This window comes from Pleurodeles waltl, chromosome 8 (assembly GCF_031143425.1).
Source record: "Pleurodeles waltl isolate 20211129_DDA chromosome 8, aPleWal1.hap1.20221129, whole genome shotgun sequence".
NCBI lineage: Eukaryota > Metazoa > Chordata > Amphibia > Caudata > Salamandridae > Pleurodeles > Pleurodeles waltl.
The window spans coordinates 351,457,421-352,032,234 of record NC_090447.1 but is presented as its reverse complement, the minus strand read 5'-3'; the positions used below and the strand labels follow the sequence as shown (position 1 = coordinate 352,032,234).

General features: G+C 47.1%; 2 protein-coding genes across 9 annotated transcripts; one reads left to right on the top strand and one right to left on the bottom strand.

The window, feature by feature from the left end:
• Nucleotides 1-111,370: 111,370 nt before the first annotated feature.
• LOC138249957 (HAUS augmin-like complex subunit 4) lies at nt 111,371-512,996 on the bottom strand. The gene is made up of 4 exons (XM_069204230.1): nt 512,490-512,996; nt 428,537-428,580; nt 139,404-139,539; nt 111,371-111,847 (listed from the first exon to the last, which is right to left on the bottom strand). Exons 1-4 carry the CDS (start codon nt 512,557-512,559, stop codon nt 111,819-111,821), a joined length of 279 nt encoding a protein of 92 aa, XP_069060331.1. The 5' UTR covers nt 512,560-512,996; the 3' UTR covers nt 111,371-111,818.
• On the top strand, nt 471,362-523,654 carry BCOR (BCL6 corepressor). 8 transcript variants are annotated; one of them, XM_069204229.1, is made up of 15 exons: nt 471,362-471,798; nt 500,420-500,553; nt 501,111-501,189; nt 501,975-504,761; nt 505,704-505,757; nt 506,705-506,894; nt 508,292-508,558; nt 509,482-509,733; nt 510,629-510,930; nt 511,647-511,922; nt 515,694-515,860; nt 518,075-518,220; nt 520,671-520,748; nt 520,916-521,063; nt 522,581-523,654. In XM_069204229.1, the coding sequence occupies exons 2-15, from the start codon at nt 500,468-500,470 to the stop codon at nt 522,861-522,863; spliced, it is 5,115 nt and encodes a 1,704-aa protein (XP_069060330.1). In that variant the 5' UTR covers nt 471,362-471,798; nt 500,420-500,467; the 3' UTR covers nt 522,864-523,654. The 8 variants fall into 8 exon arrangements, with proteins under 8 accessions (XP_069060330.1, XP_069060329.1, XP_069060327.1 ...); XM_069204228.1 differs by having other exon boundaries at nt 510,611-510,930; XM_069204226.1 differs by having other exon boundaries at nt 509,380-509,733.
• Nucleotides 523,655-574,814: the final 51,160 nt, after the last annotated feature.

Below are 574,814 nucleotides of genomic sequence, written 5' to 3'. Positions count from 1 at the left end.
TCGCAGAAGAGACAGTACACATAAGCCTTTCCTCGTCACAGACAGAAAGCACCCCCGAAGGCCATAGACGAGGATCCCAGTGGAACTGAAACCTTTGTTTAGTATTGACCCCACTGCTAAACTGAGCGTGCCACTCACAAGCAGCAGCCGCGCGCCCTGGGAGGCCTGGATGAGCGACGCTCAGCGCGCGCGGAGGCATTTCCTCACGCGGACCACCGCGCGCCGAGAAGCGCCTTCGAGCCCCAGAAAGGATCCGCAGCCCCGGGCTCCCTTCTCCTTGCCGGGGCAGGTGTGTCTGTCTACAACGGTAGCCACCGTGTCGGGAAGATAATTAGTCAGATACTGCTGTTGCTGCGTTATAAATTAGCCTGATTCTCCAGCTGAAAAGGTGGTTCTTGAAGTCAAACAAGAGAAACCCTTCCGCGCCTTCACCGTGGCGTGTTCTGCCGCCGGCACAGCTGCTGGGGGCCCTGCGCAGACGCGGTACCAAAGTTCACACGCTGGATCCAAACATCAATCAATTAATATCGAGGGCGATTGATTAAAATCGTGCGCATTTTAGGATTAACCAAGGAAAGTATGTCAGCGCCTATTGTATGCATATGTTGTATGCCAGTTAAAATCCTAGCGACTATCATCTCTGCTTCAGAGTGCGAACATGTTGCTGTTATTTTTTTAGTAGTCTACTGTGACCAATGACAATTATTTTCCGGCTTCATTCTTCTGTTATTCCATTGTCGGGGTGGCGAGTCTTGACTTGTGCAATGCTGTCTGTATATATTTTACATTAAAAGAGCAGCCTGTCGAGGATTTACACCCGCTAAGCAAGCACGCGACGCCTCTTGCCATGACTGAATTTCTACAGTAGGGAATCTTGGCATCTGCAGGGCCCTTCTTTTTGTTTATAAGGATTTACAGTTGCCTAAAATATGTAGAAGGGATTCTTTTGATTGGTGGCACAAAAGACATTTCATCAATGTCTTGCCCTTTACTGTTCCGTATATAGAAAGCCTTTGATCACGATTGGAAAAAATCTGTACCTGACCACGAGTACTTCTGGTAAAGGGTGTGCGGGAGACTCAGGAATGGTTGCTTGGTGTTATATTGGTGTGAGGACCTCTCTTTTCAGAAATGTCTCATAAGCTTCCTCTTGGTTGGGTCTTCATAAAAAGATCATTTTGCCCGCTTCATTGTTCATCACTTTGTCTCTGCGGTGGGCATCGTTCTCTCCCAGGTCTCAGCAAACCAGTTTTTTAGTGCAACAGTACAATCAGTGTTCCACGGGTTCTCCCTCTCGCCTGCTCTGCCCACAGCAGCGACTTTAAGGACTGAGTCGATGTTGCACTGAGCTTCCAACAGTATAGTAGACAAGTTGCATGAAGGGTAAATCCACAGATTCAATTCAATTCGAAATTTGCTTGTGGTGAGGATTCGGGGAGCTAAAACAGCATTGGAAACTTTAGACACTGTCCCTTTATTCAACGCACCAGGTAACTTTCGACGTCAAACGTGTAATCCATGTGTTAGTGTTGGCTAAAACGTACTGGTCGTGAGTCGAAGTGAAGGGCAGAGTGACATGGCAGATAGTTGAATTAACAAGTTAAGGTGCTAATTAATGTTAAGGATTTTGTGTTTTGAGTTTTTAATTGCCTTAAAAAAAACGTCCTCGCTATTCAAGCCATAACCCCAAATATTTATAAGGTCTGACTGTTTCTAGTTTTTTGTTGTCCACGTGCCAGATTCCCTTTTTATTTCCGTTCATCATTTTAGTTTTTTTCTTTGTTGATTCTTGGATACCTTTCTTGACAACATATATTTAGAGCATTCAATGCTCTTTGTAAGCTTTTAGGCGTTTTGTCTATAGGGGCCTTGTTGTGAGCATACTGGAGAATGCCAATATGTTCTTGTACCACTAATGCAGGATATGTAGCTGCCGATCTTATTGCTTTGCCCACATCAGAAAAGTTTAGTTTAAAAAGTAAGAGGGCGCGTGCACAGCCCTGTTTAAGGCCTTTGTCCGAAGAGATTTTCTGTGGCAGGACTGTCTCTGGCGTTAAGCACACCTTGACCCGTGTTTGCCTATATAGACAGGATGGCTGACAGCATGCACAACGGAATTCCCCAGGTCACTAGTTTTCCCCATAGTCGACCACTGTTTATTTTGTCCAAGGCAGATGCCAGATCAGTAAAAGCAATATAGAGCAGGTTGTCTTTGGTGGAGCACGTTTTTTGAATGGTCATAGAAATAGCCAATAGAATGTATTCTATGACGTGCCATTTCTGAAAGCCTGTGTGGTAATTCAGGATGAGGCCCTTGTTATTTGCCAATTGTTCTAATTCATTAAGGAGTAGTTTAGCAAAACACTTCCTTCTATATCCAACAGGGCAATCAATTGCTAATTTGATGGGGGAGTGTGAGAGCCTTTTTATGGTTGGGAATTAAAAATGACCCACGCCAAATGTCAGGTATCGGATTATTTTGTAGACAATTGTTGTATAATGAGGTAAAAATTTCTGCCCACGTCGTTGGATTTGACTTGGAGATCGATGCTTGGGAGCACTTTGGTCCAGAAGCACTTTCACTTCTGAGAGCCACCAGTGTTTTTTCTACTTCTGTAGTCTCCACTGAAGCATGTTCACAAGTGGTGGTAATTGCATAATTTAGGATGAAAGAACTTCTTATTTCTTTGGTGCCATATAATGGTTGTACATGCAATTTTTATTTTTCTGGTGAAACTCTGTACATTCCTGCCTTCTTTCTTGAGGCCAAACATTTATTGACGAGTCTCCAAAGCTTATGTTGGTCTCCTGATTTGCTGTTTCATGTAGATTTATCCATCTACGTTTGTACCATTCCTGTTTTTCTTGCCACAGACTTTTCCTATATGCTGAATGGATAGATTTATGGCCGCATTTATACTTTTTGGCGCACAACTGCTCCAACGCAGTTGTGCGTCAAAAAATTTAACGCCGGCTAACGCCATTCCAAAGCGCCATGCAGGCGCCTTATTCATGGAATGACGTTAGCCGGCGGAGCTGACTGGTGTGCGTCAAAAAAAATGACCCACACCAGGCAGCGCCGGCGTAGGGGAAAATGGAGCTTGGGCGTCAAAGAATGGGGCAAGTCGGTCTGAGGCAAAAAATCTGCCTCAACCCGATTAGCGCCATTTTTTTTTTTACTCCCACCCTCCATTGACATGACTCCTGTCTTAGCAAAGACAGGAGTCATGCCCCCTTGCCCAATGGCCATGCCCAGGGGACTTCTGTCCCCTGGGCATGGTCATTGGGCATAGTGGCATGTAGGGGGGCACAAATCAGGCCCCCCATGCCACAAAAAAAAAAAAAATACTTACCTGAACTTACCTTAAGTTCCCTGGGATGGGTCTCTCCATCCTTGGGCGTCCTCCTGGGGTGGGCAAGGGTGGCAGGGGGTGTCCCTGGGGGCATGGGAGGGCACCTCTGGGCTCCTTCCGAGCCCACAGGTCCCTTAACGCCTGCCCTGACCAGGCGTTAAGAAATGACGCAAAAGCGGCTGGACGTCATTTTTTTTTGACCCGCCCACTCCCGGGCGTCATTTTTGCCCGGGAGTATAAATACGGCGCACATGCCTCGGAGTCATTTTTTAGAAGGGAACGCCTACCTTGCATATCATTAACGCAAGGAAGGTGTCCACGCTAAAAAATGACGCAAACTCCAAGATCTTTGGCGCTAGATGTGTCGAACGCCAAAGTGTAAATATGGAGTTAGCTTTGCGTCGGATTTGCGTTAAAAAAACGACGCAATTCCGGCGCAAACAGAGTATAAATATGCCCCTAAATGTACTGTTTCATGCTTTGAGTCAGGTTAACGTTTCTGCACTTCCTTGTCCATTTATTTGTTTTTTAGCCTTGTTGTCACTTTTGAGTAAGATTTGTTATCTTCCCTGTGAAGTAACCTTTTTGTATATAGGCAAGCTTTACGTTGGTTCCATAGGACTTTAATGATTGGAGACCATGCTGTGACCATAGCTGTTTTGTGTTTTAACTCCTTACCTTGCTGTCTTGTCTTCTCAGTCATTCCTTTTTTTAATGGAATCTAATTGTAGATTTTTGTTTGTGCCACGTTATGCTTTGGTTAGATTCATTGTTCATTGGGGCCTCCCAACATTATTGTGGATTAATTTCTCTTCAAACTAATTTTGATGTTGATGTTCTGTGAGAGATAATCACTGTATTCCACTGCTGTCCAAGTGTAATCTAACACTGCTTGTCTCCGCAAAGAAAGATATTATTTAGAGGTTGGTTGTTTGGGAGGCGGCCATTCAGGATTTGAAAAGCCCAAATTGTTTATGGATGTCATTATAAAGCCTTTTTGTTATCTATTTTCTGCCTTGAACAGTAGGTTTCAGGAATGCTGCCAAAGCACTTTTATTCCTGTATTTTTCCATCGTTCGGGACTTTACTGAACAAATTTGCACTAAAGTCACCTCTTATGATCCATATACTGTATGCGTGTGTTCAGTTTGCAGTACGCAAAGCATGCTAAATAAAATACTTTAAAGTTCTTACTTTGTTTTTAAATTTGGATTTATATGTATGTTACAGATAACCAACTTCTTTGGTCTTTAACGGATTTCAAGCTTGTTTGTCTTACACTTAAGGCCATGTAGCAGGTTAGTCCGCTTTATCTTTGTGCCAGAATCAGTTTCTTCCACCCTGCTAGGATTCTCAGGTCATCTGACACTTGCTATCAAAACATGGCTTTTCGAGCAGTAACCACACCCCCAGCGCCTTGAGACCCTACCAGGTGAGTAGTGCGCTTAATAAATTTGATTGATTGATTGAGTGAATGCTATCCCTCGCAGTATTCAGACTACTCGAAACAGTGGTTGTTTCTTCTCTTATCTTGCAGCATACAATTGGTACAGGTTACCTTTCCACATCCACTCATGCCATATCCTTATGTCTTTGAAAAAGCTGCTTAAAACTTGCCTTTTTTTTTTAGCTTATTCCCTCTGTGAGGGAACAGTGTCCAGCCCTCTACTTACTAGGCTTCAACGTCTGGATACTGCGTTAGGAGTGAGCTGTTTGCGATAAACCAAGTGTCCCTAACTTAACGTGACATATTGTGAGGAAGTACTGGTTTAAGGATTAAACATGATGCAATGCATTCGCCAATTTCTGTACGCTTCCCATGGTGTTATTATGGATACAAGCTGATAGTCCAGCGGGTGGATGTCCACTTCGCTTTGCCTGGTAGTTTAAAGACTTCACAGTGCTTTGTTATTGGAGAGTCCATTGTGGTTCCGGTCTCTTGTAGGCAAATAATATTGTAATGGAGTATATGATTTAAAGCTTTCAGATATGATGCAATTTTATTTTTCCCTAGATCACAGTTCTCATACATTTTCAGGCCTTGGGCTCTATCTTTCCAGTCAAACCGGATCATACTCCCAAACCCTCATCCAGTTACCCTCTCTCAGGCCTGGGCTCTCTTCCGCTGTCACCCTTCATCTCTCAGAGGGCGGTGTAGACGTTGTACCTTGTTTCGTTAAAACATAAAGAAGCATGGCATGCAATTGTTTTTTTTTTAAAAAGGTCATCAATCCCAACCCATTCTCCTTGCACCATGGATATTCCATTTAAAGAGGCAATGCTGTCCAAACGGTTCAGTGTCACCCCCAACGGTGAAGAAACAAAATACAGTGTGGCCTGTACTATCCCTAGATTTCAACTCCTGGGTTGGTCTGCTGCCGCAGGGCTTATCACCCTGGGCATAGCGCAGGCACCGGCAGCCCTGGTCCTGGGGCCCCTATTCCGCCCAAGGCAGGGTGACCAGGCGTGCTGGATTTGCCAGGACAGTCCTCGTTTTTCACCAGCTGTCCCAGCAGTTGTAGGCAAATTTGGCTCGTGTCCTGGTTTTTGAAGAGAGTCCACTGAAAATAAAGGAAGGCGTGTGTTTGTGTGTTACATAGCATGGCTAGTTAGCAGCTATTACAAGAAAGCAATTTAATTGACATGTATTTTGCTGGGTTTAAAAAAATTGCATTTTTATTTTCTTGGTGCCTCATTTATGACTCTAGGGGGTAACAAAGGCTATCATTCTCTGCCGCTCGGTTGATATAACATTGTAGTCCTTTTATTTTTGTTAAATGTCCCGGTTTTTGAGATTCAAATCTGGTCAGCCTAGCCCAAGGCCAAAGAATACGTGTGAGATTGAGAGACTCGGAGACCCTGTTACATTCTGTGGGGGTGGTGTGCATCATTTGGTATTACGCCACTGCTTATCACTTGGATGCGGAGGCCAAGTCACAAGCCTGCTGTGCACACTGGCATCCTGGCGGCTCCATCCTGACACAGATGAACTACGATCGATGGAGTCCTTTCCAGTGAACAGAAGACTCGCCAGGCCTCGTTTCGGCAGCACAGCCGAGGAGATGGGCCCTGACGACAGCGCTCAGTTGTTTCGTCTTTCGAAGATCTGAATACACTGGCCCAGGGCCCGGGCAGTGACGCAGGAGGCGCCGGCTAATGGCCGACGATAGCGACTGAACATCAAGCTCGTGATGTCTGCCCTGGGCGTGACGCCTCAGCAGGACCGACAGGAACCTAAAATCAAAATCTACCAACCAGCCTCCTGCAGGAGGCCGCGACTAGAACCGGGCTCTGCAGGGTCACGGCAGCCCACCCTGCCCCGAAACGAGCCGCCTAACCTTATCCCGCCAGGAAAATGCCAGCCAGGCTGTTAGAAATGCCACCCGGGTCCGGCCCCCTGTGCCCCGTGTACTCCTGGAAGAATGGGCTTGGCGTGGCCGTGACTCCCATGGAAGTGGGCATAGGAACAGCCGCAGTTTCGCGTCATCTGAACTTTTCCCTCGCGCGCTTCTGTCAGACTATCCTTCAGGCCGGGCGCGGAGGACGCATAGCCGTGTGATAAGCCCCGGCAAGCAGGCCAACGCACCCGAGACGACCTCATCTAATTATAGAGCCTCTGGCCGGGCTCAGGGGCTCCTGGGGCGGGGCTCTGGGGCTCCGGCGCAGCCTTGTGCAATCCTGGCACACGCAAGGAATGCCACAGGCTCGATTAACCCTGCGCAGCCTCAGTTGTTATCCATCACTCGGAAACGGAGACCCGGAGCTGCGCTAACGGCCCACCCCCTGCTCGAAAACAATCTATTATTTATTTGGGCAGAATACACGTGCAGTGCACGTACAGCTTTATGACTTGATAATTGGGCTGGCCTGTTTCTAAGCGCTTTCAGTGTTGTCAGATAAGGCAAATATATACAGACGCGACCCGGTCTGTTTTACATCTTCCTGCCCCACTCCATCAGTAACCGCGAAACACCTTCGCTGCAGCTCATTTTGGAACGGGCATCTGACCTCACGCACGACCTTTAGAGCAGGATGGCGGGTGACAAGTGTTCGCCCTCAGAACAGCACTGAATTTAGGCGGGGGAGTCTGCATTTTTTAACCCTAAAAGTTTTCTACATACGCATGTTTAAAGCACGCCGTTTTCGCATTTCCTCATCTCTGTGATTTTATTTCGGGGTAGCACTGCCCTGTTACATGGCATGGCTTGCCACACGCTGCGCTCACTTTTCGGCTGCAAAACTGTCAACAGGCCCTCTAGCGCACAGATACCTCTCACTCAAAAGCCGATGGTGGGTGACACATGCCGCGGGGCCGGGGGGAGGGGTTGTCTTCCAGCTGTGGCCACCGACTGCGCCTCCGGCTCTGAAGCTACATGGCACTAGCTAGACTGCGTGCTAAATAATGTAATATAGGTTAAACAAGTGAGTGTTACCATGGATGAGAGCACATTCAGAAAATCCACTCGACACATTTCTGCAAATTTTTTTTATTACATGACAACCATGGCTACAAAGTCAACACTGATAGGATAGGGTGACCAGATTTTGAGCAGAAAAAACTGGGACAGGTCAGACATAAAAGAAGGACTAAAGAATTTACACTCACTTTTATATCTGGCATGTTCCGTATATTTTTGCATAGCTTTGTGAAGGTGTGCCTATACGTGCGTGCGTGTGTGTGGGTGTGTATATATATACACACACACACGCACATACATTTACAAGACTACACATATAAAATTAGCTATGGCTTGACCTCACACCCTGCACCTCCCAACTCCACTCACCTCTGTCTGCTCCCCCCTCATCTCTGCTGGGAGCCGACAGGGGACTGTGTTGCCTGACAGTAACAGATACATTAATTATTTCATACTTTGTAGGAGTCTGTTCAAACAGAGAATACCTTTAATTTATGCTTCTCTAGATAATCTGACCTTTGTCCCAAAAACCGGGACATTTATGCAACGACCTGAGCTTTGTCACAAAGACCGGGACATTTGTTTAAAATTTACAGTCCTCTAAAAACCGGGACTGTCCGGGGAAATCTGGGACGTCTGGGCACCCTATCATGGGATCGCACAACATGGTTGAGCGGGATGCATGCCGGGGCCAATACTCCGGTTTTTAGATTTCAATCGAAGGTTTGATGCTGCTAACTGCAAAATATTTACTTTCACCTGCGACTCTGCAACTACCGTGTTGCTTGAACATGTTTGCCACATAGAGGGTTTTCGAGCCATGTTTAATACCAAGGACTCTCGTACTGTCAATGATATGAACTCATATTTTAGCCTTATTTTAGCTAAGTAGGCCCCTCTCTCCACCTGCAGCCTGCGATGCTGGGGTTCATATCCAGTTCAAGGTGGCCAAGTTTTCGTATTTTGCTGTGTTTCAAAGGCGTGATCTGTCGCACACATGTGGTTCTTGCAAGACGCTGTTCTGCTCCATCCTTCCAAATTGCATGCTGCATATCTCCTCTGGTAGTCGCGCTATTTCTCCGTGTCCCACCAGCATGAAATAACATCCTTGGAAGTATTCATGTCACCCAAAGATTGACATCATTTTAGGTGCTACGTTTACCATTGCAGCCAAGTGCTCCTATGTAGTAAGTGACATCTTAAATCAGCCTTAACTGGAGGACTAGCTGAAGCTTTTACACTTCATACAGGGTGTTGGTATGCTACCAATAGTCTAGACCAGTGGATCATCACCTTTAGAACTCTGTGGCCCCCCATTTAAACATTTGTGGAATCCGGGGACCCCTTACTGAATCATTGGAATCTGGAGACCCCTCACTGAGGCATTATTAGAATCTGGGGACCCCCGGCTTAAGCATTTTCAAGGACTTGAACTATTAAACAATACACAAAAATATGGAAAATAGCATTCATTAAACACATTGGGGGTTATTCCAACTTTGGAGGAGGTGGTAATCCGTCCCAAATGTGACAGATTTACCACCAGCCGTATTACGAGTTCCATAGGATATAATGGACTCGTAATACGGCTGGTGGTATATCCGTCACTTTACCGTCACTTTTGGGACGGATTACCACTTCCTCCAAAGTTGGAATAACCCCCATTATGACATATTTTTTGCAATTCATTATCAAATAATAAAAAAGTCAACATTTTAATTTGAATAGGTTGGAGGTTTGTAAATTCAGTTGAGGCTGTCCATCGTCCACACTGTATTTTGTTTGACTGCTCCCACGAATCAATCAGAGGATACCAACTTAATTGTTTGCCTCCAATATCACATTCCCTCACATTTACAGAACAATTTAACATTTTCAGTTTTTAATTTTGCTCCTTTATTTATAACTTATTAATCTGTAAATGTGTTTTGTCATTTTCTAAGCAGTTGTGGACCACCTGAGAAGGTGCCACAGCACACCACGGGTCCCCAGACCACAGTTTAAGAATCGGTGGCCTAGACTATTTGCCAGCATTTCTCCCACCACCTTTTGTGCGTTTGACACTTGACATTAGGTAAGTTGGCAGTCATGCTGTACTTCTATGTAAACATCCTGACTTTCAGTTGTGGGTGGAGAGAGACCTCTTTTTTTAAACTGTGTTCCGTGAAAGAAAGTGTGAAAACGATATGCAATCATACAGATGATAGGAATGTAATACTCAAATGCACATAATATAACAAGGTAGCCTTCCACTGCAAATAGGACGGCCTGGGATCAAAAATGATTGTCCAGTTGCAAAGAGATGCCCTTTATAAAAGCTCTTTATATAATTCAATTGTGCCGCATTGATCAACTAAGAGGAATTTCAGGTGCATGAGCATATAAAGTAAGTAGTTCACCTGCAGACCCCTACGTACTTCAGGGACCCATTGGTATTCAATGCTTATTAGCGGCACCCCCTTCCTCCTTGGCTCCGCTGTGCATGTAATGGCTTCATTGAATACCAATGGCTCCACGAAGTACGTACAGCTTCACGGATGAACTACTTACTTGGTTTGATGATGTAGTAGGAATTTCAATGAAGAAGCTACGCGCCTGACACAGCAGGGGTTTTCAAGGTGGTTGCAAAATTGCTGTTGATTAGCTATAGCAAGCATTTATTTCAACTAGGCAAATCATTTAAAGTTTAAAATATACAAGTACAGCCTGCATTAGGTGGAAAGTCACCCTCACAGACTATACTTTCCTAATTTACTTTTATGTATGTGTTACCTGGGGGAGTCATGTGATGGATAGTGTTGTATCAGTAATAACATGAATTAAGGAGGTCTTAGGTAATATTTCAAGAATGTGATGTGCCCACCACAACAGGGAACAGAAGTTCCTGGGTATGTATACCGTGATCGACATTTTAACTACACAGGCGACAAACTTTGCAATATGCAAAATTTCCCGAAATTTTGAATTAGGCAATTTTACTTACATTTCAGGCCTAGAAAACTAGTTAACACGGAAAGCAGAGACATTTTTTGCTTGAATTTGTGTCCTGCCGGTACTCTGCGTGACTTTTTAAAGTACGGTACTTCCTTGGTTGAAATATTCACCTACAACATCAATAAACCACATTTTGCATAATATTCCAAAACGTTTGAGGAAAAAATACACAACTTCTCACAGCCCCTGTTACTTGTATTAAATTGGGGATTTATGATTCATGAGATACATGCAAATATCGGATGGCTGTTTTAATTAATTTTTTCACCGTTTACCCACATTAATGTCCTGTTGGTGTGTTAAACACAGTGTCGTGCGGCTGCGAAGTTCCTTCATCTCCTGATATTTTTTTTCCAGTTGAAGTAAAGCCAACACCAAAAGAATTCATGCTGCAGAATTTGGCAATGCACAGGATTCTGGCAGCGAGAGCTCAGTCTGCCCCCACGGTTCTCATGAGAAAGCAGCTTTTAATAGCTGCGCTGTGGGACCAGCATGAGTGTTTAAACTGACTTACTGCAGATGAACAAAAATCACAGCCCAAAGAGAGTAATGAAATTAATTCACAAAGGGCAGAAACCATTAATCTGTTCTGGACACAGAAGGGATGGACAGGCAGAGGATGGCATTTCGGGGTTATGGTTCGTGCTTTGGAAAACAACTAAGCACAATCTAGGATAATGTATGCACAAAATATGGGGCATATTTACAAAATAATGACACAGCCCGGCGCTGCAAGCCATCTTGCAATGCTGAGCTACGCCATAGGAAAATGCAGGGATGCGTTGTATTTACAGCAGTATGACGCATACCTGTACATTCATCAGTGCTGGGGCACAATTGGCAGCCTAGCGCCCACGCAGGCACCCTTGCACCTTGGTGCAAGGAAGCCTGTGTTGCAGGGATGATTGTTTATGTGCAGGAATGGGCACCTTCCTGCACATAAACAATCATTAGTGTTTTCCTCCTGTGTGTGCTGGGGGAGAAATAAAGATATTTCTCCTCATTGTGCCACTTTTACGGTGGTGTTGGAATCTGATGCATTCCCAGCCTTGTAAATCTGGGAATGCATCAGATTCCATGGGTGTTGCATGGTAAGACCCACAGCAACACCCATGGTACTCCCCTTTCATGCAGAGTAATGCGTAAAACAGGGCCATATTACAAGGCCTTGAAAATCCACGCAAGGTGGCTTTGCATGGGCTGGTTAATATGGGCTGGCACACTGCACCACTGGAGCATCCAAAAAGTGAGGATTCGATTGCACTAGGGGCCTGTAAATATGCCCTTATGTCTTTTAACGACAAAGAGAAACCGCATGGCTGGAAATGTCCTAGGATTTTCAAAGGTTGCAGAAATGAAAGCAATTTCCATTATTTACAGTGATTGGAATATTCAGTGTCCTTAAGAAACCAGTATGGATTGGGATGTCAATGTGGGTAACTTTCTGTCTGATAGTTTTGAATCCACAGAAGTGCAGTAAAGAAAACTGTGCTATCCTAAATGCATGAAATGGAATACGCCTTTTGGCCGTAGGCATTAGAAGACAATAAAACACACAAAAAGTGATGGGAGGAATGTGTGTATTTAATTCTATTGTTCGTTTGCCTTCCATGCAACCTCAGTTTGGACCCAGCCATATGGACCTCAGTCTTTACTCTGCTCCAATAGAAAGAATCCAACTCTAACTGCCAAGCCAGGTTAATTATGAACCAAAAAGCAACCTGGTTTTGGCATGATTGGGCCTCTTCAGTTTCACTCGAGCCTAGCTTGGTTCCAGTGGCACAGTGTACAAGCAACTGACATCTGAGCATATCCTTGTCAACTTAGGGCATTACATCAAACACACAAAATGTGAAAGAAGGAATACTTGGAGGTTGTCCAACCACTGGTAACTGCTGAGGGTAGCACTCTAACCCATTTTTAGGTCTCACCTGTGTGAGCATCCACTAGCGCATGCCCTCTCGCTCCTGATGGTTATTGTGTTCAATAAAGAGCTTAAAGCCCGCCCTTTGCTTACCATTCGTAGGTTTTATTATCACTCTCATTTATTGCCCTTAAATTTGGCAACACAATTCATCTGCACCACCTCTTCATTAGGCTGGAGCAGGCACCAAGTCCTTATGGCTTCGTCTTGATTAGGGTCCTGCCACTGCTGGCGCTGTCATTGAGGTACTATATTTTATTAATTTTCTTTCTTCTTCCCCACTTTAATCACAGCCTCGGTAGCGGAGACCGGTCTGTACTGCCGTGCTTCTTGAATTTCTTTTAGAAACTGGCCTTGAGTATCTTTAAAGAGGCCTATATGTCTTTGACTGACAGTTAAAATGAACTCATTCAAGAGTGAGTGAATGTATAAGAGAACGTGACAATGTTTGTTTTGAGGGAGAGTGTCTAGATGCCTTACCTTGTAGCCCTTGACTCATTGTGTCTCAGGGAGCTGGTCAACAGAAACTGTGCATTGCTCCGCCCATGTCTGGGCATGAAAGCTGAATGCACTGCTTACTTTTGTTACCTTTAGGACTGAACTAGTGTTTCCTTTTCAGTATGTCAGACAGCGTGCAATCTTCCCAGCAGATGGACAACAGCGTCCGGCCAAACCATACCAATGGATACGAGATTTTTTCACTTTGACATAACTTTTTTTGTTATGCATTGCGAGAGTTGCATTTTTTAATACTGCCCTCTGTAGAGAGGTAAACATTGCCACTTTTTCATTGTGAGTGCCACAGTAGAGCTTTTTACTGCATAAAAATACTTTCATAAAATGCACCCATGTTAGATTAGCTAGTATGACTATCATTTACCTTGCTTTTTTGCTTTGAAATACAGTGAGCTGATGGCATCATTTATTTATATATCTTGATATTTCTATAATGCTTTTACAAAGTACTTGATGTTTTCATGAAATCGTACAGAAAACAAAATTACAATTGCTGTTCAGAAGTAACTGTTTTGGAATCAGAATGGACACATTGATATTAGTGTTGTTTTCTCACTTTTTAAATACTTTGTTGTGAGAAAGTAGCCTCTTTCTCGCATGGTTAGCCCCACTTTTGGCCTGTTTGTGAGTGTGTGTCAGTGTGTTTCTACTGTCTCACTGGGATCCTGCTTGACAGGACCCCAGTGCTCATAGTTAAAACCCTATTTGTCAGTGTGTTTTGCCTGTCTCCCTGGGATCCTGCTAGCCAGGATCCCAGGTCTCATAGTTTGTGGCCTAATGTGTGTTGTCAGTAGTGATTAACTTTGTCATTGAAGTTCTGCTAACCAGAACTCCAGTGCTTATACTCTCTCTTCTTCGAAATTAGTCACTACAGTTTAGTGACTTCATATTCCAATTCCAATTGGCACAATGGACCCCCCTTATAAGTCCCTAGTATATGGTACCTAGGTACCCGGGACATTGGGGTTCCAGGAGATCCTTATGGGCTGCAGCATTTCTTTTGATACCCATAAGGGGCTCAGACAAACCCTTTCACAGGACTGCCACTACAGCATGCGTGAAATAGTGCACACACTATTTCACAGCCATTTTCACTGCACTTAAGTAACTTATAAGTCACCTGTATGTCTAACCTTCATTTACTGAAGGCTAGGTGCAAAGTTACTAAGTGTAAGGGCACCCTTGCACTAGCAAAGGTGCCCCCATGCTGTCAAAGGCCAATTCCCAGAACTTCGTGAGGGCGGGGATACCATTACACGCAAGCACTACATATAGGTCAATACCTATATGTAGCTTCACAATGGTAACTCCGAATATGGCCATGTAAGGTGTCTAAGATCAAGGAATTGTCCCCCTATTCCAAATCTGGTATTGGGGAGCCATTCCCATGCATCCTGGGGGCTCCAACATGGACCCCCAGTACTGCCAAACCAGCTCTCTGAGGCTACAGCTGCTGCCACCTCACAGAGAGGGTTCTGCCCTACTGGGGTCTGAGCAGCTCAGTCCCAGGAAGGCAGAACAAAGCATTTCCTTTGGAAGGAGGGTGTTAAACCAAACCCTCTCCCTTTGGAAATAGGTGTTACAGGCTTGGGAGGGGTAGCCTCCCAGAGCCTATGGAAATGCTTTGAAGGGCACAGATGGTTCCCTCCTTGCATAAGCCAGTCTACACCGGTGCTCTGGTGCGAAACTGGACAAAGGAAAGAGGAGTGACCACTCCCCTGTCCATCACCACCTGAGTAGTGGTGCCCAGAGCTCCTCTAGTGTGTTCCTGGCGTTAGCCATCTTGTTTTTCAAGGTGTGGGGACACACTGGAGATCTCTGAGTGACCAGTACCAGCAGGTGACATCAGAGACCCCTCCTGATAGGTGCATACCTGGTTAGGTAGCCAATCCCCCTCTCAGGACTATTTAGGGTCTCCCCTGTGGGTTCCACTTCAGATTCAGCTTGCAAGTTTCCTCCAGGAATCCTCTGCACCTTCTGCTTCAGCTTCTGACCGTCGGATCAACCACAGACTTCTCCAGGAACCACTGTAACTGCAACAAAGTATCCAGAAAGGCTACTGACCCTGCAACTTCAGCTCCAGCCAGCAACCACAAAGTTTCCAAGGTGTGCACGCTCTGAGGACTCCCTGCCTTCACCCTGCACCAGAAGAACCGAAGGAATCTCCAGTGGAGTGATGGAGTCACTTCCCTGCTCCAGCAGGCACCTTCCAAGACGACTACCGGTTCTCTGGGACTCCTCTCCTGGCAACGAGCATGCTCCCTGGAACACAGGTGGTGGACCTCTTCGACCCAGACTGTCCTAAGGTCCAGCTCTCCAAATTTGGCAGAAGTAAGAGCTTGCCTTCCCGGTTTGCGACAGTACCCCTTTGTACCACATCATCTCTTGCTCCTGGGGCCTCTGTAAAGTTTTTGCAAGAATCCTTTGTGCACAGCGTGGCCCAGGTCCCCAGCATTCCATCCTGCGACACACAACTCACTGAGTTGTTCTCCGGCGGCATGGGGCCTTCTTTTGTAGTGCTGCAGCAACCACAATTTGCACCTTCTTTGTCCCTGTGTTCTGGGGCTCCCGTGGGTGCTGCCTGGTTATCTTTGGGCTCCCTCCAGTGTTGGGAGCCCCCTCTGCCTCCTCAGTCTGAGTTGAGGCCCCCAAGTCCCTCCTGGGTTCAGGCAGCACAATTTTTATGCAAAACGCGACCTTGCTTGAACCAAGGCTTGTTGGACGAATCCAGCGCTGCAACTTGCCTGTATCCAACATCTCGACTTAGGACATCTCCTGCACCCCGCAGGAACCCGCAGCCATGTTCTTTGGTGCTCTTCTGTAGACTTCTTCTAACCGGAGAATCCTCTTTTGCACCATCTTCTAGGTTGGCAGGGACTCCTGTCCATCCTGGAATCTTCTGTGACTTCTGGATTTGGTCTCTTCTCCTCACAGGTCTTCAGGTCCAAGAATCCACCATTTGTTGCTTGCAGTCATGCTTGGTTCTTGCAATAACTCTTATCACGACTTGTAGTGTGTCCTGAGGAAACTTGCAGTACTTTACTCCTACTTTCCTGGGCTCTGGGGTGGGGTATTTTACTCACCTTTGGGGATTTATAACACTCCCAGTGCCCCTCTACACACTACAGTTGCCTTGGGGGAATTTGTGATTTCGCATTCCACTTTCTTAGTATATGGTTTGTGTTGCCCCTAGGCCTATTGCATCATATTGCATTTTATTGTATTTTCTACTGTTTGCACTATTCTGTGACTATTTACGTACCTGATTTTGGTCTCTAGTGTATATATTGTGTATAATATATTTTTGGCCTTTTGACACTAAAATAAAGGACCTTTATTTTTTGTAACACTGATTATTGTCTTTTATTGTGTATAAGTACTGTGCAACTACAGTGGTATTGCAGGAGCTTTGCAAGTCTCCTAGTTCAGCCTAAGCTGCTCTGCTACAGCTACCTCTAGACAGCATAAGCTGCTAGAACACTAACTACATTTCACTAATAAGAGATAACTGGACCTGGTATAGGTGTAAGTACCTAGGGTACCCGCTACAAACCAGACCAGCCTCCTATATTGGTGGTGCAGCGGTGGGATAAGTACTTGCAATTCCTTTACCACTTTGTTACTCGTGCTTTTCACAAGAAAAGTTTACTCCAGTACTTAAAACTATACATAATTGTACCTAGAAGTCACTTCTAACTTTCTAAAAACTTCTCTCAAACGTTCTAAAACTTTATTTCTCTAAAATGTTAGGCCTAATAGTTTAATAAAATTTAACTCTTTTTCCTAAACTCTTTCTGTCAACATGTCTGGTGTAGAGGCCACCCCCAGAGTTGTGAAGACAACTTATGAAAGTTTGAATTTTAAAGGTTTGATGGTTATCTGCAATGAAAGAAGTTTAGGGATTGCGAAGAACCCCAATAAGGAATTCCTCTTAAATCTCCTCCTTCAGGATGACCAGGGACTTAGCACTGGTCACGTACAGTCAGAGGGGGAGGTAGAGGAAGATTCCAATCAGGTAGACTCAAGAGAGCATTCTGATAATCCTAGGGAGAGTCCTTCCACAAATCTTTCCCTCAACAAACCCCCTAGTGTAGCTGGGAGTGGGAAAGGTCACACTCAAGTAGGGCTCCCTTCACACCTAGAGGCCAGGTAACCAGGGTGACTCAAGTTAGGGAAAGAGCTGCCTCTGCCAATTCCCATGTCACTTCTGTCTCAGAGGTGTCACACACATCTAACCCTGAGGACCAGTCCCTGGATAGGGAACTCAGAAAGCTGAGGTTAGAGGGGGCCAGACTGAGGCTACAGCAGCAACAGTTGTCCTTAGACAGGGAATCCATGGCTGTGGAAAGGGAAAGGCAAGGGTTGGGATTAGTTCCCTGTGGTGGCAGCAGCAGTAATTTCAGGAACTGCAGTGTTAGGGAACCTACATTTGATTCCAGAAATCTGCACAAGGTTGTTCCCCCTTACAATGATGGGGATGACATTTATAAGTGGTTTGCTGCACTTGAGAGGACCTGTAAAGTTCAGAGGGTCCCTCAAGCACAGTGGGCTGTTAACCTGTGGTTGTCTTTCACTGACAAGGGGAAAGACAGACTCCTTATTGTCAGTGAGGATGACTCAGACAACTATCACAAAAGTGCTCTCTTGGATGGTCTAGGTTTAACCACTGGGCAATATAGAATAAAGTTCAGAGAGACCAGAAAGGAGTCTTCACAGGATTGGATAGACTTTGTAGACTGTTCAGTGAAGGCCCTAGACGGTTGGTTAAATGGCAGTAAGGTGACTGACTATGAAAGTCTGTATAACGTAATTCTGAGAGAGCATATATTGAACAATTATGTGTCTGATTTGTTTCACCAGTATCTTATGGACTCAGATCTGACCTCTCCGCAAGAATTGGAAAAGAAGGCGGACCAATGGGTCAGAACAAGGGTGAGCAGAAAAGCTCATACAGGGGGTGACAAGGACAGCAAAAAGAAAGATGGTGAAAAATCTCAGAACAAGCATGGGGATAAACGTAAGCACAACAATTCTTCTTCAGGTCCAAAACACTCCTCTGGGGGTGGGGCTAAATCATCTTCTTCATCTTCTTCTCACTCTACACACACTAAAATACCTTTGTGCTATGTGTACAGAGATAAAGGCCATTGGCCAGGGGATACGTCCTGCCCAGGTAAAGCCCATGAGCCAACCACCACTAATACATCAAACTCTAGTGCCCCTAACAGTAGTGGTAATAGCGGTGGTACTACTGCCAATAGTCAAACTAAGGGTGTAGTTGGGTTCACTTTTGGGACCATAATAGAAACTGGGGTAGACAGTCCCAAGACAGTTTCTGTCACACCTGGTGGCATTGCCATCTTGGCTGCCTGTCCCCTTAACATGGATAGGTACAGGCAGTCAATCTTAATAAATGGTGTTGAGGCCCAGGCCTCCAGGGACACAGGTGCCAGTATCACTTTGGTGACTAAAAACTTGGTGTTACCTGCACAGAAGTACCAAGTTACTGATGTGAATAACTCCACTCAGACTCTCCCCTTAGCTGTAGTTCATCTTAGTTGGGGTGGAGTTACTGGCCCAAAGCAGGTGGTGGTATCGCCTGGCGTACCTGTAGATTGTCTCTTAGGAAATGATCTTGAGGCCTCAGGTTGGGCTGAGATAGAATTTAAGACCCATGCAACCATGCTGGGTATCCCTGAGGAATTGCTTCCCCTCATTTCTGGTGAAATGAAAAAGCAAAGGAGAGAAAAAGGCTTGAAATCTCAGGCTCCCTCTCCACCAACAGGTAAAAAGGGTATCAAAATATCTCTTCCCCACCCTGTCACTAAAGATACTATTCCTGTGGTTGGAGAAACCTCTCCTGGGGTGGAACCTGTACTAAAGGAGCCCTCAGTTACCACAGCTGGACTGCCAGAGGTAAAAGTACCTCTCTGTAGAACCACTAAAGCAGATGTGCAAAATTGCACCATTTTAATAAATATGGAGCAACCCTCCAGCCCTCCCAGAGAAACTTTAGTGCAGCAGCCCTGCACTGCCTCTAAACACTTAGGACAGCAGCCCTGCCCTAGTGTGGAGCTTGTAGGACAGCAGCCCTGACCTGCTCCAACTCAAGAGAAACAGCAACCCTGTTCTCTCTTACAGCCATATGGACAACCTTTTTGCCCAGATTAATTTGTGGATAATCATCTACCATTGGCACCACGAAGCTCACCTTTTAATAGTTCTCAACCAGTCAAGGATGGCTGCCCTTACATGCCCCTTTGTCTGCATGTATGCAGGCATAGTAGCTGCCTTGGAATTGTATTGTTTTGTTTAGCCAAAATAAAAAGCATTTCAAGATGGTTGTCATGTGCGCACACATGGCAGCCATCTTGGAACATGGACGTCAGTTAGGGGTCGCCAGGGGTCGCGACTGAGACCCATAGCCAACCCATTGGAACCCCTGGCCCTTTGCTTGCGACCCTGCGCTCCTTGATCAAGACACAGCAGCTTCAGTGGATATGACCAACTGAAAGAATAACAGCTTTGGGCAAACGCTGTGCTGGAGATGGGAGGACTGGGCTTTTTAGTACACCATGTGCACTACTAGCAGCCCATTTGTAGGCACGTACGGGCGTGGCTGCGCAGGGCACGTCGGGCTCAGCTAGTGGAAAGAGCTGCAGTCCAGCCACAGTTAAATGCTTCAAGTCCCTGTGGGCTGCCCTGCTGAAGACCATCAGAGCCACTAGGAGAGCCTGTCCTCAAATGTCTCCATCCAGTTGCTCGAGTCCACGCTCTGCACGCAATGGAGCTGTAAATACGCAGGTGGGCCTTTGGGATGCCAGTGGGTCTTACCGACCGTAAAGAACCTACAGATATACAGTGAATGACTCCTAAGTGCATTGTAGATGACAATTTAGTCTTGGCCTTTAATATATTTCCACCTTATATTATGTTCGGAAAGAGCCGTGTTTTCATGTTCATTACAGTGCCTTGCTGGCACATTCTCATATGGAAGGTGTCTAACTGCAGTTTTTGTTTTGAGCGGTGAACCAGACGTTTTCATGTCCCTCATTTTCAAACTTTCCTACAAGCCTGCTACTACAGGGTTTGAAAAGCAGGTCTGTACATTAGCCACGTGCCAAAACCCAACCAGATGGTGGTCTGCGCTCTGAACCCGAGGGGACGCAAGCTGAAAGCCCACAGCTTGCACAGGACGCTGGTTCCAGTGAATTGTAACTTTGCTGACAAAGGCCCTCATTACAACCCTGGTGGTAAATCCCGTTTACCACCGTGCAGAAGACCGCCAACATACCGCTGCGGCCGTGGAATTCCGCTACAGGTATATTGACCCACAGCCCGGAATCCGCCACAATACAGACACCCATACAAGTCCGCCACACCAAATGTCAGTGATAAACTGGCGATAACAAAACCGACACCGTCACGCCAACAAGAATACGCCCACACTATCACGACCCATGAATCAACGCGGCGGTCTTTCAACCGCGGTAATCCATTGGCGGTACACACCGCTGCTGGCAAATACACACACACTTACAAAACACAACCACATTAGACAATTCGAAATACACACCTGATACACACACCACACCCACACACCCACAACACTATAAAACACACACCCACATTACCCACAAACCCTTACTACCAGAAATTCGAAAGCAGGCCAGAGAGAGACACTACCTAAAACAACACCAGCATCCACATACACACAACACCATCACTTACACAACATCCCCGCACCTCAAACAACACACACCAACACACCCCCTCACACATCACAACAGACACCACCTCACACATCACCCACACCACATCATGGCACCTCAACTGACCCCCCAGGTTCTCTGAGGAGGAGCTCAGGGTCATGGTGGAGGAAATCGTCCGGGTAGAGCCACAGCTATTTGGATCACAGGTGCAGCAGACATCCATTACTAGGAAGGTGGAGCTATGGCACAGAATTGTCGACAGGGTCAACGCAGTGGGACAGCATCCAAGAATATGGGATGACATCAGAAAGAGGTGGAACGACCTACGGGGGAAGGTGCGTACCGTGGTCTCAGACACCAGATTGCTGTACAGAGGACTGGCGGTGGACCCCCACCTCCTCCCCCACAACTAACAACATGAGAGGAGCAAGTCTTGGCAATATTGCAACCTGAGGGCCTCGCAGGAGTAGCAGGAGGACTGGACTCTGGTAAGGCAAATCTTTACTACCTTATCCCCCCACCCCACCTGCATGCCATCACATACTCCCACCCTTACCCTCACACCCATCACCCCAACAACCCACAGATACCCCACCAACACAACCCACACATCCCAAAACCAAGCCCTGCATGTAACACCAATGCATGGACACCCATCACCCAAGCATGTCCACTACAGAGACTCACTCATGCCCCAAAATCACCAATCACACAAGGACCAAGCCAATAATGCAAGCACTAGAGTAGAGGGTCAACCACCCATTGCACAAGATGGCACACACTGACACAATAAATATGCATTTACACCCCAACAGGACCCCTACCCAACGTCACCGGACAGGAGGTGCCAGACATATCCAGTCCCACCACAGAAGAGGCCCACAGTGATGACAGCAGCTCTGCACAACTGGATCAAGATGACCAGCCCGGCCCATCAGGGACCTCGGGACAGTCGGTTCCCCTGCCACTGTGACAAGCCACCACAGAGCCTCTCCCCAAAAGAAACACCAGCACAGCACCCACACCGCAGGCCCATCCCTCTGTGTCCAGGACACGTCAATCAGCAGTGTGTCTACCACTACAGGGAACCCAGGCAAACCTACCAACCCAAGAAAATCAGGGACCTGGGGGCAGTGGGCACACAGTTCAGGGGACAAAGGCACAGGATAACAGGGAAACTGGGAGGACTGCTGTGCGACAGGTGGAGGACAGGCCCAGGGACCCCACTCTCTACAAGGCACTCTCCAACATCATGGGAGCTTACCATCATTCCCAGGAGACGATGGAAACGGTGCTGGCCAAGTTTTCAGGAGACCCAGCGGCTGCAGGAGGAACACTACCTTGGGATCAGGGAGGGCTTGAAGTCCATTAACACCACCCTGGTCACCACTGCTGGGGTGCTGGCAGACCTTGTCAATACCAGGAGGGACACAGTGGTACAACAAGGGGCCCCTGACACTAGCCTGGACGATGAAGAGCCCTCCACCTCCGCCGGCGCTAGTGGACTAGAGGCACCGCCACAGGAACAACAGGACACCCGCACCCACCCCCTGCCGATGGAGAACCACCCCGCAAATGGTCCCTGAGATCCAGGAACAAGACAGAGAACATTTCCAAGACCCCCGCCAGGAAATGAGACCCCCCTGAATGTCACCCTTCTGTCCCACTATGTCACCCTGTCCATCCTTAAACTGCCATTGCTCCATTCCCTATCCCCCTTTGGACAATGCACCTGTGAAACAAATAGACTGGACTCTGCCATGGACATTCCTCCACCATCCCCCCAGCCCATTTTACAACCCCCTCCACTTATTAGCATAGGAATAAACACACTTCAATCACAAAACAGTCTGGAGTCAGTCTGTGCTTTCACAAATGTGTAATTGCAATAACTATGGATTATAGCAATGTCAATTTACTTGTTCACATACCAATGTAACACAGCTGTAGGCCAGCAGTAAACATAGCAGAGGGCACAAACTAGGACCCAGATCTGTGAAATGGAAAGTCAAAGTGACAAGTCAGGGTCCATACACTAAATGAAAATGACAGACTTATGCTAGTGCCAACAATAGAATGAGATGTGGGAAGCAGTGGCATCTTCTTACCTGTGTCTCACTGGAAGTATTGCATGATGATGTTGTTTCGGTTGTCGATATCCTCTTCTTCTGCCTACTCTTCTTCACTGTCCACAGGCTCCACAGCTGCCACAAGACCACCATCTGGCTCATCCTCCTGCAGAAAAGGCACCTGGCGTCGCAAAGCCAGGTTGTGCAGCATACAGCAGGCCACGGTTATCTGGCACACCTTCTTCGGTGAGTAGTATAGGGAGGCACCTGTCAGATGGAGGCACCGGAACCTGGCCTTCAGGAGGCCGAAGGTGCGTTCGATCACCCTCCTAGTTCGCCCAAGTGCCTCATTGTAGCGTTCCTCTGCCCTTGTCCTGGGATTCCTCACTGGGGTCAGTAGCCATGACAGGTTTGGGTGACCAGAGTCACCTGCAAATGTCGAGGGACAACTGTTAGACACACACTAACCCTTAGGGATAGCCCCATACCCAGACAGCAAATGAAACTGTGTGGGGAATTTAGGCTCACCTATTAGCCACACACAGTGTCTCTGGAGTTGCCCCATCACGTAAGGGATGCTGTTATTCCTCAAAATGTAAGCGTCATGGACTGAGCCAGGATACTTGCCATTGACATGGGAGATGTACTGGTCTGCCAAACACACCATCTGCACATTCATCGAATGGTAGCTCTTCCGGTTTCTGTACACCTGTTCATTCCTGCAGGGGTGGGGGGGGACAAATGCCACATGTGTACCATCAATGGCACCAGTGATGTTGGGGATATGTCCCAGGGCATAAAGGTCACCTTTCACTGTAGGTAAATCCTCCACCTGAGGGAACACGATGTAGCTGCGCATGTGTTTCAGCAGGGCAGACAACACTCTGGACAACACGTTAGAGAACATTGGCTGAGACATCCCTGATGCCATGGCCACTGTTGTTTGAAAAGAGCCACTGGCCAGGAAATGGAGTACAGACAGGACCTGCACTAGAGGGGGGATTCCTGTTGGATGGCGGATAGTTGACATCAGGTCCGGCTCCAACTGGGCACACAACACAGTTCCTGGATTGTTGCACGATCAAGTCTATATGTTTCTAGGATGTGTCTCTCTTCCATTGTCGACAGGTCCACCAGGAGTCTGTACACCAGAGGATGCCGCCATCTCATCACCTGCCCCAGCGGACGTGCCCTATGGAGGAGAACAGCGAGCAGAGAGTCATCCAACACTGAGGTATCACAATCTGTTATTTGCAGAAACGTTATTAATCTGCAATGTGTTCGTATCTGTCTATATTCCCGGCCTAGATAGGTGTAACGCAGTTAACATCTATCCCATGTGGCCTCCTGAAATGGCGGCTGCCTGACCTGTAAGGTGGGACAAGGGCATATGAGGTAACTACGCTGGCATTGTACACCATCGCGGTGGGCGGTTGAAGATCACGGTGCAATTCTGCATTGGTTAACATTGGGCCCTATGGGTCCCAGGAGCCAATGACGATGTAGGCCGGCAGTGACGGCACGCACCGCCGCGGACGTGACCGCCATTTTCTGTCTGTTCACTCACTTGATACATGACCTTCAACAGGAGAGGACCTACACTGCAAGTGCTGCTGTAAACTGTGTCTGGAAGCGACGATGGCTCATGTGTCTGGGGAAAGGGCTGCTGCCTTCACTTCGGAGGAGTTGGAGAAACTAGTGGATGGGGTCCTCCCCCAGTACACGCAACTGTACGGCCCTCCAGACAAACAGGTGAGTACACTGTGAGCATGCTGCATGGGCAATGCCTGTTTGGAGTGGTATAGATGGAAGATACATGGGGGGGCTGAGGCCTGCATGTGCGGATGGGGAGTGTATGTGCGTCAGGGCAAGGGTGGGAACTGGGGGCCAATGAGTATGACGGTCCGGACGGGTAAGTAATTTCCTCTCCCCCTGTACCATTCCTCTAGGTCAGCGCCCACCAGAAGAAGGGTATTTGGCGTGCCATCGCCAAGGACGTTTGGCCCCTGGGGGTCTACCACAGACGGAGCACCCACTGCTGTAAAAGATAGGAGGACCTGCACCGCTGGAGCAAGAAGACGGCGGAGGCCCAGCTGGGGATGGATTTCCAACGTGGGAGGGGTGCCCATTGCACCGTGACCCCCCTGATGTTCCGGATCCTGGCGGTGGCGTATCCGGAGTTGGATGGGCGCTTGAGGGCATCACAGCAGCCACAAGGGGGTAAGTACACTCTCATTCAGCTGACTCTGCGCGCATTACAAGGTGTCTGGGTGGGGGAGGTGGGCAGTGGGTTCCCCTAGGCCAGGGCGAACTTGGTAGGCAAGGTCCCTTGTGAGGCAGGCCATTTGCACCCGAAACCCACCAGTGGTAATAGCCATCAACACCTAGTCAGGCTCCTGTGACTTCCAGGTGTGCAGAAATTGGTCTGAGGCCTCGTACCCCATGGTCAGCTGAAATTTCTAGGAACTGTCAGTGCATGGCATAGTGCAGATGGCTGCCAACGGTAGTGGTGTTGCATGCACTGAACATGTCTTTCTTTTGTTTCCCCCCCTTTTTGTGGTCTCCCTGTTCTTGTGTGCAATAGCATTATCAGGCGGAGGAGCATTAGCACCGGAGCAGGAGGGAGCTGCAACCCACTTGGCCCTGGAGGGCGAAACAACGGAGTCTGAAGCCACCAGTGGGACAGAGGACAAGGGGAGCTCCACGGCAGGGACAGGAGCAGACACCAGCGACAGCAACTCCTCCTCTGATGGGAGCTCCCTTGTGGTGGCGGGCACCTCTGTTCCCACCGCATCAACAGGTACAGCTGCCAGCCCCCTACCAGCACTGCCCTCCCAGCAGCCCCTCAGCGTGTGTCCCGTGCCTGTTCACCCAGGAGGGTGGGCATCTCCTTCGCCCCAGGCACCTCAAGCCCTGCCCCAGTGAGCCTTGCTGCCCTCAGTGAGGAGGCTATTGACCTCCTGAGATCCCTCACTGTTGGGCAATCTACTATTGTGAATGGCATCCAGGGTGTTTAGAGGCATTTGCAACAAACAAATGCATACCTGGAGGGCCTTCATTCTGGGCAGGCAGCCCAACAGCGAGCATTTCAGGCTCTGGCCTCAGCACTGATGGCAGCCACTGTCCCTGTGTCCAGCCTCCCCCCTCCAACTTCCTCCACCCAGACCCAATCCCCTGTACCTCAGCCTATCCCAAGTACACCATCAGACCAGCATGCACACACCTCAACACACAAGAGTGGCTCAGGCAAACATAAGCACCACACATCCCACAGGCACTCACACAAGCACCATCCCCATGCAGACTCAGCAACATCCTCTGCCTCCATTGTGTCCCCCTCCTCCACGTCCTCCTCTTCCCTCCCTGTCTCGTCTCCACTCACACCTGCATGCTCTACATCCTCAGCCACTGCCTCCATCACCAGCACGCCCATCACCACACACCGCTCACGTGCACTCACCACCCCCACTACCATTCACACATCCCCAGTGTCCTCTCCCAGTGCGTCAGTGAGCCCTCCTCCCAAAGTACACAAACGCAGGCACACACCCACCCAACAGCTATCCACCTCACAACAGCCTCCGGCCCATGCACCTTCACCCAAGTTCAGCAGACGTACACCTCCTACAACTACTACCTCTACCTCCACTCCCAAACCCCCTCCATCTTCCCATCCCAGTGTGTCTAAAGAACTTTTCCTGGCAAACCTTGACCTCTTCACTTCACCTCCCCCCCGTCCTTCCCCTAGGGTCAGGCTTTCCATGTCCCAGCACAGCACCTCAGCTACCAAATCCCCAGGCACAGTGGTGCCAGCAACTGCGGGGTCATAGAGTGTGCCACCCATCAGGGCTGCCAGTATGCCACGTAGCGAGGGCAAGGACATTCCGCCACCTGCCAAGGTGAAAAAGGTGCCCACATCCCAGAGTGAGAAGCCGAAAGTACGAGCCACCACGGGCTCAGCAAAAAACAAAGGGGATAGTGGCAAGACAACTGCGGCACCATCAAAGCTGAGGAAGGGCCAAAAGCTGAAGAGCAGGTCAGGAGAGGGCATGGTGGCACCTACTGAGGGACCAGTGTCAAACTTTCTGTCCACGACCACACCAACCTGTACGGCGGCAAACACCGCTAGCTGCCCCGCCACCACAACCGCCACATGCACCGCCACCTGCACTGCCCCGGCACGTCTACAGCCTCAGCGACAGTCCCCAGCCTCTTCCCCAGTGGGTAGCCTTCCGAGGCTGCAGGAGACGTCCTACTGTGTCCCTCAGCAGGTGCTGAGCCATGCACCGCCGCAACAGACACCGCCGCAAGCACCGCCGCGACAGACACCGCCGCAAGCGCTGCCACCTGCACTGCCCCCCCACGTCTACAGCCTCAGCGACAGTCCCCAGCCTCTTCCCCAGTGGGCAGTCGTCTGAGGCTGCAGGAGACGTCCTGGTGTGTCCCTCAGCAGGTGCTGAGCCATGCACCACCGCCAGCACCACCGCCAGCACTGCCGCAACAGACACCGCCGCAAACACCGCCACCGGCCTCGCGGCGTCCTCTGACACAGGCATCACCGCTGACATGGCTACCATCCCCAGTGGTCAGTCGTCTGAGGCTGGATGAGAGTTCCTGGACCCTGGGCAGCTTCCATGAGGCATTTCTTCCATCACTGTTTGCACCTGCAGGTGGAAGGCGCAGCTGCAGCAGTGTAGGGTATGTCGCTGCCTCCATGGCGTATCATGCTACCTGAACCTCGCAAATCCCGTGGCACGCACAGCCAGGTGAGGGAATTGTACCGGCCACACTGCACATGGAGCACTCTGGGCACCAAGCCCCCTCCAGAACCAGTGGAGAATCACATCCACTACCTCAGTCGTTGGCAGGATGAAGCACTCTGGGCACCAAGCCCCCTCCATATCCAGTGGAGAAAGGCAACCACTACCTCAGTCCTTGGCAGGATGAAGCACTCTGAGCTCAAAGCCCCCTCTAGAACCAGTGGAGTATCACATCTACTACCTCAGTCCTTGGCAGGATGAAGCACTCTGGGCACCAAGCCCCCTCCAGAACCAGTGGAAAAAGGCATCCAGTACCTCAGTCCTTGGCAGGATGAAGCACTTTGGGCACCAAGCCCCCTCCAGAACCAGTGGAGAAAGGCATCCACTTGAGAGACTATGGCTTTGCACTCCCCAGGATAAAGCAGTGGGCAACCCACCCACTGGAGAGACTTGAGAGACTGTGGCTTTGCACTCCCCAGGATAAAGCAGTGGGCAACCCACCCAGTGGAGAGACTTGAGAGACTGTGACTTTGCACTCTTCAGGATATATCAATGGGCATGGAGCCCCCTCGTGCAGCAGTGGCGTTGTGCGTTCATCAGGCTGAGGTGCCCCCCCTGCTCCTCCCCCTGAGGTGCCTGTTTATTTTCGATCTGATGCCCCAGCAGTGTTCTCTCCGTTTCCAGTCAGGTATCATGTGTGGGCCTCGCCCATGTATTTTGGGCCCAGTGGTCCACGGACAAAGATTAGTACACTATCCGGATTTGTGTAGTTGGTGTACATATTTGTATATACTGAATTTTGACTTTTGACTAATGGATTTTTCTTGATTACAATTGTTACAATCATTTCCTTTTGTCCTTGCGTTCTTCCGGGGGGGGGGGTGTATATGTAATGTTGCTGCATGTATTTGTGTGTATGTTGTGTGTGAGGGTGAGGGTGGGAGTGTTGCGTGTGTGTGTCACTCTCTTTCCTCCCCCCTCCCCTGTGTTTTAGGTGCAGTACTCACCGTGGTCGTCGCCACCGCCGTTGGTACTCCTGGTAGAAGAGGAGGTAAACCAACATGGGTAACACATGAAGTTCGGGCTCCATGGCGTCCTAGTTCCTCGTTGGGTGTCGAGAGGGTTGTGTTTTCCCTTCTGTGTACTGTTTCCGACGTGCTTTTGATGTCGTTGGTTCATCCCTGGAAAAGGTGGCGGATAGGCCTCTTGTAATACAGTGGGCAGTACTTTGTCTCCCGCCTGTCTGTTGGCGGTTTCCGCTGCGCTGTTTGTTTCTACCGCCGTGGCAGTCGGAGTGTTAAAGTGGCTGTCTGTGTTGGCGGTTTCCGCCACGGTCGTAATCCCATTTTTTTTCATCTGGCCTGTTGGTGGTATTACCACCGCTTTAACCCCGATCGCCAGGGTTGTAATGAGGGCCAAAGTCCCATAAGAGTATTCTCTTATTGCAGATATCCACGCCTCTACAGTGCAGGCCGAGACCGGAGCTGGCGATATCCATTGTCTCAATTTCTTTCTCTTTAGTCCCATTTGTCTTTCTCCTACTGTTTATGAGCATACAAGTCCTTTGCATGGTCATCGGTGCATTCAGGAAAGTGAGGATATTAGTGTTAAAACTGGTTAACCAGGTTAGAGCAATCTTGACAGAAAACACTTTTTAAAAAACATGTCTTGATTGTCATTTTCATTTCGAAAGCTTTGACATAGATCATATAAAATAAAACTGTGCAGCAAAATTAACTTCCAGAGCAGGTGAACATTGGAAGATAGTTGAGGTGTAGTTCGGCCCCATTCACAAACTAGGGTGGGTTGCCGATCTAACCAGTACACAGCACAAATCACACTGGCACATTTTCTGGCGGGGAGACACCCACACATACTTCAGACTACCATTCGCAGAACTTTTGGTTTCCATTTTCAGGATCCCGGGCTCCACATATATACTCATTCATTCGTGACCGCATGGGAAGCCAGTGACTGCCCTGGGAGGTACTCGGGGTTTCACGTGGGGTCTCGGCCACCTCGCCCAGACATCCCGCATCTCCCCCAGATCTCCAGGTCCCTCTCTGCATTCTCATTTGTACACGTTTGTCGCAGTCTACCCTCCTCCGCAGTTGACCACTCATTAAAATCCGCTAACCATTTTTGCCAGAGTGAGGGGTCAGTGACTATCCAGTGCATCGCTATGCGTTGTCTGGCTAGCACTAGGCCCAGTAGTGCGAACCGGTGTTCCATCTTCTGCCCCTCTCCTGGGAGCGGCAAAGAGCCGAGCAGGCAGTGATGCTCAGTGCTGCGCATCTTGACCTCTCCCACCTCCCTTAACATCCGTAACACCTCGGCACAGTAGCCCACCACCCGTGGGCATTTCTACGTCATGTGGAGGAAATCCGCTGGGGAACCCCCACTTCTAAGACAGGCGGGCAAGCAACCGGGAAAGATCTAGTCAAGCCTCAGCGGCGTGAGATACGTCAGGTGGAAATAGTAAAATTGCATGAGTTTGAAGCGCGCAGTCCTAGCTGTGTCGTTTACCTCGACTCGGGCCCCATCTCCATTCTAAGTCTGTGAGGGGATCATCCAGATCCTCCAACCAGCGCACATGGATGTGGTCGATATGCATGTACCTGTCACTCTTCAGTGCCCCATATATCCGTGAAATGAAGCAGTGTCAGGGTCTAATATAATCCCAAGCGTGCTGGGTTCCTTTGGTTCCTCTGGGAATGACGGCCCGATCCCCCGTATTCTGTGGGAGAGCTTTGCAAATTGGAGGAACTGTCCCGGTGTCGGCAACACCCATCGTAGTGACGGAGGTGCCACTCTAGTGGTAGTAGATGGGCATTGGGTGCTCTATGGAGGACTCTCTGAACCACGCCACTGCTACCTGCAGCACTATTAGGCCCATATTTATACTTTTTGACGCTAAACTGCGCTAACGCAGTTTAGCGTCAAAAATTTTTGCGCCGTCTAACGCCATTCTGAAGCGCCATGCGGGCGCCGTATTTATGGAATGGCGTTAGCCGGCGCAAGCAGACCGGCGCTGCCTGGTTTGCGTGGAAAAAAACCACGTACACCAGACAGCGCCGGCGTAGGGGGAAAATGGCGTATGGGCGTCTTAAAATGGGGCAAGTCAGGTTACGTCGAAAAAATCGTCGTAACTCGACTTGCGCCATTTTTTTTCGACGCCCACCCCCATCAACATGACTCCTATCATTGTAAAGATAGGAGTCATGCCCCCTTGCCCAATGGCCATGCCCAGGGGACTTATGTCCCCTGGGCATGGTCATTGGGCATAGTGGCATGTAGGGGGGCACAAATAAGGCCCCCCTATGCCACAAAAAAAAATTGAAAAATAACAAAAATTATACTTACCTGAACTTACCTGTACTTCACTGGGATGGGTCCCTCCATCCTTGGGTGTCCTCCTGGGGTGGGCAGGGGTGGCAGGGGGGGTCCCTGGGGGCAGGGGAGGGCACTGTGGGCTCATTTTGAGCCCACTTGTCCCTTAACGCCATCCCTGACCCAGGCGTTAAAAAGCGGCGCAAATGCGCCGTTTTTGGCCACGCCCACTCCCGGGCGTCATTTTTGCCCGGGAGTATAAATACCACGTAAAGGCCTGGGAGTCATTTTTTTAGACGGGAACGCCTCCCTTGCATCTCATTAACGCAAGGAAGGGGTTCACGCTAAAAAATGACGCTCACTCCGGGCACTTTGGCGCCCGAAGCGTCTAACGCCATAGTATAAATATGGCGTTAGTTGGCGTTAGTTTAGCGTCTAATTTGCGTCGAAAAAAACGACGCAAATTCGGCGCAACCAGAGTATAAATACGGCCCTTAGTGTGCAAACCATTGCTACACCAGCACCATACTTTAGTAGCCTAGGAAGGGTATTGTCATCCTCCAAGCCCGCCAGCAAACCTTTTTCCCTGTCTGCGCACCACAGGGCAGCATATTGCAAGTGCCCTGCAAGGTGGTAGAATCCCAATTCCCGAAGTCCCAGCCCTCACTTAACAGGGTCCAATTGTAGAATGTCCAGTTTGACCCAGCTCATTTTGTCCGCCCACACCAGGGTCACCAGAAGACTATTCAGTTCCACAAACATGGACTGAGGGAAATCACAAAATGAGTTTTGCATCGGGTATAGACAACGGAGCAGCAGTACCATCTTGCTTAGGGCTACTCTGCCCATCACAGAGACCGTATGCGTGTTCTAGACTCGGACAGACACATGCAGACCAGCCAGCACCTGCCCCGTTATCAGGTCGTGCTGAGGCCTTTTCTCATGAGCAATTTGCATTCCTAAGTACCAGAACTTCTCCAATTCTCAACGCAGATTCATCACCGGAAGCTCCTCTCCGGCAAGTCCCACCAACCCTACAAAGGGGAACAACACCGTCTTAAGGCAGTTGACTTACAGCCCGAGGCGCTTGCAAAATCATCAAGCACTTTCATCAGCTTAGAGCTTGATACTTCTGGCCGGCACAGATAAAGGTGTATTCAGCATACATTGATACCACATGTACCGAGGACCCTACCAGCACACCCCACTCCACTTATTCGCACTTGAGGCACTCCGCCAAGTGCTCCATTGCGAAGGCAAATAGGAGTGGGGGTAGGGGGCAACCCTGTCTTGTGCCTCTTTCAACCAGGATAGTCTCAGATTCCACTCCCTTGACAAAAAACACTTTAAACAAAGGAGTCACTGCCTGCTGATGAGGGGTGATAGAGGTACCCTTGAACGCATGAAAGGCTGCCTCAAAGAAGAGGGGCTTGCAGTGCTGTGCAGGAAGAACAGCTGTTGGCCCACTTCAGCCCATGGAAGGCTTTGTTCTGCCAGGATGCATGCTGCGGTAGTGTGATCCTGGTCCTCTTGCAGTGTGTCCAAAGCACACAAATTTGCAACCTGAATCTGTGCTTGAGTGTAGACACTTTGATCTTCCCCTGACACACTTTCTCTCTTTCTCTCTCTCTCTCTCTCTCTCTCTCTCTCTCTCTCTCTCTCTCTCTCTCTCTCTCTCTCTATATATATATATATATATATGTCTCATATGACTAAAAAAATAAAGGTTACAGGGACGTTATAGTTAGGTTGGCGTTTTACCCACACAAAACTACAGAAATTCAGCAGTTAATGTTATACTTATAGTTATACTTATGTTAAGAAACTATATCTCATTGCCCAAAGTTACTTTCCGGCACAGTTTATAATTATAACTAAGTATAACTATAACTGCTGAATTTCTATGTTTTTGTATGGGTAAAACATCAACCTAACTATTAAGTCCCTGTAACCTTTTTTTTTTTTTCAGTGACTATCTATGAATATCTATGTTTTTTTTAAATGCACACAGTAATATTTCTGTCAGGTTGCGGCCAGCAATCCAGGGCCTTGCTTTTCCCCAGGATCTGAGATGGATCTGACAAGGTTCCTCAAATCCACAGATCGGCTAGTAAACAAAAAAATGGGTAAATGTATTACCTTGAGGGGTCCCTAAGACCCATCCATGTGACTTACGGGGTCAGGAAACCTGTATCCTGAGCCCTTATAGACTATTTTTCCCACCCACCCCCAGGCAATGCGAGAAACAAAATGGCAGCTGCAACTTTTATGTCAGATTGGGGCCAGCCAATCATGGTTTTGCTTTTTCCCAGGATCCGAGGAGGATCCACGTCACTATATAGACAAATATGTTTTTCATGTAATAACTCGAAAACTACTGAACAAATTTACTCCAAACTACAAAAAGGTCTCTTTCTGGACCTAGAGCTACCCATTTTTCCAAGCGAGGGTCATCAACTTGTGCCCTTTCATACAACAGCCATGAGCGTTTTACTCACTAAGTCATCTTGCTCGCCTAGAGAGCCTATTTTATCTGTGGCAGGAAGAAAAATCAAACTAGCTGTTCACCCCCAAAATAATTTAAACTGTTTAAAGGAATACAAAAATTTTCTAGCTAACGCGTCAAGAATTTTCAATTTTATTAAGGACACAGAGGCGAGGATTATGCTTCTCTTTCTTTACTGTAAAAAAACAGCAGCCAATAAGTTTACAGAAAATGAAAAAAACTACAACTCCCATGAACACCTGTAGACCAGCCTGACCAATCCCAGGTAGCCCCTCACTATAAGAGTCACCATAACAAAAGTCCTTCCTCTTTCTTTGCGTCAGACTACTATTACTCCATAACATCGAGAACTTGCAGCGGGAACATGCTGACCAACCATCGACGGAGACCTGATCTCGAACCGTCCTTTATCCAAAAGATTACTAGCCTTTGTTACCTGCACCTAGAACAAAGGAAAAAAAAAACATAATTCCACCTGGAAACTGCAATACCAAAAACAGGGTGGGGAAAAAGCTTTTGTTTCTTAGAGATAATAACACACCTTGACATAAGAATTACAATCATCAAATATTAAACATTCCACAAAATTACCATGTTAAATACACGGGTGGGATAATCCCCGCCTCCGTGTTCTTAATAGAATTGAAAATTCTTGACGCGTTAGCTAGAATTTTTTTTATTCTATGTCAGGACCGGAGGCTTCGGATTATGCTAGTTTAAAGCCGATCTACCACTGTTGTCGCAATATCTACAATAGGTTTATGATAAAACACTTTAAATGTGCTGTCTGAAGACCAATCTGCCACTGCCATAATATCTTCTAATCTAGAACCTGAACCTAGAGACTTAGATGCCATAGCTTCCCCAATCAAGTGAGGGCCAAATATAGAAGTGTCTATTCCAGCCTCTCCCAAAAGCCATTTGACCCATCTAGCTGAAGTAGATGAAGATACGGGGCCATAAGGTCTTCGCAGAGAAATTAAAAGTTGGCACCCTACATCTCTACGCCACTGTTGTGTACAGTTTTCATAAGACTTCAAGCATTGCACAACACACAATTTTTGATTATGGGGAAAAGCAGGGTACGAAATACATGCAGTTTTTGTACGTCTGGAAATTGAGAACGAAACTCAGGAGGGAGTAAATACTCTACCTGTCAATCCAACGCTCTCACATCCGATACACATCTGCACAAAATTAAACATAGAAGAACTTTAAGCTTGGCAGATAATTGCTTACGTGACAAATCATCATTAGACGGCCAAGACTTGATAAAACGAAGGACAATATCTACATCCCATAGAACAGAATAACGTGTTTGAGGAGGGTTAACCATTCAAATACCGTGAAGGATTTTTGCAATCAAAGGAAGTTCTCCAACTGGTTTACCGTCCACATGTGGGTGACCTGCCGAAATTGCAGATATGAAATTATTAACAGTTCTATAAGCGAGACCTTGACTTGCCAATTCTGATAGGAAATTAGCAATCATGGAAATCTGGGCCCCCACAGGATCAATACTCCTTTCACTGTACCAACCCACCCATCTTCTCCAGGAGGCTTCATAGCGTTTATGGGTGGAGGGAGCCCAAGATTGAGATAGGAAGAACATAGCTTCTCCTGAAACTCCTGGCATTTGCCAACGTCTCCGGAAAGTCGCCAAGCCATGAGATTCAACTGTCCCTGCATCACCAGAGGATGGGGAAGACCTGAAGGATCCAGCAACAGAGACTGGACCAACGCAATAGGGAACCATACTTCGGCTTTCCAGAGCGGTGTCACTAAAATGATCTCAGACCGTTGTCTCTTGACCTGAACCAGGACTCTCTGAATCATTGAGAAAGGGGGAAAGGCATAAAGCAGATCCCGCGACCAGGTCTGAAGAAAAGCATCCAATCCTATCGCTAAGGGATCCGGTCTCCAACTGACAAACCGAGGTAGTTGAGAGTTGAGGCATGAGGCAAACAGGTCTATTGAACAGGGACCCCATCTCTGTGTAAGGTTCTGAAAAATCGACTGGTGAAGTTTCCAGTCGCTGTTGTCTCTCAGAAAATGAGAGTTCCAATCCGCCACCACATTGGAGTGACCTGGAATGTACTCTGCCATCACATTAATCTGGTTCCAAAGACAATAATGCCAAAACTCCTTGGCGATCTCCGCTAACATGCAGGACCTGGTCCCACCCCGTCGATTTATATATCTTACTGCTGAGATGTTATCCATCCGAAGAAGGATGCAACAACGGGCTTTGTTGGGGGAGAGCGAGCGAATCACAAAGGCTCCCGCTAGTAATTCCAAACAATTGATGTGAAGACTCAATTCCTCCGAGGACCACCGTCCTCCCATCTCCACGGAGCCACAACGAGCTCCCCAGCCCCACTGACTGGCATCCAATTCTATCACAACCTCTGGCGAGGACGCAAATATGGCCCTGCCGTTCCAGGCCTCCATGTGATTCAGCCACCACATGATCTCTATTTTGGCTTCCTTCGATAACGGAATCCGTTCCGTATAAGCTAGACCTTTGCGGAGATGCAAAAGTTTTAGGCGTTGAAGAGCCTGATAGTGTAACAGGCCTGGAAATATCGCTTGAATTGACGAAGCCAACAGCCCCACCAACCAAGCCAAAATCCGTAAGGATATAGTCGGAGAGGCAAGGGCTTTCCGTAACTCTTTCTTGATTGAGGCTCGTTTCGTCAAGGGTAATTTTAGCTGGGCCTGAACTGAATCCACCTGAAAGCCTAAGAATTCTACACATTATGAGGGGAGAGTTACTGACTTCACCCTGTTGATTAAGAAACCCAGGTCTTGGAGGAGTTGGATCGCCCAGGACAGATGGAGTAAGGCTAGATCTTTGGATTGGGCCATGATCAACATGTCGTTGAGATAAATGATGAGGCGAACGCCTCGTTCTCTGCGCCACAGAGCGAAGCAATTTGGTGAAACACCAAGGGGCGGAACATAGGCCAAAGGGGAGAACCCTGAACTCATACCATTGGTGTCACCACAGAAATTGCAGAAAACGTCGGTGAGGACCAAAATTTAGCACCGTTAGATAGGCGTCTTTGAGATCTAGACGTACTAACCAATCTCCTTCTAGCAGAAGATCCTGCAATAAATGGATGCCTTCCATTTTGAAATGGCAATAGACTATCCAGGAGTTGAAATCTTTCAGGTTTAGTACTAGGCGAAAGCCTCTGCCTTTCTTTTGTACTAGGAAAATAGTGCTGACAAACCCGTTTGGGTGTGGAGCTGAGCAGATTATTGCGTTTTTGTGAAGAAGATCTTTGATCTCCACGTCTATAAAGGCACTCTCTTTTTGGGAAAAAAGAAGAGGAAGAGGGAGATGATGTTAAACCGGGGTGGAATAAAACTCTAGTCTGAAACTCCGAACCGTCTGCAGGTCCCAGGGGTCCTGAGTAATACAACCCTAAGCCTGAGCATGAGTCTTAAATCTCCCCCTAAGGATTACCTCTGAATAGGGAATAATTCTCACCTGAAGTGGAGGAGTCTTGATTGCGCCTCAAATTTTTTCCTCGGAAGCCGCGACCTTAGCCTCTTCTGGCTCTGGATGGATAAAATCCTGAAGAGTATTTGGAGTAACCTCGGCCTCTAGGGGCGTAGTTGTTGGAGGTCTGATGGGAACCTTGGCCAGGCGCACGACCTCTGTAGCGTCCGGCCCTGGTAAAAAGGCCACCGCTGAACATCCGTTTCATAGAAGATTGGGCCTTATCTAACGTTGTAAAGGTGGAAACGTATTTACCCAGGTCTTTAACAAATTTGTCCCCGAAGAGGAGTCCATTAGCTAGGGAACCTGATTCAGTAGGCACCAGTTCTGCCAATTTGGGGTCTATGTGCCTAAGAAAAGATTTTCTGTGCTCAGTGGACATGGTGCAATTCGCGTTATCCAGGAGACAGATGGCTCTCTGTGCCCATTCAAGAATGGCCTCTGGATCCAGAGGCGTATTGGTCTCTTTAGCCTAAACAGCGAATTCTAGGATCTTTGTGATGGGGCCTGATAAATCTAGCATTTTGTCTTGACAGCCCTTCCAGGCACAATCAAGTCCTTTCTTGGGATCCTTTGTGAACTTCAAGAAGGTAGCGACACTGGGATCAAGCTCCGTTGTGTCGGCCACTTTCCGCAGCAGGGAGGGGCGAGAACACTCGGAACGCAAGGTACTGCGCACATCTTTATCGAAACGTCTGCGCAGTCTATCCTGCACATAGTGGGCCACTTCCATGCACGGAACCCATTTTGTAGAACGCGGGTGAATGATGTTCTCAGCATCAAACAATAAATTATTTTGAGACAGCATCTCATCTGGAGTGTGATGAGATTTATGCTTGCGTTTACCCGATTGCTTTGGCTCAGAGAACTCCAAGTCAGAATGAGAATCCGAAGACTGCGAGAGTTCTTTGCGTGAGTCTCTTGGCGGTGTAAAATTATCAGAAGCGGCAGCAAGGCCAGGACCATGTTCGTGGTCCATAAGGACCGCACTGGCCATTTGAGAAATAATTTCTGCCGAGGATAAAGAACTCAAGGATGTTCTGGAATTAAAGCCAACCTTGTCAGATTGAGGTTCTCTAATCCGTGACCCAGATCGAGGAGGTCCCATCAACTCTCTTTGCCCAAATCTGACCAAGGGCGCCGTAAAGGGTTTCAGTGCTTTAATTAAAGCCATAGCAGGAGCACAGAAGGAGTTCAATGGGGGGAGGAAAAACCCCCAACAGGTTCAATAATAAAGACAAAATCGGTCTGTTAAGTACTGAGACACAATCTCAATAGGGCACAATTCTATGTGGAGGGAGCACCTGGAAAAACCTCCTAGGCTAAGCCTCAAATGTTTTTGCGCCCCGTTGGGCGTTCCTGGGGCCTGAAAGAATTTAGCAGACACTGCGCACCGCACCCGACCAAAATACGATTCAAAATCGGAGTTCCGGTTGTGCACATGTGCGAGGAGAGCGCTAAAAATAGAGAGCAGACTGCTCTCCGGGTCAGCGCTCGGCAGGCCTCCCATGGAAGCATGAAAATACTTGAAATTGCCTGCGGGGCTCGCCGACCCGCCGCGCTGAAAGGACGACTTCACAGCATCGCGGGCGGGACCCCCAAGTCACAATGGAGCAACGCCGCACCACGCAATCGGGAAAGAGAAAATTCCCAATCCCGCGGGCGGTCAAGTATTATTAGGGCAGGACCAAGCGTGTCCCTGCAGAAAGCCCTGCACCGACCGCCATTAAGCCCCGCTCCGGCTCCGTAGCCCTAATACAAAATTCAATGGAAAAACACGATGCATACAATAAATGTTTAAGCAAAAAGGAACTGTGACTTAACTCCGGCTGCGCAGCAGCAAAGAAAGAGGAAGGACTATTGTTATGGTGACTCTTATAGTGAGGAGCTACCTGGGATTGGTCAGGCTGGACTACGGGTGTACATGGGAGTTGTAGTTTTTTCATTTTCCGTAAACTTATTGGCTGCTTTTTTTTTTTGACAGTAAAGAAAGAGAAGCATAATCCGAAGCCTCCGGTCCTGACATTAAATTTAGCATCAGAGCAACTGTATCTTCGGGAGATAGCTGTGCATGTGTGCCGTGCTCATGGCTAAACCACCAAAACAGCAGGCCAAAACAAAAAGCCACATGACATCTTCGACTCTGAAGAGGCCACATCTTTCAGTAGAAAATACAATATAAGAAGTGAAAGACCGATGCTTTAATGTAGAATTGTAGAAAGACACAGCAGAGAAACCAAAAGTCGGCCCTTATAAAAGTAGCGCCGACCGCTGTTACCAAGAAACATAATGGTTGGCACCATTAGGCTACACAGCCAAGGCCACTCAAGGCAGGAGCCACGGGGCCTGCACTTTGGTGTCCATGTTTACAGCTTCTACCCCTCAGCACAGAGCGGGGATTCCACTCGGCATAAATGCTTTTGGAGAGGGGGGTGGAACCACATCACTGGTGTGCAGTTGTAGGACGAGGGGGGTCCTGTGGGAATATAAAGCCATAAGGGCTCGAGGGCCCTACCCTGCAGGCCACCTCTTGACCACACGTGCACCGCCGTGTTAGAAGTACGGCTATTCGGGGTTTTGTAAGGGCCTTCAAGCATCAATATGTTTTTTCCCATCTTAGAACACCCTTTTCTCAGGACCATGCAAGCGCCATTAAGGTCTGTCAAGTATTTTGAACTGGTCAATTTAAAAACTTCACGGTGGGTTTGGGCTAGAGCAGCGCTGGCCCCCAAACTGAAAATGTCGCTGCTTGACAAAATTATAATTCATGTAAATATTATTTTTGAAAGTTGTTTGTGTGTTTCCACAATCTTTTACATTCCTGCCTTAGTGTGCCCTTATGATGATTTTCAATGTCAATGTGTGTTATAAGAACTGAAAACATTCACGGTTTCTTCTTTTGTAAATAAATAAGAGCCCTACTTCCCAAAGGTTTAAACATTTGGGTTTGGGTTTTTTTTTTCTCCATAGGGAGCAGAGGATCTGCCCAAAGCCTAAAGTGCCTCATCAATAAAACATGCTTTAGATGTTAGCGAAAAAGACAGTGTTTGGTGTGATATCATGAGAGGGACATTCGAAAGAGAGGACACAGAGGACTGATTCTGTTCTTCTCTTGAATAGGGAAAGGATATGTTGGGGGGGTGTGTACGTGTGCGTGTGTACGTGCGTGTACGCGTCAGGGTGTGAGCATTGGGGCATATCAGTGGGCCTGGCTGCTACAATCCCTGGGACATTGTTTGTTAGTATTATGCATTTATTAGTTTGCCCACCGTCATTAACAGAAAGGGGCTGACACCTATGCAAGGATTACGTAACACAAAATTTGTAAACCAAGGTCAAGTTTGCTGCAGTCTTGAACAGCCAGCACCAGCCTGTCTGCATATTTTCATGTGCATCTCTTGCACCTTACCCCACTGCTCAGAAGGGCCCTGGCACCATGCTGAGCAGACATTTGATGATGTCATGCATCCCCTGCCCACCAACTGCCCCGATGGCAGGTCGCGGGAACAGCAGCACGATCCACCAACCATCTGCCCAGACCCTCCATCCCCTGACTCCACCTTGATCCAGGTGACTGTCACCCGGACACTGCTAACTACTCCCTGCGTCATGTGGCCACAGACATACACCTCACTGGCTCCTCCCTGCCACAGACCCTACTCCAGTAAGGTATGTTGCACCCTATTTACAGTGCCATCTTAATGCAGTGGCACAAGCAACACAATGTAATAAATAGTTATAATAATACACCTCACTTGGATGCATATTTAAACGCAATATTAATTTAGTCCAACATCTGGTCACCAACCAGATCATTGAGCCAGGTACTGCTTCCTCTGCTGTTTGTGGCTCCAAGCCTGTCTCACATTTGGCCCTGCTAAAATAGTTTGGATGAGGGGATGGTTTTCCATTCAGCTTTGTGTACCAGGGAAATAAATGGTAAAATAAGAAAGTTTGTAAGCTTGACAACAAGCTCCAGAGCTATTGAGTGGGATGCACACAAGACAGTCATAAGGAGGATATGTATATCAACGACAGTGGGAGTACGCCAAACACTGACACGCGAGCTCCGTAAACTAGAACAAGAGGTTCACTCCTCAGAGTGTAACTTTGCAAAAGGCACGATCACACAAGCGGAGCTCTCTAGCATTTGTACTCAATGGAATGAGACAGATAACCGACTCAGGCACTTTGATCATCGCCATTACATGGCCCGCACACACGCAGAAGGGAACAGATCTGGCAAACTCCTAGCATGGCTCATAAGCAACGAACGTCGGAATTCCCCCATAGGCGCCATTCGCCTTGACACAGGATTAATAGTAAATACACAAGCAGAGATAAACAGTGCCTTCAGAGAGTATTATGGCTCACTATACAAGGCTCAACCCCCACCTACTGCAACACAATTAAGCGAGTTCTTTAGCGGCATTAGCCTAAACTGCCTAACTGCTAATCAGGTGGCGGACCTAGATAGACTGATAGATCTCACAGAAGTACAACAGGCTCTACAACAATTAACACATGGCAAAGCGCCCGGTAGCGATGGTATACCCATTGAATATTACAGCACGTTCTCAACTCAAACTTTAACCCCATATCTAGCAATGTTAACAGAGGCCCTAAACGGGGCCAGCTCCCTGACACCTGCCGTGAGTCGCTGATAGCGGTATTACCTAAAGCTGGCCGCGATCCATTAGATGTACGCTCATAGAGGCCATTATCGTTGCTAAATACAGACTGCAAATTACTCTGTAAAATCTTAGCTAATCGCTTGCTCACATGCATATCAGAACTGGTCCATCAAGACCAGTCCGGCTTCATTCCTGGCCGCAACACTTTCAGCAACATTCGGAATCTACTGCGCCTGATGGCAAACTCCAGAGAGGGCGACTATCATCAGGTTGCAGTATCACTAGACATAGAAGAAGCGTTTGACACCCTAGGATGGCCTTTCCTGATTGAAACGCTCCGTCGCATGGGCTTTGGACAGACTTATATTGACTGGGTGAAGGTGCTATACGCTAGTCCAACAGCGAGGGTCAAGACAGACGACACGATCTCTGAGCCACTCAGTATAGAAAGAGGTACCAGGCAGGGATGCCCATTATCCCCGCTCCTGTTTGCTCTGGCCATTGAGCCACTGGCTGCCCGTCTCCGCACATTGGCCCCGTCTTGGGGCATCTGTGATGGCAGGCACATCGGATCGTGTCCCTGTACGCAGACGATGCGCTAATTTTCCTCCGTGATCACACGGAATCCCTGCCTGACCTATTGAGCCTACTGCAACAATTCGGCTCAGTGGCCGGGTTGAGGGTGAACTGGTCAAAATCATGTATATTTCCCATGCGCCCGGTTCCTGAAATCCACAGGATACCCACAAACCCGGGTGACTTGAAGTGGTGTCACACCACATTTAAGTACCTAGGAATAAACATATATCACGATGACCGGGACCTCAGGGACGGCAACCTCGGCCAAGTGATTAGATCCACAAGGGGCTCCCTGCCCTTCTGGTGTTTGCTCCCATAATCGCCTATTGGCAGAGTCGCCATGGCAAAGATAATACTTTTACCTCGCCTCTTGTACTTCTTTTTGGCCCTGCCGTTTGTCACTACCTGCCTCCTTCTTCAAACCCTTGAACAGTTTACTGACCGCCCTGATATGGGGCAATGGCCGACAACGCGTAGCGTTATCCAAAATATATCAACCACTTACTCTGGGGGGTCTAGGGGCCCCCAGATTTGAATTATATTACGCAGCTGCTCAACTGCAATGGATATCTGTCTGGATCGGAAACCCCGCCAGTGCAGAAACACAGACGAATCTATCGGATCTCGGCAATACCGAGGTATTGCATTACCTCATGAACCGCGAGTGCCCTAAACACTCACACAATATCCTATTGACTACTGCGCACTGGGTCTGGAGCCGATTTGCACTGGTAGGCGATAAAATCCCACAATACTCCCCCAGGATCCCACTGTTGGCTCATCCGAAACTTGCAAAAATAGCAACCAAGGTAGGTTTGAGCGTATGGGGTGATAAAGGCATAAGTACAATCGGTGACATATATAATGATGGGTAACTCCAAACATATGAGGTACTGGCCGACAAATATACCCTAGGACAAGGTAGCTTCATAGCTTACGGAGCAGTACGACAAGTAATACGATCTCGTTGGAAATGCGGTAACTCAGAACCTAATGTTTCCCCCATACTTCATGACTTGTTAGAAAGCATAACCGCCCCAATAAGCGTATCGAGTACATACAAAACCCTCACCACTCACATCGAACATACACAGGAACAAGCAAAAAATAGATGGGACTATGTGCTATCAGAACCCCTAACACAACACGCATGGAGCCAAGCTATGAAAATGATCTATGAAGTATCACGTAATCCCCGCTTCCGGTACACACAGTTCAACTATGTGCACCAAACATACCTATCACCCCACCGCATAACGCGCATGTTCCCCCAGTCGCCGCAAACGTGCCCCAGATGCGGAACCACAGAGGCCACTTTCTTTCATATGACATGGGACTGTCCCCCAATCCGAAACGTATGGAACAACATAATAACGTTGCTAGCCGAGTGGACAGACATCACACTATCTCCCAGTCCCGAATTATGCCTACTGGGCATAGGTCCGTGTCCCAAAAAACGTAAACAAACACTTTGATGTATTGCCCTAGCACTGGTGATGTATAGGCGCCTTATAGCCATGCAATGGAAAGCACCAGGTGCCCCGGGTATTGATCAATGGCGTGCTGAGCTGCTGCGGTGGGCTAAAGCTGAGGCGCAAACGCTGCAGCTCCTTTTGGACAAAGGGATTCTGGTCAAGGGCCTGGACACTTGGAACTCTTTCGTGATAGCTGTAGAAAGCAAGGATGACGAGCGTCCTCCCTGAACATAGTAAATAACAGGCAACACCCGACACTTAAAAGATGCCTCCAAGACACTAACACAAGTGTTCATTTTTACATATACCACAAGTCGTAAACCAACATACTTAACTGAGATATGGTCTCTGAGGGCCGCCCAGGTATATCGCTAAACAAAAATGGGGGGGAGGGAAACCCCCATGCTGGTTCTCCAGCGACGAGCTAATTGAGGGGGTTGGAGCACTTAATTACATTGCCTGCCCGGACGGGTCCAGCTGCAGTGGATGCTCCCTTTACTCGGGGCTGCCACACCATCGCCCTCTCCCCGAGTGGGGACCTGGCCCCCGGGCCTTCCCTGAATTGCTCCTGGGCTGCAAGTGTGGCCACGCGGCCCTGGCTCAGGGGCTGGCTTGTCAGACCTTGAGGGGGGGTCGTGCCCCCCCTGTCCCTCATTCCTCTCCTTTGCTTCCTCCCTCCCCCGACGGCGCTCGCTCGACCCGCTCCTGCTCTATTCTTTGTGTCCTTCCTCTGTACCTTCAATCTCTCTACTGCTATCTCGCATGGTGTGCTAATAGTGCGCTTCAAATGTACATTACCTCATCACCCTTTTGCTCACGTGCGCGGGGGCTCCCGCGTAGCCGTGCACGCATGGGAGGGGACGCTCCTGCACGGGAATAGTAAATGTGGCAAACCAAAGAAAACTTCAATGTATTTATTCCCTGGAGCAAATTGTAATCACCTGTATCTTTCTTTAGTGTTGCCTGTTGGCCGATATAACAATAAAAACATATTTAAAAAAAAAAAAAAAAAAGTTTGTAAGCTAGTAGGTTCTCAATCTCCACCTGTGAGCTTCTTGAACGCCATCAAACTCCTTGTGCTTCTGTTGTTCGTTTTTGTGAGGTGCAACCATGGAGCAGTACATATTAAATATTTTCTTATGCTTTCTCACTTAATTCAGTTTTACTGTGTTCAAATTCTTATGGTGCCCTTTGCAAGAAAACTACCCCAGGTTACTCCTCCTACCCATGTGGCAAGAGCACTTCTGCCTCTGTGAGAAACCCTTATTGCAGAAAATGGTCTCACTAAAGATGAATATGATAGGATATACAATATTTCTGGAAAGCTCCTTCCCAGTGTTTCAAAGTAATATTAACACAACAGAGTTTAAGCCTTAGCAGTCTAGCCTAAACTGCAGACACTCTTAAGAGGAGGGCAACATGGCATCGAGAGATCTTGTTTGCTATTTCTTTTTACTATTTCCACCCATATTTTCCATGACCCACAAAACATCCGGTCAAAGACCATCCTGAACTGTGTAATGTTGGCTGTAACATTCGGAACAGATAGAGATGTGGAGTTTGGGGTCTCTGAACTCACAATTCAAAAGTACATATTTTGGTAAAATTGTTTTTTGAATTGTAAGTTAGACTGTTTGTGCATTCACTCTAGACAGTCACACAAAGGGAGCTGAGGTGTGCCCTGCATATCCTGATGGCCTGTCACCTAGCTGATGGGTCTCCCTGAGCTAGAGTGGTGGGAGGAGCTGACATTTGCACCTGAATAGGGCTGTGCCTGTCATCACACAAAGCAGTCTCCACCCCGGAGTGTCTGGGGCCAGGGCAGGGATAGGCAGGGTCTTGTGCACAACATAGCCTTCTTTTTGAAGTTTGCTTACTTCAAATACAGAATTGGTTATAAGTACTGTACCTCTGACACCACATAGTTAGAATCCTTCAGGACTTCCAGGAAGAAGAGCTGGATGCTGTAAGAGGGACTGCCAATCTGCCTGTTGCTTTGTTGTGCTGACTTGCTGTATCTGCCCTGGGAGTGAAAGGACTGGGCTTTTCTTTTTACATCCTGCTTCCAAAGGTTCTCAAAGGGCTTGGACTGAGCTTGCCTCCTGTTAAGAAGTCTCAGGGACATCAAAGACTTCACTTCCCAGGGCCTGGGCACTCTTGCTGAGAGTCCTGATTTGCCAAATGGTGCTAAAATCAGATCATGGGCCCTTGGTAGTGAATTCTGGTGCAACAAGGAAGAAACTAGTACATCGACTTCCAGAACGACTTCAGATCCGGAGCAGCTGTTTGACCCCATGCTGATGCCTGCACTGGAGCTTTGGTGCCCACTGAGTGCAACGACCGTGACCTACAATGTAGGCCCGATGTCTCAGCAGTGCCTACGAAGTTCTGTCACAGCTTTAGTCCAGAGTGCTGTGTTACCAATGTCTGTGGCATACGACTCTGACACCGCCGCAGCACCTGTGGCCTGTGCTGTGATCGCTACACTGTGAAGGTGATGCTCCGCATCTTTACCTGATGGATTCATCCACTACCCTTGTCATAAGGAACCGCCGCCAACACCGCCTCAATTCCTCTGCAACCGTGAGGAACCAACACCTCACCTCCCTTGCCTAGCAGAAAGGAACCAATGCTTCACAGCTCCGGTGGCAATAAGGAACTGATGCCGCACCGGCTCCAGTGACGCCTCACCTCCCGACTCCGTGCAACATCTCTGTTTCCTTATTGTTTTCCAAGGTACTGAATTCGGGGTCTATACAACTTTGGCCGACTGCCCTCCCTCATGGGTGGAGCAAGACTGTTGGAAGCGACACCGTCAAGCCATTGTGATAACCTCAGTTAGAACTATTGTGTTTCTAAGTGCTATACTATATTTAACCTTTGAAAATTAGCATCTTTACTTGTGTATGTTGGATTTTTGTCTTTTTGGTCTTCTTTTACTCAGATATATATCGGCTATTTTCTAAACTGGTTTGAAGTACATTTAAGGTGTTTTCAGTGTGTTTTGTGTGTACAAAGACTTTACACATTGCCTCCAAGATAAGCCTAGGTGCTTGAGCCAAGCTACCAACTGGGTGAGCAGGGGTTATTTTAGCTGTGCGACTACCTTACCCTGACTAGAGTGAGGGTCCCTGCTTGGACAGGGTGCAGGCCGCTGACAACTAGAGACAATAAGAATATATAATTGTTTTTAAAAAAAACACCTTTTTTTACAGGTGAAAAAAATTCCCTTTAGCCATTTAATAGAGAAGACCCTCATCACTTCCTCCTTTATATCATCATTCACACTTTCTTCATCATCCTCAGAAACAGTAAGAGTAAAAGTATTGGCAGTGCCTTTATTTTTGCAAAAGCGTAGGATGATATTCATTATTCATTTTATTGATATGTATAAATCAACCACAATTAAAATGAATGCAATAATTGGGTCAAATATTTTAATTCCCTAGATTCCAAAGGCTCCCTCAGCCACATCCAGATTCCTTTGGGACTTAGAACTACCCACACTATAGCCTAAGGTTTCCAGCACTCTCCCTAATGTTATCTATCCACTCGTATGCTAATGAAGTTTTTGGGAAGTCTGCGCGTCCTCCAACAGTAACAACCCAGGGCCCTTGACAAGATATAACCAAGTGGTTACATCTTGTCGAGAGCCCTTGGCTACTATGGACATGCCTGAGACAGGTAAAGTAGGGGAATTTTGAGGCTATTTTAGATTGGAGCGATGAGTGCCCATGTCAGTGAGACAGGTAATACACTTACCATTAATGACACAATCTACATAGGGCCCCTTCTGATCTACCACAATTTAGGTACTCATGGTGTAGTCACAATATCTTGGGCTGTCCTGAAATTTAAGATAAGAGTTTTGCATAAATTGATGAAACTCAAACTGATGGGGGATGGCAGGTGCATTAAACACAATGTTGGGGCAGTCCCGTTTTAAAGGACTTAGCTGTTGGCAGGTGAAACCTGGCCCATTCTATTGCCTCTCCCAACTCTCCTTCCTCCCTTTCACTCCACCCTTTGCTCCTCCCTTTGTGGGGCTTACCGCCCCACGCCCTTAATAGTTCTCTGCAACTTCAATGACACCAGTTTCGATTCCACTTTTTCGTTCTTTCTTTCCTGTGATGCTATGAAATGATTAGCGACCATCCCTAGCTTGGCCAACATCTTAGTCTGTAATCCGATGCAGATTTTCATCAACTGACTCCTAATATTCAGTAATAATCCCTGCACAAAGCATTGCCTATAGCTTCCTGACTTCTCTCGATAGGGACTGCTACATATAAGTATCTTTGAAACACATTCTTAAATATGTCTAAATAATCAGCTAGTTCTTCACCCTTATTTTGCTTACCATTCAAGATCTTAGTCCAGTTGGTTTTTAATGGACACATCCACAATTGCATTCAATAACTCATCCTTGAACGTACTCCACTCTCCATCATTTGTACGGGCCACTCTCAGCCATGGCGCTGTCTCCAATTGTCTTTCTTGCACCGGACATGCCACCAATAGTCACAATAACTGTTTCACATCCACACAGTTGGGTATATACACTTCAAATACACTCTTGGAAATTAGTAAGACTTTTCTGGATGTTAGGGAATTGTTTTGTAATACTCATTAGCTAAGAGGGATTCCAAGGGACATGAACCATATTTCTAACACCGGCCCCTGGGTGGTCCATCAAAGGAAGAACGTTGGAGGAGGACGGATCCTCATCATCAACATCACTTGAATCAGGACAAGGGAAACTCCTCCAAGACTATCATTCTGCAGCCCGTCTCAAACTTTCAAGAGCAATAGTAGAGCTTTGTTTTCTGCAGTCACTATGCACACTAGTCGAGCCAGCTTCTTGTCTGCTTGCCTGCACCCTTCTACTAGCACTTTGCTGTCAGCCAGTCATATCACAGTGCTTGCTATCGCTTTACTGCCATGTGCTCCAGTAGCCAGCAGTCCTGCAGGTGCTGCTCTGTTTCCGGGTGTAGCTGGAGCCCCAGCTCCTTCGGCTGGCATGTAGAACATGTACAACAGAACCTTTTCCTTTGTGTCTTCACTTGCTATATCTTTCTTTTGTGGATGGTTCAGTGATTTGGGGAAAGAGATATGAAGAAGATGGAACAGTCAGCACAAGCCCTCACTCTGTCGCTAAGGTGACTAGCTTGATTTTCCATTTTTTCCTAGATTTCTCTCATACCTCGGGCTTGGGATGCATGCTTGCGTTGTGTGCCTCCTCGGGCCATTGTCTGAAGAGAGGCCATTGCTCAGTATTTAGCTAACTTACAGACACTGAAGAATCCTAAAATTAAGATAATCCTTCTACATCAAAGCTACCATGTTCGGGTGAGTACTTCTTCCTGTCCTCATTGTAGAGTCCTGTCCACTCTACTAAATATTTGCACATGTGTTTACGTATTGGTGGTCCATAGTATGGGCAAGAGTCCCTTTTGGTGGTGGCTTGCTACTTTCAGATCTCTTGATCTCCATATCTGCATCTTATTGTTCGCTCAGACTGGGTAACAAGGAAGGATCTGCTGGCCTGGTGCTCGCAACTCATCCCCGTTTCCAATAATAAAGTTCCCAGAAAAAGTAGATTTATGGCAATGTTTTAAAGACCTTTCAAACACAAACTAATAACTCAATAGTTAAACTAGTTAATAAACAGTTAGTTACTGATCACTAAACAATCACTCCCACAATGCAATAAGCACTTTAATTTTCATTACAAAACCTTTTGTAAGTCGGAGAATGCACATCATGACAGCATGCAGACTTAGATAATAGTTTGGCTAAAATGCAAGTAAATCATTTGTATACATTCTTGGCCCCTTTGGCCATGTCTAGACAGACATTGCTCACCAAAGGAAATCAAAATAGTGCTGAATGGTGCTCTTCAATACTTTAGACCAAAAGAAAAAGTCCTTTATCTTTCACAAAAGAACATGCCAGTAGGTCCTATTAGCATGCTTATTGGGGATTGATCTCAGAGACCATCACCTCTATTTCCAAGTGTACTTTTGTCTCCAATATTTTGTTAAAAGGTTGTCATTAACACTACAGGTGAATTCCAGAGGTGTTCCGCCAACATCTCTATTAGGGCCATCCTACTCCAGAACAGCCACTGTCATCTCATCAGAGTGAATAATTTTTTTGTATTAGCCTTTCATTACAAACATCTGTCTTATCAGGTATTTTATTGCTCCAGCCTTCTGCTTGTCATGGCAGCTATTAGCAACAGTAGTTACCAAACAGTGCTTACCAATAACTTACTCTTAGTGAGTATGGTGGAAAAGAGAGCATAACTCTTCATTGCTCCCCAAACATTTGAACAATAAATGGTATTTGTTAAAACTTAAAATATCTCTGAAAGTTTTATACATGGTAAGATATTTTCCAATTGTTGCTGATGTCTTGGGGTGTTTTCATACAACATTTTAATTTTCATCTTCTAAAGTTGTATCTGTAGGAGGCTGGCCTGGCTTGTAGTGGGTACCAAGGGGTACTTACACTCTGTACCAGGTCCAGTTATCCCTTATTAGTGTAGAAGAGGTGTTTCTAGCAGCTTAGGCTGATAGAAGGTAGCTATAGCAGAGCAGCTTAGGCTGAACTAGGAGACATGCAAAGCTCCTACTATACCACTGGTGTCATATGCACAATATCATAAGAAAACACAATACACAGATATACTAAAAATAAAGGTACTTTATTTTTATGACAATATGCCAAAAGTATCTCAGTGAGTACCCTCAGTATGAGGATGCCAAATATACACAAGATATATGTACACAATACCAAAATTATGCAGTAATAGCAAAAAGAAGTAATGCAAGCAATGTAAAGTTACAGTAGATTGCAATAGGAGCACATAGGCATAGGGGCAACACAAACCATATACTCCAAAAGTGGAATGCGAACCACGAATGGACCCCAAACCTATGTGAGCTTGTAGAGGGTTGCTGGGACTGTAAGAAAACAGTGAGGGTTAGAAAAATAGCCCAACCCAAGACCCTGTAAGGTAGGTGTAAAGTGCACCTACAACCCCCAGAGAGCACAGAAGTCGTGATAGGTGGATTCTGCAAGGAAAACCAACACCAGCGAAGCAACAACAGTGTATTTCCGGACCTGAGTACCTGTAAGACAAGGGGACCAAGTCCAAGAGTCGCGACAGTGTTGGGAGTGGGCAGATGCCCAGGAAATGCCAGCTGAGGGTGCAAAGGCGCTGCCACCGGATGGAAGAAGCTTGGTGTTTTGCAAGAACGAAGAGGACTAGGAACTTCCCCTTTGGAGGATGGATGTCCCATGTCGTGAAGAAGCTTGCAGAGGTGTTCCCACGCAGAAAGACCGCAAACAAGCCTTGCTAGCTGCAAGGGTCGCGGTTAGGGTTTTTGGATGCTGCTGTGGCCCAGGAGGGACCAGGATGTCGCCACTGGGATGAGGAGACAGAGGGGGCGCCCAGTAAGTCAGGGAGCCCTCACAGAAGCAGGCAGCACCCGCAGAAGTACCGGAACAGGCACTTAGAAGAGGAGTGAACCGGAGTCCACCCGAAGTCAGAAAAGGGAGTCCCACGACGCCGGAGGACAACTCAGAAGGTTGTGCACTGCAGGTTAGAGTGTCGGGACCCAGGCTTGGCTGTGCACGAAGGAAATCCTGGAAGAGTGCACAGGAGCTGGAGCAGCTGCAAATCACGCGGTACCCAGCAATGCAGTCTAGCGTGGGGAGGCAAGGACTTACCTCCACCAAACTTAGACTGAAGAGTCACTGGACTGTGGGAGTCACTTGGACAGAGTTGCCGAGTTCCAGGGACCATGCTCGTCGTGCTGAGAGGGGACCCAGAGGACCGGTGATGCAGTCTTTTGTTGCCTGCGTTTGCAGGGGGAAGATTCCGTCGACCCACGGGAGATTTCTTCAGAGCTCCTGGTGCAAGAAGGAGGCAGGCTACCCCCAGAGCATGCACCACCAGGAAACAGGTGAGAAAGCCGGCAGGATGAAGCGATACAAGGTTGCAGTAGTCGTCTTTGCTACTTTGTTGCGGTTTTGCAGGCGTCCTGACCAGTCAGCGGTCGATCCTTTGGCAGAAGGTGAAGAGGGAGATGCAGAGGAACTCTGGTGAGCTCTTGCATTCGGTATCTGAAAAATTCCCCAAAGCAGAGACCCTAAATAGCCAGAAAAGGAGGTTTGCCTACCTAGGAAGGAGGATAGGCTAGTAAGAAAGGTAAGAGCCTATCAGAAGGAGTCTCTGACGTCACCTGCTGGCCCTGGCCACTCAGAGCAGTCCAGTGTGCCAGCACACCTCTGAATCCAAGATGGCAGAGGTCTGGGGCACGCTGGAGGAGCTCTGGGCACCTCCCCTGGGAGGTGCAGGTCAGGGGAGTGGTCACTCCCCTTTCCTTTGTCCAGTTTCGCGCCAGAGCAGGGCTGGGGGATCCCTGAACTGGTGTAGGCTGTCTTATGCAGAGATGGGCACCATCTGTGCCCATCAAAGCATTTCCAGAGGCTGGGGGAGGCTACTCCTCCCCAGCCCTGACACCTTTTTCCAAAGGGAGAGGGTGTAACACCCTCTCTCTGAGGAAGTCCTTTGTTCTGCCTTCCTGGGCCAGGCCTGGCTGGACCCCAGGAGGGCAGAAACCTGTCTGAGGGGTTGGCAGCAGCAGCAGCTGCAGTGAAGCCCCGGGAAAGGCAGTTTGGCAGTACCCGGGTCTGTGCTAGAGACTCGGGGGATCATGGAATTGTCTCCCCAATGCCAGAATGGGATTGGGGTGAAAATTCCATGATCTCAGACATGTTACATGGCCATGTTCGGAGTTACCATTGTGACGCTATACATAGGCAGTGACCTATGTATAGTGCACACGTGAAATGGTGTCCCCGCACTCACAAAGTCCGGGGAATTTGCCCTGAACGATGTGGGGGCACCTTGGCTAGTGCCAGGGTGCCCACACACTAAGTAACTTTGCACCCAACCTTCACCAGGTGAAGGTCAGACATATAGGTGACTTATAAGTTACTTAAGTGCAGTGGTAAATGGCTGTGAAATAACGTGGACGTTATTTCACTCAGGCTGCAGTGGCAGGCCTGTGTAAGAATTGTCAGAGCTCCCTATGGGTGGCAAAAGAAATGCTGCAGCCCATAGGGATCTCCTGGAACCCCAATACCCTGGGTACCTCAGTACCATATACTAGAGAATTATAAGGGTGTTCCAGTATGCCAATGTGAATTGGTGAAATTGGTCACTAGCCTGTTAGTGACAATTTGGAAAGCAGAGAGAGCATAACCACTGAGGTTCTGGTTAGCAGAGCCTCAGTGAGACAGTTAGTCATCACACAGGGAACACATACAGGGCACACTTATGAGCACTGGGGCCCTGGCTGGCAGGGTCCCAGTGACACATACACTAAAACAACATTTATACAGTGAAATATGGGGGTAACATGCCAGGCAAGATGGTACTTTCCTACAGTATCACACCAACTAAACAGGAAAATAAACTCAGTTATTGAAACTGTAACTCGAAAATATTGGTTTCTGATACAACTCTCTCATAAATGTTGTTATTGTAGTCTGCATGCATAAAAGGGCCACCACCACCTATTAGATCATAGAGATCTATGGCTGAAATATTTCTGTGTTACTTTTTCCAAAGATTTAATTAAGTCCCAAGAGTTTTTGTTGCTATCTTGAGGTAGGCATCACTCTTTCTCCCTTGTATCTAAACATACACCTAAATTGGATAGGTCTTTTTGTCTTCTATGAGGATGCAATGTGTATCTTCCAAACTTTATTTTGAAAATACAATGCTAAATTATTATTCTGTACCATTGGCAATGTTCCTCAGATCCAGTTGCTGTTGCAATGAGATCGATTTTATCAACCTATTTTTTGCAAGACTTATAAGACCTTTTTTGAAAACGTGGGTTCTCGCAAGTATCTCTATACTTTTATTCACAAGGTGCGCACATAACTTGCTTCCAATCGCGCACCTTCGTCTTACCCTCAATTATTTGAATATTCATCTAATAAATGTGTGGGAATTATTTGTGTTATTTGTGTTTTGGTATCTTACAAGATACATTTCATGTTGCCTTTCAGAAACTACAGCTTTGTCGTCTTTGTGATATTGGTATACTGTCAATCTCAGTAGTGATGGACAGCACCGTGCAACTCCAAGGTTTCATATGTTGTTCTTCAGACTTTAGTCACATATATCTGTGTTTTGGGTTCCCTCCCTTCCTTTCCAATCTCTAAATGTACCATCAATGAAGCCCCCTTGTTAAATGCCATGTGCACTAACCACTTTGTACTTCTTTCCGCTGAGATACTGTATATATGTACAGAGCATGGTTGTGTGCAGCAAGTAGTTCTATATACTTCCTTTTACACCAGGTTTAACATTGTTGTAGCACTGTGAATGTAAACAAGAGCAGGGAGTTTCAATCTCTTGGCCTTAACAGGGATAAGTCGACCTGAGTTCTTTAATACCTGAATTCATAATTAGAGAAAGTAGCTATGCTGTCCACAATGCATGTATACAATACCTAAACTTCTTAAATTCTGTTTGTCTTGTGCCTCTACTCTATCGGTGCTTCTAAAAGCCATATGTCTGTGTAAAAGACAGAAACATTTTCATATACAAAATTAAATCAAGCAAATGCATGTATAAATATCTCTCCTGACAAACGTTTAAGTACATCTGTAATGCTTAAATATTATGTAGGTTAATCCCGAAATCATTAATAACATAAGCATAAACAAGAAGCAAACATTTAATTACAACATGTCCTATCCCTATGATGAATAAATACATATAGTCATTTTAGGGCTGCTAAGTTGACTAACATTTAAGTAAAAACTTAGAGAAATGTTTTTGTTCTAGAACTTTGGAATCAAATGCTTATAGATATATGTACAGTAATAAACTGTATTGTGTATAAAGGCACAATTCACAAACATGAGGTAATTTCAGATGAGGTAATTTGTAATATACAAACATGAGCGAACTGATGAGTACGCTTTCTGCTGAGGCCTGGAATCAAAGTTCAGTTTTATTGCTCATGAAAATCATGGAAACAAATGCTGTGTTGGTAACTTTCCTTAGGATGCTGCTGATTAAAAAAAAACAATGTTTGTATGTAAACAGTTGATGTTCTGTTCAGTACATTGTGAACACTTGAATAAATGCACATGGTTGAAAACAGACTGTATTGCAGTTTGTCCTAGGAGAAAAAGAGATGTGCACTTGCTGATCAATTTAGAAATACACTTTGTACTCAATATTGTCTTTTAAGTGATGCTGAGGTAAACGGGCATTTGAGGAAACCAACAATTTTGAAACATACTTCTGTTAATTGATAGTAAGCTCTCCATAACTCTGCAGTCTGCTAGCTCTCCTGTCTCGCTCTGTCTCTCTCGAGCAGACTCCATTAAGCCGTTGACTCCCATGGTCTCCTACACAGTTTGCTCATAGAGAGTGCAAAAGCAGCATCTGAGGTCTTCTGAAGTAAGACTGATGTAGTCTCATAGAAAAGCAATATGAATCTACTGCACTACTGAACGCCTGTGACAAATGTATAATTTAATGACCCATTTCTCAGTTTTAGCTAAACAGCAGAAAATGTTTTAAAGTACAGTTTAGAACATTTGATGAATAGCTTCTAAAACGTACGTTCTAAATGCAAGGCCTACTAAATGTAAGTGACCATGTAGCAAAATCCAAACCAGAAGGGGGACAGGGAGCACTGTAGCGTTCCAGTGTACAGTCTCCTAAATCATACATACATAAACTAATCGAGTACAGTGTTCCGAAGTGTGAACTATCTAAAAGATTATTCATTGAGATGATACAAGTCACCTGAAGCACTTGCTTAGTGGGAGCAGGTGCCCTTACCTACCAATTTGGTGGCTGCTTCCTTAGGCACTGCTGCTCGTCGGGCTGGCGCTGCAATGCCAGACAGGCCCTTCAGCAGGACTCTTTGCCGGAGATCTCTTGTGAAAATGCTGTGAATCTCAAGTCTGTATTATGGCTTGAGTGTGAAGAAAGTGTAAAGGACTGGGAAAGTGGATTAAAATTGGCTATAGGTGCCTACACTATCACTTTACTCAAGGTTGTTGGGATCTAATCCCAGATTAAAAACAAACTGGGGACTAAGACTGGAATCTATGAGCCTATCAAACTATCTATGTGTATGCTTCCTACACTGCCAGACAAAGGTCTACATGTTTGACTCCCTTATCAACCCCTATGGATCTATTGGTGTTTCATGAAGACCAAACAAAAAGAACCTAATCCTTCTTTGAAAGAGAGTAAAATGGCTCTCGTGGTTAATGTGCCTAATATTGAGGTTTCTTACACTGATATGTCTATGAATTTCCTCTGTTGTTGACCTGAGGTGGAAGAAAAGAATATATGTTATGTCAGTCAGTATGATGAAGCAAAGTCACTGATGTGGTGTTGGTGTCATCATGCACACACTCATGAGGCAATACAAGGTGACAAGGCATACCATGGTGAAAAGTGCATAATATAGGAAAAGATTTCCTATAATCCAAAACATTCTTACCTTCCCTCAATGTGGATAGGGCCCCTTAGAGTTGCTTGGATTCTGCCGCTCCTATGACTCCAGTGATGCAAATGTACATAACTTTCATACTATGATATGTAATATTGAAATGATATTGAATTTCTAATGATTATTGATTAAAATGCGTGTGCAAAAATAGAAGAAATGTAGTACTCTATCATATCTATTGAAATGCATTAACATAATTAGTACGCATTTAAACTGAATGTGATATGCATATTATTGAAGCACTATTAATGATGAACTTATAAGTGTGCCTATTAGATGTGCTTTATTGAATTGTATTAATTACAGGTATTGATGAAATCTCCTTTTGTTATCTCAGGTAAGGCCTGTAACTTGTATTTCCTGACTGTGCCGATTTATTTTTTCATAACATGCGTCTTCTTTCAGATTTCATTCCCATGAGAATCCTAGCTTTTGATAATAGACCCCACTGTATAAATGTAGAGAGAATGTATCTTATCTTTCTTGAGAGCGGAACATTGTGGAACATGGACTGCCATTTTATACAATTGTTTCAAACCTGCATGAGTCCCACGGATGGAGGATTTTCCCCGGACGGTCCTGGAAAGGGATGCGTATGTTGCAGTTTGGAGTTGTGTGATCAGTTATTATTGAATGATGGCCCTTTAACGTACATTGACTGATTCCCCTGGCAAATCAAATAGCTTTATGAACTTTGATATTAAAGTGTTCTTTTGGACAGAGAGAGAGAGAAGATGCTGCAGTTCCCCAGATGCCTTTCGACCTGAACCTTTGCTAATGGAGAGCCCCTGTATGCTGAACCCATGGGAGAGTTATATTCCTCTCTGCTTTTGCCCTTCCCCTTTGAACTATCCTGTTGAGACTAAGAATTTTCTCTCCCAAGCCCTTCCAGGTGACTCTTACTTGGGCCCTTAACATGCTGATGCTTTCCTTTTTTATTTTTTTGCCCACTTTAGTTAGCCCTTGTATGCCCGAGTTTCCCTTCTTCTGAATTCTTTTTACACTTTTTGTCCTTTTTGTCTTTTTGTCTGCATGTGATCGGCCCCACGCATGTAAATTGTTAATTCAGACATGTTACGGTTTCCCCTTTGCTAAACTGAATTTTTTTAATGCCTATTGAATTTGATTCACGTTTGCCCAGCCTGAGCAAATCTTATCATCTTTACCACAATTAATTCTGTTAGTGTTTTGTATTTTGGTTATTGGATGTTTAGTTTCATTAATGTTGGTTCAGCTAAACTTCTTTTGTCGCCTTGGGCGGTCCCTGGTGATATTGTATGTTTATAATTTCATATTGAAAATAATCTACATGACCTTAATTCTGAGTGTGTAATAAATCTCCTTAACTTTATTCCTGATTTGAATTTTCCTTGTGTGGCCAAATGGGTCATAGGATTAAGGCCCTCATTATGACATTGGAGGTGTACTGACGGGCACTGTTAAAGTGGCAGTAATACCGCCAACAGGCTGGCGGTAATTACCGCCAAATTATGACCATGGAGGTGAGACCTCCCATAGACAGCCAATGTACCACACCAACAGACAGGACATTAACACCACCGACAACGGCAGTAGCCACCTACAGCCATCCAGAAGTCAAGATACCGCCCACCATATTATGAAATAGCAAACCGTCAGGATTTCTGGGGCGTTAGCAACACCATCAAATGCCTGGCAGATACGTATTACAGAAAAGGAAAGACTCACCTTCAGGGACACAGAGGACTCTGCAGCTGCCATGGAACCTGAACTCCAAGTCTTCCCGATGCTCTACCACGCCACGGCCGTCCTGGAGCACCAACGCCGACGAAGACGACGACGGTGAGTACACCGCCTAACACACGAGGGAGGGAGGAAAAGGAGAGTGACACGCACGACACACACCATACATGCACACAACCAGCTGCACAGTACAATGACAGTTACAGGACCCAGGAGCAAAGAATGCAAGGACACATACCTGTAGTACAACCACTGTAATTTGCTGCTAACAGCCACCATAATAAATAAATAAATAAATAACTATATACATGTCAATGTACAGATTGGGCCAATGGCCAGTCCAAAGTACTAAAGGGCATCGTCCAAGCCCCAACTTGACTCCTGACATCATCCGGGCTCCACTGTTCAGGGCATCATGTTGGAAATGGGCAAGCGCCTCAGGGGGAAGAGGGTGTGGGGGGCACCTCAGCTGGAGTGGGTATCATGCACACTGGTTCTGGAGGGGGCTCCTTGCCCACTGGTTCTGGAGGGGGCTCTTTGCCCATTGTCCCTGGGGGGAGTCTTAGGCCAAAGTCTCTGGAGGGGGGGGCTACATGGCCTCTGGTGGTGGAAGGGGCTCCTTGCCCACTGTCTCTGGAAGGGAGTCTTAGGCCACAGTCTCTGGAGTGGGTATCATGCCCACTGGCTCTGGAAGGGGTTCCTTGCCCCCTGGTCCTGGAAGGGGCTCCTTACCCACTGGTTCGGGAGGGGGCTCCTTACCCACTGGTTCGGGAGGGGGCTCCTTACCCACTGGTTCTGGAGGGGGCTCCTTGCCCACTGTCCCTGGAGGGGAGTCTTAGGCCACAGTCTGGAGTGGGTATCATGCCCACTGGTTCTGGAGGGGGCTCCTTGCCCACTGGTTCTGGAGAGGGCTCCTTGCCCACTGTCTCTGGAGGGGAGTCTTAGGCCACAGTCTCTGGAGGGGGGCTTCATAGCCTCTGGTGGTGGAGGGGATCTTTGCCCTCAGGTGGTGGATGGGGATCCTTGCCCTCTAATGGTGGATGGGGATCCCTGGGTTCATTCCCGTGAGGGGCCTCCTTGGCCTTTGTCATGTGACTTGTGTCCTTGCCTCCAGGTCAAGGAGGTGCCTCCACTGACCCCGTCCTCTGTCTCTTAAGTTCTGCCACCCTAGACCTCCATTTTTGAGGCAGAGGTGTGTCCTTGCTGGGAGTGGCTGCCGTCCCACTCAGGGGCCCCTTAGTGCCAGCAGCAGATTTGTGGGTAGGAGCAATGGCAGACTGGTTGGCTGAGGTGCTGGGCTGGCTGGTAGGGACCTTGCACTTACAGGCAGGACGAGGGGGTAGGGGTAGGGAAGAGGTCAAGATGGGCAAGGAAAACCTTCTTAGGGACTTTGGGACAGGATGTGGGAGGAGGGATGGGAGTGGAGGTAGAGGAAGTGGTAGTAGGTGTGCTGGACTTGGGTGCAGGTGCATGGACCCATGCATGAGTGAGGTGGATGGCTGTTGGGGGTCTGAGTGCGAGTGTGTGTGTTTCTTTGGAGGGGGCAGACAGGGTGGGAGAGGGCAAACAGGACGTGTGAGTGGATGTGTCTGCAAGTGAGGTGAGTGTGCTGCGTGAGGTGGTGATGGTGGTGACTGCGCATGTGTTGTGTGGGGTGCATGTCTGCGCGTCTGCTCTTGTGTCTGTAGGCAAGGGTGTACAGGTACAGGGTCTGGGACTTTTGATGCAGTGCATGCAGGTGTGAATGCGGATGTGACAGTGAGGGGGAGGAGAGGGAGACAGTGGATGCAGTGGATGTTGTTGTATGTGCATCTGTCTGTTGTTTGTGTGAGCGCTTGTGGCTTGAAGTGTGTTGCTTGTGTTTGTCTGTGCTACTCTTGTGTGATGCTTTGTATGCATGCTTGTCTGTATGTGTGCATAGGATGGGTTGGGGTTGAGGAGACTGGGACTGGGAAGTGGTAGTTGGAGGGAGGGCGGTAGGACCAGGGACAATGGCTGCCATCAGAGAAGAGGCCAGAGTCTAAAACAATCTCTGTAGGGCTGCCAAGCCACCATGAATGCCCTCCAGGCATTGTATTGCTGCATCTGGGATGCCAGCCCCTGGATCACATTCACTATGGTTGACTGCCCTACAGAGATAGATCTCAGGAGGCCAATAGCCTCCTAACTGAGGGCAGTAGGGCTCACTGGGGCAGGGCCTGAGGTGCCTGGGGCGAAGGAGATGCTCGTCCTCCTGGATGAGTGGGCACAGCAACTCGGTTGGGGGGGATACTGGGAGGGCGGAGCTGGTACGGGGTGGCAGCTGTACCTGTAGCTGGGGTGGTTCCAGAGGTGTCCGCCACCACCGGGGTGCTCCCATCGGAGGAGGTTTTAGAGTCAGTGTTGTCCCCGCCATGGTGCTCCCCTCACCCTCCATCCCACTGGTCCCCTCGGCATCGGTAGACTCTGCCTCCTGGCTCCCGTGGGCTGCAGCTCCATCACTCGCCGGTGAGCCTGCTCCTTCGCCAGATGATGCTAATGCACATGGGGGGGGGGGGAGAAAGAAAGGGAGCACTGGTTCAATTACAGCACCAGCACCACAGATGGCATACACTTCACCATCACACACAGGGACCAAGATTGAGCAGTATGCACCGCACTGGCATACCATTGGCTAGGTACCACAGCAGGTAAGAGACAAACACTGCCATCTGCACCCCTCCTGGGACCTACTAAGCACTGCCTGACATGGAAAGCCAGCTAGCTAGCTAGCTATTCAGATTTTGCTATTTACCCAATAACCCTGAACTGGACCATAAAGGGGCATCCACTGACTAAAACTCACCACCAGAATCACATGCCAGGCAACAAAGATGGTTGTCACACACACTCTATACTTTACCCTTGTGGCTGCTGTGATGCCCTCAAGCGCTCATCCAGCTCTGGATAGGTACCACCAGTATGCGGGCCATCAGTAGGGTCATGTTCCGATGGGCACCCCTTCCTCATTGGAAGGCTGCCCCCAGATGGGCCGCCGCTCTGTTCCGGGCCCAGCGTCTCGGGTTCTCCCACTGTTTCCTGCAGTGGGTGCTCCATCGACTATAAAGCCCCAGGGTCCGCACCCTCTTGGCGATGGCACGCCACAAGCCCTTCTTCTGATGGGTACTGACCTGCAGGGAAAACACAAACAGAGGGACACCATGAATCCGAATATCCAGCCTGTCACACATATGGTGTTCAGACTACATTTGCCCCTCAAATGGCACATACATCACCCGGAGCCCTGCATGTACACTACTACCAGCCATACCCCCCATCCCAAATGACACACTGCCAGCACACACATCTGCATGCAGCCTTTTCGCATGCAACGTCCCCATGATGTACTCACCTGTTGGGTTGTGAAGGCCCATACAGCTGTCCATACAGGGTAGGGGTAGGACCCCATCCACCAGGCACTCTAACTCCTCCGAAGTGAAGGCACGGGCCCTTGCCCTTTCCCCTGACGCACAGGCTATGGCAGGTTCCAGACAGGTCACAGCAGCACACGCAGTGGAGGTGTTGTCCTGTGGAAAGTCAGGAATCAAGTGAGGTTATAGTCAGAAAATGGCAGTCACGTCCACGGCGGAGTACACCGTCACCACCGGCAGTGATCCTCATTGGATACTGTACTCCATAGAGCCCCATGTTAGCCAATGAGGATTTGCACGGCGGTGCAGACCGCCTACCGCCATGACGCCCAACGCCAGTGGAGTGAGATCACTTCCACCTGTCCCTACATACAGGACAGGTGGTTGCCATGGTATAGTGCTGGTATACAATTGTAGAATAAAAACTGCGTCATTGGTGTTGATTGTACAAACATAGCCATTTACAGTGTCCAGATACATACATGCTCTATGTACACTGAAGTGGTGGATCAATTTTTCATGTTGTCACTCCCTTTTCACTCTTCTGTCCCTACCATTGTGGAGGAATAGGAGGAGGAGGCAAGCCCCCGTGTACAGACGCCTCGTGGAGTTGGCTACACTGGAGGACAGGCACATAATACTCACCTATAGACTGGACAGGGCCACAGTCACAGAGCTGCGTGCTCAGTTGGAGCCTGATCTGATATCAGTCATCCCACTGGGATCCTTGTGCAGGTCCTATCAGTGCTCCATTTCCTGGCAACAGGCTCTTTCCAAGTGATAGTGGGCTTGGCTGCAGGACTGTCACAGCCAATGTTCTCAATAGTGCTGGCAAGGGTTTTGACTGCCTTCCTCAAACACATGGGCAGCTACCTCGCCTTCCGCCAAGTAGAAGTTTTGCCACTGTGAATGCTGGATTCTATGCAATGGGATATATTCCAAATGTTATTGGAGCCATTGACGGAACACAAATAGGGTTTGTGTCTGCTCCTCCCCCAGGCCAATGAACAGGTGTTCAGGAATAGGAAGAGTTTCCACTCACTCAATGTCCAGATGTGCCTTGCTGACCGGTACATCTCCCAGTATCCTGGGTCGGTGCATGACGCCTTCGCCCTGAGGAATAGCAGCATCCAACAACTGATGGCACAACTACAGATGCACAGATTGTGGATTATAGGTGAGCCTGATTCCCCACCCGATGTATGTGAGTGTAGGCCTTCAGGAATCATCCCCCATGCCATTGTGCAAGGCTAATGTTTGTCCCTTGCTTCTTGCAGGTGACTCTGGCTACCTAAACCTGTCCAGGCTCTTGACCCCTGTAAGGAATCCAAGGACAGGGGCTAAGATTAGGTACAATGATGCTCATGGGAGTACCAGGGGGATTATTGAAAGGACCTGAAGGCCAGGTTCAGGTGCCTCCATCTGACAGGTGGATCCCTCTGCCACTCCCCTGAGAAGGTCTGCCAGATAGTTGTTGTATGCGGCATGTTGCACAACCTGGCCATCAGACGACGTGTGCCCTATCTGTAGGAGGAGGAAGGTTGAAAATGCTACTGTGGCAGCAGTGGAACCTAGGGATAGTGAGGAGGAGGAAGAGGATGGGGATGTGGACTACAGGACATCAGTTATTCAGCAGTCCTTTCAATGACACACAGTTAAGACAGTAGAACTGACCATTCCTCTAATAAATTATGTTTCTATGTGGCTGTAGCATGATAGCAGTCACTTCCTTAGCATCCCAACTGACTGTCACCTATGCCTTCCCATTTTGCAGATGTTAGTGTGGTTACGACTGTGTACTGATATGATGACTACAAACTGCTACAGGCCATTTGTTGCATGGCATCACAAAGTTCTGGGCAATTGCACAGGATGATACAGTTCAATACATTGCACATTTCTGTCAGATAAAGCACAATTGCTCCAGTTGTGTTCAAGGGTTTTTATTGAAGTGAAAAATATGAAAGAATAGTGCAATGGAATTGGGTGATGGTAGAGGAAAGTCCAGTGTAGTGGTGCAGTCTGTTTGTAGCACAGGTCCAGTGTCCAAGGGGCCATAGGAAGGGGAGCAATGGAAGTTCAAAGTGGACAAGGTGACACAGTGGCACACAAGGGGGACATTCAGGAGGGGCTCATTTCCTGGCAGTGGTCTAATTCTTGGCAGCTGTCTCTTGTATCTGTCTGATTTGCAGGGAATGTTTGAGGGGTGGTTCAGCTTCTGCAGGGAGAGGGGTGCTGGTGGCCTGTCGGTCCTGTAGCAGGGCCTCTCATCCACTAGCTGCAGCAGATGTGGAGGGCTGGTCAGTTGACTGGCTAGTGGAAGGGGCCTGCTGGTGTGATGTGTACTCCCTCATGATGTTGGCCATATCACCCAGCACCCCTGCTATGGAGACCATGGTGGTGTTCAGGGCCTGCAATGCATTCTTGATCTCCTGGTGGTGTTACTCCTGCAGCCTCTGTTTCTCCTGCATAATATCTATCACCTGACCCATCTTGTCCTGGGATTGTTGGTAAGCCTCCAGGACATTAGTGAGTGCCTCTTGGACAGTCGGTTCCCTGGGCCTGTCCTCCCCCTAGCACACAGCTGTCCTCTAAGTGTCCCTGGCCCCCTGTGCCTGTGGCCCCTGAACGGTGTGCCCACTGCTACTGACCCCAGAACTCTCACTGTCTTGCCTGTGAGGTGTGGACTCAGGTCCCTGTACAGGTGGGCACACTGCTGATTGACGTGTCCTGGGGACAGAGGTCTGGGGACGTTGGCTGGCTGCTGTGGTGTTGTATACTGAGGGGGAGGCTCTGTGGTGGACTGGGTGTGGGCAGTGGTAGCCGACCGACCAGTGGTCCCTGATGGGCCAGGGAGTTCATCCACATCCAGAACTCCAGAGTTGCTGTCATCACTGGGGGCATCTTCTGGTGGGGGTCTGGATAGCCATGGCACCTCCACACCACTGAGATTGGCTGGGGCACCTGTGGGGATGTAAGTGTTGTATTATGCTACATGTCTGTGACATATTCTGCATCGCTAGCTTCCCCTATATTGTTGCTGTTGTCCTGCCACCTTTGTTTGTGTATGGTGATGTATTGTGGGATTGTTAGTTCTCTATGCTGTGCATGCATTGGTGGTGGGTGTACACGCAGGGCTGGGAGAGATGTGCATGCAGTGGGTATGGCATGCAGGGCTTGGCATATAGGTTAGTTAATTGTGGTGGTGCACTGTGAGGGATGGAGTGGAGTGATGGATGTCAGGGTGACGGGTGGTAATAGCATACAGGTGTGGGGGGATAGGGAGTAAATATTGACTCACCAATGTCCAGTCCTCCGGCAACTCCAGTGATTCCCTCAGGATTGCCAAGATTTGCTCCTCCTATGCTGTCAGCTGTGGGAGAGGAAGTGGGGGTCCACCGCCAGTCCTCTGGATAGCGTGCTGGTGCCTTGCTGCTATGGAACGTACCTTCCCCCGTAGGTCGTCCCACCTCTTCCTGATGTCATCCCTTGTTTGTGGATGCTGTCCCACAGCGCTCACCCGGTGCACGATTCTCTGCCATAGCTCCATCTTCCTGGCAATGGAGATCTGCTGGATCTGTGCTCCAAACAGCTGTGGCTCTACCCTGACTATTTCCTCCCCCATAACCCGCAACTCCTCATCAGTGAAACGGGGGTGCCTTTGTGGGGATATGGGTGTTGTGTGGTGTGTGTTGTGCAGAGGGTGTTGAGTAATGTGGTGGGGTGTGAGGTGTGGGGCGCGTGAGGGATGAATGGGTGGTTGTGTGTGTGTAGTTGTCTCTGTGATTTGCGTGGCTAGCTATTGCAGTCTTTTTGTGTTAGCAATGCGTTGTGGGTAATGTGGGTGTGTGTATTATAGTGCTGTTGGTGGGTGGGTGTGGTGGGTGTATTAGTGTCAGGTGTGTGTTTTTGGTATTGGCCAATGTTGTGTTGTTTTGTATTTAGGTGGCCATTGTGACTGCGCCGGTGTCTACCACCAATGGTGTACCGCCATTGAGTGTCCGCTGTGGTGATTCGTGGGTCATAATGTGAAGGGTGTTGTTTTGTTGGCGTAATGGTATGGGTGTTGGTACCTACAGTTTAACACTTACCTTTAAACTGGCAGATTTGTGTTTGTGGCAGTATTCTGTCGGTTTGATGTGTGTGTGTATGTGTGTGTGTGTGTCATAATATGGCAGATGGATGTTCACCTCCGTGACGGTATGTTGGCGGCCGTCACCGCGGAATTAAGCGGGATTTACTGCCAATGTCATAATGAGGGCTTAAGTGTATTGTAATTGAAATTTGTTTAATGGTTTTGCCACACTTTATTGCAGGGTCCAAACGTCTGTCAACCTCGATGAACATTGATTCCTGCTAAGGATAAAAATGCTACAGCAGGTCTATCAGGATACTTGGTTGGAGTGGACAGAATTATTCACTTTTGTTCTATGGCTTGAACATATGATTCCAGTGTGTGTGTTGCAGAGTCCTGAGGCCAGAGCCAGAAGTTAAAACCCTTCAGAGCTAGCATTTGTTCAATAACGAGCAATCTTTACAGAACAAGAGATGCTTTTTCTTGCCAATACACTGGATGCAACAAAAGGCGTTGATACATCAACTGCTCCAGAGAGCCCCAATTACACCATACACCACCAACTACAGAATGTATTAGCAGCGACTCAACAGCTACACCTTATAGCCACACCATACAACCTACACACTACACATACACTACTAACTTTGGGCTAGAAACCATATACTTTTAGTAGAATCTGCAGATTATGCAGCAGATGATGGAAAATGTGGCGAATCCATAACTGTACAGAAAACGTCGCAGCTGCAAAATCGCTTCATTCCTGTGGTCATGCTCTTAGGACCCAGTGACCAATTAGCCTCATTAGGGAGTCAAGCATGGGTCAGGGAATTGTTGCTGGGATGCACTTCCGGCCCAGTTTTAGAGCAATGCTGTCACCCACATTTTGTGGTTATTAAAATCAAGTTTGGTGCTCCTACAACTGTAAATTCCAAGTGCAGATCACCAGGCTGCCTACAGTTGAGCAGAGCGGTACGCTACCAGGGTATGATTCTTCAGTCCACTCCTAATCGGCCCATAAGTGGGTATTATATGTTTTCTTTTACAAAGTGATACTTGAATCTCTGTTATATTACACTGGTACCAACCTTCATGTGCAGCGAGCACTTGACAGTCAACAAAGTTAAAGGGTCCTGTAGTCATTGCAGGGTTAGGTCCTCTTTATAAGAGGCTTATTATTTTCAGATACCTATGTAAACTCCTGTTGGTGCAGGGATTGGAATTTCAAATTTTGCAATAATTACTGCACGTCCCACATTTTCCCTAAGTATATTAGGTAGGTCGGTCAAACCTGCCAAAATGTACCTGACAAAAAACGCCCAGTAAACACCAGTACATGTGGCTTGTGGTGTGGAAACCAAACAAAGACCTACCCGAAACTCCCAATTATAGGGGGGACTTTGCAGTAGGTGCTATTTTCTGTCCACAGTAAATTCTGAGCCCCAGTGTGTCACATTTTACCAGGTGCAGGAAATGCTGTTCTTTACTTCTGGCTGGTCAGCCCTGCAGTACCAAACATCATGGGTTAGAAGCCAAAAACGTACTGCCTCATTGAAAGTCTTTTAAGAGGAGGCTGACACTGCTGGTGAGCCACACACGCCGCACCTCCCTTCTGCTTCTGTACTGGATGCCAGCTAACACACAATGACCCTCAATGTCAGTTTCAAACAGGAAAACATGCAGGTCAGGGAATGTTTTACAGCTTCCTGTTCGGCTAGATCCAATTTTTAATAATCAAAAAAACATTGAAATGTAGGATTCAAGGAGAAGTGTATCTGATAGTCTTATATTACCCCACTTCTGGTCTAAGACTGTCGTTTTACAATATCAGTCACAGACCACCAAGTAGGACGAGCCCTGGGGCTTGTAGACATGTTTACTGGATTATAAAACAGGACTACAAGTCCCACAATTCAAAGAACAAAACCTGGAAAGGAGTAGCACTTCATGCATGGACGAGGGAAACTTGGCATCTAATTCTGTGCCGTGCGCCACATCAAACAGGACCCATATACTTTTTCAGGTTCTCTGCAGGCTACCACCTAACACAGGGTGCACATAGGTGCAGTCTCCTTGTGTCGTGCCTTTGTGCGACCCTTTTCTCTCTGTGAATCCTAGGTATGTTGTTTTCCCGTCCCGATGGATGTGTTCGTACTGTTTTTCATTCCCTACGCTTTGGTGTCTTGCAGCGCCGCAAGCTTGGAGCATACAAAAGAGAGCACAAGCAAAGAAAGCTCAAAAAGACGCAGCGTGCACAGAGATACATTGCAAATATTCTGTGCCCCATTGTGTGGCCCATGTTTACATGCGTTAGCACAGTAAATCTGCATCTATTGGCTTTGTCAATGCTTGTTCGCCCTGGCTAATGTCTGGAATAGCAAAGGGGAAATTGTTACAAGTGAGTGTTAATTCCAGTGTTCCTTGACAGAGTGGTACTTCCGCCACTGTCATCTATAAACCAACAGGTGGGATTAACCAGAGCATTCAACCTTTCGGTCATCCATTGGCTGGTTAATTTGTTTACCAGGATTGTCAATAGTTTCCCTATGTATTCCTTTCCCTTAGTCCTTTTAGGCTATTGCAAGATGGTATGTAGAGCTTTACAAACAAAACAACAGATAAGTAAAATAAAAGCCATACATCATACACATCAAAGAAAGACAATAAAGTATACATTTAAATAGGGTGACCAGACGTCCAGGATTTCCCCGGACAGTCCCGGTTTTTAGAGGACTGTCCCGGTGTCCCGATGCTTCTCTTAATTTTAAATAAATGTCCCTGTTTTTGGGACAAAGGTCAGATTATTAAATAAATGTCCCTGTTTTTGGGACAAAGGTCCGATCATCTGGGGAAGCATAAGTTAAAGAGGCCTACAAAGTATGAAATAATTAAAATATTTTTTATCCGTTACTGTCCGGCAACACAGTCCCCTGTCTGCTCATGGCAGAGAGACTGACTGGGGAGCAGAGAGAGGTGGGTGAGGGCAGGTTGGGGGTGCAGTGTGGGAGGTCAAGCCATAGCTAACTTCATATATGTCATCTTGTAAATGTGTGTGTGTATATATATACACACACACACACGTATAGGCACACATTCAAAAAGATACGCAAAAAACGGGACAAGCCAGATATAAAAGTGAGACTAATGTATTTAGTCCTTTTTTTATGTCTGACCTGTCCCGGTTTTTGCTCCTCAAAATCTGGCCACCCTAGACATAAAGTAAAAGCAATGAATAATCGTATCTTTCCCATCAAACATATGTAAAGAGTATAGTGTCAGGCTCCCTTGTGGAACTCACATAGCTCTCTGCAATTTATGTCAGTCAGAAGAAGCCCCACGCGCAAAATAGGCAGTTTGCACCAGTGTTCTGCATTTCATGCACCGGTGGCTTTTTATATGAAAAGACTTCACTGTGAGTCGTACTTTACATTTCATACTGAATTTACTGTTTCGAGCTTACTCACCCATTTTTGTTGGAAAAAAAGCAGCGGAATGGAAGGTATTGTTACTTCTTCAGTTTCTTTCCAAAATCCTTGGAACATAAGCGATTAAAGAGTTGTATATTCTTGGCTTAAAATTTACCAGACTTCCAGGGCAGCAAAAGTGAAATTTGTATCTTCTCTGGCACCCCATAAAGTGAGAAATATGACATTTGATTCTGACGTCACAGTATGTGATGTCATGACTCTTGAATGACATCATTGAGTGTGACCTCAGTGCAGTTAAAACATCCAGGTAGTGCAAGAGTAATTAGTAAACTGCAGCACCTCACTGGCGTTTTGTGGGAAGAACCTCAATTAATGTGCACCCCAAAGTACCTACACTGTCAGTTCACCCCATTTCAATACTACTTTACCCAGCAACGTGGATATTTGCTAACCTGCTTCATTTTAAACCCCGGAAGAATTCCCACATTCCAAGGCAAGAAAGTATCAAAGCACAACTCTCCATTTTCTGCCTAATATTCCCCAGGATCAATGTTTTGCTTCTGCATGGTTCTGGTTATAATGTTGACTTTGTAAAATAAAACGCCCTAAAATGCACTGGGCCTCGTCCATTACGCAGGTGAAGCCTGCGTTTGCCTTTGTGATGGGGCCACTGAAGGGTCACACCTAAGTTCAGTAATTGTTAGCACTGGGCTCATGCAGACAGCAGATCAGAAGATCTGGAGAGTCCTAAAGAAGATAAAATGCCGCTGCGCCCCTGTACAGGTGTCAAAGCCTCGCATCCAGTGTGCAGGTTCAGCATGTGGTACATATGTATGCTCCCACCAACTAAAACTGTGAGTGCAGCCACATCTGGGGTGCTTATTCAGGCTTGGCACTGCAGCTGTTTAAATCGTTGATGCTACACTTGTTTCCATTGCTAAGAGCAGGCTCTGTGCCTCTCTAGGGCAAGGTAAGGCAAAGCCTCAGGGTGCCACCACCAGGGTGCACTATATAATAAGAAAAGTGGAGACACCAGCCTTTTACGGTCTGGCTTGATAGAGCAACTGTTGTCATACATTTATGTGAGCATCATTAGAGATGGGCCATGGCTCCACCCACATGTTGGGATATATGTTTTGATTGGGTAGAAGTTGTATGCTTCCACAGAAAAAGTGCCTGCCTTCCACACACCTGTGATCATTTTGTTTAGTCTTCCAGCTGCCTGAGGTTGAATATGTCAGGGACACACACACATGACATTGTAATGCTTTTAAAGTATCTTAGATAACTAGATAATTTACGATGTTTTTCTCTGGTAGCAGCACAGATGAGAGGAGGGCGGTCTTTAACCCACATGGACTTTTACGTCTGGCTTAACAATGCATTCATAAGCCACGCCAATGGGCATTGCCAGTGCTTGTTATTAGCAGGTGTGGGGCAGATCAGAAGCAAAATGATAATATGCCTAGAGCGCTGACTTCCTTGCACCCTTCCCGATTGAGTCATTTGTGTTGAACATCCACTCAGGCACAAAGTGACACTTCAAGTATTCAATACTGCCCACAGACGATGAAAAGAGTGCTTGTGTGCACTTGAAATGCATGTCCTGTAATATGGGTTTGTGTGAAGTTCCAAAATCCACTGGATGTTTTTGTCACAGCGTCTAGTGAGCATGAGCAGTTTAATAATGTGCTTTTCACAAAAGTAACAAACTTCCTGCTATTCTGCCATTAGAGGGGCCAGGGATTTTTACAGCAGCAGTCGGAGAATAGTCTCTCTTTGGGATGAAAATGTGTGGAAGGTGAGCTGTGCTATGCATTTAAGTCTACAGAGATGAATTTGGGTAACAGTGACCATTGCTTTGTGCGTCAGTCCCAAGGAATGGATCTGTTATTGTGCCCTTAGGGGTGAAAATCTGCCAGGGGCGGCCGACACGTATTAAAAGTGCTGAGGCGGGCGAAGAGGTGCTTGAGGGGGGTGGGGAATAAAGTAGGGGCATGTGAGGGAGGGTTTTAACATTAAAAAAAACGTACCTGGTGCTGCCGCCCACCTCGCACTCTGCTTACTGGTTCCAGCAGCTTGAGAGACTCCCTGTGCAATACCGGTGCTGCTTTCATGCCATTACCAAGCATGAGAGCAGTGTGAGGATTGGCCTGAGCGGGGTGGTTTTCCCCTCGCTCAGGCACAGGGAGTCTGTGCTGTTTCTCCAACCCGGCTATCAAATTCAGCTAGGTTGGAGAAACCTAAGTGTGCATGTCTGTTTGGACTGCCTAGAACGGCCGGCAAAACAGACGTGCACTTTAGTGCACTCCACTCCTCCTCCCTCTCGTATGGCCCAGCCCCACCCCTCGCTGCACATGCTGGCTCAGAGCCAGCAGCTCAAAAATAAAACGAAATATAATTTTATTTTTCAGCTGATGAGGCTGACCAGTGGGGCCACGCTCCTTAGCCATTGCGATGGAGCCGCTGCAGATTTAATGTGCACCTTATGACCATTGTTCTCTGCTCCTGTACATGGGATGAGCATGTGTAGATGAGACCACTGATCCCTGCTTATGCCCTATAAGAACAGAAATGCTCCCAAGCAGAGCACTGCTGTGTTGCTGTTAAAAAAAGCATGAATGTGCCCGTGCAGACCGCTGCTACGGAGCTGAAAATGTGCACATGCAGACCGCTGCTCTGGGCTACACTGCTCTGGGCTACAGAGATGAAAATGTGCCCGTGCAGACTGCTGCTCTGGGCTACAGGGATGAAAATGTGCACATGCAGACTGCTGCTCTGGGCTACAGGGATGAAAATGTGCACATGCAGACCACTGCTCTGGGCTGTAAAGATGAAAATGTGCCCGTGCAGACCTCTTCTCTGAGCTCCTGTCTGAAGGAATGAAAATTAGCACATGCAGACCGCTGCTCTGGGCTACACTGCTCTGAGCTACAGAGATTAAAATGTGCCCGTGCAGACTGCTGCTCTGGGCTACACTGCTCTGGGCTACAGAGATTAAAATGTGCCCGTGCAGACTGCTGCTCTGGGCTACAGGGATGAAAATGTGCACATGCAGACTGCTGCTCTGGGCTACACTGCTCTGGGCTACAGAGATTAAAATGTGCCCGTGCAGACTGCTGCTCTGGGCTACAGGGATGAAAATGTGCACATGCAGACTGCTGCTCTGGGCTACAGGGATGAAAATGTGCACATGCAGACTGCTGCTCTGGACTATAGAGATAAAAATGTGCACATGCAGACCACTGCTCTGGGCTGTAAAGATGAAAATGTGCCCGTGCAGACCTCTTCTCTGAGCTCCTGTCTGAAGGAATGAAAATTAGCACATGCAGACCGCTGCTCTGAGCTTCTGTCCGAAGGGTTGAAAATGTGCACACGCAGACTGCTGCACTGAGCTCCTGTCCGAAGGGATGAAAATGAGCACATGCAGACCGCTGCACTGAGCTACTAGGATGAAAGGGTGCACATGCAGGCCGCTGCACTGAGCTCCTGTCCGAAGGTATGAAAATATGCACATGCAGACCGCTGCTCTGAGCTCCTGTCCGAAGGGATGAAAATGTGCACATGCAGACTACTGATCTGAGCTCCTAGGATGAAAGGGTGCACATGCAGGCCGCTGCACTGAGCTTCTGTCCGAAGGGATGAAAATATGCATATGCACACCGCTGCTCTGAGCTCCTGTCCGAAGGGATGAAAAAAAGCACATGCAGACCACTGCCCTGAGCTCCTAGGATGAAAGGGTGCATGTGCAGTCCCCTGCACTGAGCTCCTGTCCAAAGGGATAAAAATATGCATATGCAGACCGCTGCTCTGAGCTCTTGACCGAAGGGATGAAAAAAAGCACATGCAGACCACTGCTCTGAGCTCCTAGGATGAAAGGGTGCATGTGCAGTCCTCTGCACTGAGCTGCTGTCCGAAGGGATGAAAATATGCATATGCAGACCGCTGCACTAAGCTGCTGTCCGAAGGGATGAAAATATGCACATGCAGACTGCTGCTCCGAGCTCCTGTCCGAAGGGATGAAAATGTGCACATGAAGACCACTGCATTGAGTTCCTGTCCGAAGGTATGAAAATATGCACATGCAGACCGCTGCTCTGAGCTCCTGTCCGAAGGGATGAAAAAAAACACATGCAGACCACTGCTCTGAGCTCCTAGGATGAAAGGGTGCATGGCAGTCCCCTGCACTGAGCTCCTGTCCAAAGGGATAAAAATATGCATATGCAGACCGCTGCTGTGAGCTCCTGTCCCAAGGGATGAAAAAAAGCACATGCAGACCACTGCTCTGAGCTCCTAGGATGAAAGGGTGCATGTGCAGTCCTCTGCACTGAGCTGCTGTCCGAAGGGATGAAAATATGCATATGCAGACCGCTGCACTAAGCTGCTGTCCGAAGGGATGAAAATATGCACATGCAGACCGCTGCTCCGAGCTCCTGTCCGAAGGGATGAAAATGTGCACATGCAGACCACTGCATTGAGTTCCTGTCCGAAGGTATGAAAATATGCACATGCAGACCGCTGCTCTGAGCTCCTGTCCAAAGGGATGAAAATGTGCACATGCAGACTACTGATCTGAGCTCCTAGGATGAAAGGGTGCACATGCAGACCGTTGCATTGAGCTCCTGTCCGAAGGGATGAAAATGAGTACATGCATACCGCTGCACTGAGCTACTAGGATGAAAGGGTGCACATGCAGGCTGCTGCACTGAGCTCCTGTCCGAAGGGATGAAAATATGCACATGCAGACCGCTGCTCTGAGCTCCTGTCCGAAGGGATGAAAATGTGCACATGCAGACCACTGCACTGAGTTCCTGTCCGAAGGTATGAAAATGTGCACATGCAGACCGCTGCTCTGAGCTCCTGTCCGAAGGGATGAAAATGTGCACATGCAGACCGCTGCACTGAGCTCCTGTCCGAAGGGATGAAAATGAGCACATGCAGAGTACTGATCTGAGTTCCTAGGATGAAAGGGTGCACATGCAGACTGATGCATTGAGCTCCTGTCCGAAGGGATGAAAATGAGCACATGCAGACTGCTGCACTGAGCTACTAGGATGAAAGGGTGCACATGCAGACCGCTGTACTGAGCTCCTGTCCAAGGGATGAAAATGTGCACATGTAGACCGCTGCACTGAGCTCCTGTCCGAAGGGATAAAAATGAGCACATGCAGACCGCTGCACCGAGCTACTAGGATGAAAGGGTTCACGTGCAGGCCACTGCACTGAGCTCCTGTCCAAAGGGATGAAAATATGCACATGCAGATCACTCCTCTGAGGTCCTGTCCAAAGGGATGAAAATAAGCACATGCAGACCACTGCTCTGAGCTCCTAGGATGAAAGGGTGCACGTGCAGTCCCCTGCACTGAGCCCCTGTCTGAAGGGATAAAAATGAGCACATGCAGACCGCTGCACTGAGCTCCTAGGATGAAAGGGTGCACATGCAGAACTCTGCACTAAACTCCTGTCTGAAGGGATGAAAATATGCACATGCAGACGCTGCTCTGAGCTCCTGTCTGAAGGGATGAAAATGTGCACATGCAGACAGCTGCACTGAGCTCCTGCCTGAAGGGATGAAAATGAGCACATGCAGGCTACTGATCTGAGCTCCTAGGATGAAAGGGTGCACATGCAGGTCGCTGCACTAAGCTGCTGTCCAAAGTATGCACATGCAGACCGCTGCTCCGAGCTCCTGTCCGAAGGGATGAAAATGTGCACATGCAGACGACTGCACTGAGCTCCTGTCCGAAGGGATGAAAATGTGCACATGTAGACCGCTGCTCTGACCTCCTGTCCAAAGGGATGAAAATAAGCACATGCAGACCACTGCTCTGAGCTCCTACGATGAAAGGGTGCACGTGCAGTCCCCTGCACTGAGCTCCTGTCCGAAGGGATGAAAATGAGCACATGCAGACCGCTGCACTGAGCTCCTAGGATGAAAGGGTGCAAGTGCAGAACTCTGCACTGAGCTCCTGTCTGAAGGGATAAAAATATGCACATGCAGACCGCTGCTCTGAGCTCCTGTCCGAAGGGATGAAAATATGGATGCAGCAGCTTCAGAGACTCCCTGTGCTATCCCGGTGTTGCTTTCATGCTATTACCAAGCATGAGAGCAGCGTGTGGATTGGCCTGAGTGGGCTGGTTTTCCCCTCGCTCAAGCACAGGGAGTCTGTGCTGTTTCTCCAACCCGGCTATCAAATTCAGCTGGGTTGGAGAAACCTAAGTGTGCATGTCTGTTTGGACTGCCTAGAACAGCTGGCAAAACAGACATGCGCCCTTTCGTGCACTCCACTCCTCCTCCCTATCGTTTGGCCCAGCCCCACCCCTCCCTGCACCTGTTGGCTCAGAGCCAGCAGCTGCACTGAGCTCGTGTCCGAAGGGATGAAAATGTGCACATGCAGACCGCTGCTCTGAGCTCCTGTCCGAAGGGATGAAAATGTGCACATGCAGACCGCTGCACTGAGCTACTGTCTGAAGGGATGAAAATGAGCACATGCAGACAACTGATCTGAGCTCCTAGGATGAAAGGGTGCACATGCAGACTGCTGCTTTGAGCTCCTGTCCGAAGGGACGAAAATTAGCACATGCAGACCGCTGCACTGAGCTACTAGGATGAAAGGGTGCACATGCAGGCCGCTGCACTGAGCTGCTGTCCGAAGGGATGAAAATATGCACATGCAGAGTGCTGCTCTGAGCTCCTGTCCGCAGGGAGACCACTGCACTGAGCTCCTGTCCTAAGGGATGAAAATGTGCACATGCAGACCGCTGCTCTGAGCTCCTGTCCAAAGGGATGAAAATGAGCACATGCAGACCGCTGCACTGAGCTCCTAGGATGAAAGGGTGCACGTGCAGTCCCCTGCACTGAGCTCCTGTCCGAAGGGATGAAAATGAGCACATGCAGACCGCTGCACTGAGCTCATAGGATGAAAGGGTGCTCGTGCAGAACTCTGCACTGAGCTCCTGTCTGAAGGGATAAAAATATGCACATGCAGACCGCTGCTCAGAGCACCTGTCTGAAAGGATGAGAATATGCACATGCAGACCACTGCACTGAGCTCCTGCCCGATGGGATGAGAATATGCACATGCAGACCACTGCACTGAGCTCCTGTCCGAGTGGATGAGAATATGCACATGCAGACCACTGCACTGAACTCCTGTCCGAAGGGACGAGAATGTGCATATGGAGACCACTGCTTTGAGCTCTCTCCAAAGGAAGAAAACATGCAAAATCCTCCTATGAACTCCTGCCGAAGGGATGAAACTTTAAACTCGCAAACCACTTCTCTGAGCTCCTCCTATCTAAGAGGTTGTACATATAGATGCCAGTGCTGAATTTGAGACTGTGGTTGCAGGTGGGGCCCATCTGCACTCATTTTTGGGGGCTGCATCTACTTTTCCTCATAAGACATTTATTCACAGCAAGGGAGAAAAACACTGAGCGAGGAAAGAAGGAGGTAAGTCAAGACGGACAACTGTGACAAAAGAAGGCAGGGAAGAAAAAGACCCAGCAAGAGTGATATAAAACGGCAATGAGGGTGGGGTGGTGGAAGCAAGGATATGCAGCCTTGGTATTTGACAGTTGTGACCACTGGAAGCAATGTCTGCGGGTTCCTGAGAAATTTAGCTTGGCAAAAACACCGCACCAAATATACTAAGTGGTGTAATGTTACAGAGGAATTTATGAGCTGCCACTGCGCCATTTTTCTCATCATTTTTTAATGCCTGCTCAGTACAGGTGTTAAATTTAAGCACACCATTGTTTTTAATGGTCCTCTATCTACTTTGCAGGATTAGCGCCAAATGTTTTGGTGCTAATCCTACAAAGTACTTAAATAGTGTCAGAAATTAGGAAGCTATTGATCTTAATGCGTGCCATGGTGTGCCGTATCATTAAAACAACGCACACATGGTGGCATTAGGGGGGCACAATGGAGCGCAAGAAAAGTGGCGCTTCATGTAATGAAGCGCCACTTTTCTTAAATCTGGGCCTAAATTCTGCTCATACCGCGGCTCTCGGATCCTGTTGGAAGAGGCAAAAATGTGCAGAAGCACATGGTGGGTCTGTGCTCCTTCTCTAAGCAATGGAAATGTGCTTGTGTTAGGTTGGGGCAGGTTGCCATGGAAAGAATGGCTCATTGAGGAGTAGGGTGACCACCCGTCTGTAAATTTCACGGACTGTCCGTAATTTCGCCCTGCTGTCCGTTGTCCGTGATGAAAGCTTTAACGGACGGCATTTGTCCGTAATTTTAGCCTTTCACATAAAGGGCAAGGGAGGCAGGGCGAAATTACGGGCAGAGGAGTTTCCCCAGCTGGGCTGGAAGGCAGGGGGTCTCCTGTGCTCTGAGGGAGGGAGGGGCAGACAGATAACAAAAGGCCTTCTTGCCAGGGGGTCTCCTTCCCTAAAGACATGCAAATGTGGGCAACTGGTAAATCTGCAAATACAAAGGGGCTTGAAAACCTGCATTGACTTTACTAAAAGGAGTCACTTGAAGTTTTCTGCTGGCAAAGATATTTCTTTCAGAGAGGTATTGTAATGGTGTTCCAAGGTGAGCTGTGGAGTGTGTGGTTTTAATGGAGTGTTATAAAAAAAAAATATCGCTAGGTATAAACTGTATATTATTCAAATCTGTATTTGAGAAGCACTTTTTTTTTTATTTAACTGAAAGGTATTTGCGCATTTTGTAGCAGCCTTTATTATGATGTAATTGTTTTTTTCACAGTTCTTTCAGGTACCTCGGTATCTCATAGTACTAACAAACATTGGCAAAGCCAATAGGTCTCATCTATGAAAGAGTTACTGGCTTTGCTAATGTGTTTTAGCCATTAGCTATGTTATACACCAGAGTAGCTGCTGTTCAGCATGGCTTAAAGCTAGTGGCATAGTGGTGTGGAGTGGAGTAAAGTAGCATAGGAGCAGTGGAGTAGAGTCCAGTGGTGCAAAGTACAGTGCAGTGGGGTACAGTGCAGTTGTTTAGAGTGCGTTAGTTTAGAGTGCAGTGGCATGGAGTGGCATGGGACAGAATAGAGTGGCATAGAGTGCAGTGGAGTAGAGTGGCATACAATAGAGTAGCAGAGAGAGCAGTAGTGTAGAGTGGTGCAGTGGCATAGATTGCAGAGTAGACTCACGTTGCAGGGAGTGCAGTGGTGTAGTGTAGAGTGATGCAGAGTAGAGTGGCATAGAGTGCAGTGGCATAGAATGCAGTAGTACATAGTACATTGGTGTATAGTACGGTGGTGGAGAGTGCAACACTGCAGAGTAGAGTGTCAGTGATGTAGAGTGGAGTAGAGTGGCACAGAGCAGTGGCGTAGAGTACAGTGGTACAGAGTAGAGAGCAGTGGCGTACAGTGCAGTTGCTTAGAGTGCATTGGCGCAGAGTGCAGTGGCATAGAGTGGCATGGGGTAGAGTTGCATAGAGTGGAGTAGAGTGGCATACAATAGAGTAGCAGAGAGTGCAGTAATGCAGAGTGGTGCAGTGTCATAGAGTGCAGAGTAGACTCATGTGGCAGAGAGTGTAGTGGTGTATAGTGGTGCAGAGTGGAGTATTGTAGAGTGGTGTAGAGTAGAGTATAGTGCCTAGAGTGCAGTGGCATAGAGTAGAGTGGTGTAGCGTGCAGAGTTGCAGAGTAGAGTGTCAGTGCAGTGGTGTAGAGTGGTACAGAGAACAGTGGCATAGAGTACAGTGGTGCAGAGTAAAGGGCAGTGCAGTTGTTTAGAGTGCACTGGTGTAGAGTGCAGTTGCATAGATTGGCATTGGGCAGAGTAGAGTGGCATAGAATGCAGTGGAATAGAGTATATTGGTGCAAAATGCAGTAGTACAGAGCAGAGTGGTGTAGAGTATAGTGGCGGCCAGAGCAGTGTTGCAGAGTGTCAGCTTGCAGTGGTGTAGAGTGCATTGAACTAGAGTGCAGTGGTCAGAGTGGTATAGAGTACAGTGGCGTAGAATAGATTGTTTCAGAGTAGAGTGCAGTTGCATAGAGTGGAGAGGTGCAGGGTAGAGTGCAGTGGCATAGAATGCAGTGGCACAGAGTGCAGTGGCATAAAGTAGATTATTTTACAGTAGAGTGAGGTGGCTTAGAGTGGAGAAGTGTAGGTTAGAGTGGAGTTGCATAAAGTGGCATAGAGTGTGATGGCATAGAGTAAAGTAGTGTAGAGTGCCGTGGCATAGAGTGCAGAGTAGATTAGAATGATGTACAGTGTATTGATGTAGAGTGCAGGGGCATCGAGTTGAGTGTTACAGAGTAAAGTGCATTAGCATAGAGTGTATTAGCTTAGAGTGCAGTGGCATACAGTGCAGCGTTGCAGAGTGGCAGAGAGTGGATTTGTGCGGATTAGATTGGTGTTGCCTAGACTGGAGTGGTATGGCTTGCAGACGAGCAGAGCGCAGTGGTGTAGAGAGGCGTAAAGTGCTGTGGCTTAGAGTAGAGTAGTACAGAGTAGAGTAGAGAGACATAGTGTGAAGTAGCATAGAGAGCAGTGGCATAATGTGGAGTGGTTCTGAATGGAGAAGAGAACAGTGGCATGGAGTGGCGTAAAGTGGAGTGATACAGAGTAGGGTGCAGTGGTGTGGAGTGGTGCAGAGCAGAGTGGAGCATGCATGGTGTGGTAACACACTGCCATTACTGACAACACATTTTTGATTGAAATGACCATTACATTTGCACAGATATACAGTTTTTCAAATCAAACTATATTGTGCACAGACGATGATGTGTGGGAATTGCATCACCTAATGTAATGATTTGTTTTAATCATGTAAAGGTATTTGTTTCCAGCACAGTTCAGAATTAACAAAAATGTGCTTGATTTGTACTTCTAATTCTGATATATTCTGAAGTCTATTTAAATGTTGTCATGTGATAGAAAAAACTCTTTCCTAACCCCAGTATCCAGCAAGATTGTTGCATAAGTCCTCTCACTTTGAAGTCAGAGAAAGGAAAGTAAACACTAAGTTCCCACCGAAGACAGCGCCTGACATTTGACTTTGTTCTTTGAATGCACAGCAAATATGACAAGATAAGAACAAGATTTACAGGCCTGTTTACAGAAAGGGAGCACTCGGCAGGATACTGTAAATAAGGTTTTGGCAAGGGAAGAGACAAATTCAAGCTGCATAGCCTAAAACAAATAAAGCCAGCAAATAGAAAGCAACAAATTGTGAGTTACAAGCCACAAGGCCAATGGCAAGCAACGGGCAGAATGCATTCACAAGGAAGCACTATGAACTTACTTAAAGTGACAGCTGTGGGATACTTTGTGGGGAAAGTCCAGTATTTTAGTCCATATCTTGCAGAGGTTTGGCTACATCAATCACCCAGGTAGTATGACAAGAAGACCTGGAGGGGTTTCCATGTTGCAGGATAGGTCTGTACACCCATTCTATCAGTTTGCCACCATTTCCTATGGTACAGAGCTTCTGGCACACCTCTTGTAGGGTTAGTGCTAGGTAGCAGACATGAAATAGGGCATTTAATGATTATTTAAGGTGGTTGTAGGTAAGGAGTTGACCAGGGTGAAGATGGTAGTCTGCCACAAGGGTTTGGAAATTTAGTAGCTCACTGTTCAGAAACAAAGTCCCCAATTTTAAGACACCTGCAACATGCCACTGATGGAGTTGCTCTGAGCACAGCCATCCTGTGCGAGTGGGAAGGCTTAGCAAAGGTAGTGCAGGAGCATAGGGTTTCTTCGTGTCAGTGAGTTTACAGGTTCTGGCAAGGCAAGAGAAAGCCATGCATGATAACCCCGGATGGTGATCCATAGAATGGTCAGTAGGAAACGATGAGCAGTGCATTAAGCCTTCCTTAAAAGTCTTTACTGGTAAACCCCATCTCATGCAGGGAGGTGGGCAGAAAGCCAGTGAGCCACCCATTGGACATCTGCAGCTGAATAAAAGCATTCTAAGTCCAGAAGATCTAATCCACCCGCAGTCACAGTTAGCTTTAGAGTGGAAAGAGCTCCCGATGGCGCCGCAGCAACCAAATCAGATGTGTGGCCTGTCTGAAGAAGGAATGAAGGACGAGCAGGGGAAGGTTTGCAAAATAATACTATAATTGGGGTAGCACACCATCTTCGCTAGTGCCACATGGCCTCTACAGAAAGCAGAAGAGAAGACCAAAAAGCAAACTGGGCTTGGAGGGACCGTTCGCTCTGCCGAGATTTTCATCCTGGAAATCAGTGTAAGAATGGTAGATATTAATCACTAGGGGCCATATTTATACTTTTTGACGCACAACTGCGCCAACGCAGTTGTGCGTCAAAAATGTTAACGCCGGCTAACGCCATTCCAAAGCGCCATGCGGGCGCCTTATTTATGGAATGACGTTAGCCGGCGGAGCTGACTGGTGTGCGTCAAAAAAAATTACCCACACCAGGCAGCGCCGGCGTAGGGGAAAATGGAGCTTGGGCGTCCAAAAATGGGGCAAGTCGGTCTGAGGCAAAAAATCTGCCTCAACCCGAGTTGCGCCATTTTTTTTGACTCCCACCCTCCATTGACATGACTCCTGTCTTAGCAAAGACAGGAGTCATGCCCCCTTGCCCAATGGCCATGCCCAGGGGACTTCTGTCCCCTGGGCATGGTCATTGGGCATAGTGGCATGTAGGGGGGCACAAATCAGGCCCCCCTAGGCAACAATAAAAATTTTAAAAAAATACTTACCTGAACTTACCTTCAGTTCCCTGGGATGGGTCCCTCCATACTTGGGCGTCCTCCTGGGGTGGGCAAGGGTGGCAGGGGGTGTCCCTGGGGGCATGGGAGGGCACCTCTGGGCTCCTTCCGAGCCCACAGGTCCCTTAACGCCTGCCCTGACCATGCGTTAAGAAATGACGCAAAAGCGGCTGGACGTCATTTTTTTTTTACCCGCCCACTCCCGTGCGCCATTTTTGCACGGGAGTTTAAATAAGGCGCACATGCCTTGGAGTCATTTTTTAGACGGGAACACCTACCTTGCATATCATTAACGCAAGGTAGGTGTCCACGCTAAAAAATGACGCAAACTCCAAGATCTTTGGCGCTAGACGGGTCTAACGCCAAAGTATAAATATGGAGTTAGCTTTGCGTCGGATTTGCGTAAAAAAAAACGACGCAATTCCGGCCCAAACAGAGTATAAATATGCCCCTAGGTATCAAAAGGTAACCGGTTCCCAGTTCAATCTGAGATCTAATTGTGTATGAAGGCGAAAACAGTGCCCTATGTTAAAGAAACACTAATTAAATTTAAAAAAAATTAAATTTTGTTTGTGCAATTTACATCCCAAATATTTTGAAGATTCTATGTGTACTTGACACTTAGGGATAACCCAGATCTCTAGTTTGGCTTTTGCTCAATTTCAAAACCATATAAAGACATGGACTAAGCAGGCAATTGCCTTGCACAACCTTGCACGGGGTCTGGCCCCTGCTCACCCTTCACAAGCACTAACAGCGAACCATTGCACCAGAAGAGTTTGCCAAGGTGGATGGGTGTTGATTGTTCAACCACTTGACAGTGCCCCTTCTGTTTCGCTCCTGTGTGCAGACAACTCCCCAGGTACCCAATACCTTCAAATAGTCTTGGTGGACCCATCTTGTCTGATTTTAGGAATTGTCCCACCTTGTTCTTCTCTTCTTTATTTATCCAGTTGTTAGCAACAGCCCTTTGAATTACTTGCCGTGGATCTCCCATTTGATCTCGATTTCATCCTACTCTTTTATTATCTTTGATTGGTAGTCCGGGCTCCCATTTCTGAGATAAATGTAGAGTCCCAAACATACACTCTAGTGCAGTGAGACTACAGACAATTTATGGGTATATCAAATCCTGTCATTAGGTGTGAGACTGTCACCCACACCATCTGCCCTGCCTCTTTAAAAAAAATTAGGTTTAAAGTCCATGGGTGGTTGGGGTAAGCCAGATGTTTTTGTTCAATTTGCTTAACCTAGCATAAGGTTAATTACCTTAATGTTTCCCAAACTGTTTGCCAGGGGTTTTGAAATGTTCAGAAACATGATCAAAATTTTGCTGTTACTTTCGCTTCAGGAAAGATCGGGTAGATTTGGGTAGGGGTGATGGCCTTGCCGTGAAGGGCATTAATTTACTACTGAACAAGGACGTAATGTGACACCTGAATGTAGCACACCAGGTGGCAATCACAAAAGGTCCACAGTGAATAAATAGTGCTATGTTAAAAAAGAGTACATAAATGCACTGACAACATAGTGAGGCATGGCCTCTCTTGCGTGTGTCTGTAAAACTGACGTTTGTTCTTGAATTTTTGTCCTGAATTTTGACCCTTTGTCCTGAATTTTTGTCCTGAATTTTGACCCTTTGTCCTGAATTTTTTACAGTCCTGTCCAGAATTTGCCTCAATGCCAGGTGGTCACCCTATTGAGGAGCCATTTGTACCCTGGTGGGGACATGAAGAAAATCTATGTTCACAAGAAGCACCAACGTAAAGGTCAACCTATCTTTTAAAAAGGGCTTTAGAGGAGGCACTTTTTAACAGCCCTCTAAACTGAATAATGGTCCTTCGCGCCTCAAAAACAATTCCTCACGCTAAATTCAATATACTCTCAAATCATAAATGAAATAAATTAAAAATAGAAATTGGAGACCCTGCGATCAAAAAATATATATTTACAACTCACGGTGTAAGTAACTTTCTACTGTGCCCATGTGCTTCTTTTGCATTGGATTGTATGACTGTGTCAGCAAAACAAAACAAAGACCGAGTTAAAATCTTTCCAAGAAACAAAATAATCTTGTTTCAAAAAGACCATCACAGCAGAGGGTGGACTAAGGTAGCACAGTCTAATTTCGCTTTGTAGCGACAATCTGGGTACAAGACAGGTCACTTTATTTAACAGAAAAATGTCCTGTTGACAGTTTCTTAAATTTGATGCAAAAACAGTAACAAAGGGAAAAAGCAGGGGTGAAAATGAACCTGAAATAGTGAACCAAAGAGGCAGAGAGTGCCTGATGTTGGATTAAAGGGGCACGAGGTGGCATCAAGATTATGCAGCCTTGGTATTCACCACCCCCTCGATATTCGAAGCTCCGCCTGCGGTGCGGGCTTCTTGTGCACTGGGACTTTTTTTTATTATTATTTTTTTAAAAAAAAATTCTCCAAATAAAGCATTGGTGGTTGCCTCAGTTCTACTGCTTTCAAGATTCCATATGTCTGGGTCTCTGCAGTGCACCTGCACATCTGTGCATTGTCTGAAGAGCCCATTCCAACAGCCTGACTTCTGCCCAGTTCCACTTGATGCTCATGGTATTGTGTGCCCAGTCAACTGGCATAATGTGCATAACTAAACAAAATCACCTCAAACTGGTTTCCAGTTGTCCCTGTCATTTTGTAAATTACTGTGATTTTCTCGAAGGTAAGAGTGCAGCTATCTGGGGCATGCGTTTTTATTTCAATGTATTTATTTATATGTAGCATTTCAAAGAAAAATGCTGTACCAAAGGATTCTGCACCTGCACATAGAACAGTGGGGTGGCGTGGTTGACATTTAACTAGGATTAAACGTCTAGGTTAGGATTATGTGCACCACGTGGATGGTAGTCATTGGCAAAGCCAAACCCACATTTAATTAGACATCAGTATCAAATGACACAGTAATGTGTTACTGCTTGTTTACAGAGATTTTGGATGAGTGAAAACTGTTCACACCAGATATTTTAGAGGCAAAAGAAGATATTTCAATGCTTTTTAAACTCCTGGGGACAGGGTATGCACATGTGCTTGCTGATACAGAATTCCATCAGGAACATCTTAAGGATTTGGGGGGCTGGACCAATCATATTTTGTGGACCTTTGTTCGGAACAGTTTTGAATTTATGATCCAATTTAAGCTCTTTCATGGCCTCTGTGGCGTGGTCACTGACTGCACAGTCAGACCTGCCCGGATTCTAAATGAGTTTCCATCTAATGATGTGTATTTTTAATATTGTAACAAAGCAGCTGCTCATTAACATTACTGAAAATAATCTCTATGACGCCTTTCCATTTCTCATAAGTGAGGTCCTGTTTTGAGCTAAAAGACACTTTTTCTATGGATGGTGCATGTAACATAAACAATATTTTGCTGCAAAATGTCTGTAATGGACCCTCACACATCACCCACATTAAAAATAAATTAAACAAAAACATTATTTTAAACAATATGCTTAAGAATTATTCAAGATCATCAGGGCAGGTTTTTGCAGAACAGAGCTGGTTCTATCAGGGGGGCCCTGAAAGGCTGGGGCCCTAGGCCAGAGCCCACTTTGCCCATACCTTAAAACGTCTCTGAGTTCCATGGTAGAGGGTCTAGCAAGTAAAATGACCAAATCTAGTGTGCGCAGGGGAGCACTGGTGTGAGTAGGACATTAATGGGCATATTTAAGAGCCGCTAGTGCCACCGGAGCGTCACTTTTAGTGACGGTCCAGTAGCACTATGCACTGCACCGTATTTACAAGGTAGCGTTAAGCCACTTTTTGTGGCTTAACGCCACCTTGTAAATAGGGCCCCTTCTCACGTAGCACTTTGTGTGGAAGGGGCGTGCAATGGGTGTTGCTGTGGGCGTGCCACAGCAACACCCATTGCATTTTGATGCTGCCCCAGATTTAAGAGTTTTCGTAAACCTCAGGCAGCGCCAAAATCTAATGCCACCCGAAGGGTGGTGTTAGCATGGTGCAACAAGGATAAAGAAATGCTTTCATTTCTCCTCATTTTTTGCTCTTTTTATGTGTGCTGCATGCTGCAGCACACATAGAAAGAGCAAATTGCTATTTATGATTGTTTTTGTGCAGGAAGGTGTTACTTCCTGCAGAAAAACAATCTCCTCTGTCCTCTCCCTGTATCCTTGCACTATTAAATACCGCACATCCCTGCGTTGTGAAAATGACGGTGCGGGACGCTGCCAAATTTGTTGCACGCACCGTCATTTTCTCTTAAATCTGGCCCTAAGGCTGGTGGATCTTAGGACTAAGGCTAGAGCATATTGGATAGGATGTCAGAGAGGTAGAGAAGGGAGGAACCATTAATTGCCCTTTATACAATTGCCAGTAGCTTGTATGTGGCGAGCCAGCTTGATTGAACTATGGTGAGGCAGAAGTGTGTCCAGGCAGTTTGTTTAAGGTTCTAGTGATAAAGACCTTGCAAAGAGGGGCAGAGTATACTGGGCGAAGTCCACCAATAGACTATTACATATAGTCTCCTGAGCATGAGGCTTGTTTAGTACTTTAGCTGTATTGCACGTGATTTGTGGGTGATTCTTGGTATTTAATATTTGGTATTGGGTGCCAGTGGTAATCATGTACAATTTCATTTTTAAGGATGGGCTACAACAAACTCCAAGGTTTCTCGCAGATGAGACAAACATCAGGGTATGAAGGGAAAGTTTATATAATCATTTACAGAAATTTAATGATAACGAAGAAACCTTGACATTACATTCTAAGGTAGCCATTTTCTGTTTGGATAGCACATTGTGGGTCAGTGATGGGAGACAACATACAGCATTGTTGAAAGGACTGCATATGTCTAGCCAGTAGACCAGCAAGGAACAGCCACATTCCATGGAGTTTATAGGTCAGATTTGGCTGTTTTACTCCAGAGAGTGATTTATTTCAGAATATCTCACAAAATGTCTGAGTAGGCAAACGAACTGCTTCTGTTTGTATGTATTTATTGTGGATGGCTGTTTAGGAGTATCTGATTGGCTGATGTTTCAGCCAATCACACTTGACGAAACAGCCCCAGCGTGCCATGGCTTGTGTCTCCTGGGGTTAGGTGCAGAACGAGAACATGGAAAATTTACCACATTCTGTTCCGAGAGGAGTAGATATCGGTTTGGAATGACAAGTGGTAAATAGATGTAATTCTGTTCTTGTGAGGGAAGGGCACAGGCCTGTAATAATAAGTGGGAAATGGATGCATTTTGGGGAAGGGAGTGCTTTAGCCTGGTATGGGAAATGACATAAAGGACCACATTTAATTTGGGGTTGAGTGGGCACATGAGTAATTAACGAAAACACCTGCATTTTGAACGTTTTAAACTAAATCCCAGAAAACTAGCTAAAGTGTTCCTTCCTGTGCGGTCACGCTGTCATTGGTCTAGCTTGTTTTCTATAGAAATCGCCACTTTGCAAGGCTTCCTTAGGCAGCACAGTGCGTACTAATACTGTCTTCTTCCGCAGACACTGAGTAGAACGCTTGACTGTGAAAAAAAGTGCCACTTAATGTGAGGTCGTTTCCGAGGCAATCGACCTCATTTCTCCGGCTGCATAAAGCGCATCTCTCATTCGGCGCGCGCGAGATATATCTGGGCTTGGATAGCGGCCTGCTGCCGTGAGCACTAAGCGCGAGGGAATTGCTTTCAATCCTTCGAGTCCAAAGGCTTTCTCTTATCACGTTCAAGCCACAGCTCGAGTCCCTCTGGCGCCTGGTAGGCTTCCTTCAGGATCAGAGGAGGTTGAGAATCTACCGCAGCACGGACTCCCCGCCAGGAGCCAGGTGCTGTCAGAAACCCGCCCTTGAGAGTGACTCTGAGTGGGGAATTAGACTGCACAGTCAGGCAAAACTGGTAGCAGTGAACCCGGCAGAAGTGAAACCACGGGCACTGCACTTTTTGTTCATGGCTGTGAAGTAGGGCTGTAAGAGCTAACTATACACCGCCGCACGGCAACATCTCCACTTTCTGCATTGCTGTATGACAGCGGGTGATTTGTGAAAAGCATGTTCAGCAAGCGGCTGCGCAGTGGTGAGGAATGCCATTCCTATCAGCTACAACAATATCGACTTTCTTGGAGTTCTATGGAGGGCGCCACACCGTTTTCTGTCACGGGCTAATCACATCTAAACCATTGCTTTCAGGGGTGTGGAGTAACTGGTTACTTACTACAAGACCCAGAAAGCCTTCGGTTCTCACTTGAAAGCCTAGAGCTGGCAACAGTGGCTGTTTTGACATGGAGTGAGATGGTCACCCTAGGCAAGCCGAGACTACAGAATCATGAGTAAGACACTTGTATGGAAACTTTGAATATTACACACAAACCCGATCCCATGATGCCAAGCCTCGAACTTGGAAAGTCCCAAAAACGTAAGTGGCAGACTATTTAGCATAGACAATGTGCAACGATGTCACTTCATCATAGAACGGACTTTCAAAACCCTATCATACCCTCCTTTAGGTCGTATCCTAACTACAAAGTGTGCGGTGTACATTACATGTGCCGGTCTATATATATAATTTATAATGTATATGTTCATATATGAACCAATGACATCCATCTTCTTAACATTGCAAAGCAGTGGATGAGCTCATACATTTTTTCAGTTACTAGTATTCAATCAATCAATTTGTAAAGTGCGCTACATACCCGTGAGGGTTTCAAGGCGCTGGGGGGGGAGGGGGGGAAAGGAGGGTGCTGCTACTGCTCGAAGAGCCAAGTCTTGAGGAGTTTTCTGAAGGAAAGAAGGTCCTAGGTCTGTCGTAGATCCGACGGGAGGCTGTTCCAGGTCTTGGCGGCGAGGTACGAGAATGATCTTCCGCCGGAAGATTTGCGCCGGATGCGGGGGATGGAGGCGAGGGCGAGGTTGACGGAGCGGAGCTGCCGGGTGGGGGTGTAGAAGCTGAGTCTGTTGTTCCGGTATGTTGGTCCGGTATTGTGGAGTGCCTTGTGTGCGTGGGTGAGGAGCTTGAAGGTGATCCTCTTGTTGACGGGGAGCCAGTGCAGGTCTCTTGGGGGGGGGGGTGATGTGGCAGTGGCGAGGGATGTTGAGGATGAGTCGGGCGGAGGCGTTTTGGATGCGTTGGAGGCGTTGTGGGAGTTTGGATGAGATACCGGTGTAGAGGGCGTTGCAGTAGTCAAGTCTGCTGCTGACGAGGGCCTGGGTTACTGTTTTTCTTGTTTCTGTTGGGATCCATTTGTAAACTCTGCGGAGCATGCAGAGGGTGTTGTAGCAGGAGGAGGAGATGGCGCTGACCTGCTTTGCCGTGGAGAGCAAGGAGTCGAGGGTGAAGCCGAGGTTTCGTGCGCTGTCTGTGGGAGTCGGTGGGGGACCCAGTGTGGTCAGCCACCACGAGTTGTCCCAGGCGGAGGGGGTGCGCCCAAGGATGAGGACCTCTGTTTTATCCGAGTTTAGTTTCAGCCGGCTGTCTCTCATCCAGTCGGCGATGGCTTTTAGTCCCTCGTGGAGGTTGGTTTTGGCGGTGTGCGGGTCCTTGGTGAGGGAGAGGATGAGTTGGGTGTCGTCGGCGTAGGAGATGATGTTGAGGTTGTGCTGACAGGCCACTTGTGCGAGGGGGGCCATGTAGATGTTGAACAGCGTCGGGCTGAGGGATGAGCCCTGGGGTACGCCGCAGATGATGTTGAAGGCTTTGGATTGGTACGGGGGAGGCGGGCTCTTTGGGTTCTGCCGGCGAGGAAGGATGTGGTCCATTCGAGGGCCTGGTCCTGGATTCCTGCTGCGTGGAGGCGGGATTTAAGGGTGTGGTGACAGACAGTGTCAAAGGCGGCTGATAGGTCTAGGAGGATGAGGGCTGATGTTTCTCCATTGTCGAGGTGGCTTCGGATGTCGTCTGTGGCGGCGAGGAGGACAGTTTCGGTGCTGTGGTTGCGTCTGAAGCCGGACTGGGAGGGGTCGAGGATGTTGTCTTCGAGGTACCGGGTGAGCAGAGTGTTGACGATTTTCTCGATGACCTTTACCGGGAAAGGGAGCAGAGAGATGGGCCGGAAGTTTTTCAGGTCCTTGGGGTCCGCCTTTGGTTTCTTGAGAAGGGCGTTGATTTTGGCGTGTTTCCAGCTTTCCGGGAATCTTGCAGTTTCGAAGGAGATGTTGATGGCTTTCCGTAGGTGTGGTGCGATGGCTGTGTCTGCTGTGTTAAAGATGTGGTGTGGGCAGGGGTCTGATGGTGATCCGGAGTGGATAGAGTTCATGGTCTTGCGGGTTTCGTCATCGCTGATGGTGGTCCAGGAGGTCAGTCGGCTGGAGCGGGTGGAGTTCGTGCTGGGTAGGGTAGGAGCGTCCGGAGTGTGAGGGGAGTTGAAGCTGTCGTGGATGTCTGTGATTTTTCGGTAGAAGGCGGTTGCTAGGGCGTCGCATAGTTCTTTGGAGGGGGTGATGTCGTTGACGGTGGTGTTTGGGTTGGAGAGTTCTTTTACGATGCTGAAGAGTTCTTTGCAGTCGTGGGCGTTGTTTTCTAGGCGGGTCTTGAAGGAGGATCTTTTTGCTAGCCTGATGAGTTGGTTGTGTTTGCGTGTGGCATCCTTGAGTGCCGTGTGGTAGTCTGGAGTGCATTCGAGTAGCCATATTTGCTTGAGTTTTCGGCAGTGGCGTTTGGAGGCCGTCGGTGAACCAGGTGGCTTTTTTGTTGATGTGGTTGTTGGAGTGTTTTCTGAGTGGAGCAAGGCGGTCGGCGCAGTCGGTGATCCATAGTTTGAGGTTGTGTGCGTCGATGTCAGGGTCGGTGGGGTTGACGGGCGGTTTCTGGGCTAGGGCGTTGGTTAGTTGAAGTTCGGTGACTTTACCCCATCGTCAGCGGGGCGGTTGTTCGATGAGGTGGTGTTCTGTCTGCTTCTTGAAGGTGAAATGGACGAAGTGGTGGTCGGTCCAGTAGAGTTCTGTGGTATGGTTGAAGGTGACGTGGTTGCTTGTGGAGAAGATGGGGTCAAGGGTGTGACCGGCTGTGTGGGTGGGTGTGTTGACGAGCTGTGTGAAGCCGAGGTTGGCGAGGTTTTCGGTGAGGGTGGTGGAGTTGGTGTCATTGTCGTTTTTGAGATGGAAGTTCAGGTCCCCGAGGAGGATGTAGTCCGTGGAGGCGAGTGCGTGGTTGCTGGCCAGGTCGGCGATGGCGTTGCTGAAAGGTGCCCTGGGGGTCTATAGATGTGTGTTCCTCTGAGCGTGGTGTTGGGGTCCGTGCGGACTTGGAAGTGAAGGAGTTCGGCGGTGCTGAAGGAGTCGTCCAGGGTGGTTTTGACTTCGAGGGCGGATTTGTGGACGATGGCTATGCCTCCTCCGGTTCTGTTGGTGCGGTCTCGGCGAGCGACTTTGTATCCGTTCGGGATGGCTATGGCGATGTCGGATGCTGAGGAGTCGTTCCACCAAGTTTCGGTTAGAAAGGCCACTTCCGGGGAGGTGGAGTCGAGCAGGTCCCAGACTTCGATGGCGTGCTTGCGTGCTGAGTGGGTGTTGAGGAGTATGCAACGGAGGTGGTTAGACTTGCTCCTGGGAGGTATGTGGGCTCTGTTGCAGGTGAAGCTACAGTTGTGGCAGGAGAAGGGTCCATGCGTGCTCTTTGGAGAGGCCTGGAAGCAGGTGGTGTCTCGGCTGGTGTTGAGTGCGTGGAGGGTGTTGGCATCGTAGCGAATGCTGGCGGGGTGGCTGTTGCTGGGCCAGGGGTTCTGGCGCTGGGCGCGGTCCAGGCGCGGGCAGACGCAGACGGGCTTGCCTTTGGCGCGCCAGCGGCCGTGCCGCAGCTGCCATAAGAGGAGGGGAGGGTGGGAGTGGCAACTGGGAGGTGGGAGGGCCTGACGAATGAGAGTGCTGGGGGGTGGGGCCGCAGGGGACGCAGCGGCGGGAATTCAGGAAAAGAAGCGGTGAGAAGGAGGGGGGAGGCGGGAGGGGCCGCAGGGGACACAGCGGCGGGAAATCAGGAAAAGAAACGGTGAGAAGGAGGGGGAGGCGGGAGGGGCCACAGCGGCGGGGAAAAGAGTGAGCAAAAAATGCGGGGTGGAGGTGGCGCGGAAGGCGGAGCGGGGGCAGTACTGCTGTTCTAGACCCGCTTTATGACTGCAAAACAATAGAAAACAACAATAAACTAGATAATAGCAGAAATGTAAACGAAAAATTAATATTTATGTTATTTTATTTACTCGTTATGGCATGTATCTTTTTCACATAGCGAGAGTGACGTAACTGTCTCAAAACAGCATGTTAAAACAAAGGGGAGGTAAGCTTCATTGGCATATTTAAAAAGTGCTAGTTTCATTGGCTTTGGCCATGTGTTTTAGCTATGTTGTACATCAGTGTGGCTGCTGTGGAGAATGGCTAAAAGGTAGTGGCATGAAGTAGGATGGTGCAGGGTAGTTTGGATAGATTTGAGTGGGGTAGATTAGAGTGGGGTAGGAAGTTTGGGCCTGTTAGAGCCCACTTCCGGTTTCCGGTAGTTCACTTCCGGTTGGGGGCAGCGCTCTAGTTGTTGCTGGCTGAGGGGATTTAATGCCAGCTAGAACACGGCCGCGCAGCGCGCCAAGGGCAAGCCCGTCTGCGCCCATCCGCGCCAGTACGGGCCAGAGGGCCAGGAACCTTACATTTTTTATCAAAAAAGGCCAGCTTACCCCATTTGACAGTGGCAGTGGGGCAGGTAGTCCCTGTCCTCATAAGTTTACCCCGGGGATTTCGACCCCCTGGAAATGCACATGTTGCAACTGGTCTGTGCCGAAATCCCTAACAGTGGAGGAGCATAGGACTCTGAGGGAGGCAGGGAACAAGACCAATCAGACGAAGCACGGGGTTACTAGGGACGACAGGGCGCGGGGATCTTTTGCTCTTATTAATGCCCGATCCCTGCCCAATCATATGTTGGAAATTAGTGAACTTATTATTTCCACTGACATTGATTGCCTTTTTTTTACGGAAACATGGGCTAGACCTGACTCGGACCCATACTTCATTGAGGCCTCCCCTGCGGGCTACTCGTACTACAGAGCTGATAGAACTATGGGCAGGGGGGGGGATTGGCCATCATTTGTAGGTCGGATCTCACCTGTATTTTGACTGGTGGGAGTACTTTCTCGGAGGTATGTGAAATGATGGCCTTCAAACTTTTTGATGGCTATTCTTTAGTCGCAGAAGGGCTCTTAGTATATCGCCCTCCTGGCCCTCTCTCTAATTTCCTTGCTGAGTGCACAGAGTTGCTGGAACCGCTGGTCATGGCACCAAAGGCAATTATATTGGGGGATTTTAACATTCATTTCGACGACAGTAGCAACCGGCTGGTTACGGAATTCCTCAATCTGATGGTTTCCTTAGATTGGATTCTAAAGGAAGGCTCGGCCACTCATGTAGCTGGCCACACCCTCGATGGTATTTTTACCCGCCCTGAGGTGGATATACAATTTACTATGACCCCGGTTGCGTGGACGGATCACTCTCTTTTGACTTTTCACTTCGCACATACACGTTTTTTTCCGACACGTACACCCTCGAATAAACTTATTAGACAATGGAAAAGTATTAAGGCAAAACCCCTGGAAACAGCACTAAACAACAGCTGGAACGATCCTAAGTTGTCCGTATTACCGCCATTGGCCCATTTTAATCAGGGAATCTCGGCGGCGATTAACTCTTTAGCCCCTCAGAAGGTACATGCACCACGACTGGGGAAAAAACCTAGTCAACCTTGGTTTTCCCAGGATCTTAAAACACTTCAGAGGAAATACAGGCAACAGAAGCGGCGCTGGAGGCTTAAGCCGGACCCCAGCGAGAAATCTGATTTAAAAACGGCCTTAAATTGTTGTAAGGAGGCTTGTCTTAAAGCTAAATCAGAATATTTTACGAGTAAAATTAGGAACGAAGCTAATTCCTCTAGAGAGTTGTTTAGAGTTATCAAGGTCCTGACCACCCCGCCTTGTGCGCCTAAGCTGGATAACTCACAAGAATTCTGCAACAAAGTTGCAGATTTTTTTGAAAGTAAAATTCTAAACATCCATTCTAGCTTTACTCAGGGGTCCTCCTCTCCGCCCAACACCGCGGCCTGGGTCTCTCCTGGTCTATGCTTAGCCGCACTTAACAACCGGAGGCTACTGTCCAAGTTCAACATGCCATCTCAAGATATGCTCGGTAAGCTGCTCCGCGAATGCAAATCGGGGTCACCACTGGACCCATGCCCGCCGGCCATTTTGTATCTGGTCCCGGAATTGACAGTATCTGCGCTAATTCCTGTTTTCCAAGAAGTTCTTGCTTCCTGCATTTATCCATCTGCATGGAAGGAAACTACTATTATTCCTTTAAAAAAGAAGGAAACGGGGAAACATGATGATCTTACCAATCTTCGTCCTATAGCTTTGCTTCCCTTGCTGGCTAAAATATTTGAGAAATTTATCAATAAAGAACTGGTCAATTTTCTGTCAGTTTCAGAGGGTTTTGATACGTCTCAACATGGATTTCGGAAATTCCATAGCACGGAATCGGCCCTCATCTCCTCATCTGATAATATTCGGAGGTTGGTTAATGAGGGACAGGGTGTTGTGCTGATTCTACTAGACCTTTCTGCGGCGTTTGACACCATTGCCCCCCACATCCTGTTAGAACGCCTACATTATATGGGGATCAGGGACCAGGCTCTGAAGCTGCTCGAGTCCTTCCTCATGGTCAGGTGGTCTACCGTAAGTTGTGGAGACTTTAGGTCCCCGGCCTACCTTCTGCCCTGTGGGGTCCCTCAGGGATCCTCACTTAGCCCCACTTTGTTTAATGTTTATGTGGCCCCTCTGTCAGAACTTATATGTTCTTTTGGTTTCACCCCCACCTTATATGCAGACGACACGCAGATTATTATTCCTATCAACAATGATGGGGAGATAGTCGCAGCTCGGTTTAACACCTGTATGTCAGCGGTAAGCAGTTGGATGAAGGCCAACTGGCTGAAATTGAACTGTGAGAAGACAGAAGTTGTCTGTTTTGGGACAAGTAAGGCACTATGGTCCCCTAGTTGGTGGCCTAAAGAGTGCGGCACTCTGCCCCTACCGGGTTCCGCATCCAGAAACCTAGGATTTCTTTTCGACGATCATTTGTCTTTCCAACCGCAAGTTAATCTGACTATAACAACCTGCTTGTGGACGTTGAGGAAGCTGAAGAAAAATTTCCCTTTTCTAACTAAAGAATGGAGAGTGACAGCTACTTTGGCGTTGGTCGGATCCAGATTGGACTATGGTAATGCCCTTCTGCTTAACGTGGATAAAAAATCTCTTAAAAGACTGCAGCTGATTCAGAACACAGCTGCTAGACTAATTCTGAATCTGCCACGATCTGCCTCTGCTAAGGAATGCCTTAAAAATCTTCATTGGCTTCCAATAGCCCAACGGATATTCTTTAAGGCGCTCTATATTTCCCATAAAGCCGTGCACGGGATTGGGCCCAAGTATCTTACTACTAAACTTCATTGGCACCGACCCACACGGTTGCTGCGGTCGGCCAATACCTTTCTCATCCAGGTGCCCCGCATTAAGAAGGTGAAGTGGGGGGATAAAGCCTTCACTATAGCGGCTGCGAGGACTTGGAATTCTCTTCCGCTGGAGCTGAGGAAAGAGCATAACTATCTGATCTTTAGGAAACGGCTCAAGACTTGGCTGTTTCCTCGATAATCGTCTGATTTCTTTCTCTGACATTGCCGCTCTCCTTTAGTCAGTGCTTCGATGCCCCCGGGCCGGAATGCGCTCTACAAATACCTCCATACATACCATACATACATATATTGGGGTAGAGTGAAGTGGGGTACAGTAGAACAGGGTAAAATGGAGTGGGGTAGAATGAGTAGACTAGAGGGGTAGCTTGTGGTAGAGTGGGTTGGACTGGAGTGTGGTAGTCAGGGGTAGACTGTAATGGAGCACAGTTTGGTAGATTGGAATGGAGTGGGGTAGGACTGGGGTAGAGTGGAGTCGGGTAGTTTAGAGTGGGGTAGATTTGAGTGGAATGGTGATGATTAATATTTATTTTATTAGTTCATTAAAACCATAAAACATTCCTTCCACATATAATTCCGCAAAACATTATTATTGCAATGAAACATAAACAGTGCAATAAAACAAGACATAATTAGTGCATTGGGGAGGTTAACCCCACTTAGCTCCAACTACAAGTATAAAACTTAATTACAAGGATAATTAAAAACATACCTACATGGAGTAACCGCCCTGCCTCTTTCCACCCTGTTTTTTCACAGTAGGCAGTTCCCATGTTTCGTAGTAAAAATTATTAAGCACCCCTGGCGTAGAATGGGGTAAGTGGTGTGGAATAGAGGGGCTTAGAGTGAAGGAGCATAGAGTAGTGTTGTGCGGCGTGTTGCGTCATCAAGTGGTGTAGAGTGGAGTGGAGTGGTATGGCATACCGCAGAGTGTCTTAGAGTGGAGGAGTGTAGAGTGGAGTGGCATGTCATGGAGTGGGGGTGGAAAGACATAGAATGGAGTGGTGTCCCATAGAGTGGAAGGGAACAGAGTGGAGTAGAGTATTGTAAAGTGTAGTGGTGTAGTGTGGAGTATGCATGCTGTGGTAGCGCACTGCCAGTACAGACAACACATTTGCAATGACCATTACATGTGCACAGATATAAAGTTTTACTGTGCACAAACGATAACATGTGGAAATGCCATCACCTCCTTTGTACTTTCCTAATTCTGATATATTCTGAAATATAAAAACAGTTCATTTTTGTTGTGTGCTAGAAAGAATAACATCCTACCACCTCTCCTCTTACATCTGTACCTTGCAGGATTGTCAGATGAAATCTGTCACTTTGAAGTCAGGGAAAGAAAAGTGAACATCAAGCTCCCTTGGAAGACAGAGCCTGACATTTGAGTTCTGTCTTTGAATGCCCAGCAAACGTGACAAAATAAGAACAAGCAGAAAACGAGTACTCAGGATACAGTAAACAAGGGATAATCCATGGGAGGTACAAACTTAAGCTTGGCAGCTCAAAGCAAATAAAGCCAGCAAATAGAAAGCAAGCAACCGTGTGTTACAAACCACTACAATAGTAAGCAATCACAAAATAAATTCCCAAGGAAGCTTTCAGAATGCACACTAGAAGTCGTTAGCAAACCAGACAGCTGTGCTGATAGGCTTCGACCTAAAAAGTGCTACAACAAATAAAACAAATGTTCTGTGTTTAATGTGATAATGCTTGCATGGTAAAGGTCTTTTCAGTGAGGAATAGTTTACAATGGTAATCTTATGTGTGTCACAACTCTGACCTGTCCCTTTAGACATGGTGATTGCTTTAATGCCTCGTCTTTCTGAAAGTAGGTCAGGGGCTGATGCAGGCCCATGCAGCCCTGCAGTGCAGAGGGCCCCCAACCCTCCATGGACCCCAAAACATCCAGAGGACCTCCATTTACAATCTAGTCCAACAAATATTTGAGAGCTATGGGAGAATTAGGGGGCCCTCATCACATTCTACAGGGAGACCTATTATTTTGTGTTTCACCACTCATGGAGGTGCTTGGCAATTGTTCAAGTCTTGCTCAGGAGTTCCGGCCTCTAAACAAGTGTCAAAAGTCCTAGCCAGACCCTTTGGTTCTGAACAATAATTATTAGTGGAGCCCAGGTTCTTGATACTAACTAACTTGGTGTGTGTGGCCCAATACCTTAAATGTAATCCTACAGGATCTGGAGAGCCAGTGGAATGCATGCAGGGCACGGAGGACATTTTCTGGTGTGAGAAGCATTGTCTGATTGTGTGTCTGTGTATGCTGTAGTCTGAGCAGGAGAAGGCTAGAAATCCTCGGTACAGCCTATATAAATAATCCAGAGGGGCGGCACTAAGGCAATGAATGTGAGGTTTTATGGAGCGGTGGGAAAAAAATGAAAGCGAAACTCAGTGATTTTAAGAGAAAGGAAAATGTTTGTTTTTAGGGATAGGCTGTGGTTAGAGTCTAAGAGACCAAGAAGGTTCCCTACTGTCATCAAAGAAGCAGAGCATTGGTCATGTTTTGGCCACCAGCAGAGGCACATGAAGAAGGATGATGCATTTTCCACTCAGTAGTACTTCTAGTTTGTCTGGTTGTACTTTGCGGTGATTTTGAGTCATCTAGTTGGTAACTTTTAGAAGAGAGTCGCTCTAGCTTATTGGGTTTGCCCTGGGTGCTTTTCCGATATGATGGTCTAAATTGAGTGTAATCAGCCTAGTTGTGACAGATGAAGCCATAATATCCTTATATTATGGCAGGGAGTGGACTGGCACATGTATAACTGTGCAATTTTGTTTCTAAGCATACGTTGATAAGCATACAGAGAGTCTTTGAGACTATCTTGATTGGGTTTTGAGGTGGAGATCACATATATAATGTTTGCTTGCTGAACTAGGAGAGGCACGGTTGTGAGGGTGAATTAAAGTTTGCTTGATTGGAGAGGGCTTATTTACCAGACTCCACGTCAGTCTTTCGCTGAGCGTGACGGTAGATTTATACCCTGGATGAGGCGGTATAAAGGTGCGTGGAAGAGGCAAAGAAATATGTTTTGTGGTAGAAATGTTAGTGTAAGTCTTCAGGGCATGCTGACTGTTGTTTTGTTTCAAGATTTGTGGGATGAGCATGATGCATGCGTCTTAGCTCTCCAGGTTGAAGTTCCTACAGTATAATAATTTTGTAAGGAATATGCAGTGCTTAATTTGAGGTGGTGATTACCGGTAGGCCCACCAGCACTCATTTGTGGTGACTGGCACTCAGACATTGACTGTGAAAAAGCAGACAAAGGAGACAAAGAAAAAGACAGATAAACTGTAACAAAGGGAGAAAGCAGGAACCTACAAGACTGGCATAAAAGAGCAGGGTGTGTCTGGGAGTCGATTAAAGAGGCCTCCTGTGGATAGAAGACTCGCATTCTGCTGTAGGCATTTGATAGCACCTGCCGCAGGCATCTGAGCATAGCTTTGGGCACTGGCACTCATTTTTCTACCAAGTAAGCACTGAGTATATGTTGTAATTGTGTGTGATTAATATCCATCAAAAGATTGTTCTTTTGATTTATTGAACCGTGTGCAGGAATTCAAGGTGTTGCGATGTGTTTTTTGTGTGTGACACCTGTGAATTGGGTCACTGCTTGCTCAGCTGCAAATTGTGATTGAAAAAAATGCATCCATGGATTTAGCTGCAGGGACGAGTTTCAGCAGGCTGTGAGATCAGAAGAAGTGTAAATGATGTCAATAACTAAACTCCAATGATAACAAGCATTTTTAATGCAATGGGTCTCGCGTTTGCTCAAGTTAGAGCTATTAGCGTTGTAAATTCCTAACTGGACTCATCTTGCCACATAAATTGAAAACGAAAAGTAAAAAGTTTGACAGAAGCAAGTCAATTTAAAGCGCCATGGCGGCCATGAGAATGTCCATGAAAGGATCGCAGCTGGGATGAAAGGCAAACCGAAACCGGAGGAGGGGGCATCACACACTGTAACAGGAGGGAGCGTGACGTAGTGTGATGACCAACAAAAATGTTCACTTAGTGAAATCACCTGGGAGGGAACTCAGCACACAAAGGAGGGACATTTCACTAAGTGCACCAATAAAAATGAAGCATTTAAGACAATCACAACAAAGAATGAATAGCAAGAGTCGGTGTGGTTAAAAGCCCACTAAGGGATTACAACAGGCCAGAGTGCGCTCGACCCTACAAAGTAAAACAACGGTAACTTACCATAAGAAGCAACAAATTAAATCGAAAACTAAATTACACAATATCAGTTCTGGGGACAGGTACCATAACAACGTATTAATTTAACAGCATATAGAAAATATGTTTTGGATAGCCTTTTTAAATGTGTTTTATGGAGAAGAAATATGTTAAGATCCTTAAATAATTTGCAGAATGTTTGGCCCATTGGATTTAATAACAGAAAATTTAACCAAATACGAAGAACATGTTTTAAACTATATTTAGGACAAGATGATAAGATAATATTTTTGAATATGACAACCTGGCCTACAACCACTAGGGGGGCATTCAGTATTTAAAAAGAGGTATATCACGTTTCCAGTGTTTGCACCAAAACAAAACATGTTAATTTGCTTCTATACACCAGCAATAAAGAGGAACTACTGTTATTGGCATGTAGCTGTCTTTTTAATGCTGGAATTGTAAACGAAATTTCCGGATTTACAATGTTTGGAAATAGAATGAGAGGTGCCTCGACATCTTTTATAGTTGATTGGAAAATTGAGTTATACAATTGTGCTTGTGGATAAAGTCCTTTCATGTGGCTGGTGCAAAGGTTTACAGCTAGTTACTTCCTCAGATCAACTATTTAAGTAAAGAAATGGTAACATAAATGAAGAATTTGCGGTGATGATGGTCATGGATGTATATCAGAATTATTTTTCTGAGGTTATAGTAGAGAAGCAGTTTCTCAGTGCAAAGGAATCTGACCCTGACACTAATGTTTGACAAGATCTATAATCAAACTAGACATCTGGATAATACAGGATGACACGATATGTGTCAGTCTCACAGCATCAGTCCATTTCTTTTGGCTTCTTTCTGGACGAGTAAGACCACATCTTTCTACCAGTGAATAATGGATATACTCCAGCTTCAAGAGTTATTTTTTCCTAGAACTATGAAGGTGGTGAAGGGGGTTAGGAAAATGGGGTGGGGAGTATGGAGGAAGGATTTGCGAACTTAAAAGTGCAAACCTTGCAGGAAAAAATACGCAGAAAATGATATCTTACCATGTCATGTATGGCTTTGTATGGAAGCTTTCTCTGCCTGTTTGTAATGTAAATGATCACCGACACTTATAGACCCTTTAACAGTTCGTTGAAATCTCCATGCTGACTAGGAATGTTAGGATTTACCATTCCCCATTGGTTAAGCGACCTGTAATTTACTCTAAAGATATTTTTAGGAAAACTTCCAGTCTGTTTTCCTAATCTGTTTGGCCCTTCAAATCATGGTTCCCCGGAGGAGTGGTCCATTTACAGTTCGACGCTGCAAGCTCAATCCAACCATACCATTCTTTGGTCAGGAAGAAGCCAGATGTTTTAGTAAAACATTCTTTAATGTGAAGCATGTGGAGTAGTTCATTAGCCAAGTCTTTTATGTAGGCCAATGAATTGCAGAGTTTTACATGGGGAACATCCTCATATGCAGCAAGTGGAACAGATGTCGGGTTCTTCAATTTCCTTCTATGGATATATTCACAATAGATTTTGCCCATGCACCTCTTCGAAGCATGACTTCACTTCTTGAGATGAGTCTCTGCAGTAGTTTTCGAACAATCAGTAAAACCAGAGCTGATCGTCCTAGGAGGATTGGGACTGAGGGGTTCCTAAATGGAGTGCCATCGGACCAGCAGTTTGTATCTATTTATAAAGAAAATTTGGAAAGAAGAGCTTAAATGCTCATTGTTCACTAAAGTCCCCATGGTGCATGATTCTTTACACATTTTTGATTGGAAGGTGCATAATTCCCTGTAATAGTGACAACACACACTGCATTTCTCTCATGATCACCTTTCTTTGTTTTGGCATAGGTTATGAAACATCTAAAAGGTTCCACCCTTTTGCTTAAGATGTAATATTGACCTTAACCATTATCAAAAACTAGGTAACACTCTATACCTCTTCAATGAGTAGAGTGACATATGAATAACCTCTCGTATGTAGTAACATTAACAAGAATGTGTTACATTTTCAGTTGCCGAGCAGTCACAATGGTGAAGCTTCGTGATAACCCACATTTCTTCATATTGGGCATTGTGTGGTGATCTTCACTGTGTGCCCTGAATGCTGAGAGTCCATGCTTATGTTCTACCAGCACGTCATGGTGTAATCTCCTGAACCTGTGAGCTGTCCCAGCTTTAATGCTGTGTGCCCATGCAATGCCCCTCAAGTACTCATGCATGATCAATACATTATTTTGTACACAATCTTATGAATCTGCTTCTGGGAAATACACGTTTTCTGGCAACACTGAAATCCTTGTTGGTGCATTCAGCTTTCCACTCATGCTTACAAGCCAAGCCTCCACTTACAGAGTTATCCTTTTAGCAATCTCAGGACTTCAAGGTTCTTTTCAACAGAGCCGTCTGGAAAAAATGTGGAATCCAGACTTCTGGAAAAGTATGGGACCAAGACCTCTGGAAAACGTATGGAAATTAGACTCCTGGAAAAAGTACAGAACCAAGACTTCTGGAAAAAGTATTGAACCTGCCAAGATATCCCCTGGTAAACTTTGAAATGCCTGCATTAATGATGTTACCCATTAATGGGTACATTAATGGGGGTGTTGTTTCTTTTGAGGCCTTTAAAACAGAGGCATGGGGCGAACATGTTAAACAAACATACCTCTGGAACTTAACAAGTGAACTAAATAATGGCAATACAAAGCCGACTGGGAAGCCCCTGGAAGGCGGGGATAACCAGAGTGTCACCCACCACATTGTTCCAGTGCATAACTACTGATATGCTATCGTTTTGCACACAGATGCCCTTTCACATGTGTGGGATTGCTACATAACTCTTTTTTTTCAGGCCGTATTGAAAAACAAATCATCTTCAAGATGTACATAATTCTCATGGCTCGAAAGGATGATTCCTGTGTGTGTGTGTGCGTTGTAATCTGACAAGCAAGGTGAAATTGAAGCACATACACAAAAGTATGTTTAGATTTCATTAAACTAAAACCAGTAATAAAGGGAAACACCAAGACGACAAATCACTGGTCTCAGTTTGAGTAACTACAAAACAGCCTTTAGTGTTACAATTCCTTTCGCATTTAAATTCCATGATTTTACCTGCATGTGTTACACACTAGAGTATTGACTCTTCACTTTAGTTTAGTATTTTTGACTCACGTTTTAATGTTTGTTTTTGCATAAACCACACATCAAAGTTACTAAAGTCAAATGCCAGACAATACTCTAGACTATCATACTGCCAAGGGCTGGGCTCTGAGAGTGTCTGTTGTAATCCCTTACCGATTTTCAGAAGAAAGGGTGACTCCGAGTAGTCTTGGTGCCACCCTGCACAGAATACTATGGCCCATATTTATACTTTTTGACGCAAACCAGCGCCGGCATGTCATTAACGCAAGGCAGTTTCCCGCATCCAAAAAATGACGCACACGGAGGAATTTTGACGTCCGCGGGCTCGGCCGTCAAAGTTTAAATATGGTGCACGGTTTGCGTGTCAAAATGTTTGACGCACATTCGGCGCAAACAGAGTATAAATATGCCCCTATATGTGAGATATGTCAAGTATCTACTTAGAAGGGTACCAATTAAAAAAAGACAAAGTGCAAAAAAAACTCCTGGCAATTGTGTTGCTATTAATTGAAGAAGAGGGTAAACACTGAAGTGACCCACAAGGCACCAATCTCTCCCTGACATCAGGGAGAAGTAAAGAGCCAGGCATAATATCTAGCAGTAGGATACAGCAGAAGTTACAACTGCAAGAAGGCAAAAATCAGGCCCAAAAATATTATGAAAGTGGTGAAGAAAGAAATGAAAAATCAAGGGACAAATAACATTGCAACAAATCTTCCTCTAATTATTGTCTCCTTTATGTAGACTTCAGAAAGGAACGACCATCTCAGGAAAACACTTTACTACAGCTTGGTTTGGGAATCTCAGATAACTTATTGGAAGGGTTGTTTAAAGGGTTTATCCAGGCCCCTTTCATGGAATTCATGGTGTTCATTTCACAAGCGAACGAGGATGACAACATTAGCACTAGACATGGGCTTCATGCAGCGTCCAATGACAAGCTGTTGGGCAGTACAAGGAGTGATCCTTCCTCCTCTGAATGAAAGTTTTCTATAAGCTCTTACTACTGTGGCCAAACCCTGGTCATACACAACGATGAGCCGCGTGCAGAAGGGTTTGGCAGTCCACAGCGTGCTGGGACCCTGCCCTGTGGCCAACTCCTGCGAGCACTGACTTTGGCCCGGCCCTGTACCTACCCCAGTACTGGTGGCCAACCCCTGTGGTGTATACAGTGGGCTGGCTGCTCGCCTGGGATAGGCACATCGCCTGGCCTGCAGTCAGGCCCTGCAAACAATTCTGCTGCAGAGGACAGGCCTAACTGCCATCTCTGCTGCACAGGGCCTGTAGCAGTAAACAGTGAGGGCAGACTGTCTGTGTGGGGGTTGGGCATAGGGCTTGTCCCTGAGGCCAATCCTGTGGCATACAGCCTTTGGCCAGTCGCAGAGGGATGGGCCCAGGCCCATTACCCAACTGCAGGAGGTGTAATATGATAAAAAAAGAAACTACAAACAAAAACAAAGTTAAAGTGAAATTATGGTTTTAGCTGTAACCCCTTAATGCATGACACGAAAAACCTTAGAAAGTCACCCAAACCACCACAGTTAATGTGCAGTTATGGGTATTAATTAAAACTGAAAAAACACTAACATTTGCAACTTATGGTTAGCTCCACAACCCAAAGCTCACAAACAGCCATGTGAACTATAAGTAGCACATAAAGTGATAATAAAATGGCCCAATAACATAGTTTATCTAGAACAACGCCCACTTATACATGTATTACTACAGTAGAAAGGTCATTTCAAGTTTATTACTTCAGTATCGCAAAACTGGCACAAGAAAACACTTTTTGTTGCCTTACAGATTATATGTAACAATTACCTCGGGGTGTAGATACCGCCCAAGATTGCGGTAGTGTAAACAAAGGGCTCCTGGACCCTGGCTCTGCAGTCTAATCGGAGGCACCCCAACGCCACAGCCTCAACTGATGGCAGAGCTACCGATCGACCGCCGATCCATGGCACCCCAGATGGAGCTGACTTTTGCCTAATATTACAAGGCGATTGTCGGTTTGCCAAGCGGCCATTTTGATAGCGGCCCCGGCCAGCCGTGACCAGCCTCTGCCAGAGCGGATACGAAAGCGGACGGCAGTGGAGGCGTGATAGAGGCGGCGAGCGGAGGCGGGTATCCGCTGCTGCACCTGTAGAAGCAATGACACCTGTCTCTCCTAGCGTTGATACACCGATGGAGCCGGAGAGGGGCATGCCGCTGTGCCAGGCTGCCTGTGGCAGCGGTGAAGAGCCAGGATCAAGCCAGCCTCTCAGAGCGCTGGCACTACCAACAGTAGTAGCCTGAGGACCCCATGTGCAGATAGAACCTGTTGGGCCTGATCCACTAAGGCGCCTAGAGGGGCCTGGCGTGCGTCACATCAATTTGCATGAAGTAAGTGGGGGCCCCATCACCACTATCCCTGTTAGCTGTGCTGCGCAGGGGAAGGTCTAATAATGCTTCACATTGCGTGGTGGACGTAGCATAGTGCGCACCGGCCAAGCCCAGAGTGCATAGCAAGCAGAACAGGGCGAATATATCCATAGACACCCTATAAGTTATGAGGGTGTAGAAGTGCCCTCTTTGCACTCTGTCCAGCACACTTGAGGGTGGCCCTGGGGGTCCCTACTCACTCCGCTACCTCACGATACTATGTCTGCTGGAACAAAACCCTAAGACTACCCTGAGTGAAACACACACCCAGTACAGTATTCTCACTTTTGATGGTCAACTCACCCCTAAACACAGCCAACTCCACTTCTGTAAAATCGTACCACCCGGGCCTACATGTGCCTGCCCATGTAGACAATAGCAGATATGAGCAAAACGCACCACGACAGTCACACACTCAGGCCAGCAGTAATAACAGACTATTGTAGCCTGAACGGAACACTATAGTAAAGCCCACACTACTACACAACAGAGACCCCATAGAGGCAAAGCCTGCCAAATACCTTGGAGGGATTATCAAGCGATGTGGTCCCTTTAGTTTTGCGGTCCACTGACATCAGAACTCATCTGGAACTAAGACTGGCAACATACCCTATCCTTGCATGCGTCAAACATTATCCAAACCCAATGGGCACAGCTAAAATGCATTTGCACTGACTCGGACAGGACAGAAACAAACAGACCAACGTAGGCCTAAAGAGTGGAGTGCAACAATATGAGTGCAGTGGCTATACCTGGTGGCTTGAACTGATCGTGAGACTATATACTCTGCACATACATATATTAGTGCCTGACCAGAATGTCAATAGAGCAGAGTGGTTCACAGAACGAACACAAGGCGAAGCTTACCTCCAAGGACTGTGCTAGAATCATGAGCCGCACTGAACCTAAAATGGTAACAACAGAACCACAACTGTACTCTGGTTCCATGAGTCCAACCATGCAGACACCTGGGGAAATAGTTCTCCCCACAGTTCTGCCAGTACAAACCGACAAACCAGACATCATCTTGCAGGAGATACGTGCCTCACACCTAGCACCAGAGCAGCACTTGGGGGCTATAACAACGGACGTCAATATTTTAAAAGACGACCAGCGTAAGTAGTCTGAAAGAGTTAAAACAAATGAGCAGGCTCTGGTCACCCTCACTCCAGGTCAGTTGGAACATTCAACTCACTTAACGCGTCTGCAGCAACAAGTGGACAGACTCCAAGACCGCGCTGATGATGCAAAAGGCAGAGCCCAGCAAAATAATTTCAGAATAGTTGGAATGCCGGAAGGGGTTGAAGGGCCCAATGCTACCCTATACATAGAAAACTGATTCCGCACCACAGTGGCCCCAACGGGACTGTCAGACTGGTTAACTGTGGAAAGGGCACACCAGGTACCCACAAAGAAACCAATTCCTTGTGCACCGCCTTGCCCTATGGTGGCAAGAACACTCACTACAAAGACCGGGATACACTATTGCGGCCAGCGGGAGAAAGGGTGCCCATTCTTCAAGATGCTGCCAGAATCTCACTGTTCCCAGATTACACCATCGCTGTCCAGTGCAGGCGCTCCTCCTTCCAAGAAATCAGCAGTACACCTTTCTGTTTCCCACTTGCTTGAAAGTGATTCAGTGTTCACAAACTCTCTTCTTCGATACTTTGAAGAACGCTTGGGACTGGCTGGAACAACACTTTCAGGGGCTGAGAGAACAAACACTAGATATCCGGTAACTCAAAAACCACAGCAAAATCAGCGTAGAAGACAGCGCTCCTCCTTGCAGGTGGGTCCAAGGTCAGCTCCATCTCTGCAGCAAGTTAAAAAAGCGCAACAAGCGGCAATCACATCTGCCTCCTCATTAAGGCTCAATACCGAGCTTACGAACCCATGCACGTCACATGACAGTATCTCAGACTATGAACCGACCAGCAGCATGGCACTGTTTCCATCTATTACACCACAGATGGCACATGACTTATAAACATGAAACAAGTAACCATGTTGAAATGATTGATCAACCCTTACCCTTATTTTTCATTTTTAGGTACAGACTCACAAAAAGTGGTAAGACTACCCAGAGCACAGCCATAGTACACACAAGGAACTAATTACTGCACAGATATTTTCCAGATGTAATACGTGCCGAACAAAACTACCACTGAATAACTCTGCTCATGGCTGTTGTGGTGTGGGGGCGCCATAACAGAGCTATATTACAATATATCCCATACATTAGCCTGGGTCTAGGTTAATGATAACTTATGTGGAGAAGTATGGTGGCAACCCCCTCATCGGGATGCACGTTAAAGCCCATATTGCGTAGGCACAAATACAACCATTACAAATCTGATTTTGTTAGTTACTAAGTTGGGTTGAGTAGTTCAGAAAAATTTGATCTTGTATCTGGGGTTAACAGTTGATTGTATGTTACTGGCAACAGCAGAATCATTCACAACCATTGTGGTGTATATAAAGATGATGGATTCGCCCGCATGAGGAAGTATGGACATACCCATTACAACTACCTAAGGCCACGGTAGCACATAAATAAAGTATAACCACTTGGACTGTTCGGGGTCTAGGATCGGTTCACAAACTACATTGATCGCATACATAAATAGACAACAGGCACACATTATTTTTATGCAAGAAACACACTTAGCTGTACACAAAGTCCAAAAGCTATGTAAAAAAAGGATGGGACAACTGTATCATACATCCGATTCTGCCTTTGCTAAGGGCGCAGCAATATGGCTCAGAGGAGAAGCACCATTCACGTTATTAGACACCAAGATAGATACCCAAGGTCGCTATGTCTTGCTGAGAGGCAAACTAGATGGTGAATATATTGTGCTGGGCTGCACATATGCACCAAACACAGGCCAAGAGGCCTTCCTCTCACATCTATCTGCTGTGCTAACAGAATGGTCAGCGTACACCTGGGTACTGGGTGGGGACTTTAATCCAGATTTAGACACAAAATTAGATAGATCACATACCCCTTACCAGGCACACTACCACCCGTCAATCAACAACCTTGCCCTGATAGCTGGAGGACTGGGGTCTCTTTGACATATGGCAAAGCCAGAACGAACACATGCGGGAATATACATTTTACTGCCACCCACTCATGATGTATTTCAGGCCTAATAGGTTTCTATGCCCCTCCAAGCTCCTACCTAATGTGACACAGTCCACACACCAGGGTAAAACAATCTCAAATCATATTTCAGTGGAAATAACAATACACTGGGGTCGGCATCCAGCCCCCATACCCACTTGGTGGATGCAACCTGTCTTACTGGAAGACGCGGTATTCAGGGAGACACTGGCCCATACGATAGACAACTATTTTAATTAAAGCAAGGGTACTGTCTCGTCGGTGCTGCTCGAATGGGAGGCCTTTAAAGTCACGGTGCAAGGTTTTTCCTTTAGAGCGGTGGTGGGTGCCAGACAACAGTTGCAAAAGGAAATCACACAATTAGAAACCAAGATGGCCCACCTAGAGACACATGCACTTACTATTTCCTATGGCCAAGGACAAGTTACAGGGGGCCCTAATAGCATATGCAGAAGTACTGAAAATACATTGCCTACTTTACCACAAGGCATACACACAGAAACTACACACCTGTGTGGCGTGCTAGTAATGCTCCTGATCTGTCTGACATGTTTTAAATCATACTGTATAGCCGGCCAGTTACAGTGACTAGCGTACTGGTTAGCTGGTCATAATCTGTCTGAAATTGGTTACTCACCAATGCAGATTGTGAGGGGATGACTACATACGTAGTTATGCCCCGGACTACCTGCACAGAAGAAATGTCCCCCTCTACTTCAAGTAACCTTAACATATTGGAAACTAGTGCTGAAATACACCGTGAATACCTCACCATATGCACCAAACATTCCTCTTTGCGGAATACAAACGCCCTCCGGGACACTCACTGAAGAACGGCTAATGCTAAGGGAGTGCGAATGAGTGTCGACTGTGGCTTCCCTGTTTCAGGATCACATACTGATACCTCACACCGAATTTGTGCACCTGCATGGACTCCCTGGCTCACTATTTCTAACACATGCGAGCATACTCAAATACGTAAGACAACACTAGGCTCCGGACGGACAAGAGACAGATACCCATAAATTAATACAATTCCTATATGTTATGGAGAATGGCAGACATATTGTGCGCTGGCTATATTGTGGAATTCATACACACCTGGGGACATCCTTGATAACTCTAAAACAAATGTGGGAAACTGACATGATTTATGAAATACCAGACAAAGAGTGAGAACGCCTTTTAGAATACTCAAAACAGGTATCAGGAAACTGCAGATTCAAATTGATACAGCTTTTAATCCTCCATAGAGTATATCTAACAACCCTTAAAATAGCAAAAATATACTGTACCCTCAGTTGCCCTCGATGCCAGGCTCAGAAAGCTGATTTACTGCACGTTATGGACCTGTACCTGCCTGGCGGGGTACTGGGCAGGTATAGCTGAGACTTTAACAGAAACCACAGGGTTACACCAGTGGAACATGCCGGCACGTGCCTACTAGGGTTGCACCCCAGACCACAAGGCTCTTGGGTAGCACAGCGCTTTGCAAACCTAGCACTATTCTTGGGAACGGGCCTTATTACACGACAGTGGAAAGCACAAACGGCCCCAAAGCTGGAGAAATGGTACAACGAGGTAACTCACTGGGGGTAGACAGATAGCGAGGCCCTAAGACAACAAGAGTATTGGGGCCTCTAAAAAAAAACATATCGATGGAATGGGATTTCTTGCTTGAGGGATTCAAGTCTTGTGACATGGCACCAGATTAACCTTGGACACCACGTCATAGATACGCCCTTAGAGTACACTATAGTATATAAGATGAACCCCAGCACAAGAAGAGCGATAACCCATTAATAGTGCACGCATAAACACTAACAGGAGTTAACACAATGGACTCTTGTTCCCCAGCGTACCAGAATACCACATGCTCCATATCTCACATAGCAGTTAGACAGAGTCCGTTACTTACTCCAGTACCACAACAAATGTAGCTCACAAGAAACTACTCTGGTAAAAAGGGTGAGATTGGGGAGATATAGTTAAGTTACATGTTTTTTTATAAATATACATACCTGCAATTTCACTGACTATTATGAATATGGATATATACGTAATTGTAGCATTATAAGATGTCAACAACAATGTAATGACTATCTTGTAAGTTATACAATTCAAATGCAATAAATTATGTGAAAAAAATGTAACAATTACCTTACCTACGGAAACAACTCTTCCAATAGAAGCTAGCTTCAATGTTATTTTGTCATGCTGCACAAATGTAACCCATTGCACTTCAATAAACTACCTTGTGTTAAAACAATTACACAGGACAAAAATACCCTATATAAACCATATGTGCAGGAGTGCAGAATATAATATTCTATTTATTATAATTGTTTATGGAAGGAAGCTTCATCATGACTCACTCAAGTTTTGTCTCTTGTGAGTCAGGGTCCCTCTCCCAGAGAGTGAGAAGCGGTGGGATATGTGACGGGAAACTGTGCAATATGGTCGACTATTGTCATTAGAGGGTTAATTGCAGATGTCACCAGAACCATGAGGTGGAAATACTGGACAATATAACACAAGTGAACTCGTATGTATTTTTTCTATTACATGTTATTTTGGGGTAGTTGGGCGTAACAGTTATTTTTCTTAAAGTTGCAGCTAACATTGCAAATGACTGGAATTAGAATGTTTCGAATTTTCTACCTCATTAATTTTAGACAATTGTGAGGGCAAACAGAGTTATGTGATTCTGTGGCTGCAATGTTTACCACATAAGTATGGGTTTAGCACATTTGATGCACAATTTTTCATATAGATAGCTTTCTTGGGTCACCTATAACTCGTGCCTTAAGTTAACTATATCTCACGCCCTCGCCATGCACAGCTAATTACTCACAAACTATGGTACTCATTACATCTTTAATAATATCAATGTAATATTTGCAATAAAGGTTTTGGCCAAAAAACTGCATGGCAAAGGCACAAGTTATGGTTAACTTAAGGCGCAAGTTATAGTTACTTGAGATAACTCTAATTATAAGTGGTGAATTTCTAAGGTTTTGCACAATTAAAATGTGAGCCCAACTATAACGTCCCTGTAACCTTTGTTTTTCTCAGTGAATATATATATAAATATATATATAAAATCATAATTATATAAATATACATTAGAATAACATGCCATATCTACAAACCCACACCCAACATCCAATATAAACAATGTAGAGATGATAAATACTATTAGAAACAACAATTAATATTCAGTAGTGTCCTGTCATGAAAGTAAATTAATTCCTGTATTGCAAAGCAGCACAATTCGATAGCAAGAGACGAGAGGAGGAAATTACATTATTTCCCATATATCACTAAAATTCACAGATTGAAAAGAAAAGAGACAACCATATTAGTTCAAACACAGTACAGTTCCTTACCATGCCAAAAAGGAAAATATATTTTCAATATAGTCGCATTTCACAATTTCTTCTCCATTTGGCCAGAGGTGCTTATCAAATCAACTATTTGGCAATTAGAAGGCTGCTGCACTCCATGTTTAGGAGATAGGTGGCGGTTCCTAAAATCCACAAGGCCAGGTGGGGTGGTCCATGTATTGAATACAATTTGGAACACAGTACCCTCCAATATCTCAGGTATGAATAATTTCCTCTTCTTTCGTAAGCATCTCAAAACCTGGCTTTTCTCTTCCTTTTCTCTTCTTAATCCTCAGTATTTTCTCTTCTGCTGCTTCTCGCTGGAACTGTTTTGATGTTTCCTGGCTGATTAGCGCCTTAGCATCCTTCCAGTATAGTTTGCACTTCAGAAATATATTTTCATTTCATTTCACCTCAACCTGCAAATTCAAGATCTGGTATACCACATGTTGACACCTAATAAATAAAATATAATTAAATGTAAGTACAACGATTCCATTCCTATGTCACTTTGAGATTCTGATTCTGATTATTATGTATATGTTTTATGTATTGTATTGTAGCCCTGAAGAAGTTCACTTTTGAACAAAATTGCGTTGGCTGAGGCTGTAACTGTTCTAAATGACAAAGGAAAAAAACTTTTAGAAGTAGAATAAAGAATATACAAGAATGTCAGATAATCTTATTGAACTTTTCATTTTAGGGGCACCACTATGTCTATACTTTTATGAGTGCCTGCTATGCAGAGGTATCAATAAGCAGCTGATACGATTTAGGATTTGCTCCAAACCCAAGACCAGGGGACAGTGTGGGAGGTGTGAGTTGATTAACTTAGCCTCTGTTTGAAGATGTTTGAAACATTTGCTATATTTTGGACAGTTTTCTCGGATCACTTCAGGCAAATCCACAAACCTTGGATACCTTCAAAATCCACACTGTGGGAAAAATAGGTGCAAATTTGCCCAGGATCCCTTTTGTGGAAAGAAAAGTTATTATCTCTGTAGCGCACAGTACCCCAAATATCAAAAAATAGTTCAGCACTGAGGGAGGGGTAGAAAGACAGCAGTTATGGGGTTAATGTTACATTTATTATCATAGTTATTATCCAGTATAATAGTGTCATTTTCTGTGAGGTCATCAAAGCCAGAGGTCATTCAAAATCCCTTTTCTTTATGCCACAGTGGTTAGTGGGCATGCACTTTGGCTTCCAATACATCTATAATTGCATTATACTCATGCCTAGAAGTTATCCCGGCTTGAATATTCAGCTGCAATCTATAACGTTAGTGGGGAGTGACCAGGAGAATATGTGAAAAGTCCTCTTGCTGTGATGTATGCAATACACAGATTCATTGACTGCAGAATGTGAGACTGTTACGAGCAGGGGAATGGACCACAGACTCTAACCTTTCAAAGCTCCTGAAAAAGGGGTCTAGGTGGTCTTAAATGATAGCAATGAAAGGCATATTTTTGCCTAATTGAAGGCCCCATCTCTGTAAGATCCACGTTAAAACATTTCCCTTAAACCTTTTTTAAATTATCTACATACAATTCATAATCCTGTGTATGTATCTCATAAAGTGGGTTTGGATTTACAAATTGTATAGATATTTTCAGAAATAACCCATAAAAAGTACAGGTTGGTTGAAAATCAAATACACAAAATGTCTATATTTAAAAAGTGAAGAAGTAATGCGCTTTCCCTCACGGGCTATTCTGACAGCCAGCTGGTGGCCTGCCACTGAGATGAGCTGCATTGTGATAATGATTGCCTTTTTAGGGAAAGTAATTTGTCATTCTTCACAGGTCAGGTTTGAATTCCTTCTGAAAAGGAGTGCTACAAGCGGATAGCATCTGCTGTGTTTTACATGCAGAAGGTATTCGATCATAGGAAGATGATGTCTGTGCACTGCACTTCTTCAGAGCTACTTGTCTGACGTTTAAGCCAAGGAAGAATCTTGGAATCGGGCCATTACACCTTGTATTAGGTAGGCCAATTTGTTCACTGCATGCATAGAAAACAATCCATACTCAAATTTGCACCAAGCTCACAGTGGCCGGAAGTGGGTGTGTGGGAGTGCTGCAGCACCCCCAAAATAAACATGCTGTGGTTCAGAAGACGATTGAGCAATGAAGGTGGTTTTAAAGTTTGTTTATATAGTGATGCATTTTCAAAGCTTTCAAACACAGGGGTCAAATAATTAGAGTGTAAGCCTGATTGATTACAAGTGGGTCAGTGTGGGTTTGAACTAACTAACTATTTAAATGGAGACCTGTTAATGCTGCTATCTTACAAAGATGTTCATGAATGTGTGCTTATGCATTACTGCCTGCCATCCATGTATACTGATGCCTCCTATCCATATACAGTGATGTTCAGGACTAGAGGGGTCACTATGAGTTTGGCGGACAGTTTTTACCGTCTGCCGAACTTCCGGCGGAGAGGTTGCTGCCACACAGGCTACTTCCCTGCTGGCCCCACAAGGAGTTTCCCGCTAGGTCAGCTTGTGAAAACCTGAGGTTCCGCCCACTGGCCTAGCGGGAAACAGGCTACAGCATAGTCTCTGTCACAATCGAGCCAGCAGCAATGCTGTATCCTACAGGGTGCAACAGCACCCTTGCTATGTTCACTGTCTGTAAAGCAGACAATGAACACTGCGAAGGTGCTGGCCGGGGTGAGGGGCGCCTGGGGCTCTCTGCACCCATTCTCCACCAGCATTTTCATGGCAGTGGTACCACCCTGAAGCCGCTTGTGGAGAAGGGGGTAGTAATCCCCAGGGCAGAGCTGCTTGCAGTGCTGCCCTGGCAGATTAGGACCGCCACCACCTCAAGACCGCCGGGATCTTCGACCGCCAGGCTTGTGATGTGGCGCATTGACTGTTGCATTAGCAGCAGTCTGACCGCCATCCATGAGTATGGCGGTCTAGTGACTGCCAGACTCATATTGACCCCCTATCTGTCCTTGCATTCCTGCTCGCTACCCTTGTACAGTGATGTTCATGACTGTGTCCTTGCATTTCTGCTTGCTATACATGTACAGTGATGTTTATTCCTGTGTGATGTCTTTGCATTTCTACTTGCTATTCATGCACAGTGATGTTCATGCCTGTGTGGTGCCTTTGCAATCCACGTACAGTGATGATCATGACTGTGTGTCTTTGCATTTCTGCTTGCTATCCATGTTTCACATATCTGTGTTAAGGTAATCTGTAAACGTGGAGGAAGGATAAGCAGTCCAACCTAGCAGTTAAGCACAGAAAAATGCATGCATTCTCTTTTTAATCAGGACATTTTAATGTTTAACGTGAAACACATGGCATAAAACGTATCACAATGTCCAAGATGATTACAGGTTATAAAGGCCTTATCATTTCATCTGGTCACTTACTATCACTCCTGCTCCACAACTAAGCCGTAATTTTAAGTAGGTGTGTAAAGCGGACCTGGGTACAACCTGAGTTTCTGCTCCTGAATCAGCATTACAAGTTGTGCATAAATTTCACACCGATATTTTTCCCCCCACAAATGTCACCAAATAGCAGATGGCAAAATGTGTGTGAGGAAAAAACAGAGGATTCCAAGTTTTGTATTCTAGAAAGAAGAAAACGTGGTAGAGTATTTTATTCCCTATTCAAACCTAGGGCCGTCAGGATTGGGAGGTAATAACACACTAAGGCATACTGCACCCCATGGTATCCTTCACTCCCTGGTTAGTATTACCTCCTAGTATTATCACACACCTTGTAATGAGGTCCTATAAGAAAGATGACGTGATGGTTGCTTACTTAGCTGTGAAAGGTACGGACAAACTGAGATCTAGTTTTGAAAATTGAGCTTGAGTGACTTTGATGTTTTGTCTTGCTAAGTGAGTTTTTTACACGGTCCTTTGAAAATGCATGCAATTCGAGCCTATGTAGTCCTGAAGTCCCAGAGAGGCCATATCCTCACTCATTGAGTAGGCCCTAGGCTTCTCCAACAAGTAACTTGTAAGCTAGTGGTAGCTCTCCAGCTACCTGTAAGTAGCTCTCCTGTGTGCCACCCCACCTACCTACTAAATTTGAGGCTTTTGGTTGGTTGAATATATGGAAACTAAAATTAAAAAGTTTGTATCTGAGATGAAAATGTGTGCGCTTTCAGAACGCATAAGGTGATATGTGGAGAACAATGGGTTTCCAAAATATATTTAAAGCTGATATTTGAGTGATAAATCATGTGGCCATTGAGAAACTTATTACTAACAGTTTTACATTGATGCTCTGGCATTGCAGCCATGGCTGTTATGTATTACCTTTGTGAAGACAATACAAACTGACAAAGCCATTTTTACACTGCTGCTGGCAATCATCCCGGTGCATGGAGGTGATCATTGCTGGAAATCTTGCATTAGGTGGCCACTAAGGTAATCCTGTCTGATGTAGTGAATGTTAGAAAATTAATAATAGTCGCTCAGGATGATTTTCATTGAACACAAGTGGCTTTTGCTACAGAAACGGTTGGAGACGCCTGGGGTATAGTTCCTAACCAAATCAGACTGCTAACACTTACATTTACACAGGAGGTCAACCATCCCACAACAGCTCCTGCCCTAGTCCCACAACAGCTCCTGCCCTAGCAGCCTCTGATATATGTATGGGGATAAAGAGGCGTCCCTTACCTGTTGGGTCTTAGATCAGCACCATCAATCTCTCCCACAGCTTGGATCTCCTGAGGCTAGGCAACCCATGGCCTCGCTAAACTTAGCTCTGTAGGTGGTGAAAATTTCCCAAAGCCACTAGTTGTAGTCCATTATGTGCACGATTTGGATATTAGTTTCATGGGTGTGGGGCACACATAATGTAGGGGAGGTGTGAGGGGAGGAACAGCAACGCATTTGGCTTTTCCACCTAACATGACGAGGGTGTCCCTAGGTCGTCTGCTGGAAGGTTGCCATGCATTGGTCCAGCACCATACTTCGGACTAAAGCAGTGACCCATCTAACTATCATAAACCATTCAGAGGGTGGCCCCAATAGTTTATTTACTGTGTTGCCTTCAGTAGCTAGGAACACGTTCATATAAAGAAGAGGTAGGAAACCAATGAAACCATCCATCAGCAGCTCAAACTCACATTTATCGGTCATGCTCTTGGACTACCCTCCCTGAAGGAGGCCGCTGTGTTCGAGAGCCCCAACAGCCATGGGACTCTGTTGCAAAACACTCCCTGGAATGCCAGCATTTGGCCACATGACACGCCAGCTTCTTCCAAGCCTTTTTGCTGGCCTCTTTGTGCGGGCACTGGGGGCTTCCCATTGCTTAATTTGTAACAAAATGTGTGCCAGGGGCAAAGATATTTCTCAGAAGTCCACTGTATCTTGCACCACTCACTGTACATGCCAGTGGCGCCAAGTGGCAGTACTGATTCTGCCTATCAACGACACTCCAACAAGGCACCAAAATCTATAAGATGGCCTCTATATGCTGGTAGTGTTACCCTTCTAATGTATACATAGTTGTTAAACTTGCTGCTTGGTACTCTTTTAAAAAAATTAGCTGGAAAGCACCACCATGTGGTACACAGTTATTTATATGTGCTGGTGTTAAGAAATAAGTGTGGTGTCAAGCACCGGCACAAATTAAGCACTGATGCTCCCCCCCATCTTTCCACCCAATGACACTCGAGCATTTATTTAACCTGACACCCAGGCATTTTTAGGGAGCCAACTTCATTGTCCTAATGTCACTGATACCTCTACACTTGTTCATTATGTCTCTTTTGCATCCTAGATAGCCTGGTAACCTGAGAATCGCTTACACAACATTGTATTTGGCTGAAGCTTTCCTCAAAGAAGCTTGGCGCATTTTGGGGGGCTCTCCCTACCCCTGAAAGGCCTGATGAACAGCTGACTGCACTACCACTCAAAACCGCACTTGAGATTGGAGGTACATTTAACGGATGGAAAATTAAAAACGTGAACAGTGCTTCCAACCTATTTGGGTTTTGAGCAAACTCTGCCTGACTTTCTAAATACCATATACCCATATTGAATCCATCTTTGAATGATTGCTATTGTTAAGTGATGAAGAACTGTGAGTTTACACGGCGCCACCGTACGTCGCATACTATCGGCTACTTTTACAGGGTCACCCTCTGAGGAGATGACATCATACAGTGGCAGGGAAGGCGAGCTGGAAACCCCGGCATGGAGGTGGCTTCCAGCTTATATTTGGAGACTGTAAACAGCCAGTGTCCTTTAACGGGTGAGAAACATACCCAAAGACATTGGTGGCAGCCCCAGCAAGCTTTTTTTTAGGCAGAGAGGTCGGTGGGGCAGATGGCAGAAGTGCTTGCAGCTCTGGCTCATGTGATAAGAAGCGAGTCCCTCTTCTGTGGTCACAGTGTGAGGGCCTGTTCTGTGTTCCTCTAGTACGTGGGGGGCGGGGTGGAGGCTGCTTCTGGAAGTGAGAGTAACTCAGAGTCTGATGGTGCCCACCTAGACATGGTATGGACAGGTCTAATTTATGAATCCTTACAGGTACCTCCTTTAATCAGTAAATATTTAAAAACGGGTACACATTTAAAGCATTTCAAACACGTGGGTTGCAACTAGAGATATATGGAACGCAGGAACATTAATTTGGGCACAAACAGAAACGCTGGGAGCAGAGTGAGACACAGGGACTCACAAAAACAAGGTCAGAGAGATGGGTCGATGGAGGAGGACATGGGCACATAAACATAGGGCAGTGACAGAAAGACAGGGCACCAGAAGCACCATCAGCCACTGGATTTTCTAGATCTAGGTGCCTGAGCTGTAAGGATACTCCTCGGGGTAGGGTGGAGCTCTTTGGACCTGTTGTGTATCTAGCTTCAAGATAGAAGCCTCATAATTTTGCTTTGCTCTTCCACTGCCGGAGAGGGTCTGGTGGTCACGCAACTGTCCTTGCCTGCGTTGAGAAAGGAGAAATGCTGAGTGGCTTCCTCCAGTCTAACCCACTGGCACCACCATCTTTCCAGGCACTGAAAAAATTCCGCCGAATCACCCTGGGCTCCCAGGGAGAAGGCAAGGTACTGGGGGGAGCTGCAGTGAATTGTGATTGGCAAAGCCGGCACATTTGTGACTGACAGAGCCGGCACTGCAGTCGAGCAGCTGGCATCCAGCAATGTTCCAGTACACGGCCCACCCTGCCTTGGTATCCTGGAAGGCTTCTCACTAAAATATAGCTTCTGAGTTCGAGATGGAAGCTGTAATCCTTCAAAATATTACTGGAGACTGTACCTAGCAGTCAGTGGTTTCCATCAACTATATGACTCTACATCAAGGGCACATTATGTCATGAGGTTATTCTAGCACATTATTTAGCCCTGGGCCTGAGGCCTGTGCCCTCTCACCTAGTTACATTTTGCTTTTATTCCTTTTATTATTTTAGCAAATCTTCATTTTAGTGGGGATGTTTTTCGTTCTTTTATTAGTTGCCCTTCCAAGCGCAATTTATTGTTATTAATTTCTTTGCACCACATCTTCATCCTCGTTCAATCCAAGGCTGTACACGACAATTACCGGGTATTGCTAGTCCAAAGAGTACACTGTCTACCCTACACAGAAAAATATGTGTTGTCACGTCATGGAAGTTCTTAGAATAACAGATAAGTTATTATAAAACATAACACTGCCCACACCACCCTAAAGGGGACATTCCAGCCAGCTTGCCATCTCATGCTGCACGTTGTTGCAGTTTCTGATGAAACTCTTTGGTTCCTCTTTGTCTAGGGGGGAGGACTCCCAGCAAACTAACAGGCCTCTTCTTTACCTCTGAACACAGGTATGGGGGTTGGCCTTACCTCTCAAGATCAGAAGGGCAGATTAGGGCTACCACTGCTACTTGCTCTCATGTAGAAACTTAGGGGCATATTTACAAGCCCCTAGCGCCACTTTATGTGACGCTTTGGTGGCTCTGTGCCCTGCGCCATATTTACAAGATGGAGTTAAGCCACTTTTTGTGGCTTAACACCGCCTTGTAAATATGGTCCCCAATGCAGTTTTCTGTGGCAGAGGGGCGTGCCATGGGTGTTGCTGTGGGCGTGCCCACGCAACACCCTTGCTTTTTGACACTGCCTAACATTTACAAGAAAATGTAAATCTGAGGCAACGCCAAAAACTAACGCCCCTCCCCCATGGGTGGCGTTAGCATGGTGCAAAGGAGGAGAAATACTTGTATTTATCCTCGTTTGCGCTTTCTCTATGTGTGTTGCAAAGTGCAGCACACATAAAAAGAGCAAAAGGCCATTAATGATTGTCTGTGTGCAGGAAGGTACACCTTCCTGCACACAGACAATCATTCCCTACAACGTAGGCACTGTTGCACTATAGTGGACCATTTAGTACATACCATGGGCCATCAACGTGTAGGAATACACATAGGAAACACTTTGGCTGATGAGGCAGCCAAGTCAGCAGTAGTTACAGCTTCTGCTACTGCGATTACTCGTTCCAAGACTGTCGTAGTTGGACTCTCGCTCCTAGGCGAGACTGCTGGTTTAGGGATGACAGCGCTTTTGTTTGTAGGCGACTGAGTCACTCCTACAACAAGTCGCAACTGATGGCCCAACCCTCCCGGCTCACAAGCAGTACCTCACCAAAAACCCAAACAGTAAAAGGTGATTTCTGGCAGCCTTACCCATGGTCTCTAGATTGCAACATCTCAGGGGAGTTGTGGTGGAACGGAAATTACCCTTTTCTCAAGTAAGTAATAAGTCTCAGTCACACACAGGCAATGAAGGAGATGCAGGAAAGTTTTCAATATATTTATAGAAAAGACAGCAAGCTATGATAAAATGCATGAGCTGCAATGATTAGGATAACGAACAATAAAAGAAGAAGAATTGTGAAAGTGAGAGTTGTGAATACAAATACCCCCACAATCTTGCAATAAACATGAAATGTAAAATCCCTAGCATAGAGAACATAATCTCTAAACTAATGAGAGCTAGGTATGATAAACCTAATCTGCCAGTACCGTGTCCATGAGAAGCGCCCCCAACCCTTGTAACCTTGGGATGAGGTCTCTAGGTCAGGTGACACGAAGGTTGAGTTCTGGAGCGAGGTGACGTGCAGCATAGGTGGCGTAAATGGCATCTGGAAGGAATCCCTCTGATAACCTTGTCTGTGTGAGATGTGTTTATACAGATCATTTAGGACTCCTGACGCAGGTATGTTCCCAAACAGTTGATAAGGAGGCAGACTTGTGGCGGTAATTATGTAAACAATCCCTAACAAGTGTACATTATGTTTCTGTCACACATAAGTGAGAAAGGGACACAATGTGAAAAGCTGCATACATCACTTGATTATGCCGCTGATAGAGACGCCTTTCAAGAGAGGCACTGAAAATGCAAATCAAAACATTTCTTTAACTATAAACAGTAGCAGCCATCTTCAAAGAAATAATAAAATAAATGGACTATGACAGAGCAAGCTAAGTATGTTAAAAGTCACTAGGTGATGGGGGCACAGGTCTGCAAGCCAAAGGCTAAACTAATCTCCTGAGTCCCAATAAAAGCTAAATTGGATTTACTACAAGACGAGGTTGGATGATGAAACACTGGTTGCTGTGAAAGCTTCGACGGACAGCAAGCCCTTGTCAAAGGTGTATCTTGCCAAATATTCCTACCATTTAAGTGCCCAAATGTTGCATTCATAACAATACCAGGGGTGGATGAGCGTGTGATCCCCAAACAAGACCAACGATTAGATCTAATAAAAGCAGCGCATAAAGGGGTTGCTTCTGCCCATGCAGGTGTGGTGGCTACAATTACATTACTGCAAAAATGCTATTGGTGACCATGTATATACAAACAGACTAAACAGTATGTCCTTTGTTGTGACATCTGTCAACAAATAAGTAAGCTCACTGTTAAATGCCCACCACAGACACCCTTCCTAATTTCTAAGAAACCACTACACTGTGTATACCTGGACCATTGTGATCCCTTAAAGCCTGATGGTGCATACAAATACATCCTTTTTTTGTTGTCCTTGTTCACCTCAGGCTCCAGGTCTTCTCCATGCCAACTTGATTCACACCCTCTCATTTTCAGAGTCAGACCTTAATCGGGGGGCCATCCCTCTCTCTCACCATGCCCCAATTGGGGAGCCGCTACACTCCCCAACACGGCTACGAGAGTGCAGAAAGGGTGGAATCATTGGATAGGACAGCGTCCTATATTCTATGCTTCCCCATCCATTCCACCAAAGGAAGCCACCATTTTCTTGGCTTTGGAGATCCCATTTGACATTTACATTTTTTAAAGCGTAGCAAAGCTCATCCAGCCAATCTGGATGTGAAGGAGATAATTCTACCCATTTCTGACGTCGCTCTCTTCTGGCCAAAAGTATAGTATAGAAAACCAGTTTCTGCAAATTGCTCTCCAATAGTCCAGCCCTCTCCATAATTCCAAAAAATAGCAGAGAGAGACTCCCCTTGATGTCAACCCCCACAACATTCAAAAACATCTTACCTACTTCTTCCCAGAAAGAGCATTTTCCTGGGCATTCCATAAACATGTGAATATCTGTAGCATTTTCTAAGCCACATTTTCCACATTTAGGCCCACATTTATACTTTTTTAGTGCCGCATATATGCCACTTTTTAAAGCAAAAGCGGCACAAACTTACAAAATACAATTGTATCTTGTAAGTTTGCGCCATTTTTGCATCAAAAAAGTATGCAAATGCGGCGCAAAAAAAGTATAAATATGGGCCTTAGCCAATCCTCCTTTCCTCATTTTTGACAGTTTGTGCAGGGACAGGTATGCTCTGTGGATAGGAAACAGATGATTTCTTCTATAGGAGGCAGGTTTCACCACGACAAATAAAGTACGCATTGAAGCTTGCCACATATCCTGTAGTTGCACACCCAGTAAGCAGCTTCCCCAAAGGTCTTCTGACAGCTTGAACTCCCCATCTGCCAAAATCCAACATTTCCCAATGCCAAGTAGCCACTTCCTTTGCGGGTGGGAGTCTTTCCATTATCTTCTCCTCCAGCTGGTTCTTCAGACCTAGACTCACTCGACTTCTCTGTGACCACCCTTTCAGCTGCAAATACTTTAGTTTTAACAATTTACCCCCAGTCTCTTCATATAATTCATACCACAGGAGTAGATTGCCTTCTCTAAATAGATCTCCCAAGTATTCAGAACCTATGGCTATAATGTTCTGCATTTTACCTGCCTTATGCTATACTACAGCTTTGCCATATCTTGCACCACTTTTTTTTTATTTTATTTTTTTATTTTTTATATTTGGGGTCACCGAACATAAACAAGAAATGATTTGCTGGCCCTTTTACACCCCCCACCATAGCCTTAAATGTACATCCAACATCGGACAAGCCTGAAGAGGAGAAAAGCAACCTTGCATTCTTAAGTTGGAAAGCCCAAGCGTAATATTGTAGATCTAGCATTGCAAGTCCTTCTTCTCTCTTCTTCTATGCAACTTCTTCCAAGATATTCTGGCCCCTTTACGTGCCCATATAAATGAATAAATGGCTTGTTGAAATTTTCCTAGATATACCTTGTTCATTTGCAAGGGAATTGTATTAAACAAAAAACTGACCTTGGGCAAAATCACCATCTTTACCAAACTTACTCTTTCTAATATTGTCAAGGGCAGATGTATCCACCCCACAACAGTTTATTGCATTCTGTCAGAACTTTTTTTAGATTGACCATTGGTATCTGCTTAATGTCCTGTACAATCTTAAGGCCCATATATCTCATTTTGTTTTTAATTAACTGACTCTCCCTTTTCTGGTTCCACACCATTACCTCTGTCTTCCCTGCATTAACACGATAGCCTAACACTTTTCCAAAATCTTCTGCGATGTCCAAAACTGCTGGGAGGGCTGTTTGTAAGTCTGATGTATTTAACATCATATCATCTGCATATAAAAAAGCTTTTTTTCTCCCATCCGCAGCAGAAAAAAGGGAGATCCTTTGATCTTGACTTGTCCTCCTAGCCAAAGGCTCACTATACAGATTAAACAGTACTGAAGAGAGCGGACAGCCTTGCCTCGTACCTCTAGTTATTTTAAAGGAGGACATTAAATTCCCGTTAACCAATAGCCTTGCTGAAGGAGCTTGATAATTTTTGCCAATCATCCCACAAAAGGTTTCCCCAAGTCCCTAATACTTTAAAATTATGGCCAAATAGGACCAGTTAACTCTATCGAAGGCCTTCATGGCATCCATTGTAATAACTGCAAGAGGGGAAACATACATTGTTGCCAATCAATAGCTCCTATTAGATTGGACGTTAATTCATGAAAGTGTCTACCCTTGCTAAACCCTTTCTGATCCTTTTGCAAGAGTCCTACCACCACCCCATTAAATCGATTTGTAATCACTATTCAGGAGCGATATAGGTCTGTATGACTCACAACTCGATGAACTCTTTCCTGGCTTCAAGATCAAAGTAATTATAGCATCATTCCATGATACTGGTAATGGCAGACCCTTCTAAAAAACTCCCCAAACAGAGCTGTCATAATTGGCACTATAGATTCTTCCAATACTTTATACAACTCTACCGGAATACCGTCCAGACCCACAGCTTTGTCCTCCTTACTTACTTTAAGTGCTGACCAAATTTCACCCTACGAGATTTGTTCAAATGGGTCTGCTCTTTAACTGTTAATCTAGGTAGGGTATCTATACTCAATCAATGTCTCACCTTTTCCCTAGTTACTGCCTTATCTTCCATATAAAGCCCTGAAAAAAAAAACTAGAAAAGCCTTCCTTATATCGACACTGCTTGTCCATTTCTCTCCCATTTGCGCACAATAGATCTCTCTAATAGTACTTCTAACTTGCTTTGTTTTAGCTTTCCATGCTAACAATGTTCCTGAACTTTCCTGTATTCGAAGTGGGCTAATTTACTTGCTTCCCATCTTTTTCATAATCTAACTTGCAGTACTTCCTCCGACTGCGTCCTTAGTTGTCTCAGCCTTCCCTTTAACTTGCCTGACGGATCAGCCCTGTCTTTTATTAACCACTCACATTCAACCATTTCTGCTTCTAAAGTGCTTATTTCCATCCTATATTTCTTGTTTCTGAAACTAGTGAAACTAATAACTTTGCCTCTTATAAGTGCTTTGTATGCGTCCCAAACCACGTTTATGGGGGTTGAGCCTAAATGTAATTTAAAGAGCTCTTCTGTCTCTATACGTAGTTGTGCTACCACATCATTCTCCAGCAACAATGAGAGATCTAACGTCCACCTTCTTATCTCATTTTTTAAGATAAACTTTATTGTTAATACCACTGCCGCAAGTGACAAGTGAGCCGCTGAATAAACTATCACATCAACCACCTCCACCAGTGCTTGATCAACGAGAAAATAATCAGTCCGGGAAGCATGACCATACTTTTTGTTTTTAAATGAAAAAACCTGCTGCCCCCTCCTACTCTCCGTCTCCAGATATCACACAATCCAAATTCTTTCATCATCATCTTAAAATAAGCCTGTGATTTTAGCATGGCGGTTAACCTAGCTCTCAACGACCTATTCAGTTTATTATCTAAAATCACATTAAAATTACCTGCCATTATAACTGGATCTGAAAAAATCCAGCAGGCGGGAAAACACCATTCTCATAGGGTCAATGTCATCGCAATTTGGATCATAAAAGCCCACTAACGTAAATACAGTATTGTATATTTGGAATTTAGCTATAATCCACCTTCCTAATTTGTCAGAGGCTGCACCCAACAATGCTGCTCTAATGTGATGCTTGATCACAATAGCAGCCCCCTTAGTATTAAAATTATGGTCCATAAAAATAAAAAATTGGACCCCCTTTTGTGACTTAAATAATTCTGTACATTCTATTCCAGTCAGATGAGTTTCCTGCAAAATTATTATATGAGCTGAAGAGTCCTTCAAATACTGCAAAATGATTCTTCTTCTTCCCTTAGTGCACAGCCTGTTCACAGTCCATGTCATAATTGTAATCAAACTACAGTCTCCCCCCTGATCTTTATCAACTTTGCCCATTTATCTCCCAATAACTACACTATCTATCATGCATAGAGTAAATGAGGATTTTTTTTGTTCTCCCTTATGCTCCCCACCCTGTGCTCCCTCCTAGTCCCGACCCTTGGAGAACCCATCCCTGCCTCCACATGGGCTAGATGATAGACTTAAGAGCGTCTCTGGGATACCCCGGCCTAAAAAAAAAAAAGCAAATCCTTCAAACCTCTGAACTTCTACTCTTAATAGTTTCTAACAACTCATCTGCTGCTTTTTGGTCTCCCACATTATACATTTTATTGTTGTACATCACTTGCAGGAAGGCTGGGAATTTAAGTTAAGCCGAAATACCTAACTTTTTAAACTCCTCTAAACGACTCTCTAGTTCCCATTGCTTGTTCAAAGTAACTCTAGAGAGATCTGACCTTGTCCCAAAAGAAAACACCTTCCCTATTAATGATTTTAACTTTAAGGCCTCTAGCAGAATCTTCTGCTTCAGGGCGTAAGTCAGAAAGTTTACCAGAATTTTATGCTTCTTCTTTTTATGTGATCTCTCTTAAAAGGGTCTCTATGAATCCTCTGAACGTCCATTGCAATAGCATCTTGCCTTTCCTCTATCTGCAATGTACTCTTGATAAGGGAAGCCACATTTGCTTTTAAATCATCTCCCTCCACCCCCCCTCAGGTATGTTAAGGAATCTCAAGTTGTTACTCCTTGAAGCATTCTCCAGTCATTCCAGCTTATCCTGCATTTCTTGCTCATTTACCTTCAACTGCCAAATTTCCTGGTTGTTCCTCCTTATTTCTTCTTTCATAGCCCCCACCAATTCTTCTAGCACCTGAGTTCTCTAAGCCAGCAAATCAATTGTTTTCTCCAATATTTCACAGGCCTCCCTAATATTTCCTTCAGTTGCTCCAGATACCGCAAAACCTTTTATAATCTCCTCAGGCAGTGCTAAAATCATTGTCTCGGAGGAGGTACTCGAATGTGAAAACCCAAATTTGGGCTCCAACAGGACCTGCATAGGCTCCTGTACCTCCTTGTAGAGTTCCCCTCAGGGCTCTTAGATTGCCAATCCAAAAGTTCTCCATTAATGCTTTCAGCCGTGTTCTCCACATTTATTTCCACATTCTTCAATCACCTGCACTTCCTCCTTCCTGCACCACATTCCACCATTCCATTCCCAGCTCCACTTCAGGTGGAGGCAAAACCTCCTTGTTCACTTCTCCCGCCATTAAATTGTGAGGTCCTGAGGGTTCACTAGTATAGCCTACCACTGGAAGGACTCTAAATTAGGATCTTATGGAGGGTGTTACTTTCAGTTTCCCAGTGTGAGAGGACCTTTTATTTAATTTTCCTGTCTTTCCCACCCTGGCTTTACGTAGCTGCTGATTAGCTTTGTCAGAAACAGAAAGTTGTGGCAGTCAAGATTTTTTTTGTCCCCTGCCTTAACAAAGCACCCTCTTCCGTACTCAACACCAGGGGATTTTTGCCACCTCTCCCTCCTGGGCCCATCGAGTTCCAGCTCTTACTTTTTATAGCACCCACCGTTGACACAGGGTTCTCAAAACCCTTACACCAGGAACCTTCCCCCCCCCCTCAGTGCTCTGTCCCTCTTCCAAATAGTGCCCATGACGCTCCTACCTCTGCTGTGGCGTAAAATACTTGTCAGCTGAATTTTCTCTCACCGCCAGCACAGCCGCCACTTCTGCCATGGACACCACACCGATTGTGCTGACGATGCCCCAGCTCCCCAGGAGGGGAACACACGCAACAGCAATGCAGCTTCTCTGGAGCTCCAGGGTGGCTCAAAACTACCACACGGCCCCACCAGGCCGACTTCCACACTTCACCAGATCGTAGCAGGTGAGCTGGCACATCTGTGCCTTCCGTAGCACTGGCTGGGTTCCCCTGGCGCTCCGCGTTCTAACGACCTGCCATTACACCGGCTGCCATGTTCTCCCCGAAACAAACCAAAACACCAGTTCTCTACAAATACATCTTAGTTGCCGTTGATTCTTGCTACAGATTTCTATGGATATGGCCACAACGACTAGCTGATGCTCAAACTGTTTGCAGTATTACAACAGTTCAGTGATGAAAATTAATCTGCATGTGCCGCCACCTTGGGAATTAGGGATTCACCTTACAGAATTACAAATTACCAGGATATGGAATAATTCCATTGCTGCTGATTAGAAGGTGGCTCCGGGATATTTAAGAAGATTACATTGGGATTTATAAAACATCTGGCCTCCTTCCTTTCAACCCTGTCTTACATTTGTAGAGGACCCAGAGCACCGCCAGCCTTATCCTTTGACTGTAGTCAATTCTCCAGTGCTAACTTCACTGAGTCACACAAGTCTGGCATTGTAGTTTTTCAAGTTCAGCCAATTTGCACATAATCAGTCAATGAAGATTCTCTGCATCACTCATCATCAAAGGTGACTTTAAGGCACTTCTACAGTTGACCAAAACAACAGTGCAGCATGCCCTGCATCAATGGAGGAGATTAAAGAAAAATACTATTTATGGACCCAATGATGTTGTGTCATAGGAACATTTTCGTGATAAGGACGCAACATCCTGACCTTCCTGAATGACAGGCTTCATCATAGGGCCTGCTCCTTGTTTGGCCAAAGAATTCATTTGACCGGGTGGGATCTACTATGTTAACATTGATGGAGATCTTCTGTAGGAAAATCTATTTCCCAATTCTCAAAAATTCTATGCTATGGAATCCCAATGTTTAGAGACTCAAATAATCTGATGGTGAACAATAATTTATATTAGTGTTCCCTAAGGTAAGATTAAAAGTTTGAAGTACATAAGGACCTATGGAGTGTCAATTGCCCCGCTCGTCCAAATGAATGCAACACATCCCATATGAAGATTAATTTACTGATCTTTATATGGGGTGTGTTGCATTCATTTGGATCAGAGAACCCATTATGCTTTCTTACACTTCTGTCTTGATCAAATTAGTGGATAAAAGTGTGGTGCATGCAATCAAAATGTGATAAATGCAGTAATTATAGGTGTATTGCACTAAATCATATATTCCTAAAAAAAAAAACAAATGTATATATGGCTGGATATCAGCGTTTCTTCGTTCGTATGAATAATTGGCACACGGCCCGGAAAATAAACGGAAAACGAACGGCAGGAAAGAATTTACTTTGACGTTTGACATACGGCTTTCCTGTCCTACAGAAGCAGATCAATTTAAAATCTGAAACTATCCACAAACTACACAGTATTTAGCAGTTGAAAGGTCTATATCTACACAGAGTCCTGTTTTATAGAATTTTTGTCCATATCCCTCTATTCTACATTTTTCACTTTCTCTGTTAGGAGTTAGAAATCTGACATTTGAACAGTAACAAGACATTGCTAAACCCTATGCAAAATGGCTGAACGGAGAAAATTGTGGGAACAAGCAGCAGCCGAGCTGTTTGACAACTCGAAAATTAGCAGTGGACCCATGGGGGTTCAGATACAAACTACCTCCAATATTATACATCAATTAGAAAAAGCACGTATTTCTGAACTTAAAAAATGGTGGGAAATGACCTCATTAACTAAATACATCGAAAGTGGTAGAATACCTAGAGGTCTACGTATTTTAATCTTACCCACCTTAGGAGATATGGACTCAGATTTATTGGAGGAATGGAGAATGCAAACAGCAGACTGCTCAACCAAACTCATGGGAACCCTAATCACTCAAGCCAAGAGACGCATGGAGGAACAAATCATTAAAATTGAACAACTTACAAAAGAATTAGAAAAGATGCCCAACCAACAAGAAATTTCTAATCAGTTAGCGAAAATGGAAGAACGGATCAAATACAAGGAAGAAGAAATCAAATCACGTAAAGCACATAAATTCAACAGAGACATGATGGATTATGAGCATGGAAGAATTTATACGTTTGCTCGAAAATATGATACTGCAAGAACCAAAGATATGTCCAAGAATGGGGCTGATTGTGCTGTACCACAGATATCTGCAGATGACAGTTCAGAAATAGAGTCCTCTGCTGACGAGTTACCACGTAATAAGCTGGATTTTCAGGGGGAAATGCGCCTCATGCAAATGGTCACGCCACCTCCTGGGCAAAATCGCAGGCGTGGCCGAGGAAGCGGAAGACGAGGCGGGGTAAGAAGAAGAAGCAACCAACAATTAAATTAGAACTTAATCCCGGACCAGTCAATAAATTGAATCACTTGAGCACTGTGGTGAACATTTCGCACAGTACCTTGACTGATAATCAGCTTTGTATACTTGATTTAGGATTAAGCTTTTGCCCTAATATTCAATGGGACTATGTTAACACCCGTATTGAACTGTATAAATTTGTTCGCAAACTACGTCTCATTAAGCATTTCTCAAACAAAGATATAAATCGAATGGTAGACAACGTCAACCAGAGGGCTGGACTCTCTGGATTCAATATTGCTGATAGCTCAGAATTGATAGCTATCAATGAGTTGGATCATGACAGCAATGAAGCTAGATGTTCCATACATGATGATACAAACAAGAGTACAGATACGCTTAACCAGATGGGATTTATAACTAACCTTCATGATAAAAGTAATCTAAAATTGTTGAGCAGATTTAATCCCCCACTACCCAGTGGCAATTTGATAGACATATTTCATGAGTTAGTGATTAATGACATCGACAAATTTCGTAGTAAGGGCTCTTTGAAGACATCGAGAAAGACGAGATCTAACTTTACGCAACGAGATTGGCAGGATCTAAATACACTGAGGTCGAACTCTTCAATTGTCATTAAGCCCTCAGACAAGGGTGGCAACATTGTTGTCATGGATACAACTGATTACACTAAAGAAGCGTATCGGCAATTGATGAACAGAGAGCATTACGAGAAATTAAAGATCAACCCCTTACCCCAATACCAAGGGACATATCATGATATGCTAAATGAATGGTATACTAAGCAATTGATGGATTATGATGAATTTATGTATTTGAAAATTGACTATCCTAAAATTCCATGTATTTACTTCCTACCTAAAATTCATAAGAACAAAACCCATCCTCCAGGTAGACCAATAGTCAGTATGAATCAATCATTACTCGAGAACACCTCACGATATTTGGACCTGTTCTTATGTACCTTTGTCACAGAACTACCTTCATACCTTCGTGACACCAATGATTTTTTGACCAAGATACATGACATCCCATGGCATAAAGACTACTTGCTGGTCACCATGGATGTAGCATCTTTATATACATCCATTAAACATGAATATGGATTACAGGCCTGTAGGTACTTTCTACAAACACGATCCATTGAATTCCTGGAGCATACTAATATGCTCCTATCAATGCTACAATTCTGCCTTACACACAATCTGTTCCTTTTCGATAATGAAAGCTTTTTACAAAAACAAGGGACAGCTATGGGGGCATCCTTTGCTCCCACCTATGCCAATTTATATATGGGCTGGTGGGAGAAGGAGGTGGCATGGTCAGAAAGTAACAACATCTATATGGATAGAGTGATACTGTGGGTGCGATATATCGATGATTTGTTCATTATTTGGGACGGCACAGAACAACTGTTGTTGGAATACATAAATGTACTAAATAACAACCAACTCAACATCTATTTAGATGCTATCTTTAGTAGAGATACTATCTCCTTTTTAGATGTCCTACTAAAAGTAGAAAAAAATCATCTTGAGACAACTATATATCGAAAGCCCACGGCCTGTAATTCCATATTACATGCTAATAGTGGGCATCCTCATGCACTTAAATGGAGCATACCATACAGCCAGCTACTGCGGGCTCGCAGAATATGCTCTGATGAGAACCAATATGACTCTGAATCCAAGGCAATGGTGGACAGGTTTCGAAGTAGAGGTTATCCTCCAAAAATTTTAAGTGATGCACTATACAGAGTAAGGAATAAAAGTAGAGATGAGTTACTTTTTAATAACACAGTGACCAGCAATGATTCCCAACACTCAGCACCTAGAGTATTCTTTCAGTATAACCAACAACATGACTCACTAAGAACTATACTCCAAAAAAATTGGCACGTTTTACAGAACGATCCTATTATCAATGATCACATAGAAACTCATCCGTCCATAACATTTCGCAAAGCACGTTCCTTGGGAGATTATCTAACTAGAAGCTACTTTTCAGCAAAAACCAACACATCTTGGTTGAGCCAAAAAAGTTTGGGATTTTGGAAATGTGGCCATTGCAAGGCCTGTAAATACGCTCAAAATACATACAAATACCAAACTTTTGATGGTCGTCAGTGCGAGATCAAGGATCGAATCACATGTGACACTGAATTTGTGATTTATGTAATTGAATGTGGATGTCATAAAAAATACATTGGAAGTACCATTCACAAGTTAAAAGTCAGGTTCTTACAACACTTCAGAGCCATAAAAAATCATGACAAAACCTATCCTTTGGCCAAACATTTCTGGGAGGCACATAAAGGAGAATGTAGTACCTTATCCTTTTATGGCATCAAACATATCAAAAACAATCCCAGAGCTGGCAACAGAACGCTTGAGCTCAGACAAATGGAATCCAAAATGATTTTACTATTGGGTTCCGAATCCCCTTTGGGGCACAATCTTGATGCTGAGCTCTATGTCCATCTTAGATGATAATATACCGTTTACTGCTTTTATTCTCATTTTAGAAAGAGACTCTTTATGTTTTCTAAATTCTAAAAATAGTAGTGCTATTTCAGCAGTATTTTATTTACATTCTCTTTTTAAGGATGGGTGAGAAGATCATAATTAACTTATATAAACATGCCATGATAGAATTTGTAAAGTAAATATGACTGAGTAATTTTCTTTATTCTGAGTTCACACTATAGTTTAATGAAATTTAGGTGTCATTAGGTCCTATGAATGATTATATAGATCTGTACTGTGCTATTGATGATGATTCTTTAATTTCACTTCCCTGTAACTTGGCAAATGCAGAATAGGTAATATCACATATAGAGATACATATATATATATGGAATATGATATGGGACTAAGAAATCAATAGAATTGGCTGTTTTAATTGGAGTTTTGTAACACTTTGATGCACTTTATATGCTTTTTTGCACTTATTATCAGTATAGATTTTTAGCACTTTGCACTTTATGCTGAGGCCTTACTTGAATACAACCTATCTACATGTGTCTATAGAATTACCTGCTATACAGATAAGGATAGAGATGAATCAGATTTGATCATATAGGCATTAGATATATACTCAAGCACTATAATATAGTCAAATAGAATTTTAATACAGGATATTAAGTAGTTAGTAATAATTATATTTATATATAACGAATGACAATCGAAATATTTAAAAATATGATACTACAGTTCCTTCGTTTATATTTATATTTATATTGTTACTTTTCCTGTCATTTGAGTAATGTCTTTATATGACCGAACATTATGAATTATTGGAAGCTATTGCCTTTTCTCTATTATATTTGATATTTATGACTTTTTAATTCTAATTTTTTCTGAAAGTATTAGCATTAATGTAGGTTCATTCTCTTATCAAGTGTTGTATTTAAATAATGATCATTACATGCTTCAAAATGGCCGCCGCTTTTTCAGTACACTAAAGTGTTATGGAAATAAATGAAGGACTTAAAATTTATATGTAAATGATGTTGGCTGAGCAGCCAAACTGTCCAGTAGAAGGCGTTTTGCCGAAACGCGTCGACAGACATCACACTCAGGACTCTGTGTTACCTGTATAACAAAATAAATTCATGAACTAAATACGAGCGCATTGGATTTAATCGATTTCGAGATTTGGGAGATACTTGATGGGATCGGTGCAGCCGTCAGATGGCTATCTGTTCATCTGTTGAAGAAATATATATATATATATATATACTCAATTCTCCTGCGTAAGGCTACATGGAAGAAGGAGAGTAAGTAACCCTCTTAGACACACTTACTCTATGAGTGGTCACCCAGCCGCCTGACCTATTATATCGCTGCCCTTTTCATGAATAATCAGCTGCTACAGTTCAAGCAGAGCAACACTGGCAACACTAGCAGCACATGCTAGCTCTATCCTGCCTGTGGAGTCGAGATCCCATGCATGGAACACCCGAATCGATCATTGGCCACAGAATGCCGAAGTCCACAGCTACTTGGACCCCAAGAAGAGGTCTTCAGTGTGCTGTGTCTTCAATGCATGCCTGGAGTGTGCCTTCAACTAGAGTGAGGATGACAAGCTCTTGGAACAAAGACTAGGTTATTCAAAGGAAGCCCACAAAGACCATAAGAGTCAGCTGTAACCACATCTAGCCCCTGATACCAGCTTCAGAGAGGGAATTTTGCTTCAAGCCCATCATTTACACCATGGCCACCTATGGATTGCAGTGACCCCCACCCTGTCACTAACTTGTCCGGAGAGCAGAGGCTTATCATGTATAGGTGAGCAAGCAGGATATCGGAGTGCCACTTGCAAACTATTAAAGGAAGAACTTGAGCACAGTGCTCTGAATGCCAGTCATGGCAATGGGTTGAAAGTGCCTCAGAGTGAAGCTTTTAGCAGACTACAGACATTCTACACTGGAGGAGGGCAGAATGAGATTGCCAGAAGAGGGCCAGACAGATCAACAAGTATTTCATGCACAGAGATACAAAAGTAGTTCAAAATTATGTGGAGCAGTGTAGAGAACACACTGGTGTGCACAAGCCAATCGACCAGCAGTTACTGAAAGATGGCATTGTAGTCATAATAGAACACTCTTAAAAACTGTACAAGCCAACTCAAATGCAGTACTTGGCATCCAGGGAGGGTAATATACAAGGACGGTACAGCTGTCAGCGGCCCAGTGGAAGATGAAAACAGGTGAATAATAATTGCCTTGTGGCTGGACTGTGCCCAACCCAAATTCCCGCTAATGTCTGGGTATATCAGAAGCCTACCAAGAGGTCCAATAACTATCTTTTTCACCTATCGTCTTCATTGATTACATCCAGTATTCCAAAATGTCACTTCTTACTCTCTTTACTTCCTTTCTAGTTCAGCTCTTGTGGCACACGAACGAGAAGTGTTCGAATTTCCTGTAAAAGTATATAAAGTGTGCGTTGTTCGGTCACCGATACCGGAGACATTCCTGCAAAAATGTTGCCCACTGTCAGGTATTGAGATGATCACATTCATGACAAGAAGATATAAAACTGTTGAACTATCATGCTGTAACTATTTTCTTTTTAGGCTGGTCGTAAAGGCAGCTTAGTTGTATTGCATGCTCCGTGTAATAAAAAATAATAATAAACAAATACATACATAGGGGGCTGTGAGTCAGAATTGTCCACCCATTGGATTATTCAACTGTCCTTCACATGTTCCTTCCACCCACCACATCATACAGCATGGAGTAGGAGTCCTGTCTACACGAGCCATTGGCTTCTTGCACCAAGAATGACGGCATTTTCTCTGGTCACATGTGCACATCTGCCTAAAAGAAGTGGACTTCAATGCCAGGGCTATTGATCCTACACTTTACTTTGCCAACGATTATGTCTTTCAAATTTGCATCATTTTATTATTTATTTTGGTCATCAGTGCATGTTTAAACGATGCCTTCGGGTTACAGTGTTTCAAAGCACAGCAGCTTTTCGTTGCACCAATGAGAAGCATATTTTCCTGTGATGAGCATCAAACAGAAAACATGGTTTCTGTACCTACCTACTATGATCCCTCATTCTGTTCTTTTAAAATTAAATGCGACGATTCCACTTGTTTCAGATTTTAAATTCCTATTACAAGCATAGGACTGCCACGTTTAGACAACATCATGTTTCTTAGAAACTTTTTTTTGTAGGAAATGGTTGGAATAAAAAATGCACCAGAGCTGATGCCATATTTACTGTTGTGACAATGGTTGCCCGGAAATGTAGTCATCTTTATGGTGTGTTGCCCTGTCCCTCATGGGAATGTGATTCCTGAAAGATTGTTTGTTGGGGGAATGGGGAGGAGGTAGCAGGGAACTCAAGGTAAGATGTTGAACTGATTACATGTGAGTAAGAGTCGACCCCAGTCAGGTAAGGGAGTGAATTGAAGTTCCCATGGGGTCAGTCTTCTTGATGGACGACTGGCGTACAGAGCGTTCATTTCTAGCAGCCAGAGCTGACGAATCATCTTGATAGACCCTGCCAAAGCCTTTGTGGGGCCAAGGGCAGGATTAACCAGCAGTAATTTCAGCTACCATCTGGTAGTTTTCCTAGGGAATTCTTGATCTTGAAACATTACTGCAGAGTTGGACAGAGCTTAACAGGTGAAGGATCCACCTGGGATGTGGGTCTGCTGGATTCCTAGTTATGCAGTGAGCGGGCAATGCATGAAGGGTGACCACTAAAGGGGGTTAAAGCCGAGAGTGAAATAATGGGCGCAGTTGCAGTGCCACCTGGGAGAGCCCAATAGACCCTCTTATGAGTGGCGGAAGAGGCTCCTAGAATCACCTTCAGAGGATCAGGATCATCCTAGTATGAAAGAGGGTCACTATTGTCAGTCGTTAGCATGATGTCGGATGCCTGATTTTCTATGTGAGTACTATTGCGCACCACAAACGGAGATGGGTGCTTGGACGAAGTAGCCACAATTGAGTTTCTGTGTATAACTACTGTAAATTCATTTTCTCTTAAATATTCCTGGTACCGGCCTACAGCTGGGACCAGAAGCTCAGCTAACTAGTGCCAGTTCGTACCTTATGATAAGTTTGAACATCTGCTGGATCTGGACCCTGGCTCCTGCTAAACTGTCAGGCTTCACCTAGGTACACGCTAGCAGCAGTACTGACTGACAACAACATGGTGGCTGCAAGAGAAATGAATGTAATTTCCTACTGGCTCTATTTGTAGACACCACGCCACATCTGAGGAAGCCCCATGGCTCCTTCATGGTCTATCTGCATGCGAAGCAGAGAGCTCCAGTACCCTGCCAGACGGCTAGAATGGCTAAAATAAGATTCAAGGTGTAGTGGGAAAAGACTTTGCAGAGAGTCAACATACATGGCCTATTATCCAGAATATGGACAGCTGTTTTTTTGTACCCACGTTTATTTCCTCCTCAAAGGTGTCAGCTAAATGTGTATCTATGCTTATTTTGTCTGTGTAATTACTGTTTTCATGTTCACTTTGTTTTCTCCTCAGAACCTGAGAGGATTAGGGTCTGAAAGCTGTAAGTAGTGTGTTCCTGCAGGATTCAGGTGACAAACAGATCTGGCTCCTGAGTGGCTGTTCTTTCTTTATGCAAACATCATCAAAGGTAACCACACAACCCCCAAACCCCCGCTGTTATGGACAGAGAAAGACACGGGTACAGAGGCGTGGCACCAAGAGGAGTAGGGAAAGGAAGGAGACGGGCAGAGGAAGGGAAACGGAGCACTGATGGAGCGAAAGGTGCCGGTGACACGTTATGCATCATCAGTTGTGTAGATAATCCTTCATCTTCACACACACGATGCAGCAAACCAGCGGCCTCATATATACTCATCCCCCGGATGTAACATGGGCCTGTGCGCCCATGCTTTGGTTGCTATGTATATACTTTCTAATAGAAACGTTGGGTTGCTCAGAGGAATAAATAATAAGAAAAAACATTGTCGTTAAAAAGACACGGCGCCCAGGAAAGGACATGGGACACAGAAGGAGGGGAGGACGACACAGCCGAGACAGAGTACCGCAGTTAAAAGCAGCTCATCTACTGGTGTGATAGGAAAGTGTGAGCAACCAGCGAATGCTAAAAACCACATTCCCGCAGTATCAGCGGTATTGCCACTTTCGCAAGCACTTTGACCCAGTGCTTGAAATGGAAAAATTAAAGTGCAGGTACTCTGTCCCAGAGTACCTGCTTGTTTCTGAGAAGTGCCGGTACTCTCCTATTAAAAGTATTGCGTTTTTCTTGAGATATGCCGGTACTCTCCCTCTCAAAATAAAAAAGTGCCGGTACTCAGTACCGGACAGTACCGGCCCATTTAAAGCACTCTTTGTTTGACCTAAACTAGACACGGGAGCCAGGCTCGCACAATTATTGGTGGGCCCCCGGTCACGTGACCCAATTCCGAATATAAATTAGGGCGGGCGGTTAGGGTGTTTTTCCACCTGAGATATTTGAGCATCTTTGTCAGTTTTAAGATTAGACAACGCTGTTGATGTACTGCCCTCTCTGGTCCCTGCCACCTCGGTTCAGCAGTGGTGGCTGGTGATCTTTAAAAGCAGTGGGCATAATATTTCTACTTCTGATTTAAGGGCTGACATCTGGAATCCTACTTTGTTTCCCATTGAAATACAAAAATTAGACATATGTACAATATTGTTCTGCAGGGCTATTTCCTAACGGAAATGGTTTTTTTAAAGGCCCATACTGTAAACCTAACTCTGACCACCGGTTCTAAAACTGAGACACACAAAAGGGAAGAGTCACCTTTTAGTACAGGAAATGTGTACATATGGGCATGTTTTCTGCTGAGTTCACCACTGCATGTATTTCTTTTACAAAAACAATTACTCTGGCTGTCAAAGGGGCAGTGTTAATAAAGTGTTTTCCTGCCCTCCAAGCTAGACAGCATCATTATGTGTTGGTTAATAAGATTTGATAGAATCGGTTGAATGTGTCATTTTCTTTCTTAACAAGCTACTGTATTTTGCATAGTGTTTGAATAGCATTTGTGTCAGATGCGTCAGTATATGTTAAAATAACAAAAAAAAAGTCAACTCTGCCACAGAACTTTGTCTTTCAGTGCTGCATAATTCTAGTGGACCTGGATCACTATTTACTACTGCAATTTATAAGGATTTTAAAGTATTGTTTAAACTAAAGAGTTTTACTCTGAACAGCATTCCATTTTATATTGAGAGAAGGGACATGTGCCGTTATGTGGCACACAAGGCTTGTCAAAAAGCGCACCAGTTAAGGTAAGCATGCAAGTCGCCCTGAAGGTGAAGGACATCCCTAAGCCTTCAAAAAAGATGAGTCTGTCGTCTGGATTGTGATATGCAATCTGTGTGGTGTAACACAACTTTTAACAGAGAACTGCTGTGGGATAGCATCTGATGGTGAAATGGCTTTGCATGAGATTGCACTGAAGGCGTGTCATGCATAATAAGCCTTTTGGCCACACTCAAAGTGTCAGATCAAGGTGTGGTAGAATCTTTGAGTCAGGCTCTGCTTTCCATGGTGGCTCATATTAATAAAGGGGTGACATTGTGCATGGGAGAAACCTCCAGGAACCATAGAAGGCAAGCCCTGGAGGAACTTGGGGCCATATGTACGATAGCTTTTTCCCATAAACACAGAATGGGTAAAATCCTTTCGTACATCTGGCCCTTAGTCACTAGTGTCCTGCTATCAGGCCAATACGTTCAAATACCAAGTCCCATGCCACAGAAATTTCATTTTTTGAGTTGCTTAACTCTAAATGTTAAAAACAAAACCTCCATATCCTCTGCTCTACCAAGATGTCCTTGAGAAGGGGTGAACCGAAGTAATGTGCGCAAGTGAGAGAGTTCTGAGTCCGAAGCAGAGGAAATCCCTTGATGTACATTGATTAATGATTTCTAACAAAAGAAGCCATGGTTTGTTCCTTTTGATCACGTATATCCGCACAGCACCTACACCTGTTTGAATGGTATTCAGCCACTCGGGTCTTACTATCTCAGTTAACAAGTCTTCCGTTGGCACCACTGGTGCCAGCTGCAGCGGGCCCAGCCCTGCACATCCTCCTCTTAAAGGTTTCACCTGCTATTACATGGACCTTGAACTTTGAGGGCCAAGTCATACACCTAGACATGTACGCAAACTCCTCTGCACAGGTGTATATGTACAACTTTGAACAAAGACTAAGCCTACAGTATGGCTGGACCTAGCCCTCCATTCTCACCCTACCACTCCTCAACTTTCCTTTAACCATCACTACTTGGTTGGGCCCTCTCCTTTCCGACTCCAGCTCCTTACCGAGGTCAAGACTGAGGCCACTTTCATCAAATTGCTGAGAAACCTCCAGCAGCAGTTTGGTGAGCTCCGAGTACTGTTTCAGGTCATCTTCTATAAGATGATACAGAGGAATCTGGCTGCACACTTCTTGCGGGATCTATAATATATAAAAAATACATATATGGATTAAAAATGTGAAAAATATAAACAATTTAATGACAATATATATTATTAATTTCAACAATAAATAAAATAGTACAATAAAATACCAAAACATCTACTAAAATTAAACATGAAAGAAAAACTAAAACCAAACAAAATTAAATATGAAAAAAAAAGATTAAAAAATCCTATTTCGCCAATACTAGGAAAAATGTTGGACTCAGGAACGTTTAGATATACTACCACTTAAGTTCAAACAACAGTAGAGAAAGTGTTGGACTTCAGAGGGGTTACATTTACTATTCTCACTCCAGTCTTAACAACAGTAGGGAAAGTGTTCCACTTTGGAGGGGTTAGATTTTTTATTTCCACTCCAGTGTAAGCAACAGTATGGAAAGCGTAAGACTTTGGAGGAGTTACATTTATTACCTTCACTCCAATCTAAAGGGTTGATTACGAGATTGGTGGACGGAAAACTCCTTCTGCCAAACTCCTGACAGGATGGCTGCCGCATACGCGGCGACCTCCCCACCGGAGCTATTATGGGTTCCCTGCTAGGTCAGCGTACATGGCGTGCCAAGTGCAAGGGCAGTGCAGGGCCCCTCCTGGAAACCCCTGCACCTGTACTCCGGCAGCCTTTTCATGGCAGTGCCACCGCCATGAAACCGCTGGTGGAGAATGAGGTAGTATTCTCTTGGGAAAAAGCTGCTTGCAGCGCTACCCTGGTGGATTAGGACCTCTGCCACCGCCAGACGGACGGGATCCAAGTTCCTGGTGCAGCTGGCAGGTCCCTGATGGTCCTACCACCACAGTTGTAATGTGGCTGTCGGACCACCGCATTGGTGGTTGTCCAAACCATAACCATGAGTGTAGCGCTCTACAGACCGCGACACTCGCAATGAGCCCTTAGATGACAGTAAGGGTATTGTTGGATTTGGAGGAGTTACAGTTACTATTGCTACTCCAATCTAATCAACACTAGGGAAAGTGTTGGACCTTGGAGGGGTTAGATTTACAAGTCACATTCAGTGTAAGCAACAGTAAGGAAAGTGTTAGACTTTGGGGGGGTTTAGAATTACTATTGCCATTTTAGTCTAAGCAACAGCAGGGAAAGTTTGGACTTTGAAGGAGTTAAACATACTATTTCCGCTCCAGCCCAAGCAACAGTAGGGTGTAGGAAAGTCACCCCTACTTTTGCTTTAGTACTGCTGCTTTTTGACCAAAGGTACACTTGCCTCTGCTAACAAGGCCCCTAAGGCCGGTGTTCTTCCCCTTAAAACAAAGTAAATGTCTAATCGTAACACAACTGGCAAGGACTTTAGCACCCCTGTAAGTACCTAGTAAATGGTACCCCTGGTACCTACGGCTTGGGTACTAAAGCGGGTCTCTATAGGCTGCAGCATGTGTTATGCCACCCTAAAGGACCCACACTCAAGCACATGTAGACTGCCGTCACAGAATTGCGTGAAATAGTACAAGTAATTTTAAAAACACAATATTGCACACACCCTGTGTGCAATGACAATACCCACTGCATGTACTATACAGAAGTCACCCTTACAGCAGGCCTTAGAGCCCCTTGTCTTAATAAAGCTGTACTGATGCTAGTATCATATTTATTATGACATGCACCCAGATGGCACCTTAGAGGTGCCCCTTGAAAAGCCTACTAGTCTCTTATTGTGTTGGTAGGGAAAGGGTAGTGTTTGACTTCAAAAAGATTATATGTATGAATACAAGTCTTGTTAGTTTACTGAAACTTTTTGAACACTTAATCTGAAACAACAGTAAACTACAGTATACATAAATATATTTTAACAACAAAAATAAAAAAGTAATATATCAGTTACAAATGAAAGGTAAAGATAGAATGGCATTTAACATCAAGTTCCCTAACTACTAAAAAAATAACAAAATTATTCAATCATTACTTATTTATTTAATTTAAATACATACATTAAAAACACACAAAATGTAAACAGCATTTAATTGCACAATTTCACAAACATTTACATTAAATAAAGTTAGAACATTTTAAAAACTAATAAATATAACGAATTATACATAATGAATTCTCAATTAATGAATTACATAAAAACATGAATACAAAAAAGTATATATTTATTTTCTTCCCAACCTACTCACCAGAAGAATAACAAAACATACAAATACATATGTACTATACATATAAATATATTCAAAATGAATAAAACTGCACAAATACCTATTAATTAATACATTTACATAATCGATAAATAATACTCAATTAACAAAAAAACTTTAAATTAAATAGCATTTAATTTTATTTAACTTCCTATCCTATGCCCGTACAAACCCAGCATCCCACAACTAAAATGTAACTTCAATAATTCACTAGTAACCTATTTACATAATTAGCAATCAATTAAATAATTAACAATTAAAAACGTATTCACTATAAATTCTGTTTATTTAGAACCTAATTAAATTCCCATTCTAGCTCCTTACAACCCTAACAACCCACTAGTACAGGTGTCTCTAACGAGTAGCTAGTGAGCTACCTGCAAGTAGATTTCCTGTGTGCATCCCAGCCTACTAATTTAGAGGCTTTTGATTGGCTGAATTATTATTGTCATCATTATTATTATTATTTATACCAAAATTAAAAAGAATATATTAAAGACGAAAATGCGTGTATTTTCAGAACTCATAAGCTGATATTTGGAGAAAAATGGTTGAAGTTTCAAAATGTATTTAAAGCTACTATTTGAGTTGGAGAGATGTATTACTTATATACCTTGGTGTTAGGTGGATTGCAGCTATGGCTTTTTAGTATTACCCATGTATAGTAATTTCAAATTGTCAAAGCCCTTTTTACTTTACTGTTGGAAACTCTACTTAATGCACTGATGTGATCTCTGCTGACAATCTTGGGTAAGGTGGTCACTAATACATCACTAATATTAGTAGCTCAGGATGATTTTCATTGAACATTAGTAGCTCTTATTACCCAAAAAGTTGGGGACCCCTGCACTAGTGAAATATAACTTACTATTACTAATACAATGAAAATAAAAATAAAAATCCAAATTTATATTTAAAATATATAACACTTAAAAAATACATAATTAAGAATCAATTAAAACATAAATTATTAATAAAAAGAATTACTGTCAAATGAAAATAAAATCTAATGTGAATAACATCCGATACTATCCCCTATAAACCCGACAACTCCCAACAACATGATAAATTACTAACAACATTAAAAAATAGTTCATTACTTAAAATTACAGAATACATTTTATAAAATTAATCACAATTATACCAACAATACTACCACCTTAAATGAGTATACTATCTAAAATAAATTAAAATAATTAAAAACAATATTTTTCATTTCAATGGGCCTTGATAACTATATTAAAAACAATGACATTCTTAAAGACAATATTATTTATCAAAAAGGATATTCTTGACAACGATATTCTATACCACAATATTTTTAATCAAATATTTTTATTTCGATATTTATGTTCTCTGATATTTTAAACTCTATGTTGTGTCCAAAAGCCTTCCACACCATTAAGAAAGGTGTTTGTGAATGCCAACAATCTCACAGGTTTGTGCATGTTCACAAGCTCCCAAGATAAACCGCACCTTGATTTGCCCACTCCCTGCACCTTGCTTGAACTTTACTACTGCTTAATTATATGCAGTTGTAATGTGCAATGATGAAGCAGTAAAGTCATTTACACCTCCAGGTGTGCTTTGCTGAATACCTGGCAGGTGTAAATGTTTTAGGCATAAACATAAGTTTATGGATGCAAATGGTTTGTGATTCAGGCCCTGGGGGCCTGATTCAAAAACCTACTGTGAAAGCTTGAACTTGAATTTCTATTTCATTTGCATCAACGTCTATGATTACACCTCTATTGCACAACTTTCACTTATATCTTTTATAATAAAATATTGTAAGAAATTGAATTATTAGTTGAGGGGGGTGGAAGCCCCACTCAGGCAACAACAGGATTTCCCATCAAGGTGAACCACAAAAGTCACAAAATTAATAGGTGCTTTACCTTCTCATAGCTTGGCGCAAAAGCAGTCAAGCGTAACTTAGAGGCAATCTGTATATAATTAATGAAGCACACAAATGGTAATAAAGTGAAAACACAACACAAGAAAAATCCCAACCGAATGTAGAAAACAGAGTACATATTTAATAAATAAATGATACCCGAATCACGAATACAGTCAGTAAAACTGGAGATGTTCCAATTTTAACCATTTAGTGAAAATAGCACTCAAAGGCACCAGGTGCCCACTCATGGTCATCTGGTCACGCTACAGCGGGGAAGAGTCACAAGTTAATGTCGACCATGATGAAGCACGGATCAAAGACAGGGACCAGGTTAATCTCACTGAAAAGTTACCTTTCCCATGTCTGGTGCAAAGAGTTCCTTTCACGTTGGCAGAGGCCGTAAGGAGGCAGCTGAGCATCGCACACGGTCTCCAATGTAGTGTGAAGAGCAGGTTGGGCATTGCAAATGGTCATCGCTGGAGTGCAAAGAGTCATTTGCGAGTCATGGACGGTTGTTGCTGTTGTTCCGCTTTGATGATCATCGTGAGTGCTGCTGTTGTAGTGCGAAATGTAGGTCTTGCGTTGCTGGTCTCTGTGAACAGCCAAGGTCAGTGTGAAGAACAGGTTTCGCTGGAGTTTCACGTTGGTGGTCATCGAGAGTGGCAGAATCCTGAAGCGAACAGGTGCATACTTCAGCATTTACACCGTTTCCTTCAGGAGGCGTATCCACTGATGCCACCCAAAGGTCCAGGACCTGTGGGGCACATCTTGGGGATCAGAACTCAATCCTGTAGAGGCCAGCAGGAAGGCTTCAGGCAGGTCCAGTTGCAGCAGGTCAGGAACGTGTTGTGTACTTGTATCTCACATAAGGTCAGCCAACTGAGCCTTGGAGCCTGTGCCTGGGATGAAGACAAGTAGGTCCAATCTTCCTTCTCAGATAGCAAGGCAGTACTTCAAGCAACAGAGCAGTTATCTTCCATGAGGGTACTCCTTCTTCTGAATCTTCCACAGTTCCGGGAGTGTTCTGATGAGTGAACGTTTATATCTGGTGCCAGTCTTTGTGTGTACGGGCTCCCTGTCCTATCCCCACAACTGGGTCTAGCAAGTTCTTTCCTTTCCTTTGGTGAAGGCTCCAAACTGTCCGGGGATGCCAAAATGCAGGGCAGGTCTGGAGTCAGGTTCCTTTGTGTGACCTGTAGGGCAAGGCCCTTTGAAATGCAAGTGGGGCTGGGTACAGTTCCTCCCCAGTTATCTTGTTAGGATAGTCCATCTTGTCCACACCTAGCCCCCTTTCTGTCACTATTTGGAAGTAATACACAAATCCCAACAGCAAAGCTATTCACAATTGCGACCCAGGACACTGGCAAAGAGGGAGTTGGTTGGGACAAGTAAATGCCAACTTTCTAAAAGTGAAATTTTCAAAATTATAACATAAAAAAATCGACTTGACCATTAAAGAAGATTTTTGTACTACAAAGATTTTATATTACAATTCATTTGCGTGTAAACCATGTATTTCAATCTGCTCTCTATCTGAGGTTAGCACTTATTAAATATAATGAGGCAACCTAGTTTTAGTCAATGGTAAAGACATGCATCACAACAGTAAAAAAATTGTTAGGAATTTCTCACTGCCAGGAAATGTAAAGCTTTAACCGCTTGGGTGCCCTGGGCGTAATGGTTACGTCCTCAGCAGCACTGCTCTGGTGCGGAGGACATAACGGTTACATCCAGCTTCCGGCCCTCGGGGGAACTGCTTGCGCTCCCCCGAGGGCCTGGCACCCCCCTCCCCTGGGCAGGGATGGAAGGGAATGACTGGAAGGAAATTTGTGGCTCCTCTTGGATTTCAGAACTTTCTGTCACCGAAATGTGAGGAAAAAGTGTTTTTTTGGTTACATTTTGAGGTTTGCAAAGGATTCTGGGTAAGAGAACCTTATGAAAGCCCCACAAGTCACCCCATCTTGGACTCCCCTAGGTGTCTAGTTTTAAAAAATGCACAGGTTTGGTAGGTTTCCCTAGGTGCCGGCTGAGCTAGAGGCCAATATCCACAGCTGGGCACTTTGCAAAAAACAGCTCTGTTTTCTTTGGAAAAATGTGATGTGTCCACGTTGTGTTTTGGGGCATTTTTTCTGTTGCGTGCACTAGGCCTACCAACACAATTGAAGTACCATTTTTATCGGGAGACTTGTGGAAACGGTGGGTGGAAGGAAATTTGTGGCTCCTCTCAGATTCCAAAACTTTCTGTCATCGAAATGTGAGGAACAAGTGTTTTTTGGCCACATTTTAAGGTTTGCAAAGGATTCTGTGTAACAGAACCTGGTGAGAGCCCCACAAGTCACCCCAACCTGAATTCCCCTAGGTGTCTAGTTTTAAAAAATGCACAGGTTTGGTAGGTTTTCCTAGGTGCCGGCTGAACTAGAGATCAAAATCCACAGCTAGGCACTTTCCAATAAAACACATCAGTTTTCAATGTAAATATGTGATGTGTCCATGTTGCATTTCCTGTCTCGGGCATCAGGCCTACCCACACACGTGAGGTACCATTTTTATCAGGAGACCTGGGGGAACACAGAATAGCAGAACAAATGTTATTGCCCCTTGTCTTTCTCTACATTTTTTCCTTCCAAATGTGAGACAGTGTTTAAAAAAGACGTCTATTTGAGAAATGCCCTGTAATTCACATGCTAGTATTGGGACCCCAGACTTCAGAGATGTGCAAATAAACACTGCTTCTCAACACCTTATCTTGTGTCCATTTTGGAAATGCAAAGGTTTTCTTGATACCTATTTTTCACTCTTTATATTTCACCAAATCCCTTGCTGTATACCCGGTATAGAATGAAATTCCATTGCAAGGTGCAGCTCATTTTTGGCTCTGGGTACCTAGGGTTCTTGATGAACCTACAAGCCCTATATATCCCCACAACCAGAAGAGTCCAGCAGATGTAACGGTATATTGCTTTAAAAAATCTGACATTGTAGGAAAAAGTTACAGAGTAAAAAAGTGGGGGGAAATGGCTGTTTTTTTGCACCTCAATTTCAATTATTTTATTATTTCAGCTGTTATTTTCTGTACAAAAACCTTGTAGAATCTACACAAATGACCCCTTGCTGGATTCAGACTTGTGTCTACTTTTCAGAAATGTTTAGCTTTCTGGGATCCAGCATTGGTTTCACACCCATTTCTGTCACTAACTGGAAGGAGGCTAAAAGCACAAAAAATAGTAAAAATGTGGTATGTCCTTGTAAAATGCCAAAACTATGTTGAAAAATGTGATTTTTTTATTCAAGTCTGCCTGTCCTAAAAGCTGGGAAGATGGTGATTTTAGCACCACAAACGCTTTGTTGATGCCATTCTCAGGGGAATAAAAACACAAGCCTTCTTCTGCAGCCCTTTTTCCCCATTTAAAAAAAAAATGGCTACTTTCTTGGTCTCCTCCAGGGGTACCCACAAACTCTGGGTATCTCGAGAATCACCAGGATGCTGTAAAAAAGGATGCAATTTTTGGCGTGGGTAGCTTATGTGGACGAAAAGTTATGTGCGCAAACCACCCCAAATAGCCAAAAAAAAGCCTGGCACCTGAGGGGGAAAAGGCCTGGCAGCGAAGGGGTTAATATACATTTCCTACATTTTAAACACAATGCACCGTGTCCTATGACCCTTTAAGGCCTACCATTGGGGTTTAGGCCTGGCAAAAGGCTTATTTTGCCAGGTAGACATGGCAGTTTAAAACTGGACAACAGTCTGAAGTGGCAGGCCGAGGTGTGGTTCAGAAGGATACTTCAGTGGGTGACACAATGAGTGCTACAGGCCCACTAGTAACATTCAACTTACAGACTCTGGCTGCATGTGGTACCATCTACTGGGGACATACAAGCAAATTAAATATGCCAAATAGTTGCAGGCCAGTTTTACCTTGTTTGAATGAGAGAGCACAGGCACTTTAGCAGTGGTAAAATCTAAATCCAACATAAACAAATTCAGCAAATAGTAGGGGTGAAGGCAAAAAGTTTGGGGGAGTATCACACCAAGGAGGTCAAGTCCAACAAGATATGAATGTTGTTTTCTTATTAATCTGGAATAACCTTTAACCTCAATGCCCTTGTTTAGGTTCATGACTCTAGTAGGCCCATAAGCCCTTTTATGTGAGGTACTACATTTCCACATGCCCTGCATCTTGTAGTAAGCTGTAGCTTTGCTTTCAATATTGGCAACCACAAGCGTGATATCAATAAATTATGAAATCAGCAGTGCATTTATGTATTGTATATTTTGCCTGAAGGACGTCATTTATTACATCTGTACAGCTTGCACATGCAAATAGAACATTTTATGCGTGTGAAAGCCTCTTTGATCTTCATGTATGTTTAGACTTGTAAAACGTGGTGTTTTCATGTGATTAAATCTACTTCCAGGGGCAGGAACAAGAGGTTCAGGCAGGGTATGCCCAGAACGTTTGTGCACATCCATAGCCATTCTTTTTATTGCCATCCACAAACTTTTTCCTGACTCCATCCTGCTTTGGAGGCAGTCAAACATTTAGGACTCCTTTCCGCCTTGTTCACAGTCGACGATTTACCTCTCTAATCTCAGGGATAAATCCATTTTCAGGGTATGACTAAGAGGCACCTAAAAAATTGATGGCAGGAGGTATACATCAAGGGGGTTCTCCATGAAAACAAATATGTTCCATATGGAGAAAAGGGGGGAAATGAGGCTTTTCACATGAGCAGTTGCTTTTGCAAAAATGGATTTCACAAATGGATTTCAGGAGCACTTCAAACGAGACCTCAGCAGTCACAGCTTACTAGGAGCATTTGTGAGAACCTTTGTGAATTCTAAACATATGTCAATCTACTCCAAAAATAGTAGGAAGTATAAGTGAGTAGGTCCTAAACACTCAATCACAACAAAATTGTCTCCTGCTAACAGTGAGTCCATCTCACCCAGGGCGCAGGCTCTACACATGGGGTTTAGCTTACCAACCTGATGAATGGGCGTTGTAGGCCAGGTTTACTTTGTTCGATCTAATTGAGCTTGGAAACCTCAAAACAGTCATTTGTAAAAGAAAAGCCCAGGCCTGGAGCATTGTGCACTTGGTGACCTGTGGTCATCTGTTAAACTTACTCCTCTAGGAAGTGGGCCCTCAACAGGCAAATGTTCATGCTCCAAAGACAAGAGCAGTAGGCAATACAACCTGTCGCGTGCACAGCTTCAAAGAGCTTTGGAGAATCTGGTGCATTTTTGTCCCCTTGGCTTTCTCCTTCCATCTGCTTTATGCTTTGCAGAGCTTCCCCTTGAAGCCTTTTCAAATGTAAATGATCCTGGACACGTTTAAATATTTTAGGAAATATGTCTGTGTTGATTTAGTCATGCCCCTTAAATGTCTGATGGAGCAGCCGCCCCTGGGGCTGGACTTCCGCTTCTTAGACGTCTAGGGAAATCAAGTTCCCCCCATAGTCCTGGTGTCGCTGTTGGATACCGGCCGCAGATCCATCGCTGCTGATTGGCACTGCAGGCGGTTGTTGCGCAGTCCACTGGAACATCGCACATTTTGCTATTGTGCTGCTTGAAGTAGTCATTATTTTTGCATGCATTCGTGGCATTTTTCTTTTTCCTCAAAAAATGGCTGTATGTAAAACCACATCAATAGCAAGGTATCTTTTGGAGCAAAAGTCACTGGCTGTGACAGTAAATGAATGAGAGGGACAAAGCTGGCCAAGACGTTGGTAGAGAGAGGGAATCCTCAATATTCTAACTAATGTGAGGAAAAAAGAATAGAAGACAGATAACCCAGACTTGTGAGATTCTGAAGTTCCTGGCATTTGTAGGTCTGGCTTGATAGTGTAGCTGTCTGCAAGACCTATTTTATCAATGCTTTAAAATATACATAAAGTAGGGCGTTGGCTCAACCTAGATAAGTGTTTATCTTTCTCTCTTAAATGTATTTGCTATTTGATGTATCATTCCACCTCTAAAGAGGTGTTTGTTTTGCAGTGCATGAAGGGCTATTTTACATCCCAAAGGTACACTGAATCATCAAACAATAAATTCTTTATTTCATAGAATTGTATGCAAAAAAAAATGTTGTGTTGTTTTTTCAGTGCAGCAAGCTTTTTAATCCTTTAGTTAGGACTCAAAATATAAGTGAGACATGCAGACATTACCAACGCCTGTTGCCTTTGCCTGACATGGTTTTGTTGGGGTACAACATTGTGGGGAAAAAAACAATCATAGAGAATGCAAGATTACGTAAAGCATGTGAACTATAAAAATATAGATTATAACTAAAGCATGTGAAATATCACAACATAGATTATTACTTTAACGTTTTCTACACTCATTGTTCAGAAACCGATCAGTGTTTTTCTCTGAAAGGTTAACGACACAAATACAGAGCTTGAAAGGGACCGTGTTAATGTCCATTATAAATTAATATGGGGTCTGAGACCCCGAAGCACCCGGCTCACTTAAAGCCCTAGCTATCATGGTGCCCCCATGCAGCTGAAAACAGTGCCTGGCCTTTTGCGAGCACATTCCTAAAAGATGGGGTGGCTGTTTGAAACAGCCAGTCTGTCTTTCACTTTATAGACAGCAAAACGGCCTCCCTTTTAGAGGGGCACAGAGATCCCACCGCAGGCAGGTGGAGTGAGTGGCCGCACCTGCCTGCACAGGGATCTCTGGGGCAGGGCCGGCCTTTAGCGTGCGCGAGCTGGGCCCAGGGCGCCAATATTCTGAGGGGCGCGCGAGCTGTGGGCATTAACGCTGTGCCAACAGCAGCGCCCTTCTTGTTTTGCTCCAGCCTGTTTCTGTCTGATTTGCCAATTTAAAAGTAATCTTAGTCCTCCATTGTCATAGCGGCAGCAAGGTTTTTAACACCTTTTGAGCCCCCTTCCTTGCCCTCCTTTCGCCCTCTGACCCCTATGACACACATCAACAAAACCATCATCTGGGTGAGGCAGCTAAACTACCGGTGATTTAGGTGAGCTGGGGGTTCCGGGTGTTTGTGTTCAGTGGCCAGCCCTGGCTGATCCAGATACTGACCAGTGAACACAACAAGGACCCCCTGCTGCCCCATTTAATTCACCTCCATCAGCAAGAGCGCCACATTTCTCTCCGCCCACGCTCAGGGCGCTATTTTAGCAAAGGCCGCCTCTGCTCTGGGGGTGCATGTGTCTCTTCACAAGCCCCACGCAGCTTGAAAAGGAGTTCACTTCAGCACTGGTGGGCCTGAGCTGCTGCCACTCTTCTTTATTGTTCTAAGGTCGTGTTTGCATACCGCTTGCATTTGCAAAATAAATAAATTGAAATTACACTTGTCACGGTCCGACCTTTGTCAGTGCTTGTTTGCTAATTGCTTTCAAGACAAATTATGCATTTGTAAAACCCGAAAACCACCGCCTGTCCTTTTTTCCAATTAACACCTGGGCAAGCTTTTGGCTAGGGCGAGATCAGCCCCTTCCACCCTCTTTTCTTAATAAAATAAAATGTTTCAAAATCAACAATCTCTGCAGCAATAGCTCCTGCACATGTTGGACAGTGTATTGGGGCGGGTGTGCGTGCAACCGGTGCAACAAGTTCCCATGGCAGATGGGTGGAGCGGGGAAAGGGGGTTGGGGAGGACCGAGTACCGGGGCAGGTGTAGGATAAAATTGTAGGAGCCCATAAAATGAGGTGCACAGAATAGTTTGTCCAGGGCCCTACCTATCCATGTGACGGGCCTGTGCCTCCCTCCCACAAATCACTCCTCTTCGTTAGCGCGCCCCTGGGAGCCACGGTCTAGCGGCCCATCCCCGCCACCGTCCCCAGGCGGCCGCGCTCCCTCCTGCCGGGCCGGGCCGCCGAGGCGGATCGCTTTCAGCACAGGTGGCAGCAGAGGGAGCGCTCCTTAAGAGAGGCCTCGGCGGCTGCCCACCGGGCCGTGACCCCGGGCATGTGGCAGCGGAGAGCGGCCCTCCCGCCACTCCCCGCAATCTGCTCGCCCGGCGCCCTCCCCTGCTGCTCTGCAATGAAGCCCTCGCAGCAAAGCCGAGCAGTGGAGGGAGGGGAGGGCGGCTGCCCCTCAGCTGGGACTGCAGAACTGCCAGTCTCCGCGGCGTGTTTGCAGGTGTTTATTATCGCACGTCAATTATCCACTCCCCACCCCACATTGAAGCAGGGTCCGAAGCGGCCCCGCACCTCCCACAGCACCCTCTTTGCACCCGAGAGCATGTCCCAGTCGCAAAGCAGGGAGCGCTGAGTGGCCACGAGGAACTGTACAGAAAGGGTGACCAGACGTCTCGGATTTCCCCGGACAGTCCCTGTTTTTAGAGGAATGTCCCGGTGTCCGGATGCTTCTCTTATCACGTTTTTTTGCACAAAGGTCGGATTATTAAATAGATGCCCCGGTTTTTGGGACAAAGGTCAGATCATCTAGGAAAGCATAAGTCAAGAGGACTACAAAGTATGAAATAATCAAAGTATTTTATCCCCTGTCTGCTCCCAGCAGAGACGAGTGGGGAGCAGAGAGAGGTGGGTGGGGGGCGGGTTGGGGGTGCAGGGTGTGAGGTCAAGCCATAGCTAATTTTATATATGTAGTTTTGTAAATGTGTGTGTGCATATATGTGTGTGTGTGTGTGTGTGTATATATATATATACACACACACACACACAGAAGTATAGGCACACATTCACAAAGCTACACAAAAAAAGATATAAAAGTGACAGTAATGTCTTTAGTCCTTCTTTTATGTCTGACCTGTCCCGGTTTTTGCTCCTCAAAATCTGTTCACCCTCTTTATAGAACGCTAACCCTGAATGAATAGCTAAATGTGGCTGAGGGGAAGAGTACACCCAGCGGTGACAGGCCAAGAGAAGAAGTGACAGGGAACAAGGGGTATTGGGTGGCCGTGGAGGTGACCGGGAACACAGACTGAAGGTGGAGGAAGAGGGTACATACCTTTTTGAGGAAAGAGGGAGGGCGCGTGACAGTAACTGGGATGGGGTGAAAGGGCAATAAAATAAGAAGTTAGCCAAAAGTAAAGCGAGACAAGAGCACACAGAAGGATAAGTTGGCAAGGAAAACAGAGCACACAAAATGAAGAGAAAACACATGAAGGGAAGAGAGGCCGTATTATGTAATAGGCCCTCTAGCCTGGTACATGCTGTGGCGAAAAGGGCGGGCTTTAGCGCTGGTGGCTACCAGTGCGACAATCATTTTTGTCCCCCCCCCCTCCATTACCTCCTCCTCAGACTCCCTAACGACCATAGTGGAAAAGTCCCCCTCATCTCTCCATAGCCCCTCTCTCACATAAATTTAATTTGTTTTAAAGCACTGATAAAGGCTCGCTTTACTAATAAAAATATATATCTACCCAAATTAACCCTTTCTAGCAAAATTAGGAATAGATAATGAAAGACCGGGGAAAAACATAATGTCCTAACCTATTTTATGCAGGTTGCAAGCAGCTCTTTGATGACAGTAACAGTCACTGTTCTATATTAGTGTTGCTTCTTAACTGCGATAACAAAAGAATCTCTGTGACAAAAGCAGCAATCTACTCAACTATGCACATAAACTATAGAACTGTGATCTGCAGAGTACTTGTTCTTTGCAGCAGGCATATTAACCCTCTGCACTACTTTAGAGTGAGTGAAAACTGCCACTAGACAAAACTCATCTTTCTCTATAGCAGCAACATTAATCACGAGTTACCTTGACATTTTTATTGCTGCCTGAAAGCTGAATGCACACTGAACTCTGCAGCAGGTGTTTTTAAAGAAGTTATTCCTAAACACAGCGCCCCCCTTAGGTCGGCGCCCAGTGCAGCCGCAATGCCCTAAAGCCGGCCCTGATGGCAAACCTTGAACTGGGTGCGCATGAGGCAGACCTGGGCAGTTCGCCCTAGTGCAGCTAACATCAGGGCTTTAAGTGTGATGAAAAAAGTGTGTGTGTGGATCCCTGAAAGGGACAGGGCCTTTGTAATTAGGGGCATAGCTTAAACATATAAACTACAATTCCCATAGAGTACCACCCTATGCACTCGTTTGCAAAGATTCACAACTGGTACTGGCATATGTGACCACTGATCTGTCCGCTTTGCAGAGAAGCCAAAGGTTGGATGAGGACGTAGTCTGAACACATTTTTCCCCACTTACAGGCACTGAGAGAAACTTGCATCGCTTTCAGCCACAGCTCAGTTATTCTCCGGTATAAATACCTAGATGCGGCTTAATTTAAATTGTGCCAAAGACAACAGTAATATACTGCTTGAAAAAAAACGTAACACAACATTATAGAAAAAAAAACTCATGGAGAATGCAAGATTAAGTGAAGCATGTGAAATATAACTACATAGATTATTACCTTAATGTTTTTTTACACTCATTGTTCAGAAATTGATCAGTGTTTTTGCCTGAAAGGTTAACAACACAAATACAGAGCCCGAAAGGGACCCGTTTCAATGCCCATTTCTAATTACTACCGGGTCTGAGCCCCCGAGGGACCCAGCCCACTTAAAGCCCCGGCTATCATGTTGCCCCAATGCACCTGGAACCAGTGACTGACCTTTCCACAGCACATTAGTAAAAGATTGGGCAGCTGTTTGAAGCAGACATTCTGTCTTTCACTTCATGACGGCAAAACGGCCTGCTTTATAGAGGGGGCAGAGTGCCGCGGCAGGCACGTTGTGTGAGTGACCGCACTTGCTTGCAGAGAGCTTTCTGGGGAGGCCGTGGTACCACATTTCTATTTTCAATTGGCGCTCTTGGGTGGGCGCACTGACTGCACCACATCTTTGTGACTTACTCTCAGTGTTCCTCCTAATAGCTCTTTTGCTTCTCCGCTCGCTTCTCTAACATCGTGCAGATGGAGAGGCAGTGTTCCCTCATTTGCATGCGGCCACGCCCCCATTCAGATGATGGAACATACTCTTGCAATCATGCCGATCTCACATACAGAATGGGCAACACAAGCTCTGTGGCCCCTTCTGTAATACCGAAGTTCCAAAGGGGTGCAGAAAGTGGGTGCACACGCCTGGGCCATTTTGTGTAATATAGCCCCAGGGGTGAGAGTGCACATGCGCCCTAATTACACATTCCCCCATAACTCCTCAGGGAGATACCAAAGCTTGAATAAATTACGTCCCCATAAATTAATGGGGATTATGAGCCATTTCCCGCTGAATGAGTAATAACACCCAGACCTCGGAACCCCAGGTACCTTTCTGCATTTTCCCTTTCTGGAGGAAATAGTAGGCCTAAATCTGCACATATCTAACACCTGCTTAGAGCAGCTGGTAAATGCTGTAAGGGCTTTATTTCTTGACTTCTAGGGTGTCAGGGGAGGTGCAAGGTATGGTTGGAGGTTAAAGGTTTGTTTTACTTTAGCTGGGTGAAGGGGCTTTTTCTGTCTACCCGTGCTGAATGATGAGGGCGGGTGAAGCTGCTCGCACCCCACCCTGCTGCACATCAATCCCCGGGTCTGGGATCTACTTGTTGACCACAGTGGTCTCCCTTCCAAGGGATACAGCTGCAGGCAACTCATAATGAGGGCCACAAATGACAAAGAGTACATATGCGGAACACAGAATACATGGATGGACAAAGGACATAGATGGAGAGGTGCAGACTCTTTATGAGCTACCTGTTAACTCAGATGAGAGATTTTTGGCTAGAGTTCATAGCTGCAGCTGGTATTTCCATGTGTTTATCTTAGTCATAGAATTTCAAGGGGTTTGATTCTGCGATTCACCAACATGCTCTAGATCCAGAATATTGAGGATAGAATATCGAGTGGGCACAATACTGTGACCACAGTATCAAGAACCAAAATATTGGCAGGTAAATATGTATAGATTTTCAATACTTTTTTTTTTAATATGTCTTTATTGACATTTTAGACAGATATTCAAGAGTACAAAAACGTGATGCCAATACCTGGCATCTCCAGAGGTCGAGTGCAGGAATAGAATACAGTACAGTCTGCATGTGAGGTGGATAAGTAACCTCGGCACTGTAAGGGGAAGGACCAGGCACGGGAAGGTCAATGGTTTCAGGACCGGCAAACATAGCAGTTCATTAATCAAGGTGGGGGTGGGGGGGGGGGGGAGGCTGGAATCTCAAACAGAGTGTAGAAGCCCATGCTGGGAGTCGAAATGTCAAATGCCACTCACAACACTATATGACCTTTGGTTGGCGCCACACCATCTCCCCATCACACTTTCTACTGTAACATGCATCATTTTGCAGTCTCTATCAGGCGTTCATCTGCTACAGGGAGTGGGGGGCATGAGTTACCCAGGACCCTCAGTCTCCGTCATAGTATAGTTTTTCTATACTTAACTCCACATATACACACACTGACAAAATATATATCTTCAAGGCAAATAGGTGTTGAGTCAAAAATGGTAAATCTATACTTACTTACATGTATTTACGTCCTCCATAGTTTGGTTTTCAATATGTTGGCCACAATATTATGGCCACTTGATATTCCAGACTACAACCCCAGAAAATCACGTTGGTGTACCCAACAAAAAAAAAGATGGTACATTATCTACATGCAGGATGGGGTGCAGGAATTAAGAGGGGTACAAGGAGAGTTATGAGGGTCAGGGGTGCCAGTAGGAGGGAGAAATATATTCAAAACATTCCTCATGTCCTTCAAATCTTTCAAGAATTGTGGTCTCTTTTTAAAAAGACCTTGGGTGAATATGTCAATATAAAGATGGGTGAGATGAGCACCCAACCGGCAAACTGTTACACTTTCTGCTTACAGGCTCCAGGCCCAAAGGGACAGCTATGAAGGTGGAGAGTCTGCTCCAGTGCTCTGCCTGTAATCTACATGTCATAGATCACAATGCCAGTGGGATAGTTTGGTGGGATGTTGCCTCTGCTGCACATGCAGAGTAAACTGACACCTCCAAGTCACCAGCTCCGATTTCAATGAGTTAGGTCAGTAGGCTGAGTGTCCGCTACTGTCCGCTGTTTGTAATGTGCCAGTCATAAGCTGCAAAGCTTGTAAGCGAGTTTGACTGGTTGATGCGCCTAATGACCAAGAAGCGAGTCAGAGACTGAAAAGAGTGTATGTGCAGGTGTTGTGTACACATATATGTGCGTTAGTATGAAGGATTGAGCAGCCCTTTAGTTATTTTTATTGCACAATCAGTATTTCATATAGTCTACCCGAAATACTTGAAGCAATACAGGGTATTACAGAAAACATTTTGATATCAGCAGAAATATGAGGGGCAGTAGAAATAACCATACTGTGTGCAAGGAGTGTTGTTGCAACCATATTAAAAAAACAGACGTGATAAGGTTGTGGGGAATAACAACATGTAAGACACAACTAGACAGTACCCCTAAGTATAGTTATTTTTACCATTACACATTTTATATGCATTTACAATTCAGGGAGGAACAACATTTTGCCCACAATTACACATACTTAAGCTGGGATTCTAAACCAATGTCTTCAGGTTACAAGATCAAATAAAATATGATAATAATACCAGCTATTTCTCAAAGTGGCAGGTAGGTTGTAAGAGCTTTTGCACATAAAATATATACACATTTGTCAACTGTTAGTCAGATTTCCCCTAATAAATGGGCGCAGTCGAGAAGAATGAATATTCATATTTAGGGCTTATGCACATTACGAAGTTCCCTCTCTAAAGTTGCGCTGGGTCATGTACTTTTGACTTGTTTTCATAACCCTCTTCCCACTTATCCTCGTAGTTTTTGCGGGAAAAAAAAACAAAAAAAACAAGAAAGTTGCCCAACAGAGAAATACTGTTCTTCCGTGACCACCAGAATGAAAATATGTTGAGATTGTGTCCATGAGCAGGTGACAAAATAAATAGTTGAAAATAATTCGCAGGACAGAAAAATGCAAGAAACGTGGTTTTACGGTGTGAAGTGCTTTCCTGGAAGTTCCCACAGAGTCTGCAGGACACGACGATGTTAATCCCTTCTCTGATGTGGGGGTGATCAGGAGGGGTTGCTTTAAACGACCACTTCAAGGAATAAAAGGCTCATCTGTGCGTTCCGATGCTGCCAATACCCAATGACACCCAACACAGAAACACGCAAACCCGAATGCCAGCTACCAGGCCAGACTACGAACCTTAAAATGTACATCTTTAGGGGGTGTGACACCGTTTACACCCCATTGAACATACTCCCTTAGGTTTCTCCCCATGAGTTAATAAGGATTAGACGGATCCCCAATGAGTGACCAATAACAGGTGGACCCAAGACAAAAGGGCCCAATTCTGCATGTTTCCCTCCTGTGGAGTGATAACAGGCCCCGATCCGCGCACACGGTCCACCTGCTTGAAGAATGCGGTAAATGCTGAGGGGCAGAAGGGGGGGGGGTCTTGTTGTCCTAACTCTGTGGAGGGCAACAGAGGGTAGAGGAAGGGCAGAGTTCCTGTTACTGCAGCTAGGGGAGATTTTTCCGCTCCATCATGCCGAAGTGTGAGAACAGCTGGGCTCACCGCAGCCAGCACAGCTCTGCACAGGACTGAGTCCAGCGTCTCCATGTCTGGAATTATCAGTCTGGGGCTCGTGACCGGACAACTGTGGAGCCGGAGACACCGAAAAACGTGTACTTGCCCAGAGCGGTTAAGGCAACTGGTAATGAGGTATGTGGAAGGATGAGACATTAAATTGGAAACAGAGAGCCAGCCCAAGCAGGGCCCGACTCACAGGGAAACCTCCAGCAGGCGGGCGCACGGGCCCCTCGCAGCCAGGAACGAGCTTGTTTACGAGGTGACTGAGGTTGAGCTGCAGCACTGCACGGCCCACACAAAGCAGCTTTGGAAGCACGTTTACCCTCAGAGATGCTAATAAAGAGAACCGTGAACGCCTTTGGCGATTTACCCATAAGCCAGAAGGCGACCACCAGCCCCACAGCCTTTAATGAAGCCGGCCGCCCTGGCCTCAGCCAGACTGAGTTAATGCCCAGTCCGCCCCTTCACGGAGGGAAACACATCCAGGGAAGGGAGCGCGCCACTGAAAGAGGGACCTACCAGGAAGAGAGCACACATGGATGGAGTGCCTATAAATGGACCCAGGATTCATGCCAAATAGACACAAGCAAAACAAGGCCACAATACAATTATGAACGTGAATACACTCCCTGAAATATACATTATGAGATCCTATATATTGGAACAGATGTAAACAACTGATAATTAGACCGGATGATTCGTGACATAAGTATTAATTACTAACATGGTTGGGACCTGAAGTAAAAAAAAAAGTTAGCACTTGGTCAAGGCTAATTTGGACCTTCAGCCTTAAAGGGTGGATAAAGAGATGTCACTCAAGTTGGATATTAAATACCCTGGCTTTCACACTGGAAAGCAGGTGCTATGTAAAAACAAATAATTAATGTTATGGAATTCCTTACAAATTACATTCAATCCTTTGATATAGAGGTGTTATAGCAGTAGTTTACAAAGTGCTTGTATAGCCATGGTGCCCCTTGGCGCTATTAGAAAAGAGGGATTGGTATCAATGTATGCCAAATGGAGCTACTGCTGTCTCCGTGGCACCCATGCTGGCTTGTGTTTAAATTGGCAACCAAGTACAAAACAGGGCCCCCAAATCAATACAGAGAGAGAGATAAAGGGTACTTTACCAGAGGTGTAAGAACATCCCTCTCTTTCATTGTAACATACACACGAACCAAATACTAACAATATTGTAATATCAAACATAAATAATATTTATTTATACTAAACAACGTGATACAGCACTTTTAATCCAAAGGAAAAATAATAGTAAATTCAAAATACATAAGACCCCCATTAATAATACGTAAGAAAATAGCCAAAACAATCACAATTAACTAGAAGGAGAACACACCATATTAGAGGACAACATAGGTGACTCACATGGTCACAGACAACATCAAAAAAGTCTCAAGACAAAACGGAAAGATCCAGAAAACAAATAAAACCTTTACAATAAAGCATAATTTATAAAAACTTAAATATTTCCAAATGATATCACAGTCAATATGTAGAAAAAGTAAGATTGGATTTATAACAATATTTACACAATTATTTTAATAACTCATAAGTGGGAGAGCAATCTGCTCACTTTCTTAAATGTCCATATATTCAACAATATGATTCCTTGTTTGTCAAACATCCAATAATCATATTCAGGAAAGAGATTGCCAAAAAGTAATTTTAAATTCTTTCTAGTCCAGAATTGTTTTATCCAGTCTGGTATGTCAAACAAAGATTACACCTCTTGTGTTTAAATTGGGCCTGACCTGTATGGTGTCCTCCAATTTACTAATTTCTGAGCTCACACACTTATGTGTTTCCACATGTTATAAAACATGCTTGTTCTCTACAACAATTCACAACACCGGCCATTCAGATCACAAGTCTAATTTCATACCTACCTTAACTCATTTCACGCAACTGTTGCACACATTTAAGACGTCCTATTTTCCCACAGCAATCTCTTTCCTAAACTGATACAGTCTGAAACATTTCTTTTTTCAAGCAGCTCTCAATACAACTTTTTCCCACATAATTGTCATCTTGCCTTTTACAAATGGTTCTTTTCCTAACTACACCACATCAGTGGGGGTTGCTTACCATCACACAGTTCTTTCACAGAATGTATGGACCTTTCCAGAGTGTTGACCTTATATAGTTTATTTTAAAGATCTACTAACGGAACGTAAAAGCCGTTGTTGGACCTTATTATTTGCAAAGTGCACATTGGGTCTCTAATGTACTGGTCTGCATATAGTTCCATCAAAGACAATAGTGTGCAACCAGACCCCTTAGTGACACCATATACATTTCTGTGTTTTTTTAAAGTTGGTGCCTTGAATAAAACATTTGCCTACCCAAGGCATATGCAATGCAAGGCTAAGCCGTAAAATGCAAATTGAGGAAGTCTTGATTCGACAAAGTTATTATAATCCCCTGCTGGGTTTCCTGGTGGGGCAAGGTTTTTAAACTATTTCGACTCTCTATGCCTGATAAATTCAACAACAAGGCCTCTTTACTTCCAGCCCTAAATTTTTCTTCCCTGTCTCCAATTTTATACTAGGTTCCCCTGGGTTCTTTTGAAAGTAAGGTGGCTGATGACATCGTGTGAGATGTTACAGACAATAGGGAAAAATACAAAAAATGTAAATGTAGCAACATGAGAGAAAAGTGTGTCTCACTAGTGTATAGGAAGCATAAGAAACACCTCTCAGTACACTTGCAGTATAGAGGAGTAGCACTGTTAGCAGAACAAACTTTAATAATAAAAAAAAAACACTGCGTGCTGAAAAGCAGAGGAAAATGCAGAAAAAATGATCTGATGGGAACAAGCCTGCAGGAAAATACGGATGAAACATCGACAGAACTCTTAGTCCTCTAGTAACAGCAACATAAGGCACAGGACATCAGCTTGGGAGAGCCTGATGTGGGGAACAGTATGGCCTTACAAAAACTAAAGAGACGATTTGAATAAGCGGGAGCAGACGGCAGGTGGGCAAGTGGTCGCCCAGCAACCAGTGTTAAATGTCACACCATCAAAAGTGGTGGTGATGCTACGGCAGGTCGTGCTCTTGAGCTGTGCCCACTGTGCCGTGCTACGGGGCTCTACTGGGTGACAAACACAAGATCTCACAAACACAGTCATGGGGAAGGGGTGCAAGGCGAGCCCCTAGAGCAAGGGTAACTTACCCTTTAGGAGCCTAAGGCTTATGAATATCTATGATATAATTAATTCTCAGGGGACCCCATCAATTTGTCTTTGCCTCTGTTATGAGGCGCCTCTAGGCCACAGCAAGCAGTGGTGCACCAATGTTTGATTGAGGCATGCTCGTTACTCAGGTTTTGGGCTGGTGCAGGGCAGAGCGGAACAGAGACAATTGTCACAAGGAAGATGAAACAGATCAAGAGCAATTTTCTCTAATTCTGAACAAGTGCTTCAGCGGTGGCCAGCCATGGTGTGCAACCGCAATTCAGGAAGCTCAAGAAAATCTATGGTCCAGCTCTCTCATCCAATTGAATGTCCTTTTCATCCAGCTGTGGGCTACCAAAAAGAGGTGTAGACAAATTAACCTCAGTGGAGATACTTAAGACTGAGAAAGGGATTGGTAGACCCACCATGAATCCAATATATATGTTTAATTCATCATACTGTCAAACTTTTTGCGTATTAATGCAGTGATTCAAGTCCATAAGCCCAGGGTTAATGTTTATTTGTTAACACACTTGATTAGCAACAGACGACACGTTTTTCGTCCCCTGGGGTATATATACCTGGGGCTTTCTCAAGGCTATGAAAATATAAAGTTGAATTTAATGAAAAACGTTTGAAAAGATGCTGGCATTTGAATTTATAGTTCCTTACAATATAGAAATTATTCAAATATAAGAAAAGTGTTAAGTGTACCTACAACCAGTGGTCCCAAATGTTATAAGTAAAAGAACAGGTCATTTCTAGGAGAGCAGAAAAGAAGACCTTCTGCCCTTATTACATTCACGGCATGCTCGTGCAATACCGTAAATAGAAAAAGTTAAAAAGCTCTCTGCCCTTATATATAAGTTGAGTTATACTATACCTCTCCAAATATTCAAGAGAATGTATCCATTTTATAGCGTTATGCAGAAGACCAAAGATCAATCTGTAATGTCAAAAATATACAGTAGCAACATGGCTTCAATTTCATCCAAAAATAGTGAAACGATGTTCAATTCAAACAAAACATTCATCTAATTAATTCACATACATCCCTGTTTTCAAATGTTATGTTCCAAGCTAATGCCTAATTAAGACATACAATGGTACCGATTTTGTGAGCTGCCGGTCATCAAACATAATTAACTCCTACATCAAGGAGACTAATTAACACATTACATTGACTACTACATCTGGCATTGTTGCACAGTGCTCAGCTGATGTTTAGGTTATTTGGCAACTATGAATGAAAAAACGACAAATTTGGTCGGAAAACTTGGTCCATATCATTGGGTATAACTGATCTAGTAATATGTCAGGAAACCATAAAACAGAGTCATGAATAGTGAGTACAGCTGCCTATTCCGTACAACGATCCATATGTCATGTGTTAAAAATACTGAAATTAAATGAAATCTCCCCGACCTAATTAGGCCAGGTCAGACGTAGATCAAGAATGGAAAGACTGTTATCCTGAGAGAGAGGACTAGAGGTAGTTAAAAAGTTGCTTACTGAACAAAAGAACTAATTGAAAACAAAAGAAACAGCCGCCCATCTCGGGTTGAATCCCTGGCAACAGATGCTTACGGTGAGTGCCTGGCATCTTCATCCAGCGCCATCTTTATTAGGACAAGCGAGGCGTCCTTCTTTAGGTTCCATGGCCCGGAAAATGCCACGGTCCTAACACCTATTTTGGCAGCCATGATGCAAAGAATATAGTTTTGCACGAATTAAAATGAAAAGATATACAGATTTAATATAAGCTAGTTATTTAAAACCCTTTTTGGGACAAAAAAGTTAAATTTTAAGAAAAGATTTTTAAGTGTATGGGACGTCCCGTAAAATGGATCAAAGTAAGTATGCCCGAAATGGAATGGCCGCCATCCTGGAAAAAATAATATAATGATGTTGATTATTCCGAGGCAGACTAGTAATAACTACAATGAACTGTGATGGACCAGAGCGTTTACTTGCCAATCAGAGAGCAAGTTAGTTTGGATAAGAGTAGATAATAATCTTGAATAGGGTTCTGAGCATCAAGTGGCTTTCAAAGGAAGGCCTGATATCTTAATATAGCACCGTATTTTATGGTAGCAGTCAGAATGTCCTACTTCTAGTACCATAGCCCGAGATTCACACTGATCCAGGCACCTACTACGGCAGCCATGATGAAGGGATAGTGTATCTTCATAACATCGTGTTCCATATAATGCAGTGATGCTAGGGCCTACATGCAACCTAAGTAGTATGGCAGCCTAAGAACAAGACAGTGAGAAAGAAAATATATGTAATCTGTCTCTCATTGGGACCCAAGAAATATAGTGAAAATGAGAAGATTCCTAAATTTATAATCAAACAATATGAGACACTCAGAGACCCCTTGTAAGGAATAGCATGTCCTACAAAAAGTACTATTGAACTGAACGTTCGCAATTGTAGACTATTAGAAGAGTAACGAAAATAGACGGGACCCAGGAGAACATAGAAGAAACATATGTAAAGACATCACTGGCTTTTTGAGGAGGAAAAGAAATATGCAAGTTACTAGGGCTGAAAAAACACATTGATTTCAGAAATGTCTTTATAAACATATGTATAACATCCTTTGAGTTTCTGTTCCCTGTACTTTTTCATGAACGGAGCAATATACGTTGTGTATTAGAGGAGCCTGTAGTGCCATTCTTCTTTATTAAGACCACATCGAACTGTGTTAAAACGAATGATGAGGGCACTCTCATTTTTCGTAACTTCAGTTCCAGGTCTTCACCCCGGGAATTATGTTTTAATTTTAAGAGACCACAGAAGTTGAAAGTCTTGGAGTGAGGATGACATTGTGCATCATGTTCCACCAATGTAAGTCTCAAGTCATCCCTTTGTATGTTGCGTAAGTGTTCTTGTATCCTTAATTTCAGAGATCAGGCCGTACTTCCAATTAAGACCTTGTCACAGCAGCAATTGATGAGGTATACTATGTTGGTACTTTCACAGTTGATGAAATCAAGTATTGGAAAGTTTTGACCATTTATGTCTATCTGTTGTGGTTTTGACAGGCCCAGTTTACAGATTGAACATTTAGTGCAGGTATAGAAACTGGAGACTGGTTTCATAAAATGTTTAATTTCTCTTTTTTCCTGGTAGAATGAAGGACAGATTTTATCTCTGAGGTTAAGTGCCCTTTTGAAACACATTTGTGGAAATGATTGATTATCTTGGGAGATGGAAGGGTCATTGGTAAGCAGAGACCAGCATCTTAGTAATAGTTTGCGAATATGTAGATGACCATTACTGAAATTAGTGATGAAACAAATAGGTGTGTGAGTTTTAGGAGACTTACTTTTATTTAAGATTTAATTTCTATCTGTTTGGGCAAAGTGTTCTTTTATGTGAGTAAGACTTAAACGATTGTATCCTCTCTTGGATAGGCGATCAGTAATTTCTGTTGCCTTTACCTCATACTCTTCAATGATGCTACAGTTCTGTCTAGCTCTTCTGTATTCTCCTGACGGAATGTTAGCTATTGTATTGAATGGGTGACAACTGGATGCATGGAGACTGGAATTGGCAGTTGTTTCTTTTCGATGAAATCAAGTCTGTAGCTGATTGTGATCGATATAATGTGTAAGATCCAGATATTCAACTGATACGTTCGAGATTTGATAGGTCACATCAATTTCCCATTTATTAGGACTCAAAGTCCTCAAAAACTGTCAGAGGAGGGACTCCTGACCACGCCAAATGAGAAGAATATCATCTATGTATCGACCTCAAAAAATAACATGATTCGATAGGTCCTCTGTATTCTCCTTCCATAGCCAATGTCTTTCCACTTCCCCCATCAAAATACAGGCCTACAGTGGAGCAAACCTGGCTCCCATTGCAGTCCCTTGTTGTTGTAAGTAGTATTCACCATTTAACAGAAAGAAGTTGTTTTTTAGGCAAAATGTCAACATTTCAATGATCATATTGTTCCTTTCCAGGAAGTGCACTGATCGGGTGGATAAACATTTTTGTACTGCCTCAATGTCTTCTTGATGTTTGATTGAGGTATACAGAGTGACTACATCTATAGTTGCTAATATCTAGTCTGATCGCCAATCAATATTCTGGAGTTTTTGAAGTATGTCTTTTGTATTCTTGATAAAGGCATGCAAGTTTTTTTATAAAAGGTCATAGTTTTGAGTTGGTAAAGTTGCCTACGTTAGAGCAAATAGAGTTAATGCCTGCAATAATAGGTCTTCCTTTGGAAGGGAAACCTCCTTTGTGGATTTTTGGTAGTAAGTACAATGTCGGAGTAGTGGGGTGTTTCACAAATTAAATGTATATATTGGATTCATGGTGGATCTACCAATCCCTTTCTCAGCAATTCAGGAAGCTGCTCTCTTAAGGAGGATGCAGGGCTACTGGCTCTATGAACAATCTCTTGCAGTCAAAATAAGTAGGAGGAGATGGAATTAAGAAGTAAGAGCTTTTGTGAGAGCAGCTCTGCAGTTGCCCAACTCCTGTTGCAAGATCTATGAAGGTAAAGGTTGAAGAAGAACCTAACAACGAAAAATGCAACACTACAGAATGTAGATGCCATAAAACTGTGGAGAGAGTGCCAAAGGTAAGTGACAAAAGCAATTGGTCACTGCGGAAGTACCAGAATTGATCACCAACGAAGAATGGTAGACAAACATGCACATTTACCTGTCACTCGGTTTCACTCTACTCCAAGGATGCGTGCTGGTACACAACAGGAAATTCAAGAGAAGTGAGCTCCGCTACTCTTCACACATGACACAGAAACAGTGCCCACATGGAGCCCATCCATAACACATACCCCAGCAACCAAACAGAACAGTAAAATCAATGATTTCCCATCAGCTTCTATGGGAATGAAGCCTCACGTGGGTTCAACTACTATACCAGAAAATCACTTTCACTTTTACCAACCATTAGGGTGAACGTGCATTAGAAATAGCCCACTTAACAGACTTCAAGAAGTCACGCGACTCCTTTTCACATGCAGTTCCATCCTCCAATAACTCATACTAGGAAGTGAGTTTAGGGATAAATAGTTTCCAGATGGCTTAAGAATAAAACTCACATTTATCTGTTTCAGCCTGTTTTAAGGGGCTGTTTCAATTCCTGTCTTGTTTGCCCAAAAATTCCGGCAGGCGTTTTAAAAAAAAGATTTTATTACATAAACGTGCAATATGGTGTCATGATAATGCAGGGCCAAGCCCTCTGGGCTGCGTTGCCATATCCTGAATTACGCAGCACAAATACTGACTCGTGAAAATTCGTGCTAACCCCTACACTAGGGAGAGGGAACCGTGTACCGTGCGGAAATCCCCACTCCTGCAGCGCCCGCCTCCCGGAAGTACTGCAGAAACAGGATGGGATTACTGTGACCCAAGGGTCGCGAGACACATGCTTACGAGGCTGTATAAGGGTGATGTTTTCTTTACGCAGACAGAAAACAATCAAAGCTCGCAGAGCTGGGGGTGGCAGCTGTGAAAACACGAAGAAAGGAGAGCCCTTGCTCAAGCACCCTTTCACAGCACTGCCCAGGAGAGATATGTAATACTGTAAAGATAAGAGTGCAGTTGTACCGCTACCCCCTTTATTAAGGGTTTGTTTGTTTGCGGTAGCCCCATTGCACACCAGAGGCGCCACGGGGCTGAGCAGCTTGTCAAGCGCTCTTCTAGCTCCAGCTCTGGTCTCCCCGTCCTTCTTTTACTTTCCTTCAGCCTCTCACCCTCACACCGATCACCCATTCCAACATGTTCAAGCCGAGTAGTCACCCTCCCAAGGTGGCAAAACGCCAGCAAATTTAATTTAAACTAGTCACATGGGTGCATTCTAATATATTGAACAGTTCAACCAATCTCCTTCACGCTGGGATTTGCTGCTCATCTTCAACAAACCGGCAATGTTAGCTGGACAATCCCTTCAGCAATTTGAAGAACTGCACGTGAACAGAGCTGCTAGGATGTGTTTGCATTATCAGATCTGGAGTTGCGTGCTTCGTATGTGAAGGCGGCTAGAACAAAACCCTAAATTTTGCCCTTCAACCAGTTGCTGCCTACCTGCATACATGCCATTTTAGAGAAGGCAAGTGGGAGGTTATGAATGTATTTTCCCCGCTGACTTATATTAAAAAAGAGGCAATCTGCCTGAATCGGGTCCAATGGTATGCATAGAGACAATCAGCATTTCATTTTTGGCAGTTTAATGACAGTGCAAACAAAAATAGAGTTCTAAACTCTGTTTTTGTTTTCGCTATGCAAAACTACCAAAAATAAAATGTTGAAGTCTGTCACATACTCCAATCTCCACCTCCAAGAATTAAGGACAAATTGTTAACTTTTAATGTCATGTCATTCTTGGAGGGTGAGATTGGAACGAGCATAACAAACATTTTATTTTCGCAAGTTTCAGAAAACTTTGAGTTGGTTTCTGGATGCAGGAATATGAGAAGAGGGAGACTAGCCTTGAAATCTTTAGTTTCCTGCCTGAATCGGGAGGGTTGGCATGTACGTACCTGCTATCTGTCTAGGTGCTCTGCCCAAGAGGAGAGCACTTTCAGCCAGCCCCAGGAGACCAGAACAGCTTCTCAGATATACATGTCAATAGGCTGTTTTATAGATAACTCAAAGGAAAGAAGCACAATTAGGTAGTGTTTGTCGCCTAGAGATTTTCTTAGCTGGGCAGATTTTAAGTATTCAGACTCTTCACCTGGCCAGGATACTCCTTTGAATAAATCTCCCCTCCCCTCTGTGGTTACAGAGAAACGTATCATCAAAAGATGCAATGTGTGATCTTGGGAAACATATGGTTGGGTATCGCCGAGGCCTCCTCCCACCAACAACCACTCACCCTCCAAAGGATAGCCCAACCCATCCTAGCTTGCTTTATAATCAGCCTAACTTATTTTGGGTTTAGGGGTCATAAAGCCCAGGCCGTATTTTTATTGTCGACAACACACTAATTAATCACAATCATTAAAAATTATACGCAGTAATCACATCATGTTTCCATAATATTTACAGTGTTTCTGATGGATGCCTAGCCTCAACAGTGTACGATAATACAAACAAATTCCTAATACTGTCTAAAACAGTTTGTTCCTGCGTACCCCAATGTTGGTGATTGCAAATGAGATTATAACTGTTTGGCTACTACCCCCAGTCCTTGCCCCATCTCCCGCTATGAGTCCCAGGGGTAGGATCTCCATAAGGGAATCCGTATCCTGTCCCAAAAACCGTCCTATGGGTACACACTGTGGAGGGGGCCCACCAGCATACCTACCTCGGGCGCCCCTGCAACCAGCAGGCTCCACTCCCCCCAAGGGCCAGTGCTCACTTAAGGCCTTTACACATGCATGGGTGGTTGGCCTTAAGGGCCAGATGCCAGCGCCACTCGCAACCGCCTGCGCCCCTGGATGTCATCCTCACTTCCCAGCCAGCACACCTTGGAGGGTCCAATTACCTTGCCATCCTGATCCTGTAATAAAAAAGGTACCTATTTGTACTCCCAGTCATGATCTTACATGCCACAGGCCCACATAGTTGACCGTCTATGTGGCCTGCGCCCCCCCATGGCAGAGTCGCACCTACCAAGTATGATGACACAACCACACAAGCATATTCTCCACAAACATTTCATAACCAACTCGAGAAAGATGTACTCCATTCTGCAGGAAAAAACCTCCATGAATGAGCCATGTGAGACAATAGCTAACCTTGCAGTCCGAAACAATGTGGCCAGTTTGGTATTGATTCTTCTTGCCGAGTCATTGAGGGTCTTAACTGAGAGACAGCCCTTCGCAGCCTACGAGGAATCATGTTTGACCAAGCAAAGACCGCCTGCGGATAATTTTGGCCCACCAACTGAACTCGGATACCACTAGCTAAAACAGCCGCCAGCGCCCCAGTGAGACCACATCATTACCCCGAAGATGCAAAATGATGATGTCCGACAACGAGCACCCTGAGGGAAGCATAGAGTCCAGTACTCTCCTTTATTGAGTGAGGCGCAGCCGGCCTTGGCCAGACGGAACAGCCTTCAATGCGTGTAACGCAAAGGCACTCCTTACATACAGTCACCTGTCCGTCGGACGTGAGAGTGGCTGATTACCCAAACATCAGTGACCCCGGCAGCTCCCGAGTGCACCGGAACCTTCAGGACCATCAAACAGTTGTCATGGGCACCTATAAAGAGTATGGAGAAACAGAGTTGAAAGGACATGAACTCACAGCATATGCAAGCTCACATACCTGTTGTAACAGTCAGAAGACCACCTGCCAGTTCTCCTAACCGCCGCTCCAGAAAACCCCCTTGCCACTGCCGCCGTGGCTGCCCCCTTCCTAAAGCAGTGAGCACCAAACTCAGAGGCATCAAGATCTGCTGTTGGCATGGAGGGTTTGAGCACCTGTGAGAATTGGTACCTGGCGAGTGGTGTGCGGTCGGCATGCACCAAAAACGCACCCGTTGACCTCGAATGGTGCTGCGCTAAGAAGACCTCCAGGTTATATTCCAGACAGCACATGCTACCCGGGGCTCTTTTCAGTAAAATGTGATCCCCCCTCCCATCCTGGTCCGTCTTTGAGCGAGGGATGTTGATCACTAAGGACCCGGATCCTTCTGGTTAATAAATATCCGCCAACTGCAGCCTTCCTGTGATGTCTCCGTTATTCCTAGTCACTAGTTCACCCAATCTGAAGGCCCTATAAAAGGCCAGGGTAAAGGCTGACCTAAATAAGGCGACCTTCTGAGGATAGATGCAAATGCGATCTAATGCGGCTAGTATCACTCCTACCCTTCCGACCTCTATGGGATGCCTAAAGTCTGGTTTAGCTCCCTGGAGCCGCTGCCAGCTCTTGAGGGCTCTTCTCACTAGGAATGATTTTGTTCCATCAGGCACCCCCCACAGCTGTGCAAAGAAAGAAATAGCTGCAGTATGGCACCTGGCACATGCAACGGACCCCCCCCACCTCCACCAAAGACTCCAAAAATGCCAAGACTGCTGATGCATCAAAACAAGGAAAAGATCCCGCCCCACCCAGGAAATTAATATAGGCCGCAAACGCTCCCCAGTAAGCCTTCCTTGGTCCGGGTACTAGGCTGGTTGCCACAAGGTCTTATATTCCTTGGCACCCATCTGCCACAGATGCTCCGGGAAGGGAGTTGGTAACTCTTCCGCTCCAGGGAGTTGAGACCTGAAAACCTGGATCTGAAAAAGGGACAGGGCAACAGCAGCATTATTCAGAACACCAGGCACGTGCGTAGCTCCGAAAATCACATTTAATCCCAAACACAGTAACACTATCTCCTTCAGTAGCCTCAGGATAATCTTACACCTGGGTGCTTGCTGGTTAGTGCAACCCACCACTGACATGTTATCTGACCAGAAGATCACAAGACTGGTTGAGAAATCACTCTGGCCAGATTGCCACCAAAATTGGAAATAGCTCCAGGAAACCGATATTAGCCACTAGGCCCTACTGGACCCATTGCAAGGGCCATCGCTGAGCACACCGTGCCGTACCAAATATACCCCCAAAACCTTCACTGCCTGCTACATCTGTAAAAAAGGCCCAGTTCCTCGTTGGATCTAGGCTGACTCGGCTACACGACCGTCCCATTAAAGTCACGTAAGAAGGTCTCCCAAATCCTCCTATCCTGCTTGACTTCATTGGAAAGCCTGGTGTGGTGGTGCTTGACCCTCAGTCCTGACATGGCCTGAGCAATAGACCGAGAGAATGAGCGCCCCATGGGGATTATTTGCAGCGCAAAATTGAGCTGCCCCACCAAACATTGCAGCTGATTGATTGTGACCTTCCGCGCCCTCAAACATGCCTGCACCATTTGAGAGAAAGAAGCAACTTTTTCCCAAGGTAGCCTAGCCACTCCTGCCACTGAATCAAACTCAATCTCTAAGAATTCAATCGTGGTACAGGGCCCCACCGTTTTGCCCTCTGCTAGTAGGACTCCGAACCCAACCAGGAGGTTTCGAAAGACCTCCAACCCACCAGCACACTGATTAGACCTAGAGGGTCCATGAATGAGGAATCCATCCAAGTAGTACAATACCCATTAGTGTTGTGTCTTGTGTCTAACCCAATCCGAGAAAGTACTACATTTCTTGAAATGAGAACATGACACAGAGCAGTCGATAGGCATACACCTATCAAAAATAGTACCTCCCTTCCCACTGGAAACCCAAGAAGTTGAGATCATCAGGATGGACGGGTGACAGCCAAAATGCGGATGCAATGTCACACTTTGCCATCAGAGCTCCAGGCCCCAGCTCCCATGGGATCTGAATTGCCTGATCTAGAGAAGCATACCTGACAGAACAAAGTGCCCCATCAATGGCCTTGTTCACTGATTGGCCCTTTGGCACAGACAGGTTGTGTATTAATCTACAGTTGCCAGGCTCCTTCTTGGGACCCACTCCTAATGGAGAACAGACAAAACTCTGCATGGGAACCTCAGCAAAAAGGTCCAGCTACCCGCCCCAACCCCAGCTCCTTTAGAACCCTAGCCCTGGCTACCTTGGGGTTGGACCTCAGAGACAGCGGTTTCTTGCCATGGGGAGAACTTACATAGCCTTGAGCTGGGATCTTGAAACCGTCCTTAAAAACCCTGATACAGAACCTGCGCAGCTGTCTGATTGGAGCAGGAATTAAGCCAAGGGACCATAGCCAATAGATTAACAGGAGAGGAATCCTTAACGAAAAAACGAAACACCCTGCCCAGTGCCTGCCACATCATCATTCTTGTTTTTTTGCCACCCTTATCCCGTGATTTCTTGAAACACTTGAATTCGGGATTGGAGGCCTGGCCACAGGAAGAACAGTAGTGTTTGAAATGGCAGGTCTCAGAGGACCGTGAGCAGGGCTGGTGTCCGGGCCCCTGAGTACGATTTGTGTATCGCAACCAAGTAATTATATGTATCTCCAGGCATCCCTATCATAAACTTTCTATGCTGTGCCTCCATTCACATTGTGTGTCCCCCACGATCCTGTTCCAAAGCCTTTGGCTAAAATGGCCCGATAGATGAAGAAAGCTTTCATCCAGTTGCACAGAGACTCCTCCACTTTCCGCTACTGAGGCCAGTGGCCACACTCTCTTGAACGTACACACTCTTTACACCGATTCACCTGCTCCTTGTATATCAATGTAAGCCCCCTTCCAAATCTTCTCCCTCACTTCTACTGGCACATGCAGCCCCAGTTGGTTACGCTCAGAGCGAATATCACCCACGTCCATAAGGGGGAAGAGTGACCACTACCTGAAATTGCCGCTCCCTGGGTCAGAGAAGACATCAAGGTAGGGTTCACCACTGCTGTCGCATTACTCGACTGTTGGGTGGATGCCCCTGATGAAGAAGCAACCTGCTGCGCAGAGGACATTGTAGAAGGAGTCCCCTGACCCCCCCCACCAGAGGAGGTAAGGATAGGCAGCTGGCTCTCTGCCCCCCCTCACTATTGTCTGACCCCGATCCTTTCCCCTGGGACCCATGGCTGCCTTTCCTGGCACCCAGATGTCACACCAAATGCAGAGCCCACTCCATGACGTCCCCTTTACTAGTACCTGCCAACGGGTCCCCCACCAGAGAGGTGGGCAGCACACCCACCTCAGAAAGCCATGGCAACGCCAAAGCCAACTGCCCTATGAGGTACTGCTGACCGGCCTCCCCACAGTGAGAAACACCCGTATTCAAAGCGGACACATCACAACAAGGTCCCACCTCCACGACGCTCTCGGTTGTGGTCTGAGCTGCCACATAACTCATACAATCATTTGTGGGCTGAACCGTACTCACGAGCAGCGATGCATAAACCATGGACTGCAGTGAAGGCTGAGGTGGGGCCAGCCCCTCCGAATTAGCCACACGATCTAACAACTGCCCAAGGGTGGCCTCCACTCGCCCACCTGCAGCCCCCTTTCCATTTTACTGTCCACGCACCCCCTTGGAAAATGGGGGGAATGCCTCCTGAGGCGGTACCCCTGCCTGCTGGGGCCTGTTCACCTGATGACCTGGCACCTCCACTGGATAAGATGGCTGGGACCTCAAGGATGTTATGGCTTGGACCATAGTATCCATCCTAAGCATCATAGCCCCTAAGACCGCCTCTGTGCACAAGCGTTTTACGCCCCTTTGCGTGTTTGCTGCCATGCCGCAGAAACAATAAAGGGAAACTACCCACAGGCACCTGAAAAAACCTAGCCAACCAGGAACCCGCGTTGTAGTCAATACAATTACACCAATAACTGCAGTCTCAGGGGTAGGCCCGATACCTTAGCAGGCGATCAAAACCTGGAAAAGAGTAACGTGCCCCCACAAAAACCATAATCTATGTCACTGCCAGCACCATTCCACACTGCAGTACCACCAATGACTGCTGGCCCTCTGCGCACCTACCACTTCAGAGGTATTTCCCAGAACCTACTGCCCTAACTCCAATGGAACCTACTGCCTTAAAACACAAAGAACAGAATTTTCTAAACCTACTGCCCTATCTTACAAGTGAAATGGACGCATGCGTGACCCCCACACATATGGCCCGAAGGCCCTTCACCCAGCAGCTACAGGAGCCCCACTGGAGCTGCCACTGAGATAAACTCAGGTCATGTGAGCTCAGCTCGAACTCGTACTGCTCCCTGTGAGTCATGCTGGTCTGCTTGCGTCCCTGCCAGGGAGGGCGTCCTCCTCTGCAAGAAAAAGAAACAGAAAAAAGGGATGGGAGACAGAACAAGGATCTTCAGGGGTCCGGTGGTGCCGCAAACACAGTCTGCGACCGTTAAAGGCGGGCCTGTGATATCATTGCTGCGCACGGCTCAGGAAGCACAAAAGTGCGTCCGGGGCCGCGGCAGCCCAAAAGCCAATTGGTTGCAATGTTATTTCCGGATGGGGGCAGGCTGGGGATGCCTGTCACTCCCCATTCCCCACCCCTTCCGGCCCGGCGTCACCACCATAAGCGGGACCCCCCTGATTGGGGTGGACCCCGTGCATTTTTCAGGGTTGGCTGGAATTGCTGCAGAAAGGGAGCAGTTAGAGTTGGCATATTATACCCTCAACCCCGCACCCACTGAACTCCACCTGAACTAGTGAAAAGGCAGTGAAATGTTAGAAGCAATACATCAGCATGAACCCTCAGGTTTCTCTCAAAATGTTTAAGGGCGTCCTTGCTAAGAGGTAAAGGGAGGAGGTGGCATTGTCACTCCCCACACATAGTTCTTGCAGGAAGTGTGGAGACCTTTATCTTCCTCAGAGTTCTCAGTTATGCTAGTCTCATGTATGGAGAGCTCAGCTAGTGCAGAGATATTCTTTGCTTTCTGGCACTCATGGTCATGAATTTGCAAAACCTATAGTTCTCACCTATCTGAAAGCTTGTGGCTTTGCCAATGTCTATTAGCCATGTTGTACAGTAGCTTTTCACAGCTAAAAGTTATTGTGCTGGTGGGGGCGGAGCAAAGCAAACAACAGGAGGTGGAAGAGGCAATAGGCAACACAGATAACAAGGGGTGGTTGAGAGGGGGGAATTTGCAACACGGACAACAGGGAGAAGGGAGGGTGGAATTTGCAACAAGTATAACAAGGAGGTGATAAAGCAACATGGACAACGGCAGGTAGGAGAGGGTAAAATCAACAGACAACCGGATTGGGAGGAATAAAAGCAACACAAACAACAGGGTAGGAGGGGTAAAATCAACACAGTCAACTTAGAATAACAATATTAGCACACTACTAGAATAAACATGTATATAATAATGTATTTAAACATGTATTAAAAATATCTAACCGATTGTATCATGTTTATGTTTTATTTATTATATATTAAAAAACAAAGCTATGTCTAGAATGTATTTTTATTATTTTAATAAAATTTATATATTTTTTCAAGTTATATATACACAATTTATTTAACATTAAATACAATGTATCTATTTTTATTAAACGCCGAAATAAGTCAATTTATTTTAAAATTATTTTTTATGGGATTTTATTTTACATTGTTGCCTCCGCTATGTCCTGTGGAAGAGTGTTGCTGTTCTAGTGGTTAGCCATGTGCGGTGCTCCACTTGGCCCAGGTCTGAACTGGAGTACATTTGCAACTGTTTTGGGACCTTTTTGCCTCAATAACATTAGAAGTGCAGATGAATTGCCTTACTCATTTTTTGGGTGGTTGTTTGTCCCTAACAAACTCCATTTTGTAGTAAGCATTCCTCATTTTCCAGCCATCCTCCCATCCCTCTCAGATTTAATACTTAAATACAGTAGGTGTGAGGAGATCTCTGTAATTGAGGCAGAGATCTCCGAGCGGAAAGAATAGGTGAGGCGGTGGTCTCCACATGTAGGTGTGTAAATAGCATTTTGAAGTATGAGAGCATTACTACTCTAGTACTACAAGTGATTTAAATGGAGAATAATAAGTGCAGGTACTCACCTTACCGAGCTGTGAACCAGAGGTGGGGCTGGGGATGGGTGTGCGGGCGGGGTGAGGAGGTCAGACGCATTTAATTAATGTCCTTTCTCAGTTCTCCCCTTCTCATCGTTTTATAATTAGATACATTATTTTTGCCTCACGCTTCCTTATGTCTTTCCCCTTAGGCGTCCTTTTTCTCCCAGGTTTATATATTTCCTTTTCCTTTTTGAGTTTTTACCCATCTTTATATTTCTTTCCACTCCTTTCCTCCACCTCATTATTTTTCCTCTTCTCTCCTCACTTTCTTATTTCCTTTTCTTCCCCTCTCCTTCCCATATCTCTGCCGTTTTTTCCTTCTTTATTCTCTTTTGCCTAATCTGTACTTCCCACTGATTGTTCTTAACCCTCATTCATTTGTCCCTGCTTGCCTTTTCTTATCCTGTTGTACTCCTTTCCCAGGCCTGGATCTTTGTAAGTTCCCAGGATTGGACTAGGACATTAAACAGGCACAGGTACCAAAATAAAAGTAATCCCTCAGATAGCAAAAAACAGTGTCCCACCCTTGCTAATAGGGGGAGCGGTTTTGAACTTGTAAAGACATGTTGCACATGAAAACCATGCTGTACAGGTGTTTGGCAAGATATGGAAAACTGCTTGCATTTGTGCTTGCTGAAGGTAAATTCTTGTGGTACTATCAAGGAAATTGGCAGTAAAAACCAGCCCACCAGACCCTAAAACATGCTCACAAAGAGCCAAAAACACGACACTCAGAATGACTGGTCATGGCTGCCCGTCTACGCAGCCAGATTGCCACAGAGGCCAGTCCGACTGCATAGCGTCCTATTGATTCACTTCCTTTTGCATTGGGAACTGGCTAAAAGGAGCAATGGGAATGAGCACTGTGCAAAGCATTTATTCCCAGGTTAGTAAGTGGTGCACTGCCAATGTATCCCTGTTCTTAGTAGACATACAGAGCCATGCACCCCCTTGCTGTGAGCCTGTTCTGTGCCACTCCTGCTTGGTGGACAGGTGCTCCCTCCCTGAGAGCTGCATCCACTCTCCAGGCCCACAACCTTCAGTCTGGCAGTCCACAGCAGGGCCCTGGCACACCAGTGCCATCATCACAGCGTCTCTGCTTCAAATAGTACCGCTCCAGGATATATTTCCCTGACCTCATCAGCAGCATGCCTGACACGGCCGGCATCAAGAGGTGCACTAACAGCCACAAAGGCCCAGGATCCGGAATCGTAAAGAAACTAAGGGGCAGATTTAAGAAAAGTGGCGCTGCACCAAGTGCAGCGCCACTTTTCTTGCACCCTTTAGCGCTGCCCTACCGCCACCATGTGTGTGCCATGTTTAAATTACGCTGCACCATAGCACGAGGTAGGGGATAATAGCGTCAAAATGTTTGCCGCTATTGATGTACTGTTCAGGGTTTGCTAACACTGATCAGTACAGTGGGGCCCATTATAAATAATAAAGCTTTTCGATTTCCTTTCGTCATTTTTTTGGTCCCCTAACAGGGGAATGTCCCTCTTGCATACATTATGCCTGGCATTGCGCCACTTTGTAAATCTGGTGCAGCGATTTTGGCCTCGTTGGACCACATTAGCGTAAAGGATGCTAATATGGCACAAGGAGGTGCAAGGCCCTCTTAAATCTAAGCCGAACTGTGGAAGAGTAAAGACCAGAAGCCAATGTTGTGCCTGGGCCCCTAACTCCACATAGGGCCACCTCGTTTCTCCACCCGCAGCTTACAAGAGGGGCCATGGCAGCTTGAGTGGCAACCGCATGCTTGACAAAAAGTGCTCCACTCACCGTGAAAGGGTTACGTAGCACTCACAAGGGCCTCGGAACCCGGGGCGGACTTCGTGGCACAGGTACTGCATAAACTGGGCCAGCTGTGGCCCATGAAGTGCAACTCAGCTTTCTAACCCGACCCAGGCAGATGTGCTCCAGTCAAGCTTGGGACTCCAATAATTTGAGTGCTACAGGCTGAGTGACTAGAGAGGTTGTTAGTAGAAAATGCATTTTGCACAGGGCCATAGCTTTGTGGGGGGAGTGTTTGGGGTGTTTCACTCTCCCAATAAATGTATTTTCTGGTAAATAGTTGGATATGGGTGCTTTCAGTCAGGTATGGTGAAGTGTTTGTCAGATTTCAGCAGGAATTCATATACATACAGACAAAAACACACACAAGGACAAAAAATCACACACAATATAAAATATTGTGTTTTCTGTCACTTAGTACCCCTACCAATCCGCATTCATCTTTCTTTCCACTGCCCCTTTGGCCCTTCTATTAGGCCCTTTTTGTCATATAATGTATTTTAACATTATATAGTTCGAAAATCTGAAGCATACACCCTCCCCCAAACGTACTGACGAAGCTACGCCCCTGATTTTGTACCTACATAAACTATTGAGTCAAAACGGAAAGGTGTGTAGTGCATTTTCTTCAGCAGCTGGATCCTCGCATTTGTTGGCACCAGTAATGGAAAGGTGTGCTGGGGCATCACGGGGAGGATGCTAAGATGTGCCCCCCATTGGAGTCGGTAGGGCTGTACTGCCTCTCAGCTGTCGAACACATAAATGCTCCACTGTCCGTGTCAGCGTGAGCAGTCCAGCAGCATTTGTGCTGCTCAACATACCAACCTCACTGGGTCTGCCCTACTGCCTTTGAGTATCAGTACTTTCGTCAGCCGAGGAGAAGTTCGTTACTCAAATGGAGAAAATTATCAAGTGCTGGTACTCAGTACTGGTAGGACTGAGTACTACTAAACATACCACAAAATGCAGTTTATGACTAGAACCCTTAGTGTTTAAATAAACTGACCATTTGGACAGTCATGCATATGCAAAGACATTCAAATATTTGCTAGAACTAAACTAAAAGACGAGTGTATTTTTTCAAGTTAGACATAACCTTCAGGAGGGCTGCCAGCCCTATAAAGTCTGCAGTTTGCTCGCATCCATTTTTGAAGAATATGTTAAAAACGCCTTGCTTCCATTAGCAGGAAATGAGAGTGATTTGCCCGGCACTGGTAGCTGTCAATTAGTAGCGTGAGAGCTGCCCTGTTCTCCTTCCTGAAGGAAGATATATCCGAGTCCAGCAAAGGCCTTGGCTCTAGTATGAAATATTGAGCGTCTTTGCACTTACCGTGCAGGAAACAGCAATTAGGCTTGCTGAGCAGACTGCGGTGCACGGTTATCAGTCTCTGTGAATGAGCCAGGCTGCCGGGCGAGATGAGAAAACAAGGAAGACCTAAGAGATGCTGCCTGGAAGGATGATGTGTTCGTGGGCTGAGCCACATTCCTAATTTCTGTTTTACAGTTGGCTCCATGAGAGGAACACTTGACTCTGGTGGTGTCACTGCTTGCATCTCTGGAGAGACCGCCAGCTGTCTCTCATCTCCGCCTCAGACCCTTATTAGATGAAGGACAGATGCCTTGGATCAGATGTATGGTTTTAAAATTCTGAATTGATGCCTTGATAAAGAAACTCTACTGGGCCAACACTGAGGAAGAGCCACATCATATGGTCCTTTTTACCAGTTGTCCAAAAAGGGTTTTTTATATTTCAATTATATTTGGTTTGAACCTTTAGATTACATTTTTTTTCATTGAATTACTGTTTAGTTGTATTGTTACAAACTATTTCTCATTCACCCTTCTGTGGGGATTGTTTTGTTGCTGAAGCTAGTGTACCACAGGTTTATCCAAAGTGAGCTGTGCCCAAGATCCCACACTTCCTAGCAGAGATCTCTCCAGAGGCAAACTGATATTTAGGAGAGTAGCCTTAGCTCACCTTAGGAATTCCTCAGAGAAATGTGAGTTGGTGTTATATGGAACCACAAATCTTAACCCTAGGGAGCCAAATCTATTAGAAGGATGTGTAGGTATTAAGACATTCTTTAGTCCATTCAATTTGGTGGTATGTAAACAGCGAAGAATTTTGACTTATGAAAGGGATAAAAGTAAATTCAGATGCTACTCTGCGTTAATGTTTTTAAATGCCAATGGAAATCCATCACCAAGTGCTCCCTATCAGCACCTGATAATATCAGTTTACCTTTTAAGCTGTCTCCTCATGGCAAGAAGGAGAGACTTAAGGGCATATTTAAGAGCCCCTACCGGCACCTTAGCACCACCATAGCGGCATTTTCCGTGTGCAGTATTTACAAAGTGGCGCAACGCATGCATTGCGCCACTTTGTAAACTCTTGCGCCCCATTATTCCTGCATGAGGCATAATGTATGCAAGGGAGACTTCCGCCATTTTTTTTTGCACTTTTAACTCCTGCTCAGAGCTGGCGTTAAAAGGGGGCATATCATTATCTATAATGGGCCCCTATGTACTTTGCAGGAGTAGCACCAACATTTTGGTGTTACTCCTGCAGAGTACATCAATAGCGTAAAAAAATGACGCTATTGCCACCTACCCTGCACCATGGTGCGCCATATTTTAAATACGCTGCACGTGGTGGCGGGAGTGAGGTGCTAAGGGGCGCAAGGAAAGTGGCACTGCACTAGGTGCATCGCCACTTTTCTTAAATCAGCCCCTTTATCCATATCATTATATTCTTACAGGGACAATTTCACAACCAATTTGGAAGACAGTGAGGCGTCAACCCAGGATTACCATAGAGACTTTGGTCCAAAGGAAAGACTGTAAATCTAATGAACTCTGACCTAAGGAAACTCGTATTAACAGAGTACCTGTAGTGAGTTATTGTTGACTGTAACATGTATATGTATTAATTCACTATTAAAAACAGAGTTGTAACCCCTCATGTCATTATTGTGCAAATGTTCTACGGCCGCTAGACTTCCAGGTTAGCACGCCGAAAAAGAGTGGTTCTGCCCGGTTAACATGTTACTCTATAAATGCATTATAATTGGTTTAATTAATAGTGTACCATTCGCCCATCCACAGCTCCACATTCTTTGACTGGCGTGGCGCTGAAGGCATGCAGATCATCTATGCATCTATGAGTCGGTTCCTGAAATAGACCTTGATGTCCCCACCACCCTCTAAGCAGGGCAGTGCCGACGTCTAGTGACAAACCACACTCTGAGCTCCAGGATCCAAAGCTCCACAGTGGGACGTAGGGGTCCAACTCCGACACTGACTTTTACCCATCTGGATCTAGATTAGACTTTGGTCTCTGACGGTCTATTAGCTTCAGAAGAAAAACGCAACAGGGTTTTGGTTGGGTTTCTATTTATAAGACATAGTAAAAGTACTCTTAAGATTAATTCCGAAACAGAAATACAAGTCTACCAGTTGTCTAAACATAAACTTTTATGACCTCCGTTCTCACTCACCATTCATACCATAGTACGATGAACACAAATTAAATTTTGCTCTACCTTATAATGCCGACAGATCTATAATCTATGACTTGTATGTATAAACTTTTACTGTCACATAAATCATACAAAAATGGACACCGGCTGTATTGTAAGCTGAGCATATTTGATCCATATGTCATGGACAGTGGACACACATAAATTCCCCTAAAGAGTACTCTTATACGGCATTCAACCTTCACTTTTCACTGTGCCGCTTCACAGCACCTCTTCTGCCTGTCAGTCAACTGCGTCTAGTCAACTGATCTGTTCTCAGAATCACCAGAGCATTCTGACCATTCAGGCAGTTTCCAAAGCTCACAATGGTTTCATGCTTAGGACTACTCAGCCAAACATTTTTGGTCAGACATTGTTCTAACATAACCTTAGGCCACATGCCTGGCCACCAGGCTGTGCAATCGGCAGACAGTTAAAAATCCATTGCAAGTCATCATTTGATGTGCATGTATGTGAGAAACTGTGTTGTTGGTTGAGAGGAGTGAAACCCTACTCAAGCAACAGCCACAATCCTCCTCTGGGTGAGCCACAAAAATTCACTAAATAAACCTGTGCTTAACCCTCTGGTAGCTTTGCACAAAAACAGATAGGCTTACTTAGAGGCACACAAACAGTAATAAAGTGAAAACACAACACAGGAAAAATACCACACCAATTTAGAAAAATAGATTCAAATGTAATAAATAAAATGTGAGCGGAATGACAAAAATCCAATCAGTACAACCAGACAAATGCAATTTCAAAGATTGAGGTAAGTATAGCGCCTGAAAGCACATCGCAGTGATCTGGTCGTGGTAGCATGGGAAAAAGACACAAGGTCAGCCTGACCACAATGAAGCATGGGCCAGATGCAGCGACCATGTTAGTCTTGCTGAAAATATTACCTTCTCAGAGTCTAGCACAAAGTGTCCAGTGCGGAGTGGAGGAGGCCACAGGAGCAGTTAGAGCACTGCGGATGGTTGTAGCTGTAGTGCAAAGAGCAGATCAAGCCTCGAGGAAGGTTGTCCTTATAACGTGAGGATCCTGTCAAGTGTTGATAGGAACTGTTGCTTGAACTTCGTATTGTCGATCACAGCTGGCTGGCGGTGCTATAGCGCGAAGTGCATATCTTGTGTTGCCATGGGAGTTTCACTTTGGTAGTTGGTGAGGGCAGTGAGATCTCAGAGTTCATGGTCGCGAAGAGCCCAAAACATTAGGATCTCTCCTTTGCTTCACAGTAGGAGCTCTACAGATGCCAGCCAAGGATTCAGGACCTGAAAATGTACCTTTTGGGATTAGGAATTCATTCCAGCAAAAGCCACCAAGGGTTAGTGAGGTCCAGATGCAGGTCCAGCCGCCAGTTGATCAGCTGGGCAGTTCCATGGCGGCCTCTGGAACTTGTGTCACTGAGGCTCAGAACAGGTGGTTAGCTGCCTGACCCTTGGAGTCCCTCTGCCTTGGATGAAGGGAGCAGGTCCAGTCTTCCTTCTGAGCGATCAGGACAGGCCTCAAGCAGCAGGGCAGAAACACTGCAACAGGTCAGTCCTTCTTCCATAGGACCAGGAAGGTACTGAAGAGTGGGTCTCAGGGTCTAATATTTATGCCTGCTGCCAGCTTTGAAGTAGGAGAAATGTCTAGACTCCAAACCCACACTTCTGTTCCTGAAATGTCCATCCTTACCCTGCCCAGGCCCCAAGATGTCTGAGGTGACAAAAGGCTAGTTTGAAGTTCTTTTTTGAGTGCAGGTGGCAGCCCTTATTGAAGTGCAAAGGTGGTAGATGACAGCCCCACCCCCACCCCTCCTGCCAGAAGGGCCCACCCTGCCAACATTCAGCCCCCCTTTGTGACTCTGTCTGGCAGGAATACATGAAGGCCAACTGCCTGTGACCCAAGACAAAGGCTGCAGGCACCAAATTGTTTTCACACAAAAATGCCAATTTTCTAAAAGTGGTATTTCCAAAATTGTGTCTTGAAATCAAACTTTACTAATAAATTACACTTCTTTTGAGACCAAACATGATATTTCTACTGGTTCCCAATCAAATGTTAGCACTTATTAAGTGTAATCAGGTAACCTAATGATATTGTATGGATGAAACAGGCCTCATTGTAGTGAAAAAGGAATTTGGGAGTTTTTCACTACCAGGATATGTAAAACTTAAAAACACGCCCTACTTTTTAAATACACTGCATCCTGTCCTATGGTTTGTTTCGGGGCCTACCTTCATGGAGAGTATATGTATTAAAAAGGGAGTTTTCGGCCTGTCAAAAAGGTTATTTTGCCAGGCCAAATTGGCAATTTGAAACTGCAAACAAGTTGCAGTGGGAGGCCTAGGACAAGTTTAAAAAAGGCGATTTAAGTGGTGGCACAATAAGTGCTACAGGCCCACTGCTGGCATTTAATTTACAGGCTATGGACACATGTATTAAAACTTTACTAGGGACCTATAAGTAAATTAAATGTAACAATTGGGTGTAATCAAATTTTACCAAGTTTAAAGGAGGGTACACAGGCACCTTAGCATTGATTAGCAGTGGTAAAGTGTAGAATCCTAAAAGCCAACAAAAACAGGTTCTAAAAACAGGAGTGGTGAAGGCAAAAAGATTATGGGTGGCCTTGCAGAGATAGCCAAGTCCAACAGTGTACACATACCGACAGTCGTTTTGGCTAGTGATACTTCTTGTTAACTAAGATGTTACAAAGGAATGTGTTGAAAGGAGGATCGTGCCAGCATAGCTTCCAGTGGCCTACCATGTGATATAAAGAGGACAAAACATATAGATCTGGCCTCAGTGCTTAATTTGTAAATAAAAACGTGTTGGTGCCCAGAACTCTCCTCTTAAACACGCGGCTGCTGCAATTAAATGTGCGAACAAGGAATACTGAGGCAGCGTAATCCTGAAGCCACCTCAGGCCCCTTTAATTAATTTAAAGCCACTCCCTGTTGCGCCGCGAGCCGCTGCAGCGCAACCCAGCTGACCCGCGGGGGAAGCTGCAGAGGCCCGCGAGTGGGCCGCGGGGAAAGCCGCGGTCCGGGTCAAGGGTCGCGGCACCCGGGCGGCCCTTTTCTCCGACCGTGCGCTGTAATTAGAGCGCGGCAGGGCCGGAGACCCAGAATTAGGTCGCGGTCCTCGCTGTGCTCGGCGCGTGAGGTTAACCTTGCTCTAGGGTGTCTGGGCCCCCCTCCCTAGCACCACTCACCTGCCACATGCCTTGGGACCTTCCTCAGTCTACATGCTTAGTTTTAAAGCATGCTTTCTCCTTCCCAGCATGCTGCGCACTTCCCTTCTTCCCTGCATGCATTTGTTCCTCCTACACAGGGGCATATTTTCTATCTTTAGTTATGGCTTCTTCCCAAGCCAAGATGGTGGTGTTACTTCTTCCTGTTTATCACTTCCTGTCTAGGGGTATATAAGGGGAACCTTTTCTTCTTCTCATTGCGTTGCAACACTTCAGCGGTGGTGGTCACGCTCTGGCTGGTTTTCATTTGAGACACCAGTCGTTCTTGTTCTGTCTTCAGTCTCCCAGATTTCCAGGATCCTGAGTTCTAATCCTTGTGTCTTCCATCTGTTTCAGGGAGTTCCTGTTGGAGGTTTTTTCCCCTTTCGGGTTTTTCCTCTGGGACTCCTTCTGGAGGGCACGGACTGTAGTGGCTTATTATTGTCAACAGCACCGTGGCTACCGGAAGGGGTCGCCCCTACCTCGGCCAGAGCAGGACTTGCAGGAACCGGGGCCGCTCACCATCCCTCTCCAGTATCGACGGTAAGCCCAGGGTGAATCGTGACAGATTGCAACGCCCAAAACTCCAGTCGCTGTCCGGAACCATGGAGAATCCCGTGATGAGTACAGAACCAACAAGTCAAACCTTGCTCCTGACGATCCAACAACAGGCCCAAGAACTCCAACAGCTACATACCGAAAATACGGCTTTCCGACAAGCCTTAGCCTCTAGAGCCACCGATGTTCCTACTGTCTCCGCAACCACACCGCGCTTCACTGGGGACCCTAACAAATTGCGAGAGTTCCTTGATGCCTTGACAGTCTACTTCGCATTCCGTCCTTCACAGTTCATGCAAGACAAGACCAAGGTTGGATATTTGATCAGCGCTCTATCTGGGCAAGCCTTGGCATGGGCAACCCCTTTGGTGACAGGCAACGACCCTAGCCTGTCTAATTATTCAAGCTTTGTCGCTGCCTTTAAACAAATGTTTGAGCGTCCTGGACTGGAGTCTTCAGCAGAGGAAGCTCTATGCGATATTCAACAAGGAAGTCAGGACGTCTTACAATACATCACATGATTCAGACAGTTGGCAGCTGAAACTTCCTGGGTGGAGCGTACTTTGGTGACCCTGTTTCGCAGGGGTCTCAGGGATGACATTAAGGACGAACTAGTGCACTCCGCCAGAGGGGAGAATCTCAAGGGTTTAATGGATCAGACCCTAGCAATAGAATATCGTTTAAATGAGCGAAGGGTGGAGAAGAAAAGGAGTCGTATACCATCACACGCGATGACGTCCCGCACCCTTCCTCATCGCTCCGAGGAGACTCGTTCTGAACCTAAAGGTACTACTGATGAAGAGCCTATGCAAATTGACATGGCACGAGGGCCATTATCATCTAGTGAGCGGGAAAACAGGCGAAGAAAGGGACTTTGCCTTTATTGTGGTGCTGCTGGTCATCTACTTCGTACCTGTCCCGTCCGTACAGCCAAGCCCTTGGGAAACGCCAACTCCCGTCCTCTGTGAGTAGGGTGAGGATGGGATATTTCGAGATACCTTCCATCTGTTCCTCAAGGGAAGAAGGAACTGCTCTTTTCCTCTTACCTGTTACCTTACACTTAACAGACGGCCGTGAAGAAAGAGCACTGGCCTTGCTGGATTGTGGAGCCAGTGGATTCTACCTAGACGAGACCTGGGCCAGGGAAAGACAGATTCTGCAAATACCTAAGGAAGTACCAGAACAAGTCCACACAGTGGATGGTTCACTCTTGGCCTCGGGACCTGTCCAGCATACCACTCCTACCTTATGTCTACAGTTCGGGAAACATCAAGAAAACATTTCCTTCGACTTAATATCCTCACAGCATCACGTAATGATCCTGGGGATTCCATGGCTAACTCGGCATAATCCCTACATTAATTGGGAAACTAGAACCATTTCTCTTTCCTCCCACTTTTGCCAACACCATTGTTATTTAGCAGGAAACTATTGGTCCCCAAAGAGTCTCTTACTTACACCACCTAAGGTGGGATGTTCCATTAACGTTCTACAAGGAGTACCCAGACATTATCTAGAATATGCCGATGTATTCCAGAAACCAGAAAGACCAGAACTGCCACCCCATAGAGAATACGATTGCGCCATTCCTTTGGAACCAAATGCCGTGGTTCCTTTTGGGCGAATGTACTCTCTAACAGAGCCTGAGAAAAAGATCCTCAAGGAATATCTAGCGGAAAATGTACAAAGTGGTCTGATTGCCCCTTCCTCTTCACCTGCAGGGGCTCCTCTCTTTTTCGTACCAAAAAAGACGAAAGACTTGCGTCCTTGCATAGACTTTAGAGGATTAAATAAGATTACTACTAAGGATCGATACCCTCTGCCTCTTATTAAGGACATCTTAGAAGCCGTCAGAGGGGCAAAGAAATTCACCAAGTTAGATCTTAGAGGAGCATACCATCTTTTAAGGATAAAGGAAGGTGATGAATGGAAGACCGCCTTCAGAACACCTTTCGGCCATTATGAATATCGGGTGATGCCTTTTGGGCTAACCAATGCTCCCTCCATCTTTCAAAGATTCATGGATGCTATTTTTTCTGATCTTCTACACCAAACTGTGGTCGTCTATCTGGACGACATTCTAATATTCTCTGTCCACCCAGAACAACACACTAAACATGTACTCCAAGTATTAGAAAAACTTAGACAACATCATCTATTCTGCAAGTCAGAAAAATGCGAATTTGACCAAACTGAGGTAAAATACTTGGTGTATTGCATTAACCAAGTAGGTGTTGCCATGGATTCAGATAAGATTCAAGCCATTCTGGATTGGCCATCCCCCTCTTCCATCACAGAAAGTCAGTGTTTTTTGGGATTGGCCAATTTCTATCGACAGTTTATAGCTGACTTTGCCCAGAGAACCAGTTATATTACACAAACCCTTAAGAAGGACAATCTAAGGAAGGGTTTTTGTTGGACCCAAGATGCCAAGTTTGCCTTTCAGGAACTAAAAAAGGCCTTCATTCAAGCCCCCATTCTACGGCATCCAGACACCACCAAACAGTTCATCGTTGTCACGGACGCCTCAGAAAGAGCAATCGGGGCTGCCTTGCTACAAAAACAAGATGATGATGGGTTAGAGCATCCTGTATTCTATCTCTCACATATACTATCCGACTCCGAACTGAACTATTCGGTGTTAGAACGAGAACTACTCGCCTTGAAGACAGCTTGCACGGAATGGAGGCACTTTCTTATGGGATCGAAAGAACCTTTTGAGGCACGGACAGATCACCGGAATTTACAATGCTTGAGAAACTTTCAGTGCCAAAATAGCCGGCAGGCTTGATGGGCTTTCTTTTTTAGTCAATATGATTTTTACATCACATATATCCCTGGTTCTCAGAATATCTTGGCAGATGCCCTGTCCCGTCGTTACCCTGAGTGTAGCGATTCTCCTGTACAAAACCTATTTGAAAATAATAAGATCATTGGCCTAGTACAGACATTCCTAGACAAAGTTAAGACTGAATATTCCAACCTTGAAACAACTGAAATGAACAATCTACGACCGCAGCTTCATAAAGGCCAGGAATACTATTATTACAACAAAGCCCTGTTTCTACCTGCTAAGATAGTCCAGACAGAAGCCCTACGTATGTGCCACGACTCCCCCATCGCAGGTCATCGCGGAATGAAGGCTACCCAAGAGCTCTTGCTTCGCTCTTTCTGGTGGCCCACAATCAAAGCAGATACTGAGGACTATGTGTCTTCCTGTCCCATATGTGCACAAGCCAAGACACCTCGTAATAAACCAGTAGGATTACTCCGTCCGTTATCTGTTCCACCAGGTCCATGGCACACTATATTCACTGATTTTATGTGCTCTTTGCCTTCTTCGGTTGGATATCGAGTAATAATGGTAACCATTGATTCCTTCACAAAGATGGCACATTTCACAGCATTAAGAAAACAACCTACGGCTAAGGAACTAAGCCAAATCTTTATCCAGGAGATCTTTCGGCTTCATGGCCTACCACAAGTCATTATCTCAGATTGGGGTCCTCAATACATCTCCCGGTTTTGGAGACAATTCTGTAAGACACTAGGAATAGAGGTGGCCTTATGGTCAGGTTTCCATCCTCAAACGAATGGACAGACAGAACGGCTGAATCAAGGCCTCGAACAATATTTACGTAGCTTCTGTAATGCTACGCAGAGTAATTGGTCTACGTATTTACCACTTGCAGAATTCTCCTACAACAATTCTGTACACAGTGCCTCGAAAGTCTCCCCTTTCTATTGTTTTTATGGATTCCATCCAAGGGCCTTTCCTATTCCTCTAAAAGAAACTTCCAATCTTCCTGCCATTACCTCATATGACCGGCAACTCCAGGGTATCCAATGTGTCATACATTCAAATCTCGTAGCCACTAAAAAACGCATGAAAAGGATGGCTGATAAGAAACGTTGTGAGGCCCTGCGTTATCAGATCCACAATAAGGTCTGGCTTTCCTCTGAAAACGTACTTCTCCGACTAACCCAAAATAAATGTAAACCTCGATATTATGGTCCATTCCTGATTCTTCAAAAAATCAACCCTGTGTCTGTTCGTCTTCGCCTGCCTCTGACTTGGAAAATACATCCTGTATTCCATGTCTCACAACTCAAACCTTACATCCCTGATCCTTTTCGCAGACAATTCACCTGTCCTCCTCCTCAGTTGATTGATAATGTGCCTGAATACGAGGTCCAGGAAATCTGTGGCTCTCGGGTCTTCCGTGGTCGTCTCCAATACCTCATTCATTGGAAGGGCTACCCTATGAGTGAATGCTCCTGGGAAGATGCACCTTCTGTTCATGGCCCTCTTTTGATCCGTCGTTTTTTCCGGGGGGACCTACTGTTGCGCCGCGAGCCGCTGCGGCGCAACCCAGCCGACCCTTTTCTCCGACCGCGCGCTGTAATTAGAGCGCAGCAGGGCCGGAGACCCAGAATTGGGTCGCGGTCCTCGCTGCGCTCGGCGTGCGAGGTTAACCTTGCTCTAGGGTGTCTGGGCCCCCCTCCCTAGCACCACTCACCTGCCACACGCCTTGGGACCTTCCTCAGTCTACATGCTTAGTTTTAAAGCATGCTTTCTCCTTCCCAGCATGCTGTGCACTTCCCTTCTTCCCTGCATGCATTTGTTCCTCTTACACAGGGGCATATTTTCTATCTTTAGTTATGGCTTCTTCCCAAGCCAAGATGATGGTGTTACTTCTTCCTGTTCATCACTTCCTGTCTAGGGGTATATAAGAGGAACCTTTTCTTCTTCTCATTGCGTTGCAACACTTCAGCGGTGGTGGTCACGCTCCGGCTGGTTTTCATTTGAGACACCAGTCGTTCTTGTTCTGTCTTCAGTCTCCCAGATTTCCAGGATCCTGAGTTCTAATCCTTGTGTCTTCCATCTGTTTCAAGGAGTTCCTGTTGGAGGTTTTTCCCCCCTTGGGGTTTTTCCTCTGGGACTCCTTCTGGAGGGCACGGACTGTAATGGCTTATTATTGTCAACAGCAACGTGGCTACCGGAAGGGGTCGCCCCTACCTCAGCCAGAGCAGGACTTGCAGGAACCGGGGCCGCTCACCATCCCTCTCAAGTATCGACGGTAAGCCCAGCGTGAATCGTGACACTCCCTGCCCCTTCAACTCACTCTTGAAGCTTTCTGCTTCCTCCCATTGTGATGCTTTTTCGTTTTTGTCATTCTCCGTCTTTCCCATATGTTTCTTTTGCTAGCAGTAAATGCTTGAGGCAGAAGAATAAGCACCGGCCCTCTAAAATAAGTGCCGGTGATCAGCACCGGAAACAACAAGCACAAATTAAGCACTGTCTGGCCTGTTTTCCTGATCTGGAGTTATGGAAAAACAAAGCATCTGGGGTGGAAACAGTCCTGTTCTACTATGAAAAGGCTTGAATGTGATGGCCTTTGCTAGAGGTATCACATTTTCACTGTTAACAGTTGTGATGTTTCACAACTTAAACTGATCACTCACTTTGCTGAGATTTATCCATTAGTAAAGAAACATGTAGTAGACTAAGGAGCTGCTGGGAGAGAGGGTTAAGAACAGAGACACCTCCCATCTCTGCTAAGGATATTCTATCTAATAGTGTCTGAAGCAGACACTGCTCACTTCTGAGGTCGTCTAAAATCTTCATACCATGAAGATTATTAGCCTGCCCAGATGCAGGACTAGAACTGAACACAGACCCTGTGCAGAAAAAAGAGGTCGGAGCTGCATGTAGCAGTCACCACCAGGGCCTAGCATTGAGGGTGCAGTCTGAGGGCAGAACATGGCTGGACGTTTGAACATGTTGTGAAGCCAGCAAGACCAGGAACAAACAGAGCGGAGGCCCCAGAAGCAGAAGAGAGATTGCTGGAACACTGGGAAAGGGTTGTGATCGTCCATACCAAGAACTGGACGAATTCTTAAAGGGGTCAGCTGATCTCCTGGTGGTCCCCGAAAACACAGAGAGCACTGGAAAGGATTCTTTCACCAGTTGTAACTGGTTTTGCACAGTTCCTGGAGAAGAGTCTTTTGGAACCTGGAGTCAGTAACAAAGCCAACTTCCTCTCAATATATGGAAAGAGAAGTCTACAGAGAAGGGCCAGGACTTTGGTGTCAGCACCAAAGACTGAACTTACAACTGGGAAAGACACGGTCTTCTGGCTGAGGCAGACTGAAGGACTGCAAGAGATTCTATTGTGGAGTCGCGGGCCAGAGAAACCCTGACAGGACTCGTGTGGCGTTTTAAAGCTGTGAACCGTGCCCACCTGCACAAGGTGACTGGCTCTCCTCCAGCCCGTCCGGCCTGAGTGAATGCAAGGGGCAGCCAGGAGCTGGAAGCCTTGCTATGCTGCGGGAATGAGCAGAAGGCTTCAGTGGTGACTGAGTACTGCATTGAACTTTCACTGATCACCCCAGCAGGAAGGAGAAGTGTGGAGTCGAAATGTTACTTTGAAACTCGATATCCTTTAAGTGACTGTTCTAATTTTTTTCACTGTGGTCTTATTTTAAGCATACAGTACTCTTTAATTTTGCTAAATAGGTTTGGGAGCTTTACTGAGCCTTCATTCAAGTGTTTTGTTCATATTGCTGATTCCTAATACAAGGTCTCTGAAGAAGTCTTTTGTCTTGGTCTCGCGTGCTGGGAAGTAGACAGGGCTGTCCTAGAAAAATAGCGTTTGCCTGACCAGGAGCTAATTTTGCACAGTGATGGGAGAATTGTCTCCAAATTAATCCATCGTCCTCTAACCCTTTATTATTTTTGGCTACAAGCCTTTTGCAAACAGAGTGGACAGGACACAGCGTGAATAAGTATTTACATCAGTATTACACGACCACGCATTAAAAGTGCAATGAAATCATACCTAAATACTGTAGTCTTTCCTCATACTATTTCATGTTTAAACCCCCAGCCCATTTGCTCTACTCATCCATCTGGAGATGTGTCTTCAGAACTTACCCCATTATCTTTTACACTGCTGGGAATACCTATGAACAAAAAATATGTAGTAAAGTATTTATTTGACAAACAAACATTTCGGGCCAGGTGCCCTAACATTTTATTCCCAAAACCGGTTGCAAATCGCGCACCAACTTTTACGAATGAAATCAGATTGTGCACACCAACCTATGTGCCAATAGGGAGGTTGCTACATCACCATTCGGAGTGTGGCATGATTTGACCTACTGCATCAATATTCATGAGGTAGTGCGACTCACTCTGAGTAGATGCTGCACCAGGGATGTTGTCTTACGTGGGTCAGAAGCCTAAAATATCCATGATCACATTTACATAAAGTCAATTTTTTTAAAATGCAGAACATTTTCCTTAAAGGAAATGGCTCTCCATTTAAAATAAACAAAGTACTTTTTAAAAATGTTTGTTTATAAGTGGGCAGTGGTCTCCTGCCCCACTACCTACTCCCAAACAAACTTTTTCTTCATTTACAATGGGGAAAGTATCCAACAGGACTGTTTCTCCCTTGCAAATTGGTTACCACATCTATGAGGATTTGGTAACCTATCAATGGTTTGTGACCGAATTTGCAGCCACAAACCATTGATACATCGCAATGCAAGTCAGAATTTGGAAGGGATACCCAAAACACACTCCTTCCAAATTGTGATTCATATTGCATTTCTAAATCCATCTTGCAAATTGGTAGTCAGTTATCAGTTCACAAAGTGGGCTTAGTTTATTTGTACAAGCCACGTAGAAATCACAAACCCTGTGATTTAGTGCAACAGTTCCTAATCTGTGGTCTAGGGACCACTGGGCGTCTGCAAAGCCTATTTAGCGGGTCCACAACTACTTACAAAATTAAATACTAACAGATTCATAAAGTGTGTATAAATAAAGATGCAAAATTGAACATTTTACAACTTTCTATAAATGTGAAGACATTTCAAACTGGAGGCTAAAAGTGAAATTGGTATTCTCAGATTCATTCGTGGGAGCAGAGCAAGTGCATCAAACAGAATAAAGTATGGTCGATGGGTGGCCTAGCTGAATTTAATAAAAAGCACAACTTTCCCATTTAAATTAAAAATTTGATTGTTTTATATTTGTGAAATAAATAAAATACTTCATCATTTTGTGTTTGAAGAAAGCTTGTTTCGTATTTTAGTGTTTTTTTTTAAGTTCATGTAATCGAAATTCCTTAGGCCAGTGTCCCCAGCCACTAGTAATGACTCGGTGTGGGGTGGGGGGGTCCCTGAAGCCCAATATTGATTCAGTGTGGTCACTGCAAAACAAACCTGTAAAATTTGCACTTGTATAGCGCACTACTCACCCGTTAGGGTCTCAAGGCGCTGTACGCATACCGCTGTGGAACCCCTCCTGACTTTTCCCTGTGAGGCGCCCACTCCTGGGCAACCCCCAGGGTGAAGCCAGGCATCCAAGCGCTGTCAGGGCCGTTATGGAGATTAAGCAAGCTATTGCCCAGAGTTACAGAGTGGGACCCATTAATTAGATTAGGCACCGAGGCCAGAATTATCTGGTCCAAGGGAATTGAGCCCAAGACCCGCTGAGGTGGAAATTCAACCCTGGTCCTGGATTCTGTTAGTGAATAAGTGGCGGTCTACCTTAGTCGAAAGGTTAATAACCACTGACTTAGCAAATTGAAGACTTTGCAACCTCTTCGAATATCTGTCCATTCTTTATTTCCCACAGGTTTGTGGAATTTTCAACATGCCCCAGAAATATTCTGCCTCTGCGTTGGTGGAACGAAAGTCTTTAGATTTATTCAAAAGGAAGGAGAAATGAACAGAGAAAAGGAGACAGAGTCAGAGTGGCAGCTATTAACATAGGTGAGCAACACTGCTGGCCCTGATGTGGTACATATTTATTGCAAAGGCCGGTCAATATATTTTATCCATTGTTGAGCTGTGGATACTCACATATTTAAGTGCACTCAGACAAGTCACCCCAGAAATGTCACTCAGCCAGTGGAGAGCCTCTTCCTTCTACTATGAATGAATGTATCAAGCAGTTGTGTGCTATTAGGCAAACATACGAAATACCTTTGAGGCAAGATGTCATTGGGAAAGATGGGGGAAGACTCTGCCCTCAAACAGCAATCAAGTTGATGAGATATGTGGCTAAAAGCAACAAGATCGTTTTTCATCCCATGCGGAAGTCCCCGTTGAATGGGGCATGAGTGTCCCAGATTTATATATTTACTATTTAGCTGCCCAGGTGGTGCCTATAAATTATTGGTTTGCGGGCGTGGGAATGACCCGGCGTATCGACTTGGGACCTGACAGGCGGGCTTTGGAGGCCTATTGGGTATGCTTTATGGCAGGAGTGTTCCTGTCCAGACTGCGTCTTGCACCTGGGTGGTGGTGAATTGTGGAGGGCAGCCCTAAAACTTATAAAATGGGACCGCCATCTTACTCAAATGACCCCACTGTGGTACGGGGACTGGCTGCATCAGCTTACCGCACTAAAGGGCTTTCAACAGTGGGATTTATTTGGGGTTACTTACTTAGGGGATGTATATATAGGAGATAATCTTATGTCATTCCAGAACAAGAGAGAACACTATGGGCTGCACCAGAAGCAGTTCTTCCAATGCCTGCAGATGCGCCACACCTTGGGTGCCCATGTTTCAACGCACACCCAGCTCCCCGAATACAACTCGCTCAATACCAAGTTGTTAACTGGGAGCCTGGGGAAGAAAGCAGTGTCCCAAATTTACAAATTGCTACTTACGAACGCCCTGGATGGGTTGGACCACTTGCACCAAAGATGGGCACCCTGGTGCATTGCTGCCCCCCATGAGTTAGCCATTTCGGCTAGGCCACACTTCTTATCTGTCCCTTGTAATAAAGTTGAAGATGTCAGGTGGGGCAGGGGCAGCATGTGCTAAATGTGATCTGCTGGGGGGAGAGTTCCTCCCTTTGACTTGGACCTGTGCAGGAATACAACCCTTTTCGGAGCGGGTTGGTAGAGAAATGGCGGAGGTCCTGGGGCGTCCTATAGACTTAAGCTCCAAGGTTGTGCTGCTGGGGCTTTTGGAGGAATTAGGGGACCCACGGGTTGACCGGACATTTATAGGTTTTGCGTGCCTAGCTGCCAAAAGAGATATTGCTCGTGGATGGAAGCTTCCCAGCGCTTCTTCACTGGCAGGGTGGAGGGAGGGTGTGGATTGGTGTGCGCGTCAAGAAAAAACAATCTATGAGCCTCGAGGGTGTCTGGAAAAACATGACAAAATATGGGAGAAATGGTGGACCTATCATGGTGTTTTGTTGTAATGTACCACCAAGCGCCAAGAGCAACAGCCTCTGTCCTATGCTTTGTATCCACATTATTGTTGTTGGAGCATATTGTGTGTGCACTGTTTTCAATTTACTGAAAGTAATACAAATTTGGTTCTAAAAAAAAAAGCAACAGGATCTTAAATTTAAAGTGCACAAAGTAGGGCTAGGAGAAACGTGAAAAGGTTTGGCAGAGGTGGTACACTTTCCAATAATCTTGTGTTCTGGGGTGGTGTGGCAATGCATTTTTATACAGTGTATTTGAATATTTGTTGCATCAGTTTAAGGGTGTTGCTTCCATTGGTTTCATAGGTACTTCCCACAGATACTTCCTTTTTGTCCTGCAAACAAATAAAATAATTTCTACATATTTTTACAACTTTTTCTGGGGGTTTGAACTGCTTTATGGTTGTACTTTACCATGTGAACCCCAAACATCATTATTACCTTCTTCACTTCCTGGGGAACCCAAGATTAGGCAGGTAAGCCACAGGTCACGACTTTTTTTTTTTACAGTGCTTAGAAAACGCAGAAGTATGGTATGGAGCATTATATAAAACAAGGTAGACATGGGCCTATCCAATTTGGTGACCATCAGAGATCAACCCACCCTTCCCTGTTGACACTCGTTCTCCAGTTTCTGGACTGTTCACGGGCCTCATACTCACACTGAACCAATACAAAGAGGTTGGGGTGAGGATAGTTATACCTTTGCTGCCATCTGGATATCTCTCTTCTGTTCTGAAAAGGCAGCACAAATGCCACCCTACCACTCAACAGCAGGGATAGAGAAGGTCCAACTAGCACAGCACCTAAGCAGTGGCATAACGCAGTGCCCCCCCGCCTTGGAATGTGCCAAGGGTTCCCACGAGTAGCTAATATCGGTGTGGACAAATGGTCATATGACTTGGATGAAGAGTTGCCCCCTGTGCACCGCAGGGGTTGCAGGGACCTGTATTACTACCCTGCACCTAAGTAAGAAATAACAAGGCATGAAATTACTTGATTTGTGTTCCCGAATGCAACCACAAGGTCAGCTGCAAGCACAGATGGAAGAGGAACCCGTAGCCATAGAATACATCACAAGGACACTGCCACAGAAAAAAGCCCAGAAATGTTAAGGGAAGGAATTGAATTTTGGTAGTGAAGGATCACCGGTATTGGATGCATAGATAGGGAGTGGTATGGCCATCTGGGAGGCCTAGCCAAAATGAAGGTGAATGAAGCATGGTCACTGGAAGTGGAGGTTCACCAACTATGCCTGAGTGACCAAGGCACGGCTAGGAGAGATGGTCGGACACCAGGCAACCCTGATTGAGTTAAAGTGAATGATACATGGCTTAGGTAAGTTTGTGACTTTTGAAGCACAACCACCAGAAGTGAAGTGTCACCTGGGGTACCTCACTAACTGGGTCATGGCTACCAGAATTGGACGGCCACCCAGCATTCCTGTTTAACTGAAGGTAAATGAAACATGGTTGTGCTGTGGTTGTTAGTACATGTAATGCAGAAACATATGGCCTCCAATGCACAGCCAGAGGGTATGCCAGACTGAGTGCATTGTTAGATGGTACCGGTAGGAAGACTCAGGCGGTAAAGAAGGAAATGTCCAGCAGTGAAAGTTCACCAGAGGGAAATGATATAAAGCTATCACTTTGAATGTAGAGCACTAAGTGACCCTATGATACATCACTTGGAAATGAAAGCAGCAATAAAATGCAGCCTTTACTCAGGTGGGTGATCAGTTGGGTCCTACTGCTATCTTTAAATCCTTGCTCGGCGTGGTTAGTGGCGATGTGGCACAGCCTAATTAACAATCGGGCCTCTTAGAACTATGCCCTGGATGGAGTTCCCTTCTCCAAGGAGGCGATATATCTATTTATCCACAACACACATCACATTCTAACCACAATAGATTGTAAATGGACTTTGGAAGAGTAAAATGTCAGTATGTGGCACCTGCAGGTAACAGAAGCCATCAGCAAGACTTGGCGTAACTTACAAGCCGATACACTGCATCCACTGCCTGTCTGGCTTTTGCCGTCCTAAAGGAGTACATCACTATTCGCCCTAATTCCAATTTGTTTTGCTTTGAACACAACCCCTGCAGCCTTGTTAAATCAAGCCTGGCGTTCCCCATTAACCCTGGGACAGATGTCTGTGCCATCTGCACCAAGGCAGGACTCCCTTTCCAGTCATTCTGCAAGGTCACTTCTGAATGCCTAAGCCCGCACTGGGCTGAGATACAACCTTTGTGGTGCGCTTGTTGGCTGCTTCCCTCAGAGTACATGGATGTGTGATGCACTGGTAACTGCATGCATTCAGCCATTTTTCAGGAGATGCACTGTTAACTGCTTGCATTCAGCCATTTTTCAGGAGATGCACTGTTAACTGCTTGCATTCAGCCATTTTTCAGAAGGTGCACTGTTACCTGCCTGCCTTCAGCCATATTTCAGGAGATGCACTGTTACCTGCCTGCCTTCGGTCATTTTTCAGGAGGTGCACTGTTACCTGCCTGCATTTAGCCAGGTCCCAATTCTTCTGCTGAACTGCCACCCATAAGCACCTGCTAACCTCATTTTCCGCAGACTGAAACAGTTGCTCAGGCTTTACATAGACCAAGATGTTCCCTATTACCTTCTCCCAAGCAATAAACTGTCATAAAATGGAATCAGATTTGCCTCTCTCGCTCCTGTGACCAGCAGTGCTTGAGAACCACCAGTACATTCATGAAACGTGTCCCCTCTGTGGAGGCTAGTCACATGTGGGAGCCGGGATCATAATGGCACACATTTGTGCAGTTAAAGAACAACTGCCTATCACCCTCCCCAGGAGTCTCTCCTGTCCTGGGTCTAGCTTCAATTGCCTCACAATGGGTCGGGTTACACAGTTTTGCACCAGGGCAAGATAGGAAAATGTTGACTACTTCACAAACCGCATTGGATTGTTTTTGCACCTCCCCTTCACTGCAAGATGTTTGGGCACCGGTGCAATTATGTCTCTGTCTTCACTGTACTCGAGTGTGTCCTATCCGGGCCTTTTGTCTTATTCACTGAAGTTTTTGGGAGGTTCCTCTGGGCTCTCTGTTTTTTAGCGGCCAACCCCCAACCTTCAAGCACATATTAAGCTCCTCATTTCAAGAATAAATCCTGTCATGAAAGAAGAGTGGCCAGGGCACACCAATAGCATGAATCCTGATAATGTTCAAGAATAAATAGAAAGTTCGTTCTTGGAAGATGATGTGTAGATATTTATTATAAGTGCAGGTAGAAAGTAGAAATCTCAATCAAAAAGACTGCGTTGTACAAAATGACCATGTGCACCTGTAGAGTGTCTGCCAAAACCCAGACGCGCACGGCACAGGTTTATTCGCTCCACAAATACTTGAGGCTTATCATGGCCGTCATTTGCCTATACTATTTGATTTCTCCCAAGGACTGATGACTTCCAGCAGCTTGATCTATGTACCTTTCGTGTTTACATATGTTTTATATACATCTGAAGCCTTGACAAAGTCTTGAAGGCGAAACACGTGTTGGCTGTTTTGCTGTATGGACTTCTTGTTACATTCGAACATCCTATTGTAACTTTGACCATTTATCACCATCTGGCTGCTCTGGACACTCTTCTTTCAATATTTAGGCAACCACCCCCTCTTCAGTGTGTGGCCCTCCGACACCTGTGGTGGCAGGTGTTTGGGCTAGCCTGGCACCCAACACCATATTGTTTAAATTTTATGACTTCGCTCGGATTTCACTATTGCCATACGCTTTGCAGATGTTTAAGCACTCTCTGGCATCCGCCACCTTCTTCGCCTGATAAATCCTGTCATGGCGTCCTGTACCTTGGTTAATGTGTATGTGTGCCCCTCATATTCAATTTGAATAGTTTCCCCTCAATGTATATCTTAGTTCTTTCTGTCCATCTTGATGGAATGGTTTCATTTAAAAGAGAACCACGTTTACAAGAATACATTCAGTAGTTTCTACCGGCAATTGCCTGCATAAGCTCTGCCAAGAGAGCAACTCCTGACTGCAAAAAAGCTACCCCTATCCCTTCTGCGGGGCGACACTGTAAAAATAACAAGCAGAATGGTTTATTTAAGAGCAGTCACGCCATCATTTTACACACATTTGGGTGCAAGAGTCTCGATGCCTGCTATCTGCGCTGCCTTCTTCATGCTCCCCTATGCTGGAGCTGAACGCCTCTTTTTCTCCCCTTGTGTGTGGCATTTGTGCAGCACCAAATGTCACTGCAGTGAGTTGCCGGGTTCAAACTCTTGCAATAGCCAATCATCGTGGCTGCTTCTGTAAAGACCTCTTCTCAACTGAAGCGCCATAGGCTAAACATCTCAAGGGAGGATATGAAGTTACAAAACAGAAGAGGGTCTGCTCTGTTCCCAGTATTCCTCCGGGATTGACTCAGGTGCTGTTGCTAGGCAGAATCCAAGGACCAAATGGTAACATTAAATTACATATTCTTGTATTTTTTACTATTGTAAGAAATGATTTAATTTAATACTATTTCCTATGGGGTTTTATTTTAGTTTCCTACATCACCTATTTCTATGAAGTTTAAGTTAAATAATAAATTCCCGATAAAGAAAAACATATTTGATTAACATGCATTAATAACTTTTAAAAGCAATGTATAGAATTAATCATAAAAAGTATTTTTTTCTTTTGAATGTTACATGAATTTGTACATTCAAAAATGGTTGTTAACATTTTAAAATAAAAAATGCATATGTATTGTGTTTAAATGTTTACCACTATATTAAATGTATTGATATTTTTAACAATACAATTTCATGAAACATTTTTTTGCTCTTTGGTTTAATTTAAAGTACCTACCACCATTATTTTCTGTGGGATGGTATTGCAGTACCAGCAGTTGGCCATGTGTGATGCCGGACTAATTACTTTTTTGGCAGCACTAACTTATGCTTGTAAATTTGCATTCAACCCCTCCCCCTTTTCAGGGGGTGGAGATATGTAAGCTACAATTTTTTTAGTGAATTTATACTTGGAATTTGTGCATTGCCAAAAAGTAGTATACTTTCTCAAAAATGTAAATTACTCAAAAGTGTAAGATACCTTTGTGAATCAGCCCCTATGCATTTCTTCTCACTCAAAGGCACTTTAAGATTAAAGCTATTATACTTTTAAAAGAGATGCAAAATGTTTGCATTTCTCTAAACTAAGTGTGCTGTGATATTAAACAAATATGAATTTGCATGAACAGCGAAACAAAATATTTTCATGCCAAAGAAAGCATCATTCTTTTCAAAAAGATTGAAATGCAAATATATGTGCCTTTTGTTTCCTGCTTCAAACAACCGCTTCCCTCCATCAGCTTGGGATTTTAAAACCACCTATGCAAAATTCTCGATCTATACTACCTGAATAGAGTAACGTCTTTAGAGTGCATTTCCTGTAAGTGCAGCATTCTTAGTAACTTTTCATTTTGGACTGCAAATTATTGAGCTGCCATAGAATTGCATGGCAAATGTGGCATAACTATGCATAAAATGTGGTGATATCACATGTCGTGTGGCTCTGGTCATGTCTTACTCAGCCTTTATGCCCCATCCCATGAACTGGACTGAATTGCTTGAGAGTCAATGAGCTTTTTGAAAGTACAGAACACTTTGAGAAACCGTTTTGAGACAGCTAGGTGGAAAGGCCCGAGGCCTGGTAAGTTTCTAAGCTTTGTCTCACGAATAGTTAGTTTTATGCATGTCAAATTTCACTCTCTCTCTTGAGAATCATCATTGAATTTGTTTGTTGGTACTAGTTTTTCAAAATAAAAGTTTCAAGCCCCTACGAAGACACTCTGAAGTCCATCCAGACTCTTATCCCTTGCTTAAACCAACCTGCAATTTCTCTACTTTATACAGTTCTCTCTCTTCAGAAGTCATTTAGCTTGCACTTTGTGATATTTGACAACTCCATATTTAGAGCAAATTGGCTCCATAAAATCCATGAAATAGCAGAGTTTCAAATACCTTCACATCATGACAGATATGATGTTTGTATACGTTTGTGTTATATTCAAGTACTGGACGAAATTGCCAAAATGGCGGACACGAGGCTGGAGCAGCCAAGATGCCTTAAGGCCCATGAGCCTGATGACCTGACAGTGGTGGACCTCTCCAGATCTTTGTAACAGAATGTAACCCCTGGCCACAAGGAGTGCCTGGAATAAAATAAGCCATATGGATGGTTGAGTGACAGGTGGCGAACACCTGCTGTGAGTGACAACTCGCTCTGCAGGAACCAGCAACAAGAGAGCAGGTGTGCCCACTTTTCTCTGCCTGAACACCACATTGTTTTCCGTCTCAGTATTTACACAGCCAGAGATAGCGCCACAGGAACTGATTTCTGGCCTGAGACAGCAGTCGGTTGGTGCACCTGAGGCCCGGAGGCATAATCACATTGGAAGCCTCTTCCTACATAGGGAGGGGCCTTCTGAGCACTGAGTCTAGCCAGGATGCTGCATGCTCGGTATCACCAGGACAAAAGAACACTGGATCCCCTGCCGACCACAGCTGCTGAGGAGGGCATGATTGGGAGGAGGCCATCTCCTGGCGTGGACAGCAGGGACCAGGTGCTTGTTCTCTTCACTTTTTAGGCCTTTGAGCAGATGCGGCTGCAGGGATTGGGTTGCCCAGCATCCTTCTCTTTATAGCACATTTGTTGCACTGCAATGAGAAGGTCCAAGCAAAGTACTAGAAGCAGAGTTGGGGGTACCACCTGGCCATGTATGTTCCATCATCTGTGGTGTCCGTGTGAGATTTCACAGATGGGGAGTGACCTGGAGCTGCACTGCCAGGCGAAACTGCTGTCAGGGGGCCTCACAATAACACCACAGAGCAAATAATGCCATGTGTGGGAATGCAAGAGAGGCAGTTGATGCTACGCCCTGGCCCAGACTATAGGAACATTCAGTAAGGAGCAAAAGGAACCTAACCAGGGGTGCAATCAGACTCAGAACCCTGCCTCCTTCCTGCCACTATGCAGTCGAACACACACACACACCTGAACTTCCAGTGCCTCTTTCCTCTTTTATCTAATAACTAGAGGTAACTGAGGACTAGACCTTGGGTTAGTGTACCAGATAATGGTTAACTCCAGAGGAATATAGGTGTGGACTAAATTTGGGGCCATGGAGGCAGGCAGCTGTTTAGCCTAAAGTTTACGCTGCCAGTACACTGCCTTGTGGTTCACAATTTCCAAAGCTGGTTAAAGCAAGGTGGTGCTCTGCATGACCTTTAACACTTGTGATAATTCATAATTGTGGCCCCAGGTGCATTTATGGGCACTGACATTAACTGGTCCCCTGACACACATAGGACAGGAGTCCAAGTATGGGACCATAACTGAAATTGGTGCACAGGACAATCAGATTTTTCCAGACTCCTAGGTGACATGTCACTCAAAATATCTTTGATCTTCCATGCTGAAGGACAAGACAGGACACATCCAAAACAAGGGGAAACTAAACAAGTACGTGCTTAAAACAGCCTCATTGTCAATGTCTCATGGCACTACACCAGTGGTGATTGGCCAACTGCCCCTGCAGGAGGGGCCACCGTCTATACAGAAATATACAACAAGCAAATCATTCATAAAAACAGCCCTAGAAATGACGATCAGTGAAGTAGGTCTGGATGGATAGCTGCTGGGCAAACTCTTAGACATGCAATCAATGGAGTGATGGAAGCACAGGGTCACATATCCAAACTAGAGGAAACCCTAAAAAAGTACAAGCCACCATCACCCAGCTAAAGACTTCCTTCAAAATTACCGAGGACTGCAGGGGGAATATGAATAGAAGAACAAGAGGAAATAAGGTCAGAATATTGAGGTTCCTGGATTGATCTCACCCTGATCTCTTCCTTGAGAACTGGATAAAGGGGGTTCAGCCAGCAGAACATCTTTCTCAATGCCTTGAGGTGGAGAAGACACATCATGCCTTCTCTCAGAGGCCGCTTGATGCAAGAGGCACTGCTTTGGTATTCAGCGTCAACATACCAGGTGATTTGTTGCTGGGGGATTAGGAGATAGTCCAGCTTTGCTAAGGAATGCATAGCATTGGCCGCACACAAGTATTGTTTTTGGTCTGGGTGCTGGGCCCACCACAGGTCTACCAGCTTCATCGCACTTAAGAAGTTCACTAGGCGTGTATCGGTCTTGGGAGCAGCCTGGGTCTGTATTACTTTGTTCCTGTGCAGTCAAGCTGAGGTCTTGCCCTATAATTGTAAAAGCATCCTGCATGGTTAACAGCCATTTACCCATTTTTTCCAGTCCGGCTTTTTGCAGCCCAGGAGGGAGGTATCAGAATACCATGGTCAGGGGAACCAATTCCAAGTGCCCGCTACTGCAGCCCGCCAGTCATCCGATGTCACTCACGTCTGCAACTTGAAAGAGAACATTTTTACGCATCAAGATACCCTATCCCCTGCAGCCTGCTGTGTATCCTTCATGTGCCACCATTGTGTATCTCCCCCTATTAGGGAATCCACATTTGCTGCCCACTGAGTGTGTCTCTTGCATTAGGACTGCATCTGAGTTGTGTTGGGATATGATTTTTTCCCCATTTTATGCTATGGCACAAGCCATTGACATTCCACAAAATAATCTGAAGGTTCCCTCCCCCATGTTCTGGGGCCCTGTGCACTCTCCCACGGGTTGTGCCTATAAATGGTCAGTTTCAGTCTGCCCTCATACTTGTTGTGCATGCTGTCATCTGGTGCTAAAACGAATCACCTTTCCCCTCCATTAAAAGAAACCCACTACCTTGTGTGGTGAGCTTAGAACCATCCATCCCGCAATGCTCAAGGAGTCTTTCCCCCACCCCCGGTAACTGGTGCCCCAGTGTGCCCATGTGGTTCAGTGCTATGTTGTGGTAGGGCGTACTGCCGTGTCACAGGAAGTCATGAGGTCAGACATGGAGGTTGGATGTCATGGGGGTCACCACTAGCAGGCTTCCCTCATCGCGTTTGTTTCCTGTTGCTAAGTCTCTTCATCTGTTGTTTCCTTGTCCAAATCTGTGTGTCCCATCTGGTGCCTGTCGACCAAGCTCAACTGCTCAGGATCTCAGTCACCACCAAGGCACTCAGCCTGTGTTATCGGAGGGGTTGCACTTTGCCCGTTTCTGCACACTCACCTTGGTCTTTGCCTTCTCCAGTTACTATCACCATTGTCATCAGGGTGTCCGGGTCTCTGGTGACCCTTGGCCTCTCCATGCTTCAGCTGCAGTTTCAAAGAAGTGGGATCCCTGGCTGTCTGTGACATGCGGTTTGGTGTGAAATAGTCACAAATATTTAAGGTTCAGACTTCTCAGGTGTCTCTTGACTTCGACATATGTCTCACTCTTGGGATAAGTGTTCATAGTCCCGTCCTCTGGCTGCCAAAGCCCACGGGTCCTGGCCACTTGTAAGATGTGGTCCTTGTCGCAGAAGCTGAGGAGCAGCACCACCAGGGCTCTTGAGTGGGGGGGGGGGCTCCCGGGGATGGAGGCCCACCCGGTACCTGATACTCCTGCTGAACTGTAAATAATTTGGAGTGCCGCCCCTTCTACACCAGGGCACCCAGCTAGACCTCTATATTTAGCTTGGGTGATGGACACTCCGCCCGTTCAGGGATTTCCACCACCCGGACATTGTTGAGCGTGTGCGGCCCTCCAGGTTGTACAGTTTTTCAGCCAGAGCTGCTCTGTCTGCTTCCAATTTCTCGGGTCGGCTCTCGGTGCCCTTCACAGTGGGCGTTAGTTGTGAGATGTCTGCTCTGTGGGCCCAACCCTCTCAACCAGTTTTTTACGGTCTGCCTACAACAGTCCCACATCTTGGGTCACTTTCTCTATCTTATGCTCCAAAATTTTTGGTATCCTTAATGGCTGCTAGTATCACCACAGTATGGGCCTCAAGGGTTTGTTCTCTAGTCTCTGGCTGACAGGCAAGCAAGCCCTTCCGCCACCGTGGGGAGTCGTCTGGGCAAGCCTGTTGGGTGCCTTTTCTGTGGCCCATCTTTATCACTCAGAATACTGCACCTTCTGCATGGTGCCAGCTGGCCCAATCCTCCTTCAGGCCTTTTCACAGGCCCTGGGCACTCCCCTCGCCATAGACCACCCCTCCGTCATACTGCACTTGGGCCTTGTCGCCTCCTGAGGGTCAGGGAGTGGGGCTGATCTGCAGCAGACACACCACCACCCTCCCTGGGGAAGCGTATGCCGCCTGGCGACAGCCAGCACCCCAGCTGCGGCCCAAAGGGCAAATGGGCAGGAGGTACACCCAGGCCCCCAGCATGGTGCCCCAACCGCCCCACAGAGCACGAGCACCCTGCCGTCCGTCTGTGGTGCTCACCAGAAGGATGTGTTGTTAGTCTTAACTGCCCCACCTCGCACGTTTTTTCCTGGGGAAGCTCCTCACAGCCCTCGCTCGCCTCTGTTTCCCTCTGCCTGATGCTGCCCTGGTTCTCGAGCAGTCCTGAGCTTAGGCCTTGGGCACTTTAGCGGCCTCTCACATGTCAGAGCACTTCTCCATGCGGGACCATCTCAGCACTGCCGTTGACAATGGGGAGGCTCCAGCTTCACCGCCACTCCCCACAGCAGTCACCGGGCTCGTCTGCGAGGTCATGTGGCCTGCTGCAATTTTAGACATGAGACTGTGCGGCCCTCGCCCACAATCCTGGCCTGTGCCATCCTCTCCCAGAATCTTGTTGGGTGGCTCCCAGTCGTGAGTGCCTAAGCCGCATCAATGGGGGTCCTTGGTGCCCACATCCTACCAGGATATTCGTTTCTCTAGCTCACACAACCTGCTCCATGTGGCTCCAAGTCACACCCCAACTTATGATTTTGTATGTCAGAAAATGCTACATAACCGCTGATTTCGAGGGTGAGCCATAACATTGCTGAACACCTTCCTACGCTACTAGGGATGCTGTACATTTCTCCATTGATTTTGCTGCTCATTTGTAATGCCCTATTCTCAGAGCCTTTAAGGCATTGACTTAATATTTTTGCAATTATTACTCCTGTACCATACCTTTTGAAATTATTTTTGTAATACATTTTTTAGATTATATTCCGGATTTAAAAATTCAATTATGAATTGGGCCCTTACTTAATTGACTGTATTTTGATATGTTGTGGGGTTCCTCCTCTCAGGGACACATTGACTCTTGAAACTGAGGTTTAACACTGTCTCTGATTCATCAACCTATGGGCGAGTTATTAAGGTAATATTATGGGGTGTACAAATTTAGGGATTCCCTGTGTCCACACATGGCATTTCTTGCTCCACAACACCACTAACACACATCTTGTGAGAAAGATGAAGCATGAAAGCTGCAGAACTACAACCACACAGGTATTCCACTCTTACTTGGACTGGGGGAGTGTCGAAGACATGTAACATGGTTGCATAATACATTAATCACCAAAAATAAACTTGAGGGCTTGTAGGGCTTTAGACCCCCCTATAAGTAAGTACATTATAGGCATAATTTTAGTAAAATCAAAAGGTCATGGCTAACCCTAGACCTAAAAGTGGAGCAAAAATCAATTTCCGCCTGAACTCAGGATGACTCAAGAAGACCAGCTGGAATTAATGGTGGGGACTCATGCATATCTACCCTACCTGCCCCCACCCCGACATTATAAATAACCAGCAGAGGCGCAATAGCCTAAGGACAACCATGGCCTGCCCCCGCTGACCTACCCTCAAGAGAGTGTTGATGCTTGACCAACTATCGACATTAAGCAACATGAACATAATATCCTCCCAAAAGCAGCACAAGGCGTGTGCTCATGAATTAAATATTTACGTTTCTGATTAATGTGTTTGAAGGGGATAAATCTGGGGCATAGGGGAGACGAAGCACACAGAGATTCTCCATGCTAGGGGGTGACTGCGCCTTCTTATATTGTAGAACAGATGTTTTGTGAGAGGCAAAAAAATGGTTATTTTGCAAACTATTCATATGCTGATTATTAAGAGTTTGTGACTTATTTACTACTCTACTCAACACCAGTGTATTCACATGTAAGTCAGGGATGGCACTCAAAACTAGTCCGCCACATTTCCGATGACTCTCCTGGGGCATCCATGACCTCTTAGATAAAATGAAGGGTATGTGTGCAGTGATGAAGACATCCAACGATATTGATTGGTGGTCTTTCTGTTACAGAAGGCACGTCTAATCAGGAATAATTGCACATTTTTGTGCAGCTACGGGTATACATCGGCCTGTCAAGTATGTCCTCGCGCATGGCTCCAGAGGTGTGGCGATCTTGCTTAAGCACCAGTTTTCTTCTTTATGGCAACCTAAACATGCTTCATACATTATGCAGATATGTGATGGAATCTTGAGCCATACATGGAGAAACAATATGAATATTATATGTATACGCTCCACTGCCTTTATTGGCAACTTTCCTGCAGCTGATTGGTTTCGTTTTGCGGAAGCCCCACCTGAACTGATAATGCGCAGAGATTTTAATGAGCTCATATCTAGACCAATGGGCAGACATGGCCACTGACAGCAATCCCAAAGTCCTTTGCGCTGTTGGCAGCCTTTGTAGATTCCTACAACATTAGACGACAGTGCCACCCCACGTGGAGACATATACCTTTTTCTTAGTAGTAAACAAGTCGTTCTCACGCATTAATTATTTCTTCACTCTCCTGGATCTTTGTAGGAGTGATTGCTAACGCTTGTATTCAAGCACTAAGGGGCATATTTATACTTTTTGATGCAAAACTGCACTAACGCAGTTTTGCATCAAAAATTTCAGCACCGGCTTGCGCCATTCTTGAGCTCCAGCTGGGTGCCATATTTATGGAATAGGGCAAGCCGGTGCAAAGAGTGGGCTAGCGTAAACAAATGACATTAGCCGGGTGGGAGTGGTGGTATGGGAGAAGGGGGTTTTGCACCAAAAGAGGACGTTAGGCTGGTTAGAGGCAAAAAAAAATGCCTCTAACCAGCCTAGCATCATTTTCTGAGGCAAAACCATCCATACCACATGACTCCTGTCTTAGGAAAGACAGGAGTTATGCCCACCACTGCAGTGGCCAGCACAGGGAGCCGCAAGTTAGACCTCGATGGCAATTTAATAAAAAAATAAAATGCTTACCCTACTTACCTCGGATGGGGTCCCCCACCCTCTGGTGTCTCTGTGGTGTGGGTAGGGGTGTTTCTGGGGCTTGACGGTGGCACCTGTGGAACCATTCCATGGTGTTTAACCATGGAAATGGGTCCAAAGGTACCATAACGCCTGGTCTGACCCAGGTGTTAAATAATGGTACAGGCAGGCTTTGCACCATTATTTAGCCCCCCCTCCCACCTGTGCATCATTTTAGCACGGGGTATATCTGGAACTGGCACCAATTTTTAGATGGGAACGCCTGCCTTGCATCTCATTGACACAAGGTAGGTTCATGCATCTAAAAAATGGTGCAAACTCCAATATTTTTACTTTAGACATGCCTAACTTCTAAATATAAATATGGAGTTTATTTTGTGCCGCATTTGCGTCAAACAAATGATGCAAATTTGCCGCAAATGGAGCATAAATATGCAACTAAGCATCTGGATCATGACCCTGTTGAAGTCACAAGCCGCCTACAAGCTGAATATCAAAGTACTTAGGGGCAGATTTATGGAAAGTGCTACGCCACTTTCCCTGCGCCCCTTAGCACCCCTCTACCGCCACCATGTGTGCGCCTTATTTAAAATACGCTGCACCGTGGTGCAGAGCAGGGGGCAATAGCGTCATTTTTCATGACACTATTGATGTACTCTGCAGAAGTAGCGCTAAAATGTTGGCGCTACTCCTGCAGAGCACATAGGGGTCCATTCTAACAAATGGAAGCCCCCTTTTAACACCTGTTCTGAGCAGGCATTAAATGTGACGTAAAAATGGCAGAAGGAAATATCATAGATTTCCCTGCGCCTTTTTGTCACCCCCCATGGTGCAGGCACAATATAGCGCAAAGGGATACAGAGTGGCGCAATGCATGTAATTGCGACGCTGGGATTTCAGCCTCGTTGGGCCACATTAAAGTCATAAATAATGACGGTGTGGTGCAAGGTGGTGCTAGGGGAGTATAGATATGCCCTTTAGTGGGTAAAGGCATGGCAGCGAATGAAAGAGGAAGCGAGAGACATCTTAAGGGAGGAAATAAAATAGGTCACTACCAGTACTGGTTTGCTCTATGGGAAGCAATATAGAACAGATCCGTCTGAGGATACCCTTCACTACTGAAACTCACAAAACTGTAATCTGCTTAATACTTATTTGATAAGGCAAAGAGGGTCTGAGTTGCTTCACAGGGCAGGGTCTATGAGCGGGGTCCGACTGGGGAATAAAAAGCAGAATTGGGAAAAATGGTCATCCCAGAACCCCTTCCTTTGACTACTCGTGCATCCACTCTCTAGCCATTCACCCATTCTCCTTGTCTCTTATTCCTCTCTGATCTCTTTGTCTCTACCTTCCCACTCCTTTCCTCTTTTTCTCTCCCTCTTGAAGCCTCCCCGTACCCTCGATTACCTTCTGGTAGCTGGGGAAAGGACAGAAGCACCTGGAGCACCCTAGGCTTTGAAAAACAGCCCCCAAGAGCTCTAGCCTTCCGGCAAAATGCCCAGTGGAATAAAAGGCCTACCCGGCAGGTTTAAGCAGACGCATCCTGCATGCAGGTAGGTTCATGGTAATAGAGCCCGGGGCAATAGCCATGAACTTTGCAACGTTCTACCCAACTCTATATGACTCTATTAGTTCAGCCTCCCCTCAGAATAAAAGATGCCCATCCGCACTCTATACCTTTTGTCACAGTCTCTCAGCAGGACAAATCCCTGTTAGAGGATGATCTCACACTGGAGATTTCTGAGGCAATTTAACAGTTAGCAATTGGGAAAACACCAAGCCCTCATGGAAGTTCTTCAAATATTTGACAGGCATGCAGTCTCTACTCTTATAGCCGATGTACATGGCCTTTCAAGGTGTGGGAGAGCTCCCTAATGACATGTAGTTTTCCTAAAGCCAGGCTGCCTGGCAACTGTGCGTCCAGACCCATTTAATTAATCAATCCGAAGACTTCTAACAGTCATTCAAAGAATAATTCACCTTGATCAAAACAGCTTCAGGCTACACCAATCCACCTTTCATAGTATTCTGTGCCTGTTCATTGGCACATCAACTACAGGGCCCCTTGCAATTCCTACTGATTTTGAGGTGGGCTGTGACAGTGTCGGTGGGACTACATGCTCTTCTTGCTAACAAAGATTCCTTTTGGTCCCCAAATTATCACTTATATCCACCAACTGTACAAGAGGCCTGCGAAGAGTGAGAGTGAATGGAGTTCTCCACTTCCACCACTGCTCTGCGTGTCAGCCATAGAGCCCCTGGCAGCATTGCTTTGTGTTGTTGGAGGGGTTTTCTGGATGCCACACTTTGAAGACAAGGTGTCCCTCTATGTAAACGATATGCTGATATATGTCATTCATACCAAACAGTCCGGTCCCCGCACAACAGGTATCATTAATTCATTTGGCACTTAAACAGGCCACAGGATCAACTGAGCCAAACCCAGCATCTTCCTGATTAGGGGGGTGGGGGAATCAAGGGAGTGGGCCAGACATTGCAGTATTAAAGTGGCAGCTCAGAGCTTTACATGGCGTGTCTTGGTGTATGTATTGGTACTGAAAAGACAAAATTTGGGTAGAACTTATCTTCACTAGGCAAGAGAACCGGAAATGAGACCTGCGTAATTGGAAACATCAGAGCCTGGTGGTCAGAGTTGCCATAGTTGAAAGGGTAGCGTTTCCTAAAACACCATACATCCTGCAATGTTCTCTTGCTCGCTCTTCAGGTGGATCCCTTCCCTTTTAAAAGCTTTCCTGTAGCTGAATGAAGTAGCAAGGGTCTCAGGAACCAAACGCTGCAAGTCACCCTTCAACAGAGGTCTTGATAAGGCACAATTTACTTCCTATTATTGAGCAGCACACCTAACAGTAACCAATTACTGGCTTTATAGAGCCAAATAGGATGCAGCATGCAAAACCGAACTGTGGGCATTGGTAAACAGCTCACCACTGCACTTCCTCTACATCAGCCTGTTAGAGGATGATCTCACACTGGAGATTTCTGAGGCACTTTAACAGTTAGCAATGGGCAAAACACCGAGCCCTAATGGAAGTTCTTCAAATATTTTACAGGCATGCAGTCTCGACGCTTATAGCCGATGTACATGGCCTTTCAAGGTGTGGGAGAGCACCCTAATGATATGTAGTTTTCCTAAAGCCAGGCTGCCTGGCAACTGTGCGTCCAGACCCATTTAATTAATCAATCCGAAGACAGTGATTCCCAGCCTGTGGTCCGGGGACCCGTGGAGGTCCGCAAAGCCTCCTCAGGGGTCCGCGACTGCTTGGAAAATTAAATAATATTAACAGATTAGGTCCCCAGCTTTCAGTAATGACTCAGTTGTGGGGGGAGGTCCCCAGATTCCAATAATGATTCACTGGGAGTCCCCGGGTTCCAGGAATGATAAAGTAGGGGTCCACAGAAGTCAAAAAGTTGGGAACCAATGAACTAGGGGATATCCAGGCTGGAAGCGGTGACCACTCGGAATGGCTTAAAATCTTTTTCTGACCTTCAAGAGAAGGACCATGACCTTATGCAAGGTCAGTTTTATAGGTACCTGTAGCTTAGGCATGCCCTTGCCACCTGCCTCGTTGATGCTGATGAGATGCACAAGTTCAACCAAATAAAGTGAGATTAAACAACTCAGTTATGTCTGGAGGCAAGAAAATATCCGGCGTCTACAAGTCACTAATTAGACACATACTGGATACGTGTCACACTCACAGACATGCTTGGGAAACAGACCTGGGCTCACAAGAGGATGCGGATTAGCAGAATGTCCTCAGTGCCCCTAGAGAGAGGCCCTCATTATGACTTTGGTGGTCTTTTTCCAAGGCTGCCAAAGCCACAGGTACCAGAAGACCGCCATGCTGGCGTTCCTCCACCCTCCATATTACAAGTACTGCTGGATTTCTGCCACATTTTGGACAGAAATCCAGCAGTACTCGTTCTGGTGGGCGGAGGCGCAGGGGCGGTTCCACCACCGGCCCGCCAGTAACGAGCAGTAATACGGCGTGGTGGTGTCCTGATGGCAGGGCGGTCGTTCCCTGCCGGACGACCTCCTCTCCGGACCAGGTAAGTAGATCGTCCGACGGGGGAGGGGGATAGGTGTGGGGGGGTGTTGTGTGCGCGAGTGGGTGTTGTCTGCATGTGTGCATGTATGTGTGAATGCGTGGTTGAATGTGTGTATGAATGTAGAAGTGAGTGCGTGTATGAATGTAAGTGTGTATCCGTGTGTGTATGCGTGTGTGTATGCATGTATGAATGTTGTACTGAATGCGAGTATCAGTGTTGTGGTGAATGCGAGTATGAGTGTTGTAGTGAATGCGAGTATGAGTGTTGGGGGGAATGCGAGTATGATTGCTGTGGTGAATGCGAGTATGAGTGTTGTAGTGAATGCAAGTATGAGTGTTGTGGAGAAAGCGAGTATGAGTGTTGAAGTGAATGTGTGTATGGATGCACGTGAGTGCGTGTATGTCAGTGTTGGTGAATGAGTGTATGCGGGGTGCGTGTGGGTGTCTATGTGCATGTGCATGTATGCGGGGAGGAGGGTGCTGCACTTGGAGGGGAGGTGGGGGATGGGGGAGAGGGGCACTGTACCTCGAAGGGGTTGGCTGGGGGGAGATGGGGATTGTATTGTGCTTGCTGGGGGGGGGAGTCGTCTTCCGGTGACAGGTAAGAAATTGCCTGTCACCGATAGCCTTTCTGCCAGGGTTTTAGTGGCGGTGCTATCGCCGCAGAAACCATGGTGGAAAGCCGTCTCAAAATACCCCCGGTGGTCTTCTGTGGACCGCCGGGTCAGAGATGCTCATCTCCAGCCCGGCGGGTCCAACCCGCCACATTCACAATGTGGCGGTCTTCACCGCCAGCCTGTTGGCGGTGATACCACCACCGTGGCTCTGCCCGTCTGCAGACTGCCAGGGTCATAATGAGGGCCACAGTAATTTCAGCCAGACTCAGTCTTATGCAATTTGAATTCCTGCATCAGATTCATTTCACCAGGCACCGGCTGTGGCAGAAAAAGAGGAACACCACTCCCAACTGTCTAAGGTGTGAGGTGGAAGAGGGAGACTTCTACTATACAGTCCATCCTGCACAGTCACTAAAAGACAACTTGTTTCGAGGTCTATCAATTTGTTTCAAAGATAAAGTTCATTAAAAGTCCAGTCAGACTTTTAATGGTTTATTATTCTTCCACAAATCAGCTGGCCAACCAGTGTTTCGTGACCATATACATGACTGTATAAAATCACGTAAGTCACTTCATCTGGGGCTTATTTGGCATGAAAGTGTTAATGCACAAATTCAGTTGTGACATCAAGATTAGTGTCGCGCTTCAAATAATAATAACAATGTTCTGTAGGTTCAATATAATAATTAAAAGAAAAAGTAAATTATGAAGCTTTATTAACAACGGGAATGATAATCATTATCCGATAAAGTGGTATGTGTGCTCAAGCATAAACCCATTAAACGTCTAACTAGATGTTAAATTAACTCTGTCTTTGCAACAACTTGATAGACTTTGAAACAATTGTCTTTTAATATTTCTTGAAGACAGTGCTAGAGAAGTTAAGTGCAATATCAGTTTCCAGAGGTCTGATAGTCTTCTAAAAAGGAGTTCCTACCTCCCCCTTTTACTTCTGCACAGTGCTGGAGTTTTTTTGCATTACTTGTTGTAGTCTATAAATAGCAATGAAAAGTTTTCATTAAAAAAATACTTTGTACTATTTAGTACAATATTGTAGCATTAATATACATTTCAGATGACCCTAAGTTGCCCTAAAGACCTGTCCTTGGCAGTAAGATAAGGGGCGGGCCAGCCTGTTGTGTTTGGTTGAATGGTGTATGTTTGTAGCGTGATCTAGGGTGGGAGCACAGGGAGGCATACCGAGAAGTATGCAGAGTGCTCCAATGCTGGTACAGCTGACTTTTGAGGTGCACTTAAGCATGTCAGTTACAAATAAGGGTGTGACACATTTACAGCAGTGCTTGTCTTTACATTTAATTACCCATTCGTCAGTCAGATGGGCATCCAATGTCAGCTTGTAGGATGAACCTTCATAAGAAGTGATCAGCTGAATGCAGCTTCAGGTGTTTTAGGGTTAAGATCTTTTTATTCAATTTAAAGCATGGGCCAGGAGCATTAACATCACAAATCAGTTTAATCTTGTGGCCATCAATTTTCTAGGGAAGGGAAGAAACGGGGGGGGGGGGGACTAAACCAACCAGCATATGACGTCTATATCCTCTCTAGGTCCAACCAACAGGTCCATCCTCTGGAATGAATATAGGCTATCTATGAATCTCTATAGGAGTGCCGGTTAGGGCAGGTATCGTCAGGAGCGGTCAAGTGTTGTATGCGAAGGTATTGCAGGCATTTCAGCTCTTTAAACTCATTGGAGAGGTAGTTGATGCATGGGCTCCAAGTCTTATCGAACTGCGGCATCGCCCCGCGCTCTTGCTTTTATCTGTTTCATGCCCACTATATTCCATAATTTGTGGAGCCAGTCTGTGTGTGTGTAGGGATGTCAGTTGAGTGCCACAGTAACGTTAGCAAGTGTTTAGCGGCCCCTATCGCCAGTGTAATAGCATTCCATTATGGGAATTTCAGGGGATAGGTCTGGGGATTCGGATGCCCCAGCAGGACATAGCTTGGGAATCTCAGGATAGTAGTTTCATAGATGCTATCTATAGCCTGTAATACAGAGTCCCAGAAATAGGCTATTTTGGGGCATTGCCAAAGAATATGTGTCAGCGTACCCAGCTGACCACGTTGGCACCAGTACCGATCAGTGCCACTCAACCTACATGCAGCAACCCGCTCTGGTGTGTAGTACCATTAATGAGCTATTTGTAGGAAGAGTTCCTTGGTATTCATGTTGCATGCCGAGACCCTCACCCTATGCAGGACATCTCACCACTCCTTATCCCAGAAGGATCGGCCACATTCCCTCTCCCATCGGCGTCTCGCCTTGGTTTTTGCCAGAAGTGGAGGCCTCACCAAAAACGCACAGAGATCTGAAGTACGTTTTTATTGGTTGTGCAGCTAAGTAGCCAACCCTGAAATGGGATAAGTGGTCTGCCCGTGTGCTGGTGAATCGCTAAGGAGGTCACTCAATGGCACACCATCAAATATTGCCAGAATTCATCGATGGTATTCCAAAGTCCTCCTGAATTTGCAGGAATTCCATGACTCTGTCAGCATTAAAAAGATCCCCAACCCTCTTACAGTTAGAGTCCTGCCAACTCTGGAACAAAGGTCTAGTGAGTGCGGGCAGAAAGTCTGGGTTGCCAATGATCGATGTTTGTGGAGATATGGGAGTGGACAGACCCTTTTTCACATACACCTTATCCCACACCTCCACTGTGGCTTGCACAATGGGGGATGTATAGATGCTTTAGGAAGCCACGGGATCTTCCAAATGTGTTGCCCTGCCACTGCCTGGTTGATGAAGCACCAGTGCTTCTCTATGCTTACTCACAACCACTCTACCATATATGGCGGTTGTGCCACCTGATAGTAGCTCAGCAGGTGAGGCGCCCCCAGCCCTCCCTCAGCCACTGGTAAGTAGGCCTGTCCCTTTGCCATTCCCCCCCTTTTCCCCGCCCAGATGAACTCCCAGACCAGGTTCTGCAGTTTATCTATAAGTCCAGGTGGTGGTTGCAACGGGAGGGTTTGCATAATAAAAGGCGCTTTAGGCAGCAGCGTCATTTTGATTGCTGCAACTCGCTCCAGCCAAGAGAGGCCATATCCTTTCCATCTAGTCAGCTCCAGGCATGCACTATTCAACAACGCAAAATAGTTCTTATGAACTATATCTGGCAATGTAGGGTGTATCTGCAGGCCCAGGTACCTCACCCCCTGCATCGCCCATGTGAAGGGCACATTTTTCTGCAGCTGTGCTACGTCCGCAGCTGGGACAGTGAGGTTTAGTATAGAGGACTTGAGTAAATTCGTTTTAATCCCAGCTACTGCTCTAAATGCAGTAAACTCCTCCATAATCACCCGGAGGGAGTTCTGTGGTTGTGACACATAAAGCAGCACGTCGTCCACGTAGAGTGCTATTTTATGATATCTACTGCCCAATTGGAATCTGGGATATGAGCGCATTTTTGTGCACTTGTTTGGCAAATGGCTCAATATACAGAGCAAGGAGTAATGGCAACAGGGGGCAACCCTGTTGCGTGCCTCTAGAGATGGGTATCACCCTGGATACAGAGCCATTCACTCTCACCATCGCTCGTGGCAAGTCATAGTTGCACAAAATCCAGCGACTGCACTGCAGCCCCAGCCCATACAAGGGTAGAATCGCACTCAAGGATCCCCAATGTACTCCTTTGAATGCCTTCTCAGCACCTAGCGAAAGAAGCAGAGAAGGCATTTTAGCCCGTTGGGTCTTGTCCAGAATATGGCATAACCTTCTAGTATTGTTCAAACATGTGCGTTCTGGGATAAACCCAGTTTGATTCGGATCCACCAGTCCCTGCATATAAGGTCCCAGCCTGGATGCCAAGATGCCCGTAAAGAGCTTAGCATCTGTATTTAACAGTGTGATTGGCCGGTAGGATGCGCACAGCTGGGGGTCCTTCCCTGGCTTAGGGATCACTGTAATTGTACCTAATTCCATTGTGAGGGTGAGGGTGTCAGATACCGCGAAGCCATTATATAATCACGCTAGGATAGGAGCTAGGAGGACCCCGAAGCACTTGTAAAATTCTGCCCCCAGGCCATCTTGCCCCTATGCCTTCCCCGTCTGGAGGCATTGGTTTGCCATAAGGACCTCAGTAGGGGTAATGTCTTTGTCCAGCATGTCCTGAGTGCTTTATGGGAGACAGGTCAATGAGACTGACTCCAAATATTTTTCTATCCCTGCTGAGTCTAGCCTCTCCGCTGCATATTGGGAGGTATAAAACGATTCAAACCCTCTAAGCATCTGATCTTCCCCCAATCCCTCTCCATTTTGCGTTCATTCACCCTCTGCTGTGCTGTTTGGGCACGAAGTCAGTATGCCAACAGGCGCCAGCCTTATTTCCCCCTACATAATGCCTTTGTTTCGTGAGCAGGAGGACGTAATCTGCTCTGTCTGTGTCTAGGGCATTTAGATGTTTACGTATCATCATGAGCTCCCAAGGTACTGTCATCGAGCCAGTACTCCTATGCGACCTCTCTAGTTCTCTAATTCGGTCCTCCGTTGTCTTGCGTTTATCACTCCTACTTTTATTAAAGGGCTACGCTATGGCAATAAACTGGCCCCTAGTAACCACCTTCAATATGTCCCACAGGTGCACTACTTGTGTTTCTAAGGTGTCATTAACTCAAGATATGTCTCCTATGCCATAATAATTTCTTCTTTTATATCTTCGAACTCAAGGATTTGAACATTCAGACGCCACTGTTTAAGAGCTGGGTGGGGTTTACGTGTCCGGAGACACAGTGCAACCACGGTGTGGTCCAAGAGGGGCGCTACCCCAATTTCTTTCTGAGTCACCATGCCAAATACAAGCGGAGAGGCCAAGAAGGGGTCTAAACAGGCATAGGTCTGGAGGGCTGCTGAGAAAAATGTATACTCTCTAACTGCAGGGCTTTTCACATGCTATTCGTCTATTAGCCCTGCCCCTCCACACACTCCCTGAAATCTGTGGCGAAGGCTCCTGTCTGGCCGTGCCGCTGAGCTGATCTATCTGGGATGATATTGTAGTCCCCCCCATGAGTACGTCTGTATCGGGAGTGGAAAGTACCTGGCCTATTGCTTCTCTAAAGAATTGTTCTTGGTGGTCATTAGGGTCATAGATATTCGCTAACGTGAACCCAAATCCTTACACGTCCATTCTTAGTGCCAGCAGCCTCCCTTTTATTCCAGCCTGTGTGCCCAGCACCCTCCCCTGGAAGTGTTTGGCCACCAATATCGCTACTCCCGCCTTCCACCCAGGGCCTGCTGAGTGATATTGCCGTCCAGATCGCAAACTCTTCCAGTATGCCCTGGCTACGTGTGTTTCCTGCAACAGGCAGATGTCGCATTTGGATTCCTGGAGAAGGGAAAGTAGGGCCAATCGTTCCACTGGTGCGCTAAGTCCCCGTATTGTAAGACTAAGGGCCTGATTACGACCTTGGCGAAGGGGATTACTCCGCCCCAAATGTGACGGATATCCCGCCCGCCATATTACAAGTTCCATTATATTCTATGAAACATGTAAATCGGTAGACTGGATATCCATCACCTTTGGGACTGCGTAATCCCCTCCTCCAAGGTCGTAATCAGGCCCTAAGTAATGTGATCGTTGTCTGTGTACTACAGGGTAGTTTGGCATTGCCCTATCCATCTGAGTGGGGTGCTACCTGTGCTAGCACCGGATGGACCCACTGGGGACCTGACCACGTGATCTGTTTCCCAGACAGTGTCATTTGCAAAAAAGAATTAAAAAACCAGAACAAGTACATAACAGTTAAACCAACCAGTTCCCCACCAGGGAAAAACACAGGACCCGGCTCTGGAGTACAGCATCGTGCCCCAAAATGTCCACTGTCTACCACCATCCGCCAGGGGTGAAGCTACACCATCGGCTCTCCTGGGCCACCACCTCCGCCCCTCCCCTCTCTAATTCACAGCCACAGCAGACCTGGCGCCACCACCCGTCGGCTCACTGTCTGGGCCTTGGCAACAGTTCAGGCAACCAGCTTCCTCGCCATATTTAGACCTCTGCGTCCACCTCTGACTGGTTCCCCTGATTTCTCAATCGGCTAAACACTGCCGCTCTCTCCTGTCTGCTTTCATCTTCAGAGGGTTTATGCATCTTCCCTTTCCGCTGTTTATTTCCCCAACACTGGCCTTCTGCGGCCGTTGCCTGTGCATGATTACGGGTTAAAGAGGATGGCTCCCCCTAGGCAACAGGCATGCCCGGTAGGGAGGTGGCTTCCTCCAGTGTGCGAATGTTTCACATCTCATTTTGCAACACAAATTGCAGATGGAAAGGATAACCCCATTTATAACTAATCCCCTTCTCTCTGAGGATTTCCTTCACTGGCCGTAGGGTCAGTGTCTCTGCAGCATCGAGGGTGAACTAGTACAGTTTATGCCCTTCAAATTCAATCACCTTTAGGTCTCTGGTTGCTGCCAAGATGGTTTCCCACTGATGATAGTAATGCAGGCATGTAAGTATATCCTGCGTTTGCCCAGGGGATTGGGCCAGTCTGAGTGCGATCTAACAGGATGTCTTGCGGTTTGAGTTCTGGGGTGACATGATCAAAGAGATGGATCACAAAGTCTTCCAGCTTCCCGGTAATCGTCTGCGTCAGCAGACCTTTATTGCGGACATTTGAGCACCTCAATCGATTTCCCAAATCTTCTAGGTGATAATGCAAGTCCCTCTTGTTTTCCTGCAGGTCCAGAATCTCCCTCCTGTGCTGGTCTATCTCCTCCTCCTAGGCATCATGGGTGCGTTCAACCATGTCCAACTGTTGCCCAACTTCTGCCATCTCCTTTTTCAGGTCTTTAACCCCGTCTGTGCTGCGGACGTAGTGGTTACGTCCCGCGGCACAGTGCTGCTGTGCCGAGGACGTAACCACTACGTCCTCGGCACACAGCCCAGAGGGAGCGCTCTCGCTCCCTCTGTGTGCTTCCACCCCACCCCCCAAAGTCAGGGATGGAAGGGGAAGCCCTTCCCCTTCCACCCCCGACCACCCCCACCCCCCCATAATGACGTCAGCACGCAATCGCGCGCTGACTTCATTATGGGATTCTCGCCGCACAGGAAGCCATTTGCTTCCTGTGCAGCGACGAGTGAAGAGGTGAGTTCCTCTTCCCGGTGGGTGGGGGGTTGGGGCTAAAGAGGCACCGGGGAAAAGGAAAGGCTTTTCCTTTTCCCCGGTGTCTCTTTGAGAATTCCTGCTGCCCGATCGCATTGCGATCGGGCAGCAGGAATGCCCACTAGACACCAGGGATTTGTTTTTTTTTGTTGTACTTTCTGTTTCTGGCTTGCGGGGAGCGGCCCCTTGGGCAAGGGTCGCTCCCCTTTAGGGGGCAATTACTTAGGCCATTTCTGCCCCCCTTGGGGGCAGATCTGGCTACTTTTTAGCCAGATCTGCCCCCAAGGGGTGCAGAAAACACTAGATCACCAGGGATTTATATTGTTGTGTGCATTTTTGTGTGGGGGGGTGCCCCCTTGGGCAAGGGTCGCTCCCCTTTGGGGGGCATGTCTTTTAGGGCCATTTCTGCCCCCCTTGAGGGCAGATTGGCTACTTTTTAGCCAGATCTGCCCCCAAGGGGGGGCAGAAAACACTAGATCACCAGGGTTTTTTTTTTTTATGTGTATTTATGTGGGGGGGGGGTGCCCCCTTGGGCAAGGGGCACCCCCCCCCAAGGGGGCAGAGAACTGTTGGCCTTTTCTGCCCCCCTTTGGGACAAATCGGCCTATTTTTTTAGGTCCATCTGCCCCCAAGGGGGGCAGAAGCCACTTAGGCACCAGGGATTGTGTGTGTAGTGGATGGGGGGGGGCGCCCCCTTGGGCAAGGGTCACTCCCCTTTGGGGGGAATGTCTTTTAGGGCCATTTCTGCCCCCCTTGAGGGCAGATCAGCCTATTATTTTTAGGCTGATCTGCCCCAAGGGGGGCAGAAACCACTAGAACGCCAGGGATTTTTTTAATGTGTTTATTTTTGTGGGGGGGCGTCCTCTTGGGCACGGGGCGCCCCCCCAAGGGGGGCATTGACCTGTTGGCCATTTCTGCCCCCCCTGGGGGCAGATGGGCCTATTTTTGTAGGCCCACCTGCCCCCAAGGGGGGCAGAAGCCACTTAGACACCTGGGATAGTGTGTGTGTGTGTGTGTGTTAGTGGATGGGGGGGGCCTTGGGCAAGGGTCGCCCCCCACTTTGGGGGCACATGTACCCAGGCCATTTCTGCACCCCTTGGAGACAGATCAGCCTATTATTTTTAGGCTGGTCTGCCCCCAAGGTGGGCAGAAACCACTAGAATGCCAGGGTTTTTTTAAATTTGTTTATTTTTGTGGGGGGGCGTCCCCTTGGTCACGGGGCGCCCCCCCAAGGGGGGCATTGACCTGTTGGCCATTTCTACACCCCCTGGGGGCAGATGGGCCTATTATGTTAGGCCCACCTGCCCCCAAGGGGGGCAGAAGCCACTTAGACACCAGGGATAGTGTGTGTGTGTGTGTGTGTTAGTGGATGGGGGGGGCCTTGGGCAAGGGTCGCCCCCCACTTTGGGGGCACATGTACCCAGGCCATTTCTGCACCCCTTGGAGACAGAACAGCCTATTATTTTTAGGCTGGTCTGCCCCCAAGGGGGGCAGAAACCATTAGAACGCCAGGCATTTTTTTTTATTGGTTTATTTTTGTGGGGGGGGCGTCCCCTTGGTCACGGGGCGCCCCCCCAAGGGGGGCATTGACCTGTTGGCCATTTCTACACCCCCTGGGGGCAGATGGGCCTATTTTGTAAGGCCCATCTGCCCCCAAGGGGGGCAGAAGCCACTTAGACACCAGGGATAGTGTGTGTGTGTGTGTGTGTTAGTGGATGGGGGGGGGCCTTGGGCAAGGGTCGCCCCCCACTTTGGGGGCACATGTACCCAGGCCATTTCTGCACCCCTTGGAGACAGATCAGCCTATTATTTTTAGGCTGGTCTGCCCCCAAGGTGGGCAGAAACCTCTAGAAAGCCAGGGTTTTTTTTTATTTGTTTATTTTTGTGGGGGGGCGTCCCCTTGGTCACGGGGCGCCCCCCCAAGGGGTGCATTGACCTGTTGGCCATTTCTACACCCCCTGGGGGCAGATGGGCCTATTATGTTAGGCCCACCTGCCCCCAAGGGGGGCAGAAGCCACTTAGACACCAGGGATAGGGTGTGTGTGTGTGTGTGTGTTAGTGGATGGGGGGGGCCTTGGGCAAGGGTCGCCCCCCACTTTGGGGGCACATGTACCCAGGCCATTTCTGCACCCCTTGGAGACAGATCAGCCTATTATTTTTAGGCTGGTCTGCCCCCAAGGGGGGCAGAAACCACTAGAACGCCAGGGATTTTTTTTTATTTGTTTATTTTTGTGTGGGGGCGTCCCCTTGGTCACGGGGCACCCCCCCAAGGGGGGCATTGACCTGTTGGCCATTTCTACACCCCCTGGGGGCAGATGGGCCTATTTTCTTAGGCCCACCTGCCCCCAAGGGGGGCAGAAGCCACTTAGGCACCAGGGATAGTGTTGTGTGTGTTTTTTTGTTTTTTTGTTTGTTTGAGGGCTGTCCCCTTTGGCAAGGGTCGCTCTCCATGGGGACACACTACTAAAGGTATTTTCTGGCTTCCTTGGGGCAGACAGGCCTATTCTTTTAGTAGGCCCATCTGCCCCTATGGCAGAATCCACTTAGGCACCAATTTCTAAATGTTTGATGGTGGGGTGTTTGTCAACTGAAGAAGTCTTTGCATTTGTGATAAAAAATGTTTTCCTCCTTTTTGTTCTAGTTCAAAGCTTTTGCTTTATTTGCTGTGGCTCCTTGCGGTTTTGGCGGTGGTTGACCTGCAGTTTGCACAGTTGCATGTTTTAGGTAAGTAAAAACAATTTACTCCAAAGGAGTATTGTTGCAATGCATGAATGACATGTTTGTAGGGGGTGTACTAAATGCAGGATTGTGTGTGAAATTGTCCTTAGGTTTGTGCACAATGATATTTGTTTTGTCTTATTTCTAATTTGCCTTTCTTTCTTTATTTTTAGTGGGATATCATTGGTGATTGCTGTGTAGTTGCTGGTGAATCAAGCTTTTTCAGGCAAGTGAGCGGTATAGTTTGTGAGTTTATAAGTCTTACTAACAAAGCTACACTTTGTTACTTGTCTTACACAGTGCTGGTTGTTGGTGGTGAATTTGTCCAGTTAATTTTAGCAGGAGAGATTATGGCTAGCCGCAGGATGACCGCTCAGCAGGTGGTTGGTATGCTTTTTGAGTCACAGTCTGATCATGACTATGAGACGGACTCTGCATCTGAGGCAGAGGAGGAAGTCAGAGATTCTGGCAGTGATGTTTCTGTTGGAGGGGAATCTTCTGATGATGAAGCCACACTCAGTGCAGATGAAGGGCCTGTTTTAGAGGAGGACATTGATGTGCCAATAGTGCAGCAACCTGGGGCTGAAAGGTTTCCCGTTATAAGACCTGATGTCTGGGTTGCCCCAAACATGGAGCAGCCAGAGTTGCCTGCCTTTACTGGTCTCCCGGGGTGTAACGCCAATACAGAGAACTTTATGCCTATCAATTTCTTTGAGTTATTCATGGATGATATGTTTTTGGAAGAGATTGTTGAGCAGACTAATTTGTATGCGGAGCAGCATTTGAGGGACAACGCTGCTAGACTTAGGCCACACTCTAGAGCTGCCCAGTGGATTCCCACAAATTTGGAGGAGTTAAAAAAGTTTTTGGGTTTGACTTTTTTGATGGGGTTGATAAGGAAGCCGTCACTGGCTTCATATTGGTCTACTAGTCCCTTGATGGCAACAGCTATATTTCCAGCGACCATGAGTCGTAATCGGTATTTGCTTCTTCTTAGGATGCTGCATTTTGTTGACAATGCATTAGCCTTGCCACGAGATCACCCAGATTCTGACCGTCTTTTTAAGATTAGGCCTGTACTTGATCATTTTGTAGATCGGTTTTCGGAGGTCTATGTTCCAGGCAAAGAGTTAAGTGTGGACGAGTCTTTGGGCCTCTTCAAGGGTCGTTTGGTTTTTAGGCAGTACATTCCTAGCAAAAGGGCACGATATGGAATTAAATTGTATATGCTGTCTGAAAGTAGGACAAGATATGTGTATAGTTTCCGTGTGTACACTGGTAGGGATTCCAATATTGACCCCCCTGGTTGTCCTCCCACTTTTGGAGTTACTGAGAAAATTGTGTGGGATCTTGGTAGACGACTGTTCAACAAAGGTCACAATTTGTATGTAGATAACTTCTACACTGGTGTGCAATTGTTCAAGGAATTGTTTAGAGTGGACACAGTTGCTTGTGGCACAATCCGTTCTAACCGGAAAGGCTATCCAAGGGAGCTTGTCTGTAAAAAACTTGAGAGAGGACAGTGCTGTGCCTTGCGGAACGAGGAGCTGCTAGCTTTGAAATTTTCAGACAAGAGGGATGTCTACATGCTAAGTACCATCCATGATGAGAGTACTTCCCCTGTGACTGTTTGGGGCCAGGTTGCTGAAGTGCGCAAACCTGTGTGCATTTTAGATTATAATAAGCACATGGGAGGTGTAGATAGAGTTGACCAGAGGTTGGAACCTTATACTGCTATTCGTAAGTCTTACGTTTGGTATAAGAAGTTAGCACTTCACCTCTTCCACTTAGCAACCTTCAATGCTTTTATTGTGTTTAGGGATAGGTCTCCAGAGTCAAAGATGACATTTGTGAAATTTCAGGAGTCAGTGATAGAGAGCCTTATTGTGGTGGAACAGGCCAGAGTTCCTAGAGAAGCAGTGGTGGAGGATGTGGCTAGATTGAAAGATCGCCACTTTGCTGAGCACATTCCTCCCATACCCAAAAAAGACTTTCCAGCTAAGAAATGTAGAGTGTGTTTTCGAAGAGGTATCCGGAGGGAGACTCGAATGTACTGCCCAGATTGTCCTTCAAAGCCTGGGCTGTGTGTCGGTGCTTGTTTTAAGAATTACCACACCCAGAAGAATTTCTGGGAACAACCATGAGTGTAAACTCATGTCTGTTTTGTATTTTCATGTGTTTAGTTTCATAGTTAGCATTTCTGTCATGTTCTTAGTTAGAGCTTTTGTGTTTGTAGTTTTGTAATTCTTTCTACTTAGTTAGGGGTGCCTCTGTTAAAAAAAAAAAAAAAAAATGATGCCATTGTGTGTGGAGTGGGGCTTGGCTGAGAGTGTACATATTGACTTGCTGTTGGCTACTGCAACACACTGCCAGCCAAACACCAGTCCACACACTCCCATCAGCTGGTGTGATTGTTGTATCAGGCATGTGGGCGTATGTAAGTGATGGGCCCTTGAGTGGCGCTGTCTGTCGATGTGATTGTTGTAATGTGCTGGGCCCGTGGCTGGCGGTGTGAATGGCCTTGTGTGTGTCATGTATGAAAGTTGTGTGAATGGACTGTAAAGCGGTTGGTGCCTTGTCGCGGCTTTACTGCTCACGAGCTGTGAGTCATTGGTTCAGTTTTTAGCCTTTCAGTTACTAACCGTGCATTTCATTTTTGTGAAAGCTCTTGTTAGTAAAATTTGATCCACTGAACCATCACTCACCCTCGTGCCAAATCCAACCAGTATGTGTGGTAAAAATGACAAAACCTGCTCTGCTGTAATCAGGCGTCGCAGCACACCTGTGACACGCTAGGTGCCTCAGGTGGGACCCCAATGATGAAGCATGCCACCAACTTGGTTGGTGGGTGAGGGGTCTTTTTCACATAACCTAAGTGTGTTTCTTTTCAAAATGTTTGTGTTTGGCACATCACGGACGTATGTGGGCACATCAAAACGATATATTACAAAACTACCTGTGTTTGGGGGGGAGAGGGCACCTATGTTTTTGGTCCTGTGTGCGGCCTTCATCTAGGGAAACCTACCAAACCCAGACATTTTTTAAAACTAGACACCCCAAGGAGTCCAGGGAGGTGCGGCTTGCGTGGATCCCCCAACATTTTCTTACCCAGACTCCTCTGTAAACCTCAAAATGTGCTTAAAAAAGCATATTTTCCTTACTTTTCTTCGTAAGATCATCACTCCAGCACAAAATTCCTACTCCCCAGTGTTCCCCTCAGTCTCCCAAGTAAAATGACACCTCACTTATGTGGGTCCCCAAAGCAGAGTCAGTCTAAAGATGTATAAAAGAATATGTCCTTATAAACTTGCTGTGCTATCCCCTCTATCTCTACAAGTTTTGGGCCTTATTCTGTTGCAGGCACCTGGCCCACCCACACAAGTGAGGTATAATTTTTATCGGGAGACTTGGGGGAACGCTGGGTGGAAGGAAATTTGTGGCTCCACTCAGATTCCAGAACTTTCTGTCACTGAAATGTGTGGAAAATGTGTTTTTTTAGACAGAATTTGAGGTTTGCAAAGGATTCTGGGTAACAGAACCTGGTCCGAGCCACACAAGTCACCCCATCTTGGATTCCCCTTGGTCTCTAGTTTTCAGAAATGCACAGGTTTGGTAGGTTTCCCTAGGTGCCGGCTGAGCTAGAGGCCAAAATCTACAGGTAGGCACTGTTTTCAATGAAAAAATGTGATGTGTCCACGTTGCGTTTTGGGGTGTCTGCTGTGGCGGGCGCTAGGCCTACCCACACAAGTGAGGTATCATTTTTATCGGGAGACGTGGGGGAACGCTGGGTGGAAGGAAATTTGTGGCTCCTCTCAGATTCCAGAACTTTCTGCCACAGAAATGTGAGGAACATGTGTTTTTTTAGCCAAATTTTGAGGTTTGCAAAGGATTCTGGGTAACAGAACCTGGTCCGAGCCACACAAGTCACCCCATCTTGGATTCGCCTTGGTCTCTAGTTTTCAGAAATGCACAGGTTTGGTAGGTTTCCCTAGGTGGCGGCTGAGCTACAAGCCAAAATCTACAGGTAGGCACTTTGCAAAAAACACCTCTGTTTTCCTTCACAAATTTGGATGTGTCTACGTTGCGCTTTGGGGCATTTCCTGTCGCGGGCGCTAGGCCTACCCACACAAGTGAGGTCTCATTTTTATCGGGAGACGTTGGGGAACGCTGGGTGGAAGGAAATTCGTGGCTCCTCTCAGATTCCAGAACTTTCTGCCACAGAAAAGTGAGGAACATGTGTTTTTTTAGCCAAATTTTGAGGTTTGCAAAGGATTCTGGGTAACAGAACCTGGTCCGAGCCACACAAGTCACCCCATCTTGGATTCCCCTTGGTCTCTAGTTTTCAGAAATGCACAGGTTTGGTAGGTTTCCCTAGGTGGCGGCTGAGCTACATGCCAAAATCTACAGGTAGGCACTTTGCAAAAAACACCTCTGTTTTCCTTCACAAATTTGGATGTGTCCACGTTGCGCTTTGGGGCGTTTCCTGTCGCGGGCCCTAGCCCTACCCACACAAGTGAGGTATCATTTTTATAGGGAGACGTGGGGCAACGCTGGGTGGAAGGAAATTCGTGGCTCCTCTCAGATTCCAGAACTTTCTGCCACAGAAATGTGAGGAACATGTGTTTTTTTAGCCAAATTTTGAGGTTTGCAAAGGATTCTGGGTAACAGAACCTGGTCCGAGCCACACAAGTCACCCCATCTTGGATTCCCCTAGGTCTCTAGTTTTCAGAAATGCACAGGTTTGGTAGGTTTCCCTAGGTGGCGGCTGAGCTAAAAGCCAAAATCTACAGGTAGGCACTTTGCAAAAAACACCTCTGTTTTCCTTCACAAATTTGGATGTGTCCACGTTGCGCTTTGGGGCGTTTTCTCTCGCGGGCGCTAGGCCTACCCACACAAGTGAGGTATCATTGTTATCGGGAGACGTGGGGGAACGCTGGGTGGAAGGAAATTTGTGGCTCCTCTCAGATTCCAGAACTTTCTGCCACAGAAATGTGAGGAACATGTGTTTTTTTAGCCAAATTTTGAGATTTGCAAAGGATTCTGGGTAACAGAACCTGGTCCGAGCCACACAAGTCACCCCATCTTGGATTCCCCTAGGTCTCTAGTTTTCAGAAATGCACAAGTTTGGTAGGTTTCCCTAGGTGGCGGCTGAGCTACAGGCCAAAATCTACAGGTAGTCACTTTGCAAAAAACACCTCTGTTTTCCCTCAAATATTTGGATGTGTCCACGTTGCGCTTTGGGGCGTTTCCTGTCGTGGGCGCTAGGCCTACCCACACAAGTGAGGTATCATTTTTATCGGGAGACGTTGGGGGAACGCTGGGTGGAAGGAAATTTGTGGCTCCTCTCAGATTCCAGAACTTTCTGCCACAGAAATGTTAGGAACATGTGTTTTTTTTTAGCCAAATTTTGAGGTTTGCAAAGGATTCTGGGTAACAGAACCTGGTCCGAGCCACACAAGTCACCCCATCTTGGATTCCCCTAGGTCTCTAGTTTTCAGAAATGCACAGGTTTGGTAGGTTTCCCTAGGTGGCGGTTGATCTACAGGCCAAAATCTACAGGTAGGCACTTTGCAAAAAACACCTCTGTTTTCCTTCACAAATTTGGATGTGTCCACGTTGCGCTTTGGGGCGTTTCCTGTCGCGGGCGCTAGGCCTACCCACACAAGTGAGGTATCATTTTTATCGGGAGACGTGGGGGAACGCTGGGTGGAAGGAAGTTTGTGGCTCCTCTCAGATTCCAGAACTTTCTGCCACAGAAATGTTAGGAACATGTTTTTTTTTAGCCAAATTTTGAGGTTTGCAAAGGATTCTGGGTAACAGAACCTGGTCCGAGCCACACAAGTCACCCCATCTTGGATTCCCCTAGGTCTCTAGTTTTCAGAAATGCACAGGTTTGGTAGGTTTCCCTAGGTGGCGGCTGAGCTACAGGCCAAAATCTACAGGTAGGCACTTTGCAAAAAACACCTCTGTTTTCCTTCAAAAATTTGGCTGTGTCCACGTTGCGCTTTGGGGCATTTCCTGTCACGGGCGCTAGGCCTACGCACACAAGTGAGGTATCATTTTTATCAGGAGATGTGGGGCAACGCTGGGTGGAAGGAAATTCGTGGCTCCTCTCAGATTCCAGAACTTTCTGCCACAGAAATGTGAGGAACATGTGTTTTTTTAGCCAAATTTTGAGGTTTACAAAGGATTCTGGGTAACAGAACATGGTCCGAGCCACACAAGCCACCCCATCTTGGATTCCCCTAGGTCTCTAGTTTTCAGAAATGCACAGGTTTGGTAGGTTTCCCTAGGTGGCGGCTGAGCTACAGGCCAAAATCTACAGATAGGCACTTTGCAAAAAACACCTCTGTTTTCCCTCAAATATTTGGCTGTGTCCACATTGCGCTTTGGGGCGTTTCCTGTCACGGGCGCTAGGCCTACGCACACAAGTGAGGTATCATTTTTATCGGGAGACGTGGGGGAACTCTGGGTGGAAGGAAATTCGTGGCTCCTCTGAGATTCCAGAACTTTCTGCCACAGAAATGTGAGGAACATGTGTTTTTTTAGCCAAATTGTGAGGTTTGCAAAGGATTCTGGGTAACAAAACCTGGTCCGAGCCACACAAGTCACCCCATCTTGGATTCCCCTAGGTCTCTAGTTTTCAGAAATGCACAGGTTTGGTAGGTTTCCCTAGGTGGCGGCTGAGCTACAGGCCAAAATCTACAGGTAGGCACTTTGCAAAAAACACCTCTGTTTTCCTTCACAAATTTGGATGTGTCCACGTTGCGTTTTGGGGCGTTTTCTGTCGCGGGCGCTAGGCCTACCCACACAAGTGATGTATCATTTTTATCGGGAGACGTGGGGGAACGCTGGGTGGAAGGAAATTTGTGGCTCCTCTCAGATTCCAGAACTTTCTGCCACAGAAATTTGAGGAATATGTGTTTTTTTAGCCAAATTTTGAGATTTGCAAAGGATTCTGGGTAACAGAACCTGGTCCGAGCCACACAAGTCACCCCATCTTGGATTCCCCTAGGTCTCTAGTTTTCAGAAATGCACAGGTTTGGTAGGTTTCCCTAGGTGGCGGCTGAGCTACAGTCCGAAATCTACAGGTAGGCACTTTGCAAAAAACACCTCTGTTTTCCTTCACAAATTTGGATGTGTCCACGTTGCGCTTTGGGGCATTACCTGTCGCGGGCGCTAGGCCTACCCACACAAGTGAGGTATCATTTTTATCGGGAGACGTGGGGGAACGCTGGGTGGAAGGAAATTTGTGGCTCCTCTCAGATTCCAGAACTTTCTGCCACAGAAATGTTAGGAACATGTGTTTTTTTAGGCAAATTTTGAGGTTTGCAAAGGATTCTGGGTAACAGAACCTGGTCCGAGCCACACAAGTCACCCCATCTTGGATTCCCCTTGGTCTCTAGTTTTCAGAAATGCACAGGTTTGGTAGGTTTCCCTAGGTGGCGGCTGAGCTACAAGCCAAAATCTACAGGTAGGCACTTTGCAAAAAACACCTCTGTTTTCCTTCACAAATTTGGATGTGTCCACGTTGCGCTTTGGGGTGTTTCCTGTCGCGGGCGCTAGGCCTACCCACACAAGTGAGGTCTCATTTTTATCGGGAGACGTTGGGGAACGCTGGGTGGAAGGAAATTTGTGGCTCCTCTCAGATTCCAGAACTTTCTGCCACAGAAATGTGAGGAACATGTGTTTTTTTAGCCAAATTTTGAGGTTTGCAAAGGATTCTGGGTAACAGAACCTGGTCCGAGCCACACAAGTCACCCCATCTTGAATTCCACTAGGTCTCTAGTTTTCAGAAATGCACAGGTTTGGTAGGTTTCCCTAGGTGGCGGCTCAGCTACAGGCCAAAATCTATAGGTAGGCACTTTGCAAAAAACACCTCTGTTTTCCTTCACAAATTTGGATGTGTCCACGTTGCGCTTTGGGGCGTTTCCTGTCTCGGGCGCTAGGCCTACCCACACAAGTGAGGTATCATTTTTATCGGGAGACGTGGGGGAACGCTGGGTGGAAGGAAATTCGTGGCTCCTCTCAGATTCCAGAACTTTCTGCCACAGAAATGTGAGGAACATGTGTTTTTTTAGCCAAATTTTGAGGTTTGCAAAGGATTCTGGGTAACAGAACCTGGTCCAAGCCACACAAGTCACCCCATCTTGGATTCCCCTTGGTCTCTAGTTTTCAGAAATGCACAGGTTTGGTAGGTTTCCCTAGGTGGCGGCTGAGCTACAAGCCAAAATCTACAGGTAGTCACTTTGCAAAAAACACCTCTGTTTTCCTTCACAAATTTGGATGTGTCCACGTCGCGCTTTGGGGCGTTTCCTGTCGCGGGCGCTAGGCCTACCCACACAAGTGAGGTATCATTTTTATCGGGAGACGTTGGGGGAACGCTGGGTGGAAGGAAATTTGTGGCTCCTCTCAGATTCCAGAACTTTCTGCCACAGAAATGTTAGGAACATGTGTTTTTTTAGCCAAATTTTGAGGTTTGCAAAGGATTCTGGGTAACAGAACCTGGTCCGAGCCACACAAGTCACCCCATCTTGGATTCCCCTAGGTCTCTAGTTTTCAGAAATACACAGGTTTGGTAGGTTTCCCTAGGAGGCGGCTGAGCTACAGGCCAAAATCTACAGGTAGACACTTTGCAAAAAACACCTCTGTTTTCCTTCACAAATTTGGATGTGTCCACGTTGCGCTTTGGGGCGTTTCCTGTCGCGGGCGCTAGGCCTACCCACACAAGTGAGGTATCATTTTTATCGGGAGACGTGGGGGAACGCTGGGTGGAAGGAAATTGCTGGCTCCTCTCAGATTCCAGAACTTTCTGCCACAGAAATGTTAGGAACATGTGTTTCTTTAGCCAAATGTTGAGGTTTGCAAAGGATTCTGGGTAACAGAACCTGGTCCGAGCCACACAAGTCACCCCATCTTGGATTCCCCTAGGTCTCTAGTTTTCAGAAATGCACAGGTTTGGTAGGTTTCCCTAGGTGGCGGTTGATCTACAGGCCAAAATCTACAGGTAGGCACTTTGCAAAAAACACCTCTGTTTTCCTTCACAAATTTGGATGTGTCCACGTTGCGCTTTGGGGCGTTTCCTGTCGCGGGCGCTAGGCCTACCCACACAAGTGAGGTATCATTTTTATCGGGAGACGTGGGGGAACGCTGGGTGGAAGGAAGTTTGTGGCTCCTCTCAGATTCCAGAAATAGCCAAATTTTGAGGTTTGCAAAGGATTCTGGGTAACAGAACCTGGTCCGAGCCACACAAGTCACCCCATCTTGGATTCCCCTTGGTCTCTAGTTTTCAGAAATGCACAGGTTTGGTAGGTTTCCCTAGGGGGCGGCTGAGCTACAGGCCAAAATCTACAGGTAGGCACTTTGCAAAAAACACCTCTGTTTTCCTTCACAAATTTGGATGTGTCCACGTTGCGCTTTGGGGCGTTTCCTGTCGCGGGCCCTAGGCCTACCCACACAAGTGAGGTATAATTTTTATCGGGAGACGTGGGGGAACGCTGGCTGGAAGGAAATTTGTGGCTCCTCTCAGATTCCAGAACTTTCTGCCACAGAAATGTTTGGAACATGTGTTTTTTTTGCCAAATGTTGAGGTTTACAAAGGATTCTGGGTAACAGAACCTGGTCCGAGCCACACAAGTCACCCCATCTTGGATTCCCCTAGGTCTCTAGTTTTCAGAAATGCACAGGTTTGGTAGGTTTCCCTAGGTGGCGGCTGAGCAACAGGCCAAAATCTACAGATAGGCACTTTGCAAAAAACACCTCTGTTTTCCTTCAAAAATTTGGCTGTGTCCACATTGCGCTTTGGGGCGTTTCCTGTCACGGGCGCTAGGCCTACGCACACAAGTGAGGTATCATTTTTATCTGGAGACGTGGGGGAACGCTGGGTGGAAGGAAATTCGTGGCTCCTCTGAGATTCCAGAACTTTCTGCCACAGAAATGTTAGGAACATGTGTTTTTTTTAGCCAAATTTTGAGGTTTGCAAAGGATTCTGGATAACAGAACCTGGTCCGAGCCACACAAGTCACCCCATCTTGGATTCCCCTTGGTCTCTAGTTTTCAGAAATGCACAGGTTTGGTAGGTTTCCCTAGGTGGCGGCTGAGCTACAGGCCAAAATCTACAGGTAGGCACTTTGCAAAAAACACCTCCGTTTTCCTTCACAAATTTGGATGTGTCCACGTTGCGCTTTGGGGCGTTTCCTGTCGCGGGCGCTAGGCCTACCCACACAAGTGAGGTATCATTTTTATCGGGAGACGTCGGGGAACGCTGGGTGGAAGGAAATTCGTGGCTCCTCTCAGATTCCAGAACTTTCTGCCACAGAAATGTGAGGAACATGTGTTTTTTTAGCCAAATTTTGAGGTTTGCAAAGGATTCTGGGTAACAGAACCTGGTCCGAGCCACACAAGTCACCCCATCTTGGATTCCCCTTGGTCTCTAGTTTTTAGAAATGCACAGGTTTGGTAGGTTTCCCTAGGTGGCGGCTGAGCTACAAGCCAAAATCTACAGGAAGGCACTTTGCAAAAAACACCTCTGTTTTCCTTCACAAATTTGGATGTGTCCACGTTGCGCTTTGGGGCGTTTCCTGTCGCGGGCCCTAGGCCTACCCACACAAGTGAGGTATCATTTTTATCGGGAGACATGGGGGAACGCTGGGTGGAAGGAAATTCGTGGCTCCTCTCAGATTCCAGAACTTTCTGCCACAGAAATGTGAGGAACATGTGTTTTTTTAGCCAAATTTTGAGGTTTGCAAAGGATTCTGGGGAACAGAACCTGGTCCGAGCCACACAAGTCACCCCATCTTGGATTCCCCTAGGTCTCTAGTTTTCAGAAATGGACAGGTTTGGTAGGTTTCCCTAGGTGGCGGCTGAGCTACAGGCCAAAATCTACAGGTAGGCACTTTGCAAAAAACACCTCTGTTTTCCTACACAAATTTGGATGTGTCCACGTTGCGCTTTGGGGCGTTTCCTGTCGCGGGCCCTAGGCCTACCCACACAAGTGAGGTATAATTTTTATCGGGAGACGTGGGGGAACGCTGGCTGGAAGGAAATTTGTGGCTCCTCTCAGATTCCAGAACTTTCTGCCACAGAAATGTTAGGAACATGTGTTTTTTTAGCCAAATTTTGAGGTTTACAAAGGATTCTGGGTAACAGAACCTGGTCCGAGCCACACAAGTCACCCCATCTTGGATTCCCCTAGGTCTCTAGTTTTCAGAAATGCACAGGTTTGGTAGGTTTCCCTAGGTGGCGGTTGATCTACAGGCCAAAATCTACAGGTAGGCACTTTGCAAAAAACACCTCTGTTTTCCTTCACAAATTTGGATGTGTCCACGTTGCGCTTTGGGGCGTTTCCTGTCGCGGGCGCTAGGCCTACCCACACAAGTGAGGTATCATTTTTATCGGGAGACGTGGGGGAACGCTGGGTGGAAGGAAGTTTGTGGCTCCTCTCAGATTCCAGAAATAGCCAAATTTTGAGGTTTGCAAAGGATTCTGGGTAACAGAACCTGGTCCGAGCCACACAAGTCACCCCATCTTGGATTCCCCTTGGTCTCTAGTTTTCAGAAATGCACAGGTTTGGTAGGTTTCCCTAGGTGGCGGCTGAGCTACAGTCCAAAATCTACAGATAGGCACTTTGCAAAAAACACCTCTGTTTTCCTTAAAAAATTTGGCTGTGTCCACATTGCGCTTTGGGGCGTTTCCTGTCACGGGCGCTAGGCCTACGCACACAAGTGAGGTATCATTTTTATCGGGAGACGTGGGGGAACGCTGGGTGGAAGGAAATTCGTGGCTCCTCTGAGATTCCAGAACTTTCTGCCACAGAAATGTGAGGAACATGTGTTTTTTTAGCCCAATTTTGAGGTTTGCAAAGGATTCTGGGTAACAGAACCTGGTCCGAGCCACACAAGTCACCCCATCTTGGATTCCCCTAGGTCTCTAGTTTTCAGAAATGCACAGGTTTGGTAGGTTTCCCTAGGTGGCGGCTGAGCTACAGGCCAAAATCTACAGGTAGTCACTTTGCAAAAAACACCTCTGTTTTCCTTCACAAATTTGGATGTGTCCACGTTGCGCTTTGGGGCGTTTCCTGTCGCGGGCGCTAGGCCTACCCACACAAGTGAGGTATCATTTTTATCGGGAGACGTTGGGGGAACGCTGGGTGGAAGGAAATTTGTGGCTCCTCTCAGATTCCAGAACTTTCTGCCACAGAAATGTTAGGAACTTGTGTTTTTTTAGCCAAATTTTGAGGTTTGCAAAGGATTCTAGGTAACAGAACCTGGTCCGAGCCACACAAGTCACCCCATCTTGGATTCCCCTAGGTCTCTAGATTTCAGAAATGCACAGGTTTGGTAGGTTTCCCTAGGTGGCGGCTGAGCTACAAGCCAAAATCTACAGGTAGGCACTTTGCAAAAAACACCTCTGTTTTCCTTCACAAAGTTGGATGTGTCCACGTTGCGCTTTGGGGCGTTTCCTGTCGCGGGCCCTAGGCCTACCCACACAAGTGAGGTATCATTTTTATCGGGAGACGTGGGGGAACGCTGGGTGGAAGGAAATTCGTGGCTCCTCTCAGATTCCAGAACGTTCTGCCACAGAAATGTGAGGAACATGTGTTTTTTTAGCCAAATTTTGAGGTTTGCAAAGGATTCTGGGTAACAGAACCTGGTCCGAGCCACACAAGTCACCCCATCTTGGATTCCCCTAGGTCTCTAGTTTTCAGAAATGCACAGGTTTGGTAGGTTTCCCTAGGTGGCGGCTGAGCTACAGGACAAAATCTACAAAAAGGCACTTTGCAAAAAACACCTCTGTTTTCCTTCAAAAATTTGGCTGTGTCCACATTGCGCTTTGGGGCGTTTCCTGTCACGGGCGCTAGGCCTACGCACACAAGTGAGGTATCATTTTTATCGGGAGACGTGGTGGAACGCTGGGTGGAAGGAAATTCGTGGCTCCTCTGAGATTCCAGAACTTTCTGCCACAGAAATGTGAGGAACATGTGTTTTTTTAGCCAAATTTTGAGGTTTGCAAAGGATTCTATGTAACAGAACCTGGTCCGAGCCTCACAAGTCACCCCATCTTGGATTCCCCTAGGTCTCTAGTTTTCAGAAATACACAGGTTTCCCTAGGAGGCGGCTGAGCTACAGGACAAAATCTACAGGTATGCACTTTGCAAAAAACACCTCTGTTTTCCTTCACAAATTTGGATGTGTCCACGTTGCGCTTTGGGGCGTTTCCTGTTGCGGGCGCTAGGCCTACCCACACAAGTGAGGTATCATTTTTATCGGGGGACGTGGGGGAACGCTGGGTGGAAGGAAATTTGTGGCTCCTCTCAGATTCCAGAACTTTCTGCCACAGAAATGTTAGGAACATGTGTTTTTTTAGCCACATTTTGAGGTTTGCAAAGGATTCTGGGTAACAGAACCTGGTCCGAGCCACACAAGTCACCCCATCTTCGATTCCCCTAGGTCTCTAGTTTTCAGAAATTGACAGGTTTGGTAGGTTTCCCTAGGTGGCGGCTGAGCTACAGGCCAAAATCTACAGGTAGGCACTTTGCAAAAAACACCTCTGTTTTCCTTCACAAATTTGGATGTGTCCACTTTGCGCTTTGGGGCATTTCCTGTTGCGGGCGCTAGGCCTACCCACACAAGTGAGGTATCATTTTTATCGGGAGACGTGGGGGAACGCTGGGTGGAAGGAAATCCGTGGCTCCTCTCAGATTCCAGAACGTTCTGCCACAGAAATGTGAGGAACATGTGTTTTTTTAGCCAAATTTTGAGGTTTGCAAAGGATTCTGGGTAACAGAACCTGGTCCGAGCCACACAAGTCACCCCATCTTGGATTCCCCTAGGTCTCTAGTTTTCAGAAATGCACAGGTTTGGTAGGTTTCCCTAGGTGGCGGCTGAGCTACAAGCCAAAATCTACAGGTAGGCACTTTGCAAAAAACACCTCTGTTTTCCTTCACAAATTTGGATGTGTCCACGTTGCGCTTTGGGGCATTTCCTGTCACGGGCGCTAGGCCTACGCACACAAGTGAGGTATCATTTTTATCGGGAGATGTGGGGCAACGCTGGGTGGAAGGAAATTCGTGGCTCCTCTCAGATTCCAGAACTTTCTGCCACAGAAATGTGAGGAACATGTGTTTTTTTAGCCAAATTTTGAGGTTTGCAAAGGATTCTGGGTAACAAAACCTGGTCCGAGCCACACAAGTCACCCCATCTTGGATTCCCCTAGGTCTCTAGTTTTCAGAAATGCACAGGTTTGGTAGGTTTCCCTAGGTGGCGGCTGAGCTACAGGACAAAATCTAAAGATAGGCACTTTGCAAAAAACACCTCTGTTTTCCTTCAAAAATTTGGCTGTGTCCACATTGCGCTTTGGGGCGTTTCCTGTCACGGGCGCTAGGCCTACGCACACAAGTGAGGTATCATTTTTATCGGGAGACGTGGGGGAACGCTGCGTGGAGGGAAATTCGTGGCTCCTCTGAGATTCCAGAACTTTCTGCCACAGAAATGTGAGGAACATGTGTTTTTTTAGCCAATTTTGAGGTTTGCAAACGATTCTGGGTAACAGAACCTGGTCCGAGCCACACAAGTCACCCCATCTTGGATTCCCCTAGGTCTCTAGTTTTCAGAAATGCACAGGTTTGGTAGGTTTCCCTAGGTGGCGGCTGAGCTACAGGCCAAAATCTACAGGTAGGCACTTTGCAAAAAACACCTCTGTTTTCTTTGAAAAATTTGGCTGTGTCCACGTTGCGCTTTGGGGCGTTTCCTGTCGCGGGCGCTAGGCCTACGCACACAAGTGAGGTATCATTTTTATCGGGAGACGTGGGGGAACGCTGGGTGGAAGGAAATTCGTGGCTCCTCTCAGATTCCAGAACTTTCTGCCACAGAAATGTGAGGAACATGTGTTTTTTTAGCCAAATTTTGAGGTTTGCAAAGGATTCTGGGTAACAGAACCTGGTCCGAGCCACACAAGTCACCCCATCTTGGATTCCCCTAGGTCTCTAGTTTTCAGAAATGCACAGGTTTGGTAGGTTTCCCTAGGTGGCGGCTGAGCTACAAGCCAAAATCTACAGGTAGGCACTTTGCAAAAAACACCTCTGTTTTCCTTCACAAATTTGGATGTGTCCACGTTGCGCTTTGGGGCGTTTTCTGTCGCGGGCGCTAGGCCTACCCACACAAGTGAGGTATCATTTTTATCGGGAGACGTGGGGGAACGCTGGGTGGAAGGAAATTCGTGGCTCCTCTCAGATTCCAGAACTTTCTGCCACAGAAATGTGAGGAACATGTGTTTTTTAGCCAAATTTTGAGGTTTGCAAACGAATCTGGGTAACAGAACCTGGTCCCAGCCACACAAGTCACCCCATCTTGGATTCCCCTTGGTCTCTAGTTTTCAGAAATGCACAGGTTTGGTAGGTTTCCCTAGGTGGCGGCTGAGCTACAAGCCAAAATCTACAGGAAGGCACTTTGCAAAAAACACCTCTGTTTTCCTTCACAAATTTGGATGTGTCCACGTTGCGCTTTGGGGCATTTCCTGTCACGGGCGCTAGGCCTACGCACACAAGTGAGGTATCATTTTTATCGGGAGATGTGGGGCAACGCTGGGTGGAAGGAAATTCGTGGCTCCTCTCAGATTCCAGAACTTTCTGCCACAGAAATGTGAGGAACATGTGTTTTTTTAGCCAAATTTTGAGGTTTGCAAAGGATTCTGGGTAACAGAACCTGGTCCGAGCCACACAAGTCACCCCATCTTGGATTCCCCTAGGTCTCTAGTTTTCAGAAATGCACAGGTTTGGTAGGTTTCCCTAGGTGGCGGCTGAGCTACAGGACAAAATCTACAAAAAGGCACTTTGCAAAAAACACCTCTGTTTTCCTTCAAAAATTTGGCTGTGTCCACATTGCGCTTTGGGGCGTTTCCGGTCACGGGCGCTAGGCCTACGCACACAAGTGAGGTATCATTTTTATCGGGAGACGTGGTGGAACGCTGGGTGGAAGGAAATTCGTGGCTCCTCTGAGATTCCAGAACTTTCTGCCACAGAAATGTGAGGAACATGTGTTTTTTAGCCAAATTTTGAGGTTTGCAAAGGATTCTATGTAACAGAACCTGGTCCGAGCCTCACAAGTCACCCCATCTTGGATTCCCCTAGGTCTCTAGTTTTCAGAAATACACAGGTTTCCCTAGGAGGCGGCTGAGCTACAGGCCAAAATCTACAGGTATGCACTTTGCAAAAAACACCTCTGTTTTCCTTCACAAATTTGGATGTGTCCACGTTGCGCTTTGGGGCGTTTCCTGTTGCGGGCGCTAGGCCTACCCACACAAGTGAGGTATCATTTTTATCGGGGGACGTGGGGGAACGCTGGGTGGAAGGAAATTTGTGGCTCCTCTCAGATTCCAGAACTTTCTGCCACAGAAATGTTAGGAACATGTGTTTTTTTAGCCACATTTTGAGGTTTGCAAAGGATTCTGGGTAACAGAACCTGGTCCGAGCCACACAAGTCACCCCATCTTGGATTCCCCTAGGTCTCTAGTTTTCAGAAATGCACAGGTTTGGTAGGTTTCCCTAGGTGGCGGCTGAGCTACAAGCCAAAATCTACAGGTAGGCACTTTGCAAAAAACACCTCTGTTTTCCTTCACAAATTTGGATGTGTCCACGTTGCGCTTTGGGGCATTTCCTGTCACGGGCGCTAGGCCTACGCACACAAGTGAGGTATCATTTTTATCGGGAGATGTGGGGCAACGCTGGGTGGAAGGAAATTCGTGGCTCCTCTCAGATTCCAGAACTTTCTGCCACAGAAATGTGAGGAACATGTGTTTTTTTAGCCAAATTTTGAGGTTTGCAAAGGATTCTGGGTAACAAAACCTGGTCCGAGCCACACAAGTCACCCCATCTTGGATTCCCCTAGGTCGCTAGTTTTCAGAAATGCACAGGTTTGGTAGGTTTCCCTAGGTGGCGGCTGAGCTACAGGACAAAATCTAAAGATAGGCACTTTGCAAAAAACACCTCTGTTTTCCTTCAAAAATTTGGCTGTGTCCACATTGCGCTTTGGGGCGTTTCCTGTCACGGGCGCTAGGCCTACGCACACAAGTGAGGTATCATTTTTATCGGGAGACGTGGGGGAACGCTGGGTGGAGGGAAATTCGTGGCTCCTCTGAGATTCCAGAACTTTCTGCCACAGGAATGTGAGGAACATGTGTTTTTTTAGCCAAATTTTGAGGTTTGCAAACGATTCTGGGTAACAGAACCTGGTCCGAGCCACACAAGTCACCCCATCTTGGATTCCCCTAGGTCTCTAGTTTTCAGAAATGCACAGGTTTGGTAGGTTTCCCTAGGTGGCGGCTGAGCTACAAGCCAAAATCTACAGGTAGGCACTTTGCAAAAAACACCTCTGTTTTCCTTCACAAATGTGGATGTGTCCACGTTGCGCTTTGGGGCGTTTTCTGTCGCGGGCGCTAGGCCTACCCACACAAGTGAGGTATCATTTTTATCGGGAGACGTGGGGGAACGCTGGGTGGAAGGAAATTCGTGGCTCCTCTCAGATTCCAGAACTTTCTGCCACAGAAATGTGAGGAACATGTGTTTTTTAGCCAAATTTTGAGGTTTGCAAAGGATTCTGGGTAACAGAACCTGGTCCGAGCCACACAAGTCACCCCATCTTGGATTCCCCTTGGTCTCTAGTTTTCAGAAATGCACAGGTTTGGTAGGTTTCCCTAGGTGGCGGCTGAGCTACAAGCCAAAATCTACAGGAAGGCACTTTGCAAAAAACACCTCTGTTTTCCTTCACAAATTTGGATGTGTCCACGTTGCGCTTTGGGGCATTTCCTGTCACGGGCGCTAGGCCTACGCACACAAGTGAGGTATCATTTTTATCGGGAGATGTGGGGCAACGCTGGGTGGAAGGAAATTCGTGGCTCCTCTCAGATTCCAGAACTTTCTGCCACAGAAATGTGAGGAACATGTGTTTTTTTAGCCAAATTTTGAGGTTTGCAAAGGATTCTGGGTAACAGAACCTGGTCCGAGCCACACAAGTCACCCCATCTTGGATTCCACTAGGTCTCTAGTTTTCAGAAATGCACAGGTTTGGTAGGTTTCCCTAGGTGGCGGCTGAGCTACAGGACAAAATCTACAGATAGGCACTTTGCAAAAAACACCTCTGTTTTCCTTCAAAAATTTGGCTGTGTCCACATTGCGCTTTGGGGCGTTTCCTGTCACGGGCGCTAGGCCTACGCACACAAGTGAGGTATCATTTTTATCGGGAGACGTGGGGGAACGCTGGGTGGAAGGAAATTCATGGCTCCTCTGAGATTCCAGAACTTTCTGCCACAGAAATGAGAGGAACATGTGTTTTTTTAGCCAAATTTTGAGGTTTGCAAAGGATTCTGGGTAACAGAACCTGGTCCGAGCCACACAACTCACCCCATCTTGGATTCCCCTAGGTCTCTAGTTTTCAGAAATGCACAGGTTTGGTAGGTTTCCCTAGGTGGCGGCTGAGCTACAAGCCAAAATCTACAGGTAGGCACTTTGCAAAAAACACCTCTGTTTTCCTTCACAAATTTGGATGTGTCCACGTTGCGCTTTGGGGCATTTCCTGTCACGGGCGCTAGGCCTACGCACACAAGTGAGGTATCATTTTTATCGGGAGATGTGGGGCAACGCTGGGTGGAAGGAAATTCGTGGCTCGTCTCAGATTCCAGAACTTTCTGCCACAGAAATGTGAGGAACATGTGTTTTTTTAGCCAAATTTTGAGGTTTGCAAAGGATTCTGGGTAACAGAACCTGGTCCGAGCCACACAAGTCACCCCATCTTGGATTCCCCTAGGTCTCTAGTTTTCAGAAATGCACAGGTTTGGTAGGTTTCCCTAGGTGGCGGCTGAGCTACAGGACAAAATCTACAAAAAGGCACTTTGCAAAAAACACCTCTGTTTTCCTTCAAAAATTTGGCTGTGTCCACATTGCGCTTTGGGGCGTTTCCGGTCACGGGCGCTAGGCCTACGCACACAAGTGAGGTATCATTTTTATCGGGAGACGTGGTGGAACGCTGGGTGGAAGGAAATTCGTGGCTCCTCTGAGATTCCAGAACTTTCTGCCACAGAAATGTGAGGAACATGTGTTTTTTAGCCAAATTTTGAGGTTTGCAAAGGATTCTATGTAACAGAACCTGGTCCGAGCCTCACAAGTCACCCCATCTTGGATTCCCCTAGGTCTCTAGTTTTCAGAAATACACAGGTTTCCCTAGGAGGCGGCTGAGCTACAGGCCAAAATCTACAGGTATGCACTTTGCAAAAAACACCTCTGTTTTCCTTCACAAATTTGGATGTGTCCACGTTGCGCTTTGGGGCGTTTCCTGTTGCGGGCGCTAGGCCTACCCACACAAGTGAGGTATCATTTTTATCGGGGGACGTGGGGGAACGCTGGGTGGAAGGAAATTTGTGGCTCCTCTCAGATTCCAGAACTTTCTGCCACAGAAATGTTAGGAACATGTGTTTTTTTAGCCACATTTTGAGGTTTGCAAAGGATTCTGGGTAGCAGAACCTGGTCCGAGCCACACAAGTCACCCCATCTTCGATTCCCCTAGGTCTCTAGTTTTCAGAAATTGACAGGTTTGGTAGGTTTCCCTAGGTGGCGGCTGAGCTACAGGCCAAAATCTACAGGTAGGCACTTTGCAAAAAACACCTCTGTTTTCCTTCACAAATTTGGATGTGTCCACGTTGCGCTTTGGGGCGTTTCCTGTTGCGGGCGCTAGGCCTACCCACACAAGTGAGGTATCATTTTTATCGGGAGACGTGGGGGAACGCTGGGTGGAAGGAAATCCGTGGCTCCTCTCAGATTCCAGAACGTTCTGCCACAGAAATGTGAGGAACATGTGTTTTTTTAGCCAAATTTTGAGGTTTGCAAAGGATTCTGGGTAACAGAACCTGGTCCGAGCCACACAAGTCACCCCATCTTGGATTCCCCTAGGTCTCTAGTTTTCAGAAATGCACAGGTTTGGTAGGTTTCCCTAGGTGGCGGCTGAGCTACAGGCCAAAATCTACAGGTAGGCACTTTGCAAAAAACACCTCTGTTTTCCTTCACAAATTTGGATGTGTCCACGTTGCGCTTTGGGGCATTTCCTGTCACGGGCGCTAGGCCTACGCACACAAGTGAGGTATCATTTTTATCGGGAGATGTGGGGCAACGCTGGGTGGAAGGAAATTCGTGGCTCCTCTCAGATTCCAGAACTTTCTGCCACAGAAATGTGAGGAACATGTGTTTTTTTAGCCAAATTTTGAGGTTTGCAAAGGATTCTGGGTAACAAAACCTGGTCCGAGCCACACAAGTCACCCCATCTTGGATTCCCCTAGGTCTCTAGTTTTCAGAAATGCACAGGTTTGGTAGGTTTCCCTAGGTGGCGGCTGAGCTACAGGACAAAATCTAAAGATAGGCACTTTGCAAAAAACACCTCTGTTTTCCTTCAAAAATTTGGCTGTGTCCACATTGCGCTTTGGGGCGTTTCCTGTCACGGGCGCTAGGCCTACGCACACAAGTGAGGTATCATTTTTATCGGGAGACGTGGGGGAACGCTGGGTGGAGGGAAATTCGTGGCTCCTCTGAGATTCCAGAACTTTCTGCCACAGAAATGTGAGGAACATGTGTTTTTTTAGCCAAATTTTGAGGTTTGCAAACGATTCTGGGTAACAGAACCTGGTCCGAGCCACACAAGTCACCCCATCTTGGATTCCCCTAGGTCTCTAGTTTTCAGAAATGCACAGGTTTGGTAGGTTTCCCTAGGTGGCGGCTGAGCTACAGGCCAAAATCTACAGGTAGGCACTTTGCAAAAAACACCTCTGTTTTCTTTGAAAAATTTGGCTGTGTCCACGTTGCGCTTTGGGGCGTTTCCTGTCGCGGGCGCTAGGCCTACGCACACAAGTGAGGTATCATTTTTATCGGGAGACGTGGGGGAACGCTGGGTGGAAGGAAATTCGTGGCTCCTCTCACATTCCAGAACTTTCTGCCACAGAAATGTGAGGAACATGTGTTTTTTTAGCCAAATTTTGAGGTTTGCAAAGGATTCTGGGTAACAGAACCTGGTCCGAGCCACACAAGTCACCCCATCTTGGATTCCCCTAGGTCTCTAGTTTTCAGAAATGCACAGGTTTGGTAGGTTTCCCTAGGTGGCGGCTGAGCTACAAGCCAAAATCTACAGGTAGGCACTTTGCAAAAAACACCTCTGTTTTCCTTCACAAATTTGGATGTGTCCACGTTGCGCTTTGGGGCGTTTTCTGTCGCGGGCGCTAGGCCTACCCACACAAGTGAGGTATCATTTTTATCGGGAGACGTGGGGGAACGCTGGGTGGAAGGAAATTCGTGGCTCCTCTGAGATTCCAGAACTTTCTGCCACAGAAATGTGAGGAACATGTGTTTTTTAGCCAAATTTTGAGGTTTGCAAAGGATTCTGGGTAACAGAACCTGGTCCGAGCCACACAAGTCACCCCATCTTGGATTCCCCTTGGTCTCTAGTTTTCAGAAATGCACAGGTTTGGTAGGTTTCCCTAGGTGGCGGCTGAGCTACAAGCCAAAATCTACAGGAAGGCACTTTGCAAAAAACACCTCTGTTTTCCTTCACAAATTTGGATGTGTCCACGTTGCGCTTTGGGGCATTTCCTGTCACGGGCGCTAGGCCTACGCACACAAGTGAGGTATCATTTTTATCGGGAGATGTGGGGCAACACTGGGTGGAAGGAAATTCGTGGCTCCTCTCAGATTCCAGAACTTTCTGCCACAGAAATGTGAGGAACATGTGTTTTTTTAGCCAAATTTTGAGGTTTGCAAAGGATTCTGGGTAACAGAACCTGGTCCGAGCCACACAAGTCACCCCATCTTGGATTCCACTAGGTCTCTAGTTTTCAGAAATGCACAGGTTTGGTAGGTTTCCCTAGGTGGCGGCTGAGCTACAGGACAAAATCTACAGATAGGTACTTTGCAAAAAACACCTCTGTTTTCCTTCAAAAATTTGGCTGTGTCCACATTGCGCTTTGGGGCGTTTCCTGTCACGGGCGCTAGGCCTACGCACACAAGTGAGGTATCATTTTTATCGGGAGACGTGGGGGAACGCTGGGTGGAAGGAAATTCGTGGCTCCTCTGAGATTCCAGAACTTTCTGCCACAGAAATGAGAGGAACATGTGTTTTTTTAGCCAAATTTTGAGGTTTGCAAAGGATTCTGGGTAACAGAACCTGGTCCGAGCCACACAAGTCACCCCATCTTGGATTCCCCTAGGTCTCTAGTTTTCAGAAATGCACAGGTTTGGTAGGTTTCCCTAGGTGGCGGCTGAGCTACAGGCCAAAATCTACAGGTAGGCACTTTGCAAAAAACACCTCTGTTTTCTTTGAAAAATTTGGCTGTGTCCACGTTGCGCTTTGTGGCGTTTCCTGTCGCGGGCGCTAGGCCTACGCACACAAGTGAGGTATCATTTTTATCGGGAGACGTGGGGGAACGCTGAGTGGAAGGAAATTCGTGGCTCCTCTCAGATTCCAGAACTTTCTGCCACAGAAATGTGAGGAACATGTGTTTTTTTAGCCAAATTTTGAGGTTTGCAAAGGATTCTGGGTAACAGAACCTGGTCCGAGCCACACAAGTCACCCCATCTTGGATTCCCCTAGGTCTCTAGTTTTCAGAAATGCACAGGTTTGGTAGGTTTCCCTAGGTGGCGGTTGATCTACAGGCCAAAATCTACAGGTAGGCACTTTGCAAAAAACACCTCTGTTTTCCTTCACAAATTTGGATGTGTCCACGTTGCGCTTTGGGGCGTTTCCTGTCGCGGGCGCTAGGCCTACCCACACAAGTGAGGTATCATTTTTATCGGGAGACGTGGGGGAACGCTGGGTGGAAGGAAGTTTGTGGCTCCTCTCAGATTCCAGAACTTTCTGCCACAGAAATGTTAGGAACATGGTTTTTTTTAGCCAAATTTTGAGGTTTGCAAAGGATTCTGGGTAACAGAACCTGGTCCGAGCCACACAAGTCACCCCATCTTGGATTCCCCTAGGTCTCTAGTTTTCAGAAATGCACAGGTTTGGTAGGTTTCCCTAGGTGGCGGCTGAGCTACAGGCCAAAATCTACAGGTAGGCACTTTGCAAAAAACACCTCTGTTTTCCTTCAAAAATTTGGCTGTGTCCACGTTGCGCTTTGGGGCATTTCCTGTCACGGGCGCTAGGCCTACGCACACAAGTGAGGTATCATTTTTATCGGGAGATGTGGGGCAACGCTGGGTGGAAGGAAATTCGTGGCTCCTCTCAGATTTCAGAACTTTCTGCCACAGAAATGTGAGGAACATGTGTTTTTTTAGCCAAATTTTGAGGTTTACAAAGGATTCTGGGTAACAGAACAAGGTCCGAGCCACACAAGCCACCCCATCTTGGATTCCCCTAGGTCTCTAGTTTTCAGAAATGCACAGGTTTGGTAGGTTTCCCTAGGTGGCGGCTGAGCTACAGGCCAAAATCTACAGATAGGCACTTTGCAAAAAACACCTCTGTTTTCCCTCAAATATTTGGCTGTGTCCACATTGCGCTTTGGGGCGTTTCCTGTCACGGCCGCTAGGCCTACGCACACAAGTGAGGTATCATTTTTATCGGGAGACATGGGGGAACTCTGGGTGGAAGGAAATTCGTGGCTCCTCTGAGATTCCAGAACTTTCTGCCACAGAAATGTGAGGAACATGTGTTTTTTTAGCCAAATTGTGAGGTTTGCAAAGGATTCTGGGTAACAAAACCTGGTCCGAGCCACACAAGTCACCCCATCTTGGATTCCCCTAGGTCTCTAGTTTTCAGAAATGCACAGGTTTGGTAGGTTTCCCTAGGTGGCGGCTGAGCTACAGGCCAAAATCTACAGGTAGGCACTTTGCAAAAAACACCTCTGTTTTCCTTCACAAATTTGGATGTGTCCACGTTGCGCTTTGGGGCATTACCTGTCGCGGGCGCTAGGCCTACCCACACAAGTGAGGTATCATTTTTATCGGGAGACGTGGGGGAACGCTGGGTGGAAGGAAATTCGTGGCTCCTCTCAGATTCCAGAACTTTCTGCCACAGAAATGTGAGGAACATGTGTTTTTTTAGCCAAATTTTGAGGTTTGCAAAGGATTCTGGGTAACAGAACCTGGTCCGAGCCACACAAGTCACCCCATCTTGGATTCCCCTTGGTCTCTAGTTTTCAGAAATGCACAGGTTTGGTAGGTTTCCCTAGGTGGCGGCTGAGCTACAAGCCAAAATCTACAGGTAGTCACTTTGCAAAAAACACCTCTGTTTTCCTTCACAAATTTGGATGTGTCCACGTTGCGCTTTGGGGCGTTTCCTGTCGCGGGCGCTAGGCCTACCCACACAAGTGAGGTATCATTTTTATCGGGAGACGATGGGGTAACGCTGGGTGGAAGGAAATTTGTGGCTCCTCTCAGATTCCAGAACTTTCTGCCACAGAAATGTTAGGAACATGTGTTTTTTTAGCCAAATTTTGAGGTTTGCAAAGGATTCTGCGTAACAGAACCTGGTCCGAGCCACACAAGTCACCCCATCTTGGATTCCCCTAGGTCTCTAGTTTTCAGAAATACACAGGTTTGGTAGGTTTCCCTAGGAGGCGGCTGAGCTACAGGCCAAAATCTACAGGTAGGCACTTTGCAAAAAACACCTCTGTTTTCCTTCACAAATTTGGATGTGTCCACGTTGCGCTTTGGGGCGTTTCCTGTCGCGGGCGCTAGGCCTACCCACACAAGTGAGGTATCATTTTTATCGGGAGACGTGGGGGAACGCTGGGTGGAAGGAAATTGCTGGCTCCTCTCAGATTCCAGAACTTTCTGCCACAGAAATGTTAGGAACATGTGTTTTTTTAGCCAAATTTTGAGGTTTGCAAAGGATTCTGGGTAACAGAACCTGGTCCGAGCCACACAAGTCACCCCATCTTGGATTCCCCTAGGTCTCTAGTTTTCAGAAATGGACAGGTTTGGTAGGTTTCCCTAGGTGGCGGCTGAGCTACAGGCCAAAATCTACAGGTAGGCACTTTGCAAAAAACACCTCTGTTTTCCTTCACAAATTTGGATGTGTCCACGTTGCGCTTTGGGGCGTTTCCTGTCGCGGGCCCTAGGCCTACCCACACAAGTGAGGTATCATTTTTATCGGGAGACGTGGGGGAACGCTGGCTGGAAGGAAATTTGTGGCTCCTCTCAGATTCCAGAACTTTCTGCCACAGAAATGTTTGGAACATGTGTTTTTTTTGCCAAATGTTGAGGTTTACAAAGGATTCTGGGTAACAGAACCTGGTCCGAGCCACACAAGTCACCCCATCTTGGATTCCCCTAGGTCTCTAGTTTTCAGAAATGCACAGGTTTGGTAGGTTTCCCTAGGTGGCGGCTGAGCTACAGGCCAAAATCTACAGATAGGCACTTTGCAAAAAACACCTCTGTTTTCCTTAAAAAATTTGGCTGTGTCCACATTGCGCTTTGGGGCGTTTCCTGTCACGGGCGCTAGGCCTACGCACACAAGTGAGGTATCATTTTTATCGGGAGACGTGGGGGAACGCTGGGTGGAAGGAAATTCGTGGCTCCTCTGAGATTCCAGAACTTTCTGCCACAGAAATGTTAGGAACATGTGTTTTTTTTAGCCAAATTTTGAGGTTTGCAAAGGATTCTGGGTAACAGAACCTGGTCCGAGCCACACAAGTCACCCCATCTTGGATTCCCCTTGGTCTCTAGTTTTCAGAAATGCACAGGTTTGGTAGGTTTCCCTAGGTGGCGGCTGAGCTACAGGCCAAAATCTACAGGTAGGCACTTTGCAAAAAACACCTCTGTTTTCCTTCACAAATTTGGATGTGTCCACGTTGCGCTTTGGGGCGTTTCCTGTCGCGGGCGCTAGGCCTACCCACACAAGTGAGGTATCATTTTTATCGGGAGACGTCGGGGAACGCTGGGTGGAAGGAAATTCGTGGCTCCTCTCAGATTCCAGAACTTTCTGCCACAGAAATGTGAGGAACATGTGTTTTTTTAGCCAAATTTTGAGGTTTGCAAAGGATTCTGGGTAACAGAACCTGGTCCGAGCCACACAAGTCACCCCATCTTGGATTCCCCTTGGTCTCTAGTTTTCAGAAATGCACAGGTTTGGTAGGTTTCCCTAGGTGGCGGCTGAGCTACAAGCCAAAATCTACATGAAGGCACTTTGCAAAAAACACCTCTGTTTTCCTTCACAAATTTGGATGTGTCCACGTTGCGCTTTGGGGCGTTTCCTGTCGCGGGCCCTAGGCCTACCCACACAAGTGAGGTATCATTTTTATCGGGAGACATGGGGGAACACTGGGTGGAAGGAAATTCGTGGCTCCTCTCAGATTCCAGAACTTTCTGCCACAGAAATGTGAGGAACATGTGTTTTTTTAGCCAAATTTTGAGGTTTGCAAAGGATTCTGGGTAACAGAACCTGGTCCGAGCCACACAAGTCACCCCATCTTGGATTCCCCTAGGTCTCTAGTTTTCAGAAATGGACAGGTTTGGTAGGTTTCCCTAGGTGGCGGCTGAGCTACAGGCCAAAATCTACAGGTAGGCACTTTGCAAAAAACACCTCTGTTTTCCTTCACAAATTTGGATGTGTCCACGTTGCGCTTTGGGGCGTTTCCTGTCGCGGGCCCTAGGCCTACCCACACAAGTGAGGTATAATTTTTATCGGGAGACGTGGGGGAACGCTGGCTGGAAGGAAATTTGTGGCTCCTCTCAGATTACAGAACTTTCTGCCACAGAAATGTTAGGAACATGTGTTTTTTTAGCCAAATTTTGAGGTTTACAAAGGATTCTGGGTAACAGAACCTGGTCCGAGCCACACAAGTCACCCCATCTTGGATTCCCCTAGGTCTCTAGTTTTCAGAAATGCACAGGTTTGGTAGGTTTCCCTAGGTGGCGGCTGAGCTACAGTCCAAAATCTACAGATAGGCACTTTGCAAAAAACACCTCTGTTTTCCTTCAAAAATTTGGCTGTGTCCACATTGCGCTTTGGGGCGTTTCCTGTCACGGGCGCTAGGCCTACGCACACAAGTGAGGTATCATTTTTATCGGGAGACGTGGGGGAACGCTGGGTGGAAGGAAATTCGTGGCTCCTCTGAGATTCCAGAACTTTCTGCCACAGAAATGTGAGGAACATATGTTTTTTTAGCCCAATTTTGAGGTTTGCAAAGGATTCTGGGTAACAGAACCTGGTCCGAGCCACACAAGTCACCCCATCTTGGATTCCCCTTGGTCTCTAGTTTTCAGAAATGCACAGGTTTGGTAGGTTTCCCTAGGTGGCGGCTGAGCTACAAGCCAAAATCTACAGGTAGGCACTTTGCAAAAAACACCTCTGTTTTCCTTCACAAATTTGGATGTGTCCACGTTGCGTTTTGGGGCGTTTCCTGTCGCGGGCGCTAGGCCTACCCACACAAGTGAGGTCTAATTTTTATCGGGAGACGTTGGGGAACGCTGGGTGGAAGGAAATGTGTGGCTCCTCTCAGATTCCAGAACTTTCTGCCACAGAAATGTGAGGGACATGTGTTTTTTTAGCCAAATTTTGAGGTTTGCAAAGGATTCTGGGTAACAGAACCTGGTCCGAGCCACACAAGTCACCCCATCTTGGATTCCTCTAGGTCTCTAGTTTTCAGAAATGCACAGGTTTGGTAGTTTTCCCTAGGTGGCGGCTGAGCTACAGGCCAAAATCTACAGGTAGGCATTTTGCAAAAAACACCTCTGTTTTCCTTCACAAATTTGGATGTGTCCACGTTGCGCTTTGGGGCGTTTCCTGTCGCGGGCGCTAGGCCTACCCACACAAGTGAGGTATCATTTTTATCGGGAGATGTGGGGGAACGCTGGATGGAAGGAAATTCGTGGCTCCTCTCAGATTCCAGAACTTTCTGCCACAGAAATGTTAGGAACATGTGTTTTTTTTAGCCAAATTTTGAGGTTTGCAAAGGATTCTGGGTAACAGAACCTGGTCCGAGCCACACAAGTCACCTCATCTTGGATTCCCCTTGGTCTCTAGTTTTCAGTAAAGGAACAGGTTTGGTAGGTTTCCCTAGGTGGTGGCTGAGCTACAAGCCAAAATCTACAGGTAGGCACTTTGCAAAAAACACCTCTGTTTTCCTTCACAAATTTGGATGTGTCCACGTTGCGCTTTGGGGCGTTTCCTGTCGCGGGCGCTAGGCCTACCCACACAAGTGAGGTATAATTTTTATCGGGAGACGTGGGGGAACGCTGGGTGGAAGGAAATTCGTGGCTCCTCTCAGATTCCAGAACTTTCTGCCACAGAAATGTGAGGAACATGTGTTTTTTTAGCCAAATTTTGAGGTTTGCAAAGGATTCTGGGTAACAGAACCTGGTCCGAGCCACACAAGTCACCCCATCTTGGATTCCCCTTGGTCTCTAGTTTTCAGAAATGCACAGGTTTGGTAGGTTTCCCTAGGTGGCGGCTGAGCTACAAGCCAAAATCTACAGGAAGGCACTTTGCAAAAAACACCTCTGTTTTCCTTCACAAATTTGGATGTGTCCACGTTGCGCTTTGGGGCGTTTCCTGTCGCGGGCCCTAGGCCTACCCACACAAGTGAAGTATCATTTTTATCGGGAGACGTGGGGGAACGCTGGGTGGAAGGAAATTCGTGGCTCCTCTCAGATTCCAGAACTTTCTGCCACAGAAATGTGAGGAACATGTGTTTTTTTAGCCAAATTTTGAGGTTTGCAAAGGATTCTGGGTAACAGAACCTGGTCCGAGCCACACAAGTCACCCCATCTTGGATTCCCCTAGGTCTCTAGTTTTCAGAAATGGACAGGTTTGGTAGGTTTCCCTAGGTGGCGGCTGAGCTACAAGCCACAATCTACAGGTAGGCACTTTGCAAAAAACACCTCTGTTTTCCTTCACAAATTTGGATGTGTCCACGTTGCGCTTTGGGGCGTTTCCTGTCGCGGGCGCTAGGCCTACCCACACAAGTGAGGTCTCATTTTTATCGGGAGACGTTGGGGAACGCTGGGTGGAAGGAAATGTGTGGCTCCTCTCAGATTCCAGAACTTTCTGCCACAGAAATGTGATGAACATGTGTTTTTTTAGCCAAATTTTGAGGTTTGCAAAGGATTCTGGGTAACAGAACCTGGTCCGAGCCACACAAGTCACCCCATCTTGGATTCCACTAGGTCTCTAGTTTTCAGAAATGCACAGGTTTGGTAGGTTTCCCTAGGTGGCGGCTGAGATACAGGCCAAAAACTACAGGTAGGCATTTTGCAAAAAACACCTCTGTTTTCCTTCACAAATTTGGATGTGTCCACGTTGCGCTTTGGGGCGTTTCCTGTCGCGGGCCCTAGGCCTACCCACACAAGTGAGGTATCATTTTTATCGGGAGACGTGGGGGAACGCTGGGTGGAAGGAAATTCGTGACTCCTCTCAGATTCCAGAACTTTCTGCCACAGAAATGTGAGGAACATGTGTTTTTTTTAGCCAAATTTTGAGGTTTGCAAAGGATTCTGGGTAACAGAACCTGGTCCGAGCCACACAAGTCACCCCATCTTGGATTCCCCTAGGTCTCTAGTTTTCAGAAATGCACAGGTTTGGTAGGTTTCCCTAGGTGGCGGCTGAGCTACAGGCCAAAATCTACAGGTAGGCACTTTGCAAAAAACACCTCTGTTTTCTTTGAAAAATTTGGCTGTGTCCACGTTGCGCTTTGGGGCGTTTCCTGTCGCGGGCGCTAGGCCTACCCACACAAGTGAGGTATCATTTTTATCGGGAGACGTGGGGGGAACGCTGGGTGGAAGGACATTTGTGGCTCCTCTCAGATTCCAGAACTTTCTGCCACAGAAATGTGAGGAACATGTGTTTTTTTAGCCAAATTTTGAGATTTGCAAAGGATTCTGGGTAACAGAACCTGGTCCGAGCCACACAAGTCACCCCATCTTGGATTCCCCTAGGTCTCTAGTTTTCAGAAATGGACAGGTTTGGTAGGTTTCCCTAGGTGGCGGCTGAGCTACAGGCCAAAATCTACAGGTAGGCACTTTGCAAAAAACACCTCTGTTTTCCTTCACAAATTTGGATGTGTCCACGTTGCGCTTTGGGGCGTTTCCTGTCGCGGGCCCTAGGCCTACCCACACAAGTGAGGTATCATTTTTATCGGGAGACGTGGGGGAACGCTGGCTGGAAGGAAATTTGTGGCTCCTCTCAGATTCCAGAACTTTCTGCCACAGAAATGTTTGGAACATGTGTTTTTTTTTGCCAAATGTTGAGGTTTACAAAGGATTCTGGGTAACAGAACCTGGTCCGAGCCACACAAGTCACCCCATCTTGGATTCCCCTAGGTCTCTAGTTTTCAGAAATGCACAGGTTTGGTAGGTTTCCCTAGGTGGCGGCTGAGCTACAGGCCAAAATCTACAGATAGGCACTTTGCAAAAAACACCTCTGTTTTCCTTAAAAAATTTGGCTGTGTCCACATTGCGCTTTGGGGCGTTTCCTGTCACGGGCGCTAGGCCTACGCACACAAGTGAGGTATCATTTTTATCGGGAGACGTGGGGGAACGCTGGGTGGAAGGAAATTCGTGGCTCCTCTGAGATTCCAGAACTTTCTGCCACAGAAATGTTAGGAACATGTGTTTTTTTTAGCCAAATTTTGAGGTTTGCAAAGGATTCTGGGTAACAGAACCTGGTCCGAGCCACACAAGTCACCCCATCTTGGATTCCCCTTGGTCTCTAGTTTTCAGAAATGCACAGGTTTGGTAGGTTTCCCTAGGTGGCGGCTGAGCTACAGGCCAAAATCTACAGGTAGGCACTTTGCAAAAAACACCTCTGTTTTCCTTCACAAATTTGGATGTGTCCACGTTGCGCTTTGGGGCGTTTCCTGTCGCGGGCGCTAGGCCTACCCACACAAGTGAGGTATCATTTTTATCGGGAGACGTCGGGGAACGCTGGGTGGAAGGAAATTCGTGGCTCCTCTCAGATTCCAGAACTTTCTGCCACAGAAATGTGAGGAACATGTGTTTTTTTAGCCAAATTTTGAGGTTTGCAAAGGATTCTGGGTAACAGAACCTGGTCCGAGCCACACAAGTCACCCCATCTTGGATTCCCCTTGGTCTCTAGTTTTCAGAAATGCACAGGTTTGGTAGGTTTCCCTAGGTGGCGGCTGAGCTACAAGCCAAAATCTACATGAAGGCACTTTGCAAAAAACACCTCTGTTTTCCTTCACAAATTTGGATGTGTCCACGTTGCGCTTTGGGGCGTTTCCTGTCGCGGGCGCTAGGCCTACCCACACAAGTGAGGTATCATTTTTATCGGGAGACGATGGGGTAACGCTGGGTGGAAGGAAATTTGTGGCTCCTCTCAGATTCCAGAACTTTCTGCCACAGAAATGTTAGGAACATGTGTTTTTTTTAGCCAAATTTTGAGGTTTGCAAAGGATTCTGCGTAACAGAACCTGGTCCGAGCCACACAAGTCACCCCATCTTGGATTCCCCTAGGTCTCTAGTTTTCAGAAATACACAGGTTTGGTAGGTTTCCCTAGGAGGCGGCTGAGCTACAGGCCAAAATCTACAGGTAGGCACTTTGCAAAAAACACCTCTGTTTTCCTTCACAAATTTGGATGTGTCCACGTTGCGCTTTGGGGCGTTTCCTGTCGCGGGCGCTAGGCCTACCCACACAAGTGAGGTATCATTTTTATCGGGAGACGTGGGGGAACGCTGGGTGGAAGGAAATTGCTGGCTCCTCTCAGATTCCAGAACTTTCTGCCACAGAAATGTTAGGAACATGTGTTTTTTTAGCCAAATTTTGAGGTTTGCAAAGGATTCTGGGTAACAGAACCTGGTCCGAGCCACACAAGTCACCCCATCTTGGATTCCCCTAGGTCTCTAGTTTTCAGAAATGGACAGGTTTGGTAGGTTTCCCTAGGTGGCGGCTGAGCTACAGGCCAAAATCTACAGGTAGGCACTTTGCAAAAAACACCTCTGTTTTCCTTCACAAATTTGGATGTGTCCACGTTGCGCTTTGGGGCGTTTCCTGTCGCGGGCCCTAGGCCTACCCACACAAGTGAGGTATCATTTTTATCGGGAGACGTGGGGGAACGCTGGCTGGAAGGAAATTTGTGGCTCCTCTCAGATTCCAGAACTTTCTGCCACAGAAATGTTTGGAACATGTGTTTTTTTTTGCCAAATGTTGAGGTTTACAAAGGATTCTGGGTAACAGAACCTGGTCCGAGCCACACAAGTCACCCCATCTTGGATTCCCCTAGGTCTCTAGTTTTCAGAAATGCACAGGTTTGGTAGGTTTCCCTAGGTGGCGGCTGAGCTACAGGCCAAAATCTACAGATAGGCACTTTGCAAAAAACACCTCTGTTTTCCTTAAAAAATTTGGCTGTGTCCACATTGCGCTTTGGGGCGTTTCCTGTCACGGGCGCTAGGCCTACGCACACAAGTGAGGTATCATTTTTATCGGGAGACGTGGGGGAACGCTGGGTGGAAGGAAATTCGTGGCTCCTCTGAGATTCCAGAACTTTCTGCCACAGAAATGTTAGGAACATGTGTTTTTTTTAGCCAAATTTTGAGGTTTGCAAAGGATTCTGGGTAACAGAACCTGGTCCGAGCCACACAAGTCACCCCATCTTGGATTCCCCTTGGTCTCTAGTTTTCAGAAATGCACAGGTTTGGTAGGTTTCCCTAGGTGGCGGCTGAGCTACAGGCCAAAATCTACAGGTAGGCACTTTGCAAAAAACACCTCTGTTTTCCTTCACAAATTTGGATGTGTCCACGTTGCGCTTTGGGGCGTTTCCTGTCGCGGGCGCTAGGCCTACCCACACAAGTGAGGTATCATTTTTATCGGGAGACGTCGGGGAACGCTGGGTGGAAGGAAATTCGTGGCTCCTCTCAGATTCCAGAACTTTCTGCCACAGAAATGTGAGGAACATGTGTTTTTTTAGCCAAATTTTGAGGTTTGCAAAGGATTCTGGGTAACAGAACCTGGTCCGAGCCACACAAGTCACCCCATCTTGGATTCCCCTTGGTCTCTAGTTTTCAGAAATGCACAGGTTTGGTAGGTTTCCCTAGGTGGCGGCTGAGCTACAAGCCAAAATCTACATGAAGGCACTTTGCAAAAAACACCTCTGTTTTCCTTCACAAATTTGGATGTGTCCACGTTGCGCTTTGGGGCGTTTCCTGTCGCGGGCCCTAGGCCTACCCACACAAGTGAGGTATCATTTTTATCGGGAGACATGGGGGAACACTGGGTGGAAGGAAATTCGTGGCTCCTCTCAGATTCCAGAACTTTCTGCCACAGAAATGTGAGGAACATGTGTTTTTTTAGCCAAATTTTGAGGTTTGCAAAGGATTCTGGGTAACAGAACCTGGTCCGAGCCACACAAGTCACCCCATCTTGGATTCCCCTAGGTCTCTAGTTTTCAGAAATGGACAGGTTTGGTAGGTTTCCCTAGGTGGCGGCTGAGCTACAGGCCAAAATCTACAGGTAGGCACTTTGCAAAAAACACCTCTGTTTTCCTTCACAAATTTGGATGTGTCCACGTTGCGCTTTGGGGCGTTTCCTGTCGCGGGCCCTAGGCCTACCCACACAAGTGAGGTATAATTTTTATCGGGAGACGTGGGGGAACGCTGGCTGGAAGGAAATTTGTGGCTCCTCTCAGATTACAGAACTTTCTGCCACAGAAATGTTAGGAACATGTGTTTTTTTAGCCAAATTTTGAGGTTTACAAAGGATTCTGGGTAACAGAACCTGGTCCGAGCCACACAAGTCACCCCATCTTGGATTCCCCTAGGTCTCTAGTTTTCAGAAATGCACAGGTTTGGTAGGTTTCCCTAGGTGGCGGCTGAGCTACAGTCCAAAATCTACAGATAGGCACTTTGCAAAAAACACCTCTGTTTTCCTTAAAAAATTTGGCTGTGTCCACATTGCGCTTTGGGGCGTTTCCTGTCACGGGCGCTAGGCCTACGCACACAAGTGAGGTATCATTTTTATCGGGAGACGTGGGGGAACGCTGGGTGGAAGGAAATTCGTGGCTCCTCTGAGATTCCAGAACTTTCTGCCACAGAAATGTTAGGAACATGTGTTTTTTTTAGCCAAATTTTGAGGTTTGCAAAGGATTCTGGGTAACAGAACCTGGTCCGAGCCACACAAGTCACCCCATCTTGGATTCCCCTTGGTCTCTAGTTTTCAGAAATGCACAGGTTTGGTAGGTTTCCCTAGGTGGCGGCTGAGCTACAGGCCAAAATCTACAGGTAGGCACTTTGCAAAAAACACCTCTGTTTTCCTTCACAAATTTGGATGTGTCCACGTTGCGCTTTGGGGCGTTTCCTGTCGCGGGCGCTAGGCCTACCCACACAAGTGAGGTATCATTTTTATCGGGAGACGTCGGGGAACGCTGGGTGGAAGGAAATTCGTGGCTCCTCTCAGATTCCAGAACTTTCTGCCACAGAAATGTGAGGAACATGTGTTTTTTTAGCCAAATTTTGAGGTTTGCAAAGGATTCTGGGTAACAGAACCTGGTCCGAGCCACACAAGTCACCCCATCTTGGATTCCCCTTGGTCTCTAGTTTTCAGAAATGCACAGGTTTGGTAGGTTTCCCTAGGTGGCGGCTGAGCTACAAGCCAAAATCTACATGAAGGCACTTTGCAAAAAACACCTCTGTTTTCCTTCACAAATTTGGATGTGTCCACGTTGCGCTTTGGGGCGTTTCCTGTCGCGGGCCCTAGGCCTACCCACACAAGTGAGGTATCATTTTTATCGGGAGACATGGGGGAACACTGGGTGGAAGGAAATTCGTGGCTCCTCTCAGATTCCAGAACTTTCTGCCACAGAAATGTGAGGAACATGTGTTTTTTTAGCCAAATTTTGAGGTTTGCAAAGGATTCTGGGTAACAGAACCTGGTCCGAGCCACACAAGTCACCCCATCTTGGATTCCCCTAGGTCTCTAGTTTTCAGAAATGGACAGGTTTGGTAGGTTTCCCTAGGTGGCGGCTGAGCTACAGGCCAAAATCTACAGGTAGGCACTTTGCAAAAAACACCTCTGTTTTCCTTCACAAATTTGGATGTGTCCACGTTGCGCTTTGGGGCGTTTCCTGTCGCGGGCCCTAGGCCTACCCACACAAGTGAGGTATAATTTTTATCGGGAGACGTGGGGGAACGCTGGCTGGAAGGAAATTTGTGGCTCCTCTCAGATTACAGAACTTTCTGCCACAGAAATGTTAGGAACATGTGTTTTTTTAGCCAAATTTTGAGGTTTACAAAGGATTCTGGGTAACAGAACCTGGTCCGAGCCACACAAGTCACCCCATCTTGGATTCCCCTAGGTCTCTAGTTTTCAGAAATGCACAGGTTTGGTAGGTTTCCCTAGGTGGCGGCTGAGCTACAGTCCAAAATCTACAGATAGGCACTTTGCAAAAAACACCTCTGTTTTCCTTCAAAAATTTGGCTGTGTCCACATTGCGCTTTGGGGCGTTTCCTGTCACGGGCGCTAGGCCTACGCACACAAGTGAGGTATCATTTTTATCGGGAGACGTTGGGGAACGCTGGGTGGAAGGAAATGTGTGGCTCCTCTCAGATTCCAGAACTTTCTGCCACAGAAATGTGAGGGACATGTGTTTTTTTAGCCAAATTTTGAGGTTTGCAAAGGATTCTGGGTAACAGAACCTGGTCCGAGCCACACAAGTCACCCCATCTTGGATTCCACTAGGTCTCTAGTTTTCAGAAATGCACAGGTTTGGTAGTTTTCCCTAGGTGGCGGCTGAGCTACAGGCCAAAATCTACAGGTAGGCATTTTGCAAAAAACACCTCTGTTTTCCTTCACAAATTTGGATGTGTCCACGTTGCGCTTTGGGGCGTTTCCTGTCGCGGGCGCTAGGCCTACCCACACAAGTGAGGTATCATTTTTATCGGGAGATGTGGGGGAACGCTGGATGGAAGGAAATTCGTGGCTCCTCTCAGATTCCAGAACTTTCTGCCACAGAAATGTTAGGAACATGTGTTTTTTTTAGCCAAATTTTGAGGTTTGCAAAGGATTCTGGGTAACAGAACCTGGTCCGAGCCACACAAGTCACCTCATCTTGGATTCCCCTTGGTCTCTAGTTTTCAGTAAAGGAACAGGTTTGGTAGGTTTCCCTAGGTGGTGGCTGAGCTACAAGCCAAAATCTACAGGTAGGCACTTTGCAAAAAACACCTCTGTTTTCCTTCACAAATTTGGATGTGTCCACGTTGCGCTTTGGGGCGTTTCCTGTCGCGGGCGCTAGGCCTACCCACACAAGTGAGGTATAATTTTTATCGGGAGACGTGGGGGAACGCTGGGTGGAAGGAAATTCGTGGCTCCTCTCAGATTCCAGAACTTTCTGCCACAGAAATGTGAGGAACATGTGTTTTTTTAGCCAAATTTTGAGGTTTGCAAAGGATTCTGGGTAACAGAACCTGGTCCGAGCCACACAAGTCACCCCATCTTGGATTCCCCTTGGTCTCTAGTTTTCAGAAATGCACAGGTTTGGTAGGTTTCCCTAGGTGGCGGCTGAGCTACAAGCCAAAATCTACAGGAAGGCACTTTGCAAAAAACACCTCTGTTTTCCTTCACAAATTTGGATGTGTCCACGTTGCGCTTTGGGGCGTTTCCTGTCGCGGGCCCTAGGCCTACCCACACAAGTGAAGTATCATTTTTATCGGGAGACGTGGGGGAACGCTGGGTGGAAGGAAATTCGTGGCTCCTCTCAGATTCCAGAACTTTCTGCCACAGAAATGTGAGGAACATGTGTTTTTTTAGCCAAATTTTGAGGTTTGCAAAGGATTCTGGGTAACAGAACCTGGTCCGAGCCACACAAGTCACCCCATCTTGGATTCCCCTAGGTCTCTAGTTTTCAGAAATGGACAGGTTTGGTAGGTTTCCCTAGGTGGCGGCTGAGCTACAAGCCACAATCTACAGGTAGGCACTTTGCAAAAAACACCTCTGTTTTCCTTCACAAATTTGGATGTGTCCACGTTGCGCTTTGGGGCGTTTCCTGTCGCGGGCGCTAGGCCTACCCACACAAGTGAGGTCTCATTTTTATCGGGAGACGTTGGGGAACGCTGGGTGGAAGGAAATGTGTGGCTCCTCTCAGATTCCAGAACTTTCTGCCACAGAAATGTGATGAACATGTGTTTTTTTAGCCAAATTTTGAGGTTTGCAAAGGATTCTGGGTAACAGAACCTGGTCCGAGCCACACAAGTCACCCCATCTTGGATTCCACTAGGTCTCTAGTTTTCAGAAATGCACAGGTTTGGTAGGTTTCCCTAGGTGGCGGCTGAGATACAGGCCAAAAACTACAGGTAGGCATTTTGCAAAAAACACCTCTGTTTTCCTTCACAAATTTGGATGTGTCCACGTTGCGCTTTGGGGCGTTTCCTGTCGCGGGCCCTAGGCCTACCCACACAAGTGAGGTATCATTTTTATCGGGAGACGTGGGGGAACGCTGGGTGGAAGGAAATTCGTGACTCCTCTCAGATTCCAGAACTTTCTGCCACAGAAATGTGAGGAACATGTGTTTTTTTAGCCAAATTTTGAGGTTTGCAAAGGATTCTGGGTAACAGAACCTGGTCCGAGCCACACAAGTCACCCCATCTTGGATTCCCCTAGGTCTCTAGTTTTCAGAAATGCACAGGTTTGGTAGGTTTCCCTAGGTGGCGGCTGAGCTACAGGCCAAAATCTACAGGTAGGCACTTTGCAAAAAACACCTCTGTTTTCTTTGAAAAATTTGGCTGTGTCCACGTTGCGCTTTGGGGCGTTTCCTGTCGCGGGCGCTAGGCCTACCCACACAAGTGAGGTATCATTTTTATCGGGAGACGTGGGGGAACGCTGGGTGGAAGGACATTTGTGGCTCCTCTCAGATTCCAGAACTTTCTGCCACAGAAATGTGAGGAACATGTGTTTTTTTAGCCAAATTTTGAGATTTGCAAAGGATTCTGGGTAACAGAACCTGGTCCGAGCCACACAAGTCACCCCATCTTGGATTCCCCTAGGTCTCTAGTTTTCAGAAATGGACAGGTTTGGTAGGTTTCCCTAGGTGGCGGCTGAGCTACAGGCCAAAATCTACAGGTAGGCACTTTGCAAAAAACACCTCTGTTTTCCTTCACAAATTTGGATGTGTCCACGTTGCGCTTTGGGGCGTTTCCTGTCGCGGGCCCTAGGCCTACCCACACAAGTGAGGTATCATTTTTATCGGGAGACGTGGGGGAACGCTGGCTGGAAGGAAATTTGTGGCTCCTCTCAGATTCCAGAACTTTCTGCCACAGAAATGTTTGGAACATGTGTTTTTTTTGCCAAATGTTGAGGTTTACAAAGGATTCTGGGTAACAGAACCTGGTCCGAGCCACACAAGTCACCCCATCTTGGATTCCCCTAGGTCTCTAGTTTTCAGAAATGCACAGGTTTGGTAGGTTTCCCTAGGTGGCGGCTGAGCTACAGGCCAAAATCTACAGATAGGCACTTTGCAAAAAACACCTCTGTTTTCCTTAAAAAATTTGGCTGTGTCCACATTGCGCTTTGGGGCGTTTCCTGTCACGGGCGCTAGGCCTACGCACACAAGTGAGGTATCATTTTTATCGGGAGACGTGGGGGAACGCTGGGTGGAAGGAAATTCGTGGCTCCTCTGAGATTCCAGAACTTTCTGCCACAGAAATGTTAGGAACATGTGTTTTTTTTAGCCAAATTTTGAGGTTTGCAAAGGATTCTGGGTAACAGAACCTGGTCCGAGCCACACAAGTCACCCCATCTTGGATTCCCCTTGGTCTCTAGTTTTCAGAAATGCACAGGTTTGGTAGGTTTCCCTAGGTGGCGGCTGAGCTACAGGCCAAAATCTACAGGTAGGCACTTTGCAAAAAACACCTCTGTTTTCCTTCACAAATTTGGATGTGTCCACGTTGCGCTTTGGGGCGTTTCCTGTCGCGGGCGCTAGGCCTACCCACACAAGTGAGGTATCATTTTTATCGGGAGACGTCGGGGAACGCTGGGTGGAAGGAAATTCGTGGCTCCTCTCAGATTCCAGAACTTTCTGCCACAGAAATGTGAGGAACATGTGTTTTTTTAGCCAAATTTTGAGGTTTGCAAAGGATTCTGGGTAACAGAACCTGGTCCGAGCCACACAAGTCACCCCATCTTGGATTCCCCTTGGTCTCTAGTTTTCAGAAATGCACAGGTTTGGTAGGTTTCCCTAGGTGGCGGCTGAGCTACAAGCCAAAATCTACATGAAGGCACTTTGCAAAAAACACCTCTGTTTTCCTTCACAAATTTGGATGTGTCCACGTTGCGCTTTGGGGCGTTTCCTGTCGCGGGCCCTAGGCCTACCCACACAAGTGAGGTATCATTTTTATCGGGAGACATGGGGGAACACTGGGTGGAAGGAAATTCGTGGCTCCTCTCAGATTCCAGAACTTTCTGCCACAGAAATGTGAGGAACATGTGTTTTTTTAGCCAAATTTTGAGGTTTGCAAAGGATTCTGGGTAACAGAACCTGGTCCGAGCCACACAAGTCACCCCATCTTGGATTCCCCTAGGTCTCTAGTTTTCAGAAATGGACAGGTTTGGTAGGTTTCCCTAGGTGGCGGCTGAGCTACAGGCCAAAATCTACAGGTAGGCACTTTGCAAAAAACACCTCTGTTTTCCTTCACAAATTTGGATGTGTCCACGTTGCGCTTTGGGGCGTTTCCTGTCGCGGGCCCTAGGCCTACCCACACAAGTGAGGTATAATTTTTATCGGGAGACGTGGGGGAACGCTGGCTGGAAGGAAATTTGTGGCTCCTCTCAGATTACAGAACTTTCTGCCACAGAAATGTTAGGAACATGTGTTTTTTTAGCCAAATTTTGAGGTTTACAAAGGATTCTGGGTAACAGAACCTGGTCCGAGCCACACAAGTCACCCCATCTTGGATTCCCCTAGGTCTCTAGTTTTCAGAAATGCACAGGTTTGGTAGGTTTCCCTAGGTGGCGGCTGAGCTACAGTCCAAAATCTACAGATAGGCACTTTGCAAAAAACACCTCTGTTTTCCTTCAAAAATTTGGCTGTGTCCACATTGCGCTTTGGGGCGTTTCCTGTCACGGGCGCTAGGCCTACGCACACAAGTGAGGTATCATTTTTATCGGGAGACGTGGGGGAACGCTGGGTGGAAGGAAATTCGTGGCTCCTCTGAGATTCCAGAACTTTCTGCCACAGAAATGTGAGGAACATATGTTTTTTTAGCCCAATTTTGAGGTTTGCAAAGGATTCTGGGTAACAGAACCTGGTCCGAGCCACACAAGTCACCCCATCTTGGATTCCCCTTGGTCTCTAGTTTTCAGAAATGCACAGGTTTGGTAGGTTTCCCTAGGTGGCGGCTGAGCTACAAGCCAAAATCTACAGGTAGGCACTTTGCAAAAAACACCTCTGTTTTCCTTCACAAATTTGGATGTGTCCACGTTGCGCTTTGGGGCGTTTCCTGTCGCGGGCGCTAGGCCTACCCACACAAGTGAGGTCTAATTTTTATCGGGAGACGTTGGGGAACGCTGGGTGGAAGGAAATGTGTGGCTCCTCTCAGATTCCAGAACTTTCTGCCACAGAAATGTGAGGGACATGTGTTTTTTTAGCCAAATTTTGAGGTTTGCAAAGGATTCTGGGTAACAGAACCTGGTCCGAGCCACACAAGTCACCCCATCTTGGATTCCACTAGGTCTCTAGTTTTCAGAAATGCACAGGTTTGGTAGTTTTCCCTAGGTGGCGGCTGAGCTACAGGCCAAAATCTACAGGTAGGCATTTTGCAAAAAACACCTCTGTTTTCCTTCACAAATTTGGATGTGTCCACGTTGCGCTTTGGGGCGTTTCCTGTCGCGGGCGCTAGGCCTACCCACACAAGTGAGGTATCATTTTTATCGGGAGATGTGGGGGAACGCTGGATGGAAGGAAATTCGTGGCTCCTCTCAGATTCCAGAACTTTCTGCCACAGAAATGTTAGGAACATGTGTTTTTTTTAGCCAAATTTTGAGGTTTGCAAAGGATTCTGGGTAACAGAACCTGGTCCGAGCCACACAAGTCACCTCATCTTGGATTCCCCTTGGTCTCTAGTTTTCAGTAAAGGAACAGGTTTGGTAGGTTTCCCTAGGTGGTGGCTGAGCTACAAGCCAAAATCTACAGGTAGGCACTTTGCAAAAAACACCTCTGTTTTCCTTCACAAATTTGGATGTGTCCACGTTGCGCTTTGGGGCGTTTCCTGTCGCGGGCGCTAGGCCTACCCACACAAGTGAGGTATAATTTTTATCGGGAGACGTGGGGGAACGCTGGGTGGAAGGAAATTCGTGGCTCCTCTCAGATTCCAGAACTTTCTGCCACAGAAATGTGAGGAACATGTGTTTTTTTAGCCAAATTTTGAGGTTTGCAAAGGATTCTGGGTAACAGAACCTGGTCCGAGCCACACAAGTCACCCCATCTTGGATTCCCCTTGGTCTCTAGTTTTCAGAAATGCACAGGTTTGGTAGGTTTCCCTAGGTGGCGGCTGAGCTACAAGCCAAAATCTACAGGAAGGCACTTTGCAAAAAACACCTCTGTTTTCCTTCACAAATTTGGATGTGTCCACGTTGCGCTTTGGGGCGTTTCCTGTCGCGGGCCCTAGGCCTACCCACACAAGTGAAGTATCATTTTTATCGGGAGACGTGGGGGAACGCTGGGTGGAAGGAAATTCGTGGCTCCTCTCAGATTCCAGAACTTTCTGCCACAGAAATGTGATGAACATGTGTTTTTTTAGCCAAATTTTGAGGTTTGCAAAGGATTCTGGGTAACAGAACCTGGTCCGAGCCACACAAGTCACCCCATCTTGGATTCCACTAGGTCTCTAGTTTTCAGAAATGCACAGGTTTGGTAGGTTTCCCTAGGTGGCGGCTGAGATACAGGCCAAAAACTACAGGTAGGCATTTTGCAAAAAACACCTCTGTTTTCCTTCACAAATTTGGATGTGTCCACGTTGCGCTTTGGGGCGTTTCCTGTCGCGGGCCCTAGGCCTACCCACACAAGTGAGGTATCATTTTTATCGGGAGACGTGGGGGAACGCTGGGTGGAAGGAAATTCGTGACTCCTCTCAGATTCCAGAACTTTCTGCCACAGAAATGTGAGGAACATGTGTTTTTTTAGCCAAATTTTGAGGTTTGCAAAGGATTCTGGGTAACAGAACCTGGTCCGAGCCACACAAGTCACCCCATCTTGGATTCCCCTAGGTCTCTAGTTTTCAGAAATGCACAGGTTTGGTAGGTTTCCCTAGGTGGCGGCTGAGCTACAGGCCAAAATCTACAGGTAGGCACTTTGCAAAAAACACCTCTGTTTTCTTTGAAAAATTTGGCTGTGTCCACGTTGCGCTTTGGGGCGTTTCCTGTCGCGGGCGCTAGGCCTACCCACACAAGTGAGGTATCATTTTTATCGGGAGACGTGGGGGAACGCTGGGTGGAAGGACATTTGTGGCTCCTCTCAGATTCCAGAACTTTCTGCCACAGAAATGTGAGGAACATGTGTTTTTTTAGCCAAATTTTGAGATTTGCAAAGGATTCTGGGTAACAGAACCTGGTCCGAGCCACACAAGTCACCCCATCTTGGATTCCCCTAGGTCTCTAGTTTTCAGAAATGGACAGGTTTGGTAGGTTTCCCTAGGTGGCGGCTGAGCTACAGGCCAAAATCTACAGGTAGGCACTTTGCAAAAAACACCTCTGTTTTCCTTCACAAATTTGGATGTGTCCACGTTGCGCTTTGGGGCGTTTCCTGTCGCGGGCCCTAGGCCTACCCACACAAGTGAGGTATCATTTTTATCGGGAGACGTGGGGGAACGCTGGCTGGAAGGAAATTTGTGGCTCCTCTCAGATTCCAGAACTTTCTGCCACAGAAATGTTTGGAACATGTGTTTTTTTTTGCCAAATGTTGAGGTTTACAAAGGATTCTGGGTAACAGAACCTGGTCCGAGCCACACAAGTCACCCCATCTTGGATTCCCCTAGGTCTCTAGTTTTCAGAAATGCACAGGTTTGGTAGGTTTCCCTAGGTGGCGGCTGAGCTACAGGCCAAAATCTACAGATAGGCACTTTGCAAAAAACACCTCTGTTTTCCTTAAAAAATTTGGCTGTGTCCACATTGCGCTTTGGGGCGTTTCCTGTCACGGGCGCTAGGCCTACGCACACAAGTGAGGTATCATTTTTATCGGGAGACGTGGGGGAACGCTGGGTGGAAGGAAATTCGTGGCTCCTCTGAGATTCCAGAACTTTCTGCCACAGAAATGTTAGGAACATGTGTTTTTTTTAGCCAAATTTTGAGGTTTGCAAAGGATTCTGGGTAACAGAACCTGGTCCGAGCCACACAAGTCACCTCATCTTGGATTCCCCTTGGTCTCTAGTTTTCAGTAAAGGAACAGGTTTGGTAGGTTTCCCTAGGTGGTGGCTGAGCTACAAGCCAAAATCTACAGGTAGGCACTTTGCAAAAAACACCTCTGTTTTCCTTCACAAATTTGGATGTGTCCACGTTGCGCTTTGGGGCGTTTCCTGTCGCGGGCGCTAGGCCTACCCACACAAGTGAGGTATAATTTTTATCGGGAGACGTGGGGGAACGCTGGGTGGAAGGAAATTCGTGGCTCCTCTCAGATTCCAGAACTTTCTGCCACAGAAATGTGAGGAACATGTGTTTTTTTAGCCAAATTTTGAGGTTTGCAAAGGATTCTGGGTAACAGAACCTGGTCCGAGCCACACAAGTCACCCCATCTTGGATTCCCCTTGGTCTCTAGTTTTCAGAAATGCACAGGTTTGGTAGGTTTCCCTAGGTGGCGGCTGAGCTACAAGCCAAAATCTACAGGAAGGCACTTTGCAAAAAACACCTCTGTTTTCCTTCACAAATTTGGATGTGTCCACGTTGCGCTTTGGGGCGTTTCCTGTCGCGGGCCCTAGGCCTACCCACACAAGTGAAGTATCATTTTTATCGGGAGACGTGGGGGAACGCTGGGTGGAAGGAAATTCGTGGCTCCTCTCAGATTCCAGAACTTTCTGCCACAGAAATGTGAGGAACATGTGTTTTTTTAGCCAAATTTTGAGGTTTGCAAAGGATTCTGGGTAACAGAACCTGGTCCGAGCCACACAAGTCACCCCATCTTGGATTCCCCTAGGTCTCTAGTTTTCAGAAATGGACAGGTTTGGTAGGTTTCCCTAGGTGGCGGCTGAGCTACAAGCCACAATCTACAGGTAGGCACTTTGCAAAAAACACCTCTGTTTTCCTTCACAAATTTGGATGTGTCAACGTTGCGCTTTGGGGCGTTTCCTGTCGCGGGCGCTAGGCCTACCCACACAAGTGAGGTCTCATTTTTATCGGGAGACGTTGGGGAACGCTGGGTGGAAGGAAATGTGTGGCTCCTCTCAGATTCCAGAACTTTCTGCCACAGAAATGTGATGAACATGTGTTTTTTTAGCCAAATTTTGAGGTTTGCAAAGGATTCTGGGTAACAGAACCTGGTCCGAGCCACACAAGTCACCCCATCTTGGATTCCACTAGGTCTCTAGTTTTCAGAAATGCACAGGTTTGGTAGGTTTCCCTAGGTGGCGGCTGAGATACAGGCCAAAAACTACAGGTAGGCATTTTGCAAAAAACACCTCTGTTTTCCTTCACAAATTTGGATGTGTCCACGTTGCGCTTTGGGGCGTTTCCTGTCGCGGGCCCTAGGCCTACCCACACAAGTGAGGTATCATTTTTATCGGGAGACGTGGGGGAACGCTGGGTGGAAGGAAATTCGTGACTCCTCTCAGATTCCAGAACTTTCTGCCACAGAAATGTGAGGAACATGTGTTTTTTTAGCCAAATTTTGAGGTTTGCAAAGGATTCTGGGTAACAGAACCTGGTCCGAGCCACACAAGTCACCCCATCTTGGATTCCCCTAGGTCTCTAGTTTTCAGAAATGCACAGGTTTGGTAGGTTTCCCTAGGTGGCGGCTGAGCTACAGGCCAAAATCTACAGGTAGGCACTTTGCAAAAAACACCTCTGTTTTCTTTGAAAAATTTGGCTGTGTCCACGTTGCGCTTTGGGGCGTTTCCTGTCGCGGGCGCTAGGCCTACCCACACAAGTGAGGTATCATTTTTATCGGGAGACGTGGGGGAACGCTGGGTGGAAGGACATTTGTGGCTCCTCTCAGATTCCAGAACTTTCTGCCACAGAAATGTGAGGAACATGTGTTTTTTTAGCCAAATTTTGAGATTTGCAAAGGATTCTGGGTAACAGAACCTGGTCCGAGCCACACAAGTCACCCCATCTTGGATTCCCCTAGGTCTCTAGTTTTCAGAAATGGACAGGTTTGGTAGGTTTCCCTAGGTGGCGGCTGAGCTACAGGCCAAAATCTACAGGTAGGCACTTTGCAAAAAACACCTCTGTTTTCCTTCACAAATTTGGATGTGTCCACGTTGCGCTTTGGGGCGTTTCCTGTCGCGGGCCCTAGGCCTACCCACACAAGTGAGGTATCATTTTTATCGGGAGACGTGGGGGAACGCTGGCTGGAAGGAAATTTGTGGCTCCTCTCAGATTCCAGAACTTTCTGCCACAGAAATGTTTGGAACATGTGTTTTTTTTGCCAAATGTTGAGGTTTACAAAGGATTCTGGGTAACAGAACCTGGTCCGAGCCACACAAGTCACCCCATCTTGGATTCCCCTAGGTCTCTAGTTTTCAGAAATGCACAGGTTTGGTAGGTTTCCCTAGGTGGCGGCTGAGCTACAGGCCAAAATCTACAGATAGGCACTTTGCAAAAAACACCTCTGTTTTCCTTAAAAAATTTGGCTGTGTCCACATTGCGCTTTGGGGCGTTTCCTGTCACGGGCGCTAGGCCTACGCACACAAGTGAGGTATCATTTTTATCGGGAGACGTGGGGGAACGCTGGGTGGAAGGAAATTCGTGGCTCCTCTGAGATTCCAGAACTTTCTGCCACAGAAATGTTAGGAACATGTGTTTTTTTTAGCCAAATTTTGAGGTTTGCAAAGGATTCTGGGTAACAGAACCTGGTCCGAGCCACACAAGTCACCCCATCTTGGATTCCCCTTGGTCTCTAGTTTTCAGAAATGCACAGGTTTGGTAGGTTTCCCTAGGTGGCGGCTGAGCTACAGGCCAAAATCTACAGGTAGGCACTTTGCAAAAAACACCTCTGTTTTCCTTCACAAATTTGGATGTGTCCACGTTGCGCTTTGGGGCGTTTCCTGTCGCGGGCGCTAGGCCTACCCACACAAGTGAGGTATCATTTTTATCGGGAGACGTCGGGGAACGCTGGGTGGAAGGAAATTCGTGGCTCCTCTCAGATTCCAGAACTTTCTGCCACAGAAATGTGAGGAACATGTGTTTTTTTAGCCAAATTTTGAGGTTTGCAAAGGATTCTGGGTAACAGAACCTGGTCCGAGCCACACAAGTCACCCCATCTTGGATTCCCCTTGGTCTCTAGTTTTCAGAAATGCACAGGTTTGGTAGGTTTCCCTAGGTGGCGGCTGAGCTACAAGCCAAAATCTACATGAAGGCACTTTGCAAAAAACACCTCTGTTTTCCTTCACAAATTTGGATGTGTCCACGTTGCGCTTTGGGGCGTTTCCTGTCGCGGGCCCTAGGCCTACCCACACAAGTGAGGTATCATTTTTATCGGGAGACATGGGGGAACACTGGGTGGAAGGAAATTCGTGGCTCCTCTCAGATTCCAGAACTTTCTGCCACAGAAATGTGAGGAACATGTGTTTTTTTAGCCAAATTTTGAGGTTTGCAAAGGATTCTGGGTAACAGAACCTGGTCCGAGCCACACAAGTCACCCCATCTTGGATTCCCCTAGGTCTCTAGTTTTCAGAAATGGACAGGTTTGGTAGGTTTCCCTAGGTGGCGGCTGAGCTACAGGCCAAAATCTACAGGTAGGCACTTTGCAAAAAACACCTCTGTTTTCCTTCACAAATTTGGATGTGTCCACGTTGCGCTTTGGGGCGTTTCCTGTCGCGGGCCCTAGGCCTACCCACACAAGTGAGGTATAATTTTTATCGGGAGACGTGGGGGAACGCTGGCTGGAAGGAAATTTGTGGCTCCTCTCAGATTACAGAACCTTCTGCCACAGAAATGTTAGGAACATGTGTTTTTTTAGCCAAATTTTGAGGTTTACAAAGGATTCTGGGTAACAGAACCTGGTCCGAGCCACACAAGTCACCCCATCTTGGATTCCCCTAGGTCTCTAGTTTTCAGAAATGCACAGGTTTGGTAGGTTTCCCTAGGTGGCGGCTGAGCTACAGTCCAAAATCTACAGATAGGCACTTTGCAAAAAACACCTCTGTTTTCCTTCAAAAATTTGGCTGTGTCCACATTGCGCTTTGGGGCGTTTCCTGTCACGGGCGCTAGGCCTACGCACACAAGTGAGGTATCATTTTTATCGGGAGACGTGGGGGAACGCTGGGTGGAAGGAAATTCGTGGCTCCTCTGAGATTCCAGAACTTTCTGCCACAGAAATGTGAGGAACATGTGTTTTTTTAGCCCAATTTTGAGGTTTGCAAAGGATTCTGGGTAACAGAACCTGGTCCGAGCCACACAAGTCACCCCATCTTGGATTCCCCTTGGTCTCTAGTTTTCAGAAATGCACAGGTTTGGTAGGTTTCCCTAGGTGGCGGCTGAGCTACAAGCCAAAATCTACAGGTAGGCACTTTGCAAAAAACACCTCTGTTTTCCTTCACAAATTTGGATGTGTCCACGTTGCGCTTTGGGGCGTTTCCTGTCGCGGGCGTTAGGCCTACCCACACAAGTGAGGTCTAATTTTTATCGGGAGACGTTGGGGAACGCTGGGTGGAAGGAAATGTGTGGCTCCTCTCAGATTCCAGAACTTTCTGCCACAGAAATGTGAGGGACATGTGTTTTTTTAGCCAAATTTTGAGGTTTGCAAAGGATTCTGGGTAACAGAACCTGGTCCGAGCCACACAAGTCACCCCATCTTGGATTCCACTAGGTCTCTAGTTTTCAGAAATGCACAGGTTTGGTAGTTTTCCCTAGGTGGCGGCTGAGCTACAGGCCAAAATCTACAGGTAGGCATTTTGCAAAAAACACCTCTGTTTTCCTTCACAAATTTGGATGTGTCCACGTTGCGCTTTGGGGCGTTTCCTGTCGCGGGCGCTAGGCCTACCCACACAAGTGAGGTATCATTTTTATCGGGAGATGTGGGGGAACGCTGGGTGGAAGGAAATTCGTGGCTCCTCTCAGATTCCAGAACTTTCTGCCACAGAAATGTTAGGAACATGTGTTTTTTTTAGCCAAATTTTGAGGTTTGCAAAGGATTCTGGGTAACAGAACCTGGTCCGAGCCACACAAGTCACCCCATCTTGGATTCCCCTTGGTCTCTAGTTTTCAGTAAAGGAACAGGTTTGGTAGGTTTCCCTAGGTGGTGGCTGAGCTACAAGCCAAAATCTACAGGTAGGCACTTTGCAAAAAACACCTCTGTTTTCCTTCACAAATTTGGATGTGTCCACGTTGCGCTTTGGGGCGTTTCCTGTCGCGGGCGCTAGGCCTACCCACACAAGTGAGGTATAATTTTTATCGGGAGACGTGGGGGAACGCTGGGTGGAAGGAAATTCGTGGCTCCTCTCAGATTCCAGAACTTTCTGCCACAGAAATGTGAGCAACATGTGTTTTTTTAGCCAAATTTTGAGGTTTGCAAAGGATTCTGGGTAACAGAACCTGGTCCGAGCCACACAAGTCACCCCATCTTGGATTCCCCTTGGTCTCTAGTTTTCAGAAATGCACAGGTTTGGTAGGTTTCCCTAGGTGGCGGCTGAGCTACAAGCCAAAATCTACAGGAAGGCACTTTGCAAAAAACACCTCTGTTTTCCTTCACAAATTTGGATGTGTCCACGTTGCGCTTTGGGGTGTTTCCTGTCGCGGGCCCTAGGCCTACCCACACAAGTGAGGTATCATTTTTATCGGGAGACGTGGGGGAACGCTGGGTGGAAGGAAATTCGTGGCTCCTCTCAGATTCCAGAACTTTCTGCCACAGAAATGTGAGGAACATGTGTTTTTTTAGCCAAATTTTGAGGTTTGCAAAGGATTCTGGGTAACAGAACCTGGTCCGAGCCACACAAGTCACCCCATCTTGGATTCCCCTAGGTCTCTAGTTTTCAGAAATGGACAGGTTTGGTAGGTTTCCCTAGGTGGCGGATGAGCTACAAGCCACAATCTACAGGTAGGCACTTTGCAAAAAACACCTCTGTTTTCCTTCACAAATTTGGATGTGTCCACGTTGCGCTTTGGGGCGTTTCCTGTCGCGGGCGCTAGGCCTACCCACACAAGTGAGGTCTCATTTTTATCGGGAGACGTTGGGGAACGCTGGGTGGAAGGAAATGTGTGGCTCCTCTCAGATTCCAGAACTTTCTGCCACAGAAATGTGATGAACATGTGTTTTTTTAGCCAAATTTTGAGGTTTGCAAAGGATTCTGGGTAACAGAACCTGGTCCGAGCCACACAAGTCACCCCATCTTGGATTCCACTAGGTCTCTAGTTTTCAGAAATGCACAGGTTTGGTAGGTTTCCCTAGGTGGCGGCTGAGCTACAGGCCAAAATCTACAGGTAGGCATTTTGCAAAAAACACCTCTGTTTTCCTTCACAAATTTGGATGTGTCCACGTTGCGCTTTGGGGCGTTTCCTGTCGCGGGCCCTAGGCCTACCCACACAAGTGAGGTATCATTTTTATCGGGAGACGTGGGGGAACGCTGGGTGGAAGGAAATTCGTGACTCCTCTCAGATTCCAGAACTTTCTGCCACAGAAATGTGAGGAACATGTGTTTTTTTAGCCAAATTTTGAGGTTTGCAAAGGATTCTGGGTAACAGAACCTGGTCCGAGCCACACAAGTCACCCCATCTTGGATTCCCCTAGGTCTCTAGTTTTCAGAAATGCACAGGTTTGGTAGGTTTCCCTAGGAGGCGGCTGAGCTACAGGCCAAAATCTACAGGTATGCACTTTGCAAAAAACACCTCTGTTTTCCTTCACAAATTTGGATGTGTCCACGTTGCGCTTTGGGGCGTTTCCTGTTGCGGGCGCTAGGCCTACCCACACAAGTGAGGTATCATTTTTATCGGGAGACGTGGGGGAACGCTGGGTGGAAGGAAATTTGTGGCTCCTCTCAGATTCCAGAACTTTCTGCCACAGAAATGTTAGGAACATGTGTTTTTTTAGCCACATTTTGAGGTTTGCAAAGGATTCTGGGTAACAGAACCTGGTCCGAGCCACACAAGTCACCCCATCTTCGATTCCCCTAGGTCTCTAGTTTTCAGAAATTGACAGGTTTGGTAGGTTTCCCTAGGTGGCGGCTGAGCTACAGGCCAAAATCTACAGGTAGGCACTTTGCAAAAAACACCTCTGTTTTCCTTCACAAAGTTGGATGTGTCCACGTTGCGCTTTAGGGCGTTTCCTGTCGCGGGCCATAGGCCCACCCACACAAGTGAGGTATCATTTTTATCGGGAGACGTGGGGGAACGCTGGGTGGAAGGAAATTCGTGGCTCCTCTCAGATTCCAGAACGTTCTGCCACAGAAATGTGAGGAACATGTGTTTTTTTAGCCAAATTTTGAGGTTTGCAAAGGATTCTGGGTAACAGAACCTGGTCCGAGCCACACAAGTCACCCCATCTTGGATTCCCCTAGGTCTCTAGTTTTCAGAAATGCACAGGTTTGGTAGGTTTCCCTAGGTGGCGGCTGAGCTACAGGCCAAAATCTACAGGTAGGCACTTTGCAAAAAACACCTCTGTTTTCTTTGAAAAATTTGGCTGTGTCCACGTTGCGCTTTGGGGCGTTTCCTGTCGCGGGCGCTAGGCCTACCCACACAAGTGAGGTATCATTTTTATCGGGAGACGTGGGGGAACGCTGGGTGGAAGGACATTTGTGGCTCCTCTCAGATTCCAGAACTTTCTGCCACAGAAATGTGAGGAACATGTGTTTTTTTAGCCAAATTTTGAGATTTGCAAAGGATTCTGGGTAACAGAACCTGGTCCGAGCCACACAAGTCACCCCATCTTGGATTCCCCTAGGTCTCTAGTTTTCAGAAATGCACAGGTTTGGTAGGTTTCCCTAGGTGGCGGCTGAGCTACAGGCCAAAATCTACAGGTAGTCACTTTGCAAAAAACACCTCTGTTTTCCTTCACAAATTTGGATGTGTCCACGTTGCGCTTTGGGGCGTTTCCTGTCGCGGGCGCTAGGCCTACCCACACAAGTGAGGTATCATTTTTATCGGGAGACGTTGGGGGAACGCTGGGTGGAAGGAAATTTGTGGCTCCTCTCAGATTCCAGAACTTTCTGCCACAGAAATGTTAGGAACTTGTGTTTTTTTAGCCAAATTTTGAGGTTTGCAAAGGATTCTAGGTAACAGAACCTGGTCCGAGCCACACAAGTCACCCCATCTTGGATTCCCCTAGGTCTCTAGTTTTCAGAAATACACAGGTTTGGTAGGTTTCCCTAGGAGGCGGCTGAGCTACAGGCCAAAATCTACAGGTATGCACTTTGCAAAAAACACCTCTGTTTTCCTTCACAAATTTGGATGTGTCCACGTTGCGCTTTGGGGCGTTTCCTGTTGCGGGCGCTAGGCCTACCCACACAAGTGAGGTATCATTTTTATCGGGAGACGTGGGGGAACGCTGGGTGGAAGGAAATTTGTGGCTCCTCTCAGATTCCAGAACTTTCTGCCACAGAAATGTTAGGAACATGTGTTTTTTTAGCCACATTTTGAGGTTTGCAAAGGATTCTGGGTAACAGAACCTGGTCCGAGCCACACAAGTCACCCCATCTTCGATTCCCCTAGGTCTCTAGTTTTCAGAAATTGACAGGTTTGGTAGGTTTCCCTAGGTGGCGGCTGAGCTACAGGCCAAAATCTACAAGTAGGCACTTTGCAAAAAACACCTCTGTTTTCCTTCACAAAGTTGGATGTGTCCACGTTGCGCTTTAGGGCGTTTCCTGTCGCGGGCCATAGGCCCACCCACACAAGTGAGGTATCATTTTTATCGGGAGACGTGGGGGAACGCTGGGTGGAAGGAAATTCGTGGCTCCTCTCAGATTCCAGAACGTTCTGCCACAGAAATGTGAGGAACATGTGTTTTTTTAGCCAAATTTTGAGGTTTGCAAAGGATTCTGGGTAACAGAACCTGGTCCGAGCCACACAAGTCACCCCATCTTGGATTCCCCTAGGTCTCTAGTTTTCAGAAATGCACAGGTTTGGTAGGTTTCCCTAGGTGGCGGCTGAGCTACAAGCCAAAATCTACAGGTAGGCACTTTGCAAAAAACTCCTCTGTTTTCCTTCACAAATTTGGATGTGTCCACGTTGCGCTTTGGGGCATTTCCTGTCACGGGCGCTAGGCCTATGCACACAAGTGAGGTATCATTTTTATCGGGAGATGTGGGGCAACGCTGGGTGGAAGGAAATTCGTGGCTCCTCTCAGATTCCAGAACTTTCTGCCACAGAAATGTGAGGAACATGTGTTTTTTTAGCCAAATTTTGAGGTTTGCAAAGGATTCTGGGTAACAGAACCTGGTCCGAGCCACACAAGTCACCCCATCTTGGATTCCCCTAGGTCTCTAGTTTTCAGAAATGCACAGGTTTGGTAGGTTTCCCTAGGTGGCGGCTGAGCTACAGGACAAAATCTACAAAAAGGCACTTTGCAAAAAACACCTCTGTTTTCCTTCAAAAATTTGGCTGTGTCCACATTGCGCTTTGGGGCGTTTCCTGTCACGGGCGCTAGGCCTACGCACACAAGTGAGGTATCATTTTTATCGGGAGACGTGGGGGAACGCTGGGTGGAAGGAAATTCGTGGCTCCTCTGAGATTCCAGAACTTTCTGCCACAGAAATGTGAGGAACATGTGTTTTTTTAGCCCAATTTTGAGGTTTGCAAAGGATTCTGGGTAACAGAACCTGGTCCGAGCCACACAAGTCACCCCATCTTGGATTCCCCTTGGTCTCTAGTTTTCAGAAATGCACAGGTTTGGTAGGTTTCCCTAGGTGGCGGCTGAGCTACAAGCCAAAATCTACAGGTAGGCACTTTGCAAAAAACACCTCTGTTCTCCTTCACAAATTTGGATGTGTCCACGTTGCGCTTTGGGGCGTTTCCTGTCGCGGGCGCTAGGCCTACCCACACAAGTGAGGTCTAATTTTTATCGGGAGACGTTGGGGAACGCTGGGTGGAAGGAAATGTGTGGCTCCTCTCAGATTCCAGAACTTTCTGCCACAGAAATGTGAGGGACATGTGTTTTTTTAGCCAAATTTTGAGGTTTGCAAAGGATTCTGGGTAACAGAACCTGGTCCGAGCCACACAAGTCACCCCATCTTGGATTCCACTAGGTCTCTAGTTTTCAGAAATGCACAGGTTTGGTAGTTTTCCCTAGGTGGCGGCTGAGCTACAGGCCAAAATCTACAGGTAGGCATTTTGCAAAAAACACCTCTGTTTTCCTTCACAAATTTGGATGTGTCCACGTTGCGCTTTGGGGCGTTTCCTGTCGCGGGCGCTAGGCCTACCCACACAAGTGAGGTATCATTTTTATTGGGAGACGTGGGGGAACGCTGGGTGGAAGGAAATTCGTGGCTCCTCTGAGATTCCAGAACTTTCTGCCACAGAAATGTGAGGAACATGTGTTTTTTTAGCCAAATTTTGAGGTTTGCAAAGGATTCTATGTAACAGAACCTGGTCCGAGCCACACAAGTCACCCCATCTTGGATTCCCCTAGGTCTCTAGTTTTCAGAAATACACAGGTTTCCCTAGGAGGCGGCTGAGCTACAGGCCAAAATCTACAGGTAGGCACTTTGCAAAAAACACCTCTGTTTTCCTTCACAAATTTGGATGTGTCCACGTTGCGCTTTGGGGCGTTTCCTGTTGCGGGCGCTAGGCCTACCCACACAAGTGAGGTATCATTTTTATCGGGAGACGTGGGGGAACGCTGGGTGGAAGGAAATCCGTGGCTCCTCTCAGATTCCAGAACGTTCTGCCACAGAAATGTGAGGAACATGTGTTTTTTTAGCCAAATTTTGAGGTTTGCAAAGGATTCTGGGTAACAGAACCTGGTCCGAGCCACACAAGTCACCCCATCTTGGATTCCCCTAGGTCTCTAGTTTTCAGAAATGCACAGGTTTGGTAGGTTTCCCTAGGTGGCGGCTGAGCTACAAGCCAAAATCTACAGGTAGGCACTTTGCAAAAAACACCTCTGTTTTCCTTCACAAATTTGGATGTGTCCACGTTGCGCTTTGGGGCATTTCCTGTCACGGGCGCTAGGCCTACGCACACAAGTGAGGTATCATTTTTATCGGGAGATGTGGGGCAACGCTGGGTGGAAGGAAATTCGTGGCTCCTCTCAGATTCCAGAACTTTCTGCCACAGAAATGTGAGGAACATGTGTTTTTTTAGCCAAATTTTGAGGTTTGCAAAGGATTCTGGGTAACAAAACCTGGTCCGAGCCACACAAGTCACCCCATCTTGGATTCCCCTAGGTCTCTAGTTTTCAGAAATGCACAGGTTTGGTAGGTTTCCCTAGGTGGCGGCTGAGCTACAGGACAAAATCTACAGATAGGCACTTTGCAAAAAACACCTCTGTTTTCCTTCAAAAATGTGGCTGTGTCCACATTGCGCTTTGGGGCGTTTCCTGTCACGGGCGCTAGGCCTACGCACACAAGTGAGGTATCATTTTTATCGGGAGACGTGGGGGAACGCTGGGTGGAGGGAAATTCGTGGCTCCTCTGAGATTCCAGAACTTTCTGCCACAGAAATGTGAGGAACATGTGTTTTTTTAGCCAAATTTTGAGGTTTGCAAACGATTCTGGGTAACAGAACCTGGTCCGAGCCACACAAGTCACCCCATCTTGGATTCCCCTAGGTCTCTAGTTTTCAGAAATGCACAGGTTTGGTAGGTTTCCCTAGGTGGCGGCTGAGCTACAGGCCAAAATCTACAGGTAGGCACTTTGCAAAAAACACCTCTGTTTTCTTTGAAAAATTTGGCTGTGTCCACGTTGCGCTTTGGGGCGTTTCCTGTCGCGGGCGCTAGGCCTACGCACACAAGTGAGGTATCATTTTTATCGGGAGACGTGGGGGAACGCTGGGTGGAAGGAAATTCGTGGCTCCTCTCAGATTCCAGAACTTTCTGCCACAGAAATGTGAGGAACATGTGTTTTTTTAGCCAAATTTTGAGGTTTGCAAAGGATTCTGGGTAACAGAACCTGGTCCGAGCCACACAAGTCACCCCATCTTGGATTCCCCTAGGTCTCTAGTTTTCAGAAATGCACAGGTTTGGTAGGTTTCCCTAGGTGGCGGCTGAGCTACAAGCCAAAATCTACAGGTAGGCACTTTGCAAAAAACACCTCTGTTTTCCTTCACAAATTTGGATGTGTCCACGTTGCGCTTTGGGGCGTTTTCTGTCGCGGGCGCTAGGCCTACCCACACAAGTGAGGTATCATTTTTATCGGGAGACGTGGGGGAACGCTGGGTGGAAGGAAATTCGTGGCTCCTCTCAGATTCCAGAACTTTCTGCCACAGAAATGTGAGGAACATGTGTTTTTTTAGCCAAGTTTTGAGGTTTGCAAAGGATTCTGGGTAACAGAACCTGGTCCGAGCCACACAAGTCACCCCATCTTGGATTCCCCTTGGTCTCTAGTTTTCAGAAATGCACAGGTTTGGTAGGTTTCCCTAGGTGGCGGCTGAGCTACAAGCCAAAATCTACAGGAAGGCACTTTGCAAAAAACACCTCTGTTTTCCTTCACAAATTTGGATGTGTCCACGTTGCGCTTTGGGGCATTTCCTGTCACGGGCACTAGGCCTACGCACACAAGTGAGGTATCATTTTTATCGGGAGATGTTGGGCAACGCTGGGTGGAAGGAAATCCGTGGCTCCTCTCAGATTCCAGAACTTTCTGCCACAGAAATGTGAGGAACATGTGTTTTATTAGCCAAATTTTGAGGTTTGCAAAGGATTCTGGGTAACAGAACCTGGTCCGAGCCACACAAGTCACCCCATCTTGGATTCCCCTAGGTCTCTAGTTTTCAAAAATGCACAGGTTTGGTAGGTTTCCCTAGGTGGCGGCTGAGCTACAGGACAAAATCTACAGATAGGCACTTTGCAAAAAACACCTCTGTTTTCCTTCAAAAATTTGGCTGTGTCCACATTGCGCTTTGGGGCGTTTCCTGTCACGGGCGCTAGGCCTACGCACACAAGTGAGGTATCATTTTTATCGGGAGACGTGGGGGAACGCTGGGTGGAAGGAAATTCGTGGCTCCTCTGAGATTCCAGAACTTTCTGCCACAGAAATGAGAGGAACATGTGTTTTTTTAGCCAAATTTTGAGGTTTGCAAAGGATTCTGGGTAACAGAACCTGGTCCGAGCCACACAAGTCACCCCATCTTGGATTCCCCTAGGTCTCTAGTTTTCAGAAATGCACAGGTTTGGTAGGTTTCCCTAGGTGGCGGCTGAGCTACAGGCCAAAATCTACAGGTAGGCACTTTGCAAAAAACACCTCTGTTTTCTTTGAAAAATGTGGCTGTGTCCACGTTGCGCTTTGGGGCGTTTCCTGTCGCGGGCGCTAGGCCTACGCACACAAGTAAGGTGTCATTTTTATCGGGAGACGTGGGGGAACGCTGGGTGGAAGGAAATTCGTGGCTCCTCTCAGATTCCAGAACTTTCTGCCACAGAAATGTGAGGAACATGTGTTTTTTTAGCCAAATTTTGAGGTTTGCAAAGGATTCTGGGGAACAGAACCTGGTCCGAGCCACACAAGTCACCCCATCTTGGATTCCCCTAGGTCTCTAGTTTTCAGAAATGCACAGGTTTGGTAGGTTTCCCTAGGTGGCGGCTGAGCTACAGGCCAAAATCTACAGGTAGGCACTTTGCAAAACACACCTCTGTTTTCCTTCACAAATTTAGATGTGTCCACGTTGCGCTTTGGGGCGTTTTCTGTCGCGGGCGCTAGGCCTACGCACACAAGTGAAGTATCATTTTTATCGGGAGACGTGGGGGAACGCTGGGTGGAAGGAAATTCGTGGCTCCTCTCAGATTCCAGAACTTTCTGCCACAGAAATGTGAGGAACATGTGTTTTTTTAGCCAAATTTTGAGGTTTGCAAAGGATTCTGGGTAACAGAACCTGGTCCGAGCCACACAAGTCACCCCATCTTGGATTCCCCTAGGTCTCTAGTTTTCAGAAATGCACAGGTTTGGTAGGTTTCCCTAGGTGGCGGCTGAGCTACAAGCCAAAATCTACAGGTAGGCACTTTGCAAAAAACACCTCTGTTTTCCTTCACAAATTTGGATGTGTCCACGTTGCGCTTTGGGGCGTTTTCTGTCGCGGGCGCTAGGCCTACCCACACAAGTGAGGTATCATTTTTATCGGGAGACGTGGGGGAACGCTGGGTGGAAGGAAATTCGTGGCTCCTCTCAGATTCCAGAACTTTCTGCCACAGAAATGTGAGGAACATGTGTTTTTTTAGCCAAATTTTGAGGTTTGCAAAGGATTCTGGGTAACAGAACCTGGTCCGAGCCACACAAGTCACCCCATCTTGGATTCCCCTTGGTCTCTAGTTTTCAGAAATGCACAGGTTTGGTAGGTTTCCCTAGGTGGCGGCTGAGCTACAAGCCAAAATCTACAGGAAGGCACTTTGCAAAAAACACCTCTGTTTTCCTTCACAAATTTGGATGTGTCCACGTTGCGCTTTGGGGCATTTCCTGTCACGGGCGCTAGGCCTACGCACACAAGTGAGGTATCATTTTTATCGGGAGATGTGGGGCAACGCTGGGTGGAAGGAAATTCGTGGCTCCTCTCAGATTCCAGAACTTTCTGCCACAGAAATGTGAGGAACATGTGTTTTTTTAGCCAAATTTTGAGGTTTGCAAAGGATTCTGGGTAACAGAACCTGGTCCGAGCCACACAAGTCACCCCATCTTGGATTCCCCTAGGTCTCTAGTTTTCAGAAATGCACAGGTTTGGTAGGTTTCCCTAGGTGGCGGCTGAGCTACAGGACAAAATCTACAGATAGGCACTTTGCAAAAAACACCTCTGTTTTCCTTCAAAAATTTGGCTGTGTCCACATTGCGCTTTGGGGCGTTTCCTGTCACGGGCGCTAGGCCTACGCACACAAGTGAGGTATCATTTTTATCGGGAGACGTGGGGGAATGCTGGGTGGCAGGAAATTCGTGGCTCCTCTGAGATTCCAGAACTTTCTGCCACAGAAATGTGAGGAACATGTGTTTTTTTAGCCAAATTTTGAGGTTTGCAAAGGATTCTGGGTAACAGAACCTGGTCCGAGCCACACAAGTCACCCCATCTTGGATTCCCCTAGGTCTCTAGTTTTCAGAAATGCACAGGTTTGGTAGGTTTCCCTAGGTGGCGGCTGAGCTACAGGCCAAAATCTACAGGTAGGCACTTTGCAAAAAACACCTCTGTTTTCTTTGAAAAATTTGGCTGTGTCCACGTTGCGCTTTGGGGCGTTTCCTGTCGCGGGCGCTAGGCCTACGCACACAAGTGCGGTATCATTTTTATCGGGAGACGTGGGGGAACGCTGGGTGGAAGGAAATTCGTGGCTCCTCTCAGATTCCAGAACTTTCTGCCACAGAAATGTGAGGAACATGTGTTTTTTTAGCCAAATTTTGAGGTTTGCAAAGGATTCTGGGTAACAGAACCTGGTCCGAGCCACACAAGTCACCCCATCTTGGATTCCCCTAGGTCTCTAGTTTTCAGAAATGCACAGGTTTGGTAGGTTTCCCTAGGTGGCGGCTGAGCTACAAGCCAAAATCTACAGGTAGGCACTTTGCAAAAAACACCTCTGTTTTCCTTCACAAATTTGGATGTGTCCACGTTGCGCTTTGGGGCGTTTTCTGTCGCGAGCGCTAGGCCTACCCACACAAGTGAGGTATCATTTTTATCGGGAGACGTGGGGGAACGCTGGGTGGAAGGAAATTTGTGGCTCCTCTCAGATTCCAGAACTTTCTGCCACAGAAATGTGAGGAACATGTGTTTTTGTAGCCAAATTTTGAGATTTGCAAAGGATTCTGGGTAACAGAACCTGGTCCGAGCCACACAAGTCACCCCATCTTGGATTCCCCTAGGTCTCTAGTTTTCAGAAATGCACAGGTTTGGTAGGTTTCCCTAGGTGGCGGCTGAGCTACAGGCCAAAATCTACAGGTAGGCACTTTGCAAAACACACCTCTGTTTTCCTTCACAAATTTAGATGTGTCCACGTTGCGCTTTGGGGCGTTTTCTGTCGCGGGCGCTAGGCCTACCCACACAAGTGAGGTATCATTTTTATCGGGAGACGTGGGGGAACGCTAGGTGGAAGGAAATTTGTGGCTCCTCTCAGATTCCAGAACTTTCTGCCACAGAAATGTGAGGAACATGTGTTTTTGTAGCCAAATTTTGAGGTTTGCAAAGGATTCTGGGTAACAGAACCTGGTCCGAGCCACACAAGTCACCCCATCTTGGATTCCCCTAGGTCTCTAGTTTTCAGAAATGCACAGGTTTGGTAGGTTTCCCTAGGTGGCGGCTGAGCTACAAGCCAAAATCTACAGGTAGGCACTTTGCAAAAAACTCCTCTGTTTTCCTTCACAAATTTGGATGTGTCCACGTTGCGCTTTGGGGCATTTCCTGTCACGGGCGCTAGGCCTACGCACACAAGTGAGGTATCATTTTTATCGGGAGATGTGGGGCAACGCTGGGTGGAAGGAAATTCGTGGCTCCTCTCAGATTCCAGAACTTTCTGCCACAGAAATGTGAGGAACATGTGTTTTTTTAGCCAAATTTTGAGGTTTGCAAAGGATTCTGGGTAACAGAACCTGGTCCGAGCCACACAAGTCACCCCATCTTGGATTCCCCTAGGTCTCTAGTTTTCAGAAATGCACAGGTTTGGTAGGTTTCCCTAGGTGGCGGCTGAGCTACAGGACAAAATCTACAAAAAGGCACTTTGCAAAAAACACCTCTGTTTTCCTTCAAAAATTTGGCTGTGTCCACATTGCGCTTTGGGGCGTTTCCTGTCACGGGCGCTAGGCCTACGCACACAAGTGAGGTATCATTTTTATCGGGAGACGTGGGGGAACGCTGGGTGGAAGGAAATTCGTGGCTCCTCTGAGATTCCAGAACTTTCTGCCACAGAAATGTGAGGAACATGTGTTTTTTTAGCCCAATTTTGAGGTTTGCAAAGGATTCTGGGTAACAGAACCTGGTCCGAGCCACACAAGTCACCCCATCTTGGATTCCCCTTGGTCTCTAGTTTTCAGAAATGCACAGGTTTGGTAGGTTTCCCTAGGTGGCGGCTGAGCTACAAGCCAAAATCTACAGGTAGGCACTTTGCAAAAAACACCTCTGTTTTCCTTCACAAATTTGGATGTGTCCACGTTGCGCTTTGGGGCGTTTCCTGTCGCGGGCGCTAGGCCTACCCACACAAGTGAGGTCTAATTTTTATCGGGAGACGTTGGGGAACGCTGGGTGGAAGGAAATGTGTGGCTCCTCTCAGATTCCAGAACTTTCTGCCACAGAAATGTGAGGGACATGTGTTTTTTTAGCCAAATTTTGAGGTTTGCAAAGGATTCTGGGTAACAGAACCTGGTCCGAGCCACACAAGTCACCCATCTTGGATTCCACTAGGTCTCTAGTTTTCAGAAATGCACAGGTTTGGTAGTTTTCCCTAGGTGGCGGCTGAGCTACAGGCCAAAATCTACAGGTAGGCATTTTGCAAAAAACACCTCTGTTTTCCTTCACAAATTTGGATGTGTCCACGTTGCGCTTTGGGGCGTTTCCTGTCGCGGGCGCTAGGCCTACCCACACAAGTGAGGTATCATTTTTATCGGGAGACGTGGGGGAACGCTGGGTGGAAGGAAATTCGTGGCTCCTCTGAGATTCCAGAACTTTCTGCCACAGAAATGTGAGGAACATGTGTTTTTTTAGCCAAATTTTGAGGTTTGCAAAGGATTCTATGTAACAGAACCTGGTCCGAGCCACACAAGTCACCCCATCTTGGATTCCCCTAGGTCTCTAGTTTTCAGAAATACACAGGTTTCCCTAGGAGGCGGCTGAGCTACAGGCCAAAATCTACAGGTAGGCACTTTGCAAAAAACACCTCTGTTTTCCTTCACAAATTTGGATGTGTCCACGTTGCGCTTTGGGGCGTTTCCTGTTGCGGGCGCTAGGCCTACCCACACAAGTGAGGTATCATTTTTATCGGGAGACGTGGGGGAACGCTGGGTGGAAGGAAATCCGTGGCTCCTCTCAGATTCCAGAACGTTCTGCCACAGAAATGTGAGGAACATGTGTTTTTTTAGCCAAATTTTGAGGTTTGCAAAGGATTCTGGGTAACAGAACCTGGTCCGAGCCACACAAGTCACCCCATCTTGGATTCCCCTAGGTCTCTAGTTTTCAGAAATGCACAGGTTTGGTAGGTTTCCCTAGGTGGCGGCTGAGCTACAAGCCAAAATCTACAGGTAGGCACTTTGCAAAAAACACCTCTGTTTTCCTTCACAAATTTGGATGTGTCCACGTTGCGCTTTGGGGCATTTCCTGTCACGGGCGCTAGGCCTACGCACACAAGTGAGGTATCATTTTTATCGGGAGATGTGGGGCAACGCTGGGTGGAAGGAAATTCGTGGCTCCTCTCAGATTCCAGAACTTTCTGCCACAGAAATGTGAGGAACATGTGTTTTTTTAGCCAAATTTTGAGGTTTGCAAAGGATTCTGGGTAACAAAACCTGGTCCGAGCCACACAAGTCACCCCATCTTGGATTCCCCTAGGTCTCTAGTTTTCAGAAATGCACAGGTTTGGTAGGTTTCCCTAGGTGGCGGCTGAGCTACAGGACAAAATCTACAGATAGGCACTTTGCAAAAAACACCTCTGTTTTCCTTCAAAAATTTGGCTGTGTCCACATTGCGCTTTGGGGCGTTTCCTGTCACGGGCGCTAGGCCTACGCACACAAGTGAGGTATCATTTTTATCGGGAGACGTGGGGGAACGCTGGGTGGAGGGAAATTCGTGGCTCCTCTGAGATTCCAGAACTTTCTGCCACAGAAATGTGAGGAACATGTGTTTTTTTAGCCAAATTTTGAGGTTTGCAAACGATTCTGGGTAACAGAACCTGGTCCGAGCCACACAAGTCACCCCATCTTGGATTCCCCTAGGTCTCTAGTTTTCAGAAATGCACAGGTTTGGTAGGTTTCCCTAGGTGGCGGCTGAGCTACAGGCCAAAATCTACAGGTAGGCACTTTGCAAAAAACACCTCTGTTTTCTTTGAAAAATTTGGCTGTGTCCACGTTGCGCTTTGGGGCGTTTCCTGTCGCGGGCGCTAGGCCTACGCACACAAGTGAGGTATCATTTTTATCGGGAGACGTGGGGGAACGCTGGGTGGAAGGAAATTCGTGGCTCCTCTCAGATTCCAGAACTTTCTGCCACAGAAATGTGAGGAACATGTGTTTTTTTAGCCAAATTTTGAGGTTTGCAAAGGATTCTGGGTAACAGAACCTGGTCCGAGCCACACAAGTCACCCCATCTTGGATTCCCCTAGGTCTCTAGTTTTCAGAAATGCACAGGTTTGGTAGGTTTCCCTAGGTGGCGGCTGAGCTACAAGCCAAAATCTACAGGTAGGCACTTTGCAAAAAACACCTCTGTTTTCCTTCACAAATTTGGATGTGTCCACGTTGCGCTTTGGGGCGTTTTCTGTCGCGGGCGCTAGGCCTACCCACACAAGTGAGGTATCATTTTTATCGGGAGACGTGGGGGAACGCTGGGTGGAAGGAAATTCGTGGCTCCTCTCAGATTCCAGAACTTTCTGCCACAGAAATGTGAGGAACATGTGTTTTTTTAGCCAAGTTTTGAGGTTTGCAAAGGATTCTGGGTAACAGAACCTGGTCCGAGCCACACAAGTCACCCCATCTTGGATTCCCCTTGGTCTCTAGTTTTCAGAAATGCACAGGTTTGGTAGGTTTCCCTAGGTGGCGGCTGAGCTACAAGCCAAAATCTACAGGAAGGCACTTTGCAAAAAACACCTCTGTTTTCCTTCACAAATTTGGATGTGTCCACGTTGCGCTTTGGGGCATTTCCTGTCACGGGCGCTAGGCCTACGCACACAAGTGAGGTATCATTTTTATCGGGAGATGTGGGGCAACGCTGGGTGGAAGGAAATTCGTGGCTCCTCTCAGATTCCAGAACTTTCTGCCACAGAAATGTGAGGAACATGTGTTTTTTTAGCCAAATTTTGAGGTTTGCAAAGGATTCTGGGTAACAGAACCTGGTCCGAGCCACACAAGTCACCCCATCTTGGATTCCCCTAGGTCTCTAGTTTTCAGAAATGCACAGGTTTGGTAGGTTTCCCTAGGTGGCGGCTGAGCTACAGGACAAAATCTACAGATAGGCACTTTGCAAAAAACACCTCTGTTTTCCTTCAAAAATTTGGCTGTGTCCACATTGCGCTTTGGGGCGTTTCCTGTCACGGGCGCTAGGCCTACGCACACAAGTGAGGTATCATTTTTATCGGGAGACGTGGGGGAATGCTGGGTGGCAGGAAATTCGTGGCTCCTCTGAGATTCCAGAACTTTCTGCCACAGAAATGTGAGGAACATGTGTTTTTTTAGCCAAATTTTGAGGTTTGCAAAGGATTCTGGGTAACAGAACCTGGTCCGAGCCACACAAGTCACCCCATCTTGGATTCCCCTAGGTCTCTAGTTTTCAGAAATGCACAGGTTTGGTAGGTTTCCCTAGGTGGCGGCTGAGCTACAGGCCAAAATCTACAGGTAGGCACTTTGCAAAAAACACCTCTGTTTTCTTTGAAAAATTTGGCTGTGTCCACGTTGCGCTTTGGGGCGTTTCCTGTCGCGGGCGCTAGGCCTACGCACACAAGTGCGGTATCATTTTTATCGGGAGACGTGGGGGAACGCTGGGTGGAAGGAAATTCGTGGCTCCTCTCAGATTCCAGAACTTTCTGCCACAGAAATGTGAGGAACATGTGTTTTTTTAGCCAAATTTTGAGGTTTGCAAAGGATTCTGGGTAACAGAACCTGGTCCGAGCCACACAAGTCACCCCATCTTGGATTCCCCTAGGTCTCTAGTTTTCAGAAATGCACAGGTTTGGTAGGTTTCCCTAGGTGGCGGCTGAGCTACAAGCCAAAATCTACAGGTAGGCACTTTGCAAAAAACACCTCTGTTTTCCTTCACAAATTTGGATGTGTCCACGTTGCGCTTTGGGGCGTTTTCTGTCGCGAGCGCTAGGCCTACCCACACAAGTGAGGTATCATTTTTATCGGGAGACGTGGGGGAACGCTGGGTGGAAGGAAATTTGTGGCTCCTCTCAGATTCCAGAACTTTCTGCCACAGAAATGTGAGGAACATGTGTTTTTGTAGCCAAATTTTGAGATTTGCAAAGGATTCTGGGTAACAGAACCTGGTCCGAGCCACACAAGTCACCCCATCTTGGATTCCCCTAGGTCTCTAGTTTTCAGAAATGCACAGGTTTGGTAGGTTTCCCTAGGTGGCGGCTGAGCTACAGGCCAAAATCTACAGGTAGGCACTTTGCAAAACACACCTCTGTTTTCCTTCACAAATTTAGATGTGTCCACGTTGCGCTTTGGGGCGTTTTCTGTCGCGGGCGCTAGGCCTACCCACACAAGTGAGGTATCATTTTTATCGGGAGACGTGGGGGAACGCTGGGTGGAAGGAAATTTGTGGCTCCTCTCAGATTCCAGAACTTTCTGCCACAGAAATGTGAGGAACATGTGTTTTTGTAGCCAAATTTTGAGGTTTGCAAAGGATTCTGGGTAACAGAACCTGGTCCGAGCCACACAAGTCACCCCATCTTGGATTCCCCTAGGTCTCTAGTTTTCAGAAATGCACAGGTTTGGTAGGTTTCCCTAGGTGGCGGCTGAGCTACAAGCCAAAATCTACAGGTAGGCACTTTGCAAAAAACTCCTCTGTTTTCCTTCACAAATTTGGATGTGTCCACGTTGCGCTTTGGGGCATTTCCTGTCACGGGCGCTAGGCCTACGCACACAAGTGAGGTATCATTTTTATCGGGAGATGTGGGGCAACGCTGGGTGGAAGGAAATTCGTGGCTCCTCTCAGATTCCAGAACTTTCTGCCACAGAAATGTGAGGAACATGTGTTTTTTTAGCCAAATTTTGAGGTTTGCAAAGGATTCTGGGTAACAGAACCTGGTCCGAGCCACACAAGTCACCCCATCTTGGATTCCCCTAGGTCTCTAGTTTTCAGAAATGCACAGGTTTGGTAGGTTTCCCTAGGTGGCGGCTGAGCTACAGGACAAAATCTACAAAAAGGCACTTTGCAAAAAACACCTCTGTTTTCCTTCAAAAATTTGGCTGTGTCCACATTGCGCTTTGGGGCGTTTCCTGTCACGGGCGCTAGGCCTACGCACACAAGTGAGGTATCATTTTTATCGGGAGACGTGGGGGAACGCTGGGTGGAAGGAAATTCGTGGCTCCTCTGAGATTCCAGAACTTTCTGCCACAGAAATGTGAGGAACATGTGTTTTTTTAGCCCAATTTTGAGGTTTGCAAAGGATTCTGGGTAACAGAACCTGGTCCGAGCCACACAAGTCACCCCATCTTGGATTCCCCTTGGTCTCTAGTTTTCAGAAATGCACAGGTTTGGTAGGTTTCCCTAGGTGGCGGCTGAGCTACAAGCCAAAATCTACAGGTAGGCACTTTGCAAAAAACACCTCTGTTTTCCTTCACAAATTTGGATGTGTCCACGTTGCGCTTTGGGGCGTTTCCTGTCGCGGGCGCTAGGCCTACCCACACAAGTGAGGTCTAATTTTTATCGGGAGACGTTGGGGAACGCTGGGTGGAAGGAAATGTGTGGCTCCTCTCAGATTCCAGAACTTTCTGCCACAGAAATGTGAGGGACATGTGTTTTTTTAGCCAAATTTTGAGGTTTGCAAAGGATTCTGGGTAACAGAACCTGGTCCGAGCCACACAAGTCACCCCATCTTGGATTCCCCTAGGTCTCTAGTTTTCAGAAATGCACAGGTTTGGTAGGTTTCCCTAGGTGGCGGCTGAGCTACAGGCCAAAATCTACAGGTAGGCACTTTGCAAAACACACCTCTGTTTTCCTTCACAAATTTAGATGTGTCCACGTTGCGCTTTGGGGCGTTTTCTGTCGCGGGCGCTAGGCCTACCCACACAAGTGAGGTATCATTTTTATCGGGAGACGTGGGGGAACGCTGGGTGGAAGGAAATTTGTGGCTCCTCTCAGATTCCAGAACTTTCTGCCACAGAAATGTGAGGAACATGTGTTTTTGTAGCCAAATTTTGAGGTTTGCAAAGGATTCTGGGTAACAGAACCTGGTCCGAGCCACACAAGTCACCCCATCTTGGATTCCCCTAGGTCTCTAGTTTTCAGAAATGCACAGGTTTGGTAGGTTTCCCTAGGTGGCGGCTGAGCTACAAGCCAAAATCTACAGGTAGGCACTTTGCAAAAAACTCCTCTGTTTTCCTTCACAAATTTGGATGTGTCCACGTTGCGCTTTGGGGCATTTCCTGTCACGGGCGCTAGGCCTACGCACACAAGTGAGGTATCATTTTTATCGGGAGATGTGGGGCAACGCTGGGTGGAAGGAAATTCGTGGCTCCTCTCAGATTCCAGAACTTTCTGCCACAGAAATGTGAGGAACATGTGTTTTTTTAGCCAAATTTTGAGGTTTGCAAAGGATTCTGGGTAACAGAACCTGGTCCGAGCCACACAAGTCACCCCATCTTGGATTCCCCTAGGTCTCTAGTTTTCAGAAATGCACAGGTTTGGTAGGTTTCCCTAGGTGGCGGCTGAGCTACAGGACAAAATCTACAAAAAGGCACTTTGCAAAAAACACCTCTGTTTTCCTTCAAAAATTTGGCTGTGTCCACATTGCGCTTTGGGGCGTTTCCTGTCACGGGCGCTAGGCCTACGCACACAAGTGAGGTATCATTTTTATCGGGAGACGTGGGGGAACGCTGGGTGGAAGGAAATTCGTGGCTCCTCTGAGATTCCAGAACTTTCTGCCACAGAAATGTGAGGAACATGTGTTTTTTTAGCCCAATTTTGAGGTTTGCAAAGGATTCTGGGTAACAGAACCTGGTCCGAGCCACACAAGTCACCCCATCTTGGATTCCCCTTGGTCTCTAGTTTTCAGAAATGCACAGGTTTGGTAGGTTTCCCTAGGTGGCGGCTGAGCTACAAGCCAAAATCTACAGGTAGGCACTTTGCAAAAAACACCTCTGTTTTCCTTCACAAATTTGGATGTGTCCACGTTGCGCTTTGGGGCGTTTCCTGTCGCGGGCGCTAGGCCTACCCACACAAGTGAGGTCTAATTTTTATCGGGAGACGTTGGGGAACGCTGGGTGGAAGGAAATGTGTGGCTCCTCTCAGATTCCAGAACTTTCTGCCACAGAAATGTGAGGGACATGTGTTTTTTTAGCCAAATTTTGAGGTTTGCAAAGGATTCTGGGTAACAGAACCTGGTCCGAGCCACACAAGTCACCCCATCTTGGATTCCACTAGGTCTCTAGTTTTCAGAAATGCACAGGTTTGGTAGTTTTCCCTAGGTGGCGGCTGAGCTACAGGCCAAAATCTACAGGTAGGCATTTTGCAAAAAACACCTCTGTTTTCCTTCACAAATTTGGATGTGTCCACGTTGCGCTTTGGGGCGTTTCCTGTCGCGGGCGCTAGGCCTACCCACACAAGTGAGGTATCATTTTTATCGGGAGACGTGGGGGAACGCTGGGTGGAAGGAAATTCGTGGCTCCTCTGAGATTCCAGAACTTTCTGCCACAGAAATGTGAGGAACATGTGTTTTTTTAGCCAAATTTTGAGGTTTGCAAAGGATTCTATGTAACAGAACCTGGTCCGAGCCACACAAGTCACCCCATCTTGGATTCCCCTAGGTCTCTAGTTTTCAGAAATACACAGGTTTCCCTAGGAGGCGGCTGAGCTACAGGCCAAAATCTACAGGTAGGCACTTTGCAAAAAACACCTCTGTTTTCCTTCACAAATTTGGATGTGTCCACGTTGCGCTTTGGGGCGTTTCCTGTTGCGGGCGCTAGGCCTACCCACACAAGTGAGGTATCATTTTTATCGGGAGACGTGGGGGAACGCTGGGTGGAAGGAAATCCGTGGCTCCTCTCAGATTCCAGAACGTTCTGCCACAGAAATGTGAGGAACATGTGTTTTTTTAGCCAAATTTTGAGGTTTGCAAAGGATTCTGGGTAACAGAACCTGGTCCGAGCCACAGAAGTCACCCCATCTTGGATTCCCCTAGGTCTCTAGTTTTCAGAAATGCACAGGTTTGGTAGGTTTCCCTAGGTGGCGGCTGAGCTACAAGCCAAAATCTACAGGTAGGCACTTTGCAAAAAACACCTCTGTTTTCCTTCACAAATTTGGATGTGTCCACGTTGCGCTTTGGGGCATTTCCTGTCACGGGCGCTAGGCCTACGCACACAAGTGAGGTATCATTTTTATCGGGAGATGTGGGGCAACGCTGGGTGGAAGGAAATTCGTGGCTCCTCTCAGATTCCAGAACTTTCTGCCACAGAAATGTGAGGAACATGTGTTTTTTTAGCCAAATTTTGAGGTTTGCAAAGGATTCTGGGTAACAAAACCTGGTCCGAGCCACACAAGTCACCCCATCTTGGATTCCCCTAGGTCTCTAGTTTTCAGAAATGCACAGGTTTGGTAGGTTTCCCTAGGTGGCGGCTGAGCTACAGGACAAAATCTACAGATAGGCACTTTGCAAAAAACACCTCTGTTTTCCTTCAAAAATTTGGCTGTGTCCACATTGCGCTTTGGGGCGTTTCCTGTCACGGGCGCTAGGCCTACGCACACAAGTGAGGTATCATTTTTATCGGGAGACGTGGGGGAACGCTGGGTGGAGGGAAATTCGTGGCTCCTCTGAGATTCCAGAACTTTCTGCCACAGAAATGTGAGGAACATGTGTTTTTTTAGCCAAATTTTGAGGTTTGCAAACGATTCTGGGTAACAGAACCTGGTCCGAGCCACACAAGTCACCCCATCTTGGATTCCCCTAGGTCTCTAGTTTTCAGAAATGCACAGGTTTGGTAGGTTTCCCTAGGTGGCGGCTGAGCTACAGGCCAAAATCTACAGGTAGGCACTTTGCAAAAAACACCTCTGTTTTCTTTGAAAAATTTGGCTGTGTCCACGTTGCGCTTTGGGGCGTTTCCTGTCGCGGGCGCTAGGCCTACGCACACAAGTGAGGTATCATTTTTATCGGGAGACGTGGGGGAACGCTGGGTGGAAGGAAATTCGTGGCTCCTCTCAGATTCCAGAACTTTCTGCCACAGAAATGTGAGGAACATGTGTTTTTTTAGCCAAATTTTGAGGTTTGCAAAGGATTCTGGGTAACAGAACCTGGTCCGAGCCACACAAGTCACCCCATCTTGGATTCCCCTAGGTCTCTAGTTTTCAGAAATGCACAGGTTTGGTAGGTTTCCCTAGGTGGCGGCTGAGCTACAAGCCAAAATCTACAGGTAGGCACTTTGCAAAAAACACCTCTGTTTTCCTTCACAAATTTGGATGTGTCCACGTTGCGCTTTGGGGCGTTTTCTGTCGCGGGCGCTAGGCCTACCCACACAAGTGAGGTATCATTTTTATCGGGAGACGTGGGGGAACGCTGGGTGGAAGGAAATTTGTGGCTCCTCTCAGATTCCAGAACTTTCTGCCACAGAAATGTGAGGAACATGTGTTTTTTTAGCCAAGTTTTGAGGTTTGCAAAGGATTCTGGGTAACAGAACCTGGTCCGAGCCACACAAGTCACCCCATCTTGGATTCCCCTTGGTCTCTAGTTTTCAGAAATGCACAGGTTTGGTAGGTTTCCCTAGGTGGCGGCTGAGCTACAAGCCAAAATCTACAGGAAGGCACTTTGCAAAAAACACCTCTGTTTTCCTTCACAAATTTGGATGTGTCCACGTTGCGCTTTGGGGCATTTCCTGTCACGGGCACTAGGCCTACGCACACAAGTGAGGTATCATTTTTATCGGGAGATGTGGGGCAACGCTGGGTGGAAGGAAATCCGTGGCTCCTCTCAGATTCCAGAACTTTCTGCCACAGAAATGTGAGGAACATGTGTTTTTTTAGCCAAATTTTGAGGTTTGCAAAGGATTCTGGGTAACAGAACCTGGTCCGAGCCACACAAGTCACCCCATCTTGGATTCCCCTAGGTCTCTAGTTTTCAAAAATGCACAGGTTTGGTAGGTTTCCCTAGGTGGCGGCTGAGCTACAGGACAAAATCTACAGATAGGCACTTTGCAAAAAACACCTCTGTTTTCCTTCAAAAATTTGGCTGTGTCCACATTGCGCTTTGGGGCGTTTCCTGTCACGGGCGCTAGGCCTACGCACACAAGTGAGGTATCATTTTTATCGGGAGACGTGGAGGAACGCTGGGTGGAAGGAAATTCGTGGCTCCTCTGAGATTCCAGAACTTTCTGCCACAGAAATGAGAGGAACATGTGTTTTTTTAGCCAAATTTTGAGGTTTGCAAAGGATTCTGGGTAACAGAACCTGGTCCGAGCCACACAAGTCACCCCATCTTGGATTCCCCTAGGTCTCTAGTTTTCAGAAATGCACAGGTTTGGTAGGTTTCCCTAGGTGGCGGCTGAGCTACAGGCCAAAATCTACAGGTAGGCACTTTGCAAAAAACACCTCTGTTTTCTTTGAAAAATTTGGCTGTGTCCACGTTGCGCTTTGGGGCGTTTCCTGTCGCGGGCGCTAGGCCTACGCACACAAGTAAGGTATCATTTTTATCGGGAGACGTGGGGGAACGCTGGGTGGAAGGAAATTCGTGGCTCCTCTCAGATTCCAGAACTTTCTGCCACAGAAATGTGAGGAACATGTGTTTTTTTAGCCAAATTTTCAGGTTTGCAAAGGATTCTGGGGAACAGAACCTGGTCCGAGCCACACAAGTCACCCCATCTTGGATTCCCCTAGGTCTCTAGTTTTCAGAAATGCACAGGTTTGGTAGGTTTCCCTAGGTGGCGGCTGAGCTACAGGACAAAATCTACAGGTAGGCACTTTGCAAAACACACCTCTGTTTTCCTTCACAAATTTAGATGTGTCCACGTTGCGCTTTGGGGCGTTTTCTGTCGCGGGCGCTAGGCCTACGCACACAAGTGAAGTATCATTTTTATCGGGAGACGTGGGGGAACGCTGGGTGGAAGGAAATTCGTGGCTCCTCTCAGATTCCAGAACTTTCTGCCACAGAAATGTGAGGAACATGTGTTTTTTTAGCCAAATTTTGAGGTTTGCAAAGGATTCTGGGTAACAGAACCTGGTCCGAGCCACACAAGTCACCCCATCTTGGATTCCCCTAGGTCTCTAGTTTTCAGAAATGCACAGGTTTGGTAGGTTTCCCTAGGTGGCGGCTGAGCTACAAGCCAAAATCTACAGGTAGGCACTTTGCAAAAAACACCTCTGTTTTCCTTCACAAATTTGGATGTGTCCACGTTGCGCTTTGGGGCGTTTTCTGTCGCGGGCGCTAGGCCTACCCACACAAGTGAGGTATCATTTTTATCGGGAGACGTGGGGGAACGCTGGGTGGAAGGAAATTCGTGGCTCCTCTCAGATTCCAGAACTTTCTGCCACAGAAATGTGAGGAACATGTGTTTTTTTAGCCAAATTTTGAGGTTTGCAAAGGATTCTGGGTAACAGAACCTGGTCCGAGCCACACAAGTCACCCCATCTTGGATTCCCCTTGGTCTCTAGTTTTCAGAAATGCACAGGTTTGGTAGGTTTCCCTAGGTGGCGGCTGAGCTACAAGCCAAAATCTACAGGAAGGCACTTTGCAAAAAACACCTCTGTTTTCCTTCACAAATTTGGATGTGTCCACGTTGCGCTTTGGGGCATTTCCTGTCACGGGCGCTAGGCCTACGCACACAAGTGAGGTATCATTTTTATCGGGAGATGTGGGGCAACGCTGGGTGGAAGGAAATTCGTGGCTCCTCTCAGATTCCAGAACTTTCTGCCACAGAAATGTGAGGAACATGTGTTTTTTTAGCCAAATTTTGAGGTTTGCAAAGGATTCTGGGTAACAGAACCTGGTCCGAGCCACACAAGTCACCCCATCTTGGATTCCCCTAGGTCTCTAGTTTTCAGAAATGCACAGGTTTGGTAGGTTTCCCTAGGTGGCGGCTGAGCTACAGGACAAAATCTACAGATAGGCACTTTGCAAAAAACACCTCTGTTTTCCTTCAAAAATTTGGCTGTGTCCACATTGCGCTTTGGGGCGTTTCCTGTCACGGGCGCTAGGCCTACGCACACAAGTGAGGTATCATTTTTATCGGGAGACGTGGGGGAATGCTGGGTGGCAGGAAATTCGTGGCTCCTCTGAGATTCCAGAACTTTCTGCCACAGAAATGTGAGGAACATGTGTTTTTTTAGCCAAATTTTGAGGTTTGCAAAGGATTCTGGGTAACAGAACCTGGTCCGAGCCACACAAGTCACCCCATCTTGGATTCCCCTAGGTCTCTAGTTTTCAGAAATGCACAGGTTTGGTAGGTTTCCCTAGGTGGCGGCTGAGCTACAGGCCAAAATCTACAGGTAGGCACTTTGCAAAAAACACCTCTGTTTTCTTTGAAAAATTTGGCTGTGTCCACGTTGCGCTTTGGGGCGTTTCCTGTCGCGGGCGCTAGGCCTACGCACACAAGTGCGGTATCATTTTTATCGGGAGACGTGGGGGAACGCTGGGTGGAAGGAAATTCGTGGCTCCTCTCAGATTCCAGAACTTTCTGCCACAGAAATGTGAGGAACATGTGTTTTTTTAGCCAAATTTTGAGGTTTGCAAAGGATTCTGGGTAACAGAACCTGGTCCGAGCCACACAAGTCACCCCATCTTGGATTCCCCTAGGTCTCTAGTTTTCAGAAATGCACAGGTTTGGTAGGTTTCCCTAGGTGGCGGCTGAGCTACAAGCCAAAATCTACAGGTAGGCACTTTGCAAAAAACACCTCTGTTTTCCTTCACAAATTTGGATGTGTCCACGTTGCGCTTTGGGGCGTTTTCTGTCGCGAGCGCTAGGCCTACCCACACAAGTGAGGTATCATTTTTATCGGGAGACGTGGGGGAACGCTGGGTGGAAGGAAATTTGTGGCTCCTCTCAGATTCCAGAACTTTCTGCCACAGAAATGTGAGGAACATGTGTTTTTGTAGCCAAATTTTGAGATTTGCAAAGGATTCTGGGTAACAGAACCTGGTCCGAGCCACACAAGTCACCCCATCTTGGATTCCCCTAGGTCTCTAGTTTTCAGAAATGCACAGGTTTGGTAGGTTTCCCTAGGTGGCGGCTGAGCTACAGGCCAAAATCTACAGGTAGGCACTTTGCAAAACACACCTCTGTTTTCCTTCACAAATTTAGATGTGTCCACGTTGCGCTTTGGGGCGTTTTCTGCCGCGGGCGCTAGGCCTACCCACACAAGTGAGGTATCATTTTTATCGGGAGACGTGGGGGAACGCTGGGTGGAAGGAAATTTGTGGCTCCTCTCAGATTCCAGAACTTTCTGCCACAGAAATGTGAGGAACATGTGTTTTTGTAGCCAAATTTTGAGGTTTGCAAAGGATTCTGGGTAACAGAACCTGGTCCGAGCCACACAAGTCACCCCATCTTGGATTCCCCTAGGTCTCTAGTTTTCAAAAATGCACAGGTTTGGTAGGTTTCCCCAGGTGGCGGCTGAGCTACAGGACAAAATCTACAGATAGGCACTTTGCAAAAAACACCTCTGTTTTCCTTCAAAAATTTGGCTGTGTCCACATTGCGCTTTGGGGCGTTTCCTGTCACGGGCGCTAGGCCTACGCACACAAGTGAGGTATCATTTTTATCGGGAGACGTGGGGGAACGCTGGGTGGAAGGAAATTCGTGGCTCCTCTGAGATTCCAGAACTTTCTGCCACAGAAATGAGAGGAACATGTGTTTTTTTAGCCAAATTTTGAGGTTTGCAAAGGATTCTGGGTAACAGAACCTGGTCCGAGCCACACAAGTCACCCCATCTTGGATTCCCCTAGGTCTCTAGTTTTCAGAAATGCACAGGTTTGGTAGGTTTCCCTAGGTGGCGGCTGAGCTACAGGCCAAAATCTACAGGTAGGCACTTTGCAAAAAACACCTCTGTTTTCTTTGAAAAATTTGGCTGTGTCCACGTTGCGCTTTGGGGCGTTTCCTGTCGCGGGCGCTAGGCCTACGCACACAAGTGAGGTATCATTTTTATCGGGAGACGTGGGGGAACGCTGGGTGGAAGGAAATTTGTGGCTCCTCTCAGATTCCAGAACTTTCTGCCACAGAAATGTGAGGAACATGTGTTTTTGTAGCCAAATTTTGAGATTTGCAAAGGATTCTGGGTAACAGAACCTGGTCCGAGCCACACAAGTCACCCCATCTTGGATTCCCCTAGGTCTCTAGTTTTCAGAAATGCACAGGTTTGGTAGGTTTCCCTAGGTGGCGGCTGAGCTACAGGCCAAAATCTACAGGTAGGCACTTTGCAAAACACACCTCTGTTTTCCTTCACAAATTGAGATGTGTCCACGTTGCGCTTTGGGGCGTTTTCTGTCGCGGGCGCTAGGCCTACCCACACAAGTGAGGTATCATTTTTATCGGGAGACGTGGGGGAACGCTGGGTGGAAGGAAATTTGTGGCTCCTCTCAGATTCCAGAACTTTCTGCCACAGAAATGTGAGGAACATGTGTTTTTGTAGCCAAATTTTGAGGTTTGCAAAGGATTCTGGGTAACAGAACCTGGTCCGAGCCACACAAGTCACCCCATCTTGGATTCCCCTAGGTCTCTAGTTTTCAAAAATGCACAGGTTTGGTAGGTTTCCCTAGGTGGCGGCTGAGCTACAGGACAAAATCTACAGATAGGCACTTTGCAAAAAACACCTCTGTTTTCCTTCAAAAATTTGGCTGTGTCCACATTGCGCTTTGGGGCGTTTCCTGTCACGGGCGCTAGGCCTACGCACACAAGTGAGGTATCATTTTTATCGGGAGACGTGGGGGAACGCTGGGTGGAAGGAAATTCGTGGCTCCTCTGAGATTCCAGAACTTTCTGCCACAGAAATGAGAGGAACATGTGTTTTTTTAGCCAAATTTTGAGGTTTGCAAAGGATTCTGGGTAACAGAACCTGGTCCGAGCCACACAAGTCACCCCATCTTGGATTCCCCTAGCTCTCTAGTTTTCAGAAATGCACAGGTTTGGTAGGTTTCCCTAGGTGGCGGCTGAGCTACAGGCCAAAATCTACAGGTAGGCACTTTGCAAAAAACACCTCTGTTTTCTTTGAAAAATTTGGCTGTGTCCACGTTGCGCTTTGGGGCGTTTCCTGTCGCGGGCGCTAGGCCTACGCACACAAGTGAGGTATCATTTTTATCGGGAGACGTGGGGGAACGCTGGGTGGAAGGAAATTCGTGGCTCCTCTCAGATTCCAGAACTTTCTGCCACAGAAATGTGAGGAACATGTGTTTTTTTAGCCAAATTTTGAGGTTTGCAAAGGATTCTGGGGAACAGAACCTGGTCCGAGCCACACAAGTCACCCCATCTTGGATTCCCCTAGGTCTCTAGTTTTCAGAAATGCACAGGTTTGGTAGGTTTCCCTAGGTGGCGGCTGAGCTACAGGCCAAAATCTACAGGTAGGCACTTTGCAAAACACACCTCTGTTTTCCTTCACAAATTTAGATGTGTCCACGTTGCGCTTTGGGGCGTTTTCTGTCGCGGGCGCTAGGCCTACGCACACAAGTGAAGTATCATTTTTATCGGGAGACGTGGGGGAACGCTGGGTGGAAGGAAATTCGTGGCTCCTCTCAGATTCCAGAACTTTCTGCAACAGAAATGTGAGGAACATGTGTTTTTTTAGCCAAATTTTGAGGTTTGCAAAGGATTCTGGGTAACAGAACCTGGTCCGAGCTACACAAGTCACCCCATCTTGGATTCCCCTAGGTCTCTAGTTTTCAGAAATGCACAGGTTTGGTAGGTTTCCCTAGGTGGCGGCTGAGCTACAAGCCAAAATCTACAGGTAGGCACTTTGCAAAAAACACCTCTGTTTTCCTTCACAAATTTGGATGTGTCCACGTTGCGCTTTGGGGCGTTTTCTGTCGCGGGCGCTAGGCCTACCCACACAAGTGAGGTATCATTTTTATCGGGAGACGTGGGGGAACGCTGGGTGGAAGGAAATTCGTGGCTCCTCTCAGATTCCAGAACTTTCTGCCACAGAAATATGAGGAACATGTGTTTTTTTAGCCAAATTTGAGGTTTGCAAAGGATTCTGGGTAACAGAACCTGGTCCGAGCCACACAAGTCACCCCATCTTGGATTCCCCTTGGTCTCTAGTTTTCAGAAATGCACAGGTTTGGTAGGTTTCCCTAGGTGGCGGCTGAGCTACAAGCCAAAATCTACAGGAAGGCACTTTGCAAAAAACACCTCTGTTTTCCTTCACAAATTTGGATGTGTCCACGTTGCGCTTTGGGGCATTTCCTGTCACGGGCGCTAGGCCTACGCACACAAGTGAGGTATCATTTTTATCGGGAGATGTGGGGCAACGCTGGGTGGAAGGAAATTCGTGGCTCCTCTCAGATTCCAGAACTTTCTGCCACAGAAATGTGAGGAACATGTGTTTTTTTAGCCAAATTTTGAGGTTTGCAAAGGATTCTGGGTAACAGAACCTGGTCCGAGCCACACAAGTCACCCCATCTTGGATTCCCCTAGGTCTCTAGTTTTCAGAAATGCACAGGTTTGGTAGGTTTCCCTAGGTGGCGGCTGAGCTACAGGACAAAATCTACAGATAGGCACTTTGCAAAAAACACCTCTGTTTTCCTTCAAAAATTTGGCTGTGTCCACATTGCGCTTTGGGGCGTTTCCTGTCACGGGCGCTAGGCCTACGCACACAAGTGAGGTATCATTTTTATCGGGAGACGTGGGGGAATGCTGGGTGGCAGGAAATTCGTGGCTCCTCTGAGATTCCAGAACTTTCTGCCACAGAAATGTGAGGAACATGTGTTTTTTTAGCCAAATTTTGAGGTTTGCAAAGGATTCTGGGTAACAGAACCTGGTCCGAGCCACACAAGTCACCCCATCTTGGATTCCCCTAGGTCTCTAGTTTTCAGAAATGCACAGGTTTGGTAGGTTTCCCTAGGTGGCGGCTGAGCTACAGGCCAAAATCTACAGGTAGGCACTTTGCAAAAAACACCTCTGTTTTCTTTGAAAAATTTGGCTGTGTCCACGTTGCGCTTTGGGGCGATTCCTGTCGCGGGCGCTAGGCCTACGCACACAAGTGCGGTATCATTTTTATCGGGAGACGTGGGGGAACGCTGGGTGGAAGGAAATTCGTGGCTCCTCTCAGATTCCAGAACTTTCTGCCACAGAAATGTGAGGAACATGTGTTTTTTTAGCCAAATTTTGAGGTTTGCAAAGGATTCTGGGTAACAGAACCTGGTCCGAGCCACACAAGTCACCCCATCTTGGATTCCCCTAGGTCTCTAGTTTTCAGAAATGCACAGGTTTGGTAGGTTTCCCTAGGTGGCGGCTGAGCTACAAGCCAAAATCTACAGGTAGGCACTTTGCAAAAAACACCTCTGTTTTCCTTCACAAATTTGGATGTGTCCACGTTGCGCTTTGGGGCGTTTTCTGTCGCGAGCGCTAGGCCTACCCACACAAGTGAGGTATCATTTTTATCGGGAGACGTGGGGGAACGCTGGGTGGAAGGAAATTCGTGGCTCCTCTCAGATTCCAGAACTTTCTGCCACAGAAATGTGAGGAACATGTGTTTTTTTAGCCAAATTTTGAGATTTGCAAAGGATTCTGGGTAACAGAACCTGGTCCGAGCCACACAAGTCACCCCATCTTGGATTCCCCTAGGTCTCTAGTTTTCAGAAATGCACAGGTTTGGTAGGTTTCCCTAGGTGGCGGCTGAGCTACAAGCCAAAATCTACAGGAAGGCACTTTGCAAAAAACACCTCTGTTTTCCTTCACAAATTTGGATGTGTCCACGTTGCGCTTTGGGGCATTTCCTGTCACGGGCGCTAGGCCTACGCACACAAGTGAGGTATCATTTTTATCGGGAGATGTGGGGCAACGCTGGGTGGAAGGAAATTCGTGGCTCCTCTCAGATTCCAGAACTTTCTGCCACAGAAATGTGAGGAACATGTGTTTTTTTAGCCAAATTTTGAGGTTTGCAAAGGATTCTGGGTAACAGAACCTGGTCCGAGCCACACAAGTCACCCCATCTTGGATTCCCCTAGGTCTCTAGTTTTCAGAAATGCACAGGTTTGGTAGGTTTCCCTAGGTGGCGGCTGAGCTACAGGACAAAATCTACAGATAGACACTTTGCAAAAAACACCTCTGTTTTCCTTCAAAAATTTGGCTGTGTCCACATTGCGCTTTGGGGCGTTTCCTGTCACGGGCTCTAGGCCTACGCACACAAGTGAGGTATCATTTTTATCGGGAGACGTGGGGGAATGCTGGGTGGCAGGAAATTCGTGGCTCCTCTGAGATTCCAGAACTTTCTGCCACAGAAATGTGAGGAACATGTGTTTTTTTAGCCAAATTTTGAGGTTTGCAAAGGATTCTGGGTAACAGAACCTGGTCCGAGCCACACAAGTCACCCCATCTTGGATTCCCCTAGGTCTCTAGTTTTCAGAAATGCACAGGTTTGGTAGGTTTCCCTAGGTGGCGGCTGAGCTACAGGCCAAAATCTACAGGTAGGCACTTTGCAAAAAACACCTCTGTTTTCTTTGAAAAATTTGGCTGTGTCCACGTTGCGCTTTGGGGCGATTCCTGTCGCGGGCGCTAGGCCTACGCACACAAGTGCGGTATCATTTTTATCGGGAGACGTGGGGGAACGCTGGGTGGAAGGAAATTCGTGGCTCCTCTCAGATTCCAGAACTTTCTGCCACAGAAATGTGAGGAACATGTGTTTTTTTAGCCAAATTTTGAGGTTTGCAAAGGATTCTGGGTAACAGAACCTGGTCCGAGCCACACAAGTCACCCCATCTTGGATTCCCCTAGGTCTCTAGTTTTCAGAAATGCACAGGTTTGGTAGGTTTCCCTAGGTGGCGGCTGAGCTACAAGCCAAAATCTACAGGTAGGCACTTTGCAAAAAACACCTCTGTTTTCCTTCACAAATTTGGATGTGTCCACGTTGCGCTTTGGGGCGTTTTCTGTCGCGAGCGCTAGGCCTACCCACACAAGTGAGGTATCATTTTTATCGGGAGACGTGGGGGAACGCTGGGTGGAAGGAAATTTGTGGCTCCTCTCAGATTCCAGAACTTTCTGCCACAGAAATGTGAGGAACATGTGTTTTTGTAGCCAAATTTTGAGGTTTGCAAAGGATTCTGGGTAACAGAACCTGGTCCGAGCCACACAAGTCACCCCATCTTCGATTCCCCTAGGTCTCTAGTTTTCAGAAATTGACAGGTTTGGTAGGTTTCCCTAGGTGGCGGCTGAGCTACAGGCCAAAATCTACAGGTAGGCACTTTGCAAAAAACACCTCTGTTTTCCTTCACAAAGTTGGATGTGTCCACGTTGCGCTTTGGGGCGTTTCCTGTCGCGGGCCCTAGGCCTACCCACACAAGTGAGGTATCATTTTTATCGGGAGACGTGGGGGAACGCTGCGTGGAAGGAAATTCGTGGCTCCTCTCAGATTCCAGAACGTTCTGCCACAGAAATGTGAGGAACATGTGTTTTTTTAGCCAAATTTTGAGGTTTGCAAAGGATTCTGGGTAACAGAACCTGGTCCGAGCCACACAAGTCACCCCATCTTGGATTCCCCTAGGTCTCTAGTTTTCAGAAATGCACAGGTTTGGTAGGTTTCCCTAGGTGGCGGCTGAGCTACAAGCCAAAATCTACAGGTAGGCACTTTGCAAAAAACACCTCTGTTTTCCTTCACAAATTTGGATGTGTCCACGTTGCGCTTTGGGGCATTTCCTGTCACGGGCGCTAGGCCTACGCACACAAGTGAGGTATCATTTTTATCGGGAGATGTGGGGCAACGCTGGGTGGAAGGAAATTCGTGGCTCCTCTCAGATTCCAGAACTTTCTGCCACAGAAATGTGAGGAACATGTGTTTTTTTAGCCAAATTTTGAGGTTTGCAAAGGATTCTGGGTAACAGAACCTGGTCCGAGCCACACAAGTCACCACATCTTGGATTCCCCAGGTCTCTAGTTTTCAGAAATGCACAGGTTTGGTAGGTTTCCCTAGGTGGCGGCTGAGCTAAAGGACAAAATCTACAAAAAGGCACTTTGCAAAAAACACCTCTGTTTTCCTTCAAAAATTTGGCTGTGTCCACATTGCGCTTTGGGGCGTTTCCTGTCACGGGCGCTAGGCCTACGCACACAAGTGAGGTATCATTTTTATCGGGAGACGTGGGGGAACGCTGGGTGGAAGGAAATTCGTGGCTCCTCTGAGATTCCAGAACTTTCTGCCACAGAAATATGAGGAACATGTGTTTTTTTAGCCAAATTTTGAGGTTTGCAAAGGATTCTGGGTAACAGAACCTGGTCCGAGCCACACAAGTCACCCCATCTTGGATTCCCCTTGGTCTCTAGTTTTCAGAAATGCACAGGTTTGGTAGGTTTCCCTAGGTGGCGGCTGAGCTACAAGCCAAAATCTACAGGAAGGCACTTTGCAAAAAACACCTCTGTTTTCCTTCACAAATTTGGATGTGTCCACGTTGCGCTTTGGGGCATTTCCTGTCACGGGCGCTAGGCCTACGCACACAAGTGAGGTATCATTTTTATCGGGAGATGTGGGGCAACGCTGGGTGGAAGGAAATTCGTGGCTCCTCTCAGATTCCAGAACTTTCTGCCACAGAAATGTGAGGAACATGTGTTTTTTTAGCCAAATTTTGAGGTTTGCAAAGGATTCTGGGTAACAGAACCAGGTCCGAGCCACACAAGTCACCCCATCTTGGATTCCCCTAGGTCTCTAGTTTTCAGAAATACACAGGTTTCCCTAGGAGGCGGCTGAGCTACACGCCAAAATCTACAGGTAGGCACTTTGCAAAAAACACCTCTGTTTTCCTTCACAAATTTGGATGTGTCCACGTTGCGCTTTGGGGCGTTTCCTGTTGCGGGCGCTAGGCCTACCCACACAAGTGAGGTATCATTTTTATCGGGAGACGTGGGGGAACGCTGGGTGGAAGGAAATTCGTGGCTCCTCTCAGATTCCAGAACGTTCTGCCACAGAAATGTGAGGAACATGTGTTTTTTTAGCCAAATTTTGAGGTTTGCAAAGGATTCTGGGTAACAGAACCTGGTCCGAGCCACATAAGTCACCCCATCTTGGATTCCCCTAGGTCTCTAGTTTTCAGAAATGCACAGGTTTGGTAGGTTTCCTAGGTGGCGGCTGAGCTACAAGCCAAAATCTACAGGTAGGCACTTTGCAAAAAACACCTCTGTTTTCCTTCACAAATTTGGATGTGTCCACGTTGCGCTTTGGGGCATTTCCTGTCACGGGCGCTAGGCCTACGCACACAAGTGAGGTATCATTTTTATCGGGAGATGTGGGGCAACGCTGGGTGGAAGGAAATTCGTGGCTCCTCTCAGATTCCAGAACTTTCTGCCACAGAAATGTGAGGAACATGTGTTTTTTTAGCCAAATTTTGAGGTTTGCAAAGGATTCTGGGTAACAAAACCTGGTCCGAGCCACACAAGTCACCCCATCTTGGATTCCCCTAGGTCTCTAGTTTTCAGAAATGCACAGGTTTGGTAGGTTTCCCTAGGTGGCGGCTGAGCTACAGGACAAAATCTACAGATAGGCACTTTGCAAAAAACACCTCTGTTTTCCTTCAAAAATTTGGCTGTGTCCACATTGCGCTTTGGGGCGTTTCCTGTCACGGGCGCTAGGCCTACGCACACAAGTGAGGTATCATTTTTATCGGGAGAGGTGGGGGAACGCTGGGTGGAGGGAAATTCGTGGCTCCTCTGAGATTCCAGAACTTTCTGCCACAGAAATGTGAGGAACATGTGCTTTTTTAGCCAAATTTTGAGGTTTGCAAACGATTCTGGGTAACAGAACCTGGTCCGAGCCACACAAGTCACCCCATCTTGGATTCCCCTAGGTCTCTAGTTTTCAGAAATGCACAGGTTTGGTAGGTTTCCCTAGGTGGCGGCTGAGCTACAGGCCAAAATCTACAGGTAGGCACTTTGCAAAAAACACCTCTGTTTTCTTTGAAAAATTTGGCTGTGTCCACGTTGCGCTTTGGGGCGTTTCCTGTCGCGGGCGCTAGGCCGACGCACACAAGTGAGGTATCATTTTTATCGGGAGACGTGGGGGAACGCTGGGTGGAAGGAAATTCGTGGCTCCTCTCAGATTCCAGAACTTTCTGCCACAGAAATGTGAGGAACATGTGTTTTTTTAGCCAAATTTTGAGGTTTGCAAAGGATTCTGGGTAACAGAACCTGGTCCGAGCCACACAAGTCACCCCATCTTGGATTCCCCTAGGTCTCTAGTTTTCAGAAATGCACAGGTTTGGTAGGTTTCCCTAGGTGGCGGCTGAGCTACAAGCCAAAATCTACAGGTAGGCACTTTGCAAAAAACACCTCTGTTTTCCTTCACAAATTTGGATGTGTCCACGTTGCGCTTTGGGGCGTTTTTTGTCGCGGGCGCTAGGCCTACCCACACAAGTGAGGTATCATTTTTATCGGGAGACGTGGGGGAACGCTGGGTGGAAGGAAATTCGTGGCTCCTCTGAGATTCCAGAACTTTCTGCCACAGAAATCAGAGGAACATATGTTTTTTTAGCCACATTTTGAGGTTTGCAAAGGATTCTGGGTAACAGAACCTGGTCCGAGCCACACAAGTCACCCCATCTTGGATTCCCCTAGGTCTCTAGTTTTCAGAAATGCACAGGTTTGGTAGGTTTCCCTAGGTGGCGGCTGGGCTACAGGACAAAATCTACAGGTAGGCACTTTGCAAAAAACACCTCTGTTTTCTTTGAAAAATTTGGCTGTGTCCACGTTGCGCTTTGGGGCGTTTCCTGTCGCGGGCGCTAGGCCTACGCACACAAGTGAGGTATCATTTTTATCGGGAGACGTGGGGGAACGCTGGGTGGAAGGAAATTCGTGGCTCCTCTCAGATTCCAGAACTTTCTGCCACAGAAATGTGAGGAACATGTGTTTTTTTAGCCAAATTTTGAGGTTTGCAAAGGATTCTGGGTAACAGAACCTGGTCTGAGCCACACAAGTCACCCCATCTTGGATTCCCCTAGGTCTCTAGTTTTCAGAAATGCACAGGTTTGGTAGGTTTCCCGAGGTGGCGGCTGAGCTACAGGCCAAAATCTACAGGTAGGCACTTTGCAAAACACACCTCTGTTTTCCTTCACAAATTTAGATGTGTCCACGTTGCGCTTTGGGGCGTTTTCTGTCGCGGGCGCTAGGCCTACGCACACAAGTGAGGTATCATTTTTATCGGGAGACGTGGGGGAACGCTGGGTGGAAGGAAATTCGTGGCTCCTCTCAGATTCCAGAACTTTCTGCCACAGAAATGTGAGGAACATGTGTTTTTTTAGCCAAATTTTGAGGTTTGCAAAGGATTCTGGGTAACAGAACCTGGTGCGAGCCACACAAGTCACCCCATCTTGGATTCCCCTAGGTCTCTAGTTTTCAGAAATGCACAGGTTTGGTAGGTTTCCCTAGGTGGCGGCTGAGCTACAGGCCAAAATCTACAGGTAGGCACTTTGCAAAACACACCTCTGTTTTCCTTCACAAATTTAGATGTGTCCACGTTGCGCTTTGGGGCGTTTTCTGTCGCGGGCGCTAGGCCTACGCACACAAGTGAGGTATCATTTTTATCGGGAGACGTGGGGGAACGCTGGGTGGAAGGAAATTCGTGGCTCCTCTCAGATTCCAGAACTTTCTGCCACAGAAATGTGAGGAACATGTGTTTTTTTAGCCAAATTTTGAGGTTTGCAAAGGATTCTGGGTAACAGAACCTGGTCCGAGCCACACAAGTCACCCCATCTTGGATTCCCCTAGGTCTCTAGTTTTCAGAAATGCACAGGTTTGGTAGGTTTCCCTAGGTGGCGGCTGAGCTACAAGCCAAAATCTACAGGTAGGCACTTTGCAAAAAACACCTCTGTTTTCCTTCACAAATTTGGATGTGTCCACGTTGCGCTTTGGGGCGTTTTCTGTCGCGGGCGCTAGGCCTACCCACACAAGTGAGGTATCATTTTTATCGGGAGACGTGGGGGAACGCTGGGTGGAAGGAAATTCGTGGCTCCTCTCAGATTCCAGAACTTTCTACCACAGAAATGTGAGGAACATGTGTTTTTTTAGCCAAATTTTGAGGTTTGCAAAGGATTCTGGGTAACAGAACCTGGTCCGAGCCACACAAGTCACCGCATCTTGGATTCCCCTTGGTCTCTAGTTTTCAGAAATGCACAGGTTTGGTAGGTTTCCCTAGGTGGCGGCTGAGCTACAAGCCAAAATCTACAGGAAGGCACTTTGCAAAAAACACCTCTGTTTTCCTTCACAAATTTGGATGTGTCCACGTTGCGCTTTGGGGCATTTCCTGTCACGGGCGCTAGGCCTACGCACACAAGTGAGGTATCATTTTTATCGGGAGATGTGGGGCAACGCTGGGTGGAAGGAAATTCGTGGCTCCTCTCAGATTCCAGAACTTTCTGCCACAGAAATGTGAGGAACATGTGTTTTTTTAGCCAAATTTTGAGGTTTGCAAAGGATTCTGGGTAACAGAACCTGGTCCGAGCCACACAAGTCACCCCATCTTGGATTCCCCTAGGTCTCTAGTTTTCAGAAATGCACAGGTTTGATAGGTTTCCCTAGGTGGCGGCTGAGCTACAGGACAAAATCTACAGATAGGCACTTTGCAAAAAACACCTCTGTTTTCCTTAAAAAATTTGGCTGTGTCCACATTGCGGTTTGGGGCGTTTCCTGTCACGGGCGCTAGGCCTACGCACACAAGTGAGGTATCATTTTTATCGGGAGACGTGGGGGAACGCTGGGTGGAAGGAAATTCGTGGCTCCTCTGAGATTCCAGAACTTTCTGCCACAGAAATCAGAGGAACGTGTTTTTTTAGCCAAATTTTGAGGTTTGCAAAGGATTCTGGGTAACAGAACCTGGTCCGAGCCACACAAGTCACCCCATCTTGGATTCCCCTAGGTCTCTAGTTTTCAGAAATGCACAGGTTTGGTAGGTTTCCCTAGGTGGCGGCTGAGCTACAGGCCAAAATCTACAGGTAGGCACTTTGCAAAAAACACCTCTGTTTTCTTTGAAAAATTTGGCTGTGTCCACGTTGCGCTTTGGGGCGTTTCCTGTCGCGGGCGCTAGGCCTACGCACACAAGTGACGTATCATTTTTATCGGGAGACGTGGGGGAACGCTGGGTGGAAGGAAATTCGTGGCTCCTCTCAGATTCCAGAACTTTCTGCCACAGAAATGTGAGGAACATGTGTTTTTTTAGCCAAATTTTGAGGTTTGCAAAGGATTCTGGGGAACAGAACCTGGTCCGAGCCACACAAGTCACCCCATCTTGGATTCCCCTAGGTCTCTAGTTTTCAGAAATGCACAGGTTTGGTAGGTTTCCCTAGGTGGCGGCTGAGCTACAGGCCAAAATCTACAGGTAGGCACTTTGCAAAACACACCTCTGTTTTCCTTCACAAATTTAGATGTGTCCACGTTGCGCTTTGGGGCGTTTTCTGTCGCGGGCGCTAGGCCTACGCACACAAGTGAAGTATCATTTTTATCGGGAGACGTGGGGGAACGCTGGGTGGAAGGAAATTCGTGGCTCCTCTCAGATTCCAGAACTTTCTGCAACAGAAATGTGAGGAACATGTGTTTTTTTAGCCAAATTTTGAGGTTTGCAAAGGATTCTGGGTAACAGAACCTGGTCCGAGCCACACAAGTCACCCCATCTTGGATTCCCCTAGGTCTCTAGTTTTCAGAAATGCACAGGTTTGGTAGGTTTCCCTAGGTGGCGGCTGAGCTACAAGCCAAAATCTACAGGTAGGCACTTTGCAAAAAACACCTCTGTTTTCCTTCACAAATTTGGATGTGTCCACGTTGCGCTTTGGGGCGTTTTCTGTCGCGGGCGCTAGGCCTACCCACACAAGTGAGGTATCATTTTTATCGGGAGACGTGGGGGAACGCTGGGTGGAAGGAAATTCGTGGCTCCTCTCAGATTCCAGAACTTTCTGCCACAGAAATATGAGGAACATGTGTTTTTTTAGCCAAATTTTGAGGTTTGCAAAGGATTCTGGGTAACAGAACCTGGTCCGAGCCACACAAGTCACCCCATCTTGGATTCCCCTTGGTCTCTAGTTTTCAGAAATGCACAGGTTTGGTAGGTTTCCCTAGGTGGCGGCTGAGCTACAAGCCAAAATCTACAGGAAGGCACTTTGCAAAAAACACCTCTGTTTTCCTTCACAAATTTGGATGTGTCCACGTTGCGCTTTGGGGCATTTCCTGTCACGGGCGCTAGGCCTACGCACACAAGTGAGGTATCATTTTTATCGGGAGATGTGGGGCAACGCTGGGTGGAAGGAAATTCGTGGCTCCTCTCAGATTCCAGAACTTTCTGCCACAGAAATGTGAGGAACATGTGTTTTTTTAGCCAAATTTTGAGGTTTGCAAAGGATTCTGGGTAACAGAACCTGGTCCGAGCCACACAAGTCACCCCATCTTGGATTCCCCTAGGTCTCTAGTTTTCAGAAATGCACAGGTTTGGTAGGTTTCCCTAGGTGGCGGCTGAGCTACAGGACAAAATCTACAGATAGGCACTTTGCAAAAAACACCTCTGTTTTCCTTCAAAAATTTGGCTGTGTCCACATTGCGCTTTGGGGCGTTTCCTGTCACGGGCGCTAGGCCTACGCACACAAGTGAGGTATCATTTTTATCGGGAGACGTGGGGGAATGCTGGGTGGCAGGAAATTCGTGGCTCCTCTGAGATTCCAGAACTTTCTGCCACAGAAATGTGAGGAACATGTGTTTTTTTAGCCAAATTTTGAGGTTTGCAAAGGATTCTGGGTAACAGAACCTGGTCCGAGCCACACAAGTCACCCCATCTTGGATTCCCCTAGGTCTCTAGTTTTCAGAAATGCACAGGTTTGGTAGGTTTCCCTAGGTGGCGGCTGAGCTACAGGCCAAAATCTACAGGTAGGCACTTTGCAAAAAACACCTCTGTTTTCTTTGAAAAATTTGGCTGTGTCCACGTTGCGCTTTGGGGCGATTCCTGTCGCGGGCGCTAGGCCTACGCACACAAGTGCGGTATCATTTTTATCGGGAGACGTGGGGGAACGCTGGGTGGAAGGAAATTCGTGGCTCCTCTCAGATTCCAGAACTTTCTGCCACAGAAATGTGAGGAACATGTGTTTTTTTAGCCAAATTTTGAGGTTTGCAAAGGATTCTGGGTAACAGAACCTGGTCCGAGCCACACAAGTCACCCCATCTTGGATTCCCCTAGGTCTCTAGTTTTCAGAAATGCACAGGTTTGGTAGGTTTCCCTAGGTGGCGGCTGACCTACAAGCCAAAATCTACAGGTAGGCACTTTGCAAAAAACACCTCTGTTTTCCTTCACAAATTTGGATGTGTCCACGTTGCGCTTTGGGGCGTTTTCTGTCGCGAGCGCTAGGCCTACCCACACAAGTGAGGTATCATTTTTATCGGGAGACGTGGGGGAACGCTGGGTGGAAGGAAATTTGTGGCTCCTCTCAGATTCCAGAACTTTCTGCCACAGAAATGTGAGGAACATGTGTTTTTGTAGCCAAATTTTGAGATTTGCAAAGGATTCTGGGTAACAGAACCTGGTCCGAGCCACACAAGTCACCCCATCTTGGATTCCCCTAGGTCTCTAGTTTTCAGAAATGCACAGGTTTGGTAGGTTTCCCTAGGTGGCGGCTGAGCTACAGGCCAAAATCTACAGGTAGGCACTTTGCAAAACACACCTCTGTTTTCCTTCACAAATTTAGATGTGTCCACGTTGCGCTTTGGGGCGTTTTCTGTCGCGGGCGCTAGGCCTACCCACACAAGTGAGGTATCATTTTTATCGGGAGACGTGGGGGAACGCTGGGTGGAAGGAAATTTGTGGCTCCTCTCAGATTCCAGAACTTTCTGCCACAGAAATGTGAGGAACATGTGTTTTTGTAGCCAAATTTTGAGGTTTGCAAAGGATTCTGGGTAACAGAACCTGGTCCGAGCCACACAAGTCACCCCATCTTCGATTCCCCTAGGTCTCTAGTTTTCAGAAATTGACAGGTTTGGTAGGTTTCCCTAGGTGGCGGCTGAGCTACAGGCCAAAATCTACAGGTAGGCACTTTGCAAAAAACACCTCTGTTTTCCTTCACAAAGTTGGATGTGTCCACGTTGCGCTTTGGGGCGTTTCCTGTCGCGGGCCCTAGGCCTACCCACACAAGTGAGGTATCATTTTTATCGGGAGACGTGGGGGAACGCTGCGTGGAAGGAAATTCGTGGCTCCTCTCAGATTCCAGAACGTTCTGCCACAGAAATGTGAGGAACATGTGTTTTTTTAGCCAAATTTTGAGGTTTGCAAAGGATTCTGGGTAACAGAACCTGGTCCGAGCCACACAAGTCACCCCATCTTGGATTCCCCTAGGTCTCTAGTTTTCAGAAATGCACAGGTTTGGTAGGTTTCCCTAGGTGGCGGCTGAGCTACAAGCCAAAATCTACAGGTAGGCACTTTGCAAAAAACACCTCTGTTTTCCTTCACAAATTTGGATGTGTCCACGTTGCGCTTTGGGGCATTTCCTGTCACGGGCGCTAGGCCTACGCACACAAGTGAGGTATCATTTTTATCGGGAGATGTGGGGCAACGCTGGGTGGAAGGAAATTCGTGGCTCCTCTCAGATTCCAGAACTTTCTGCCACAGAAATGTGAGGAACATGTGTTTTTTTAGCCAAATTTTGAGGTTTGCAAAGGATTCTGGGTAACAGAACCTGGTCCGAGCCACACAAGTCACCACATCTTGGATTCCCCAGGTCTCTAGTTTTCAGAAATGCACAGGTTTGGTAGGTTTCCCTAGGTGGCGGCTGAGCTAAAGGACAAAATCTACAAAAAGGCACTTTGCAAAAAACACCTCTGTTTTCCTTCAAAAATTTGGCTGTGTCCACATTGCGCTTTGGGGCGTTTCCTGTCACGGGCGCTAGGCCTACGCACACAAGTGAGGTATCATTTTTATCGGGAGACGTGGGGGAACGCTGGGTGGAAGGAAATTCGTGGCTCCTCTGAGATTCCAGAACTTTCTGCCACAAAAATGTGAGGAACATGTGTTTTTTTAGCCAAATTTTGAGGTTTGCAAAGGATTCTATGTAACAGAACCTGGTCCGAGCCACACAAGTCACCCCATCTTGGATTCCCCTAGGTCTCTAGTTTTCAGAAATACACAGGTTTCCCTAGGAGGCGGCTGAGCTACACGCCAAAATCTACAGGTAGGCACTTTGCAAAAAACACCTCTGTTTTCCTTCACAAATTTGGATGTGTCCACGTTGCGCTTTGGGGCGTTTCCTGTTGCGGGCGCTAGGCCTACCCACACAAGTGAGGTATCATTTTTATCGGGAGACGTGGGGGAACGCTGGGTGGAAGGAAATTCGTGGCTCCTCTCAGATTCCAGAACGTTCTGCCACAGAAATGTGAGGAACATGTGTTTTTTTAGCCAAATTTTGATGTTTGCAAAGGATTCTGGGTAACAGAACCTGGTCCGAGCCACACAAGTCACCCCATCTTGGATTCCCCTAGGTCTCTAGTTTTCAGAAATGCACAGGTTTGGTAGGTTCCCTAGGTGGCGGCTGAGCTACAAGCCAAAATCTACAGGTAGGCACTTTGCAAAAAACACCTCTGTTTTCCTTCACAAATTTGGATGTGTCCACGTTGCGCTTTGGGGCATTTCCTGTCACGGGCGCTAGGCCTACGCACACAAGTGAGGTATCATTTTTATCGGGAGATGTGGGGCAACGCTGGGTGGAAGGAAATTCGTGGCTCCTCTCAGATTCCAGAACTTTCTGCCACAGAAATGTGAGGAACATGTGTTTTTTTAGCCAAATTTTGAGGTTTGCAAAGGATTCTGGGTAACAAAACCTGGTCCGAGCCACACAAGTCACCCCATCTTGGATTCCCCTAGGTCTCTAGTTTTCAGAAATGCACAGGTTTGGTAGGTTTCCCTAGGTGGCGGCTGAGCTACAGGACAAAATCTACAGATAGGCACTTTGCAAAAAACACCTCTGTTTTCCTTCAAAAATTTGGCTGTGTCCACATTGCGCTTTGGGGCGTTTCCTGTCACGGGCGCTAGGCCTACGCACACAAGTGAGGTATCATTTTTATCGGGAGACGTGGGGGAACGCTGGGTGGAGGGAAATTCGTGGCTCCTCTGAGATTCCAGAACTTTCTGCCACAGAAATGTGAGGAACATGTGCTTTTTTAGCCAAATTTTGAGGTTTGCAAACGATTCTGGGTAACAGAACCTGGTCCGAGCCACACAAGTCACCCCATCTTGGATTCCCCTAGGTCTCTAGTTTTCAGAAATGCACAGGTTTGGTAGGTTTCCCTAGGTGGCGGCTGAGCTACAGGCCAAAATCTACAGGTAGGCACTTTGCAAAAAACACCTCTGTTTTCTTTGAAAAATTTGGCTGTGTCCACGTTGCGCTTTGGGGCGTTTCCTGTCGCGGGCGCTAGGCCTACGCACACAAGTGAGGTATCATTTTTATCGGGAGACGTGGGGGAACGCTGGGTGGAAGGAAATTCGTGGCTCCTCTCAGATTCCAGAACTTTCTGCCACAGAAATGTGAGGAACATGTGTTTTTTTAGCCAAATTTTGAGGTTTGCAAAGGATTCTGGGTAACAGAACCTGGTCCGAGCCACACAAGTCACCCCATCTTGGATTCCCCTAGGTCTCTAGTTTTCAGAAATGCACAGGTTTGGTAGGTTTCCCTAGGTGGCGGCTGAGCTACAAGCCAAAATCTACAGGTAGGCACTTTGCAAAAAACACCTCTGTTTTCCTTCACAAATTTGGATGCGTCCACGTTGCGCTTTGGGGCATTTCCTGTCACGGGCGCTAGGCCTACGCACACAAGTGAGGTATCATTTTTATCGGGAGATGTGGGGCAACGCTGGGTGGAAGGAAATTCGTGGCTCCTCTCAGATTCCAGAACTTTCTGCCACAGAAATGTGAGGAACATGTGTTTTTTTAGCCAAATTTTGAGGTTTGCAAAGGATTCTGGGTAACAAAACCTGGTCCGAGCCACACAAGTCACCCCATCTTGGATTCCCCTAGGTCTCTAGTTTTCAGAAATGCACAGGTTTGGTAGGTTTCCCTAGGTGGCGGCTGAGCTACAGGACAAAATCTACAGATAGGCACTTTGCAAAAAACACCTCTGTTTTCCTTCAAAAATTTGGCTGTGTCCACATTGCGCTTTGGGGCGTTTCCTGTCACGGGCGCTAGGCCTACGCACACAAGTGAGGTATCATTTTTATCGGGAGACGTGGGGGAACGCTGGGTGGAGGGATATTCGTGGCTCCTCTGAGATTCCAGAACTTTCTGCCACAGAAATGTGAGGAACATGTGCTTTTTTAGCCAAATTTTGAGGTTTGCAAACGATTCTGGGTAACAGAACCTGGTCCGAGCCACACAAGTCACCCCATCTTGGATTCCCCTAGGTCTCTAGTTTTCAGAAATGCACAGGTTTGGTAGGTTTCCCTAGGTGGCGGCTGAGCTACAGGCCAAAATCTACAGGTAGGCACTTTGCAAAAAACACCTCTGTTTTCTTTGAAAAATTTGGCTGTGTCCACGTTGCGCTTTGGGGCGTTTCCTGTCGCGGGCGCTAGGCCTACGCACACAAGTGAGGTATCATTTTTATCGGGAGACGTGGGGGAACGCTGGGTGGAAGGAAATTCGTGGCTCCTCTCAGATTCCAGAACTTTCTGCCACAGAAATGTGAGGAACATGTGTTTTTTTAGCCAAATTTTGAGGTTTGCAAAGGATTCTGGGTAACAGAACCTGGTCCGAGCCACACAAGTCACCCCATCTTGGATTCCCCTAGGTCTCTAGTTTTCAGAAATGCACAGGTTTGGTAGGTTTCCCTAGGTGGCGGCTGAGCTACAAGCCAAAATCTACAGGTAGGCACTTTGCAAAAAACACCTCTGTTTTCCTTCACAAATTTGGATGTGTCCACGTTGCGCTTTGGGGCGTTTTCTGTCGCGGGCGCTAGGCCTACCCACACAAGTGAGGTATCATTTTTATCGGGAGACGTGGGGGAACGCTGGGTGGAAGGAAATTCGTGGCTCCTCTGAGATTCCAGAACTTTCTGCCACAGAAATCAGAGGAACATGTGTTTTTTTAGCCACATTTTGAGGTTTGCAAAGGATTCTGGGTAACAGAACCTGGTCCGAGCCACACAAGTCACCCCATCTTGGATTCCCCTAGGTCTCTAGTTTTCAGAAATGCACAGGTTTGGTAGGTTTCCCTAGGTGGCGGCTGGGCTACAGGACAAAATCTACAGGTAGGCACTTTGCAAAAAACACCTCTGTTTTCTTTGAAAAATTTGGCTGTGTCCACGTTGCGCTTTGGGGCGTTTCCTGTCGCGGGCGCTAGGCCTACGCACACAAGTGAGGTATCATTTTTATCGGGAGACGTGGGGGAACGCTGGGTGGAAGGAAATTCGTGGCTCCTCTCAGATTCCAGAACTTTCTGCCACAGAAATGTGAGGAACATGTGTTTTTTTAGCCAAATTTTGAGGTTTGCAAAGGATTCTGGGTAACAGAACCTGGTCCGAGCCACACAAGTCACCCCATCTTGGATTCCCCTTGGTCTCTAGTTTTCAGAAATGCACAGGTTTGGTAGGTTTCCCTAGGTGGCGGCTGAGCTACAAGCCAAAATCTACAGGAAGGCACTTTGCAAAAAACACCTCTGTTTTCCTTCACAAATTTGGATGTGTCCACGTTGCGCTTTGGGGCATTTCCTGTCACGGGCGCTAGGCCTACGCACACAAGTGAGGTATCATTTTTATCGGGAGATGTGGGGCAACGCTGGGTGGAAGGAAATTCGTGGCTCCTCTCAGATTCCAGAACTTTCTGCCACAGAAATGTGAGGAACATGTGTTTTTTTAGCCAAATTTTGAGGTTTGCAAAGGATTCTGGGTAACAGAACCTGGTCCGAGCCACACAAGTCACCCCATCTTGGATTCCCCTAGGTCTCTAGTTTTCAGAAATGCACAGGTTTGGTAGGTTTCCCTAGGTGGCGGCTGAGCTACAGGACAAAATCTACAGATAGGCACTTTGCAAAAAACACCTCTGTTTTCCTTCAAAAATTTGGCTGTGTCCACATTGCGCTTTGGGGCGTTTCCTGTCACGGGCGCTAGGCCTACGCACACAAGTGAGGTATCATTTTTATCGGGAGACGTGGGGGAACGCTGGGTGGAAGGAAATTCGTGGCTCCTCTGAGATTCCAGAACTTTCTGCCACAGAAATCAGAGGAACATGTGTTTTTTTAGCCAAATTTTGAGGTTTGCAAAGGATTCTGGGTAACAGAACCTGGTCCAAGCCACACAAGTCACCCCATCTTGGATTCCCCTAGGTCTCTAGTTTTCAGAAATGCACAGGTTTGGTAGGTTTCCCTAGGTGGCGGCTGAGCTACAGGCCAAAATCTACAGGTAGGCACTTTGCAAAAAACACCTCTGTTTTCTTTGAAAAATTTGGCTGTGTCCACGTTGCGCTTTGGGGCGTTTCCTGTCGCGGGCGCTAGGCCTACGCACACAAGTGAGGTATCATTTTTATCGGGAGACGTGGGGGAACGCTGGGTGGAAGGAAATTCGTGGCTCCTCTCAGATTCCAGAACTTTCTGCCACAGAAATGTGAGGAACATGTGTTTTTTTAGCCAAATTTTGAGGTTTGCAAAGGATTCTGGGTAACAGAACCTGGTGCGAGCCACACAAGTCACCCCATCTTGGATTCCCCTAGGTCTCTAGTTTTCAGAAATGCACAGGTTTGGTAGGTTTCCCTAGGTGGCGGCTGAGCTACAGGCCAAAATCTACAGGTAGGCACTTTGCAAAAAACACCTCTGTTTTCTTTGAAAAATTTGGCTGTGTCCACGTTGCGCTTTGGGGCGATTCCTGTCGCGGGCGCTAGGCCTACGCACACAAGTGCGGTATCATTTTTATCGGGAGACGTGGGGGAACGCTGGGTGGAAGGAAATTCGTGGCTCCTCTCAGATTCCAGAACTTTCTGCCACAGAAATGTGAGGAACATGTGTTTTTTTAGCCAAATTTTGAGGTTTGCAAAGGATTCTGGGTAACAGAACCTGGTCCGAGCCACACAAGTCACCCCATCTTGGATTCCCCTAGGTCTCTAGTTTTCAGAAATGCACAGGTTTGGTAGGTTTCCCTAGGTGGCGGCTGAGCTACAAGCCAAAATCTACAGGTAGGCACTTTGCAAAAAACACCTCTGTTTTCCTTCACAAATTTGGATGTGTCCACGTTGCGCTTTGGGGCGTTTTCTGTCGCGGGCGCTAGGCCTACCCACACAAGTGAGGTATCATTTTTATCGGGAGACGTGGGGGAACGCTGGGTGGAAGGAAATTCGTGGCTCCTCTCAGATTCCAGAACTTTCTGCCACAGAAATGTGAGGAACATGTGTTTTTTTAGCCAAATTTTGAGGTTTGCAAAGGATTCTGGGTAACAGAACCTGGTCCGAGCCACACAAGTCACCGCATCTTGGATTCCCCTTGGTCTCTAGTTTTCAGAAATGCACAGGTTTGGTAGGTTTCCCTAGGTGGCGGCTGAGCTACAAGCCAAAATCTACAGGAAGGCACTTTGCAAAAAACACCTCTGTTTTCCTTCACAAATTTGGATGTGTCCACGTTGCGCTTTGGGGCATTTCCTGTCACGGGCGCTAGGCCTACGCACACAAGTGAGGTATCATTTTTATCGGGAGATGTGGGGCAACGCTGGGTGGAAGGAAATTCGTGGCTCCTCTCAGATTCCAGAACTTTCTGCCACAGAAATGTGAGGAACATGTGTTTTTTTAGCCAAATTTTGAGGTTTGCAAAGGATTCTGGGTAACAGAACCTGGTCCGAGCCACACAAGTCACCCCATCTTGGATTCCCCTAGGTCTCTAGTTTTCAGAAATGCACAGGTTTGGTAGGTTTCCCTAGGTGGCGGCTGAGCTACAGGCCAAAATCTACAGATAGGCACTTTGCAAAAAACACCTCTGTTTTCCTTAAAAAATTTGGCTGTGTCCACATTGCGCTTTGGGGCGTTTCCTGTCACGGGCGCTAGGCCTACGCACAAAAGTGAGGTATCATTTTTATCGGGAGACGTGGGGGAACGCTGGGTGGAAGGAAATTCGTGGCTCCTCTGAGATTCCAGAACTTTCTGCCACAGAAATCAGAGGAACATGTGTTTTTTTAGCCAAATTTTGAGGTTTGCAAAGGATTCTGGGTAACAGAACCTGGTCCGAGCCACACAAGTCACCCCATCTTGGATTCCCCTAGGTCTCTAGTTTTCAGAAATGCACAGGTTTGGTAGGTTTCCCTAGGTGGCGGCTGAGCTACAGGCCAAAATCTACAGGTAGGCACTTTGCAAAAAACACCTCTGTTTTCTTTGAAAAATGTGGCTGTGTCCACGTTGCGCTTTGGGGCGTTTCCTGTCGCGGGCGCTAGGCCTACGCACACAAGTGAGGTATAATTTTTATCGGGAGACGTGGGGGAACGCTGGGTGGAAGGAAATTCGTGGCTCCTCTCAGATTCCAGAACTTTCTGCCACAGAAATGTGAGGAACATGTGTTTTTTTAGCCAAATTTTGAGGTTTGCAAAGGATTCTGGGTAACAGAACCTGGTCCGAGCCACACAAGTCACCCCATCTTGGATTCCCCTAGGTCTCTAGTTTTCAGAAATGCACAGGTTTGGTAGGTTTCCCTAGGTGGCGGCTGAGCTACAGGCCAAAATCTACAGGTAGGCACTTTGCAAAACACACCTCTGTTTTCCTTCACAAATTTAGATGTGTCTACGTTGCGCTTTGGGGCGTTTTCTGTCGCGGGCGCTAGGCCTACGCACACAAGTGAGGTATCATTTTTATCGGGAGACGTGGGGGAACGCTGGGTGGAAGGAAATTTGTGGCTCCTCTCAGATTCCAGAACTTTCTGCCACAGAAATGTGAGGAACATGTGTTTTTTTAGCCAAATTTTGAGGTTTGCAAAGGATTCTGGGTAACAGAACCTGGTCTGAGCCACACAAGTCACCCCATCTTGGATTCCCCTAGGTCTCTAGTTTTCAGAAATGCACAGGTTTGGTAGGTTTCCCTAGGTGGCGGCTGAGCTACAGGCCAAAATCTACAGGTAGGCACTTTGCAAAACACACCTCTGTTTTCCTTCACAAATTTGGATGTGTCCACGTTGCGCTTTGGGGCGTTTTCTGTCGCGGGCGCTAGGCCTACCCACACAAGTGAGGTATCATTTTTATCGGGAGACGTGGGGGAACGCTGGGTGGAAGGAAATTTGTGGCTCCTCTCAGATTCCAGAACTTTCTGCCACAGAAATATGAGGAACATGTGTTTTTTTAGCCAAATTTTGAGGTTTGCAAAGGATTCTGGGTAACAGATGCAAAAACAACAAGTGATGGACGGAATGCTGAACATTGTCAAACATTCACCCCCAGTCACAGATCTGGGTTTAATCCATCGTTTTTTTGCTGCCCATGCCATTCCAGTTTGGACCCAGCCATATGCAAATCAGTCTTGACCCTGTTCCCCATGGGAACAGTCCAGCCCGAACTGCTAGGCCAGGTCTTCCCTGGACTGGAAACAAGCATCCTGGGACCGGTTTCGGGGTATCACCCCTCATCAGCCAGGCTAGCTTGAATCCAGTGGCATGGGAAGCACGGGACCCACGTCTGGGCATACCCTTCCCACTTAGGGCAACAAATGCAAAAACAACAAGTGATTGACGGAATGCTGAACATTGTCAAACATTCACCCCCAGTCACAGATCTGGGTTTAATCCATCGTTTTTTTGCTGCCCATGCCATTCCAGTTTGGACCCAGCCATATGCAAATCAGTCTTGACCCTGTTCCCCATGGGAACAGTCCAGCCCGAACTGCTAGGCCAGGTCTTCCCTGGACTGGAAACAAGCATCCTGGGACCGGTTTCGGGGTATCACCCCTCATCAGCCAGGCTAGCTTGAATCCAGTGGCATGGGAAGCACAGGACCCACTGGACGGAATGCTGAACATTGTCAAACATTCACCCCCAGTCACAGATCTGGGTTTAATCCATCGTTTTTTTGCTGCCCATGCCATTCCAGTTTGGACCCAGCCATATGCAAATCAGTCTTGACCCTGTTCCCCATGGGAACAGTCTAGCCCGAACTGCTAGGCCAGGTCTTCCCTGGACTGGAAACAAGCATCCTGGGACCGGTTTCAGGGTATCACCCCTCATCAGCCAGGCTAGCTTGAATCCAGTGGCATGGGAAGCACGGGACCCACGTCTGGGCATACCCTTCCCACTTAGGGCAACAAATGCAAAAACAACAAGTGATGGACGGAATGCTGAACATTGTCAAACATTCACCCCCAGTCACAGATCTGGGTTTAATCCATCGTTTTTTTGCTGCCCATGCCATTCCAGTTTGGACCCAGCCATATGCAAATCAGTCTTGACCCTGTTCCCCATGGGAACAGTCCAGCCCGAACTGCTAGGCCAGGTCTTCCCTGGACTGGAAACAAACATCCTGGGACCGGTTTCGGGGTATCACCCCTCATCAGCCAAGCTAGCTTGAATCCAGTGGCATGGGAAGCACGGGACCCACGTCTGGGCATACCCTTCCCACTTAGGGCAACAAATGCAAAAACAACAAGTGATGGACGGAATGCTGAACATTGTCAAACATTCACCCCCAGTCACAGATCTGGGTTTAATCCATCGTTTTTTTGCTGCCCATGCCATTCCAGTTTGGACCCAGCCATATGCAAATCAGTCTTGACCCTGTTCCCCATGGGAACAGTCCAGCCCGAACTGCTAGGCCAGGTCTTCCCTGGACAGGAAACAAGCATCCTGGGACCGGTTTCGGGGTATCACCCCTCATCAGCCAGGCTAGCTTGAATCCAGTGGCATGGGAAGCACGGGACCCACGTCTGGGCATACCCTTCCCACTTAGGGCAACAAATGCAAAAACAACAAGTGATGGACGGAATGCTGAACATTGTCAAACATTCACCCCCAGTCACAGATCTGGGTTTAATCCATCGTTTTTTTGCTGCCCATGCCATTCCAGTTTGGACCCAGCCATATGCAAATCAGTCTTGACCCTGTTCCCCATGGGAACAGTCCAGCCCGAACTGCTAGGCCAGGTCTTCCCTGGACTGGAAACAAGCATCCTGGGACCGGTTTCGGGGTATCACCCCTCATCAGCCAGGCTAGCTTGAATCCAGTGGCATGGGAAGCACGGGACCCACGTCTGGGCATACCCTTCCCACTTAGGGCAACAAATGCAAAAACAACAAGTGATGGACGGAATGCTGAACATTGTCAAACATTCACCCCCAGTCACAGATCTGGGTTTAATCCATCGTTTTTTTGCTGCCCATGCCATTCCAGTTTGGACCCAGCCATATGCAAATCAGTCTTGACCCTGTTCCCCATGGGAACAGTCCAGCCCGAACTGCTAGGCCAGGTCTTCCCTGGACTGGAAACAAGCATCCTGGGACCGGTTTCGGGGTATCACCCCTCATCAGCCAGGCTAGCTTGAATCCAGTGGCATGGGAAGCACGGGACCCACGTCTGGGCATACCCTTCCCACTTAGGGCAACAAATGCAAAAACAACAAGTGATGGACGGAATGCTGAACATTGTCAAACATTCACCCCCAGTCACAGATCTGGGTTTAATCCATCGTTTTTTTGCTGCCCATGCCATTCCAGTTTGGACCCAGCCATATGCAAATCAGTCTTGACCCTGTTCCCCATGGGAACAGTCCAGCCCGAACTGCTAGGCCAGGTCTTCCCTGGACTGGAAACAAGCATCCTGGGACCGGTTTCGGGGTATCACCCCTCATCAGCCAGGCTAGCTTGAATCCAGTGGCATGGGAAGCACGGGACCCACGTCTGGGCATACCCTTCCCACTTAGGGCAACAAATGCAAAAACAACAAGTGATGGACGGAATGCTAAACATTGTCAAACATTCACCCCCAGTCACAGATCTGGGTTTAATCCATCGTTTTTTTGCTGCCCATGCCATTCCAGTTTGGACCCAGCCATATGCAAATCAGTCTTGACCCTGTTCCCCATGGGAACAGTCCAGCCCGAACTGCTAGGCCAGGTCTTCCCTGGACTGGAAACAAGCATCCTGGGACCGGTTTCGGGGTATCACCCCTCATCAGCCAGGCTAGCTGTGGCATGGGAAGCACAGGACCCACGTCTGGGCATACCCTTCCCACTTAGGGCAACAAATGCAAAAACAACAAGTGATGGACGGAATGCTGAACATTGTCAAACATTCACCCCCAGTCACAGATCTGGGTTTAATCCATCAATTTTTTGCTGCCCATGCCATTCCAGTTTGGACCCAGCCATATGCAAATCAGTCTTGACCCTGTTCCCCATGGGAACAGTCCAGCCCGAACTGCTAGGCCAGGTCTTCCCTGGACTGGAAACAAGCATCCTGGGACCGGTTTCGGGGTATCACCCCTCATCAGCCAGGCTAGCTTGAATCCAGTGGCATGGGAAGCACGGGACCCACGTCTGGGCATACCCTTCCCACTTAGGGCAACAAATGCAAAAACAACAAGTGATGGACGGAATGCTGAACATTGTCAAACATTCACCCCCAGTCACAGATCTGGGTTTAATCCATCGTTTTTTTGCTGCCCATGCCATTCCAGTTTGGACCCAGCCATATGCAAATCAGTCTTGACCCTGTTCCCCATGGGAACAGTCCAGCCCAAACTGCTAGGCCAGGTCTTCCCTGGACTGGAAACAAGCATCCTGGGACCGGTATCACCCCTCATCAGCCATGGCATGGGCAGCAAAAAAACGATGGATTAAACCCAGATCTGTGACTGGGGGGGAATGTTTGACAATGTTAAGCATTCCGTCCATCACTTGTTGTTTTTGCATTTTTCGCCCTAAGTGGGAAGGGTATGCCCAGGCGTGGGTCCCGTGCTTCCCATGCCACTGGATTCAAGCTAGCCTGGCTGATGAGGGGTGAAACCTGGTCCGAGCCACACAAGTCACCCCATCTTGGATTCCCCTAGGTCTCTAGTTTTCAGAAATGCACAGGTTTGGTAGGTTTCCCTAGGTGGCAGCTGAGCTAGAGGCCAAAATCTACAGGTAGGCACTTTGCTAAAAACAGCTCTGTTTTCTGTGATGTGTCCACGTTGTGTTTTGGGGCATATCCTGTCGCGGGCGCTAGGCCTACCCACACAAGTGAGGTATCATTTTTATCTGGAGACTTGGGGGAACATAGAATAGCAAAACAAGTGTTATTGCCCCTTGTCTTTCTCTACATTTTTTCCTTCCAAATGGAAGACAGTGTGTAAAAAAGACATCTATTTGAGAAATGCCCTGTAATTCACATGCTAGTATGGGCACCCCAGAATTCAGAGATGTGCAAATAACCACTGCTTCTCAACACCTTATCTTGTGCCCTTTTTGGAAATACAAAGGTTTTCTTGATAGCTATTTTTTACTCTTTATATTTCAGCAAATGAATTGCTGTATACCCGGCATAGATTGAAAACCCACTGCAGGGTGCAGGTCATTTATTGGCTCTGGGTACCTAGAGTTCTTGATGAACCTATAAGCCCTATATATCCCCGCAACCAGAAGAGTCCAGCAGACGTAACGGTATATTGCTTTCGAAAATCTGACATTGCTGGAAAAAGTTACAGAGTAAAACGTAGAGAAAAATTGATGTTTTTTTCACCTCAATTTAAATATTTTTCTTTTTCAGTTGTTATTTTCTGTAGGAAACCCTTGTAGGATCTACACAAATTACCCCTTGCTGAATTCGGATTCTTGTCTACTTTTCAAAAATGTTGCGGTTTCTGGGATCCAGCGTTGGTTTCATGCCCATTTCTGTCACTGACTGGAAGGAGGCTGAAAGCACAAAAAATCGTAAAAATGGGGTATGTCCCCGTAAAATGCCAAAATTGTCTTGAAAAATTGGGTTTTCTGATTCAAGTCTGCCTGTTCCTGAAAGCTGGGAAGCTGGTGATTTTATCACCGCAAACCCTTTGTTGATGCCCTTTTCAGGGAAAAAACCACAAGCCTTCTTCTGCAGCCCATTTTTCAAATTTTTTGAAAAAAACGAAATTTTCACCGTTTTTTGGCTAATTTCTTGGCCTCCTTCTGGGGAACCCACAAAGTCTGGGTACCTCTAGAATCCCTAGGATGTTGGAAAAAAAGGACGCAAATTTGGCGTGGGTAGCTTATGTGAACAAAAAGTTATGAGGGCCTAAGTGCGAACTGCTCCAAATAGCCAAAAAAAGGCTCGGCACAGGAGGGGTAAAAGGCCTGGAAGCGAAGGGGTTAACATCTGCTGTGAGTTCCTGCTTGAGCGTGGCAAAGTCGTTGCACAATACTCCGAACAGCCATTCTAGGAAGGCCTTTGTTTTAGGGGCAGCGACCTCTTCTGGGCTTGCTCCACTTTCAGCCCCCTCAGCAATCATTGGCATTCCCTGCGGGGGCTCTAATTTTTTTGCTGGAGTCTTGCTAAACATGTATTTGAGGGATCTTTCTTTCTTATTTTGGCGCTGCAATGTCATGGCTACAGTACTGAGGGTGTCTCTCAGTGCTGAATCTAAGTGCTCTGCCGCAATTCAAATCGCTACCTACCACCACACGGGACTCCCACTCCGGATCTGCCAGTCACCAGGAGGGAGGCCCACCGAGCTCAGCAAAGGCACTGCTTTTGGGCACCCGGCACCACTCCTTAGTCGGAGGATCGGATGTATACCTTTTCAAGGTGGCGAGCTGCCAGCTGCTCTTTGTCCTCTTCGCTCAGCTGCTCCTTCACCCAGGGTCAGGGCTGATGTGGCGTCATGGGTCCACTCCTCTCTCGCCACCCTCTACCCCCTTCACTGATCTCCAGTCCCTCTGCCCGTGCAGGCCAGGGAAGTGGACCGGACCTGAAAGCGAGCCTGCAGCCTCCTCCGCTGTCACCATATCTGGAGCCTCCAGCGCAACCTACCCAAGTGCTGCACAAGGCCCCATCTTCGTTGGGCGTCCCGACTGGCATGGGCCGCCCGTGGCCTGCTCGTCCACTCCGGAGTTGTGTTCCAGCTCCCTGGCCACCGAGAGACGATTTCTTCCGCCTGCCCCTTGACGCGGCCTCTGCTCCCGTCCACTCTGTAGGTCTCTCTTCAGGTCTGCGCTCCTCAGGCTTCCGCAAAGCCGGCGGCTGCCATTTTGCTGACACTCCTCTGCCTCTCAGACCGAGCCCTTTTCTGGCTTCACTCCCCTCTGTGTGGCCCTGTCAGTGGACCGCTGCGGATTCTTGCTTCCCTCCTCACTGTGCCGCTCCCAGCTCAATCGCAGGACAGGACACCGTTGGCCCACGTCACTGTCGCCCCCTGCGCTGCCATGTTGCTGGCGCTCTTCAGCTGCCCAGGCCAGGCTCCCCTTTTCTTCTTGGTCAGACAGCCCAGTCTGGGGCCCGTCGCGGGCTCTTGCTTCACTCCCTGCTCTGCCACCCCCACCTTCTATGCAGGACAGCAGGTAGGTTGCCAACTGCCTTCTCGGCCGAAATGCAGAAGGTGGAGCTCCGTGAAAACGCTCATACCAGTGCTCCATCTTCGCCATGCCCTCCAGGTGTTTGAGAATAGTCAGGTCTTTACAGTTTTCTGAACTCCAGGTGTTTTAAATGTTTCATATTCTTGCTATGAGAGTGCAGAAGTGAGCCATCTTTTGTAGCACACTGAATGTTATCGCGATGCAAGGCTTTCTAAACCTGGGGATGATCAGAATCTGAATCATTTTTGGGTGGTAGGTACAGACTTTGAATTGTAGGAAGGTTGCTCCAGTGCCATAGGTCTGGCTGTGGATGTGCAGGGAGCAACCAGAGATGGGAATTTGATCTGCAAGATAAGTGAGGGTGCTGGTCATGATGGCTTTATAAATGATGCAGCTGGTTCGAAGATGGTTTGGGCTGGCCAGGGGAGACAATGGAGATCCATTAGGATGTGCTGATGTGATTATGCTTCTTTCAGTCCTGAATGAAATGTGCTCCTGTGTGTAGAATGCCCTGCAGGAGAATCAGAGTGAATTCTGTTGGCCATAGAGCACAGTGTTACCACCATCAAGATGTGAGAGTCAAAGCACCTGAACAGCAGATCTGAAGGTGCTTTCTGGAAGAAACTGTTTCACATTCTTTAGAAAAAAAGAGCTGTCACTAGGGCATCTTTGTATTTTTGGCAATTCACCTTGCTTTCCAAGGTGAAGCCAAGTGACCTGGCATTTGCTGCAATTTAGTGTTCAAAGCCATCAGGGTTTGTGTAGTTGAGCCATGTTTGTACTATTTCTTGGTGTTGTTCTTACCAAATAATAGGTATACTATCTCGGCTGCACTGAGCTTCAGGTAGGTGTTGATATCCAGATCTGGATGAGGTGTAGGTAGTGTCTCATATCTAAAGCAGAGGACATTTTCAGGTAGAGTTATGTATCATCGGCTTAGAGGTGAATCTTGATGTTATATATGAGAAGAGCCCCAAGAAGGTCTGTGTTTGGCAATTTATGAATAAGGAGATTATTCAGTGCTTGGTGAGCTGTACTCCATTCTGAGAAGGCATCGGAGGGATGTAGTCTGGTGAACTACAAACAGACATATTTAGTGATCTCTGCCTTCCTGGTAGAGATTGCAGTACCTTACAATAAGACATGGATATGACATCTCCTTTAAAGGCACTAAAGTTTTGCTGTGCAGGCACCATGTTCAATGTGCCCACAAAGCAATGTTTTTGGTTTATCAAAAATAAACTTGTAACGCGGGAGATTGTTTAGGAAATAAAAAATGAAAGGTCCCTGTGAGTTGGAATCCTTGACAAGCTTTCCGTGGTGGTACCAAAGAGGAAAAAATTATTTTGGAACGTCCACTGTAAATAAGGAGGTAGCAGAAGCTCAGCTTTTAGAAGCATGAATATTCGGCTGGCTGAATATAGAAGGCAAACTGAGAGTTTCGCAGACAAGAAGTACCCTGTCCACCAAAAGCTAAATAAGACTATGTTGTTCAAGAAAGGTCAAGAGCTATGCAATTTCTGCTCTTCCGATGAGTGTAACTAAGAGTTACACAAGAAGGGTCTACAGCATATTGTCTCAAGTTGGAGGGATCTGACGTGTTGAGTCCTTGTTCCTTGAGGATGTGTTTGATGTGAAAGCTTGAAGTCAGCTGGAAAATTGCCAGAAGAGAGGTACTGGTTGATGATGGCCTTGATAGGGTCTGCTACTAAAATGTAGTGGTCTATCCCAAGCCCACTTCAGCTTGTATTGTGTGGCGTCCTCAGCAGAGTATGGAGCACTTCTCTTATGTGCAGTAGCATACAAGGATGTTATAGGTGCTGGTAAAAGAAAGGGGAGTGGCCCTTTTGACTGCTGTTGGAGTCGTGAAATACAGCATTGTCAGGGTTTAATGGGCATCAGTGCCTCTGCACCTGCTGCAACAAATGGTATCTACGGTCCTACTTATGAGGCAATATCATGAAACGTCTCATTCAGACAGTATTACACAACTCCTCCAGCAGCAAGTAGTGCCCAGCTCCAAATCAGCTAGAAGTGAGCATCCCATCAGACACGACTCTGCAAGCCCATCTATCAGCAGTGTGCATCGTCACAGAGAGTACTGTGGTGGTTCCCCTTGAAAGGATAGAATATTGTGTTGTTCCTTCATTAAACACTATTGTGCAACTCTCCATCAACCGGTTTTGTACAGCAGCTTTGTCACCTGGTAGCATTACACAGCTTCTGTTATCCCAGACTGGTTTTGCACCCTGTAATTTTCCTGCCGCAATCACAGTTTTAGTCAGCCTGTCCCCACCAGCGCACAATGTGATTCGTATGACACAGATGTAGAGCACCACCCGGCCTCTACTATACACTGTATCACCACTGCATCCAGAGGACTGGCCTCAGCCGAAGGTATAAATAAATGCTGGGGTGACCCCTCAGAGCACTCCCAGAGAGAACATATATTCAGTGTCTGTGTTGTTTGTCCTGCTGGCAATACTCAACAGTTGCATTAAAGCCTGCCATTTGCAAGAGCCACAAGGGCTCTACCTTTGGTGACAAGGATTGGTCCTCTCTGTGCAAGTAATGGTGCGGCGACCAACCTGTGGCAGGAGGAGAGTCAGCTGTGCAGCTCCGAGTGCTGCACAAGCCCAAGAGGCGGTCCTGGAATCTCTGACATGCACAGATGTGTGGATGCAACCGATCCCTACTGCCTGTGACACCCTGGAGTCTGCCTCTTCTGGCTGGAGCGGATGGACTGTGCTTGAAGGCCCCACTCACTTGTTGCGTATTCAGCACCATTGGCTGGTGCATGTGGTGCACCACACTCTCCTCTGAGGAAACTGCTGGCCCTGTCCGAGGGCGCGTGTGGTCTCTGAAGCAGGTCTGAAGCACAGAACGGTTTGTTGTATTGCTGCCATTCCTGGGAGTTCCGCGAGGATCTGAAGGGCCCAGTCGGGGAGCAGACTGTAGGCATGGCCCAGGAAGAAGGGATGTGCGGCAACCTTAGCTGCTAAGAAGATTTTTTTTTAACTAAAGAAAAAGTAAAAGAAAACCACAAAAAAAAATAGAGTGGAGAAAAGATAATATAGAGGCTTGCTTGCAGCGAGGCCAGCAAAGTGGCTGCATTTGTTTGTGGGACAAACAGGCTCCACCTCTGCAGCCCACTGCTTGAGACACACACACTTATCTGTCAGAGTGTTACCCCTGTTCACCGAGGTTGCATTGATAGCAGTCATGGGTCGGAAGACCAAAGTACTTTTTTTGCACCACGCATCAAACCGATAGTGTGGTGAAGAGATCACTGCTGCTTCATTTTGGAGGGGTGGAACTTTATGAGCTGTTCGAAAACCTGCCAAACACTGGTGATGATGCGGACTTAAATACCACTGTGGAGGCCTTGGACAGACACTTTGACCCCCAGCTAAACTCAGACTACGAGCGGTTTAAGCTGAGACATGCCAGACAGGCTGAAGATCAAACAGTTGACGCCTTCTACACATGCCTCTGGACCTGGCAAGCACATGCATCGACCAGTAGGAGATCAGGGTGCAGCTGATACAGGGCTGTTATTCGGCAGTCTTACAGCGGCTTATCCTACAACAACCAGGTATTATCTTGGATGGGATTCTGGTGTGGGCACGGTCGCATGAGCTAGCCAACAGCTGGGTGGATGACATGGAGGTGGTCCTGTCGAAGGGGGCAGCCAACACCAAAGCTGCTCACACTGTTAAAGTGATGGAGCAACACGAGGACGGTACCCAGACGCAGCATGGTCCCCCAGGGTTCCCCAACACTCCACGACAAATGGAGAGCAGGTGTTGGAACTGTGGCCTTGATAACCGGACAACCGATGGCTGCCCGGCCCACGGGCATACGTGATCTCAATGCGGCCGGTTTAACCATTTTGCAAAGATGTGCTGGAATGAAGGGAGAGGAATGAAGGCAGCTAACAAGGGCAAGCTGAGAGGAGCCCTGCTACAGCTGTCCATTGATGATGGGCAGCAGGAAGACGCGACCCCACAGAACAGTCCGAGAGCCCACCCCGTTGTAGATGAGGATGATGACAACAAGGTCTTTACCATCTCCTTTGCAGACAATGAAGGAAACCGAAATAGCCTACCACCCACGTGCCCCATTGATATCAGAAACACATTTGTAAGAGCCCTGATTGGCACAGCTGCCTCAGTCAATGCCATGGATACCACCCAGCCCGACCAAATAGTGCCATGTCCCAAGCTAGCTCCCACCAGAGAGACAATCTACATGCATGGGGTGGCACAGAGCTGTTACCACTGGTGGGAGTGATGGAAGGGGGGGTGATGAGGTAAGGCAGATCGGCAAAGGCTTGTTTCGAAGTAACCAAGGATAACACCGGCACCCTCCTGGGTTGCCACACAGCGGAAGACCAAGGGCTGTTTTTCTTTGCCAGGCAGATCCATGAGTCACTACCTTGGCTATCATGCAAGTGTTTCCCCAGCTATTTGAAGGGCTTGGGTGCCTCATAAACACCAAGGTGCAGCTACACATTGATAATCCAGTGTGATCTCACTGTGCTCCGACACCCAAAAATGAATTTCAACCTGAGGTTATTAGTAGAGGAGGAACCACGAAGCTTGGAATGGAAAGGGGTGATTGAGAAAGTCACTGGGCTCACCCCATGGGTTTCGCCCCTTGCTATAACACTAACCAAAGCAACCTGGGGCGACCAGGCTCTTTGTGGACATGTGGCTCCCTAACAAGGCCATCTGGGTGAGGGGGGAATGACATATCACACTGACCATGGACAACATTGTGGGAGACGTCAATGGCGCATGATTCCTAAAACTAGACCTCAATGCTGGCTGCCACCAGCTGTATCCAGCCAGTCATTACATAACAACATCCTTGACGCACTTGGGCCTCAAGAGATATCGGAGACTGAAAGTTGGCATCTCATCAGCAGCAGAGGTGTTCCAGAACAACATCCATGAGTCCCTACCTGGCCTGACTGGTGTCATAAACATCAGCGATGACATCCTGATTTTCTACCAGACTCTAGAGAAGCACCATATGCGTCTCAGAGCGATGCTGGAGAGGCTAGTCAAGTGCAGCCTCACTCTCCAAAAGTAGACGGGTTCCTTCTACAAGAAGTCAATAGACCTCTTCGGCTATATCTTCGAGAGAGAGGGGCTGCAGGTGGACCGCTGTAAGGTGGAGCCGATAAGAAAGGCAGCAATTCCCCAGAACGTCACAGAGGTGAGATGTTTCCTTGGGATGGCGACCTACTGTGGCCATTTCATTCCAAACCTAGCCTCTCTGTCAGAACCCTTGAGTCCTGATGAAGTCAGACACTGTCTGGGAATGGACAGACAATACCGACAAAGCATTTTGCCAGGTTAAAGATGCACTCTTGGCTGATGCCACCATTGCTTACTTCAACTCGCAGCGCATGACAGAACTTGTTTTGGATACCAGCCCCGGGGGCTAGGTGCTGTTCTTCTGCAGGAGGAGATCGGAGGGTCTTGAGTCACAATTGCAATGGCAAACAGGACACTGTCAGACATGGAAGCTCGATATTCAATCAGTTGGGTGTGTCTCCATTTCTACCTTTACTTTTGCAGCCAGCAGTTCCAAGTTATCGTAGACCACAAGCCGCTAGTCCTGCTCTTCGAGGGGTCCTCTTGACATGTGCCCCTCCTACCCACATTGAGCAATTGGCTGTACAGCTGTGGCCGTATTTGTTCAGTGTAGTGTACCACCCAGGAGTCAACAACCCGGCTGACTACCTGTCACACTCAAGAGCAGCCGCGTGACAGCCGGTGTGAGGAAGTCGAGGGGCCAGAAGTATTTGTGCAAATGTTTATGTGTGATAAGTGCCTCAGAGCACTGTCAATCGAGGAACTTACGAGGTGACAATGTTGGACATGAGTCTATCCAAGGTCAAGGAAGCACCCTGATGCCCCACTGCCTGTGGGCAGGGGTGGTTGACCTAGAGTACCAACGGGTAATGAAAATGAAGGCTTGACTGTGCAACAAAGCTTGGTTCCCCAGAACGACGAGAAAGTGCAGGGTTGTCACTCTTGCACAGGCACCATCGGGGAGCCACGGCCTGCTCCCAACAAAACTGAGTCCTTCCTGAGACCCTGGTCCATCTCAGTATGAACTTTGGGAGTTTCCCCGACCTGCGACTCATAGCGGTGCTAGTGGACAACCACAAGAAGTGTCTGGTGGTACAGCTGTTACAGTCCACTGCATTTTCAAAGGTGAAGTAAATCCTTGAGAAGGTATTCACTGCAATTGGACTGCATGATTAAATCAAAACTGACAATGAGCCTCCGTTCCAGGACTTCCAGCAGTATTTGAAGTCAATTAACATCAAGCATCGTAAAGTGGCCCCTAAGCTAATGGCGAGGCGCGCAATTTTATGCACATCCTGAATCGCGTGCCCTGCATAGGAGTGGAGCAGGATGAGGATGGAGAATGCTGCCTCCATCGATTCCAGTGAGCACATCAGCAGACTCTGTATAGCACCACGAACTGTGCGCCAATGATCCTGCTGATCCTACGGTTTGCCAGGGACAGCATCCCCACTGGCAGCAACAGTCTTGGATTTGCATCTGGCGCAGGAGAAAACAAGGAAAAGCAATAGCCCAGCTAGTGGGGCTCTGCATGCTGTTGACTCAGGGCTGTCAGCGGGCGACCAAGTGGTCATGAGGAACAGACACCCAGGGTGGAAGTTCCACACACCATTCAAAAGGGAGGTGTTGCCAGTTAGCCAGGGGACTATGGTCCCCGTGCAGCGGGGGCAGTCCACTGTGGGCCGGAACGTGTCCTGGTTCAATTGAGTGACACCCTCGCTTGAGGGGCAGAGTGAAGCCCACATAAGCCAGAGATGAGAGGTTGGCCGACGGAGAGGTGGCAACTGATCCTGGGGGGATGAGGGGGTGATGGCATATGGAGGCCCCACGAACAAACGGGCACGACAGAGGGTGGCCTGCCTGGACCCACCAGCAGTTGTCAGCACCTGGGTGCACGGTGGCGCCCTCAGTTGTGGACATGCCGCAGTGTGATGAGGGAGGTGAAGAGGGCCCGAAGTAAGGTCTTCTCGCCAGCCAGTACCAAACCAGGTGCCCCGAGACTATATACGATATGATTACAGTCTCATTTTTGGTTAAGAAATATATAAAGGGCCGGCTTGGACCGAAGGTATAAATAAATGCTGGAGCGACCACTCGGGGCACTCCCAGAGACAACATATATTCAGAATGTCGTTTGTCCTGCTGACGATATTGCACGGAGGCCTGGCCGTTCACAAGGTACCGTCGAATAGTAATGTTAGTCCCTCTGCTCCAGAAGCATCTCAGCGCGCCTAATTTCAAAGTTGCACCCCCAGCACCGCCACGCCTAAACGGCGCTCATTGCACTTGCTTTTGACCCCTGCTCACTAATCCGCCGCTATCGACAGCCCCTTAATCCCCGGCGCTCTTCTGCGTTTTCCAAACGTCCCGGATTCTTTCCAAAGCGCCACATCCTCGACTGCTCGCGCGCACGTTGCTTTCCTTTCTTCTGATAAGCCTTGCGCCGTTGCTGGCCTTTTAAACAGCGTGTGTGTGACCAGATAAGCGCCTGGCGGGGCCGGAGCAGCGCTGACAGGGGTGGGAAGGCGAGCCTGTGAGGGGGGACGAGGGGGTAGTTGCACGTGGAAGGACACACACACCGCGGGGTGGGGGTGTCCGTGGTTGAGCGGTGGGTTGCTGGCCCCGTTCCAGGATCCCCAGGATCTGCTCCGCGCTATCGCGCGCCCCCGGGGAAGCACGCGGGCGGTTTTAAGAAAAGCCTCTCTCTGTTTTTGTTTAACTTGCTTCACGGTGATTGCTCACCTCCCCCTCCCGCCGCCCCCTCTCTGCTTCCCCAGGTTTTCCTCCGTCTGGTAAACTGCTCATGCATTTTGCATTAGGCCGGGCGCTCCCGCTCCGTCTGGAGCAGATTGCAGGGAGGGAGCGCCGCGCTCCGAGCCATCCATCAGCTGATTATTGATTTATGGACGAGCCTCCGGCGGGGGGCGGAAGCAGGGGATGAACTCTGTGTTCTGACGGACGGGGAGCGGCCATAAATCCCGTCCCTGGGTGCGAGTCTGAGCAGGGCCGCACCAACACCCCGGGAAGGCGCAGGGTGCGCCCGGTCCGTACAGTGAAGGAGACCATATAATCCGATCTACGATGAGGTCAGAGGTTAGATAATGCTGTGTTAATGGTAATAGGGGCGATGATGGGGCTAATGGACAGAACTGGCGACTCTGGAACTGAGGAACCAGTTTCCAGTTTGGCTCAGTCCAGTAATTCTGGCCCAATCTCTTATTCTCCCAGTGTCTAATGTGAACTGGTCCTCGTGTAAAGCGCTCCCGGGTAGAGGTCGCGTCGTTTAAAACTGAATGCATAATAATAAATATAAAAATGAAAACGGCGTGTTATCCTACGACGCTGACAAAACGGATCCGATAACCCATCACTCGCCTCCAAGAGCGGCGGCGGTGGCCTACAGACCCGGGTTCAGGTGCCAGCAAATATCGCATCCTGCCGAGTTTCGCAAATCAAGGCTATTAAAGGGTGCACACCTAAATCATTTTACATACAGCTTAGAGAGTCTGCGGTGTGGCACATATTAAACACGGGGGCCGTCTTAGAGCTTTATAAGACAGCAGATATGTCGATGCTGCAGACTTTAAGATTGTTCGATGTTACATGCCTACATACTTAAATAACAGTATTAAAAAAAACACTGCAGATAGCAGGTTTTGTCATCATCTCACTCGAACGAGCCAGTTATCTACCACGGGAGCCTGAGCCTGCCTCGTGCAGTTGAAGTAACCAGGCGTGAGTACAAAGTGAGGCCCGCAGTTCAGACTTTATTCTTCGAAGCCGCTTGGCCTGGCCTGGCGAGGGCCACGATACACCAGTTGTGTAGCACCAGTCGCGATATGAAAAATGTTACGATCCAATAAAGCGAAAGAGGGCCTACACGTAGTTACTGGTATTAAAGCAAACCTTTTAAGAAATAAACTGTGTTTTTTCATATTAACAACAGCGTTGCATGTTTCACAGACGGGCTGGATGAAGCAAAACGGGATTTAACCGGTGCCTCGGCGAGGCAAAAGCATGCATTGAACAGGACCGCAAGAAACGCATTCCGGGGTTACTCTGTGAGCGGCTGCTCCCTCTGTCGTAGTTTGTGCTGGGAGGGAGTCTTACTGTCCCGGGCTGGCTGCTTCCAGTCGGATTCCTTGTGGAACCACAAAGCGCTGCCGCAGGAGAGCTAACCCGCTGAGCTAGGTCAAGTACTAACCATTGTGCAAAACAAGAGACACTAGGAACTGGAATAGGTACGAGACAGTTAACATCTGTGCTGTAACCCGCCAGTCTTAAAACATGCAGGACAACCAATCAACCTCCTCCCCAAAACAACTCCATCAGCGCTTCGTGCAGCCATTGTTGAACCGGTTTTAGCACCACCCGGGCCGCTGCAGGCCCCGGAGCGGGCTTCTTTATTTCAGTGCTCACGGGGAGACCTCCCTGCCGCTCCCCATTCGCACGGCTGCGGGCCCCGTGTCCTTCGCGGAGACTGCTATCAACACTGCCCTCATAAACACTGCAAGGGCGCTTCCGTGCGCCGGAAAACTGAACCCGCCTGCACTCCGCGCAACCTCTGCCAAATGGCCAGACGACGGCAGAAATACTTATTCGTGGGGGCGGGGGCTCCCCAGAACACAGACTGTGAGCCCAGAACACCCCTTGTCAAGGAAGGTAATGAAAGTGTTCCATAGATAGCAGGGTGAATGCAGGCGTAGGGCACCCTGCTTACACCGGAGCACAGACTGCGCCATTCCGGGGAGGCCCATCCAGGCCGAAGTGCACCCGGAGCTGCTCCCGCAAACATGCGCGGGGGACGCGGCCTAGCTCTTCAGACCGGGCCGCCCTTCTTGCACCAGGGCCAAGGCGATTACCATAAGGTTGTCCGCTTCTGCACCGGGTCTGGGGGATGTAAAAGAGGCGGAGTGACTAGGTCAATAGACTGGAGCCTTGTCTGTATTTGCACGCAACGTCCCAAAGTGTGCAAAGTACGCGCGAAACAGCTTAATGGTTTCTAACAACACACTTCCTGCCCCCACATCAGTACATAAGAGTCATTTTATCATTTGTCTCCAGGTAATGTTTTTCCACCATCCGGCGCACCCGTAGCGAAGGTCAGGCGCCGACATCGCGGTGGAACGAACACTCTCGGAGTCGATCAGTACACGGCACCAAAAAATGTTCCAAAACAGTCCTGTCCCACCTATCATATGCTGTCACCCAGCCGTCCACCCCATAACCTCTCCGTTTTTCAGACTCTCCCTCCCGTTTTTCAAAAAAGCACCCTTTGTGTCGCATGAAAGCAGTATAGCGCCATGTAGGATGTCCCCTCCCCACCGCTACGGAACGTGGGCTCTCAAATGCGAGTCACCTCTGGTCTGACTGCCCGTTTGCTATTACCATACACTCATCCAGGCCCGGTCAGAGGGGTACAAAGGAACTTCCCCTCTCCGCCTCACATAGCGCCTACCCCGACCCACACCACAGGAGCTGCAGGATTACGAACCTGGGCCCTCGATAGGAATCTAGTTTTATTCGTTTATTATACACCGAGGACAAACAGTCCGGCCACGGCAGCTGAGAACATTCTTCACACGTGATGGAAACATCCGCGTTGGAACATGAGAGTATTTTTGTAATGAGATAGTTTATAGAACGAAGAGCAAAAACGTGGTTATGCTTGTTTTTTTCTGAAAGAAAGGCCCTGAACGCATATTCCTCCCTTCCTGTGCACGTACTTCCCAAATTCACCTTTTAATTTCTTAATAAACAGTTATTCCAGATTTCCGACAAGCTGTGCCCCTCTTCGCATTTGTGCACCCGCACTTGTCTTAGCATAAAAAAAAGTCGCGCGGTGGCTCTAAGCTGTGCCCGGGGGTGTTGCCAACGACGGGCTGGTTCTACACAATGCCCCCGGGGCTCGGCGGCTCCTGCCAGGCTGGGAATCTTTCACTAGACGCGTGTTGTTTCCGAGAGCGAGAACTCCCCATCGCTTTCTCCTGCCGGGCGGCCGCAGTTTCTCTTTTCAGGCCTGGCATACGATAAGCATCCTGTTCCCTCGCCCCCTCCCCACCCCTTGCAGGAAAGGCCGGCCTTCCCGCTGCCGCCACTGAATACAAGCACCGACCGGGGCTCCACTCTCGGGCTATTCGGCCACTGAACCGCGCAGTACGAGCCTCCATATTCTCTTCCCTCAGATTTCCCCGGTGCCATTTTGATGCTGTGTCCGGAATCACACCGGCAGGCCAGACTGCGGGGCTAATGCACGCTTAATTACCATGCAGAGGCAGGTACTACGGAGTAAGCCTTCGGCTTTCTGAGCTTCACTGCGTTTTATGTTTCCGGCTTACTTTTGTCCCCGATTCCTTTTTACGATGCTTGTAAAGTGTTTTTTTTTATTTTTTTTAGCTTAGAGCGAACCCTCCGCCTTCTCCCTCGCTTTACCTGCGACTTTGTTTCCCAAGGCTATGCTGCTGTACTCTTTAAAGTTTTTTTTTATATATATAAAGCGTCATTCGCTTTTTCGTGTTTCTTGATTTCGCCACCTCATAGCTTTGCACGACTTCCGTTCACAATTTCTGCCAAGTTGGTGGTTTTAAAACAAACCCAGCCAAGGTGGAAGCAAAGTTCCACTTCAAACATCCGGTCTGAGGTAGCTCTGTTGAGTTTATGTTCTGCTGCGGAAATCTGTTTGGAGGCCGCAGAACACCCTTTCAGCCCTGAATGAAAAGGGAACAATAGAGCATGTTATTTATAGCTCAGTGAAGGCGCAAGAGCGTGGCAACAGGCGCTACAGGACACAGGTTGCTAACGTTTCTGCAGGCCGTACTGACAGCAGGATAAGCGCATACATCTACCTATGGAATTAATGCCATGTCGCTGGGTATTGGTAGAATGCATCGACCGCCCTTAGCCGTGTGAATGTTGAGTGTGGTGGGCTGTCTCTACCTTGCAGTGGGGCTGTCTCTGGTTCGCAGTGAAGGTGTATGGTTCGAGGGGCTCCGCCGGTCTCTTTGCACTCTTCATTCACCAGCTGCAAAGGTGGTTCCGATGGACCGCCCGTGGGCGCGGAGCGTGGGCTGTTTCCTTTTATTGTGTTTAAGTGGCGACAGCATGAGATGTGGTCTGATTTTGATCTTGGTAGACAGGTTAGTTTGTCACAAACTGACAGTTATTTTGTCCGTCGTTTTACAATTTCCATGGGATATAATGGAATCATAATCCATATCTGTCAAGTTTGTGGCGGAGCAACCCCATTGGCCAAGAGCTAAAATCAGGCCCTACATATTGTGGTGGGCTTCTAGTATGGCAGGCTATTATTTGAGATCCTGAGTACCCAGTGGTTCCCCTCCCCAAACCAAGTATCGTCCCTTGTCACACCTCTGGTGTTTACCTTACTCTAGACTGGTGCTGTTCCCTTGCCCCGGCTCCAGTGTTTACCCTACTCTGGCCAGGAGCTTTCCCTTTCCCAGGCCCCAGTGTTTTCCCTACTCTGACCAGATGCTGTCCCTTGCCCTGGTTCCATTGTTACCCTACTCTGGCCCAGTGCTGTCCCTTTCTCGGTTCCAGTGTTTACCCTACTCTGGTCAAACAGGACTCTGACTCTTTTTGAGAGTGTGAAAATGTGGTAAGAGTTTCATGTACTAGTTTAGACTAAACTATTCTCCACAAGAATGTGCATTTGTAAATGTTACTAAAAATGCGTTTTTGTCATGTATATGATTGTAATAAAGGCAACCTCAGAATAGTTATATTTTCCAATGCAAGAATCGTGGACAGTGGTCGGTCATTTTTGCAAGCTCAGTGTTTTCGTTTACCAAGGGTAATGACTGTCGGGTTGTGATCTGATTGGTCACAAAGTGGTCTCCCACCCGTACATATAGAATTAAATTCATGTAACGGGGTATTTGCATGGTGCAGTTTGTGTGGAGGGGAAGTGGGTCATTCTTACACAGGTGTGCCTCTGTGAAGACGCTTGCATGGCAGCTGGCGGTGTATTGAAGCCTTGCAGTCCAACCTGTGTGAAAGTTAAGTGTAGTAGTGGGCTGTCTCGGCCTTGTGGTTCCCAGTGAGGGTTTGTGTTTTGAGGCCTTCTACCCATCTCTTGGCATCCATTGATTCGCTGGGTGCAAATTTAGTGCAGCTGGAACGCCTGTTGGGGGAAGAGGCGTGATCAGTGCCCTACTAATGTCCTCATGTGGCGAGAGCCACTGGCTATAATGTGGTGGGCTCCTAGCCCTTCTAGTATGGCAGGTATTTGAGATCCTGAGTGCTTGGTGGTTGCCCTACCCAGGCCAGGTATTGTGCCTTGTCCCGATTCCAATGTTTACCCTACTCTAGTCAGGTGCTGTCCCTTGCCCTGCCTCCAGTGTTTACTAGGGGTGGACGGAGCTGACGGAGTTCCACTCTTTGGAATTCCGCAGAGTTGGTTAAAACCTCCGTGGAATTGCACAGAGGCGGAGTTCTGTGAACTGCGGAGTGGCCCTGAATGCGTCCAATCTCTGAAGTACTAAGGCCCGACCATGCTTAGCACTTCTGAGATTGGGCGCATTAAGCACAGGGTCATAGGCCTCAAAAGCTGCCTGCCATTTCAGGTCTCTTGTGCACCAGCCAGCCTGGTCTGCATTCAGTGCACACGGATCAGGACGGTGCACAAGAGGCCTGAAACTGTAGCTTTCAGAATTCAGACCAGGGCTGTTTGAAGTCTTTTGTCCACCAGTGTGTGCACAGAAAAAAAAAACAAGGACTTATTTGGGTCCTCTTTTCCAGGGGGTCCTCGTTGCCAGCAGCCTGGCTGGCTCTCTGCCTCCCTGGAACATTTGAAGATGCTGGGCCCTTGGCAAGCATCTCCACAATGCTGACGTTGGATGAGTGCACACTGCAGCCCAGTTATGGGCTACACAGCTCAAGCGCAGACTGTCTGCGCCTACGGTGTCTGGCCCAAAACTGGGCTGCAGTGCGCACACAGTGAGCTGGCTGTCGGGGCCAGCGGAGTTTTTGGCCAAACTCTGCGTTCCAAGTAGAGCGGGGAGTGCTAAAAACTCTGTTAGCTCCGTCAGCGGAGGGGAGCTCACCACCCACCCTTAGTGTTAACCCTACTCTGGCCAAGTGTTGTCCCTTGCCCCAGCTCCAATATTTACCTTACTCTGGTTAGGCGGTGTCCCTTGCCCCGCTGCCAGTGTTTACCCTACTCTGGTCCGATGCTGTCCCTTGCCTCGGCTCTAGTGTCTACCTTACCGTTTCCCAGGGCTCCCCGGTCATACAGTGAACCCCAATATGAGTGGTAGGGTGTTTTTACTCTGAAGTCCCGAGGTCAAGTAGTGTCACTAAGTGTCGGGGTGGCTGAGAAGCACCGCGCGGAGGTACCCGGTAACCAGGCATCCAGATGACGGTCTGAGGATGCCGAACGCTTGAAGAGCACAGCGCCCCTTCTGTCCTCGCAGGCCTTGGAGCTTTCACCTGGGGCATTTAATGTAATCAAACCGTGAAAATATAGATAACACAACTCTACCTCGCTGGAGAAAGGTTATGCTTGTAGTAAACCGTGCCATCGCAAGAAAAAATACGTACTTCAAATAAACCAAATGGGTTTCCCTAGCAGTAATTGGAAAGCGGCGGCGGACAGCACAGTTGCTGGCTGTGCACACACGCGCCGCCTTTGTCCCGGTTGCAGCCTGCGCTGAGGCCGCCACAGGCCGCATTTCTTTTTTGCATTCTCACACCAGAGCCCTCGGCCCCAAGACCCGCTCGAGTGTGTGGATCCTGCCAACGAGGCAACCACACAAAACAGTAAAAAAAAACAAAATCAAGGCGCAGCGCGTATTTATTGACGAGTGACCCCTTTCCGAGCGGCGTTTGAGTTTAAGCAGCGGGCCCGGTGGAAGGAGGAGCCGGGCAGGGCCCGGGGCAGGCGGCGTGTGCGGGGAGAGGCTCCCGGGCCCTGGCAGCAGCAGGCTGTCAGCGAGAGGCTTCCGCCCGCAGGCCCCCGCCTGCACCGCGCCCGCCCTGCCCTTGAACTGACAAGTAAATATCTGCCTCACAACCAGGAGGTAAATCAAAGCGCCCGCGGCTGGAGGAGGAGCCGCCGCGCGCTGGGCGCAGACTGGAGCCCGGCCCAGCTGGCCCGGGAGGCCCCCTGCTCCCCATCGGCACTGCCAGGCTGGGGACGGTGGATTGCACCCTGCACCGAAACAACGGGGCCGTGTGCGCGCTCACACACAGCAGACACCCGTGGAGGCTACCGTTTGGGGGCAGAAATGGCCGGAGCCCCCCACTGGTCTATTTTACCTTTCCTTCGGCGCGTTTGCGTATTAGCGCATTTTACTTTTCCTCATCTATTTCTGTTTATTGCCCAACCTGTTTGGGTTTGCGTCAGCAACAGATATAATGTCGCGTGCAGCGCTTACTGAAACCTAAACTGTAGCGCTTCCTGCCGCCCTGGTTCTTTGTGGCACGCACCGTGTTACGTTTGCGGATTCCACTTTGAGTCAAGAGTTGTACGTCATTTCTACGGATTTCCTTCCCGCTGGCTGTGGGCAGCGCGGTGCTTTCGGTGGCCATTGGCAACACCCGGGGAGAGTCTTGGTGGAATAAACATACAAATAAAAAACAACAGGGCACGTCCATGCTGGTCTCGGACCTGGCAGTAATTAAACTCACACCGAAAGGGGCTCCTATCGGCCTGTAAGGGCGTCCCCAACTTAACAGGCAAAAAACACAATGATCATGTGAACAATGACTGCGAAAACCACCTTGGTAATTATCATGCCCGTCTTGTAATTCCAGTTTACATTTGACGTGTTTTACTTAATCTTGCCTTCCCCAAGAGCGTTTGTAGTTTTTTTCGCGCAGCATATTCATCCATTCTTTTATAGGCTTAATGTGAACTGAGTTACCTCTTGGTGTCTGACAATTTAGGGTGCGGGTGGAGGTTTATGATGGGCCAGGATCGAGAGCTGAGAAGTGGGGGCTGCAGTGCCTATCAGTCCTTAGAAAAATGCTTCAGAATGCGTGATCATCCAGTCTTTGGCCTCTCTGCAGCTCACACAGCGCAGTGGTCTTGGGAATTGTGAGTCTATGTGAAAGCATGCGAAGGAGGTATACAGCTGTCAAAATATTGACAGTGCCAAAATAAAATAAAATGCAGTGCTTTCAGGTGAGCAGGTGGCTTGCTTGTGTACTGGCAGTGACGTGCAGGAGATGTGAGGAAGTACACGCAGGAGAGCGTGAACGGAGGGGGCTGAAGAGGAAAGAAATGAAGCGGGAGATGTGCACATAGAGGATTTTCGAAAGATTGGGGGGGGGGGGCTTAGGTGTATAACCGAAAGATTACAAAAGAAAGAGGTGCGATTGGAAGACTGGCTCTTCCACCAGTTACAAGGTACCTGCAGAATAAACTGGCAATATGGTTTTTATTGCTGGTCATTAGGTGTTCTCAATTCACATTCCAGCAACTGGATTCAGTAGAAACTTTTAGCAACCAGTTTCTACGCTGGTAGCCTGTGCTAGGGCAAGGCCGAAGGTTCAATTATGTCTAGTCTTTACTGCAAAATTACTAGTATCAAAAACAGAAAGCAAACAATTTAAACATGGGAGAAAAAAAATGTCCTTAGTAAAACAGTACAGATAAGCTCTCGTTTACACGTTTGTTTTTATTTATTTGAAGTCTTATAAAGCATGGACTATGCTGATCAAATGGTGAAAGAACATCAGAGAAACTCTTCACAGAAATGTACCATTTGGAAAGTCTTGGATCAGGAAAGAACAATAGTGTAGTCCACACACTCTTAAAATGCAAAACGAACACAGAAATACATTGTGTGATGCTTTGATAGGCACTTCAATATAGTTCACTTGACAACTAAAATAGGAAAAAAAGAACACAGAAAGAGAATTGTGAGACCATAAGTAGATTTGACTCTACATAAAAAGCAGTTGCCCCAAAAGGTGAGGTGCTTAGAGCTTTGATTAAAGCTGATAGGCTGTATATTGGTCACATGGATTATATTTAGTGGTAAGATTTAGAATCTGAGGGATTTAACACGAGGTTGCAATTGTTAGGCGCATTAAGGGATTTTCATACCAAGATGTTTGAACCGCCGATCATCTTTCAAGAAAGCTTCGAAGATGGACAGAGGCTCCTTAAATGAGCAGGTAGAGCCTTCTATGCTTTAGGAACATTTCATGAAAATGGCCTGCTGTGCATGTTTTGTTCCTCATAGGAGGGTTACAACAGCAAGCCTAAGGTTTTATTTCCTTCTGAGGTTTAGTGACAAGCCTAAGGCCCTCTGGTGTTTGGCAAGGTGGAAGGCAGAAGCGGATGGCCTTGTATGTCTGAGATGCTTTCTTTAAAAGGAGCACACTGATTTCAAAGGGTGCCCTTAAGTAAAATAAGCAGAAAGGTAATGTGGTCATAATTGAACTTGTTTGTGATAAGGTGGCTTGCTTTCTGTAAAACTGGGGTGCTGTCATTTTTTTGGAACATTGTTTAAAAGTCTGTTGCTACAGTCCATCTGAGTGTACAAAGGAATGGACTTTGGTGACAACTTGCTTGCAATGTCTGAGATGCTTCAGTTGGTAGAAGGTTTTTGTGGTTACATTTGTGATATGCTATTCCAGCTTTTGCTTTCTGTTAAGCATAAAGCCTAAGGATTTGGCTGAGCTTACTACCCTGACTACAGTGGGATTGTAGCCATTTTTCTGTTGAGCATTTAGCCAGGTGTTGCTGAGTTTGCAATTCTGTTTTGGTGCTCGAAAGAGGAATTTATTTGTTGTCATTCTGTTGTGTCTGCTCTTAATCCATGATTGTATTTCGAAGAGGCAGTTTGTCAAGATTTTTGTCTTTAATTCATGGCATATTTTAATTTATAGTTGTGCGTCATTCATGTATTTTGTGAAATTTACACTCTAGACCTTCAAGTGTTTGCCTACAGGCTAAACTTATGTATTGAACGGCAGAGGTATAAATATCAAACCCTGGGGACTCCACTGTTTAGTAGGGTTTTGCAAGAAGTTAGAACTCAGTCCATTTGAGAATCATTATTTGAAGTCCCATTCTTCCATTTAAGGTTTTTTAATAAGGGTGTCATGGCTGACGGTGTCTAATGCAGATGACGAGTTGAATACTATTGGGTGGCAGCTTCTTATTGTCGAACATGTGGAGTGAGCTAATTTTAGTCTTGGTTTCTGTTCTTTGGCTTGGGCAGAAACCTTATTGGTGTTTTGTTAAAAGCTTGTTGCAATCAAAAATATATTTCAGCTAGGTAGTTACACAGTTGTTAAGTAGCTTTAGAAAGTAAAACTATACTTCGATGTTGTGGAAAATTTTCACCACATTTGTCTGCTGATTTTCTTTTTTTTTAATTCAGCTCTTTAATGGGGCCGGTTTTTAGCTAGCCAGGCATTGCCCAAGGTTGGATAGAGCAGTTTATTATTTTCAGTCATCCGTGATAAAGAAATATTCTAATTTTCTTAGCCAAGTAAGGGTGGGGCTTGGCTCAACCTAGTGGTTAGGTTTTGTGTTTGAGATAAAGGTTGATACAAGGATCAGATGAAATTCTGACCAGGATGCTGGGCACCTTTTCTTTGCAACATAGGGCACTGAGGTGGTAGGTTTATGGAGAGGAGTTCTTGTTCAATTTCTGTGAGTTACTTCCAAAATAAGGGTCACATATTTCTAATCTGTCTTGTGGTATTGAGTATTTATTTGTATGGGGATATTATTTCACAGTTTTAAAATGTTTTTTTTTTTATTTGTTTGTGCTTAAACTGATCTGGGGTTTGAAAAACAAATTAGTCTTGAGGAAATTGTTTTCTTTTTATGTTTCTATCTTTTCAGTTTCAGTTGCAGTTTGAGAGCAAATGGAGGAAAACATCTTTCCTGCACAACTCCTTCACCCTGGTTAGCTGGCATGTTGGTCTCGTCCCCAAGGCAGTCTTTATTCTGCAGAGGGTCTAGGAGGATGGAGGACTTCAGGGTTAGTTCGCAAGCAGGTGCAAATGCTATCAGAGACACTGGTATTAGAGCATATCATTCTTCTGCGCCACCACAGGTGTGGGGGGCCCTCCCTTGGTCAATGACTATTTGTGGCGCCCTAAACTGGCCAGTTGGCGAGTATGTATTCAGAGGCTTGCATGGCCACTGCCTGATCACGTCAAGGTATTGTTCAAAAGGAGCTCTCCAAAGACTGGGTTCAGGCAAGTCACATGCTTTTTATACTGAACCCAGATACGTTATTCAGTTCCTTCATCAAATAGATGACTGTAGAAAGAGGGTGGAGAGCTAGGATTGCCCCAGCAGAGAGAACAGAAGCAAAACTACAAAAGATATGCCAAGCCAACCCACAAAATATTGGACCGAACTACAGTGACACTTTAGAGGAGGGGAAGGGATGTTCCATGGCTTGCCCCAAGGTCAAACAAGGCACCTGAGTGGCCTCACCCAAGAGCCCTCCATCTTGTAGTTTCAATCACACAAAGGAAACACAAAATGAATTAATCGCTGCCCCTGCTAAACACACACACAGGTACAGACGCTTACTCCCTCACATCCAGAGTGTACATGCACCCTCCATCCATGTCCCACACAGATGGAGAAAAAAACCTGGCTAAGTGACACTAGCAGACATTCAACACAAGAGCTGCTATTAAGCCGTCACCACTTGAAGGAGATGGGTAAAAATGACTGTCCCTTCACTATAAATTCACAGTACCACTGCTCATTCTTCCAGTCCCGATGAGAAGACAGTATCTACCTTCACGATGGGAGCAAACCTTTTGTGTGCCACTTATGACCTTAATCCACACTCTGTGGTCTCAGTCCATACTAAACCGAAGGGCTCAGTAAAGAGGCGTGATTACCTTGTTCAGTGGAGTACAAAAAAATCAAAAAGACAGCAGCAAAGATCCACTAACTTGCATCAGAGAAACGTGGGGTAGAGGAGCATGCTCTCCAGGACCAATCAGGGTATATTTATGTCCCAACAGCTATATTATTACATCACTTAACTGGGTACTACAGGCTACACGCAAATAAAAATCTATTAAGTCAGAGTTTCCATAAAATGGCTCAAATCTCTGACCTGTAGAATATACAAAAAGTTCTGAAGCAGGTGCATTAAACCTCGAGATAAATTATTCTCCCAACCTGTGACCATCAGGTTACACACACACGTCTGAAGTTGGTGCATCAACCCACTCAGCTGTCTTCTAATACATAAACAAGTGTGACTTGCAAGTTACCTGGAAATCAATGCAGTTTACACTGAACAAATTTACCACAGTGAAAGCACTGTACAGGGAGAGATCGGACTGGGAGGAACTAGCTCAGCTGATGGGGAGTCTTAAGATGGCCATTTGATGCTCGCAACACAAGCAAATTTAGCTGTTGGAAACTAAGTGGATGCTGGTATTTCCCACCCAGAATGCCAGTAATGTTATCAAACTTGCAAGGATGAAAGGCTGTGGGGATCTAGACTGTGACCTCCAGGTAGCATTTACACATGTCTGTCCACTACTACTTGAGCTTTCTTTATAACTGAGGCCATAGTTCCAAGACATTTCATTCATTGTGGCCAGGAAGCATCGAAAACATATAGGGGTCCTCCCTGTGCTAGACTTTCTTTACCCAGCTCTGAAGACTGTGAATGTTAAGTTGACTGCTTAGATATTCTAAAACTGTGTCCCTTGTACCGGGTACACCAGACTAGGACAAACAGAAGGGCCAAGCCTTGGCATACCTGGCTTGGGTATGCTGGCACCTGACAGGACACTTATGGTTAGGACAAATAGGCTACCAGTAGGGCATGTCTGGTATGACAGACAACCATCATAGGGAGTGCAGGCCTGGCTAAGACAGACAGACCTTGGACAATGCGCACCTGAGTGGGACAGAGAAGGATGGCAGGGCATTCCTCACAAGGAATAGCAGGCCACAGATAGCGAAAGCCTGGTTATAACAGGCAAGCCTCACACAGTCTTGTAGAGGCAGAAGTAAGATGGGGCCTGCCTTTCTCAGGCAGGTTGTTGACAGAAAGCCCACCATCGTTCTTTGACTAAAAGCCTGCACACACTACACAAGCGTGCACCACTGTCCCTTCAGTGTGATATATGGGTGTAAGAACAAAGGGCCATTGCTGTTTGATGCAGCTGTGTGCTTCTGCAAAAGTATTTGCTTTTTTCTCCCAAATTTCTCCCTGTGTGCCTGCCAGCTCAACAGTGCTACCAAGCAGCGCTCCATATTTTGCTGTTCGGTGGAAAGAAGGAGCAACACATGCTCCTCCTTTCATCCTCAAGAACTTAACTGCCCTGGATTGACTACGGCAGTGGTTCCCAACCTTTTGTCTGCTGTGGACCCCCCCAATGTCTGTCATTACTGGAGCCCGGGGACCCCCACTGAATCTTTATTGGAATCTGGGACCCCCGCACTGAGTCATTACTGAAATTGGGGACCTATTCTCTTAATATTATTACATTTTTTAAGCAGTCGCGGACCCCCTGAGGAGACTTTGCGGACCCCCAGGAGTCTCCGGACCACAGGTTGGGAACCACTGCACTATGGGATGAGTGCCTGAATGGTGGCAATTTACTTAGCAGGGTACAGCACTTTCTCTCTGCTTCTAGGGAGCAGTCTACTGAACTCATCCTGTTTATTTGTGCTACAATACCAGGACCCTTTCTGTGGTGAGCCTGCTTAAAGTATGCCGTGATCCCTATTTGATGGAAGACTGCTTGGGATATTGCATTTTTGTCACAAGCCCTCATCTCCAAATAGCTTTTATAGGATATCTGACTTGGAAGCTAGAAGACATCTTGTTCTAGCCTCAGCCAGAGCTCTAAGTTTTGCCCTGAAGAAAACCCATGAATTTCCATTCTCACCTGGCTCAGTTGTGTAACGCAAAATAATCGGGCGCCTCTGCAGAATGTGATGAGGGGCCGGAATCTACCATACTTCACCGATATTCATTGGCTTTGGGCTTTATGTGGGCCCCCTGAACATTCGGGGGTCCCTCTGCCCTTCAGGGGCCTGTGTTTCACTCCTGATCTGGCTGGCTGGTACACAAAATCTTAAACTAATCTCTTTGCTGATTGAAGCAGGGCTCCTTCCTGTCCAGATTCCCCAGAAAGTGTAGAAATATTAAAACCCAGTACGTTGAAAAGCCATGTTTCGTTCATACATGGACCCGCTGAGTGCTTCTGGGTTGTTTGAGCTGTGTGCTACTGTATGAAATTGGATTACTGGATGGAGGGGGTGAAACCCTACTCAAGCAACAATCGCAAGCTCTGTCAGAGTGAAACACAAACAAACCCTAAATTAATCTGTTATTAATCCTCTGGTAGCTTGGTACAAAAGCAGCCAGGCTTAACTTAAAGATGGGAGACAGGGACCAAGTTAAGCCCACTAAACAAAATGCAATAAATCCTGTTTTGCAGAGCATTGTGAAATCCTATATTAAGGATGCATCACTGGTTCTGAGAAAGCAGTGGTGCTGCGATGCGGAGTCCTATGTCATTGTCGAGGATGCTGTTGACGACGGGCTTGCGATCTAAAGTCCTTTGCCTAACATGCGTTGCGCAGCGGTAGTCCTGTGGAACGTATGGAGCTATGATGCAAAGTCCTGCGTCGTTGTCAAAGATGCCATTGACGAAGGGCTTGTGATACGAAGTCCTGTGTCGATAATGCGTCACACAGCGGCGGTTCCGATGAAGCTGGAGGCCGCGATTCTAGGTCCTGCATCAGGGATGCATCACACAGCAGCGGTTCCAAAGTGGAGCTGTGAGGAAATGCATTGTGCTATGTCGGCTCTGCGTACAGGACTACAGCACATCAAGTGTCCAGGTCTAGGGTGGCACCACTTGTGGGGTAGGACTCACAGCAGAGTCCAGGTACTTGGTTCAAGGTGGTTGGAGCCTTTTCTGTCCCTGAGGCTCTGTTCAGGAGGCCAGCTAACTAGCCCTTGGAATGACTCTGGTGGTCCTGGGTTCTATATGCAGGCCCAGTCCTTCTCACTTAGGCAGCAGGGAAACACAGTAGCAGTCCTTCTTACAGAGCAGCACAGCAGTCCTTCTGAGTCTTCCAAAGGTCCAGAGGTGTACTGAAGAGTTTGGTCTGAGGATCCAATATTTATGCCCGGTGCCCACTTTGAAGTAGGAGAAGGTTCTGGAGGATTCCACCCCCCCCCAGGGGGGCCTGGAATTTCCTGCCTCCTTACCCTGGCCCCAGCTCCTGGGGGTCAGAAAAGATAGCGTCAAACCCTTTGTAATGTGCTCAGGCAGAGCCTTTGTGATGTGCAAGTGGGGTAGGTGTCAGCTCCCTCTCCATCATCCAATCAGTGATAGCCCATCCTGCAAACATCTATTCCCCTTTGTCTTATTGAGAGCAATGCACTAAGACCAACTGCCAGCTATACCTAGTCATGTGACCCAGGGTACAGGCTGCAAGCACCTATTGGTAAGGACAAGAAGATGCCAACTTTCTAAAAGAGGCCTTTTCAGAATTTTGACTTAATATCCAACTTTACCACTAAAGAGGCAGAATTTTGACTTAATATCCAACTTTACCACTAAAGAGGGTTTAAAAATTACAATTCTTTAGACACCAAACTTGGCATTCCTACCAGCTCCTAATTGAAAGTTAGCATTTATTAAATCAACAAGGTAACTTAATGTTATCCTATGAGAGAGGTAGGCCTGGTAATAGTGAAAAACAAAGTTAAGAGTTTCTCGCTACCAAGACATGTAAAACTTAAAAGTATATGTGCAACTTATTTTATACACTGCCTGCTGCCCTCTGGGCTGTGTAGGGCCTACAGTAGGGTTGGGATATGTGTATTAAAAAGGAAAGTTTAGTCATGACAAAAGGTTTATTTTGACAGGTTGAAATGTAAGATTAAAGTTGCGCACACAGTGGCAGGCCTAAGACATGTTTAAAGAGGCTACTCTAGTGGGTGGCACAATTAATGCTGCAGGGCCACTGGTAGCATTCAGTGTACAGGCACTGGGTACATGTAGTACCACTTTCCTAGGGGCTTACAAGTAAGTTAAATGTGCCAGGTGGGTGTAACCCAATTTTACCATGTTTAAGGGAGGGAGCACCAGCACTTTAGCACTGGTTAGCAGTGGTGAAGTGGGCAGAATCTAAAAATCCAACATAAACTGGTCCAGAAATCAGGAGAGTGAAGGCAAAACAATTGGAGATGACCCTGTAGAGAGGGCCAAGTTCAACAGTTACACATTTCTCCATCTGGGACCAAACTGAAAGTGCTCTGTCTGGCCTGGACTTAATGTGCCTTCTGAAGTGCTGGTATGTGGACCAGATGAACCCTAGGCATGAGTTCCAAGAAGTGGCATTGAGTGAGAACCCATTAGAAGCTGCGCTTCAAGGTGCAGGTCCCCCGGATCAGAACAATGGTGGTGATTTTGGTTGAGCAGAGTCGGGTAGGGGATTGTCTGGCAGGATGACTCAGGAATAGAGAAATTGTGTCACAACTCTCCCTTTTGAGCTCTGCTTGGGGTAGCATTAATTCCAGCAACCAGAAGTCGATTACCTGATCCAAACAGTGAATATGTTTTGTCACCATAGAGAAAGCTATGATCCACTTGCACCTGGAGCCCTCATACATTGCCCATAAGCCAAAAAAGGGCCATACCCCTCATTTAAATGCTATTCAGTAGAAAATAATGTTGTCTTCCTTGAAAGTACATATTTTATTCATATTGTCCTTTCTACCTCCTACAGTAAAACCGTGTGTGTGAAACATACAATATTGCACTCAACAGAAAACAAGCTTATATGTACAAACCTTGTATATTATGTTGACTTGTAGAGCATAATAATCACCCGTGAGGATATCCAGGCGCCTGAACAAAGTGTGCATCTTTTATTCTGAACATTACACTTCCTTTCAAACGTTTTCCACAAAATATTGCACATCTATCCATTAAAACATAACCACGTGGAATAACTTTGTTCATCACCTATTTATTATGCACATGCATCACTTGGAACAACTTCAGAATTCAAAGCCCTAGATCTTTCTTTATAAGAGATGCAACATGTTTTAAATTCTGCTAATCTGGGTTCTCATTTGAAACACATGTCTCTGTTGGACAGAGTCACCCCTCACCCATGGGGGGCCCGTGGCAGTAGGACTCAGGACCATGATGGCCGGGGCCTTTCCCCTAGCCGGCGAAGTGAAGGCCAGTAACTACTTCCGTCCCCTCGTGAGATACAGGGGAGGGTGACAGGAAGTGGTAGGGTCGCAGAGAATGCGTGTCACTTCCGCCTGATATGAAAGGGGGTATAACGGTTACCTGCCTCTGCTTTTAGAAGCCGAGTATTGCGGTGGTGGTGGGCGGATTGGCATCAGTTTCTGTGTGGTCCAGTGGCGTTTGGATATGCGGAAGGGCCCTGGTGTTGTTGGTGTTCCTGAGATCACATAATCCACTGCTCAGTCGTGTGATGTTTTTTATTTCTCACCTGTGCCAAATTCTTTGCGCTGTGTTACAAGGATCGGATCTTACATAAGAATGTTTTCCACATGAGTGTGTTTTCCATCTAAGTTTGTTGTTTTACTTGACTGTAAAAAAACGTGCTCCACTAAATGCCACAATCTAGGTTTTGTTGGTGCCTCATTTGGGTTGTGTTGGGGTTGGGCCAGACTGGGGGTATTTGGTTCCTATGGACAGAGCACCCCCCCCCCCCACACACACACACACAGAGGGGTGGGGAGGGGCGTAAATTAAGACCCAGGACCACCACTGCCCTAGCACGTCCCCGATCCGGCGACCTGCCGGCCAGTAACTACTTCCTGTCGTCTTGCGAGATGCGGGCAATGGGAAGTGGTACGGTCGTGGGGAATGCACATCACTTCCGCCCACCACTGCCATGAGGGCCAGGAGGCATAAAGGTTACCTGCCTACTGGCCTCTGTCTTTTAGAAGCAGAGTATTGCGGCAGATCGGCAACAGTTTTCCCTCCCACCCAACCCTATGTTTAGGCATCTCGAATCCTAAACTCACCCCTGGTTAGGATGTGCACACCGGTTTATGGGCTGGGACGTACAGATCATCAGGGTTGGCACGTGGCTGCAGCTCCTGACCACCTCCTCGCAGCCCCTCAGGTAGCTTGGTGTTGGGGGGGAGGCTGTACCCAGAAATCGAAGACTAGGGTACAGTGAGGTAGGACCACCTCTCATGGATGCAGGTGGTAACACCTGTGTGGTCCGATGCGGTGGGATTGCGGAAGGGCCCTGGTGTTGTTGGTGTTCCTGAGATCACATAATCCACCGCTCAATCGTGTGATTTCTTTAATTTTATTTCTCATGTGTACTGAATATTTTTGGCAAGGATCTGACATAAGAATGTTTTTCACATGCGTGTGTTTTCCCATCTAAGCTTGTGATTTACTTGACTATAAGAAAATCAGCTCCACTAAATGCCACAATCTTTCTAGGTTTTGTTGGTGCCGCGTTTGGGTTGTGTTGGGGTGTGGACCAGACTCGGTATCTGGGTCTTAAAGGCCAGTGTCTGAATAACTGATTCCTTATGTAAACATGAATTTGCATGAACAGTGGAACGTTTTCAGGGGAAAAATATTATTTCCATCCACTTTGCATTGCATATAAGCTTTTTTGTTTCTTGCAGCAGAAATAATTCCTTCCCATGGTCTATTAAAAGGCAATTGTTAACATCATCTGGGCGAAATTGTCACCTCTGTGAAGATGTGACTACAGCAGGCCGCAACTGCAAAGAGACGAAGTAACATTATCAAACTCCCTGGCATGCGATGGCTCCCTTCGTGCTATGTTTAATAACTCTAGATCCGTTTGAGCTACAATCACCTTGTGTGCATGGCGCAAATCCCCCTTTATGCAGAAAAAGCAAGGTGCTGCAATCGCGTAATTCCAGTGGTCGTGCTGGTGAGAAAGGATTTCTACTTTATCGGACACTTGTTGCTACATAGTTTAACCAGATGGAGTGTTCCCTAACTTTACATGCCATTGATGGCTCGTGCGTGCTCCTCAGACAGGTGGGCTGTGTACCTGACGCCGCGGGTTTGGGCCGCGCTCCTTCTCTATAGAATTGTGTTCAAGCTGGCTGGGACGTGCGGGCGCCCCCACTAAACGAGGTTGCTTTTATACGTCATCGCGTGGCCAAGTAAAGACAGCCGGAAGGGTTTGAACACACTGTCTCAAACAGGATCATCACTGGCTCGGAACTCCCTCCCCGTGTGATCGACAGTCAGTCACCCACGAGCACCCGCCTCCTTCACGTCATGAATAATTGATTTTGTAAAAGAGGATTGTCGCAGTGCAAGTTCCTCGAGGGATGTCCCCAGCAGGAAGGTAACGCTGCGTCGTCACATCCAGCCTGGGTCCGCGGCAGCCGGTTAGTGTGTTGTATGTTACTTTTACACTCCTTATATCGACCACACCTGTGGCGCATTCCCGGATTCGAGTCTTTCACTGATAGTTGCTAGAAAATTGTGTTTTGTGTTACCAGCTAGTAACAAGAAGCATTGGCAAAGCCAACAGGTCTCGCCTATGCGTGCTGGCTTAGTCAATTTATTTTTTAGCCATTTGTACAGCAGTGCGGCTGCTGTGGAGCAGGGCATAAAGGAAAAATAAATTTAAAAAGGACTGACACTGGCTGCATTATAGCACTTTTTTTCATGCTGCTGCTTTTTTGGGGGGCGGGTCAGGACACAATCAAGTCAAGATGGGTGGGAATGTTAGAGGGGTCAAGCAACAACACACCAGGGCGCTGCAGGTTAGTTAAAATAAAAAATCTAAAGGGTGTTAAAAAAACTCTGACATGGGCAACACTGGCCGCGTAATAGGACTTTTTTTGGTATGGGCTGATCAACGCAAGAGTGTGGGTGGTTTGGGAGGGAGCAAGCAATACAAGGGACAGAGGTAGGATGGTGGGAAGGGGTTAGGAACACCAAGGACAGTGGGAGGAGGTAAGCCACACCATGGACAGTAAGAGGAGTGTGGGAGAGATGAGAGAGAAAAACAATGTAGGAGTGGGGTTTGAGGAATTAGGCAGCATCAACTAGAGAGGCAGTGCATTTGCTCGAGTTAGAGCTATTAGCGTTGTAAACTCCTAACAGGACTTTTCTTGCCACATAAATTGAAAGAAAAAAAACAAGTGCAATCGCACTATATAAAACCTAGCACGATCTTGCTGAAATTGAAAAAACAAAAAAACAAGCGCTATCGCACTATGTAAAACCTAGCACGATCTTGCTGAAATTGAAAAAACAAAAAAACAAGCGCTATCGCACTATGTAAAACCCAGCGCGACCGTGCTGCGTGGAAAATAAAAAGATATAGTAGTGCAGAAACCACACTGAAAACATGGAACCTTGTATGTTTTTGGTAGTTGGCCAGTGCGCCCGAGGAGGGCTAAACACCAGAAAAGGCATGACGTATGTATGCCTTTCACTAATGAAATCAAGCAGATTTTAAAAGGCAAGCCCACGAACCAATTAAAGTTATAGGCGTGACATGGGTGTGGTTAAAAGCCCAAAGATAGATTACAACACGGATGGAGCACCTGGCGCTCGACCCTATAAAGAAAGTGCCTACAGAAAACCTGAGCAGTGGAAGGACACACAGTTTAACAAGGAAGATTACTTGGGCCAGGCTCCAGTGGAAGGACAAATAAGAATTGAAGGCGGCACATGCTAACCAAAGAGAAGCAAGGAAAAGTGAGGCAGATAAAGCCAACCAATGGTAAGAAATGGGTTGACTCTAAGAACCCAGTACGCTAACAAAATGACTTGCAAGTTACACACATGTGCTTTCTCAGTCAAGACCTAAAAATAATTTTAAAGACAGGAGTAAAGCCAAAGAGAGTGTGAGCTCTGCGGATGACAAACCTTATGTCACTGGATAATAAGAAGATAGAGAATCTCATGTGTATTTTTTTACCTATGTGATCTCACCCTGATACATGTTTTTGTTGCCTACAAAAGACAGGAGAGCATGGTTTACTTTGTATTATTTTAAGATTAAATCATAAACAAAGATGGCTATCAGCAGCTGTAGAGGCAGGCCATGTGCACCTGCAAGTTTTCCTTACACATGAGGAGGGGACCAAAAGCATGTTGGCTAAAAATAGTTCAAGAATATAGCTGTATATTGAGAAATATTGATATATAAAATCCTGCAGTAACACACACAAATAAGTAACACAGGCCCTTGTAGACTTCACATTTCCATGCAAGTATCAGTATCGGTTAAATATCCTGTGATTCTGGGCAAATCATTTTATCTTGTGTAATGTAAATGGTGCTCATCTAATGTGCTTCAGTACCTTTGGGTCAAACTATATAAAACTGCCAAATAAAAAAAACACAAACACCATTCAATATACCACAAAACCAGGGCTATTGGCTTTGTCAGTGTGCATGTTTTTAAGTTATTACACCAGTGGTTAAAAGTGTCCCAGCAGAGTAGCAATGTTTCTTTCATAAATAAAACCGAAGAGGAAGAAACTGTCTCATCCCATGCTTTGTCCTACTCTGGGGCAGGGGAGGGGAACTCCAAGTCTGCACCAGCCCTTGCCAGAGATGTAGACGGACTGCACAGCCACAAACACTGCTCTCCAGCACCAGAACAGCCAGGGTTCCTGCCTACTTGCCCTGTTTGAGCATTCGGTCTCCAGAAAGTGAAAGACCACACCAACTTTGTTCATCCGAAAGTCACAATCATTTCTACTAGAGTTTAGATTGCTTTCCATTAAAAAGGTGTGAGAACGAAACTAAGTCATTGTTCATTCACAATATTATTTATCAGAAAATCAAGACTAAATGTAAATATAGATTTTTGTTTTTTTTACATAGCGTTTAGGAAACTGAACTGATGTACTTGGACATATGGCGTTTACCATGGACTACACATTCTGGTAAAGTGAAGAAGCCAGGAGCAGAACTCAGCCAGTAGCTCGAGCCTTTGGAAGAGTAAATTAACACACATACAATTGAATTCTCTTACGTGGTCCCAAAGGACACACAACGCTTGCTGACATCACCAGGAAGGTTTGAAAGGAACAGCAGCCTTGAACTCTGCATAACATCTTCACAAGTCACAGAAGAATTGTAAAATCTAAACACAAATGTGTGTGGGGTAGGGGGGGGCGTGAGAAGAAACGGGTGGCGGGGTGGTAGGGAAAAGAAAAAACAATGACAGGGTGGGGTGGGTGACAGGGAATAAAGGCAACAAGGGCGAGGATATGCAAGACAGCATCAAAACACAAGCACTCCTATGACATGCTTGAACACAAATATAAAATAGCTCCAAAAATGTGAGGAGTGGAAGGACACAAGTACTTGGTCCATGCTCCAGGGGTGGGCCAAACAAGATCAGGACATGAGGTATGCATGCCTTGACAAATGGGAATGAAGGAAATGAGGGCGACGCACAAGCAAACGAATGGTAAGCTATGGGCAGGATGTAAACTAAACGTCTCAAACAGATAGCAGCATGCCCTAACCGAGGCCTAAAAATACTGCTAACTCACGAAATATAAATTTAAAGGACATGAAATGTGGATTCAAGGAGAGCTCATCTGATTGTTACAATTAAAGTTTGCCAAAATGCTGCTCCTTTGTGACGTGGCTTTTATTAACATTAAATACTGAGACGAGTAGATGGAAAAACCCAAACGAGAAAAGCTATAGCATAGTTTATTGTGCCCTCGTTTCCGTCGCATTTATTGTACTCCACCTATACAAGAAATACTGTAACAATTACATAACTCCCACTCTTTGTATTGTGGTCGCATGTGCTGTAAGTAGAGTAACTTTGCATATACCGGAAGCTGATGGTACCGGTGAAAAGTTTTTGGAAAAATAAATATGAGAAATTATGCGTCACTTCAGCGCCGGATGTCTCCTCCAAGCCACCAACATAAAACTAATCTGCAGTTCTTTCGACGGGTCCGGAAGCCGGGGCTGCGCTCACGCTCTCCGGGGCGGGTGCATGGCCTGCCTGCCTGCCTGCCTGCCTCTGGTCGTTTCCTGCCTGGGGGAGTGTACAGGGCGGGGGAGGGCTCTGATGATTGACAACGGGTGCTCCGTTGTTTACCGCGTGAGACTTTTGCTTCTCGAGTGGTCATAGGACACCAGGGGTTCGGACAGGGGGCGTCAGACAATTGCTTCTCGTGGGGCCAGAGGGCACCAGGGCACAGCCAGGGGTTCGGACAGGGTGACTGACGGGTATGAGGGAGCGGGGGCCCAACCCCGTCAGACTCCGGGCACAAGAGAGGCGAGGCATAGGGTGACCAGGTGTCCCGGTTTTACCAGCTGTCCCAGCAGATTTCGGGAAATTTAGCTCGTGAAAGAGGGTCGACTGAAAACAGTGGTAGCTGCCTCTTTATGTTTTCTGAAGCAGGGATACATAGCAGCTAGCATGAAAAACCATGTTAACCAACGGGAATGAAGTCTTTATAAATTTCATTTTTATTTATTTATGTTCTAGCGACTCTTCTGTATTTCTGTGCTGATGAGCGCGTCATTCTTTGCGCCCGGTTGAAGTAGATTTGTAGTCCTTCTATTTTCACGAAAAGTCCCGTTTTTTTTTTTCACTTTAAAAATCTGGTCAACCTTGAGGCACGTCCAGTAGGCATGGGAGGACACTGCCAGCCATAGTCATACAAGGGCAGACGAGAAAGACCGGGTCGGACAGGCTGTCGGTCTCCGGGGTCGAGAGCGCACGGAGCTCAGCTACTGACAGACACCCCCACGAGAGCGCCCCGACTCCGCCACTGTCAGACACCAGGCCTGGGGACGGGGGTTGGTTGGTTAATCCCGTCAAACACTGGGCCCGAGAGACCGAGAACCACGGCTGATGGGCATGAGAGAGTACGGGGCACAGCCATTGTCATGCACAAGCAAGGGTCAGCCACTTGGTATGAGAGATCCCGGGGCTCTGCCACTGCTGTAAAACCGGGTATGAGAGAGCGTGAGGCACACACTGCCAGACACCGCACGCAGCCAAAGGGATCTTGGGGCACATCACCTGACAGACAGCGGGGAGACAAAGCAGAGCGCGGGGCTCAGCCTTTGTTTTACACAGGCACAAGAGAACACGAGACTCGAGCTTTGTCCGACACCCAGTATGACATGGCGCTAACTGACACCGGCCACGAGTTAAGACCCACCTTAGGCACCGGGCACGAGAAACAACGGGACTCAACCACGGTTAAAGACCAGGCGCGAGTTCAGGGCAGTGCTTAATTTGTGCTTGTTGTTGCCGGTGCTGAGCACCGGCACTTATTTGTGAGGGCCGGGGCTATACTTATGCCTCAAGCCTTTGCTGCGAGCAAAATACACATATGGGAAAGACGGAAGAAGGAAAAACTAAAAAGCGTCATAAAGGGAGAAAGTTGCAGGAGGAGCTGAAGGGGCAGGGGTGGCCGTAAATGGATTGAAGAGGCCCGAGATGGCTTCAGGATTACGCTGCCTCACTATTCAGTGCTGGCAGATTTCATTACTGCAGCCTCATGTTTAAGAGAAGGGCTTTGAGCATCGGCACCTCTTTATTTACAAATTAAGCACTGGTTCAGGGCACACACTGTCACACATCAAGCGTTTGAGAGAGCCAAGGACACCTCTATGAGACACCGTGCACGAGAAAACAGGGACCCATTCTCTATCGGACAGCTTCTGTCAGACATCCGGCAAGCGTGGGTGCGTTAGGCGAGAGCTAAAGTTGTGCACAGCCTCTGTGAGGCACTGACGGCAAGAGGCACAACTACTGTCAAACAGGAGAAATAAGGGCTGGTAATCAGGACTGGTTTGGACACGGGACGTGAACAAAGTGGGACACAGTCCCTGTCGGACATCAGGGGGGCTGAGGCATGCCTCCCGTATGTTACACACAAATAGACACTGGACGTGACAAAGCCTGTTGTTGACCCCCAGACAACGCTGGCATGAGAGTGTGAGGCACCATTCCTGCCAGACCCAGCGCATCAGAAAGCGTGGGGAGCAGATCTGTCAGGCGTGGTCAGACACCAGTGGACCACGAGCTATTATTTGCCCCGCCCCGCATGAAAGTTCACCTCACAACGCTTACACCGGCCAGATATGCTCCTGCAACCTACTCCCACTGCAGACGACCTCCGCCAGACACCTGGAGTGAAAAAAGCTCTTTAGTTTAGGACAGTCACGTGGCGGAGAGACTTCCACCTAATCTCTGTCCGCCAGCTGGTGCGGACATTTGTGGAATTCCAAAATGAGGCCGCCCCGCACTGCGTAAGATCCAGGTGCCGAGTGTCTGGCATAGTGTGGCGGCAAGGGGCCTCTGCCCGGCACTGTGAGGCTCCGGTGCCTGATTTCCTAGCCCGTAGTGTGTGCGCACAGGAGCGCGTCAGAATGCGCCCCTCGGCCACTGGGGAAACAACAGAAGCAAAGCCGCCGCCGAGCCTTGTTGATGTTTTCCACCCTTTGCAGTCTCGAGCCCGCGTTGCTCTGTTGCAAACTCTGGGTGGAGCGTTTGCTGCGCACAGTCAGTGTTCAAAATCTTACCTTAAAACTAGGGTGACCATAAGCCGGTGTTCCAAAATTTCTGGACAGTCCTAGTTTTTCACAATCTTTCCCGTTAAATCCAGCAAATTCATGAAACGTCCCAGTTTTCAGAGACGGTCGCCAGCATAAGTGAGCTGCCCTCACCTGTAAAGCAACCTCGTAAAAACAATTACGGTCATGTGTAAATGTAGCATTTTTTTTCACTGTAGTGTCTCATTGTCTTTGTTTTCTTTGTTGATGAGAAGTTTGCTGTGAAATAAGTCATCCCGTGCCCTTGATGCACGTGCTATTGTAGTCCTACCTCTGTGTTTGCAGTATGTCCCGTATGACTCCTCCCACTAAAAGACAAACGGGGGCACAACTTTTCTGAGGGCTCGCAATAATCACAATAGAAAGCTTCGCTCGTGAACCCTTGCAGAGGCCTGCAGCGTTCTGCGCATGCTCGAGTGGCTTCAACTTGTCAGCAGGTCTGCTCGAGTGCTCTCTGAAGAAGTTCAGCGCTTCTCCTGAAACGCCTCAGGCATCTCGGCGTTTGTTCGAATGTGAAAGGTCACCGGGGTCACAGAGCGCCGTTGTCCAATTCAGAAACCCGGGGCTAGCGTGAAATGGCTCGAAGTAAATCTAAATGAAACTGGTCATTCTGGTCTGAGTGGTACTCGTCTCGTCAGGGTCGCTCAGTGAGCTCAACGCTCGCTGACAACAAAATAAAAATGGGGTAATTTGATGATCACTAGTTTGAATCCTAAAACGGTCAATTGAGTACCGATAACATGGGTAATAATACTTGTAATTTACAGCATTTAATTAAAAAAAGGGCAAAAGAGCTAAATACATGTTATCACTCAGAACAATAACATGGTCTGATAAATTTCACTGGCAGCGACAGCTGAGTGTCCTCTTCGGCGCTGAACCCCAAAATGCTCTCTCTTAATTAGGAGATATCTGTGGGCTCCGTGGTTATATGTCACTTGGTCTTTATTGCGTTTGCGGGGGAGGGGTATACCACCTATAATTTTTGCAGTTATTCAGATGTTTTGTGTAGCGCTTGCCACCTTAAGGCATATAGTCAACGAATGACCATACCCACGCCCACGGCTTGGGCTCCTCTTTCTGACAGGCGGAGGGGGTAGTGCCACACGTGCCCCGGCAGCAGATGCTACACGTCTTCAGACAGTTGGGCACGGTGCTTGGAGAAGGTAAGTTTAAAAGTTTAGGGTGTATCAGGTAAAATCTCATTATGAGGGTATTAATTATTTTTCACTTGTCTTTGGTGGACTGGGCATCGCCCTGGAGGCCGGCCTCACCTTTCCAGAGCAGAGGCAGGTTCCAGCACCAGGACGGACCTCAAGGTAGGTGTTTGAAATGACTGACTGCTCTCTGTCAGGTCCAGGGTCTCGGGTTGTCGGGTTTAAGTGGGCCTGGCCTAAACCTAGTAGTATTTTAGAACGGGGATTGAACCGGGTCCCTATCGGGCCCTATATTCATATCCTTAACATTATTCCCGTTTACATTTCACATGTTTTACTGACCCCTGCACGTAGCGTGTTAGCTATTGCCAGGATGCTGCGACTTTATGTATTGTTTGTTCGTTCAGTATATTCCTTTGGGTAGACATACTTGCACTTGAATCGCCTCCAGGCGGTTATAACGCCACGGTTAAGATGTCTAGATTAGAGTCTGAAGGCAGTGGGAGTTTCTCGCATGCCTGTCAGTGGGTCATAATGTGTTCAGACCACATGGTCTTCCAATGCTTTACTTTCCGCTAGCCACAGAGACAACGATTGACAAAGCCAATAGTCTTTGCCGGTTTTTGGTGTCTGAAGGTCAATTGCTGTGTCATATCTGGATGCAATAATCCAGTGAAGTGCCGCTACTGCAGGTGTGATGTTTTTTGGGTAACAATGCATTGCTTGAAATGGAAGTATAGAAATGCCGGTACTCACTGTTTGAGAGTACCCGCTTACCTGAGTCAAGTACCGGCACGTTCTCTGTAAAAGCTGCGTGGCGTCTACTGGTTTGTCGCTTAGACTTATGTAGCGCTTTAGATCTCAAAGCGCTTTGTTAGCGCAGCAGTTGTCCCTCGTAGAATAGGGATCGACCTCAGAAAGTTGGGAGAGTTGCGAGCACGTCGCTCGCGATAGAACCCTTAAAATGTGCCTCCTACAAGTGAACTCTTTCTCATTCTCCCAAGACAGAGACATCACCTCCGTCTAAAATCACCATGACAACAAGGACACTTTGTGCTGAAATTCCAGAGATATTTTGTTTCAAGCAAAGTGCTGAGAACAATTTCGGTAAGGGGGGAGCGACAGGCGCTAATCTGTTAGCAGCAAACTGTTACCCTTCCCATCAGGCACTTCGACCTCGCCCTGATGTCCCCCGGCCCCTCCGCGGTGTGTGGCGGTCCCCGTGCGTTAAGCAGGAGTGCCCTGGGGCGTGTGCAGGCCTGGCCTGTTTGCTTGTCACCGTGAGATGTGCGCAGTCAGCATTTACTCCCCCCTGGCGCTGTCGGCTGACCCCGGCGGAGTCTAACCCGAGGGACCCCAGCACGGTGCAGCGCCGGCTCCCGTCCTGGTGCACAAAGCCGGGGCCGTAAAAACACAGCAGTCAGTCAGGCGCATCACGCATGGGCCGGGGAAACTTGGCAGCTTTTACAGCAGGCGAAAGGCCGGGACTTGATGAAAGGCGTGTGTGTGATGTGGAGTGGTTGGACCCCTAACACACACACCTGAGGGGGGCTGTACCCTGGTGATCACTGGAGGTACCCCAGGAGTGCTTGTGGGCAGTGCCGGAGGCAGCTCGGATTCACACCCTCTCATATCTGACGGGGAGAGTTGACAAACACCCCGGCCCTGCATTTATCTGCAAGCTGTTAATTATTACCACACACCAGGCCCGCCCCCTCGCCTCTGTGAAACGGTAACAATGTGGCACGATACAAAGATCTGAATAGCGCACTGCTGCCGCAGGAGTAGCCACGCAGCGCTGTTCTCTGGGCACCTTCACTCCTGGTCCCCAGGCTGCCAGGACCGCCGGTCTGTTGTCTGGGCTAGCGCATCAGCAGCGCTGTGGGTGTGATTAATTAGGCGGCTTTGGAGCACTTGTTTAGTTGTGTAACTGTTCGAAGTGCTTGCAAGGCCGGAATAGAACACAATACCAGCTCCGCCCCTTCCATGGGGGGCAGAGGTACCATCAGTTGCCTGGGCCTCCGAAAACTGGCCTGCAATACCTCCGCTCCCCTCCAGAAAGGAGGAAGAGAAGGTCTAGTATTTTCGCACGTGTCTTTAGTAATGCCACCTTTTAAATACACGCATCCACACATGCATTCACGATGATACGTCTATGAAGGCGCTACAGCAGTTCACACCGCCACTGTACAATGCAGCCGGCAAGGAAAAGAGCCGATCGGTTATAGATGTACATTTGTAAAGTATTTAAACAAGACCTCTAGTTTTGAACACTATTCCTGAACCGTTCTGTCGGTTAGAGTTTTATCCAGATTGTGCGTTCAGGCGGGATGGGATCGATCAGCCTGAAATCCCCGGCGCCTGGACCAGAGGCGCACGTCGGCCGGCCTCTCGGGTTGCAGGGCTACGTGAGCTAAATGCCACATTCTTCTTTCACGAACGTAATCCGCTGAGTCTCTCTGCCTTTATGGTGCTGTGATGCAGAACCCAGTGTGCACAAGGGAACCGGTGCTTTGTTACATGTGCGTCTTATGCTAAACGCGGATAGACAAGTGTGCAGAGGCTGGGCTAGTCGCGGTTGGTGGCTCCACGAGCACATGAACTAAAACGTGGAGACTGGCGGCCATGTTGGATGTACCTTGAAACTATTATACGATTTACGTTTGGTGATGAGAACGACTGAAAGATCTATGGGATGCTTGTGGGCGTCTGCGGAGGTAGGAGGAGCTCAGAACCGCGCTGGGCGAATAGCGACCATTTTAGTGCCGGCATTGGGTGGTGTCAAAACAATGTGATACGGCCTATGGTAGTGTCTAGAGATGATGCATAACTGCAGTGCTCCATTGTGTGTGTTAAACTGGTAGCCATCTTTGTGATCAACATGGATAATTGTGGAAACAACAGTGAATGGGATTGCAAAAGTCCTAACTGTCAAAGCAAATCATATTTACCAATTTACATGGCATGAATGAAGTCTAGTACAAGACATTTGAAAGCAGGTGTTAAGACCCTTTGGTTGCATTCTGGACTTCTTTTTAATCCATAATGTGTGTCTTCTCAAAATAACCAGGTTGTTTTTTTCTTGTGTTTTTTTAAAATTAGTTTTCGATGAAGTGGAATGGCTATGTTGTGGCCTAGTTCTTTGATGTGTTTGGCCACTGATGACCTTTCTACCTCACAGCTTATGTTGCTTTTATGTTTATGCAGACGTACGTCTATTTTTCGCCCCGTCTTGCCAACACATTATTTGCACAATAATCTTATGAATTGGTATTGGTAACTCGCATACAAATATTTACAAAGCATTGGTAAACTGAATACCTTCCATTAAAGTGATTTACAAGTGTATCTAAGTTCCCCTTACTAATTTTAGGTTAGCTCACGTGATTTTCTTTGTTCAGATGTATTTTGAGTATATTTTGTTTATTTACATTTTGCTGAACCCAGCATTCCACACAATAGTGCCTTGATGAAGGGTTTATCCCGAAATGCATTGAGGGCGTGGATGCATATGTGATTTTATTTGCCGCTCAACTATTCAAATAAGGGGACTAATGGAAAAGTACTAAATGGATTAGATATTATTGACCGAATCTTTGCGATTAAGTTAGTGAAAGAAGGAACATAGCATGTTGCACACGTACACGTGTAGCGGAAGACACAGGCTAATGCGTACTTGTACTTTTGGATGTAGATTTGGCTTTTTTTTATGCTGCAGCTCAACAAATATTTAACAGAGGTGGGGGGGGGCTATGATATGCATTACAGAGGCTCCTGTTTGCCTCATCGTCTCACATTGTCTGTTTTATTTGTAGGGATAAATGCCTTCTGTGAACCCCTATACTTTTTTTCTGCATAGTTGTTTTGTTATATTAGGGCGGTGTCACTGCTATCACAGTTTTCCTGGAGGCAATATTTGGTATGACAAACACCCTGGTATCTGAGGTGCCTGGGTACACAGTGGTACTTAGACATCGATATTGGGGTGTGCACATAGTTACTATTTGTAATCTCTTGTTTCTGCAAGCCAGTCTAATGGCACAGTTAAGCCCTGTAAAAACCCACACACCAACATAATTGTGGAGCTGCTGCTGTTGGGGAAAGCACACTCACAGGTACCACTGAGTCATCATGGTTGAGCAGTACATGTACTATAGATTTGTTGTTGGAAAGAATACTAACAGATATTATGCAGTTGTTACTGTGTAGGTGTTTAAGTGCAAATATTATATATCTTTTGCTGCCCATTCACTGAACTCTATTGAAGATGTGCCTGATAGTCTCTCTAAGCCCATTGAGAGAACAGCCGTCACTCTCTTTTAATTGGTGCAACGAAAAGACTGAAGGGATATTCAGTGGTTTTCCCATAGGATGAACAAAAATCAAGGAAGCATGCTTCCCAGAGCCTTGCCAGGGACATTCCCATCCCAATAGATACTGTATAGTTTTCAGTGATGGGCTGTACATGCAGTGGAATAGTTGAGTTCTCTGTAATATACAGTAGCCAGACAACTTACTATAGAGTTGTCACTGCTGAGGCATGTATGCATTGCATTAACTGCACTTTTGTGGAGTACATACCCATGCATTGTATAGCCGTCACTGTTGGGAGTATGTGTACCACAGACTTATTACTCTGGAAAGGCGCCCCCCCAACATGGGGGGAGCGCGGCCCCTTAGGGCTCGGGGACGCCGGGGCCTGGCCCTCTCATTAGTACACCCCTTGGTTGATTGGTGTTTGGAGAGGGGGCGGAACCCTGAGCATGGGGGCAAGGAACAGAGGAAGCAGGGATACCGCCCCCCCTAAGGATACAGGTGACGACTAGTCCCTGTGTGGTCCAATGGAGGTTCAGGACAGGAAGGGATCCTGTCAAAAATAATTTATGGTTACAAATGAAAAAGTATCGTCTATAACAGTACATATATTAAGTTTGCAGTGAAATGTTTTTATTTGAGTAATGTGCATATGTTGACTTGCATAAATATTTTCTATGAATTTTATTGAAAGTATATATCAAAATAAATACTTCTTCCAATCAAACTAAACTGTCTTGTCGGTTGGTGTATGACCGGTGTTGGGGGTAAGGGCCCACTGGCGGCTTCCGAGTCCTATTGAGGAATGCAGGCAAGGTACTTTAGAACTGACTGTTGAGATGCACTCATACAGTTACTATTCTTGAGGAATACATGCTTGTACCTTAGCACTGATGTTGTTGAATTGTACTCACAGATAACTTAGAGTTGTTGATCTTGAGGATTACATGCACAGGCACAATAAAGTTGTCGCTGCTGGGTATATACAAGTGCTGTGTATCTCCTAAGGAAGTGCCATAGGAGACAGTGTGATGGAGCAGACACTGGTGCCAGGGCTGTAGCTATGAGCTGGTATTTGAGGCTGGGCCATCTCATTCTAATGCTGCCTGCTGCCTTCACCCCCACCCAGGCCCTGTCCCCCCAAAAAAAGACCCAGACAACTGACGGGACGTTCTTAAAAAAAAACATTGCATATGTAAACCAACCTCATTCACCTTGCAATGCGTACAGTTGTACCACAAGAAGCACAACAAATGCTGCTCTCATTGCTTCTGCATTTATCATATATTCCTCCACGAAGCAAGGAAAAGAGTAAAGGGCAACATAGTTATTGTTATAATATAAATGTATTGACACACAATTGGTTTTCCTTTTTTTATAGCAACTTGTATTTGCATTTTATGAACGCAAACTTGTGATTTCGTTTCAGAGCATGGCTGCCCTCAAGCACCCATTCCCTGCCCCTGTCATAAGATTTACTCTAGCACAATATTATGCCATAGTTGAGTGATGGTACTCATGAGTAAATGGATTTATCAGTGCAAGGTCACACTTGTGCATACTTGCATGTTTAAATCAAGTCATTTGGACATGTAGTTGTATTTACAAGCACTGGTCGAAGTGGGCAGGATCAGAGGGCACAACGTGCCCATAGTTTTATGATTTATGAAACACCATTCCCCTACTTTGTGAAAAAAACAACAGCTGTCTTGGGTTGGTTAATTCAGACAGTTTAAATGCCTCAGCTGAAGTGTCATTCAGTGAGTCTCCTGTGCAGTGAAACCAAAGCCGGGCAGACAGCTAAACAAACCTTCCTGCCAGGGTGCCTACTTGCCTGAAAGAAATGCAAATGTGAGTTACGAGTTAATCTGCAAATGTAAATGATGCTTTGGAGCTGGTACTAGCTTTTATTGACCTAATCACTGGAAGCTTTGTGATGAGAAAGATTTATTATTTTTGAGTGTGAAATGCATGCTTTTAATTGTAAATATATAATATTGCACTTACTACATCAGGAGTTGTTGAAGGGACAGTAATTTAAAAATATTTGCACTAAGTACACTCTGGCTATTACAAACATCTAAATTTTGGAAGAAAACTATTTTATCTTAAACATTTTGCACATTTTTTAGCAGTCTATCTTATACTGTGTGTAATGCAAGTTTAAAATAATTAATTACATATTCACAGAGCTTTCTGTCACAGGCTGTGACATCGTTACACTAAAAATACGCATCACTTTTGTCTGCTGTTGTCCACTGCAGCAACCAAAACTTAATTCTGTGGCTCTCTGGTTACACAAAGACCCCTGCAGTGCATTAACTAATAGAGGTTTCATAATGTACTATAGGGCATTTCCCAATGAGAAACAACTTTTTTTATTCAAGCTGCTTGTTATTTTATATGTAGCTACCGTACAGTGAAAAACCAAAAAAAACTACAGAATATTTTATGTTTTTAGCCACACCTTTGACCCTGCCACCATGCTCACTGCCTCTGCCCCACGGCTTGCAGCATCACAGTTCATATACTTTTTTTTAATGCTCTTCGACCGCTGCTCACAAGTACAACCATATTATAGAATCAGGCACATAGAGTGCTTAGAACCAAGATAGTAGGATGTGATACACTGATAATTGTAATTTATAATATTTCCAAGCAATGTCAAAGAGGTCAAAGAGTGTATGATTATGTCATCTCCCTCTTCCTCCACGATTTACGTTCTTGAATAGGTATGATCACACAGACGCCGTAGGAGGAATTTGACTGCTCTTCAAAGGAGGGATGCTCTTAAGTTTTTAGGGAACTTACCAGTATTTTCAGGTTAAGCTGGTTTAATTATGGGTATATTACAATTACTTCTAAGCTGGACAACTACAATTTAACGGGACATGGTAAGTACTTCTCAAAAGGACGGTAACACTGTTATTCAGCAGTCATCTTTCTTACACAGCTGCAATAACGTTGGTGGCAAATCTTATAAAGGCTGTTGTATTTTATTGACACAGTGCCATCACTAGTTAGCAGTTACAGCTGAGATGCAAATAACTGAATGGCCATATTCTGAACTCTTTTCTCACCTTTCGAATAAGGTATCACAAAAAAGAGTTTGCAGTGTGAAACTCTGCCCAACTGTGCTGAACATCAAACATCGAGTCATGTTGTTCTTAACCGAACAATTTTCAGGACTTTTCCATTTGTAATAGATACGTTGTTTTCACTGGCCAAACCCTCAACCTTTCCCAAGCATTGTCCAATCAGGAAATCCACAGATTTCCATATGGCACATCACTTTGATTAGCTTATTGTGATGGAGTAGGATCTGCAACGAGTAAGGTATGAATTACGTTTCTGTCACTCTGCCAGTCTCCAGCTTTTCCAGGGACACTAGCCTGTTATGAAACATTTACAGTCTTATAGTAGATTTGTTGGGCGCAAAAACAATACAATAAAAAAATTCTACTATCAAATTCTCATTTTACTTTTAAACAGTACCTAGTGAAAGAACTTTACAATGTAAAGTTTAAAGGCAGTCTCAAATAATCTTAAAAGAGTGTATTCACATACAGCAAGTAACCAGCTAAACAACTAATAATTGTCAGTGTGCACCTTGACCGTTTTCAGCCAAAACATGTTTCACAGCATTTTAACACGCTTCTTCAATGCCGCCTTGCCTAAATTCCTGCCAGTCCCTTTACTCCTGCTGCTCCATTGTCTCCGGCAAGTTCAAGAAGAATATTACTGTGCCCACATATGATAAATGAACTTCATCCTCTGCAAAGTAACCATTGGTGTGCACATTGATCAGGCTGTGCTTGAAGAACCCCATGCCCTTTGCTCCATGAACTTCTGCATAGCACTGTTAATGCATCTGTGAGATATGGGCGCCGGCCTAATGTGGTTAAGTCATTTCCACCCAAGTGAATCACTAGCACATTGAGGCGTAACTTATTTAAAAGGTGTGCCCAGCGCATGCCTGGAAAACCCAGCCACCTAATCTTGGTGTTGGTAATGCCATGGTTCCAGTTTCTTGCCTTAGCCAATTGTGCTGCCCTTACGATGAACAAGTGGCAGATGACCCAAACTTGACCCCTGGCAAGAAATAAAGCAGAGGGCAGTGTATCAAAAGTGTTTTAATAAATGTAGGCATCCTTGTCGTGCATTTAACACACATTGCATTACACAAAGTCTCTGCCAGTTAACCAACAAACGTGCATTTATTACACAAAACTGACCTTGGTGTTAAAGACAAACAATTCACAAACCACTTTACAAAGTGTGGGTTCTAGAACATCGGTCGGCACAATATGAACAGTCCAACCCAATCTTGGTCCTCTAAACCTATACCCAGTATGTGATAATCCCCCCTGCGGCAGGTGGGAGGGCACCTTTCCTCCCCCACAACTGGGTTACCCCTTTTCAGGGCCTGATGTACAGTTTATAGCGGTCTAACTCCCACCGTCCCAATTTCTTAATCCTGTCCGCGGGAGGCCTGCTTTGTACGCTGAGGTAGCTGCTCCTATCCTGAAGGAATGTGTGAAGTAATGTTTGGCCGTGCAAACTGCTAAGCGCGGGTAGACATTCATTACCTGACTGAACTGGTGGTGGGTTAGCGGGGAGCTGTCTGTGTGGCACAACAAGTAGGACCCCGTGGGTGGCCGCAGATCCCAGTATGCTATAACCAGCGCCACCGGGCAGTAAGCATGATCCCCCAGGGTGCTTAGACAAATGGTCCTGCCCAATGGTTGGTTTTGGATCTTCAAACCCTTATCCGCAGTGACCCGATCGTGACTAATGTAATGTCATTCAAGGCAGGGCATCCATGTTGGCGTCCGACTGAGATCTGGCAACTAGTTCACTACACCTAAAAGTCCAGAAGAAGGCTAATGCGAAGGCTGCAGAAAAAAAGGTCTGCCTCATAACTAGAATAGGTGGCTGTGTGTACCCAGTTTAGCAAGTTCCTCAAAATGTGAAATTTGATGGGGTCTCTGCTGTCCATCCTTTTGTGCTCAGACCGGCCCCAACAAGCCACTGAGAGGAAAAGAAGTGGCTGAGTCTGGGAAGCTTTGTAGTTTGGCGTGGTGGGCCACCTCCACAAGGTGACTTGTTAATCAAGATTGGCTGTTTCCCTCATCCTTAGCCCATAATACAAAGTCTTGCACTGTTGCTGCCAATGGAGAGGTGCTGCTGTTCCTGGTCACTGTCACCCTTGCAAATGTGTTGACATAATTTCTGTACTTAACCCATGTTCCTGGGGAAAGCAATAGCTCCCCTAAGCTGGCGAGCTGCAGGTCCACTGCAAGAGGTGCCACAGCTGGGACGGGAAAGGTGCCATATACCTGTTTGCCTGTGGCCATGCTGCCTGGAAACATTGCCACTGGAATCGAGAAAGAGTGTCAGAAGCATTATTCCTGGCCCCTTCTACGTGCTTTGCCCTATGCTCTATATTCCTGTACACGCACCCCCTCACCAGATCTCTCAACAAGCTCAGTACCATGGGGCAGCTAGCAGAGGGTGAATTAATGGCCTGTCCCACTGCCAAATTGTCAGACCAGAAATGGACCCTCCTGTCTACTAGATTATTGGGCCGTACGTGGAGGGCGGACACTACGGGGAACAGTTCCAACACCATAATATTTGCAGTCACCTTCCTTTTACGCCAGGCATTGGGTCATTTTTGTGCGCACCATTCTTTACCAAATATGGTCCCAAAACCATCCCTGCCAGATGCATCTGTAAATATGGACGGTTTTGGGTTTGATGCCCAAGGCACTCTATATGTAAAGGGTGTGCCAGTGCTGCCTATGAAAAAGAAGTTGTCTAAATAGTGTGATGACCAACCCTTCCGGTGCGCTGCCGCCGCCCATTCCAGGAAAGTGCTGAAAGTTTCGAAGAAAGAACATGGACTAGAGCACTCCAAGGGGCACATTTGCCAAAGTAGAATTGTCCAGCCCACTGGAGGCCTAGTGGATTAAAAGTGTTGGGGTAGACAGGAAGCAACCAGAAAGCTGACTCAACATCATCTTTGACCAACATGACCCCTTTCCCCGCCCTCCTCACCAAGTCAACCGGCTCATTAAATGATTTGTATGTGACTGAGCTGGCCTCGCTGTCAAAGCCAACCGTTGACTGAGTTGCCTTCAAGGTAATGCAGGTGGTGAAGCAATCGGAACTTACTGATCCTTCTTTGGGACTACTCCTAATGGGGACACTACAAACTGTGGGAAAGGGGTGGGAAGGTACCAGCCATTCGCCCCAAACCTAGCTCCTTGTGCAGCTTCTCGTCCACCACCTGTGGTTGATCGATGGAGGACTTTAAGTTCCACACCCACCTGCTGACCCTGGGACCTATGGAGGGAATGATAAAACCTTCAAGAAAACATTTAGCCAATAGACCCTTCTCTCTGGGGTTCGGCTACTGCCTCAGCCAGTGAAACAGGGCCTGCAGTTTGATGGGGGAAGGTCCCTTGGTTCATATGGATGGGGTTGGTGGGCTGTAGTTGGCCTGGTGCAGGGTTATGATGAGAAGATGGCTCTCTGGGGGTGGAGGGGTGGTTCACTGGCATTCCCTCAGTTGTTGGCTGTGTTGTGTGGGCCTTTGGAGTCCCCGTGCATGCTGGGGCTGAGTGGGGGCCCTACACTCTGAGTAGTTATGATTGAGTTTGTAAGCTTTTCCCCAGGAGCAAGAGCCTGTGTTGAAGAGCCTGCAGGTGCCTGAGGCAAACCTTTTGAACAAACCCTTTTGCCCAGCCGCACCCCTTAGATACCCAAAAAGGGCTGCTTGAAGGCTCACTTTGCCATTTCGGTGAAGAATTTAAATGGGGCCTGTCTCTGTGGTGTCCTGCTGCAGAAATCTCTCTGTGAGAGAATTAACTTCCCCATGTATTCAATCCAGAGCTGTAACCTGTGGCTTTTACTGTCTGCTCCCGTGTTTGCCCAACATCCGAGTGTGATTTCATGCATGCATAACCTACAAAATATGTGCCCACTATTTGTTGTGCTGGAAGCTTGCTGCCATTCCCTCTGCCCTCTGTGTAAAGTGTGATTCATGTTGCACATAACTCACTGTCATGCTCAGGCCTCTGAAAGCGTTGGGCGGCAGTGCTTAATTTGTAAATATAAAGGTGATGGTGCCCAAAGCCCTCCTCTTAAACACACAGCTGCAGCAAATAAATGTGCGAACACAGAATACTGAGTTAGCGAAATCCTGAAACCATCTCAGGCTTCTTCAATCCATTTACAGCCACTCCCTGCCCCTTCAGCTCACTCTTGCAGCTTGTTGCTTTCTCCCATTGTGACGCTTTTTTGTTTTTCTCTTCCTCCGTCTTTCCCATATGTGTCTTTTGCTCACAGTAAATGCTTGAGGCAGAAAAATAAGTGCCGTGCCCGCACCGGAAACAAGAAGCACAGATGAAGCACTGTTCAGCAGTGTTTAGAAAAGGTCTTAAACTAAGCCCCACTAGTTAACCCTGTAAACCTCTAAATGCAAACAAACACCCAAGTTTCATGAATTAGGTGGAAATTGTAGCTAAGGTTATTTAAACAGAGATCACATTAATGACTAGATTGTGTAATTAATCGTAAACTGCAGTTTAGTCACCAAGGCCAGATCCGAACCTGCATCCTGTCAACTCTGGGGGGGGGGGGGGACGCGGCCATGGAGGCCACTCAGCTCCCTGTGCCAAATCTACCTCTATACAGATGCATGGCTTTACTGCTGGGCCGAGAGGACCAAAGAGGGGAAAACGTGCTCTTGACGGACGCCTGAGTGATTTACCAGTCACGCCATTAAATAAGAGGCGATCCACGACCCCCGTACTTCCTTGGATGCGACTGATAGCAAAGGAAAACCGTCGTCATCCTAAACACCTAGCAGCCTAACCCTGCCCCTCTTTAACTGTAAGTACTGTAGTGCTATATGTAATCTGTTGTTTATTATAAACGTGTATTACTCTGTGGTCTATATTAGAATGGGATTGCCGCGTGTCACGTGTATGTCCTGATGCAAACCCAGTCTGTTCCATCATAGAGAATGTTTACTTTTGGTTGCCAGGTGAGAAGCAGTTGATTCAAGGCTTCTCATCTGGACGGCAGTGAAGGGCCCTGGCTCTTATCTTATGCTCTTCACTTTGGATAATTAAACTTCCTCATTAGCTCTCAGCAGCTCGTGGATCTCGCTTTCTTTCCTGACGCCCCCACTACAAATACACAGATCAGCTTGTGGAAACTCTACCTCAAGTTTCATTCAAAGGTTAATAACATCAAACTAAAGGTATAAACCATATACCACTGCTGGAAGTGCTTGCCCCACAACATAGAACAACAGTTTGATGAAGCAACTTAACCTGGCACACGTAGGAAAAGAAAACATTAGCTGATACATATAACAAAAGTACATTGCAATACGTGAGTTCAGTTAATTTGCCCAACCTGAAGACGATTGCACATGTAAACAAGCATTTACAATGCAACGGGTCTTGCGTTTGCTCATGTTATAGCTGATCGCGTTGTAAACTCCTAACCCGACTTTTCACCTATCGGGCAAAAGTGCATTTATGTACATAACCCAAAAAAGTGAAATTAACTATGTAAAGCGCTTGATTTCTGCCAAGCGAAATCGCGCTAGGAAAATAGAGAAAAAGAAGTCCACGAGCCCGATGGAAAACAGCGAGCCTCACATGTTTTCTGTACTTGGTCGCTGCGCTCGAGGAGGGCTAGCTACCGGAAAAGGCATGCCATATGCGTGCCTTGGACTAATGAAAGCAATCAGATTTTATTAGGCAAGCCCACGAACCAATAAAAAACACTGACGTGAAGTTGACAGGGCTCCGAGCCCTTTTCTAAATACTAAAGCGTCTCGCTGCGATACGCATAGGCGAGCGCATGCAACGCAGGCTCGACCCTAATAAAAACAGAGAATAAAATACATGGTGAATTTCATCCCTTCGCCATCAACTCTGGATGGTTTCCTGCATCATCGGCAATTCGCAGCACATTGTGCACCTCAACTGCAACATGAAGTAACTGCTGAATCATAGCCGGGGTGTGGGGGGTGGGGGAGCCTCAAACTCGGGCTAGTCAGAGCACTGATGGTGGAAGTATAAGCCACCTGTCGAACAGCCATTATCTGCCTGTGTTACTAATGACCAGTACCACAACCAAATCATACCAAGTCCCCTAGTCCGCCTCAAGATGCCTCTGTGCGCGGCCAGGCAGGCACAGCTGCTCAAATCCTGAGTCAATGATCTCCACCCCTCGAAATAGCACGGCCCTCCCCCCAATATGACTGGTCGGACTGGGTGAGGCAGGGTGAAACATGCGCCATCTGCCTCTGAGCGTAAGATTCCGCTCGCGTGGGTAATGTGTGCAGTTTGTAAAGCTCAGCATGCATCCTCGTGGACGCTTCAGTGTGCTCCTTCCACCGGAGATGGCAGCCGGAGAGGCAGCTGTGTCTGGGCCGTGCCTTGTCGGCAAATCTGTCTAATCAAAGGAAGGCGGTGGGGCATGCAACGAGGTGTCCGTGCAAACCAAGGCCCGTATTTATACTTTTTTTGCGCCGCATTTGCGCCATTTTTTATTTTACGCAAAAGTGACGCAAACTTACAAAATACAATCATGGCCCATATTTATACTCCTTTAGCGCCGCATTTGCGCCGCATTTTGACGCAAAAGCGGCGCAAACTTACAAAATACAATTGTATTTTGTAAGTTTGCGCCACTTTTGTGTCAAAAAATGACACAAATTCGGCCCTAAAGAAGTATAAATATGGGCCTACATTTTGTACGTTTGCGCCACTTTTGCGTCACAAAATGGCGCTAATGTGGCGCAAAAAAGTATAAATACGGGCCCAAGTACATCCTAAGCCCGCGCCAGTGCCACTCGTAATGCCCTGCCTTGGATCTTGCCCGCGGATGTCGCAAGGATGAAACCGCACAGAGCCCTGCGCCAGTGGAACGATGTTGAGGTGCACGCAGGTATGTGTGTGTTGGGGGGGAGGTCCAGGGGGGACACAAAGCTGCTCCCAAAAATGACGCACGCCCCCTCTGCTTCTAATCGACACAAGAGACTGCAAATGAGGAAGTGGGGTGCAGGCACCAGGTATTTTATTGCCCAGCACAGCACCGACCCCCAACCCTCCGGATGTGATCACCTGACCACCGCATACCTGCAGACTGGACTGGTTCCTTGCCTACCAGCTGGATACCCCTAAACCGGATGGTCGTGGAGGGTGCCGCAGGTCAGAGGAGTGTGGTGCTAGGCCCCTGCCCGCCAAAGTGGTCGCGCTGTGCACGATGCGGGCAGCCCCAAGGTTAAAACTTTGCCCATTAAGTTGGAGAATAGAAGAGAAGTTTCCCCATTTCGCCCGAGGTGACATTTATACCATTAGGACATCAAGGGCTATAATTAACTAATGTCAATATCTAGGTAGACCGTCCTCCAGTATAAAATGGCTGACCTCCTCAGGTAAGAACTGCAGGGGAGAGGCTCCTGGCTCCCTTTTTTTTTATGTATTAAAAAAGAATTTTGCATGCATTGCATTTCAAGAAGATTGAAAAGTTTATTAAATACACAACGCTGCGAGCCAGCTGTTGTTACATCTTTCAACACCAGCGATGCTGCTTGTCTGTTTTTTTGTTTACCAGGACGGCCAGTATTTCAATGTCCCACCTGGTGCAAAATTAGGAACATCCTAAAGCCTGTATTTTTCCCCGTTATCGGTACATCTTTTATACAGTAAACATAAGCAGAAAGCACTGTAAACCTCACCCTAGAGCTCACGTAATGGTCCCTTATGATGCTTGTGATAATTAAAGCAGTCAGAGAGAAAGGCCATGCTACAAATGATTACAGACGGCTTTATATAATTTTTTTATTTAAGTATCATGCCCCAGAGTTTGCAGAGTCTTAACACTTGAACAAATGGCCAGTATTGTCTGTGGGGAAAGGTGGCAACCATATTCCACAGCTCTCCTTCAAATCCCTTCAGACTGATGGGGTGTACACGAGGGATGTGATAAGTTGAGTATGCTTTACGATATACCACTTAAAAAAATTCCACCTAATTCTTCAAAAAGAATATCGACACTGATGGAAACACGCTTTGTGTGCTTCAAAGCCGTGCATACTGCACCCTTCAGGTATCCGCAAGAGGATGCGCCCTCGTCGCCGTTCCTTATGTTGGGTCATTACTATGGGGTCATGACCCCCTAAACATAATTCTGGCGACGGGCTTGACTGATGCAGGGATGTTAAAATCGGCAAGGATGGGTTGATTATTAAGTGGGGTAAGGGGTGGTCTGTCATGTTGTGCGGGGTATTAGCTGCTTGTCCTGTGTCTGGCATGGTGTTGGGGTGTTAATACTGTAGAAAGTCGGTTTAATGATGGTTCTGCAACCACCGGCAAATTAAAAGGCCCCTCCTTTGCCATGTTTAGAGGGTGAAGTGCACTCTCCACTTACCAGCAACAATAAGGCCTGCATGCCATGCTTGAATCACCAACGACAAAAAAACACGGGTGCACAAGTATGTTCAGCACATACATGCAGTCGTGATGTTGAAATGCATCCTCTCGATGTAGGGGGAAAAAACAATACCGCTACCCGGGTGACATTCTCTTTGCATGCAAAGCTCCCTCTGGTGTGACTGTGTGAGTTAAAGGGATTTAAGTGACAATAGCAAATCACTTCAGTGGGTGGTGGTGGGGGGAGGCGGCACTAACCCATTTCAGTTGTTAGGTGTATGCCTTATTCCCCACCTGCCTCAAACTCAGCAGGCTGTGTCAACAAACGCCAGATAGTGTCAACAAGAAGCACAGACCGTGAGGGGGTGGGCACTGTCTTCCTCTCAGTCCTCTATTGTGGATGGGATTCCCAGCGAATGCAGGAGGGGACGGGGCTTGAGTGCACAGCTTTTGCAGGCTTGGGTTTTCCTTTGTCTTTTAAGACCAGGATCTATACCAAGGTCGGACAGGCCTTTTCTTCCACCGAGAACTTTTGATCCGTTTGAGCTAGAAACAAATGTACTTTTGTTAATGTTTGCAGATTAAGTAGCAGATGAAGGATTATGTGGCAAATCCATTATTACGTGAAAGAGCAGAGTCTGCAAAATCACACATTTCAAGGAGCCCTGACCTTAGTACATTGGATTATATCACTACATTGAGAAACATTTATTAAAGGTGATAGTTTTTACACATGAACTTAGAAACATGTATGCCTTGTGCTCTGTCAACAATGCCATTAGTGGACTAAGAGGTAAATTAGTTGTGATGTGCACCCTACATGTGGCCTAGATTCTTAATAAACAAGCAGAAAGATTATAGTCTGTTAAATCAAACAAAGGTGTTTAGCACAGCACACGTTCTAAGCTCACTTAATTCAAAATACTCTACTAAGCAACAAAGAAGAAAAGGAGGCATAGCTAAATGAAATATTTGCCTAAAATCACATAATCTGGTAAAGTGGGGAACCCATGGTTGAGTCCAGTGCTTAATTTGAGCCGGTGGTGTCCAGTGCAGGCACCAGCACTTATTTTTGTGGACCAGCACTTATTTTTCTGCATCAAGCATTTACTGCGAGGAAAATACAAATACGGGAAAGACAGAGGAAGAGAAAATCGAAAAAGTGTCACAAAGGGAGAAAGCAGAAAGCTGTGAGAGTGAGCTGAAGGGACAGAGAGTGGCTGTAAATGGATTAAAGAAGCCCGAGATGGCTTTAGGATTACACTGCCTCAGTATTTTGTGCTCACAGATGTAAATGCAGCAGCCACGAGTTTCGGAGGAGAAGTTTGGGCGCCAGCACGTTTTTATTTACAATTTAAGCACTGGTTGAGTCCATGTTTTCTGGCTTTACAGCGCGCAATTCAGCCACTGGAAGGGTATCTCTTTATCTCTCCTGTTTTACATCAAATGTTAACGATTGTCTTTTACTCTTGGCGCGTGAGGTTCGAGTGTTGGTGGCAAGCAGGAGCCACATGAAAGCTTGGCTTGTTTTGAGCACCAGGATCCAAAATGACCTCAAGCTCAGCAGGAGCCAGGCATTCGGCTTACCCACCTCTGCTTGTGCTACAATACAGCATGAAGTAGAGCATATTTCCTTTAGAAGTAACACTGGATGAAACAAAAAACCTTTGAATATAGCACTGGTGGGCTGGAAACGGATAGAATGGTGTACCAGCAGGTGAGTACTTTGGCTGGAACATTTTTTTGACTTCAAGGTTATACATACATTTGAGGGTATGTTTGGAACCGTGATTTATACCTTATAACAGGTGTGAAAAACAGGATTCTAGCATGTAAAGGTACGAAAAACATAAGGCAAAAGTTTAAACTGGATGATGTGTTAGCAGCTCTCTGATGCCAGTTTTGCAGTTGGACTTGTTATCTTTCCCTAGATGAGGAGTTGCCTAAGTAAATTATTTTCGTTGCCCTCTCTGAGCCCTGGAGTGGCAAACAGAGTGGGTCTCTCAAAAAGCCCATCTAGCTGCAGCCAATGGCCCTGCTGAGTACTACAGAAGGGCTGGCAGCCAGGTGGTCTCTAGGGGTCAGAGATTCTAGTGTGGGAAGACAAGAGGTACCTGCAGGGAAATGTGAAAAACGGTAGGCACAGCTATTTCCTACAGTTCAAGGCTTACATCCTTACAAAGCTGAACATCTGTGCTGCGCTACTAATGGGAGGGTTCTTCATTAGCACCATGTTGAATGTTCTGCACTAAAATGATCAATGAATGATCCAAAGAATTAAAAACATAGCTTTTGTTTCTGAACTTTAAAAAAAAAAACGCACTCTTTTTTTCTGTTTGGTACACATACGCAATAACCAATTTATAATTCACTAGATTTACACTACGGATAGTTGGTTGATTCTCACTATTTTGAGGTTAAGGATATCGGCCGGCTTGTGTATCGGCTACCATCGTATCATTGTGCGTGTAGACGTATTTATTATTCTTAACATCTTCTTCACCTTTACGATATGTTGATAGCATTGCAGATTTGCTGTAAGTGCAGCTGTTTTGATATTCTTATAGAAAAATGACGTCACTGGCCTGGATTGACTAAACTTTGTGCATTGCTGCATTAAAACCTACAGTTAACAACAAGCATTGGTAACGAAAATAGCTCTCACCCATGTGACAGCTATTGGCTTTGCCAACGTCTTTTCACCATGTTGTACATCAGTGTGGCTGCTGTTCATCATGGCTAAAAGTTAGTGACACAGAGAGGAAAGGCACAGAGGAGAGTGGCGTGAAGTGTATGGAATGGAGGGAGGCAGAGTGGAGTGGTGTAGAGTGGCACTGTTTGTAACAGAGTGGCATAGAATGGCGCAGAGTGGAGTGGTGCAAAGTAGAGCAGTTGTGGGTGTAAGTTAAGTGTTAATAGAAATGGCAAATAGGGTGAAAGCAACATAAATAAGAAACTGTATACATGTCTTAAAAGACGAAAACACATTGCACGTCCGGAAAAAATACTGAGGGCCAGATTTATGGAAAAGTGGCACAGTGCGGTGCTGCGCCAAAATTGCCAGCGCTGCACTGCGTCACTTTAAAAACCCAGGGATGCGCCGTATTTAAGTGAATACGGTGCACCTGTGTTTTCCCCTGCGCTGGCGCTTAATTTAGCTGCCAATGTAGGCATGTCTGCGTTGAGGGGTGTGATTGTTTATGTGCGGGAAGGTGTCCCTTCCTGCACATAAAAAATCACTAATGGCGCTTTGGCACTTCTGTGTGTGCTGCACATAAACAATCATTTCTGGCAATTTGTTCTTTTTGTGCGTGCTGCATAATGCAAAAAATGAGGAGGAATAAAATTATTCATCCTTGTTGCGCCCTGCTAACTTCACCCCGGGGGTGGCGTTAGATTTTGCGCTGCCTCAGGTTTACAAAATTTCATAAATCTGAGGCAGCATCAAAATGCAATGGGTATTGCGTGGGAAGGGGCCTATTTACAAGGTGACGTTAAGCCACAAAAAGTGGCTTAACGCCACCTTGTAAATACGGTGCACTGCTTAGCGCCACAGGAACGTGACGCTGCTGTGGCGCTAGGGGCCTATAAATACACCCCTACAACTGCTAAAATAAAAAACAAAACAGTGCATTGCAAAAAAGACGAGGAAGAACAGATGTAGTTGGTCCATGCTTCAGGGAGGAGCTAACACAAGAAATGAAGGGCAGCCGACGCAATTTAAAGGTTGCAAATGATAGTGATAATAACAACCGATGGTATGGTGCGGGTGGCTTGGAATTCCCACTGAATGGTAAACAATATACCTTGCAGCACAGTGCATGGGGTGAGACCTAAAAAACAGGCAGTACTATACAATTAATTGTGCTGATGACACAATTCAATCGTTCTTATGCAGTAAAAGCCCTTAGTGTGATGTTAATTGTTGCACGACAGCACATAACTGATCCGTCGTGCCTTGTGAAAGTTCTACACTTCAAGAAACCGCGTTTGTTGGGTACAAATTACAACTGGATGACAACCGTTGAAGAGAGAACTGAATAAAAAGTGTCATTTCTGTGAAATTACACGTTTTATCGTTTGATAGTCTGCTTGTCTCTTGTTTGCAGCTGGTTTAATTTTGCGCTAGGTTTTCACATAAGGCCAGGCCATGCTATTTTAGCAGATCTGTGATGTTCAATTGGTACAGAATATAGGGATATTGGCGCTGTATGACGCAAAACGCTTTTGGAGCTGTGCTCGCGTCAACTTTCTAAACAAAATAGCTTTTTGCAACTGAAAGTTTATTGACGTTGCCCTTTGGTTGCCTTGCCTTGCCCAAGCACCCAGGCAAACTGAGAAAGCCTGGGCCTGCCTTTAAGAGATAGTTCCGCACAGATACTGTTCCATAATAAACTAATTTCGCATCTGCTTAGTGTTTGTTTTCCTTGTCAGGGTTTGCGTACTTCTTCCGCAGCTCATAAGGGTGGGAATTCAGGCTATGCAGCGAGTGTAAAATTAAATTAAAAATAATTACATTTCTAAGTCGGAAAAAAACAGCATCCATAGACGTTGCTATTCAGGAGAGGCGAGAGGCCTGACTTAATGCATGAGGATGATGGACGGGTCGTGGCAAAGGGCAAGCAGTAAACACAGGCCTGTAACCCGCGGAGGACGCTCACGCAGCCGGGGTAACCTTGAGAGGAGGCCCCGAGCCCGGCAGCTAGGGCCCGTGTGAGCAGGGGAGCTCGGCTGCCGCCCCACCCCCTGGCTCTGAGGCACGGTGTCTTCTCCCAGGCCCCACCGCACACGCAGGCGGGGCCCTCTCCTGCCGCCCCGGCCTTCCGGAGGCCAGGCGGGAGCTGGCAGCGAGCGACCCCTTCACAACAGAGCGCGAGGAGATGGAAAAGGTGATTACAGGCCTCGGAAAAAAACAGGACACCGGCCATCTGGTGGGCCCAGATGCTCCTGTCAGCGGAGGCTTGCCCCTGTGTCCGTGCGCGCGCGGGCAGGGCTGCCGAGGTGTGCGTCGGATCCCGGCAGAGGCCTGGGGATGGGCACTGTCAACATCGGTGCGCGTGCACTGCTGCGGGCCCGAACACATGCGTGGAGGGGTCTGGAACTGCACGAGTGCGAAGCATTTCACGTGCACAATGTTATTTTGATGATCCTTTGACGTGGGTGGCTCTGGAGCCGCATGCATGTCTCTGGAGCTGCACGTGTGCGAAGCCTTTCACAGGCGTGTCTCAGGAGCTGCACGTGTGCGAAGCCTTTCACAGGCATGTCTCAGGAGCTGCACGTGTGCGAAGCCTTTCACATGCATGTCTCAGGAGCTGCACGTGAGCGAAGACTCTCATGTGCATGTCTGTAGAGCTGCACGTGTCCGCAGCATTTCACATGCATGTATCTGGCGAGCATGTCATTTTGATAACCTTTTGACTTGGGTGGCTCTGGAGTTGCACCTGCATGTCTTCTGGTGCTGGACGTGTGCGAAGTCTCTTACATGCACGTCTCTGGACCAGCACATTCCTTTATAATCCTTTTAGGTGCATGGCTCCGCCGGTGCTGTTTACTAATTGTTTCGCACGGCTTGGGAACTAACTACACTGCTGCGAAATATTTAATATGCGGTGCTCTGGGTTGGCCTGTATGCGAATCCGTCATCTGCATCCATTTGAAGCAATATTCGTATAATCAGATCATGTGAACTGCTTGTATGTGATTCAGACCACATATGAATGGCTTTGGAGTCACATGTTTACTATTCCTTTTTACGCGCATCGCTTTGAATGTGTTCTTGTGTAAATACTTTCAAGGTCATGGCTTTCATGCTCCTGGGATGCATCCATGCAAAACATTCGAGCGCAGCGCGTAACTCCTGCCACACATGGGCTCTGTTGTGTGACTGTACGAAACCGTGCACAGGCGTGGGTCTGGACATGCACGTGTACAAGCCGTGGGCATGCATGAATTAATTGAACGTGTGTTGATGATTCCGCGCATGTTGAGTCAAGAGCGGCATTTTTACGATGCAATCAATAGGTCAATGCACACGTGCGGGGCCTGTCTGTGGCAAGCACTAATTTAACACTGCACATGCATGACCCCTGAGCTGTACGTGTACCGATGCATGAGTACACGGGAGACAGCAGGGTTGCATTGTCGGAATAAACGCATAAACCACATGTCCCCGGAGAAGTGCAAGAGTTACATCTATTTCTGCAAATACCTGCTTCTGGGGCACTGTGTGTGTTTTCATTTGCACACGCCCGCGTTTTATATGTACTCGATATTTTTGTGCTAAAAGGCATGCGTGTGTGGGCGTGGTTTCATTTGCGGGCACGTGTGTTTCTTTCATGAGTTACTGTCTGAACTTTAACCGTGAAGTGAAAACATCTGCGTATCAGCTCCCATGCGGGGTTTGAGCGAGGCTTTAATGGTGCTATTCGTAGCGTTTATGGTGAGACTCAAGGAGCTCGGGTCTGATATCGGGCGCACTTGACGTGATTAACACTCTTTGAAAATGGAAACACAGACTGCTGAACTCCCAGACGATCCTCCCTGAGCGAACTGAAGCCTGCAGCCCACCTTCACCCCGACCCCCTCAGTGCATTCATTATCAGCTCCAAACACCCCCCACTCTCTCCGTCCCATAATGCACCGCACGATGCTCACGCAGCCCTTCACCTGCCCCGCTAGATGTGGGCTTGGGTGTCGTGATGTGTAGGCGCCTGGCGACCCCTGAAGGGGAGTGAGTCTGTCAGGAGTACTTCCCCCAGCCCCCAAGTTACTGATACAGCGCACGTTGGTAACTACTGCGGCTTGTATGTAGCCCCCCTAAAGGTCCCCTGAGGAGTGATAAATCTCTGGGGCCTTGTAACGAGTGTGTGTGTGCATGTCGACAACACTCCCTCCCTTCCCCCCCCCACGACAATGACTTTAACAGCTGATGGAGACTACTCGCCGTTTGTATACAAATTTGTCAGCAGGCCCACACCCTCCTGTCATCTTTAATTCTCTTAAAGTGATAAAGGATTCAGAGTTATTTATTGAAGTCCATTTCCAACAGAAATTGTAGACAATTGAGGAAAAAGCCTTAAGTTCCAACGTTAATTGTATATGTCCACTTTAAGCAGGAGTTGTAGACATTTTGGACAAAAAAGCCAGAGAGCCGACACATGTTTCGCCCTCTTTGGTGAGTCGACCTGGGGCTTTTTCAAGGCCAAGGCATCATCAAAGTATATCCATTTTAAGAACACAGATCGGTTGGTCATTGTATTCCATCTGCCTGTAAGCAAAGACATCAAATGTCCTGGGCTGAATTCCTCCGTGTGCGAGACATTTGGTGTCTTCGCTCACAGGCAGATAGAATACAATGACCAACCAATATGTGTTCTTAAAATTGATATACTTTGATGACACCTTAGCCTTGAAAAAGCCCCAGGTCGACTCACCAGAGGGGGCGGAACATGTGTTGGCTCTCTGGTTTTTCCGTCCAAAATGTCTACGACTCCTGCTTAAAATGGACATTTGCAATTAACTTTGGACCTTAAGGGTTTTTCCTCAATTGTCTACAATTTCTGTTGGAAATGGACTTCAATAAATAGCTCTGAATTCATTCAGTGGGTTTTCAATCCTTTATCACTTTAAGGCTAAAGACTTGGTGCAAAATTGGCTGATACCCCATCCGATCACCCACAAAAACATAGAAAAGTGCATTCTATAAGTAGAGAGCACTGGGCCATAGCAATTCGTTCTTTGGATTTATCTTTAATTCTCTGTTGGCATGGGCTGACCCCTGAACCCAGTGAGTATACGTTCAAAGGCGTAGACTTTGGTACTAACTGCAGCAGTAAATCCGAAGGCCAAGCCCTTGTAATAAGCCTACGAATCTGGCCACAAGAGCATTAAGGCCCGTTGACGGATGTTCTGATACATTTGTGGTCATTGCTCTCCAACCACAATTGCCAGGCGCTGGGAATGTGCTGTTGTACTTCAACTGTTCAGAAATCTCCCTGGTAGGACTGTGATCTGCACTGGTTGGTAATATTTGTGCAGTCATATCTGAATTCAAGCCACCAGACGCCTCCTGGAGCAAGCGCTGAGTGCGCATAGAAGCTGGAGAGTCAAGGAAACGGATGCATATCGGCTAACCTTTGCAAACAACAGACCCCGGTGCTCTGGCACAGTGAGAAGACGACACCAGCACTCCCACCGCCCCCAGAGGAGAGACCGGGCAGCCTCGCCGTCAGCCTGGGGCGTGGAATGGATGTCTCCAGCGACAGCAAGAGCACATGACCGAGACAGATGAGCTCCTTGCTGGTCCCGCAGGGCACGGCTGCTTTGTTTGCCTGGCAAGCCGTGTTTCCTTCCTTGGCGCACGTCCATCCTTCCTGGCTGGCACTGTTTCCTTGGCGTTCCCGCAGCAGAAGCTTCTTGCTGGCTCGCCTGCTTCTCTTCCAGGGATGCACCAGGCCCTGGTTCATGTCTGATTTCAGTGGGAGCTCCGCGGTCCTGCTTGGCGCACCGTATCTGAGGTGTTTCCCCACTTGCAGCATGGCTGGTTTCAGGCCTGGTGGCCTCACTTCAACCAGCCCATCTCTTTTCAGCTGGCTCACTTGGTACCTGTCTGCAGGGGCGTAAGTTTGTTTGTAAGATTTGGAGGGTGTGTGAGCTTCAAATTTTCCAACAGATACGACGAACATGAAACATGAGAGGGCGAAAGGGCCAGTGGAATGGGAGATGAATGTGGATTGAGGGAGTGGGGGGAGTAAATGAGAGAAAATACAATATTTTTTTTAAATAACCAACGTTTTTGAAGACTTTCAGAGCAGAGAGGGAGAGCCTGTGTGTGTGCGATTTTGGCTGTGTTTATATACACATTCCTGGTGAAATCCGACAAACCATCATACCCCACTGAAAGCAAATGTACTCAGGTGCCAGAAAATACATTCATTGGGGGGTGTAAGACCCCAAGCACCCCACCCAAGGAGCTATGCCACTGCCTGTCTGACACAAGTAGGCCGCCTCTGCAATGTTCTACCTACCTCCTATTAGAAAGCACACACCGACCCACCTGGGGCCCAGTCAGCACTGAATGTTTCCGAAAAGGCATATCTTAGGCATTCCTTAGGTCTGGTTGGCAGAATAAACATGCTGCGCTCGTCCCTCAAAGCGTTATGGTAGACGCAGCACTATTATTTCCTTGTACTCACATTCAGTAGTATTATCAGCCAAGTACTTGCCTAGCCAGTGTTGGAAACCTCCTGTCACATGATTCACAATTATTGGCACTTAGAGAAAGGTATTTCTTTCACTTGGTGGTGCTTACTTGCCGCTTTAAAAAGCTGCACTGAAATCCAAAACAATTCACATGTGTGTCCCACTGGCCCAAGCAACCAACTAAACTACCTCCTACTCCAGACAATTAACAGACTGCTGTCCTGCTCCAGACAACCAACTGACCGCCCTGCTGCCCCAGACAACCAGCAGACCTACTGCTCCAGACAACCAACTGACCGCCTTCCTGCCCCAGACAACCAGCAGACCTACTGCTCCAGACAACCAACAGGCTGCCCTCTAGCTCCAGACAACCAGCAGACCTCCTGCTCCAGACAACCAACAGACTGACCTCCTGCTTCAGACAACTAACTGACCTCCCTGCTGCTCCAGACAACCAGCAGACCTCCTGCTCCAGACAACCAACTGACCTCCCTGCTGCCCCAACCAGCTGACCTCCTGCTCCAGACAACCAACAGACTGACCTCCTGCTTCAGACAACCAGCTGACCTCCCTCCTGCTTCAGACAACCAACAGACCTCCCTGCTGCTCCAGACAACTGACATACCTCCTGTTCCTGGAAGTCAACAGACTGCCCTTCTGCTCCAGACAACCAACTGACCTCTCTGCTGCCCCAACCAACTGACCTCCTGCTCCAGACAACTAACTGATCTGTCTCCTTCTCCAGACAATCAACAGACCTCCCTACTGCTCCATACAACCAACTAACCTCCCTCCTGCTCCAGACAATCAACAAACCTCCTTCCTGCTCCAGACAACTGACCTACCTCCTGCTCCAGATCACCGGCATTCCTCCTGTTGCAGACATAGAACTGACCTACTTCTTGCTCCAGACAACTGACATACCTCCTGTTGCAGACATAGAACTGACCTACCTCCTGCTCCAGAGAACCAACGGCCCATCCCTCCTGTTCCCTGCAATCAACAGACCACCCTGCTGCTCCAGACAACTAACTGACCTACCTCCTGCTACAGAGAACCAACTGATCTCCCTGCTGCTCCAGGCGACCTACCTCCTGCTACAGAAAACCGACGAACCTCCCTCCTGTTCCAGACAATCAACAGACCCCCCTGCTGCGCCAGACAACTGACCGACCTCCCCCCTCCACAAAAAAAACAAAGAATCTCCCGCCTGTTCCAGACAATCAACAGACCTCTGCTTCTCCGGTTCCGAAAAGCCTAAGGCGGGATTCTCTTTCCTACAAGCAGCAGCGTTTCTAATTACCTTTCCTGAAGTTTTCCTAAATGTATAAGGGAGTTTTGCTTTTTTAGCTACATCTCAGGACAATCAAATGCATATTTCTGTATAATTCTCGAGCTACACGGGGTTGTCTGTTTTTTTTTTTTTAATCTGGGAGCGGGTGGACTGGGACCAAATCCTGCGGAAGCTTTAAAATCACAGCACGAAAACTTGCAGTGCTTCTGGCGCAGGGTTAGCGCCTCTCATTAACAAGCGGGCTCCACTTTAAAACGGGAAACGCGTTAGACCGTAGACAGCGTGGGTGCAACCAGGTGACTCTCGATCGAACCTAAATCTCCCCGAAATTAGACAGATTCCACCAGGTCTCCTCAAATAGGCACTGGGTGAATACATTATCATTGTAATTATATAGCTCAGTTTTGAAAATGGCCTCTTGGGGCTTGCACGTTGTAATCAGAAAAAGAATGCACAAATCCACTGGATGGGGCATTCCGTACCCTAAGTAGAAGTGTATTGTGCAAAGCTGTGGCGCCTCACTCAGTAGCCAGTTTGGACCACGGCGCTATAGCTGTGCAATGACTTAATGTTGCTCGCTTAGTTATTTTTAACGTATATGTGATCTGTACATTTGTTTAGAATGGGCAGTATTATTTGCAGTCGAGGCCTGCATACCGGCAATGTGTTGCTTTCTGAAATTACAGCTCAAAGGAGTGGGTGTGCAACGTGAGCTCATATTTTGCAGCCCCGTCGTCATCAGGGAATTAATACGCTAAATAGTGGCACGAAGCCTCGAGATTTGCAGCAGGTGAAATAATATAGCGTAACTGACCGTCTATATGAATGCCTACCCGACGAGCGCTCGCTTTTAGCACCGCTATCAGAGAATACAGGATGCCTAGAAGCAAGGGGCCACCCCGTATCCAAAGAGGACGTGTGCAGTCGGCGCCCTGGGCCCTAATGTAAGCATGGAAAATGACCCTCCACCCTCTGGCTTGGTATCATAAAATAACCGTAGTGGGGGCACAGTGGGCTCCTGACACCCCCGGGTCCCGCCGGTGAGAGCCACGGAGGGGGCAGGGGCGCCTCGATGGAGCCGTGCGCTCGGCCTGGCTGTAAACACCGCGAGGAGAGCCTGGCACACCGCGAGGCCGTGGCAGGTGGGGTGGAGGGCAGAGCCCAGAGGCCCCAGACTTGGCAGCGGGTGGTGTTCTGTGCCGGCGGGAGGCAGAGGGGTCCCTCGGGTGCTCGTCTGTGGAGAGAAACGGGCTCGGGCGTTGAACAAAAAGAAGCGCAGATCGTTTAGAGGAAGCGAGAACATCAAAGTGGGAGAGCAGCGAGGAGGGGCTGGGAGGAGGGAGGGAGGAGGGCCGCCGGCAGCAGAGGCTGGGGGAGGGGCGGCATCGCCATCTTTTATGTCAGAGGCAGACAGAGGCCGTCTGGGCTCCGTTTCTGCGAGCAGAAACGTGCGATTAGCAGGAGCCGGGGCTGCACGCACAAGCAGCGGCTCCCCGGCAACAGGGAGGCCCGCAGTCCATCACACATGCGTTTCAAGTGGCACACAGCAGGCTGGCAGTGCCCCCACACCATCACGCCGAGGCACGCTGCCAGGAGGCCACGGCACCAACCACCCCTGCTGCACAAAGCGGCGGCTGCCTCCCGGCCAGGGTGAGCCCTCGCTGCACACAGGGGCAAGGCCACGATATATCGCAATAAGGCTTGCACTGCACAGAGTTCAGCACTCCCACTGCACACTCCATTACTGGCAAAAGCGTCTTCCAGCCTCACACCATGCCGCGCCCGATCTGCCAAAAGCTGCTCGCCTCCACCGGAGGTGTGGCTGCTGCCAGGCCGCCGGGGAGAGGCAATGCGCTCCGCCCGCCTTGCTGCAGATTGGTAACAGCTGCCCCCAGGCACCTACTGTGGGCAGACAGTGCCCCCAAACACCCACTTTTGTCTCGTGACGGCGGACACGGTGCTCACCCACCAACCGTATCCACACACTGTGCTGCGGAAAGCGGCATGACTACCAGCAAGTTATGGGGGGCAGGCCGTGCCATCTGTACTCCTTTCTGGACACTGCCGCCAGGCCACGGCGTGCTGAGGGCAGGGATGTAGCTTTTTTTTTTGGCGCAGCGGGTGCAGTGGCACCGGGCCCAGAGGCCGAAGGGCCCACCGAACCCAGATTATTGCTGTACTGTATAATGCAAACAGCAGCCATGGGGGCATTCGCTTCCATGCACTACGTTCCATGTCAGACTGGCTACGCTAGTGATTGTGGACAGGCACTGGCCCTAAATGGCACACCTCTACATATTTGGCACGCCGTACTGCACTCTGGTGCCGGAATGGCGACAGGCCAGTGATCACCGAGCAGAATATGCCCCCCAACCACACACCCCGCTGCACACGTATGCGAAATGCCAGCAGGCGCTGCACACTACATGGAGACATTACCGCCATTTTGAACTAGACATCCTGCTGCCAAGTAGCATAGCGAGTCGGAGTACGTCATGAGCTCCAGTGCAACGGAGAAAATGGACCCCTGGCTGCTGTTTGAAGTATAAAATACAGACATAATATTGGTTCAGCGGGCCTCCGGGTCCCAGTGACACAGCACCTGCTGCACCAGTGGAAGCTACGTCGGTGCCTTCCTACTACTTTCAGGCCACAGCGAACACATGTCGTAGGTGCGCACACCGAGGGCAGGCTATATGATACGTGGACGGGCAATGCCCCCAACCACACACCCTGCTACCAACTGCGGGCATACACACCGCACCTCTCCAGTCACAGAAACACTGCCCCCTCCAGGCCAGGGTGAGCAATCAGTGCTCTGGCATTACACCCCCACCAGCACCAACCACTCCCGATGCACATCCGTTCTGGGCTGCCAGGAGTGCACGGTGCACTGTTGGTAGTCTGCCTCCAGCCACAAACCTGCTGAGCACAGCGGAAGACGGTCACAACCCGGCCCTGTGAGTTCCTGCTGCCTGCGAGACCGCAGCGGCCCTCAGCCCCGGCCTGTGCGGGCGCTCGCTCGATGTCACAAGAAGGTGCACACATTTCCCACAGCCACTGTCATGACCTGTGTGGCTATCTATCATAAGAGAGCGCGAGCAGGCAGCGCTGAGAAGGCACGGGGCACGGGGTGGGTGGTACGAAGGCTGGGGGTGGGGGGCTTATTTTATTCACTTCACCAAAGACCCCGCCCGCAGTCCTGGGGCAGCTTTTATTACCCCGGCGGCTATACGTCCCTAGGGGCACCTAGCAACACCCCGCCCTAGGCCTCAGTGCGGTACCATCCAGGGGACATAACACTACGGGCCATATGTACGAAAGCTTTTTCCCATAGAGACAGAATGGGTAAAATCCTTTGGTACATCTGGCCCTACATTTATAACAACGAGAGAGCAGCCTGTTTATGCACCTGAACCCCCCCCCAAAACGGGTGCCAGGTCCCAGTCCACACACAAGTGGCGACGAGGAAAGGTTCATGGACGTAAGACGTGAACCCAGAGAGCTCTCTCGATCCCCGATAGCTCCAGTCTCACTATGGGTGGTCCCGGGGGTCGAGGAGGCTGTTTCGCCGTAGAGTATGATGTGACGTGTGTGTATGTGAGTGACACCCCCACCCTCCAGCCTTTACAACCCGGGAAATCCCCACGGGTGTCCGATGAGTTCTGCTGCGAGGGGTGTGTGTTGGTGGGTTTTGCCGGGGAGATCGGCAGTCGGAGGGGGGCCGTGACCATCCCCGCCAGCCCTTGCTGAGGGCTTCTCGTAGCCCCGCGCCCTCGGAGGGGATTTCTGAGCGTGACTAATCGCGCTGGTGTGTTTTTAGCTTTCACTGCAGGCGTCAGCTGCCTCCACTCACCGCCAGAGCCAGGGCGGTGGAGGGGAGGGAGGGCCAACACAGAGAGCTGGGGAGAGCCCATGTAAAGGGGGAGAACCCGCCGAGGATGGAGGAAAGCAGAACCGTCAGCGGGAAAGAATGGATCGGGGGAAGAGTGTGAGGAAGGGGAAGAGAGGGCAGAGAAGTGACGGAGGAGAGTGAACAGGCGGGAGGAGGGTGGTTCGAAAGATGACAGATTATGAGGGGGAGAGAAGGGGATAGACCGGCGGAGGGCGAGATAAGAAGAGATGCAAAGGAGCACGGAGAGGAGAGGGGGTGTAGAGCGCAGAGAGGCGCCCAGACCAATAAGAAAAGGTTTATCTGTGGAATTGTAATTAATTTTAGAAGCGTTGTTAATTCTTATGCTGTATTTTTATGATACTATGAGAATGCATGTTTTATGGTTATTTGGTTTTATAACAAAGAATTAACTATTGTTTTAATAAACTATAGAGCAGAAGGAGAAAGCGCCAGCTGAGAACTTCAGGGGGAAGAGAACCGGAAATGGGGGTGTAGGTCAGGGAATGGAGAAGTGGCAGAGGGGAGTGAAAACAGAGAACACGGGTGGAGAGAAGGAGAGATGGGGACGGAGACAGCGCTAAGGCAAGATAGAGCAGGGGAGGAGGGAAATAGCGAGCGGAGGAGGGAAGGGTACGAGAGGAGAGGGCGAGGAGAGGGCGAGAAGAGGGCAGCAGAGGGGTGAGGGGAGGCTAGAGGAGATGGGTACAGAGCAGGGCAAAGGGAGGGCACCGAGAAAGCGACGAGGAGAAAAGAAGCAGCTGTGGGGTGGAAGGGGCGAGGGTAAAGACAGGGATATATATGGGGGGTAGAGGCGAGTTTGGACAGAGGAGGCGGCAGGGAGAGCAGAAGGGGGCAGAGGGTGGCCGGGGAGAGGGAAACGACAGCAGAAGCGATGAGTGAATAAAGGGGGCAGAGAAAGCCAAACGCGTGCAGAAGAGAGATCAGAGGGGAGAGAGCGCTGGGGGGAAGCAGGGGTGTAGAGGTGCCCCAGAAACAAGGGGTGAGGAGGTACCGCGCGCTCTTGGTGGGAGAGAGCAGAGGAAGATGGTGCAGGTAAAAGAAGAAATTAGAAAGAGGACGGGAGAGCTGGCGCTGTGGGGGGCGGGGAGAGATGAGGCGCGAGAGGGAGGCAGAGACGAGCGGAGGAGGAGATAAAGTGCCGATCCGAGCTAAGGAATGGGGAGAGCTTGGAGAGGGGGTGACGCTGAAATTCACTGGGAGGGCGAGCGGGGGATGGCGCGAAGGAGCCCGGCAGAGAAGGGACGGGCTGCGGGGACACGGAGGTACGCTCCGCGGAGAAGAAGCCCTTGAGGGCTGAGCGAGCCAAACAAGAGCGAGAAAGATGGCTGCACGTCATGGGGATGAGTAAAGGAGGCAGGGGAGCGGCAGACCTACAAGAAAGAGAAATAATATGTTTTTTTTTTTTGGTGGGGGTGGGTGGAGTCAGGCAGGAGGGTGTGAGAAGCAATCAGCCCATTTACTTAAGAAAAAAGTACTGTAATGCACTCCCGGTCGGATACAACATATATAAGTAAACCCACCAAACCTGACGTGTCTAGCCTCCTCCTAGCCAGAGATCAATATGAACACATCTTATCCACGTTAAAGACTAGCTTTCACCTACTGTTTGCTTGATGTTGTTATGACGGCTGATGCTTAGAGCACCGCTGCCTTCATGCCCTGAACTCCAGCCCTTGCTGTCACCAAAACATCCCGGTTTGTATGCGAGCACTCTTCTCTGTTAGAGCTGTCCTGAGCTCCGGTGGAAGGAAGGGAATGAGGCCGCATCTGTGCGCTACACCGAGCGGGGGGTCGGACAACATTTCAGATCTTCAGGGAGGCACAGGGCCCCTGCGTGGCCTCACAGGAATTTGTTCTGGCTAACCCAAACCCGGACCGAAGAGACCCCCGTACTGGGGCTGTGGTTGGACACGTGAAGGGGGGTCAGTTGAGAACAGGAGTCGTCACAAAGTTAGAGGAGCCTGCTCTATTTCGGGTGCTAAAACGGGTCCGATGCCTGAACACTGGTATCCCCGTTATTAAAAGTATTTTAGGTATAAAACGCGACAACTCTGCAACTGTTGCTTGTGGTTACGCGTTTCTCCTTGCTGTGGGCGACAGAAAGTGTAATGATGCATATTTTCACAGCTGCCGATTGCCATTGAATTGGCCTCGCTCCGGCGTGTGCCCACAGCTCCTGGGACGGGCGGGGGGCACAGAGCCTTTATTAAGGGTTGATACATCCACACCTGCTCCACGGGTTCGGACGTGGTTTGCTGGTTCAGCTCAGCACAGGCCCACTCGCTACTTCTTGTACACTCCAGGCCGGGAGAGATGTCCCAGGCGATATTCGAGGCTCTTTGGACACAATTATGGGCACAGCGGAGGTGCAAGGGATGAAGAGAGCGAACCACTGTCACCGAAGGCTCTCGTCCTTCCACTCACTGGGCCAAGCTCTGCGGATGGCAAGGGTGCTTGTCTTTCTTGCACAGCTCCCACGCCCCAAACAGCTTGTTGCACCAACTCATCTTGTATCTTTAGGATTCGCTACAAGGCCTTCTCCACAGCCAGCAGGACTCCCAGCAGGAATCAGAAAACGGGCTCAGTCCACAGCCTGGTGAGAAGCTAAGACGCGACAAAGCAAAAACAACAAGTGATGGACTGAATGCTGAACATTGTCAAACATTCACCCCCAGTACAGTGATCTGGGCCTAAATCCATCGTTTTTTGCTGCCCATGCCATTCCAGTTTGGACCCAGCCATATGCAAATCAGTCTTGACCCTGTTCCCCATGGGAACAGTCCAGCCCGAACTGCTAGGCCAGGTCTTCCCTGGACTGGAAACAAGCATCCTAGGACCGGTTTCGGGGTTTCACCCCTCATCAGCCAGGCTAGCTTGAATCCAGTGGCATGGGAAGCACGGGACCCACGTCACTGATCTGGACAAACTGACCAATCAACTCTGAGGTTTCAAATTTGAGCGGGAAAAGAGAGCCCTCCAGTAAATTCCTGCATGATCAGGGCATGTTAGGGTGGTGGTCAACAGGCGACCTTCCTGAGCTACTTCCAACCACTTCAGATATTGGTGCCAACTGGACTCAGACAACCATCTCGTTTGTGGCACAGTTGCAGGAGAGGGAGAGGGCAGTGCTAGAAAAACACACGGGCAGGGGCAACTGGAGACAAACTACATGCCAAGCAAGTGGCACCCCTTCCACAAACCACTGCAGCTGCGGACAGTGACATGCTGGACAAAGGCAAAGAACGTACAATGTGGACTCTTCGGTTAACAAAATATATGAGAAGCCTCTTCCATAGTCTGCCACCATTTTGTACTGCCAGACACACGAAGGGGAAACAAAATGGATTCCCTGATAAACCCAGGCACAGAGGCTCTACCCTCGCTCAGCATATAAGTGCAGTGTACGAATATTGTAAAGAAAGGTGGGGGAGGGAGTGGAGGTTGGCATTTCTCTAGGAAATAATTTAAAAATGTCAGTCTTCACTAGAATCAGTGCTACACTTTTGGAACGGCCCAGGACCATACTGTGGGTTTCAGTCCGTCTACGCCAGAGACGCCACCCTGACCAGACATGGTTGGCTTATTCACTGAGGTAAAAAGTCAAAACCCTCCCCGGTGAGTGACTTGCCGGGGGAGGGGGGCGCACTCTCCAGAGACACGAAGGGGTAATTAAAATAATGAACAGATGGAGGGAGAGAGAAAGGAAAGGCAGTGTAAAAGAGGAAAGGAATTGAAAGGAGGGAAGGCGATTGCGGGAGCCAAGAACGGGGGGAGGGGGGCGAAAAGTAAACCTCCCCGGAGGCCAAGGAGCTCGGGCCTGTTGTTCATTGAGGACACAGGTCCTGCCCCGAGCAGTGGGGTACAGGGGTTCAGGCGGGAAGAATGACGCAGTGGGGACCCCTCAGTCCAAGACCTTTGCCTGCACCCCTGGTCCATAGCTCCTACGTGACCAGTGGAGAGGAAGGGGGGGGGGCTCTTGCCCTACGGGGGGAGTGAGTAGGTCAGAGAACCCCTTCCTGGGGAGCCTAGATCTCGTGTTTGCAGCTCCAATCCTTACCTTGTGGGAGGGGCCATTTTTCTCCCTGGGATGCTCTAGCGCCTATGTTTTCCCCGACCCCTGAGGCACTACAGAGGTGTGTACAACTTTGAGGGGTCACGCCACCCCCGCCGGCGAGTCAGTGGGTCGATGTTCATTGCTCGGCTAAGCAGTTTAAATATTGCACCAGGTGGATCATTGGCACTGGAGGGGTGGGGTGTAGGCCCTCCCATAATGCAATCCCCTACCCCATGTGACTAACAGGAGCTGTATGTGCAGTGTACACTCCGAATATGAGACTAATCCCACCACAGCCCCCTAGCAACCCCCTCCCCAGGGAGAGGAATCCCCTCACAGACAGAATCAGGATCTGAGGGGTTCATCACTCATTGTCTTTACATTTTAATTCATACCTCTCAGACTAAAAAATACGTGGGATATTTTGCAGACTTTTAATACAGCTGACTTTGTAACACTTCTGTAACCCCCGTGCCTTTCCCTGAAAAGTTTTTTTTTTGCGGCTTTAATAAACGGTGCAAGCCTTATGGTTGCCATACTGGAAGGGCTGCTAGCGTCAAGACACGCAGTTGTACAAGTATGCGCCTCTCTTCTCTCTCGTTTCTCTCTTCGCTCTCTTTCGCTCCCTTCTTTCCCTACCATCCCGTTTTCAGTGCGCCCCCTGCAGGCGTCTCCAGCGGTTTGTCCCGGAAGCAGTTCTCCAGCTGTGCACAGCTGCCTTGCTGTGGCATCTGCTGCTGGCGCGGGGCCGGCTGTGGGAGGTGTGAGCCAAGGGAGCGTCGCTGTCAACTTGCTCCAAGTCCTGCGGGTGATATCCGGAATGTGTGGCGGCGGTGTGTGTGTTCATGTGGTGTGTCTGCGTGTGCGTTTTATCCAGACGTTTGCGTGTCCTCCTCTGGTTGCGTTACCGTGTGTGCGTGGCTCTGAGCAGTGTGAGTTTTTAGAAATGCGTTTGTGGCCGTGTATGGGTTCGCACATGACCCTTGCCCCCACCCCCCCCGACTCTCACTGGTACCCCCGCAGCTGCACAGTGTAGACTTCTGGGGTTCGGCTCCCAGGCTAGGGTGACCAGACGTCCCGGATTTCCCCGGACAGTCCCGGTTTTTAGAGGACTGTCCCAAGCTTCTCTTAATTTTAAACAAATGTCCTGGTTTTTGGGACAAAGGTCAAATTATTACATAAATGTCCCCGTTTTTGGGAGGAAGGTCAGATTATCTAGGAAAGCATACGTTCAAAGTATGCTCTCCTTTAACAGACGCCTACAGAGTATGCAATAATTAAAGTAATTTATTTGTTACTGTCCAGCAACACAGTCCCCTGTCTGCTCCCAGCAGTGAGACGGAGTGGGGGGCAGAGAGAGGTGGGTGAGGGCCGGTTGGGGGTGCAGGGTGGGAGGTCAAGCCATAGCTAATTTTATATGTATAGTCTTGGAAATGTGCACGCGTGTGTGTGTATATATATATATATATATACATATATACACACACATGTATATGCACACATTCACAAAGCTACGCAAAAAAACGTGACAGGCCAGATATAAAAACGAGTGAAAAGTCGTTAGTCCTTCTTTTATGTCTGACCTGTCCCGGTTTTTGCTCCTCAAAATATGGTCACCTTATCCCAGGCCCCACCAGGAAGAGCGCAGGTTCCCCAGGGCACACCCCTGTTATGGAGGAGGCTCGGCCGCCTTTCATTAGGGTGAAGTCACCCATGGGTGCACAGCCGCGAGCGACACCCCAGTTAGTAGTGTCCTGCAGACCTGCTGAAGCCACCCACCAATCCGCGCGGGGGGGGGGGTTGTTCATTGAGCCTCAGGTCTATGACTATCTGTGACTTGTGCGTCTCAGTGCCCCCAACCCCCCGTCGCATTCTGCAGGGGCGGGTGTCATTCTGCGTTCCGCCACTGAGTCACCGAGTAGTGTGTGAAAAGATGCTATAATCCATCAAGCTCTTCGCTCAGCCGGACTCCGCCTTACCTAAAACTAGGGCAGCAAGTAAACCAACACACGGCTTGGTCAGCCTTTGGATAGAGAGCGCCCGGGGCAAGACCACATTTGGCACCCCACCAGCTCCTATCATTGCAAAGCATTCCTTGAACCTTCTGTTTGTTTTAAGGGTGAGCCTGTCATGTAACTTCCATTCGCCCGAGCCTTTATTGCTGAACTGCGGAATAAATACGACCTTGGCAGCCCATAGAGAAACAGTGTTTAAATACACTTTAGCTTGTGAACGAGAGACCGTTTGCATACAGCTGTATCGGATCCCTCTCTATGTCAGCTCGGCCCTGCTAACACATTCCTGTCACCAGGCCCACCCACTGTCTAATGTACCTCCTCACTGGGCCTATCAGACCGCGTGACCAGTGCCCTCTTAAATGTTATTTCTGAGCCTTAGAACGCCCCCTCCTCCAGCCTCTGATTTTAATGCCTACCAAAGCAGCAGCTCAGTTTCTGGACAGATCTGTACCATTCCCATTTTTGGACCCAACAGGCTTTTTTTGTTTTAAAATAATGTTTTAATTGGCATTTCAACATATTACATACCAGGCTTTTTATGTTGTGAAAAACAGTAATCTATTGCAGGAAGACAGGTTGCACAGAGGGAAAAATGCTCCCACCACCATGCAAAACTAGCGCCTAGTTTGGGAAATACGGTTTCATAGAGACAGCCTTGTCTACCCTTAGTAGGGCAGGATGAAGACAGAAGAGGGCCTCTGAGAGTGTGTGTTAAGGGTCAGCAGTATAAACCATTCCGTAAACTTCCCAATGTAGCAAAATCAAGAAATATTTTATAATTAAAATAAGGACAAATTGCAAAAAGTTGACTAGTCACCGGAAAGTTATAGTGTTTCACAGTAACAGTTTCATTCTACGTGGTTTTTCCGTTCCGCATTGACAGTTAATGAAAGTTCTTGCACAGGACTCACAAGTGGGCACACAGCATGACTTCCAGCTCCAAGATGCTGTCAGGCAGGCAGGAGGAACTGGGTGAGAGTCAGTCGCCTTGTGCAGGCTCGCACAGTTCACGGCTTCTGAACGTCACACAGTTCCTGTAGACTTGACTCTGGCTTGTATCTCCATGGCAAACAGAGCCCCTTCTAGTCCATCAAGCCTACTTAACCAGTAGGCCTGTACTCCCTCCTTCCCAGTTACCAGTTCAGTCCTTGGTGTTGACACCAAAGTCCTGTCATCCCTCTTTCTAGATACCAGTTCGCTGTGGGAGTAAAGCTTTGTCGCTCACCTTCCAGTTCCAACAAAGAATCTTCCCCAAGGCCGGTGCTGACACTTACAATCTGCCAACTGCTCTGCTTCAGAAGAGCCTTCTAGGTGCTCTGTTGAGTCCCCAACGAGCTGCCAGAGTAGCTGACACTGACCCTTTCATACAACAAAACACACACAGCTTGGTTAAGGTGGTTCCATTCCCACAGACCAGCAGCCTCTCTCTTTCACTTCCAAGACCTGCGATGCACGTGGCCATGGGTCTGTCTGTCTTCCCTTTATGTTTTAAGGCCCATCGGAGTTCTGCCTCTTGGGAGCCTCACATGTTTTGGCTCCTCGATGGTTAACAGGCCACACGCAAAGCCTCACCCGCTTACTTCTTGCAGAGGGTCTGTGTCCAGGTCTTGCAAGGGACAGGCCACAGAAGTATGCCTGTGAAAAAGCCAAGGCTTCAGTCTGAAGCACCATCAGCTACAATACCTAGCAGAAGAGGGTGAAGGGCCCCTGCTCTGATTTCCCACCGCAGTGTTACCATAGTCGATAACTTGAGGAGAAACTCTGGTGCGTGAGTGGTCGGTACTAAGCATTTAAAATACCACAACAGTAACAGTGAAGAAGTGACTTGGCCTTCTCCATGGACTCCCTCCCATGAAGTCCCAAGGGTTGTCTCACCCAGTCTGGTCTGGTGACCCCTGAGTTTAGGCTTCCGTGAAGGAACGAAACCATAATTTTTTAGCACAATGGGCCTGATTACAACTTTGGAGGAGGGTGTTAATCCGTCCCAAATGTGACGGATATACCACCCACCGTATTACGAGTCCATTATATCCTATGGAACTCGTAATACGGTTGGCAGGATATCCGTCACATTTGGGAAGGATTAACACCCTCCTCCAAAGTTGTAATCAGGCCCAATGTCTCGGACACTTTATACATATCCAGAAACATAAACTATCAATACAAGGCCTCATACACAGAATCAATAATCCCCAGGCACTCAATATTTAGAAGCAATAATCATTCACCAGAGGGTGCCATGAACTCTCCTAATAGGACAGAAATAGAAAATACATGGATACCCTCTTCTACTTCCAGATATAGCCTACTGATAAAAAGACTCAGTTTATATTTTCTGAATATCGATTGGGTTTCTATCAATAGAAAGTCCAACGATCAGTATCCACAATGTCCCAGGAACTCTGACAATATCCCAATACAATAAATGATCAAACGATCATTACATAGGAATAGTAAACTATTAATAAAAGTTCCTTTACAACCTATCAATACACAGAAAACTAAAAGATGAATAACATATTCCAGGCACCGAATTTGAAGATATAAAACAGATTAATTACAGGTCCCTGGTGCCCCATGATTTTCAGAAGCAATAGCCTATTAATGAAAGATCCTAGACACCCTGTCAACACCCTGGAACTATAAACTACTCTAGAAGATATTCAGCGTTCACACGATCAATGCCTAGAAACAATAATCTATCAATAGTAAATCCCAGGCAGTGTATTCATATCCCAAACTAACAGATCAACAAACGATCCCGAACACCTTATCGATATCCAGAAGTAACAACCTATTAATAGAACATCATAGGCACCCGATCAATATCCAGAAAAAATACAATATCCATACAAGGTATTCAGAGTTCACAGAATCAATACCAAGAAACAATATTCTATCAACAACAGGTCCTAGGAATCCTATCAGTAGCCAGAAATAATCACAGATCAATAAAAGGCCCAAGGCTCATAATCAATTTCTAGAAGCAATAAGCTATATATAAAAGATCACAGGCATCCTATCAATATCCAGAAACAATAAACCATCGATACAAGATATTGTACACATGGTCAATGCCTACAAATAATAATCTATTAATAAAGGGTCCAGGCATCCTTTCAATATCCAGAAACAATAAACCATTAATATGGTGTCCCAAACACTTAATCAATATCAAGAAGCAATAAGCTATTAGCAGAAGGCCAGACATCACAGCACTACCCGGATCCAGACATTTTAAAGATAAAAAAGTCTTGTTCAAAGGCTCTATCTAGGTCGAAAAGCAGGAATCCAGTAATGAAAACCGTCAGCCACTTGACTTGCTAGAGAAGGAAAACCCCAACAATGCACTATTCGTTTATTTTATTAGGCTGGAGCCTTTGATTCCACACTGCTGGTGAGATCTCGGACCACAAATATTTTGATAATTTAGGGTAAGGCACACAACCAAAAATCTAATGTCTTCCAGATCTACGGTTTCTCCAGGGAAGTAAAAATAAAGTGTTTAATCACACAGTGCTTTTTTTGCAGAAACAAATATTTGTGGGAACAGTGGGAACTTCCCTGCAGGCAAAAAAAGGATTTGTTCTTTATGTGCTGTGGTGCAATAAAAGTAGGCTATTTTAAATGCTTAGTAAAAGCAATGTAAGGAGGAACTATGTTCAAATTCATGTCTTCTGTATAAAAACAAAGCTGTTTTTACATAATTTATATTAGGGGTGTATCATAGTTGTAATTTTTTCACATTAAATGCACTGCACTTACTTTTGCGATGTTGCACATAATAATTTTGCCAATATCTTGAGTAACTATTCTCCACGAGGCTGTACCTTACAGAAAAATTAACAGGACATCACCAGAAGACTGGGATGAAAAGAAAATGTTTATGTGAAACATTTTCTTCTCGAACCAGTGTCCTGTGGGCAAACGTCGCTCAAAAGTCTATTAAGCTAAGCACTGAGAATTTTGCACAAAGGCAATATTTTGTATCTATGCAAGACTTTGCTAGGGTTAGAAAAATTTAGTGCAGACCTTGATCTGTTTTATACTACTTATAATTCACAAAGACAGTACTCACAATGATGAACCAACTGGTGTGCCTTAAGGCCTGCTAAAAAAGTTTGGCGACATAATTTTTGTCATCCATTGAGGCAGATTTTCCTTTGTCACCAAGTAGTGGTTGGAAATTTATCTGTTATGGAAATAGGGTCTAACATGTAAAGACTCTTAGCATGCGTCTCGCTTGCAATACTCTGTTAACAAAAAAGGGCATGGAGCTACGCCCCTTGCTTACCATTTGTTTACTTGCAGGGCACTCTTAATTTTCAGCCTCGTAATTGATCACTGCAGACCTAGCATAATTTCCGTTTCTTTCTATGGAGCAGGGACCAAGCACTGATTGACTCATCTTAATCAATGCTTGTCCAGTATTCCAGACAAGGTACTATTTTGTTCTTTTTAACTACTAGTGCCCTGCAAACAGAAGGCCTGTGACTGGCAAAAACGTACCCAGCAGGACAAACAAAATTGCAAAGTTTTTTCTATAGTTAACTTTATTTTATTTTGCCAAGTTTTCTTTTCTCCATTTGCCCTCATGTTTTGTTTTGTATTTGGTTGTGGACACTGTTTGTAAAAGATGACAATTCTCTTGCTCTATATATTGATTAGCGACATTGCTCCTTTCTTATGTGCAATTTCCAAAATTATGTTTTAACACACAGTTGTGCAGTACATCCCAATTCACCCCATTCCATTTCGTCCCACCTCAAATCACCCCACCCCACACCAATCCACCCAAACCCAATCCACCCCACTCAATACAGTCCAACCCACACCAATCCAATCCATCCCAGACCACTTCAACCATCCCACTCCAATCCACCCCACTCCACTCCACTCCACTCCAAACCAATCCACTACACTCCAATCCTCTCAATCCAGTCCACCCCACACCAATCTCCCCTACTCCAATCTGCCACAATCTAAATCGCTCCAATCCACCCCAATCCAATCCAACCCACCCTACCCAACACCAATCCACCCCACTCCAATCCAATCCAATGAACCATACCCCAGTTTAATTCACCACAATCCAATCCACCCTACTCCAAAACAATCCACTCCACTCTAATCCAGCCCACTCTAATTTAGCCTAATCCAATCCAGCCCACTCCAATCCAATCCAGCCCACACCAATCTACCACAATCCATCCCATCCCACACCAATCCAACCCATCCCACTCCAACCAATCCCATTCCACAATACAGCCAACACCAATCCAGTTCACACAACTCCATTCCACCCCGCTCTACTCCACTCCAAAAAAATCCACTCCAATCCACCCAAATGTAATCCACCTCAGCCAAATCCACCTCACCCAATCAAATCCACCAAACTCCAATCTCTTCCACCCCACTCCAATCTCATCCAGCCCACTCCAATCCACCACGATCTACTCCACTGCAATCCACACACACCAATGCAGTACAATCCACCCCAACCTTATCCACACACCCCCAGTCCACCCAAAACTATTCCACCCGATTCCAATACAATCCACCAATTTCAATCCACCCTCCCACCCTACCCCAATCCACCCTACTCCAGATCAACCCAGACCACACCAATCCAGTCCACCTTAATCCACCCTACTCCAAACCACCTTAATACACCTTTCTCCAATCCTCCTCACACCAATCCAGTTGACCCCACATCAATCCAGTCCACCCCAATACAATTCACCCACTGCAGTTCATCACACTCCAATCCAATTCACCCCACTCCCTACCAGCTCACTCCAGTCCACCCAATCCAACTCACCACAATCCACTCCATTCCAATCCAGTCCACCCCACTTCGATCCAATCCACCCCTCTCCATTCCAGTCTTTTCCAATGCAATTTACCCCAATCAAATCCACACCACTGCAGTCCACTCCACCCAAAAACACCCACCACAATCCACCCCATTCCAGTCCACCCCACCCCACCCTACAGAAATCCAATCTACCCCAACCCAATCCACCCTGCACCAATCCAGTCCACCCCACTCCAATCCACTCTACTCCAATCCGACCCACCACAATCAACCCACCACATCCAATCCACCCCACCCAATCCACCCACTCAAACCCTCCCACTCAAACCCACCCACTCCAATCCACCCATTAAAATCAACCCCACTCTAATTCAGTTCACCCCAATCCAATCCACCCCACTTAAATCCACCCCACTCCAACCCATCTAATCCACTCACCCCATCAAATCAACCCAACCCAATACAATCCAATCTACCCCATTTCAATCCACTGCATCCATTCCACCCACTCTAGTCCACCCCACTCCAATCCACCCCACTCCACTCCATTCCAACACACTTTACTGCAATCCACCCCGCTCTACTACAATCCAACCCCACTCTAATCCAATCCAACCCCACTCTAATCCAATCCATTTTACTCCACACAGTTCACCCCGCTCTACCCCAATCCAATTAGCCCCACCCCAGTTCAGTCTGACCCGCTCCAATCCAATGCATCTGATCTGCCCCATTCTAATCCACCCCACTCAAATCAACCCAAACTCACTCCAATCCAACCCACTCAAAACCAATCCATCACACTCCAAGCCAATCTACACTCCACTCTACTCCAGTCCAATCCACCCCACTCCTCTCCACTCCAATCTAATCCACCCCACACCTCTCCACCCTACTCCAATTCACCCCACTCCAAATCACCCCACTCGAATCCAATTCACCTCTATCCAATCAAATCCAACCCAATCCCATCCACCCCACCCCAGTCCTATCACTCTAATACAATACACCCACTCCAATCCAGCCACCCTAATCCGATCCACCACACCCCATTTCAATCCACCCACTCCACCCCATCCAGTCCACCCACTCAAGTCAGCCTCATTCCACTAAATCCACCCCTCTGTCCACCATTCCAATCCACCCAACTCTACTCCATTCATACCACTCCACCTTGTTCTACTGTACTCCACTGCACTCTACAACACTGCACACTATGACACTCTTGGCCACCGACACTCTACTCCAACAAATTTACTCTACAAAACTCAGCTCCCGCACTCAATTCTACAATACTCCACACCACTAACTTTTAGCCATGCTGAGCAGCAGCCACACTGGTGTACAACATGGCTACAAACACGTTGCCGAAGCTAATACCTTTTGGATGGGTGAGACCTATTGACTTTGCCAATGCTTGTTTGCTTTATGGCCTCTGGTATTTGTAATTCTGCTTTGTAGAAGGCATCCCTAAAGGAGTCTCTCACACTCTAAACTCTTCCTAAATTTGCTTATAAGCTGACATCTGTATTATCCACATTTAATTTAAGGTCAGCTGCTGCAGACAGCTCGTGGGAGGGATTCTAGGTATGTTGCATGGGACGTGTATGAAGAATGTGTGTAGACTAACATGGTGCATATGTGTATTATAGTGATCATGGTGTGTATCTGTAGTGTTTTTCTGTATAGCCATAGAATTCCCTCTTATATTCCGTGTGTGTATGGGACACAAGATGGATGATGAAGAGATCCTGACAGACAGGAACCAGGACGTCAGGAACATTACTGAGGTTCTTTAAAGCAGACCTGGCTTCTGTGAAAGAAAGAAAGAAAGGAGACTTATTCATCTTAGAAGTGCTAGGACAATCCCTTCCCATTCCTGCTTTATTCTCTCTCAGAGGTTTTATTGCATAAACTTTTGTGTAGTAGCTGTATTGGAAGGACTCGCTCTGAGTTGTACCTTCGTCTCAGATTCCCCTCTCATGGCGCACGCAGCTCAAACCCGTCTTCCTGCCAAATTTGTGTGACAAAGAGTTTATAGTTTGATGAGCCTGAGGCTAATAAACATAATGCCAAGGATGGATCTCCAGAATCTGCATCTACATCTGAAAAACCTGGATATATTGGGTAGAAATCCAGGTCACCGTGCCAGGCTTATCACCGAACAGTGCTGGGACCCACAAAGCAGTGTGGGTGGGAAGTAGTTTACCTCCAGATCCAGGATCTGAGAATTATGTCTCGTCTTCCAGGTGAGGACAACCTCAGAAGACTCCTGCAAGGTGTAGTGTAGACAGTCTAGAGAAGAAGGAACTGCCTTCTGGAGTAAGGAGATTGCTGGACTGCACCGCACAGATGAGAACCCACCTAGTCAGGTTTTCAGTGCCCCTGCTAGTCGACTAAGGAGCTGTGCAAGGCACTTGGGTTACAACCCTGCTAGATGTGCTGCATTTGTTTTAAGGGTTGAAGCCAGCATTCTGATACATCCATAATAACTGTGCTTCCCGTTTTCTCCTACACATTCTAAGAAAAATAATTCCCTTTAATCATAACAAGAAATGGTCTTTTGTCATGTGACAGCTGATTCTGTTTCACAAGGATTATGGAAATGTGGCTTTCTCAGGGCTGTAAGTGGGCCAGGACCCTGTCCCGATAGTAATTAAAAATGGACATGGAAATGGGTCTCTATTGGGCCGCCCTATATTCCTGCCCTTAACCAATGACAAATTTCTGAACAATTAATGGCAAAACATTAGGATAATCCATGCAAGCAATATAATCCCTATTTATGTTTCACATTTTGTTTAATTTTGCCTTCCCTCTGAGTTTTAGCTATATCCGGGATGTTTTGTTAATGTGCTTTTTTCGTGTAGCTTATTACTCTTCTATAGTGCATACTTTGAATAAGTACTTCAGGTGTATAGAATGGCCACAATTGAGAGCTGTGAATTTGAGGCTGAAGGCACTGAGTGTTTCTTTCAGTGCCTGTCAGTGGGTCAAAAGGTGTAATACATGATCCTCCAATCCTTCGCTTCTCTGCAGAGCGCAAAGAGTAATGTTCACATATTCTAGTTGCAATTGTGAATCCGTGCAAATGTGTGTGAAGGAGGCCTACCTGCCAAAATATTGACAAGGTGAGAGCGAAATAAAATGAAGTGCTTACAGGTGAGTGGATGTGTTGTGTGTTTGTAGGGGTGATGAAGTGAGGTGAGGAAGTGAAAGAGGGTGATAAAGAGGAAAGAGATGAGGTGTAAAATATGCAGATGGAGGAGATGTGGAGAGGAACAGGGCATTCATGTCTAACATATGAGGAGTGATTGAGACACTGAAGACCACTACCCATATCCGCAGGCCTCAGTAATGTTTAATTCACAGTCTCACAATTTCAGAATTGAAACATTGTCAATGGTTATTAAATGTTTAAGATAAATGAGTAACAATAATTTTGTTGTAAATAATTGTTATTGCCAAAGTCAATAGCCCTGGGTGGTTTTAGGTGTAAATCAGTTGTAGTGTTATATATCTCAGTGCAATAACATAAAGCTCAGAGAAATACCAACATAGTGGTTAGGTGGCACACGATGGGAATCACAGAGATTGACTTTATATGCTTAAGCAATGCCCTTAATTACACAGGCCCACGCCCCTTTTAGAGACCCACCCATGTTTTTTTCATGCCAATTAAAGCTTTCGGCTTCCTGCAGCTCTCTGAAAAACAGCTCTGGAAACTACCCGTGATTCAAAATGCTGCAGTCCTATCTGTGACTTGTCTACAAAATTTTGCCTACATCTCAAAGGACTGTAGATCACTTTAGCTGGCTTCCAATCAAGGAAATAATCCGGCACAATTTGGGGCATGCAAGTCACCCAGCAAGGTAGCCCATAGTCTTACAGACCAGATTTAAGAATCTTTATTGAGCAGCATAATTTGCAGTTTTGCTGCTGCTCAACTTGAGAAAGTCATGTGGTGTCCAAATATGCCTCGAAGCTAGACATTTCCTCAGACTTTTTTCTGATCTCGAGAAGCAGGTTCAATATTTAGCAACCCAAATGTGGGGGCCTTCAGCACTCGGGACAGCTCCATAGCTATCCATGGTGACACACCAGTACACTGTTTCCTACGAGGTGTGTTCTGACATAGCAGAATGAGGATCAGCACTGCAGCCAGGCCCCATAACACGGTTACAGCCTAACAGTTTGTTTTATAATGCCCTTTCAATGGTTAGGACTAGCGACTTGAAGCCTACCACCACGCTCTACGTTTTACTTTTATTTTAAGATGTCTACAAAGGATTTATCAAAATGTAAGAAGTAAGCCTATTGGCAGGCGGTTGGAGGGTGTATTTGGGCATGCCTGTGTGCCCCCTTGACTACTAGAGCAATTTAACTAGGAGACCCGAGTAGCTGGTGTGCAAAGTTTAAACCGTGTCAGCAAAATCAGGCACCTTTGTAATTTTACTGTATTTGACTTTATGTGGCTCTTCAGTCCTGAACATGCACCACCATGCAATAACAAATGAGTAGCATGCTACTCCGTGGGGGGGTGTTTGCATTAAAGAGTGCTGAACGGCAATGCGGCCTATGTGGAAGCGTGCTGGAGTTATGTGTGGATGTCCAGAATGCTGGAACCTCGGTGCATAATTACACTCATTTATTACTGTGCCTGATTGAACGGACGTCTGCAGAGTCCGCTGTGGAGGGCAGAAGAACAGCCCACGGCATGCACGGGATGCGCACAGACATGAGGGATGCTCCACATACATCCACCCCTCCCCGAGTGACAGGTGAGCAACTCATAGGTATGCACTGGATACAGGTAGACATTTAAACTCCCCCCTCCCACTTTCAGTTTTTTCTTTACCATCTGTGTTATGGAAAGCATTCTGTTTGAGGTTATTTTTTAGACAGGCCTTTTTTTGTCAGGATGGCTGGGTTGATTTTGTGTGGGGGAGGTCTTTACAAAATGATGGCCAGATGTGGGTCAGGGGAGTTTTAAATAGAGGTTGGTAGTGGACGCATAAGAAGGAGGGGAGACTAGAACATCTGGCAAAAAGTGGGGGAGAAGACCTACCGTGTGGAGGTGCACTCTGCGAACATTTTACCCCATAATGCATCACCTCTTGCAGCTGCACCCTATCACTTCCTGCTTACCTGCAAACATACAAGCCTTTGTTCACCCCTGCCTTCCCTGGGCCTGAAAAGGCTTGGGATGCCTTCAAATTTGCAAATAAGTTCGTCCCAATAAAAGTAGCCTCCAAAAGGATACCAGAAGCCACATCCAATGAAATATCAGTGACATGCTTTCTAAAAACCCCATGCGCATCTGGGAAAGGATGAATGGTTTCGAAAAAAGAGGTAAGCTTGGCAAATCACAAAGAAACACAGCTCAGAAAAATTCCAAAAAAAAGGCAAGAGGTTGCAGAAGTACCTGCCTGTGGCAATGAAACAACATCACCTGTGAATAGGAAGGACACAAGTGGCCAAAACAGACATTTAAGGTGTGTGAATGGAGTAAAGGAAAGAGCACAGAGGGATAACATCGCAAAAGAGATCTTGGAACCACATGGATTGTTCTTGTGGTACAGAATTTCATGTTTGATCTGGCCAACATACATTATTATCCCTGAACGTGCAAAGTGCTTTCCTACTTTTAGCATAGGCATACAGCTGCTTATGTAGGCTGCTTTCACCCTACACTCTGTCTTTATTGATGCTTTATTTACTTACACCCAGAACTGTACTACTCTATGCCACTCTACACTAGTCCACTCTGTGCCACTGCACTCTACACTACTCCACTCTATGCCACTCTACTCTACACCACTTCATTTTAATCTACCCCTCTCCATGTCTTTTCACATCACTCTTCTCTACGACACTCAACGCTACTCCACTCCACTCTAACTCACTCTATTCTACGCAACTGCACTCTATGCAGTGCCGCTCTATGGCACTCTACCCCATTCTCTTCTACACCACACCACTCTACTCTGTGCCACTCCACTCTATGCTGCACCACTCCACTCTGAGCCACTCCACTCTATACCTCTCCACTGCTCCACTCTACTATGTGCTACTCTTTTGTCTGCCACTCTACGGCACTCCACTCTACAACAATGTAGTCTATGCCACTCTATTCTATGCTTCTCTACTCCTTGCAACTCTAATACACTACATCTCACTCTGTACCACTCTACTCAACACCACCCTGTGCCATGCCACTCTACTCCAAGCCACCTCACTCTGCACCACTCCACTGTATCCCAACCTACTCTCTGCCACTCCACTCTATGCTACAACAATCCACGCCATTCCATTTCACACAATGCCAGTCCACTCTACGCCACAGTACTCTCTATGCCACTCCTCCATTCCACTCTGCCACTTTTCGCTCTGCCTTTCTACTCTATGCCACTCTAATCTATGCCATTCCTACTGTGTGCCACTTTACCCTACACCACTCCACTCTGCCTGTATCACTACACTCTATACTACTCCACTCTGTTAATCTATGCCAGTCCACACCACTCTCCTCCACACCATGCCGCTAACCTTCAGCCACACTGCTGTACAACAAGGCTAAATTACATTGGCAAAGCCAATAGCTCTCACATAGTCAAGACCTATTGGCCTTACCAATGCTTGTTATTACTGCTGATGAATCTGCAGTGAAACCTTAAGGGCGAAGAAACAGGACTCCTCACACAAATCAGCCCTAACAGGAAAGTGGACCAAACTTAACTTGTGCCAGCACGTAAACAATAAAAGTATTGTGTGTGTCCGGGCCCAGTTTTGTTGTCCATTTCCCTCACTTTGCACTTTTTCTGGTGATCATTCTCCTAGGGTCTGTTTTTAGGCATGCACTGTAGTCCTACGATGTAATATAGCGTAAGAAGAAAGGTCTAGCAGTAAGGACAGACCTTTCTCCTCTCTCTTACTCGTCAGCTTCTTGGAAACACCAAGGATGATAAGCCTTGTATTTTGGACACCATTTTGGCCTTTATGTGAGATGGCTCCATTATCTTCTTTCACTCAGTGGAGTGAGTGGTGTTTTTTTTTATCATGGTGTTATTCTCGTGTTTAGGGTACCCCAGGGATTGATATAACTAGAAAAAAAATCTTTTACACCATTGACTTCCCCTTCCTAATGAGAGGTGTGGTAATTTTAGTCCCACATTTAGGTTGGATGCAGGGGTGGCCCCTTCGCAATATTTTACTATTGTTTTATTTTTCAGCTGCTGGCTCAGCCACCATGTGAAATGTGCAGGGTGGGGGCTTAGCCATGGGAGGAGGCGGCTGGAGGATTATTGGAGTGCACATGTCAGTTTGGCCGGCAGTCTCAGGCTGGCCAAATTGACATGCACACTTAGGTTTCTCCAACCCGGTTGTGTTGCACATCCGGGTTGGAGAAACTGCACAGACTCCCATGAAATATCTGAGCGGCAGAACAAGATGCTGAGACCAATCCTGACACTGCTCTCATGCTTGGAATAGCATAAGAGTAGTGCCAGGATTGCGTTGGGAGCCTGTGCTGGTGTTCCAGGGACTGCTGGGACACCAGGAGAGAAGAGGAGCAATGTGGCAGGTGGCTTCAGAAAGGTAAAAAAAAATGTTACTTTTTTTTTTTTTTTTTTCCGCTCAAAACCACCCCCGACCCATCCCTGAGATTATGATTTGAGGGTGGGCATGGGTTCTGTTCTCTTGCCCTCCTCCATTTCACATATCGCTGATGACTAGTGGTGTAATGAAACTAGAGAGGGGCTTCCTTCAAAGGACATGGAGGGGGCCCCCTCTGGTCTGACTCAGGCCAGGCCCTGTGCTGATGCACTCCCCTGCACCACAGGGGCTGCGGGCGTGTTTGTTACACCACTGACTGATGACATCACTGGTGACGCATCAATTCACCACTGATCAACCTACATTCAAACGATCCTACTTTACTAACTTTAGTGACCTTTCAGTCATTCCTGAGTAACAAGTCAGTGCAAGCCGGGGAGTCAGTCATGAAAAAGCTTCTAAACAAGTGTCCAGATCCGGTACTTGAAAGAGGACATCAGCCTGGCCCAAGGCACCTACATTTAGAATGATACACTCAAGCCTTAAGGACAGCAAAAAGTACAGTGAACCCTCAAAAAAGAGCAGTGAGGACGTGTCCTGCTAACCGAATCCAGGTGGAAAAGTTTAGACAAACCAGGCAAGGGTACAAAAAAGCTAAGTGGGCAGCGTAAAATGAGTACAATGATGTTTTTGTGACAAAGAATCCTCAATGACTATAAGAATAACCACTCTAGACAATTCTGGAGAATCGTGAAGAACCTGGAAAGAGTTCATCACACAAAAATCTTAACATCAGCAAGTTAGCCTGGGTACAGTACCTCACATCTCACTACACCAGTCAGAAGGCCTTGTGATTTCAAACCAAAATAAAGATCCACCCACCTCTATTTCCCCAGTGTGGGGTAGGGTTGACGTAAACACAAATATCTATCAGCAAAGACAAATGGAGGAGCTAATAATTTAAAATAAAGCGGACGGCGACCCATACGATCCGTGGCACCTTCTAGTCATATCAAATTTGCTTCGCCACAATACAATTCCAGATTCATGGCGAGGATCGATTATCTTCCAAAAATAGTCCTCTTGGACACAAGGCCCAACTCTAGTCAAAAGTACGGGCCTTACTAGCAGCCTTTATGTCACTCCAGAAAAGGCTGGGAAGTTATTCCCTTCCCTCACTATTGAAGGTTATTGGCACAAAGCTTCTCCCCACTATTGCACGACTGTGAAGCGCTTTGTGGCCTCCAATGGGAGTCGTTGATAGCTCTTAACCTCAATAGATACAGGCAGCTTTTTTATCTACTGTGTAAAGCAACTCCGGCCCAAATTAAGTTGGAATTTGGACTTGTGAAGCAAACATATGCAGGACAATGCGCTTTCATTCAATTTTGTCACAAATTAAGAGCTGCCAAGGATTGTTTGATAGACCAAAGGCTCTGGTCAGAACTATCCACGGATACAAGGAACTGCACTTTTAGAGACTACCTATGGACCAGTATAAGGAACCAGCAAATAAACGGCAAATAAATGGGCTCTGGGAACAGCCAGTGAGTTCAATTTTTTAAGAAATTGTTCAACGGAAGTACGTTAGAGCTGTTGTTACTGGATGATAAGAACACCTTTTCACAGTGAACTCATGCAGGGATCATCATACACTCCTATAAACCTCTAATGTGACAGGCATACTCTTTCACTTGTTATTCCCTTTACATGAAATTAAAATCAAAGTATCAGCGCCTAAGTGACTTCCAGATCTTAGACCTATGTACTAAATTGCTAGTTAAATGAAACAATAAAGATTGCAGATGGTGCAAGTAAGACCATGAAACCATCATCCACATTAGGTGCACATCTCCAGCACTCTGGTCTGAGCAATGACAATTATTTTATCACCTATTTAACAAACTAAGAGTGCATACCCTGAAACCGGTCCCAAGCTGCTTGTTTCCAGTCCAGGGAGGACCTTGCCTGGCAGTTTGAGCTGGACTGTTCCCATGAGGAACAGGGTCAAGACTGATTTGCATATGGCTGGGTCCAAACTGGGGTGGCATGGCGAGCAAAAGAACAATAGGTTAAACCCAGATCTGTGACTGGGGGTGAGTGTTTGAAAAATTTCAGCACTCCGTCCATCATCCTTTTGTGTTGCTAAAGTAGCCCTAAGTGGAAAGGGTATGCCCAGATGTGGGCCTCATGCTCAATGAGCCATTCAATCTCAAACTCGCCTGGCTGATGAAGGGTGATACCCTGAAACCAGTCCCTGGATGCTTGTTTCCGGTCCAGGGAGGACCTGGTCTGGCAGTTCGGGGTGGACTATTTCCATGGGGAACAGGGTCAAGACTGATTTGCATATGGCTGGGTCCAATCTGGGGTGGCATGGTGAGCAAAGGAACGGTGGATTAAAACCAGATCTGTGACTGGGGGGGGTGAGTGTTTGAAAAGTTTCAGCACTCCGTCCATCATCCTTTTGTGTTGCTCAAGTTTTAGATGTACCAGGCTGCTACTCACTAAAGTTCTCCCCATATCTGCAGTATATATGTTGAAGAGGAGCGGGGCAAGAATGCAACCCTGTTTCGAACCACCCAGAGTTGGGATCCTGGAAGTAACTAAGTAGGGCCAATTTTGACATGAACCCAAGTCTGAGTGTAGAGGCAGACTATGGTCAGCATGAGATGGGGGGGATGTCCGACATGCTTAATTTCTTCCATAACGTTGGTTGGTTGGTGGACTTTATCAAAGACAGCGCTATGGTAAAAAAAACAGGAGAAGAGGGGAATCTGTCCCCTTTGGGCTGCTCGTTGACTTAAGGCAGCGAGAGCTATGATGTTATCCATAGTTGATGCTGCTACCCAGAAGCCGGTTTGGAAGAATAGAAGTACGTTGTTGTCCTGTACCTAGGCTTCTAGTGCCCTAAGCAGTAGCCGTGCATAGGCCTTCGCCTCTAGGTCTAGCAAGGCTATTAGTCTGTAGTTGGATGCCGCAGTAGCATCTCCCTTTTTGAAGACTGGGCACAGAATCAAGCCCCTACACTCCTCCGGGATATGTGCAGTCTGAAAGGAGTGGCAAAAGAGGGGTGTTAGTAGCGTGGCCCAGTCCTCCACTGCGCATTTGAAGATTCCAGTGAGGAGCCCATTTGTTCCAGGGGCACAATAGTTTTTCATTTCTTTGATGAGGTGGTAAACTTGAGTAGTGTTTGTAAATGGTGACAGATTCTCCATCAGCTGGATGTCCTTTTCCATGTTTCCCTGGTCCATTGGTGTAATACGGTCGCTCGAGTATAACGCAGTTACATGGGTCACCCAGCCTTCTTCCGGAATCCCATGTTCTCTAGTACAGTACGGAGATTTTAAATTGCTGAAGTAGTTCAAGAAGCGGGTGAGACCTCTTTCCTGTAGCATACCGTGGACTTTTCTCCATTTCTTCTCTACCTTGCAGTTCTTCACTTCCTAGACTGCCTTTGTGTGTGCCTTGCGGGCTTCGCTCAGTTGCCTTGCGGTTGTTACTGTGCAGTGGAATTTATGAAAGCTCCATGCCCTTCGTAGCTGACTTTGTGAGTTTACAATGATGGGATTGTGAGACCTTGTATCCTGCGGCTACGTCGCTCTCTTTCGGAGTAGTGTACTAGCCCCTGATGCTTGGAGAGTTCCCCTAAGTTCTGTTAGAATTCGTGCTCCATCCAATGAGTGGTTCATGTAGCGGACTTCTAAGGCCCATTATTACCTTGTGGAGACATTCATTCACAGGTATGGTGCCTGCTGTCCTCCATTTCACCCTTATGATAAGTTTGGATACTACTGTGGAAGAGCCCACTGTCAGATGTTTCTGAGGTGCGTGAGCTCCCATTTCTGTCCTGTTAGGTATCTTTTCTGTCCTGTTGCTTTCTGTCCTGTTAGGTATCTCATATTTTGTAAAGTTGCTAGTGAGATTTTCCGATAAAAACATATAGTTGATTATTGAGATACCTCTAAATGTCTGAGAGAGACATGTTTCGGCTGACCGAGTTTTAGCACTTGTGCTGCCGAAACTAGTTTGAAGGTGTTCAGTAGAGAATTCATTTTGGCATGTGCCTTACTATTTCTGCTGGGCGCTACCTTGGATCCCAGGCTGCTCACGTTCAACCACCATTGTGGTAGTACCGAAAAAAGACAGTGAAGGTGCAGTGCACATATGCATGGATATGCATCAAGCCAACAAAGCAATAGAGAGAGACATCCTGGTGCGCACATTGCAGATATGATCATGCAGTTGAATGGAGCCAAGTCTTTTCTCTTTTTGACCTGAACAATGGCTACTATCAGCTTGAACTGGAAGAGAACTGCAGGTATATTACCACTTTTCCAATTCATGTTGGTTTACTTACATACAAAAGATTACGTTTTGGAGTGTCCTCTGCTGCAGAAATATTCCAAGATGTTATACATAGGATTATTCAGCCTGTGACACATACCTTCAATTACAGTGATGAAATACAGGTATTTGGTGCAAAAAAAGGGGCATGATAAAGCCCTCAAACAAGTGTGTCAATTACTTACTGATGCAGGGCTCCCTTAAATGCCGAAAAGTGTGAATTTCACAAAACAACGCTCAAGTTCTTTGGACATGTATTTTCTGATGGAGTCATGACTCCTAATCCTGACAAAATACGAGCACAATCAGCCATCAGTCCTCCACAAAATGTCACTATGGTAGGGTTTTTTTTGGGCATGGCCAGCTACAGTTCGAGGTACAATTGTGATGTTGCCACAGCGAGTGCCCCTTTGTGAGGCTTGACAGAATGAAATGTCCAGTTCTGATGGTCCGCTGAATGTGACCGCAGTTTAAAAAATATGTAACAGAGAATTGAAATGCGACTGCGATGGCTTGCTTTGATTCTAAATTGCACCCTGAGATCACTGTTGATGCAAGCAATCCTTGCTCAGCATAGTAGACATCCGAATGCTCGGAAACACATTGCGGCGTACGCCAGTTGAAGATTGTCTGACACAGAATGTTTGATGTTCGGGAGAGCCATGAGAACCAAACTACCACAGTGGACCCCTGAGCGAGCCGTACGTGATGATGTGGTTTATGCTACTGATGCTGGTCGGAAGCATCAGAGGAAGATGCATGCTGATTGTCCTCAAACTCGAGCAATCGTGTTCGATGAGGGAGACTTGGTTTTCGTCAAACAAAAGACCGATCTTCCATTTGATGTTGAACCTTTAAAAGTTGTGACACATGAGAGACATATGATAATGACGCATTGTCCCAGCAAATCCATCGCAAAGGGCTCATCCCACTTCAGACAGCTGTCTCATCGATCATCAGTCCCAAAGGTTTCAGAGGAAATGCCCGACCTGAAGACTTTGATCAGACACTAGACCGCGGACCCCTGGGATGCACTCAGGGTACAGCTGAACTACCTCATACCACACGGTCTGGCCGAACTGTACAAGCACCTTGACGGCTGATCGAAGAAATGTAATGCTGTTATTTATTCATATCTTTTGTTAACGTCTTTTTATTTAACAAGGGGGGGTGTAGTGTCTTAGAATAGGACCTCGTGACTGAGGGCGGACTTAGGGAGGAAATTATGTAATTGATCTGGGAGGTGTTAAGGTGTGCTCTTTTACCTGGGATATTGATGAGAGTTTAGTTGGATGTTGTATGCATAAAGACATTAACTAAGAGCTCAGTGTGTGGTGTGCTCTTGTGCATGCTACTGGGATGTGGAGGACGCACAGGGATGAGTTCGATATCTGCACATAGAGGCGTAGTTCTTATGCTACTGCCTGGTTATCATTAATTATTTATACATGCTGCAGCATCACTGAAGGACCGACACACGCACCCCCCAAGCCCCGCCTACCCACTAACACACACACACATACATACAACTCCTGTTCCTGTGGGCAGACACCCCCGGCCTATCAGGGGTGCCCACCCTACAGATCCTGCCCAGAGTCTGCCTATCTGCTGCCTGCACGTCCTGCCTGCAGTCGTCAGCATCCACAAGGCCCAGCCATGCCGTGCAGATGGCTCCTTGCGGCCCTACTGTCCCGCCCCTCCCAGGCTGCCCTCCAGGGCTCTGTGTGTAACTGTCCTCCGTGCTTCCGAGCTGCAAGCTCTCGCTGGAGTGTCAGCCCTGCCCCGGGAGGCACCTCGTGCATATCCAGCCCGGCCCCTCCCTTCTGATCACTGCCAATCTTCCCGAAAGCCTCCCACAATTTAACCCCCGTGCACCGAGCACTTCCACTGTAATTATTCCGGCATGTGGCTGATTCGTAATTGTATCCACCAGCGCGCGGGCCTCCCGGGACCGGCGGGGCCTTCATCCGCCGCAGGGTCCGCTGCGTGCCCTTATTCGGAGTGGGAGCAGCCGACAACTCCGCGGGACGACCACCCACTGCCCACCCCCACGTCGGGATGCCATTTAAACGGGTTATGCTACTAGGGGCACCCAAGTAGGACCGGATATTGCGATGGGAACACAGACCCACTTGGTAGAACTGTTGCAGCCACAGCAGGTACTCAAGCACGTCCTACTATCGTGACTCGAAGACAGACCCACCTGGTAGAATTGTTGATGCTACAGCAACCACTCAAGCACGTCCTACTATCGTGACTCGAAGACAGACCCACCTGGTAGAATTGTTGATGCTACAGCAACCACTCAAGCACGTCGGGCTATTTCGATTGGAACACAGACCTATATAGTAGAATTGTTGATGCGACAGGAGGTACTCAAGCACGTCCTGCTAGCGCAACTGGAACACGGACCCGCATGGCAGAACTGTTGATGCCACAGCAGGTTCTCAAGCACTTCCGGCTATTGCGATTGGAGCACAGACCCATATGATAGAGCTGTTGATGCCCCAGCATGCTTTCAGCATGTCCTGCTATCGGGACTGGAACACGGACCAACATGGAAACATTGTTGATGCCACGGAGGGCACTCAACGCCTTCCTACTATTGCGACTGGAACGCAGACCCATATGGTAGAATTGTTGATGTCACAGCAGGTGCGCAAGAACGTCTTGCTATCGGTACTCGGACACGGACCCACATGGAAGAACTGTTAATGCCACCGCAGGCACTCAAGCAAGTCCTGCTATCGCGACTGAACACAGACCCAGGCGGTAGAATTGTTGGTGTCACAGCAGGTACTCATGCACGTCCTGCTATCACGATTAGAATGTCACACAATAGTAAAACTGCTGATCTTACTGAAGGTAACTAATGCTAAGTTCACCTTGTTATGGCGACGGGAACACGAAACCACAAAGGCAGAACTGCTAACCACACTACAGGTAAAAAATGCTAAGCACACCCTGCTGCTCCGACAGGAACACAAAACCACACAAAGTGGGGAAACTGCTGATCTCGCCGGGGACACATACGCGCTTCTTACTATCGTGGTGCACACACAAAATCACACGCAAAGGTACAACCGCTCGTCTCACTGCAGGCACCTAAAGGAAGTCCTGCTAACACAAAAACACACTGAATGCTAGAACTGCTGATCTCGCTGCAGGCGCTCAAGCAAGTCCTGCTAATACTACGGGAACACAGAGCCACACACAACAATACTACTTCTGATCTCCAGGCAGGCACATGAAACCGAAACCACACAAAACCGTACAGCGGCTGATCTCACTGCTAACATCTACGCGCCCTCCTTGCAATCGCGACGCGAACGCAAAAGCACGCGCAAAACTACAACCGCGGATCTCACTGTGGGCACCTAAGCTCGGCTTTGTAAGGTGACGAGAAAACAAAGCCAACTACAATGGCGGAATTTGTCCAGGATCACACCACCATTCAAAGGTAAACAATATCTACTTATTTAATTCCATCAACCCATCCCGCAACGTTTATCCAAGGTACGCATATTAAAACGAACTCGCCCAAAAACTCATAGCCCTGCCGCCGCGGCCGGTAACAATGGGGCCTTATGGAGGGTCTGCCGCTGAGACCCCGTCTTGGGCCTCGGGTGACCCCCATGTCCCCCCCTCACACATTATTCCTGCTCATTTCATTCCACGTGAAGACCTCCCTCCATACTGTCAAAACCCCTAAAACGAGGGCCCTCGTACCACTTGAGCTATTGTGTGAAAGAAGCGCTATACTAATAACCAAGCGTTGGTGGTAGGGGCTTGTTAAGGATATAGAGGTACCAAAATATATCCCCAAAGATGCGGAAATGGCAGTCAAGTCTGTTTCCTCTTTATGTTAGCATAAACGGGATCTCAGCTTATCTTTCATTTTTAGGTCGAGCATAGCAGCGCGCAAGCGCTGCTTTTCCGACCTGCTGGTATGTATCTGGGCTTTTTAACAGCGCCCACCTCACGCCCATCCTACCATTCATTCGTGGGATTGCCCTTCAAAAATCCTTTGATGACACTGGTAAATGGTTTACGTTTATCCCTCCTTGGGGAGGTCTTGTTACCGCCTTGGCCATTGTCCCTGTTACATGGCTAATTGCACTTTTGCCGATAAGTTTTACTGCAAGCTAACTTTTCCTTTTTGTGTCTCTCCTTCGGGCTAATATTCACGGTGGCCGTGGCGCTGTGAATCGGCTTATGTCAACTGTTTTTCTTTTCATTTTCAATTTGTGTGGCAAGAAAAGTCCGGTTGGGAGTTCACAACGCTAATAACTCTAATTCGAGCAAATGCAAGACCCATTGCATTGCAAAGGCTCGTTTACTTTATGTCTGCTACATTATCTTCAATTGTGTTTCACCAATGAGTTTTAATACATCGGACATATATGGTCCCCCTTCTATCTGCCTTGAAATGGCGGCTCCTAAAAATTGTGCTGTATACACGTCCTTAAGACTGGATTGAATTTAGCGCTTCCCCAGATCCTGGCCCTCTCGCGCGGGTTTCCCTCCGTCTGTGGGGCCGCTTTCTCTCTGCAGGCCTCTCGCCGCTAGACTGGAGGGTTTAGCGGTGGTGAAGACTGGAGGAGGGGGTAATGGGAAAAGAGAAAGGGGGAGGGAAAAAGAGAGAGACTCCCAGAGCTCGGGCGCCCGAGGCTCAGAGAGTGAACACGGGGCTACGGCGGTGCCATTGTATGGAAGGAGCGATAGCTGGAGAGAAAGGGTGACCTTCTGAGCGAGGCGGACAAGTGATAGAGAGGGGAGAGGAGACTGGAGACAGGGGAAGATCAAGAATGAAGGACTGTAGGGGAGGAGGTCGGTTGAGGAGGGGTGGGAGCGACTGCGGAAAGCGAGGAGAACAGGAGGCGTAAAAACAGAGAGAAGGGCGCACGCATGCTTGTGGGTGATACTTACTTTTGAATTCAAATGTTTATTTTTTAGAATGGGTAGACACATATCTGAAAAGTTTCCATGAATTGCTAATGTCCTTTTGATTTTATTCTACAATTGCCATGGTGTTTATTAACTGCGCAAATAAAGATTTGATGCAACTAAAACGCCACTCTGGATTGTCATTCCAAGAGGGCGCGTTTCGTGCGTACCGGCCGCAGGGCTCGTCCCCCGATACCCCACGAACTTTAGCATTAAGGAAATTAGGCACACTGGTACCAGAAAGGTGACCCCAGTGACCCGCTCCCAGCACCGGAGGCGACGTGAGTCGCTGTTTATATTTGTGTAGTGCTGTTAAATCCTGGCGTGACGGATTCGTGCCTTAGGAAAGGTAAAGACGTTTTACAGCGACCCCTAATGCACGGATTGCTACTGATAGCGTTAGGGGTGCACAGAGAGCGGTGCCAGGGGCTTGTGGTGCCCGTCTCTGCAGCTGTCAGCCTGGCCCGCCCATGTTTCAGCCTAACGGGGGGGACGCCTGCAACTTAAACACCCGCATCAGGATAGCAGCTCACATCACGGGCCGGATGTGCGTTTGCGTGCTACCGGAAGTTTATATCAGGGGGCTTAGGGCGGAAGGAACGGTTGAAACGTATTGAGCCATCATACATTACATTATCATCTTTTGTAAATTAAAGCGCCTTGTATTAGTATGGAAATGTAGCGCTTCCTTACTCTGAACGCCCTTTTGGTCGAGTTCTGGTGGTATTTTTGTCCATCGGTTATGAATGTTTGTTCAGTAGAATCTAGCTAGAAGTCTAGTTCAGTAAATGCTTGTAATGTTTTAGTAACATTAGTTTAGCAGGCTTCAAAGTGCGTTAGCTGGTGAAAGGGTGTGCAGAATGACTCACCATTTTCGCGGAGTTGGGCCAAAGGTGGGGGCAATGGCCGCTCTCTGCAGATTATCGTGCGTTCACCAATGCTAGCTGACGGTGCTGCACGACGGAATCGGTTATTGACCTGTAATTGTGTCTATTTCCTTCAGTTGATGGTTTTTTTAACGGAGAGAAACGTTAGTTATGTTTCCATGCATAATCCGCTTTCCAAACCGCATGCAGGCAGCTGCATCCATATACCGTGCCACTGCTCAGATGGGCGCTGCCCTGGCAGGGAGCCCGGCCGTGTGTGCCCGTTTCCGGGCCTCCAAGGTCGCCGACGCGAAGTCCTCGCTACCGCGGAGCCCGGCTCTGCCGATTAGGCCGCGAGTTCCCGGGAGGTTTCAGCTTCCCACGCACCGGAGGCAGCCAGCCCTGCGAGGCGCAGCCCCGCAGTGTCAGCTTTCAAACCATCGGCGTCTCTCACTTCTGCTTAATAGGAATAAAAAAAGCTCACAGCAAGAACAGCGAGACGGAGCGGCCTCGCTTCAGCCCGGAGAATCCCTCTCCACTGCCTGCGGGGCAGCGAGCCGTGTTTCCTTCCTTTGTTGTGGTTCAGGGCCGGAGGAGGCAAGGGGCATGCGGTGCATGCGTGGTGTTAGGTCGTTACCCTGTCTGCGGCCTGAGTCCCTCCGCTGAGGCTTCTTAGAGCTGTGGTCTGGCCAGGGCTGTACGTGGAAGTGTCCGGTGTGTACACGCGGGGTCTGTGGTCTTGGGGTGCTTGAGCTGTGCTGTGTGGCACTGTTTGTTTATGCGGTTTAAAATGCACGGGGCGGTTCGTGGCAGGCAGATGAGAGCTAGGCGGGCGCCATGTGCATATGTTTAACAGGCCCAGACCACATGTGCTGAGCGGGTGACAGGCTGCCTGTGGTCGTGAGCTGGAGCAGTGGTGGCTGAGGTTCGCAGGGTGACGGGGCTGATTGATTGGCACGTGATGCGTGCAAGAAGGAGATCTGATCAAGGACAGGGCACAGAGGAGTTTGTTACTGACATATGAGCTGGCAAAGGATGCTGGTCAGATTTCACCCATCGATCACTGCTGTTCCACCTCAAAAGATGCTAAAACGATGGTTCAGGGAGTCGAGCGGAGGCTTTGGGAGGAGGCCATCGAAGAGGCAGTAAAGAGGCACTGATAGACAGGTCGATAATATACAAATCTATGCAAGCCTCAGATCCCTGTGTTTGTTGGACGAAACGAGATTAGAAACACAACAGTGAGTTCAGCGCTGATCAAACACCACGGAAACTGGGAGTGCCAGGATCCACTCCTAGTGAGACAGCTAAGGAGGCTGTAACTGCTGCAGTGATCCGAATGGGACCTGCAGGTTACGTGTTTGGGCTAGTAAGGTTACTTGATGTGCAAATGCACCTCCTCTGCAAGAAAGTAGCGTGTATGCGCGTAAGCAAGCATGTCCAAGGTTGTTTATTTAATGTTAAGTATATTTAGACCTAGACGGTACCTCCAAAGACCAGCAGGGCACTTCAGAAACCCACTTTAAGATGGGTATCTAACACCTAGGCAGCTGTATATCGAGCAGTGCTGTGAGTATGAGGTCAGGTTGAAAGTAGATTATGAGAACAGAGTAATGCGAGGGTGCAGGATTGAAACATTGCTGGACACCATGGTTAGTGTTTAGCTGCGTGCATCATTCTACGTTACACGTGTTCATAATTGGAAATGGAGTGATACAAAGCAATGTGCCTACAGTGGCGTTAGATTCCCAGTATGCACGTTCCAACCTCCAGATGAGCTGTCTGACTATGGGAATACTTAAATCAGTTTGTACATTTGGAGGCAGTGCCTAGAAGCTTGTGCACAATACCATTGGCTGACTGGGGCTCCAACAACAGACTAAGAGCCGTATGTACGAACACATTTGAATGGGAAGAACCCTTTGCTACATCTGGCCCTAAGTGTCTTACAACATTCAGCAGAACGGATTTCTAAGTAGAAAAATGAAGTAAAATACCTACAGTTTTGTAGCTAAAGTCAGGTTTGTCTTGATGAAGGTGAACAGCTTGGGAGTATGAACATACATACCGAGGGCCATAAGCACAGTCCGTACTCCCATTCTAAAAATATAAACCTATGAGGGAAATCATGAACTTTTGTCCAATTCTCCCACTCCCTCTCACATTCCCCAAAACAGGCCAGCTGCTAACCAAAGGCTCATTGGCATAGCTCCGGCTCTCCCCCACCACTGCAAACCTTGCGATTGTACAATCAACAGGCTAGAAAAAGTGTCACTCTCTCAGGACAGAAAAGGCAAGAAATCTAGATGTAAAATGCAGTAGATTCACTTCATCTGCTCACCAGGGAGTTGTCGCCTTTCTTTGATAATCTGCCCTGTATTTCCAGTCACCTGTGAGTTAAAAGATGAAGTTTTGTTCCCCATGTGCCTTGTGTGCTGCTCACCCGGATGAAACCCCACTGACATGCGCACTTTCGACCACGAGGCACCACAAAGGATTAACGGCGTGAGATGCCCTCTCGTAGGGGTTTTCGGGACACGTGACATCGTAAGGACATGCTCTTTGACAGGCAAGTGCGCGTGTCGAGCTGGAGCAATCGGTGTGTTGCCATCATATATCTTACCCTATTATGAATGCGAGTTGTATTCTTTTGTTCCCGTCCGCAAACATGTTCTTAGGTTATAAGTCAAAGATGATTGATTGCTATTCTATATTTTTATACATGCAGTTTTGTTCTTATGCGGAACATTTTATGTAATGCATGTTAAAGATTCTTTTCATTGGGCAGAACCAACATTTTGACGAGACATGAGGTATTTGGTTTTGTTGGAGGGGGGCGTAAGTTATGTTCTGGCCTCACACAACGACCTCACTGAGAACTACCAGGTGTGAATTTTTAACTTCTCATTTTGGGTTCCCAGTTTGTAAACGTACGACAACTACCAGGATACAGCAAAAAACTGAACCTGCCAGTGCGAGCTTCTCGCTGCTCACATGGCGGCTTGAGTTCCTTAAGTCTCTGAGGCCTCGTGGGAGCAGTCCTAGCCTAGGAGAGCGGTCTCTGCCACCACATCGTGGAGGGCACGTTCCACAATGCCGGGTGGGTGTGCCACACAAACACTGCCATCACCGTCTGCTCCTTACCCATAATGCTCTCCCTTACTCAGCTCAGCATTTAGCTGATCTTTGGCCTCCATTTTAAGTCTTCTGTATCGTAACCCCGCCCCCTTTTCCAAATTCCACCCGCCCTTTTTTCTTGTGGCCCACTCGAGCCCAACGAAGTGCACTCTTCCCTCCCCTCCACTACGGCTGCTTTCTCTACCCCCTCTCGTGCCAGCTCTAGGGCCTGAAAGCACTCTGACGAGCGCTACGTTCAAATTGGGCAACATTATGAAAAATATGAATAACGAAAAACATACAACTGAAGTACGTTGCTGTACTCAAATTATATGTAGCACATATCATAAAACTGTCACAGTGACGCTTTAATGATCACATTAATATTTTTTAATGCAAGACTCATCCCTGTGTTGCCCTGACGCCTGGTGTGTAGATGTCAGTCGGCCTCCTTTGTACGAACGCTTCCTTCCCTGACCTGCTTGTTGTTTTTCCCCGAGCCGGGATTGCTCATTTATTCACCACCGAGTCACGCGCAGCTCGTGCGGGAAGCCTCGCGCGCGGAGCCCTTGACCGCAGGTGCTGTTTATAGTCGCGCGAGCGCCCGGTCCCGGGAGCAGGAAGCAGCTCCGCCTTCCTTTCCGTGAGCACGAGACCCCTTCTGTAGCCGCTCCACACAGCAACAGCGAGATGAGGTGAGCCCCCCTGCGCAGACACTCCACCCTCCCCCCAGCCGCTGGCGTGATGGAAAAGTAATTACGTGATTAACGAGGGCTGTTGCGCTCTTCAGATCACCGGGACTGTGCTTTCAGCTGGCACTCCCTCTCACACTGGAGCGGAGGGGGCTTCTGGGACAGATGGAACCTGAAAAGTGACAGATCAGGGCCCAAGAGTTAGTTTCAAACGTGAAGCTAAGAACTCTATGAATTTTGTGGTGAATACCACACGCGCTTAGTTATGCTGAGGGAGATGCTTAGGTAAGGCGTTGTGCGTTGTGCCACTGTTTTCCTCTGTAACAGGGCTTGTGATTCGCCGTCTCACTTGCTCACTCCGGTCACACACACACTGACTGGGAGGCTGCCGCTGTTTGCATGGTGGTCAGTTTTCAATCAGATGCCATGGGCATCAGTGTTTGAAGAGGTGAAAAGAAGGGTGACCTAGTTTTAGCAAGGACCAGGTCAGGTTTCCCGGCAGCCAAACCCAGGAAGAAATTGTTGCAGAAAGAACCCCTATTTTATATTTTATACTGAGAAAGGTACCTCTTAAAAAATGGGTGTCATGATTACATACCCATGGTCAGGTGGAACACTGGATATCACGAGCTAGACGACAGTAGCTGCAAAGAAATAGGAGCTTATCTACGCTGTACAGAAAGACTAACCCCTTAGAAGGACAGGCTAATCCGAAGAAGGAAAAACCAGGCCGCCCATGTCCCAGCTCCAGGTTCAGCTAAAGATCACACACACAAGAGTAACCAGCTACTAGCAACCAGGATAACTGGCTAACAGTGGGAGAGACATCATCACATTCCCTGAAACCAAATCAACATGGGGTTCGAGCAGCTTCAACTTCTCTTAAGTGGTACATAATGCCAGGAACATACAATTTAATACATATTAGGATTTCCTGAGATGCTTTGTGCAGATCCAACTGAAGGGAGATGCCAAAGTCAAGGAGCAATTATACAAAGGTTTTGCATGCCTTGTCTCTATTTAAAGGTGGCAAATAAAAGGAAAACCATCAAAACTACTAGTTGGTAGAAATACGGTTTACTTATGGCAGCTACCTGATGTGTCATAAAAAAGACCAGATAGTCAAATAATTGAACCCTGGTTGGTGCAGGGAGGAATAGTGAGATTTATTTGTAGAGTTACAAGGTACAAGCCTGTGACAGTTTGTGTTTAAGGTAAATCAATTGCTTTCACGGTATATACTTGAGCAATAGCTAATCAGACTGTACCTAAAACATTTTTTTACAAGTCCATTAAAACATTGCATTGCAGAACTCAGCTGATAAACCCCTTATATTATCTCTCAAAAACAACAAATCTTTGTCGCCATGAAGCTTCAAATGACTCCACCAATTAAAGTCCATACAGGCTCTCAAGCAGCCTTTGCATTTGGTGATTAACCAATTGCACACATTTAACTGTCTTTCAGGTAGCAGGCACTCTGGTGTGAAGGCCTGTTTCTTTAGTTTTCTGCTCCTCTCACAGCACAGGAGACATTAGACCCTTTTCGTTTTCTGCCAGAGGCGCTCCACGGTCTATGTTAATCCAGGCCTGGATGTTTTTTAACAAAATGCATGGGAACTGTTTTTGTAAAATTCAAAAAGCATTATTAGATGCCACGCAGTTCTACCTCCGCTTACCTGCAGATGTACTTTCACATGGGTCAACGGGGTGGCCAAGAGGAGGCCAGCAAGGTTGCGTGCAGATGCAGAGCCCTGATAGTCCGGACCCCTATGGCCAGAAAGTATTTTTTACGTTTTTGGCCAGTTTCTGCTTTTGTTTGATGCATTTGCTCTTTTCTAAGCCTTATATTTAATGTGGATTAAGAGCTATATTGAAAGTATCCCTGAAATGAGCTCACCCTCCACCCCAGCCCTGCTCCTTCAGCTCCCCCAATCATTGCCATAAAGTTTGGAGGGGGGGCTGACTTCAAAACATTATGCTTAGGCACAGCTCAGAGAAAAAAAAGTTTGACATGCTCTGCCCTAAGCAAAGTACCTCCTATCATCTAAATGCTATGACGAATGTTGATATTAAATTCTATATTAAAATTCTCGCAAAAAACTTGAACACTCTCCTCCCAAATGAAATCCTTCACAACCAATCCAGGTTTATTAGAGGTTAACAGACACATGCTAACGTGGTCCATCTGGTCGAAAATGTCAGAAGGAAGTGTATTCCAGTGGTGCTTTTATTGCTGGGCACCAAAAAGCCTTTCAACCCTGTGTCTGGCACTACCTGGTCAATGAACTCCATAACATGGGGTTCATCCAAGCTTCAAAAAGATGGCCATAGCAGGATATCTTGCACCTACCTCGACAGTCACATTAACGGTGGTCTGTTGCACCCCTTCACTCTTTAGAAGGGCATCCAGCAGGGGTGCCCTCTTTCTGTGCTACTTTGTGACCCAATATTGAGCCATTTGCAACTAACATAATGGCATCCCTAAGGGGAGATCAGATTTGGTGAAGACATCCATAAAACCACAATGTTCACTAATTATATTTTCCTCACTCTGACTTCAGCAGCCGCATCTATCTTTCACCTACAGAACAACTTGTCTTAGTTCAAAACAGCTGCCACTTTGAAAATCAATTTAGCTAAGTCGAAATACTGAAAGCGACCCTGACCCAAGAAGTAGTGGAGACTCTGAAACAGCAAATGCCTTTTCGCTATGTGACCTGATATCATTCTATGCCCAGCAGACCTCTACAAAGCTACTAACTATCCCTCCTTAACTCACCTCAAGATGATTAAGAAGATGGTCACCCCTTTTACTCTCCTGTCTCGGCAGGGTACACACTCTCAAAATGAACACATTTCCTAGGCCATATATCTTTTCCAACCTTTTACAGTCATGGGCTGCAGGGGCTTCTTTTCAGAGCTTAAGATTCCATCTGGCCTGCAAACCTAAACAGAAGGGTGATCTAGTTGTCCCAAATTTCCCACATATTTTAAAGCTTCACAACTACATATTGTTTCCGACTGGTAACTGACAAACTGTGGCCACATATGAACCAAAAGGCAGTGGTCAGGACCATCTGAGAGATGGTCCTGTCCAGTACTGTAAGACAGATCTCACAATGCCTACCTCAGCACCCATGCACACCCTATGCTAATGTCCAAGGATTTACTTATGGGGCCCCTGGTCTCACATCCTTCTCTTAACTCACATCTCAAGTCACTCACTGTAATCCAGCTTTCTCTAGTGCAGCAGCGCCAGACCCCTTTGATAAATACAGAGATTGCCTCAAGATAAACAATGTGTTTAACAATGTTCTTTTCTGAAGTTTGTAAGTGCTCATTTAGAAACTAAGAGGCTGAGTGCTTCTAGAATACCCAGTTGAAACCCCAGGTTTTAAATCTCATTGTTAAGGTGACAGTAACTAGAGAATTAATCAATTTCGATAAATAGGATTTGATTGGCCCAGCTAAATCACACAAAGTCCATCCAATATTTTGTGCACTGTGTTGGAGGAGGTGTGGCCTCCTGAGGTTTTCATACATTTTTGGTGGGACTCCCCTCATATCCAGCCATTCTGGTTGGAGATCTTGGCAGCATGAAAACAATGTGCCCTCTCCCAGTTCAAGTCTCTGTTCTGCTCAACCTTCCTTCCCTCATCTTGGAGTACTAAAGTAAGGCTGACCGTATAATCGTGTGGAACCGCCTGAGAACCACAAAGGTTATCTGTGGAGATAACTTGTAGAGATCCGACAGGGGAAGGATGGAATGTGATGATGTAGGCGATGAGGTCAGATGGAATAGTGGGCATTGAGAAGAAGGCTGGAAGGGAAGAGGACTAAAAAGTGGAGCTGTGCTGAAGATGACTTAATACTATGTACCTGAATAAAAGGAAGTTAAAAGGAAAGGACCTGTGAGAGTGATCTTTACATTGGCGACAAGGGATCTTCCGTGCAGGAGACGGATTTATATGGACATCTTCAGTTCTGGAATGAAGTAACAGCTCCTAATGAACTTTATTGGTCGTTCCTCATACTTAAAGAAATGATATCAAGGTAACTTATTTTGTCAGAGGGAACCTCTTCATAGACTATAAAAAAATTGCATCTTCATAGACTACAAAATAAGCGTGGATTTCAAAACAGACGTTTCATCGAACGCGTGTACTTCGAACTAAAGCACGTTCAAAGAACTCCACGCTCGATTTGTTCACTGTGTTATATTAGCCTTGAACAACTATGTAAATATGAGTCGGATGTTTATCATTGGAAGCTAATGGGGAAATATAATGCGCAATGTTTGACAGCACGCGTCAGAGTTACCGCTCAAGTTAAATTAATGTGGAAAAAAACATGAGCGCGCAACTCTACTAATCGCACTCGGCGGCACCGTTTTTTTCAATGTGAGCAGCGAAATATTTTAGTGCAATGTTTGACAGCACGCATCACTTTTACCGCTCAAATTAAATTAATGTGGAAAAAACACATGAGCGTGCAATTCTACTAATCGCACTCGGCGGTACAGTTTTTTTTTTCTAGGCGAGGAGCGCGATGTTTGACAGCACACGTTAGTGTTAACGCTCGAATTAGATTATTGTGAAGCAGTACATAAGCGCACAGCGCACAACTTGTCTCACACTGCAGACAACACATTAATGCCTGAAGGAGCGCACAACACTGTTATCGCGCTCAGCGGCACTTTTACTTCGAGTTGTGTATTTTCTAAACGAAAACGCTGTTCAATAGCATTCTTCATCCGACAGATAATTAAAAAAATGTATTACCTTCCTGGCACTTCGACCGCGTCTGCAGCATCCAATTTCATTTCCTGCAATAAACAGAAGAAGGACTAACTCAATAGCAAACACAGAAGAAGGACTAAGTAAATCGCAAACATAGATAAAGACCTTGACTACTAGAGTATATTTTTAACAGATTATTATCTAATGATATGTGCGGTGGCAAACAGCTATAAACAAAAAAATAACTCAAAACTTATTCAGAGAAAAAATTTATAATATAAATAAATATAAATAAAAGGAATAATATTTTCAATTGTACTACAACTCCAAAATTATAAACATGGGGGAGCAAAGCATGTCTTCACCACCACCTTTCTTGGCAACACCAGGTGAACCACCCATTCCATGGAAGCAATGGAAAAAAGTATTTGTGACTTACATGTTGGTGATTGGGGGTGATCGTTATGGCCCACTTAGGAGGCAAGCTATTCTTCTACACCATCTAGGTATTGAAGGAAGAAGAATATATGAGGACCTACCTGAAGTGTCTTTAGGAATGGGTGATGGATAGCCTACGATTGTATTTGATATGTCTATGCAAATGTTGGACATTCCGTTTACTCCTAAAACTAGCTTTCTACAGGACACGGCTGCGGTGTAGGTCCTCAGCCAGGGACCGGGCTGCATGATTTTCTTGCACCAGTCTTCAGGCCTGTGTTTACCTAAGGAGCCTTTTCCAAAATCTGGGATGGGCGACCTTTTTCTTAACTGATGCACAGATTATTACAGCAAGTGACTGTTTTATGACTGACAAATTAGACCAAGGCTGGTTCTCTGTGTTTTGAGAAAATAGGAGAAGTTTTTGAGTTTTGGTCCTGAAGAAGTGTCGCTGGATCCTTAGGGACCGTGAAGACGCAGAACATGTTGACCCACAACTAGAGTGTTTTTTTTTTTATATTTTCCTGTCCTCTATTTTGTTGTTGTTGTGTGAGTGGATGAGCATGACTACTCATTAAGCACTCCCTACTTGTTTTTTAATCTTGGCCAAAATCTTGTGCGGATAATAAATTTATATCACAGTCCTAGGGTTTCTGAACCAATTTTACCTCTTTCTCTCCTGCTTACATGGTGTTATATGGCAGTCATAGTGTAAGATCTCTGGCAAAGAGCCCCCATTCTTTGGGGAGCCCGTCAGACATTGCAGCGCCAGTCTGACGAGGAGCATCCCCGATGATGAAGCATGACATCCAACAGGATGTGTGAGGGCTCTTGCTCCTATGATTTAGGTTTCCCTCCCGTTTTCACTTGGAACAGTGTACCTTATTAAGATTGACTATACCTGTGAGGCTGTACACTGGACCATTAATCTCCCTGTCCATTCCCTTGTAGTGTACTCCTAAAACTAACCTTGTTATGGAAAGTCACAAGTTTTTTTTCATGAATGCAAAAAGTAGATGAGGACATAGCATCCTATGTAGCAACTCTAAGAGGACTTGTGTTATCTTGCCGTTTTGAACAATTGTCTGATTCTTTAATAAGGGATCAGATTGTAAGGTGCGCTTCTTACAAGAAAATAAGGGAGAAATTGTTAATGAAAGATCCAAATTTGGAGGAGGCAATACAGATAGGGAAGAGGATGGAACACACTGCCATCTGCCATCTGCCTGCAAAAAATGGATGAATCCAATAAGGAAGTGAAACAGAGTATTGTTGGTGAAATTAAAAATAAAAAGGATTCACAAAGTGATTCAGAAAAATACAACTATAACAAATTGTGAAGTTATAAAAGGAGGAAATGGAGAAAAGCAGGAAAAGATTCGGGGGAAGAGAAATAAAATGTTATCGCTGTGATGCTCCGGGACACATTGTGTCTAGCAAAATGTGTGCGGCTAGAAATGCGATTTGTCGCAACTGCAGCAAAAGAGGACATTTTGCAAAGGTGTGTAAATGCAAGTTAATTGGTGGTGGTGGTAGGACAATTCAAGAAATTCAGGATGTGTGTGAAAGTATTGAGGAGATAATTTTAAATGTAGAAGAATATTATAATGGTTTCAATGTTGAAGGTGGAAATTCACATATGGGATTGTCAAGTGAACAAGTCAAAATGGAAAGTACTGACTTGTTGGAGAAACCTCATGCTTGAATATTTTTGAACAAAGTGCCAATCAAAATGTTAATAGACTGAGGAAGTTTGTTCACACTTGTTTCAAAGGAAGTATATGAATATGAATGGACAGATTCAGAGAATGATAACTTGATGGAACCAGATATAAAGGATGTAGGCTACGCAGGAAAGAGAATCGAAATAGTTTGAATGTGATGGATGGCGATTTCCTTTAAGGGTAGAACTGTTAAAGGAAGGATATCTATATATATCACAGACTATGGGACAAATTTATTGGGTTGGTGACATCAAAGAGACTTGGGCATAGTTCAGGATCCTAATGCCAAGGAACCAGTAATGGTTACAGAAAAAAGAAGTGTTGAAGAAGTAAATGTAAAGTTGCGGCATCATCTGATTACAAAGTATCCAGAAGTTTTTTTGTCAAAATTGGTCTGTTGAAAGGTTTTCTCTCACAAAATAGCGTTAAAAAAGAATGCAAAACCTGTGGTTCATAAGGTATGGAATGTTCCGAATTTGATGAAAGAACCTTTGAAACAAGAATTAGAAAGACTGTTACGGAATGACATCATTGAACCCATTGAATCTTCAGAATGGCTCGCTCCAGTCGTAGTGGCGCCAAAGGAAGGAGGAAAAATTTGGCTGTGCATTGATCTTATAAATCTAAATAGAAATATATGGGTCGATAGGCAACCTTTGCCGAACATTTCAGAAATGTGGTCTATGAAATGGAAAGGGAGTGTATTTAGTGTTCTGGATATGTCATCTGCCTATCATCCAGTGACCCTGCATGAGGAGTCTAGGCACCTGTCATCCTTTGTAACGCCTTTAGGGGCTTTCCATTACAAAAGAATGCCTTTCGGTCTAGCATCTGCCTCTGCTGTATTCCAGAGAATAATGGGAAATATTTTTGGGGGTATGGTTAGAGTACTGTGTTTTCAAGATGATATACTGATTGTAGGGAGAAGTGAGACTGAACATGATCTTTTATTTGAGGAAGTGATGGATAGATTAAAAAAAAGGGCCTAACCATTAAGGAAGAGAAGTGTCAGATTCGGAAACCGTAAGTGACATATTTAGGACACATGATAAGTAGACATGGTATTAATCCTAAGAAAAGTACAGTGGCTGCAATTGAACATGCACCTGAACCTGGATGTAAGGATGAGTTGAGATCATTTCTAGGGCTTGCAGAATATTGTACGAAGTTTCTAAAGAATATTACGGAGATAGTTGAACCTTTGAGGAAGCTGATGAAGAAAGGCGTGGTGTATGATTTGAATGAGAGTGTAGGCATGCCTTTGAGGAAATAAAGAAATTTATTTTGGAAGCTCCCACTTTAGGAGTGTTTGATGTGAGTGCAAAAATGTACATAACTACGGATGCCAGTAGTGTGGGCATTGGAGCGATATTGACACAGGTTAAGGATGGAGAAGAATAAGTAGTTGGGTTTGCTTCGAGAAGATTGCAGGGTGCAGAAACATCGTATTCTGTGATAGAAAGGGAGGCCTTAGCTTGTTGCTGGGGAATCAGTCATTTCAGATTTTACCTGTGGGGAGGACCCTTCAAATTAAGAACTGATCATAAGCCGTTAACATACATTTTTAAAAGTGGACGTGGATTGGAAGGTAGTGTTATACCACGTATTTCAAGGTGGTTGTTGTCCGTGATGGATTAGAACTTTGATATAGAATTTGTGAAAGGAAATAAAAATGTAATGGCAGATTATCTTTCAAGAATACTAGTAAAATTGGAAGAGGTTGTAGAAGAAAAATTTGAAAGTAGCGTGGAAACAGTGTTGGGAGAGGTGGCTGTGAGTGTACATGAATGGGAAAGTGCAAAAGCGAGTGATCCTGTTATGAGGAGAGTAGAGGACAAGGTGGTCAATGGATGGAGGAATGAAGATGAACAGTGCACTGATCTGGCTAGTTATTTCAAAGTCAGGGATGAGTTAAGCATGAATGATGGAAGACTGTTGAGAAGAGATCAAATTGTTACTCCAGAAGGTGTGCGTAAACACATCATTAATATTACTCATCAAGGACATTTAGGCCGGGGAATGATGAAGAGGGAAATAAGAGTCATTTTGGTGGCCAGGTATGGATAAGCACGTGGAGGAAACAGTGAAGAATTGTTTTGCGTGTGCCAATAGTAATAAGACCAAGGCAAACTCCATTAGCGCCTATGAAGTTTCCGGCTGGACTTTGGGAAAAGTTAGCTGTAGATTTTAGTGGTCCTGTTTCAAGGTTGGGCATGAGAAGTAGGTACATAATGTTGTTGGTGGATTATCACACTAAGTGGTTTGTTGTCAAAGTAGTCGATCAGGTTAGTACTTTGAAAGTTATAGAATTCTTTGAAGAGACATTCATGGAGGAAGGGATTCCCAAAACAATTGTATCAGACAATGGCGTTCAGTTTGTGTCACTTCAAATGACTGAATATCTACGGAAGATGAGAATTGTCCATGAAAGGGTTGCTTTGTTCTGTCCACAGGCTAATGGCTTGGTAGAAAGGGTAAATCGCATAGTGATAGAGAACATTCAGTTATCATTAGCCAATCATCTTCCTTGGAGAAGGGAGTTGAGCAAGATGATGTGGACATACCGTATGACCCCACATTCTATAACAGGAGTGTCACCATTTGTATCCTTAAAAGGAAGAGAACCAGGTGTGAAGGAGTGCCCTATGTGGTTAAAAACTAAAGGAACGATAATAGTAGATAGGGAAATGGTAAGAGGAAAGGTTGAAAAAATGCATAGGGAGAACATCCAACATTATAACAAAAGAATGGGTGTGAAACGTTGTCACATACAGAGGGGTGACTGGGTGGTGTCAAGGAAAGGTGGAATTGTCTTAAAAGGGGATAGCAGATAGTCTGCTCCTCAGTAGGTCAATGATGTTAAACAAAATGTGGTAATCTTGAAGAATGGCTTGTCATGGAGCATGGGAAGTGTATGTAAGATTAATCGTTAATTAACAAATTCTGTTTCTTTTTTCTTTTTTTGTTGTTAGGCATTTACTAGTTTATGGTTAGTCATTGTTGATGTAGATTTTGTTTATATATTGTAAAGCGGGGAGATGTGTGGAGATAACTTGTAGAGATCTGACAGGGGAAGGATGGAATGTGATGATGTAGGCGATAAGGTCAGATGGAATAGTGGGCATTGAGAAGAAAGCCGGAAGGGAAGAGGAGTAAAAAGTGGAGCTGTGCTGAAGATGTCGTAATACTATGTACCTGGAATAAAAAGGAAGTTAAAAGGAAAGGACCTGTGAGCGAATTATCTTTACATTATCCTTTGTGTTCACTGTAAAAAAGAATAATCTACCACCCACCCACCTTGCATTGAAATAATACACCCTAGATCACAATGGAAAGATTGTCAAGTGTCATCAAGGACAAATATAAAGATTTCAAAGCCATATGGACCCCACTTTTACCTCACTTGTCAACAGGCATTAGAATCCTTTCCTGCCTACCTAGACTTCGAGTACTGAACAAGTTTACTTACTGAGGTACTAACTAATGCAGGCAGTGCTCAATTCCACTACTGTTTGTGGTGGTGTTTCTTGTGCGACACACCCAGACCTGTCTTAAACACTCTGATGTAGCCCTTTCCACAGAATAAGTATCCAGGACACGCTATGTTGTCTGACACAGTTGTAATTATGGGAAATGAGGTGAGTGTGAGGAGAATGGGGATTTGGTAATGTTTACACTGGTAATACTAGCATCGTTTTGGTTGTCTGAACTGCCTTATGGGTTTGATGTGTCTGCTGATGCTTGCAATTTAGCAAACCTGTGATTATGTTGAAAATTTAATAAACATTGCATGGGTAAAAAACATGACTCAACCGTAAAACATTGCCGTCAAAGGAAAGCTGTGATAGTCCGGAGAGCAGAAGCTGGTGGTCGATGAAGTCTAAAGCAGCCAAAAGTCATAACAAAATCAGTGCCCTAAAGCCACCACTATCGACCGTCGTCCTCAGATCATCCGCTATTGAGGTTGTCAGTATCTGGTGACTCATACAGGGACTAGAACCTGCCTGGTTGACATATGCCTGAAGTTGCTGGGTACCTGCCAGGGTCCGATTGGGAACCAAAGCAGACTTGACAAAGAAATGTTTAAACTAGCGTTGTTTGTTTCCTTCTCTTTTTTTCTCTCACACACTCTCATTCCCTTTTCGCACTCTCCACTCTATTTTTTTTTCTCTCTCTCTCTCCCTCTCTTTCTCAATACTCCTTTGCACACGCTTTCTTTCACTCATTCTTCCTCCCTTTGCAATGCCTCTTTCATAAAATCCAGGGAGCTGAAGACCCAAACAGTGGCTGTAATGATCAAAACCGGCCTCCAGTAGCAAAGACCCTCAGGGAAATGCCCGATGGAATAAATGGCCAATCCAGCCCAGGTAAACATGCTTTCCAAACGTTTGGCCAAGTAGGACAACAGTGACCTCTGCCTATAATTTACCAGGTCCTCAGCATCCATCATTTCCAACCAATGGATTTTCAGTAGCATGCTTAAAGTACAAAGGGCCAATGACTGAAATCAGCAAATAGTTGTTTCTTGAATAGAGGAGCTGTTTGATCTCTTGCCGAATATACATACTCACACAGACACATATTGGTAGGTGATCCAGATACATGGGCTTTAGTCATTAAGTTATGAATGTGATCCTTGGGCTGAGGTATGAAATATTCTAAAGAGGGAAACAAAGGGACATTTGTTTCACCAGGACACTAGTAGTGGTTACCGAAGATCTAGATTATGATATAAAATAATCTCAGATTTTGATGATTTTTTTTTGTTTAAAAAACTTACAAAAGTTGTCAACCAGGTGCTTGGAAGGAAAGACTGAGCTAGTGAGAACTTATGTGTTTTCAAACAGTCTAATGTATTGGACGTTTGGAGTATTATTGGAACTAGACGACATTTTGATAGTTATTTATTTGCAAGTCTGATTTTGCAATATTAATTATGAATATGCTCTATAAATTAACGTTGGCTTTCATATAATTTACTCTCCATTCTCTCTGTATATTATTTAAAAGCATTTCTTTATTCATAAATCTTAATGGAACTATTTGCATTTGTGATATGTAGGCTTACAAGACCATCCAACAACTTAGAAAACTTGACCCAGTCCCTTTGGTAGATTTCTGTTGTAGTGTGTCAGTACTAAATGAGGACCATCAGTGGTATATTGTACATAACTGCTAGCATCTTTGTTTAAACTACTATTACATTTGTCTACATTGAATCATTTTAAATCCCAGTAAACAATCCAGTGAGACTTAACATTATTTCTCTTATTTCTATGAGCGACCACTGAAATATCATTAGGAAATAATATGTGATTTGACCAGAAACCTGGGACTGGATAAGGAACTTATGCCAATCAGTATCAGAAACCTGGGAGTTGATCATGACTGTATGGCCAATCTGACAACATTCAGTGTGAAAGACCTAAACTCAATCTATGAGTGGCTTGATTTGTAGGTCCATGTTCACTTAGGGGTAAAATAAATGCCTTAATACTATCCAGAAGTCTGTCCATCAAGGGTTTTGCTGTAAGTAAGACCAACACATTAAAATCGCCTACCATATCAGGTATGAAAAGAAAGTAGATTCATTGGATACTTCCTCTAACCAAGTAAAATATCCCAAGTTGAGGGCAGGAGGCCGATAAGATAGAACACAGCCCAGGGAATCTTTTTTTTCCTCTTTCGGTAGAGCAGAACAAAGTCCCTATTCCTTCAACCTGCTTGCAAGACGTCTGGTAAATAAAAGCAAGGATGCCACCTTTTTTCCTATTCTATCTTGACGCTTAATCTTAGAGTAGGACAGTACCTGATCTGCCAATATAGAACCACAGTCCTCTGACAAACAGGGCTCTATGACAAACGGGAGTAAAATATTACTGTAAAAATAAGGGCTTCCCTAAGATGACAGATTTTAACTGCCAAGCATGTATTGATTACTTCGGAGCTTATTCAAGGGGCAGGGTAGTGATCATCTTAAAAAACAAGCATTGGGAAAGCCAATATGTCTCACATTTGGGACCTATTGGAAATTGCCAATGATTATAGCCATGTGGCACAGCATAACTGATGCTGTGCCACAAGCTAAATATGTATATATTTTTTTAAGCTTTTGACAGTTGTGACATTATTTTAAGGTACAGATCCGAGTTGGGTCAGTAACTAAAAAGAAAAAAACAGTTCCTGCAAAGCTTTATAAAAGGTGGTTAATGTGGTCAAGGAGACCAAGATGGCAGCTGCATTTCTCTAATGCTCCAGGACTCCTCCATAATCCATAGTCATCCCAGGGTCACAAGTAGCTGATTTCCCCAAACATCCAGCTGCCAGTGAGCCCCCACTGATGCCTGTCTTCTGGGCTGGATGAACTGAACATGGACTGCAGGGAGCAGATGACTTAGGGTTGACTACATTGGGCTCATGTGCAGCCTAAGATTGCGGCCTGCACAATGCCTGGGCCGGTGGCCCACACCCAGCAGTTAGCGGAGCCCTGCTGTGGGAACAAATGGACTGGTGATCCCGTAGCCCAAAACTGACTAGCGCTTCTGCTGGCATACGACAGCGGATGCTCCCACTCCAGCCCACAGAGTGCTGGATCTGGTGGACAGGACCCTGCCATAACGGGCCTGAGCAGGTGCCTACCAAGCGGCGTGCGCATATACACACACACACACACAAGCAGCGCACACACACACACACACACAAGCGCAAAGAATGAGCGGCGGGTTCCCTAGACCCTGCATTGCCTGTCAAGTGGGAGAGGCATGTTCAGAACGGCCATGAGCCCCGCAACCCTTCCCAAGACCAGTGGCCCAAAGCTGAGAGGAGGCTTCCACTGGTACACAAGAGAAACACTAGACAGCTCAGGCCGTAGACCCAGCTCATTGTGCTGCCTCCTTCCCCCACCCGTTGTTCCTGTGGTCAGGTGGGCAATGGCTATGGGGCAAGTGGGCTGGGACTTATATGTCTAAGGAGGTCCTAGATTAGATTCCCTGAGATGCCCCTGAGATGGGGAGTTCTCTCACGTTGATCCCTTCAGAACAGTAACCCCTTTCACAGCAATGAGATAGACATTGAAGTCCTCCTGGAGACCACAACCACCTGAATACAAAGAAGACTGGGGCCGGCTTGAGAATCTGAAGGAGGGACTCCGTTTTTGTCCCTTTTTACCCCCTTATTGTCACCTCATGCACAGTGATTCACACCAAGACACTGCTTTTCGATAACTCCCCCTGGTGCAGATAATGCTGTGGAACATGACCAATAATGATGAAGGGTAAAGGGCCCAACACTCACACCCAAACGATGGACAGATTTTCCGATGGACAGATTTTCCAATGGACAGATTCTCTGTGCAACCCTCTAATAGAGTGGGTGCACTGGCAGAAAGAACACAGCCGCAACAGCAATCCCCAACCACTGACCTGGGGACCATCCTGCAGGCTATCCAGTCTTCAAGAGAGGTAGTTGAAACCAAGATTGGGGAAGGGTGGATTGATGTTTCACTTCTACGTCATGATTTGCGTAATGTGGTCAATAGGGTGTCTGACCTGAAGGTAGGGTCTCAACTGTGGAGGATAAGTTTGCCACACTTAGCGCACAGTATCCAAACGTTTCTCCACCACCGCCATCTTGGAAAACTGCACAGAGGACACAGAATGTAGGTCCAGGAGGAATAGTCTGTGTTTTTTTTGTTTTTTCGAAGAATGATGAAGTTCCCCATCGAGAGCAGTTCCTAGAGAAGTGGCTGGAATCTTAGGTACTGAAGAGAAGCTGTCGTTGGGGTTTGCAATCGAGAAGGCGCAGCCCTCTCTGGCTCAGCATCCTCTCCCAGGCCCCACTCACCCCAGGACAGCAACAGTTTTGAACTTCAGGGATGGAGACACAATACTTTAAGCAGCCTGTCAGGCTGGGGACCTGACTTTTGAATCCTGATTATGATTTTTCCTGACCAAACCAAGGTGAACCAACAGCAGCGGAAATCCAAGGAAGAGGTTAAACAGAAACTTTGGGCCATGGGTATATAGTATATTGCTTATATCCTCCCCCGAGCTCAAAGTAATCTACAATTCCAAAACACTTTTCTTTGATACCCCAGAAGAAGCTTGGGAGTGGGCAACTGAAAAAACGTATTTCCGCAATAGACAGCCTCTGAGCTGCTCTACTTCTGCTTGTTGTAAACGTCAACCACTTGCTAGGTCTCGGAGGAGAACAAAAAAAGGGAGAAAAAGGAACACATTTGGAGCTCATTAGAAGCCCCGGACCTTGAAAGACCACAGTCTCAGACCATTGAGCGCCCCCCCTGGGAGTCAGGGGACACGCAGCCTAGAATTTGCTCAACAACCAGAGAATGGCTCCACAATCGGGAACTGACCAGAAAGACCAGGTCCGGAAAGACCGCGGGATGAGGGAACCATCCCTCTGCAGATAATAGTGTTGTATTGGTACTAGGTCACTAACCTGAACTTAGTTAGTTACCCTGATGTCTCCTGAACAGGAGGAGTACCCTTCTTGTAGTTTTGCCCACATTGGTTGTGAAGGTTTGTGGTTTAGTCTGCCATAGGGCAACGGACCCTTCAAGGAGAGAAGCGTGGGGTGAGTGAAGTAGAAGTTGAGATTTGTCATGTTTAGTTTTGCTTCTCTTTGTGTATAGTTTTAATCCAGTCTTCATCAGCACATACGTCATCACACACAAACACCCCCGAATGGTAGTGAAAAAACGTTTGCTGTCAAACTCGCCCCTGGCCAGCCAACCCAAGTGCCCCAGTTTCACATTTATCCACACAGAGATAACTAGTAACCCTAATGGTACACTTTAAGATTATGTCATGAAAAGTTAATGGTCATCTTTACCAGATTAAGCGGATGGCTATCTATGTTACAAGAAACACAACTGCTTGGTGCACACTGCCTTTTACTGAATAAATTTGGATATGACGGCGTATAATTCTCTGGGTATTGTGGGGGGTAGCGCTCCTCCTCCTCAAGTCTTTTCCACTGGTGGTGACTTCCGCCACTGGAACACCGGGACACCTGTGTGGGATGGAAGGGCTCCTTGAAGGCTGCCACAATAACTTCCTGAAGCATATAAACAACCCCAGCTACCGTCGCCAGCTTACAAAGTGATTGAGAGCGCTGTCCTTGTGTTCCCGAATGGGATCATAATAATAAGAGGAGACTTTTTTAACGCCTCCTCCAACCCTGCATGCAGGGCCCATAGTGTATTCTCAATGAGCAGATTGTCTAGGGCTAAACTACTCCTGACTCGGATGGAGTCGCTGGGATTATGCGATGCCTAGAACCCAGGAATTCACACACACTACCTACATTGCTTTACTCCTTTTTCCCACCACAGACCTCCTACAACTGACTGGGGCTACAATCCTCCCATGAGGAATTTCTGATCAATCACCTGGTGTTGGCCACTTTGAATGACGGACATGGCCCGGCGCCTCCTCCAGTGCATCAGCGCCTGGAAATGAGTCAATACCAAATGCTCTGAGTATTTGGTGACAGAGATTCAATCACATTTCAACCACAATACTAGGACATTGTGGGTGGCTGGGAAGGCAACAATTAGAGGGCTGGCACAGGGTTTCCTTAGATGTCAAGAGACCCCTAAACCAAGCCAGAGAACTGCACTACAGCACCAAATATTAGATCTGGAAAGGCGAATTGCGCTTACCCCGACAGAAGCCCTTGAATGTCAGCTCCAAATCTCTAGATTGTCAGTGAAGCAAATCTCACTTGAGGAGGTCCTCCAATGTCTGAGGGCCTGCGTGCAGCAAGTGTAAAAGTTTGGGGGACAAGAGTGGGAAACTGTTGTACTGGTTAGTCACCAGAGAACTGACCTCCAGGTTTTTCCCAGAGATTGCAGATCCATCTGGAGCCTGCAGGCACACAGCTGATGGCATTTGCATCAGCCCTGCCTCCAGGAGGAAAGGGATCCCCCTATTATTAATAATATTCCCCTACCGAAGCTGTCCGCAGCCCTCCATTCCGGCTTGGAGGAGCCCTTGACGCTTAACGAAATTGTCAAGGTCATCAATGATATGAAAACAGGGAAAACGCCAGAGCCCAACTGGTTCCCCATAGTATTGTACCAGAAATTCTGCAACTTGCTCGGTCCTCCTCTTCTTGAACTCTGTTGTGAGGTAGTAGACACCAAGCAGCTCCCCTCTGAACTTGATGTCACCACAACAGTGGTCCTTCCAAAAGTGGGGCAACTACCCATCCAATGTTCATCCTGTCACCTGATGTCCTTGATCAATGCAGAGAACACAATTTACACTAAAATACTGGCAAACCAGCTTTAACAAGCTCTCCCCAGCCATGTTCAACTGGACCAGTGTGTCTTCATGCCTTCCAGAGCACTAGGCACTGTGTACGCCATGTAAAGGCAGCCTTAGCCTGTGCTATAACTCTGCAGGACCTTGTGTTCTCCTCTTAATAGACTTTGAGAAGGCCTTCAACTCGGTCAATTGGTCCTTTCTACTAGAGGCCATGGAATAATGGGGTTTTATCCTAAATTCAAGACCTATCCGACCAACATTCCCACTGACCAACTGCAGGTAAATGTGGTGATGTCAACACCTTCCCAATCCTCAAAGATACCAGCAGGGCTTTCCCCTGTCCCCACTTCACTTTGCCCTTGCTATTGAGCCACTGGCGCATCTCTTCCACTGTGATGCTCAGGTTGGCAATGTAGTGGTCAAACAGAAGATAGAATTGCCTTGTAGGCAGACAACATGAACCTCCTCCTGACCAATCCTCAGGCACCCGGTCATTGGAGATACTCTGCCTTCACGGGGCAGCTCCCAAGTGAATTGGCATAAATCCTTCCTGGTCCCTATTAAAGGAGATCAGAGCAAGGTTAATTGGCAATCATACATCCCAGTCAGGAGACTGAGCTTTCTCTACTGGGCATGTACATTCCCAGAAACCCTGACCTAGCCTGGAGTTTTAATCTCTCCCCACTTATCAGTAAAATAAAACAGGGCTTTCAGAGATTGGAGTGACTTCGTTTAACTTTATTTGAAGAAGTAGCTCTTTTCAAGATGATGATAATGCTGCCCAGATTCTGCTACACTCTTCAACACTATTTGTTTACCTTCCCCAATCGCTGGTTCCAGTAGATTAATGCCTTAACCTGTACCTTTCTATGGGCAGGCCAGTTTTCCCTTATAGCAGTCGACAAATGTAAGCTGTGGGGCTACAATGGGGGACAGGGGAGGACAGACGTCAGATTATATTATTGGGTAGCCCAAACAACGGTAATTAATGAATGGTTAACTGGAGGGTGGGACGACCCTGCATACCAGTTAGAACTTTCTCGCTGTGGCCTAGATGCCTTTATGGGTCTGCTCTATTGCACCAAATCTCCAACTTTCTCCTGGAGCTGATGGAAACAGCTATGTAGGTCTGACGTGCAGCGCTGCACTTCATAGGTTGGGACAGGAAGCTCACACAGATGAGCCCACTGTGGGAGGGAGAGTGGCTACACCACACTGCTCACCTGGGATGTTTTATACAATGGGACTGAATCAGGATTACCATGTTGGGGGACATCTGGGACGCAGATCACTTACACTACTTCCAGGATGTTCAGCAACAGATCTCGCTTTCCCACACGCAGTTCCCAAAATTTCTGCAACTCCATCATGCCTTGTCATACCACATAAAAGCTCCTTCTGAACTGCCCGATTATAACTATCTCAAACCCAAACTTCTGATTGGCCCTGTTGATAAGGGTGAAGTATCATCCATTAACCGTATACTGGTAAACAATGTGCCAGAGGGGTTCTTACCACTTTGGCAGAAATGGGAGGAATGGATTGGTCCACTGGAGGATCATGACTAGTGAGATACCTGGGAAGCAATCCATGACAAAGCTATTCCCTCCAAGATGCTCCAGATACAATTACACTATCTCAATGCTGCATATTTCACACCCCAGTGCATGTGAAGAGACAGGATGTTGTCCCTGCCGACTTTATTTCAATGTACTCAAACAGATGCTGACTTCTAGCATGTACTTTGGGCTTGACCCTGAATACTTGTTTTTTGGCAAGGCATTGAGAGGACGTTAACCTGCATTTTGGACAGAGAGGTGGTTTTAACCCTGAAAGGGAGACTATTTAGTATACTGGGAGATCTCTGGAGTCCCTGTTCTGAGCAGATAACGGTAGGGGGTGGCGATGATAGTCAAACAAGACATTGCTCGCAAGCGGAAATCCTCCCAACCTCCCAACTTGGCAGATGGGGGTAGACTGGTGCACGAAGATGGAACAATCGGTATACCATGTCCATAGAAACACAGTAAAATTTGGGGGAAATGGTGGTTATATTATGGGTTGGAGAATGACGGGTGGCCAGTTTATTATCGGAAGGTCTTGGATGATGTATTGGCAGTGGTTCCCAAACATTTTCAACCCGCAGCTCCCAAAACCTATTGGTAGTTGGCTGCGGCTCCCCATTATGTTACTTTTTTTTGTCTGGTGGGGGCATGTAAGCCTGGCATAGGGAGTACTTCCATCTTCCTACCTGAAAATAATTGAGATGAAAGTTTTGTAAATATAGACATAACAAAATAAAATTATACCAGTTGTTTAACAGAAGAGTCAGAAACAATACTCTTCAGCACCAGGGTCTGCATGACATATGGAATGTTTTCAAACTATTTTTTATTTTAAAAAAATGCTTTTGGTGCTGTTCTGCTTCCGACTGAGAGGAAACAAAAATCAAATGCAAAGAAGGCAGCACTCTTAGTCTGAGTAATTAATTTATTAAAGCACTTCCCAAGTTTCATAAATGAAAAGGATAACATGAGCTTTTATTTAAAATGCAGCAACACGTGCAATTCTCAACATATTCATAGCAGCAGGATAATAATAATGATCCAGGAAACAAACAACATGCAATACTTCAACAATGAGTATAATGTATATATAGTGACTATGGATGCATACATGCACACTGCAAAGCTCATAATAAGCATTAAAAATGCATCACCATGTGGCTTATCTCTGACATCATCCATTGCCTGCCAGCTTCAGGTTATGGAACTCTGGACAACCGAATCAAGAGGGAGACCACCCGAAATGGGATTCATTTTCTGGACAATGTGTCCACTCCCAGATGAGTTCCTTCATCTCTCAGCTGTCAAGCTTCCCCACCTTATATACTTTAAACAAAAGTAAGAGGAAGGTTCTAGAAACTCTCTTCCATCAAGTAAGTTGTTGTTCAAACGCTGCCTGTACCAGGTCAGTATTGAAAGAACAAGCTAGAAACTGGTCAGATTCCAAGGTGTACTTCCAAGACCGAGCTGTACCCTGGTCTACCATAAACATTCTCAGCCTAGTACATCCTTATCTCTACTACTCCCCCATATTATGTCCCCGTCCTTGGAGAGAAAGAGCAAAAACAAGCTGTGCGTTGAAAAGTACCTGCACCACCAATGTGACAGCGTTTGACAAGAAATGGAGGAAGTGGTCAATATGGAGCCTGTGGTTAAATACAGATAGCATTACAGGTGCAACGCAGTGCATACAATTTGCAGGAGGCCTCCCCATTTTAAATAGCTGGCATCCCCACCCTCTGTTAATACTGTTGCATCAAAACAAATTCTGTTGTGTTGTGATTCTGTAGTAAATACTGAAAAAATAATTGATTGGACAGCCAGACCTTTCTTTCACTTTGCAGATTTTTTTAAGCCATTTACTGCCACTATGTTCTTTTCTGATTTGCCACCACTATTGCATAACTTACTACATCAAATGTTTCACACTTCTGATGCATCGTTCCCAGAAAACTCAATTTCTTGTTTTATGCCTTCTTGGACTCCATTTTGCTTTCTTTCAAAGATCACCAAGGCCAGTTTTCCCTTTTCCCCAATAAACCACATGTATTATGTTTCTACGAACATTTCACCAGTGCAACTTGGTATATCGAAGAGCAGAGGCCAGATAAAAAAACAATTCTAAATCCATTTCCACTATGAACCATTTAGAATCACTCATTTTTTCCAGTGTGCCTTTAGCAGAATAAAGTTTAGTTTTTCCTTTTCCCTCTCAGCTGACGTCCCTTGTCACCTCATGTTCGCTCAAATTCTGCATCTCTTCTTCCTCCTCTCGTCGCTCATTTTTCTACTCTCCCCCTCATACCTCTTTTTTTTCCAACTAGTGCGGTTTACTCTAATCTTCTCCCACGACAACCCCTTCTGTGCCTCACGTTTCCTTTTCCAGTGATACATCGAATTGCAAACCTCTTGCACTCCAAATCCCAATCACCTTACCCCCTCAAATACCTGTTTTCCCTGTCATTTGTCTACCTTCAGGGAGCCCTGTCTTTTCACTACCTACAGCTTTTGTTTCTCCGTGTACTTCTCTAGTCACACTCCCACTGCCTATGCCCTGGGAGTCATCCTAATATTACATGTAGAAAAGAGCAACATACTGTTTCTAAAACATCAAGTTTATGTAGCTGTTTTATTGTAGAAGGTTGTCCTATCCTGATCAGTCACTTTTATGTAGAAACAGGACAAAACTAGGGAAGACTAGGACAGATTACAGTCCTGCTATAAAGAAGAGTGGAGCTGATGCTGATGTGGGTGAAAGCAAACTGAAACCAAATCACATGCCATAGTATGTGTGATTTCCTGCAGGATTCTCATTGCTCAGGGTGCAGGCCTCATCCAAAGCAACTCACACTGCACATGTTTAGTTTGAGGAAACCCAGTAAAAGCTCTTCATGCTGTTTTCAGCTCCAGGGAAACATGGAGAAGAGTAAAGGAAGACAGAGAAGGAAAACACTGGCAAAAATACAAGGAGGTAAAGCAGTGGTTCCCAAACTGTGTGTGGCGACCCTGGTTAGTTTTGACGGCGCACCAGGAAGCCGCAGCACACAGATTGGGAACCACTGGTGCATTTGTCTTATCAGACTTCCCAACTCATGTGATACAACTGTGTGTCACAAGATTTCAGCTCCCTTCACACTGTCACCTGACGAGAAGCTGAAATAACAGATCTTCTTTCATGGCTGTGAGCACCCAAAGCCCATTAAAATGTGAAAAAGCACCCCAGGACATCGCCTACAAACTCAGAGACCCTTTGTTGTTTTTGTGGTGGGAAGGAGTGGTGGCCTTGATGAAGGGCAGAGTGCCTCTTGTGTAGCTCTTGGCATGAGGCCCTGCCCCCTCCCCCTTCTCACGCATTTTATTTACAGGTTGGCAGGTCTGTGCTATTGTTGTGTTGTATTGTATTGTATTGTAATCGTATTTATATAGCGCTTACTACCCCTGATGAGGCGTCAAATCGCTTTTCGGTGAGTAGCACGCTACTCTGGAACCCAACAAGAATTAGTGATGGATTAGTATCGGGAAATAATGAGTACAGTTTTAGTATTATTATGAGTTAATTTGAGCCGCGGATATGAGAGTTTGTTAGTTAGATTGACTGGAGTAATGGAGGGGTGGAGGAGGAAAGAATTGGGAGTATATCTTTAATTTACTCAACAAATATCTGCAATGGACTGTATTAATTTATCAAGCAGACAATAAAAGTTGTTTTTTCAAAGACAAAAGGTAGTTGACCTTCTTCAAGCAATGATGTTGCAAAGCACCTAGTCATGGAGACATGTACTGAGAAAAGACTGGGAGCAGGGATACGTTAGAGACATCACAAGAAGTGTATTCTCAGCAGGAAGAACATTCATTTTGTCTCCTCAGCCTGCTTATAGCACATACTAGTATCTCTCCTGAGGTTTGGTCTGGCCAGCTGGGCCTTTGATTCTCATGCACTACACAAGCCATCGCCCAAGCACATCTCAGGCAGTTGCCCATTATGTGTGTTCTCTATATAATAGCAACTCCTCCCCTACTTATTGCCACAGCTTCTATTATAGTCTGGGCAAAACAACAAGGCTCCTCTTCTCGGCTGTGGCTTCTTCACAGGGTGTGGGCAAACAACAGCACACAGCCCTTGTCCTGCTACTTTGTCGTCCTGCTTAGATTTAAATGAAGTTGAGGCAAATAAAACATTCTGGATCTAAATAGTCAGTATTTATCTTAATTTGAGGGTGTTTGTGGTAATCCAGGGCCAGTTAGTAGGTGCACCAAATGCAAATGTCATACATTCAACAAACAAAAACACCAAGCAACTTTATGTGCGTTATCCCAGGATTTCTACACTAGAGGGAGGGGTCAGTGAATGTTCACTTTAATGAGCATTTGTACAGTTCAACTCACTCTTGGGGTCTACCAGCACGAGACATGCAGTGCTGAGGTCAAGTAGTTACTTAATCAGAATAATTTATGAACAGACAGATTATAAGAGCCTTTTTAGTGTTGACCCTGGAGAGCATGCGCTAGCGCATGCATCTTGCTTACGAGACTCTGTTGTTAACTAGAAAGGACTTGGAGCCCGCTTGACGCTTACCATTTGTTGGATTGCCTGGCACACCCTTCTTAACAGCCTCGTAATTCCTCATTGAAAGCCTAGCATCATTTCCATTCTTGTTTGTAGAGCAGAGACCAAGCACTGAATGATTCAAATTAATTAGTGCCTGTCTGCTGCTCCCCACGTGATTGAGGCACTTCTTTTTAACTTCTAGGGCCATACAAACAGAAGGTGTGTGTCGGGCAAAAACGTGCACAGCAGGACAAACAAAATTGCAAAGCTTTATTTTTTTTAGTAAATTCTTTACTTTTATTTTGCCAAGTCTTCTTTTCTAACTTTGCACTTGTGTTTTGTTTTGTTTGTGCTCATGGGCACTGTTTGTGAAACATGATGATTATCTTGTTCTGAATATTGCAAAGCAACATTGTTTCTTTTTTATGTATAATTTCTGAAATTATGGTTTAACATAAAATCATGCAGTACACCCCAATTCATCCCACTCCAATCATATCTGTCACACTCCAATCCACCCCACCTCACCCCAAACCAATTCACCCGCCTCAATCCAGTTGACCTCAGACCAGTCCAATCCACCCCACTCCAATCCACCTCACTTGAAACCAAGCTACTCAACCCAATCCACCGCACTGCAATCCTCCCACCCCACTCGGTTCCATCTGCCCCTCTTCAATGAAAAACAATCTGCATCACTCCAGTCCATAACAATCTGCTCCACTCCAATCCCAAACAATCTGCCCTACTCCAATCCCAAACAATCTGCCCCACTCCAATCCAAAACATTCTTCCCCACTCCAGTCCAAAACAATCTGCCCCACTCCAATCCAGAACAGTCTACCCCACTCCAATCCAAAACAATCTGCCCCACTCCAATCCAAAAACATCTGCCTCACTCTGTGGGAATAGCGCAGCGAGAATAACACTCCACAAAAGGAAATTAGACACCAAACTCCGAGATGAGACTTAAAATGAAATAACGCTGTATTTATTTGAGGGTCCATGGCAGGCACTGGTGTCCATACAGCAAGAGATCCAGATCACTAGTGCCTCTCTGTGAGATCTAGAACCCCAGCTGAAGTTCTACTCAACTACACAGGACGGTTGACAGATTAAAAAGTAAACAACATACTTCTACGTACATGGACCATAAATAGAAACATTGACTAATAACTGAATATATATATATTATCAAATTGAAATACTAAAATATACAAACAAATAAAATACTAAATAATACAAACACTTACTACACCACCTCCCTTCTTTAAACAAACAAAAGAGGTTAGCTAACACATGATAAAATCATCAAACTTGGCAGGTAGCCTGACTTGTCTATGACTACGTGTGCATGAAGATTCCTCATCCCAAAAAGTGGGACCATGGTTACCTGTGGGCACAGACCCTGAATCTGACATAGCCGTGTCAACACCATTTTCTAAGGACTCTCCAATCTCTGGTCGCACAGTTGAAGAATCCCCAAAAAACAAGCTACTGGGACTGGAACAATCTTCTCTTCCTAAGTATGTATGTCTGAAAACTTCTGCCTGTGAATTGGAAATAGGAACAGGACTATTCTTGTTCCACCACCCTTTACCTTCCATGAGAACAGAAGTTTTGGACACTTTAATTACTTTAGCAGGAAGAGAAACTTTTGATACTCCTTTAGATACCTTGTGTGGTTTTTTAATTAAGACCCAATCTTGTACACAAAATGTACATCATGCACACCTTTTTTTGTATCATAATCATACTTCTGAGATGTCTGTTTTTCGTGAACTCTGTGTCTCAATTCCTCAAGATCTACTTCTACCCCACTGTTACCTAAAAAAATGTCATCCAGGATGGAAGTAAATTGGATCTTGATTCTCTACCCCTGAAAAGAACAAAAGGAGAAACCCCAAATTGGATCTTGATTATCTACCCCTGAGAAGAACAAAAGGAGAAACCCCCGTGGCGGAGTGTGGGGTATTCAAATAAGCCCAAACTTTATTTTTCAGGAAATCAGATACGTTATGACTGGACGCTAAGGCTGTCTGTATACTATCCCTGAGAAAACGGTTTGCCCTTTCAACTAAACCGTTTGAAGCAGGACTATAAAGAGCTACACGTGCATGTTTAATGTCAAACTCGCTCATGAAGGCTTCTACTTTGGAGGAAGTAAAATTAGTATCATTATCAGTGACTATAACTGATGGTGGACCTTCTAAAAGAAAAAGATAAGATAAAAATGAAACAACAGACTCCGCATCAGCACTTTCAACAAAAGAAAAGTATATCCACTTTGAATAATAATCTATAGCAACAATTAAGTACTTTATATTTCTGGGTAACCCATGGAAAGGACCTGAAAAGTCAATTGCAACACTCTCCCAAGCTTTGTCTGGGAAAGGAACCGTACACAGAGGCTTTGTTCTGCACTTCCAGTGTTTATCAGATACAATGCAAGAGGGACACTTATCAACAAAATCTGATACTTGCTCATCAAGACTAGGCCACCAATATTTCTCCTTTAGTCTTATGCAAGTGGCTGAAATTCCAAGATGACCCTCGTGCATGGCCCTAATTAAAATGGGTCTGAGATCACTAGGAGGGGAACAAACATGCCCTCTCATGCAAACACCATTCTCACAAGATAGCTCGGCAGCTAGCTGGCAATAAGTGTTAAGCTCTCCTTTATTTTTTTTGTTACTGGGCCACCCATGTTTAACATGATACAAAACTTCAGACAATAACTCATCCTTAGACATGGCAAACTTCCAATCTTGTTCAGAAAATAACCCTTCCGATGCAGAAACCACATCTATCCCCCCCCATTACGCACTCCGTATCTTCATCCCCATAGATAGACTGAGAACACGGCAAAGGCAAACGAGAAAGACAGTCTGCTCGAACATTTTTTCCACTCTGCACATACCTGACCTCTAAGTTATACTCTTGTAACCTTGAGAGTAATCTCACTAATCTGGCAGATGCCTTTCCCAGGCCATTAACACTCATCGGAAACACAAGGACACACAAGGTGATAAGTGAAAAGAACACAGTGAGTGCCCCATATATACCTCTTAAACGTTTGCACTGCCCAAACACAGGCTAAAGCTTCTCTTTCAATAGTACTGTTGTTGCTTTCAGCTACTGAGAGAGCTCTAGATGCAAAAACAATGGTATGTTCCTTGCCATCTACCCATTGGCCAAAAACTGCCCCCAGACCTTTGAGGCTGGCATCGACTGTAATGAAGGATGTTGCTGAAGGTATAAAAGGTTTAAGTGGTGAGGCAGATACAACAAATTGTTTGGTGGCAGTGAATGCTTGCATAGCTTGCTCATCCCAAATACATTTGTTACCTTTCTTTAGTAAGCATCTGAGGGGTTGTACTATTAAGGCATAATCACAAACAAATCTTGAGTAATACTCACAAAGCCCAAGAAATGAACGTAACTCATCCTTGTTAGGAGAGGGGGCATTTTGGATCGCTTCTAAACTCCCTTGTTCAGGTTTAATACCATCTGCAGATATGGTGTGACCCAAATATTCCACACTTTTCACCATAAATTTACACTTTTCCATCTTGATGGTCATACCAAGTCTATTAAGGATTGAAAACACTTTATCAAGTAACTGCTGATGCTCTTCAATATTATTGGTATGTATTAAAATGTCGTCTTGAAAAGCACACACGTTACTCAAGTGTCCAAACAGGGAATCCACCATTTTCTGAAATACACTCGCTGCAGACGCTAAGCTAAAGGGAAGCCTTAGATATTTAAAGGCACCAAAAGGGGTCACAAACGTAGTCAGTTCTTGAGAGTTATGACTGAGAGAAATCTGGTGATAAGCGGAGTGTAAATCTATAGTAGAGAATATTTTTGAATTACCCAGACTGGAAATGAGCTCCTGAATGCGAGGAAGAGGGTTACAGTCTACAAGTATATTTTTATTTAGTGACCTAAGGTCCACACATAACCTCAGGTCACCATTTCTCTTCTTGGTCAGAACTACAGGCGAAACCCATTCCGAGAAGTCCGTGGCGGCTATGATACCATCATCAATTAATTTGTTGAGAAGAGATTTCAATTGTTCTCTTACAGAGATGGGTACCGGCCTAGCTTTATGTAACACAGGAATAACTCCCTCCTTGACTCCGATACAATGCTCAATACCTTTAACTGAACCAACTTTATTCGTAAACACAGCGGGAAACTTTGTTATAAAAGATTCTGCGAAGATATCTGTGGTGATGGTGGAAAGCCTTGACTCATCAGAGTGTTTGTTAGGTACTTCTCCCAAAGTTATAGGGGAGTCACACCCGGGGCGAAGTACAATACCTAGACTGGCTAGATCTCTCCAGCCAAAAATATCTCTCCTGTTTACTGCTACATAAATTTTGGTCTCAACACACCTCCCTAAAATGGATAAAGTGGCGGTAAAATACCCTAAGAGGTCAATGTCATGGTCCTCAAAGGCTTTAGGATTGATGTCAGCACATTCTAAAACATACCCAGCAGGCCAGAATTTGTTAAACGTAGGGTCCGCTAAAATGGTAACTGGTGCACCTGAATCGGCCCTAACCGAAATTCCCTTGGAGTCAATAATTGCCTGACAAATAGGATCCTTGATGTTCCTGACTACACTCACACCATTAACGGGAACATCCACAGTTAACACAACATTAGATAGTTTTCCTGAACCAGACTATCATCCTGAGAAGAGACATTGTTGACTTTCACTCTAACCCCACTGTTGGTTGGTTTATAGTTGCGATTGGTTTGCTTGCAAACGGCTTGGAAATGACCAATCTTTTGACATTTTAAACATTTCTTACCCAACGCTGGACAAAATTGATTGGTGCTAACATGATTGCGTGAACAACAACAAAAACATGACAAATGGCCTTTACTCTGTTTAACACCTCTGTCTTTGATGCAGCAAACAACAGGATCTTCAAGCACCTGACTAACAGCTGTGTGTTCACTTTGGTTGCACACCACTCTTGATGTAACAATTGATCTCTCTACCGCTTTAGCTATGTCGATTGTTTAATCTAAAGAGGGGTTGCGTGCGGCATGCCAAGAGGCGTTCTTGGATTTTTTTTGAGTAGCAGTGAAACACAAATTGATCCCTGATGTGGAAGTCTACATTATTACCAAAGTCACACCTCGCAGCAAGTACACAAAGGCTTGCTATGTACTCATTCCCAGACTCATCAACTGCCTGTTTGCACATTGCAAAGTTAAACCGCTCTAGCAACACATTGGACTTGTCTGAATACTGTTTTTTAATCCTTTCTTTCCCTTCAATGTAGGCATTCCACACACCATCATCAGCGGGTGACGGAACGTGTGGTAAATTGACAAATACTCGTTGCCCAGCTACACCAAGATGGTTAAACAAAAACGCGAACTTCCTCGTTGGTGAAAAGTCATTAGCATCAATCGCAGTCAAGTAGTTTTCAAAGATTCTCAACCATTCGCTCCATTTAATTTCTGTTTTCCCTGCTCTTTGCAAAAACGGTGGCAGTTGAACAACAATGTGGTTTGATGCCATAGTGAAGAATTCTCAGAAAATTATGACTTTTAGAAAAAGAACAGAAATGCGTCTTGGACTTCATCACACTTCACCAATGGAACAATTTCCCATGTTCCCCTATCCACTCCTGAGGAAACAGTGTTTATCCTATTTTAATTGTTCTTTTGATCATAGTGTTGCCAAGCAACCGGAACCGGCGTGGCGTACGCGTCTTAGGTACGGAGTGTGGGAACCATGATGATACCCACACACCTGCGATATCCTGGGAGGGGCGTTGTTCGGAAGCGTCCTAGCAACAGCAAGCCGGGTGCACGCAGCGGTGAACACAGTATCATAGCAACTGCAGTGCGAGTCAGTGCGTGGAGGTGCTCGTGAGAATAACGCAGCTGCCTTCCCAACCATCGATTCGTCTCGAGAAGCTGCGAGATGGGAAGCCTCCCGTAAAGCAAAGTTAATAAAAACAGGGAATGTACCTTCAGCTTTGACAAAAGCGGCAGCTCAGGATCGTGCAGGAGTGCTGGTCGGTAAACCCGCAACTGATTTCTCGGCAAGATAGCGATACCCCACTCCTGGTACCAAAATGTGGGAATGGCACAGCGAGAATAACACTCCACAAAAGGAAAGTAGATACCAAACCCTGAGGTGAGACTTAAAATGAAATACCGCTGTATTTATTTGCAGGTCCACGGCAGGCACTGGCGTCCATACAGCAAGAGATTCAGATCGCTAGTGCCATCTAGAACCCCAGCTGAAGTTCTACTCAACTGCATGGGACGGTTGACAGATTAAAAAGTAAACAACATACTTCTATGTACATGGACCATAAATAGAAATATTGACTAATAACAGAATATATATATTATCAAAGTGAAATACTAAAATATACAAATAAAATACTAAATAATACAAACACTTACTACACATTCCAATCCAAAACAATCCACTCAGTCCAATCCAAAACAATCTGCCCACTCTAATTGAAAACAATCTGATTTACTCCAATCTGCCCCATTGCAATCCAAAACAATTTTCCCCAGTCCAATCCAAAACAATCTGCCCCACCCCAATCGAAAACATCTGCCCCACTCTAATCCAAACAAACTGCCCACTCCGATCCAAAACAGTCTGCCCACTCTAATCCCAAACAATCTATCCCACTTGAATCTGCCCCACTCAAATCCAGCCCACCTCAACCCAATCCAGTCAACCCACCCCACCCCTACACACCCCACCCCTACACACCCCACTCCATAATCCATCCCACTTCGATCCACCCAATCCCATCTACCCCAATCCAGTCCATCCCACTCAATGCAATCCACCTCATTCCAATTCAGTCCACCCCACTGCAGTCCAATCCACTTGACCCCACTCCATTCCACGCCACCCAAACCCACTCCACCCCAATGAATCCAATTCACCCTACTCTTATCCACCCCACCCCACTCCACTCTAATCCCCACTCCAATCCATCCCACTCCAGTTCACCCCACTCCATTCCAATCTACCCCACTCCAATCCACCAAACTCCAGTTCAGTCCATCCCACTCCAATTCATCCAGCCCACCCCAATACACTCCACTCCATTCCAATCCACCCCACTCCAATCCAATGAGTTAAATCAACCCCACTCTAATCCAATCCACCCCACTCCATTCCAATCCACCCAACCCCAGTTCAGTCTAATCCACCCATTCCAGTCCAGTCTAATCTACACCACTCTAATCCACCCCTCTCCAGTTCACCGCACTCCAAACCACCCTATTCCAGACCAGTCCACCCACCCCACCCAGTCTACCAACTCCAATCCACCCCAATCCTATCCACCCCACCTCACGCTACTTCAGTCTAATACAACCCACTCAACCCTATTCCACCCCACTCCACTCTACTGCACTTTATGACACTCTCTGCCCCATAACCACTGACTCTACTTAAATTTACGACACTCTACTCCCCCTACCCCACTCTACAACACTACTCCAACAAATCCACTCTACAATATTACTCCCCTACTCTACTCTATAACACTCCACACCACTAACATTTGGGCATGCTGAACAGCAGGCCCACTGTTGTACAACATGCCAAGCCAATAGCTCCTGTATAGGCAAGACCTATTGCCTTTGCCAATGCTTGTTAAGGAGAGCAGCTAAGGGAAGGCTCAATGCTGACACAGCAGGAAATTGCAGGATTTGTGTGAAAATGATCGCCCACCAATTTTTATTTTCCTAAACTGAGGACAGTCTATCAATTTAAAGTAGACAGAATGTAAGACTTGTGTGGACATACTGCAGTAGTCGGATGAAGAAAGAAGGGGGCCTTGCCTTGAAATGATTTATATGCAACAAGCGAAGAACTTTTAATTAGATCCAAATCTTGATCAGGAGTAGCTTGTGCAACAGGGGGTTGGCTTTGCTGACTCCAGGAATGGCATACTCTAGGAAGGCGGAGTTGTTTTGGAACATATGGAGCTTCTCAAGGGACAGACAGGAAAGGAAGCCCAGGACACAGGACATCTCGCTAATGTAATATATAACCTACAGAGGTCGAATGGCCATACTGGCCGCTTTCAGGGGCAAGGAATGGACGAATCATAGCAAACTTTCTAGTTTGGAAGGTACAAATCAAAATGACTGCATTTACCTGGGGAGGGGGCAACTTGAGTTGAGTCTTCATTTTAACACCCACGTTTTCGCTGGACCATTTCACTCAGCCAGAAAGGATCAGCCTGAAAAGTAACACCGCCTTCAGCAATTATAAAGGTTAAAGGGACATGTACTGGACTTCACATGCAGTCATCCAAAGTAGGTTGCATGTTTGATGGAAGATTTTGGGTTAAGTAATTCCCAGACAGTCAAACTGATTTCAACTATTGTACTGTTGTGGCTCGAATGTAGATTTCAGGCAAGGGTGACAGTGCTGCGGGGTCATTCAGTTGCAACCCGCAGGGACAGCCACAAGGGTGGGGCCTAACTCTGTTGCACCCATCTTGTGTAGTGTGAAATGTGTCTGTCGGTGGTCTTTTATACCACTCAGTCTTCATACAAGCTTCAGGAAAGCACAACCACTCCACATACACTCCTGGGATCACGGTGGATCGCACCTAGGCATGGCTTTACTAAGATGATTGGTAGATAACATTCCCAGATGCCACATAAAAGTAATGAGCTGCTGCACCATAAATCATCTACCACTAATCATCATTCTCCATAGCCTGGTGAGAGGATAGTACTCACCTTCATTGCTTAAAATAGAAATATAGAGGTGCAGGTACGCCTTGTCCCTGAACACCTGTTTGCTGCAGAAAGGTGGCGGTATTCTCCCATTGAAAGCATTGGAGCAGTACTGAGAAGTGTCCGTACTATCCCTTACAAATTAAAGAAGTGCAGGTACTGTGTACCTCATAATACCTACCCACATAAAGCACATTGCTTACCGTCTACTACATGGGGATGCAACTGGGGTGTGTGCACAGTACAACAGCGTACTGGAAGACACCACAAAAAACACGATTGCAACTCATCTGGCAGAAAACCACAAAGTAGTCCAAAAAGATAAAAATGGAGTTAGTATGTAGCTGTGGATTACCCATTAATGTATTTCATCCGTAAATGTGCCATATGTGTTAGGACAGAGGGTCCAATTTAGAGTCTGGCAGAGAGGGTACTCCGTCGCAAAAGCAACCTTCACTGCCCAACTGAAGGTCTGCCCGTCTCATTTAGAGTCAGGCGGATCTTTAGTATGTCAGTAGTGGAGGGTACTCAGTCTCCACTGCAGACTTACACCTCTAGTGGCGGGATGGGAGTAAGGGCCGGGTAACCTCCAAAATCACTCCCATGCCAGAGAAGAAAAGCTCAATTGATGACGAGGGCCTTGCTTTTTTCATTCTCAAAAACAAAATCCTACTTTGGGACTATTTATTTTCAAATAAAAAAACACTGAAAGTTTGCTGTATGTTGACGGGACCGTCTGTCAACCTTTCAACGCACTGACAGTAACGTACGTGACAACAGTCCCTGCCAATGCAAGAGATGTCGCCTTGGCCAACGGGCATCCCCAAATTTGGTGGGCAGGTCTACCCTCAGGGCAACCTGGTACTTTACTCCGTCACCCTGTCGCCAAATTCTAAATCTTGTCTTGTCTAAAGTGTCTTGATGTTCGTTATGGATAGTGCTTTAAGAGGAAATATAGAGGTGCAGGTACTCACTATGTAGAGCACCTGTTTGCACCTGAGAAGTGCTGGCACTCTTCCATTAAATGTATTGCAGCAATGCTGAGAAGTGCAGGTACTCTCACTATCACAAGAAGGAGGTGCACATACTGAGTACCAGGCAGTAACTGTCCGTATAAAGCACCGGGTATGGAGGCTGGTCTATTCATTTGGTTTTTCAGCCATGGTAGTGTTTAGGGTCAAAGTCCATCAAAGTTGAAGAAATCGACAAAATCGTTTGTTTGTTTATATATTTATTTATTTGGTGTCTTCTGAAATGTGCCAAAAGCTGCATTCCTTTGCAGCCACTTGAAAGTACTCTGAGGTACAAACGAGAGCAAAGTAAGAGCTGAATAGGAGCAGTTAGAAAGGCTGTTAAAATCTAACTGGATTTGTGAGAGATCCCCCATCAGATATATGTTGATTGATTAAGTATTTTAATCTAATTGCTTCCTGAACAGTTATGTTTTTCAAAGTTACCTAAATCGTAGGTAGTTTGATTCTACTCTCAGTATCCGGGTAAGTGCATTCATAGGTTTGAGACAAGAGCTTGGTGTCTGGGCCTGCGCTTCATCTTTCATAGGGCCTCCGAGAAAAGTCAGCACTCCCAGTAGCCACACTTTATCCTCGGTGTTACTTGGGTTGCCTAGAGTATGCCCACTGGAAAGTGTCTGTCAGCACCAGGAGAAAGAAGTCCAAATGTACATAAAACCTCCAAGGTGCTGGATCCCAGTTGCTGGACAGTTGTCCCATGACTGAACGGTCAGGTTTGGGCAATACCAGGCCTGGAGCAGAACAGTAGCTGGCAGAACTAGAAGAGGGGGTGAAGAATCCAAATGCAGGAGGAGTTATAAGTCCCTAGTACACTGATAACTGCTTTATATATTGATAAAACTGGTGCCACCTGGCGGGAGTAGGTTTATGTGAGTATATATTCCACTTGAACTGAAGGGACTGGTCTCAGAAAAAGAACTACATGACAGAAAGTGGCTGCCCCAGAAGAAAGATCACTTTTAAGGAACAGAGGCGCATCACGCTAAACTGGTGTTCACGTTTGTTGACCATTTTGGAGCAGTGCTGGTATTTTGCAGCCAGCTTAGATAGAAATTTCACTTACATGAATTTGAACTGAGGCTTCCCTCTTAACAGCTGTGCCTATGCCCTGCCCAGAACCATAACACCCACTGATTGCCCTCTTTGTTTGATGAGATGTGGCAAAATATAGACCTCTCTTACGAATGTAGCCGGGTACCAGCTTTTGTAAGTACTCAAATCATTTTTCTAGTATATCCGGTGATCTTGGACACCAAAAGAAGCCATTGAAGGTCTTTCAGTGCTGGGTTTGTGTGTTTATATTCATGTAATTTGAAATACACTGGAACAGCCTATTTTGAAGCATTTGAAACCAGTCGATGAGTTCTGGTACATCACATTGCAATAGTCTAGACACACTATAAACCAAAAAAAGGGGAGGGGGTTAAACAGCCAGACTCTGTCAGCCTTAATATTCCCACCATACATAAAGAAAAATAGGCCAAGCTAGTAATAAGGAGGTAGACCCTATGTGTGGTTTCAGATCCCTCTGTGGCGTACTACTCTATACTGCCCCCAAAATAACAACATTTAGGTGTGGCACAATCAGGACTCTTGTCAACTCCATCAAGTAAGTAATTTTCTTGAGAGGAGATTGTTGATGCCATTGACTGCATTATTGATTAGAGGTGCAAATGTGAGGTGAGGGATGACAATTAGTCCAAGGTTCTTCTTGACTTGACTGACATAGAAGGTCCAGGCCCAGGCTGGAAGGTCAGATTAGTGGAACAGTAGCTTGGCCTGTCACCCTATTGGCAGAATATTATAGCTGCTTCTATTCAGGCCCATAAAGGTTCCTATTATGTGATGGTAAACACGATCTATGCATCTGGTTCGTTTTCCAAACAATATGGATTTGGATGCCATCAGCATTCATCTGAAAATGCACTAACTATTCCTTAGGTGCCTTTGCCTGATATAACACACAGCAGTTGAATAGCCAACAGGATATCTTGCACTTTGTGTGGTCCGTGGATCCAATATGGACTTGCCCTTGTGTTGTATGAGGGCCCTTGTCTCTCTAAGGACACAGGCAGGCGGGAGACTAGGAGGCAGATCAGGTTCTGTGATCACAGAGAAAGCTTTGTTTAGCTTGTCCCTCTTAGGAAGGAAGTTGTTACTTAATGCTGACACACTGAAGTTACCAATCAGATCGTTGCTCTTCAATGAGCTAAAGTACTAGCAGAAGAGGTTTGGTATTATACTAGTTTGTGGACTTGTGTGGGGGGCGTGGGGTGGACGTATCAACAGCTCCCAATTGGGAAGGGGAATTATTCAAATGTAGACCATCTAGCATACTTTGTGCATATTTTGGCATGTAAAGGTGAGTTGGCTAACCTGGCTAGAAATATCTGTATTCTGCTCACCCAACATCAGAGAGAGAAAGATAACTTAATATTTTGTCGACCAGTTCATAAGTATCTCTGAAAAGGAAGTTGGGTAAGGGGAAATGTGGTCATGGAGGCCCTATCCAACTTCCACAATGGTGGCCGGGCTGAACTATAATAAACGGTTATTACTGTGGTAGCAACATTTGCTAAAATATATATCAATTGCATTTAATCCTTGCATTCTCAAACTCAACATTTATTATTGTTTGAACATAGTTTTAATCAGAATTTTCAACTTCAAAATCAATTATGTGTCTGCAACAAACATAAATATCACATTGTCAAATTATATAATTTCCTTTTCGCTGATGCTTTCATCTTATGAAACCAATCAGGGAGTTGCATGCCAGTATTAAGGCAAATACAAGTCTGCTAAACACTGGAATAATATCCTGTCAAATCTAAAACAGTGGCTGTAAGCAAAAAGTTCTCCAAAGCTGGTTAAGTACACTTGCATATTCATCTAATCCAGAGAGACCGTCATCCAAGCCATCATCACCAGCAGACTAGACTACGGAAGCACCCTCTACATCAGACTCCCCACCCAGCTCCTCTATCACCTCCAGACCACCCAGAACGCAGCAGCGAGACCTCCCCAGGAGGACCCACATCACTCCCTACCTCAGAGGTAAGCACTGGCTGCCGGTGCACGAGATGAAAATTCATTCAAGGCTCTAATCATTGCTTACAAAGCCCTCCACATCAGACCCAAGCTAATCATCTGCAGACTCTCTATCCACCAGCCAACCAGGGAGCTTTGTCCAACAACCCTCACCCTTGCGCATGTCCCGAGAGTCAAACACAGCCACAGTGGAGGACGCTCCTTCTCTTACCTAACCCGCCAAGACCTGGAACGACTCTCCCCCAACCCCCTCCACCCCGTTGCACCTCGCACACAGTCCTCAAATTCAGGAAAAAGCTCAAGACATGGCTCTTTGAGAGTAGCTACAGACGCACAGCAACACCCGGGCACCTGGATACCCCACCGGGGTGATAAGTCGCACCTTACAAATCGAATGATTGATTGATGTGCAAAGGATTGTTTAAGTTTCTTATGCTGTTTATGCACTTATGAAAGGGTAACAGTGCGAAAAGAGAACAAGCTGGATGTACATGGACTAAACCTGGTGGTATGCGGTATCACCCCCTAGGGTACATCTACCTGGGTATTTAGCAAACACAATACTAGGCTGCAATAATATATGGCAATCCTCTAAGAAGTTCTAATGGGATTGATCGGTTGGCAGAGTCTAACAGTGTTATTGGGGCTGTTCACTTGAAGGAAAGTGGGATTGTTTGGGCATCCATCTCCCAATCAACAGCAGCCTACAGCTCTATGGGCTCATCTTCATAAACAGTACCTTGTGAAACTCTGTCAATCAGAGGCCAGAGGGTGGGACTGAAGAGCAATAAGGGAAAAATCACAAGCTACTTATTACTTACACATTCTGTCTTCTTACTCTGCCCCAACCTCTGTTTTACAGATCACATTCAGATAGACAGTTCTCTTTCCTTTCTCCGGAATGAGAGCGACAGATAAACCTTGTTATTTACAACTACTGAGAGGAAAGGCTAAGGGCAAAACAATTTAATTAAGCGAGTTTAAGAAAACATAGTGCTTTTGAGTATATCATGTTCCCACTTGTTTCAGACTTTCAGGTCCTGTTTACAGTATTGCAAGATGGCTGCTGCCAACACCACTATTGCTACTTAGACCCTGATTAATAATATTTGTGCTATTTATCACACCTGCTAAATAATGATACCACATGTTACGGTTTTTTTCAGGTGTTATAAATAGTACCTATCATGAGTTTCTGGGGAATACCATACAGATTTTGGTGTTTAAAGCACTGACATCTGTGTTAAACAGTGTATGCTGTTCCCCTCTTAATTGAGGGTGCTACACAGGTTACCAATTGCCAGAAGATCCTTCTTCAAGCGGCCTGGTATCACACACAAAGCAATACAAAGCGATACATGGCAAAGGGCCACTTTTTATCAGGATGAAAATCAACAAAAACATCAAAGGAACCTAAGCTCAAAAATGCCTCCCCCCTCATAAGTCCAACATACAAGAAAGAGAACATGGGTGGAACATCTTTCTGTGTTCAAACAGCCAAACTATGGAATTCCCTACCCAAAAACACAAAAGCTACAGACAACCATCTCCAATTCAGATGATTACTCAAATACTGGCTCTTCCCCACATGACTATACTCACAACTCAAGAATGTACCACAGCAGTATACTCAGACATGACAAACTATACTTCTCACGGTAGCCATCGTTACACTAGTACACATCATTGTACTTTGAACTATGCCTCTTGTTATAAGTACTTACATTTATATAAAGGAAAATTGTGTATTACACCAGAGGACACATGTGTATATCAGGCCATGTCAAAATTGATGCTCCTATTTGCATATAGGTGCATAGATAGAGCGTTACACCTGCTACTATAACAATAAGTGCTATGAGTATATTTATGTATACATAAGTTAATTACTGTTATTTGAACGCAAACATTTACCACATGATAAATGTGGACAGCAGACCATCTAGATACTGCTGGTCAAAATAAGGGTTTAGTCTAGCAAATAAAACTATAAAGCTTTGCCCTTACCAAGCATCATGTCATCATGTGTGTGTACACACACACACACACACACACACACACATACACATACATATATATTTATTTATTTACATTTTGCTATTTTTTCTATTATACAAAAAACCCTTCCATCCTGCCCATCCCTATTCCCTCTGAGTCATCCGAATCCTTCGGACTACTTTTTAGCCAAGTCAACCAACTAACAAGCACACACAGCCATTAGTTTAAAAAAACAACTCACTGCTTCCCTTTTCAAATACACTCCTATCATTATTGTATCCCTACTCCAAACCCTATTACACACACAGAATATGAAGAGCACAGTCCTAACACAACTAATGCAGAAGAATAAACAAAACAGAAAAAAATGTACTAACTACTAGTCTTGCAATTTGTACTTCTGCTAAAACATGGGTTTGCTCAGGGGTCAGAAAACAATAACCCACTTGTAAACAGGGCCAATGTACCCCATCTGTTAGCAAAGGAGAAAAACAACAAATGAGCCCAGGTTGCATATATCAGAATATTGTTAGCAAACATATTGTGTAATATAAATAGTGCATCCTAAATATTGTCTACAAAAAATATAGTCATTTTCAGTTTCAGATTTACTTAATGATATTTGAATGCTGTCACGTGTACAGAAATATAAAAAATAATATTCTATAATGTAAAATGCAGTGCTAACCAACATAGATAACAAAATCTTGTTAAAAATAAATGAGCATATACTGAACTCAAAGTAACAGCATTTTGAAGTCTAATTCAGGTGCTTCCTATATTTCTTTAAATTATTAGAATGTGAGGTAGCGCTTCTGAAGATGAAGGACTGAGTCGGAGAAGCCACTAGGATACTTTAGGGACTTTGGCTCATTGACTCTACAGTGAACACAGAGGAGTTTCACTTCTCAGGGGGATGGTAAATGCATGGGCCCTGTTTTGAACAAAGACCAGAAGAAGTCTGGGGTGACCAAGGCAGAGGTCACTGCAGTGTATGCTCACCCAGTGAGAGCATTACTAGAGATACCTGCAAAACAGCACGTGCTCACTGGTCCTCAATTTGACGTGCAAATGGAAAAGTGACAGAAATTTGTTTTCCTCTCACTACGTGATCAAGTCCTCCAGTTTCTTCTACCTAATCTGAGTATTTCCAAACTGGCTAGTCAGTACATACATGTCAGACTGATATCTCTATGAAAGGGGGAAGAGCCACTACATCATTGCTGATGAACCCTCAGAAGGTACCACCCTAAGATTGGCCTCTAGCAAAGGCAGTTCTTCTGTGCCTGGAGAAATGTGGAGTTTAATTAATGTATGCATTCCACTTGCCCCCTGTCTTATCATGAGGGAGATTCCTAGGAATAGGGTGGTCTCAAGATTGTCTAATGGATGCACTAGGTAGGTACTGATGGAATTATTGCTGTCAGGTTCTGTAATATGCTTTCTGCAAAATCCCGAACTTGGGGAGGAGTTTGAAGACCCACCCTGGTAGCTATTGAACTGATGGGCTTTTTCCATAAGGTCAAGTCGATACCCACTTGTTCAATTGTGTAACCATTGTTTTTTTGTCCCCTTCCTTTGTTGGCCTGCAGTTCTGTAGCACACTGTTATAAATGTTCATTTGCGTTGTGGAACTTTCTCTAATAAATTGTAAACACAAAATATTTATGATCGTATAAAAAATCTGCAACCTTTGGTTAATATTAAGCGAGCTTGTGAGTCAATGCATATAAAGTGTTCTCTGCAGACGAGGTCTTTCTCTAGGAGCCATAACATTAAACCAAATAGGCTACTTCAATAGGGGTGAGCCCAGCAAACCAGTTGTGAGTTTGTTGGGGTTTTGCATTTCCAGAGCTGGTCTGGTTTTCACGTGTTAGAGTGAGAATTCATTGATTGATATTCCCAGCAGATTACCTACAGAAAACTAGTTACAATGACATCTGACATAGAGCAGACACACACAAAGGATTCGTTTTATTGTATGTAAATAATGTAGGGTTGAAAGTGATTGGCGCAGTAGTCATGTGCTGTACTCTTCATCCTTTCATTTTTCAGACAGACCCAGTATGTTCTCCTACCCTGGTGCCAATTGAAACACATCTACTGGCAGGTTTTATGCAGGATTTAATATTGTTCCTCAACAGAATCTATAGTCTACTATACTGTAGGGGTCGACTCAAAAATACCTATTTTTAACAAAAGGTTAATGCTGTAACCTTATCAGATCACGACTCAACTAATGGCGATGCAAGTTTCATTATATAGTACTGGCCTAATGTGTGTTAGTTGCATTCCTTTCAATAGAACAGTAAGCATTCTTTGTATGAAGCTTTCACCGATTTAGTAATCTCCGAGAGAAAGAAAATGTCAACTAAGGACAGCTTCTTAGTTTATAATCATTACATGAAACTTAGTTGGTGTTTCGACCCTTAATAGTTATTTGTGGGGGTCTTCATAAGGACAAAAGTCAACAAGGAAATGTAGCTATATGAAAGTCATAGAGTACTGCATTTAATGATCACACAGGTGTTGAAGAGAATACTAAATTGTGGATTGTTGATGATGAACTGCAGCCTGTCCAACATCAGTTGCTTATTTTATAGCAACAATTGTTGTTCAGAAAAGTCTCAACGTTGCACATTTTTATCTTTAAGTAATTGGCTTTTAATTTTGCATAACTGTTTGACGGTATTGGCAGTTTTTGCACTACCTCTCTGAGTGCTACAATAAAGTCAATATTTTTTCATGCGCTATGCTTCACATTGATAGTTTATGTAATATTTACCATCGTTCATCTGATTTGTCATATTGTGAAGGTTTACTTTAGTGCCTGAGTGGTGAAGCATAGCTTATCTTCTATTTTACCTGGAATCCCTTCCTTTTTCTTCTAATATAAGGTCTAGACCTGAATATTTTTACCTGTGTATCAATACAGGAGAGTGACACAAGGTCCTCCAGTTTTCACAGTCATACTGTTGGCAGGTCCTGGACTCCCTGGCTTCTTGGGGTATAGCATATGTTATATTATGTGTATATCTATAGCACCAGTGAGCACTGACGTGGCAGCATAGCGCCATGTGGACGCCTCTTCTTGAGGGTGTGTGTTTTCCTAGTCTGTTTCTTACCTGCTGTCAGTTGCTGAATTTGTATTTGGGTAGCAAGTTGGCCAATAGTTTGTATTTCAGACTAAAGTGATGTTCTCTGCAAATAGGAAGTTTCACATGTTAATTCTATCTAGGCAAAGGTTTCACCCTATTAGTACTGGTTTAAGACTCAAATACAGCAATACAGTATGCAACTGAAAGGTGAACCGTCAACCTTTGGGAAGTGCCTTCTGCTGTACAGCAAAAAGTGTTGCAGCAATTTCTAGTAACTTTTGATTGGTTTGAGCTAGGCACATTTATTTTATGTTAAAATCTGCAAATTATGCAGCAGATGATGGAATGTGTGGCAAATGCTGCAAATCCATAATTATGCGAAAAATGCTACGGCTGCAGAATTGCAGAATTCCAGTTTCCATGGTTATGGGTCTTTTTCACTCACCATATTGGAAGTGTGGAAGAGTAAGAGTATTTTACTTCCTTGCATTAGGGCCCATTGCATTCGCTCTACACTCTGCCATTATTTCCCATAATTCCTTTCAGACCTGAAACAATGTTGTCAAAGAACTGTGAAATGAGGTTTCATGGAGAGGTAGCGTTTACATCTCGTCTCAAGGTGGCGTAAAGTACAACACAGGTCATGGCTCCCCCGTGTCTCTGTGCCATGCGGGAAATTTTATCTAGAATTGGAGTTCACTCACCTGTATGTACTCTGCATGTTGTGATGTGTTAGTGCTACAGGACATATTTTGAAGGTGAAACATCATACTACGAGTGTCAGAATGCAGAGTGCTGCTGGGTCTAGTACCACCACAGTGGGAGATCGGTCATCCCAAAGCCCTCATAGCAGCATGTGATTTCCAATATGCAGAAGGTGCAGGGTCAGACTGGCATATAGGGCAATCAGGTAGCGCCAGATGGGCTGGATTCACAGATCATTGTGTGGGCACGTTTTTTTCGCAGTATGTTGGCCTGTTTTATGGCCTGGTGGACCAATTTTTCCAGTTGATTTAAATGATATTGTCACAAGCATTTACAGCAAACACAAATGCATGCAGTCTCCCATACCTTCTAAATTACCCCTACAGCGTCCCTTTACATGTTCAAAACTAGCCTGATTTGCAAATGTAGGCCACTTTTGTAGCTATATTGTTTGCTAATGGGGGACCCATTATTTTGGTGCCCAGGCCAATTTTGTACTCCAGTCCGACCCTGTACATATTTACTTAGTGGGCCCTCAATTGTGTGGACCTCCACAGCCTCAGTGGCAGACCAGGACAGAAGTGTGGTTGGAGTTTTAAAAACTTCACTCATACTCATTGCAAGCACACTGCCACAAGACCAGCATCCCTGCCCTCTCTCCTATACATGCACATGTGTGGCCATTGCAAGCATACAGGAATTACAAACTGCCATATCGCGCAGACATTTTGAACATGGCTACACATAGATATTGCTCTCACACAACCATCACCCTTGCACACAGCCATGACAAACATGCCAATGTTATGCATAGCCACCTCTCTCACATATAAATGCAAAGCCATCACGCTCACGACCAGGCACACTGATATTGCAATCATACAAGCCTGAGGCCCGGACTTTTAAACTAGGGAATGAGATTAGAGTCCCGGCGCCTGGTCAACATTTTACGATTCTAGGCAAATTACTTAAATCTCCCTGTGTCTAAAACAATTTAAAAAAATCCGACCCTCTGTAATGTAATGTGGTGGACATGTAATGTGGTCTGATATCTTTGGGCCAAGTTCCTGTGATACAAAAACTGCAAATGCCGTCCACCCTGCCAAGAGGCTGGGCTCCATTGAAATATGCTGAATTTGTCCCGGTGTGATTTTAAAACACTGGGACACATTCGGCAAGCCCTGCACATTGTCTGCTTTCCATTACCAGTAACAAGGTGTAGGCAGGGAGGGTTTATTTTTTATTTTCACCCCCAGCTGGGCCAGAGATAAAGGCAGAAGATAAGGGGACATCAGGCCTCCATTTGCTCCAATATGAACCTGTCTGGACATGGTCTGGGCCCTCACACTTAGATGCAAATTCAATGGAGGGAAACAAAGCCACACACGTTGTGCTTAAGAGAGGTATGCTTTTGACTTTGTTCAGTTCCTTTATATAAGAGATGTGCATTCAGAATGTTAAATGTGTTGGTCTGTTCCAGTATTACACAATTAACAATTCAAATACCATTATTTTATTTCTTTTATAGCACTATTGATCCCAGTGTAGGGTGTCAGAGTGCTTTACATAACATACACATTACACACTGACTATAAATCATGTAAGTGTGTAAATCAGTATACAAGATGTGTTGCCTAAAACAGTGAGGGGTACAAGGTGTAGGAGTCACATGTCCTCTGTAGCTTACTGCGCTTTATTGCAAAGATTACAATTTATGAACTACAAGTAAGTAACAAAAGGGACTCTGGATTAAAAGCAGTAACCCACTTAGATTTTTTTTTTATATAGCTGTCATTTGCATGTTACATGGTGTGCTTTACAAGAGGCACATTAACCTTCTACACTACCTTGATTCAAATCTAGGACTAGACAAAACAGAGATGTATCCAGCCAAAGTATTAACCTCCACAGTTATTTTACAATTATTATTACCTTATATTTACTGGGCACACAAAGATCTCTGCAATAAACCCATAAGATAAATTAAAATGCACACTTAGCAACCTATGAAGCAGAACGGATCTACTGCCATGTTTCTCACTGTTGACAGTTTCCTTGTGGCAGAGTTTTAAAAAATGTTTTAGTTAAGGCCCAGATTTTATGTTGGGCGTGCGCCATTTTTTTTGGCCCAACGTCTATGCGAAATTTGATTTGTTAAATCTCGTAATACGCCTAAATGTGCTCACGATAGACCTGATAAACATATGGTATAGAACCAGAAATCTAAGACTTGTAAGGAATGACAGTCTGGATCTTCCTGCTGCAGCTACCTCGTCCTTTTTTATTTATTTTCATGTTTTCCCCTCCAAAAACACCCTCAGTAACATTTTTTATTTTAATCAGGCTGTCTTATGGTCATGGAGACTAACCATGTGCTGGCTCTTGTGCTGTAACACGCAAAAAAGATGCAGCTGTATGTGTCTAGCCTTGCCTAGGGTGGACAGTTAATTGAAAAGACAGGTCTTCAGCTTGTTGCAGAACTCAGGACAGGAGGAGGCTCTGGCGTTCAATAGGTCATTCCGCGCTTTAGGAGCGATTTAGGGCAGTAAAGGAGTCATCTTTTACTTGAGTAAATTTACAGGTGGTTTATGGGGTTTCTCCGTTGGTGTCGATATAAATGAGAAATATGATACAACCTTTCTTTATGCGACTCTGAGAGTGAGGTTTACTTTAGTCTCTTTCACCTCTGTGGCTCACCATGGTGCAAGCCTTGACCTTTATTTCTTTTTTTATAAACACATTTAATTGGTCTTTGGCAGATGAAATATAGTAACAAAATGAAAAAGGAAAAATGCTTCTCAGTTGGCACCACACCACCCCACCTATTTCCAAGTCCACATTGAATCACAGCAGATCGCAAAGGCCTTGTCCTTTAAACATGCATGTGTGCAAGACAGGGTCCATACCTGTCTGCGATTGCAGCAAGCAAAGATGTGTAACTGTGACCATGTTCCCAACCGCAGGCCTCCCACCCTTGTGAATCTCTTGCTGGAGGATCACTAGTGTCCCTACTCTCCTTACAGACTCTTATAGAGGAGCCATCTCCTCTCACCCCCATCATTAGCTCCACCCCAAACTGGTTCTCAGTGTGCCTACCTTATAGGAAATCCAAAGAGGCAGTCTGTGTCCTGATAGGCTGGCTGTTCAGAGTTTGAACCAGGCACTGCACCTAATTGGTGGGCATATACTAAAAAAGATTGGTGTAGCATCAAAATCCCTTGTGGGGACTTTGGGCATGTTTTTGCATGATGTGTCAAAGGTGCATGCTGACCGCCCCTCATGTGAGAACAAGCTGGAAGAGTTCATTATAACAAGCGTGGACTGTCTTCAACTGACGAACCAGAAGCTCCCCACATACAAGCCAGCAAGCACTCAAGGACTACTTGACCAACAGAGGAAGGGACAGGTCATGAGGGATTGTATACAGTGGTCCAAAATCGTTAAAGTTATGAAATTGCCTGGCACGTACACTTCTAAGCAGTGAGATTACATTTTGCACCCTGGCAGACTGTCCTTGCAGTTTTCTTCTTTAATGAAGCCCTGAGCCCTGGGCTTGCAGGGTCCCTTCACTGAAAGACTCCCTCCCTCCCCCCCCCCCCCCCACCCCCCAATCATAAGCAAATACGGTGATATTGGCCTTTGAAGTTTCTCAAGTAGGCCTATGCCTAACCATCCATGATCCCGACCCCAAAACATTAAGACCATGACCAGCCAGTTCAACATACAAGTCCATGAAGGTGGCCGGGTACCTTGAATCCTAGTCAAGAGGTTCGAGTTACCCAGAAACCCCCCCCAGAGATAGCTGATGTGAACCCATGTTGGAGATCTGGTACCTGTGGTTTCAATGGTAGCTCCATGGTGGTGCCACGCAGCACTCCTGGGAGCAGGTAGACATTGTGACAGATTGATTGGAGGCTGCCCCAAAAGCCCAGTCCCACTTGAACTGTACCCTCTCCCGGCTTAGTGGACTTTCTCTGTACGTTGGCCCAAAATATATCAGCAGTGACCTAAAATGGTAAGATAATTTTAATCTCCACCTGAAGAATCTGAGCAGGAGTTGTTGACCCACTAGAGTTGCATTGTGACTTTCAGGCAGTAGATGCCATTTCGCTCCGTTAAGAAGTAATGCTAAACAATGTTCCTTTGGAGAAAGGGGGCACACTGCACCAACCATTGCTGTTGGGCACCTCGAGTTTTTTTTAACTCCAAAGTTCCTTTTTAACTGTTCTGGCTATTATTAAAATATATGTTCCTATTTAAAGGTATGCTGGTGGAACATTGTGCTTTTTATTGTTTCATAAATTTGGTTTTGTATTATTTCTGCATTTAAACTTCCTAGCACTTATTTTGGCGAGTCTTGGCGTTTACTATTAGAAAGCAGATGAATCCAAGGCAACCTCTGCTCACCCTGCAAGTAATAGTGGCCATTGCCCTGGAAGACGAGAAGAGACATCCGTGCGCCCCAGTACTGATATTTCCAAGACCTCATCACATCTCTTGGGGTAAAAAAAAAAAAAATCGAAAAATCCCACGCATTCCTTGAAAGATGCTGATGCCCAGATATGGGCGTCAGGGTGGAGTGAAATGAGGGCTGTTGGTTTTTTTAAAGAATCAAATCAAATCATTAGCATTTATAAAGCGCGCTACTCACCCGTGCGGGTCTCAAGGCGCTAGGGACAAAGGGGGTGGTTATCGCTGCTCGAACAGCCAGGTCTTTAGGAGTCTCCGGAAAGCGGAGTGGTCCTGGGTTGTCCTGAGGCTGGTGGGGAGGGAGTTCCAGGTCTTGGCCGCCAGGAAGGAGAAAGATCTCCCACCCGCCGTGGAGCGTCGGATGCGAGGGACGGCGGCGAGTGCGAGGCCAGAGGAGCGGAGGGGGCGGGTGGGGACGTAGAAGTTGAGCCGTCTGTTGAGGTATTCCGGTCCCTTGTCGTGGTGGGCTTTCCCAGTAACACCCCAGAATGTATTTGAAAAGCTAGGGGGCATCCTACGACCCCATGAGTGTGATAGGTTGCACAGTTTGTTTAGCGCTGTCGCATGTGTGAGAAGGGGCACTTTGACTGTCACCCAGCCCAGCAGTGCATGAAAGAGTGGAGGATGGTTCGCTGCGGTCCCGCAAGTGTGGGGAGCGAGCAGAAATGCCCCCCATACCAAGAGTGAGTGAGTGCGTGCTTTTTAACCAGCCTCAGTACAGCATCTCTCCTGAATATACTAGAGTATGCGTTAACTGAAAGTACTGCGCTGGGGTGTTTCTAAGGAGAGGGACGTGACCCCCAAAGTGTGAGTAAACCGAGAGCAGCCGCATATATGCTAGTGTGAGTGAGAAGGAAGCCTGAGCGGGGCGTAGCTACCACTGAGGAGGCAGGTGCAGTGGCACCAGAGCCCTCGGGGGCGCTATGAATTGCTGTCTTGTAATTTCCCGAGGGCAAGTCAAGAGGGGCACTTTCCCTGCTTGCACCAGGGCCCGCATCAGCGTGCTACACGTGCGCCCGGCGGCGTCAGAGCCCTGGGTGTGCCGAGGAGCGGGAGCCCGGAGTGCGCGCTCTGGACGGCCGAGGCCAGCAGGCCCGGGGCGCGGTAACGACCGCCCTCCCCCATCACTCCGCCCAGCCCCCGCCCCTTCAGCCCGCGGTTCGGAGGCGGCGCTTCTCCCGCAGACGGCGCGGGGCGGAGCCGGGCGGGGAGGAGGGCGCCGGAGCGCAGAGCCGGGCAGTGGTCGCCACGGAGAGGACGAGCCCGCACCGCAGCCCGAGGAGCGGAGACCCCGACGAGGACTAAAGCACCCGGAGACCCCGACGGGGAGACCCAGCCCCCCACCCAGGAGCAGACCCCCGGGCACCAAACTCCGAGGCGCAGCTCTCCCCGCAGGAGCCGCCGTGCCCTCCGCCCGGACCCCCCGGGAGCGCCCCAGTCCTGCGCACCCCGCCCAGAGCCCCCTGCAACCCCTTCCGGCGCCAGTCTCTCCCCCGCCGCGGCCGGACATGGCCCAGCACACCCCGCCGCCCTGCCCCCTGTGACCGGCCGGTGGGCACACCTGCCGCGGGGCGAGGAGGGAGCGCCCCGCCGAGGAGGAGGGAGCGAGGACAGCGCCAGGTCAGTGCCGCGGCCGGGCATGTGCGGGTGGGCGTGCGGTAGGTCCCTCGCCTCGTGGTGGTTATAGTTAGTTTAGGTACCACCCGGTCTGCCGGCGCGGAACCCGCCGCTGGCCCTGTGTGTCTCGTGTGGGAGGGGGTGCCTGTCTCCGGGGTGTGTGCTCCTGTGTTACAGTGCACGTGTGGGTGAGGTACGTTCGCTGCCGTGTAAAGTTGTATGTTTACATTTGCGGGTGGGAGTATGCACATCTCCGAGGGGGTGTTTAGTGCTGCGTGGCGGTGTACATTTGCATCTGTCGGTGGGTGGAAGTCATCTCTTTGGGGGGATGGGCGGAGGAGGGGGTGCTGCTTGGCTGTTGATCTGCGTAGGATATTTTATTTGCTGGGGTCAACCTCTCCCTGTTTTTAGGCTGTAGTATCCTCGTTGTTCTCACTGCTGTGTCGATGTGTAATTTAATCTTGGGCGTGTAGCGCTGTATATATCGGTGTGTGGCGTAATTTCTTTATACCATGTGCGTTTATACTTAAGCAAAGGGTATATTTACTTCAGTGTTTACTTAAGACTGTAGGTACACTTCATCTGTCCTACGATGTATATTAATACCTGAGTAAAGTAATATTTAGCTCTGTCGGCCAGTCACAGCTGAGCCCCTCTGCAGTTCGTGGTGAATTCGCTCTGTTTGCGTATGCTCTGTCTCCGTGTATACATGTATGTTTGCCAGTCGTACGTGCCACAGTAGTATGCACTCCGTACCTTTCAAGGCCCATGTCCGGCTGTCTGTCGTCTCGGCGTGGGGTCAACCTTGCTGTGCGGCATGCACCCTTCCCATTATATGTGCTGGGATTACCCACTGCCCCTGGGAGGTTGGGGGGGCGGGCTGTTTGTAGCCCCGCCATGCTTCTCGGACCTGTGGCGTGTATGTGGTGCAGTGGGCCTTAATACTATGAAGGAAAACACTCTCCCTCCTGCACCCCTCCAATGACTCTTCAGGGATTCACCCCCTGGGCTGATCAGCCACGGCGTACTGTTCCAGCCCTACAGTCGTGATTAATTTGCTTCGGGAGAGAAGGAAGGTGGGTGCCCCACTTTCCCCCCGCACCGACACTTTGGCTTAGCTTTTGTTCATTTACTTATGCTAAGGGTAACTGGGCCAGAAAGGGGTGAGTCCTAAAAACGTAGCATGGATGGCTTGGGCCCTGGTACAACCACGGGAAAATGGCCCATTTAACCGCTGTTGGGGTATGCAATGCAACAATAATCAGGACTCCGTGAACCCCTCAGGGCCAGTGGTAGCAGGCGCACCTAAGTGACGATGCCGTGGCTTGTCTTGAAGGGAGAAGGCTGGCAGTGATGCACGAGAGATGCACTGTACATCAGTAACTTTACCTCCTAGCTGGCGTTGTAGGGGGTCGGCTACAGACGGGCGGTGGCTGTGCGCGTTGTTACTTTCGGGGACACCGTAATGATACTGTTCCCAAGGGCCAGGGTGTCACTGCTGCGATGAGATTGTGAACAGCGCACGGGGCGGGGAGAAGGGGTGTCGGGGTATTCACGTAGCACCGGTTGACGTCTGCGCCCTGCCAACGAAACTTCTGACATTGAGCTAGGGGGCGGAAGGGCAGGACCCCCCCGTGTCTTGACTACGAGCTGGGGCCGCCTGGGTGTCAGCCAGTCCACGCGGTGTTTCGGATAGCAGCGCCGCGCATCCTTCCATCGGCGCGTGGGAAGATATTTGACTTTTCACGAGTTGGTGCACTTATGGGCGTTTGGGTTAGAACTCCTGGCTTTAGCCTTGTATCGCTCTTTGGCGTCTCCTTATTGTTAAAGTGGCTACAAACATTGTACAATGGATTTATAAACGATCATCTGCAGTGGTCACGTCTTCCTAGCAATCCAGTTCTGGAAATGGCCTCTTTGGTGGTCCGGCCTTGATGGCAATCCGTTCCCAAGGTGACCACTCACCCTTCAGACACCTATCGGCGGTGCTTGTGCCCAGCCGCCTCTGCTCGGGTGCTGCTAAGTCTGGGATTACAGGCTAGCCAGCTTTGGCAGTGGGCCCGGAGAGGCTGGAGGGCGGCGTAGACCTCCGCTTTGGTCATGAAGTGGGTGGACGCTGGCCATCTCTGCTGCGCTCTGTCTGCGCCTCTGAGGGGCGCACGCCCACTCTCCCCTTGTTCGTGTCTGCCCCGCTGTAACTCGGAGGGAGATCAAAGACGCATCTGGCGATGGGTGGGAGAGATGCTGGAGGAGCTCTTTGAAGTTAGCTGGAGAGTGAAACTTTCCCTAAGGCATAATATGGCCTTATTAAATGCTTGGTTATTGTGGTGGTTTGGACCTCGGGACATGTCCCTGTCTCCGTGGTCCCGGAAGGAGAAGAACGACTTTTTCATTTAAGATGATAAACTTGTGACGCGAGTATTGATCAAAGGGTATTTTTCATGTCTCTTTTTTGTATGCGGGGACTTCGTGCGGGACAGCTTTGCAGCGAGAAATCCGGTGTAACTCGCGGGAGAATGCTTTTGGGAGTGGCATGTCCCGGCCAGCCCTGGAGCAAATGACCGAAGGTCACGGGGGTGTCTGTACTCTACCGGGGGTCATGACATTATTTTGGGGTGTGGTGTGTTTTTTAAGAATGATGTCCAGCTAACGTCTATGGTGACTCTAAAATGTGCCCCATGCCCCCCTGCAATCCAACTATGCCCTGGTGGTTTCATTAAAAATATATATATATCTCCTCCGCCTCCTGGAGGTAGGAAAGGCTTTGCGAGAGCCTGCAACTAACATGTTCTTTGCTAGTTTTGTTAGCGAAAAAACGCCTCAGGTACTGTCGTGGCCTAACGCTGTGCGCACAACACAAACTGGAACTAGCGTGGAACTGCTATAGTAAACCTATTTTCACGACACCTATTTTCTGCTGTGGTTCAGCAGCGCTATGTGCTGTTTGTCCCAATGAGTGAGCGGTTCGTTCTGAGCAAGCAGTACTGCTGTGTTTACGGAGTCCGCCATACCCCTTTCGATACAGAAGAGATACTGTCTGCCCCACTAGTGTTCTGATAAAAACTGCGGTAGTGCGCTGAGGCCACGGGCTGAGCTAGAAAACGGTGCCTTGTGAGTACGTGGCTGGAAGGAGGCCTTCAGCGAGTGTAATCGGCGCCAGCAGCCTGCGCTCGGCTCCCCCTCCCTTCCACCAGGTGACCTTAGGCACCGGCGCTTCCCTCGGCCGCCTGTTTCCTGTACACAGCGGGCGCGGCGCTGTGCCCGGGCAGGAGGCCGGCACATCTTGTTTGCCACTACTGTTTTGTTCACAGAAGAGCCCCTGGGTGATTAGCCGCAAACATTGAGCGCGGGCTGGATCTTTTTTCGAAGGGAGATGGGGAAATCGGGCTTTAACCGCCCACAGGAGAAGTGTGAACTATTTTGCTGACCATTAAAGTAGACCAAGACGGAAAGGCCGTGGGTGTGTTTTTTTTTTTTTTAATACCACCCCCCCCCCCCCCCCAAAAAACCATTTCATATAAAATTCTACTATAGAATCATGCCCGGGCCTTAGGCCTTGCGCTGTGGTTTCTATTCGCTGAGTGTGTTTATCAACTGGAGCCTGTTGCCGAGTGCGATCCCTGACCTGGGCAGCTGGGGTCTGCGAAAATATCTTGTTTGGGGCGGGGGTGTAGGTGAAAGTGTCGTGGATAGGCTCTGTGTGATTATTTTAGAGATATTTATGGGCTTCCTTCCATTTGTGGGCTTCCTTCCAGCGATATGTTGTTATTCAGTGTGATGGTGCTGCTGTTGACGAAACCAAGAAAGTCTGAGGTCGCTGGGTGTGAACTTAAAGCTTGAGGCCGTAAAACTGTCGGCTGGAAGGTCTTGGTCGAGAGCGCGACTAGGGCCTGGTTTAAAAAGTAAACGGGGGGCGCTGGGGTCTATCCGGGCGGACTGTGCCCGGCTGGGAGAGGATGCGGGACGGCTACCTCTTTGTCTGAGCTCCCTCCTCTCCAGCAGGCACCGGCTCCTGGCCCCGCTCCAGCATCGACGCGCGCTGCTTCCGGGCACAACCCACGGTGTGCTCCGCGGTGCCGGCGGGACCCTCTTTGTGAGCTCTGCCGCCGTCTCGTTCTTTCCTGAGGCTTTTTGTGTCTTTCTGGTGTGGACTTATTTGTTTTGACAACTCGAGGGGGTGCAGTTGGGTGTGTCTTTTACCGAGGGGGGCGGGGCGCCTCTGTTTTGATATCTCTGAAGTCTTGTTTGGTCGGGGGGTGTCTCCCCGTAACCCCTCCGAGCCCTTGTTAGCTCCATCGTCCACCCACGGGCGACGAGACTGCATAGTGTCACGCAAAGTGAATGCCGTACTTGCCCTTTAGGCGCTATTGTGTTGGGGGGGGGGAGGAGGATCAGCCCAGTGTGCTCTAGTGTTCATACAGTCCTCTGATCCCACTTCTTCTGGGACCGAACCTATGCTGGGCCTCACGGGGCCACAAGCGTTTGCCCACTGACCTGTCTAGAAATCGCCGGTTCCAACCCTGGCTTCAGGGCCGGCTTTAGCGTTGAAGGCGCCTGTGCCTTAGTTGATCTTTGGCGTCCCTCTACCGAGTGCCTCAGAACCACCGTCCAACGGTGCCCCTCATCTCCCCTAGTCCATCTCTGACATACATTACAATTTTTAAATGGAACTCCAGTCACTCGCACTCGGTATTGTGATCTGCACGGTACACGTTATTTGAAGTCGGCACATTATCTCTCTGCGCTAGTTTATGAGACCAAACTTACCCTAGACAAAATGATAATCTCTTACCAGCAGTCACATTAATCACCATTGTTACCGTGACATTTTCCTGTTGCCCGAAGCAGCCGGACGCAGATGGAAGTTGACTGCTTTTAAACCCATGTCTTATTTTTCAACGGGCGCCCCCCAAAGTCTGTACCGGTCCCTAACCCGTACCCTGGCATGTGCGATGTGGAGGCAAGGAAAGCTTTAATGCCCACCTCAACCAATTACCCCAGGCCCCCTGGACGCGGGCTTTGGCATGGACCCTTTATCTAGTGCAGGAGTCATGCCCTTAAATACGTCATATATCACCCACCCCAGGGTGTCCGTGAGTCTCAGGTGGGCGCTTGCGAGCAGGGCGGGTGTCTGACTAGTGCTAGAGTGGGGGCGCCATGTTTTACCGTGTCATCCGATGGGACAGCCAATGGGTCCCTGATGCACTCTTGAGCTCCCTTCTCAGGGCACGTACAGACCGGCGCGTCCCGCGGTCATAGGCCGGTGTGAGCAAGGCTCTCTAATGTGTGCACCGAAAATGGGGCTACACTCGAACCTCCGAGGGCGCCAAAGCTTTGTGAGCATGCACGGGGCATTACAGGATGTTTCAGCAGGCTGACATGTAAGAACACTACCGCCTGCCCGCCACACATCCCTTAAATGAGCCTATGTGGCTGGACTGGTTCCCGGGCTTTCAGCTTCTGTCCCCTGGCCCAGATCGGTTGTTGGCGGTGAGCTAGTATCCGATATCGGGAAGAGAGTTAGGCCTCGTTTGAGCCAGCCCCTCTCTCGGGAGACGAAGGTTGAGTCTGTGGTGGCCACATTTACTTCTCCTGGCCGCTTCTATTTGTGCATATCACTTTTTTGGTGTTGGTTTAGCGCAGTCTCCATTATTACTGCGGTTTTGTAGCGCTAACTGCCCGCAGCATTACCTGCTGAGGTGTATGAATCCTACTTCTAGTCCGAGGAGACCAGCGAGAGATTTGGGGCTCGGCCTTTAAAGCGGCCACCAGCGAACAATGCAGGCACAACTGCGCCCATTCCCCGTCCCGGGCATTCAGGGCGCCTGGAAAGGGGACAGGTCTAATGTTTGTGCGCGGATTTGGAGGCCGGGACTGCTGCATCATCCGTGCCTGCTCATGTGCACTGTGGTTATTTTCCATTGCCTGCACCTTTTAGCGATATTGCACCGGCGGTCTTAGAGTCCGGGTTCTCTCTTTCACATCCAGGGAGTGTTTGTTTGTTTATTTATTTTTATTATTAAATATTTCTTACAATCTGTGCTCCACGTGTCCCTCCTTTCCTCTGCAGTCTGTGGTGTCTGCTATTGCTGGTTTTCAGCCGGGTTTAATGTGTGCTCCCCTGTTTATGGTGTTTGTTGCTGGTGTTACTGTCTGGATTGTGTGTCCCTTCTCCACTTCTGCTTGTGGTATTTGTTAGCGGTATCCAGCCCAGGTTCAGTGTGTCCCCTTCACCTCTGCTGTTAGAATGTTTGTCACTACGCCCCACCACCATCACCACGGCTGTTGCTGGTGGTGGTTCGTCGGGCTTCAGTGTGTCACCCCCACGGTCCCCCGCTGCCTGCGGTGTTCAGTCCAGCTTCATCGTGTCTTCTCCTTGTGCTCTTTGTGGTCGTTGCTGGTGGTGGTGTTCAGTTCGGGCTCCATTTCCCTTCCCTCTTTGCTGTTTGAGGTCTTTGTTGCTGGCGCTGTTACAGGCCGTGCTCCATGTGTCTCTTCTCCCTGCATGTGGTGTCTGCTGTTGATGGTGCTCAGTCGGGTTCAATGTCTTCCCCCCTCTGTGTTTGAGCGGTATTTGCCCTGCTGGTGGTTCATCCGGGTTCAACATTGCCCCGCCCCCTTCGTGTTCGCGGAGTTTCTCTCCTCCACCTCTGCGTGGTTGTGTGTCACAATCCATGTGTTCCCCTCCTGCTTGTGGTGCGTTGCCGGTGTGCAACCCGGGTTTAGTATGTCTTTCCCTCTGCGTGGAGTTCGTAGCTACGGTGAAGGAACAGCGCGACGCGAGGGTGGCTTGGAGAAATGATGGTCGCAGTCCGTGCAGGGGTGGCTGCCCCCCGCCTCTACAGAGGAGCCCCACTGCACCTCCCTCTCCCCCTTATACCCTTTAAGTGCATTAAGGGGCCCGGGAGGCTGCAGAGGACGCTGTGCCTCTCCTCACCATTAACCGGGGTTATAATTCCTGCTCCGTTGGCGGCCTCCTCGCTCCTTAATCCCATTAAGGCCCGCGGGTCCCTGCGCTCTCCTGCGCCCGCAGACAATGCCCCATTCACGCTGGCCCGGGCCTGGCGCGGCTTTCACATGCTAATGGGGGGCTGGGGTTGAATGGGATGGGGCGGCACGGGGGTGGGGGCGATGCTGGCAGGAAGCAGGGCGGGTTGCACAGGTGCGGGGAAGGGCACACTCCGAGACTCGACGCGCTTTCCGCGGTGCCTGCTTCTTTCTACAGCGCGCCTTGACGAGGCACGCTGCATTACAGCGCCGAGCCCTGAGTCGCGGGGACTTTTTTTTTTTTTTTCGTCTCTGAGCGGCTTAGCCCCCACCGCGTTTATTCACGGGAAGAGGTATTTGCACGGATGTTGACGCGGACGAACCTCGCTCTTTCATCACGCTGTGCCACTTTGAGCTTTGTGTAGATCCGCCTCCTCTCTGCACAGCAGGCTGAAGCCTCTTAGCCTGTAATCGATCACGATGGCGCCTGTGTGTTTATGTATTGTGTATATATATATATATCTTTAAGTTGTCAGTAGTATTTGGTTGGGGATCCCTGCCGAATGTCGGGTTTTCCAAATTCCAGGGCTGTTCTGTTATGATTCCACCTCATGCGGCTTCCTTCACCGCCATACTTTGCTGTCTCGCTATCCAGGCCTGGGGGGGCCTTGCACCTCTGTTTTCTCCCTCTCTGCATGCCTCTGCTTTCCTGCCCCCCTGTTTGTACCTTTCCCTTGCACTTAGATATTCCACTGATAATAAGCGCTGAGCCCACGGATTGTAGAGCTACATCTGTGAGTTTGCAGTACATTAGGGCAACATGTCAGTGCCTGTATCTGTGGAAACGTCTTGCCAGCAATCTACAGATTGGCACGGACGCCTTCACTGAGCAGAAACATGTAATTGGTACACGCTGGTGGTAGATAAAGGATAACTACGCCTGGTTTCCTTGGTGCTGTGCGTTCCTGTGTATGTTCAGAATACGGTACCAGATCAAACCCAAATTGGAGGGCCGTGTATTCAGTTCACGTGCATTAGTATTAAGTATGCAGTCGGGCCAGAGTACAGTTACTCGGAAGAAATTGAGCACCGCTGTGGCACGGCCGCCGTCACGCAGCCTTCGGTTGTACACCGTTCCGTGCGTCCTTTCTCACGCCCACGCTGTGGGGTTTAGTTTTGTGTGAGATCCCAAGGGCCCTTCTTGGGACTTCGCTTCTGGGTGTTTGGCATGCTGGGCCTGTTTGGGTGACATCTGATATCGCCGAGGCGCCCAGAAATGTCAGCGCTTCGGTTATCTCCCAACAACGTGGAGATTGGTAGGGACGGTTTTGGCAGGGTCTAAACTAACCTGGCTTTTTGGGTTGGAATTCACAAGTTACCGAGTCTGCGAATGTTGTGAAATACAGATGGCAAATCTGTCTGAGACGTCACAAGCCTCAGTGATTTCCTATAGTTCCGTTTCGCCAACCTTTGTTGTTGCAATTGAATACAAGGCTAGCAGTTGCTGAAAGGCGCAGTGGCTTCTGTCTTTACTTCAAGTGTCCGGCTGAGGTTTGGTTGGCGTGAGGTGCGAACGGGCGCTGTGGCAGTCCAGCGTGCGTTTACCTGCTTTGGCCCTGCGTAACAAACTGCTCTGTCCCTACCTCTGATGCCCCTCCCCCCCCACTCCTTTTGTCGTGATGCGGAGCGGAGTGCACGAGAAATGCGGCCTCTATGCGCTGTACGACTGTGAACAAACGCGTCAAGTAGGCGTCGGGATAGGACATCCACTGTGGGTGGCGTTTAAGGTGTCAAGTGAGCCCCAGGGGCTGGTAGGGGTCGTACATACTGGCAGGCTGTCGGGCGGGGCCCTTATGTTGCACCCGGGGCACCCTCCGCTCCCAGTGGGTCACTGGCGGTAGCTTCTTTTCGGCTGCGGGTTTCGCGGTGCCGGTGCTTCACGAGGGGAGAGGTAGGGCCTTGATGAGGGCATATTTCCGAACCCTGGCACTGCTGAGAGCAGGTGTGGGATCGGGGAGGGTGCCAACCACACCCGCAGCAGCCCCGGATGAGGGTCATGCAGTGCTGCAGTGCATCAAGGCACTAGGCCAGTAGACTGTGCCGCAGCATAACTTGTGCAGAGTAGATCAAAAGACCTTTGTTGATGCTGAGCCCCTCGGTGAGCGTCCTGCGGCGCAGCAGGCCCTGGGTGACGAGTGGGGGGGGGTCAGTAGGCCCTAGGTGTGGGACAGGTGGGGTGCAGGAGGCCCGGGTGAAGGGCATGTGGTGCAGGTGGTCTTGGGTGGCGGGCCGTGGGGCTCAGCAGGCCCTGTGTGAGGGCTGTCGGGCGCAGCAGGCCGTGGGTGTGGGGCATGAGGCGCCTAGGTAAGGGTTCTGCGGCGCAGCAGGCCCTAGGTGTCGAGCAGGAGGCGCAGCCGCCCCGGGCTCCCAACAGTGGGATCAGGTTTCCTGTGCCTCCCGCAGGAGCCGCCAGCGCTTGATTGAAGCTGCACTCGGCTCTGAGCTCCCAGGGGACGCCAGCCCTGAAACACGAGCTCCCTGGCTCTCCTCCTCCCCCTCCTCTCGCCCTCCCCCGGAAGCCTTTGTGCTGTTCGGAGAGCGCCTCGGCAGGCACGGATCGCTGCGCTCTCACAAGAATGCAAGCGTCCTTTACTGACACTGTTTTGTTAGCGCTGAGACTCAACCTTCGCCCCCACCCCCTTTCCCAGGCCCGCAGTTATAGCCGGGCTCTGCTGGTAGACGGCACCGCTCCGCGGGCAAGGACTTGCTTCTGCTGAAACTGTCAGCTTTACCGTGCTAGACGGTGCCAGCCCAGATACTCGTCCTCAGTGACGGCTCTAAATAGACACCCCCTTCCAGCCACGAGCGCCTGTTCTGCAGAATACACCAGCTTGTGGGTGGTTGGAAGGGGGGAGGAATATGCTGGTGGCGGGTGCGGCCTAGCTGTGGCTCTAAAGGGACCAGGTCTATGAGAAGGCACCCGGGAATGCTGGTACACCAGCCGGGCAGGGATTTGCCCTGGGTATCGGCCAGTAGCTGGTACAAGCGTTTCCACTGAACGTCTCTGCCATTTTTTTGTTTAATGAGTTGTCGGAGGACCACCCCCTGTACCCTCAGATAGCTCCTTGCCCTGGCTCTGCCTTTCACACCGAGGCCCAACAAGTACGGAAGCCCAGTTGTGTTCGCTTCAGGGGCTTACCTGAAGGTTTAGGCGGGGCTGTCATGGACGAGCGAAAAGCGATGAAATTGAATATTTCCACCTGTGAGGGGATAAGCTGGGCCATTTGGTCCATCTGTATTGCGCTGCGTCTCCTATAGTCGAAAAGCGGCTCTGGGTGAGTTTTCTCTTCCCCGACACTGTCTCGGTAACTTGAGGGACATGCCTGGGGGGGGGGGGGGGGGGGGGGTGTTTGGTTGTTTGTTGCAGAATCTAGGAGCCTCGGATATCTGAATACAGGTGTGTCGGGGTCCGCTCAGAATAATCTATAGGACTCCACGTCTCGTTTTTCCACTACGCCGGTGCCAAGGCCCACGGAAGCAGAAGAAGGGGGTCGGGGTTCACTCACGGACATTCATGTACAGGACTAGACTTCGAGAAGGACACCCGGGCTGCTTCGGAGACAAGCCCACCCTCCCCCACCCCAGCATAGATTCCTGGACTAACTGTTGGGTGCTCCCTGAAACCAGCAAGGACCGCGCCAGCTGTATTTAATTTGTACCAACTATCGTCAGAGCAACCCCCACAAGAATTTATTGTCCTACAGTCCGAGCCTTTGACTGTTTTGGGGAGACGTTAAACGTGGTGAATGACCAAGTAATGGGATGCGCGCGGTCGATCCTACAACCCCGGCTGCACCGTGCTCCCGGAGAGCCGGTACCCCGAGGCCGCCTCCGAGCGGACGGCTGTAACCTTGGAACGTGAGCAGCCATCCCTGCACCGGTGCATACGGGACTCGGTGATTGACCCCCTCTGCGGGTCCATCCACGAGCACCAACTCTGCCCGGCACCTCTTAGCGCACCAAATTTCCTCCTGTGCCCCCTCCCGGTGTCTCCCTCCGCGCACTCATACAGTGCCTAGCGCCTCTTTCGCACTGTCTCTGTACAAGCACTCCCTCTGCGAGAACACACCGCCCGATGCCTCTGACTCCAGTACCCTTCTGCATACCGCCTCCACCAGGCACCTCTCGGGCCCGCCTCTGTGCCTGGCACCCGTATTGCCCCCTTCTGCACGCCGTGCCAGGCACCTCTCTCGGCCCCTCCCCGACGGGCGCAGGGTGCGAGGCCTGTTTACAAGGAGTGCAAACAGTGTGACAGCTGCTGGCCTCGCCGGCCTCTCGGCACACAAAGCGCTCATTATGGGGGAGGCGACGGCGGAGCCCGGGCACTGACTGCCTGCCTGCGTGGGTTCATCTGAAAGGCAGGCCGTCGGGCCTGTTCTCTCGGGGCCTCTTCCTCAGCGGGTGAGAACAGCCTCTCTTGAAACTTTACTCCCATCTACCCGCTACGGTACAACGCAGCGCTTTTTATTCTTCGTAAAGAGCCCCTCCCCCCGACCTACCTCCCGGGGACAATGCAACCTAATTCTATAGAAATTTGTCCTGTAAAATGGGTTGGGAGGTAGACAAGCACGTTCGCATATGTGACGATACATATTTTCAGTTGTGAAATATGTTTTTGTAAAAATAAAGAATGTATCTCTGGGCCAGTGTGTGCTTGTAGGTGTGCACGCCTGGTGTTCTGAGTGTTAAATTGATGAGCACTTTGCGACTGGTCCATATTGTTTGTTTTTTCGATTTATTTAGCGTGCCTAATTGTGGGTGGTCTTTTGTCTGTTTTCATACAGAGTGCACGGCTGTATTATGGAGCACTAATGCATTTTGAGGGGCCGTATATTCATTTTATAAACAGCCATACCAAGCTGTGATATGCATTTTCATTTTTTTAATTTTTTAAATCCCCAACCAGACCCCTTGATGGGATTGCTGGCGATTATTATACTATGCCCCGCAACATGCTTATATTGTATGCTGGGTCAACAGTTATGCTTTGTGTTATGTAAACATGCATTTAATAGTGTACTTTATGATGTCGATTCTTGTCCCGAGCCAGGTTGGTGCCCCACCTTAATAACTTCAAAGCCGGGTGCTGACAAGTAGGTTGCTATGAAAGATCTAACATGTTTAGAAACCGCAGCGGTGTGCATATAGCGCCGTGAAGACGAGTTAGAAACTGTGTGGAAGTGAAGGGCTGTGCAGCTACCGTGGGCAGAGTTAGGTGACAATGGGCCACCTTGTGGATAGACCTAATGGATGCTAATTAAGGTGGTGAATGGCATCGATTAATTCCGAGCTGTTCTTTTTTTTTTTTGACTCTTGTTTATAGAAATACATTGTCGCCAATAGTGAGTGTCTGGTGAGAAAATCAGAGCGGGAAAGAGATTTTTTGAGCGTCCATTGATTGAATTAAATGTTAATGGCCCCTTCCCAGGAATGACTGGCGTGAAAAGACATGAGGGTGAATGTGTTATTTTAAATTATTGTAATTGCACATGCGGCGACTTGTGTGCATGGAAAAATATGTACTATGTGTAGTTCTGACGTCCCTGCTTTATTCATTGTAATCAATGGCGTATTACACTCAGCTGAGCTGCATACGATGTATGTATGCTATGTTTCTTCAAGTTTAAACATTGTGTTATTTTAACAGATTTAATAGGCCTTGTAAGTAAGCTTTCCTCCCTAAAGCGCAATTTGTGAAGCGGTTTCACCTTTTAGACTGTATTGAGGAAAATACACTGAATCTGACTTTTAATCCAGTCACTGTACCGTTTTTTTATTAACCTGTTTCATGCATTTTGTTGTATAGCAACATAAACATCTGAGCACTACAATTAAACCCACGCTGTGCTGTGTTGTGGAGATGTTTAAAATGACATGCTTTATGAGGGCCCTGGCAGGGCACAAATGCACATGCGGACATGCTTTGAATTAACTTGAAGGTAAAGACGAGCTGTTGGTGATTGCCTACTCGTCTTACAATATTATGGCCTCTGGTCTCTTGGCGCGTTGCGCTAGACGTCCGTCTTAGTAGTACCCTGGAGGTCCCTTCTTGGGAGATGTGTAAAGGGCGGGGCCAGTCCTGAAGGGCGCTGCTGGACTCTGTTTGGCGAGTGGTGGAAGGTGCGTGCTGCAGACCGAGAGTGCCATGAGGCCTACCGCAGACAGGTAGAATAGGCTCTCATGCCCTGGTTTGGCAATAAATCCACTGGGGTGCAGTTGGGCTAGTAAACCAGTGGGCCCCGATGCCACCGCGCCTGTTGACCTTTTGGTTGCTACTCCCAAGCATGATTAACAGATTTGTGGTTGTGTACAAGACAATAGTAGGCGCATTTTTGCTATTGTTCACGAGATTTCTAATTTCGAGACCAGGCTATACCCTACCAAGGACCTTATGAATCGCGCGAGGGTGTCACGAGAAGGCTGGGGGTTTGCTGTCACGGTGGTGCGGGGCCCTTGGGCTCGGCCCCTACTGGCCTGTGAATAGACAGGCCCTGATGGACGGACGCCTTCTCTGTAGTAATCAGCTTGTTCATAGGGGGGTGACCTCCTGACCCTGCGGGGGCGCAGTGAGCCGTGCGGCCGAGCATTATCGCCACTGGGTCGATTGCAATAACTGGAGGCGCGCGGGGCCTCCTTTCCTGTGTTCCCTGTAAATGTGCTGCTCTCTGTAGCCTGTGTGTCTTTCTGGATGAGCGCCTGGTTGCCCGCTCCCTGCTTTGTGTCTGCGGCACTGGGCGCAGTTGTGTTTTTCCCTGGGCCTCTCCGTGCCGCTGTAAATCTGTGTCCTGTGTGTTCTCGTGCAAGATGTATGTAGAGCTATACGCGTGAGTGTCTGTATTTGCCCTCTTCCTGCTGTGTTGTCTGAGGCGTGCGTGCTGTTTACAGGATTCTGTTTCTTGACGTGTTTTGATTTGTCTCTTCTGTATCTGTGTTGTTGGTCTCCGAGTGTCGGTTTTTTCTGCCTTTGCCCCGTACCTCCCGTGTTTGTCTGCGGGCTGTTTATCAGTGTGTTGTGTGTCCTCTGCCGCCTCCAGACACTGGCTTTGCCCTGTACCTATGTGTGCAGTTTCCGCTGCAGTTTTGGCGTGCATGGAGTTTTGTTTCCCTGCTCTTGGGTCCGTTCTCCCCCCTCCCCCCCACCCCACACACACACACACACACACATTGTCTGCGGTGTTTGTATAGGGACAGAAGTTTTTCTGTGTGCGTTGTGTTTGTACTGCGTGTTTGCCTGCGCCTTAGACCACTGGCTGGCTAATAAGCTCCCGAGGGAGCGGCACGCCCCCCGCGGTCCCCCACAAAGATTGCATTTTTTTCGTGTCAGGGTTTCATATCCTCCAGTCTCGGACTGGGGGCATGGAATAGGCACCCCGTCCCTTAAAGGTGCGCGTGCTTCCTGTCGCGCTGTATTATCCGGTGTTACTGTGTCCCAAGTATGTTGTCCTTTCGTCTGTAATTCCTTGAGTTCTCCTGCGCTGCGTCTTCGGTGGGTTCGTGCCTGCAAAGGTTATTTTTTGCTCTTTGAATACGTTATTTACGTCCTAAGCTTACTTTCTCATGTGTTACTGTGCGCCCCAACTTTTTATTTTGGGTTCAGCGCCACCCCCGCGCCGCAGACTCTTCTGGAAGGGTCTAGGGCGCCCATGGGGAGGCCTGCACGGAGGGGAGTGGTTTAATTTCCTCCCTGTTTTCGTGCCTCTGTGTTGGACACAATGGCCCGTTTTTTTCTTATTTTTCTTAAGTGTTCACACAGTTTGTTACCACGAAAAGTGGCGCTAAGCGGCGGTGACTCGTGAGGCTCGTGTGGGGGTGGGCGGTCGAATCAGTTGTAAGTACCTGACGGAAAGTGCCCGTGGGCTGAAAGGAGGTCGCGCGCGCGTGTAAGAGCTGCAGTGTCACATGGCCTATTTTTCATTTCTGTATGGGTGTTAGTCAAGTGAGCAGTGTGTGTGTAACTTGTTACCATTAAAAGGACGAAGCCCCGTGTGCGGTTGCGGAGCTGTGGTCTACCCTACGGGCACCGGTTGGATCCCTAAGGGTCAGGGGCCTGGGTGGGGGCTCTAGGGTCAGGCTGCAGTCTAAGGAGAGTTCCAAGTTGCTCCTCGGGGGCCGAGGGAAGGGCTTGCCCTCACCTGGTGGGCGAATTGCGGGGGGCACACGGACTGGCGTATCTTGGGCATTAACTCTGCTACAAAACGCCTCCCTCTGCCGCGTAACGGGCCGCTCCTTCCAGCTGTCCAAGCGACACCTCCTTGCCTCTGTCCAGGCTCCCGATGCCGACATAGCCCCCAAAGCAGAGTGGGTGTGGAGAGAACCCCCGGCCTCTCGGCGCTATAAGTTGCTGCTTTGTTCGCCTCACTATCGCCAACACTGCAGGACAACTTTCCGGAGAACCTCGGGGAATGTATAGCAGGGCTGGCCACGATCACGCAACCATGCAAAACACATAGGTATATAATTCAAAATGTTTCTGCCTAAGGGAGATTTTCGTGATGGTCCGGGTCGCGAAAGACTTGTGAGAAGAAAATTACTACCCTGTCCCTGACTTGCAGATACAGTCTTATGGAGTAAAGCACACTTCACGCCCACTCCTCGACATTATTCTACAATAGAGGCCCTTGACGCGGCTCTGGGGTGCTCGCCTGCCGGTGTTTCCACTTGCATATTTTTTTGTAATAGCCGCCTAACGTGACATTAGCATAACAATGGGTGTTTGGCCAGGTCCCCCACCACCTAACCTTCTACTATGCCTCGGGGGCTGGGGAAGCGGAGGAAGGGGCTTGGCTGGGAAGACTGCTCTGAGTGGAAGAGCACAACTCCCGGCCCCCAGCTGTGTGCGTCGGAGAGTGTTTGGGAGGGTGGGGAGTGGGCGGGGGAACGCATCCATCAGCCCTTCCGATCTGCTGCTCCGTAAACGAGGCAACCACAGGCCCTGTCAGCCGCAATTATGCAAAAAGCATCTCCGGGGCCGCGGTCGATGAATTCACCCAGGCGAGGAGCTCGAGCTGTTACCACCCTACAAATCCGCCAGGGCCGACACCAAGGTACACCACAGAGGGCCTGACACCACCCTTCGTACACAAGACAGGCATTTTGGAGGGGGTGCTGGCTCACCATACACACAACGTGAACAGAGCCCACCCCTATAACCCAGGGGAGGTGGCCGACTGACACCCCACATCACTGCCAGAGCTGATGCTGGGCTCATGCCACTCCTACGCAAAGGTGTGTGGTGGGGCGAGGGGTTGCACCGCCCTTCTCAATAGCTAGCTCAAGATTGCACCACCGCAGGGTGACTGGTGGTTGTAAACCACAATGAGGGGTGCGAGTATGTCCGCCTTACACGCCACAAACATGGGCAATATCGGAAACTCCTTTCTGGCATCTGTAGCCATACTATGCCTCTACTGTGCCAAGAGGATTCGCAGACCACAAACAAAATATGTTCTTTAGCAGCAAAAAAACATTGTGTGTGTGTGGCACGGAGCAAGGTGTCAACCATATGGGACATGGACCCGCCTCTGCCCACGCACCACACCACCTGTCATTTAGCACATAACACGGCCCCGCTGGTGTGTTGTCCACCAGCGTGCAGTCAGACAGACTAAATGGCCCCATTGATGGAGGGGCCGCCCCCTCGGCCGAGCGCACGAGGGACAGCGTGGGACTCGCGGCGCTGGGTCTGCTCCTCCCTCCCTCCCCCCCCCCCCCCCCCCCCCCACCCACCCACCCCGGCCCCGCGGCTGCTGGCAGTGCCGCCTGCCCGGGCAGCTCGCGCAACCAGGCTGGTGGCTTTTCCGCCGCCAGGCAGCGTGTGTGGGGATTTCTTTTCAACTTGAAGTTTCCTGTCAGTGAAATGAGAGAGGGGAGGGGAGGAGGCTGCGCCTGGAGCTGTCGGGTTTCTGCTGCTTTGTTTTGAGAAAGCGCACGAGTGTTTTCCCGTAGTCTGGGGAGCTCCCTACTTCAGTTTTAATTCCGTTTGTGAGACTTCTTTGATGGCTCGGAGAAGAGAAGCTCATCCTAATTTGAATGCACCAGCGACCCTGATGACCGTGAGCTTTATTTCTCAATTTTCAAGAAATGCTATACCGTTTACACTCCAAACGCCTCTCTGCCAATAGATAAAAATGTTTTTTGTATTTTCGCTTTTACCTCGCTCTATACTTGCTTTGCTAGCAACATTGTTTCTGCCCTGTAAATTACTCTGTGCTTAATTTGAAACGGAAAGACTGCCGGTGCCCGAGGGTCCGCGAAGAAGCCCGCGCCCGGTGCTGCTGCACAAATACCCAGGTTGTGTGGTCCTGAATCTACTTCGTGCCTCTTTAATTCGCCATCGGACTGCTCCGGCTCATTTATCGGTTTCCCTTTGGGACGGTTTTATGTTGTTTTTTCTCCTTAGTTTTTCTCTCTTTATTTTTCGCTCTCGTTTCCGTCACTTGTTTGAGGGAAAAATAAACCGCTCCCAAAAATGAGTGCTGGTGGCTTTCTCCAGCAGCCACCGGCTCAAATTAAGTACCGAAATTACTGAAACTCGTGTCAGCTGATGTTACTGTAAATTTGCTGCTTATTGGTAACAAGTGCCAAATAATTGTAAACGCTCATTTACCCAGGGCCTAGGGTCGGTTCGCTCTGTAGATGCTATAGCTGAAGTCTCGGCAGTTGGGCCTCTCCAAATGTATTTCAGTGTTAAAACTCCCTACAATAGAAGAAACTCTTCTCCGGCAAGGCACAGATTCTCTCTCCCCCCCCCCCCCCCCCCCCCCCCCCCCCCCCCCCACACACACACACACAACCAAAAAAACAAGAGGATCTTGCACGGGCAAATACGCCCAGCACCCACCTCCCCTCCCCGGGTTTCTCTTTCCGTAGATTACCACAAGTAACCCACCCCCCAATTCAACAGCTTTAACCCCTTCAACCACGTTGGAAGTGAGAGATGTTGTACATCTTCTCACCTTTCCCCACTAAGCTGTAAATTGGGGGCGGACGGTATTATTAATGCAGCTGTGCCCGGCCTTACGAGTTCCATGGATAAGCCCCGTAGAAAGGTTTCTGAAAATCTGTTTGGCGCTTACGTTTTCTGAATGTGGTGGGCAAGGGCATATACAGCACACAGTGACCCTGCCAAGAGCTGGAGAAGTTTGCCGTGACCCGTCTGCCCCAATACTACTTCCAACGCCCGGGCCGCTGCGCCGCCCCATCTGCCCTTAAGATGGGGCGGCGGGATCGGAAGCCGCGGACCTGTGCGCGTTGAAGGAGCTTTTTTTGCCCGCGGCTGCGGGGAGGAGGAGGGCGAGGCGCCTGGAAAATATTAAGAGCAGCAGCGTGTGACCTCCCGTGTGGCTGGCTGCCACGGCCGGCTCATCCCCGGCAGCAGCGCTCCGAGCCGGCTGCTCCTGCGGAGGGAGGCTGGGAAGGGGCGGGGGGCCCCCACTCCCTTAACTATACCAAGATTAAGGCCGTCTGTCTGCGTGTGAGGTGTGCACACCGCACCGGACAGCTTTGCGCGGCGGAGTTTTAGCCCAGTGCATTCACGTGCGTGTGTATAATCTCCGGGCAGCCCTGGCGCGTCTCCAGCCTGGTCAAATGTGGCACATTCTTTGGATTATTCGTGTTGCCCCTTAATCGGCTCAAAGCAGTGTGCCGGGCTCCTCGTCGCCAATGTAGTGTATAGAGGGCAGCAGCGCGTCCACCTGGACCACCGCAGGATAACGACCGTCGTACTGCGAGGCAACACTCGTGTTTGTAAACATGTGGTCCTATACACGGAAAGGTGGTCGAATAAACCGAAGCTGGGTGTGCAGATCGGAGTGAAAATCAAGCTCTGGCCAGGGAATGGTTTAGAAAGTGTGACCTCCCAGGGGTGGACGGTGTTGATGGTGTACTTGGAATGGTTATACCGTGGTGACAGAATTACACGGGGTGCGGGCTCGGCCCCTTTCACACTAGGCCAGAGAGGCCTTATCCTCCGCGTGTAACGGATGATGCGGTGGCTGAAAATGGTTTACTGTGCTGTGCTTCGAGGCGGCCGAAGCTTGAACTCTGAGAACATGGATGCGAGCTGCTAGTCTGCAGAGCTGTGACCAGAGAAAGAATACACCATATTCTTACCACGCACATTTTCTGGTCGTGTCGTCTCCCAAAAAATACATAAATTATCTGGCCTAACTGAATCCACGTATACACTCGCCTTCTGGACACGCATGGGATGTAGCCCCCGCGGTCTCCTGCAGCCCTGCACTCTGGCCCGAGGTGTCGCCTGCCTGAACACTCATGCGATCTGCGGCTCGGGCTGTGTGCCGCGTAAATGCACATGCAGTGTATACACACACACCTGCAGTTGGGCCTGGCTGTCTCCTGGCAAGTTACTCGTAAACTCCTGCCGACCCGGCAGTCTCTGGCCTCGGGGTGTCTGCTGCCTGGACTAACATGAACTATCTTTGTCCAGGTGGGTCACCCCTAGTCCGGAGGCACTGCACACTGTCACGCGCTCTGTGCCCTCTGGGCCGTCTAGATACAGATTTCAGGGCTGCCTCCTACCTCACGCCCACAAACTCTTTGCCCGAGGTACCTCCTAGCCAGATAATCTATAAGAGGCGGTGTCCATCCTCCGGAAGTGGAATATTCAGCACTTCCTCTGCTTGGCAGCCTATATTTTCTCAGCGTTGACTGATTCGGTTTATTCAGGGTATAAAGGTCGAAGTTTCCTCATTTTGGCTGGGGGGGGAGGGGGATCTGTAGAGGTAACCTAATTCAGGGGGCGAGAAGACAGAGGGAAGTTGGGGGCGCCTGCATATCTCTTGCAATATTTCCATTACATTTGTGTTACTCATTAAGTGCCTCGTTCTCTGCGCGCCCCTCGTTTTTGCGGGGTCTGTTCCTCTGCCCTTGGCCGCACCGTCCTCTTCGTTGGGGTGTCTCACTTATCCTGCGTGTGTCTGGACGCTTCTCTTTGGCTCCTGTCCCTCTTATGCGGTACCAGTTTGCCTTCCCTTTCTTTCCTCTGGTGTCTATGCCTTCTTCCTCTCAGGGGGCCTGTGCCCTCCTTGCGTGCCCGTGCCTTCGTTTGTGCCCTGGTTTGCCATCGTCTTCCTCTCCTCTTGGGTCCCTGTCCGTGCCTCGGGGATGCCTGTTTACTTCTTCCTCCCTCTCTCTCTCTCTCGTGTCTGCAGCCTCCTCTAGGGCGCCTTTGAGGCTTTCGGTCCTCTGGGTTTTCCGCGCTCTCCTCCCTGCTGCGCTAGCGCGGTCCCGATGCTGAGACCGTAGTCGCTGCGGGATCGCCCCTCTGGGCCCCATCATAGGCTGGATGTGTCCGTGTACACTGTACACGCTATCTTGTGCGGGCTGCTGCCTTGCTCATCACTTGGTCTTCGTCGCTTCAGCTTGGCCTCCGGGGCTCACTTCAACGGTTGCCCACACCTTCTGCCTTCACACTTAAGCAGGTCCTCACACGCTCTACAGCTACAGTCCCAGGGTAGGTTCTAGCGGGCAGATAACAGCGGAGCACTGCCAAAATACGGAACCTGGTTTTATGGCAGTGTTTGGCTTCAGTTTAGAATTGTCGCGCACCAATTACATTTTTATTTAAAAGCGAATAAGGACAGCGCGTTTTTATTAGCACTTTATTTTCGTCAACCTCTTACTTCTCATGCCACCCTGGCCTTTAAGTCCCTGCGTCTGCTTAATTGTTCCACATATTCGGTGGTTTTAAATTTGGTTGTAGGTATCTCTTTAAAGTGGTAGGTTAAATCTCGGGGCTGGTAAGAAACCGCGACCCCCAGGTCTCTCGTTCTAAAAATGCTACAGCAACACGGCTGGGGTGTTACGTCATTTTAGAAATACCAAAAATGATTAAAATAAACCCTTTTCCCACAGACTTTCTTGACGTGCTTTGATACCAGATAAACCCTCTGGAGAAGCCTGCTTCTCTATTACCTTCCTGTGAGGTATTTCTAGCTTTGCACGGATATGTTTTGTATCTGCTTAAAGCACTCTGACGTCTACCGTGTAAACCCTCAATCAAAAAATGCAGGTGTGGTTCATCCTGTGTATGAATTCTCACCAGAGACGTGCCATGGATTTAGGGCCAGAAAGCGTGACACCATTGTCCAGGCCACAAGAGATGAACTTCGAACGTTTAAGAACAAAGATTAAAAATATGTTTTAAAGGAGGCCGTGGCATATTATCGCGGGGTGAAATATTGAATCCGCGTTTTAGGGTCGGGGCCCCTGCTCAGCTGGAGCCGAAGAGCGCCTCGAGACGCGCTTTGCAGTCGAGGCACGGTCAGGGCCAGCAGGCGCTGCCAGTAGCCTGGCAGCAGACCCGATGGAGAGGCATGTGTGGCACGGTGTGCGTTTGGTGGGGTGGAGGCTAACCCCGGTGTCCGGCTCAGGCAGCCCCCCACGCCCCTTGAAGAGAGGCCGCAGCGCTAGCACCCCTCCCCCACCTCCTGTGCTCGCACGGCTGCAGCAGGAGGTGACACGGTGGAAAGCTGGCGCGCAGCCAGCGGCTCGGGGTGGAGGGGCGGGTGGAGGAGGGAGGAGGAGAGAGGGAGGAGGAAAGGCGCCAAGTGGGAAGCCGTGCGCTGCCGCGGCGGTGTCTGCCGCTCAGAGGCTTCCTGGCCGCACAGCGCGCAGGACGCACCGAGCCCAAGGAGCCCCTGCGCCGCCGCAGCGCCGCGACCACCGCCCGGAGCCGCCTCCGGGGTAGAGGGCATCAGGTACGGAGAGGAGCGGGAGTGGCGGGGGGAGAGTGGGGATGTCGGATCCAGAGTACCGCGGGCAGCGGCGGGGGCTTTGTTCCGGTGGCCGCAGTGCGGGGGCCCAGGGAGGGACCCTGGGGGGCGCAGGTGCCGCCGCGCCTTTGTGCTGCTGTTTCGTCGCAGTGCCCGGGGCGCCGCTCCTCCTGGCGGGGTCCTCTGGAGCGGCCCTGGCCTCGCCTGACCCCGGGTCTCCTGCCCTGGGACCGGCGCGTCCCCACACCGTCCGCTCCGGCGCTGCGCGCTATCAGCGGGAACGCCCCTGGGCGCTCCTCGGATAAACTTCTTTCTTGTGAGGTTGTCGCATTTCTCTGGATGTGTAAGGAGGGCCGCTTAAAACCCTGGTTAGTCCCGCTGATGTGATTTTTGAACACCCGTGGATGGCTGAAGCGCGTCTGATCGGCTACTGGAAATGAAACCAGTGATAGATGCGGTATTGTGGGGGCACGGTATAGTTCTAGCACATGTATTGACCACTTTCGAACGCCTTGTTTGCTGGGGCTTTGGCACTGGGTGGGGAAGGGTACCGAACATCCGCCAAGAGCGCGTTTCAGCCGCTTTAATGCGGGGCTTCCGCACTGATAGCCGTTACGCGGACCCACAATGCAGCCTCTGAGCGCTAGCTTGAATTGACTGCTACGTGCTGTGTAAACTCTTCTCCGGTGCACACGAAACCTACCCGCCTGCACAGTGGGGCGATAAGGGCTAAACACGACTTGGTTTCTGGGGCATCCACCCCCTGCTCACGGAGTAGTACCCCCCTCGTCTGCAGTAGCGCCTCCCTCGGGCGGTGCGTGACGGGCACCTCCCCCACCGTATCAGCCGAGTGAACTTCTAGTGAACTGTTAAAGGCTGGAGGTCTGTTGAGCAAACACCGGCGCCACGGCAGGGCCTAATTTCATTGCAGCCAGCGGCAGAGTCCCTTAACCTCTTAGTTCCCGGTTTACGCCAGTGACCTGCTTTTGTCACGCAGGCCATGCCTGGCCCTCCCGGTGGTGGGAGGCGAGTGTCCAGTTGGAAGATGCTGAACTTGCGGACAGCGCTGTGAAGAGCCTGACACCTTGCGGTAGTTCTCAGCTACCATGCGAACAGGTGCAGGGTACCTGCACTGGCAGGTAGATAACCGTTGTTAGTAACGTCTCTCTCTCTCTCTGTGTATGTATGTGTGTGTGTATATATATATATAGAGAGAGAGAGAGAGAGAGCACTTTTTTTTTAGATATGCCGTTCCTAGGCGCTGCACATTTTTCAAATTATATGTATCTGAAGTTCTATACCTCACACATGCCGCTCCAGAGAGCTAGCGCGTGAAAAAAAGGACAATCAAGGACACACACTGAATACTCGAAAGCCTTGCCAGTGCAGAAAGTAAGAATTTTAGTATGTGTATCTGTGTGTTTTTTTTTTTTTCACACATTACATTAAAAGTGGCAACGATAATCGGATAAGGGGCCTCACCTTGGCGGTCTTGGAAGGCTGGGGGTGCCCTGTGCAGCTCAAGAGAGGACACTTGAAAAGATACGGTCTGCCATTGAGGTAAGATGGCTTCAGGCCGCTATCTGAGCACACTGCAGAGAGGGTTCCTTCAGTGCTGAGCTGAACCAGCAACGGGGCTACAAGCCGAGAAAGTAGGCCGCGGCCTCCGTGTAAATGCTTTCTAAGCCGTCGTAGGGCAGAGCCGGCCTTGAGCAGTTGTGCGTGGGCGTCGAGGCACTGGAATCACCGATCCGGCTCTGTTCCTCAAAGTGACGCTGCTGCTCCCCACGTCTGAGCCCAGCCGCAAGAGACTAGGGGCCCAGTTTACACCGGGCGCCGCAAACATTTGCATTTCTCGGTGTATTTATCCACAGCGTTGGGCCATCTAGGGTAATTTTGTAAAAATATTCCCAGTAGCGATTTTTGAGAACACGTTGAGTAATACTGAGATGAAGCTGCAATTAAGACTTGGGCAACTACTACTTTGTGAACTTTCTGGCACCCGATCAGAAACTGTTTAAATGACACGATTTCCTGAGTGGAAACCGGTGTCATTAAGGGACGCAGTCGGATTTGTTAAATATTTTAAGTAATCCCGGTGTTACAAAATAGGACTATCTTCATATTTCAAACAGTTAATGAAATAGAGAATTTTCGGTTCGCTGAATATATTTCTTAGGTAATTGAGACTTTGGCGCTGTTGCATGTACACAAAATTGAAGACGTGTCGGTCAGGATTGGTCAGTTGCGTTTCTGGCTATTTTTGGTTACCCGAGCAGCATCAACAAACCTCCACGCAGCTTCCGGACATTCGCAGCTAAGTCTGTTGCGGTTGTAGATTCCGTGGCATGTGGTGAAACAGCCCTACCAGTGAGCGCATTTTTCACGTACCTCCTCCTAAGAGCGCCACCTCAGAAGGAATTCTTATCCAGGCTTTGTGGGCGCGCGTTGACCTTGCTTGGACTTCGGAGTGCCAGGACCGGGGAGGCTGCAGCGCGATCGCTTTCGCAGCGCGGCGACGCGCGCGTCTTTGTTCTTTCTGCTCGTGTGCGGGGCTGAGATCTCGGCGTGCTGGTAGGTGCACTGGTACCGCTAGTACCAGGTGGCGCGAGCACCGGCAGTGCCTGCGGAATTTGGGGGGGTGCATGGTGACAAACTAATGTGTGACACTGTAAACTCCAGGGGCGCTAGTTTGGGTACATGAGGATGCACCATGTGTCCCGTTTGCTGCACTTTCCTACCAGTCGGATGTAAGAGACGGTGCGTACTTTGTTAAATGAGGAAAGCTACCCAAAGACCCTTTCGCCTCTCCTTCCCCTGGAGCTCCGTGGTGCTCAGGTCTGCGCTCCTGGAGGCCCCATCCTTGCACCAGGAGCGCACGGCAACGATGTGCGGCCGCTGGGCGCCTTGGCAGCCAGCCTGAGTGCTGCCCCTCCCCCAGCGAGCTCCGCCGCAGATTGTAAATCGCCTGAAATCCCCGGAGCCCGCCCCTCCTCCCTGCAGCTCGGAGACACCAATTATCCCGAATTACACGTGCGCATCGCGCGGAGCCGGCCGGGAGCAGCTGCCGGAGACCCCTCGGGCTGAGGAAGCCCCTGGAGCACCGGAGGATTCAGGCGGCCGAGCCCTCGAGGAGGGGGCGCTGCGACGGGGACCCCAGCCCTGTGCAGCCAGACGGAGTGCACTCGAAGCGAGCCCAGTATGTTCCTCTAGTGTTTATTCAGTGACCCCCTAGGCTCACTCACCTGTGAAGGTCATTGTTTAATTACGTGCGGGTCCCATAGTTAGTTCGGGGCTCTTCCATGTAGCCCCCCCCCCCCCAAATAGTTGATCACAGCGTAGGTGAGCGCAGGCGCAGTCTGCCTCCGGGTGGGTATGAACCGCTCGCACGGGTTAGATGAGAGCAGCGGGTTGAACGGGTGGTAGTGCCCGTCCTCCTCCTCCCCACCTTACAACCTGCCTGGCGTTTTCTGCGCCCTGGGCTGATCCCTACGGTGTCGCGTTGGCCGGACTGCCCCCTTTGGTTTCACTTGGACCGTGGGATCCCTGCGCTTGCCTCTGCGGGTGGCAGCGCCCCGTGCCCGCGGATACTCTGGCATCGCGCCAAGGCTCGTAGGCCACACGGTAGGTCCAGGGCGTGCCCGGCCCTGCTGATCTGGGCGCAGTTTGACCTCGTGCGGCGCAGGCGGATTACTGGGGCTGGAGGCCCCGTGCAGACTCTTGTCAGCAAACACACAGGGACCGGCACGGTGCCCGCGGCGCACACAGGCGTGGAGCAGACGTGCCTGTCCACGGCCCTCCTGCACTGCGCGGGGCGGTTTCCGCAACTCCTGGACCGTCTAAACTGTTTAAGTGAATGCTATATATTCCATCTTTTTGTTTGCTTTTTTGGGGGGCCTTATTTTCCCTCCTCCGTATTTATGGATGTGGGTTAGATTAACGTGTTGTCTAGTTATTTATTTTTGTAAAAAAGCGGGCAGTGAGTATTCTGTTATTTTTACATATTAAGCATCTCTCCCCCCCCCCCCTTATTTTTTAAGCATACAATATAAACGCGATGGAATGGCCCCTGTTAGGAAAGCAGAGCACGCCATAAACCCGCGATTAAATTGCGGACTTGAGACCTGTCCCGGAAACGCATTAAAGAGTGTGGTTCCCCTTGTTATCGTTGGTACCCTCACCTCTGTAGTGTAAAAATACCGTTTCCAGTTACAGGGCTGGCGCTCACTATTTATCGGCAGAGAACACAGCGTTGCTTTTAAAGGGCTGACCCCAGGCGCACGCCGCCGCGATGTTTTTAGGCAATACCGTCTCGCAGGGGTGCTTGTGGGCCCGCAGGAACGGCCGGGGACCGCGAGCAGCGCCTTTCTAACGCGGAATGTGGGCGGGTTACTGCCCGGGGTGACCTTGCTGCCGCGGTGACGGGGGTTGGCTTTGATGCTGGCCCGAGAGCTGGCGGTGTTTGCTTGTCCGTCCTGGTAGGCTCGCAGTGAGCTCAAAGCCCGGCCCTGCCTCCGGGCAGCTTACCAAGTGTTGGCGACTAAACAAAAATCTTAAAACTGATTTCCCTTACGGGAGGCGGACACACTACTAATAAAACCAGCCGTACCGCAGCCCGGGACAGTAGTCAGTACCTAGTCTGGGTAAGTCTCGCCAGACCTCGATAGCACTGTTAGGAGTGACTGACGGACACTGATAGCATGCAAGCTGGTGTGTGGTGACGGGGAAGAGGGTGGGACAGGTCGAGAAGCGTCTCACACCCCCACCTTAACTTTCTCTCCCCACTGGTCTTCTGATTATCGATCAATCTACTCATGTCAGACTATCTCCGTGAAGATGTACGTTCCTCCATTTATGGGAGAACCTCGAAGCCGCTGCATGTTCTGCAGATTGTCAGCCCAACCACTGTACACTACGGGATCACCTGTAAATCTCTGCGCCTGCTGGTTCTCTCGGCTGTCCGCTTGTGTTCTCTTCTACAGCGCACAGAGACCCCCGGGTGAGGGCGCGCTTTAGACACGCAGCTCTACCTCCGTGAGTAGCTCTTCTTTTTTACATTCGTACATGGCTGTATTGACGCGAAGGGCGGGTTGTCGAAGGCAAGATGGCCAGTACCGAATTTATTTACCCATGTTCCCTAGGTCCTCTCGTTGGACAGGCACAGCTCCAACACCCATCTCCCCTTCTAGGCGCCTAAAAGCATTGATTGTATAGCTATCCCGGAGCTCCTGGTGGAGAGTGGGCTGCACTAGGGCCGGTGGCTCCTGCAGCTTTAGGCCTGAGAAATGGAGTACCCGCGAGGCCGGTGTGGTGAAGATGTCCCGGGGGTTAGGGGGCACCTGGGGCCAGCAGGCGAGCAGTGCCGGCTCCGCTTACTGGGGCAGTTGGCATCACTAGGCCGGAGGGTAGGTCTAGGGTGGCGAGGTCCCGAGAAGGGGGCTCCACCAAGCCATCGGCTTGCCCTGCTCGCTGGCTCGGGTCTCCTCGGCGCATCCTGCGGCTCCGGGCCTTATTAACCCGGCGTTTAGCAGCAGGATGGCTGCCGGGCCCGCCGGCTCCGCCCCTCACAGAGCAATTAAAAGGCTGCACTGGAATAAATCATGCGCGGCGGTAATCCTGTTAATAAAAGGCAGCCTGTCCTGACACTTCCCCCGGAGGGAGCGAGGGGGAGGAGGCTGCTGCTGGCGGAGGGAGGCAGTGTCTGGACTCTGACACTCCCGGGGAAGGGAGCCTCCCGCAGCTAATGATTGATCGGCCCCTCCTGCACGCACAGGCAGCGCTCCTTCTTTACACAAACAGCACATCACCCCTCCACTCTCCGAGGCGCGCACACACAACGCCCTTGCAGAGAAAGAACCTCCCTGCCTAGTCCCTTCACAGCCTCCCTCTCACGGAGAAAACCGATCAAATCCAGAGCGCCTCGAATCCCTGCTCGGCGCAACCCCTCCCCACACAATGTGCACCCATCCCCCGTTCCTGCACAAGGAGGCCCCTGCGAGGTGACCGCTGTACACGCGATATACCGCGCTCGGACTCCTTGCACTAGTGCTCCGTGCCCTTCTGTCGCCCCCGGGGGTTGTGTGGCATTGCACGCCACGTTTTCACACCTTCACTCGTGCAGGTGGCGGCTCACACCCCCGTGGGACATACTTAGCTGCACGAGTTTGCCTTAATGCCACATTTAATTTTCGCACTTTGTCCGTATATTTTGATTGCTTTGCGTTTTTCATTACAAAGTACAGGAGTATGTTGCACTGTCGTAGTGTTTAAGGTGGGCGAGTGGCTGTCGTCTAGCCACTGTGTAACGGTGTACTGTTCCACGGCTCCCACTTTGTGCGGGGTGTTCAGTGAGGATCCGAGGCCTGTAATTCTGTGTACAACCTACTGATGTTATAAAGTTTGTGTGTTCTCTGGTATTTGACGATTCTGTGATGTTTGCGCTTACGGGTATATTTGGTACCTGCATTGCGGTGTGCGTGTCCCCTGTAGTGACGCGTGGGTTTTCAGTGTTCATGCTATGGTGTGCATTTAGCGCACCTTTCGGTGCGTGTGTGTAGGTAGCGGTTTGTTTCGCTAGCGGCGTCCCTTGTGCGCTGCCCGGCTATCGCGATTACAGCACTGTTTAGGTGCATTGAGCTAGGGTTTGCCATCTCTGCAGCCCCCGTACTTGGGCCACACCTTGGTACTGATGCCCAGTACCCTGTGCTTCTCACAGTGCCACGGGACTGGCGCCTCCTCTTCAGGGTGTCATTCCAGGCCGGGAAACGAGCTCGTTGTTGCAAAGTATACGTATATTTTTTTTTTTCTGCATCGATCCTCACCATCTTGCCTTCTGTCCACAGCCTGACCCCGAGTAGCTAGCTGAAGGCAGCCCGACCCCAGCGGCCGCCATGCTTTCTGCAACTCCCTTGTATGGCAACGTGCACAGCTGGATGAGCACCGAGAGGGTCCGCATGTGCGGCCTCCCCGACGACAGGTAACTGGCGTCAGAGCACCCGGGAGGGCGGAGGGGTCCATGTGTTCAAGTTCTTACGGGGTGACTTGTGTAGTCTGTGCGGGGTTGGGGTAAATAAACGAGGTCTTTACGGAGTTTTAATAGGTTTATTTCTTTATGCTGCTGAAATAATCAGGACCATCTCTTCCATAAAGTACAATACATTTAGTTTTTATATTTTCCTTTTTCGACCTAGGGGCGCTCTCCATCAGGTGAAGGCGATCACAATTACTATTTAGCTTCTAGAAAGCCTTATCTGGTCTGCTGGCTAGTTAACGCTTGCTCCTCTAACTGAAGGAATTTCGCGATTCAGATGTGTGGCTTCCTATTTGTTGAACACGTGCCTATATTGCAAAAGCCCCCTTAAAGTTAAAATAATTCTGCTTCTTGTTAAAGTGAAAAGTTATTCTTACTTGGGGTGCAACAGATCAGTGTAGTGGAGCTTTGTGTTGTGTAGACAAATACTCAAGTAACAAGTGTGTGTGTTTTTTTTTTTTTTTTTTAAGTGTATATTATAAATCGTTTTTTTCAACCATTAGAAAAATTCCAGTAAATGATGGCGAAGCTCAGAAAAATCGTTTGGAATTGAGGGAAGATAGTCTCCTTACACACAGTATGGTAAGGGTCCATTTTATCTTCGTCAGTTACTGTTTGCCATCCTCAAAATTCCCTAAATTTTGCAGCAGTGTGTAATGCTTCCTCCGTAGTCCTTCCTCATCTCGGAGTGTTGTCCTAGAGTCACCTGAGTGCCCTTCAGTTGAAATTGTTGCCTGCCTTTTGCCTGTTCTTCTCTGGCGCCATGTTTATGGCCCCCCTGCTTTTGCACCAACCTCGTACATTAACTCGTAGGGGCCTTGAACACATAGCACCAGTTCCTACTGGCCAATCCCAAGCTCCGCCACAGGAGACGTGCACTACTGCGGCCGCGTGGGTTGAAGGCTGCAGCTCTGCTGCTTTTGCCAGAGATAAAGCTGTTCCTTCTTATTCCTTAACTGGCACCTTGGAAAGAGCCCATTTTATTTTTATAAGTTTATGAACACTTTTATACACGCGCCTTGTGCATCCCACCGTACCTTGTGCTCGCTCTACTTCCTGGTTTACGCGTGACAATTGTCAAATACTGAGAATAACAAAATGCTTGTACTTTTAAGGTCGTGGTAACTCAATCGTTTTTCTACACTTGATAATTACAAGAACTGTCATGGAGATGGGTATTGAACTGATTTTTGGATTGTCTTTAAGTGCCACTGATGTGCATACTTGAGGCTCAGTCTGGCTTAAACAGAATGGTCTCACATAATGTAGCTTAGAGGGCGTGTACAAGTAAGAATGCGCTATAAAATGTGGTTGATTTTTGTCAATCAACACATGAGTCACCCCCACCTCCTTCTGTTTTCCCATAGGTGGACGCAGCTGCAGCCCACCGCATGGACAGCCTCGCAGCCCTAGGCATGGACCGAAACGGCTTCATGAGGGAAGGCCTTCGAGTGCCTGGAGGAATGGTCTACCCCAACCTGTGTGCAATGAGCGCAGAGAAGAGCCTTGGATACACCCCTGAAAGGAACCCAGCCGACCCACTGGATGGTTCGCCGGTCTCTGTGAGCACTTCCAGTGGCTTCAGTGCGATCTACAAAACCCCTCCTGGAATACAAAAGACCGTTTCACCAGGGGAAGCGCTAGGATTGGATGGCGTGGCAGGTGACAAACAGAGCCCTATGGCTGTCAACGGGGCCAGTTACCTGCGCCTGCCTTGGGTACACCCCTACATGGACAGTACAGCGGCTGCTATGTACCCCTTCATCGACTCCCCTAACAAGTATTCCTTGAACATGTACAAGGCGTTGTTACCGCAGCAGTCCACCTACAGTTTACCGCATCTGGCCTACTCTCCTGTGTGCACCAACAGCGAGCGGTTCTTGTACCTCCCCCATCACTACGTTACCCCCCACATGCCATCCACTTTGGCTTCACCCATGCGGATTACCAACGCTTCTACGTCTCCAGCTATGCCACCTCTCGTGCACTGCCAGGACAAGAACCTGCCTTGGAAGATGGGCCCCGCTGAATCCCATGCCTACCAGCACCTCCAGCCCAAACCTGCCAGAGTCCAGTGCCCCAAGCCTACCCCCACTAGCATGTCCGCAGAGCCCGCTCTCTTGATGCCCCACTCACCACGGCCTCCCAGGCTCCACCTGTCTTCGCAGCCAATGGGAGACACCTACGCAGAGTTCCACAAGCACCTGGCCCAGATGGCATCCTCGCCTTCGGTTCCTCTGCCGAACCCGTACATGAATGTGAACAATGACTTTTCCCCTTCGAGGCTGCCCAGCAGAACATTTGCCAAAGCTCAGGATACCACGGATAATGCTCTGCAATCCCAAGGACACACCAAGAAGCCGACCCGGGACAGGAAAGACAGCAGGTCCCCTCCTGTACTCGAGAAACAAGTACCTACCAAAGATGGAGCAGACAAGCCCCTAGATCTGTCATCGAAAGTTGTTGATGCTGAGACACCAAAGTGCGAAAGCGTAAAGAAAATAGCACCAACGGGGCTGGTCCCTGGCAAGCCCGGATGCGGCCTGGTTTCATCTGGGAGGGATGTGCAGAAGGAATCTCTTTCCCCTTTAGGGAGTGGCTGTGCCACCTACAGACCGGAAATCATCAGCACAGCACCCTCATCCTGGGTAGTCCCCAATTCTAATGTTACTGATGAAAACGGTGGTAAGATCATGCAGCTAAAAAACAAAGCCTTGGAGCGAGTGATGCCGCAGCCCAGAAGCTCTTCGTGCCCGCGAATTGGAAGCATAGATGGAACTGTGCCTAACAATACAGGGGCAGTGCCAAGCGCAGGTCGCCCAGCCTCTGCATCGCCAGCTCCCAATGCAAACGCAGATTGCCCCAAAACCAACAGAACTGAATGTGCCACTTCGGTCATCCAACAAATAGGACAACCGCTGGCAACGTGCACAAAGTCTAGCAAAATTCAAAAAACCGCTAATCAAGAATCTAGTATGAAAGTTACAAGCCAAGAGTCTAGTTTCAAGACAACCAATCAAGAGTCAAGTTTCAAGGTGGCCAATGAAGAGCAGTGTTTCAAAGCAATGACACCAGAATCCAGTTTTAAACCAAATGAGAGTGATCTTCTATCTAGCTCGATGTTTCTAGCTCAGAACGATGCTTACCGGTCTCCTATCCACTATCCAAGGAGCTTTCTCCCCTACCCACTTTCAGAAAGCCTTGCTCTGAGCCATTTATCTCTGCACAGCAAAGGGGGGCCCATCTACCCTCACCCCGTTTTACTGCCAAGTGGCAGCCTTTTCCCCGGCCCACTGGCTCCTAAACCCGGCCTTCCTTACGGTCTGCCAACAAACCGCATGGATTACGTCACCTACCAGGATGCCCTGGGCATGGTGCACCCTATCCTGCTGCCACCTTCCACCCTGGATCTCAACAAGGATGAGAAGTGTGAGAGGCGATCGCGCTCGCACGAGCGGCCGAGATACGAAGACTCTGTTCCACGAAACCGGCTACCGGAGACCCCCGAGGCGGGCCCAAAACCTTACGATGCGCCGAAGGAAAAACATGTGGCAGCGCCTCAAAGCTCGCCCAGTCTACACAAACCTCTCTCCAAACTGGAAAGAAACGGCTGCAGCGATCTCGTGCAGGACACTAAAAGTGAGCTTCACGTCGCTAAAAGTCCCCTTGCACCGGACTGCAGTGGCCGAGGCAGTGATCTGCCCAAGGCAGAGCAGGGGCTGCCGCACAGAGAAGTCATTGTCATGAGGGATGAGTTTGTGAAGAAACAGGACTTCCAGGACCTTTCAAAACCTGCACAGAAGGTCCCAGTGGCAAGCTTGACTGGCCGCAGGTCCACAAGCCCCCCCCAGGAGAGTACCTGCCCTCCGCCTCCCACGGGGCTCTTCGAGACCTCTTCTAACCCATCCCTGTTTTTTGGGATCACGCCCCAGGATACCCCACAGTTCTGCGTGCAAACTGCTCACCCTGGTGCTAGCGTTTACGAAACCCTCACCAAAGAAGAAATGGACAATTTGGACATGAAGAACCGCTCCTCGAAGGCAGCTAAAAGATTAGAAAATTCTGCTGGCTACGTGGGTGATCGGCTGAAGTGCACGACGAGCGAGCTGTTTGCGGATTCAAGCCAACTGAGCCGGGAGCAGCGCGCACTGCAGGTGAGCTTCTGTTCTTTCTAACGCTGCACTGGCAAAGCATGCGGGGGTGGGGAGATGAAACTTTCACTTATGTTTAACTAGGCAGCCATGGTAATGACTTTTAAGCTTTGCATAGCAGTCAAATCAAAAGTGACCGAATTAGACTTGTGTGACCAGATCCTAACCGGTTCTGGTCCTGATAAAGTAAAGGTCGTCTGTCTGCAGGATAATCAGGCTGTCTGGTATGGGGTTGCACGCTCTTTCTAAAATCAGTGACTGGTCCACCCTATTGAAGTATGACAAACTGGTCCAGGGAGGCCCCCTCAGATCCCCAGGAGCAGACAGAGGCAACTGCAGTAAAACCCCTGGCTTCCCTGTCCAGGGCCACTCACCACCAGAGGCAGTAATCTGGACAGTTTATCGATGCAAACCCTGCGAGCCCAGTTTCTGTGAATTGTAACTCTGTGCCCCACTTTTGATGCTTCTCAAAGTGTGAATGTGCCTCACTTAAAACCATGAGGCACATTGGAGAAAAGTGACAATCCAGCGCCACGAAGTCTTTGCTTCTCACAAGATACTATTCCCATTCAGTTCCATAAGGACAGCATCTTTTCGATGTCCATTCTCTGCAAGTCGAAGGTGTGCACTCTTTAACGTGATGCTATTTATACCATATGTTACTGCACTGAGAACCTGTTGCAAGATGAGCAGGGGCCCAGCTGTCTGATATAAAAGTCGTTCAAAAATTACAAGTGCAACAGCAGATCCGTGCCCACCCGACATCTGCATGCGAAGGACTAGTGTAAAAATAGTTTTAAGGTGCTAGTGTTTGTGCAATACTGTAGTGCGCCAATATAGTGGTGTATAATCTGGCCCCAGGTTGTGATGCGCTAAGAACATTTTGATGTATACTGCTAGAAATTTACATAAATGACCCACTAAGTGCCTCTTTTAATTACTTAGATGGAAGGTTTGCAAGAGGACACTAATTTATGCCTACCTGCTGCTTACTGTGAGGTCAGTGCTTTAAACTTACTACCCTTTTGAGTACAGCTTTATTTCTATCTACACACCAAGGGTGTGCACTGGGCCACCGCCATTTCATCTTTGTTCTTCAGCTGTCCTTTTGTTCTCATTTTATGTTATTTGGTAGCACCTTTTCATTTGTGCCTTGATTTTCTAAATGGGACTGTCTGGGTTTCTGCACTGCATTTTCTTTAAGCATGCCGCTTGTTTGGTGTTGTGGATTGTTGCATTCTCCACACGCTGTTTTTTAACACGCCTATGCTATGGGGTTATTAAACGGATAGGTGGGAGTTGATATGTCTGTTGTGTGTACATACATTTATTCCTCTTTATTCAGATCATAGAGTGTGCAATTAGTTAATTGTTCAACGTGGCTCTGGAGGGTCCTCGAGTCACTAGGGCTGAAGTCTCGAGGGGTACTGATGCCCAACCTTTTCCTGAACACTGGAGTGTAATAGCACTTTATTCTCTTCCTATCTGACTGGTTTGTGCCATATTGGTTTGCCATGCCTATATTAATATAAGGTACCATACCAAAATTCAAGGGGATGAGTATATGTATTTAGAGAAAATTAGACTGAATAGTCCTTCTGGTATTTGGTGGTTATTGAGCTGTCGGTTCTAAGATGCCAGGCACTCTGGTGCGTTTTAGATTTTATTTAGGGTAGCACAGTGTAACATGACATTTGTTCCACTGCTCAGCGAGGTGTGATGCCTGAGTATTCATTCACTCGTTGCCCTTTGGGTTGCCTAGCTGTGGGAACATTATTTATCTCCGATTGCTGTTTGAAATGGTGGTGAACAGTGCATTTGGTAACTGGGATACAGTTGTATTTCCGGGAGGGGGCACGGGCAGCCGGTGTATGTATGAAAGTGTGGTTGCTGAGCTGACTGATCCCCCTGGCGGTTAGGGTCACCTGTGTCTTGTCTCTCCCCAGCATGCCATGATGCGCTTCTCTGCACTGGAGACCAAGGTGAGAGAGGGCCACGCGGCGACAAAGGACTGCGAGGGCACCCGCTTGGGGCAGGCGGGCTGGGCCAGCCCGAGAGGAGCCCAGGACAAGCCTTCATCGGTCATTCTGGAGAATGCCATGGCCGAGCAGCAGGACAGCAGCCGATGCCTGAACGGTACGTGCTCCATAGACTGTTCAGGGGGTGCAACTTGGTCATTTGAGCTGGCAGGCCAGTCACATCACACAGGCCTGTGAATGGGCCAGGACACACTATACACAACATCATAGGGCGTTTTCAAGCTCTGGTCTAGGACGGACATGTTAGGTTGGTCTGGAAAAGAAGACCCTGGATCAACGGCCCCCTGGATGAGGCTGTGCCACGGGGTCATACAAAAGACAAATTATACCCTGCACAAATGCATTAACCTGACCATCTGCAATATGAGCTTTTTCCTAAAGTGTACACAGGCTTGGCTTTTGCTGGGAGGAAAATTAAACAAAATGCCCCCCCCCCCCCCCCTCCCTCCAAATAGTTTTAGGCTCTGAAGTCTAAACCTCCGAATTTGTAAGACCCTCAGCCAGACGTTAGCCTGCAGAACAGTTATATGATCTGGATCTAATGGTGCTGTCAAGTGGTGAAGCCAGGATTAGATTTCTGGTCTCGGAGGAAATTCTGCGGTCTCTTGGCTATAAGATTTGAAACGAAGTTCTATGTCGGCTGCTTGTTCAGGGCTCGTCCACGTTGTCGTTTACCTTTTGCATACACCATTTGTGATCCCTTTTTGTTGACCTTATGTGTTTTTTAATAGTTCGCTAAAATCGTGATCAGGGTTACACAATGGTGAATCCCTGCCATCTTCACCCGTCCTAGAAACAAAAGGTCTTTACCATGGATAGTTGGGTCCGTGGGGTTAATGAATGGAGGCCCTACACACATGGCAGACCGCCTTGTGATCTGGAGTTCTTCACTGCGCTGGCAGGTTAGCCAAGGGGCTGAAGCAGCAAGCTGCCTTGAGGTAAAGAGGGCCTTGCCTTGATTTCACCCCTCCTGACCCTCTCGAGAACCTCTGACTATAGTGCCCTCAAATGGGGGTTGGGGTGTAACTGGTATGGGTTACCGCATCCCATGCAGCCCAACAAATGTTGAAATTGTTTGTTCTCCACTCTTGCACGCATGTGTCACACCTCATTGCCATGGCTCGGCCTCGGTAATCAGGAGTGTGTGCCCCTTACAGTGAAGTCATCTGTGCTGGCCAAGTAGCTTGGTCCAAAACCGCCAGAGGGACCCAATAACATCTGGTTTACCGTACTCTGCGCATGTCCTCCACGTTTTGAATCCTTTGCCAGAGAAGCCCATGCCAAGCACTCCATAAATGGCGGTCCTCTCGGCACAGCTGCGGGGCTTGGTTCTTACACAATTAGTTTTCTAAATTTCGAACTAATAGTTTTTACAGCGGTATGAAGTTTGACATACCTTAAACCTAACATTTTTATAAAGCTGATTATAAACTAAAGCTTTCTCTTTGGAATGCATATATCTATGTGTAATAATATGTATTTGTTACCCTGCAGGTGAACTTAGGACAGCGTTCAACAACCATGCCAGTCTTCACCAGGCTGCTGAAGTGGATAGCTCCCTCTTGGAAAGAATGACCTTGTATCAAACTCCAAAGGAGAAATGCAGTGAACTTTTTGGGGAGCGCTCAAGTGACAGTCCATTGTCAGGGCTACACCGGAAGCGAAGGCTTTCCGACAGCGATGCCTACCACAGCGAGAGTTGTGGGGAGACCTCCCAAGGTGACGAGGAGTCCAAGGCAAAGAAGATGCGAACTGAGAATGGTAAGCTCCTTTCACGCTTCTGTTGTACCTGTAGGGCTGAATTCCTTCCTGCTGTAACGGCTACCTTGCAAAGCAGTGTCAAGGGCGACCATTTTGTGCGTTTTTAAAAGTATATCCAATTAGCTGAATTGTTTCATGTCAGTTACTACTAGGTTTTTATTTTATGCACTACACAACACTGGCAGAACCTGGCTTGATGAGGGAGTTTGATATTAAAATAAAATAAACGCATAATCAAGCCAGCATATATGTGAAAGGAAGTTGGTGTGCCCTCTTTCCGAGGTTGGCCACACTGCATAAACAGCAGCCAGCCCTTTTCCCAGACAAAGCTCAGCTATACTTTCACAAACCCAGCCATGAATTGAAGATAAGGGGCCTCTGTGTGGTTCATCCCCTTTTACTTTAGTTATTTGGTATAGTATATTTCTTGAGTTCTTGCAGGCCCATATCTCACAGCTTCTTTTGTTTATGTATGTATTTTTTTTTTTTTAATTATAATTGTCATGTTGGCATACATGCCCATTTGAGTCCTCTACAAAGGGATTAATCCCATGGTGAGCTGAAAAGTACCACAGGGTACAATGGCAAAGTGACAGTGACTAGGAGAGGGGGTTCGGTGCCATTTTGGTACATCGGCATCTATTTTTCCATGACTTACACATGGGGGTAATTGCTAAGGGGGGCTTTGAGGGGTGCTGCGCTGGAGCGGAGAGCTTTGGGACTCTAGCGTGTGTTTGTAGCTGAGACAGCAGTGCAGCGTAGGTATTCTTTGTGCGTAGCCAAGGGGGCATCATGATTAATTGTAGTTATCTTTCGTTTAGATGACTGGCCTGAGAGGGAAATGAGAAACAGTTCCTCTAACCACTTAGAAGAGCCCAATTGTAATGAGGTGACCAACCTGAAGGTGTGCATTGAATTAACAGGGCTCCATCCCAAAAAGCAGCGTCACCTGCAGCATCTCAGGGAGTTGTGGGAGCAGCAGGCAACACCGGAACAAGCCACCTGTGGCAATGTGGGCAGTCAGGACCTGCCTGAGGCTGAAGGGCCAGCGGCCAGCGAGAAGGAGGCTATAGTCAAAGACTGGGAGGAGAACAGGCTCCGCAGGACCACCCCAGAAGTCCAAAGCACTAGGAGCTGGCTGGAGGAGTCCTTGAGAAGAAGTGAAGTGGATGAAGGTATGCCAAGGTGCCAGTGTGTCCCGATGTAACCTGCTTCCATGCGCGCATTGCATCCTAACTTTCCCTCCCATGCTTGGGATGCTTAGAGAGAACACTTTACTCCAGCCTAGCAATGGAAACAGCACCCAATCCAAAGAACACAGTAAAGTCCTTAGGCAGGCACACTCCTACATCAGGTACTGTCCCAGGGTCGAACACAACTGACTTTCACCGTAATGAGCACATTCCAGTACTAAAGTAAATGCAGGGGCACACCCACCAATACATGGATTCTGTACCAAATAGTTTGGTACAGGTGCTTTCAGTCGGGTATGTTGAGTTGGCTTTGGACTTCACTTGGGATTTACACAGACAAAAACACCCATTCTCCCCTGTTTGGACGTTCTTAAAACTATTACATATTTTACCAAATACTGTTTTCAAAATTACCGTAATCAGCCCTGCTTTCCTGCTCCAGTTCCCTGCAAGCCCATTCACGCCCTGCTTTTGATATAATTTATTTTACCATGATATGTCAGGGTAATTGAGAAATTTGACCCTCAAACCCCCCTCCCCCACCATATTACTGAACGAGCTACACCCCTGACTAAATAATGAACACACTCGCTACCAAACTGCAGCAAACGAGACACTTGATTGGTGGCTTTCATAGATCCACACCAGAGGCGCCCAAAAAGAGAAAGCGCTGGGATGCGGTAATAATGGTATTTAGCGTTATACACATGTGATTAACATTACACGTTTGCTGAAAGGGTATTTGCAAGTGTGTGGGCAGCGAAGTGCTCGTTGCCATCGCAGTTGTGGTGCGTCCAGTGTTCAGCCGCTCCACCCACTCTCCGCGTTGTAATGCACGCTGTACCTTTGCTCTACTTAGGTTTGTCTGTGTATGCAGTTTCCCTGCAGATGAAAAGCCTCTCCACTGGCTCTCCGACTTGCAAGCGCCCTGCCAGCCCCGCTCTCAGGCCCCCGGCCAAGCATCTGAGGACTGAAAAGAGCCCCAAGGGCGAGGCGCTGAGCACAGACAACGAGGACAGCTGCCAGACCTCCTCACTGCTGCAGAAGCTGTGCGAGGGCGACAAGCCAGCCGGGAAGCGGCAGTGCAAAACGAAGCACTTGACTGCGCTAGAGGCTAGCAAAACAAGGGACCCCCTGGCCGGCGAAGACACCACTGACGGCGAGAACAACGAAGACAAGGTAATAGCTCATTTCCAAGGCGTGCTTATGTAGTCAGAAAACTAAATGCAGCTCTGCTAAAAAAGAAAAAAAAAATGACAAACTGTCTGTCCATACTGAAGTGAGACACGAGTTGTGTGGATCTCGCGCGTCTAGAATAGCCTGTTCATGTGATGTTACCGGCCTTCTCCACCATCTGGTATTGCCGCCGCTTTCCAATGTGCGCATGCTTTGAGTTGCTTTTAGCTTCGGGGCCCTGTGGTGAGCTTGGGGGATGAGTCTGATCCTTGTGGTAACAGGAGTTTGCGTGGGGATCTGAATTCCAAGTTGTGCAGTAATTAATCTTATCGTATGGTTTTGTTTTGTCCCTGGTAGATTTTGGCAGATCAGACCTGCCGAAATGTATCCAGGGGCATGGGGTGATATCCTGGGGAAAAAAGCAAAACAGCGTAATACAGTGTGGTTAATACCGATGCTGCATGCTGTCTCTTTCACAAGTGAAGAACGTTGACTAGGAAGGGGTTACTAAACCCAGTAAATTTATCCCCCCAGGATAATAGTACTTACCAGATATGGGAACTATTCTTTTCTGACCTACTCATCAGTGAAACCTCACTGTCTTCTTGTTCGCCACTTTACTAAAATTGAAAACTGCCCTCCACTCTGGGACTGACTGCTTGTGCATTCTCCAGAGACCACAGTGCTCTAACAAACAGTCCTATCATGAATTCCCGCAGGGTATCATCATCAGGCGGTGCAGGCAGCAACAAGGACCTGCCTCAGACAGCGAGTGCTCCCCAGCCAAAGCGAGTGAGCCAGAGGACAGCCTGCCGCATACACCTTCATCAGTGCCCTTCTCCATACCCGCCACCCAGCCTCCGCAGCCTCAGATTGCAGATGGCGCACCAGAAGTTACCCCAAGCCGCCCCATGCCACCTGAAGCACGCAGGCTGATTGTCAATAAGAACGCCGGAGAGACGCTTCTGCAGAGAGCAGCTCGCCTGGGATATGAGGCAAGTACTTTGTTTTTGCTTAATCAACTCTGAATTGCACATATTGCAGGCTACCCATAATGTGTAATTTCTGCAACAGGCCAAATTGTTCCGCACACATGGTGGATTAATTGCATTGTACTGTGTTGCGAAAAATGATTATTAAATTAACTGTTTTAATAAACAGTTACTGGTCTGCCCTCGACCACATATGGCTTCTGTAGCTGTATGGAATGCATTCTATTTTTTTCTATATACTTTTTCTTTTACCCACTTTCAGCATGAAGGTTTGTGGTAGAAACGTAGTTTGGCTGGAACTGTAAAGTCTAGCGTGTGTATTTTGGAGGCTACAATACATCTGAGCATTTTCCTATTTCAAACATTCTGAACGTGCATGTGCCTAATTTATTATAGTGAGCTAATGACACTGCCTCTTTCCCCCCGCTTTTACTATAACTGATGTTTTCAGAACTGTGCTAGGCTATGCTAGCAGCTGGGAAAATGTCTACTAATCAACAGGAACCTCCACCACCTAACTTTAAGGTTTTCTTAATACTGAAAATGTGTTAGTATAAAAATGAAACTTACCTGATATCCTTTCCTCGTGGGCAGCAGGTCTTTGAGGCCATCCTCGTGTCATTCCATTCGGAGGCATCATTTTTCTTTGTTAGGCATCAGCGGTGAGGTGTCCTTCTATTTCCAATGATAGAACATTCTATGGTTGGTGTTGTGGTGCCGTCCTCTCTGCTTTCTTCTGCAGTTTCATCACTGTGCCCTCTCAAGCAACTCTTGTTTGGGTGCCTATCGACCTACATGGTTATGACCCAGGCGGTGACCCCCCCCTCCCCTATGTTCACCTCTGGGCAACCATATTGGCACATAGTCACGTGACCAGGTTTCGCTCGGCTCTGCTTACCAGTAACTGCTGCCTAGGACGTTAAATAGGTGCCAGGGAGTGAATGGCTTAATTCCTGGTACACACACACACCGTGCGCGTCTCTTGGCCACTGTATGCAAGGAGCGGAGGATAGCTCGGTCCTGGGGCCTCTCTCATTCCTCTCCGCGTCCAGCGCTTCACGCTCCCTCTGTGAGCTGTTGCTGCGGCGGGGGGGGGGGGGGGGGGGGGGGGGGGGGAGGAGGCGCTGTGCGTGTGATGACACATCCGGAGCGAGCGCGCGGGAGGCCCGGGGACGGGGTCCGCTGGTGCCTGGCGGCGCAGGCCTTGTCCGGTAGCGCGCGGGGGACGGAGGTCTATTGATCCCTGCGCCGACCCGTCGGCGATGACGTGCTCGCCCCGCGGTCACGTGACCGAGCTGGCGTCCCGGGGTGGGGCGCGCGCCTCATTGGCTCGCGCTCTCCCGGTCCCTGCGCTCGGTTCCCTGCGGCCTCCTGGGCACGGACTCTGCCTTCAGGTGCGTGGGCATCCAGGCACGGGCTACCGGCGCGGAAACGGCCAAGCACACCGCGCGCGTCTCCCCCTGGCGTTTCTCCGCTATGTCGTCCCGATGTTATCCCTCCCCCACCCCTTCCAAAGCGGGCTGCAGTGCTACACGCTCGCGGATGGCAGGCTGCTGGCAGCCCGCCACGGGCTTACTCTGTGCGCTGTGTCAGAAGCATTTTCACGCCTTTGCTTTGCATCGCTCGCTCTGTCTGCTGGTGAAGTTTCAGCCTATGCAAGTCTGCGTGCCGAGCGATGCTGGCGAGATATTTACCTGCGCATGGCTGTGTGGGTTGAGCTGGTGCCGCGGGGGGTCTTTGTGTACTTTGCAGCACCCTTGTACTTGGAATAGATGAGGCTGTTTTCTAGCCTGCTAATGTAACAAAAAATTGATATGGATGGATAGTTTTGGGGGTAGGGCAACTGCAGCTCATTACAGCCCTTAATGCCAGTGCATATAAGCGCCAAGGAAGGTGTTGCATTTATTATTACAGAGAATATTCCCTACTTTTCTTAATTGGTTTTCAGTCAACAAGTGCATGAGCTTGGCAAGTAGACATGGGAATTCCGAATTAGATGATATCACCAGGTGGCTGCCCTACTTATTTCTGCAGTGGAAACAGCCTGCACCTCAGCTGTAAAGGTCGTAGACGGCCCTTATGCATCAGCCTTGAACCCCAAAGGCACCTGATGACCCACTGCCGTGCTAGTCACACATACAAACTAAGCTACTGATTGTCCCCCTTCTCCCCACCCACCACCAACACCACCCTCCATTAGTAGGCCTAAAATCGATGTTCTGAAGAAGGGGACACTATCGAGAGAAAAGATCCCTTCTTGTATCCAGTTTGTGAAGCCCGATCTTTCCTCAGTCATGATGGGGAAAGAACTGAGACAAAATCACTTTCTGATCTTTGTAAGGAGGAGAGTTTACTTTCAGAACCAAAGATAGACGTGGATGAAGGACAGTATTATACTCAAAAATGTGTAGAAAGGAGCATAACCCATCCAAGCTTTCTCAGTGAGGTGACTGACATTAAGAATTAAATAGTTCTTCCTTGTGCCAATGTTGACAGACTAGAGGCTCAGGGAGAGTGATATCTTTAAACGATTTCAAAACGTAAGACATATCCCAGGAAGGAAAGAAGGGTGCAGAAACAGGATGAATAGTAGTATTAAATCCCCTAAATAGACTTCATAACTATTTCCTCATCTGAGATATTTCCGCAGTTTTCTCCTGAAATCTGATAGCCACCCTCTGGATCTTTAGTGTGAAAACTACCAGTTCCATGTGAAAACAATCCAGGAAAAAGGAAAGTATGCTATCCAGGTCTACAGTCTGATTTAATTGCTTAGATGTACACAGCACACTGACTTGTGTCAGAAGGAAATTGAAGGAAACCTGTTGCAAACTGCAAAAATCTGTGATGATGTGGATAAATTGGAATGTATAGCTAAGCGTCTTGAAGGTCCGTTGCTGTCATGAAATCCTGGCTGTGGACTAACAGAATGACGCTCTACAAAGTCACCAGTTTGAAAAGAATAGCCTCTACCCACATGTTAATTCTCTTCAGATCCAGGATCCCCTGTAAGACACTGAAGATTTTAGGACTAAAATCATGATGGAATAAACTCCTTGCCCATTCTCTTCTTGAGGAACAGAATTGATTGCTCCTTTTGAGGCATTGTCCCCTTCCCACAGAGCCTCAACTGTCCTCTTCGAAAGACGAGTAAGGATGGGTCACGAGTCTGGGGGAAGTTCTGCCCCATCACGTTTGAGCTGGCCAGAAATCTTGTGAGGTTCACAACTACTGCAGCTTTAGCCTCACTTGAGTTTTTTGTTTTTTTTGTTTTATTCAAGAGACTGGTGAGTGGCTCTTTGGAGTCAGACCTCCCTTACTGTATAGTGATGCAAGCAAAGAGGTCCTAAGGGTATTGTGGTGTGGTGCCTGACATAGCAGCAAAACTGTGCCATTCTGGTAGTTTCTGTTAGGCTGCAGACGGGGCTGCATTCAGAGGAGGCACAGCTGCCTTAGTCCAACCACGACCTTCAGGCCCTTCCCTTCCCACGGCCTCCTGCAGCATGGGGCTGGTTTGAACATGTGTGCCAGGGTTGTTTAGTTTTCAGTCCAGGCCTGACACTTTTGAGCATGTGCTGTAGAAGGCTGAGGACATTGTATTCTTGGTGTAGCTCTGGGGTCCAAGTAGTATGTGCCCCCCCCCCTTCCTTTCTTCTGTTTGAGTTTGTTTTCTTTTTTAATAGTGTCTGGCAAGCTACACAGACTTCATCTATGTAATCATCTGTATACACCTAATGTAGGCCAGCAGTAACTAAACGCCCTTTGTCTTTGCAGGAAGTGGTCCTCTATTGCTTGGAGAACAAACTCTGTGATGTCAATCATCGTGACAACGCTGGCTATTGCGCCCTGCATGAGGCATGCGCCAGGGGCTGGCTGAGCATCGTACGGCACCTGCTGGACCATGGGGCGGACGTGAACTGCAGTGCGCAGGACGGCACCAGGTGAGTGGCTTTATTGTACCTGATGGAAGGGCAGAGGCGACGCGAGATAGATGTTAAACCTTCGATCGAAGGGTTTATGTGGTTAATGCACATGTATTAGACTTCGGGGAGCTGAGGAGGCTTGATTTGGGGTGGGGAGGGCTGCACCCAAGTCCAGCATGGAGAAATATATGTAGAAGTGGATAGCCGTCTTGAGTCCCTGATATCGCCTAATGCCCTCTTTGCTTCTGCAACCTGCGTTTGGTATTTCTTGGTATTGGGTTTGACATTCTTTCTCTCGTGTCTGGCTGTCACGGTGATTATGTGGAGGAATGCTTTATTCCTAATCAAACGGACATTTACAAATGTTAGTCCTGGTTTCCGGGTCTGGAGGTGGGAGAGAGCCGAGCTGACCCTCATCTCGTGAAGAACAGCCGCTGCGGATTATGAGCACGGTGTCCATGTATCACACAGGCAGACCCTGCGGGGATGGTCCACGGCGGAGCACTGCACTTCGTGCCAACCACGTGCCGTCCGCGCCCTCCGGGTTAACGCGTGCTAGCTGCGTGGAACGTGCGTGCTAGGTCCGCCCTCCAGCTTCCAACTGCTGAACGGGAAGGACAGATGGCAGTGCCAGGCGAGAGCGCGGTAGACACCCGCTTTACAATTTACCCCCAACAAAAAACTCGGTGCGCAGAGACCGGACTCAAGGCTGTCTATGCTCTTTAAATCCTGTAGAAGATGATTGCAGTGAACCTATCCATGCACTGTGCATCGTTTTGCAGAGCATAATATGCCAAAATATAGCATTATGAAGTGTTAAGAAGGGCCAACCGTCATGTTCCTTCCTTCTGCAATAGGTCATGGCGTTTTTCATATATATATATATATATATATATATATATATATATATATATATATATATATATATACACACACACACACTAAACTTCAACTCGTCAAGTTATAACTGTGCCGTAAGTTAAAATTTACATTGAAGAGGCCTTTTGAGAAAGTTTTCACCCCGTCTAAGGACTTTATTTTATTTTTTATTATTATTTTTTAAAACCTGGAATCTGTGTGAGGCAATAGTTTACTCTCATGGCTGTTTTGTGTGCAAAAAATGTAATTTGATCCTTGCAATGTAGTGATGAATGTGACTATCCGTACAGTTTCTCCAAATAAAGTGCATTTCAGCCATGAAAGTGAAAAAAATATTGCGAAGTTTGGTATATTAGCGATCTGGTGGTTTGCTGTACAGAGCAGTGCAGATTTGGAGGGCTTGGTGAATTGGAACCGATTTTTGTTAACCTGCCCCGTAGCTGCTTCAGACCACTGAGCCATATTTAAAGCGCTTAGGTGCTTCCTGCCACACGTGGCTAGTCCGATCAGCCACCAAAAACCTCCGTATTGGGCTGAGGTGCAGTAAATGGACCCTAGCTTTCCGACTGACCCTTCTCGGTGTGACTGCCTCAGAGCCGTTGTTGCCTGCCTCTTGTTACACCTCGGCATTATTTTCCTTTTTAAAGATCCACTGCGTCGCAAAGTGCTCTGTACCAATTATTGATTAAAAACAAATCACCCCCGTGTTAACAACAATGGCGTAATGTCTCTATAAATCTGTTTAATGGGCTCATTACAGCTACTTTGCATGGTGACGTTGCCAACACAAGCGACCGGGAGCTTGACCAGCAGCGGCTTTTTAATCAAGCCAGGCTCTGCACGCACCTGATGGCTCGGCTCCGTATATATTTATCGCTAATGGGGGATAAATCAGAAATTGAATGTTTTTTCACACAGTCTGGCTGTCTAAAGGCCTTGGCGCCATTTCAGCCGTTGTTTGGTGTGAATGTTTTTCAAATGGGCTGGTCATCTCGTCATTAAAGCGCCTTCCTATTACCCTTCAGTGGCCAGAAAATAATATTTGCTAAAGCAATCACATGTTCGGCGTAGGCACATTAACCTGTTGAGCTATCTTATCAGCTTGGCCTCATGCTTTGCAGAATGGGCAGTGCGGTTGGGGGGAGAGGGAGTCGTTAGTTCACATGGATTTGTACTTCATGCCAGTTATAGTTCACGCTGAGCCTTTCTTACAATGTTCCTTTTGTCTTTTTCTTTACTTAATGCTTGTCGATATAAGTTATGATCTAAATGAAGCCGGTGATACTTATCTGGTGGGGTGGGGGTGTGAGTAATTATCTGAACACATCTCTAAATGCACGTTTCTCTCTACAGGCCGATCCACGACGCAGTAGAAAACGACCACTTGGAATGTGTGCGCCTCCTGCTCTCCTACGGCGCGGATCCCACGCTAGCGACCTACTCGGGCCGGACTATTGCAAAGATGACGCACAGCGAGCTGATGGAGTCCTTCCTGACAGGTGCGTCTCACGAGTCTGGTCTGCGACCACACCAGGTGGCTAAGTGTGCGTGAAATTTCAAGATCGGCATGGAGCTGGTGCGCGGCTGGGCCACATCTACGACGCAGGGCCTGAGCTATAGCTCTGATAACATAGAAGGCGGGGGGTTGGACGGGGTCCAGCCGACATTACTTTTAAAATCTGCATATATGGCAGGCCCGAAAGAAGTGGAAACCCGCTGCTGATACTGGTAACCAGTAATACCATCCCTTTGAGGCAGTGAGCCGACAAGGGGGGCGGGGCGCTCGGACCTGGAAAATGGCGTCTCCGATGACCGGGAGCCACTTGGCAACAATAGCCCTCTCTCTGAACAGTGCAAATCATAGCAGCTCTTTACCGTTCAGAGACGCGTGATGCGGAATCGTTGCCACATTTCAGGGGGGTGGGGCTTCCTGCTAACCTCCCAGGTTGCACGTTTGTTCTTTTACAAAGCCTAGAGAAGTATGTTATGCCTGCTGGATCATACGAGTTCTTTGCATGGTCCGCTGGAGTGCGGACCGCTTTGGGGCAGGCCCAAAGTTTAGGACTTTCTCAAGCAGTTTCACAGAGCGAAGGCATTCTTTCGGCTGCGGGCCAGCAAAAGATTTTCCCGTCTCAGTTGTGCTAAAAATATTTTCTGATCGTGATGCAAAACAGGTGCCGGGACATGAGTGGTTGCACATGGCCGAGCCCCAGTTAATTCATCTGTTTCCGCATCTGGTAGTAGACAGTGCCGAGCTGCGGCCGGACTTCTTCTGCCATTTAAATACTTGCCGTTGTGAGTGCGCTGTGCATATGGTGCTGTTACACCGCTGTGCACGGTAGTGTCAGTAAGCAGGATAGCAAACACTGATGCAGATAACGCGACCATATCAACTCGCATATACCACTCACACAACTGTGCATGCTGGTGCGTCTTGGGTGGAGCCCTGAGACGGGCTGTTACTGCCTTCTGTAATCCTTTCGCACCCGCTCGGAGAGATGACCTTTGTCCATGGCTCTTCGATTCAGCCCTTCGCATTACATGCTGCAGTCTGAAATGTTGTGCCAGGAACTCCTACCTCCTTGGTACAACCAACAGCCATACCTTCCACCCGTTACCGGCGTCTGCAGCAATACTTCCGCCTTCTGTTACATGTGTCCCCCTATTGGTGCCACACCGTGGCACCTTTGCAACTTACTAGTGAACCAGTGGTGCCACACTTAGACATCTGTCGCTTGCTAGCGTCTCTAATGCTGCCAGACTAGCACACCTCCACCCTCATTAACACTGATACACTTCCTTCCCTTTTTACGAGTGACCACAGTGGTGCCACACTGATAGACCTCATACCCGTTTTTTTTGTTTGTTTATTATTGTTGACACACTAACGCACCTTCATGCCTTACAAGAGTATATAATGTCGCTCAGGAGCACACCACAGTGCCACGATCTGTAGTGACGCCACACTAACAACTCCGTGGCACTGGCTGTAATGATGCCACCCAAGCACACCTGTTACTGGCCTCAATGCGGAACATTCCGCTGCTCAGCACAGGTCACGCTAATTACCTTGGGGAGGGCGGGAGCCTGCAGTTACTCTGTCCTGCCCTTGTCAGAATGAATTCAACACGTCTCGCCGCTCTTCTGAGCTCCTCGACGCGGCTGCTAGGCTGAAAAAGCGCCTTATTGTTACCAGTGTCAAGAGGCCACAAACGTTCAGGATCAGAACCAAGGCCCCCCCCTGCACCCCTCCTCCTTTCCGGGGATGAACTAAAAACAAGGCAAGTTCCCCTTTTATTGAAAGCCAGCAGATTTAAGACCACCAATTAAGACCTCGAAGTCTGAGAGTATCCCAGGCGGTGGATGTAAAATACCTCATCCGCATGGTCGTGCGCGGGGGTAGTGGGTATATGGGGGGGGAGGATAAGGGCAGGGCACAGGGGGCGCCGTAGTGTTAAACTGCCTGCACTTGTACGGCCGCGGCCTCCGCCAAAAACCGTCGGAGACGCCGCGGGCCAAACCCACCTCCCCTCCCCCTTTAAAAACAAAAAAATAACCTAATCTGGCGATGCTTGCTTATCAGCAAGTGGAACAATTAGCAGTATGATTATTGGGCAACAAAAAACACGGCCTGACCAGGGTAACACAAACAGGACAGCTCTCCTCACTAATTAGAGCAAGAATGTCCCCCAGGAAGGCCTAACTTGTGATATCTTGGGCTGCTATTTAGCTGCTGGAGTAGTGCTTGGAGGCAGCCTTAACACAACCATTGAGTGAGTTTCCCACCTCGGTGGGCCGTGCATGGTGTGCTGCTGGCCTGCTCTGAATGGTGGTGTGCAGTCTGTGCTTGCATGTTGGGGGGGAGGGCTGTGTTGGCGCTTGCTGTGACGCCGCCTTCTCGGTGTGCTGACGTCTTGTTCTGACCCGTCTGCCTCTCCCTCCTCTTCAGAGTACTTAACTGACCTGCAAGGCCGCGGTGGCGACGAGGCTGGCGGCTCCTGGGAGTTCTACGGCAGCTCTGTGTGTGGTAAGTGAATGCAGGCCTCGCTTTCTGTGAATGCTTTTCGGCAGGTTCCTGGACGCGCGGTGTTAATGTCTGTAGGTCTGCCACCAGTGGAGTAGCTGAAACTCCGACGCTAGTGCAGTGGTCGCCCCGCACTCCGTGTTGACGTGTTTTTCCGTCTCTTTCCCTAGAACCGAAAGATGAAACCGGGTTTGACGTCCTGGCCAACGCCCCCGGCCCCAGCGACGACGAGGATGGCTGCAGCGACGTCTTCGAGTTCGAATTCTCCGACACCCCCCTCCTGCCCTGCTACAACATCCAGGTGTCCCTCTCCCAGGGGTGAGTAGCGCTCCGTGACGTGTCAAGGGGCGGGAAATATAGCGGGTGGAGGAGATGCTTACATTTATTTCTGTCGCAGGCCCTAACCTTTCGGGGTCCTGGCGCCTGCTTTGTCTCCCCTAATGGCCTCTTATGTCCGTTGTCTGCAGCTTATCGAATGGCCGCCATTGTATCTGGTGGGCACCGGGAGTTGTTTTAGTGTTTGCGCTGGCCCCTAAAAAAAAAAAAAGAGACGTGCAAATGGGGCTTATCTTAAGTATTCGGATAGCAGTGGCCTTTATTTCCACTGGGAGTGAAATGTGCATTGTGCTGAGCAAGGCTTTATTGGTGTAAAGCGTACGAGCCGGCCCTTTGTGCTGTTTCCGCCCTCTGGACAATCGCTGGGTCATGGCTTCCTTGGGTCCGCCTTAGAGAGGAGGTGCGGCCTCCAAGGTCACACGCTCGCGCGCTCGTTGCTAATCCGGTGCCAAACTGCACATACCGTTTGTTTACAGGCGATCTCAGCGAGTCATTAAAGTCGGAAAGTATCACTAGATTTAAACAACGTCAAACATCCTGGTGCAGCGTTAACGACTTCTGTCCTGCCTTTGATTACTGTACAAATATAGCAACCACCTTTTAAAATAAAAATTAATGCAGCTACTTGATTAAACATGACTAGTACAAATGCACTCGTCCTGGGTGTTTAAAACCATATTACAATTTATTTGGATCCACCCTAAAACTTTCTGCTTATGGTCAACGTGTTTCTTAATCGCCAGCCCCTAAAGTAACTTTGTCTGAGTCTGTTTGGCATTGGGTGTAATTTTTCATGTTCGACTTTGGCACTGGTAGTGCAGACCAATTCCTTGCACGGTGTGGCTCGAGTCTTACCATGCAGTGTTGGGGGCTCACAGGACTTTGTGGCTGGCTGGAGATGCTGCTGCTGGCCGCAGCCTGTGGGCGGCGCTGCAGCCCTAGCCCGCCTCAGGTTGACACTAACTGTCGCTTTAGGTTTCACTGGTTGCAGTTTCCAATCAAAGCCCATTTGAGGGCGAGAAAATCACGATTTTTTTTTCTTCTTTTTTTTTCTTCAATAATGGTGTTCTCTTGTGCACGCACCTACGCTGTGCGGGTTCAGAAAGTGCATTGTCTTGTGCCTCGTGTAGTTTAGTGTTAATTAAGTGGTAATGTGTGTGACATCACCAGAAACTCAAGTTGTCTGTTACCAGCCAGAAGAGGTGCACAAACGAAAGCATTTCACGGCCTTTAGTACAGCCTTAGTTATGTTACTAACATTGATACTGCGCCTCCCCCCTCTAACGTAGCACCAACGCGCTTTGAAGCGTACCCTTCTGTGGTCCATCTCCGAGTCAAAGTTAAATACAGAGGGTAACAGTAGAATCTGACGTTAGCCCAGGCGGCTTGAATCTGGCACTATTTAGGGATAATTAATTAATATATAAATTATTTCATGTGTACGTTTATATTTCATAGGCATTCTAAAGTTAATAAAATGTGTTTTTTCCTCCCTCCAGACCTCGGAACTGGTTTTTATTCTCCCACGTACTGAAGCGGCTGAAAATGTCACCTCAGGCCTTCCGCAGCAAGTTCCCTGGCGTAGAAATCGTCACCATCTCGGAGGCCGAGTTTTACAAACAGACGTCACTGAGTCATCTGTTCTCGTGCGCGAAGGACCTTGAAGGCTTCGACCCCGAGGGCAAGGAGCAGCTGGAAGTGGTGGAGTTTACAAGTGAACTGCAGGCCCTGCTGGGCTCCTCTCTGGAGTGGTTACATTCCGAGGCGCGCACCACCTGGTGACGGACCCGGGGCCGGACCTGTACATAGTTGGACTAACACTTGTACATATGTGCCATGAGGACACTCTACCCTGTACAGAAAGGACACTATTGGATCTGGAAACGTGGCTCCTTTTGTTAAGAGGAATTTCATGTCCCGGAAGAAGGACTTTGGGAGAAATTTTTAAGACTATAAAAAAACTACGTTTTTAACAAAATATTATAAATATTTCCTTATTTTTCAATGCACACACACTTTGGGATACATTTTTGTTTTCACTTGGAACACGTCAACTTTTAAACCACATTGACTTTGCTTCATACAAAGCACTGATTGCACAGGACATTTTGTTTTTAATAGGGTATATGATCAAAGTCTTGTGGTCTGTATGGAAGACTCAAAATGTATGGTTGTACCTGCATTTAAAAAGGCACTTCATGATATTTTTATGTTTACAAAATTACCTGCTTTGGACAGGTAAGTGGTATTGGATGTAATCCAATAATTTTTGTACTTTAAAAGGAAAAAAGAAAAGAAAACATCATATACCAATTAGTTGTTTGAAGTTTTGTATTCTAATTTAAATAGCTGTGTAATTTAGTTTTCATACATCAGAACTGATTCTTTATATATAAATATATATATATATAGCGTGTAAAGAATATATGTTTCAATATTTTATGCCCTTATTTAAAAGAAAAGTACCTTTAACTATTTTTTCTGTACTTTGTAAAATATTGAAAAAAATGTAACATAATGTTGAGTTTATTTGAAACGGTGTGTGTATATATTAAACATTTTTTTGAAATGTGTCTGCGATTTAGTGTTAAATTCGTAAACCTCAAGGACAGCAGGAATTCTTACGCATGGGTACCTGTTGTAAGTCAGTTATCCAGTCCTTTGTTTATATTTAACCACAAAGAAACAAGACAGGAAACACGTGTTGTAATGACTCCATATTTAGCTGTTACATGACTTCGTACCAGTTAAATTATTCACAATACAGCACTTTGGAGTTTTCTTGTTCAAACGAGTTGTGTAAGTAGGTGATATGTGGTACCTGCAATAGGGCGGTGAAACCAAAGTACTTGAAACCAGAAAATGGATTTTGAAAGAGTGAACTTAGGGGGTAGACACATAGACCATATATTTTGCCTCAAGTGGAGAGTGAACTTCCCAGAGTAGGTGTTGGAACAGGAAGCCAGAACTCATGAGGCTACATTTAACAGCGCTTTTGCAGAGACACTGGGCACCCTGTGTTCTTCAGCGGTTACCTTTGCGCCTGGAACTGCCACTTTGGTGACCTGATGCCTGCAGGGGTGATGGGTTCCGTGGGCTGGTTGCCAAAAGAGCAGTGGGTTCTGGGTTCTCGGCCACGTGCTGAGCATTACTTGTGTGTAAGAAGTGTCCCTTCTACTAGTGCATTTTTTTCTTGGCTCAATACTGTGCTTGTTACACGATGTGCCTTCATGTCGAATTGTTTCGAGTGAACGCTAACGGGAGTGAATTTCCCTTCCTAAATTCGTCTTGATTTCTTCTAAGTTTTGACTGTCAGTGAGCTGTAGAATTGAAATTCCTGGCAGATGAGTTAACCAACTCCACCGCTCTGTACTGGTCATGCCCACTCCTGACAGACCCTGAATGGTCTGCGTTACCTTCTGGTCCCCGGCACCACCTCTTTCCTGATTACAGAAATATTTTGATATGCCTCCATGGTTTCGCTTCCTCGCGACTATGTGCGTTCATAGCCTTGTTACCGACATTGGTACATCACATTCTGCCACCTTTATGGCCGCATGTCGCTTTTGGTACGGGCTGACTTTCCAGCGATTCTGAGATTACAATCGTAACTGGACTTAAGTATCTTAAAATACTGTGTTCTGGTCCAGTTCCCAGATACGGGGCTATAGTATTCGTAGAGCACAAGATGTATGGTTTTTGGTGCCCGTGGTTCAGGACTGGCAGGGCATTTCCAAGTCAGACCAGCCGACTGCTGGCAGAAAGGTGATGTGTGTTGGTTTGTGTTTGCACAACCAGCTGTATAGTATGGTTGGGATGATAGTAAGTTCTATAGCATCCTGTTTTTGTTGGCTTTATGCTCTTTTTTGCAAAACAACTTTTTCTGGCTTCACATGCTGTGCATTATTCCACCATTTTATGGTTGGGTCCGGAATATATATATATATTTTTTTGTAGGTATTGTCTGCAACCATTTGGTGGTATTTCCATCCCATCAGCAATTGTACCTATGCCTCAGAATCCTCTGGGTATGGTCACAATTTTTCAGGTTGTTTTTATTCTCTGGTTGGGAAGCTTCAGGATCATCGAAGTGAGCAGCAAGCAGAACAGCTGTAAAACCAGAGGCTATGGAGAAAAGGCAGGTAAATGATGCCAGATATCACCCAGAGTAACTGTGCCACACTTGGAATCAGACAGCGTAACCTGAAAAAAGTGCAACTGGGGGGTTGTAGCCATCAAGAAAAATACCCTACTTTAGGATCTGCCTTAGGTGCCCAAGCAGAACTCTTCAGGCTCTAGGACCCCAAAAAAACCTTTAGTGCTGAAACCCTCGCCAAGCGAAAGCAGGTCTAAACAGCCCCACCGCTACTGACACACTGGTGGGAGACCCTCGGGCACTGATTCATTGCCGAAAGCAATTAGAGGGGAAATGGAGCCAAAATGAAGAGCGCCTTCTCATAAAGGCGTAATAGCACCTACCCTCAACTCTGAACAAAGGGTGTTCTAATAAGTGCAGTCTGGAAAATTACATGACTGCAATACTCCAATCAACAAATCTCTTCAAGATCTGTTGAAGACCAGGTGCAGGTAGAGTTACAACCACTGATAACACCCAAGCCCCAAGAAGAACAAGAAAGCTTCCATAAGTAAGAGGAGATGTACAAGCGGGGCTCTTTTGAGGACCTCGAAAGTGCCAAAGGGCAAGATCTTGAGGAAGATGCCCCCGAGGAGGGCATCAATTATATCCCTCAAGGGCATCCCCTGACCCTAACCGACCTCGTGATGCACCCCACACTGGTCAGCTGCTGACACCTATGGTGTGCAAGGTGAGGACAGTCGCAATGCTGTTTCCTATAGTATACCCTCTTGCCATTGCAAAAGTGCCTGTATCTCCCAAAGCTCCCTAGTTCTTCAGAACCAAGGGAAGGAGAACTTCAGAGAACCAGCCTCCTGTAAAATAGTAATTTCAAGGATCAAGAAAATTACAAACACACCTCCGAAGACCCCACCTATAAAAAAGGGTAGTGCAGTGGCGGACACAATAATGGTGGACTCAGTCAAGAAATGGTGAATTTCCTGGCCACAACCCACCCTACCAATGAAGAACACCAAGAGTGGGGATGGTGGGATAAATCGGAGAGCGACTGCAACCTAATGGAGAATGGCAAACTCCAATGCACTCCTTAATTGCTACATACATCAGTAGTGGTAGGAGATAGAGGAGTTGATGCAGCACCTCCCCAACTGGTGTAAAAGTGAGCAGAAGCCATTATACAAGAGTACATGGCTATTAACAACAGCCATATAAAGTCCGGTTGCAGACACTTCTTCGGTTTCCATCAAGGGGTGCAATCGGGTGTCATAAAACACCCCTTCCGAGGAGACCATCTATTTGGTGAAGAAGTTGACTTCAACAGCTCAAGAAAGACAATGGAATAGCAAAGGTAGTGGGAGGAGCCCTGCAGTTCTGCGGCCCAATTAAAAAGGGTCTGCACCAATAAAGAGTTTTTCAGCATAGTACTCTGCAGGCATTCAGTAACCTACTTTTAGAATGTGCAACGTATACACGGACATTTTTGTGGCCTGGGTCCCCCACCAACTGAAGGGTTCTGGTTACAGTAAAAGGGAGACGGTGTATGCAAAATTAAAAGATGGGGACTAATTTTTAAATAATGTGCAGTAATAAATTCCAGATGCAGTTTGTGGTTCCTTGTAAGGGTGGCAATCACTAGTTTTGCAGCATGAATTCTCTTCTGGATTCACATGCTGTACAGTATTCCGCCATCTAGTTCCCAGTAAGATTTGAGGGTTCACACAAATGGGTATTGGAGTGTTGAGCGGTCAGTAAGATGTATGGTCCAGTCCGATGACTAACATAGGAATGCAACTAGTTACTAAGTTTCCAGGAAGATGCTTGTGAGATCCATCCATTTGAGAAATAAAGGAATGCAGAGAATTATTTTGTTCTCAAGGAGATGTGTGATGTCTTCTCCAGATGAGGGTTGCATCGCAAAGTTACTCAGGTCCCTGGAGGTTTGCTATAGTTTCTAAACATCTGTTTTATTCAAAATAAATTAGTGTGGAAACGAGTATTGGCAAAGCTAATAGGTCTCGCCTATGCATGAGCTATTGGCTTTGCAATGTGTTTTAGCCATGTTGTACACAAGTGTGGCTGCTGTTCAGCTTGGCGGAAAGTACGTGATGTAGTGTGGCGTGGATTGGGAAAGTAGAGTTGTGTACGTAGTGAGCATTGCAGAGTTGAGTGGTGCAAAGTGCCATAGACTGCAGTGATCTAGAGTACAGTGGCATAGAGTGCTTTGGCACAGAATGCAGTAGGGCAGAGTAGTGTCAGTGCAGTGGTGTAGAGTGACGTAAAGAGCATTCGCGTGCAGTGGCATAGAATAGTGTTGTAGAGTCTAGTAGCATTGAGCACAGTGGTGGAGAGTACAGTGGCGTAAAGTGCAGTATTGGAGAATGCAGTGGTGTAGATTAGAAAGGTGGATAGAGTGCAGTTGTGTATAGTGGACTGTAGCAGAGTGCACTGGTGTAGTGTTGCAGAGTATAGTAGAGTGTAGTGGCATACAGTGCAGCAGCATAGAATGCAGTGGCATAGATTAGAGGGGTGCAGAGTGCACTCTTGCAGAGTAGTGTAGAGTGAGTTTGCACATAGCAGTGGTGTAGAGTACAGTGACAGTGCAGTGGCGCACAGTGCAATGGTTTAGAGTAGAGTGCGTAGAGGCCATTGTTTCAGAGTAGACTGAAGTGATGTGGAGTGGTGCAAGGTAGAGTGTAGAATAGTGGTGTGCAGTTGGTTGGTATAGAGTTGAGTAGAGTGCATTGGCATGTAGTGGTGCTGCAGAGTGGCATGGAGTGGTTTAGACTGGAGTGCAGTAATGCAGAGTGCAGTGATGTGGAGTGCAGTGGGGGTTGCGTGTGCATGGTGCGGTAGCACACTGCCAGCACAGACAACGCATTTTCAATTGAAATGATCATTCCATTTTCACACATTTACAGTTTTACTAATAAAGCTATACTACACACAAACGACAAGGTGTGGACATTGAATCACCTTGTGTATTGCTCGCATGAAAGTATTTGTTTCCGTAATGACACTAGAACCCCCCCATGAACGGTAAGAGTGCGTGGCATATGGAGGCTCACCGGTGACGAGGTAATGCGGCTGCAGATGGCCTCAGCCCAATACTAAAGATAATGTCACCTCGGTGTGCGAAGCGGCCAGTCTTTGGGGGGGGCAAACAAAGCTGCCATCCGGGGCGTGATTATTGCCCAGTATGTGGGAGAGGGACATACACGCTGGGAACGCTGCATGGCTCCAGAGAGGGATCTGCGACTGCTGGAGGATGAACGGGTACCTGTCTCCTGAATAAGATGGGGGAATGTCGCTCAGTGGCAACCGATGCGGTTAAATTACTCTATAAAATACAGGGTGAGCTTGTGCACCAAGAGGCAGACAAGGCGGGGAAGATGCTGGTGAGGCTCAGTAAACAAGACCAGGATCGCCACCATATGATAGTCCAAGATCCCGCTCGTTCCCTAGTAACCAGTTCTGAGGGAATAGTGGAACCTCTGGCAGGGTATCTGGCCGACGTCCATGCTAATAAACTGCCTCGATTCCCAGGATTTGTCTGATTCCACTCGGGAGTCTCCTAGTCAGAGCATCACTCTGCAACAATGGCGATCCCTGGAGAAAAAAATGTCTTTTGGGCGGTGCAAACCGCGCCGCCTCGACTACAAACCCGTCGAGTCGTTCGAGAAAGTAACTGATGCAGTGATACCACACATGCACAAGAGGCGCATCACTGCGGTGTGCTCCCGCCGCACGGTAATCTAGCAACGTTAGCCCTGATCCCAAAACCTGGAAATACCGGGGAGAGATGGGACTCGTACCGCCCGACGTCAGTACTCGGTGCAGACGAAAAAATACTGTCTTGGGTCACGTCCTCAAATGGTTTGCAAGGAACTTTTTAGGTGGTCCAGCCTTTTCAAAATGGTATCACGCCGCGCTGCTCTGCAAGGCTTCACCTACGCCGCCTGTACAACATGGCAGCAGCACGTAACGTGAGCCTCCCACCGGCGTCGCTACGTGCAAACAGAGTTTGACTCTGCAGCATGGCCGTTCCTGTTTGCTGTGCTAGAGGACATGGGGACCAAATGTAGATGATGATTCCACCTCCTTTACAATGCTCTAGTTAAAGTGAACGGAACTCTTTCGCAGGCGTTCTGCTAGGCTGTGAACTAGACGGGCTGCCTCCGTCACCTGTTCGCCCTGGCAATCGAGGCATTAGCTGAGTGGATCCGAGTAGAGACACGGGTCGGGCTGGCACTGGGGAGACACATGGGAGGAAATGATTTTGGCCCATATTTATACTTTTTTAGCGCCGCATTTGCGTCATTTTTTGATGCAAAAGCAGCGCAAACTTACAAAATGCAATTGTGGCCCATACTTATACTTTTTTAGCGTCGCATTTGTACTGCTTTTTGATGCAAAACGGTGCAAATGTACAAAATACAATTGTATTTTGCAAGTTTGCACCGCTTTTGCGTAAAAAAATGACGCAAATATGGTGCAAAAAAAGTATAAATATGGGCCTGTATTTTGTAAGTTTGTGCCGATTTTGCCTCAAAAAACGACGCAAATGCTGTGCAAGGAAAGTATAAATATGGGCCTTTGTTCTATGCTGACGATGTCCTGTTATATTTATCGGAAAGGAGGATTCACTAGTACAAGTGGGGTAAATTCTTACGATCTGCGGAAAGTACTGCAACCTGAATATTAACTGGAAAAAAATCACTCCTCTTCCCCTGGGAAGTTCGAGGTACTCTCCCTTTGCCTTTAAGAGCAGACCATGAACAATTTTGATACGGGGACCTTTGGATTGCCAGTGATTGACCTGCCCAGTTTAAGAGTAATCTGGCCCTGCTTCTGCGCAGGCGAGAGGACACTTCTGCTTTCCCTCCTCGGTACAGCAGCTTTGTTCAAAATGATCTGCATACCAAGGTTACTCTATATCCTACAACATGGCCTAGATTTCAGAGTCCGCCTTCCGCAAGGTTAGTGGCTGTGTGAGGAAGCTCTGATGGATGGACTGTCATGGGTGGCCATTTGCCCCCTCAATAGATCTACACATGATTGGGGGATAGCCTTAATAGATGTACGCAAATATTATGAAGCAGTCCCCGGTCAGCACAATACATGACTGGGTATTTGCACACTGGATGACCTGCGTAACGCCATGGCTGAGGTGCACTGGGGGTGAAGGGCTACCTTATTGTGCTCTATGGTGGTAAGCTGGCCCTGGGTGTGCCCCCCTCACCCCTGCAACCAAGACAGTTTGCAGGATTTGGGTGACCCTATTGAAGGAAATGGGTTTTAAGAGGAGACTGACGCCCCCTCCCCGACTCCATTATGGGTGGGCACGAGACTTATGGCAGTATCAAGCCTACAGAGTTTCGGAGGGTGGGACCTGATCGGCCTCCCTGCCATTGGAGATGTTTGGGATGCGGACAGCAAGGTGCCACTCGCACACCTCAAAGAGGAACACAGTATGGCTCCCTCCCAGTTTCGTAAGTATTACCAATTGAACAACGCCCTTAGAAGGCACATATCACCAGATGATGACACATTGGAGGAATTCCCATTAGAAAGACGACTCCTACGCGACCATATGCAATCTCTTTATCCTAAATTACTCATACACAACACACATTGGGAACTCTCACAGCTACTACTGAAATGGTAGGCAAATGTGTGTGAGTTAGAAGACGATGAATGGCAGGAGGCGTTACAATTCCTGAGAGGTTGCAATACAGGCATGATTGTGTCATCAGTTTAAAGTCCTCCATAGAATTTACTACAACAGAATATTCTTACATAAGATTGGAGGGCTGTGACTGATGAATGCCTCTGTGCATGTGTTCTGAAGGGGTCTTTCCTGCAAACGCTATCAGGGTGCTGTAAGATTCTCCCATTCTTGGAGGGTGTAAAAGCTTGACTGGAGATGGCAATTGAGGAACCACTTACACTTCAATTGACGTTGTTCGGTGTGTGGGAGTCCACAAATCTTACCTCTTCTCAGAGAACCTTGGGGAATTTGGGGTTTCTCCTAGCAAAGAGGGAGATTGGGTGGAAATGGGGCTGTACAGCTAGTCCCAGTGTACAAGACTGGGCAAGAGAGATGTATCTATGTTGTAACCTGGAAAGGTTGTTCTACGAGGGCCGGGGATGACTGAAGAAGTTAAAAAAAAATGTAGAGGGGATGAACCTCAGGTTGATAAGGAAGAGTAACTGGCAAACGGGGAATGGCTTGAGAAAGAATCTCCAAATAGCACTACAGAAGCATGGTCATACTTTTCTTAGATTCTGGAAGAGTACCCCTATCCTGGTCAGTGGGTGTGTTATATCTCTCATCTTGAGGGGTGGGACAGTTGTGATGGGGATAGAGGTCCCTGCATTGTTGGTTTGTGTTATATGCCTGATGTTTATGTTTTAGAAAATTAATACAAATTATCTCAAAACATTATTTGTTTCCAACACACTTCAAAATTAACAAAAACATGCTTCATTTGTGTTTCCTGATTCTGATAAATTCTGAAATACTTGCACAGTCCAGTTAAATGTCATTGTGTGCTGGGGAAAAAAACTTTTCCCACACCCAGTATCCAGCAAGATTGCCACATAAATCATCTCACAATGATGTCAGAGAAAGAAAAGTAAACACCAAGCTCCCTTAGAAAACAGAGCCTGCCATTTGACCTGTGTTTTTGAATGCACAGAAAATATGGCAATATTTACAGGCCTGTTTACAGAAAGGAGTACTTGTGGAAGAATACAAGGAGAGGAAGTGTGAAAAGATTTTGCTCCTTGGGAGGGACAAACTCAAGCTGGACACCCTAAACAAATTAAACCTGCAAAAAGAAACCTAGAAAATATGAGTTACAAACCACAAAGCCCATGGTAAGCAATCAGTGGAGTGTCCTCCCAGGGAAGCTTTCTGAATGTCCCCAAGATGGGTCTGATTAACAAAGGTAAACTAAGACCAAAAAGTGTAACTTTACTCGTTGTAAAGTTAGATGTTTGGTCTAAGTTTACACTTTTGGTCTAAACTTGGACCAAAAGTGTAAACCGAGACCTAAAGTCTAACTTTACTACGAGTAAAGTGAGACTTTAGATCTAAACATACACTTTTGGTCTAAGTTTACCTTTGTGAAGCGGGCCCGATGTCTTGGAGAAAACCAAACAGCTGCACAGTCTGGCAAGCTTTGACCTAAAAGGGCATGCCTGTTGAGCATTATCATGTAGAGCCATTCAGACGATAACTTCAAGCCACCCCTGTAAAGCTTAAGTAAAGTCTAGAAAGGGTGAAAATTAGTCTCTTTAACACCTAGTTAGTGACAACCACAACAAGCACTATACAGGGTTTTTGGGAGCTACTAGACAAGCATTGGGTCCAATAGGCTCTATTTCCGAACAGGTCTAGCATGCAAACAAACAAGATGATGAGCTTTGCTACATTACCAGGCCTTGCATGTGAAAAAGTTGCAAATGAGGCATGTTTTCTGGACCTCTTCAAGACAGTTATGCCTCTGGCCTTCTTGCTGGACAGCCTTTTGGATAGATTTGCCATATACATATATATGGGGACACATTTATCAAAAAGTCAAGCAGTGCAGCAAGTCTCCTTGCTGCTCTGCGTGACAGGAAAAGGGCAGGAATGCACCATATTTAAAATGTATGGTCCATTCATGACTTTTCCCAGTGCAGGTGCACAATGTGCTGCCTAGTGCCAACACAGGTACTCCTGCACCACGGTGCAAGAGTGCCTGCATTGTAAGCAAGATTGTTTTGGGCAGAAAGGGGCACCCCCTGAGACATTTTACTCTCTTTATGCTGCATTCTGCAGCACACTTAGAAACAAAACAAGGAGAAATAAAAACATTTCTCCCTGTTGCTCCTCACCTGGGGAGGCATGGCAGTTTTGGCGCATTCCAGGTCCACCACTTATGGTACATCTGGGAATGCGTCAAAATCCGTGGGTGTTGCGTGGGAACACCCATGAACCACTCATGGATCACCTCCCTGGGGCACAGTAAGGCAGTGCAACAACTTGCGATGTATTGCATTACTCTGGATTTATCAAGCCACTCGGGCCATGCAAGGTGGCCTTGTTTGGCTTGATAAATCACACTTAACAGTTGCGTTGCACTTGCATCCCGTTACATGGTTCAAAAGCGACACAGCCTGTACATAAATCTACCCCATAGTGGGCATCACTGAAGGGTTGAGGAGTCCTGGCTTAAACAGGTGTTTAATTCTGATGCAGAGTCAAAACCAGGAGGCTTCTATTCCCTCTGCCAGTGGACGCTTGGGAGATAAGCTTAACTGAGGCTGCAATAGGCTTTGACTGTAACAAAGTGCAGTATTGACCAACCCTGAGTCACAAGGCTGCACAGGGCTAATGGGTGGTTGCTTGAGTCAAGGGCACTGATGCCTAGTCAGTCGGTAGGCCACATGAAAACAAGTCGGAAGGAGGAGATAAAAACACAGAAGTGGCGGGGCAAGCCTGTATATACACTGGATTTCAGTTTCAAACTCTGTTACTGCACATCCAACAAGCTACCTGGTGTCAGTTACCTCTGTGACCGGGACATAAAGCCCATGCATTAGCATATCAAAGCCAACTCATTCTATATCATTATTAATAACATTAATAATGGGAAACCTCTCTATGTTACGGAATACTCCACTGCTATTGCAAGAATCTCTTGGTCCTGCTACAGAATAGGGGCAGTTTTTAATCCCGGATTGGGGTTATATGGGGAAGAGACAAAGGGTGGTGGGGTGTTGCCACAGATACCAATTTAGAGTGTGGTCATAGAAAAATGGCCAGTCTCTTAAAGCACAGGATCTGCTGGAAAAGATGCATGCCTGTTATTTCAGAAAGGATGTGCTGTCCACCATCCCACCAGAGTGGAAACAACAAATTAGTCACAACCGTACTTGGAAAACGTGGAAAATAAGAACTAAGAAGACATTTTGTGCTGGTCAGAGCAAATCTCACAGAAAAGAAAGAATAGAAAATCGAATCTGAGGGCTGATAATACATCAACATCTGAAAATGTGCACCTTGTTCAAAACAAAATGCTTAAAGAAATGCTAGGAAGCACTGATTCCATGAAAAATCAACATTTACGAGCTGATTTAAGAAAAGTGGTGCTACACCCAGTTCAGCGCCACTTCCCTTGCGCCCCCTACCGCCCCCCCTACTGCCACCATGTGTGTGCCATATTTAAAATACGGCCCACCATGGCGCAGGGTAGGGGGCAATAGCGTCAGAATTCCTCTGCTAAATCTTGGCGCTATTCAATGGCATGCCCCCTATTAACGTCTGCTCTGAGCAGGCGTTAAAAGTACTGAAAAAAATGGTGCAAGGAAATCTCTTAGGTTTTCTTGCTCCATTTTTTTGTCCCTCTAACGGGGGAACGCCCCGCTTGCATACATTATGCCTGGCACACTTTGACACCGGCTTAGAGTCAAATAAATTACACTATGGCAGCGTTAAGGTGGCACTAGTGCCTCTAAAATCAGGCCCTTAGTGAGCTAACTCCTAGCGGAACAATAGCAAAAAAGTCTTACATAAGGAGCAAAAGTAAGATCCAATTACTAGACTTTTTGCAAAGAAATCAGGAGCAAGGCCAATATATCAGCATGGGAAGTGAAGACATGGCAGTGTGCACACAAAATGTGGAAAAAAATAAGACATATCTGTCTGTGTGAATCAGGATAAAGCTAATGGCATTTCACACAAGGAACAGCCCCACACACGTAAGTTAGTATTGTGGGGTATTGCATTTCACTCTATTAAACAGGCTTTATTGATACTGGGATCTAACTGGTCTAACCGCTCACAAAAGTAGGAAAATTGAATGATTATTCACAGACATCCAGAAAACAAGTTGGGTAAGGAGTGAAACAGGTGGTCGGGCTAGTTTGGAAATTGCATGTGGTTATGGGGAAAACTGAAACATTGCTTTGGCTGTATTGTCACTCTTGTCTGCTTGCTTCTTATTTGATGGCTTCCCTTTGTTTAGTGTTCTTTCCTATGGAACTACTTTTGCTTTGTCTTTCAGTACTCCATGACAGTGCATGCATCTTCTAGCTCTCTTCTGCATGTGCTGCTGTCTTCTCCTCCAAAACATGCCTCAGAACACTCAATGCTGCGTCCCCCTCCCTCATGTGCTGCTATTCTATTGATACCCTCACCCTCTTCCACGTGTTGTGTGTTGCTCTGATCTGCCCTTCCCCAGCTTGCCTTCTTTTATTTTTAGTAAACATACTCCAGTGCCTAAACCTCTCCTGTGCTCTCCTTCCCACTCTCTGTTGTTTCCAACCACCTGCTTCTTTATTGCACCCCCTCATCTGTCATAGAACTTAACCCCTTAGATGCAGGGCCTTCCCATCCCTCCCAGTGCTGAGCCCTTTTTTGGTTATTTGGGGTAGTTCGCGGTTAGGCCACCATACATTTTTGTCCACATAAGCTATCCAAGCCAAATTTGCATCATTTTTTCCAACATCTTGGGGATTCTAAAGGTACCCAGAGTTTGTGGGTTTTCCTGGAGGTGAACGAGAAATTAGCCAAAATACAGTTAAAATTTGGGTTTTTGGGGAAAAAAAGTGCTGCAGAAGAAAGCATCTGTGTTTTTTCCCCTGCAAACGGGATCAACAAAGGGTTTGCTGTGATAAAATCACCATCTTCCCGGCTTTCAGGTACAGACAGACTTGAATCAGAAAACCAACATTTCCAACAAAGTTTTGGCATTTTACTGGGACATCCCCATTTTTACTATTTTGTGTGCTTTCAACCTCCTAGTTAGTGACAGAAATGGGTGTGAAACAAATGGTGGCTCCTGGACAGCTAAACATTTCTGAAAAGTAGACAGAATTCTGAATTCAACAAGGGGTCATTAGTGTAGAGCCTTCATAGTTTTTCTATAGAAAGTAACAGTTGAAATATAAAGAATATTGAAATTGGGTTGAACAAAACAGCCATTTCTGTCTGTTGTCTTCTATAACTTCTTCCAACTATGGCAGATTTTTAAAAACAATATAATGTTACATCTGCTAGACCCTTCTGGTTGCGGGGATATATAGGACTTGTAGGTTCATCAAGAACTCAAGGTTCCCAGAGCCAGTAAATGAGCTGTACCTAGCAATGGGTTTTCATTGTATACAGAAATTAATTTGGTAAAATATAAAGAGTGAAAAAATAGGTATCAATGAAGCTTATGTATTTCTGAAATGGGCACAGGATATGGAGTTTAGAAGCATTTGTTATTTGTTATCAGGGATGCCCATACTAGCATGTGAATACAGGACATTTCTCAAAATTACTTCTTTCTTACACACTGTCCTACATTTGGAAGGCACAAATTTAGAGAAAGATAATTGACAATAACTTGTTCTTCTATTCTGTGTTTCTCCAAGTCTCCTGATAAAAATGATACTTCACTTGTGTGGGTAGGCCTAGTACCCGTGACAGGAAACGCTACAAAACGCAATGTAGACACATTACATTTTTCCACTGAAAACCGACTTAACTTTGGCAAAGTATCAATAAATAACTTTATTTCGGCTAAAAGCCATAAAAGTATCCAATAAGACAGCATACCATAATCATACAATGAATAGTTGATAATAGAAAAGCAGAGTGCCATATAATACATTAAAAAGCCCTAACAATTTCTTCTAAAATAGATTATAAAAACACACAAATATAAGAACAATATGGGACAGGCATTACATTTTAAGAAGCTAAAAACCTTTCTATCTTGATTTCACTTAATAATCTGCTTCTGCCTGGAGTAATTTTAGTTTTGCCAATCAGTCAGCAAGATTTTTTCTAGTTCTTATAGCCCATGCACTTTGGAGATATTTTGCGACTGCTTGTGGAGCTCTCACAAGATTCTGTCACCTTCCTTTTCAAACTTCAAACTTTGCCTAAAAAAACAAGTTTTCCTCACATTTCAGTGATGAAAAGTTCTGGAATCTGAGGGAAGCACCAAACTTCCTTCCACCCAGCATTCCCCAAAGTCTCCCGATAAGAATGGTACCTCACTTGTGTGGGTAGGCCTAGTACCCGCAACAGGAAACGCCCCAAAACACTACTTGGACACATCACATTTTTCCACTGAAAACTGACTTTATTTTGGCAAAGTACCTAGCTGTGGATTTTGGGATTTAGCTCATCCGGCACATAGGGAAACCTAGCAAAACGATACATTTTTAAAAACTAGACACTTAGGGGAATCCAGAATGGGGTGACTTGTGGGCACTCAGCAGGTTCTGTCACCCAGAATCATTTGCAAACCTCACAATTTGACTAAAAAACACTTTTTCCGCACATTTCGGTGATGGAAAGTTCTGGAATCTCAGGGGACAAACAAACTTCGTTTCACCCAGCACTCCCCCAAGTCTCCCAATAACACTGGTACCTCACTTGTTTGGGTAGGCCAAGTGCCCATGACAGGGAAGGTCCAAAAATGTATTGTGTTGATAATGATAACTAAGGTGAGTGTACTAATTAGTCCTGGGATCGGGAACCATATAGGGAAACCTATCAAACCCAGAAATGTCTGAAAGGTAGACATGAAGGGGAGTCCAGGGAGGTGTCGCTTGTGAGGATTCGCCAAAGTCTTTGTCCCCAGAATGCCCTGCAAATGTAAACCATTGACTAAAAGCACTAGTTTCCCTGTAAACTACACCATGTAAACTACAGGAATATGCAGGGATCCACAAACTGCTTACCACCCAGAGCTCCCCAACTGGTCCAGATAAAAACCCTAACCCACTGTTGTGCCGGGACTTAGTGCCCGTGACAGGAATGGATCATAAAATGGTCAATGGTAGTCCTTGCATGAGGGCTACTGTTGACCCTGAGGTGATCCATTCCTGACACAGGCACTAGGCACAGGCACAAAAGTGGGGTAGCATTTTTACTAGGACAAGTGGGGAAAACGCTAGGTGGTAGGAATTTTTTAGATCCCTGCATATTCCTGTTTGTGTGACAGAAATGCAAGGAAAAATAGAGTTTTTATTCAATGTTTCACCTTTGCAGGGTATTCTGGGTAAGAAAACTTTGGGGAATCCACATACCCCGGGTGTCTAGTTTTCAGAAATGTCTGGGTTTGGTAGGTTTCTCTATATGGTTGTTTTGTGATAGATAATTTTGATGTCGGCCCAATATGGTTTGATACCTTCCCTGTTGCGGCCATGTGCGAAGTTGTGGGCTTACCTAAACGGTGTGAGCTGTCCAGCAGGACTGCAAGGTGGGTTTCTGCACTAATCCCAATTTGAGTGTAAGGCCCGAAAATATTTTGAACTCTGCCAGCGAAGTGGGAGTCCACTTGTGTGACCTAGAACGGGGCCCTAGAGTGCCTCCATGCTCCTTCAGAAATGTTCGGAATGCAAATTTGTCTGCTGCACAATTTGCTGAAGGAAGTCAACATCCAAACAGAGATGGACGTAGTCGACTGGCAAAAAGTTGACCGTATCTACTTTACCTCCAGTGTCACCGGTAAAAGGTGGAATTTGGGGCTGAACTAAATCAGGGGGGCTGCTAAGAGGGCACTCTGTCTGTGCTTGCTGCTGCATGCACCTGCTCTCTGGGTTGGGTTAACCCACTGTTGTCCCGCTGCACAGACTGTGCTTGATGAGAAATAAAATGACTGTCCTCATCGTCTCCCTCAGAATCACTGGAACAGGTGTCGTCGGATGGGACTCCACTGACTGAAAAAATACTCCCAAATGCTGCTCCATTGTCCTCTCCCTCAGATGCTGTCTCAGTATCTGCTGTCTCAGTCTCTGCTCCTGCCTCAGGGCTGTCCGCCACACCCGAGTTACGGCTTCAGCAGCAATCATCCAACGAGACGCCATCTCTGCTACTGGCTAAACCGTTCCTCTAAAGCACTATCCTACGTAGAAGGCAGATATGGTAACAAAATTGCTAGTGGGTGTGTGTGCGCAGAGATACATGTCAGTCACCTTACCTATGCTTCTTCCCTCATTCAGCAGGTTCTCTGAAGACACTGAAAAAAACAAAAAAGACACTATAACTTCACCTTGCCACATACCCATCATCACAGTGGAACCCAGGGCAAGAAGCTTTTTTGCTGCTCCCCCTCCTATGACCTCTTCCTTGGATTCCCTCACAACTACCGAGCAAAATTGCCCTTCATCTATCCATAGCCCCCCCTCGCACATACATAACGGCTGGCTTTACTAATCCGCTCAGCAATTTACAAAAAAATACAGATCTGTTCTCTGCAGCAGCCATATAAAGATCTGCGCTAATTTATGATGTCAAAACTGCCACTAAACAGAAGTCCAATCTCTTTCTCTAGAAGGAACATAATCACAAGAATTATCTTGACATTTTTATTGCTACCTAAAAGCTATATATATATATATATATATATATATATATATATATATATATATGAAGAGAGTGTCTCTCTCTCACTTTCCTTATGCATATGTAAAGAGATCACTTTTACATTGTTGTGTGTGGTTTCCCTGGGGGCCGATCCCAGCCCCAAGGGAAACCACACATGCAATGACAAAAGTGATCTCTATATATATATCTGTAGAGAGTCTCTCTCTCTCTCTCTCTCTCTCTCTCTCTCTCTCTCTATATATATATATATATATATATATATATCACTTTTGTCATTGCATGTGTGGTTTCCCTTGGGGCTGGGATCGGCCCCCAGGGAAACCACACACAACAATGTAAAAGTGATCTCTTTACATATGCATAAGGAAAGTGAGAGAGAGACACTCTCTTTATATATATATATATATATATATATATATATATATATATATATATATATATAAAAATCACTCATTTATAAAAAGAAATGCCCCCACTGGGCATGGGCGACCCCTGGTAATTTCATGCAATCCACTGCCAGGAAGCCCTTTAAGGAAGGCCTTGTTTGAGAAGGGAGAATCTCCCTTTTCAAATAAGGGCCTCCTGAAAGGTGGGGAGGCTCTTTTGGGCCCATTTTCCCCACCGGAGTAGAAAGCGGCCTTACCTGCTGCTTCCTGCCCCAGTGAGGAAAATAAACTGTGATGTCCGTGCTGGTGACACAGTTGGGCTGGTGGGGGGAGACACAGAAGCTCTTCCGTGACTTGCGAGGGGGTTTTAAATTAAAAGAAATCCCAAACCCCTTCCTGGTGTCGGCCAATGGCCGTGGCCCGCACCAGGGGGGTGTGCGTGTGTTTTGTTTTGATTTGTTTTGGAGGGCCTGGCAGCTCCCATTTGCTGCCAGGCCATTCCATGTTCAGAAACATGCTTTTGCATAATGGAAAATGCATCCTTTTTTTTACCCCTCGTAGAGGCATCCATCTTCTTTAAATTTAAAAAAAATAAAAATAGCCACTGCATCATTCAGTACGTACATCTTTACATCTTTTTTGCCAATACTGTACAGCATCAGCAAAAAAGCACAAGATCAACTTTTGGATTTGTCAATACTTTTTTATATGTTTGTTTTTCATGTAATCTGAGTTTTTCATATTTACTGGAAAATGTTATTGTACATTGAAGAGGCCCTGCAGTCTACTGCAGAAATAAGAGTGAAACATAATTGACAAACTACATGGAATGTCTAGTGAACTGGGCAAGAAGCACCACCTCATCTAGTAACAAATGGCAGGAGACCTTGGTTCAAAGGGTGAAATCTCCAAACAATTCTGCAAAGGTCTAAAAATTGAGCTTTTTCATGGGAAGCTTCCGAGTTGAGATCTGATCTTTCATATTCCTGTTGCAAGGGCTTGATGAAAGTGAAGCAATGGTATATATATTTATAAAACACACTATCACCTGCAAGAGCATCTTCAGTGTCAGACTGGGATACAAAATAGGCCCGGGCACCAAAATAATAATAGTGGCCCCTGTTAGTAAATTAGATAGGTAAAAAGTGACCATGTTTATAAATTGAAGCAGTTGAAACTTCTAAAGACGGCTATATAAATGTTTTGGAAGGTATGGGGGTATTGAGCTTGCTGTGGGCAATATCTATGGTCATATCAGGGAACGTATCAGTTAAAAACAACCTGTCAGACCTTAAAACCAGCCCACAGTGGCAGAACAGCCATCAGGTGCACTGCCAGATTGCTCTATAGGCCATTCCGGCCCTGACTATCCTGATGTTGAGTGGGTGTGGGTGCCTCGCCCTGCCTAGGGCAGGTTGATGAACTGAAAACCCAGGTCTTCAGCTTCTTCTGGAATTCAGGAAGAGAATGGGAGGCTCTGATGTGGAGTGGGAGGACATTCCATGCTTTAGGAGTGATGCAAGAGAACGCCCGTCCTGATTTGGTTCTGTGTATTCATGGGATGTATGCGAGTAGGAGCAAAGGTGTCTGGGTGTTTGGTGGAAGAAGATGCAACATTTCATGTAGGTGTGCCCTTACATGTATAGTGCCTTCAATGTGTGTGTGAGGCATTTAAAATGGGCGCATTAGTGTATTGGGAGCCAGTGGAGCTTCCTGGCTGGTGTTGTGATGTGAGTACTGTGTGAGAGGTTGAGGATTAGTCTGCTGCTAGATTCAGGATGGTTTGTAGTCTTCTGATGAGTTGCTTGGTGATCCAAGCATAGAGGGTGTTTGTGTAGTCCAGCCTACTGGTGACTAAGGCATGAGTGTTGGTTTGGTGGAAGCTATTTGAAGATCTTCCTCAGCAAATTCATGATGTGGAAGCAGTGTGGTGGTGTGGATTTGTGAGGTCATGTCCAGTTTCCTGGCAGTGATGATTATGAGGTTCCTGGCATGAGTTGTGGATCCAATATCGGTCGACCACCAGTTGGAGTCCCATGGCGAGGTGTTCTTGTCGAAGATCATTTCTATCTTGGTGTTGTGCTTGAGACAGTTGGCTTTCATCCAGTTAGCAACTTTGGTCATGCAGGTTGTAAACTTGTTTCTTGTGTTGGGGGTCTTGTCCGAGAGGGAGAGTGAGTTGCTTGCCATTGACGTAGGAGGGTGTGTAGATGTTGTGTGCACTGATGATGGCCAGAGGGTTTATGTGTGCATTGAAGATGGAGGGGCTTAGATATGAACCTTGAGGCACTCTGCAGATAAGTTTGCAGGCTTCCATGGAGTAAGGTTTGTGGCTGACAGCTTGTGTTCTATCTGTTAAGATGGAGCAGGTCCAGTGACGAACAAGTCCTTGGATGTCAATCTCATGCAGGTGCATGATGAGGATGGGGTGTGAGACCAGGTCAAATGCTGTAAAGAGGTCCAGGAGAATGAGGGCTGCCGAGACTCCTCTGGCAAGGATCATGCTTATGCCATCTTTGTGGTGACGATGAGTGGTGTTTCTGTACTGTGATTGGGCCTGAATCAGGACTATGTAGCATGAAGGATCTGGTGCTTGCTGAGGTGGTCGGTGAGGTTTTGGTTAATTAATTTCTCTAAGACCTAGCCCAGGTATGGTACGAGGGAGATGGTATGAGGGAGATGGGTCTGTAATTAGAAAGCGTGGCTAGGCCAACCAATGGTTTCTTGAGCTGGAGTGTGATAGTAGCATGTTTAAAGGTGTCCAGGAATATGGTTGTCGAGGGAGGTGTTGAGGATGGGTGTTAGTGCTTTGCTGATTGGCCGGAATACTTTGGTGAAGATGTGGTGGGGACAAAGGTCAGATGGGGCCCTCGAGAGGAAGGTATTCATGGTGGCAGCAGTTTCGACAGTGGTGTCGGACAAACACGAGGTTAGGGTTTGTTCTTTGGCATGATGGGAATTTGAGCTGTGACGGAGATCAGTTTGAGGGTCGAAGTTGCCTTATATGGAGATGCTTTTATTGCAGAAAAATGCAAACAGCTGGCTGCAAAGATTATGTGAGGAAGTGCTGTTGCAGGGGGCACAGTGGAATCTTTGATGATGATGAAGATTTTCTTGCTGCTGTTGTGCTGGCATCAATGTGGTCTTCAAGAGCTGTGCACTTGGTGCTCCATATCTGTTAGTGGGATAATTTGATGGCACATTTGAAGATGTCTTTATTCATGGTGTCTTGATTTTTTCTCCATTTGTGATGCAATTAGTTGCAATGGCCTTAAGTCAGCTTGAGTTCCCCTTTGTAGATCTGGCAGGTGTTTGGGCCCTTGTCATTCGGTTGTGCTTGAGAGGACTCAGGCAAGCAATGGAAATGAAGATCTCCTAAACTGCTCCTGAGTTCCAGAGGATGGTTTGTATAAGTGGCAGGCTGCATTCTGAACACCCTTTTGATGCAATTTATAAAGAAATGTGTTATATCTTGTGTTGATTAAGTGTTTAGTATTGTATTTATTGTGCTTACTGTTATGAACTATGGGCCTCTTTGTTATAGTGTATTTCAGCACACCTCTTTAATGATGGTGTGCATTCAAGAAACAACACACCTAATAGCTGGCAACCATGGCCATCAGGAGGGTTCTCGCAGCAATATTTGTGCTCTGTATCAACTATGCTTAGCAAGCATCTAAGGCATGTTGGCAGCCAAACTGTATAAGCTTCAATGTAGGTGCTATAAGCACATTTTCCAGCTACCTACCTACACATGGAGTAGGTTAATCAGACTAGAATTTGATCTCGTGTGCCACAAATTTGAGTATATGGACATATTGGTGCAATATTTCTATATGACAACAGTTGCCCCCGAGAACACAATGAAGAAGGTCCTAAGCATGATCTTCACAACCAAAGGTAATCCATGGCACAGGCATTTACAGACGGCAGCGGAGAAGCTTCAACTAGCTGTAGAGAATCGGGCCTACAGCCCCAGCAACTATTCAGCCATTAAAGCTGCCGTAGTAAGACATCTTCTCCTCTGCTCACAAGCGCTGACCTTAGATCTCTCCAGGAATGGGGCGTTCCTGCTCCACTAATACAATCTTACACAATTCAGCCAAACTGCCAGCGTCTAAAACAAGCACTGGGAAAATGCAGCCTAAATATAATATTGTGGGCAAGATTGGTACCTCTCTCAATAAGAGATCTGAAGGGCGGTTGGAAATCACTCAGAAACATTGAACCTTGCAGGCTGTGTGACTATAAAAAGAAATTGCTGTCCCATCTGCTGTTGCCAAGCATTATGTAGTGTCCGTTGTAAATTCCTGAGGCTAATTTTTTTACAACATGGCATACGAACTGTCATAGAGCTCCAAACCTTTGTATTTGTTTTGCAAACTGTGTCATGCATGGAATAGCTTGGCACATTTATGCATCTGGGCATGGTTTTTACTAAAGGACAAACTGCTGGGCACTTCGCCTGCACTACTTACCATGCCCTGCATCTCGGCAATAATTAGACCAGTGATTATCAGTAAAGGGTTCAAATTCTATCCCTTCAATGAACTATCTTTTATCAGCTCAACCATTTAAATAATTTTTGAGCTCACTGGTATAGGATATACATTTAACCTTTTGTTATGTAGTTTTTCATTTTCACATTTTTCAAATGAACGCAAATGCCATTATGAAAGGATTAATGTATTGGCCAATTGTCTTATTATCTGAGATTTTAATCTGTTTTGCTATTTTAACAATTCCTGATCATCTGCTTTTCTACCTAACTGGAGTTTTGATTCATTCATTTTTATTTGTAATGGTTTTAAGTAATCATACAATAAACTTATCAATTCATTAATTTATTCTAGAATGGTAGTAAAGGAGGATGGTTGATATACTGAACAGAAGCTGTTAGACACACACCATCAGCAAGGGCTTATGTCCTGTTCTATAAAACTATTCTTAATCATCAAGAAACTGCGTTTGTTTTTCGCTCAAGAACCACAGTTTTGACACTGGGTTTTTCTATGGCAGTGTTCTGCCAAAGCTAAGGAGGATCACTTGGCTGTGGAGTTTTGCCTATGCGTGAGCTGGGATGGATCGTCAATTATTTTGGTGGTCGTGTTTCTGGTGTAGGCAGATGGCTCAAGCAGGTTACTTCCATTGGCGCTATTACGAACAACGCTGTGAACCAGGCAAGGACAGGCAATGCTACAGCGTAGTACATTCGGAGCCGGCTCCTGTGTTGCGGCCTCATTCCTGCTGGGCCGGCGGGCGCTAACTTGGTTAGCGCCCGCCGGCCCAGCGGGAATGTCAGAATGGGGGCCGCGGAATTTTGGCTGCATGGCGGCCAAATGGTGGTTTCCGCCTGGCGGGCGGCAGTAGCCGCCCGCCAGAGTTGGAATCACCCCCTATATTTTTACGATTTTTTTGAAGTCCAAGATGAACAAATTCCATCAGAGGGTTCCGAAGGTATAGTTTTCAAAGGTAATATAAATCTCAGTGCTTTTAGGCACAACCACTAACAAGCATAGGTAACCATAAAGTTTGGAAATGTTTGATAAGTTTGTAAGAGCTGTGCTCAGCTACTGCAGCCAAACTGGGATGACCAAATCTCACAGGGAGAAGGTCAGGAGGGGCCACGAATGAGTATTTGGACAGTTACCTGGTCACCAAAGCATTCACCAATCCAGTTGTACACTTTACATTACAACAGCCATAGATGCTAACAGAGTGGTCCTGATGCTGAAGATGCAGGAGCTGGAGGATGCTCAAGCATGCTTTGGGGTGCTGTGTGATCAATGGGGATATCCTTGTGGTTATTTCTCTTGGGTCAGGTGGGAGACTTTCGCAATAGAAGGCGGGGTCCATTGAACTCCTATTTCAACCAGTAGAAGGCAAGCTGCTGCTCTGCTATCAGTCTCTGTCCACAGTGGTCCCAGTGCTATCCATTGGTGGAGTCTGGTGTCCCTCTTGAGTGACCAATCTGGACTAAGATGATACTCCCAGGTCTGACAGACTTGAGTCTAACTTTTGCCTATTGAGGATCATTTTTTTGGGGTGCCCAGCAACAGTCAGCAGTGATTCTCCAGAAGTGGCTACTGACCTGCTGAGTTGGGCTACTTCAGCTTTGATAGCACTGGTGCTGGTTCCAAGGTGTCAACCCACTAACCCTCGGAGTCACTTCTTTGGTCTGGGGCTTGGGAGCAACCTTTTCCCAGAAGCTGCCAGCACCGTCCTTGCTGCACTAGCCCAAGATGCAGCAGGTGCAGTCTAGCAGATGACACAGCCTCTCTTTGCCAAGTCCAGAGGTCAGCAGGGCAGTCCTTCTTAGGTCCTTTCTCCAGTTCCATATTGATGATATTCAGGGTGCCAGGGGTGGCATACTTATGCCCAGAAAGTGTCCTTCTGGATGATGCAGTCACTAGCCAATGGGCTACCAGGATCCCTTTTGTCCTGTGACAACTTCTGGCTATGGGTGGTATCCAGCAATCCCAGATTGTACTATTCTGCCCACTCCCAAGATGTCTGAACCCTCCCCTGGATGTTAGGAGCCTGATAGCCCACCATAGAGGTGTGGCTACCTGTGGGCTACACATCCAGGGGAAATCCAGCTTAGGCACTGGTCTCCAGTCTCTGTTCCTGCCACCAAGCTGTCTATACCTTTAAGGAGTGTGAGCGGCATTTACTCACCAAAGGCGGCTTTGCCTTTGAAACTTGCCTTTTGGGTCAGCACCCTGAGGGGCATCCTGCAAGGGGGAAGTAACACCTCTCCCTGTAGCAGACTGCTATTGTTCCTGATACTGGGAGTTATTCACACTACTCCCCAGGAGGGCAGAAGGTTGTCTGGTGGCCAGTGACCATGTGAAGCCCCTGGACAAACTAGGTTACAGAGTGGCAACTTTCTAAAAGTTGCTTTTACATAAAAGTGACATTTAATTTGACTTGGGCATTAAGTTGGGTTTAATGCCATAATTAATTTGATACCTTGAAGTACCCATTTTATTAGTCCCATTCAGAAGTTAGCTGGGCTGAGGGGTCAGCCGGTAACTCTGTGTTAGCTAATCGGCTATATTTGTATGAATTTCTTACAGTCCAAGATGAATAAATTCCATCAGAGGGTTCCGGAGATATACATTTTCAAAGGAAATATAAATATCAGTACTTTTTTTTATTTTTTATAAAGATGTTTTTATTTTTTCAAACAGCCAAACAAACATACAAATATACATAAAAACAAAATCAAGATAAAAGAAATTAAAGCGTACAGTTGTTGAAGGCACTGAGAGTTAAACCATTTCCTTGACACTGAATAATAGAACATTACATACAACAATATGAGCTGATATATTGTCAGGTGTAAGGTATAAATTGAAAGGAATGTAGGATATAATAGTGTTTAGGACAACCGTGATATGACAAGGGCCTGGTTCTATCAGATTTAAATTATGTGCGTACTTAGTGTGCGTGGGGCCAATGGACCGTATGGTGTGGGTCTGAGAAGTACCATCTCGACCCGCGGACTATAGTCGAATGAGTTGGAGAAGGTCAGATGTATCCCCTGTCCGGGGATCGCCCTCTTTGTGTTAGTATGTCTGGGGCAGCTCACCCTCTGCAGCAGGCCCATCCCCCGACGTGCCCTCCCAATTCCCCCACACCTTGTTATATTTGTTTGGGCATCCTCTGGCTTCGTACACAGGTTATTCACACATCGCACACCAATAAACCCCCCTCCTCCACTTGGACAGTGAAGGGGCTGCTCCCGCCTTCCACTCCATCATGATGTCCCTCTTTGCCACTAGACATGTCACTCCCACAAAGATAATGTCCGCTCTACTTAAGTCCATATCCCCCATAGCCCCTAGGACGAGTGGGAGCGGGGCGACCTCCACCTCCGCCTGCAGAACTACAGAGATCTCCCCTGCTATTGCCTGCCAGAATGTCAATATGATAGGGCAAACCCAAACCATGTGGAAGAAGTCAGCGTCGGGGCTGGAGCATCGGGACAGGCGGAGGTGTATCGTAAGCCAGCTCTGAAGAGCCTCACAGGTGAGAGGTACGCTGTGTGTAGGAAGAGCATCTGGAGCACTCAGAACCAGGACGACATGGACAGGGTCCTAGGGGCCAGTGCGTCTGTCCAGTCTGATTCTTCAATAGGGCCGACCCAGTCCTCCCATCTCCTCCGAAGACCCGTAAGAGGTGGGGCAGTGTTAGAGAGTAAGGAACGGTAAAGCTGGGAGATCCCTGCCCTACCCAGGTCCCCCATCAGGGTTCTCGCCTCCATAGGGCTATATTCTGGGATAGCATCCCCTGGTTTAACGTGTACCATGAGGGCGTGTCTAAGCTGTAGGTATTTATGGCACTGAGTGTTATTTAAGGAAAAAGTGTCTCGGAGCTCCACAAAGGACCTCATATGTGACTCCCCCCAGACGTCCCCCAGGGTGAATATCCCTACAATATCCCACTTTCGAAATCCCTCTAACTTTGAGACCTCATGTTGGTGGGTCCCCCTCCACAGGGGAGTTTGTTGGGTGAGGCGACCCCCCCCAACCTGTCACTCTTTGGGCCGCGCGCCAGCCCAACAGTACTATTCTCGTGATATCCGGGGTGTCGCGGGGAATTTGGCCCCCATATAGGGCATCAAAGACCCCAGAATGATCGAGTGACTGAAGTTTGCGTCTGTAGGCAGGGTCGGACCAGCCCCCTCCCAACCAGTCATTGATCACTAGGAGGTGCGTGGCTAGATAATAGAGGTATATATTTGACATGCTAAGCCCTCCGTCATAGATATCTCTTTGGCAAGTGGCCAGGGCCAGTCTAGGTCGGGAGCCATGCCATAAAAATCGACAGGCCACTGTGTCTGTTTCGACAAAGAACTTTTGAGGGATTGGGTGCGGAAAGTTCTGCAGGAGATATAGGAACCTGGGAAGTATCATCATTTTGTAAAGGGCTATTCTTCCCAGCAGGTTGAGGGGTAGGTTTGTCCATCATTGGAGGTCAGCTCTAACTTTTTTGGTAAGCGGCGTGATGTTTAGTTCCCATGCCTACTCGGGCAATAAGGCTATATGTATACCTAAGTATTTGAAGTTATTTCTGTGGATCGGGATATTACTTTGCCAGTTGATGCACTCTCTGGAAGGGTGTAGGGGGATCAGGAGGGACTTACTGGGGTTCAAGGCCAGACCCGAGGCCTGTGAGAAAAGGTCTAGGAGTTCCAGGATCCGAGGACCGCTTGCGGCCGGGTCTGAGACGTAGACAAGAAAGTCATCATTGTATAGTGCCACTCTGTCTTCAGAGCCTTCCGGCTATGCCCAACCCTCTATCAGGGGGTCTTCTCGCAGCAACTTCGCCAAAGGTTCTATCACCAGGGCAAAGAGCAGCGGGGAAAGGGGACAACCCTGGTGAGTACCGCGGCAAATGAGGAATAGGTCAGAGACCACCCCGTTGACCTGGATACGGGCCGTCGGGTTGAAGTAAAGTAATTTGATGAGGCCTCAGAACTTTGGTCCAATCCCATTGTGTCGGAGGACTTGTTCCAGGTAAGACCAGTCCACTCTATCGAAGGCTTTTTCGAAATCTAGGAGAAGAAGGGCTAGGGGTGACCGGGACAGGATCCCTCGGTGTGCCAAAGCTGAGTGTAAGCGTCTGATGCAGTGTCTCGTGCTGCAGGAGGGCATGAACTCGCATTGGTCAGGGTGTATCAATGAGGGGAGAGCAGGCTTCAGCCTGGTGGCAAGTATTATTGCCAGTACTTTGATTTCGATGTTAAGAAGGGAGATGGGTCGGTATGCCGAGCAGTTGGGAGGTGGTGGCTGAGCCTTTGGAATTACTACGATAGTAGCTTGGTCAATCCCGGGTGGGAAGCGGCCCTCTTTCTCTGCTTCCGGTACATATTGAGGAGGTGGGGCCTCAGTATATCGCTACATCGACAGTCAAGTTCTGACGGAAAGCCATCTGGGCCAGGAGTCTTTTCCGAGGATAACCTAGTTATCGCCTCTGCTATCTCTGCAAGGGCTAATTCTGTGTCTAGGGCCTCTTTAGTCACCTGGGAGATCCGATGACTGAGTTAAAGTCTCCCCCCACCAGGGTGGCACCCTGGGGGAGGTCCGCCAGAGCCCGGTGAAGTTCCCACAGGAACCCGTCAAATCCAACCGGGGGCGCATATGCGCAGACGAAGTTACACGGTGATCCGTGAAGTGACCCGGACACCATCATGAATCTCCCTTGCGGGTTGGATTTCGTAGAGGTGACAACTATTGGCAATGAACGATGGAAAAGAATGGCCACCCCCCCTTGATCCACATGCAAAGCCTGAGTGGTAAACTTTGTCGTACCCCCCTCGTGCTAGCATGGGGCAGCAGGCGCCAAGGAGGTGTGTTTCCTGGAGCAGGACCACTGACGTAGTATATCTACGGAGGGTATTAAACACTGCGGACCTCTTAATTTTGTCTAACAGTCCATTAACGTTCACGACAATACTTGAGTTAGTGTGGGCCATTTGTCCATTCTGTCAGTGCGTCATGAGATTGGGAACCCGTTACAGGGTCCAAGATCGGTTGTCCCAGGCCAAGGATGATAATGAATGCGAAAACAATAGTACTAATATTACGTAAAAGAAAACTTAATAAAATAATCTCTTTAAGCCTCTTTGTTAACTTCCCGCCCCCCATCTCCCCCCGTCCCCATACTTCAACCCCGGAAGCATCTGTCGCCCAACTACCCAAACTAGGTGGCACAGCCAGATGGATTGTCACTATATAGAAGTGGTGGACCCCTCCATTTAGGCGGATTATTCGACCATTAGACAGTGAATGTCAGTTGTGGCATCTTTGCCGGAGAGCGGGACGGTGGCCAGCCCCCGTTTGTTTATTTCAGTGATCGTCTGGCGGCACTCCGTGAAGCCATGGCCCATCAATTGGAGCCCCGCGAGGGAGCAATGAAGGCTATCCGAGTACAGGGGATTGGCTCAAGTTGTCACCCGCCGGCATCTGCACCGGGGAACGAGAGCCCGGAGTCCCTGCACCATTTGCATCAGGTCGAGGGTCTGCTTCCCCTCCAAGGTCTCGTCCGGCCGGATCCCTGGAACCTTTCTTCTCCCCCCGTCTGGACCTGGTGCGTTTGCGGCCCCTCCGTGGGGCCAGTCAGGGTCCAGGGTCCTCCCGGGCTGCAGCGCCCGTCTCCGGCGGACCCCTCCGTTTCCCAACCCCTTCTTCTGTCAGCCAGTCCCACGCCTCCTCGGGCGAGTCGAAGAAGAATGTTTTGCCGGCCATGATGACTTTCAGACGTGCTGGAAAAAGGAGCATATATGAAAGTTGCCTCGCCCGGAGCTTTTGTTTGACTTGCTCAAAAGACCGACGTCTGGCCTGGACCTCCCTGGTGTAGTCTGGAAATACTAAGATCTTATCATTGTTTCAGCAGAGGTTGGCAACCCGTCTGGCCTCTCTCAGGATATTGTCCCGGTCCTTAAAGTTCAGGAAGCGCGCAATAATGGGTCTTCTGGGGCCTCTGGGGGGGTGGGGGGATCGCGGGGCCAGCGCTCTGTGAGCCCGCTCGATAGCGAACCATGGCGAAAGTATGTGCTCTGGCATCAAAGTTTTGATCCATTGTTCCAAAAACTCGGGTGTTTTGGCTTCTTCTGCGCCTTCAGGAAAACCTATGAATCAGAGGTTGTTGCAGCGGGAGCGATTCTCGCCATCCTTGGCTCTCCGGTGCAGCTCTCCAGTACGGGACAGCAGCTGAGTTACTTGGTCCAGAGGTCGGCCAGGTCGTCTTTGGTCTGTGAGACTCGGGCTTCCACAGTGGTGATACGACCTACAGCATTTCTGAGGTCCTGTCTAATGAGGCCAACATCTTCCTTGACCTCACCAATTTTAGTCTCAACGGCGAGCTGCGAGGTCTGGATTGCCTGTAGGAGGGCGTTTACCCCATCTGGTGAATCGGGACTTCCGACGGGGACACAGTAGCCGCCACGCGCCGTGGCCGGCGCTGTAAACTGATCAATCTTTGGTTGGGAGGTTGATGGGTGTTTTGATGTTTTGTCTTTCCCCATGGTTCCGCTGGGGGGTCCACGATGTTGATCCGTGCGGTACGAGAGGCTCCGCTCCTTAGGTTCTTTCTCTGTTAATCTCTAGGGCTCAATCGGGCCAGAGGGGCCGGTGGTTAGTCCCCCAGAGCGGGGGTTATCAAACAGGGCAGCAAGATGTTTGGCTCCGTCGCCGCCAGGAAAGATCGGCAGGTCCCAGGGTCCCCTACCTCCTCAGAGATATGCTCGGGGCATGCAACAGCTGTCACATCCAGCCCCCAAGGTCAAACCCATGCTTGTCAAGTGCAGTCAAACCCTCCTATTTCAAGACTGGACCCGGTCGGGGTCCGGGCCAGTGATCCACCAGTTCAGCCAATATGCTCAGGTAACTGTCCCAGCTCCTTCGCCAGCGCCGGGGTGTGCCCCCCTGTTTTCACCCACCTCCGCTACTCTTTTCTTCTTGATTCGAGGGGGGGGACTCAAGCGGGACCAACCACGCCTGCCGGCCTCTTCGCCCCGTCACCCGGGCCCCCGCTGACGTCCGCAGGGCGTCCCCAGCAGGGAGAGACCCTCGTTCCAGGGGCTCCCGGCCCAAAGCAGCCTGAACCGGGCGCCAGTTGAGGAGAAGGCCCCTACCTCTCAGGGCACTCCTCCTGCACGGAGCCCCTCACTATTCTTGTTGGGGGTCAGCTGATTGCCTCCCTCCTCTTCCAGCGCTCCGGGAGTTCCACTCGCTCTCCGCCTCTCCCAGAGCAGGCCGGGGCTCCCCGCCCGGGCCACGCCTCGGGTGCACACCGCTCAGGCTCGTGCGCCACCTCCAAGGGGGCGCTCGATAGTATTGTACAGCGGGGTCCAGGCAGTCTGGAGGTACTTTCATGGACCGGGACCGCCACCCGAGAGAGCGTGTCACCACTCACTCAGGGGCAGCCAGGCCCTGGCCGAGCACTCCGGAGACCGGCCGGGGAGCTCCCTCCAGCCGGGTTCCTTCCAGGGGATTCCTCCGAGGCGCGCCGGCGGACGGCCGCGCGTGTCCCAGCGAACAGTATCCTTCTTTTAGCGGCGTCTCAGGTGGGAGAGCCCCCTCCATCCTCTAGGCCTGTTCCCGCTGCCATATTGTACTCCACGGTCGGGACCGCCCCACGAGACCACAGGGGCTCCGCGGCCGTTACAAACCCCACATTTTATTCAGCGTCGGTCGGGGCACCCGCGGGGGCAACTTCAGTCGCTGCAGGCTGTCCAAAAATGGCAATTGCTTCGGGCGGATGACAGAGGGGTCCAGAGCACTATCAAAGTGCGGCCGCGATCTTGACGCCCAAAGCCACGCCCCCCCAAATCTCAGTACTTTTAACCACAACTGCTAACAAGCATAGGTAACCATAAAGTTTGGAAACGTTTGATAAGTTTGTAAGAGTTGTGCTCAATTACTCCAGCTCAACTGGTGTAACCACATCTGACCGGGAGATGGTCAGGAGTGGTCAAATCTGGCAGGGAGAAGGTCAGGAGGGGCCACAAAGGGGTATTTGGACAGTTACCGGGTCACCAAAGCATTCTCTAGTCCATTCGGAAAGGTAGCCGGGACTTTGCCAGCAAAAATTACAATTTGGAAGTTTTGCTGTTAAGGCATATAAAACATACATATCCTGCTTAATAATATAATGCTCCCTGCCTTAGGGCTCGGTAGGCCTTCCTTAAGGGAGACTTACATATATTGTTAAGGAAAGTGGGGGCTTTGCCATTGGTTTAAATGGCATAGTCGAACTAGAACTTTTAGAAGCTGCCCTTTCAGTCTGCAGTGGCAGGCTGGGAGCCACTTTGTATTTTCTCACACACAGGGTGGCACAATCAGTGCTGCAGCCCTAGGTGGACAGTCTGCCTTACATGCCCTGGATATCCTTAGTACCACATACTAGAGACCTCTAAGTAAGTCAGTCTAAACCAATTAGCGATAGCCAATTCAACATACATATTTAGGCCCATATTTATACTTTTTTAGCGCCGCATTTGCATAATTTTTTGACGCAAAAGCAGCGCAAACTTACAAAATACAATTGTATTTTATACGTTTGCGCCGATTTTGCTTCAAAAAACGACGCAAATGCGGCGCAAAAAAAGTATATATATGGGCCTTAATGGGTTAGAACACCGCCACTGAGGTCTGGTTGGCGGGCCTCAGGGCAGGCTCAGAGTTGAAAAACCAACAGCATCAAATGAGACATTTCCTTATAATGTGCATTAAAATAAATACCTTTTTAAAATTCATTGAGTTCTTGTGCAGGTTTTAAGGTGGGTGTCAGCACATTAATATCGTCCGTTGTACACCCGGAAGTAATTCACATAATAATGCAAGAAGCCCGACTACTCTACTTGCAGCCTTAGTATTTCCTTGGCATATATTCTGGTGGTGAACTCCTCTGGAAGAACGTAGGCCCATTTCGGACTAATAAGTGTAGGCCTCCTCATTACATTCCAAGGCAGTTTATATACATTCATGTAAGTGAAAAGCATGAAAAGATTGCCAAAATAATTTATTGTCGACTATATATTCAGTATGTTATATCGTATACCAGTTGTTCCAAAATAGGTGCATTGTACATATAATCAAACTCAACCAACACATACGTCTTACAGTGCAGTATAATTAAGGGGAGATTTTGGGGCAGGTTTATGAAAAGTGGCGCTGCACCTATTGCGCCTTAGCGCCCCCTTAACACCACCATGGTAGCGCCGTATTTAAAATTCGGTGCACCAAGGAAGTAGTTAGGGTGACTAGCGGCATCATTTTTGATGCTAGTCCGGAGGTTTGCAGGATTAGCATAAAAAATTATGGCGCTAATCCTGCAAAGCACCCAGAGGCCCATTGTCAGCAATGGGAGACTCTTTCTACTGCTTGCAATTAGCAGACATTAAAAAATGCTGATACAAATCGTGCAAAGGAACCTCATAGATTCCTTTGCACCATTTTATATGGTCCCCCTAGCGCCGGAACGCCCCCCCTTGCATACATTATGCCTGGCGTAGGCATGATGTGGAACAAGGTGTTACAAAGTGGCACAATGCAAGCACTGCACCACTATGTAAATATGGTGCAGCGTTTTTCCTCTTTCAACACCACATTAGCATAAAAAAAATGACGATACTGTGTCACTGGAACGGCGCAAAGCCAGCATAAATCTGGGCGTACGTGATAACCACACTCAGAACTGTGATGGAGTGAAGCATCTCAAAGTTCAATTAATTGAGTGACTACTGATCAAATATTGGTGCCACCTGATTGGGTATTTTATAAGTGGACCTGGTCCACCCAGAGGGGTAGCTTGGTCATAAGTTTGGGGGGTAGAGGGGTTGAGTCTCAGAGTCTGCGACAATCAGAATGGCATAAAATGCCTAAATACATTATATGACAAACAGGGTTTGTGAGTGGGGCCCAAGAAGAAGTGGAAAGGGAGAGTAATGCAGTTTAGTAGGTGTACTAAGAGAGAAACACAATATTCTGTAAAATAACCAATAACTTTTAGGACTTTCACACAGAGTGTGTGTTTTTTTTGTCTGTGTGCATGTAAAAAATACTTGCTGAAGTCCGACTGATATCTCACAATACCCCACTGAAAACACTGGCACCCAACTATTTATTAGTGGGGGTGTAACAACCCAAACATGCCCCCCCTGGAAGTTACGCCCCTGTGCCCATCCCCAGGAATGATCATGCTTGATTTAATTATTTCAGCTCCATAATGAGTGATGCCTACGGGTCGCAAAGTACTTAGGCCCATATTTATACTTTTTTAGAGCCGCATTTGTGTCATTTTTTTACGCAAAAGCGTGCAAACTTACAAATTATTATATTTTGTACGTTTGCACCACTTTTTGCCTCAAAAAATGACACAAATGCGGCACTAAAAAGTATAAATATGGGCCTTAATACATAAGGGTGAGCAATACAGAACGCAATTAAAAATTTAATAATAATCAATAATCAATAAATGCATGTCAAGTTAGTGTGTTTACTTGGAAAAAAGTACTTCAAGCAAACAAAGAAATATTGTGTGTGTAAAATTAATGAGGTGGAATATTAGTGCATGGGTACTTGCATCTGAATTGCTATTGGAGAGGGGGTAGGAAACCAGCCATACCGTATTCGGCTATCTCTTTTGTTAAGCTATTGTAAGATATTGTATCCCAGCAGAAATGCAGTTAGTACCAAACCAGGCCAATAGCCTTCAAAAAATAAAAATGTGAGTGAATTGGTTTTCGTGGTGTCCCTCCGGGTTTTAGCCCATCCCTTCTCAATGCCACTTCTGAGTAATAACTGGGTAGCAGGTAACACAGGTTCTCAAGTTCACAGTTCTTCCCTTTCTGCCCCCTTTGTACACTGTACCTGTGGATCAGTCAAATGGTGATACAGTTAGGCTGGCTCGGCCTGGCTGATATTGCTGGTGTCTCTGGCCTCATGTTGATGTGCCGGCACCTGCTTCAGGTGATGAGGCAGTGTGGAGTGCGCACAGGCTACTCTCCATTTAGGCCGGATGGGCCAGATTTATTGAAAAGTGGCACAGCGTGGTGGTGCACTAAAATTGGCAGTGCGGCGTTGCGTCACTTCAGAAACGCAGGGATGCGCTGTATTTAACCCCTTAGCTGCTGGGCCTTCCCCCCCCCAGTGCTGAGCCCTTTTTTGGCTATTTGGGGTAGTTCGCGCTTAGGGCTTCATAACATTTTGTCCACATAAGCTAACCACGCCAAATTTGCGTCCTTTTTTTCCAACATCCTAGGGATTCTAATGGTACCCAGAGTTGGTGGTTTCCCCTGGAGGAGACCAAGAAAATAGCCAAAATACAGTGAAAATTTAGTTTTTTCCAAAAAAATGGGAAAAAAGGGCTGCCGAAGAAGGCTTGTGGTTTTTTCCCTGAAAATGCCATCAACAAAGGGTTTCTGGTGCTGAAATCCCTATCTTCCCACCTTTCAGGAACGGGCAGACTTGAATCAGAAAACCAAATTTTTCAACACAAATTTGGCATTTTACTGGGACATACCCCATTTCTACTATATTTGGTGCTTTCAGCCTCCTTCCAGTTAGTGACAGGAATGGGTGTGAAACCAATGCTGGATCCCGGAATGCTAAACATTTCTGAAAACTAGACAAAATTCTGAATTCAGCAAGGGGTCATTTGTGTAGATCCTACAAGGTTTTCCTACAGAAAATAACAGCTGAAATAACAAAATATTGAAATTAAGCTGAAAACAACAGCCATTTTTCTTTATGTTTTACTCTGTAACTTTTTCCTGCGATGTCAGATTTCTGAAAGCAATATACCGTTTTGTCTGCTGGACTCTTCTGGTTGCGGGGATATAAAGGGCTTGTAGGTTCATCAAGTACCCTAGGTACCCAGAGCCAATAAATGAGCTGCACCCTGCAGTTGGTTTTCATTCTATACTGGGTATACAGCAATTCATTTGCTGAAATATGAAGAGTGAAAAAGAGGTATCAAGAAAACCTTTGCATTTCCAAAATGGGATCAAGATAAGGTTTTGAGGAGCAGTGGTTATTTGCACATCGCTGAATTCCGAGGTGCCCATACTAGCATGTGAATTGCAGGGCATTTCTCAAATAGACGTCTTTTTTACACACACTCTTATATTTGGAAGGAAAAAATGTAGAGAAAGATAAGGGGCAATAACACTTGTTTTGCTATTCTGTGTTCCCCCAAGTCTCCCGATAAAAATGATACCTCACTTGTGTGGGTAGGCCTAGTGCCCGCGACAGGAAATGCCCCAAAACACAACATGGACACATCCTATTTTTTTTATAGAAAACACAGCTGTTTTTTCCAAAGTGCCTACCTGTAGATTTTGGCCTCTAGCTCAGCCGGCACATAGGGAAACCTACCAAACCTGTGCATTTCTGAAAACTAGAGACCTAGGGGAATCCAAGGAGGGGTGACTTGCGGGGCTCGGACCAGGTTCTGTTACCCAGAATCCTTTGCAAACCTCAAAAAGTGGCTAAAAAAACAAGTTTTCCTCACATTTCGGTGACAGAAAGTTGTGGAATCTGAGAGGAGCCACAAATTTCCTTCCACCCGGTGTTCCCCTAAGTCTCCCGATAAAAATGATACCTCACTTGTGTGGGTAGGCCTAGCGCCCGCGACAGGAAACGCCCCAAAGCGCAACGTGGACACATCCAAATTTTTGGAAGAAAACAGAGGTGTTTTTTGAGAAGTGCCTACCTGTAGATTTTGGCCTCTAGCTCAGCCGGCACCTAGTGAAACCTACCAAACCTGTGCATTTCTGAAAACTAGAGACCTAGGGCAATCCAAGGAGGGGTGACTCGCGGGGCTCGGACCAGGTTCTGTTACCCAGAATCCTTTGCAAACCTCAAAAAGTGGCTAAAAAAACAAGTTTTCCTCACATTTCGGTGACAGAAAGTTCTGGAATCTGAGAGGAGCCACAAATTTTCTTCCACCCGGCGTTCCCCCAAGTATCCCGATAAAAATGATACCTCACTTGTATGGGTAGGCCTAGCGCCCGCGACAGGAAACGCCCCAAAGCGCAACGTGGACACATCCAAATTTTTGGAAGAAAACAGAGGTGTTTTTTGAGAAGTGCCTACCTGTAGATTTTGCCCACGGGCGACCCCCTGTCATTTCATTTTTATTTTATTTTTTTGAAGAAAAAAAAAAATCCCCTGGGGGGGGGGGGGGCACCTACCTTTTTTTTTTTTGAAGAAAATTATGCCGGGGGGGGGTGCGGCCCGTTTTCCGGGGAAAAGTGAGATCCCTGGTGTCTAGTGGGGTTTCCTGGCCCCCGATCGCAGCTGTGCTGCGATCGGGGGCCAGGAAACCGTTTCAGAAGGCCTCGTAAGAAAGTGGAGACTCTCCCCTTTCTTACGAGGCCTTCCCGAACGTGTAAAAGGCTGTTTTCCCCATGAAAGCAGGAAGCGGCCGCAAGGCTGCTTCCTGCTTTCATGGGGAAAACACCTTTGCAACGTAAGGGGCGGGTGGGGAGCGGGGGGAGACACAGTAGCTTCCGTGTCTCCCGGGGGGAGTAAAAAAATAAAAAATAAATCCTCGGGTGCGACGCACCCGAGGACTTATTAATGCCCTTCCTGGTGTCGGCCACTGGTCGTGACCCGCACCAGGGAGGGTGTGTGGGCGTCGGCCAGTGGCCGACGCCCACACTTAAGAGGTTAAGTGAATACGGCACACCCCTGTGGTTCCCCCTACTTTGGCACAAAATTTAGCTCCCAGCGCCAACGCAGGCATCCTTGCACCATCGTGCAAGGATGTCTGCGTTGAGGGGTGTGATCGTTTATGTGCGGGAAGGGACACCTTCCCGCACACATACAAACATTTCTGGCATTTTGCTTTTTCTATGCGTGCAGCAGAATGCAGCATGAATAGAAAAAGCAAAAAACTAGGAGGAATAAAACTATTCCTCCTCGTTGCGCCCTGCTAGAGTCACCCTGGGGGTTGCATTAGATTTTGGAGCTGCCTCAGGTTTATGTGATTTCATAAATCTGAGGCAGCGTCAAAATGCAATGGGTGTTGCTGTGGCACGCCCACAGCAACACCCATTGCACGTCCCTTCCACGCACAGTGCTGCATGGGAAGGGGCCGTATTTACAGGGTGACGTTAAGCCACACAAAGTGACTTAACGCCAACTTGTAAATACGGCGCTGTGCTTAGCGCCACAGGAGCGTCACAAAAAGTGACGCTCCTGTGGCGCTAGGGCCATGTAAATATGGCCCTTAGTGTCATCTGGTGCTTTGTAGATGAGTTGCCCTCTGGCCAACACAAAACCTACCATCCAAACAAATGAAGACCACACAGTGGGTCACAGACTTCATGTGCCACACAACCACAGGCGCTTACATTTTATGTGGGATGAAGAGACCACAGCTATGATATTTCTATACCCACAAAACCATGACGGACACTTAAGTTTCAGACCATGCTGCCGGGGCCTCTGCTACAACATGCCTCATTAACTTTCAGTCAGTGCAGATCTTTCCCTAGACTGTAGTGGACTGGGATCCACATCTCATGACTCAGCTTCTAGCAGTCCTTCTTTTCAAGGCAACATATTCTATATGCAAGGACACCTCTATCACCCCTCTTCATCAGAAAGTGCTAAAGCAGGTGTTTTAATAAAAAAAATTAATGGATATTCATGTATTCTGAGTAATGGATTTGCGTAGAAAATTTATTAATATCGAGAAAAATAATGCACACATTTGAACATGAGCGCACGTGAGTGGCCGCCAATGTTCACAAAGTGTACCTATCAATGGCTTATTATTATGAAATATGGAGCTTATGTTTGATTAATGTAGTAATACGTCATATTAAGGGTTGTGCATTATGTATTAGCTTTATTAATTGTAGGGCTTAATTTAGCAGAGGTCTTGGCCTAGTTGCACGGCATCATGTCAAGCTGTATTACTAAACCGATTAATAAAATGTTTGCTTAGAGAATTAAATTGTGATATTCCACTGTGCTGACCAAATGTGCTCGTAGCTAAAAGTCTTTCTCATGAGAACCGCTTGCTAGAAGATGCTGTTCTTGTAAAATGTAACATTATAAGTGTAATATTGTAGGAGGCTGGACTGGCTTGTAGTGGGTACCAAGGGGTACTTACACTTTGCACCAGGCCCAGGTATCCCTTATTAGTGTAGAGGGGTGTCTAGCAGCTTAGGCTGATAGAAAAGGTAGCTTAGCAGAGCAGCTTAGGCTGAACTAGGAGACGAGTGAAGCTCCTACAGTACCACTAGTGTCATATGCACAATATCATAAGAAAACACAATACACAGATATACTAAAAATAAAGGTACTTTATTTTTATGATAATATGCCAAAAGTATCTCAGTGAGTACCCTCAGTATGAGGATAGCAAATATACACAAGATATATGTACACAATACCAAAATATGCAGTAATAGCAATAGAAAACAGTGCAAACAATGTATAGTCACAATAGAATGCAATGGGGGCACATAGGGTTAGGGGCAACACAAACCATATACTCTAGAAGTGGAATGCGAACCACGAATGGACCCCAAACCTATGTGACCTTGTAGAGGGTCGCTGGGACTGTAAGAAAACTGTGAGGGTTAGAACAATAGCCCACCCCAAGACCCTGAAAAGTGGGTGCAAAGTGCACCTAAGTTCCCCAAAGAGCACAGAAGTCGTGATAGGGGAATTCTGCAGGAAAGACCAACACCAGCAATGCAACAACAATGGATTTCCAGACGAGAGTACCTGTGGAACAAGTGGACCAAGTCCAAAAGTCACGATCAAGTCGGGAGTGGGCAGATGCCCAGGAAATGCCAGCTGTGGATGCAAAGAAGCTGCCACCGGATGGTAGAAGCTGAGGATTCTGCACGAACGACAAGGGCTAGAAACTTCCCCTTTGGAGGATGGATGTCCCACGTCGTGAAGAGTCGTACAGAAGTGTTTTCCCCGCAGAAAGACCGCAAACAAGCCTTGCTAGCTGCAAGGGTCGCGGTTAGGGTTTTTGGATGCTGCTGTGGCCCAGGAGGGACCAGGATGTCGCCAATTGCGTGAGGAGACAGAGGGGGCGCCCAGCAAGAGAAGGAGCACACTCAGAAGCAAGCAGGACCCGCAGAAGTGCCGGAACAGGCACTACAAAGTGGAGTGAATTGGTGCTCACCCGAAGTTGCACAAGAGAGTCCCACGCCGCCAGAGGACAACTCAGGAGGTCGTGCAATGCAGGTTAGAGTGCCGGGGACCCAGGCTTGGCTGTGCACGAAGAAAATCCTCGGTGAGTGCACAGGAGCCGGAGTAGCTGCAAAACACGCGGTTCCCAGCAATGCAGTCTGGCGTGGGGCGGCAAGGACTTACCTCCACCAAACTTGGACCGAAGAGTCACTGGACTATGGGAGTCACTTGGACAGAGTTGCTGAGTTCAAGGGACCTCGCTTGTCGTGCTGAGAGGAGACCCAGAGGACCGGTGATGCAGTTCTTTGGTGCCTGCGGTTGCAGGGGGAAGATTCCGTCGACCCACAGGAGATTTCTTCGGAGCTTCTAGTGCAGAGAGGAGGCAGACTACCCCCACAGCATGCACCACCAGGAAAACAGTCGAGAAGGCGGCAGGATCAGCGTTACAAGGTCGCAGTAGTCGTCTTTGCTACTTTGTTGCAGTTTTGCAGGCTTCCAGCGCGGTCAGCAGTCGATTCCTTGGCAGAAGGTGAAGAGAGAGATGCAGAGGAACTCTGATGAGCTCTTGCATTCGTTATCTAAGGAATTCCCCAAAGCAGAGACCCTAAATAGCCAGAAAAGGAGGTTTGGCTACCTAGGAGAGAGGATAGGCTAGTAACACCTGAAGGAGCCTATCAGAAGGAGCCTCTGACGTCACCTGCTGGCACTGGCCACTCAGAGCAGTCCAGTGTGCCAGCAGCACCTCTGTTTCCAAGATGGCAGAGGTCTGGAGCACACTGGAGGAGCTCTGGGCACCTCCCAGGGGAGGTGCAGGTCAGGGGAGTGGTCACTCCCCTTTCCTTTGTCCAGTTTCGCGCCAGAGCAGGGCTGAGGGTTCCCTGAACCGGTGTAGACTGGCTTATGCAGAGATGGGCACCATCTGTGCCCATCAAAGCATTTCCAGAGGCTGGGGGAGGCTACTCCTCCCCAGCCCTGACACCTTATTCCAAAGGGAGAGGGTGTAACACCCTCTCTCTGAGGAAGTCCTTTGTTCTGCCTTCCTGGGCCAAGCCTGGCTGGACCCCAGGAGGGCAGAAACCTGTCTGAGGGGTTGGCAGCAGCAGCAGCAGCTGCAGTGAAACCCCGGAAAAGGCAGTTTGGCAGTACCCGGGTCTTCTAGAGACCCGGGGAATCATGGGATTGTCTCCCCAATACCAGGATGGCATTGGTGGGGCAATTCCATGATCTTAGACATGTTACATGGCCATATTCGGAGTTACCATTGTGAAGCTACACATAGGTAGTGACCTATGTGTAGTGCACGCGTGTAATGGTGTCCGCGCACTCACAAAGTCCGGGGAATTGGCCCTGAACAATGTGGGGGCACCTTGGCTAGTGCCAGGGTGCCCACACACTAAGTAACTTAGCACCCAACCTTTACCAGGTAAAGGTTAGACATATAGGTGACTTATAAGTTACTTAAGTGCAGTGTAAAATGGCTGTGAAATAACGTGAACGTTATTTCACTCAGGCTGCAGTGGCAGGCCTGTGTAAGAATTGTCAGAGCTCCCTATGGGTGGCAAAAGAAATGCTCCAGCCCACAGGGATCTCCTGGAACCCCAATACCCTGGGTACCTCAGTACCATTGTACTAGGGAATTTTAAGGGTGTTCCAGTATGCCAATGTAAATTGGTAAAATTGGTCACTAGCCTGTTAGTGACAATTTGGAAAGAAATGAGAGAGCATAACCACTGAGGTTCTGATTAGCAGAGCCTCAGTGAGAGAGTTAGTCATAACACAGGTAACACATACAGGGCACACTTATGAGCACTGGGGCCCTGGCTGGCAGGGTCCCAGTGACACATACAACTAAAACAACATATATACAGTGAAATATGGGGGTAACATGCCAGGCAAGATGGTACTTTCCTACACAACCCCCCCCCCCCAAACGAAGGACAATAAGACTAGCCATGACCTGATGAGTCTTCATTGTCTAAGTGGAAATGTCTGGAGAGTCCATCTGCATTGGAGTGGGTACTCCCAGGTCTATGTTCCACTGTATAATCCATTCCCTGTAGGGATATGGACCACCTCAACAATTTAGGGTTTTCACCTTTCATTTGTTTTAGCCAAAGTAGAGGTTTGTGGTCTGTCTGAACAATGAAGTGAGTGCCAAACAGGTATGGCCTCAACTTCTTCAGTGCCGAGACCACAGCAAAGGCCTCCCTGTCTATGGCAGACCAACGCTTTTCTCTAGGGGTCAACCTCCTGCTGATAAAAGCAACAGGTTGATCCTGGCCCTCAGAATTAAGTTGTGATAAGACTGCCCCTACCCCTAATTCAGATGCATTAGTTTGGACAATGAATTTTTTGGAGTAACAGGGGTTTCTCAGGACAGGTGCAGAGCACATGGCCTGCTTCAGCTCCTCAAAAGCTTTCTGACAGCTAGCTGTCCACAATACCTTTTTAGGCATTTTCTTAGATGTGAGGTCATTAAGAGGGGCTGCAATGGAGCCATAGTTATTTATGAACCTCCTGTAATACCCAGTGAGGCCTAAGAAGGCTCTCACCTGGGTCTGAGTTGTAGGGGGAACCCAATCTATAATAGTTTAGATTTTCCCCTGAAGTGGTGTAATCTGTTCTCCACCTACCAGGTGTCCCAGATAAACCACTTTCCCCTGCCCTATCTGGCACTTTGAAGCCTTGATAGTGAGGACTGCCTTTTGCAGGGCCTCCAAAACTTTCCATAGGTGGACCAGGTGATCATCCCAGCTGGAGCTAAAGACAGCTATATCATCTAGATATGCTGCACTAAAAGCTTCCAGCCCTTGCAGGACTGTGTTCACCAACCTTTGAAAAGTGGCAGGTGCATTTTTCAATCCAAAAGGCATTACTGAGAATTGGTAATGGCCTCCAATGGTTGAAAATGCAGTTTTTGCTTTTGCATCCTCTGATAACTTGATCTGCCAATACCCTGCAGTCAAATCAAAGGTGCTTAGATACTTGGCAGATGCCAGTGTATCTATTAGCTCATCTGCCCTGGGTATAGGGTGAGCATCAGTTTTGGTTACCTGGTTGAGACCTCTATAGTCTACACAAAACCGCATTTCCTTCTTTCCATCCTTGGAATGAGGTTTTGGTACAAGTACCACAGGAGAGGCCCATGGACTTTCAGAGTGCTCAACCACTCCCAGTTCAAGCATTTTCTGCACTTCTTGCTTTATGCAGTCTCTGACTTAGTCAGGCTGCCTATAGATCTTACTTTTGACAGGCAAGCTGTCTCCAGTATCTATAGTGTGCTCACACCAAGAAGTGGTACCTGGCACAGTAGAGAAGAGTTCAGAAAACTGACCCAGGAGATTTATGCAGTGGTCTTTCTGCTCAGCAGTAAGACAATCTGCCAAAACTACACCTTCCACTAGAGCATCTTGTTCTGTGGAAGAGAAGAGATCAGGGAGAGGGTCACTCTCTTCTTCCTGTCCCTCATCTGTTGCCATGAGCAGGGTGAGATCAGCCCTGTCATAGTAGGGTTTCAGGCGATTGACATGGAGCACCCTAAGGGGACTCCTGGCAGTGCCTAAGTCAACTAAGTAGGTGACTTCTCCCTTCTTTTCAACAATTATGTGGGGTCCACTCCATTTGTCTTGGAGTGCTCTTGGGGCCACAGGCTCCAAGACCCACACTTTCTGCCCTGGTTGGTACTGAACTAAAACAGCCTTCTGGTCATGCCATTGCTTTTGGAGCTCTTGGCTGGCCTGAAGGTTTTTACTGGCCTTTTTCATGTATTCAGCCATCCTAGATCTTAGGCCAAGTACATAATCCACTATGTCTTGCTTTGGAGCTTTTAAAGGTTGTTCCCAACCCTCCTTAACAAGTGTTAAAGGACCTCTCACAGGGTATCCAAATAGGAGTTCAAAGGGGCTGAAGCCCACTCCTTTTTGGGGTACCTCCCTGTAAGCAAAAAGGAGGCAAGGTAACAGGATATCCCATCTCCTGCAGAGTTTTTCAGGGAGTCCCATAATCATGCCTTTTAGAGTTTTGTTAAATCTCTCCACCAGTCCATTTGTTTGTGGATGATAGGGTGTGGTGAACTTGTATGTCATACCACATTCCTTCCACATGGCCTTTAAGTAAGCAGACATGAAATTGCTTCCCCTGTCTGATACCACCTCTTTTGGGAAGCCCACCCTGGCAAAGATTCCCAGGAGGGCCTTTGCCACTGCAGGAGCTGTAGTGGTCCTTAGAGGAATTGCTTCAGGATATCTGGTGGCATGGTCCACTACCACCAAGATACACCTATTGCCTAAAGCAGTAGGAGGGTCAAGGGGGCCAACTATGTCAACCCCTACCCTTTCAAAGGGAACCCCAACCGCAGGCAGTGGGATAAGGGGTGCCTTTGGAGTGCCACCTGTTTTGCCACTGGCTTGCAGGTTTCACAGGACTTACAAAATTCCTTTGTGTCCTCTGACATTCTAGGCCAATGAAACAGGGGAACCAGTCTGTCCCAAGTTTTCATTTGCCCCAAATGTCCAGCTAAGGGAATGTCGTGGGCTAGAGTTAGGAGGAACTTTCTGTACTCCTGAGGAATCACCAATCTCCTGGCAGCTCCAGGTTTTGGATCCCTTGCTTCAGTGTACAAAAGGTTATCCTCACAGTAAACTCTGTGAGAGTGACTGACATCCCCATTTGCTTGTTTGACAGCTTGCTGCCTTAGACCCTCTAGTGTGGGACAGGTATGCTGTGCCACACTCAGCTCCTCCCTGGCAGGCCCCCCTTCACCCAAAAGCTCAGCAGTGTCTGCTTCCAGCTCCTCTGGTGTAGGTTCTGCACAGGGTGGAAATTCTTCTTCCTCAGAAGTAGAATCCACTTTAGAGGGAGGGATAGTAGGTAGTGTTTTACCTTTACTAACCCTAGCTTTAGGGAGCACTTGGTCCATTCTTCCAGGATCCAAGTCACCCTGTCCTTTTTGCTTTTTGGCCTGAGGATTGGTTAAAGCAAAAATATGCCCTGGAATGCCCAGCATTGCTGCATGAGCCTCCAACTCCACTTCTGCCCAAGCTGATGTCTCTAAATCATTCCCCAATAGACAGTCTACAGGTAAATCTGAGGCAACCACAACTTTCTTTGGACCAGTAACCCCCCCCCCAGTTGAGATTCACAACAGCCATGGGGTGGCTAAGAGTGTTGTTATGAGCATCGGTTACTTGGTACTGGTGACCAAGTAGGTGTTGTTCAGGGTGGACCAGTTTCTCTATTACCATGGTAACACTGGCACCTGTGTCACTGTAGGCCTGAACCTCAACACCATTTATTAGGGGTAGTTGCTTGTACTTATCCATGTTAAGGGGACAAGCAACCAAGGTGACTATATCAATAGCCCCCTCAGAGACTAACACAGCCTCTGTGGTCTCCCTAATCAGACCAACCCCAACTAAATTACCAAAAGTGAGCCCAGCTACTCCTTTGGATTGGCTATTAGTAGGTTTGCTCCCACCACCACTGCTATTACTAGGGGCACTAGGTGTAGCAGCAGAGGTTGTAGTGGTAGGAGGCTTGGTGCTTTTCTTTGGACAACTGGGATCTGTTGTCCAATGGCCTTTTATTTTACATAAATAGCACCATGGTTTCTTTTCTTTGTTTTGATTTGAAGAGGATTTGGGCCCACCACCCCCAACAGAGTGTTTTTGTGGGCCTGATGAAGACTCATTTTTAGATCTGTCTCCACCCTTGTCAGAAGACTTACCATCCTTCTTCTTGCCATCTTTGTCACCCCCTGTATGAACTTTTCTGTTCACCCTTGTTCTGATCCATTTGTCTGCCTTCTTTCCCAATTCTTGGGGAGAGGTCAGATCAGAGTCTACCAGGTACTGGTGTAACAAATCAGACACACAATTATTAAGTATATGCTCTCTCAGGATTAAGTTATACAGGCTCTCATAGTCAGAAACTTTACTGCCATGTAACCACCCCTCCAAGGCCTTCACTGATTGGTCAACAAAGTCTACCCAGTCTTGTGAAGACTCCTTTTTGGTTTCTCTGAACTTCATCCTGTACTGTTCAGTGGTTAAGCCATAACCATCTAGGAGTGCATTCTTAAGAACTGTGAAATTATTGGCATCACTTTCTTTTACAGTAAGGAGCCTATCCCTACCCTTTCCACTGAAAGATAGCCATAGGATAGCAGCCCACTGCCTTTGAGGGACCTCCTGTACAACACAGGCCCTCTCAAGTGCAGCAAACCACTTGTTAATGTCATCCCCCTCCTTGTAAGGGGGAACTATCTTGTGCAGATTCCTAGAATCATGCTCTTTTGCAGGATGACTATTTGGAATACTGCTGCTGCCACCATGGGTTTCAAAACCCAATTTCTGTCTTTCTCTTTCTATCTCCAATGACTGCCTATCTAAATCCAGCTGTTGCTTCTTGAGCTTCAGCCTGGATTGTTCCACTCTCAATCTATTGAGCTCCCTTTCTAACACTCTGTCATCAGGATGGGTGGGTGAGGCATGTCTTGAAACAGAAGTATGATGAGAATGAACAGAGGGAGACCTGACCCTAACAGATGGCACTCTAACAACCTGGCTAACAGAAGTAACACTCCTACTATGATGGGACGGAACACTCTTACTGTGATGTGAGGTAACACTATTACTATGGTGTGAAATCACATCAGTACCAATTATGCTAGGTGGTCTGCTAATGGGCAGGTTGGGAAGGTTCCCTTCTAAATCCTTTGCTAGGGGTGCCCCAGGGTCAGATTGGGAACCATCAGCTAATTTCTCAACAGAAGTGCCAACTCTGGTCTTATCTTGTTCAATGAGCATATTAACCAATAGTTCTCTACAGGGATTCTTCCCTACCCCTAAACCTCTTTCAATGCAGAGACTCCTTGCTCCTTTCCAGCTAAGGTGATCATAAGCAAGTTTGGACAGATCAACAGTTTGGCCTGTGCCAGACATTTTAGAAAGTGTTTAAGGGAAAGAAAAAGAAAGAAAAAGTTTTTAGAACTTTTTAAAGAACAGAAATAAAAAACTTTTTTAACTTTTTAAGAACTTTTTAGAAGGTTTAGGGGTACTTTTCAGCACTTAGCAAAGAAGTGAGAGAAGAAAAGCAAAACTTTTTGGTTAGGTGTACATACACTGAACTTGTTTTGTATATTTTTCTCTTATGAAAAGTACAATGACAAAAGTGGTAAGTAGTTGCAAAGTACTTATCCCACCGCTGCACAACCAATGTAGGAGGCTGGACTGGCTTGTAGTGCGTACCAAGGGGTACTTACACTTTGCACCAGGCCCAGGTATCCCTTATTAGTGTAGAGGGGTGTCTAGCAGCTTAGGCTGATAGAAAAGGTAGCTTAGCAGAGCAGCTTAGGCTGAACTAGGAGACGAGTGAAGCTCCTACAGTACCACTAGTGTCATATGCACAATATCATAAGAAAACACAATACACAGATATACTAAAAATAAAGGTACTTTATTTTTATGACAATATGCCAAAAGTATCTCAGTGAGTACCCTCAGTATGAGGATAGCAAATATACACAAGATATATGTACACAATACCAAAATATGCAGTAATAGCAATAGAAAACAGTGCAAACAATGCATAGTCACAATAGAATGCAATGGGGGCACACAGGGATAGGGGCAACACAAACCATATACTCTAGAAGTAGAATGCGAACCACGAATGGACCCCAAACCTATGTGACCTTGTAGAGGGTCGCTGGGACTGTAAGAAAACTGTGAGGGTTGGAAAAATAGCCCACCCCAAGACCCTGAAAAGTGGGTGCAAAGTGCACCTAAGTTCCCCAAAGAGCACAGAAGTCGTGATAGGGGAATTCTGCAGGAAAGACCAACACCAGCAATGCAACAACAATGGATTTCCAGACGAGAGTACCTGTGGAACAAGGGGACCAAGTCCAAAAGTCACGATCAAGTCGGGAGTGGGCAGATGCCCAGGAAATGCTAGCTGTGGATGCAAAGAAGCTGCCACTGGATGGTAGAAGCTGGGGATTCTGCATGAACGACAAGGGCTAGAAACTTCCCCTTTGGAGGATGGATGTCCCACGTCGTGAAGAGTCGTACAGAAGTGTTTTCCCGCAGAAAGACCGCAAACAAGCCTTGCTAGCTGCAAGAGTCGCGGTTAGGGTTTTTGGATGCTGCTGTGGCCCAGGAGGGACCAGGATGTCGCCAATTACGTGAGGAGACAGAGGGGGCACCCAGCAAGAGAAGGAACCCACTCAGAAGCAAGCAGGACCCGCAGAAGAGCCGGAACAGGAACTACGAAGTGGAGTGAATCGGTGCTCACCCGAAGTTGCACAAGAGAGTCCCACGCCGCCGGAGGACAACTCAGGAGGTCGTGCAATGCAGGTTAGAGTGCCGGGGACCCAGGCTTGGCTGTGCATGAAGGAAATCCTCGGTGAGTACACAGGAGCCGGAGTAGCTGCAAAACACGCAGTTCCCAGCAATGCAGTCTGGCGTGGGGAGGCAAGGACTTACCTCCACCAAATTTGGACTGAAGAGTCACTGGACTGTGGGAGTCACTTGGACAGAGTTGCTGAGTTCAAGGGACCTCGCTCGTCGTGCTGAGAGGAGACCCAGAGGACCGGTGATGCAGTTCTTTGGTGCCTGCGGTTGCAGGGGGAAGATTCCGTCGACCCACGGGAGATTTCTTCAGAGCTTCTAGGGCAGAGAGGAGGCAGACTACCCCCACAGCATGCACCACCAGGAAAACAGTCGAGAAGGCGGCAGGATCAGCGTTACAAGGTCGCAGTAGTCGTCTTTGCTACTTTGTTGCAGTTTTGCACGCTTCCAGCGCGGTCAGCAGTCGATTCCTTGGCAGAAGGTGAAGAGAGAGATGCAGAGGAACTCTGATGAGCTCTTGCATTCGTTATCTAAGGAATTCCCCAAAGCAGAGACCCTAAATTGCCAGAAAAGGAGGTTTGGCTGCCTAGGAGAGAGGATAGGCTAGCAACACCTGAAGGAGCCTATCAGAAGGAGTCTCTGACGTCACCTGCTGGCACTGGCCACTCAGAGCAGTCCAGTGTGCCAGCAGCACCTCTGTTTCCAAGATGGCAGAGGTCTGAAGCACACTGGAGGAGCTCTGGGCACCTCCCAGGGGAGGTGCAGGTCAGGGGAGTGGTCACTCCCCTTTGTCCAGTTTCGCGCCAGAGCAGGGCTGAGGGATCCCTGAACCGGTGTAGACTGGCTTATGCAGAGATGGGCACCATCTGTGCCCATCAAAGCATTTCCAGAGGCTGGGGGAGGCTACTCCTCCCCAGCCCTGACACCTTATTCCAAAGGGAGAGGGTGTAACACCCTCTCTCTGAGGAAGTCCTTTGTTCTGCCTTCCTGGGCCAAGCCTGGCTGGACCCCAGGAGGGCAGAAACCTGTCTGAGGGGTTGGCAGCAGCAGCAGCTGCAGTGAAACCCCGGGAAAGGCAGTTTGGCAGAACCCGGTCTGTGCTAGAGACCCGGGGAATCATGGGATTGTCTCCCCAATACCAGGATGGCATTGGTGGGGCAATTCCATGATCTTAGACATGTTACATGGCCATATTCGGAGTTACCATTGTGAAGCTACACATAGGTAGTGACCTATGTGTAGTGCACGCGTGTAATGGTGTCCCCGCACTCACAAAGTCCGGGGAATTGGCCCTGAACAATGTGGGGGCACCTTGGCCAGTGCCAGGGTGCCCACACACTAAGTAACTTAGCACCCAACCTTTACCAGGTAAAGGTTAGACATATAGGTGACTTATAAGTTACTTAAGTGCAGTGTAAAATGGCTATGAAATAACATGGACGTTATTTCACTCAGGCTGCAGTGGCAGGCCTGTGTAAGAATTGTCAGAGCTCCCTATGGGTGGCAAAAGAAATGCTCCAGCCCATAGGGATCTCCTGGAACCCCAATACCCTGGGTACCTCAGTACCATATACTAGGGAATTATAAGGGTGTTCCAGTATGCCAATGTAAATTGGTAAAATTGGTCACTAGCCTGTTAGTGACAATTTGGAAAGAAATGAGAGAGCATAACCACTGAGGTTCTGATTAGCAGAGCCTCAGTGAGACAGTTAGTCATAACACAGGTAACACATACAGGGCACACTTATGAGCACTGGGGCCCTGGCTGGCAGGGTCCCAGTGACACATACAACTAAAACAACATATATACAGTGAAATATGGGGGTAATATGCCAGGCAAAATGGTACTTTCCTACAAATATGTGTAAGACTGAATTTTTCAGGAGGAGAACAATAATCGCACTGACTGGAGTACAAGCTGCAACAATATTGTTACCTGACGAGCCGGATGATGAGGACATTACAAGAGAAGCCAATCAGCTGCATATGAACCATGTATTAGTAGAAACTATGGATTTGATATTTTAGTTTTATAGGACAAAGTGTGAACATGCGATCTCTTGACCAATAGGGACTTGGGAAGTAGTTTTAGGAAATCTAACTTAGCTGGACTGCACTGATGGAAGACAACGCATTTGCCCATTCTCTTTCGTGCTGAAAGGCCATTACTTTACTGAGTGTCTAGAGTCATGCTTAACTTTAATACTTAAAGACTTTACATTTTCTGAACTTTGATGCTGAATCCTGACGCCTTGCTGACTAAACTGATGTCCTAATGACAAAGACTATCTTAGCTTGCCGATCCACTAGAGGTATACTGTCACGCATGTGTTTTGTCATGCCTATTTGCTTTTTCTTTCTAGGTACCAACTGCGCTATTTTGATAGAGCCATAGTTAGATGTTCTCTAAATTTGTGTTGACTAAAATATTTTGCATGAAGCCCAACATGCTAATGTTAATCTGGTGTTAGATAAGGAACCTCTCTAATGAAAGTCTGCTATGGGGAGGAATAGTCGGTGTCTTTCCTTTGCTGAATATAAATATATGTGTTATTGTTTGCGCAATTGTTCTTGTTGTTAATTTTCACCATAACCTTAGAATGTGTAATTGTTCAAGCTTTGATTAGATTACGTTTCTTTCGCCACTTTGGGCAGCCAGTGATGTTTCTGTATGTTTATCATTTGATTTTGAGATTATCTTACATGACATTAGCATTGTTAATGTATGGAAATAAATATTCAAATTTTTACAAAAAGGTGTGGTTATTCAGGACTGAAAGGTCATGGTTTGTGATAATTACTGACTCCAATCGATTACTAATGCTATTGATTACTGATGTTACTGATTGGTTATTGATTATTGATCTGCATGTACTGAATCTATGGTAGGAACATCTTAAATGCGAGTCAAAAGGTTCATCGACCTATTTGAGTCCCCTTGTAAGTTTACTTATTAAAGTCTGACGTGCTAACAAAAGTCATCTCCTCTCAGGACAAGCCTCAAGTAGCCCTTCTCCTGGCAGGGTGCAGAAGTTTCCAGGTTCCTGTTCCTGAACCTGGTGATGGGGTGTTAGCAGTCAGCAAACTAACCCTGGATCACAAAAGAATATATTGGCCTTCATTGATGTTAGCCCAGGCATTTTAATAGAGAAATCTTGTCACATAGGCTGGTAGATTATGTCCTATACTTATACTACATTTGTAGACAGTTTGTGCGGTCCTGTAATACAGTTTTGAGCATTTATTGTATTTTATGGTCCAGCCACATCTTTTGTCTTCAGGTGTTAGGAGGATGGTGGGGAGGGGCAGGGAGCCTCCTATCATTGGAAACACAAAACATGAGCATAAAGTGGGAAGGCACTGTCCACCTAAGCATCTCCCAACCTGCAGGTAGTAGCACTTCAATGGAAAAATTGAGAAAAGAGTAGGGATTCTTTGTCTCCTACCCTATGCACAATAGAGTCTGATATACAGCAAAGGACATTAGCTATGATTTGTAGATGTCCTGCAACTCATATTGCTGCTTGGGGCTCTCACCAACCCCCATCCTATGTACAGCTTTGAATTAGAAATGCAAAATGTATTCATCTGTACCCACAGCTACTTGTAACAGACCCACTCCATCCACACACATACGTTATACACATGCATGTCCCACATGCATGGAGCGATGGACTTTGAGGCAGACGGCTGGAACACCTATTTAAAATCACAGGAATTTCCATTTGGTGACTGTCCCTGATAGTTTACAGATGAAGGGCTGACATGCCAATATAATATGTTGCTGCCACCCTTTTGTCCTCAACAGCCTGATGAACCTACACTATTCATGCTCAGAACAGGCACTGGTAAATTCAATAGACTTAGCGCCACCTGCCAGCCTTTTGCCCTTGTCAATGCTTAGTTTGCCACTGTGTTTGTAAAACCTAATTATTGGATGAGCAGCTGCTCCCTCACCAGTGTAAAAAAAATTGTCTGAAAACAAAAATATTTTATAGTCTCAAAAACCATACACTGACATAGAAGTCCCTGGCGCTCCGCGGAACTATTTTGTGTGTAACCGTGCTTCTTGTGAAAGAGCAGAATGACACCACTTACAATGAAGTCAGCCAATGTTTGAAGTGGGTTGGCTTATTGCCCCATGCTGTATGATGTAGAAGGTGGAAGAAATATGTGAATGACACAACAGACAAATAGATTAACATGGCTGACTGCCAGCCCCTATAAGCATATTATTCATATGTTTTTGTAAAATCAAAGGGACTTGGGTAACACCAGACATAACAAACAAGAAGTGTTTGTTTTGTCAGTGTGTTTTAGCCATGTTAACAACACAAAAGGATGATGGACGGAATGCTGAACAATGCAAACACTCACCCCCGTTACAGATCTGAGTTTAATCCATCATTCTCTTGCTCACCATGCCACCCCTAGTTTGGACCTAGCCATATGCAAACAAGTCTTGACCCTGTCCCCCATGGGAACAGTCCAGCCTGAACTACCAGGCCCTCCCTGGAGCCACAAAAAGCAACCTGGGCCTTTTTACAGGGTATCACCCTTCATCAGCTAGGCTAGCTTGAAACCAGTGGCAGAATGAGCCTGGGACCCACGCCTGGGCATACCGTGCGCACTTAGGGCAATAAAAGCAAACAAACACAAATGACGGACAGAATGTGGAACCAATCAAACATTCAACTCCAGTCACAAATCTGGGTTTAATCCATCACTCCTTTTGCTCACCATGGCACCCCAGTTTGGACCCAGCCATATGCAAATCAGACTTGACCCTGCTCATCATGGGAACAGTCCAGCCCAAAGAGCCAGGCCTGGTCCTCCCTGGACTAGAAACAAG

What these genes read in the sequence shown, in the direction of transcription:
- BCOR (XM_069204220.1), top strand. Translation starts at nt 500,468, where the DNA reads ATGCTTTCTGCAACTCCCTTGTATGGCAACGTGCACAGCTGGATGAGC. An exon ending in TGCGGCCTCCCCGACGACAG is followed by an intron (nt 500,554 to 501,110) that starts GTAACTGGCGTC and finishes TTCAACCATTAG; the next exon opens with AAAAATTCCAGTAAATGATG. An exon ending in CTACGGCAGCTCTGTGTGTG is followed by an intron (nt 520,749 to 520,915) that starts GTAAGTGAATGC and finishes CTCTTTCCCTAG; the next exon opens with AACCGAAAGATGAAACCGGG.
- LOC138249957 (XM_069204230.1), bottom strand. Translation starts at nt 512,559, where the DNA reads ATGATGCCTCCGAATGGAATGACACGAGGATGGCCTCAAAGACCTGCT. An exon ending in CCACGAGGAAAGGATATCAG is followed by an intron (nt 428,581 to 512,489) that starts GTAAGTTTCATT and finishes TGTTTATTGCAG; the next exon opens with GAAATGAAATTGGATGCTGC. An exon ending in GCGGTCGAAGTGCCAGGAAG is followed by an intron (nt 139,540 to 428,536) that starts GTAATACATTTT and finishes TATATATTATAG; the next exon opens with ATCCCGCAAGAAGTGTGCAG.